Source organism: Macaca nemestrina, chromosome 9 (genome assembly GCF_043159975.1).
Source record: "Macaca nemestrina isolate mMacNem1 chromosome 9, mMacNem.hap1, whole genome shotgun sequence".
NCBI lineage: Eukaryota > Metazoa > Chordata > Mammalia > Primates > Cercopithecidae > Macaca > Macaca nemestrina.
Genome location: NC_092133.1, coordinates 39,522,131 through 40,098,846, shown reverse-complemented (window position 1 = coordinate 40,098,846; position 576,716 = coordinate 39,522,131). Strand labels below are relative to the sequence as shown.

Below are 576,716 nucleotides of genomic sequence, written 5' to 3'. Positions count from 1 at the left end.
GGGATTACAGGCGTAAGCCACTGTGCCCAGCCCAGAAAACTTCTTAATAAAAATATCAGAGCATATACATTCATAATCCTCTTTCCTGTGCTCCAAATCCATAGGAATGAGAGGTTACATATTAAATACATATTTCTATGCTTCTCTAAAAATGCAAGAGGAAAATTTCACTGGCTCAAAAAAGGGAGTAAAACTTAAACAATAAGCAAAGTGTGAAACCACAGGGACAAACAGTGAGACTGGAACTAGGCAAACAAGACTGGAGTTCAGCACCTCCAGAGGAAGGACTGAATGCAGCTCTCGGTAGTGGGAAGCTACCGAAGAACAGGGGATGACAGAACTTCATCCATACATACATCTAGAACAGTGGCAGAAAGACACCACTTGCTCAGGGTCAGTGTCCAAAGCAGAGTCCTATATTAGTCCATTCTCACACTGCTATAAAGAACTAGCTGAGACTTGGTTATTCATTAAGAAAAGGGGTTTAATTGACTCACGGTTCAACAGGCTCTACAGTTTCACATGACCAGGGGGCCTCAGGAAACTTAACAATCATGGCAGAAGGTGAAGGAGAAGCATGCCTTACCTAGGCAGAGTAGGAGGAAAGAGACTATGAGGGGGAAAGTGCCACACACTTTTAAACCATTGGATCTCATGAGAACTCATTCACTATCACAAGAACAGCAAGGGGGAAATCCACCCCCATGATCCAAGCACCTCCCACCAGCCTCCTCCCCTGACATGTGAGGACTGCAATTCAACATAAGATTGGGGCGGGACCTGGAGCCAAACCATATCAGTCCTATTCCTGGTGCTGGAGAGGAAACACTTTACTTTCATAGAGTCAGTGCCTGGGGGCCTGCGAATTGAAACCGTCAAAAGATAGATTAGCAAGAGAAAAATAAAGAGTTGATTTAAGCATGCAATGTGCACACACACAGGAGTACTCAGTGATGCACTCAGTGATTGTGCTCACTGTTAGAATTCAGGGCTTATATACCTAACATAGTAAGGGGAAGGAAAAAGGAGAAGAACAAATAGGTTTCCTTAGGAAAGACAATTGGATTTTTATGAGAATAAATGGGAGATAAGAAAGTTTGTGATGTTTTATTTACACAGGTGCTAGTGGCCTGTCTCTCTTCTTCACAACTAGGACTCTCCCTAGGAGAAGGGATTTATGGTAGCCTCATTTCCCAAAGTTGCTGTTTTTCGTCAGATTAGGAAAGCTCCAAGAAAGTCTTTTTCTGCATCTGTTGAGTCTCAAATGTCTTCAGCTTAAAATAATCTTTACAACAACTCTGTAATTGCCTGATGGGTTCCTCTCATCCTCTGCACAGACAAAACCAATTCACCGAGATCATGGTATTGCAGTAGTTTAATTGATGTGAGACTGGTCACAGGGTAAATAGAATTATTACTTAAATCAGTCTCCCCAAAGGCTCATAGGTTAGGGTTTTTCAAGGATAGTTTGCTGGGTAGGGGATAGAGAACGGGTGCTGCTGATTGGTTGGCAATGCAATCACAGGGGTGTGGAAAATGGTTGCCATGTGTGCACTGAGTCCACCTCTTGGTGGGAGAGGAGGGCACAGGAACAGTTGAGTTATGAGTCATGAGTCCGGGTGGAGTCAGTCTGAAAAATATCTCAAAAGACCAATCTTAAGTTCTACAATAGTGATATTATCTGTATGAGCAACTAGGGAAGTCATAAATCTTGTGACCTCTGGCCACACGATTCACACGATTCCTGAGAAGTAAGGGATCATAAAAACTATATCCACATTTTAACAGAATTCAGGCCCCTCCCATAATCCTAATCTTATGGCCTTTCATTAGTCTTGTGAAAGTAGTTTCAGCCCGCCCCATGGCCCCAACACGGAGAGGATTCATTTCAGGGAGAAACTATTATCATCCTTGCTTCTAAGTTAAACTATAAATTTTAATTTAGTTAAAAGTAAAAATATGTCAGCTTGTCCTATGCCCAGGATTGAGTGAAGACAGACAACCTGTGAGGTTAGAAGCAAGATGCAGTCAGCCATGTCAGATTTCTCTTATTGCCATTATCTTTGCAAAGGTGGTTTCAACTTAGGGATTCTGAGTGGGTCTTTACACGGGTCTGTACCATGTGGATTGTGGAGAATTTTCACCCCAGAAATGAGCAGCTCTGAGTTGAGCTGCGAACATATGGCATAGGTTGAGTCTAGTCAACCTGTGAGATCAAGGCTAAGGGAGCCAAGAAACTGCCTCACAGGCTAGGGAAGTGTGGGAGAAAATTCTCACACAATATGAACTTTCCAGCAAAAGTTAAAAGACACACAGCACACTGAAAGGTCATCACAAATCAAATATCTACATTCTAAAGTGACAGAAGAATCTAAAAAGAACTTTGAAATGAATCTGTTTAAAATTTTCAGGGAAATAAAAGAAGATAACATCAATAAAACCAAAATAGGACATTATAAAACCGGAATAGGCAAGTAATAAAAAGAACAGCAGAAAATTATCCACCCCACAACTTTAAAAAACAAGATAGCCATCCCTTAAAGGAACTGCACTTCACTACACTGACAGAAGAGGGTGATCTTGAACTAGAAATGGTAAATTACTCTAACTTCATGAAATACAATGCAATGAAATGAAGCATCCTAAATCCATGTAAAGCTACTTTAAGGGGGAATAAAAATTAGAATCAGGGCCAGGCACGGTGGCTCGTGCCTGTAATCCCAGTAATTTGGGAGGCCAAGGCGGGCAGATTATTTGAGGTCAAGAGTTCGAGACCACCCTGACCAACATGGTGAAACCCCATCTCTGCTAAAAATATAAAAATCAGCTGGGCATGGTGACACACACCTGTAATCCCAGCTACCTGGGAGACTGAGGCCCAAGAATCACGTGAACAAGAGATGTGGAGGTTGCAGCGAGCTGAGATGGCACCACTGCACTCCAGCCTGGGTGACAGAGCAAGACTCCATCTCAAAAAAAAAAAAAAAAAAAAAAAAGATCAGAACCAAAGCCTTTAGCTGATGAAGTCCTTTCAAAAAAGAACCACAAAGCAACAACAAAACACAAAATTTTAAACGGAATTGATATCTTCAAACATTTGGAAATATAAAAAACTACCTTGAATCAGATATTTGAAAACCAAGAACAGAAATGAACAAAACAACAGAGAAGTACATATTTTTTAAATTGATTGATTGATTCAACTCAGGAAAGAAAAAGACAAAATCATCTTAGGAATAAAGGCCAAGTTACAAAACACCCAATGGAAAGTAGACTGAAATGAAAAGTTAAGAAAGAAGATTGAAGAGAGGCAGGAAAATGAACAAGAAAATAAAAATGAACTAAAAATAGAAGCAAAAAGGTTCAGAGAGAAAGTGGTTGAAATGGAAGATAAACAAAGAAAATGAAAGATACAGATCACTCAAACCCCTGAAGAAGACATATAAAACAATGGAATAAAACTCACATTTAAGCCTATAATCTAAAATGGAGAAATAGACTATGTTCATGTACTGGAAGACTCAATATTGTTAAGATGTCAATTCTTCCCAAATTGATCAACAGATTTGACTCATCAAATTCCCAACAAACTTTACTGTAGAAACTAATACGCTGTTTCTAAAATTTATATGGAAATGCAAAGAATCTAGAAGAGTCAAAACAGTTTTGAGGAAACAAACAAAGTTGGAGGATTTGTACTGCTTGATTTCAAGACTTACTATAAAATGAACAGTACTCAAGAAAGAGTGTTATTTGCATAAGGATTTACATATAGAGTAATGGAACAGAGTAGAAAGACCTAAAATAGACCCACACTCATATGGTCAATTACTTTGTTATAAAGGAACCAAGGCAATTCAATGAAGAAAGAGTAGTCTTTTCAACAAATAATGCTGGAATAACTGAATATCCACATGAAAAGAATGAACCTCAACTCTTACTTTATATCATACACAAACATTTATTATTTAAAATGAAACATAAACCTAAACATAATATTTAAATATATAAAACTTATAGAAGAAAACATAGCAGAAAATATTTCTGATCTGGGATAAGCAAAGATTTCTTGGCTGGGCACATTGGCTCACATCTGTAATCCCAGCAGTTTAGGAGGCCAAGACAGGTGGATCACTTGAACCCAGGAGTTCAAGACCAGCCATGTGCAACATAGTGAAACCCCATCTCTACAAAAAATACAAAAATTAGCCGGGTGTGGTGGCTCATGCCTAGAGTCTCAGCCACTCAGGGGGCTGAGGTGGGAGGACTGCCTGAGTTGGGAGGTCAAGGCTGCTGTGAGCCATGATCGTGCCACTGCATTCCAGCCTGGGCGACAGAGTGAGACCCTGTCTCAAAAACAAAATAAAACAAAAAACAAACAGATTTCTTAGATTGGGCATGAAACACACCAAAAAAGAAAATGATAAATTGCACTTCATCAAAATTGTAGACTTCTCTCTTTCAAATATACCATTAATAATGAAATAGGCCACATGATGAGAGAAAATATTCATAACACATACATAGGACCAAAAACTTGTATACATAATATATAAAGAAATACTCAGTAATAAGACAAACTACCCAATTTTTAACATTGGCTATGTTCAAATACTTTGCAAAAGGTAATAATGAATGTCCAATATATACATGAAAAGATGCTCAACCTTGTTGGTCATCAAGGAGCTGTAAAGTAAAACCACAATGAGATGCCAATATACACTCACTAGAATGGCCAAAATTATCAAAACTGATGATACCAAGGATTGGCCAGGATATGAAGCAACTGAAACTCTCATACGTTGCTGTTGAGAAAGCAAAATGTTACAACCACTTTGGAAAATAATTTGTCTGCTTCTTATAAGGTTGAACCCACAGTTACCATACAATAGAGCAAGTACATTCCCACGTTTTACTTGATAAACATAAAAGCGTGTCTACACGAAGGCTTGTATACAAATGTTTATAGTAGTTTTACTTATAACTGCAAAATCCAGAAATAACCTAGTGGCGCACATTCAGTAATAAAAGTAATGAACAATTGACCCAGCAATGCAGCAGCAAGGATAAACCTCAAAATATTATTCTAAGTCAGAGATGCCAGACACAGAAGAGTACTTATTGTATGAAATTCAACAAAAGGTAAACCTTATTTACAGCAGCAGAAAGCTGCTCAGTCAGTGATTGTTTGGGTAGGGGGAATGATTACAAAGGGCCAGTAGGGAGGTTTTTTAGATAATGAAATCTATATCTTGGTGGTAATGGTAACGTGAACATATATGTTTTTAAATTTTATTAAACTGGGCCGGGCACACTGGCTCATGCCTGTAATCCCAGCACTTTGGGAGGCTGAGGCAGGCAGGTCACTTGAGGTCAGGAATTCAAGACCAGCCTGGCCAACATGGTGAAACCCCATCTCTACTAAAATACAAAAATTAGCCAGGCGTGGTGACATGCCCCTGTAATCCCAGCTACTTGAGAGGCTGAGGTGGTGGAACTGCTTAAGCCCAGGAGGCAGAGGTTGCAATGAGCCGAGATCATGCCACTGCACTCCAGCGTAGGCGATGGAGTGAGACTCCATCTCAAAAAATAATAATAAATTATTGTTATTAAATTGTATATTTAAAATTGATACATATTTATATATGTGAGTTAAACTTCAAAAAGTTGATGTTGGCTGGGTGCGGTGGCTCACGCCTATAATCCCAGCCCTTTGGGAGGCTGAGGCAGGTGGATCACCTGAGGTCAGGAGTTCGAGATCAACCTGGCCAACATGGAGAAACCCCACCTCTACGAAAAGTAGAAAAATTAGCTGGATATGGTGGCGTGTGCCTGTAATCCCAGCTACTCTGGAGGCTGAAGCAGGAGAATCACTTGAATCCAGGAGGCGGGGGTTGCAGTGAGCTGAGATCACGCTGCTGCACAAGCCTGGGCCACAGAGCAAGAACCTGTCTCAAAACAACAACAACAACAACAACAACAAAAACTTGATGTTAAAAAAGTATAATCTAAGAAAAATTTCCAGGAAGAAAAAAAAGACCCAAATTTATTAATGGAAAGATCCCATGGTGTATCTGGTAAATTGGTATCAGTCACTCAAAAATACGGTCATGTTTCTAATATATGTACATGATTCTAATATACCCAATGTGCCAAAAGTAACACCCGCAATTCTCTCTGAGACATGCCTTTCTCCCTCTGGACTTAATCAGGGTATGCCAAGCTACTCTAGGGAAGGGCTCTTAAGATTCCAAGAAACTCCTGTGTCTGGCTGAGGAGTAAAGAGAGTGAAACCCAGAGGGTGTCACCTGCCTCATTGAGGGTCTCATAAGCCAAATTAAAGAGTTCAGTTTTATTTGGAAAGAAATGAGCAGTCTCTGGAGGGTTTTAAGCATAGGGTTGATATAGTCAAATCTGTGGTTTAGAAAAATCAACTCTCCAGTCCCAGGAGCTTGGAGGAAGGAGGCAGGAAGACCAACAGGAGGCTGTTGAAGTTAAGTCTGGTAATGAACGATGAAGGCTTCAGGTGATTCGTGATCACAGGGATGAAAGAGAGGGAAAATGAAGACATACCAGGATATTTGTGGAAGAAAATCCAGTTTTCTAATACAATTCTATATTATACAAACTCTAATGTTACGCAGAGACCAATGAAGAGAATCACGCTCAAGCTATTCCTTTAAAGAAGTTTGGCATTTTGTGGCCAGGCACAGTGGCTCACGCCTGTAATCCCAGCACTTTGGGAGCCGAGGTGGGCGGGTCATGAGGTCAGGAGATTGAGACCAGCCTGACCAACATGGTGAAACCCCGTCTCTACTAAAAACACAAAAAAATTAAGCCAGATGTGGTGGCACATGCCTGTAGTCCCAGCTACTCGGGAGGCTGAGGCAGGAGAATTGCTTGAACCCAGGAGGTGGAGGTTGCAGTGAGCTGAGACTGCGCCACTGCACTCCAGCCTGGGTGACAGAGTGAGACTCCGTCCCAAAAAAAAAAAGAAGTTTTGGCATTTTGTTTTCCTTCTGCTTCATAAAGTTTGGTCTCTAACATTATGTGTCAACACCCATTAAATTTAAGGAGCAGTTGTTCAAGTCTGATCATGAGCACATAGACTGCACACAGTTGCCTGCCCAAGGTGCTGAGCATCCATTCGGCTGAATTCTTAGTGAACCACGAGGCTCACTTCATTCTTCACTCCTTTAAAGACCAAGATAACTTTGATCAGCATGTTCAAAATGCATCTTGACTCTTCTCTGTTTTGTCCATTTCAAATTGTATCTGCCCTAGTTTGGGTTCACTAGAAGCAGATGTTTTTGAGGAATTAGACACACAAGAGAATTCTTGAGGAAGGGAGAAGGCTGGACGAGTTTCAGATTGTGATGCGGGCTGACTCCCGTGGAAGGAAACTGGACAGGAAGGAGGACTGGGGAGGAAGCGTCTCAGACCACAGTCTTTGAGTCAGAGCCACATGCCTCTTGCTGGAATGGGCTTGTCCTTGTGCCTCTGCTATGCTCAGCCATCCCAGGGATCAGCCCCTGGGGAGTGTGACTCAGCACATTGTGGTGCTGAATCCAGAAGCAGCATCTGGGGCCAATCAGGCAATTTTGCTCTTCACAGTAGGAGACCTGCATGGTACATTTTCACGGCCACCCACCTTCTCTCTACTTTCTGTTCTTCTGGCCTTTGCTCTCTGAAGTACCATTTTTCTCTAAGCCTGTATTCTTCCTCCACAAAATCGTAAATATGATAATCGAATCTTAAGCATTCTTCCAACATTTGACAAAGATGAGGAACTCCAGCCCTGGGCACCCAAGAGGTCCCCCTGAAACTTTATAGAAGGAAACTATTATTCTCATTTTTGCTAGGGTGCATTCCTTTCCTCCAGTCCCACATCCCCCAGCATAGTGTTGTGCCTACATCACTAAGGGAATTGTGCCCCATTCCCACACTGTAAAAAGATGCCAGAATGCACCAAATCCCACAGTACACCATCAGGTCACTCTTTCTCTCTCTCTCTCTCTCTGTGTGTGTGTGTGTGTGTGTGTGTGTGCGCGCGCGCGTGTGCACCCATGTTTTGGGGGGAGGTATTCTCCCACAGTGTTAGCTTTCAAATGTTTTAAGTGGCTGGCTTTTTTTTTTTTTTTTTTGTAGAAGACCTGGCGATTTGATCATAAACAGTTTCTGAAGATCCTCCTGGCCTAGATGAGCTGTTAACCTTTGAAGTTGCTATGGAAACCAGTGCGGTTTTTTAAAATATATAAATTATTGATGTAGAGGAAAGAGATGCTGTGATGCTTCAAAGAAAGGCAAATGAGGCATTGGAAGATATGAAAAAGTGAAATACCTAAACATATTAGGTACCAAGAACAATTTTTTCCATCTTCACTCAAGCTGTCCTACTAATAATAGGAAGCTTTCAGGAATTCTATATGTGAGGAATAAGAGCTCTTATTTCTGTGCCCAAAGGTCAATTAGTACTAGTTGGCTGAATAAGTGGATGAAGAATGGGAAATAGAGCAACCCTGAGACAGTGTTAGGTAAACTGTCCTGGTCACAATCTACTGCTGGAATCAAAGGCGTTGATCACCTCATGATTAGCTGGTTGTCACAGCTTTCCATCAGCTCTGTTTCTTAAACCCTGAGAGGTTCCACCATGAATCACTCATTCACTTTGGAGAATTCTATTTTCTGGGTTGTGAAGGTTTGAAAGTTGGTGTCCACAGAAATATCACACTGTGAAGTAGCTCAAAAAAGCCAGTGGTGACATACTATTGTAGACCAGAGGCTTCTGGCTGAATCAATGTAACCACTATATCTAGGTATTATGATCTCTCAAGTACAAAATAAGATCACATTAATTTTTAATGGCTGGAACCCACACTGGCTTCATAGCTAGCTCTCAGACTCTTGTAGGGGCCACAGAGATTCACTACATTTGTGTGTGTGTGTGTGTGTGTGTGTGTGTGTGTGTGTTGAGACAAACTTTTGTTCTGTTACCCAGGCTGGAGTGCAGTGGCACAATCTCAGCTCACTGCAGCCTCTGCCTCCTGGGTTCAAGTGATTCTCTTGCCTCAGCCTGCACAGTAGCTAGGATTACAGGTGTCCACCACCACGCCCGGCTAATTTTTATATTTTTGTGTGTGTATTTTTAATAGAGATGGATTCACAATGTTGGCCAGGCCGTTCTCGAACTCCTGACCTCAAGTGATCTACCCGCCTTGGCCCCCCAAAGTGCTGTGACTACAGGCATGAGTCATTGCACCCGGCTGAGATTCACTACCTTCAAAGAAGAGGGATCCCCACTCGAAGAAGGACTTATCTGGCTGCTAAGAGTGCTGCTGCCCCTTCAGCTCCCACCTCAGCTGCAAAGAGCCACCTTGCCTAGGGTTACACTCTTCCTGGGATGGCTTGCACTCAGTGATGGACGAAAGCCGGCATATAATGTCCCAGCCATTTCAGTCCATTGCAGAGCAATTGTGATGCTTTTTGGCTCACAGCCACCTGTTGGATCGGTCAATGATGCTGGGCCTGCATCTCAGTTGGCCTTCTTTCTCAGCCTGATCCAGCTTCCGTCTCTCTTCCACATGTGTTAATTTCAACGGTGCTTCCTAATAAACATCCTGAACAGTGAACTCCATCTCAGCCTGCTTGCCAGAGGACTCAAATTGCAGCAACTCCTCCCAGCCCCACCTGGCAATGCCAAGTGAAATACAAAATGCCTGGTTAAATTTGAATTTCAGATAAGCAACTAATACCTTTTTAGTATAGGTATGTCCCAAATATTTTTATGGCCTAATCTGTGTGCCTAGTATGACACTGGATTAAGTAAATGTTTGTTGGATAAACTAGAATTTTAGGATCCTGTCTTAAAATAGAGAACTCCCCTACACAGAAGAGGCAGAGGTGGGCAATGTTTCCTTGCTCTTCATTATGCAAGTGTTTTACAAAATGTTCACAGATAAGCAATACCTCAGTTACCCAAGGTGCTTGTACAAATGCAGATTCCCAGGACTCACCAGATTTACTGAAGGAGAACCTCTGGGGCTGACCCCCAGAAATTTGCATTTGTAGTAAGCCTCCTAAGTGATTCTTCTGCTCCTAAAGTTTAAGAAGCTTCCATACTATGACCTGTGACCTTGAACTAGAAAGACCAGTTTGATCCAGATTAGGAAAGCCTGTCTCTGAAGTCACCCAAGAACTGTAGAAAGCAGAGGATCAGTCCTGTCTGTACCTGTTTGGCCACTCTCTTTCTCTTTCCCTTTGAATCTCCTTCAGATGGAAAGTAAGTTCCTGGACCAGGCTGATCATCATAGTCTCTGGGAGCACAGTTTAAAAGAATGCAGATCTACCAAGTCATAGTCAAGGAAAATATTATGCTGACCACAACAGGGGCTGTGAGAAGTCAGAGTCACTAAGAAAGACTTTAGGGAGGAGATAGCTTTGAATGACAGGCAACATTTGCATGGGCCCATTGGAAAGGCTTGAGCATTCTAGAATAACTGAGTCTACAGGCTTAGAGGCAGGAGAAGCATGTTGTATTAATCTGTTCTCATGCTACTAACAAAGACATACCAAGACTGGGTAATTTATTTTTTATTTTTATTTTTATTTTTGGGACGGAGTCTCACTCTGTCGCCCAGGCTGGAGTGCAGTCGGGCGATCTTGGCTCACTGCAAGCTCCGCCTCCCAGGTTCATGCCATTCTCCTGCCTCTACCTCCCTAGTAGCTGGGACTACAGGCTCCCACCACCACGCCCGGCTAATTTTTTGTATTTTTAGTAGAGACGGGGTTTTACCGTGTTAACCAGGATGGTCTCAATCTCCTGACCTCTTGATCTGCCCGCCTCGGCCTCCCAAAGTGCTGGGATTACAGGCATGAGTCACTGCGCCCAGTCCCAAGACTGGGTAATTTATAAAGGAAAGAGGTTCAATTGACTCATGGTTCCACATGGCTGGGGAGGCCTCACAATCATGGTAGAAGGGGAATGAGGAGCAAAGTCACATCTTACATGGCAGCAGGCAAGATAGCATGTGCAGGGCAACTCGCCTTTATAAAACCATCAGACCTCGTGAGACTTATTCACTACCACGAGAACAGTATGGGTGAAACCACCCCCATGATTCAATTATCTCCACCTGCCTTGATATGTGGGGATTATTACAATTCAAGGTGAGATTTGGGTGGGGACACAGCCAAACCATATCACATGTCATAGGAAGCACTTACTGTTAGAAAGGTCTTGAAACTCAGTGACAGGGTGGCTTAAGATCCAGATGGCAGATGCAGGAGCATTCCTCCCTAGCTTCAACACAGAGCCTCAGGTTCCTGCTGCAAGATGTTGCACTGGAAATAAGCGAAGGAATCTTCCTAAAGGGTTTAATCGGATCTCAATGCATGAATACAGAACGCTAAATAACTATTGTCAGTTCACAGACTGGTGCCCCAGTCAGCTGAACACTGGAGTTCAAAAACTCACCTTCATGTTTTAGACCTTTGCTGAAGTCTTCCTCACAGAACAGTGTATTCCCTTTTCCCCAGGCTAAAGGTGCATGGAATAGGTGGATGGTTTTCCCCAGATGCCAAGATATGCCATAAAAATGGTCTCCCCCTGCCCTTTACTCTTATTTAAGAAACAGATTTATTGGCCGGGCGCGGTGGCTCAAGCCTGTAATCCCAGCACTTTGGGAGGCCGAGACGGGCGGATCACGAGGTCGGGAGATCGAGACCATCCTGGTTAACACGGTGAAACCCCGTCTCTACTAAAAAATAACAAAAAACTAGCCGGGCGAGGTGGCGGGCGCCTGTAGTCCCAGCTACTCGGGAGGCTGAGGCAGGAGAATGGCGTGAACCCGGGAGGCGGAGCTTGCAGTGAGCTGAGATCCGGCCACTGCACTCCAGCCTGGGTGACAGAGCGAGACTCTGTCTCAAAAAAAAAAAAAAAAAAAAAAAAAAAAAAGAAACAGATTTATGACAAAGAAGGCATCAAGACATTTGGCTTTTGAAGAATGTGTCACCTCCATGGAGGGGTGAGGTGAAGGTTATCACTCTTGACACATGCCTGGCTGGGGCAGCAGGTGCATGTGGGGAAGAATGAAAAATAAGTTTGATAATTGATTACAATTTTCCAGGCATGAAAAGCTGAGATCAACAGTTCATCTCAATCCATCTTTTGGGACTAATTTTATTCTTATCATTCAGGTCTTAGCACATGTCACCTTCTCAGAGAGGCTGTCCCTAAGCACCCAATCTCTCCCACCCCACCCCATTACTCTTATCACATCACACCGCTTTATTTGTTTTATTTTGTGTAGAATACAAGTCATATATTTAAAACTATGTTGCTCATTTATTTGCCTGTTTGGTATCTTTCTCCCCACGAGAAAGTAAACTCCGTGAGAGCTAGTCCATGTCTGTTTTGTTCACAGCTATAATCCCACAACCAGCATTGTGCTTGGCATTTAGTAAGTACTCAATATAACAGTTGTTGAATGAATGAATGAACTTAAATGTTTAAATTAAATGCTTTTCATGTTTGTTAATCCATACCAGAAACATTAATGCTGCAGGGGCCCCCCACATGCACCATTCCCCAGAATCCATGTGGACCACTTTGTGAATCCTGAACTACATTTAAAAAGCCACTCATCTATGCAAGTTCAGTGCAGAAAAACGGAAGTTGAACATTTGAAGACTTTTCCTCAAACTGTAGCAGAGGGTTTTCTGATTTGACATTGAGAGACAAAACAGCAAGTCAGTCAATATCCAATGTAAATGCAAGTGGTGAAAGATACTAATTCTTCATAAACTTCACATTTTATTTTATTTTATTTATTTAGAGACAGGATCTCTTTCTCTCTCTCCCCCCCCACCCCTCCACCACTCTCTCTCTGTTCTCTAGGTTGAAGTGCAGTGGTGCAACCTTGGTTCACTATAGCCTCAACCTCCTGGGCTCAACTGATCCTCTCACCTCAGCCTGCCAAGTAGCCAGGGCTACAGGCACATACCACCATGCATGGCTAATTTTTGTACTATTTGTAGAGACAGGGTCTGAATATGTTGCCCAGGCTTGTCTCAAACTCCTGGGCTCAAGCAATCCTCCTGCCTTACCCTCTCAAAGTGCTGGGATTACAGGTGTGTGCTTAGCCTAAACTTTATATTTTGAAACCTTTTAGCATGAAAAACTCAAATGTGTGACTTTCTCTGTTATTTTATCTCAGAAAAAAAAAGACTTGTGAGCCTTTCCAATGAATAAAAACTTATTTAAAAATACCTAAATAACACTTGCCACAATCTACTTGTCTGATGGAATATTTTGTTAAAATTTAGGTGGCCAAAAAAAAAAAAAAAAACAAACTTAATTAATCACTAAAAACTCAGAGTTCAGTCAAAGATAAAATAACTGGAAAATCAAATTTTGAAAGCTCCCATAAGTCAATGAAATTAAGTCTGCACACAACTTCCCAGTAAGTAAGATCATAATATTAAATGTAGTTATCTGCATCCTTGGTTTAATTGTTTTGAATGTCCCAATTGTTCATTTCTTCAGACATGCAAAAACCAGAATTTTCCTAAAAACATGCAATATGACTTGTAAATCCTTTACCCTTCTGAAGTCTATGTAGTTGTAATTATATTCCTTGCTTTTAAAAAGGAAGCTGCTAAATAATCTGTTCCTTTTAAAGAAATGTTAAGGAATTTCAAGGTTGTTAAATTTATAACGTGGTTAATTAGGTTGAGGTAAACTCTTTGGGTTTCTGCTATTGATGTGGAAACTTTTGCCTTGATTTATTCATTTCTTTTTAACGGTATTTGAATTGAGGGCCTTATGTCCACCAATGAATGATGTTTCTTGATTTCAAAGCCTCTTTGTTCCTAACAGAACCTAGCATAATCCATTCATTCAACAAATATTTTTTAAGTACCTGCTATAATTTAGATATGACAGAAACAGCAGTGAAAAAAGACTTCTGTCTCCTTGGAGCTTGCATTTTGGTGGTGAAGACAATGAATAAGATAAATAAGTGAAATATATGCTCTGCTAGATTGTGACAAGTGTTAAGGAAAAAAACTAAGTAGAGAAGATATATTAGTCTGTCTTTGCACAGCTATGAAGAGACATCCGAGACTGGGCAATTTACTAAGAAAAGAGGTATAACTGGTTCATGGTTCTACAGGCTGTGCAGGAAGCCTTATGACTTCTGCTCAGCTTCTGGGGAGGTCTCAGGAAACTTGCAAACATGGCAGAAGGTGAAGGTGAGGCAGGCATCTCTTACATGGCCAGACAGGAAAAAGAGAGAGAAGGGGAAGGTAATACATACTTTCAAACAACCAGATCTTATGAGAACTCTATCATGAGAACAGCACTAGGAAGACAGTGCTAAACTATTAAAAACCACCCCCATGATTTAATCACCTCCCATCAGGCCCCACCTCTAACATTGGGGATTACAATTGAACATAAGATTTGGGTGAGGACACAGATCCAAACATACTATTTTACCCCTAACTCCTCCAAATCCCATGTCCTTCTCACATTATGAAATACAATCATGCCTTCCCAATAGTCCCCCAAAGTCTTAACTCATTCCAGCATTAACTCAAAAGTCCAAAGTCCCATCTGAGATAAGACTAGTCCCTTCCACTTATGAGCCTATAAAATCAAAAATAAGTTAATAACTCCCAAGATGCAATGGGGGGTATAGGCATTGGGTAAATACTCCCATTCCAGAAGGGAGAAATCTGCCAAAGAAAAGGGGTTATAGGCCCCATGCAAGTCCAAAATCCAGCATTGCAGGCATTAAATCTTAAAACTCCAAAATAAAGTCTTTTGACTCCATGTCTCACATCCAGGGCACACTAGTATGAAGGGTGGGTTACCAAGGCCTTGAACAGCTTGTCCCTGTGGCTCTGCAAGGCTCTGCCCCACAGCTGCTCTCAAGGGCTTGCACTGAATGCCTGCAGCTTTTCCAGTTGCAGGGTGCAAGCTGCTGGTGGATCTATCATTCTGGGGTCTGGAGGAAGGTGGCCCTCTTCTCACAGCTCCACTAGGCAGTGACCCAACTGAGATTCTGTGTGAATACTCCAACCCATTTCCCATCTGCATTGCCCTAGTAGAGGTTCTCCATGAGGGCTCCATCCCTGCAACAGGCCTCTGCCTGGACTTCCAGGCTTTTCCATACATCTTCTGAAATCTAGGTGGAGGCTCCCAAGCCTCAACTCTTGACCTCTGCACACCTGCAACCTTAACACCATGTGGAAGTCACCAAAGTTTACAGCTTGCAACCTCTGAAGCAACAGCCCAAGCTGTAACTAGAGCCCTTTTAGCCACAGCTGGAGCTAGAGCAGCTGAGATGCAGGCAGCAGTGTCCTAAGGCTGCACAGATAGCAAGGGGTCCTGGGGCCTGCCCATGAAGCCATTTCCCCCATAGACCTCCAGGCCTGTAACAGGAGGAGCTGCCTCAAAGATCTCTGAAATGCCTTGGAGGCCCTTTTCCCATTTTCTTGGCTATCAGCATTTGGCTCCTCTTTACTTATGCAAATCTCTACAGCTGGCTTTAATTCCTCCACTGAAAATGGCCCTTTCTTTTCTACCACATGGCCAGGCTGCAAATTTTCTAAACTTGTACACTCTGCTTCCCTTTTACATATAAGTTCGAGTTTCAGGTCATTTCTTTGCTCACCACGTATGAACATGCACTGTTAGAAGCAGCCAGGCCACATCTTGAATGCCCTGATGCTTGGAAATTTGTTCCACCAGATACCCTATATCATCACTCTCAAGTTGAAAGTTCACAGATCCCTAGAGCAGGGGCACACTGCCTCAAGGTTCTTTGCTAATGCGTAACAAAAATTACCTTTGCTTCAGTTCCCAATAAGTTCCTCATTTCCATCTGAGGCCTCCACAGCCTGGACTTTATTGTCTATATCACTATAAGCATTTTGGTCACAACACACTTTTCCTCACCTTCCTGTCTTTTTCTGAGTCCTCCATATTCTTCCAATCTCTGCTTGTAATGTTACCCAATTCCAAAGTTGCTTCCACATTTTCAGATATCTTTATAGCAATGTCCCACTTCTCAATACCAATTTTCTGTAATACCAATTTTCTCAATACCAATTTTCTGCTATAAAGAAATAACTGAGACTGGGCAATTTACAAAGAAAAGAGGTTTAATTGGCTCACAGTTATGCAGGCTGTACAGGAAGCATGAAGTTTTCTGGGGAGGTGTTAGGAAATTTTCTTTTTTTTTTTTTTCTTTTGAGACAGTCTCGCTCCATCACCCAGGCTGGAGTGCAGTGGCGTGATCTCAGCTCACTGCAACCTCTGCCATTCTACTACCTCAGCCTCATGAGCAGCTGAGACTGCAGGTGCCCACCACCACGCCCCGCTATTTTTTTGTATTTTAATAGAGATGGGGTTTCACTGTGTTAGCCAGGATGGTCGCAATCTCCTGACCTCATGATCTGCCCGCCTCGGCCTCCCAAAGTGCTGGGATTACAGGCATGAGCCACCATGCCTGGCCAGCGTTAGGAAATTTTCAATCATGGCAGAAGACAAAGGGGAGGCAGGCCTTCTTCTTACATGACCAGAGCAGGAAGGGGAGAAAGAAGGGGAGGGTGCTATGTACTCTTAAACAGCCAGATCTTATGAGAACTCTATCATGAGAACAGCACTAGGGGGATGGTGCTAAACCATTAGAGACTGCACCCATGATCCAATCATCTCCTATGAGGCCCCACTTCCAACTTGGGGATTACAATTGAACACGAGATTTGTGTGCGGACACAGATCCAAACCATGTCAGAAGTGTTCATAGGAAATGTTTATTTGGGGAGGGAACTTTTAGATAGCGTGCCCAAAAAAGGTCTCAGGGAGACAAGATGTCATCTGAGTAAAGATGGGAAGAAAGGGAAGGCATGCCAAGCGGACAGAAAGCACTAGTTGCCTGTGTATTGAGTAACTGAACCATGGCCAGTTAATTTCTCAGCTATCATTGTATCTGACATGTCTTCTCCATTTGGGGGGCTGATGTGTTTATATTGTAGATGTCCTGCTTTCTCATAACTTTTGAATTGTGTTCTTATTCACAGCCCATAAATAGTGATCCCAAATGGAGCAGATGCTCATATCTACATCCTCAAGAATAAATGGCTTCCCCATCACTACTCGGTTGGATATGTAGGGGTTAATGCAGTAGCTTGGATTGGGGGAAGGAAAGCAACGTCACCTGCAGCTGTTCGAATATGAAATAGCACCACAGGACATAAATAAAGAAAATAAAATTGAAAGAATCAATGAATTCCAAAGAGAAAGCAAAAGGCAGAGGCCTTCTTATTGAAGGTTTTAGACAGAAAAATAGCAACTCATAACTAATGACAATGTGAAAACTCTGCACTATAAACTAGTGTCCTCCCTCTGACATGCGCCAGACTTCTCTTTCCTTTGGACTTTCATCCATCCTTATCTACTTGCCATACCCAAACAGCATGTTTTTCTCAGGACAAACCACAGCCACAAGAGACCTCATACTCTTTGAGTGTTCTGTGCACCTGCATGTGCTGTGCACTCCTGACCTTTAACTTCTTGCTCACTCCTCCAGGACTGTACCCAAAATTTCACCTTCTCTGTAAAAGCTCATTGAACTGCAACACTTAAAAATGGTATATATCATTGTAGGTGAATTACACTTCAAAAAATAAAAGTTAAAAACAAGACCAAAACCACCTCGCTTCATTTGAGAACACTTCATGGCACAATCTCCCACTTCTACCCCCACTCCAGCAGTGTTGGCCATCAAACTTGGCAGTTCCAGAACCTGGCGATGACCTTCCTAGTGAGCCAAGGGGGCCAAAGCTAGGGATGTTAGTGCATCTGGTAATAGCCCAGGTGGATTATTGCCTTTTTATCCATTCCACATTCCTCCTTTTTCTTTCAACAGCACACAGGCACTTTTGGCCCCCTGGGGTTTTGTTCACTACTACCATCAAGTTAATAATGAGTAAATATAAATTTTAATATTTCTCCCATCTTTGCTCCCTTCTGGGAACACTGATTCAAACTCTGTATTATAATTTTGACATGTCCCATCCATCCACTCATCCATCCATCCATCCATCCATCCATCCATCCATCCATCCATCCATTTATCTTGTAATGGTTAATAGCACAGACTCTGAACCCCAACTGCCTAGGTTGAAATGGCAGCTTCATCACTTATAAAGCAACCTTGGACAGGTTGCTTAACCTCTCTGAAACTTAATTTACTCATTGCTAAAGTGGGATAGTAATAGTCTTTATTTCTGAGAGTTTCAGGGAGAATTGAATGGGTTAATGCATATAAGATGCAAAGACAATCCCCAGCAGATAGGGAACACTCAATAAATGTTATTATTCGCTCATTTATCATTCACTGAGTAGACACTATATGCCAGAATTGAGTTTGACATTTGGGGAAAAAAGGACAACAAATGACACAGGGACCCTAACTTCAAGGAGCTGAGATTATGAGGGAAGGTTGACAGACAGGCAGACGAGTATAATAGAATGTATCAGTGCTGTAATGAGACAAGCCCAAGATGTGTTCTGAGTCAATGAAAAGAGTCCCCAGCTCTCACTGGGAGATGAGTCAAGTGAAGGCATCTCAGAAGTCAAGAGAGTTAAATGAAGTCCTATAATTCTGGCTTCTTCTGTTTGTTCCTTCAATTTCACCATGACGCTGATGTCTTTGCCCCGTCCCCATCTTTTCTGACTGCTGCCATGGAGTGACATCTGGACGTGGGCATTCTTATGCCTGGTTGGTGTCCTGAATCCCCTGTGATTCAGGGGATTCTGGCAGGACCAAGCCTCTTCCTCCAAGAGTAGGCGCACAAGAACAATAATGTTAGTAATATGATAACAAATGTTCTAGTCCCCATTTTAGTCAAAATAAAAGCAAAAGTCCTCCTAAAGGTCTCTACGATCCTACTCCATCTGGCCCTGTCACTTCTCTGACATCTCTATTATGCTCCCCCTCTTGTACTTTGGACCACCCAGACCTTTTTGCTGTTTCTGAGCACACCAGGCATCTTTCCACCTCAGGGCCTTTGCACTAGCTCCTCCATCCAAAATGCCCTTTCCCAGGTATTGGAAAGGCTCATTCTCTCACCTTCAAACCATTGCTCGCTTATTAACTTCTCAACTGACCACCCTGTTTAAATTGCAGTACCCCACCCCAGCACTTGTAAGCCCCCTTACCTTGCTCTAATTTTTAAAGTGCATATCATATCCTATCATTCCCCATAATGTATGCATTTATTGTGTTTATTATCTCTTTGCGTCGCTAGATTGTAAGTTTCAAAAGGGGAGGGATATTTATCTGTTTTAGTCACTGAGCATTCTCTATCAATCGCTAGCACATTGTGTGTGCTCAATAGTTATTAAATGAGAAGATATTGGCATTAACAACCCTCAGGAAAATGTATCTGAGGCCCTGTGCATTAGAAAACACAGAACTATCTCTCTCTCTTTTAATTATTAAGCTGCACAAGCGTAAAAAGCTCATTTTCATTTTAACCTTCAGTCAACAAAGCAATAAAGCTCCTTGAACTTGCTTAATGAGTCCAAGAGCATAATGGCTAATTAACATGAAGCATTCTAGCTGCTCTGCCAATTAGCCACTTGGATCACCCTGGGAGCTCAGAAGTGGAGCAGGCCTCTCTGGCTCCCTGCATATCTGCCCACCTGTCTGTCTAAGCCCCAAGGGGTGTCTAAGGTTGGAGGAGAGTAGAGTCAGCTTCAGCCTGGGGCTAATACGAGTTCCTGGTTGTTGTTGCCATAGGAGGTCTGGGGAGTCCCTCAGCCTGGGTCCCTTGTCCTGGACCCTGGTTTGTTGCATTTCTCCAATAGTGATCCAAGAACTATTTAATTAGAATCCAACTCCTCGATTCCACCCAGGCTCACGGGATAACTAAGTCCGGATCTTGCTCTCTGGAGTCTTCCCTTTTCCTAGCTTTTCCTGCCTGAATGGCATCCAATTCCTCCTTTTACAGAAACTGATGTTCTGGCCACAAATCCAGAACAGATTGTACCAGTCAGGCTGGGTCTGAATCCAGCTGGGCCACTTACTGGCTGCTTGACCTTGGACAAGGTACTCAACCTTTTGATAATACTGAATTTTATTTGAGCCCTGAGAAAAGAGCAAGGGTTAAGAAATCCCTCCACCATTTTATACTCCAAAATCAGGAAATAGCTAGTCTTGAAAAGGACCACCCTGCCCTAGCATATTTCATGACAAGAACTGCCTCCATCCTTCCTCAGGACTTCTATAAGACTCATTCCCTCACCTGCTTCTATAAAACCCACGCCTCCTTCACTCTCTTTGAGATGGTCCTCATTAACAGACATTCTCTGGCCAGGTGTGGTGGCTCACGCCTATAATCCCAGCACTTTGGGAGGCCGAGACAGGCGGATCACCTGAGCTCAGGAGTTCAAGACCAGCCTGGCAAATGGTGAAACCCTGTCTCTAGCAAAAATACGAAAAATTAGCTGGGCGTAGTGGCATGTGCCTGTAGTCCCAGCTACTCAGGAGGCTAAGGTGGGAGGATTGCTTAAGCCCAGGAGATGAAAGTTACAGTGAACTGAGATTGTGCTACTGCACTCCAGCCTAGGTGACAGAGTGAGACCCCATCTCAAACAAACAAAAACAAGATAAACAAACAAACAAACATTCTATTGCAATTGCCTGGGTAAAACTATCTCAGTTGTCCAATGTATTTTGTCTTTCATACTTTTAAGCCCCAATATCCCCATGTATAAAAGGGGATAATCAAAACTATTTTATAAGACCAATTGTGAGGATGAAACAAAAACATGCATGTATAGTATAGTAAGCTCTCAATGAATATTTTGGTGCAATTATTATTCCTGTTGTTAATTCCCTCCAGCCCCGTTTTACCAGGCCCTGGTCTTTATGATATCTTGTGCTAATTAATGTCTGCTGGATGTTCTTAGCAATTTAAGACTTTCTATCACTATACATTTTACAATTTCGACAACATTGTTCCAGTAGCTTTGCAGGGTTTGGTCACGTCTAGCCCTACTTAGCCACTATCAACCCTCAAACATACCCTAACAGCACATCTTGAATGCTGTCTGAAAACAGTGCTTCAATGCTCCCTCTCCACACATATTTGTTCTGCAAGATCTGGCCTTGGTTCTCCTGTCATATTTGGTTCTTGGTGTTTTTTTTCTACTTTGGGTTGCTTCTCATCTTTTCTCAGGCTAGGGTGAGGGCTATTTAGGTTTCGGGGAATGCTAGAGCTAATCATGCCCTTGCTGTGTACATTAATCAGGGTTCTCCAGAGAGGTAGAATCAAGAGGGTATACACAGACATCGATGAGAGGGGATTTATTAGAGGAATTGGCTCATGTGATTATGGAAGCTGAAAAGTCCCACGACAGGCCATTTGCAAGCTGCAGACCCTGGGTTGCTGGAGCATGGCTCAGTTCAATTCCAAAGGCTCAGAAACAAGGAAACCAACTGAGTCCCAGACTGAAGGTCTGAGAACCTGAAAAGCAGCTAGTGCAAGTTCTGGAGTCCAAGGACAGGAGAAAAAGACTCTATCCCAGCTCCAAGAGACAGAGAATCTCTTTTTGTTCTGTCTGAGCCCCCAGAGGGTTGGATGATATCTGTCCACATTGGGGGTGAATCTTCCCCACTCAGTCCACTGACTCATATGCCAATTTCCTCTGGAAATACCCTCCCAGATACACCCAGAAATAATCCTTTACCAGTTCTCTAGGTCATCCTTAATCCAGTTCAGTTGAACCCCAAATTAACCATCATGCTGTGCTTCTGCAGCACCTTTCCAGTCGTTAGGGTTGGAATCTTCCAGGGGGCTTTTTAATAATACTCCTGAGACCCAGGCTGCTACCCGGACTAAGTCAGGACCTCTAGATGTGGGAACAAATCACTGGTGCTTAAAAACTCCCTAGATGTTTTCATGGGCAGCCAAAGTAAAGAACAACTGTTGTAGACACTTCTATTGTTGGATAGAGCACCATGTAGTATAATTATTTGTCAGCCTTTCCTGTTAGAACAGGGTTCTTAATCTGCAATCTGTGGGCCCCCCCAACAGGGATGATCAGGGATCTGCAACCCAGAAAACATCAAGAATCATTCATCCCTCGTCCAGGAGCAACTTGGGAATAAGGCTCATGCTTTATTATTGCAACCTCTGTGCTAATACTTGGTAGTTATTGAATAATGCAACATTATTCAACAGTAAACTGGACACCAGAGGACAGCATCTCAGGAGACATTGGCCAGAAATTCTTTGAGGAAAATAAATGAGAATTAGGTCAAAAAACAAGCTCATAGTTTCACATACACAGAGTAAGAATGTATATGTAGATACGTCTTTAAATATATGTATTTAAAGTCTCCTTGTATTTGGTCATATATGCTTATTGTGCTGTTTGACTCCCACCAAACTAATTCTCTTAAAGTGTTCAATCCCAAGGAATTAGTTTCTTGCAAATATGTTTGCAAGTTTCTTGCAAAAATGTTCTGTTGAGGTCAATACATTTTAAATTGATTTAAATATTCATTTATTTCCTTTTTGCTTCCACTTTATTAGGATAATGAGAGTTCCAAAGAAGTTTTGAAGTGTTTTAAAATTCTTTCTACAACCTAATCAACTGAGGTCTCACTATTGTAACTGGCATGGAATGCTGCACACACTCAGAGATCAAACATGGTCACCTCTCCGCCATTTTAAAATTATTTGCTAGTAGGCCCCATCTGCCTCACTAGTAGGAGGTAAGTATCTCCTTCCCTGAATTATAAAAGATCCATGGGGAGAGTGGTGAGTAGGAGTTGGGGGCAGCTTACTTCAGCCAAAGAGGAAATCAGTTCAGTTCCACACTCCTTCTCCTGAAGCAGGGAGTACCTGTATTAATCATGCCTTTTTATTTGCTCTCTCTCTCTCTTACTTTCTCTCTCGCTCTCTCTTTCTCTGTGTGTGTGATGTGTGTGTGTGTTTTGGCTTTTGTTTTTTCAGAGACAGGGTCTTGCTGTGTTGCCCAGGCTGGAGTGCAGCGGAAACATCGTAAGAGTTTCAATATGTTGCTCAGGCTGTTCTCAAACTCCTGGCCTCAAGTGATTCTCCGGCCTCTCAAAGCACTGCGATTACAGGTGTGAGCCACCTCTCTTAGTCTTATTTTCTGTATTCTGAAGTTTTGATAACTGGGGTCTTGCTGATCCTGAAAAGGCTGCCCCTCCCTGACTTAGGGCTTAGGGCTGGGGTTTAGGGATCACTAATTCCTGGAGGCAGTACAGACTCCCCTGAAGAGTGCCTTTCATATGCAAACCAACCAACCCAGAGTCAGCACACCCACCTCCTTTCACACCTGGGGCCATCCACTCTAATCACCCCACAGCCAATTACCAAACAATGAGAGATAGCCGCCTATGTATCAGAGCCAGCTGAAATTATTCAAACTGTCCATCCTAAGCCTGCTTACCCTGCCTCACCTGTTTCTTCCTGCAGAAAGAATAAAGGCTCTTGCTCAAGTGTTCCCCTCCCTCCCTCTGCCTCCTGATCAACCCTGCTGCTTGCCAGTGTGCCCCTCCCACCACACACACTGTGGTGTGCATCGTCCCCTCCTCTTGGGAACTGTAACAAACTATCTTTTCAATGGCAGTCATCTCCTGATCTGTTGGCCTCATCAAACCTGAATAATAATAAAATCCACATTTTAAAACAGTATTTGAGTCTATTGAGTCCACCAGCCGGGGGCTTCTTACTGGCAAGTGCATCTGTGTTGAAAACCAGTCTTATAAAGTCCAAGTGGCCATACCGGGCCCCCAGTGTGATGATGTCAGTGAATTCTAGATCTCAACCAAGGCTGTAGGAAATCCTGGGGGCAGAGGGATCCCCTTTCTCAGTACCCAGCTCAGTCAAGAGTGCCCCACTCCTGGGCTCACAAGAGGGCAGATGCTCAGTGCTTTCAATTTTCACATCCAAGTCTGGGGGCAAGTCTGTCTAGGGGAAGACCAGGATATGGCATCAGGCACTCTGGAGACCCATAGGTATCTTCTGATGAGACTGCCTTCAAATGATAAACTAATCCAGACATTGGCCCTCCAAGGGAGTATTTTAGAGCTGTTCCTGGTACTTCTTTTGCTATAGAAAAAGAAACACTCCCCAAATTTACCCTAATTTCATATAGGCATTTTAGAACTGTAAGGGGGAAAAATAATTTTCTCCTTCACGCTCCATGAGTTTTTAGCTAAGACTCTCTACAACAAAAGACAGATTAACAAGAGAAAAACAAACAAGTTTAATAATATGTACACCTCCTGTATACATGAATGATAATTCAGAGAAATAAGTAAATCTCTAGAGTAGATCCCAAAGAAATAGTTTAAATTTCACCCTTAAATGCCATCATTCTCTGAAACAAACAATAAAGAGTATGGCCATAAACACAGCAAGGTTTATTATGCAGGTTTTAGTTGATGTCTTCTCCATTGATTAAGGGTGTCTTGGCTGCGTGGTGACTCAAGCCTATAATCCCAGCACTTTGGGAGGCCCAGGCGGGAGGATAATTTGAGCCCAGGAATTCAAGACCAGCCAGGGCGGCATAGTGAGATCCTGTCTCTACAAAAAGTAAAAAAATAAAAATAGAAATAAAAATAAAAAGAATGTTTAGAGATTTAGTCTTCCTGGTGTGAGAGGGAAACACCCGTGCAAATGGAGATTTCATTTATAGACATAAATTTCTTTTACAAGAGCGTAACTTTTCAGAACTTCACCTGTGTCTGCAGTTTCTCAAGATAACCAGCTCAAAATAATCTTATACCAAAAACACATATTTGGGAGTTGTAAATTCTGGTCTCTCGCAGTCCTGTATTAAGATGGCATGCCCTGAGCCCCATCATAACTTATCAGAACACTTAATTCATGAAAAAAGAGTTTGTAAGATAACCTTTGTTTCTCCCCCACTGAATCCTTCTCTAGTCCTGTGAAGAGATTCAAAACATATCACCTCAAAATATGCAACTTTGGCATATCAATTCTTTTGAGCTAAAAGAAATTGTGAACCAGTCAATGTGGGAAAACATCTTTACTCCTCCTCAACTAAAATAATGTACAAATGTCCTCTTTTATAAAGGAAATTTACATTTATAAAGGATGTTTTCATTAGTAAAGGTATCTGTAGGAAGAAGAGAGCTACTCAGAGATGACTTTTATCACCTGAGAGACTTTTATCTGCATAGCAAGGCAACCACCATTCACCATACATTTCCTCCCCTCTCCTTCCTGTAATTTGCCTCCACCACCCTGCAGGAACCCCAAACCCTTATTCCTTCCTGTATCTCAGGGGGTAACTGTGATAGGTTCATTGTCTGATGTGCAGCAAGTCAACACGCCAACACCAGGTTGCAGTAGAGAAAGAGGTTAAATCATAGGGCCACTGAATGAGGAGACAGTAGGAAACCTCAAATCCATCTCCCTGAGGAGTTTGGGGCTAGGGATTTTAACTGTGAAGATCATTGATGGATCAAAGTGTGCATGGGGAAATTATGGGATAGGGAGATAAGGAAACTGTATTCTCATGCTGATTCAGTTTTCCTGTGGGGATCTTCAAATGGTTGGCATCAGCTGTTCCACTGGAATTCAGGATCTGAAAAACCTCTTAAGCAATTCTTAAACAAACGCTTTATGATTCCAACATCAGAAATTATATCTGTAAGAATAATGGGGATACAAATTAATTCTTAAACAAAAGCCTTGTGATTCTAACATCAGAAATCCTACCTATAGGAACAGTGGGGATGCAAATGGTCATTATCTAGTGCTATATGACTTTCAGTTACCAGGAAGTGGGCCAAAGTACAGCCTGATTAATGCTTAATTATAACAATGTTTCTGTCCAGAACGCTTGTTAACCCTGTGAGGACAGTTTCAAGGGTGATACATAAATCTCAATCGTCTGGCTGCTTCTCTGAGTCTCATATTGTTGTGGGACTTCATGCATACATACATAATTAGAATTGTTTTTCTCCTGTTAAATCTCTTAATGTCAATTTAATTCATAGACAAGCCAAATAACCCAGAAGGACAGAAGGAGCATTCTGCCTCTCCTGTAATTGAAAAACACCCTTCTCCACAATCCCCACCCCCAGTTTCAGAAACTCTCAAATCCAACCCCTTCTCTGCCAGTCTCCCCCTAGACCTCCAAGAGATACCTCAGTATCACCTACTCCATCACTCTAGTTCTCTTTCTCTATACCCTGGCTTATTTGGGGTTCTCCCAGACCTCAGGGCGTCGCTTTCAGAAAGGTGTAGGCTTGAGGTCAGGAGGTCAAGACCAGCCTGGGCAATACAGTGAGACCCCATCTCTGCAAAAAAAAAATTTAAAAAAATAGTTGGGCATGTTGGTACACACCTGTAGTCCAAGCTTCTGGGAGGCTGAGGTAGGAGGATTACTTTAACCCAGAAGTTTGAGACTGCAGTGAGCTGTGATCATGCCACTGCACTTCAGCCTGGGCACCAGAGTGAGACACTGTCTCCTCAAAGAAATTTAAAAAAGGAAAAAGAAAAGCTTAGGAACCAATGTCAAGGCCCAGCACTAGACTTTTACAGGTGGGTAGGAAAGGAAAATAATTTTCCCCCTACCCTTCTAGGTTTCCTGGTTCAGAGGGGCAGGTGCTGCTGCAAATTAGACTAACAAAGGAAAGACTAACAAGAGAAAAACAAAATTTCATTAATGTGCACATCATGCATACTTGTGAGACAAACTCAGAAATGAGTAATTAAAAGGGGTGGTTAGAACTTGGGGCTTATCATTATTCTCAGCAAACTAACGCAGGAACATAAAACCAAACACCAAATTTTCTCACTTATAAGTGGGAGGTGAACAATGAGAACATAGACACAGGGATGGGAACAATGCACACTGGGGCCTGTCGGGGGATTGCGGGGGAGAGCGGAGAGCATCAGGATAAATAGCTAATGCATGTGGGACTTAATGCCTAGGTGATGGGTTGATAGGTGTAGCAAACCACCACGGCACACGTTTACCCATGTAACAAACCTGCACATCCCGCACATCCTGCACATGTATCCCGGAACTTAGAATAAAGTAAAATAAAATGTTTTTTAAAAAAAGAACTTAGGGTTTATATAGCATCTTAACAAAAGAACAATACATTTGTAGAGATGTGATGAAACAAACAAAAAGGGGGTTAGAGCCATGCACAGTGGCTCACACCTATAATTACAGCACTTTGAGGGTTCAAGGCAGGAGAATCACTTGAGCCTAGGAGTTCAAGACCAGCCTGAACAACATAGTGAGACCCTATCTCTATCATACATACATACATGCATGCATACATACATTAGCCAGGCTTGGCAGTGCATGTCTGTAATCCCAGCTACTTGAGAGGTTGAGGTGGGAAGATTGCTTGAGCCTGGAAGATCGAGGCTGCAGTGAGTCATGATCACACCACTGCACTCCAGCCTGGGTGACAGAGCAAGATCCTGTCTCAAAAAAGGAAAAGAAAAAGCAACATGGGCTTAGGTGTGTAGGGGCATCAAGCTGTAGGAGATGAATTTATGCAGAATCTAATGGAAGGTAAGGCTATTTAGTAAGGTTTGTTTGCGTCGACTCTTCCTCAGTGCCATCTTGTTTCTGGGATAAGGTTGTTATCCCATTCCTGGTATGGGAAGTGGAGGCGGGGACAACTTCCCAAGGGAAATTTATCTTCTGCTTTTGAAACCTGCCCAATTGTCCCATGGAAGTGATATTTATGGGGTTTTGAATAAACATAGAAGTTGACCCTCCTGCTGATCTTTTTTTTTTGAGACAGAGTTTTGCTCTGTCGCCCAGACTGGAGTGCAGTGACGTGGCCTCACCTCACTGCAACCTCCGCCTCCTGGGTTCAAATGATTCTCATGCCTCGGCCTCCCAAGTAGCTGGGATTACAGGCATGCACCACCACACCTAGCTAATTTTTGTATTTTAAGTAGAGATGTGGTTTCACCATGTTGGCCAGGCTGATCTCAAACTCCTGACCTCAGGTGATCTGCCCACTTTGGCCTCCCAAAGTGCTGGGATTACAGGCATGAGCCACTGCACCCAGCCTCAGTCTTAACATTTGAAGCTTACATTTGTCTCATCTGAGTTCCTTCCTCAAGAAACCAACCCTTTGGCTGGGCACATTGGCATGCACCTATAATCTTGGCACTTTGGGAGGTCAAAGTGGGCAGATGGTTTGAAACCAGAAGTTTGAGACCAGCCTGGGCAACATGGTGAAACCCCATCTCTACCAAAAAACAAAACAAAACAAAACAAAAAGCCCAGTGTAGTGGCAGGCACATGTAGATGTAGTCCTACCTACTCAGGGGACTAAGGTGGGAGGATTGTTTGAGCCTGGGAGGTCAAGGTTGCAGTGAGCCATGATCTCATGCCACTGCATTCCCACCCTGGCAACAGGGTGAGATCCTGTCTCAAAAAAAAAATAAATAAATAAATATAAAAATAAAAGAAACCAACCCTCAGGCAAGAAACTGAAACTCATCAAATGACCACATTCAGATAATGAGACACCAGGACCCTCATCCATCACAATTGCTTCCTTACCCCTCCCTAATTCCTGCTTCCCTTGCCTTCCTCGGTATATAAGTCCCCCAATTTTAGTCAATTGGAACAGGGATTTGAGACTGTACCTCCTGCATCCTGGCCTGCAGCACCTTCTCTGGCAATACTCATTGTCACAGTGATTGGCATTCTGTGTGGTGAGCAGCAGGACCACCACTGAACCCCTCACTTTTTGGTAACACTCTCAGGCATATGGGGAAGGGCAGAGAGCTTACCCTGGGTCTGCTTTTCTCAGTTGCCTTCAGTTCAAAAGAATCCTTGTGCAGAGTGGCATATTTTAGGGTGGCTGACTCTGAACCCCTTCAAGGGCTTAGGCTGCTTTGAGGACTGCAGCAGTGATGTGGGTTAAAACTGGTTTTAAATTGGATGGAGAACCCAGCCACCTTTTAAACAAACATGTTTCTAGGACAAAGCATGTCCCAGGTTCCAAATAAGTGACATACAAGGGAACCTTCAGAACACAGCACTGTTGGCAAGATGGAAACCCCTGTCTCCGCAGTCTGCAGTTAGTATCAGAGGGTGCAGTGGAGTGAGTGCTGTCCTAGGAGAGTAGGATTCTAGTTCCAACTTCTACTCATCTCATCCAGAGCTTCAGATAACTCATCAATAAAAAGGCATACCACCTTTAACATCTTCCTAACCAGAAATTGCGAGAAAGAACCAGGTTATCTCCTGGAATTCCAATGGTTATGGAAAATTAAAGTGGGGTTCAAGAGGTTTATTTCCTGCTGTGAAGAATTCCTGCTTTGAATGACTTATGGAGTTTTGGCGGTGGGGGTTGGGGGTGGTGGTTCCACACAGACTAAAGGGACCCTCCTTCCCAGAGTGGTTTATTAATTCAAGGATCACAGCAGAAAGGAGAATCCAGCACTGGGTTGGGTGGAAGGAAGCACTTGCCTGAGGGCTGGGCCCAAGAATCCAAAGTTCACAAAGGGACTGGGAGTGCTTGTTAGTCTATGAATGGCTTAAATCAATTTGTTTTTTGCTTTAGTATTTCCTGTTTCTCAAATCAAGAGCCCTAATGCATCTCAATAGTCTCAAAGTAGCCATTTGCTTTCTTTCCAAAGAGCAGTCATTTACCACCTGCAGGTTTGTATTAACATAAACTATGCAGACAGCTTTCTGTTCTAGCAAAAAGCCTCTCTATAGCTTAAGGCAATCAGACATTCTTCTTAAGAAAGGCAGAATTAATTAACTGCAGGAAAACTGACATTCTGCTCAGAGACACTCTTGAAGGAAAATTATCCTGAATGGGTTTGTAACTCATTCATTTACACAATTTTTGTTGTTTTAAAAAATTCAGAGAGCATTAAAAGTTCAGAGGTTACAGTATCATAAAAATTGCCTTGGGTAAGGTGTTAAACATTGACACAAAATGAACATCATCCTTGTCCTGTGTTTATTACAAACTTTCAAGCTGCTCCTAAGGATTCCTTAAGGCACATTGAACAATTAAACTTCAAGGCTTATTTTCATCTTGCTAATTACCTCTTAATATAACTTTTTGTGATTGAGCTTCATTAGCTCAATCAGTTGGAAATGGGGCAGATTTCAAAGAAAACTGTTGTTTAAACAGATTGCTGGATTTGAGTCTACTCAGTGGTGTGCATTGGCAAAGGCCTGGAGGTACTAGGAGAGACAGTGACAGGGAGACTGGGGTTAATAAAACCTGGCAAACAGAGCAGTGGTCTTGGAATGCAGAAGTCATAGGTTCAAGTTTCTTCTGGGTAGGAAAGGGTGATCAGTTAATTTATTGTTCAAAATGATAGGGACAGGAGGCAGGGAAATTCTGGGCAGAAGATGGCAGTCCCCAGTGAGGGGCCCAACCTGCAGCCCAAAGGGAGAACATGCATTCCTGTTTTCCAGCTCAAATGTTGCCTTTTCCAAAACCATCCATGGCCCACCCCATCCCCCATCCTGTGCCCATAAACACCCCAGGCTCTGCCAGAAGAGGGAGGAGAAGAGAAGCCGCGGGATGTCGGAGACTACAATTGGACGTCAGAGAGAAGCAGCTTGACTTCAGAGGAATCGCTCGATGGTGTAGCTTCAGAGAAGAGTCTGGCCAGGATGGCTGGACTCTGGGGGAAGATTATCTTCCTGCTTCACCCCCTTTTCAGCTCCCCTTCCTGGTGAGAGCCACTTTCATTGGCAATAAAAGCCGCCACATTTACCATCTCCAATTTGTTCATGGGACTTCATTCCTCCTAGACACCAGACAAGAACTCAGGTGCGGGTGAAAAAGGCTGTCATGCTGACACTCCACTTAGCTGTAAACACTTAAGTCGTCTGTGGGTGGCAAAGCTAAAAAAGCATTCTTCTAGCACTCTTGTAACACTCTTTCTGGTGGTTCAGAGGTTGCAGGCATCCCCCAAGATGCTGCCATAGGGCCACACAGTTTTGCTCCTGCCAGCACCTGAAAGCACTTGTTCTGGCTCCTGCACCTGCTCACCTGCCCTCCCCATCCTGTGAGGGTTGGAACACAGTGTGACCGAGTGAGTGGAGTCCACCCCTGCCGGCACCAAAGCAGCCAGCTAGTTCCAGCTCTCAGGCACTCCAGTTCCCACCCACACAGGGTCCATGGAAACTTTCTGTTTCAAAACCCAGGTACTACTAAGAGTTTTATGTTTAGCCTAAAGCTGCTCCCTTACATATTTTAAGTTCAGCCTAAAGTTTTCTCAGTATATAGTGAACTATAACCTAACCAGATATGTAAATAGACTGTAATCTAATATTGGGGCTCAGAAAACAATGCACCAAAATGAAGTCCTCAGCAGCAGCCTCAGAAACAAAAGCTTTTGTTTTCTGTTGTTTTTGAGACAGGATCTTACTCTGTTGCCCAGGCTGGAGTGCAGTGGTGTGATCATGGCTTACTGCCCTCTCAACCTCCTGGTATTAAGTGAACTTCCCAGCTCAGCCTCCTAAGTAGCTGGGACTATAGATGCATGCCATCACACCTAGCTAATTTTTAATTTTTTTGTAGAGATGAGGTTTTGCCATGTTGCCCAGGCTGTTCTCAAACTTCTGGCCTCAAGCAACCCTCCTGCCTCTGCCTCCCAAAATTCTGGGATTACTGACATGAGCCACCAGCACCCAGCCCAGAAATTTTTCTATGACTTTCTCCTACCCTCCTTTCTCTCAGTCCCATTCTCCCCCAAGGGTAGCCATAGACACTAAACTTCCTCTTCCCCAAGACCTTTTCCCTTGAAGGCCAGTCATAAAACCTAAAAATATTCTATTTAAAACTGGCCATAGGCCGGGCACGGTGGCTCACACCTGTAATCCCAGTACTCTGGGATGCCAAGGCAGGCGGATCACTTGAGGTCAGGAGTTTGACACCAGCCTGGCCAACATGGTGAAACCCCATCTCTACTAAAAATACAGAAATTAGCCTGGCATGGTGGCATGCGTCTGTAGTCCCAGCTACTCAGGAGGCTGAGGCAGGAGAATCACTTGAACCTGGGAAGAGGGGGTTGCAGTGAGCCAAGATGCCCCAGTGCACTGCAGCCTAGGTGACAGAGTGAGACTCCGTCTCAAAAGAAAAAACAACAACAAAATAAAACTGGCCATAAATAAATTATCTGATCCCCATTCCAGAGAAGAGTCCTGCCCCACACTCAGAAGAAAGGAGTGTGTGCTCAGAGAAGCCAAGGAGAATCTAGACAGGCAGGCCTTATTGGGTTTTCCCACTAAGTCTATTGAAACCGCCTTTGCAAAATTATAACTAAAGAAATTATGACAGTGAAAGATATCAGACCTCACCAACTCCATCTTACTTCTGATGTCTCAACTGTCTTTGTCCATTCCTGGGCACAGGCCAAACTGGCCTTGGGAAGGGATTTATAGTTTAAATAATACTTCTTTCCAAAAGCTAAACTATTCTTGTAAAATGAATGAAATGCTACCAACCATAAAGTAATGATGAGAGGGGCTGGAATTCTAAATATTACCAGCCATTATTCTGGAGGTCATAAGATTTGCAACTTCCTCAAATATTCCTGAAGATAACATCACTATTAGGAAACTAAGAGTGGCCTGTTGAGATGTCTTTTCAAGTTTTTGCATTTCTGAAACCAGATGACCCCAACTAGACCTGTCAACCAGTTCTGCAGCCCTCACCCAGGAACTGACTTAGTATAAGAGAACAGCTTTGACTCCCTGTGATTTCATCCCTGAGCCAACCAATCAGTACTCCTGACTCACTGGCCACCTACCCACCAAATTAGCCTTAAAAACTCTGATCCCCGAGTTTTCAAGGAGACTGAGTTGAATACTAATAAAACTCTGGTCTCCTGCACAGCTGACTCTGCGTAAATTACTCCTTCTCTATTGCAATTCCACTGTCTTGGTAAATCAGCTGTGTCTAGGCAGTGGGCGAGGTGAACCCGTTGGGTGGTTATACTATTAGTGGTCAATTATACCCTTTTTGTCCAATCATATTTTTACATGGCTATTCATAGTTTGTTGAAGCTAAGTATAAAAGTGGACAGTTTCTCCTGTATCTTAGTGTTTTCATCCTGAAGGCTCCCACGTATATGCATTAAATACACTTGTATACCTTTTCTCCTATCAATCAATCTGCCTCATGTCAGTGATTTTCGGTGAACTCACCAAGTTTCGACCAATCAAAGGCAGCCCACTGTTCAAACCTTGTTCAAATAAGGCAAATGTCAAGTTGAAACTACCTTTGCAAAAGTTCTATCAGTGAGGGGGGGAAAAAAAAACCAGTAAGCTAAACTAACCCAATCCCCATCTTGCCTTTCTCTTAATTATTCCTAGGCTATTGGGCCAAGCTAATTTTGAAAAACATGAAGGCTATAGTTTAATAATAGGCCTTGCCCAAAATGTAACCAATTTTGTAAAGCTAATGGGAAGCCCTCAAGCTGGGGGAAGGAGCGGAACCTGAGTCCTGTTAAGGTGCAGACATAAGCAATTGTCAGCCATTATTCCTGAGGTTATACAATATGCAACTTCCCCAATTACTCCTGCAAATAACACCACTATTGTAGATTGGCCTTTTCAGATATCTTCATAGGTTTTTGTGTGTTTGACACTCATGGCTCCACCTGGACCACCCACCCAGCTCCTGTGGCCCCACCAAGAAGCAATTCAGCCCACCAAAAGATAGCTTCCACCTCCAATGAATGATTTCATCTCTGCCCCAGCCAATCAGCAGCAAGCACCTGTTACCTGGTCACCCGCACCCCTTCCCCCAAACTGCCTTTGAAAAACCCCTAACTTATGAACTTTAAATAAGATGATTTGAGTAGGAACTCTATTTCCCATGTGTCGTGGCTGGCCTCCTGTCTATTAAACTTTCTCTACTACAATGCCGCAGTCTTTCTTTATGCAGTGGGCAGGAAAAATCCCTTGGACGATTACAAAGCTGTTACCAATCCAGCTGTTTCTGTACCTTACTTCCATTTTCTATATCTCCCTTTCCTTTTTTTATCCATAAATCCTCTCTGTCCATGTGGCAGTACAGGAGCCTCTCTGGACCTATTCTGGTTTGGGGAACTGCCTGATTCACAAATCGTTCTTTCCTCAATTAAACTGTTACTTTTTTTTTTGAGAAAAATTCCCCCTCTGTCACCCAGGCTGGAGTCCAGTGGCATGATCACGGCCCACTGCAGCCTCAAACCCCCAGGGTCAGGTGGTTCTTTCGCTTCAGCCTTCCGAGTAACCGCGACTACAGGTGCATGCTACCACACCCAGCTAATTTTTAGTATTTTTTGTAGAGATCAGGTTTTGTCATGTTGCCCAGGCTGGTCTCGAATGCCTGGGCTGAAGTGATCCACCTGCCTTGGCCTCCCAAAGTGCTGGGATTACAGGTGTGAGCCACTGTACCTGGCCAAACTGTTATAATTTGTCTAAAGTTTTAACAAGAGTAAAAGGGGGTGCTTACTGAATGGGGTGCCAGGCATAAATAATTGGACAGTCCTAATTAAATCAGGCTCTTTAGCAGCTTTATGACTTTATAAAGCCATTGACTTTTCTGAGCCTATTTCTTCACTTTACAAGGAAGATAACAGTGTTCGACCTTACCAATCATGGAGATACACAAAAATGTACTTTATAAATTGTAAAGCATGAGAAAATGTGAGGTACTATCGTATTTGATAAAGCAGAGTCAAGTTTACTGTTTACTCTTGAGATACTGGATGTACAAATGGATAATTGCCAAACTATATATAAAGATAGTATTTTGACTCACAACCTGTCCAGAAAACCAACCCCTATTGACAATAACCAGCCCAGGAAGTCTGTTATAAATCAGACTTTCAGGAAGTCACTTGTTATTTCTAGTGACAAGCCAGGAAGCTGAATAATAACTTGTGTCACAATCGGCCCCAAATGGCAGGACTTGATTAATAATTGACAGATTCTGTCAGTTTTTTTCTCCACTTCCAACTTAGGACCAACTAGGGAAAGCCAAATATGCATTCCCAATCAAACACACAGGATTTCCTGCTTCTAGGTAGCTTCCTACAGCTTTCCCAGGCCAACAGCCTCCCTGAGGCCAGACCTAAAGCTTTTCTTTTTTCCCACCATAAAGCTTGCACACTTCTCTCCACCTTTGAGTTTCTGCTAAAACTCAGTGAAGGTGGCTGATTCTCTTGCTGTAGCAGCTCTGAATAAATAGGCTTTGCTTTTCTCAGGCTGGGGGATGGAGCGGAACCTGAGTCCTGCCAAGGTGCAGACATAAACTATTGTCAGCCATGGCCAGGCGCGGTAGCTCACGCCTGTAATCCCAGCACTTTGGGCGGCCGAGGCGGGCGGATCACGAGGTCAGGAGATCAAGACCATCCTGACTATGGTGAAACCCCGTCTCTACTAAAAATACAAAAAATTACCTGGGCGTGGTGGCAGGCGCCTGTAGTCCCAGCTACTTGGGAGGCTGAGGCAGGAGAATGGCATGAACCCAGGAGGTGGAGCTGGCAGTGAGCCGAGATCGTGCCACTGCACTCCAGCCTGGGCGACAGAGCGAGACTCCGTCTCAATAAATAAATAAATAAACAAACAAATAACAATTGTCAGCCATTATTCCTGAGGTTATATGATACACAACAAGACATATTTATTTCCATACTTGACCCCAATTAGGGTTTTTATTAAGCTGAAAGAATTTGGTAACAACTCTAGGTGCCCTTTAAAGGCCTCCAATTGGTTACACCCTAGGAAGGATTGGCCAGTGACCAATCAGAGGCTGAAGTGGAAACTTCTGTCTTGTTATCACAGGGCAAGGATGTGGCCTATACGCTGCCTAATCTTGCCTAGAACTGTCCGCACCTGCTGCTCTTTTGTTTATGCCTTTACCCTTGGTTACCCTAATTCCCCATTCTCCTGCCTCATAGCCATGGGACTGACTAAAAGTTAACCCAACACTGTAATCCCAGCACTTTGGGAGGCCGAGGTGGGTGGATCACTTGAGGTCAGGAGTTTGAGAACAGCCTGGCCAACATGGTGAAAACCCGTCTAAACTAAAAATACAAAAAAATTAGCGGGGTATGGTGGCACAGGCCTATTATCCCAGCCACTACAGAGGCTGAGGCACGAGAATCACTTGAACCCAGGAGGTGGAGGTTGCAGTGAGCCGAGATCCCACCATTACACTCCAGCCTGGGCGACAGAGTGAGACTCCGTCTCAAAAAAAAAAAAAAAAAAGTTAACTCAACATGTGTACCACCATTATGTCAGCATTCCCCAAAGCCTAATGAAAAGTAGAAATGTTCCCAGGGTAGCAAAATTGTCCTAGAAAAAGGATGCTGAAGCTTCTCAAGCAAGGATACAGTAGTCCCTCTATCCACAGTTTCACTTTCTATGGTTTCAGTTACCCGCAGTCAATTGCAATCCAAAAATATCAAATGGAAAATTCCAGAAATAAACAATTCCAACACATTTAAAGTTGTGCGCCATCTGAGTGGTGTGATGAAAGCTCTTGCCTTCTGGCTCTGCACCTGAGATGTGACTCATCCCTTCATCTAGCATATCTATGCTAGATACACTATCCGCCTATTAGGCACTTAATAGCAGATTAAGTGTCCTGGTATTGCCGTGCTTGTGTTCAAGTAACCTTTATCTCATTTAATAATGGCCCCAGAGTACAAGAGCAAAAATCATAATGCTGGCTATTCAGATATGCTAAGGAAAAGCCATAAAGTGCTTCCTGTAAGTGAAAAGGTAAAAGTTCTGAACTTAATAAGAAAAGAAAAAAAATCATATGCTGAGGTTGCTGAGATCTAAAGTAAGAATTCTTATCTGAGAAACCAAAATAGATGCCCCTTTGTCAACGAAGACAGACCTTCAAGTTAAGGAAACAAAGTTACCTACGGGTTGAGTTACCTACTGGTTCAGGGCCTGGCTAGCATGGAAATTCTAATTTCCTCCACCTCTAAATGTCCTAACAATAGGAGCTATCAGATCCTTCCTAACTCTGATTTACAACCCAGGCCTAATTACAACTCTAATTGGATGGCAGGGCACCAAACATTCTTTTCTGATAAGAAATTATGGACTTTAAGCCAGTCTTAGTCAGTTTATAGAGGCTGCGCACAAACTTTGTGTTCTGTCATTCATCTTTTGATGTAAAGAGCCAAATTTCACCTTGTGTTAAGGCTAACATCCCACCCCTCCAAGTGAACATGGGAGGTATGTTACATATGTGTTTACCCATTGCACATGCTCAGCTCCCCTCATAAATATGTATGACTTTTCCCTCAAACCTGCTGAATATGTATGACTCTATTATGTGATACAGGCCCTGTGAGGTATAAAACCCAACCTATTCTTCCCTCTTCAAAGGGAGAGCACCTCTTGTCCACACTGGAGAGTATCTGTTTGTGGTTTGCAAACCAATATTGCCATAAAAGCTCTTCTTTCTACTATTTAGCCATTCTCATGGTCTTTGGATTATACAACAAATCTATCCATGAAGACAGGAAGGAAGAGAAGAAGGAAAAAGAAATTCATGCTAGTTTTGCTGTTGCACTTCAAACAGAAAAAGCTATGGCCACAGTGTGTAACAAGTGCTTAGTTAAGATGGAAAAAGCATTAGATATATGGGCAGAAAACATGAATAAAAATGTATTCCAACTGATGGCAATCAAGTTCAGTACTATCCTTGGGTTCAGGCATCTGCTGGGGGTGTTGGACTATATCCCCTACGAATGAGGAAGGCTACTATATTTATATTTCCTGTGGTGCAAGCAGAACCCATAAAGATTAGCAGAGCTTGAGCCTTCTCATAGATACCCTGGAGGCATTTGCCTTCTGGGTTAGAGGACCCCAGCACAGAAGGGGCTTAGGGTGGTTGGTGGTCAGAAAACGTTATGCTGGAAGAAATCATCTCGCCTTGGATACAGAATCCTTCATTCAGAACAAAGACTACATTTCCCATCCCCCCGTTTGCACGTAGGTGTGGAAGTTATGGCCAATGAGATGTGCGGCATTTGTGCAATTCAGAGATCCTGCAGGACCTCCTTCCCTAGTGAGGTTTTGTAACTCCACTTCCAGACTTCCAGAGGTTTGTTTTCCCTCTTTAGCATCTCCTCCTTCCTTAATCGTACAGAATGCAGAAGCAGCAGAATGGGAAGAAATTAGATAGTAGACCATGTCCCCTTCCATGAAGATCCCTTGGTCATACCCAAGTTAAGGAAGAAGGAGAGCATTGAATTGGATGTGAAATTGAAGCTTCTCACTGGACTAGGCTAGATTTTTAATACCTGACTGTGACTAAGAAGGTTTGAGATCTGTCCAAGATGTCATTAAAGAACAGAAAATAGGTACTCAATGGATATTGGTTCAATGACACTGAGCTATTAAGTACATCCAGATTTTTACATGTTCCATTTTCTTAAAATGCAGGTACACTTGTATGTTGTATAGAATTTCTATAGGTTGGGGAGAAAACACCAGAATTAAGGCAACATTTACCAAAAAAATACACCAGTAGTCAAAAATACATCATTCTAAACTTCAGTATCCTACAGCATGCAGGAGCCTATCCTACTCTAGGGGAAGGTCCTCGTCTAGGGGGAGGTCCTACTCTAGGCTTCCAGTGTGTCTTCTTTATCATTGAATACACAGAATAATGATGTCAATCGATAACAGAATGAATCATTTTATAGGAAAATTATTTTCTTTTTTGCCTCTCCCCCCAAATAATTTTCTTAATCTCTTCATCAAGCAAGCTTCTATCCTCAAACTTTCCTCTACATTTTAAAATGTTTGAAACGTAATTTCTGTCCATATGTCCAGCAAAATGGAAGTCTGGAAGTGGAGTTACAACCTTCTAAACATTAATACAGTAGGAAACTGCTTTATTCCATGTGATTTGAATCTTTAAGTTTAAATGTAAAGGATGGGTTAAACAATGGCTCATTTCGTGATAGATGCTGACACCTACTGGGCAGATTTTACATTAAATGTTCGATATGTTTTGGCCCAAAAAAAGAAATGAAATGTTCCTGGTTCTTGGAAGGTAAAATCTTGGGTTTGGAAGGGCAAGGGCATGAGGGCATTCTGGCCCCAGGATGGTGGGAGCATAGCCACTGGGAAATGAAGACTCAAGGATGATAAAAAGGACTCAGAAAAAAAATCATGGGGTAAGTTCTGGAATGCCATCAGATAGTTGGCTCCAGAATTCTAGCCTTGCCAATCTAAAGCCCTTCCTCTCCTGGAGTTTCTCATCTGCTTCTAAGGTTTTTTTTTCTAGGTGTATGGCTCTATTTTAAACTGAACTTTGAGGAAGAACTACCCTCCAAGCCAGCTCAAATAAATGTGCCCCTACATCATTTTCTGGGCATTCCTGTGACACCTGGTCATCACCAATATTATTGCTGACATTTTTTGAGTACTTACATTGTACTTCTGCGCTAAGTCTTCATATTATAGTGGACAGACCTTGGAGTCAGGCTACCCGAGTGCAAACACTGGCTCTGCCATATGTTAATAGACGTTCTATGACTTTGGTCAAATGACAATCTCCTTACCTCAAAAATGGAAATAATGATAATGTCTACCACATGGAGGTCTTGTGAGATTTTAAAGTGTTCACATACATAAATTACTCAAAACAGTGCCTGGTATATCATAAGTGCCATACAAATGTTGGTATTGTTACCTTAATTAATCTTTACAATAAAACTGAAATAAACACTGTTATTTTGTAAAATTAGAAAACAGTCTTGGTGTATGAGTTGGAAATGTTTTCAGCTTTAAGTAACAGAAAACCTGGCCGGGCGCGGTGGCTCAAGCCTGTAATCCCAGCACTTTGGGAGGCCGAGACGGGCGGATCACGAGGTCAGGAGATCGAGACCATCCTGGCTAATACGGTGAAACCCCGTCTCTACTAAAAATACAAAAAAAAACTAGCCGGGCGAGGTGGCGGGCGCCTGTGGTCCCAGCTACTCGGGAGGCTGAGGCAGGAGAATGGCGTGAACCCGGGAGGCGGAGCTTGCAGTGAGCTGAGGTCCGGCCACTGCACTCCAGCCCGGGCGACAGAGCGAGACTCCGTCTTAAAAAAAAAAAAAAAGTAACAGAAAACCTAACTAATGGTGACTTAAATTATATTCTCTCTCTCTCTCTCTCTCTCTCTCTCTCTCTCTCCTATAACAAGCCTAATGAGCAGTCCAGAGGTAGGTGGCTGCTGGCACTGGCTCATGATTCAGTGACGTCAGGGCCAGTGTCTCAGATATTTTCAAGGTCTTTCCCTCATGGTCATAAGAGGATTATCCCAATTCCAGGGATCATATATGTCCAGCAAGAAGAAGGACACTGGTTCCATCTGCCCTTTTATTAGAAAAGTAAAAGCATTCCCAGAAACTCTCCCATTAACTTCTACTTATGTTCTATTGGCAAGAACTGTGTCACTTGGCCACTCCTGACTGCAACGGGGCATGGGAAAGTGGGTATTTAACCTTTCCAGACTCTAAAGTAGAAGGCAGTAAGGGGGAAGGGAATGGGAATGACCATTGGGTCAGCCAGAGATTGGCACCTGCCACACTAAAGAGAAGATAAACCATTTGCTTAGGTCAGATAGCAACCAAGAGATGGTGCAGCATTCAAGCCCAGGTAGCCCAGCTTCTGGCCTCCTGATAGTTTGGATATTTATGCCTTCTTCCAAATCTCATGTTGAAATGTGATACCTGATGGAGGTGGGGCCTAGAGGGAGGTGTTTGGGACATGGGGGCGGATCCCTCATGAATGGCTTGATGCCCTCCCCATGTAACAAGTTCACAAGACATCTGGTAGTTTAAAAGAGCCTGGCACCTCCCCTCTCTCTCTTGCTCCCTCTCTTCCCATGTAACACGCTGGCTCTCCTTCCCTTCTGCCATGATTGTAAACTTCCTGAGAACTCACTGGAAGCAGATGCCAGCACCATGCTTCATGTACAGCCTGTAGAACTGCGAGCCAAATAAACTTCTTTTCTTTATAAATTATCCTGCCTCAGGTATTTCTTTCTAGCAATGCAAACTGGACTAACACAGAAAATTGGTACTGAGAAGTAGGATGTTGCTATAAAGATATCTGAAAACGTGGAAGCAGGCTTTGGGCCTGGGTAAAGGGCAGAAGTTGGAAGAGTTTAGAGGACTCAGAAAAAGACAGTGAGATGAGGGAAAGTTTGGGACTTTCTCAGAGACTGGTTAAATGGTTGTGACCAAAATGGTGATAGAAATACGGACAGTGAAGGCCAGGCTCAGATGGAAATGAGGGAGTTATTGAGAATAGGAGTAAAGGTCACCCATGTTATGCCTTAGCAAAGAAAGAAATTTCTTCTGCCATATTTCCTAGGATATCAGCCTTAAGTTCAAACTTCTATAGATCTCTACAGCCTGGACATAATGTAGCCAAGCCTCTCTTTCTTTCTCTATCTGGGCAAAATTCCCCTAACATCTCCCATTCTTTTTTTTTTTTTTTTTTGAGACAGAGTTTCGCTCTTTTTGCCCAGGCTAGAGTGCAATGGCGCGATCTCAGCTCACCGCAACCTCCGCCTCCCGGGTTCAAGCGATTCTCCTGCCTCAGCCTCCCGAGTAGCTGGGATTACAGGCATGTGCCACCGCCCCGGCTAATTTTGTATTTTTAGTAGAGACGGGGTTTCTCCATGTTGGTCAGGCTGGTCTTGAACTCCCGACCTCAGGTGATCCACCTGCCTCGGCCTCCCAAGGTGCTGGGATTACAAGCGTGAGCCACCATGCCCGGCTAACATCTCCCATTCTTAACTATTTCATGTCCTTTTTCCTCCTTTCTTCCTTTTTAGTCCATGCTTCTCCTTTTCCTGCTTTCCTGGCTTGCACCTGGAGCATGGTGCCACCATAACCTATTATACTTTTCCAGATCTAGTATCTGATTGCCTGTCAATCACTTGCAGACCATCATGGCATGTGAAAGAGAAAGTAGTAGATTCACTTTATTTTGGTTTATTCTAGGAGTATTAGCATTTTAATAGAGCATATCTTAGATAAAATAATTGTTACTGAACCCCCAAATAGCATCACATGGCTAGGAGACTGTTCTGCTCATTCATAAAAGCCATTTGTTTTTTGTGGTAAAATATACATAACATTAAATTTACCACCTTAACCATTCTAAAATTCTAAACAGTTCTTTGGCATTCTAAAACAGTTCTTTGGCATTAAGTACGTTCACATTGTTGTGCAATCATCACCGCCTTCCATCTCCAGAACTTTTTTATCTTCCTCACCTGGACCTCTGTACCCATTAAGCACTAAGTTCCCATTTCCTGCTCCCCTGCCCCAGTGCCTGGCAACTACCTATTCTACTTTCCATCTCTATGATTTTGACTGAAAATAGCCTTATTTTGCCCTGTTCAGAAGAACAAGTTCAGGATTCCTCTGTGTGAGTTGCAAGTGTTACACAGTGTCCTGTGTATCTAGGTGAACCCGCTCATTCATGCGCGGACCCATTGCTGGCAGGCAGTCCTGGTGATGAGCCTAAGTGACCATGTGTTATGCCAAAGAAGAGAAGGGGGCTGAAAGAGAAGGCATTCCCGCCTCTACCCCTGTAAACTCCCTTCAGACTCATTAATTCTCTGACCCCATGAAAAGGAAACTTGGACTGAGGAATACTAACTGTGTTAATAGAAAACCCACATTGCTGAAGCAGAGGTAGCCAGTATGTTCGGACATGAATTATTGACAGTTAAAACCAGGTTCATGCATAATAATATTGATGAAATCTAGCCTTTTCATTAAGGCAATGGCCCAGAAAGCAGGAATGGTCCATGGAGAAGTGGAGAAGGTAGGCAGTGTTCTCTATGGCCAAAGTCACAAATGGGAAGCCTGCAGGACAGACTCAGCTCAGAGTTGTCTTGTTTAACCTGCACAACGTATTTTTAAATGTGGTTCAGGGCCGGGCACGGTGGCTCCCACTTGCAAACCCAGCACTTTGGGAGGCCGAGGTGGGAGGATTGCTTGACCTCAGGAGTATGAGACCAGCCTGGGCAACAGGGTGAGGTCCCATCACTACAACAAATAAGAATAAATTAGCCAGGCGTGTGTGGTCCCAACTACTTGGGAGGCTGAGGTGGGAGGATCACCTGAGCCTGAGAGGTCAAAGCTACAGAGAGCTATGATCACATCACTGCACTCCAGCCTGAGCAACAGAGACCATGTCTCAAAAAATAAAAATAAATGTGATTCATTGGCAGATTTAAAAAATCTGATTTCCAGTTTCACTAGAAAAATCTGGCTATGCAGCCCTGGAGTCCTGCCTGGCAACAAAATAAGGCTCCCAGTCCTTGCTTCGTTCATAAAGCTGGAACTACGACTGCCAACATCTCCCAGGCTCACATCCTGCCCACTCTGACACCAGAGGTGACAGAACTTGCTTGCTTAGTTCCATTTAGAAAAGTCTCTGGCCAGGTGCAGAGGCTCATGCCTGTAATCCCAGCACTTTGGGAGACCAAGGCAGGAGGATCACTTGAGCCCAGGACTTCAAGACCAGCCTGGGCAACATAATGAGACCCAGCTCTCATTTTAAAAAATATATATTTTAAATAAATAGATAAGAAAAGTCCCAAAGAGTATTCTGAATGATCAGTCAATGTCCCATATCTACTGTAGTTGGCGTAGAATGGGCAGGGTACTCTGATTAGCAGCTCCTACTAAAATTACAGGGTTGGCAGGTAGAGCAATCCCTCAAAACAAAGGGAAATACATTCTCAAAAAGGAATGGGAACACATGCTGGATAAATAAACCAACCAATGACCACCAGAGGGGATAGGCTGATAGTGTTTTTTTAATCTGTTTTGACATTTTAAATTTAGGTAAATAGCACAAACCTGAGATTACAGAAACACATAATTTCAAAGTTCCATAAAAGTCAACTCACCCACATCCTATCTAAGGTATTAATCATGTTTTTTGTTTGTTTGTTTGTTTTGCAGTATTCCCAACAAGGATCTTCCAGCAGGCACTTACACTACTTACTTCTTCCTTAAGCATTCTATTCCATTGTAAAATATTCCTAGTTGCTACACAGTTGTTCCTCAGAGTCAGGTAAACTCTGCCACCTTGGAGCTTCCACCAGTCAATGGCAGCTCCCACCCTCAGATGTGTCCATAATCAATCCCTTCAATTTTGCAGGTGACAGCTCATCAAATGTTTGAAGAGAGCTCTCATGTTCCTGAGTCAGTCTTTTCTTTTCAGGCTAAATCTCAATCTACTCCAACTATTTCTCATGTGGCAAGGGATTTACATCCCTTTGGACCTATCCAGTGAATTCTTTCAACTTTCAACAATTATTTCCTGTGAACTTGCTTCATACCAGTTAGTAAACTAGATATTGGGAATGAGATGGTGAGAAAAATAGGTTACATTTCTCCTAATGGAGCATATAGCCCTGTAGATGAGGTAGATATTATATGAATACTACACCCACGAAGAATAGGTGTTACAAAGGAAAACTACAGGGTTATATGTTTCTCTCAAATTTAATTGCCAGAATCAAGTAAAATGCTTAATGTGTGGTCTTGACAACAGGAACACTGGGTAGGTTAACTATGTCCACAAATTCTTTGACCTTGCTTTCAAAAGATGGAGTCCTTCCCTCAAGTAAGGACTAGACTTCTGACTTGCTTCTAACAAATACAAAAAAGCATAAGTGACAGAATGTAACTTCAGAGACTCCGTCATAAAAGGCACTGCAGTTTCCTGCTTGCTCTCTCTTGGTTCTGGGAGAAGCCAGCTTCCTTGTCATGAGGAAGCTCAGAAAGCCCTATGGAGAGGACCTATTTGGTGAGGAACTGAGCCTCCAGCCAACAGACAGTGAGAAGTTGAAACTCCCTGCAGACAGTCACATGAGTGATCTTGGAAGTGGAACCTCCAGCCTCAGTCAAGCCCTCAAATGATTGAATCTCTGGCTGAAAGTTTTGTTGCAGCCTCATGAGAAATCTTGAACCAGAACCCTCCCCGACCCCCTGCCGCCCACAATAAGCCACTCTCAAATTCCTGACCCACAGAAACTGTGAGATGACAAATATTTGGTTCAAGCTGCTAAGTTTTGAGCATAATTTGTTATGTGGCTATGGGTAATTAATATAGTAAACAGAGTATAACAAATAAATGTCATCCTTAATTAATGCAATTCAAGCTCACATTGACTACTGTGGCTGCCATGTTACCCCAATGATTCATGTTGATTTTATAATCAAGTAATATTTCTCAATCTTTTTCTCTCATGTTCTGCTAAGATTTAGCCTATTGTTCCATCTTATCAAAATCCTTTGGGAGTTTAATTCTCTTTCAAGGTAATTAGTTATCCCTATTGCTTTGTGCTGCTTCATGGAAGCAGCAATGACATAAAAATGCAAGGAATTGGGTAGTATTCTCAGATCTGCAGCGAAGGAGTTGAGTGACAATGAACAATTCTCTTAATCCCTTCAGCTTCAGTTTCTTAATGTGCAAACTGAGTATAACAATGCTGATTTCATGAGGCTCTGAGAGCAGACTAACTTGACACCAGTTCCTCTCTCCAGGACTTTCCAGGTGAAAGAGACACTTTCCAACGGCACAGCATCTACTCATTCCCCCTTCCTCTGGTAACTGTCCTCTTTTCCTTTGGGGAACCACCCCTCCTACACTCACAGTCCATACGGTTCAGCAAGTTTGGACTCACCTTCCCAGCCCCAGGAATGGTGTTTACTTACGATGCAAGAGAAAACTCAATCATAAGTGCCTTAAACTGTCAAGATACTTATTGTACGGGTGTAGGAGATTTCTGCATTTGACCAATGGTTGAACAATACCAGACTGTAGGTCTGCATATCTGAGATTCTCACGGCCTTCTCCCCATTGTCATACTACAGTCTTTCCATTCTCACACATTAGTATCAAAGCAGGAAGTTGCTGGTGGGAGAAGAGGTATATTTATAGGGAGACTAGTTTTTCTTTTAACTAGGGAAGAAAAATCTTCCCTGAAAGTCCAGAAAAATCACATCTCCTATCACCTCATTGGCCAGACTCAGTCACATGGAGAGAAACTGAGAAACTGAAAATTTGGTTTCAGGCTTTCAGTCAAAGGAGAAGAGAGCCAGGAAGCACTGTTGGGTAGGTAGATAATTAATAGAGCATACCACAGATGAAGATATGGCCCAGACTACCTAGTTAGCATATTCCATCCTCCAAGTCACAGCATGGGTGCATGGGTGGACACATAATCCCACATGGCTCCTTGAACATCAGAAATAAAATAGCCACCTTGCCACCATTAGCAAGAAGCCTGTCTGAGAATGGTGTCTCCACAGAAGCAGGAGTGGAAGACAAAGAGAAGCATATTCTTGTTGATCTCACTTGAGTGTCTTGTCATTGTCATGCCTGCACCAGCTATACTTCTTGGACCTGCTGGTAATGTGAGCCAATAAAATCCTTAGTCCAATGTGGTTAGATTACCACTCTAGTGACCCCCAATGAACCAGGCCTCCTGATATTCGTATCTTGTGTAACCTTCTGTCCTTGAATCTGGGCTGACCCTGTGCCTCTCTTTAAACAATTAATTGTGATGAAGATAACGGTGTGCAAGTTCTGGGCATCAGCTTTAAGATTTCAGCTACGGCACACTTGGAAACCAACCACTGCAGAAGTGCAACTACTCTGAGATTATCATGCTGTGAGAACAAGCTAACTATGTAGAAAGGCCATGTGAAGGACAAGGACCCCAGCTGACAGCAAGAACTGACACTCCCAGGACAACCTCACAAGCCATGTGAGTGAGCTCCACTGGAAGTGAGTCTTCCAGCCATAGTTAACAAGCTTTCCCCACTGAACCCTGCCCAAATTGCAAATAAACAAAATGGTAAGTTATGGATTGATATATCCCATAGCAATAGATAGTTAAAATACTCAGTTGGAGTAGGATTCCAGTGTCATTTGCTGCTGAGAGGGTTTTAACGGAAACACCAGCCATGTAATCTTAGAGAAATTATATCTGCCTGCAATTCAGTTTCTTCAGCTGCACAAAAGCTGTAGTTGACATTCAGTATACATTTAATTTTCTTCCAGTCATTGGTTGTTTTGGGATTAAATGAAAGAATGCATCGAAAAGAGCTAATAATGCTAAGGATTCTGACTGACTCCCAGTGACCACTGCTTCCCTACTTGCTCCATTGAAATCTGGTAATTGTCTTAATTGTCTCCAGCATTACCTTGATCTTCCAGCTTCATAATTCATCAAAAAAGGAATAAAATTAATTTAGCTCGTGAATTCTTGCTGACTCCCAGGGACCACTGCTTTCTCAAGTGGGTAAAAGATTCATTAAATGAACCTTCCAGACTTTTGCCATGGATAGACAAAGCCACAGAAAGCTATGCAAAGCTTATTTTTTCATCCTTGCATTTATTTATTTGTTTATTCCTTGTCCATCCCTTTCATACTTCCTTATCCCATCCCACCTCCCTCCTCTACCTGCTATCCCCAGACTAGATAAAGTTTCTCTGGCCTGAGATAGTGAGTAGATTGGCTCTGCTTGGTTCAAACAGTAAACTTCACCCTGCTTCTCTCCTGCACTGCCTAGTCATAGCAGACGGGGGAAGAACAGAAACCCTAGATAGGTTTGGGTTTCTAAGCTGCTTCTCTCCAGGAGAGCTCAAGAAGGGCAAACAGTAGAAACTCTATTTGGGATTCTGAGCTCAGGGAAGGGACTGCAAACTATAAATAGCTATGGTGGCCCGGGCAAATGGGCCTGAGACATCTTCACTGGAGGTTCCCTATACCCAGCTAAGTATAGGGACAGTAGATAATCTCCCTGAACAAATACAGTCCAGACAGCGTGCGGGACAGCCAACACCTCATGGAGTTCCTGTGGGCCTGGTCTGATGTGGAGCACCAAGAATCCCAGGCTCCTAAGAAGGCACCCAGGTGAGTCAAGAGAGCCTCAGACCTAACAGAGTGTAGTGTTCAGGAGGAGGGATTGAGATGGAACAGGGACTCCTCTTAGAGGCCTGCAGCTGCACCCCAGCCTGAGCCTGAGCCTGGAAATGAAAAGAAATCTTGAGTTCCTTCAAGAGATATTCCAGGCATCTAGCTAGCCTTAAAAAGTAAATAAGCAACTTGATAAGCAAGAAGGTAATAAATAAATAGCCAAGGAAGTTAGAGTCATGAGATGTTTTGTTCCTTATAGAAATAAAAAATAACATCTTTTTTTTTTTTTTTTTTTTTTTTTTGAGGCAGAGCCTCACTCTGTCTCCCAGGCTGGAGTGCAGTGGTGCGATCTCAGTTCACTGCAAGCTCCACCTCCCGAGTTCACACCATTCTCCTGCCTCAGCCTCCCTAGTAGCTGGGACTACAGCCACCCTTTACAACGACTGGCTAATTTTTTTTTGTATTTTTAGTAGAGACGGGGTTTTACCGTGTTAGACAGGAAGGTCTCCATCTCCTGACCTCGTGATCCACTCTCCTTGGCCTCCCAAAATGCTGGGATTACAGGCGTGAGCCACTGCTCTGGCCAAAAAACAACATCTTAACATATGCCCGAGTTGTTTTCCAGAAACCTGACAAATGGAACCACTGGCATGTAGATGGCTGTTCTTTGTCCTGAAGTTCTTCCTGAGAGGCCTGGAGGAAGTCACATCCACAAGCCAGAGCTAACATTCTTATCTGCTGATCCCAAATGTTTAAATAAAGCTCACCTTCCTTAACTAGCTATGTATCAGAGAACCTTTACTCTACTTACAACCTGTAAGCCTCATGCTTCAAGATACCCCACCTCTTTAGGTCAAACCAATGTATAACCACCATATATTGATTAATGACTCCTGTAACCTCGGCCTCCCTGCCTTTAAAAACCTTTACCTGTAAGCCATCAGGGAGTTTGGGTCTTCCCAGTTCTCCTTGCTTGGCACCCTGCTTCACTTTCTTTTGCTGCAATCTTTATGTCAGTGCTTGGCTTTGCTGTACCAGGCAGGCGGACCCAAGTTCAGTTTGATAATAGAATGACTCAGCTGGGATTATGTGTATTAACAACTAAAGACCGCCGGGCGCGGTGGCTCAAGCCTGTAATCCCAGCACTTTGGGAGGCCGAGACGGGTGGATCACGAGGTCAGGAGATCGAGACCATCCTGGCTAACACGGTGAAACCCCGTCTCTACTAAGAAATACAAAAAACTAGCCGGGCGAGGTGGCGGGCGCCTGTAGTCCCAGCTACTCGGGAGGCTGAGGCCGGAGAATGGCGTGAACCCGGGAGGCGGAGCTTGCAGTGAGCTGAGATCCGGCCACTGCACTCCAGCCTGGGCTACAGAGCGAGACTCCGTCTCAAAAAAAAAAAAAAACAAAAAAAAAAAAACAAAAAAAAAACCAACTAAAGATCAGGTAGGTAGGAATGAGGACTTGCTAGGAGATGCCAGCAAACACCAATCAGGAATTCCAGCTGCTCCCCACTAGCCACCTCCACCCCAATTACCAGTGCTGGATACTAAACTCTGGCGCAAAACTAGGAAAGTGGGAATTCCCTGATTGACTAACATTAAATGGCTACCACTGAAATCAGAAAGGGGGCTCATCAGAGAAATTAAGTTAATTTGTAGAAAACTACATTTTTGTATTTTGCATGCCTGGGTTTGTACATCAAACTGAGATCTGAAAGATGTGTAATAATTAGGGATCAGTCTAATGTATAAGAAGAGGAAGAGAATTCCGGACAAAGGGAGGAATTCCTGTTTTCAGAGAATTATGTAGTACATCTGAATAACACCCCATCCAAAAGAGGGTTGGTAGGTTTGTATATTTTTAATGCCACCACGGGGACAATTCCTACAACCTATTGAAACCCAGTGGTTTCTGGTTGGCTAAGACAAACTCTGTACTCCATGCTGTTATTTGCCTGACTCAACCTTGCATAACATTGGGGACCATTTTAAATTACATTGTTTAGATACTGGAGTCTCTGCCTATTCTCCAGTGAGCCTGTTCGGAGTGAATTGCTCACCTGGCAATCGTTTGTAACAGACAACCTTGGCAATTATGAATAAGATGGAAAGAGACATCTGGCTCCATTTTAACCAATCAGTAACCCTAGAAGCCAAGTTTAGTGGCTAAGCAATGGCTAGTTATTCTCAGGGTGCAGCTGGAAATGAGGTGCACATAACTCCAGGAGCTGGGGTTTTTCTTCCACTCAATAGATAAGTAAAGAGAGGCAGCCTGAAGAGCGTGAAAAAAGAAGCAGATGGTCAGGGAGCCCTAGCATCAAGGAACCATCTGGCCCCAGAAAGAAAGAAGAGACTGAGAGGGTGGCTCAGCTCCAGACATTTCCTCACAGGCAGACCCTGTATCCCTGCCCTTGGGTTCTGGGACACACCCTGTATGTCCTTACTTACATCCCTGTCCACCCACCCCCCTTTCCTTGCAATATAAATATATTCATATTCACAAGCCCATTGTGTTTGGAAACCAGAATCATAGATTACTACATAAAATCTTAACATTTTTGTCTACAAACCCACTGTTTTCTTCTTTTTTAACCTTTTAAAAAATGTTCTTTAATGTAATTGACATGTAATACTTGAAACAATTTTGGGGGTACATTGTGATGTTTTTATACATATGATGTATAGCGATCAGGTCATGGTAATTAGCATATCCACATCTCAAACGTCTATCATTTCTCTGTGTGAATGTGGGAACATTCAGTATCTCCCTTGTAGCGAATTGAAACGATATACTATATTATTGTTCAAGTAAGTCCCATTACTTCCAATGAAAGGGTTTAAAGCTAAGATAATTAGTATTTGTATGCCTTTGTTTTCTGGTGGGGCAGCCAGTAACTGCTACGTGCCCAAGCAATGTTGCAAGATCTCAAGTTAAGATTATTCTCTGTTCAAAATGCATGCCTGTGACTCAGCAGTTTTCTTCTCAGAGTTCCTGCAAAGTCTTAGTAAATCTCAGCAAACTGCTGCCCTCTCTGTGTTCCCCAGTCAATTAGGTTGGCCACTTCTGCAGCCTTACTCTACCTTGCTTAGGGGACACACAGGTGAGTAAGTCATCGAACACATGAGGATTTAATGATGAAGACTGACCAAGTCTCTGTCCACTCAGAGCTTCTAGTTCTTGGGGGACACATTAATTAAAGACACAATTCTGTTTAAGTGTTGTTTAGCCAGGGGGAAGAAAGGATGTCAGAGAGGCACACGGCAGAGGGTGGCTAACTCAGTCAGGGGAAGTCAGAGGGGTAGGAAAGGAAGGGATTTGTTAAGAGGGAACACAATCCTGAAACATTCAAAGCCATCACTTACATAGAACTTACTGTCTGCCAGACATTGTTCTAAGCATTTTACACATGTAAGCTCATTTTATCCTCACATGGTAGTGTGGTAAATACTATTACTAGTCCTATTTTTGTAGATGATTCAAGTTCAGCACAGAGAGATTAATGAGTATGTCAAAGAACACACAACTGGCAGAGGCAGAGCCAAAATTCAAACCCAGGCAGTTTGAATAATGAATGTTTATTTATCAATTAAACAGCTACAAAATGGAAAAAGCATAACAATGCTTGTTCTCCATCCACCACCCATGTAGGTCATTTTTCTTCTGTTTTTGGTAAATCATTCAGCCCAAAATGTCACCATATGGGTCATTTTTATTTCTAAAATGTAAGTATCTTTGGCTTCAAAATGTATGTCTAGTGTGACCCAACTGTATCCGCAGAATCAATGTCAAGATTTTCAAAAAGAGCATTTTGAGGTAGTTCTGCCATGTTATCCTATCCAGATAATAATGAATAGCAATCACATTATTATCAGCAATGACCTCCACACATCGAGGAGGAGGAAAAATAAACAGGATCATTTCAAGGTTGCACCAGCTGCCAACTGAAATTACCCCATTAAAGAGAACTCCAGAAGAGTGGTTCCTGGGTGACAAGAGATGCTTGTTTACATCAAGTGCTCCTTTTAAGGAAAATCCTTCCATGCACATTTCTATTTCCTTATTTTTAAAATTGATTTTGTAGCTTCAACAGAATATGATTGCTCAGTTAACTCATTTAACAAAATGTACTACAGCAGTTACTTGTGAAAGTATTGAGAGATTAATTAATTCTAGTATGAAAGCTTATCCCTAGACATCTCAGTGCTTTAAAAAAAAAAAGAAAGGAGAAGCTTAATTACTAGAGTTTGTGTGGTATTTGGCAACACTATATTTTGTACTAAAAATAAGAAATCTAATATTTTTTTCCAAGGCAACCAGCCTCTATATGTTTTCTAAAAATGTATTTTTATAATTAAAATAAGGTATCCTACTTTACAGGATTTTCATTTGTTTCTGTTCTTCTTTCCTCCTGGTCTTATTTTCCTCTCCATCTTCTTTGAGCTAATATGAGTTCCATTCTTAGCCATTCTCTGTTTATTTTCCTGCTGGAAACTTTATAATATTTAAGTAAGAGAGAGTGGCCTGATTTGTGCATATGAACTTGCAGAGAGATAATGAGTCTATTTTGATGTAATCTTTCATCTCCCTTGGTATTAGCTGTGTGATAGTCGTTGTGATAGTCATTGGGGCTGCTCCCAAATGCCCAGTGCTCCTCTTTTTGGCACATGTTGGACTGTGCCTCCCATCTCCCTTGAAGCCAGATGTGATCATGTGACTTGCTTTGGCCAATAAAATGTGAGCAAGAATGATGTGACTGTATTAGGAGCATGCATAGGCAATAATAATAATAACAATAACTTTTTAGATGGAAAATAAGCATTGAGAATGTGGAGAAATTAGAACCTTCATATATTGCTGGAGGAAATAGAAAATGTTTTTTATATTAATTAGAACACTTTGGCAGTTACTCAATAAGCTAAACACAGACTTACCATATGACTCAACAATTCCACTCCTAGGTATACACCTGAAATAACTGAAAACAAGTATTACAACAAAAATGTATACACAAATATTCATAGCAGCTCAGCTCACAATAGCCAAAGATGGAAACAATGAATGTCAATCAACTGATGAATGGATAAACAAAATGAAGTATATACATACAATAAGATCTTATTCAGCCATAAATAGGAATAAAGTACTAATATGTGCTATAACACAGATGAAACTTGAGTATGTTATGCTAAGTAAAAAACACTAGAAACAAAAGGCCACATATTGTATGATTCCATTTATATGAGATGTCCAGAATAGGCAAATCCACAGAGGCAATAGAAAATTAGTGGTTGCTATTGTGGAAGACAGTGTGGCGATTCCTCAAGGATCTAGAACCAGAAATATCATTTGACCCAGCAATCCCATTACTTGGTATATACCCAAAGGATTATAAATCATTCTACTGTAAAGACACATGCACATGTATGTTTACTGCGGCACTATTCACAATAGCAAAGACTTAGAACAAACCCAAATGCCCTTCAATAATAGACTGGGTAAAGAACATGTGGCATATATACACCTATGCAGCCATAAAAAAAGATGAGTTCATGTCCTTTGCAGGTACATGGATGAATCTGGAAACCATCATTCTCAGCAAACTAACACAAGAACAGAAAACCAAACACCACATGTTCTCACTCGTAAGTGGGAGTTGAGCAATAAGAACACATGGACACAGGGAAGGGAGCATCACACATGGAGACCTGTTGCAGGGTGCGAAGCTAGGGGAGGGATAGCATCAGGAGAAATACCTAATGTAGATGACGGGTTGATGGGTGCAGCAAACCACCATGGCACGTGTATACCAATGTAACAAACTTGCATGTCTGCACATGTATGCCATAACTTAAAGTAAAATAAAATAAAAAGAAAACAAAAAAGGAGATTAGTGGTTGCTGAGCTAGGGGAGGGGAGAATGGAGAGTGACTGTTTAATGAGTCATTTCCATTTGGGGTGATGAAATATCTCTGGAACTAGACAGAGGTAATGGTTGCACAACACCGTGAATACTTAATGACACTGAATTGTACACCTTGGTTAAATTGGTAAATTTTATATATATTATGCCACAAACTTAAAAAATGAATATATGTGTGCACACACACATACACACACATACACACACACACACAAGCACCCATAATTCTCCAGGGTGACCATAGAAGCATGAATTGATATGGAGTATTCATCAGCCTGACTGATAATAGCATGACTCAGAATTAAAGTTTTATTGCGTTTTACTTGTCACAGCAGCATAAACTAGCCCATCTTGACTGATGTAAGTTACTATATTGCACTTGGTTCACCTAACCTTTTTTCGATCCTCCTTTGTGCAAGGCACTGGGAAAACAAATATGAAAAGCTTCAAGAAGTTGAAACTAGCAAGAGAGATAAATATGTTAACCAAAAGATGTGCTTAAGCATGATGGTGCCATAATAGAGGTAGATTATGAGTTACAACGAAAGTACAAAGGCTGGAATGGCCTGGAAACTCAGAGAAGTGTACTCAAGAAGGAAAAGCTTGAATTAAATTTTAAGAAGGTGTGTAGAACTTTGCCAAGTAGAGAAAGGGAGAAGTTCTCTCCAGATTGATGAAAGAGCTTGCCCTCTGTGCAATGATACAGACATGAAACAGCCTGGCATGTCACAGGAAATGCCAGTCATCAGACAGTAGGGTGTGAGGCGATGAAGATGGACTAGTGCTAGAGATGGACTAGAGAAGTTGGCAGGGGTCTGGAGTTTGGACCATATCTTGTAGCCAGTCTTTTCTAACCATTCCATTCATACTACACATGGAAAATGGAAACACCTCTGGTACACTGGGCTGCAACACACCTGTCCAGCCATGGCTACCCTTGGCACATCTTAATCCACTGCAGCAAATTAGGGAACACCTTATGGTAATTACTACTATGGGTAATGGAGAGTCATTGAAGATATCTAAGTGAGAAAACAATATGATCAGATTTGCATTCTAAATCATGGTTTGGAAGATAGATCAGTATGAAAAACTAGATTAAAGTCAGAAAGATCCGTGAGAAGGCAGTGGCAATAATCCAGAGATGGCAGAAGCCTAAATCAGTATAGTGGCTGTGAAATTAAAAGAGTGGAAAGATTCAAGACATTGTTATAAGGTAAAATTAACAAGCCTTATGGTTGATTGGATGTGGAGGGTGAAGGAAGATATAGATTTTAAAATGGCCCCCAGCTTGAGTGACTAGTAGTGGCCCCACTGGGATAGAAAAGAGAGGAAGGGGTGGACTGCGTAGACAGCAGTCAGTTCTGTTATGTTCTTGTTGAACTGATGTGCCAGTGAAGCTACCTGATACATGGTTAAATGCCAGGGCAATTACATATGGACTCAGAAAAAAGACTGGAGTAGAGTTAAAGATACAGGGGTCATAGATAGATACAAGTGTTAGAGCCAAGAGAACAGATGAGCTTGTTGAGAGAAGACATAATTAAGAAATGAAAGGGGCTGAGGGTATTTAAGGGAAACACAGAGGAAGGAAAGCCTGTGGGAAATAACACTGGCATTTCTTTGATGCATAATGGGATCTTCTCAACTGACTGAACACTGAGACTGTTTGAAAAGAGTTACTCTCTGTAATCCTTCTAAATCTGTCTAAATGATCTTTAAAATAATCTCTGGGAATTCCAGAAGATTAGTCCCCTAATACAGGCTGATGCCTTTTGTGAAACTGAATATTTTTAAAATTACATCATTTAAAGTACTTTTAATGAAGCCATAGTTATGGTTTTCTCTAACATTTTTTACAGTATATTGTGATTATCTACTTACATGTCTACACCTTCTCACTAGACTATTAAATCTTCAAGGGCCCCCAACCCTAGTGTCTTAGCATTGTACTTGGCACATAGTACACAGTTGATAAATATTTGTGAATTAACATAAATTTGAGTTTTAGAGTTCAATATATACAGAGTGTGATATAACAGTTTTTGGAACTCAGGTCCAACAGGCTTTCCAAAGTTTTGCAATGGAAATTTGTTAAATGGCCAAGAGACACTATAGTTTTACCATGCAATGTCCCTTATAATAGTCAACATTGATAAAGATGCATGATATATTCATACACTCTAATATCATATAGATAAAAGAATGAATCAACTAAAGCTACACACAGTAACATGGATGAATCTCACAATCAGTGACAGAAGCTGCATGAAAAAGAATGCATACTGTACAATTCCCATCATATAAAGCTTAAAAACAAGCAAATTTAATATCTAGTTTTAGAAGTCTGGTTAGCAGTTACCTTTGGAGGGGAGTGCACCAATGGGGAGGGTCACAAGAGGGACTTTTGGGGAACTGGTCATAAGTTCTATTTCTTGATTTGGGTGTTGTTTACATGGACACATTCACTTTATGAACACTTATTGAGCCATACACAGGATTTGTGCACTTTTCTGTACCACTATTATACTTGTGTAAAAATTTACTTCACAAAAATAATGAAACATAATCCTATAACAGAAAGTTGTAACATAAAAGAATAAGCTCTACATGTAAAGTAGGAGCAGAGCATTAAGCAAATAGTTGGAACGACACTAATCTACCAATAAAAAAGGAGAGTGAGCCCAGGCGCAGTGGCTCATGCCTGTAATGCTAGTACTTTGGGAGGCCGAAGTGAGTGGATCACTTGCAGCCAGGAGTTTAAGAACAGCCTGGCCAACATGGTGAAACCCCATTTCTCCCCAAAAATACAAAAAATTAGCAGGGCATGGTGGTGTGCACTTGTAGTCCAGCTACTTGGGAGGCTGAGGTCAGAGAATTACTTGAACCCAGGATGGGAGGCAGAGATTGCAGTGAGCCAAGATCACGCCACTGCACTCCGGCCTGGGCAACAGAGTGAGACCCTGCCTCAAAAAAAAAAAAAAAAAAAAAAAAGAGAGAAAGAAAGAAGGGAGAGTGAGAGGAATAAGTAAACAAAGACTTGAGAGGATCTTCATACATATTTCTGGCATGCTTTATAGTGAAAAGGCTGCAGAAATATGTATGAAGATCCTCTCTCTATAGAGAAAAGGCTCCAGAAATATGTATGAAGATCCTCTTGAGTCTTTGTCTCTACATACTAAGCTATACTCAGCATAGGGTAAGATACCCTAGTCTAAGCAAAAAGTAAATAAATAAATAACAAACCTACTGGGAAAAGAACAACTTCCAGGGAACTATGAACTGAGGAGTTCACAATGTTTTGGATGACTTACCACAAAATCACCACAAAGAGAAATTCCAGGCTTTTTTTTTTTTTTTTTTTTTTTTAGACAGAGTCTTACTCTGTTGCCCAGGCTGGAGTGCAATGGCGGGATCTCGGCTCACTGCAACCTCTGCCTCCTGGATTCAAGTGATTCTGCTGCCTCAGCCTCCTGAGTAGCTGGGATTACAGGCACCTGCCACTACGTCCAGCTAAGCTTTGTATTTTTAGTAGAGATGGGTTTTCACCATGCTAGTCAGGTTGGTCTCAAACTCACCTGCCTTGGCCTCCCAAAGTGCTGGGATCACAGATGTGAGCCACCGTGTCCGGCCCCGATTCCACGTCTTATAAATAAGAATATTTAGCTTTAAGGTAAAAGCCACTGTAGACCTATCCTAGAAGAGGTTAAATTCAAGCTTTAATAGGGTCAAACTGATCCACAAATTAACTACAGGGCAGGATAAAGCTCAACACTTGTTAAAGGAAGACAATAAAATCTAAACTCTATCTAGCAACCAATTTAAAGAAAACTTCACTAGACACGAAAAGAAGTAGGAAAATATGACCTTTAACAAGGAGAAAAATTAGTTGAATATAGGGACCCAAAAATGAAAGAGAAGCTAGAACTGGCAGGCAAGGACTTTAAGACTGTTGTTATAAATATATTCAACGATCTAAAGGAAAACATGAACACAATAAACAGAGAAATGGAAACAAACCAAAAAAAAAAAAGAGATCCAATTGGAAATTCTACAGGTAAAGAATACCTGAAATGAACACAGGAAATAGAAACTATCTAAATTGAAGCATGGAGAGAAAAGTGGATTTAAAAATGAATAGTGTCTCGGTGATCTGTGAAACAAAATTAGCAGTCTGACTATTGTACGATTGTAAAATTAGAAGGGAGATTAGGAGGATGGAAGGGGGCAGCAAAGAAAATCCTTCACGAAATGACTACTAATTTTATTTTTCTAAATCCCCCCATAACTGCTTATTAGAATGTGAATATGTTCCAAATTAATAACTAAAAAATCAAGTTACAGAGCATGCAAAAATATAAACTAGCAATTCACCGATAGATAATAATATCTTCATGACCCATACACTAAAATAATAAAATGGCTACAGAAGAAAACCCAGGTGACTGACTACAACAATGCCTTCCATATTCCCCACACACCACGAGCAAAGCAAAAGACAAAAGATTAATCATGAAACACAGTAATCTAAGCAAGCCCACCTACATATATTTTTGGGGATATCCCACTAACCTGAATAGTAGTATCATTACAGCTGACACAACTTCCAGAAAACTGCTAAGTGCTTAATATTATCCACAAGAAAGCAAAACTAAATATTAGTATGCACATTTCTGAATGAGAAACTAATTGTCCCATTGATTTTAATAATGTAGTGGAAGAAAATTATATCCAGTCTCTACAATGCCTAAATGCATTCTATTTAAACTCAAGGTGCTATTTCATTTCATATACTAAGAGAATGCATGCCTTTAAGTGGTACCATTTGAGCAGAAATTCGTCATTGTATTCTTTAGCCACACCGAAACCAAAGATTTAACTGAACCATATTCCATAATATACTGCAAAACTCAAATATCAGCATTGTCAAAATAATTATCCATGCCTGCTGGTAGATATGGTCATAAAACTAGGTTTCATTTCACTTACTGGAAGGTTTTAAGACAAAATTAACACTTCAAAATTTGATACTACCAGTATTAAACCAGTTAGTGCCTGAGTAATAAAACGCCACATAATCTACTGCTGGAAAATGAGATTGCTTAAATGGTTTGGGCTGCCTGATCATTGCAACAGAGGCACCTCAGATGGGATTCCACCAGTCTTACCAGTTCCCAGCCTGATGGGAAACATTATTTAACGTATGGCCCCATAAACATACTACTCACGAAACCATAACAAATCTTTTGTGTTTGTTTAGATAATTCTTCTCCAGAAAAAAACATGCCCCCCTCTCTAATCAACTTTGATGCTTACAAAAATTAAAAAACAAAATTTACTAAACTACATAAACCTATTAAGGCATTTTAGAAATTGACTTTCAGAATAACGGAACATTTTTAAGCTCTCAAAATCCTGCTATGTTTATAGGGCCACCTTACATTTGTGGAAATATACACTGTACTGAGAGAAGAATATATTACCTATAAGCTGTTCTGTGGCAAAATGATAGCTTATTTCTACTGTCTTCTTAGTTTGATTTGATCAAGACCAATAGGTCTGAGCTTCTAGTGATCAAGTTCTATTATGTCCTGTAGTGATGGGCTTCCAGAATGAAAAGTAAACAATAATTGAGGAATCCAAACATTCCACTGATTAAGCTAAGTCTAATGAAGCCATAGCATGAAAAAGGTTGCAATCATTCTGGATAAGCGGATAATTTTATAAAACTAAAATCAAAGCACTAAAGATATGGAAAAATTCATAAGTATGAAGTAATAAGATACAAAAATGACACAGGAATTACAAAAATATTTGCCAGGCCAGGTATCAGAGCCCCAGCATCAAGAAGTGGTTGACTCATGGGTTGGTAAGAAGAATTTACTGACAATAGTATAGGTTTGAAAAAGGAAACCACTATTAGAAAGTTGCCAGAGAGTGCAGCAGGCACCTCAGTGAAAGGATGGAGTGCACCGTGGTGGATTTTTCCTTAGGGGTAGTTATGAACTTTAAGGCAGAAGCTTGAGGGTAATTGAGACCATACTAGCCACATAGGTCATAATAAATGATTACATTTATAGTAATTTTGGTGCCTTAATGTCAAGCAAGGATTACACAGTGACTTTTGACATGGCATTCTGGAGATGTATACAAAGTCTAGTTACTTACAAACTTTAAATTGAAAAGAGACCTGGAACCAGATGCCAACTTTGGATACTAGGGAAGTTTAATTACTTCTAAATTCTTCAGATAAGTTTTGCCTGTTTTGTGGTCAACAGTTGGTCTTTGCTCCCTTCTAAATTCCTCAGTTAAGAAATATTTGTCTCCAGGGCCTATTACTGGGTGGTTTTTGTTCTCCTCAATATTTAAATCTCAGACTTGAGAAATGGGCTATACATTGCCTTCCAGGGGAGAAGAGAAATGCCTTAGATGTTCTGAGAGCATTGCACTTTTGGTTTGTTTTCAGTGATTGGTGGAACATGAATAGGAACCACATTACTGCTTGGGGACATGTCGTTTTCCGCTCTGTCTGATACTTGCTTCTGAGAAACAATGTGGGATATCTCTGTTAGAATTGTCTGAAAAGTAGCTTCTACATTTGTAGAGTCTAGAGCAGATGTCTCATTGAATGACAAATCATTTTTTTCTGCCAAAGCTCTTGCTTCAACTATAGGAACTTCCCTGAGATGACGTAAATCACCCTTATTTGTCCATGATAACATGACGACAATGTTACTATCAGTGTGATCTCTCAGTTCTTTCAGCAATCGTTCTATATTTTCGTATGTGAGATGTTTAGCAATGTCTTAACCCAATAAGGCACCTACATCTCTATGATAATATGCTTATGTTATAGCTTGGTATTACTCTTGCCCTGCTCTGTCCCATACCTGTGCCTTTATTGTTTCCCTATCAATCTGGATGCTTCTTGTTGCAAACTACTCCAATGGTGCCCTTGCTTTCCAGATTAAACTCATTTTGAGTAAATAAAGACAGGAGATTATTCTTTCCAACACCAGAATCTCCAATAAGGATAACATTAAAGAGGTACTCATTCTCATTGTTGCACGTGCCCATTGCACAACTGAGGAGTGAAGGGGTCGGAGCGGCAGTGGCATCTGTGAGACTAGGGAGGCATTGCTGCTCCTAATTTTCTACATTTGATGAAAAGTACCAATCCCGAGATCCAAGAATCTCAATGATCCTCAGGCAGAATAAAAACAGAGAAAACTACAAATTATATCAACACATATTGATGAAAACTAATGATAAAAAGTTGCCAGGCAGTGACCAAAGACTTAGATTACAACACTCAATTCCCTTTGAATACTTGGAAAACTTTCTCAGGAAGGAAGGATATAAACAATCCTACACTGCAAGGATTAGAAAAAAATAAATATTTATTTAATGCCTAGCCATTGACAAACATTCACAAGCATCAGTACTATCCAGGAAAACATGACCTCACTAAACAAACTAAATAAAGCAGCAGTGACAAGTTTCAGAGTGACAGAGATATGTAACCTTTCTGACAGAGAATTCAAAATAGCTGTTTCGAGGAAGCTCAATGAAATCCAAGATAAAACAAAGAAGAAATTCAGAATCCTATCAGACAAATTTAATGAAGAGACTAAAATAATTAAAAAGCAGAAATAATTGTCAGGCAGAAATTCTGGAGCTAGACAATGCAATTGATAAACTGAAAAATGCATCAGAATCTCTCAACAGCAAAACTGATCAAGCAGAAGAAAGAACTAGTGAGCTTGAAGACAGGCTATTTGAAAATACAGAGTCAGTGGAGTCAAAAGAAAAAAGAATAAAAAAATAATGAAGCATGCTTACTTGGTCTAGAAAATAGCCTCAAAAGGGCAAATCTAAATTATTGGCCTTAAAGAGGTGGTAGAGAGAGAGAATAGGGTAATTTAATCAAAGAGATAATAACAAAGAACTTTCCAAACCTAAAGAAAGATGTCTATATTCAAGTACAAGAAGGTTATAGAACACCAAGCAGATTTAACCCAAATAAGACTACCTCAAGTGATTTAATAATCAAACTCCCAAAGGTCAAGGATAAAGAAAAGATCCTAAAAGCACCAAGACAAAAGAAATAAGTAACATATAAGGCAGCTCCAATATGTCTGGCAGCAGATTTCTCAGTGGAAACCTTACAGGCCAGAAGAGTAGTATGATATTTAAAGTGCTGAAAAAACCCCTTTTATCCCGGAATATTATATCCAGCGAAAATATCTTTCAAACATGAAGGACAAATAAATACTTTATCAGACAAACAAAAATTGAGTGATTTTTTAAACACGAGACCTGTCCTATAAGAAATGCTAACGGGAATTCAATCTGAAAGAAAGGGACATTAATGAGAAATAAGAAATCATCTAAAGGTACAAAACTTACTGGTAAGTAACAATAAGTACACAAACAAATAAAGAATATCATAACAGTGTAATTGTGGTGTGCAAACTACTTATATCTTGAGTAGGAAGACTAAAAAAGATGAACTATCAAAAATAATAACTGCAACAAATTTTTAAGACACAGAGAGTATTATAAGGTATAAACAGAAACAACAAAAACATAAGAGAGGAGATGAAGTTAAAGTATTGAATTTGTATTAGTTTTCTCCTTGCTTGTTTGTTAGTTTCTGTGTTCAATTTTGCAATCACAGTTAAGTTGTCATCAGCTTAAAGTAATGGGCTACAAGATGTTATTTGCAAGCCCCATGGTAACCTCAAATCAAATACCTACAACAGTTACACACACACAAAAAAGAAAAAATCAAAACACACCACCAGAAGAAAATCATTTCCAAAAAAAGCAAGACAGGAAGGATAAAAGGAAGAGAAGACCACAAAACAACCAGAAAACAAATAACAAAATGGCAAGAGTAAGTCTTTACTTATCGTTAACAACACTGAATGTAAATGGACTAAACTCTCCAATCCAAAGACATAGACTGGCTACATGGATTAAAAACACAAAACAAAACAAGACCCCATAATCTGTTGCCTACAAAAAACACACTTTACCTATAAAGACACACATAGACTGAAAACAAAGGGATGGAAAAAGATATTCCATGCAAATGAAAACCAGAAAAACAGCAGGAGTAGCTATACCTATATCAGATAAAATAGATTTCAAGACAAAAACTATAAATAGAGACAAAGATGGTCATTATATAATGGAAAAAGGATCAATTCAACAACAGGATGTAACAATTGTAAATATAAATACACTCAACGCTGGAGCACTCAGATATGTAAAGTCAATATTTGTTTATTTATTTATTTATTGAGACAGGGTCTTACTCTGTTGCCAGGCTGGAGTACAGGGGTGTGACCAAGGCTCACTGTAATGGGTCACTGTAGCCTTGACCTCCCAGGCTCAGGTGATCTTTCCACTTTAGCCTCCTGGGTAGCTGGGACTACAATCACACACCACTATGCCCAGCTAATTCTTTGTAATTTGTTGTAGAGACATGGTTTTACCATGTTTCCCAGGCTGGTCCCAAACTCTGAACTCAAGTGGCCCACCTGCCTTGGCCTCCGAAAGTGCTAGCATTACAGGTGTGAGCTACCACATCCAGCCTAATGTCTTAAAACATTAAAACAAAAAAAACAAAACAAAACAAAACTGAAATCATATAAAATATCTTCTCTGACCACAATGGACTAAAACTAGAAATCAATAACAAGAAGAACTTGGAAACTATACAAACACATGAAAATTAAACAATATGCTCCTGAATGACCAGTGGGCCAATGAAGAAATTAAGAAGAAAACTGAAAAATTCCTGGAAACAAACGGATATTCACCGTCACCACTGTTACTCAACATAGGACTGAAAGTCCTAGCGAGAGCAATCAGACAAGAGAAAGAAATAAAGGGCATGAAAATTGAAAAGGAAGAAGTCAAATTATCTTTGTTTGCAAATGTTATAATCCTATGTTTAAAGAAACTAAAGACACTACCAAAAAACTATTGGAGGTGATAAAAAAATTCAGTGAAGTTACAGGACACAAAATCAACATACAAAAATCAGTAGCATTTATTTATTTATTTATTTATTTATAGAGACAGAGTCTTGCTCTGTCCCCCAGGCTGGAGTGCAGTGGCATGATCTCGGCTCACTGCAACCTCCACCTCCCAGGTTCACGCCATTCTCCTGCCTCAGCCTCCCAAGTAGCTGGGTCTACAGACACCCACCACCATGCCCGGCTAATTTTTTTGTATTTTTTAGTAGAGATGGGGTTTCACTGTGTTAGCCAGGATGGTCTCAATCTCCTGACCTTGTGATCCACTCACCTCGGCCTCCCAAAGTGCTGGGATTACAGGCATGAGCCACCACGCCTGGCCAAAAATCAGTAGCATTTCTATATGCCAACAGCAACAGTCTGAAAAAGAAATTGAGAAAGTAATTCCATTTACAACAGCTATAAATAAAATACTTAGGAATAAACTTAACCAAAGAAGAGAAAGATCTCTACAATGAAAACTATAAAACATTGATGCAAGAAATTAAACAGGGCATAATAAAAACAGAAAGATATTCCATGTTCATGGATTGAATGAATCAATATTATTAAAATGTCCATACTATCCTAAGCAGTCTACAGATTCAATACAATCCCTATTAAAATACCAATGACATTTTTTATAGATATAGAAAAAACAATCCTAAAATTTATATGGAACCACAAAAGACCCAGAATAGCCAAAGCCATCCTGAACAAAAAGAACAAAACTAGACGAATCATATTACCTGACTTCAAATTAAACTACACAGCTATAGTAACCAAAACGGCATGGTACTTGCATAAAAATGGACACATAGATCAATGGAACAGAATAGAGAACCCAGATAAGACCATACATCTACAGTGAACTCATTTTTGACAAAGTTGCCAAAAACACACAATAGGGAAAAGACAGTCTCTTCAATAAATGATGCAATAAATATACAGAAGAATGAAAATAGACCCCTATCTCTCACCATATAGAAAAATAAAATCAAAATGGATTAAAGACTTAAATTTAATACCTAAAACTTTGAAACTACTAAAATAAAACTTTGGAGAAACTCTCCAGGACATTGGTCTGAGCAGAAATTTCTTGAGCAGTACCCCAAAAGCACAGGCTGCCAAAGCAACAAAGGACAAAGAGGATCACATCAAGTTAAAAAGCTTCTGCACAACAAAGGAAACAATCATCATAGTGAAGAGATGACCCACAGAATGGGTAGAAATATTTGTAAACTACCCATCTGGCAAGGGATTAATAACCCAAATATATAAGGAGCTCAAACAACTTAATAGGAAACAAAACAAATTTAATAGTCTGATTTTAAAATGAGCTTAAGATCTGAACAGACATTTCTTGAAAGAAGACATCAAATGGCAAACAGGTATATGAAAATGTGCTCAAAATCACTGATCATCACAGAAGTGCAAATTAAACCTACTATGAAATATCATCTCACCCAAGTTAAAATATTTTTTATCAAAAAGACAGGCAATAACAAATGGGGGTGAAGACGTGGAGAAACAGAAATCCTCATACAACATTGGTGGGAATGTAAATTAGTACAGCCGCTATAAAAACAGTATGAGATTCCTCAACAAACTAAAATAGAACTACCATATGATCCAACAACCCCACTGCTAAGTTTATACCCAAAAGGAAGAAAATTAATATATCAAAGAGATATCTATACTCCCATGTTTATTGCAGCACTATTCACAATAGCCAGGATTTGGAATCAAACTAAGTGCCCATCAACAAATGAATGGATAAAGAAAATGTGGTACATATACACAGTAGAATACTTTTCAGTCATAAAAAAGAATAAGATTCTGTCATTTGCAATGACATGGATAGAACTGGAGGACATTATGTTAAGTGAAATAAGCCAGGCACAGAAAGACAAACTTCATATGTTCTCACTCATTTGTGGGAGCTAAATTTAAAACAATTGAACTCATGGAGACAGGCAGCAGGAGGATGGTTACCAGAGGCTGGGAACGGTAGTGGGGGCAGGGGTAGGAAAAGGGGATGGTGAGTAGGTACAAAAATATACTTAGATACAATGAATATGATCTCATATTTGATAGCACAAAAGTCATATTTGACTACAGTAAGCAATAATTTGTTACACATTTTGGAATTACTGAGGGGGTATGATTGAAATGTTAGTAACACAAAGAAATGATGAATTCTTAAGGTGATGGATTTACCCTGATGGGAGTATTACACATTATGTGCCTGTATCAAAATATCTCATGTACTCCATCAATATATACACCTACTATGTACCCATAAAAATTAAAAATAAAAAAGTTAAAAATATAAAATACACATGACATAAGGTTGATCACCTTTAAAAAGAAGTTGCCAGAGAAAACAGTGGGACAGAGATAATATTAACACTGATTTATCATCAGAGACAAGTCGGCCAGAAGAAAATAGAACAAGATTTTTAAGGTCTCAAAAGAAAAAAACTGTCAACCTATAACTGTATATCCAACACATATATTCCTCAAAACACAAAATATAAATACCTTTTTTACTCTGTAAGATCTACTCTACAAGAAATGTTTTAAAAGTTCCTCAGGCTGAAGGAAAATGATACCACATGTATCACATATAGTTCTAGACAAAGGAATGAAGAGTTTCAGAAGACGTAAACATTTGAGTATACATAAAAGATTTTTCTCCTCATTTTTTAAATCTCCTTAAGAGGTAACTGACTGTCCTAAACAAAATACTAATAATGCATATATTTAAAGAAACTTATAACCTATTTACTCCTCTCTATCCTTCAAGCAAGCTATTGTTATATTTGTCATACATTTAGATCTAAATGTATGACAAATATGAATACACACACACTATGGAGGCTGAAGGAAATATTGACCTTGTCAAACCAGAATTGCCTAAAAGCATTTGTTGTTTTAGGGCAGTAATGGTTAAGAACTTGGGCTTGGGGCCAGTCACAGTGGTTCACGCCCAGCACCTTAAGGAGGCAGAGGTGGAAGGATTATTTGAGGCCAGGAGTTTGAGACCGGCTTGGGCAATATAGTGAGACCTTGTCTCTACAAGAAATTGCAAAATTAGCCAGATGTGTTGGAACATGCCTGTAGTCCCAGCTAATATACAAATATACAAAGCAAATATATATGGTTTTGTATGTAAATGGAACTTCTTGAGTGCTTTCTATCCTTACTACCACTAAAGGTGAAATTGCTGCTGCTCCTTTAGGGGACTAGAACTGGCTTCTCTTATTGGGTTGTGGTAGCCAAGCACTGTGTGTGTATGTGTGTGTGTGTGTGTGTGTGTGTGTACATATGTTTGTCTGTAGAGTAAATCATGCTTTGTAGTTTGGTATTGGAATTCTCTGCTCACTGACACTTGGCTTAAGCCTTCTTCCTCCTTGAGGTCTCATCTTAGTAGAAATTAACGTTTGCCCTTTTTGTTCCACAGAATCAGAAGTTGGAGGAACATCCAGTAGTGGGTACAGAGAAATAGAGCAGAGAGCAAGAAGGAGCAGAGGGAGAATAACAGAGTGCCTGAGGCATGCAGACGATTCAGGAAGGGACTAACATTAGGTCCGAGTTATACGAAGGTGTTCACGTTGCAAATTGCCTATGAACAGCCTCCATCCCCTGTGGGACCCAGCTGGGACCCATAGTTTGGACAGCAGAAGTGAGTCAGGAAGAGATCAGAGCTGTAGACACTGGAATATGACTGCTCCCATAGCAGATTAAGACAGAGGTTGGCTTCTGTTAACATGATAAAAATTATTTTTCTTCTTTATTTCATAGCATTTTACTCTAGGAAAGTTAAGATGCTAGAGAGACACCATAAGCCTAGTGCACATCACACAGCACCACTATAGTGTGGAAAGTTGTCATTGAGTATTGCCATCGCAATGGTCTCAGGGTTCAAACCAGAACATCGAGTGAAAGAAACTATGCTCTAATGAGGTCCTCTCAGAAACCAGCAACCCTGGCAATTCAGCTCTCTGGGCAAACAATAGAGCAGAGTCATCAGGACCACCCACCTAGGCGTCTGATGATCCTGGGTTTCAATCCTACCTATGCCCTTCACTATCAGTTTGACTTTGGGCAACTGGTTTAACATCTCTGACTCTCAATTTTCTCATTTATAAAATGAGGATGATAAAATGCATACTTTTTAAAAAAGAGTACTTAGTGTCAGGTACTCTACAAGTATTATCTCATTTTATCCCCGCAACAGCTAGATACTATTATTATTCTACTTTATAGGTGTGAAAATAGATGCTCAGAGCAATGGGCTGTCATGTGTTGGAAGTCACAAGGCTGGTAAGTGGTACATCCAGGAATGGACCCTGGGCATTCTGACTCCAGAGCTCTGCTTTTAACTATTAAGCAAAACTGCCAGATAAAGCTCTCCTGAGTATTAAATGAGCTGATGAGCTCAATAGTGCCTGGCACATTTTGATTCTTTCATAAATGGTAATTATCAAAATGAGAGTTGAGTGGAATCCAAATCTCAAGTCACGACAAATCTGGGGTTAATGTGAATTCTGTAGCAACATCCAGGGCCAAGTCTAAAGCTCAGGCATCCTCACTCTCAGAGAATCTGTAAACAGAAAGTTCTCAAAGAAAAATACAAGTTCCCTGGGGTGTCAGAGATCATTTATACAGAAGCTGCCTTTTGCAGCATGGGAACAGATCAGAGAGTAGGAAAGCAACAAAGAACCGGAGAATGTCCTGGCCACATCGTCAGAGCTCCTTTGAAAGGGAGCATCCTGACTCCCAGCCCAATTTGTCCAACAGGAGAGAACAGAAAGCCGGGAGCTAAACGAGTGCCACACCTCTGGCGCATGGATTTTGCAGGATGCTAGGTAATGCTAGCATCATTTCTCCATTTCTCCATCATCCCCCACCCAATCCCCATCAGGTCCTAAGCCTTGTCTCTTTTGTTCCCCACTCCACCACTGCTAAGAATTGTAAGCTGTCCAGTGTGTGCACTCAAACAACACTAGCTGAATGCATTACATGAAAAATGGTATGAAGATAAAAGATATATTAGGGACCAGAATGGAAAATTGTCATACCTTTTTAAAAATAGAACACAGGACTTCAAAGAAACTTCAAAAATCTGATAAGGGCTTTAAACTGTCTGCACAGATTACAGTTCAAACTCTCAGAACTGTTTTCCCTGGCATTTTTAACTCCTTAAAAATTTTAATAAGGTATGCATAAAATGTACCATTTTAACCATTTTAAATATACAACTCAGTGGCATTAAGTGCATTCACATGGCTGAACAACCATCACCACCATCCATCCACCGAACTCTTTCACCATCCATCCACCAAACTCCTTCACCATCCCAAACTGAAATGCCACACCCATCAAACACTAACTCCCATTCCCTCCACATCCCAGACCCTGGGAACCATCATGCTACTTTCTGTCTCATGAATCTGACTCTGCTAGGCCCCGCTAATAAATGGAATCATACAATATTTGTCCTTTTATGTTCAGTTTATTTACTTAGCATAATGTCTTCAAGGTTCATCCATGTTGTAGCATGTCAGAATTTCATTTCTTAAGACTGAATACTATTCCACTGTATGCTTTATATCACATTTTGCTTATCTGTTCATCCACTGATGGACATTTCAGTTGTTTCCAGCTTTGGCAGTTGTGAATAATACTAATATGAAAACGAATGTACAAATATCTGTTCAATTTCCTGCTTTCACTACATCTGGGAATATATATCTAGAAGTAGAAATGCTGGATCATGTAGTAACTGTGTCTAATTTTTTGAGGAGCTATTCCTGGCATTTTTTTCTGTTATATTTTCAGAGTCAGTTCCTACTTATTTGAACAGTTTATTTTGCCTCTCCAGTGTTCTATCCTACATTTATCCTAAATGACCTCTCTTTTGCTGGTCCCATCTTTCATTTACAACCAAGATTATTTAGAAACATGATCTTATGTCCCACAGTACTGATTTTTCCCAAAACAAAACATTAGAGCTGTTTGGAACAAACTGCCATTTCCCAAGTCATAAGGTCCATTAGTTTAAAAGGTTAAGAATCCATGAATTTTTTGGGGAAAAAAAAGCAGTCCTTCAAATCAGTACCAACATACCAGCTTGTTATGAAAGACAGTCCCTGACTTACAAACGTCTCACTTAGGAACATCCCTGACATGCAAAGAGCAGTGGAAACCAGGAGTCTGACTCCTCCTGGAAATACCTGGAAGTCTCCACCTGCTGCCATGGGGATGGTGAGGATCTTGGACTTTCAGTGGTTAGCAGGGACAGGTAAAAAAACCCCACCTCTTCTCCACTTTCATCTTCCTTCTTCCTTCTTGACACCAGAACTATGGCAGTGCCATCCTTGCTGTGGCTACCTGGCATCACAGTGAGAGTTCCTGTTCTCACTGGAAGATTGAATCACTTCGGAAGCAGAAGAGTGTGTGCTGGAACACTGCACGATTTTGCATACAGAAACAATGCTCTTTCACATCTAGTCAACAAGTTCTGCACATTCCATCTCCTAGCCACCTCAAAATCCATCTTTCCTCTTTGCCTTCTCTACCTGGGGTCAGAATCTCATCTGGGCCACTTCAATAGGCTCTGAACTAGTCTCCTCCACAGTGGGGATTTCTGGCCCATCCTGCACACTATGGAGATCTATCTCGCACCAGCTCAACATCATTATCATCACCAAAGACCTGAAATAACAATGTTCAAGGGAGACCTTAACGGCCCCACACCTCTGCTGGGTGAAGCTTCAGGACAGCCATGTCTTCTGACTTCTAGTCTGGTCCGCATTTTTTTTTTTTTTTTTTTTTTTTTGAGACAGAGTCTCGCTCATGTTGCCCAGGATGTAGTGCAATGGTGTGATCTTGGCTCACTGCAACCTCCACCTCCCGGGTTCAAGCGATTCTCCTGCCTCAGCCTCCCGAGTAGCTAGGATTACAGGCACCCGCCATTAGACCTGGCTAATTTTTGTATTTTTAGTAGAGATAGGGTCTCGCCATATTGGCCACGCTGGTCTTAGACTCCTGACCTCAAGTGATCCGCCCTCCTCAGCCTCCCAAAGTGCTGGGATTACAGGCCGGCCTGGTCCGCACTTTTCTCATTGGTTGCCTTTTATGTCAACATGGCTCTCAGCTAAATGGGAGAATGAATATAACTGATACCATTTATATATGAAGGTCAGCAGTGGAGGGGAAGGATGTTAAAGGGAATAAACTGCACGTATGAAACCATCTCACCACCTTTAGTCACCTGGTCAACACTGGTGTAGTACCCATTTTCTTCTCTTCTTCTTCTCCCTTTTCCAGGATGGTGTTGAACGTGTTGAAAGTGGAGCAGTCAGGGTACTTCCTTCTCAAATCATCACACTTCTTTCTTCTTTACTACACTTCCTAGCCACCATTTTCACCATTTAAGAGGAGGGGATTCTTCAAACCCTTTCCACAACTAAATCTTAGAATGCAATTGTGAAACTGCACTTGACTTTCCAGATATTTGAGGAAGCTTCCTGGTTCTTGCTTTATAATCGCGGTCTACTACCCTCACCCTCCTTCCCTGAAATTTCCCTATCTAAAACAACGACAACAAAACCTGTTACAGATATTTTTGTAAGTAGCCTTAAATTCTTTTAAAAGTATTATTATGTTTTTTTTTTTGTTTGATAGAGACAGGGTCTACGTTGTCCAGGCTGGTCTCAAACTTCTGAGCTCAAGCGATCCTCCCACCTCAGCCTCCCAAAGTGCTAGCCTGACAAGCTGAGCCACCGTGCCCAGCCTTAAATTCTCTTTAAGACAAGACAAAAGTATGTGTTAATCAAGTTAGAATTCAGGTGACCATTTGTCTCAGTTTGCCTAGGACAGTCCCAGCTTATGCCTATTCCCTTGCATAACTTTTAAAAGAGCTCTTCCTTTTACTCTCAAAAAACAAAAAAAGGCCCAGTTTGGAGGATAAATTATATGCTGACCCTAGTTTAAAACACACTTTGATTTTCTAGCATAGTGCTTTCCAAGTGATATTATGCTTTTGCCCACATCATTGCATTTTATTTACGTAACTACTCTGCGAAGCAGGAAGGGAAATACTTGATCTCTATTAAATAAAGGAGGTAATCAAGGCTTTGAGGGGTACAGTGGTGACTGAGGTCACACACTCAGGGCCAGAACCTAGGATTCCTGACTTTAAGTCTAAAACTGTTTCAGCTGTGGATCACTATGTGCAAATGTCTAAGTAAAGGCAAACTTCACTCTCCTTTGGTGATCTGCTTGGCATTGGACTTAGAAGCTTAGATACGTTCACCCTTGCCTAGAGACTGTTCTTCTACATATAAATCAAGCAAAGAGATGGAAGAATTATTAGCTAAACAAAAAGAGGCTGTTAGTGAATCCCGGGCCAAATGACATGTATCTTCTACCGGATCTAATTACATCAGATTACTTGAATCTTACATCTGGCCAATTAGGATATTTCCATTTAAGAAAAGAAAACCAACGATCAATAATGCACGCCTACTCTTGCAAAGAATGCAAATAACATATAAATGGGTTCTGGTCAGACTTACAGATATATCTTCCTATAATTACACACTAATTCTTTCTTAAAAATATTTCCCAAACCAGCAAAATTCTACCCTCCTTAGTAAGCGGCAAAGAGACAACACGGGAAACAAAACCAAACCCTAGACCATTTAAAGAAAAGCATAGTGCTTTGTAAAATCTTCGGGGTATCCCAGAGGTGCTGAAAGCGTGGCTACATCAATAAATAAACGCCCACTCTTTGAGCCTCCTGAAAAGGCGGCCACATGACAGACAGGTTGGGAACCTAGCGCCCCTCCTTGCCTGTGCCATGACAGACAGGTTCAGTGTGACTTGCCAAGGATGGCTCCAAGCAGCTGGGCCGTCCAGCCTGCCCGCAGCAGAGGGTTGGACGCCTCAGGGCCAGCTGTGGGCACCACAGAACCACCAGGGAGGCGGCGGGTCTCCCCAGGTTAAGAGGCCAGCGGAGGACGCGCGCGGTCCACTTGGGGGAGGGTGCGGGAGGGCCGGGCGCGCATGCGCACGGGCGCCACGCCCGCCGGAAGAGCCGGCAGCCCGGGCGCTGCTGCTGGCGCCAGACTGCCCTGGCCGATGGTAGATCGCGATCCCTGAGATGCGGCCTCAGGACAGCGCCGGGGCCGTGGAGCTCGAGGAGCCCGGGCTGCCGCTGACGGACGATGCACCCCCAGGCGCCAGTGAGGAGCCGGCGGCCGCCGAGGCAGCGGGGGCGCCAGACAGCGGCAGGTGCTGGCTCTGCCTTTCCTCGCCGTGTTGCTCCCGCACCGAGCCGGGTGAGTGCGCGGTGTGGACCGGGCTGTGGTCTCGCTCCGGGGTCCCGAGCGGGCGCCGGCGGATTGGGGTTCCAGCAACCCGGGCACAGTGCCCACCGCGCCTCCGTCCCCACCGCGCCTCCGTCCCCACCCTGCCCAGGGCTCGGGAAAACCCTGGAGCTGTGAGCTGGGGGGGCTGCAAAGCGGAATTCCAGGCGCCCCAGCCGGCGCCAAGACGGAAGAAACTTTCCGATTGCTTGCAGTCCTTTTGGGATTCCCAGGCTGTTCCTGTATTAGTGCCGGGGCAGGGCTGTGGAGTCAGATTGCAGTTTGGCGTGCCCTCCCCGAGGTCTTAGGTGGGGGGTCAGCGAGAGAGGCCATCCTGCAGTAGGGCGAGGTTGCGAGGAAGCTGACCCTGAAAAGTGATCCCGGTGGTTGAGGGTTCTCTCCGAAAAGGAAGCTGAAAAGCATCGAGTCTAGAAAACATGTTCGTCCTAGAGTTTTAGAATCTTGGAAAGGCAGAGATAAGTGGGACCACTAGTTTTTAACCTTTAGGGATACAAGGACTTTTTAGCGAACGATGCAGAACAAGGCATATCTTGTTAAGAAGCTCACAGCCCCGTCCCCAAAGCCAGGGAACCCTCGTGAAGAACACTTTATGTTCAATCTCCATCCTTCGACACATGAGAAAAGTGAGGCCCAGGAAGGTGAGGGCTTTGGGGTTTCTGTTTTGTCTCATCCAAGATGTGGAATGTGGGGGTGAGATGGGGCGCATGTCCAGGGAGCACCAGGGTTAGGATCCCAGCTTGCCATGTACCAGCCTAGGGCCCTTTCCACTGGCCACAAGTGCTTCTTAAAGCACGTTCCTCTTAGAAGTCGACCATCTACCAGGAGCAGCTTCCTGCAAGAAGAAGGGAATTGGCAAATCTCCTTTTAGGACAGTTACACGGCCTGCACCACCTTGTCCTCTGAGTCACCTCCCCTAAGTGTAACCTTGGATTTCTGTTCCTCTCGTCTCACTGCACTTTCCCCTCCTCCCTTTGTGCGCTTTCCACAAGTTAGACAGACTCTAGGAAGACTATTCTTGCTCCATTTCTGTCCTAAAGGCAAACCGAAATGATCAGACTTGTGATCATTTATAAATGGGCTGGTGCCTCTAGAACAGGGGTTACGCCAGGCTGAATTGAACAGATAAGCAACCTTTGAAAAGGTCAGTTTCTCACCTGTCACCCTCTGGCTGAATGTCCTTCTGGTGGCATGCTGAATCAGTCCATGCCAACTCTTAGGAGTTTCCCGTTTTTGTGAATGGAAGAGGAATTGTCTACCCCCAGGCAGCTCATGGCAAGATGAGATACTTATGTGAGTCTATCTAAGAATCTTGTGGGTGTTTAACTTCAAAGAAAGTTTCTACCAGTAAGACTTATTGTAAGGTGACAAGATAGTATTTTGGAAAGAAAATTGACATAAAAACACTTTACTGTTGTCATTGAACTTTGTGACACCTCTTGTTCTAACTGCTTATCTCAACAAAGCTTTTTTCAAATTCTGGTTGGAACTGTTACCCATATGTCTTATATTCTTGGATGACCTTAACAGACAGCATACAGCTGTCCCAAGACATCCCCTTACTTTCTTCAGGGACAGTGTGGGTCTTAGACTGAAGCAAGGAGAAGTAGTTTCTTAGGCCTGTGCTTCATATCCTCTGGAAGGAGTTAGTGATTGAGTGTAGCAGTGGTTCTCAAACCAGTGGAGTCTTTTAGAGTTACAGATATTCTATTTCAGTGGGTCTGAGATGGGGTTTGAGAATTAATTTTTTTTTTGGAGATAGGGTCTTACTCTTGTTACCTAGGCTGTAGTGCAGTGGCATGATCACAGCTCACTGCAGCCTCGACCTCCCTGGCTTACTCGATCCTTTCATTTAAGCCTCCTAAGTAGCTGGAACCACAGGCACACACCACCGCACCAGACTAATTTAAAAATATGTTTTGCATTGATGAGGGGGTTGATGCGTGTGTTGCCCAGGCTGGTCTCAAACTTTCGGGCTCAAGAGATCCTCCCACCTTGTCCTCCCAACGTGCTGAGATTACAGTTATGAGCCACTGCACCTGGGAATTAAAATTTTAAGTGTTATTCCGGTGATTCTAATTCCCAACCAGGATTGCGAATCACCAGCTTAAAGCAGAGGATAGAAAAGCTGAGTAACTTTGCCGTTTTCTTCTAAGTGAGGAAATTATACCATGGCCACTTACCTAATTTGAATAATTTGAGTTACCAAATTATTATATATGCTTGCAGTGAGATATGAACATGGAACATAAACGCCTCTTTCAATTATGCTAGTCGTGCTCATCTCCATTGACAGGACTGAAATGATTCAGTAAGAGACTGAGGTTTGTCTGAGTGGAGCCAGTCCTCACCCTCGTTAACAAATCATCAAATGCAGCGAAGCCTTCTAATGTCTGTCCCTTCCCAGTTGGAAAGCATGAGCCTTAAGTGTTTATAGGCAAGAAAATATATGTGTATGTGTTTTAAGGGAAAAGGTCACCAGGGCCAAGGGGGTGCAATTAATTTTTAAAGAGTTCAAATATTTAATGTTACGTGAAAATATTCCTGGGGAAAAATTAGCAAGTTTATGTTGGAGAAGATACTTGAAACATAGAGCAGGGAGATGTTTTCTGTCCTTGATCTTCTCATTCTGTTCTGTTTGAGGTGGAGTTTCTATGTAGGGGTTGAGTTTCTTTTAAGAAAACATTGGAACTGAATTCTGAAATTTCAGAGGTCAAACCCTAAGGCTGACCACAACCAAGGCATGTATTTTGTGGTACTTCATTTGGAAGTCTTCTAAAGCTTCCTTCTCATGGGCTGAGTGTGTACAGTTTATTTCTGCAGTATATGAGCACTTGGATACAGAACAGAATGAGGATTCTGGCATCTTAAAGGAAGGACGACTGCTAGTTCCAAAACAGTATCTTCAGTTGTGCTCCTAGAACAGGAAGAGGTAGAGAATGGTGCCTTTGACCACGAGGCCAGGCTGTAGAATGCCCCGGAAAGCCTGTGCATCAGCATACTTTGGTCCCAGTTTGCAAAGTCATCTCACTGACCTGAAGATGTGTAAATGTATTACCTGGTGTTTACATTTATCAGAGAAGGGCATTTTTAAAAACATTACACAATACTGTTTTATAGCTATCACATTGTAAAGTCCTAGATTGGAATGATAACATGAGTTTTCCTACAAATTGCTCATATCCACTCACCCTTCAGTTCCACTGTGCTCTTAATCAATGAGGGCCACTTGTGTTTCCTTTTTTTTTTTTTTTTTTTTGAGACGGAGTCTTGCTCTGTTGCCTGGGCTGGAGTGCAGTGGCGCAAACTCAGCTCACTGCAAGCTCCGCCTCCCGGGTTCACACCATTCTCCTGCCTCAGCCTCCTGAGTAGCTGGCGCCCGCCACCACGCCCGGCTAATTTTTTGTATTTTTAGTAGAGACGGGGTTTCACCGTGTTAGCTAGGATGGTCTCGATCTCCTGACCTTGGGATCTGCCCGCCTTGGCCTCCCAAAGTGCTGGGAAACATAGGCCACCATGCCTGGCCTATGTTTCCTCCTTATCCTCAACCCTGTTTTTGTGTTAATTTCAAAAAAGAATATATCCCGCAGTGTGTGGCCTTTGTTTGTGGGCATTCTCTGCCCACCCTGCTGCTTTTGCTCTCCTCTGAATGACAGAGGAGTAAGACTGAAAGCAGGTTCTACTCCTGTGTAGGAAACTAAGACATAGAAAGTGGCTAAACAGAAGTTTAAAGCTCACACAGATTGTCATTAATGACTGAATACTTGATGCCCTGGAGAAAGCACTGGTTTCCTGGTTCAGATCAAGCCAAGAGTAGGGATTAGATGGCAGTTCTGTACAAAGCACTTGGGATCCAAAGGGCTAGATAACCTGCACCCTCCCCTTGAGGAGTTTGTGCTCTGAATGGGAAGATCAGTTGTGAATCATGAAAAGTTATATATAGATCTGATTAACAGTTCAAAATAACAAAATGGAGAACCTTCCCAGACTATGCTGTTGCCAATAGTGTTAGACTCTTGAGTTTTTCCCTGAAGTTCTCTCACCTTTCATTCACTGAATAGTTATCCAGTGTCTTCCATGTGCCAGGCATGAACAAGACAGCAAGATCCCAGCCCTGGAAGAGCTCACAGACTTGGGAGAAGTCAAATAATCACCAGATAACTGTATAACCCAATTAGAACCCATTTTCCAGAAAAGAACACTTTCTTCATAAAGGCAGTTTCACCAGTGAGATGGCATAAGACATCATTTGGAAGGACTTTTTACTTGCCATCTTGACAAGTTTTTCTTAAAGATTTCTCTCACCATCTTGGCAAGCATTCTACTTCTTGACTTGTAAGTGAGGAATGATTCTTCAGTGAGCCATAGGAAATCCATTTGATAGGGTGAAATGGCATTTTAAAAATGCAGGTTTAAATTGTTGTCCTCATCTATGGTTCTTCATAATTGATGATGAAAATGGTACAGGCCCAGAGAAATGATATGCTTAGGAGGTAATATAGCCTATTAACCTTTGACACGGCTCCATTTTTCCCAGTATCTAAGCGAAAAATGATAAAACGTACACTTGGAAGCAAGGACTAACCAGAATTTAATCTTTTTCAGAAGCCAAGAAGAAAGCACCCTGTCCTGGACTTGGCTTGTTTTACACATTATTGTCTGCCTTCTGTTTCTCAGTGAGCTCTTTATTGGTTAAAAAAGTGCAAGACGTCCATGCTGTAGAGATTAGTGCATTTCGATGTGTGCTCCAAATGCTAATTGTTCTCCCTTGCTTAATATACAGAAAGTAAGTATTTTTTAACTGCAAAGTAGAAGATATTAATAAATGTGTGTGTATCTTTTCACCTGCCTATAATTACTCTACAGTATCTGCTTTATCCCTTTCATACACTTACCAGTTCCTATGCCCCTTGGTTCTGCTTAATGAAAAGTCATAAGCATCCACCCATAGAAGATTCTACCATAAGCATAAACCACATACCCAACAAAGTGGGGAGAAAGAAATTTTGTTGTTCACCACCTCCCCTTTTGAAAACAGAGCTTTCTTTGTATAATTCCTCCTGTCTTGTATCACCCTCCCTTCTTTCCTTTGGCATAACTACTGTTTGGAAGAAAAAGATGAATGAAAAGAAGTAATAGTGTATCCTAGTGTCAGAAGTTTTTTTTAGAACGAGCTGCTTTCTTACCAGGGCAAATAAAATATTATAATAATAATATTTAGGTATTCCTCAAAAGGTGATGGGGTAACCCTGAGCAAGGTTACCTTCATATTCAGTTTCCTCTTTTGTAAACTGGAGGGAATGATACTGTGTGACCTCTGCCCTACAAGGTGATAACAAGGGTCTAATAAGATTTATTACAGGGTGGAGTGCCTTGCATAGAACATAACAGCATATGAAAATTGTCTCTATTCCGCCCTCTCTGTTCTCTCCCAACCCAATTCCTCTTTTCCTTCCCTGTTGTACTGCCCACCCTGCCTGGGTTAAAATTATGCTTCCTTCAACCATTGTAACCTCCATATACCTCAGTGTATTTAGAACTCTGAGAGAGAGACCAGTTGGGTCCTTAGTGGCTGCCTGGCTCTTTGTCTCTTTGGGCAAAAAAGCCTACACCCCAAATGAAAAGCTTTAGTCACTTGTCACCAAAGTCTGCTTGTATCTCTAACATGGTGCAGACTCGCTTAGAAGAGTTTCACTCCATATCCTAAGGATTTGGTGGGAAAAGTGAAAATCTGCTAATATCTGCAAATTTCTGTCAATGTGGACAAGTCACACTATTTTAAGAAATGATGGTAGGGCTTTAGAAATTTCTAAGGGTAGCAGCACAACACTGATGCTAACATAATTATCTTCCCCATTTTGAAATAAAGATATTGTCAGGGGAAGAACAGTGGAAGAATGTTGTTAAAATCCTTGGTCCTAATCTGTTTTGACCCATTTTATGTTTTATTATCATGGAAGACTCTTTGCTTCTCAAAGTATGGGCCAAATGTGACCATGCTTTTATTTTAACTCCAAGATACCCGGGGTAGCCTAGATGATGATCTAATGAAGTCTAGCCCTGCAACAAGTCAGCAAGTTGCACCTAGACAGGAACCTACACAGAGTGGGTACTTAGTAAATATTTATTGAAAAGAATTTGAATAGCAGTAAGCATGGTTTTCCAAACACTACATGTTCTTTTTCAGTGCGTTTTGACTCCTCATGAGAACGATGAAAACTTGTCTCATATTCAGTCTAAAATAAATTTTAGCAGTGTTTCAAGTTTTATAGAAAAATTCATGAGATTGAGAATCAGCATTAGCTGGGTCTAAGTTTCCTTAAACAGGGCAGCTGAATCTTGACCTTGTATTTATTGTAAAAGTGGTATGTTTTCTTTATAGAAAATTTGGAGAAAACAAATATAAAGAAGGAAAATTACCTATGAGTTTATCTATTAAGAGATAAACATGATTAACATTTAGTTTATTTTCCTTTTTGTCCTTTTTGCAAGCATATATGTATACATATACATGGGATACATATCTATATTAATTGAATTACAATTTTATTATGTATGTAATTCACTTGCACTGGTATTGCTTTTACTGTGAACGCTTTACTGTCATTAACTATACTTAGAAAATACTATTTTAAAAGGTATATAATATTCATTTGTGGATATTATAATTAATTTACTATTCCCTTATTTTTTGATATTTAGTACTTTTAAAATAATGTTTAATTACAAATTGTAATTTAAAAACAAATGTTAATTTCATTTAATATGCATTTCTTCATTTGAATTTACAGAACTGGGTTTATAGGCCCAAAAAGTCATCGAATTTTCCTCATTCTCAGAGGAGTCCTTGGTTCTACCTCCATGATGCTTATATACTATGCTTTCCAGACAATGGCCCTCGCTGATGCCACAGTTATCACGTTTAGCAGTCCAGTGTTTACGTCCATATTTGCTTGGATATGTCTCAAGGAAAAATATAGCCCTTGGGATGCTCTTTTCACCATGTTCACAATCGCTGGAGTGATCCTTATCGTGAGACCACCATTTTTGTTTGGTTCTTCGGGGATCGAAGAAAGCTATTCAGTCCACCTTAAGGGAACATTCGCAGCAATTGGACACGCCGTGTTTGCTGCATCGACTCTAGTTATCCTAAGAAAAATGGGAAAATCTGTGGACTACTTTCTGACCATTTGGTATTATGTAGTACTTGGCCTCGTTGAAACTGTCATCATCCTCTTTATATTAGGAGAGTGGAGTCTGCCTTACTGTGGGTTGGATAGGCTATTTCTCATATTCATTGCGCTCTTTGGTTTGGGGGCTCAGATATTTATCACAAAAGCACTTCAAATAGAAAAAGCAGGGCCAGTAGCAATAATGAGGACAATGGATGTGGTCTTTGCTTTTATCTTTCAGATTATTTTCTTTAATAATGTGCCAACATGGTGGACAGTGGGTGGTGCTGTCTGCGTAGTAGCCAGTAATGTTGGAGCGGCCGTTCGTAAATGGTACCAAAGTTCCAAATGAAGCATCATTGCAGAAATACATATTTTTTTCAAGTACACCATCACCTAATTCACAGACAGCATATGCACACATCTGGAAAATCTGCATTTGCTTCGTTGGTTATATTTAATAAATTTCCTAAAGTACCATTTTTGAATATAGTATGTCTTTAATTAGTTAAGAATAGCTAGTCTGTTTGGTGTAACAATATTTTGGTAGCTTTGGTTTTGTTTTTTTGTTGTTGTTGGGGTCGAGTTGCTGAGAGGAGAGCTCATTGTTTGAAGAAAAACCAAAAAATTTTATGGCTAGTAATATTATATGTAATTTTTAAAATGTATTTTTGGTACTGATGGGATATGGGTGGGGAGGCTATTTTAGATATTCTTTTAGCAGTGTAGAGCCTAAGAAACTTGGTTCTACCACCATGATCTTTATATACTATGCCTTCCAGACAATTGATAATGCTGCTATAATTAGTATTATGTTGATAATTCATTTGCAACCTTATTCTATTTAGGAGGACGAAGTTGAAGCTTAGAATAGGTGCCTGCTTAATGGTGTTAATAATATAAATGAATTGGCCTTATTTTCAAGTATTTTATAAATGATTATCATACTTGTAACTCATATTTGTGCCTTTTCATTTTAATGCTGGAATTTTTATTATGTCACCTCTAAAACACTTAAATTGCCAAATTTGGCAAGTAGTTTTCTGTTTCAGTCGCATTAGCAACTGCAGCTAGCATTCTATAATTTTAATTGTCCTCAGTTTTTTTTGAAACTGCTCTAAATTTTTCTTAACATTCCAGGATTTCAGATCTTTAAATCACAAAGAGAAATCTTGGCATGACCAGTGTGCACATTTCCATCCTGAAGTGTTTTCTCTTCACTAGAAATGTGATTTTCTATAAATTCCCCTTGAATTTATAGTGTGATGCCAAATAAAATTTTCTCAGGATCTTATTAGGTTGAACCATATGTAATTGCCAAGATTTTACTATTTTAACTTAAAAAACCATAGTTTCATATGGTTCACCCTAATAGATACCTCCCTTATTCTCTAAATGAAATAGAAGACTTTGGAGTATATGTTTTTAAAGTAATTTTTAAAAATATGATAATGTATTAAACTTATTTTTATAGTTATGAAATTATATGTAATAATGTTTTATGTTATACATTAAAGACTTGTGAATCTATGTTTGATTGACTTTCATAGTTTCCTGCATTGAAATAAAAATCGCTATAAATTCTAGTTTATCAGCATGATGTTAAATGTCAGTGCCATACCTTGATGCAGCACCATGACACTAATGCCACGAATTCAAACAGCACATTTTACATCTGGAACTTCATCAGACCAATACTTTGCAGTTAGAGAGAATTTAATATCTAGAAAAGCTTGGGAGGTTAGTCAGGACTTAGGGAGTACACAAATGATTCTTTGTTGTAACGAACCCTTTATTGGTGAGGTTGCAGTAGCCTCCAGCTCTTACTGTGTCAGATGAAGCATCTGTCATTATCTTAAGCCCGCAGAGTTGAAAGGTTATAGGCTCTTTCGTACCCTCTCATCATCATTTTCCCAAAGCAAAGAGGAACTTGCCTTCTAGGATTCGTGCCTTGGTGAGAAAGGATCTTTTCCAATAGTTCAGTGGGGGAATTTTTGGCTTGCTGATTTTATCAATTGCCTTGACACCTGACAAATCCTAAATGAAGTCTATGTAGTAAGTCATCTCTATTTCACCTAATTTACAGTGTTGGAATTTAGACTTGCAAAAACATCACTCTGCAAATACCTTAGATAATTATAGAATCAGGAGCATTTGAGAACTCGGAGGTCTCAGAAATCATCACATAGGGGCCGTGCTCCATAGATAGGGATGATAGAGAGGAGACTGCCCAAGTTGAATTTCCATGGTCTTCCTCTCTCCCTTAGTTCCATGATAAAGTATGGACAGTAAACCACTACTTGAGCCACCTAAGGTGAATTAACTCTCAGGGAACCCTCTTCCAGTTCTTTACCTTGCACAATGAAAGAACCAATGGCACCTAGAAAGTTAAATCCCTTTAGGCCCATACACTAGAGCATGTTTTATTTCAACAATGTGGTTTAAGTACTTGAATGTCACACTATATGACTGAGGTTAGAGAAAATGTTTCTTCTAGCCCTTGCAGGTATGATTCTTAAACACAATGTCCGAGGTGTATACAAGGATATGTATTGTAGCAACTATGGGTATGTATATTTTCAGAGTGTAGTTTCCGTATCTTGAAAAGTAAAATATTTTCATAAATTGTTTTTATAAGTACTAATAAAATAATATGAAAGAAAGCTATATGTTGGTTGTTATGATTATAGCAAACATATAAGTTATTTCCCTTTCAACCCTGTGCTTCAAAATTTATTTTCTATAGGGGATTGACCTCTAGCCATCCAGCTGGGATATAATCTCAAGGTTTAAACTGTTTATCTGACCTGCTTGTACTATCAAGAGGGTCAGATGAACAGTGTAATCTGTTTATCTCTCCAAAATAAAGGCATTAATCTTCTATGTCAGTGAGACCTTCATTCTTCTAGACCCTGAGAACTTACAAAGCAGCTTTGAACTCTGTACTTTTTGTTCCTGTAGCAAATCCGATACTAAATTCTGAAGAGTCTTTCTTGTCTTACTGTCTTCTTACTGTCTTGTAGATTCATTCTTTCCTCACCATTTCCACTGCTACCATCTTAGTCCAAGACTTAACACCTTACACCTGAATTGCCACAACAGTACCCTGCTTTCACTGTTACTCTGGTTCTCATGAAACCACAGTGATGCCTTATTACACACCATATCACATCAAATTACTCATCTGGCCCTATTCCCACTTCTCCCACCTGATTTCTACATCTCAACAAAATTGGATACTCCAGTCAGCCTTACCACTAGCTCCCGTGTTTGCCAGTAGAGTCCTTCCTCTGCATTTCCCGCCTGTCCTTACCTTCTCTTATTTACCCTCTAAGGCCTGTTAGCCTCCAATGCCTCAGCTTGGGCTTTTGTTTCTTCTGGACTCTAGCTTCTTCTACCTACATAATCCATCTTGGAAGAGTGGGTAAAGCATTGGATTAGGATCTGAAGATCTAGTATGGTTTTATCACTTTTCAGCTGGGCAAATCACCTAATGCACCTGAGCCTGTTTTCCTCACTTGCCCAGTCCCTCTTGCAAATGAGTGCCATAGAAGGGCTTGTAGACCATTAAGGATGAAAACATAAGTATTGAACTGTGGTTAAGAATGTAGAATTGAGTATTCACTCTCCTCTTCAAAATGAGGCTTATAACAGAGTCCTTACTCCTGAGCAGCCTCACCAGGAACCATAGGAACATGCCTATCAGAATGCAAACTCCATTTGGCCCCCTCCTCCTAGCACAGAATTGTGCTGCTGTTGGAAAGCTTTCACTTCCTAGCTGATCTTCCCAGGTAGGGCTGCCAAGGATCACCAGTCCTTTCATGCGCAGGTGTTGCCACCTTTCCAGTTCTGGCCCTAGCTCTGGTCTTATATGGGTATTATACTTGGCTCTGACCTGGGGAATGGGCCTGAATCTTGTGTGTTTCCCGTGCACTACGTACTCAGCATGCTTCTTTTAGCCTCTTATCTATTGCACCCAGTAAGCATAATTAGTCTCTTGAGGGCATTCTAGTAGGAAGAGAGCCAGATGTCCTTGATAACACCCTGGTGTCTGATCTGGTGTGTATGGATCCATGGTCAATAATGGGCATTAGAATTTGGCTATATGGGTGAAGGCTGGATATACGAATCCTGGACACTACCCTAAGCATGCTGTTTTATGCCCCCTTTGGTGCCTTATATCAAATCTAATACAGCTACCATATTCACCTAGAATTCTGCAAGATAACCTATTAGGGACTCTGATCCACAAAGATGGATCCACGTTTTAGCCTATTTGAACATTAAGTTTGGAGCTGGACCTGGGAAAACAATTCACAGCCCATGAACCTTGGCACTTCTCATCTCCTGGAAATTGGGGGGTGGGTTTTATAGCAAGAGGGTAAGGAGAAGACATAGCTGTTTTCAAGGGAGGGCAGGAAATGTAGCAGAGATGCCCAGTACACAGGAAAATGTTCCACTGGGCCCAGGAAATGTCACTACTAGAGGAAAGAGCCTGGGTCTCTTCTACTAAACTTTCAAGGTTCTAGAAACCATGTGAGATTAATACCAGTAAGCCTGATGAAGCAAAGGAAGTAACCTAGATTCATGATTAGTTGCCAGGGTGGGGTCAGGAAAGTATAAAACCATAGTTGAGCAGAAGTAGACTTGGGCAGAAGGAAATGTGTTCAGGTGAATGGTGCAGCACAAAAGTACCATGCCAGGGTTGGGAACTCTATGGTGCAGCAGAAATAGATGGAAAGGCCAGGTCAGAGAAGTGCATTCCTGTATCTGAGGATATAAGAACTTGGCCGTTCTTACAGCTGTTCCAAGTATACTTGGCCATGATTTAAGATTAAGCTGTATGTGCCAAGAACACACCAGAGAGAAACTAATAATACAACTATCTTTGATTTTTTCTATGATTATAGCAGGTGCTAGCTCAATAATATTAGAATTGAATTCAAAGCAATAGCAGAATTCAGAATGGACTAACGTTTTCTTTCTTCTGATACTCCCCCTGGGAAGTCAGCCACATTGCTGTGAGGAAGCCTGGGTTACATGGAGAAGTCCACATGGAGAGGCCCATGTGAAGAGGAACTGAGGCCCCAACACTTGGCCCCATCTGCACTACCAGCTGATAGCCAGCACGAGCTTGCCAGCCCTGTGAGTGTGCACGCTGGGAATGGATCCTCCAACTCTCAGGTAAGCCGCCCCAGCTGATGCTGTGCGGAGCAGAGACAAGCCTTCCTCCCACCTCCTGAGCTCTGCTCAAATTGCAGATTTGTGAGAAAAAGAAACCAGTTATTACTGCTTTAAGCCACCAAAAAATAAATAAAAATATAAACGATATAACTGTCTTGGATATGTGTGTACCACAGTATACACAAGCACCATTATGTAAAGCAAAACGCCTCAAAAGAACAAAAATCAACAAAAGGTAGGACATTTTCATGGGCTTTTCTTAGCCTGTGACAGATAAAATTTGCAAAAATTAAATATATAGGGGATAAGAATAATAAAATATAATAAAGTTGGTCTAAACCAATTGTTTTCAAAGTGTGGTTTGGATACCTCTGACAGTCCTCAGGACCCTTTCAAAGTGTTTTCAATGTCAAAACTATTTTAATAACAATACTAAGAACATTATTAGCCTGTTTCACAGTCATTCTCTCATAAGTATACAGTGGAGCTTTCCAGAGGCTATTGGACATGAAATTGCAACAGCTTGAATGCAGAAGCAGATAGGAGAATACAGCTATTATCTATCAAGCCAGGTTTGCAAAAATATAAAGCAATGCCACTCTTCTCACTAATTTTTTTTTGAAAATAGTTATTTTTTATTAAAGTTATTTATATTAACATATAATTACATTATCTTTCAAGGCCAGCAGAGTGGCTCACACCTGTAATCTCAGCATTTCGGGAGGCCAAGGTGGCCAGATTGCTTGAGTCCAGGAGTTTAAGGCTGCAGTGAGCTATGATTGCGCCACTGCACTCCAGCCTGCGTGACAGTACAGGATACAACAGGCGAACACACTTCCTGTTTATGTGCTTTAGTTCCTTTGCATGTACATTTTAGAAAAGTCAGAAGTCTTTGGTACTTTGCAGCATGTGTGCATTGGTACAACTTCTATAAAGGGCAATTTGGCACCATCTATCAGATTTACTTATGTGCAAAATGATATGTACAAGATTATTCCAGCCTGATTTGTAATAGCAAGAAAACATGGAACTAGCCTGAATGTCCCTCAATAGAGTACTGGTTAAATAAGTCATGGTATATACCCAAAATAAAATATAATGCAATTAAAAATAAATTAAGAAGAGCAAGGAAGCTTTCCATATATGGATGTGGGATAATGCCCAAAATTGTTAAGTGAAAAAGCAAAATTCATATCATGGTTGAGTATGTGCTCGTTTGTATAAAAAGAGGGTAAACAGAATATTCCAGGAGGATATGCAAGAAACTGTTAACATTGGTTGCCTTTGGCAGCTGAAGGGCAAGGTGAGAGGAGACTTTCCACTGAATCCCCTTTTACACCTTTTGAATTTTGAACCATGTGGGTAAATAACTTAGTCAAAATAAAATAAAATAAAATTGGTGGAACAAAAATGAAAAGGTGACTTGATGGAAAAGAAAGGAGAAAGAAAAGGAGTAAAAGACATAGGAGCTACATACGTACATGACATCATACATACATACATACCTGCATAGAGGGATGTTTACTGCTGTAATCTGGGCTGTCACCCTGACTCACCTTACTGACTTCCTTTTGCTCCCTCCTCTTTTGCCTCATAGAGTCTGCAGACCATATTTAAATTCCCACATGCTCCATGATTGAAGAGACTACAAAAGATGAAACTGAAGTTCACCATTTTAATAGGACTATATTCTCCAAGATCCCAGAACGCATGTGTGACCCTGATTCAGATGTCTGCCTTCCTATGGCACCAAAACAATTTTTACTTGGAAAGGACACTAACATTTATTGAATAAACCTCATCTCAGCCAAGAGCTTCTTAATCTTTGTCTCGTTCCCTCACCAACCCTGGGAGATAGACTGATTGGGAACTGAAGTTCAAAGAGGTTGAATGGGGTTACCTACCTGTTAAATTCTAGTCCCCTCACTAGTTAATGATGAGGCTGGGCCACGAGGTCTGCCTGACTCCAAAGACCTTGCCCTTTCCAGTACTTCATGCTGCCTCCATACTTGAGGGTGGTAGAATGCAGAACAGGGAGTCACTGTAGCATTTGTCACTGTGGTGGTGAAAGGATTGTTTTTTGACTTTGGGATTTAGGGATACATATGTCCTCCTTCCTCCTTCCCCTCCTAGAGCAAGAGCTAGATGTGAAAGAATAGGTGATGACAACACTGCATATATTTCAGTTTTATTTCTTGCAATCTGCTAATCAGCATTTGTTGGGAAGTAGCCATAAACAATCTTAGCCAATGCAAGGAAACACCAAATATTGTCAAGCCCTCACATTGGTCATAATTGGAAGCAAACATGACATATATGGACTATATAATCAGTTTGTGAGGGCTACAGCAAGATGCTGCCCAAGAGCCTAGGTATAAGCTGGCTTCCTACGGCCTCCAAGCTGGAAAGAATGGAGCTATACACAGTCATCTGAATATACAGAAGTGAACCCTGGGTCAGCCACATTCAGCTATAACTTCCCCATACTATTTCTACAGATGCAATGTGCCAATCGGAAGAAAGGTGGCCAGCCTCAGGAGAAAGAAAAGGAGAGTGACTCTGGCAGGCCTGCTCCATTGTAGAGATGAGATACACCAAGAGAGTGAGTTCCCAGCTTTTCTCCCAAAAGCACCCCTAATAGCTGAGAAGAATCTGGAGGCATAGCTACCATCACAGCTACACTAACCACCATCCTTTACTGTGTCCTTCAGGTGTCTGTCCTAGCTAGTTTTGTGGTCTGGCTCCTTGAGTCCCTGAAACAAGTCTGTTTATTTTCATCATATTGATGAGGTTATAGAGCTTGGACAAATTACATGACTTTTCGAAGGTCACATAGCTAGTAAATGTCAAGAATCTTATTCTCAAAACCCTGGTTTGTCCAACTCCAAGCCAGTGCTCCTGACTCCACTATTCTACTGCTCACTCTAACCCTAAAGCCGCCCAATTCAACCTCAAATCTTCTTGGAGGCTTCATGCTTTAAAATAAAAATCCATGCAATTTTTTGCATCCTAATTAATAATATATCTGTGTGTTTTAGTGTAAAAATGTTTTTAAATTACCAATTCAGTTATTTAGCTTTTTATTCCCCAAATCTCAGGTACCCTAGGCAGATGTGTCATATTTATCCTGGGCTTTATGTACCTCTGGTTTGAGGGACTCTTGAACTTCATTTTAAGAAACATGGCCCAATGAATACACAGTCAAGTCTTCATGCTCCTGAACACTACATTATAAAATCAGCACTCCTTTTTCTTTGTATATTTGTGTTATCAAGTAACTATGTGATTATAATCTGGCTTCTCATATACCGTAAGCGTAGAAGAGAATCAAAAGATTGAGTACCTGATTCCCTAAACTGTTAAATTTCCCATTGTATATTAATAAAATTTGTATTGCTTCATAAATAAGACTCTATGTTTTTGGTTATTGTTGCTCTTCCTAGAGAGATAGAATGTATTCCCAGCTTCCCTCACCCCCTTTCTTCTGAAATAATATCCCTGTATTAGAGTAATTATGATGGCTGCTATAACAGACAACACCCCAAATCTCAGAGTCTTAAAAAATAAAGCTTTATATCTCGATTCCCTCACAGTCTGATGTAAGTTGCAAGGACTCTACAGTATCCCTCCCTTAAGTGGTGATTAGGCTCCAGACTCGCTCCAGACTCCTTCCCTCTGATGACCCTGACTTCTCATGCAGGTAGCCTCCAAGTTTACCAAGATTTTACATCAACAGTCTTGACAGAGAACATCGTTTCTACCCAAATGCCATTGACTTTAACCTAACTTAAAAGGACGGTAGGAAATAAGATTTTCCTTTGTGCTCAGGAAGAGGAAAAGAACAATAGCAACAGAATTTGATGAACCTAAAGCAGTGTTTCTGCCATAACCCCTTCCTTTGGGGAACTGTTGAAATCTAAGTCCCTAGTTTTGGTGGAGCTGGCAATTCAGAATCCTACCCCCAGTGGCCTAGGAAGTGGGCAGACCCATGACCTGAGCTCAGCCAAGTCAGGTTTATCTCTCTCTGTAATTTGAATCATGAGCAGGGTCTCAAGCGCAGAAGGTGCACCCTTGAGCTGTCCAGTGGCAGTGCCCAGAGAGAAGGGCCTTGGGTGCTGGCTATAGAAATCCTATAGACAGACTGGGTCCTGTCCCTCCTGATGCTCAGTTGTCCAGCTCTTCCACCAAGTCTGTGAGATCCCCACTATCCTTCCAATTAATTCCCTACTTGTGATTAAGTTAGAATTTGTTTCTGGGCTGGGCACAGTGGCTCACAACTGTAATCCTAGCACTTTCGAAGGCCAAGGCGGGCTGATTGCCTGAGCTTAGGAGACCAGCCTGGGCAACATAGCAAAACCCTGTCTCTACTAAAAATACAAAAAATTAGCCGGGCATGGTGGTCATACCTTGTAGTCCCAGCTACTCGGGAAGCTGAGGCAGGAGAATCGCTTGAACTCAGGAGGCAGAGGTTGCGGTGAGCCAAGATGGTGCCACTACATTCCAGCCTGGGTGACAGAGCCAGACTCTGTCTCAAAAAAAAAAAAAAAGTGTTTCTCTTACTTGTACCCAAATACAATTATTAATTATTAACCTTAATTAATGCCCAATATTTGTCACCTATGTGCTCACAAGCAGATTTCCCGTCTCTTCATGACTCGACCCTTGGGGATATGATGGGATATCTGTCCACCTTTTTCAGATGACGTCTCTTTATGTTATTAAGATCTTTAATCTTCTAAGTGCATGAGAAAAGCAAGACACAGTACAAAGCAGATGTTTAAGGCCAAAGAAGTGGTAAAGACAACACGCCATCCTCTGCAGGGATGTCAGGTGGACAACGGGGTCATATCCAGGAGTGATCTCTAAAGAAAGATCCCATACATCAATTTGTCAACCTATTTCACAAATAAGAATCAGGATTCTAAAATAACGCTGTCCAGTAGAATTACACTGCAGGCTACACACGTAATTTTTACTTTTCTGGAAGCCATATTAAATAATGTAAAAAGACAAGTGAGATTAATTTTAATAATATATTTTTTTAACCCAGTACATCCAAAATATTACTGTTTCAACATGTTATCAATATAAACAATTATTAGTGAGATACATTCTTTCCATCATCCCAAGCCTCAAAATCGAATGTGTGTTTTATAGTTACTGCACATCTCAACTGAGACCAGCCGCATTTCAGATGCTCAGTGGGTACATGTGGCTAGTGAAATGACCTAATAGTTCCATAGACAGTTGTTTTTGGATAAACGTAGAAATTGGCCCTTCTAGTCTTAAAGTTTGAAACTTAAAGCTGTAAGTTGTTTCGGATGGTTGTACATCCCCATCTCCTCCATCATGGCATTGTTTCTTCTGAGAGTTGTTTTCCCCTCGTCTCTCCAGGTGATTCAGGTAAACCCTGACCTGGCTCCGGGCTTTGGTTCGTCCTCCTCCCAAGAGCAACTACAGGTGAAACTTGTGGCACCCACCTCCACTAGCTAGTGAAACCGACTAACAGTCCCATAGACAGTTGTTTTCGGATAAACATAGAAATTGGCCCTTGTTTGTATCTGAGTTCCTTCCTCGGGAAAGGATCCCCAGGCCTCTCAGGAAGTATCAAAGAACCGAAACCACGTCATTGCATCCACACAATGAAACGCCAGGCCCCTCATTCATCATGATTGCTTCCTTACGCCTCTGGAGTTCCTCTTTTCTCAGACATAGTAACATGTCTTCCCTGCTATATAAACCCCTAATTTTAATCAATCAGAGAGATGAATTTGAGACTGAACCCCCATCTCCTTGGGTGCAGCCCCCAATTAAAGCCTTCTTCCTTGGCAATACTTATTGTCTCAGTCATCGCCTTTCTGTGAAGCAAGCAGCAGGACCTAGACCGGACCCCTGGTGTTTCAGTGACACTAGTAGTTAGCATGTTTGACAGCATCATTCTAGAAAGTGCTAGGAAGAAAGGAGGGTTATAACAGCAGGCACGATTTCTTGAGCCCTGCCATGTGCCAGCACATGTCAAAGCTCCTTACATATTTCTCTCATTTGATCCCTGGAAAAGCCTTTTGAGATTCTTATTTTCTCTATGTTACAAATAAGAAAGATGACTTAGCGAGTTTAAGAAACTTGTGTGAAGTCACATTGCTAAACAAGGACAGAGGACAAAGCACATCACACACACAGTCTGTTTGTCACACACACAGTCTGTTTGACCCAAAGCAAACACTTTCTAATTGATTTCATGCTTTTCATATCTGCAAAGATATGAGGACATGAATTGCCTTGGACTTTTACCCTAAAGGTTGTGGATCAGGAAAGGTCCTAAACAAAGCACAGGGGAATGGCACTAATCTCACCAGTAAGGTGTGTAGCCAAAACAGCTATTCCCTGTTAAGGTAGGAGGCATCTAACATGAATTAGAGAAACAGAAACAGGTGCTAATACATTTCTCCAGCCAAAAAATTCTATGAGAAGCAATGGTGAGGTGATGAGCAAGGCGAAAACACAAGTAAAGCTCCAGTAACCAGAAAGAGATCAGTGGGTTTGAACATTAACGAAGGGCAGAATTGGTGATAAAAAGTATTGAAAAACTTGGAAGGTAAACATGCAATTTCAGTAAAGCCAGTGGAGGTGGGTGCCACAGCTCCACTTGTAAGTTTGCCCTTGGGAGGAGGAGGAACCGGAACCTAGAGCCAAATCAGGGCTTACCTGGATCACCTATAGAGGTAAGTGGAAGTGAGCCCTCGGAAGAACCAAAGTCACAATGGAGGAGATGGGGATGTACCACCACCCGAAGTGTGTGTTTGAGAACATCCCTCTTCATCAGGCTTCGCACAGATTACCAGGGTAGACACAGGTGCTTATAGATGCTCAGCCAAGACTGACTTAAAAAGCCAGAGTCCATAAAACAGTCCTCAGTGAAATAAGAACACCATGCTAAATCTAGTAAATGTTTACATTTTGCCTTTTATGTATTAGTGTTCACCCTTTATGAAATTATGGTAACAGTGGATAGTCATTGTTTGGGTGGCTGTGTGTGTGTGTGTATGTGTGTGTTTAAAGTCTTCACTTGGCAAATATAAAAGTCAACAACTTTATATTGGTCCTCCAGTTTTACTATTAAAACAAATTAATGGTATACAAAATTTAAGAAAACACTGCTTGCTTAAGATCCCATTTGTTTCTCTCTGACGTTATTTCAAGTATTCACTCAACCCTAGCTCCATCCCCTGTGTATAAATATGCTCAAATTTCTTCAGATTAAACCAAATCAAACAAAACCTTCCTTAAAACTCTCCTCCCTTCCTCTCTAGGTACACCCAAGCACTTGTTTCTTCTTTATCAACCATTCTTTCCTCAACCCACCAGCTGTTGCTTTTTTCCCCCATTTTCCACATTGGCAGTTCAATATTAAACTGTGCAATAGTTTTTCCACCCAAGTAAAGGTGAAATAAAATTTGTTACTCAATCTCAATGTTTTCCCTTCTGGTTGAATCACTGTTCAAACAGTCTTGCTTTCTTCCTATTTAATTCCTGTGAGAAGGCACACTATTTCAGCTACATTATGTGTTAAATGGGCGTTTGTCAGCTACCTCGGGAATGTAGACAAGTTTATATGCTTGGATATAAGAGAAAAGCTCTGTTCCAAACTGGATTTCAAATAAACGTTGCTGTTAACTTTTAATTTTGACATAATTTCAGAATTACAGAATCACTACAAGAATTGTACAAAGAATTCCCATTACCTTTCACCCAGATTCCCCTGGAGTTAATATTTGAGAATAAGTTGAAAACATGATGCCATTTACCCTGTATAGTCAGGAGTCACAGTTCTCCATATATATACATATATATGAATGAATGAAAGTGAGAAAGAAGAACGTACAGGGAGGAGGAGAAGAAGGAAGGTAGACATATATTTTATGAAATGGGCTTATGAGATTGTGTGGGTTGGCAGGTCAGAAATCCATAGAGCAGCCTAGCAGGCTGAAAATTAAGGTAAAGGTCAATATTGCAATCTGAGTCTGAATTCCACAGAGCAGCAGGCTGGAAATTCAAGCAGGGTTTCTATGTTGCAATTCTGAGGAGAATTCCCTCTTCCAGAAACCTCAGTCTTTGTTCTTAAAGTCTTCAGTTGATTGGATGAAGCCCACTCACATTACGGAGGGCAATCTGCTTTACTCAGAGTCTACTGAGTTAAATGTTAATCACATCTAAAAAATATCTTTCCAGCAACATCTAGTTTGGTGTTTGAGCAAACAACTGGGTGCCATAGCCTAGCCACATTGACACGTAGAATCCACCATCGCACTTCTGCAGTCCTGCAGTGTACATTTCCTTTAAAAGGACATTCTCTCTATAAGAACAGTAAAATGTGCAAAATCGGAGCATTAACATCAATACGATGTTTTCATCTATTATACCAACCTTATTCAGATTTTCACAATAACATAATGGACAGCCAAAAAAAAAAAAAAATCTGGAGAAAGTCAACAAGAAGAACATTTAAAATCCAGAAACTGAGAAATTAATGGAAATTAATTGTAATTACTTTCAATTAATTGTAATCGAAAGTAACTTTAATTAACAATTGTTAAGTTTTTTTTTAAGCCTCTGATCAAAGAAATTAAAAGTTGGCAATTTTCTGATGGACTCACCCATTTTTTTTGAAATTTGATCTTCTAAATCCCAAAGTCTGGTACCTGACTGGAGATTCCATTCTTTCTCATCTGCTCTGGGAACTTGTTTTTCTGAGTTCTCAAACTCTTCATTTCTACTGACCCCCCTTCTACTTATAAATATGTTCAGGTCTCTTCTAGATTCACACCAAACAAAATAAAACAAACCCTTCTCTCGCTCCAGCATTTCTCTTGGGTTAGCATCCTCATCCTTCCCATCCAACCCAGATTTCTAGAGACCCACATCTGCCTCATTATCCTCCCCACACATTCACCTCTTGATTGTAGTAGACACCATTGGTTCCTTACCCAAATTCATCTTCCTCCCTTTTTCCTTGCTTGAATCTCCCCAGTTTTAAGTTATCATGCCACGTGCTGATCAAAGTGCTCCCATCCCAAACCCAGAGGAGGGGCTAAGGTTGGGGTGAATTTCAATTAGTCTCTAAACCAAACATTCCAATCCTCTTGCCAGTGATTGGCTTAGAAAGGGGCAAAGTAACCAGTTCTGACCAATGATATGTGAGAGGCAGTTTGCAGGCAACACCCCAGGGAAAGAGTTGCTTGTTCTCACAATGAGGCTTCTGAAGAATGTTTTCTGCTTGTGTAAGGAGGTGATGCTAGAGCTGCTTCAGCCTCTTGCTGCCATGAGGCCATCTAACCAAACGCATCTTGATTGATGAAACTCATTGGCACCAGCAGACATAGTTAACATTTTGCAAGCTAGCAACCAATTACTAGAGAATTATATAGTTGTTTCTCTCCCAGATTTCAAGGTAATTAAATATCTATTCTTTAAAAAGCTTTATTTTTCAATTTTAGAACATATAATTTACTAATATTATAAAAGCATTATTTCTTATTCCTTCCTGCTTTTTTTCTTTTTAGAAAATGCACAGTATTTATGTTGTGTTGAATGTCCTGTTGATGGATACCTTGAGAATTTAACAACTGAATACTGCATTATATGTAAAATAAAATCCCAAGCTTGACCAATGACTTCTTTAATACAAGAATCCAGTGACCTCATCTATCTGCCACATGGCATGCAAATTAACTTTCAAATAGTAATTCATTCATGACCTGAAATGTCCTGGAATCCATCAGCTCATGGCAATGCTGTGTTAGCCGGGGCTCACAGTCATTCAATTCAACATGAGTTACTTTAATACAATATCTTTCTAAGGTTCTGTGCACTTTCTTAAGTATGGTCCTTTCAAAAAGCTGCCTGGCAGCTTGGTCTGTGATTCTTCAGCAAGGACAGCGGTAGTATTTTAAACAGGACAGCTTTTAAGATTCAGAAATCATTAGCAGGAAAGTGACTTTAATGAAGTGGTTTAGTAGTTCTCATTATCAAGGACTGTTGATTTGGACATCTGCCTGGACCACACTTAGGGAAAAAAGAACTGTCAAAAAAGCAGGCTAGCTGCTTATGATTCCTTTGGCTTAGAGCTCCGTTTTACCAGTAGATGTCACTATATAGTCAGACATTATTTTAAAGCATCAAAAAGGAAAAGGTAACCTCACTGGAGTTTGAAGGATCTGAGGGGGGAAAAAGCAAACAAGTTCTTCTATGGCTAAATACGTGCTCTTCTTTTGTAAAAAGCACAGTAGTCATTGAATAAATATTTACTAAGTGAACTGACAAACAATCAATGCATATGGAATAGTCTGCCCTGAAATCTTTGTGATTGAGTTATGCTCTGAAAGAGCTTTAGATTCTGCAGAACAAAAATGTTCTCTAAGATGCAAGCAGACAGGTACAGAAGTAAGCAACTCTGTCCAGAGTCCATTCGTGAGAAGGGACGTGGGGATTCCAGCAACTCAACTGTGTGGAGTGTTGCGCCCCACCCCATGCCAGGCACTGAGCTAGGGTCTACTAGAATCAGAGAGGGAGTCGCGGTACACAGAGTCGATGGCGAAGTAAAGCAGAGGTCATGTGTTCTGTCCTCCATCCTGGAGTGGGGGAGGGGCAGGTTTTCCTGGCTTTGGAGGTAGATCAAAGTTCTAAAATCAGGGTGAAGGAGCTGAGAAACAATTCCCATCTCTTTCAACACCCCCTTTCCTTTTTTTAAACTGAAATTTGCCTGCATAAGGCAGAAAGAGATTAGGAAAACAGTTTGCAAACCTGGCAAATTATTCAGAGGTTTGATATATTGATGATATATGACAACATCTATTATAGCTATTTTGAGCGCTTATTAAGTGGCACATTCTGCACCAACTCCATTCTCTGATTTAATCCTCCTAAGAGCTCTAGGAGCCAGGAATTTCTATTATCCTCATGTTTTGAGATGAAGTATCTGAAGAATGAGGGGGAGCAGGGTTGAGAGGTTAAATAATTTGTCCAGGATCACCCAGTTAATGAGTGGTAGGACCAGGTTCTAACTTAGGCCTGTAAGGGTCACTCTGCTGTGTTCCTTCCTTAGTTCATTATTCCAAGGAAACTGACTCTAGTCAGGGTCTGACTACCAGCAAAATCTAGGATCCATGTTGTTTAAGTTGATTTTGCCGCAATCATTCCTTTTCAACCTCTTGATTAGTGAACGATTCTTATGAACAGGGCACTCCATTTTGGACTGGGAGAAGGGGAGCGTAAAGGAAAGACAGCGGGCTGTCCTAAAAGAACTTATGGTTGAGCGGGAGTAGACATGGGGGCATTTGGAGATGGGAGGAGCTTGGACAAGGAAGGTCACCCAGCATCTGCCTTCTCCATACGGCTTAGGAGGGTTTGGTGAAAGTGGAAAAGATTTGGAACAGCTGCTGTAAGGAATGTGCTAGGTTAAATAATGTGTCTGGAGAAGCGAGGGGTATTTCAAGATCCTTCTTTCCACACCTCAGAATTAATGGAGCTCATTTTCTCAGATTTTCCAAAATAAAGTTCACCTCTGGCTAGAGCCCAAGCTTGAAGAATTTCAGTACAGAATTTAATCTTGTCTCTTGAAAAACTGTCAGCATTTAATTTTTTTAAATCATGAAAACATAAATGATAACACTGCACTGAGACGGAGGCTAAAACGCTTGCTTGACTTGCAGTGTTGATTATCTATCCAATTGGATTTTTCTTAGTGTCAACCTTATTTCTGAAATAAGAAAACAACCAAATGAGAAACATTTTTAAAACCACAAGTTGAAATCCTAAGACAAACATAACATTAGGGATGTCTGAATTTGTTAGTATCTTCGAGGCACATGGGTTACATTGCCCTAACCCTTGCATTTTGAACAATGTCATCTGCCCACTTTGTGTTTTTTCATAAATGTGTAAGTGTTTTCATTTCTGCCTCCATTCCACTTTAAATATTTTGTTTAATTATCACATTACATTTTATGTTTAGAAATCCTCTCTTAAAGACATTCCGTCTTGCCTGTAGCGAGGGAGGTAAATTTGGTTGAGTGTTAATTACTAATGGAATTTCTCCAGACTCAAATTTTTCCCCATACACTTTGCCACGGAACAGGTAAAAAATGTTGCTCTGGAGAAATTATAGCATAAATATCTCTAAATCAAAGACTTAGTAACAAAGTTCACAACTAGTATAATATTTTTCCAGAATGGCTGCCAAAAACTGTACAAATTCATTATTAAAGGCCTACACAAGGGGAAAACTCTCCCAAACAGGAAAAATAAATGGCTAATAAAGATATGAAAAAACAACTTTACTGTAAACAAAGAAAGATAAATTAATGGAGCAGTGAGTTCTTTTCACTTTAAGTCAGAGTTTGGGGTTTGTTTTTATAAAAATAACACTTGATATTGGCAAAAGGATTCAAATTGCCAGACGGCATTGTGGTTGGGAATGTAAGTTGGTAAAAATTTTTTTGAAAAATTTGCAATACATATCATACCCTGTGGCCCAGTAACTCTATTTCTAGAAGATTTTTCCTAAGGAAAAAAACCCCTGAAACACAGAAACAAATATTTACATAAAGACATTCCTTTTCATAATTTATAATAATAAAAATATAAATAACTGTTCCCCTATTTGAGTATATTAGGTTTAAAAAAGGTACCTTCATAGATTAGAATATTATGCATCTTTTCACAAGTATGTTTATAAAGACAGAAGTAAAGGGAAATCCAAAGGAATAGAAATCGTTCTATCATAAAGACATGCACACATATGTTCATTGCAGCACTAGTCACAGCAAAGACATGGCATCAACCTAAATGCCCATCAGTAGTGGACGGTGTCAGGAAAATGTGCTACGTATACACCATGGAATACTATACAGACTTAAAAAAACAAGATCATGTCCTTTGCAGGAACATGAATGGACCTAGAGCTCGTTATCCTTAGCAAACTAACACAGGAAGAGAAAACCAAATACCACATGTTCTCACTTACAAGTGGGAGCTAAATGATGAGAACACATGGACACACAGAGGAGGAACAGTGGACATTGGAGCCTACCAGAGGGTAGAGGGTAGGAGGAGGGAAAGGATCAGGAAAAATAACTAATGGGTACTAGGCTTAATACCTGTTTGATGAAATAATTTGTACAACAAACTCCCAAGACACAGGTTTACCTACATAACAAATCTGCACACGTATCCCTGAACTTAAAAGTTTTTTTGTTGTTTTTGTTTTGTTTCGTTTTGTGATGCAGTCTTGCTCTGTCACCCAGGCTGGAGTGCAGTGGCACCATCTCAGCTCACTGCAACCTCTGCTTCCTGGATTCAAGCGATTCTCCTGCCTCAGCCTCCCAAGTAGCTGGGATTACAAGTGCCCCACGATGTCCAGCTAATTTTTTTTGTATTTTTGGTAGAGACAGGGTTTCACCATGTTGGCCAAGCTGGTCTTGAACTCATGACCTCAGGTGATCCACCCATCTCAGCCTCCCAAAGTGCTGGGATTACAGGTGTGAGCCACCACACCCAGCCCCAAATAAAAGTTCTTTTTACAAAGCTTATCAAAAGGAGCCACAAAAAAAGAAGTAAAGGGAAATCATTGTGATATGATATTAAGTGGAAAAAGCAGGAGAATAAATATATAAATATTATAAAGTATATATTTACATATACACACATATATATATGTACATGTCCTCACCTGTAAAATGACTAAATGATTTCTGAGGTCCCAAGTATGATTGTATAAAGTGAAGAGAGCAGTTAGGTATCTTATTGGTATATTGTCGTCACATGTTATCAATGTCTAGAATCTATAAAATGATGCCAGTGACACTTGGCACTTGTATGAGGTCAGATTCCCTAGGAGAGCCTCAGACAGAGGTTGAGGTGTGTGTGATTTACTGGGCATATGCACTTCAGGAAAAGCTCGTGAGGAAAACAGACCAGGGAGGGGGAAACAGGCAAGCAAGGATGTACTTTATTTATTTATGTATGTATTGAGATGCGGTCTCACTTTGTCACCCAGGCTGGAGTGCAGTACCACGATCTCGGCTCACTGCAACCTCTGCCTTCAGGGCTCAAGCGATCCTTCCACCTCAGCCTCCCCAGTAGCTGCCACCACACCCGGCTACTTTTTAAATTTTTTGTAGAGATGAGGTTTTGCCATGTTGCCCAGGTTGGTCTCGAATTCCTGAGCTCAGGTGATCCACCCTAATGGGCCTCCCAAAGTGCTGGGATTACAGGCTTGAGCCACCGCACCTGGCAGAGGATGTGCTTTCAGGAGCATAAATCACACCACTGCATTGCAGGTGGTTCTCACACCCAGAGCAATTCTTGGGGATGGGGAATCTGTGAGCCATTAACAGCCAGGCTCGGTGGCCTTAATTTCTAAACCTTGTTCTCCTGGGTAAAACAAGGTGATTGAATTAAATCAATGAAGGATCCTTCACGTGGGCCTGGGAATCTCCAGGAATTGTATTTAAAAATCAGCTTTCCCTGCAGTTTTCTGGGATTAAGGTGCGTAACTTTTGTCAGATTCTTTGAGGACAGGGTGACTTCAAGCTTCCTTCCACCCCACCACTCTGAATAGGAGCGTGAGACTTAGGTCAGAGGAGGAAGCGAAGCACTGAATTCTTAGTTCTAGTTTTAGAAATATAATCGACCAGAACAAAGATTCTTCAGTCTCACCTCATCCCAACCCCCATTCAAATTTAGGAAAATTAAAGGCAGTCTCCCAGAACCCACTCAGACCCACTCGCTTTCACAGCCACATCGTTTCAGCTCTACCACCTCCCGGTGAGGAGGGTGTCATTCTTGTTTTACAGAGGGGAAACTGAGGTGCCAGTGATGTGACTCATTCAGAATCCCACAGCACCCCCTTGTGGTGTGGATCGATGGTCAAGACTTGCTGTGGAAACCAACGGCTTGCATTTCTTAATTTTTTTTTTTTTTTTTTAGACAGGTTCTCACTCTGTCACCCAGGCTGGAGTGGAGGGGCTTGATCTCAGTTCACTGCAGTGTCAACTTCCCAAGCTCAGGTGATCCTCCCACCTCAGCTTCCCGAGTAGCTAGGACCACAGACGCATGACACCAGCCCAGCTATTTTTTGTATTTGGGATAGGGTCCCACCACGTTGGCCAGGTTGGTCTTGAACTCCTGGGCTCAAGTGATCCGTCCGCCTCAGCTTCTGAAAGTGCTGGGATTACAGGCATGAGCCACCGTGCCTGGAGAAATATTTTTATTTTAAAAACTACTGTTTTTATCTTTCGAATGTGATACTTTAAAAATTCAACAAGCGAGAAAGTAAAGAAAAGGGAATCCTTCTACTTGAAAAATTAAAAATATGATATGATCCAAAAATCCCACTTCTGGGCATATATTCAAAGGACTCAAAATCAGTATACTGAGAGATATCTTCACTCCTGTGTTCACTGCAGCATCATTCACAATAGCCAAGACATGCAAGCAACCTAAATTTCCAAAAGACAAATGGATAAAGAAAACGTGGTGTATATACATAAAATGGAATACTATTTAGCCTTAAAAGAGAAAGAATCTTGCCATTTGAGACAACATGAATGAACCTGGAGCATATTATGCTAAGTGAAATAAGTTTAACACAGAAGGACAAATACTACATGATACCACTTATATGAGGTATCAGATATAGTCAAACTCATAGAATCAGAAAGTAGAACGGTAGTTGCCAGGGCCATATGGCAAAGGAAGATGGGGAACTATTGGTCAAAGGGCACAAAAAATTTCAGTTATGCAACATGAATAGGTCCTAGACATCTGTACAACATAGTGCCTAGAGTTAAGAATATTGCATTTTATACTTAAAAATGTGCTAAGATAGTAATGTTAAGTGTTCTTATCACAAATTATAATGAGGTGGGAGGAAATTTTGGATGTAATTGATATGTTTATGGCATAGATTGTGGAAATGGTTTCATGGATGTTTACTTATCTCCAAACTCATCAAGCTGTATGCATTAAATTTGTACAGATTTAAAATAAATAAGTAAGGTTGCAGCAGCAGTCAGAGAAGACTATATATTCCAAGGACTGCAATCACATTGCTCTCAGATCATATTTTCAAAGCAAGAATCTGTATAGTACATTGACATCTGGAGTTCTGATGCATTTCTTGTACCTTCAATCAGGGATTGCATCATTAATAAACTCCCATATAGTCAAAAAATTAGCAACACAGAAATGTAAAATATAAATGGAAGGCTCAATTCCCCTGGCCTTTACGTAGTATAGTGGATTCTTTTATTTTTCTCCTCTTTTTTTTTTTTTTCTTTGTTTTTTTAGAGACGAGTTCTGCCTCTCTAGCCCAGAGTGGACTGCAGTAGTTTGATCTTACTGCAGCGTCGAACTCCTGGGCTCAAGCGATCCTCCTGCCTCAGCATCCTAAGTACCTGGGACTACACGTGCACACCACCATGCCCAGCTGGATTCTGTTTTCCATAGATACATATAGATAGATTTGTTTGTTTAATTGATTAATTTTTACAAAATGGAATCATATGGTACATTCTGTCCTGAAACTTCTGTCCCACTAGACAGTATATCACGAACATTTTTCATGTCGGAATATAAAGACGTACCTCACTCATTTGAAAACAATAGTAAAAACAACATGTACATATATTACAGACCACCAATATGTTAATTTAAACGACCAGATTAAATCATCTTGGTAAACAATGTGGAGTGAAACTTATGCCATCTTAGAGCAATTATTCGAACTTCCTGTAAACTGATTATGAAGGTTGTAGTTCTGCACTATTCAAAAAATTCAGGAACTTTTCCAGACCTCTCACAAGAAAGTGTTCAAATAAGTATGCTCTCACAGCCCTGAGGGCTCCCCTCCAGGAAATGTTAGATAACATTCAGGTCCATCTGCTTTGTGCAGGTGCCCATCACATCGTAATGACAAACTGCAATATTGGTAAGAGAACATACAAGCTGCCTTACCATAATTATATTATATTATATACAGTTTTAGCTCTTATAATTTTGGTGTCCTGCCTGTCTGACCCCTTATACTTATGACAGAGTTTTTATAAAGTTTGAGGGCTTATGGTTTACCTTTTATTTTTACTTTTTTTTTAGAGGTAAGGTCTCTCTGTCTTTCAGGCTGGAGTGCAGTGGTGCAATCAGAGCTCACTGTAACCTCAAACTTCTGGGCTCAAGGGATCCTCCTGACTCAGGCTCCTGAGTAGCTAGGACCACAGACACACACCACCACGCCTGTCTAATTTTTAAATTTTTTGCAGAAACAGGTCTATTTTGCTGAAGCTGGTCTTGAACTCCTGACCTCAAATGATTTTCCCATCTTGGCCTCCCAAACTGCTGGGATTACAGCTGTGAGTAACCATGCCTGGCCTAGCTTTTAATTTTATAAATGTTATTATATTTCAGTAGAAGTAAAATAAGTAAGCTAAGAACTAGAAGCCAAATGGTGTATTGATAGCTAGACAGGCATAGATATAGATGTATAATTACCTAACAAATCCTATTAAAATCAGAAAATCTAAATAGCTTCAAATTGAGTTAACTGAGCTTAATATGGCAATGCAGAAACATAATTGTACCAACCTTACAATGCAGATAAAGTTCCAGGGCTGAAATTTTAAATATAACATTATTTTACTTAACCTGTAAAACAAATGACAAGTGATGGTTTTAAAACTTTAAGTAAATGCTTGACTATGGTAGCACCAAGTATCTGATTTTTTAAATTTGTTTCTTTTGAGACAGAGTCTCACTCTGTTTTGCAGACTGGAGTGCAACGGTGAAGTCACTGCAGTTAGCACTGCAGCCTTAAACTCCTGGGTCAAGCGATCGTCCTGCCTCAGCCTCCTGAGAAGCTGGGACTACAGGTGCATACCACCATGCCCCCCAGCTAACGAATATTTTCTTTTTCTTTTTTTTGAGATGGAGTCCCCCTGCATTTACCCAGGCTCTTCCTTTGTCGCCCAAGCTGGAGTGCAGTGGTGTGATCTCGGCTCACTACAAACTCTGCCTCCCAGGTTCAAGCGATTCTCCTGCCTCAGCCTCCTGGGTAGCTGGGATTACAAGCGTGTGCCACCACGCACAGCTAATTTTTGTATTTTTAGTAGATATGGGGTTTCACCATGTTGGCCAGGCTGGTCTTGAACTTCTGACCTTAAATGATCCACCCACCTTGGCCTCCCAAAATGTTGGGATTACAGGCGTGAGCCACCACGCCAGGCCAATGAATATTTTCAAATTGGATTTATTGAACACCTCATAATGTTTCAGTACACATCTAAAAAGTGCACTATACCAGAAAAAACAGTCTGGCATGGTGGTTACCAGTTTCAATTCTGGAGTCAGACCATCCTGGGTTTGAATTCTAGCTCTATGTATTTCTAACTAGCTAGGTGACTCTGGAACAGATAATATCACCTTTCTGAACTTCAGTCTCCTCATCTGTGAAATGGGTTTATTAGTCTCCATTTTACAGGAATGTTGCAAGAATTAAATGAGATCATGGAGTTAAAGAGTTTAGCACAATGGTGGATGCCTAATAAGTGTTAGAGATTATTATTGTTTTAAAGAAAGGAGAAGCAAAGGCCACTCAGGGCCAAGGTGAAGGATGCTTTTCTCTGAGGTCTTGCTGAGCCACAAGTAGCTTGTCAGGATCTCGTCACATCAGCCTAACCCCTATGTCGTGTGTTCTCAGCCACTTCACCGCATGATCTCACTCCCAGTGAGTACTCACCTGCAGTAGGCAGATGCCCTCTGTTATACATTTTTTTTTTCCTTTCTGACATCTGCATGGAAAAAGAGAAGAAGCTTTTAGAGTTAAGTATGAGAAAAGGCAAGTGACAACAGTCAGAGAAAAGAGTCCTGCTGCTGGCCTCTGAAGAAAGCGACGAGAGGGGCTTCGATGCTAGCCTAATCTGAAGAAAGGACATCGTTTCTAGGCTAAAAATTCAGAGTGAATTTATTTTTTCTTTTTCATGTAATTAATATGTATGCTTTGTTTAGGAAAAAAAACAAAACAAAACTGCATAGTACAGACAAATGAAATGTTAAGTCTCCTGTCCCAAACACTTCCAGTCCCAGTTTCTTGCTCCTTTTAAATTACTGGTTTCTGGGCTTTTGGGGATCACCTTTATTGTAGGTGAATTTGAGTAGAACACTCTGATGCAAGCACTTTTAGGGTCCTGAGTCAGGGTATGTTGAACCTAAGAGAACAAGAGGATTCTGTGTCCTGGTTGAGGCCAGTGTCAGCACTAGGCATTAGCAGACATCATCCTCACAGAATCTGAAAATGAAATTTTGAATAAATGAGCAGACAATGATCAGACAAGCCAGCAGGGCCAGAAGAACTTTTCAGTTTACATCTTACTACAACCATCCCCAGAGTGCCTGGGTAGAGCAAGCAGAGGGCCATTAATAAACCAGACAAATGTCCACAGCTTGTCCAAGGAGCAAGGCTCAAAAATCAGACCAGGAACCCGATTCTTCCTGTCACAACCAGGCACCTGGGATGGTGATAGAATGAACTCAGCTGTGAATGGTCCAGACCTGGCACCCAGCCAAATCCTTGAGAAGAGAGATAGGAATAGTCCACCTACTGGGGTACAGGGTTCCCCCAGTCAAGCCAGCCACATGCAAACCCAGAACAAGTCAGGACTCTACTCTTCTCATAGACATGCCAGCCAACTTGTGACTTACCTAGCAGGAATTTAGAAGTGGATTAAGGAAATGAGAGCGATCCAAGTTGATTTCATTACGGTCAGATGCCAGCAAAATAAATCTAGATCATCATTATGTATTTATACCCACAAAGGGAAGAACTTGGCATGGATCGCAAGGTATTTAATTACAATTTAGACATATTATGGCACTCAGTGCTTTGTTTTATTATACCTTTCATGTATTGACAGGCCAATGCAATCACAGAAAATTTAACCTTCCTGCCAGTCCTTCTCCCTTACCTCCTGTATTGCTAGGAAGAATGAAAATTAGCTGTATGGGGGGGGGAAGATTAACTTTGATAAGTAGCCCACATGTGCTGTTGTAAAGATTCACTCTCATAAGTAGCCCACGGGTGATGTCGTAAGCATACTGAATATAGGGAAGGAGAGCTGAGTCTTTAGGCACACAAGCTCTTTGAAGCATCTCTGCTTGGCCAAGGCTTTTCTCACCACCTCCAAGTTATTCTTTAGACTCACGTCTCTTTAAAACTTTCACCTCAGCCAGGGGCAGTGGCTCATTCCTGTAATCCCAGCACTTTGGGAGCCCGAGGCGACCGGATCATGAGGTCAGGGGATCGAGACCATCATGGCCAATGTGGTGAAACCTCATCTCTACTAAAATACAAAAAATTAGCTGGGCATGGTGGCAGGCACCTGTAGTCCCAGCTACTTGGGAGGCTGAGGCAGGGGAATTGCTCGAGCCTGGGAGGTGGAGGATGCGGTGAGCTGAGATTGCGCCACTGCACTCCAGCCTGGTGACAGAGCAAGACTCTGTCTCAAAAAAACAACTTTTACCTCACAGTTAGGGTGAGTTTCTTCCCCCTTTTTCCTTCTGGGGTGCCCTGTCCTTACCTCAGTAATTGTTCTAGTGATATGTTCCAATTATTAGTTTAAGAGTCTGTCTTGGTTGTACCAAGACGGCCGAATAGGAACAGCTCCAGTCTATAGCTCCCAGAGTGAGCGATGCAGAAGACAGGTGGTTTCTGCATTTCCAACAGAGGTACCGGGTTCATCTCACTGGGGCTTGTTGGACAGTGGGTGCAGCCCAGGGAGTGTGAGCCGAAGCAGGGCAGGGCATCACCTCACCCGGGAAGCGCAAGAGGTCGAGGAATTCCCTTTCCTAGCAAAGGGAAGCCATGACAGATGGTACCTGGAAAATCGGGACACTCCCACCCTAATACTGCGCTTTTCCAATGGTCTTAGCAAATGGCACACCTGGAGATTATGTCCCACACCTGGCTCGGACGGACCCACAGGCCCACAGAGCCTCGCTCACTGATAGCACAGCAGTCTGAGGTCGAACTGCAAGGTGGTAGCGAGGCTGGGGGAGGGGCGTCCGCCATTGCTGAGACTTGAGAGGTAAACAAAGCCGCTGGGAAGCTCCAACTGGGTGGAGCCCACTGCAGCTCAAGGAGGCCTGCCTGCCTCTGTAGACTCCACCTCTGGGGGCAGGGCATAGCTGAACAAAAGGCAGCAGAAACTTCTGCAGACTTAAACGTCCCTGTCTGACAGCTTTGAATAGAGTAGTGCTTCTCCCAGCACGGAGTTTGAGATCTGAGAATGGACAGACTGCTTCCTCAAGTGGGTCCCTGACCCCCGAGTAGCCTAACTGGGAGACACCTCCCAGTAGGGGCCAACTGACACCTCATACGGCCGGGTGCCCCTCTGAGACAAAGCTACCAGAGGAAGGATCAGGTAGAAACATTTTCCGTTCTGCAATATTTGCTGTTCTGCAGCCTCTGATGGTGATACCCAGGCAAACAGGGTCTGGAGTGGACCTCCAGCAAACACCAACAGACCTGCAGCTGAGGGTCCTCCCTGTTAGAAGGAAAACTAACAGACAGAAAGGACATCCACACCAAAACCCCATCTGTATATCACCATCATCAAAGACCAAAGGTAGATAAAACCACAAAGGTGGGAAGAAACCAGAGCAGAAAAGCTGAAAGTTCTAAAATCAGAGCACCTCTTCTCCAAAGGATTGCAGTTCCTCGCCAGCAATGGAACAAAGCTGGCCAGAGAATGACTTTGACGAGTTGAGAGAAGAAGGCTTCAGACGATCAGTAATAACAAACTTCTCCCAGCTAAAGGAGGATGTTTGAAGCCATTGCAAAGAAGCTATAAACCTTGAAAAAAGATTAGACAAATGGCTAACTAGAATAAACAGCATAGAGAAGACCTTAAATGACCTGATGGAGCTGAAAACCATGGCACGAGAACTACATGACCCATGCACAAGCTTCAGTAGCCAATCCCATCAAGTGGAAGAAAGGGTATCAGTGATTGAAGATCAAATGAATGAAATGAGGTGAGAAGAGAAGTTTAGAGAAAAGAGAGTAAAAAGAAGTGAACAAAGCCTCCAAGAAATATGGGACTATGTGAAAAGACCAAATCTACGTCCAATTGATGTACCTGAAAGTGACAGGGAGAATGGAACCAAGTTGGAAAACACTCTTCAGGCTATTATCCAGGAGAATTTCCCCAACCTAGCAAGGCAGGCCAACATTCAAATTCAGGAAATACACAGAATGCCACAAAGATACTCCTTGAGAAGAGCAACTCCAAGACACATAATCATCAGATTCACCAAAGTTGAAATGAAGGAAAAAAATGTTAAGGGCAGTCAGAGAGAAAGGACGGGTTACCCACAAAGGGAAGCCCATCAGATTAACAGCAGATCTCTCAGCAGAAACTCTACAAGCCAGAAGAGAGTGAGGGCCAATATTCAACATTCTTAAAGAAAAGAATTTTCAACCCAGAATTTCATATCCAGCCAAACTAAGCTTCATAAGAGAAGGAGAAATAAAATCCTTTACAGACAAGCAAATGCTCAGAGATTTTTGTCACCACCAGGCGTGCCTTACAAGAGCTCCTGAAGTGACCACTAAACATGGAAAGGAACTACCAGTACCAGCCACTGCAAAAACATGCCAAAGTGTAAAGACCATTGATGTTAGGAAGAAACTGCATCAACTAATGAGCAAAATAACCAGCTAACATCATGACAGGATCAAATTCCCACATAACAATATTAACCTTAAATGTAAATAGGCTAAATGCTCCAATTAAAAGACACAGACCGGCACATTGGATAAAGAGTCAAGACCCGTCAGTGTGCTATATTCAGGAGACCCATCTCTTGTGCAGAGACACACATAGGCTCAAAATAAAGGGATGGAGGAAGATCTACCAAGCAATTGGGAAACAAAAAAAAGCAGGGGTTGCAATCCTAGTCTCTGGTAAAACAGACTCTAAACCAACAAAGATCAAAAGAGACAAAGAAGGCCATTACATAGTGGTAAAGGGATCAATTCAACAAGAAAAGCAAACTATCCTAAATATATATGCACCCAATACAGGAGCACCCAGATTCATGAAGCAAGTCCTGAGAGACTAAAAAAGAGACTTAAACTCCCACACAATAATAATGGGAGACTTTAACACTCCACTGTCAACATTAGACAGATCAATGAGACAGAAAGTTAACAAGGATATCCAAGAATTGAAGTCCCAAGCAGACCTAACAGACATCTACAGAACTCTCCACCACAAATCAACAGAATATACATTCTTTTCAGCACCACATCACACTTATTCCAAAATTGACCACATAGTTGGAAGTAAAGCACTCCTCAGCAAATGTAAAAGAACAGAAATTATAACAAGCTGTCTCTCAGACCACAGTGCAATGAAACTAGAACTCAAGATTAAGAAACTCACTCAAAACCGCTCAATTACACGGAAACTGAACAACCTGCTCCTGAACAACTACTGAGTAAATAACGAAATGGAGGCAGAACTAAAGATGTTCTTTGAAACCAACGAGAAGAAAGACACAACATAGCAGAATCTCTGGGACACATTTAAAGCAGTGTGTAAAGGGAAATTTATTGCACTAAATGCCTACAAGAGAAAGCAGGAAAGATCTAAAATTGACACCCTAACATCACAATTAAAAGAACTAGAGAAGCAAGAGCAAACACATTCAAAAGCTAGCAGAAGGCAAGAAATAGCTAAGATCAGAGCAGAACTGAAGGAGACAGAGACACAAAAAAACCCTTTAAAAAATCAATGAATCCAGGAGCTGGTTTTTTAAAAAGATCAACAAAATTGATAGACTGCTAGCAAGACTAATAAAGAAGAAAAGAGAGAAGAATCAAATAGACACAATAAAAAATGATAAAGGGGATATCACCACTGACGCCACAGAAATACAAACTACCATCAGAGAATACTATAAACACCTCTATGCAAATAAACTAGAAAATCTGGAAGAAATGGATAAATTCCTGGACACATACACCCTCCCACGACTAAACCAGGAAGAAGTTGAATCCCTGAATAGACCGATAACAGGCTCTGAATTGAGGCAATAATTAACAGCCTACCAACCAAAAAAAGTCCAGGACCAGATGGATTCACAGCTGAATTCTACCAGAGGTACAAAGAGCAGCTGGTACCATACCTTCTGAAACTATTCCAATCAATAGAAAAAGAGGGAATCCTCCCTAATTCCTTTTATGAGGCCAACATCATCCTGATACCAAAGCCTGGCAGAGACACAACAAAAAGGAGAATTTTAGACCAATATCCCTGATGAACCTCAATGCAAAAATCCTCAATAAAATACTGGCAAACTGAATCCAGCAGTAGCACATCAAAAACTTATCCACCACGATCAAGTTGGCTTCATCCCTGGGATGCAAGGCTGGTTCAACATTCACAAATCAATAAACGTAATCCATCATATAAACAGAACGAAAGACAAAAACCACATGATTATCTCAAAAGATGCAGAAAAGGCCTTCGACAAGATTCAACAGCACTTCATGCTAAAAACTCTCAATAAACTAGGTGTTGATTGGACGTATCTCAAAATAATAAGAGCTATTTATGACAAATCAACAGCCAATATCATACTGAATGGGCAAAAACTGGAAGCATTCATTTTGAAAACTGGCACAAGACAGGGATGCCCTCTCTCACCACTCCTATTCAACATAGTGTTGGAAGTTCTGGCCAGGGCAATCAGGCAGCAGAAAGAAATAAAGGGTATTCAATTCAGAAAAGAAGAAGTCAAATTGTCCCTGTTTGCAGATGACATGACGATATATTTAGAAAACCCCATCATCTCAGCCCAGAATCTCCTTAAGCTGATAAGCAATTTCAGCAAAGTCTCAGGATACAAAATCAATGTGCAAAAATCACAAGCATTCCTATACACCAATAACAGACAAACAGAGAGCCAAATCATCAATGAACTCCCATTCACAACTGCTTCAAAGCGAATAAAATACCTAGGAATCAACTTACAAGGGATGTGAAGGACCTCTTCAAGGAGAACTACAAATCACTGTTCAGTGAAATAAAAGAGGACACAAACAAATGGAAGAACATTCCATGTTCATGGATAGGAAGAATGAATATCGTGAAAATGGCCATACTGCCCAAGGTAAGTTATAGATTCAATGCCATCCCCATCAAGCTACCAATTACTTTTTTCACAGAATTGGAAAAAACTACTTTAAAGTTCATATGGAACCAAAAAAGAGCCTGCATTGCCAAGACAATCCTAAGCCAAAAGAACAAAGTTGGAGGCATCACGCTACCTGGCTTCAAACTATACTGCAAGGCCATAGTAACCAAAACAGCATGGTACTGGTACCAAAACAGAGATATAGACCAATGGAACAGAACAGAGCCCTCAGAAATAATACCACACATCTACAACCATCTGGTCTTTGACAAACCTGAGAAAAACAAGAAATGGGGAAAGGATTCCCTATTTAATTAATGGTGCTGGGAAAACTGGCTAGCCATATGTAGAAAGCTGAAACTGGATCCCTTCCTTACAACTTATACAAAAATCAATTCAAGATGGATTAGAGACTTAAATGTTAGACCTAAAACCATAAAAACCCTAGAAGAAAACCTAGGTAATATCATTCAGGTCATAGGCATGGGCAAGGACTTCATGACTAAAACACCAAAAGCAATGGCAACAAAAGCCAAAATTGACAAATGGGATCTAATTAAACTAAAGAGCTTCTGCACAGCAAAAGAAACTACCATCAGAGTGAACAGACAACCTATAGAATGGAGAAAATTTTTACAATCTACCCATCTGACAACGAGCTAGTATCCAGAATCTACAAAGAACTTAAACAAATTTATAAGAAAAAAATCAAACAACCCCATCAAAAAGTGGGCAAATGATATGAACAGACCCTTCTCAAAAGAAGACATTTATGCAGCCAACAGACACATGAAGAAATGCTCATCATCACTGGCCATCAGAGAAATGCAAATCAAAACCATAATGAGATACCGTCTCACACCAGTTAGAATGGCCATCATTAAAAAGTCAGGAAACAACAGGGGCTGGAGAGGATGTGGAGAAACAGGAACGCTTTTACACTGTTTGTGGTACTGTAAACTAGTTCAACCATTGTGGAAGACAGTGTGGTGATTCCTCAAGGATCTAGAACTAGAAATACCTTTTGACCCAGCCATCCCATTACTGGGCATATACCCAAAGGATTATAAATCATGCTGCTATAAAGACACATGCACACGTATGTTTATTGTAGCACTATTTGCAATAGCAAAGACTTGGAACCAACCCAAATGTCCATCAGTGATAGGCTGGATTAAGAAAATGTGGCACATATATACCATGGAACACTATGCAGCCATAAAAAGGATGAGTTCATGTCCTTTATAGGGACATGGATGAAGCTGGAAACCATCATTCTGAGCAACTATCACAAGGACAGAAAACCAAACACCGCATGTTCTCACTCTTAGGTGGGAACTGAACAATGAGAACACTTTGACACAGGAAGGGGAACATCACATACCGGGATCTGCCAGGGGTGGAGGGAGGGGGTATGGATAGCATTAAGAGGTATACCTAATGTAAATTACGAGTTAATGTGTGCAGCACACCAACATGGCACATGCATACATATGTAACAAACCTGCACATGGTGCACATGTACCCTAGAACTTAAAGTAAAATAATAGTAGACACACAAAAAAAGAAAATGTGGCACATATACACAATGGAATACTATGTAGCCATAAAAAAGGATGAATTCATGTCCTTTGTAGGGACATGGATGAAGCCGGAAACCATCATTCTGAGCAAACTATCACAAGAACAGAAAACCAAACACCATATGTTCTCACTCAAAGGTGGGAACTGAACAATGAGAATACTTGGACACAGGAAGGGGAACATCACACACGGGGGCCTGTTGTGGGGTGGGGGTAGAGGGGAGGGATAGCATTAGGAGATATATCTAATGTAAATGACAAGTTAATGGGTGCAGCATACCAACACGGCACATGTATACATATCTAACAAACCTGCATGTTGTGCACGTGTACCCTAGAACTTAAAGTATAATAATAATAAAAAAGAAAGAAAACACAGAAACTACCAATACTATTTAAAAAAAATAAAATCTAAAAGTCCTGTAACAACAACAACAACAACAACAACAACAAAAAGAGTCTGTCTCTCTCACTGGCCAATGAGCCTTCCCAGAGGGCAAAAGACTGCAAGAATTGCCTTGTTCATTTTGGTACATCCACACAAAGAAGTACTGTGCTGCAGTAAAAGAGAAAAAGGAATTATCAGGCATCAGCGAAATGAAAATGAAATCCACCATGTGCTATCACTTTACATCCACTAAGATGGCTATAATCAAAAAGTCAGATAATAACAAGTGTTGACAGCGATGAGAATTCGGCACCCTCATACGTTGCTAATAGGACTATAAACTGGTGCTGCAGCTGTGGAAAACAGCGTTTTGGTTTCTCAAAAGATTAATCATAGAGTTACATATGATCCAGCAATTCCAATCCAAATGAGACAGCCAAGTATATAGTGCTCCCGGGAGAACCTCCAACCGGCCTCTGTACCGGCAGAAGTGCACACTGCGGGTGGAGCCTCGGGAAGTTTGTGCTGTTTGCAGGCGGGAGGAGCCTGGCCTCTCCTGTTCCAGGTGGTATCTGGGATTCCAGTCTGTGAGTCTGGAAGCTTACCAGCAGGACCCTTGCTTTGCTGAGAGTCCCTGTTTCCCCCTTTTTCCCCTTTTGATCCAATAAATCCTCCCTTTCTCGCCCTTCAAAGTGTCTGCGAGCCTAATCTTTAATGGTCGTGTGACAAGAACCTGGCTTTTAGCTGAACTAAGGAGAAAGTCCTACAACACAGATATATACCCAAGAGAATGAAAACTGCACATCCACACAAAAGCTTATGCATGAATGTTCATGGCAGCATTACTCATAACAGACAAAATGTGGAAACAACTTGAGTGCCCAGCAACTGATGAATGAAGCGATAAAATGTGTTATATCTACACAATGGCATATTATTTGGCAATAAAAAGAAATGAAGTACTGATACATTTTACAACGTGGATGAACCTTGAAATTATGCTAAATGAAAGAAGACGGGGGCAAAAGATGACACACTGTATGATTCCACATACACGAAAAGTCCAGAATAGGCACATCTATAGACACAAAGCAGGTTGGTGGCTCCCCAGGGCTGCTGAAACTGGGGGGAAATGGTGAGTAACTGCTAATGGGTACAGAGTTCTTTTGGGGGTGAGGAAAATGTTCTAAAATTTATTGTAATGATGGTCACACGACTCTGTGACTATACTAAAAAGCATCAAATACTTTAAATGGATCAATGTTATGGCATGTGAATTATATCTTAATAAAGCTGTTATTTAAAAAAATAAGAACAAGCTCTTTAATACTGAAAGATGTGGTTTCTGCCATATAAAGTTAACCAAAAAAAGGCAAGGTGTAAAAGAGTACAATTTATAACTTATGTTTCAAAAGGGGGGTGCATGTATGTGTGTGTGTATGTGTGTGTGTATGTGTATATATATATATAAAGTTTTTTTTTTTTTTGAGACAGAGTGTTGCTCTGTCACCCAGGCTGGAGTGGCAGTGGCGTGATCTTGGCTCACTGCAAGCTCAGCCTCCTGGGTTCACGCATTCTCCTACCTCAGCGTCCCGAGTAGCTGGGACTACAGGCGCCCACCACCACGCCCAGCTAATTTTTTGTATTTTTAGTAGAGACAGAGTTTCACCGTGTTAGCCAGGATGGTCTCAACTTCCTAACCTCGTGATCTGTCTGCCTCGGACTCCCAAAGTGCTGTGATTACAGGCTTGAGCCACCATGCCTGGCCAAGAGAGGGTACATTAAAATGTGCATGCACCAGCTAATTCTTGCAAAAAGAATCACAGGAAGGATAAATCAGAAATTAATGATAAAGCCGGGCACAGTAGTTCATGCCTGTAATCCCAGCACTTTGGGAGGCCAAGGCGGATGGATCACATGAAGTCAGGAGTTTGAGACCAGCCTGGCCAACATGGCAAAACTCCGTCTCTACTAAAAATACAAAAATTCAAAAATTAGCCGTGTATAGTGGTGGACGCCTATAATCCCAGCTACTCTGGAGGCTGAGGCAAGAGGATCACTTGAACCCACGAGGTGGAGGTTATAGTCAGGAGGTGGAGGTTGCAGCTAGCCGAGATCATGCCACAGTACTTCAGCCTGGACTACAAAGCAAGACTCCATCTCAAAAAAAAAGAAAAAAAGAATTAATGATAATGTTCCCTACAGACGGAGTGTGAAAAGGGTGGAAGGGAAGGGGGAAGGAGAGGTAGTATCACTTCTCTAACTGAACCTTTTTGTATAGTTTTGACTTTTGGAATCATGTTAGTGTTTTTACAAATTCAAAAAAGTTAAATTAACAAAGTTGGCAGAAAAACAAAAATTGAATACAAACAAAAACATGAATTGAGCTGTATATCAAATGAATAATATAAACATGCAAGGGGAAAGAAAGGACTGTGTACATATAAACAGCCTAATGACAGAAAGAACTGCAAATAAATCTTGAACTTTGCTTAGTAGGTTTGTTATTGGCAGTGCTATGGGCATAGGAATTCTGAAAGTATTTTCTGAATATTGTAGGATAGAGTCAATGACTACATTTATACTGAAATTTTTGGAAACCACAGCTTTTGCTGTTGCATTTCATATGCAAATATAAAATGGGGGCTAGAGATGAAGAACCCTGTGCTGAAATCACTATAAAGTCATGATTTTAAATACATGGGTATAGATTTCCTGTCTATATTGGCCAAAAGTGTTTAAAAGCAGTCACAACCCGGTAGCAATATCCACACTTAGTGTCCAGATCTTGGTTTCTAAATTCCATTTCCCATTAATAGGAATCAGTGCTGCTTAGGGGGAAAAAAAAACCAAAAACTGATTCCAGCACTGGGCCAGGGAATACAGAATGAATATCTTGTGTGAAGGAGTGCCCAAAAAATGATGAGGACCTGTCAAAAGGTCTCTGAAGGGACTCCCACTGTCCAAATCAGGAGAAACTTGAGCATCAAAATAAATGTCATCCAGCCTGGGCAACATGGCAAAACCTTGTCTCTACAAAAAACACAAAAAATTAGCAGGGCATGGTGATGCGTGCCTATAGTCCCAGGTACTTGGGCTGCTGAGGTGGGAGAATCACCTAAGCTTGGGAGGTCTAGGATGCAGTGAGTTGTGATCACGCTCCACACTCCAGCCTAGGTGACAGAGTGAGGCCCTGTTTCAAATAAATAAATAAATAAATATAATTAGTAACAGATTATAACATATTAAATAAAATGGGAATTCATAAGCCCATACTGATACAAATAAATGAATAAGTAAGTAGGTAGATAGATGATAGATAGGAAAATTTTCTTTACATTGGAAAGTCAATTGAGGCCAGGTGTGCTGGCATACATGTAATCCCAGCACTCTGGGAGGCCAAGGCAGGTGGATCACCTGGGTTCACTTCGAGACCAGCCTGGCCAACATGGTGAAACCCCATTCTCTACTAAAAATACAAAAATTAGCCAGGCGTGTTGGCGCACAACTGTAGTCCCAGCTACTCTGGAGGCTGAGGCACAAGAATTGCTTGACCCCAGTGGCAGAGGTTGCAGCGAGCCAAGATCACATCACTGCACTCCAGCCTGGGTGACAGAGTGAGACTCTATCTGGAAAAAAAAAGAAAAAGAAAGTCAATTGATAAAAGTAAACACAATGATGAAATTAGAAAAATCACTATGTGGCAATCATCACAGTAATAATAAATTCAACTAAAAATATCAACAAATGATAAAATTAGTGAGTGAATGTTTAATGAGGAACAGGATACTTACATGGAGTGAATGTTTGATGAGGAACAGGATACTTACTGAGTATAAAGAGAAAGACAGTAACTATAAGCAGTAACTTGAGGCAGAGAGCACTTTAATCAAACAATGAAGGTTACATCAGCGTGTTAGACAAATTGAAATCATACACCACGTCATAGGATACATTGAGGACACACAGCCTTGCTTCCATGATATCTTACCAAAATGCAAGTCATGAACTACTCACAAGGAAGCATAAGGCAAAGACAAACTGAGGGACATCCCACAAAATAACTGACCTTTAAGAGGGTCAAGGTCATAAAAGCCAAAAAAAGATAAGCAGATATGGCAACTAAATGCAACACATATTCCTGTACTGGATCCACTTGCAATAAAGGACATTAATGGAACAACTGGAGAAATGAATGGGGTCTGTGGATTAGACGATAGTAATTATCAGTGTTAACTTCCTGATATAAATGGTTGTATCATGGTTATGTAGGAGAAAGTCCTTGTTTGTAGGAATATTCTAAAGTATTCAGGGATATTGGACATGATGTCAACAACTTTTCGTCAAATGGTTCAGAGTGGGGAAGCTCTTTGTTCTATTTTTGCACGTTTTAAGTTTGAATTTATTTCAAAAGTGAAAAGGAAAGATTCCATGAGTCCACACTTACACTAAAAACAAACATAAAAAAGGAATAGAAAAAGAAAGTTTTTATTTATAGCAAAAAGCCAACTGAAAAAATGTATAAGGAACAACAGAGTTTTAAACATTACTATTTTTCAACTGCTGTGTTAACTGAGTGCAGTGAGTGCAGTGGTACAGTCCTGGCTCACTGCAGCCTCCACTTGTGTTCACTTCCTAGGCTCAAGTGACCCTCCTACCTCGGCCTCCTGAATAGCTGGAACTATAGGTGTGTGCCGCTACCCTTGCCTAATTAAAAAAAATTATTTTTTTTTTAGAGATGAGGTCTCACTATATTACCCAAGCTGGTCTTGATCTCCTGGGATCAAGGGATCCTCCTACTTTGGCCTCCCAAAGTGCTGAGATGATAGGTGTGAGCCACCATGCCCTGCCAATAAATAAATTTATTTCATTTATAAATTACCCAGTCTGTGGTGTTTCATTATAGCAACCGAAAATGGACCAACACACTCTCTCAAACTGGCTCTTCATATAGTGGCATCATACAGCTCTCTAGTTCAGCAGAAATAAAGATTCTTTGGTCCAGTTGTTTCATAAACATCCACTACTAATCTCATAGAACTGATTTGAGTTGCCAGAGAGGATGAAAAATGCTAATGAGCATATCTGAGACTTGTGACTTTCACCCAATCCATGTGGAGTAAGAAAAGGATAAGTGTAGTTCTCTAAGGAAATCAGGTGGTAGAATGAGGCAAAGCTAAGCCACGCTGGAACCAATGATGTTTCATAGCTGGCACAGAAGGGGAGGTGAGTGAGCAGTAGGTGGTACACATGTAATAAGCCTTTAGGGCAGTGGTCACAAGTTGGCAGACCGTGGGCCAAATACAGCAGACAGATGTGTTTTGTTTGAACTCCCTGCTATGATTTCAAAGTGTCCCTTCCAAAATTCAGGTGTAGCCAATGCGATAATATTAAGAGGGTATCTTTAGGAGTCAATTAGGCCATGAGGGCCCCTGCCTCATGAATGGAATTAAGGCCCTTATAAAAGAGGCTTCATGCAGCACTCAGCTCACTTGCCCTCTCACCTTCTGCTGTTCCTCCCCTCTGGAGGATTCAGCAACAAGGTGCCATCTTGGAAGCAGACAGCAGCTCTCACCAGTCACCCAAATCTGCCAGTGCCTCGATCTTGGACTCCCCAGCCTCCAGAACTGTGATAAAATCAATTTCTGGTTCTTTATAAATTACCCAGTCTCAGGTCTTTTTGTTATAATAGCACAAATGGACTAAAGTATTCACTGTTTTAAAAACTGGGAACTTTTTTTTTTTTTTATATAGCATCCAGATTTCTGGCTTCTTTTGAAAACTCAAGAAGATCTGGCAACACTGAGTTCACATTCTCACACAGGAAGAATTGGCTGGAGCTGAGTAGCCTTAAAGAAAGGACATCCTCTGTAGAATGACATCCCCCTCACTCCCAGTTTTCTCACGCCTGGCCCAAGTCTCTCATTTTCATGACCGGTGGGATCTATGGGCACTTCAGCCTGTGACAAGTGAAGGGAAGCTCGCGAACTCCCAGCAGGTTCCTCGGAAAATCCACTTAGACCTTAGCACCTCCCCCCTTAGCACCTGCCTGTGGCCTCTTGCATTCTCCTCCTTCCGGCTTTCTATTGTCAGCAAGATTTTGAATAAAGATTTTAGTAAAATTTTGAAAGGAAGTAAAGTGGCTCAAAAATTTGGCAAAACTAAGTTTATGCTTGAAAACTACAAAATAAATAGGTAGAAAAAAGCATTCTACCACAATTTGCCTCAAAGAGTTCCCACACTCCTGCATTAACTAGAATACTTTAGAAGCAAAGGTGAATGACTATTCCTACACCCTTCCCTTCTCACCCACACCCGCAAAGTCCTAGAACTACAATCCCTTTAAGGACATCAGTATGAATATTTTTGTTGTCTTCCTTCTCTAGTATTTTCAGAAACTTAACACATGCTGGACGTAGCAGGTGCGATTCTAATTATAATGTGAGTGGGAGTCCACCGAGCCAACTATTTCAGAAGGGCTTTGAAAGTTGTATGAGAGCCATCGAGCTGGTCGCAGCATTGTGCTGCCTGAGCAGCAGCCCATTTGGGCATAGGTCCACTGACTGTCAGCCTCCTTCTGGCCAGTTAAACCCCTGAGAGCTAGGAGTGATTTAAAAAGAAGAAAAAAAAGCCAGCACCTGCTCCAGCTTTGGCAAGAACCCTAAAATAGAGCAACCATTTCTCGTGAGAGCTGAACATCAGTGTCTGCAGCTGCTTGCTTTCTTATCGAAAATCAATTTCTATCTATTAAATAACATAAATAGGATAGTCTTTCTCCCTTTCAGATTCACCACTGTTTTTCCTGACTGAAGGAATCATTTTGAGCACTTCCATGTAGATTTGGAGGGAGTGGGGAAAGTTTTTTTTTTTTTCCTGTCAAAAACCATCAATCCATGAAAAAGAAGGAATCCACTTGTAAAATATTTTTTTTTTCAGTTGACCACTTTTACAAGTAAGCATAGAGCTTACTGTTTCTTGTTTTAGTTTTCTTTCCTGGGCAAACTGCAGAAGAATCAATGAAAAGTATACACGGGAACCTAATACTTCTTTTTCAGTAAATACCCAGGCCTCAATAAAAATAGGCTTCAGTTCAGTATAATAGTACACACATAGAGAAAATGGCATGGAGAGAAAAAGGACAAGAAAGAAAAGAGGATAGAGAGTTAATGAGAGTGTATGGTCAAAGATGGGAAGAAAGAAGATACAAGTTGATCCCTTGGTCAGACCACTCCCCATTCCAAACAACCTTAGTCCCTAAACTCAGCTTACATCCTAATTCTGTAAATGCTGCAGCTCTTTAGCCTGGTCCGTGAGCCTCCCACACACCTAGTCTATTCAGTTGGGTTGTTGTTGCCTTGGATGCTCTGATAAAACAGACTTTGTTTCCCCAAACTTGTCTCAATTCCCTGAAGAATAATAAGCACACTCAAGGAGAGCTCTTCCTACAATAGGTTATTCATCTTAATTATCCACATCTTTTCCCAGAGTGCATACAATTTTATGTGTTGTGTTTTGGATGGCTCATTCTTAGGAGTCCAGAAAAAGTATATTACCAGCTCTCTATAAATGCATCCATTCAACCAGCATTTCCTGTTTTCCTGTGGAATGCCCTCTGAGATACTGAGAACTATTGGACTCAAGATGGCATTTCTCACCTCCTCCAACATACTTCTCTAGTAACCAGATCATTAGGCATTCTGTCAAAATATCTTGTACGTGGCCCTATCATTTCTTTTACTTAAGTAAATGCAAGTTGTCCACAGTGAAGTTAGCCAAGCAGAATACATCTTAGAGGGAGAATTATCTATTCCTTAAACTTCACCCACAGAAAATAAGATGTTTTAGAATGTATACATGTTTAAAATAGTTTGATTTGAAGTGCCAAGGAAGGGAAAATATTTAAAAATGAATTCTGAAAAACAATAAGGCAATTATAAGTCATTATTAAAGTAAATAAACTTTGTTACTTCCTTCTTCTCACCTCCCCTTTTCACCCCCATTGATTCTGCAGTGTCTCTTGGTTAAAAAAAAAAAAAAAAAAGCAGTGTACAATGAGAGAAGCTAAAAATAGATAAATGCATTTTAAAGTCCATGGACTCAGTAATTTATCTTCTCTCTGCCTATCCTTTGGTTTAGGCAGGGACTCGGAGTCAGCTTCCACTGTGCCTCTCTATCACTGGTCTTGGAACCTTCCAGTTATATTAGATAATCCTTTTATGGCCTGGCATTCTTAGTGTCAAATACAATTACTGGTTAATCTGATGGCTGTCTCCTCTCATGAAGAAAGTTTTTACAAGACTTGCCAAGACCAGATGAGGACTAGACCAGCTCTAGTGTCAGAGCTCCAGGCTCCTCCCTGACCTCCCTCTGGTTCTGACAGTGATGACAGGGCAATGCTGCCAGCAGGCCTGGGTGAGGGAGACCCCTGCCCTGATTCTGTTTATTTTCTGAACTTTAGGCCCAGAAGTAAAGCCAAATGTCCTTTGTATGCTGTTGTGAAACCAGTTAATTTTCAGATCTATTATAAGAGCAGTGGAGTGATTTGCACAAAAATCATGCAATGCCTTTCCTCAAAAGTCTCCAGCAAATGCCCATCTCACTCAGAGAAAGGCTACTACTGTCCTTCAGTGGTCTACAAGCCTCACCAGCACATACTCACCCCACCTGGCTAACTCTCTAACTTCCTCTTCTTCCACCTCCCCCTCAGTCTCTCTAAGCCATGTGACCCTCTTGCTGTTCCTCCGGCATCTCAATCTTTTATTCACCACTGGGCCTTTGCATTTGATGTCCCCTGTGCCTGGAATGCTATTCCCCCAGGTACGCACAGGCTTACTTCCTCCATTCCTTGCAGTCTCTGCTCAAATGTCACTTTGTCAGCGAGGGCTTTCTTGACAATACTTCATAAAACAGCAGCAGCCCACTCCCACAGTTCACATACCATACAATTCACTCATTTGAAGTGTACAGTTCAATGACTTTTAGTATTATCAGAGTTGTGCAACCATCACCACTATCATTTTCATGTACAACATTTTCATCACCCCAAAAAGAAAGTCTGCACCCTTTGATCATCACCCTCTGACACATCAATTACCCCAGTTCCCCAGCCCTAGCTGACCACTAATCTACTTTCAGTCTCTATAGATTTGCTTAGTCTGTACTTTTCATATGCATGAAATTATACAAGACACAGTCCTTTGTGATGAGCTTTTCCCACTTCTCATAATGTTTTTAAGATTCATCCATGTTGTGGCATGTATCAGTACTTCATTACGGCTTCTTGGCAGATAATATTCCATATGGCTATACCACATCTTAGTCCTCTACTTATCAGTAGATGAACATCTGAGTTGTTTTCACTTTTTGGCTATTGTGAATAATGCTGTGAAAAGCATCTGTGAGCAAGTTTTTATGTGGCCATAGGTTATTTCTCTTGGGTACATACCTAGAGATGGATTCCCATCATTTGCGTTATGCTTTATTTGAGCATTTGTTACCCACTGAGATATTATATATTGACTTGTTTTCTGTTTTATTGCCTGCCCTGCTACCACTAGCATATAAGCTCCCTAAATGCAGGATCTTGATGTGTTTTGTTTGCTGCTTAGAATAGTGCCTAGCCCAGAGTAACCATGCAACAGATATATGTTGTATGAGTGAGTCAAAGAATGCTAAAATCAGAGCAAACTTATGGGGAAAAAACTATTAATTCAATAAACCAATCATGTATACATTAAAATTCCACTTGTGGGAAGAAGTCTGGAATAACAACTTTCAGGGAAGTAAAAAATTCCAGAACTGCCACCAGCCTGTGCCTTAGTCAAGTGACTTCCTTTTGGCTTCAGTTCCTCCCCTTTAAAATATCAGGGTAGAACTAGTATTCCTGGCTCCTTCCAACTCCATGTTCTGTAGTGGTAACATAAAAATGAATAAGTGACTTGATTTGCTCACACAGGTATTATTTTTCATTCATTTATTCATCCCAAAAATATTAAGTGCCTTCATGAGCCAGACACTCTTTGGGTGCCTTACTTTGCATATCAATATTTATAGTTAATTTGGACAACAATTATACCATTGCTGATTTAAATTTCTGTTTTAAATTTCATCAAATATAGCTGGATTGGGCTCTTTAAAAATGAAAACTATCTCTTAATTATTTTAAGTTTTAAAGACATGGGCATTAACTGGAACTAAAAAAAAATTAGTATAAACATAATGTAAGTTTATTATTGTTTCTTGCTTCAGTATGTTCCAGTTTCACGCAGATACAAAATGCATCCATTTGCAGAAATGGAGAGGGGATAAGTGGGGTAAAGGATAAAAAGCCTCTGTCGGACTCAGTGGCTGTGGCTTTTGCTCTATGGGACTACAATCTACATTCCGAGCACTCACCAGTCACAGCTGCTACCTCTTCTTGTGCTTCTCATAGTCTTCATATACTGAAGGTTTGTCTGAAATGAGGCGAGCTTCTCTATTATTTGCTTATCCAGGGAGTTTATTCCTCGATTTGGCATAATTCCTCAAGTGTTGAGGGGCAGGGGGAGCAAGAGAGCTAAAGAGTTTTTTTCTTCTATTGACACCATGCCAGTGGGTAAGCTGCACACTTTGTCTCCCTTGTACCTTCGTTTCCTCCTTAGGAAGACAGTGGATTTCGAATTTAGATCCCACTCTCTACTAGTTAGAGCATGACTGTCTGCAGAGGTTAGAGCAAACCAAAGCAGAGAAGCCAAAGGCATGAGAGGTTCTTTTGTACAATGGCCCTGTTTTTGCTGGAGAGTTACGCTTGCCAAATCGCTGGCTATGTTCCTGGACCAAATACTCCAAAATGTACTTTGTCAGGAGAATTTTCTATGATTAAGTCCCAAGGACAGTTTTACATAATGTTCCCACTACATGATTTTAAGAAAGCATTTTGGGAGAGCAAAACAGACCTGGGAAGTCATACACAAATGCCTTATTCAACAAACATTTGTTTACCTGTGATGTGCCAGGCTCTGAGCAGGCGGTGGTTAATGTTTTCTCATCTAACCTGCCCTGAGTCTCCACGAGTTGGGGATCACTGGCTTGCTTTGTTTTACAAATGAGGAAACTGAGGCTCAGAGATGTTAAAAATTACCTCAGCTAGGATTATACAGGTAATAGATAAAATCTATGGAACTCCAAGGAGATCCTGGGAAACAAGTCACCCTTACAAAATAATCCTGTAAAATACTTCTTAGTATTTTATTATTATTTTAAAGATAAAAAAGAGTTGACTGTAAACTACTTATATGTACTGGTCACAAACAATGGAACCAGCTCTTGGTATTGGAGAAAACAAATCAGTAAGTAAATAAACAAGCCTGGAAATTGAAGAAAATGTACGATGAAAGAATAAATCTTAGAAAACAGCAGGAACTAAGGGGTTCAGAGACTCTTAATAGAAACAAATAAGCATTACCCTTCAAGATAAGTAGGTTTGATGATTTTCAGCCATTTTAAAACTTTTCCTACTCTACTCCACTCAAATTTCAGACAGTGAATATTGGAATGATTTAGTTTGGGACTTCCGCCCATGCCTTGGTCAAGGGAGGGACACTTGACATGTATGCTGGATCTATGTTATTTCTGATTGGAGGTGAGTGTTGGTTTTCGTAAGCGAAAGTTGGGTGTTGTTATCAGGAGAAGAGAGTGGAGAGGCCAAGCGGGCAAAACAACAGATGTCCATGAACCTGATGCCAGGAATGTGGCCTCTCCATCCCCTTGGAGGGATCTATGACATGGGCTTGAGGCTAGGGGCAGATATAAACCATGAATAGAAATAAAGATAAACCCTGGATCAAAGCTATAGCCCAGGCCAGGAAGGGGCAGGCCTGAGCCAGGGGAGATGGATGACAGAGAGGGCACTTGGAGTTCTGAGGGGTGAGCAGCTGTATTTTCTGATCTGCACTTCATCTAGCCGCCCGCACTGAGAATGCACCACATGGTCAGTAGAATGGAATGTAGGGCAGACACCAGCCCCTCGGAAGCACACAGAAACCTGATACAGTGGCTTCAGCCGGATGCCTAATTCCCTGTGGTGTCCAACGTACGGAAATACGAGGCTGGTCAGGCCAGGTCAGAGGGTAAGACCAGCCAAGTGAGAGTTATCAGGGCCAAACTGCACCTTTAGGTGAGACCAGGGAGGTTAGCCGAGGCACTGAGAAACTGCCGCATTCTCTTTCTCAAGCGGAGGCTGACCCAGCTAGCAGCAGAGAGGGGTCCTTGTCGGGGTAGAAAGTGCTGGTACCGGAGAGGGTAGAGGAAACTCCTGTGATAGACGCATGAAGTACAGTCTCATTTGGAGCCAACAGCTGGGCCAAAGAAGCAATATGAGCTGCCAGATACAAGAGGTCAGTTTGAGACTGTGGTCAAGAATGAGGCAAGAGACCAGGAGCTTTGATCAGAAACAGGTCTAGAAACACAGTGGGAAGTAGGATGGCTTGAGAAAGTTCAGCATACAAACTGAACAGCCCAAGAGACCAAAGCCTTGTTCTCGCTGGGTGCTGGTCACATGACAGGGGGCCAGGCAACCAATCAGACCACTTAATAGTATAGAGGTGGGCTGGAAAAAAATAGGTCTACCTGGGCACCTTGTCCAGAGAGGACATCCACTGAAGTGAACTGCAGGCAGGAAACAGAGGTCTGAAGGGGAGAAGCCAGGGTCCTAGAGTCAGAGAACCAGCCAGGTGGGCACTAGCCAGTAAGATAGATCTCTGCTCCCAGTGCAGATACCCGTCGAGGGAGGACACCGGGTCGCTGGACTTGGTTATGTTTATTCAGTGTGAGCCATTGTCTAATTGGGCAAGTGTCAATGCTTAAAAGTGAGATGATGTTTTCGTCAAACAGTGGTTCTCAGCCATGGGTCACATTGGAATCACCTGAGATTTATTTGCTGTTGTTTTGTTTTAAAATGGGAGTGTCACTAGGTTGCCTCAGCCTCCCAAGTAGCTGGGATTATAAGTGCCACATCCAGCTTTCACCTGGGATATAAACAGCTTCCTTGGCTCCACTGGTGAGTGTAATTTATTTAGACTGAGGTGCGGCTTGGACTTTAGAAGGTCTGAAAAGCTCCTCCGGTGATTCCGATGAGCAGTCAGAGCTGAGAAGGGCTGTACTAGAGCATTGGGTCCCAGTGAGCATTCATCTGGACATTGGCCCAGCAGGCTTTTGTTGAAAACTAGGTTTCTCATCCAAAAAAAAAAATTAGGGAAGTAATACATAAAGTGTAAATTTTTTTTTTTTATTTGGAGACTTCACTAATTCTGAGAAGTTATTCAGTAAAACAGCTTTTCCTCCACTTTATTTATTAAGGTAACATTTACATCCAGATTTGAAGCTTATGGTTCAATTAATTTCAGCAAATACATACACCCAATAGTTGGGGAACCTAGATGCATAATACGGAAGTTCTTGTCCTGGCTTTGCAAGTTTTCTGTAAATTGAAAATTATGTACATCAAAATTAGAAGTTAAAAAAAATACACTTGTATTACCATCGCCTAAATTAAGAGAGAGAACATTTCCATTACACCACAAAGCTCCTGGTATTCCTCTGTAGTTACCCCAAGACCTTCCCTAGAGGCAATTATTCTAAATGATTTCTGTCACCATAGCTTAGTTTCACATATTCTTATAGTAAATACTAGTTTGTGCCTGCTTCTTTCCTTTGATACAATGTTTCTGTTGTTTTGTGAATCACACTAGTTCATGTACACTGTGTGAACTAGTAGTTCATTCCCATTATAAATAAAGCTGCTATGAACATTCTTTATACCAGTATTTTTGTGGACATACTCTTTTATTCCTCTTGGGTGCAGCAAGGTTTTCACTCTGTGTGTGTGTGTGTGTGTGTGTGTGTGTGTGTGTGTGTATCAGATAATATATAAAAATATACAGATGCTGAGAAGTTCAACTCAGAGTGGAATTATTGCTACCAGTAGCTATCTGTTTAGTGGCAAACTCTTTTCCAAAGTGGTCATACCACTTTATATTCCTGCTATCAATGTATCACAGCCAGTTCATATATTTTCTGATGCTTGGCATTTAAATCTTATTTAGTCTCATTGCAGTTGATGTGAAGTGGTACTATATCATGGTTTTAATTGCACGTTCTTGATTACTGTTAATGTTAAGCACCATTTCATGTACTTATTGAGTGTTTATATATTTTTTATGTCAAGTATCTCTTCAAGCCTTTTGCCTGATCTTTTTTAGTTTTGTCTTTTTTATTATTAAGTTGTAGTTCTTTATATATTCTGATATCACTACTTTGATGTGAGTACTTTGTCAGATATATGTATTGTGAATATTTCCTCATAGTCTACGAATTGCCTTTCATTTTAACTATTTCTTTAAAAAAGGAAAGCTACGTCTTTTGATTAATGTTTTTAATTTTGTTGAAGTCAAATTTGTCCTTTTTTGATGTCCTAAGAAATCTTTGCGTACCTCATGGTCATGAAAATATTTTCCTACATTTTCTTCTAGAGGCTTGATAGATTTAACTTCCACATTTAGGTTGATCACTTGTCAAAAAATTGATTTTGTATTCTATATGATTGTTTAACATAGAATTTCCCAAACATTTCTGGCCATAAAATCTATTTCCCTATATAGCACCTATCTCCAGTCCAAGAAACTAACATAATGTACACTGAGAAATGACTGTTTTGTTAGAGGAATCAGTGTAACTAAATATGTCCGGATACCATCAAATCCATTAGCTACAATCTGGGCCCAATGAACAAGCCACAAAAGGCAGTAAGTTAAAAAGAGGTTGTAGTAGACTTTGACATACCTGGGAGAGAACTCTTTTCAATTGAGCTTAAAACCCATAAATATTCAAAATGTGGAAAATTAACAACTATCAACTAACTTTTCTATGAACAAACTAGGCCCTGATCAATAAGATGAATACCTTATTTGTAAGCCCTTGGGAGATGAAGACTATGCTTCATTCATCTCTCTTTCTCTCAGCACCCAAAACAGTTCTGCAAATACATTTGCAGTTGAAATCCAATATTTTATAAAGGATACACATCAAAATGTTAAATTATTCTTTTGATGGTGAGACTACAGGTTACTTTTATGTCCATTATTTTAGTCTTTATTTTGTATTTCAACAATGATTGCACTATATACGGTTTACTAAACAGATCAACAGATAAATATGTATCATTTTACTGTACTCTGTATCTTTTTTGCATTTTATATTTAAAAGTGAGCTTTGTTTATAAGAAAATAAACAAGGAAAACTGCTTAACATTCTAATGGGAAACACCTTTAAGTTGTAAAATGAACTTCCTTTAAATTTTAAAAAGATTTAATTTAAAAATACCTCTTGGGAAAGACTATTAAGTTTCCATTAGGAGAAAAGAGAGAAGATTTAGTCTCATCATTTCTTAAATATTCTTCAATTAAGTAATTTAACATTAACAATAAGACCTTGGAGGTTGTGCTTGAATTTGAGAAACTAATAATTGATGGGACTAATGACCAGGAGCCAGGATGTATGTTATGCAAATGCCTATAGGCAGCAACAGCAGATAAGAAAAAACATAACTGAAAGCTTTATAAAATGGGCGTGAGGTATTGTTTACTGGTGGATGAGAACAGCTGAATATTTGGTCTGCTGCTTCAAAATCTAATTTACCTTGAAACATCAAATACTTAGCTTCTAAATTGATGGTTGAAGAATACCAAAAGAAGTAGCTCATTAAAATTCCCCCATCTCAAGGAATTCCTTTAAAAAACTGAGAATTTGTTTTTACATTTTTATAATCTACAGTGGCTCTAACCAAGGATAACCAAATCAGGGACCAGTGTATTTTTTGTGTTTAATCTGTCACTGAAACTGTTGTGTCTTTTCAAATATTATTAGATTTGTGGGATTTGTTTGTTTGTTTTTGAGACAGAGTCTTACTCTGTTGCCCAGGCTGGAGTGCAGTGGCATGATCTTAGCTCACTGCAACCTCCGCCTCCCAGGTTCAAGTGATTCTTGTGCCTCAGCCTCCCGAGTAGCTGGGATTACAGGTGTGAGCCACCACACCTGGCCTGTGTTTGCTTTTTTGTTTAGACAGTTCATCCTTTACTTATACTAACTACAAACCCCTGCACTCTCAGACAACACAGTAGAGAGAGAGTGTTCACAGTAAAACGTCTGTTAATAAGGATTCTATGACACAGGACAACTCATCACCATAAACGAAAATTTTACAGCTACATGTGAGAGGATTTCTTTTCGCCTCAGAATGTGAAGCAGTTTTCTTTACTTATTTTCTTATAAACAAAGCACACTTTTAAATCTACAATGAAAAAAACACATAACATGCAGTAAAATGATATGTGTTTATCTGTTGTTCTGTTTTGTAAACTGTATGTAGTGCAGTCATTGTTGGGATACCTAAGTGGTTGCTATTTATTGTTTTGATTAACATGAAAAATGAAAAGAGAGAATACTTTTAGATCTGAAAGCAGCATTGCAGATGACAGACTTCAGTAATTGCTCCAGTAGACTGCAAAGGGCTAGTTTTACAGCAAGAAACTGGATAACCTGGCTAAATGTTTCATTCATATGACCCATCGGATTAGGGGTGGGCTGGTTGGGATCTGCTGGGCCTGGAGTTAATTTCTCCCTCATTGCCTCAGAGGATGACAGAACAACCTCTTCAAGCCCTGTGCTCTGCTGTGGAATTTGTGATCCTGCCCCTCAGATCAAAGCTATCTCAAAATGGCAAGAATAGCAGCAGTACTGAGTGAGGCGTTCAAAAGGAGGAGAGCTGGCTGGCCCAGGCTGCTGGTGTGAGAGAGAGATGAAGATGTTCTTGTCAAAAGCCCAGCTAGGATCCTTTCAAATTTTATTATCATAAATGCCCTGCATATAGCCATCCTGCTTTCATCCAGTGGAGTGGGTGGGAAGCAGAGAATCAGGAAGAAACGAGAACACTCAGGACCTGGAGAGTGAGGAGGGCTTCAGTACAGGATATACTTTCTCTGGATCTCAGATCTCAAAGTGATCTAGGGCCCATAATCCCTGAGTCCTCGTTTGGGTTCAACAAACTGACCTGAGGGATCCATATAAGTGTCTTCTAAATTTTTTTGAATACTCTGAAAAAAATACTCTCTAGACTCACACAACATTTCTAACACCAAATGTGGGGCATGGGGGGTTCCCCACATGAAGCAAGTCTCCCGACATGGGGGTGGGGTGAGGCGGAGCAGGGGAGGGACTGGGGTCCTACAATTTAATTCAATCCTGACACTATGTACTGGACGGGTAGCCTCAGATCCCACAAGTGAAAAGTCTCAGTCCCACAGACTGCCCCTACTTCAGATGCCAGATGAAAGTCCGGGCCTTCCTTACTTCTGACCAATCCTCTATAAACCGAGGGTTTCTAAGACCCCCTCCCCTCAGGTTTGGTAATTTGCTAGAATAGTTCAGAACTCAGGGAAACACTTTGCTTACATTTATTAGTCTATTTTACAGGCTATAGCTCAGGAACAGCCCGATGGAAGAGATGCACAGGGCAAGGTATGGGGTACAAAGTGAGGAGTGCAGAGCTTCCATGCCTTCTCCAGGTGCCCACCCTCCCATCACCTCCATGTGTTCACCTACCTGGAAATTCATCAAATCTTGTTGTTTGAGAGTTTTTTAACAGTTTGAATTCCATTCCTCATCCCCTCCCGAAAGGTAGGTGAATTGGGCTGAAAGTCCCAAGTTTCTATAATCTTCTGGTGACTGGCCCCATCCTGACACTATCTGGGCCCCACTCTAAATTCCCTCATTAGCATAAACTCAGGCATGTTCAAAAGGGGCTCCTTGCGAAGAATCAAAGATACTCCTGTCATTCAGGAAATTCCAAGGGCTTTACGAGCTCTGAGCCAAGAACTGGGACAAAGACCAAACATATTTCTTTTCACACTACCAACACTTTTTTTGATGATGGAACATTTTTGCTTTCAGGGAATACATCTGAATTTTGGAAATAGCCAAGCCCATTCAATTCTAATCAAGCTGGACCAATGATGGCTTTCATTTGGATAGCGTGTTTCATTTCACAAGGTGTTATCACAATGCCTTGTATTATTTAATCTTCAGGACAACTCCTGGAGCAGGTACAGTCATGCACCACACAATAACATTTCAGTCAGTGATAAACCACATATGTGACAGTGGTGCCATAAGATTATAATGGAGCTGAAAAATTCTTGTCACCTAGTATTTACTATACTATACTTTTTATCATTATTTTAAAGTATACTCCGTCTACTCATTATGTTTTTTTAGAACTGTAAAATAGCCTCAGGCAGGTCCTTCAGGAGGCTTCGACAAGAAGGCATTGCTATCACAGGAGACGACAGCTCCATGCATTTTCCTGTCCCTGAAGAGCTTCCAGTGAGTCGAGATATGGAGGTGGAAGACAGTGATATTGATGATTCTGACCCTGGTAGGTTAGTGTGTGTGTTTGTGTCTTGGTTTTTAACAAAAAAGTTTAAAAGGTAAATAAAATAAAAAACAATAAAAATAGAAAAAAGGCTTACAGAATGTATTACTCTGTTCTCAATGCTGCTAATAAAGACATACCTGCGACTGGGTAATGTATAAAAGAAAGAGGTTTAATTGACTCACAGTTCCACATGGCTGAGGAGGCCTCACAATCATGGCGGAAGGCGAATGAGGAGCAAAGTCTTGTCTTACATGGGGGTGGCAGGAGAGCTTAGGCAGGGGAACTCCCATTTATAAAAGCATCGGAGCCTGTGAGACTTCTTCACTACCATGAGAACAGTATGGGGGAAATTGCCCTGATGATTCAATTATCTCTACCTCGCCCCGCCCTTGACACGTGGGGATTATTACCATTCAAGGTGAGATTGGGGTGGGAATGCAAAGCCTAACCATATCACAGAATAAGGATATAAAGAAAATATTTTGTACAACTGTACAATGTGTTTGTGTTTTAAGCTGTGTGATTATAAGAGTTAAAAAGTTAATAAAATAAATATTTATAAAGTAAGAAAACTATAGTAAGCTAAGCTGAATTTATTACTGAAGAAAGGAATTTTTAAAAATAAATTTAGTGTAGCCTAAGTGTATAGTGTTTATAGTCTACCATAGTGTACAGTCATGTTCTAGGCCTTCACATTCACTCACCACTCACTCACTGACTCACCCAGAGCAACTTCTAGTCCTGCAGGCTCCATTCATGATACATGCCCTATTCAGATGTACCATTTTGTATTGATTATACATATTTTTACTGTACCTTTTCTATACTGAGATATGTTTAGATACACAAACACCACTTATCATTGTGCTACAATTGCCTACAGTATTCAGAACATGCTGTACAGGTTTGTAGCCCAGAAGCAATAGGCTATACCATCTAGCCTAAGTGTTTGGTAGGCTATACCATCTAGGCTGTGTGAGTAAACTCTATGATGTTCACACAACAATGAAGTCACCTAACAATGTGTTTCTCAGAACGCATCCCTGTCGTTAAGCGACACATGAGTGTACTTTCATCTCAAATTGAGGGAGGAAAGTAAGGTTAGGAGCAGTTAAGGGATATGCAGAGTACAAGACGAGTAGGTGGCAGAGGTTAAACTTGAATCCAGATCTTCTGAATCAACATCCAATGCTCATTACCCTTTATCAGAGGTTGTATTTTATAATTTTAATTAGAAAAATAGGAAGCACCACTATTAGGGCAGTGAAACTAATATTCATCCATACTGCATAATCTTGTGCCAAAGGCAATTCCTAAAGAGAATTTCCAAAACATTTTAAGCAATGGCATCCTCATTAGCATGAGTGTGTGGTCTTCTAAAAAATAAATGAATGGTGTTCCTATATTTCCAGATACGTGGTTGGATTTTAAAGTCTCATTATTTCAATGTCACAACTGGTAAGACTTTAAAATGCTTACTGTATTAGCTTCCATAAAAAAACCATTATGCAGGAAAATATATTGAAGGCATAAGTGATTTAACAGCTGCAAAAGGGAAAATTGCAAAGAATACCTAATGAATATTAACATAACATAAAACCAGACTTGTGGGCTACTTTATTTTTATCTAGGAAAAGAAAAAATGTTAGCATAATACTGATACCTACATATATAGAGAAGAATTTCATCATACTTGGAGGTTATAAGCTAGAATTTCCTCTTATAAATAAATATGAGAGAGACGTTCTCTAATTCACTTTTCCCCACATTTTTTGGTTTTGGGTCATTCATTCCATTATAGCTTTCTTTTAGGTGCAGTGACTACATGTATGAAATAAGCCTACAAGAGTGTTATATCAAGATAAAAGGGTCATATATGTGCCATAATTGGTCATCGAATGACTTGACACTGATGTGTTAGAACAGTTCAAAGTCAATTGTTAAATATCTGGAAATTTTGTGAGCCAATCGTGGAGCATTTACCCAATGGAAATCAGTAAACACGACACACCAGGGGTTCCCCTCACTCCCACCCAAGCCAGTTTACCAGCACCCTGCTGACTTGAGGTGGGAGTAACAGTGGAGGGAGGTTGCTATTTACAACTTTACAAATGTTGGAAACCACAAATTGAGATTTCTCTGTACCGGCAGAGAAGACCAAAGATTATGCCAGTGTCTCTGGTTACTTTGGATTTAATTTATAAATAGAGTTTTACTAAAGCTGGGACAATAAGGCTGCATTTAAGGACATTTCCATTGTGCCAAACCAACACTGGGAGTTACAAAAAAAATCCAAAGTCTTCGCAGTGGATCGTTTAATTTACCTTCTGCTTAAAATAATGTAAGGTGGCCACTATATTTATATAGTTGGAAAGAAAAAGGAAAGTTAAGACTATAGATATACACTTTCTCTTTAAGAAAGAGAAATGAATTTTAGACATATATTTTTGGACAAGCAGACACTAAACGGATGATCTCTTAGGAGAGTAGAGATGGGATTAATGGGAATGTTTATTAATGTCCAAATTTTCTTTGTTGCTTTAAAACAAAAAAGTGGTGTTTAATTTTCTGTTTTCTTTTCTTTTCTTTTCTTTTTTTTTTTTGAGACACGGTCTTGGCAAGATCATAGTTCACCACAGCCTCCATCTCCCAGACTCAAGTGATCCTCCCACCTCAGCCTCCCAAGTAGCTGGGACTACAGGCTCATGCCACCATGTTCAACTAATTTTTTTACTTTTAGCAGAGATAAGGTCTCGCCATGTTGCCCACGTTGGTCTCAAACTCCTGAGCTCAAGCGGTCCTCCAGCCTCAGTCTCGCAAAGCGCTGAGATTACAGGCATGAGCCTCTGCACCAGCCAGCATTTAATATTCTTATAACTAAATAGTATTTTTAAAAGAAAGAAAAGAACCAAATAATATCAGATAAATGTGGTCATACTGACCATTTGGTAATGACTGAAAACTTTTCCAATTGATCGTTTCTATTCTCATTCTTCTAGTCTCAACCTATTTTTCATTTCTTAATTGACTTGACTTTTCTTCAGAGATAAATGGGTTTGTTTCTTGTTGAACTCAGGATTTTCAGTTATTGTGCTTGTTTCAAAATGCTTTAAAATTAGTCCCTGCATTGCATTGAGAGACATATCAACTGAACTCTAAGGAGTGGTGAGGTCTTGCAAGCCCACCACTGCTTTCATTTGTTTGCAAACCCATGGGACTCCTATTTCCAAGTGCTGGCAGCAGACAGAGCTGGCAAAATTTTGTTCTGACAGACTACTTTGTTCTTTTCAAGGAAAGTTTGTCAGTGGAAAGTATGTCAGGAGAGGAGCTTCTGGAGAACTCCAGCATCAAGGGCACTGGGTTGTTATTTCTGGCTTGGCTGTAGAATGAACCCTGGGACTTTGGACAAGTCACTTAATCTTTTAAAGCCTTACCTGAAAATAGGAATAATACCGTGATTCTGTGACTCAAAGATACACATTTTCCCTGCATTTTATTATTCTCGAAATGGAATGTGTCTAAATAAATTTACCAGCTTCCAGGCCCAGTATGGATACCCCAGTATGAGACATAAGTGACATTTGTGAATGTAGGCGAACTTGGAGTGTTACACAGAAGGTATCTGTTTGTTTGATATCACATGAGATGAGTGATTTGCATTGATAGCATCACACATGTTTATTTGTATTTCATGTTAAATAAGTCAAAATTTACATTTATTCTAATCAAAGCAAATCTTTGTCTCTAGAGGACTGAAGAAATATTTTCCTATTAACAAGCAACAGCCTCTAATAACTGTTATTAAATTGATAGTCCTCAACTGATGACGTATTATAATCAAGGAAAAGGGAAAATAATACCAGCAGGTTAATGTTGAAGATTCAATAAGATTAAGCTCATAAAATGCTTAGCATAGTGCCTGGTGCATAGGAAGCACTCAAGAAATATCATCATCATTGTCATCATCATCATCACCACCATACTTTATAACACATTAGTCAGCAATCGCTTTCCATAGCCATATTTCATTCACAACCGCTGTGTAAGGAAGGCAGTAAATTCTGATGCACCTTGTGACACTGGGTAAGTCACTTAGTCTGAATTGGTGGTTCTCAACTTTTGCTGAATTTCAGAATTACCTTGAGAGCTTTTGAAAAATATCAGTACCTGAGTCCCAGGCCAATTAAATTAGAATCTTTAGTGGTTGGGTCCAGGTATCTGACAAGTTATTAAAGCTTCCTGGTGATTCTAATGTGTATTATTTTATGTTAGTGGTTCTCAACACTAGCTGCACATGAGAGATCACACAACTCAGATGAAGGGGGCAGATTTAGGCATCGGGATTTCTTTTCTAAGTAGTGGATCCCAAACATCAGAAACATCTGGGGCACTTGTAATTTAATCCAAATTCATGTGCTCCAGTCCCCCCAATTTTTATTTAAGTCTGGGCCTACAATCTGTATTTTTAACAAGTTCCCCCATTTTTTATGTAAGTCTGGCCCTACAATCTGTATTTTTAATGAGTTCCCCTGTTTTCTCTGGTACAGAGTTTAAGAATTGCCAGTCTGATAAGCCTCCGACTGGTGGTGATGGTTGCCAGTCTGACAAGGCCCCACCTCCAACACTGGGGATCATATTTTGATGTGATATTTGGAGGGGGAAAATATCCAAACTATATCAGAGACTGTTCATTCAGCAAGCACTATAATGTTGTTTACCTGAAGCACCCTACGCTGTACCTGGCACACAGGAGATGCCCAGTGAATATTTTTGAATGAATGAAATGCCTGCTGTATTAGGGTTCTCTTAGAGGGACAGAACGAATAGGATATGTATATATCTATATCTATATCTATATATGAGTTTATTAAGTATTAACTCACACAATCACAAGGCCCCACAATAGGCTGTCTGCAAGCTGAGGAGCAAAGAGAGCCAGTCTGAATCCCCTTACTGAAGAACTTGGAGTCCAATGTTCAAGGGCAGGAAGCATCCAGCAGGGGAGAAACATGTAGGCTGGGAGGCTAGACCCATCTCTTCTTTTCATGTTTTTCTGCCTGCTTTATATTCACTGGAAGCTGATTAGATTGTGCCCACCAGTTTAAGGGTAGATGTGCCTTCCCCAGCCCACTGACTCCAATGTTAATCTCTTTTGGCAACACCCAAACAGACACACCCAGGACTAACACTTTGTATCCCTCAATCCAATCAAGTTGACACTCAGTATTAACCATCACACCTGCTATAAGCCAGGTATGATACCAGGTCCTGGGGATACAGAGATCAATATAATAGGTCAGTTTCTGAACAAATCATCTGACAAGGGACTCCAAATTATTTTTTAAAAAGATAGTAATGGAGTACAGCAGCTCACGTAATAGGAAGATGCAAAACTGAATTGGGTGAACACTAGAGGAGGAGTTCTGAGGAAAGCACTACTGAGACTGCAGATGAGGGGGATCAGGAAAGACATCCAAGCAGGCTAACACAAGCCAAGTCTAGAAGGACCAGCAGAGAGTCAGTCTGGCACAGAAGTGAGGTGTGAATGTTCCAGCTGAGCAACAGCCTGGACCAGGCACAGAAGCATGACCATCACCATGGTTTTGTGAAACCAACAGAAGATGAACATGCTAACTGTTGGTGGGTAGAGAGACCACAGGACCAGCATGTCCAGGGCTGGAGTGGGAAGGAATCTACATTTTCGCCTCCTTCCAGCACATAGGTTCGCTGAGTGCTCAAGAGCCGTGGTCTTCTGGTATAGATGTCACTGAATGGCAGGAACACTAGACAGGAGAGTGAAGGCCCCTGTTCTCAGCTTCAAGGAAAATTTCTGATTCATTTTTGTTCTTTAGGGCCAAGTTCAAGCTTCTGCAAAGACTGGGTGTTCCCCAAATGCTTCAGACAGACTGGCAGGGCAGCGACACAGACAGCCAAAATTGTGAACAGGCTCCCCAATTGTTCCGGGGACTTGCTGTTCTCCAGCCCTTTCCCCTGAGGGCCTCTGGAGGCTGGGGTGTGCAGGCCTGGTATTATCTGCCTCAACTGAAATAGATTTTCTGGCATATAAAGAGAGGCCACGAAGGAAGACATATACCCAGCTACATGGGTGTGTATCCCTAGATGCATTTTTACCCTTGAAGTCAAGATCGGATATTTCTGACTGCTTTTCACAAAGCTAAACTTGGACAAAAACTGCATGTAAACACATTAGTTTCCCCAAATCACTGTCTTTCATCATCTAACCATTAGATTACAATTTATTGGTTTCCAGAATTAGATTAAAGCAGTCGGTAGACAATTAGACTTATTAAAATAATATCTGCTAAAAGGAAAGCTTCCAAGTTGGTTTGAACTCTAAATTATTCAAAATATAACATCCACATCTTTTCCCTGACCTCCCTTTTCTAATCCTATTAAACTCTGTCTTAATTTTGTATACAGTTTATTCATCTTGATCAGAAGCTTAATAGACTAAACCCGAATTACTATGTTTAAGATATATGGCTCTTAAGGGGACTAAAACTTGTTTTCTTCCTTAGATTTAAAATAAAGTCAATTTCAACTTAATTGGCTAATTTCAAGAGGTTTATTTTTCTTCTTTCCTGGGGAGGGCAAGTGTGTTTCAACTGTAAAGTAAACAAAAGCAATTCTCTTTCATTAAGAAAGTGTAAGGTTAACAAAATTAAAGCCCCCACATCTGGGTGAATTGGTCTCTCAGAACAAACCAACTATTTCTACATGATAACAATAGTTTGCAAGTGGTTGTTTGGTTGTTTTGGCGCCTCCCCATGTATAGTAACAAGCAAATATAATAACTTGAAGAAATAAATGGTGCATAAATATGTCTAGAAAGGAGAGAATCATTTAGTGAGTTCAAATCCCAGCTCTAGCCTCATCAGAAAACCTCAAGAAAAGTCACTAAAATGTCTAGATCTCCCTTTCCTCACTTTTACATGGGGAATGAAAGTACCTATGTTGAAAGTTAATTAGTGGTTGCTAAGGGCTGGGAGAGGCGGGATGGTGAGTGACTGCTAGAGAATGTTGGCGTTTCTCTTTCAGGGTGATGAAATGTTTTTGAATTAGATAGTGGTGATGGCTGCACACCTTGTCCTGCATCCCAGGAAACTCCTTAGTCTCAGGCAAACCAGGACAGTTGAACACTCTAAGCCAGTTGTTTTTATTCAGGGTTCATGGACTATAAGAGACCCATTTGAGTTCAGTATTATCAAGCATGGCCATTGGACTGTCTTATGCAGTAGCTCTCACACTTTAGCCCACATCAGAATCAGCTGGAGGTCTTCTTAAAACACAGGTTACTGGATCCAACCTCCAGAGTTTCTAATTCAGTAGTTCTGAGGTGGGGCCTGAGAACTGGTGTTTCAAACAAGTTCCCAAGTAATACTAATGCCGCTGGTTCTGAGACCATACTTTGAGAAGTGCTGGTGTATGCGTTTAAAAATAGATAACATTGGGAAAAGGCCTTATGCAAATAAATAAATAATAAAATTGAAAAAAATTCATATCTTATGGGCAAAGAAATAAATTGTACCTGAACAGAATTTAAATTTCAGCTGCCATGATGAGCAAGGGTGAAATTCCACAAGTATTTCAGTTTATCTGAGCTACCCAAATTGGTGTTAAGGTGGAAATATTGTGGAGGAAGATATGTTAATAGTTGTGCTAAGAAAATAAGCTCGCATGTTTAGCCAATAAACAGTAAAATGAGTTTATTTGAGTTAATCTTTATTTATTCATTTTTATTTATTATTATTTTTTTGAGACAGAGTCTCGCTCTATCACCCAGGCTGGCGTGCAGTGGCGCAATCTTGGCTCACTGCAAGCTCCGCCTCCTGAGTTCACACCATTCTCCTGTCTCAGCCTCCAGAGCAGCTGCAACTACAGGCACCTGCCACCACACCAGGCTAATTTTTCGTATTTTTAATAGAGACAGGGTTTCACCGTGTTAGCCAGGATGGTCTCGATCTCCTGATCTTGTGATCTACCCTCCTCGGCCTCCCAAAGTGCTGGGATTACAGGCATGAGCCACTGTGCCCGGCCGAGTTAATCTTTAATATAGTAATATAGTAATATGAGATGTAAATTCCTGAAAGATATGTTATATTTCCAAAACTTTTTTGTTTTGAGACGGAGTCTTGCTCTGTAGCCCAGACTGGAGTGCAGTGGTGTGATCTTGGCTCGCTGCAACCTCCACCTCCTGGGTTCAAGCGATTCTCCTGCCTCAGCCTCCTGCCTCAGCCTCCCAAATAGCTGGGACTACAGGTGCGTGCTACCACTCCTAGCTAATTTTTGTATTTTTAGTAGAGATGGAGTTTCACCATGTTGGTTAGGCTGGTCTCGAACTCCTGACCTCAAATGACATGCCCTTCTTGGCCTCCCAGAGTGCTGGGATTACAGGCGTGAGCCACTGTGTGTCCAGTCTTATTTACACTTTTATTTTCAAAGTTGAAATCACATTCTTTTTTTTGAAAGAATGAAACAATAGCCATAAGCTTTTTTCTTGGAAGTCTTAAAACCCATGTTCAATGCTTGCATAATACTCCATCCAGTGGTGGAGCAAAATTTCCTAAACCTAACCCTTATTACTAGACATTTAGATTGTTTTCATTTTCAATTTTCCGGACTTTTTTTTTTCCTTTTTCAACCTAATTCCTTGAAAAGAATCCTCAGGACAATGCCTGCCTCAGCCAGCATGGAAGTGTTCCTGTGTTTGATAAACATGGCTGCACGCTGGCCCGTGCAGGCTGAGCCGTGGTCATGCCACTGGTAATTCACTGTACCAGCTTCCTCATGACCTTGGCAGCACTGGATGTTATTTCAAAACACAAACTACAGTGAGGTGGGAGGAACTGGTTTAATAAGCAGAAAATGTTTGTTTTTCTTGAACTGTTTACTTTTCTATTATTACTTTCCCCAACTTATTTGGAAAATTTTTAAGCTGACAGAGAAATTGAGTCTCATATCCTCTTCACCGAGATGCAATTGTTAATATTTTGCCGTATGTGCTTTCTTTATCTTAATACACACACACAACTTTTTGCTGAGCCATTTGAAAGTTGCAAACATGACACTTCACCCCTAAATACCCCAACATGAGTCCTCTACATAATCCAAATAACCATCATCAAACACCGCATACACAATAAATTTAACATTGATACAAAATAGTATCTATTATGGAGTACATATGCAGATTTCCCTAATAATCCCAAAATATCTTATACAGCTGTTTTTTAAAATCTAGGATTCAATCAAGATTCACACGTAGCATTTGTTCGTCACATCTCTTCACTCTCTTTTGGCCTAGAAAACTGCACTGATGTATGTATTTATTTTTGAGACAGGGTCTCGCTCTGTCACCTAGGCTGGTGTGCAATGGCGCTATCTTGGCTCACTACAACTTCTGCCTCCCAGGTTCGAGCAATTCTCGTGCCTTAGCCTCCTGAGTAGCTGGGACTACAGGCATATGCTACCACGCCCAGCTAATTTTTGTATTCTTAGTAGAGAAGGGGTTTTGCCATGTTGGCCAGGCTGGTCTTGAACTCCTGGCCTCAAGTGATCCACCTGCCTCAGCCTCCCAAATGGCTGGGATTACAGGTGTGAGCCACCATGCCCGGCCTCCTGATGTATTCTTAACTCTTTCATAACACTGAATGTTTTTGAAGAGTACTGTCCAATTGTTTTATGATATATCCCACATTCTGGATTTGCCACATCATATTTTCTTAACTAAATTTAAGTCAAACATTTTTGGTCAAGAACACTGCATATGTGATGATGTGTACTTCCCATTGCACCCCATCAAGAGGCACACGATGTCAGGTTGTCCAATTACTAGCAGGGCTGAATTTTATCACTGGGTTAAAGCAGTGTCTGCTGTAAAAGCATATTTTCCTTTTGTAATTAATCAGTAGTGTGTGGGGGTGGGAACTGAAGACTGTGAACATCATGTTCCCCAACATTTCACTCAGAGGATTTTGGGTCCATTGATGATTCTTCCTAATTAGTTATTACATTGTTGGCTACAAAGTGATGATTTCTAATTTAATTATGATTCCTTTTTATATATTAGCAGATATTCTTCTGTATAAGTCAGCTATATTCCCCTTTTAAAATATCTGGACTTCTGGCCTCATGAACTCATGGATTCTCTTTTAGATACAGTATTATAATCCATTAACACTGCTATTCTTTTTGAAGCTCAGATTGTCCAAACTTTGGCCAATAAAAGCTCCTTTAGTGCTGCATTGGTGATATAATGGTGAGTGTAGCTGCCTTCCAATACAAGCGCCTTCAGGCTGGCTCCTGTGTCCTTTTGACACGTCCTCATTAGTCTTTCAGCAATTCTTCACTTTTCAGCAGACTAAGATATTCCAGGCTCTGCTTCTACTTTCACTACCCTAGATCTGGAATGAGCAATTTCTCCAAGGAAACCTGGTTCCTTTTTGTGGGAAATCGTATTTATTAATAGTAACCAAGGTCTGGGTGGTGGTTATGCTCATTGCTACTGAGTACCATTGCTTCTAGTCCTTGTCTGGAAAGAGCTAAACGTGTGTGTGTGTGTTTGTGTGTGTGTGTGTCTGTCTGTCTGTGTGCAGCTATTTATAAAATAGTGACTTCACACTGATACCTCCAATTCCCTTCAATTCAATATAATGTCATAAGGTTCTTCCTTACCTTCCCGTACTCCACATTTGTATTTCCCTTTTACCACAGTGAGAGTCCTGGATCCCTAAAATACCAATATATTTACTCTTTCATACAGTATACATGAAATAGCTTCATAATTAGCATGCCAATAATACGCCAAAATAAAACCTACTAAGTAAAATTCAATATTTTCTTGAAGCTTTTTTTGGTCTGTAGAATATATCCTCCAATCCCAACTGAAATGAGCAAAGATAAATAAAAATTAAAAAATTAAACAGATAGAATATATCCTACAAAAGGCATACTATTGGATTGTTATATTCAAAAGTTTCTTGGATTATTTCTTGTGTGCGGGTATATGATCAATTTAATATCTATTTGCATTTATTTGTATCAGTTTGTATTCATTTTTATGGTTTGCTCTTTCCACCACTGTAATTTTATTTTTTTGAAAATGTAGACCATGTATGTGGTTCAAAGGTGAAAAACTATATACAAAGTATGATACACTGTTATACTGGTGGCTGTCAATGAGCCGTGCCTTCTGGTATTCACGCCTTGTGTAGCCTCCTCTCCCACTGATACTAGAATGACCATGGGACTTGCTTTGGTCAATGAGACATGAGTAAATATAACTGAGTAGAGGCTTGATTAGCTCTTGCATTGAGGCTTGTCTTCTGGGAACGCTCCCTCTTGGAGCCCAGCTGTCAACTGTAGAGAATCCAGGCTATTCTTCAGGAGACAGAGGCTGGGTAGAGAGATCTGGGAGAATGAGACAGCATGTGGAGAGAGGCCAAGGGGAGGAGAACTGAGTTACCCCAGCTGAAGTTCCAGCTGCAGACAGCCCATGAATGATTCCAGCTGACACCACGTGGAGCAAAAGCACCACCCCACAATGGTGAGAAATTATAGTCATTAAGGCACTAAATTTGGGATAGTTTGTTGCATTGTAATAGATAAGTAAAACAAAAGATACACTCAAATGAGTGCAACCTCATCTATTTCAATTGGATATTGTTGCATTAAAAACTACCCTAAGGCCAGGTGCAGTGGCACACGCCTGTAATCCCAGCACTTTGGGAGGCAGAGGTGGGTGGATCATGAGGTCAGGAGATAGAGACCATCGTGGCCAACATGGTGAAACCCTGTCTCTCTTAAAAGTACAAAAAAAAAAAAAAAAAAATTAGCCAGGCATGGTGGTATACACTTGTAGTCCCAGCTACTCAGGAGGCTGAGACAGAAGAATCTCTTGAACCCGGAGGCGGAGGTTGCAGTAAGCCAAGATCGCACCACTGCACTCCAGCCTGGGAGACAGAATGAGACTCCAACTCAAAATAAAAAAAAAATAAAATAAACTATCCCGAAACTTAGAGGTTTAAATCAATAATTAATTGTTACTACATCTCATTATTAATGGGTCAAGAATGCAGTAAGAGTACAGCAGGAAAGCCTTGACTCTGTTCTACAATTTCTGAGGCCGCAGCTGGGATTCTCTGAGCCCTGGATGCTAAAGAGCTGGGTGCTGTTTGGTATCTCTCTCTCTCTGTCTCTATATCATCATCCCTCAGTATCCACAGGGGACTGGTTCCAGTACCCCCATGGATATCAAATTCTGAGGATACTCAAGTCACTGATTATATAAAATGGCATAGTATACCAGCCTGGCCAACGTGGTGAAACCCCTTCTCTACAAAAATACAAAAATTAGCTGGGCGTGGTGGTGCATGCCTGTAATCCCAGCTACTCAGGAGGCTAAAGCAGAAGAATCCCTTTAACCCGGGAAGTGTAGGTTACAGTGAACTGAGATCATACCATCGCACTCCAGCCTGGGTAACAGAGTGAGACTACATCTCAAATAAACAAACAAAAATGGCATAGTATTTCCATGTAACCTATGCGCATCCTTTGTTATAATTTAAATCCTATGTTCCTTATAATACCTAATACTATGTAAATAGTTGTTACACTGTATTTTTAAAATTTATATATTTCCTTTTTCCTCAAATATTTTCAATCCAAGGTTGGCTGAATCCACAGACAGGGAATAGCTTCTCCACACAACTATCTTAAGCTTTCTCCCAGCATGGCAACTTCATCCTCATTACTTCTCACATGATATTTCAGGGCTCAAAGAGCAAGTGTTCAAAGAGACAAGAAGTAGAAGCTCTCTTTTTCTTAAGGCTCTAACCTGAAAACTGGCGGTGTCACTTCCACTGTATTCTGTTAGTGAAAGCAGTCGCAGAATCTAGCTATATTCAAGGGCCAGGAACATAGACCCCACATTTTGATGAGAAGATATCAAAGAATTTATGGCCATCCTTAATGTGCTGCACTGTCTCCTATCCCTTCTTTTTCATTTCATTCTCTCCTTCCTTACAGGGCACTTAAAAAAATTTAAACCCACAAGTTTTGTTTCCCTTTTTCTCCCTTTGCAACAGATAACATTATTTAACTATTTTCTTGTACATTGCTTTTTTTCTAGACAGCTTTATTGAGGTATTGTTGTCGCACAATGCACTATGCATAGAAAAATGTACAATTTGATAAAATTTTACTTGTGCATATATCTGTGCATCACCAACACAATCAAGATAATGAACAGCTCCATCACCCCCAAAGGTTTCTGTTTGTAATCTTTCCCTCCTACCCCTTTCCACCCTCTCCCCAGGCAACCCTGATCTCCTTTCTATCACTATACATTAGTTTACACTTTCTAGAATTTATATCAATGCAATAACCCTGTATATACTCTTTTTATGGTGGTTCTTTTGTGAGGTCTGGCTTCTTAGACTCAGCATCATTATTTTGAGCTGCAACCACATCGTTGCATATATCACTAGTTTGTTCCTTTTCATTGCTGAATAGTATTTCATTGTATGGCTATATCTCAATTTGTTATCCAATCATCTGTTAATTGGAGTTCAGGTTGTTTCCAGTTTGGAGTTTGTCTTAGCTGCTATGGTAAAATACCATAGCCTGGGTAGCTGAAACAAAACAAACTTATTTCTCGTAGATCTGGAGGCTGAGAAGTTCAAGGTTAAGGTACTGGCTGGCTGATTTCACTTCTGGTGAGGACCCTCCTCCTGGCTTGCGGATAGCTGCCTTCTCACTGTGTCTTCACATCAGAGAGGGAGAGAGAGAGACAGAGAGAGAGTGAGCATACACATGCTGTCATCTTTTCTCTTATAAAAAAACTAATCCCATCACGAAGACCCCATCCTCACAACCTCACGTGAAACTAATTACCTCCCAAAGGCTGCACCTGTGAATACCATAACACTGGGGGTTAGGGATTTAACATATGAATTTTGGGGGAACACAGGTTTTTGGTTCATAACAAGGCTATTGCAAATAAAGGCCTGAGGGAGCTGGTTTGTCCCTTCTGCCATGTGAGGACACCTAGACTGTCCATGTAGGAGGAGGAGGGCCCTCATCAGACATCACATCTGCATGTACATTGATCTTGGACTTTCCAGCCACCTGAACTGTGAGCAATAAATTCCTGTTGTTTATAAATTACCCAGTTTAAGGTATTTTGTTATGGCAGTCTGAATAGACTAAGACAATGGCTTTGGCTAACAGAGGTGGTAAGAAATGAACATCATCTCTGCAGCACATAGGTGAGCCTCACTGTTTGTTTCCTGGTGGCTCTTGAGTCTTGAAACCCATCACTGACCAATAAGTGCATGTATGGGTTATGTGAAGCCTACCTATGTATTTCTCAAGTGTCCATGGTCAGATTAGAAACTCATGGGTTAACGGAAGTATCTAGTCAGAGTAGCAGCTCTGTGTTGGCTGACTTACCAAACTGTGTTTACTTAATATAGATGAATAATGAAAAACTTTAATGAACTGTGGCAGCACCTCCAGCTTCTAATAGATCTGAGCATGACTGCTCTTCCAATAGTGAAATTATGCTCAGAGTTCAGACAAAATTGCATTAACTGCTGCTTCCATGTTCTCAATAAAAAACAGAAGCAGGAGTCACATTCCCATTTATAAAAGTAATACTTTTCTATACTGTAGTAAAGGCTGCAGAAATGTGTCTGGCTAGACCTCAAGAAATGATTCCTTCTGGAGTTACCATGGTCAAGGGCGGATCCTTGACTTTGAGGGGTCAGAGATTTAATGTGGTCAGTTGACCTGAAGCCACCCAGGGACAGAAGGAGGCTCCTGTCCTAACTGAGGGTATATCTGGCCCAAAGCAGAGGCCACATTGGTGTATCCCTGTGGGAGCCAGAGTCTGAGAGGATGTTGTGAGGTGTCAGACAGCTTAACTGATATGACACAATCAGTGCCAGGGAACTCAGGAGGAAGGTGGGTGATTGCAAAGACAAGACAGTATAGTTATTAACTCCATGGAGCAACTTCCTAAGTTCGAATCCTGATTCTGTTACTAGCTGGGGTAAATTACTTAATCTTTCTGTACCTACATTAAGTGAGTAAAAATCTATGAAGTACATAAAATAGTGCCTGGCACTTCGCATTATTATATGATAGTAATTACTTAGTTAAGGGATGAACAAAGACGAGGTAAGTCAGGACAGTTACCTTATCAGATTGGAAAAAAAAGAAAATGGTATTTTACAAAGGAAGGCCCAAGACTCCCTGGTTAAGGTCTGTCTGAATAGTGGCCCCCTAATAACATCCACATGCTGACCTCCAGAACCTGTCACTATGTTTCCCTAGGTTGCAAAAGGGACTTTGCATATCTGTTTAAGTTACAGATCTTGAGATGGAGAGTTTATCCTACATTGTCCAGGAAGCCTGAAGCTCATCACAAGGGTCTTTATAAAGGGAGACAGAAGGGTCAGAGGAGGAACTGTTTCAACCAAAGCAAAGATCAGATTGACTGAGGCCAAGAGCCAAGACATGCAGACAACCTCGAGGCTGGAAAAGGTAAGGAAATGGATGCTCCCCTACAGCCTCCTGAAGGAACCAGTCCTGATGGTATCTTCACTTGAGCCCAATAAGATTGAACTTGGACTTTTTTTCTCACTCTGTCGCCCAGGTTGGAGTGCAGTGGCGTGACTGGCTCACTGCAAGCTCTACCTCCTGGGTTCACACCATTTTCCTGCCTCAGCCTCCCGAGTAGCTGGGACTACAGGCGCCTGCCACCACGCCCAGCTAATTTTTTGTATTTTTAGTAGAGACGGGGTTTCACCATGTTCACCAAGATGGTCTCGATCTCCTGACCTCGTGATCTGCCCGCCTCGGCCTCCCAAAGTGCTGGGATTACAGGCGTGAGCCACCGCACCCAGCCAAGTTATGTGTTTTTAAGGATTAGTGGAACTATTTAAAAATATACTACAATTAGTCCTTTTGAAATGTTAGTAATAGCATTCTTTCTCAATTTTCTAAATCAAGATTTTGATTTGTTTAATTGGGAGTAGACTTGTATTGTGCCGTATCTTTAAACTGTAGATTCCACTTACGATCTTCACTCATTTATACATTCATTCTTCCAACCCCTCTTTGTGGAGATGCCATTTAGTGCCAGCCTCTATCCTAGGAGCTAGGAAAACAGCATGATAATGAAAGGAGCCAGAGAATAAACAAATACTGAGGAAAATATGTCAGGCTGTTAAAAAGGCTATGAAGAAACTAAAATAGGGTGATGTGGTAAAATTGAAATAAGCTTTAAAAACTCATTACTGATTTCCTTGTGGTGATCCACACATTGGGAAGGTGTCTTGAGAAATGCCTTTCCATCTGTGAAACCCTTAGTGTAGCTCAAAGAGAGAATCTGGGTGGAGCTTGGAGTGTTTTCTTCCCCTATAACTCTGAAGATTAACTTATTTATCCCGTCGAAAGTAAAAGAAGAGAGTGTTAAAAGACTCTCACACAGCAGACACACAGTAAATATTTATTTTTATTATTCCTTATTTGTTATTGCCCAGCCCTCTGTGGTGGTCTCAGTTCACTGGGCAAGTAAAGTTACAAATACACAGCAATTAGTCTCACTTATCGGGGCAATGGTCTGCTCCAAGTATTCGTGTTTAGAAGGCAGAGGGTTGGAAGGGAACACTGAGAAGTGTTCGTTCCTCAGAGGAAGTTTGCTGCACACAGTCACCTGCCTGGCCCCAGGATGTCTGCCTGGTATGTATGAGCTGCTCGGCAGAAAAGGCATCCGGTGTCCCCCCAGCATGGCACAGGGGAGACACGGTCCCATGACTGCGGAAGCCCTTCAAGTCCCTTGTCTTCAAGTACAAGTAGGGAGCTTTCCATATATGAACTCACTGTTTGCTACCTTAGTCCTAAAGACCCTTCTCCTGGCTGCTCACTCTTCCATTTTGGTTCTTGTCCCCAACTTTGCAATTGACCTTCAGGACCACTTTCACAGCAATGGCCTTGGATCTTGCAGCAACAGTTCTTGTTCTCCACCCTAGCTGTGCTGTTGCCTCACAGCTCAGATAAATCCCCACTCTGAGTTCATGTCAACCCTTCCGAAGCAGTTTTTTTTTCCAGGGACTGCTCAAGTGAACAGCCTCCCAGCTTCCGCGCTTTCCCTATCCCATTTTATGAGCTTGAAAACTAAACATTCAGAGTGTATCTCAGACAAATTAGCCAAAGGCAGTATAGTAGTAGAGGTTAACCATGCAAGTTTAAAGCATAACTTTGAAAAGGAGATCTTCCACTTAGTAGCTATTAAAAATTGGGAAAATGACCCTCTCTAAGGCTCTACCTTCTCATCTATAAAATGGGGCTAATGATTCAATGATTCAGTGAGATGATGTCCAAGGCCTGGCACACAGTAACTAAATGTGAGCCACCACTGCTGCCTCTCCTCGTCCTTTAGCTCAGGTTGACTCAGTGGCATCATGTGACCTTAAAGCATTTAAGGGTGCCTAATTTTCCACTAGAGCATAGTGAAACATAAAACATAAAGCACAAACTTCATAAATCTTGATTATAAGAGCGGGATCCTACTTCTTGAAAATCAAAATGGAAAAACATGGGATGGTGTGGTTCAGGTAAAAGATGACGCAGTGACTTTATGGTGGTCACTTATTTAGTAGATGTGAAAGGTTACAAGTGGCAGAAAGAGTCTGATCCAAGGCTTGACCTCAGAACACTCTGAGAAAATGTGTAAAGAAGGTAGTGCATGGCTGAGAGAAAGAAATGGAGAGTAAGCCTGGAAAGATAAGAAGAGGAAGGTGTGGAGAGCCTTGAATGCCAGGGTGAACAGCAAGTCATGAAAATGCTGGGCTATGGGCTTTAGAGATCCATGGGCTCGGTGTGAATTCTCATTCCACATCATACTAAGTAAGGTAATGGTGTTCAAATTTTTTTGAAGATGACACACACTAAGAAAAATGTTTTACATTGTGTTCCAGGACACATGCCCACATATACACAAATGCACACACACCTGTGAATCAAAGGTGAATGAAATAGTTTTTATCCTAAGTATGCATGACATATTCTGATATTTTCTCTTCCACTTCATTTCTTAAAGCTGCTAGCTATGGACACGAAATTGATCTCACTGTCCATTAATGGGCTGTATCTCACAGGTGAATTAGATAATCTTGGGAAAACTACTTCTTGGCTGGAAGTAGTTGGTGGCTCATGCCTGTAATCCCAGCATTTTGGGAGGCCAACATGGAAGGATCGCTTGAGCCCGGGAGTTTGGGACCAGCCTGGGCAATAGTGTGGGACCCCATCTCTACCAAAAATTTAAAAATTAGCCAGGCATGGTGGAGCATCTCTATCAAAAGTAAAAAATTAGCCAGGCCTAGTCCCAGCTATTTGGGAGGCTTAGGTGGGAGGATCAATTGAGCTCAGGAGGTCAAGGCTGCAGTGAGCTATGATCATACCACTGCACTCCAGCCTGGGCCACAGAGTAAGACCCTGTCTCAAAAAAAAAAAAAAAAAAAAAAAAAAGGAAAGAAAGAAAAAAGAAAAAACACTTCCTAGCTCTGAACTTTAGATTCCTTATCTATGAAGAAGAGGTAATGCCACTCTGATAGAGCTGAGGACTAAATAAAACAGCTCTTAAAGCACCTGACACAGAGCTTGACACATAGTGTATATTCAGTACATACAGTTGAAAATATTTTTGCCAATTTATTGATGGGGATGAAGAGAAGGATTTTGAACAGTCAAAAGTTCCTGGAAATTTTTAGTATGGTGATTAGGAAACACTGTGCAGTGACATTAACTGGATGAGGAGACAGGATAAGGCTAACTAGGGGACATTTTAAGGTTTTATTGCATGGTTTCAGTTTTGCTTTTATTTTCAGACTATAAAAAATCATAGTAGCTCATTACACAGTTTGGTTTCTGTATTTTTAATTGTTTGATGCCTTAATATACAAAGGTTTTAATTATTTATGTATTTTAAACTTTCAACGTCTTCCTATTGCTTTAGACTTGGAAAGCCCCTCCCCACTATTAGAAAAGTTAAATATTCACCTTCATTTTGTTTTACTTGTTTATGTTAATGATTTTATTTTAACATTTAGCTATTAATTCTTCTGAAATTTATTTAATGTATATATGCATAAGGTGAAGTTCTTACTTGATATTTTTCCAAATAACTAGCCAATTTCCCCATGCCATTGTTTAATAATCTATCCCTTTCCAATTGCCTTGTCCTATATTATCATGTATTGCATCCATGTGTATTATATACATATCCAGTTATGTGTGTATTTGGATCAACTTTTTGATTATTTTGTTCGGTTTATTCTTGCAGTCATATCATATGTTTTTTGTTTTTGTCGAATTGTGCAAGTTTTCAAACATATAGCAAAATACAGAAAGTAATTAACACTATGTGCCGAACTCCCAGAATTAACAAATAATTAGCATATGTGGTTCAGATATTTTTAAATTAATAAACTTTATCTTTTAATAAAGTGTAAAATAGAATAGTCTTAAGTTCATAGCAAAATTGAGTAGAAGGTACAGAGATTTCTCATATACTGCCTGCCCCCACACATGCATAACCTCCTTCACTAGAAATATCCACCTCCATAGCTCTGGAGGCTGAGGCAGGAGGATCACTTGAGCACAGTGTTTGAGGCTGCAGTGACCTATGATAGGGCCACCGCACTCCAGCCTCAGCAACAGAGCAAGACCCCATCTCTAAAAAAGAAAAAAATCCCCCACTAGAGTCCTACACAATGAACCTACGTTGATACATCATTATCACCCAAAGGCCATAGTTTATATTAGGGTTCACTCTTGGTGCTGTACATCATATGAGTTTTGACAAGTATATAATGACATGTATCCACTATTATAGTATCTTACAGTAGTTTCACTGCCCTAAAAATCCTCTGTGCTCTGCCTATTCACCCCTCCCCTGCCCCGAATCCCTGGCAACCACTGATCTTCTTGCTGTCTTCATAGTTTTGCCTTTTCCAGAATGTCATATAGTTGGGATCATACAGTATGTAGTCTTCCAGGCTGGCTTCCTTCACTTAGCAATGTGTATTTAAGGTTCCTCCATGTCTTTTCATGGCTTAATAGTTAAAACTTTTTTTTTTAGCACTAATATTTCATTGTATGAATGTGCCACAGTGTATTTATCCATTCACCTGTTGAAGGACGTCTGGGTTGCTTCTAAGTTTTGACAATTATGAATAAAGCTGCTATAAATATCTATAATTTATAATGGACATAATTTTTGAATTATAAATATCTATGTGTGAGTTTTTTTGTGGACATTAATTTTTGATTTATATGAATAGTCTGATTGCTTGTTCATATGGTAAGAGCGTGTTTAATTTTATAAGAAACTGGCAAACCATCTTCCAAAGTGGTTGTACCATTTTGCATTTTTATCGGCAATGAATGAGAGTTTCTGTTGCTGCACATCTTCATCAGCATTTGGTGTTGTCATTGTTTAGGATTTTGGCCGTTCTAGTAGGTGTATAGTGGTATCTCATTGTTATTTCAAATTTGCAATTCCCTAATGACATATGATGTTGAGTATCTTTTCACATGCTTATTTGCCATCTATATGTCTTCTCTGGCAAGGTGTCTGTTCAGGTCTTTTGTGCATTTTAAAATCAGGTTGTTCATTTTATTATCGTTGGTTTTAAGAGTTCTTTGTATACTTTGGATAACAGTCCTTTATCAGATGTATCTTTTGAAAATATTTTCTCCTAGTCTATGGGTTGTTTTCTCATTCTCTTGACATTATCTTTCCCAAAGCAGAAGTTTTTAATTTTAATGAAGTCCAGCTTCAGATATTTTTAAAGACCAAGAATCACTACAGATATAATTGAGGTAATTTTGTACCTTTTCTCACTCTCTTTTATTTCCTTACTCATCTAGAGGTGAATCACTGTCATGAAGCTCATGAGCGCACGTACCATTCATGTTTTTACACTTATATTTCATATATACCCATGAACCAGATAAAATCTTATTTTGTTTATTTTTAAAGTTTACAGCCGTGACTGGCCAGGCATGGTGGCTCACACCTATACTCCCAGTGCTTTGTGAGGCCAAGAAAGGAGGATTGTGTGAGTCCACAAGTTCAAGAACAGTCTGGGCAACATAGCGAGACCTGTCTTTACAAAAACTTTAAAAATTACCTAGGTGTGGTGGTGCATGCCTGTAGAGGTTGAGGCAGGAGGATCCCTTGAGCCCAGGAGTTAGAGGCTGCAGTGAGCTATGATCATGCCACTGCACTCCAGGCTGGGTGACAGAGAGAGACCCTGTCTCTAAAAATAACATAATTAATTTTAACTAATTAATTAAAATGTATGCAATGGCATTATACTGTGCATATTATTCTGCAACTTTTTCAACATTATATTTTTGAAATATATCCATGTTGATACTTATACATCTAATTCATCTACTTAAAATGCAATTGCATTGCGTTCTATCATGAGTAAACAAAAAAGGGTATTAATTCATTCCTCAATAGATGGACATTCAGACTTGTTTCAATCTGTTGGTTTTTGTTTTGGCAATTACCAACAAAGCTGCAAAGGACTTATAGTACACCTCTTTATGCATATATGTAGACATTGAATACAGACACAGAAGTGGAACTGGAGTTTGTAGTATAAGAATCTCTTCAGTTTTACTAGATATTGCCTAACTGTTCTTCAGAGTGGTTTGCCAATTTACACTCCTACCAACAGTATATTAATTCCCATATTTTTTAATTCTAGCATTTGTTCTTGCCAGACTTGAAATTCTGTGTGTGTGCTGGGGGGAGGGAGGGGGCGTGGCTAAGTAGCTGGTGTAAAAAGCCATCTCATTGAACAATTTTTAATTTGTTTTTCCCAGATTATAAATGAAGTTAAACATGCTTTGATATGTTTATATAATTTGCTCATTTTCCATTTTTTCCTACTTCCATTCTTTAAGGATACGGATGATTTGTCTGTTATGCATGTTGCAACTTTCTTCTCTTGATTTTGGATTTTTTTTAACTTTGTTAATAATGCTTATGGTTATACAAGTTATATGGTTAAAGCCAAATTTGCCAATTTTCTCTTATTCATTAGAGTTTTAAAAATCATTAAGAACTCCTTTTCTCCCCTGAGACTACAGAGATAATATCTTATATTTTTGTCTAGAAGTTCTAAAGCTTGTATTTTGGTAGAGTATGTCTCCTTCCTTTATCCACTGTGCAAGAGTGGCTCTTGTATATCAGACCTCAAAGAAAACTAAACAGTCCTTTGGGCACCCAGGGAAAAGATCACATCATCTAAAAGAAGAAATAAATTAAGGTTGGCCTCAGATACCTCTCTCTTTCTCTTTTTTTTTTTTCTGATACAGGGTCTCACTTTGTCACCCAAGCTGGAGTGCAGTGACACTATCATGGCTTACTGCGTCCTTGACTTTCTGGGTCAGGTAATCTCCTACCTCAGCCTCCCAAGTAGCTGGGACTACAGGGATGCGCCACCACGCCCTGCTAGGTTTTTTTTGTTGTTGTTGTTTGCTTGTTTGTATTTCTTGTAAAGACTGGGTTTCGCCATATGGCCCGGGGGGTCTCAAACTCCTGGGCTCAAGTGATCTGCCCACCTCAGCCTCCCAAAGTGCTGGGATTATAGGTGTGAGCCACCATGCCTGGCCCTCAGTTCTCTCTTAAATACATGAAGAAAGGATACCAAATACACCGAAGCCTAAACAGGTGTGGGAATGTCCCTAGCGAGGACACCCCAGCCTCCACTGGACACTCGCTGCCACCACATGGGCTCTTCCAGTGGACAGTCACTGGTGGTGCTGAAATGTTATCTCTGTGCCCACCTTATTGTCTTTCTTTTATAACATTGTTTTAACTAATCATTTACTTTTTAAGTTTTTAAAAATTTTTCAGTCATGTTTTTAAAAATGCTTAATATGGAAATTTTTTAACAAAAGCAAAAATAGAATTTCATTATAATGAAATTCAATGTAGTCACCTTAGTTTCAGCAAACTAACTTGCATTTTCTAGTGAGTTTTTAAAAATCCCATTGGGATTTTGTTGAATGTTAGATATTAATTTAATAGAAACTGGCATTTTTAATCTTTAGGTCTTTCTATGAAGGTATATTGTATCTCTCCCTATTTATTCAAATCTCCCTAATTTCTCCAAATTAATCATATACACACACAAGTATATACATCATTATGATTATTCCTAATTTCCATTTTTAAATTTCTGTTGCTACCATTGCTTATATGTTTTAGTGTTTTGGTTGAATTATCCCAATATATTGCTAAGTAGATAGCAGTGTTGTGTAGAAAAGCTGTTGATATTTGAATATTTGTCTGTATCTAGGCTCTATACCAAACTCTCATTAATTCTGAGTATTTTTAAAATAATTGTCTTGGATTATCTTAGGTGCATAATCACATTTTCTGCATGTAATTATAATTTTATTTCCCCCTTTTCAGGAGGTATATTTCTATTTTCTGTTTTGTGTCTTACTATATTGAATAAAACATTCAGACTATATTGAATAATAGTTATAATTGGGCATTTTTGTCTGGCATTAATTTTAATATGTTTGCCTCTAAGTAGTTCACCATTTGTATGGTGATGGCTATTATTTGTAATTTTATTACGAGCATGCACTTCTATTATTTGTTTTAATAAGGCTTTGAAAATCAGGAAGAAAGTGATATTTAATTTTATGAAATGTCTTTCAGTTGTTTGACAATTTGATTCTTTGATTTATTGGTAATAATTCTTTTATTAATAGATTAGCTAATATTCAACTATCTTTAAAACGTGTGATATATCTTAATTGGTCAGAGTAGTAGATTTTATAGTGTATTACTGAATTCGGCTTGATTGTACTATAAGATTTTCATGTCTAGACTCATAAGTGATCAGGATTTATGGTAGCACTTTTTGTGCTATGTTTGCTATTAATACGTTCTGGAATCAGGTTTATGTCACTTCTTAAAAGAATTTTGAAATATATTTTTTTCTTTGGGAAATATTTTATAAGCATTTTATTTATGTCAATTGAAAGTTTGGAAGAACCAAATGGTAAAATTATCTGGCCCATGGGCAGCATTTCACAGCAAGAATTCCGTGCAATGCTTTATAAATTAGGGAATTTCTGGATTAAATGCAGTTTAATCACTTACTCTGGAACTTCTCAGAGTTATGTCATTGTACCTTGTAAACCTCCAGCATATTCAAATTTATTTGGCCACAGAGTTCCTTTATATTGATGAACTAGTATTGGGTGAAAATACTTCAGGTACACCACAGTAGAGCTTTTTTTTGGTGAGGATTCTTTGATAAATACTTCATTAGATTATGTCAGTACTTGTTACTGCCGTTTTCTCAGTATCTTGCATAATTTATGCCCCAAGAGTCACTCAGTAAATATTTAATTAATGAGTTAAATATTTTCATTTATTTCACTGATTATTGGGCCAGTGTTCTCAGGTGAAAGCAACAGAAAGTAATTTAGGCTGGAAAGCAATTTCTTAAAGGAATTTGAGTAGCCTGGAGACAGACTTCCAAGAACAATTCCTCAAGCCACGTCCTAGACACTGAAAGTATATTTTAGCACTGTTACCAGGAGCTCTTTCTTCTGGAGTCTCCTGCTACCAGCCCTGAAGCCGGAAGCCCTGGCACCAAAAATCCAGCTTTATGGTTGCTCTCAAAAGCTCATGAGTGTCTTTGCTGTCATTCTCAACAGCAAAATGTATTTTGTACATTTTCAAATTGTTCACTTTTTTTTTTTTGAGACAGAGTCTCACTCTGTCACCCAGGCTGGAATACAGTGGCATGATCTTGGCTCACTGCAACCTCTCCCACCCAGGTTCAAGCGATTCTCCTGCCTCAGCCCCCTGAATAGCTGGGATTACAGGTACCTGCCACTGTGCCTGGCTCATTTTTGTGGTTTTAGTAGAGACAGGGTTTCACCATATCAGTCAGGCTGGTCTTGAACTCCTGACCTCGTGATTCACCCGCTTCCGCCTCCCAAAGTGCTGGGATTACAGGCATGAGCCACCACGCCTGGCCTGTTCATTTCTTTAGTGGGTCACGCTTATAATCTCAGCACTTTGGGAGGCCAAGGCTGGCGGTTCACTTGAGGTCAGGAGTTCGAGACCAGCCTGGCCAACATGGTGAAACCCCATCTCTACTAAAAAGAAATACAAAAAATTAGCCAGGCTGATGGTGGGCACCTGTAATCCCAGCTACTCAGGAGGCTGAGGCAGGAAAATTGCTTGAACCTGGGAGGCAGAGGTTGCAGTGAGCTGAGATCATGCCACTGCACTCCAGCCTGGGCAACAGAACAAGACTCCATCTCAACATAATAATAATAATAAATATATATATTTTTTCTCCATATCTGTATCTATATATCTATATATATATCAATATCTATAACTGTCTATCTATCTACATATATATATATATAGAGAGAGAGAGAGAGAGAGAGAATTTATTTGGGCTAAAAGTTTGCGGACTGCTACTGGGGAGCATAAACTCAAATTGCCCTGAATATACACTTTGATTAGCAGCAGTTACAAGTCCAAATACTTCAGTTCTGAATTTAAATTTCGCATGGGTATGCCTGGCTGATGGTGCTGGGTAATCTGTCACTATCTTAGCTGCAGAGGAGGCTGGGCAAATGTAGTTAATGGCTAATAACTTGAGAAAACAAAATTATAAAAAATTCTCCAAACCCAGCAATAATGTTAAAAAAATACATATTTTTCTATTTCTTGGATCAATTGTGATAAAAATTCTCAGAATATTATACATTCATCCAGATTTTAAAACTTCATTAGCTTAGACTTTATTTTAGTATACTTTTATAATTGAAGTGTTACATATCTATGCAGAATTCTCTTTTTCTTTTATAATTTTGCAAGTGCTCTTATTTTTGGTTATATATTCTGGAAGTGTTATTCTTTTTTAATGCTCACATCACTCCCCATCCTCCTCCTTGCCCCTGCCAAAAAAAAAAAAAAAAAAAAAAAAAGCATTTTATGTTTTTTCAAAGAACCAGCTCTCGGATTTATCTTCTAGTTGGTTAAGGCTTTCATCTTTTCTATTTTTGTTTTATTTTTTTCTTAGAATTGTTTTGGTGTTTTTAATTTAAATTTTCAGTTCGTATATTTTTGCTTTCTTGTTTAGTAATAAAAAATATTTGAGATACACATTTGCTGTTGATTACTGTTTGACCATATTTCATTAATTTGGATTATGCAATATTTTCATTTTGTTATGTTCCAAAACACCTCTAATTATAATTTGGGTTTCCTTTGTGATCCAATAATTATTTAGGAGACTGTGTCTTAATTGTCGAGCAGCTGATGCTTTTTGGTTTTAAATGTTTAGTATTAATTTCTAGTTTTCTTGCATTTTAGTCAGAGAATATGGCCTATATATTTCTTGGAATTCCTTGAGATTTTCTGAACCCATTTTTGTAAATGTTCATGAAACTTGGAAGAGAAAATATATTATCTCTGTGTAGACTGTAAAGGTTATAAAGAGTTTAGATGTTGTTTCTTCACTTTTTTTTTCTTTTTTGAGATGGAGTCTGTTGCCCAGGCTGGAGTACAGTGGTGTTATCTCCTCTCACTGCAACCTCCGCCTCCCAGGTTCAAGTGATTCTCCTGCCTCAGCCTCCCGAATAGCTGGGACTGCAGGTGTGTGCCACCAAGCCCGGCTAATTTTTGTATTTTTAGTATAGGTGGGGTTTCACCATGTTGGCCAGGCTAGTCTCCAACTTCTGACCTCAAGTGAACCGCCAGCCTTGGCCTCCCAAAGTGCTGGGATTACAGGCGTAAGCCGCTGTGCCCAGCCCACTTTTTTGTTATATTAGTAAAAATCTACGCTAAAATCATGAACAAATTCAGGCCAAAAAGTTAGTTATAAAAGCATGTGGCATGAACAAGACCCATTAGCAGGAGAGATAGCTATTTCAAGGTAAAAAGAGAGATCCGAAGGACATCAGAAGGGCGGGAGGGTAGGCGGAAAAGATAAGCAGAAGGGAGAAAGAAAGAATAGAAATGCGGATTATAGATGCTCAGGAGCACAGGTTTGGGACCCATTTCACAAACACTGGGCTCTGGTTGATGGAGTCATTCTTTTATACACTGCATGCAACGTCTTTGTCAGGGTGAGATAGATACAGCATAGGGTGAGAAGCTGCTTCTGGAAAATAAGGCTAAAAAAAAAAAAAAAAGACATGTCAGACTAAGAATGGAAGCAGAAGGGAATATTGTGGTCAGTGAAGGGAATTTCAGAAGGGAGACCCTAGAGGGCTCAGGTATGACCTCACTTGCAAACTCTCCGCTGAGTTTGAATAGAAATAAGAGCACTGAGGCAAGAGGTTCCCAGATTGACTGAGAACCTATCATTTTGCAGGTCCAGTTTTCCAGGCTAAGATACACTGTGCACAAGTCCCTGCTCTCATGGAAGACACTACATGTTCTCAATATGGTAGGGGGCAGGGAGGTAGAACTCCTTTACAATAAAGCCAGAAACAGCCTGGAGAGGAAGCTAAGAGATAGGATGTTGGTAAGTCTTCAGTGAAGACAGGAAGAAAGTGGAATATGCAAGTGTCCTAAGTTTTGAAAGCAGAAAGACTTTCCTGGGAAGGCCATGGGAAAAGTGGCGGTGGGGCAGCAAGAGCTAGGCAGCCCTTCCTCTTTCTACCTTCATAGCTAGCTTTCCCTGTAGAAGACTCAAGGAACGATGTGGTGTTGGGGTCAGCAAGGTGAACTCAGTGTGGAAGAAGCTATTTCAGATGTCCAGGGAAGGTTGGGGTAAGTAGATGGCTCTAGGACCAGATTAAGTTCAAATCTAGGTATCTGTGTAAACTTGGGCAAGTTATTTAACCTTTCTGAGCTTCTGATTTCCTTATCTTTAAAATAGAAATGATAACAGTGTCTACTCGTAGGTTTTTGTGAAGATACATACAACAAATTGTTGTACAAAACTTTTAGCACAGTGTGTTGTAAACCTCACCTTTAGCTATGAGGATTCTAACCATCCTCATGTCTTCACTTTCTTCCTTTCCTGGTTTAATGGTATCGTCAATCACTATAAACAGTCCCTTGCATGTATCCTAAGCCCTTGACCCTTTCTTGCCTTGTTAACAACCCTACTTAAATCCAACTCTCCATTGTTTCTTTTCCTGTACCTATGCAGCTAAACCTGGCAGAAGAAAAATGTACAATCATTGTGACTGGGCTCACTGTACGCTGGTGAGCATTTAATACCTGGCATTGCATTTCCCTATTCCATTTGCTCTCTCACTTTCCTAGATGATTACTTCATACCTTTTCTCTTAAACCTTCTGCATGTCCTACCCCATTCTCACTCTCACCTGATGACTTTGTTTACCATTTCATTGTGAAAATACAGGCAAACAGAAGAATACTTTCACGAACTTCAACTAACTCTACCTACCTCCCAACATTCATTCCTATTGTTCCAATTATGAAAGCTATGTAAGGAATTATCCCAAAACTTATGACCTAAAAGACTGACCATTTATTTGGCTCAAAACCCAGAAATTTGGGCAGGGCATGGCAGGGATAGCTTTGATCTGCTCTACTTACTATTGCTGGGCTGGCTTGAAGGTTAGTGACTAGAATCCCTTGAAATCACATTCACCCACATGTTCAAGGTTGATGCTGGTTGTCAGCTGGGATCATACATGCCTCCCCAGGTCTGGGCTTCCTTACAACATGGCGTCTGAGTTCTTGGGTGAGAGTTTTGAAGCAAGATAGGCAAACAAAAGCTGTCTCAACTTCCATTACATAGGTACTCTAGTCACAAAACATCACTTCTACGTCATTCTATTGTCTCTAACATAGAATTGTCAGAGGGGCTGTCCATATTCAAGAGAAGGGGAATTAGACTTCACCTGATATCAGTGGCGAGGTTCTAGAAGAGGATGTGGGACTGGAAATATAGCTGCATCTACTTTTGAAAAATACTTTCTGTATTCTCTCCTGTTTCTTTAAATAAACTGCATTTTGGCCACTGAGAACACCACAAAACCTTAAAAACTGCATATAGAGAAGTCTCCACACCTGAGGCCAGGAGTTCAAGACCAGCCTGGGCAACATAGCAAGACATCATCTCTACTAAAATTTTTTTTTTTAATTAGCTGGGCATGGTTGTGCTTGCCTGTGGTCCTAGCTACTCAGGAGGCTGAGGAGGGAGGATCGCTTGAACCCAAGAGTTCTAGGTTACAGTGAGCTATGATCACACTACTGCACTCTAGCCTGGCTGACAGAGCAAGACCCTATCTCGAAAAGAAAAACAAGAAGTTTCTAATGTGTATGCTTTGGAATTCCAGTGTAGCTAAAACATTTTTTAAAAATTGTGCTTTTATAATATTTCATTATGGCTCCTTGAAACAATTTGAGCTAGTCCCACCTTTTGCTGACAGCAACTCTGAACCAGGTATTACAATAAGATTCCTGAATGTTTCAAGAAGAAAAAACGGTTTGTCAAAAGATTGACAAGATTTTTGGAATATTCAAAGGAGTTTATAGCCTTTAAATACCATAAGTCTAAATGAAAATAAAGATCTTACTTTTATTTGTTTAAGTAATAAACCTTTACATGTTCTAAGTGTTTCATATACACTGGCTCATTTAATCCTCATAATGACACTGAGGGGTACTGTATTAGTCTGTTCTCACACTGCTAATAAAGGCATACCCAAGACTGGATAATTTATAAAGAAAAAGAGATTTAATGGAATCACAGTTCCATGTGGCTGGGGAGGCCTCACAATCATGGCAGAAGGCAAGGAGGAACAAAGTCACAGCTTACATGGCAGCAGATAAGAGAGATACAGCATGTGCAGGAAAACTCCACTTTATAAAACCATCAGATCTTGTGAGACTAACTCACTATCACGACAACAGCACGGGAAAGGCCCATCCACATGCTTAAGTACCTCCCACCAGGTCCCTCCCACGACATGTGGGAATTATGGGAGCTACAATTTGAGATTTGGGTAGGGAGACAGCCAAACCATATCAGGTAGGTACAATTTACCTAGAGGAAAATGAGGCACAGTGAAGTAAGTAACCTGTCCGAGGATTTACAGCTTGGGGGTGGATCTGAGCGTCCAACTCAAGTGGTCCTACACCAAATTCTGTTCCCCTAACACCGGCTGCACTGAGAGAGGATGTTTAGGATCATCTTTCCCTGCTTTGCTTACTATTCCCTGGGGACCCTCACTTCTAACCATGCCATACAGGTAGAGGTACCTACTGCTTTAACAAGCTGGTTGTTTTTCATCAACCTCAACTGCCTTAGGACATCTAACCTCACATACAAGACAACTCTAGGAAGCGTGTTTTTGACTCTCTGCTCACCGTCTGAACACACTAGTCTATTTGCAGACAGCTAGTAAGTCCAGCACAGTTTGATACAGTGACTTCGAAAGGGAGGAAACGGCAACTGGAAAAGCTAAGGTCTGGCTTGTTCCTTCAGTCCTTCTTTGGCCTTTGTGCTACCCAGATGTCTGTTGGCAAATTCCTCTGTTTGACGATCAGCAGCTGTTTAACAAAGATCAATGCATTAGTCAATGGCGCCCACACTGACTACTCAGTTCCCAACCTAATGGTTTGTTTATGAATGGGTTAACTGATGGCTGGCTTGTTGAGTGTGGCAAAGCGCCAATCCTTCTTCTGTAATATGTGCAGTAGAGGGTGTGGGGCCTCCTGTTGGCAGCCACCACCATGAAGTCAGAGACCACTGCCCCCACCTCCTTTCTGAAAATTACAGGATAGGGGAGGCAGAAAGAAAGAGGGAAGATGGTTCCATTTCTTAAAATAATTTTACTACTTAAATTCCCTAATCCCTATGCTTATCATGTATTTAAATCAATTTCCATTGACTAGAGACCGTTATGTAATGTAATAAGCTCAAAAGACATGTGTGCTTTCTTCTGAAATTTCAAACATAGATGCACTCTATTGAAATAAAGTCTCCACAGCATTGTTTCTTGGGGCTGCTGCTGTTGTCTATGCAGAATGGTCTTGTATAAAGAGATGCATAACTTAGTTTACTGAAGCTGAATTTTCCATGGAAATTATCCAGTGCTTTCCCAATTCTCAGGCGCTTTATCTGACAGTCTTTCTTCCTCTAGATAATGGCTGGCAGCAGCCCACAGAGTGGAGGTTAGATGGTGCACTTCTGAAAAAGTCTTGAATGGAGCCATTGTTCCCCTGAGATGGTCTGTGTGTTTCACTGAACAGAGAGCAGGGTGTAAAAAAGGCACCTTGTGTGCAACTGTTGGCGAGGTTGGGGAGTGAATTAAAATCTCCAGAAAGTCTGGGCAGTGCTGTTCAGAGGAGCAGTGAACACTCTGGAAGTACTGTTAGCTCAGACATTCCAATGCGGTGAGGCAGCCTCGGGGACACGACTTCCCTCCAGTCTCATTTAGAGAGGGAGCCATGGGGCGAGCAAAGGACACTGATCTGGACCTGCTCTCTTTGCAAAGATTTGAGGAAGGCGCCCCTTTCTAGGGATGGGGCCACAATGATTATCACACTTGGATAACTTTCCTGCACAACAGACCTAGATTTGCCTTGCTTACTAATCACGCAATGACTCATTTGAAGGATTCAATGTTAACCGCTTGTGCATCTACCGGTTTGTAGCTATCTGTTCCCACGTGCCAAATAAAAAAAAAAGTCTTTGGGGGTGCCAGGTGATGGATGAAGTTTGATATTATTCGGTCATTAAATGAATAATAAAACCATAATATAATACTGTATATTAAATAAATAGCCTACCTTGTTTATTGTCAGTGATTCTACCTGTGTCCTTAGCCCTTTATTTACTTGTTCAGGATAACATAGCCTCAGGGATTGAGTGAATTACCACTTCTCATTGTCCTAGTGGTAAAATCCCAAGATCTCAAGGAACAAAGAATTTCTTTAGAGCCCTCTGCAGAGACCTTTCTGAAATCAGCTCTCCAGGGAGGCAGTCATGTTAGTTTTCATTAAAGTCCTGGTGGTGAGAAAACAGCAAGACAGTTTAAGGACCAGACAGGCAGATTTTTCTTAACAGCAGGATTCTTTGGGCCTCCCGTGCATTCTTGCTCCAACCTCTCCTGTGTTCTGGAGCATCCAAGAAGGGGAGATCACTTTTAAGAGGGACCAGAAAGAAAGGGTCAAACATGAGCAGGAGGACAGTGTGTGGGAGGAGGCGGTGATGCTCCGGGTAGAAGGCTCAGCTTAAGTTCAGGTACAGAGCTGGAGTGGGAGAGACATTCTGTTGGGTGATCCTTATTAGCCAGGGCATGCTGGGTTACTATAGCCATGGGGAGTTAGTCTGGAGGGCAATAGGGAGCCAATGAATGTTTCTGCATAGATTAAAGTTGTAAAAGAGGAAGAATAATACAGAGGTGGTTTGAAGAATTGATATGGTCCAAGGGAGAGGACAGTCGGAGGCGATATGGGCCACAGGAATGGGTCCTGATCAGATGTAGGAAAAGAGGTCAGGCCTAGGGAAGGGTCTTCCATTAGAACAGGTAGAGGCAGGAGGAACAGGTTTAGGGGAAAGGGAGGAGGATGATGATTTGATTTTTTTCCAGGTCCTAGGCTCTCGTAAGACTCATAAAAGCCGCTCCAGCGGCTAAGGAGGTTCTGTGCAGAGCCTATGGTTTCTAGCTGTTAAGATCTTCAGGTGTGCTTGAGCAATGAAAGAGTACTGGATTAGGAGTCCGCAGGCCTGGATGGCCCCGCATTACCAGCAAAAGGAGTATTTCCGGAGCCTGGCACAACGCTGGGCACATTGATGGGGCTCAATGAATATGTATTAAATGAACGAGTGACAGAACAGATTCGAGACTTGGTGCTGCCATCTACTACAGAGACCTTGATCGTGTCATTTATCTGCCGTGAGACTCAGTTTCCATATCTGTCAACCAGGGATGGTTCCCTGGGGTAGTGTGAGAGTACATTCCCGCCGCCTGAGGTGTGCAGAGTTCCCGCCCTTCCCGGAGCCGGGCGCCCCAAGAGCGCTCTCTCTGGCTCCCGCCAGAAAGGATGGCTCCTAGGGGCCAGGGTCAGGGGTCTGGGAAGGGGTCGTGCCGCCAGCAGCTAGCTCGGGGGAGGCGGCCGGGTCCTCGCTCCGCGCCCGCCTTCCCCGCACGGCGGGAGCCGGGGGCGGGCCCGGCACAGGCCGCTCCCCCGGCCGCTCGGCCGCCCGCGGCGGCGCTAGCGGCCTCTCACCCGGGGCGGGCGAGTTCTGGGAAAGCCCGGCCCAGGGCGGGGGCCCCGCTGCCGCCCGCGCAGCCGCCGCCGTCCGGGCAGCGCGCACAGCTCGGCGGGCGCGGACTGGGAACTGCGCGGGTCCACACGGTAACGCTGGGCAACGTGGGCAACGCGGCGGGCGGCGGGAGGGGCAGCGGCGGCGCGCCCGGGCTCTGCCTCCCGGGCTCTGCCTCTCGGGCACTTGCCTGGCTCCTGCGCGTTCCTGGGCATCGGCTCTGCAGCTGACACACAGTAGCGGGGACACCCGGCGCCGCTAGCGACAGGCGCGCGGACGGCGGGTCCCAGAGGGACTTAGCGCTTGGGGACGCCGGCGAAACTCGCCAGGAGCGAAGAGGTGAGGAAGCGACTCTCTAACTCGGTTCCTGAGGACTGGAGAAGGGGAAGGATGGGCTCGTTCTCTCCCAAGGCAGTCGACCCGCCGAAGGGAGCAGCCCGACCCCGCGTACCTGGCGGAAGAGTGTCCTCGCCCTCCCGGGGGACCCGAGGCGGGTGGTACCCCAGGGCATGCAGGCCGCCCTCGCAGGGGCTAAAAGACACCCTGCCAGTACCTTCACTCCAGACGTCTGCCTCAGGTCACCCCTCCGTGTTGTGAGTGCGGTGTGGAGGGGCCAGTGCAAAGAAAATCATAAGCTCTTTTTGTGGCAGTGCTTAGCAGCAGTATTTCAAGGAAGGTGCTCAAGAGATTGTTCCTGGAGAGATTTGTGTACATCAAGTCCTAGAAAATACAATATTGGACCTGGTCCCGCTCTAACTGGTAACTAGAAGAATAGCTAGCTTTTCCTTCAAGTCCTTTAATGCCACAGTAATAAATAACACTAGAGCAAGAAGTCTTCTGTCGTGGCGAATGTTAGGTGCACAGCGTAAATTTGTGGGAGCTTTCGCCCCCTTGCTTTGTATTGAAGCCATGAGACACTTGGTTCAGCCGACTTAACCAATTATTCAGTGTAAGACTCATTTAGTGATTAATTAGTGTCATTTTAAATAGTGAGTTCCCTGAATACATGTTAAGTAGGATTCACTTAAAACTTTTCACTCTTCGAAAAGTTATTTGCACGAAGGTCATAATTTCAGTTGCATTATGCAAAATTTGCCTGTAGGTCTTTTAGATCTCTGCAGGATTGGTGTGTTTTCATATTTCTTATACCCCCGAAGAGGTAAGGCAGGGCCACTGCCACAGAATGGGCGCTACTGTGGCCAAGAATGCTTGACCCCCCTAGGGAGAATTTTTGAGAGCCTGACTTGGGAGGTGGAAGCAGGTGACCCCATCGATGCTTGTACAGGTGCCCAGTTGTCATTGAGGAGAGAGGTGGACTATCTCTAGGTTACTGCATGCATCTATGTCTTCATGAATACTTTTCTGAAGAATGTCTCATGGTGTAGTCTTCTAAACCATATGATGGCACATCTTCTCCCACATCCACCACTCTAAAGTCTAACCATCCTTCAAACTGTGTTTTGCTGGTGTTGTGCGGCTTTTCCTGAAACAGCCAAACTCCGCCTGCTCTGATTCCTGCAGGATTTTTTCTCCAGGGCCCTTTCTGCTCTCCACCTTCTGAGAGTTATTTATGTAGATGTTTTCCCTACTAAAGGTATTTGCTGTGGCTTTCATGGCAAAATGCTTGCACCTAGAAGACTCTTTAGAGATAATTATGGGCCAGTATTAAATCTTAAGATTTTGGTTTTACAACATAAATATCTACTTTGGAGAAGGAGACAATATAATTGAAAGGAGCTAGAGGAATGTATAATGTTTACCATTAACACTATCCTTTATTTACAGCCCCATGGGGGAAATTCCTTTTATACCTGGGAGCCTTGTCTAATAATCATCTTTGGTTCATGCCTTGGGACCAGGTAAGAGGTGAGATTGAACTGGAGGGACATTCTTCCAGTCCTCTTAGTAACATAAACTCCTGGGATGTGCTCCAAGTTTGACCTGTCATTAAAAATTCCATACTCCAGTGGGTTAGAAGCTAGATTCCAATGAAGGCAGTTGGTTTTCTTTTTCTATTTACAACCGTTCTTAGTCACATTCTTCGCTGGGCTTTTGTTGTATACTCAAAAAAAAAAAAATCGTTTGATGTGCAATTTGTTACCTGTAACTTTCTAAATGAATAAAAGAAGATTGAAAAACTACTGTGTATGGTGGAAGAGTTTTCTAAAGTAGGCAGCAGGGGATGTTTCCCATGCCTGGGCAAGAGGAGGGATTTGCACAGAGTGAGGCTGTGCTGCACGTGTGTGCGCGTGCGTGTGTGTTCCACACGCCTGGCTGACAGGTGTCTATACAGGACAGTTGCTATGGTCCTAATGCCTTCTCTCTCTGCTGGAACTACTTCTGCGGTGGAAGAACAACAAAACAGAGCTTCTGGGTTCAGAAGCAGAGAAAAAGCCAAAAGCAGTAGAAGCAGCTTAGAGTGTGAATTTGTTTGCTGAAGTTGCTTTCCTCCCAACGTTCAGTTGAGATGTGTGGCATTGAGCAAGTAGGGGTTTGGTTGAGGGGAGGGAAGACAGGTGATTGGGGAGTATGGTGCTTCTGGAGGAGGGCTGGAAGGTTCTGATAGGGTTTTAGGGAAGCGTGTGATTTAATTATGTAAGGCCCAAAGAGGAGAGTTGGAGATGGAGGAGTAGGGAATGAAGAAAGAGAGGAAGAAGATATCAAAGATGCATTTTGTTATAGGCCGACCATGTGGCCTACAAAGAAGGGCAGAACTCTTTCTAGCGTCTTGTGTTCCTCTCTGCTCCCTGGATGCAGAATGCAGGGTTTTTACAGAGGCTATAATTCATCTGTGTTATGGCTTGAATAGATTTTTATGGGCCAGATTGGGAACCAAGCCCTCGGAGGCTGCATTGTCCAATATGGTAGTCACTAGCCACATATGGCTATTTACATTTGAATTGAAATTAGTTAAATGAAATTAACCAGCCATATTTCAAGTACTTGAAAGCTACATGCAGCTAGTGGCTACTGTATTGGACAGTGCAGATATAGAACATTTTCACCATCTCAGAAAATCCTTCCCTAGAGGATTGTTTCAAAGGGGTAATACCTATTAATCTCCAAAGTGTACTGGTTTCCAAATGAAATTTAGTCATAACTTTAAAGCTTCCAAATTTTACATGAAAATAATAGAAGTGGTTGTTGGTAACACTATGGTGCCTACTACATGCCAGGCACCACTCCAAGCACTTTTATCAATTAACTCATTTAATTTTTATATATTAGGCAGTCAGTGTGAGAGATCTTATCCCTTACCTGTATTTCCAAAATCAAAAAAGCTCTGAAAACTGTGGTTTTCATAAATTTGGCTACAAAACTTGGTCTGAACTGATGTGAGGTTATGACAGTCTTTATTTTTCTCACTTGGTGAGAACTACATGTACATTTTTACTTCAGAAATTATGGGCATGTTTTATTTGCTGCAGATACCATTGGAGGTGTTATGTAATATATGGCATATGCACTTTTACCGTTACAAAATCCATAAAGCTGCTGAATCACAGTTGGCTGGCTGCTCAGAATTTGGATTAGGGAGTGTGGACTTCCATGATTATGCCCATTTTGAAGATGGGAAAACTGAAGCGACGAAAGGTCAAGTGACTTGTGTAAAGTCACAGCAAGGAAGTGCTAGTGTCAGGAACCACTCAAAGTGGGCTGTCTCCAGAGTCTGTTCTCTTGACCACTGTGCTAGCCTACATTAACCTCTGGGTTCATGACCCAAAACAAATAACCGTCTTTTTTTGTTTGTTTGTTTTTTGTTTTTGGCTAGGTGAAACCTAATAGCTTTAACTCAGCTCATTAGAAAGTTTCACATAGTGATCTGGCTAAATTGTTTAGCAGTTGAGGTTTTGAAATGCTGTGGATGGTTCAACCACCGTAATAGATGTGCTTAGCAATTGTTTAGCTTGCCCCTTTCCACCCTGTGTCAGCCACACTTGCTTTTGAGCATTCACTGTGTAAGAACTGGTAGGAAAAGAGGTGGGTGCTGGTGAAACCATTGGGCTCCTGTTGAAATCTTTGGCACCTGGGGACTTACATATTCATAACTGTTGTGGCGTGGAGGGTGGCCGGCAGTTTGGTCCTAGTGTAGATCAACTGTTACAGGCGGGGGCCATTTGGTGGACTACCAGGATTGTAAGCCTTCCTGGCATGTTTTCAGAGGTTCTGCATCAATCTGACTCAGTTGGAAGTCTTTCTAGGGAAACTGTGAATTCCTCTTTTCTTGTGGGAGTTTGACTGGAACTGCAAGACTGGTCTGGGGGCAAGAATGGACTTTTCATTTCCCCTCCCCAAGTAATGGGAAGCCCCAGTGATCGCTTCTTAGATTTTTAGTCCAAACCTGCCTTTGAAGAAATTATTGAGTAACCCCAAGGTTTCTCCTTTGAGTAGGAGGAGATGTTCTAGACATTTGACCTTTTGTGTGTAGTTTAGCATGGCCTCTGCAGGACCCCCTGTCTCTTTGCAGCCAGGGGCATGTGTACCTCTTGTGGCACAATCTCTGAGGCCCTTAATGATCCTTCCCCACCCAACTCCCCGAATCCAGTTATCATGGCTTAAGGTATGGAGCCTGGACACTCTATTTGTCAAATTCAAGATTCTCTAGAATCAAATTTCCCTGGGGTTTACATAGTACAACCTTGGAGGAGCAACTGACCTTTGCGTAAAATAGCAATAGTAATTGTACAGGGTTGCTTTGAGGCCACAGTGAGATAGTTCACCTAAAACACTTTGCATGGAGACAGACACCTCCTGAGTGCTCAAAATTAGCTACTAATATTAGCTAACTAACATTAAGAAACTAATGTTTCTTCCCCCAGGGCTCCTCAAGTCTTTCCAGTCTGCAATGTTAGGCTTTGGGGAGGTGTAGATGGTAGGCTAGATCATGATCTCCCAAAGATGTCCAAGTCTGAATGCCTGGAACCTGTGAATATGTTAGTTTACATGACAAAAGGGACTTTTACAGATGTGATTAAATTAAAGCTCTTGAGATGATCCCGGATGATCTGGGTGGGCTCTGACTAATCTCGAGTATACTTAGAAGAGGGAGACAGGAGTGATGTGAGGAAGGGGTCATGAGCCAAGCCTCTAGAAGCTGGAAAAGGAGAGAAAATGAGTTCTTTCCTAGAGCCTCTGGAAGGAATGTAGCCCTACTAACCCATTTTAGACTTCTGACCTCCAGAACTGTAGGGTAGCACATTGCTATTATTTAAACTACTAAGTTTGTGGTCATTTGTCACAGCAGCTGTAGGAAACTAATACAGCATAGAAGAATAAAGAGGAAGCAGTCGGAGTGAGAAGAAAGCTATAAAAATCAGAGAATGATAATAGCTAGCATTTAGTGAGAGCTTTGTACTAGGTATTGTTCTAAGCACTTTATAGGTACTAACTTGTTTAATCCCCACAATCACTTTCTGAGGTAGGTACTTTTGTTATCTGCATGTCACAGATGAGGAAACTGAGGCACTGAGAGGTTAACTAACTTGCCCAATGTCACACAGCTAGTATGCAGCAGATCTGGGATGTGAGTCCAAGCATTCTGGCACTCTTAACTGTCACCCAAACTACTCCCAAAGGCAGGCATTTCTGGCTGTTGAGTCTGACGCTATCAGCCACTGAATGGTACGTGACTGTTCGTGGGGAAAATGCAATGTTGGAATTGGAGAGAAAGAGGGCAATGTAGTTGTTTGTTTCTTCCCCAGAACACTGGTTATTGAAATACTCGTAAGTTTTCACTGTTGCCATCTCCTAGACTGCATCTGGACAGCCTGAAGCTGTGGGAGCGGTTCCTGGGCTGGCCTCCCTCTCGCTCCCACCTCTGTTCCTACAGCCGCCTTGCTCACCACAGACCGCTGGCCCCGGCGCCCTGTTGGCTCTGCTTCCCGCTTCTGCCTGTTTATTGGATTTGCCTCATTCCTGACTCTCTGCTCCAGCCCGGAATTCCACCACCTCTGGGCCCTCCAGTGCTCAGACTTGAGCTGGTTAGTGTCAGTGCCCAGATTGGAATGGCCCTCTGTGACTGCCAGTGAGGGATTATTTTGCCTTTTTCCTTTGATTATGCTGGCTGTTGTTAGTGTTCTAGCTGGGCTGCTTTTGTCTCTCAAGCACATAATTCAGAGTGATATTGGTTTGGAGCAGGGGTTTTCAAACTGTGTTCCAGGAGTGTTTGGGGCCTCTGCAGGGTGAGAGAGATGCTGGGGAATGAAGATCTCAGTCGTTTACTTCGGCTTCTACCGAGTAGTCCTGCTCTTATTTGTCTTATATACTGGTGCTCTGTTTTAGATTTTGCGTGAAACAGGGGCTCTATTGTTACATAAAGAGACAAGTTTGAGAAGAACTAAATAGACTTGCCATAGACTTGGATGTACAAGAAATATAACTCTGTATTTTCCCTCATTTCATTTTATAAATTTGGGATCTGGAGTCAGGTTGCTTAGGTTCATTTATATCCTGCCTCTACCACTCATAATCTTCATGACCTTGTGCAAGATACTTGGCCTATTTGGGCTTAATCATCCTCATTTACATTATAGAGGGGTTACAGTAGTACCTACCAAATAGGTTTTGTAAGAATTAAATGAAATAACTCATGTCGGAGGCTTAGAACCGTACATGGTCTAGAATAAGAATTCTAACAAATATTAGCTTCTTTGATAATTTTTATTGTTGCTACTGAGTCTCCCAGTTGAATGGCAGGAAAAGAATTTAGCCTCCTATCTTCATGGGGTTCCCTTCTACTGCTCTCTGAGTGGTGTTGCAGCAGCAGGTCTTACTTCCTCTCTCCCTGGCTGCCACTGAAATAGCCACTGTCCTTGTCTGTGGGTGATTTCATATACAGTGCCACGGAGCTGCCTCTCATGGGTGCAGCAGCCACAGCGCCCTGAAGTCTCTGAGGTCTCATTGCCTTCTGCCAGGAAGCGAGGTTCCTTCTGCTTTCGGGACTTACAAGACGTTTTGTCTTTTCTCCCCTGACTACCAGCCAGTAGGAGTTGGAATAGGGGCAAGGGTCAGAGTAAAGCTCCAGTCTCCTCCCTATTTCTGCTCAATATTGGGTCTATGATACAGATTTAATGCCCTTTAACCCTTTCCTCTGTGCTCTTAGGGTTTAAGTTTTTAAAACAAAAGCCAAAAAGGCTCACAGGTCTGCTCCCAGCCCCCCATATCCCTCCTCTGAAGCAGTGAGTACAGGGCTACTTGCTTGAATGGGGGAGGAAGAAGATATCTGGGGAAAATAAAACAAAACATAGATAGGGTGCCTAATCTTGACAGGGCTATTAGTCAAACAGTACTGGCCAGTGTCATCAGTGATGTTTGCCCAAAACCTCTTATCTCTTCTTAGTAGTGGCATCACTGCTGGCTGTGTGGTTGTATGGTAACCTCCAGGAAGTGTGCTCCATTTGTAAAAATAATGAAAGGTGTCCTTTAGAGGGGCTGATGATGGGTGCACACAAGTTCAGAGCTATAACAAAACTCAGCTAGCATTTGTGTATTTTCATTGCTTTATAGGACTAGCCACATAATAATAATAAAACAGTAAGGCTGCTATATTCAGAATTAAGGAAGAGGCAGATATAAGGAGAGACTCTGTTTTGATGACTTCACTTTAGGTTTAAACTATATAATATTACTGACTATGGAAAATCTAGAGAATGGAAAAAAATCATTTGGAAAAAAACGTGACGAAGTACATGCTATACAAATCTGGGATTAAAATATCACATAACATGGCTTAATTTGGATATCACAGGAGTTGTTTCAAGTTATTGTCATTTCTAAAGAAAGTTTCGATTCATTTGTTGTTATTAATAACACAAACTCAGATTTCATTGATTGAGCATGTTTTTCACATATGAAATGTTTCCCTGGAAGAACTTAAGCCCTCTCTAGTAGCCTGTTTTGTCAATCTCAGAAAAGTGGATAAAATTCACAAAAGCTAAATACTCTGGGCATGAAATTGTATTCCTTTTCCCTCTACAAAGGCAGAGTGAATTTGGATGACAGAGCAGAGCTTGAGCAGTTTGGGTAACTGCCGGGGTCTGAGTGGATTCACTTCTCTACTACTCAGCAGGCTAATTTGCTTCTAACCCAGTTTGGCTTACTGTGCTTGAGGTTTTTCTTTCATCATGGCTTGGGCACTGTTTTAAAATTTACAGTGGTAGGGATTGGTAAATCTAGAGGTAGTTGTGAAAAAAACATGCTCAATTATTATTTGAATCTAAGAGAAGAAGGCAGGAACTGTTGAGCTATGCGTAGAAGCTATATAAGTTTGCAAAAAGAACTCCAAAAATCAATTTCCTGCACCGTCAGTGCAACACAGACATCAGATAACCTTGCATGCTCTCTTGTGACACTTTTGGATCTAGGCTTTTGACTGCCTTTTGCTGGCTGAGAATGGTCCGGGTGTCTCTAATGCCAAGTCATGGGATGGCTGACAACAGGTGGAGGGTGTTCCTGTTGCAGGCAGGCAAGCCTAGATCAAATTAGTCAGAGAAGTTAGGAGAGTGTGCTCATTTCTCGCCATGCTATGTATTTCTAATGAACTATCACTGTCTAAGTGGTCAGATATAAAATATATCACCTATTTAGGAGATACTCGTTTTTAAAAAAATCTTTAATCCAAAACCTAAGTTTGCTTTAACAACTAAAATTCTATATTTTATCTTAAATTATTAATACAGACATACTTCTGTTTATATTTGTTTATTAATTTTTGGTTATGTGCTGTTATCCAATACTTAAAATTGAGGGGAAGAAAGAAGAAGGGTCCAAGCTTGGCCCTCTTGCTTTTGGAGGAGTTGAAGGAACCTGTCTCCTAAGAGACTGATGGATTTGTCCTAAGCTACCTAGCTGGGGAGCGGTAGAACAGGGACTTTTGTTTTTTTGAATAAAATTGGGATCACATGGTAAATACATCATACCCAATTTTGGATCCTAGATTCCTTGCTTAACATTCTATCATGAAGATTGTCAACTTTAAGTAATGAGATTCAGAAAATATGATTAAGTATAGAGTTTATTTGAGCACAAATCTTGCAGATGACCACTCGAGGAATACCCGTTCTGAAATGAATGGGGTCAGTGGTCCATAGTGGAGAAGTTCTATGTCTTACTCATTGTTTTCTAAAGGTTTTATATTTTTTTATTTAATCAACTTAACATTTTAGTAGATTCTCCTGCACTCTTTAGGTAAGGAATTGTATTACCCACAAATAATGATTACTTCTCTTTTAAATCAGAAATTCCAGAACATTAATAACTGAGTGAGGATAATAGACTGTTTTGTTTTATTCCTGATTTTAATGGAAATGCTTTTCATACTTTCTAGAAGGCATAATGTTGGCTTTTGGTTTAAAATAGTTTAAATTACTTTGAAGAAGTAGTTTTGTATTCCTGGGTTTAAGCAAAAGATGAAAGGGAGTTGAACTTTATCAAATGCCAAAAAGGTAATCTTTGAGATGATTTTATGCTTTTTCGCATTTGACCTACTGATGTGTTCTATCAGGTTCACAAATTTCCCATCATTAAACCATGTTTGCAATCCTGCTGTGGCAGTTCATTGTCTGTTTGTTAATCAGTTGTATCTCTAAAATAGAGATATTAATCTAGAAGCCACTTAGATTTTACTTTGAACTTAAAAAATTAGCTCTACTTTAGCCATGGTCATCAAAGGCAAGAATTAAAATTAGCTTGCTGCTCCTGAGTGTGCATAGATTGAATTCCTGGAGACCCCGTGTGCTTTCCTAAGAGTGACAGGTGCAGCTTCAGATGTGGTAAGGAGCTAGGGACACTGTTTATGTGGGCGAGTATAAGGAGAATGAAGTGTGCACCATGGATTGGGTAATTGGGGCTTGTGCTCTTCTAAGAAGTTTTGGTGTTAAATCAAGGGTAGCCTCTAAAATGGCCTTTCTGTGAGATGAAAATGAAATGCCTTTTTAAAAAAATTATAAGCTGGGCACGGTGACTCATGCCTGTAATCCCAGCACTTTGGGAGGCTGAGGCAAGTGGATCACAAGGTCAGGAGTTCAAGACCAGCCTGACCAAGGTGGTGAAACTCCGTCTCTACTAACAATACAAAAGTTAGCCGGGCATGGTGGTGGGCGCCTGTAATCCCAGCTACTTGGGAGGCTGAGGCAGGAAATAGCTTGAAGCCAGGAGGCGGAGGTTGCAGTGAGCCGAGATTGTATCACTGTACTCCAGCCTGGGCGACAAAGTGAGACTCCATCTGAAAAAAAAAAAAAAATTGTAAGCAAGGATGCTCTCATTTCTTTGTGTTCCTCTCAAGACAGGCAGAATTGGAACTCTACCATCAGATGGATAGACACCATCCTTAAGGATTCTGGACACGCAGTGTGGACTTCCTTTTCTGGAGTAAAACATTAAATAGCAGAGCAGCAAACCTGCAAGATGAAGCTTGATCCAAATCATGACCTTAGAATCTAGTAATAGTCTAATTCAACGTCAAGTTTTAGTTTAGGTGAAAGCTAAGGGGGGAGAAAGTGTTCCTAAGGCAAATAGAAAGGAAAATAGAAAGCAGGTATAAAACGTAAATGTCAAATACTTTAAGTTTGCATTTGACAGCACCTGTGTGACTCAGAAACTGACCCAAAGATTTAGCTACTGTGTGGGTGTCTTTATGGAGAAAGTGAGGAGAATCTGAGCCCAAGATGTAAGAAGGTGGTTGGTTGCCTTCTTCACATTCTTGTTACTTATGTGTTACCCCTCATCCTTGTCTCCTTTTTGCCCACAATTTTGGGCTTTTTTTCAACCATCTTTTCTCATCCGTTCATCACTGATCCATTCAGCAGTTATTTGGAGTCACTTTCCTGTGTTAGGCACTATGCTGGCTGGTGGGGGCGATAGTGAGCAAGGTCCCCATAGCAACTGCCCACCTGAGTTTACCTGAGCTAGATGACCATGCAGGTGAGGACCTGACACTTTCTGACATTTGTGAAACACGATATTGCTCACTCTCTGTTTCTCAGGGTTTCAGACATTTATTTATTTATGGAAGGATAGAACAAAGCATTATAAGTGAGGAATCATTTGTAAGTTGTAAATTTTGACAATGTTTTGTTAAAGGGGCTTAGTTAAAACTCTGTAACTTCACTCATGGGAAAGACGCTTTTGTTGCTGTTACCTGGTGTTTTCTTTTGCTAAACATTTCCATCCTCTTTCCTTCCTTTTTGAAGAAATTTATTTTTAATTTGAAGAATTAGCACATTGCAAGGAATCAGACTAGAATGTACAAGGAGAGGCAGCAAATGCTCACCTTGTGACCAGTTCTATTCAGTGGGAAGACTCAGCAAAAACTTGGGAGGATGCCCAGGACATTGGTTACTCTTGTATTGAGGAAGCCATTCAGGTTAATCTGGAGTAACTAGTTCACATAAATGCTCTACTATTGATTTATGGCTTTGTTACTCGTTTTGAAATGAAGGACTTTTGTTTGTTCTGTAAATGGAATGTTTACTGCATTCCTTGTTCTATATCTAGGATTTGCCATCAAAGATGTTTCAGTTAGTTAGAAAGACATGGCGCAAATACCTGAACTTCTCAGCATCTTTACCAAGAAATGTCTGGTAAGGACATCCACCTCTGTGAGTGCAGTTGCACCTCTACACCAATGATTCCACGCCTCTCCACAGCCTACTTCTCACTTCTGAGCTCCAAAGCTGCATATCGGGTTGGCTGGGTAGCATCTCCCCAAAACTCATGTCCCAAACTGAATGTGTCTTTTCCTAAACCCATTTCTCCTGTGATCTCCCATCGTGAATAGAACCTTAATCAAACCACTTGCTGAGACCAAAACCCTCACCTGATTGAGTCTGTGGTTTCTTAGCACTGAAGGCCTCACCTTCCCAGTCATGACACGCTGCTGCCTTCCCTTCTAATGTTTGTCTTTCCCAATAGAGTGTGTGCCCTATGAAGCCAAGGCCAGGGACTTTTGCTGGTTGTTCATTTCTATTATCTCCAGCCCTCACACAATATTGAACATGTGATAAAGGTCTCAAGAAGTACATGCTGATAGATTGAACAAATGGGAATTCCTGTCCATTCTGACTCCTAAATATCTCTCGAATCAGGCATACCCAGGTTTGATCCAGCTTTGCTGTTTTCTAACTGGGTGGACCTTGATGAAGCTATTCTTAAGAAATTATTTTTAGATAATTTCTGATTTACAGATTAAGCTATTTTTAATCTCTCTATGCCTCAGTTTCTGAATCTGTAAAATGGACGTAATCACAGCGCTTACTTCATGGGGTTGTGGTGAGGATTAAATGAAATAGAGCATGTAAAACTTATTACTGTGTTTGACATGTAGTGTAATCTATTATTATGAAGACAAGTTTGGAGCTAGAATGTGAAAGATGTTCAGTGCAGATTAAGAGACATGTGCTTTATCTTTTAGAAGGTAAGGATCCAGCAAAGGTTTCTACTGTGTGGTGGAAAAACCGTGAGCTATGGAATCAACAGACAAGTTCAAATGACAAGTCTACCATTTAATAACTGTGAGACTTTTTCACATGTTTACCTAGCCATTCTCAGCCTCAGTTTCAAAGACTCTAAAATTTGGGGTAACGATACCTCCTACAAGGGGATTGTTGTAAGGTATAAATGAGATGGTGTCAAAAACATGCAACGATACCTTTTTTTTTTTTTTTTTAATTTACTTTCTTTAGTACTAAGCTCTAGGTTTCCTTGGAAACAGATCTGTAGTCAGAACCTTGTTCTTGTCTCAGCTCACTTTAACGTTTTTTATCAGATACTTGGAGAAGGCATAAAGCCATATTTCCCAAATTGACAAATGACTCAAAGCTGGGAAAATAGCTAATACAATAGGTGATGGAATGAAGGCTCAAAATGACTGTGGCAGGCTGGAATGTTGATCCTTTACCAAATGGGACATCTAGTTAATGGGTCAAAGCAGTTAAGAACAGGGAGACCACTTAGGGTGATTCTCCTAGTCCTGATGATGTATGGAAAGGATCTGAATTGAGGTGGTATCAGTGGCAACACAGGGAGTTATTAGTTGGAAAGAACCTTTTCAAAAACTCATTAGAATGTGACAGCTAATTGGATACTTGGGGGTGGGTGTGTTGATAAAGAGGACTACGGAGGACTACAGATGATTAGGAAGTTTCCTTTCTGGGTTTCTAGGGGAAAAAAGAGGTGCCCGTTCAAAGGAAGGAGAAAGTTAGGCAGAAGAGCTGAATTAGGGAGAGGGGGATGACAGGAGTCTAGTTTTGTACATCATGTGTTGGCTCTACTGAAGAGGAAGTTGGAAAGTCAGGACTGTAGCTCCAAGGAAAGGCTGTGTCTGGAAAGAGGCATTTGGAAGTCATCCACATAGAGGTGATAGTTGAATCTGTGGGTGGGAGGGGAGGGGATGGCCAAGGAGTGGCTGGTGCTATTCAGAATCATTAGCATTGTTGGCTCTAACTTTAGATAAGCAGTGTAAACAAACCCTTGCCCAAGTGGGAACTAGTTCCACTGCCTTTCTGGTGCTAGTATGTAAGTCATTAAAGCAAAGTTCTACAGGATAAAAAGAATCTGATAACAATTTCAAGTTTAAAAAATTATATTTTTAATTACTGAAGTGATATGCAAATACATTCTCTCTCTCTCTCTTTTTTTTTTTTTTTTTTTGCTACTGGTGTTTCCAGAAGAGTGAATGCATTCTTGTTTCTAAATATTGTAAACTACATATAGGATAAAAGCCCTGTTAGTCCCCATCAAAGCCTTTCTTGTTTTTGAAGTTATTTGGTCTGGTGGGTATTCTTACAGACTTTTTTCTATGTATTTACATAGTTACACATGTGCACATGCACATAAAGATATATTTTTGTTTTTGTACGTGGTTTTCTTTTGTTTTCTATAAATGAGCTCATACTATGTTTTGTTCGGTTTATTTTTATTTTTAATAATACGGCCAGTCATGGTGGCTTATGCTGTAATCCCAGCACTTTGGCAGGCCAAAGTGGGAGGATTGCTTGAGGCCAGGAGTTCGAGGCTGGCCTGGGCAACATAGTGAAACCCCCATCTCTACACACACAAAAAAAAAAGAAAGAAAGAAAAATTATCTGGACATGGTGGCACACACCTATAGTCCTAACTACATGAGAGGCTGAGGTAGGAGGATTGCTTGAGCCTGGGAGTTTGAGGCTGCAGTGAGTGGTGATTGTGCCACTGCACTCCAGACTAGACAACAGAGTGAGACACTGTCTCAAAACAAAACAAAACAAAAAAAGTAACAATATACTCTGAAAATCTTTCCAGGTAACTTTATCTGGATCTAAGTCACAAAAACAATAAAACCTGTTTTCTGGGTACAAATGTACCATATTTTACTTTGTTTGTTTTTGACATGGAGTTTCGCTCCTTTGCCCAGGCTGGAGTGCAATGGCATGATCTCAGCTCACTGCAACCTCCGCCTCCCTGGTTCAGGCAATTCTTCTGCCTTAGCCTGCTGAGTAACTGGGATTACAGGTGCGTGCCACCACACCTGGCTAAGTTTTGCATTTTTAATAAAGACAGGGTTTCACTACATTGGCCAGGCTGATCTTGAACTCCTGACCTCAAGTGCTCTGCCCGCCTCGGCCTCCCAAAGTGCTGGGATTACAGGCATGAGCCATCACACCTGGTGAACGTATGATGTTTTATTTAATCATTCCACTATTGTTAGAATATACCTTGCATCTCTCCATCCTACAGGAATTTACTTCTAGGAGACTGCTGAAGTACCCCAGAGGCTGGAATACTTTGGTAAATAGTAAGCCAGGAGGTAACAAGCTATCTGGGGCAACGAGAGGCACATAAGAAGAAAGGAAGTAGAAAATGCTGCTTCTTAATGTTGCTGCCATGGCTTAGAGGAAGGAGACCTATTCTTTTTGGGGACTCGGAAGTAGATGAGAGAGGCTGAGCCATGTGCATGCATTTTGCAGGGCGGAAACATGGGTGGATGCTAGAGGTGAACTCTCAGTACTGCTCCTTACTGCCCTGGTCCTATCACCTCCCAGGGGTCATCTGGTAACACACCTTTGGCCTCCTGTGTTAGTCTACTTGTGAGTTGCTATAAAGAAATAACTGAGGCTGGGTAATTTATTAAAAATTTGAAAAGAAATTTTAATTGGCTCACCATTCTGCAGACTGCACAGGAAGCATGGTGCTGGCATGTGCTTCTGGTGAGGGCCTCAGGAAGCTTACAATCAGCGTGGAAGCAAGAGGAGCCAGCATGTCACATGGCAAGAGCGGGGGCAAGAGACAGAGAAGGGGGAGGTCTCAGACTCTTTCAAACAACCAGATCTCATGTGAACTAATGGAGTAAGAACTCACTCATCACCAAGGGGATGGCACTAAGCCATTCATGAGGGATCCACTCTCATGATTTAAACACCTTCCACTAGGTCCCACCTCTAATATTGGAGGTCACAATTCAACATGGGATTTGGAGGGCACAAACATCCAAACTATGTCATTCTGCCCTTGGCCCCCCAAATCTCATGTTCTTCTTATATTGCAAAATATAATCATCCCTTCCTAATAGTCCTTAAAGTTTTAACTCATTCCACCATCAAGTACAAATTCCTAAGCCTCATCTAAGACTCATCTCCTTCTGCCTATGAGTCTATAAGATCAAAACAAGTTATTTACTTCCAATATACAATTGTGGTACAGGCATTTGGTAAGCATTCCCATGCCAAAAGGGAGAAATTGGCCCAAAGAAAGGGGCAAGAGGCCCCAAGCAAGTCTGAAACCAAACAGGGCAGGCATTAAACCTTAAGGCTCCAATATAATCCTTGACTCCATGTCCCACATTCAGAGCACACTGGTGCTTTATGGCTTTGCAGGGTGCAGTACCTGTGGCTGCTGTCACAGGTTGGAGTCTGGTGTCTGTAGCTTTTCCAGGCTTGAAGAGTTTAAGTTGCTGGTGGCTCTACCATTCTGGGGTCTGGAGGGTGGCAGCCAGCTTTCCACTGCTCCACTAGGTATGAAACACTTTGTGGGGGCTCCCACTCTGCATTTCCTTTAGCACTGCCCTAGTAGAGTCTCTTTATGTGGGGGCCCTGCCTCTATGGCAGGCTTCTGCCTGGGCACCCAGACTTTCTGATACATCCTCTGAAATCTAGGGTGAAGCTGCCGGCCTGTGTCACACTTGCATCCTGTGCACCTGCACACTTAACACTGCATGGAAGCCACCAGGGCATATGGCAATTTGTACTCTCAGAAGAGGCAGCCTGAGCTGTACATGGAATCTTTTCAGCCACAGCTGGAGCTAGGGCAGCCGTGTCCTGAGGCTAAACATGGCAGGAGTGTCCAGAGTCTGGCCTCTGAAACCATTCTTACCTCGTTAGCCTCTGAGCCTGTGATGGGAGGGGCAGCTTGGAAGATCTGAAATGCTTCAAGGCCTTTTTCCTGTTGTCTAGGATATTAGCACTTGGCTCTCTTTTAGTCAGGCCATTGTCTTTAGCAAGTGGTTGCTCTGCAGCCCTTTTTAATTGCTCCCCTGAAAACAGGCTTTTCTTTTGTACCACATGGCCAGGCTGTGAATTTTCCCAACTTTTATACTCTGCTTCCCTTTTAAATATAAGTTCCAACTTTAAGTCATTCCTTAGACTAATCACACCTGATTGCAGGCTATTAGAAGCAGTCAGGCTACCTCTTGAATGCTTTGCTGCTTAGAAATTTCTTCTGCCAGATATCCCAAGTCATCATTCTTAAGTTCAAACTTTCACAGATCCCAAGGACTTGGACACAATGGAGCCAAGTTCTTTGCTAGGGTATAACAAAGTGACCTTCACTGCAGTTCCAGTAACTTCCTAATTTCCGTCTGAGACCTCATCAGCCTTGACTTTGCTGCCCATATTTCTATCAGCATTTTGGTCATGACCATTTAACCAGTCTGTCTAAGAAGTAGCAAACTTTCCCCCATCTTTCTATCTTTTTCTGAGCCCTCCAACTCTTCCAACCTCTGCCCATTCCCCATTTCCAAAGCCACTTCCATATTTTCAGGTATTTTTATAGCAATGCCCCAGTCCTCAGTACTGATTTTCTGTGTTACTCATTCTTGCATTGCTATAAAGAAATGCCTGAGGCTGGGTTACTTATAAAGAAAAGAGGTTTAATTGGCTCACAGTTCTGCAGGCTATGCAAGTATGGCACTGGCATCTGCTTGGCTTTTACTGAGGCTTTGGAGTTTTTACTTATGCTGGAAGGTGAAGTGGAAGCAGGCATGTCACTTTACCAAAGAGCAAGCAAAAGACAGAGAAGGGGGGAGGTTCCAGACTCGTTTTTTTTTTCTTTTTTCATTTCTTTTTTTTTTTTTTTTTGAGATGGAGTCTTGCTCTGTCGCCCAGTCTGGAGTGCAGTGGCGTGATCGTGGCTCACTGCAACCTCCCGGGTTCATGCCATTCTCCTGCCTCAGCCTCCCGAGTAGCTGGGACTACAGGCGCCTGCCACCACGCCCAGCTATTTTTTTGTATTTTTAGTAGAGACAGGGTTTCACCATGTTAGGACGGTCTCGATCTCCTGGCCTCGTGATCCGCCCGCCTCAGTCTCCCAAAGTGCTGGGATTACAGGTGTGAGCCACCGTGCCCAGCAGTTCCAGACTCTTTTAAACAACCAGATCTTGTGTGAACTAACTGAGTGAGAACTCATCAATCACCATCACGAAGGAGATGGCACTAAACCGTTCAATAGAGAATACACCCCATAATTCAGTATCTCCCACTAGGCCGCTCCACCTCCAACATTGAAGGTCACATTTCAACATGAGATTTGGAGGGGACAAACATCAAACATCCAAACCATATCACCTCTTATGACAGGGAAGCCACTTGCTGTGCTTAACCACAACAGGACCCTCTCAGTGCGATTAAGCTGGAAGAGCTGGAGGCTATAGGGAGGAATGGGAAAAGTGAGTGTGCTAATGAGATAAGGATTTTCACCTCTGTCCCCAGGTCCTGACCAAAGCTGGAGTGATTGATTTGGGGAGGGGTGGGTTGGATTTGAAAACATTTTTCTTTTTACAAATATTATCCAAATGAATATACAAAGTTTAAAATTCTTATTTGGCAGCCCCTGAAACTATAACCCCAGGTGAGCAACTGTTAGCCTCTTTTAAGTGCATGGGATTGAGGCAGCTCCAGTGTCAACGACAGCAGGGAAAAGAAATGGAAGGACCCTCTTCTCTCTCCTCTCTCCCTCTCTCCCTCTGGTTTTCCTGCCTTTCATGCTCTGAATCATATCATACCAGGTGAGCTAATTTTGGGCATAAGCATTTTACTAAAACCCCAGGGCTCTACTCCTTCTGTTCATTTCTGCTGCCTTCACTCAGGGCTCAGAAGAGTTTCCATGTTGGGCTAACTGCAGCACCTCTCTGTCAGCACTGATGTATCAGCTGCCCTGCCCTGCCAGGTGTTGAGGAAGCTGCCCCGTCCCGGGGTGAGACTGCCTGGTGCACAACTTCCTAGGCAACTGTGAATCAGTGACATGGCCAATGTTTTCCAGCATGTGAGCCTGGGAATTTCTTCCCTTGATACCTCTCTCCAGTTCCCCAGGTCTTACCCCTCCGGACTCAAGTCCTCCTGTTTGCAGCACAGGGAACTCTGGTTTATCTTTTGATGCCTCTAGTTTCAGTCACATGCCTATGGAATTCTGCCCAGGATGAGCCCATTCATTGGTCCAGTAGCCAATAGAGCAAGTCAAGCTTGGCTGGGAGTAGAAACAGGTGACACTCAAAAGACAAACTAGACTTCCCTGTGCTCAAACAGGGAGGAGTTGAGTTTGGAGGGGTGAGGCTTAGGGAAACTGGAGAGAGGTATCAAGGGAAGGAATTCCCAGCCTCACATGCCGGAAGACATCGGCCACGTCACTAATTCATGATTGCCTGAGAAGTTGTGCATCAGGCAGTCTCACCCTGGACAGTACAGCTTCCTCATCACCTGGCAGGGCAGGGCAGCACAGCAGCTACATCAGTGCTGACAGAGGTGCTGCAGTTAGCCCACAGTGGGAGAGTGGCTGCTGCCCACCTCTCCAGGTACATCTTCTGGTCCCCTTCCCTCCCCTGCACCCCAACCTTTTCACAACACACTAGATACTCCAGCAATAAATACCCAAAGCTTTCACTACTTGGAACTCCCTAAACTCTGTGTAGTCTTTCTATTCTGTGTCTTACCTTGGCCACTCACTCTTCCCCAACCCCTCTTTCCCCTATCCTTTATACTTTAAATTCATTTAGGCATCAATCACTCTAGAAAGCCTTCGTTGACTAGTGTAGGCCATATTTACCATACTGATTTTGAGTTTTCTGTTTAGTAACTGTCTCCCCCACTGCACTGTGACAATCTCAGTCACCTCTCTCTCTATCCTTGGGACTGAGCCCAGGACCTGCAATATACCAGCAACTCACTCAATTCATACTTGTGTAGCCCAACTAAGCCAAGGCAGGAAGCATCTTTGTGTTCTTCCCGTAAGTTTGCCCTCCTGGCAGATCCCTGACTTCATAAGTATCATCTTGTTATTTGAGCCCCTTAGTGAGAAAACTCTCTGAGAGGCCTCACCTTGTAATAATTTGGTTGCATTCTGTTTGAATGGTCTGCAGAGTGGAGCATTGTCATTTTTAGATTCCAGACAAATCTCCACCTAAGAGGAGTGGAGAAGGGAGGAGGGAGCACATCACTATGCCAAGGTCACAGAAGGAGGCCTTGTAAGGCACTCAGGGTTTTGTGAACCGCCCCACTCTGTGCCAAGCACAATAATAACCCTACCATGTATGTGACACCTTTCCTTTTGCAACACTTTGGTGTATCTGATCTCATTTGACCCTTCCTAGAAATCACCTTGTGAGGTAGAAAGAACCCTTTATACAAAAGAAAACAAATGAGACTGATTCATTTATTTATTCTACAAATACTTATTGGGTTCCCACTATGTCTCAAGTGAGGCCTTGAGAATGGGCAGTAAACACAAGTAGCACATTCTCAGCTCTCAGGAAGTTCTGGTTCTAGTCCGGGGAGGCAAACAAGTTACTGGTGTGGAAATAAGTAATAAGTATTTCCAGTGGTGGTGCATGCTCAAACGACAACCAGGCAGAGTAATATTATAGAAAGTAATGGGTGTGGAGGAGGGGCTGCTTTCAAGCAGGCAAAGCCTTTCTAAGGAGATGATATTTGAGCCAAAATCAGAATGGCCTGAAGTACTAGTAGATGATCCCCGGGGGAGCTGACACTGGAAACCTGAAGAAGGCTCTTTCCCTACCATCCTTTGGGCTCCTCTCTTCCCTCTGTCCCATATCCGTGGACATCTATGGGTTATGTTAGGGACTGGACATTGGTTTGTTTCACGGTGGGCAGGCAGGGGATGAGGCGTGATGCAGTATCTTGGGAACTCGTACAAGCACAGCCCTGTCCCCTCAATCTGAGTGTACACAGCCAGCTCAAAACTGAAGAGGGACCACACAGGGCCAACTGTGCTTCACCTTTTGCCTTTTAGTAGTCCCTTTCTCAAGTGATCCCTTAGGATTAAACTTCACTTCTCTCTGGGTCAACAGGAGGGTGTGTCAGAGACACCTTCCCTAAGGCAGCTGAGAGGTTAGGATCCTGCCATCTTAGAAATTGTTTTAAAATATACATAACAAAATTGATCATCTTAACCATTTTAAAGTGTACAGGTCAGGTGGAGTGGCTCAAGCCTGTAATCTCAGCACTTTGGGAGGCTGAGGCAGGAGGATTGCTTGAGGCCAAGAGTTTAAGACCAACCTGAGCAACATAGAGAAATCCTGTCTCTAAAAAAAAAAAAAAAATTAAAAAAAAAATTAGCTGGGTGTGGTGGTGCATGTCTGTAGTCCCAGCTGAATGAGATCATGTCTCTAAAAAATAAAAAATAAAGTGTACAGTTCCGTGGCATTAAGTACATTCACATTGTTTTGCAATTGTCACCATTGCCTCTCTCCCAAGCTTTCTCATCATTCTAAGCTGAAGCTCCATACCCATTAAACAATAACTTCCTGCCATTTTTAAAGCCCTGATGGATCATGGGTAATTAGCAAATTTTACAAAAGCCTCTGCTCTGATGTGTAGGATCCTCTTATGCTCAATGCAATATCTTTAAATATATGCTGAAGACAAGAATCACCTAGCAATGAGGTGATAGGAGAGGTGCCTGCTAAAAATGCAGATCTCTCGTCCCCTTCCTGAATCAAAATCTCTTGGGTTCCACCCTAGTAAGGATAGTTTTACCAAGTCCCTGCCATGATTCTGATGCTGATATAAATGTGAGAATCACTAGCCTCAACCTCATGGGAAGAAAAAGTGAGGAAGACTATTAGCCAGGGTGGATGGGTTAACTCACAGAAAAGGCTTGTATGGGGAGGCAGCTGCCTGGATTTGAATCTTCACTTCACCAGTGGCTCACTGTATGACTTAATCTCTCAAAACCTCAGTTTTCTTATCTCTAAATTGGAAATTGTCATCTTGGTACATACCTCACCGCAGTTCCTGTGAAGATTGAATAAAATTATACACACGAGGTGCTCAAAACAGGGCATGGAGTCAAACAGAGGTCTTGATATAGTATGGGGCTGCTGTGTGCAAGGTAGTTATGTTTTCCTCAGGAGTTATGGGTAAAGTGAATCAAATTTTACTACCTCAAAGCTGCTTTATCTTAGCTGTCATCCAGTGCAGGAAAGCAACCAAGGTTATTAGGATAGAAAAAAAAAAAATGGCAGTAGCAACTGAAAGGGTAGAATGCTTTTCTTGAAAAATCTTTTCAGAGTTGGATTCAGATAGAGAAGTTCCTGAGATGAATGATTAAGGGACTAGTAATATGCATTGCATCTATTGTTTAGCTGTGGGAAATAGTAAAGAAAACAAGGGATTGGCGCCTGAACCAGATCCTTAGCACAGACCCACTGGGAACAGGGCAGTCAGGGTTGTTTAAAGAATATTCTGGATGATTGGTGCCCCAGTCGTTTGAGAGTAAGGCTTATAGACGCTGGTCAGAAAAGCTTCCTGAATAGAACGTGGCTCAGCAGAAAGGAAGGTAATGGGGCCTTGGCAATGATAAACAGGACTCAGAAAAGGGAATGAATAGGCCAGGTTCAGGGAATAGGGGGCTAGTGCACCCTGACTGAAATGAGTGTCAGACTAGTGGGTTGGAGAGGCTAGTGTTGATCAGAGCAGCCTCAAACCCAGCTCTATTTGGCTGAATGAAATATAAACTATCACCTAACTCTAGTAAATTTCCCTTTGATAAATATCAATTAGGCCAATTAGAGTAGTTTTATGGGCCATTTTTACTTGGTGCCTACTACATAGTAGGTGTTAAAATTTATTTGTTGAATGAGTGAATGAATCATACCCGTTGGTTGGTCAGCCGTTAGAGGAAACATTGAGCAATCTGGAAGCCACTATATGTCCAAGGATGTGTTTACAAATACATAAAACAGCTGAGAGTATGTGTGGTTTCAAGGGGCAAGGCAGTATGATTTTCCATGATCGCCTCCTTTTAAAACATAACATTTAGAACTTTGGGAAAGAGATTGCTGCTATTTATGTAGGTTTTATTATGTCCAGAAATTATTCCTTTAGACAGTATAATATCATTATATATTATTATATTTAGACAATATTACTAGGTTGAGTGTCCCTTATCTGAAATACTTGGGACCAGAAGTGTTTCGGATTTTGGACTTTTTTGTATTTTGGAATATTTGCATTATACATAATGAGCTATCTTGGGGATAGGACCTAAAACATTAAATTCATTTATGTTTCATACATACCTTATATGTATAGTCCAAAGGTAATTTTATATAATATTCAGAATAATTTTGTGCATAAAGCAAAGTTTTGACTGCAGTTTGACTCTGACCGTAACATGATATCCGGTATGGAATTTTCCACTTGTGGTGTCATGTCAGCACTCAAAAAGTTTCAGATTTGTAAGCATTTTTGGATTTCAGGTTTGCAAGTTAGGGATGCTTAACCTGTGTTTTGTCTAATGAAGCAGGATAAAAACAGTATCTAGTATAATTTCAATTCTGTAAAAGATCTGTACTTATGGGGAAAAAGCTGGAAGGAAGTTATAACAAAATTAGAATTTACTGATGGTATCATTTCTTTTGTTTATCAGCCCTTTTCTCAAATTTTCCTCAGTAAATGTGTAAGTATGTATTGCTTTTATAATCAGAAAAATATATAATAGCGTGTTTTATTTGTTAAGAAGTTAGTGTAGAATGTGGTACAGCACTTTGGCCAAAGCTTGCTTTGTTTTTTTAATCCCTGGTACCCGTAAAATCACAACGGATATTTGAAATGATGACATAATGCTATAAAAAAATGAACTATACTTAACATGCTTCCTATGCTAGTCAAGTCTAATACTACCCGTGTTCTGTGATGCAGTTGATTGGCTGAGGAGCCCACACCGTTCAGGTCCTGGGATGTGCTTCATCCCCTACACCTGCATTTCCCTCCACCTTCCTGGGTAGCCCCACCCTCAACCCGCTTCAGAGCCTCAGAAATGGCCTGAAGGCTGGTAGGGGACAGGTCAGAGCCACCCTTCTTGCTTCAGATTGTGGACTCTGAAAACAGTTCTGTCTGTTTTATTTGGGGTTACACCATCCAGAAAAATAGCAAAAGTGCTACAGTATTGGCCTGCAGATTAAATACTTTAAAAAACAAAAACTAATGCTGAAACTTGTTTGCTTCATTTTTTTTCTTTCCAATTAGGTAAGATGTGTAATATTGTGTCCTTCCTTTGGATGATGAATTCTCAGTGGTAAATCAGAGGCACAGCTAAAATGAACTTTGAGTTTTAACGAGGTGTTCTATTTGCATTTTTAACTCTATCCAAAATAAGCCATTAGAATGACATCAAGTGTTTGAGTCAGCTGTTGCCTTGGGGCATCCACCCAGAATTTGATGTCATTGATGGGCATCCGTGAGAATAAGGAATAGTTTTTAAGCTTGTTAACTGGAGGGCTACTGAAGGCCTTCAATTGGTGTCGGTGTTGATTATAATACAAATATAAAAAAGAAAATGGCTAGAAATCACCATCTTATATGACATAATACTTACACATTAAGTGTATATGGATTTAAAATGCTTCCCATCTGCTACGGCTTTGTGGGGGAATCTCTGTGAGACTGGAGAGTTATTTAGTCTGGAAAATGTTTTGCTTGGTGTAATGATAAAATGTAGGCTAGACATCAGATGTAGGGGATCCAGATATGAGGGGATCATCAGACACAGGAGATCCAGACAGGAGGCACAGCCTGAAGAAAAGAGTTGCAGAAGCCGAATCATATCTTCTTTTGATTAAATCGGGATCATTTTACTGAGAGACTGTAACGTAAGAATGTGTGAGGGTGGTAGAGTGGTTCTATTATGTTTATCTCGTCCAGAGTGAGTTTTCATCTTATGAGTTTTTAATTCTTTTGAAGACAATTACCTTAATTAAGGAATGACTTCTAGAGTGCTGGTTTGAAAAAACATTTAGCAAACAGGTGTGTTGATGTTGCCTGTCAATTAATTTAAAATTGCTTATAATACGAGCTTGAGTTACCCCAGCTAATTGGAGGCAACTGGCTGCTTGAGGAAGCTTGTTGTGTTTTTGATGCATGGATGTGTCATGCAATGTGTTCAAGGAAGCATCTCAGGGCCCTTCCCACTTTTCTTTTCCTTCTCGTTGCCACGCTTCCGAAATGTACTATCCTACTTTGACCTGCTATGAGAACTTTCCTGGGCTTGCCCAGGATAGTTCTACTGCTTTTGCTGATAGAGGCTACTCTGCCCTTGCTAAACAGAGGGCAAGGCCAACCCACGACCTTCCATCCCAGCTCCAATAAATGACTGTGATTCCCTCTCTGTTCTGTTTTCTCCTGACTTTACTTCCCAGGGCAGGTCCTCTTCTACAGACTATGACATTCTCTGGAAAGTCTTCACTGATGACTTGAGTTCGTGCTGATTTCTACCATCTCTATCTGCACTTTTGATCTGTTGCACAATTAGTATGCTTACAATTGAATGATTCTCTCACTTTTTCACTACCTGAACCATACTATTGAGTATTTTGTGGTATTAGTTCATATCCTAATTTTTTTCTTTATGACTCTGTAGTAAGTAATGATTTCCTTATGGGAGGGATTCTGTCTTTCTCTTCTTGTGAACTCATCTGGTACCTTTCTCATGTGCTAAGCACCCAGTAAACTTGTAGAAATTTTAAGAATCATTTAGCTGCCGGCACTGGATGAGATAAGGAAAATGATCACATATAACATACAATAATATCCTACACAAAACAGTAAGTGTACAGATATTTGAGCCTTTATTATTATAGTGCTGAAGGGGTGATTTAAAAGAAATGGACATAGTCCTATATCAGGAAATAATATTTGATGACTCTGGAGAGGTTTTTATAATGGTAAGAATAAAAGGTACTACTTTTCGAGAGATTGCTATTTCATAGGATCATTATGAGAATTACATGAGAAACTATTATTTTCCCCCATTTTACAGATATGAAAACTAAGCCTCAGCAAGGTTGAGTTGCCTAAGATAAACCTGTTAAGTGGTGAAGGCGGGATATGAACCCAGACAGATTGATTCTGCCATTCCGGTGCTATGTATTCATTTGAGATTTTCAGCATCAGATCTGTACAGTTGAGAAGGTTGTTTGCTGCTCAGAGGTGCCCAGCTAAAGGAGAAAATGGGATTGAAATGCAGCCTGTGGTCCAGTTGAAAAGTTGATATGATATGGGTGGTAAAGTATACATCTGTATAGCCACCACCTCAATCAAGAGAGAACATTTCCAATATTTCTCAAAAAGTGGCTTTGGGATATGTTACAGTCTTTCCAGTCCACCCTCCTCATCACCCACCCTGCTTCCAGCAATAACTGATCCAGTTGTATCTCCATAGCTTGATTTTGCATGTTTTAGAGCAGCACTGTCCCATAGAACTTTATGCGATGATGGAAATGTTCTATGTATCTACGCTGTCCATTATGTTTACCACTAGCCACATGTGACTCTTAGAACACTTGAAATGTGGCTAGCACAATGGAAGAACTGAATTTTAAAATTCTACTTAATTTATTTAATTTAAATTTAGATAACTGTGTGTGGCTAGTGCCTACGGTATTAGACAGCACAGGTCTAAACTTCAAATAAATGGATGCATTCAGTGTGTGGCTTCTTTCATGCAATGTGATGTTTTTGAGATTCATCCATGTTTGTTACATAATGAAAATCATTCCTTTTATTGCTGAGTAGAATTTAGTTTTATGAATATACTACAAGTTATTTATTTGTCTGCTGGTAGACTTTTGGATTGTTTTCAGTTTGGGGCTATTGTGAATAAAGTTGCTATAAACATTTTTGTACAAGTCTGCTTATGGATGTATGCTTTTACTTTTCTTCTAAGAGTAGAGTTTTTGGATTGTGAAATGTATTTAAGTATATGCTTACTTTATAAGAAACTGCCAAAGTGTTTTCCAAAGTGGCTGTACCACTTTATATTCTGACCAGCAATGTTGCAGTTGCTCCCTGTTTTTACCAACTTTGGTATGGCTGGTCATTTTAATTTTAGCTAGTCTAGTGGGTGTGAAGTACTATCTCATTGTGATTTTAATTGCTATTTTCCTGATGACTAGTGATATTGATTATCTTTTCGAGTACTTCTAGACCATTTGTACTTCTTCTTCAATAAAGTGCTTATTCAAACCTTTGTCCATTTAAAAAAATACAGTAATTTGTCTTCTTATGATTTATAGAGATTCTTTGTGTATTCTGGATGTAAATCCCTCGTTAGATGTTTGTATTACAAATTTTTTTTAATCATTCTATGGCTTGCCTTTTGAAGAGGAGATGTTTTTAATTTTGATTAATTCAGTTTACCATTTTTTTCTTCTGTGATTTGTATTCAGCCTAAGAAGTTTCTGTTTACTCCAATACTGTGAAAATTTTCTCTTATGTTTTCTTTTAGAAGTTTTATAATTTTAGCTTTTATGTGTTGGACTATTATCTATTTTGAGTTAATTATTGTGTGTGGTGTGAGATAGGGGTTGAGGTTCATTTCTTTTTTTCATGAAGAAGTTTTTTGATCCATCACAATATGGTTGTAAGCTGTTTGCATTTATTATTTTGTGGGAAATGTCTGTTCAAGTCTTCTGCACATTTCTTAAAAACTTGGGTTGTTTGCTTATTATTGAGCAGTAATAGTTTTTTTTATTGTTGTTTGTTTCTGTTTTTGAGACAGAGTCTCACTCTGTTACCCACACTGGGGTACAGTAGCATAATCTTGGCTCACTGCAGTTTCCACCTCCTGGCTTCAAGTGATTCTTGTGCCTCAGCCTCCCGAGTAGCTGGGATTACAGGTGTGCACCACCATACCCCACTAATTTTTTGTATTTTTAGTAGAGATGAGGTTTTGCTGTGTTGGCCAGGCTGGTCTTGAACTCCTGGCCTCAAGTGATCCACTCATCTCAGTCTCCCAAAGTGATGGGATTACAGGCTATGAGCCATTGCACCTGCCAATAACAGTTTCTTATATTTTCAAATACAAGAACCTTTTTAGGTATGTGTACTGTGAATATTTTCTCCCAGTCTGTGTCTTTTTCCTTCTTAATTTTTTTTTGAAGACCAGAAGTTTTAAATTTTGATTAAGTTCATTTTATTGTGTTTTTAATGGTTAGTGCTTTTAGTGTCTTAAGCAAATTTTCTGTATCCCAAGGTCTTGAATATTTTTTCTGTTTCCTTCTAGAAATTTTTGCTGTTTTATATTTTATATTCTGGCCTATATCTATTATGAATTAATATTTGTGCATGGTATGACATGGGGGTTGATGTTCATTTCTGTTTTTATTTGAATCCAGCACCATTTAGTGACTGCCCTTTCCCCACTGAATTACATTTGCCCCTTTGTTGACAACTCAATTGACAATATATATGTAAATCTATTTCTAGACTATATTCTATTTCGTTGATATAAATTTCTATCCTTATGCCAGTATCACATTGTAAAGATTATTGTAGCTTTGTAGTATCTTGAAATTAGTGCCGACAGCATTAGACACCACAGGTCTAAACTTCAAATAAATGGATGCATTCAGTGTCTGGCTTCTTTCATGCAATGTGATGTTTTGAGATTCATCCATGTTTGTTACATAATGGAAATCATTCCTTTTATTGCTGAGTAGAAGTTAGTTTTATGAATATACTACAAGTTATTTATTTGTCTGCTGGTAGGTTAACTTCTCCAATTTTTCTCTCTTCTAAAAATTATTCTGACTATTCTAAAGCCTTTATGTTTTCCACAAATTTGCTAGATTGTTTCAAGATTTTTCAATTTGAAAAATTAGTTGATATAGTTCACGATGTTAACCTATTAAAAGAGGAAAAATCATATTATCTCACTAAATGCAGAAGAATATTGGGAAATCCTCATTTGTGATAAAAATTTTCAGCAACTTCAGTTTAGTAAAGGGCATTTATTAAGACACCTACAGCTAATATATTAAATAGTGATGTATTGAATATTTTCCCCATATGAATGAGAACAAAGTAAAGATATATGCTCTTAGTACTTAGCATCATAATTGAAGATTCTAGCTACTAGAGTAAGGCAAGAAAAAGAAATAAAAGATATACCTTTGGAAAGAAAGAAGTACAACTTTATTTGAAGATGAGATGATTGTCTATGTAGAAAATTTTAAGTCACCTAAAAAATATTTGCTAGAAGTAATAATTGAATTTAACAAGGATACAATTTATGATGTCTATAAACAACAATTGTATTTCTGTGTATTAGCAACAAACAACTGAAAAATAACATTTAAGATAATTTTATTTACAAGACCACCACTAACATAAAATATTTAGGAACAAACTTAAAAGATGTGTAGACCTCTATACAGATAAGTAAAAAACATTGCTTAGGTAAATTAAAGAAGATATGTATATATGCATATGTATATGTGTGTATTCATATGTCTATGTGTATATATGCATATATTTTTTCTTTGCATATATATAAATATATATGTAAATCTATGTAGAGAGAGAAAGATAGCAGAAAGTGTACTAGCACTGGCTAACTATATTATAGAGTAGAAGCCTCAATATAGTTAAGATGTTATTTTTTCCAAAATTGATATACTGATTTAAGTCAATCTTATCAGAGTCTGTATAGGTCCCCCTTCTTTTTAAGAAATTGATTTTCTTACTGATCAAGGTAAATGGTTTGGATTTATCACACTAGATAATATGGAACTCTGTTCCTTCTCAGGTAAAGTGATGTGATGAAAATCGTATTTGGAGAAGATTTTTCTGAAAATTATATGGAATGGATTCAAACAGGAGGAAGTTAGTTTCAGAGACTTGAAGGCCTTAAGTAATCCAGATCTTAATGAACAAGGATTGGGCTCATATAGCCATGGAAGGAAAGCAGAGGGTCAAATGTTTATTGAGACTAACTATATGTCTTGGTATAGTTGGAAATGGAAATGGAAATGGAAATGTAAAGTGTAGTGTATTTATAAAACTCTTTCAGTTTAAAGATGCGTGTTCTTCAGGGGCTCTCAATCCATAAGGGGGCCCTATATAATCAATAGTTACAAAATAATGTGCCATGTCGTGATGTGGTAGTGGAAGGTAGGAAGAGCTACAGGAAACAGATGATAGCAATTAATGCGGACAGGTGGGTGTCAGGGAGGGCTGCAGAACAAAGATGGCATTTAAGCTGAATGATGGAGTCAACAGAGTTAGAAAATAGTGGGAAGGGAAATGCACAGAGGCATTAAGTGCTAGGCTGATTCAATAAATTGCACAAAATCCAATGTGACTGCTTAACTCTTCTTTGGGGATTGGCCAGAGATGAAGCTGGAAAAAATAGACTAGAATTGACTTTTGGTGGGTCTAGTGCCATCTAAAATCTTCTGTTGCCCACTTTTCTCTCTTTTCATATCATCAAAGATGTGCATCTCTGTGTTTGTGCATGCCTGCACACACACATAACTCCAGAATCTTGACATTGTTATACAACGAAGGAGAGGGAGTCCTATGAGCATCACAACATCACAATTCTATCCACTTCCACTCTTGGCTTAAAGTTACATTCTACTAACATCAATGACCCATATTTCTGGGAGAGATGTGATGATTTGCACGCTGATTAGAGACTGTCTTTACAGGGAAGATTTCCTTTCCTTGTGAGTTTTGCAATTGGGAATTAACCTGTTATGGACAAACTTTTTTGTGATCCTCTATTTTACTGTATTGGCAGCCTTGTCAATGTATTAGTTCAAAAATATTTGTGTAGCCTTCTCATCTACTTATTAGTCAACTCCTGATATCTAATATACACAAAGTATAAAGATTAGGGTATCTGGGTTTTCTGGGTCTGAAGCCTCACATTCCAGATTCAGAAACTTTTCTAATAAAGGGAGTTAAAGGCCCAAAGGGTTAAATCTTTGTGGTCTTGGAAAAGAACTCAGATGAGTACACCAGTGCCTTTAGGGAATGTTTTAAGAGGTTTGTTTCCTTGTGAGTTATGGAATTTTCATCATAATAGTTCAGAGAAAGGAGGTCAGGAGGGAGTGGAGCAGCAGATATTCGGGAGAAGAAAAAGCGAAGACTGACTCATATTATGTAGGGTTTGCATGTGGGTGTATACAAACTTAAATCCATGTGCACCATGTGCACGTGATAAGGGAAAAGGGAGGAAAGGATTGCTTAAGCAAAATGTTTTCTTTAATCTGTTTGCTGAGTGGGCCTTGGAGAAGAGAATGCATAAGAAAATAACTGACCAATGGTTGGTTGATTGTTACATACAGATACTCAAAGGGACTCTATAAAACTCTAAAGAAGCAAATAGGGATATTAAATTCTATTACCAGCTTTGGCAGTTACTTTAGTGTATCTTTTCCATGATGGTGAAATTACTGAGTAACTTTTACTGTCTTTGATTGGATGAAATATTCTTCTGAGGACTTCAGATGAATTCATGGTTATGCATTGTGTTTTCCTACTTTATCTTTTGTTACATCGTTCCCTTTATCTAAAGTCTCCTTTCCTTTCCATGGATACAGGTAATTACTACTTTACTATAAAGTCCCAGCTCAAATACCCTATCATTAGACTTTACTGATCTCTTGGTTCATAGCCATCTTACCTTCTAAACTGTATGGAATTCAACAGGCGCTTAACCAATAGACAGTTGACTGACAAATTAGTTTTTGTTATTGTTAAGCCACACCTCCTTTAAACATCTATAATATGCTTGTATTTCATATTTTTCTAACTTAACTATTCTTTAGAATTCCGTCTGGCTTAAGAGGATAAAATTGGAAACTTTCTAGGAATTAGTGAATATAACTTTCCCACCAATGCAGGAATTTTCTATAGAGGTTTCTTGTTATGTCATTCTTCTGTACTCTTGGACAAGTCATTCAAGCATTCAGAGCCTTATTCATAAAATAGGTATGATAATAGTACCATCCCCACCTTTTTAGTTTTAGTTAGGAAAATATTTAGATGTGAGTGACAGAAAACCCAAGACAATGGTGGCTTAAACAAGATAGAATTTTATTTTTCCCTCCCCTAAATCCCGAAAACAGGCAGTCAGATTTCTGTCTTGTTTTTTTTTTTCTATGCATGACATTCATTCTCATGTTCACCTCACAACCTAAGATGGCTGCTTCAGCTCTGGCCATCATGCCTTTCTTCCAACCAGCAGCAGAAGAAAGAGGGGCAGGAAAAGGTCACACTCTGTTCCGTCAAGCATTCTTTCCGGAAATTGCAAACCACTTTGTGTATATCTCATCAGCTGTAACTTAGTCCCATGGCCACATCTAGCTGTAAAGGAAGCCAATAAAGAAATATCCATATGCTTAGGTCAAATTCAGAGGTTCTACTACTGAGGGAATAAGAACAGATTTTGGAGGGAAATTAGGAGTCTCCGCCACCCTACTGATAATGTTGTTGTAAAGATTAAATGAGATAATACATATTCTGTGCTTAGAACATATGTGATAGATAATACACGCTCACTATTAGGTCATTGTTTTTATAATTACCTGTGGTAGACAGTCATCCATTTTCACTCTGTCATTCTAAATTCTCTCTGTTTATTTGTTCAGCATATATTGAGCATCCCTGATGCTGAATAATGTGCCTTTGTTTAAATCTATCAGTAACTGAAAGAAGACCATCATCCAAGATAGCTCATCCTTTGTTGAAAAGCTCTAAAAGTTCGGGAATTCTTTATCGGACTGATCCAAAGCTTACCTCCCTTATAATTTATGTCTTAGCCCTGATCCTACCTTTTGAAACAATATGAGATGAGCCCATTTCCTCATCTCAATTCTTCAAATAAATAAAGATGGCTATCAAGCCTCCCACATAGTTTTCTTGCTCTAACCATGCATTTCATTAATTCGTTATTTATCTAGTACATGGGCTGGCAAACTTTTCTGTAAAGAGCCAGATGGCAAATATTTTCGGCTTTGTAAACCATATGGTGTTTGTCACCACTTTTCAGCTCTACTATTAAAATGCAAAAGCAGCCACAGACATGACATAAATAAATAGATGTGGCTGTGTTCCAATAAAATTTCATTTACAAAAACAGATGGCTCACCAGATTTGGAACTCAGAATGTAGTTTTCCAGCCCTTGATTTAGCCCATGAAAACATCCATCAGCAGGATTATTCCTGGCCCATGGTCCCCTCTCCTGAAGCTGGAAACTTACCCTGTCACTCCTGATTCTGCTTATACCTTTCATTTCTTTTTCTTGTCTTAATGCTTTGGCTAGAATTTCCAGCAATTCCTGCATCTCCGTAGATCTACTTCCTGGTCAGTCATTTCTTTAGTCATAGTCTTTAGCCTATCCCCAAATACCTCAAGATTGGACATACTATCTTGACAAGTACCCTCTTGTTCTGCCATATTTTTAGCCCACACATCCTTTGACCTCTCCCAGGCTAGCACTTATCCAATTTCCCCCACAAACCTGTTCACACTAAGAAAAGAAGAATCCCTTTTTCCATCTTTTTCTTCTTCAAACCCACTAGACTATGATCTTCATTCAGTGCTTCAGGTTTTCTTTAGCCAACAGTCTAATGCCACTGTAACTCTAACCCTAACCTAACCCAGCCAGCTTCCCTTAAAAACAACCTAGAACTGACCAAGAGTCAGTAAATAGAAAGTTAAGTTAACAGTTATTGATGGATTGGCTGCTGCTGACATATTTTATATATATATATATATATATATATATATATATATGTATTTCATCTCAATATTATAGATGTGGAAAGTATATCTCAAAATTGATAATTTAACCAGCTCAGGATCATGCAGCTTAGATTTAAGGAGTTGATCCCCGATATAGAACTGAAATTAAAATTGGAGTGGACCGAGTCAAGGGAGTGTGTGCATCTAGTACAGTAAATTCAATGCCATGTCACTGATACAACAGAGCTGCCGAACCTTGGTTGTTCTTTCTTACCAAAATATTTCAAGGCATAGAATAATAAGCATTTGCCTTGAATTTTTGGATTTCAAAGTATTTCCTTCACAACCTGATGGAGTAGGTGATTTAATTTCTATTTTACAGGAGAAGAAATCAAACCCCAAAGTGGTTAAAATTTTTACCTGAGATACCAGACCCCAATGTCTGACTATTTCTTTTTATGACTGCCCACATTTGCTCTTCCCTGAAAACTCCACCCCACCTCTTTATCTAACTACTTCCTACTTATCTTTTGAAACTCAACTCAGTTGTCTTTTTCTGAAGGAAACCCTCTCTGGAAATCACTCCCACCTCATCAGCACTATCTGCTTTAGATGTTCTTCCTCTGTGTTAATGCAGATTATAGCTCTATTTACACTGTACTTTGGTGACTTATCAGCTGGTATGGAAATCCAGGACAAGATCCCTGCCTTATTTAATTTTGTACTCAGCAAATATTTGCTAAATAAAGGAATGGTCTGAAATTGAACCAAGTCTAGTGCTCTAAAAAGTCTGCTCCCTGTAATGTTGCTCATCCGTGATTCATGAGAGTAAACTGGAGGCAAAGCAAAGACCATTGCTTTGATGTCTGTGTATATCCTCAGCCTTCCAGAGACAAAGCCACATATAAGATAGCCTTCTCGGCTGGGCTCAGTGGCTCATGCCTGTAATCCCAGCACTTTGGGAGGCCAATGTGGGTGGATCACGAGGTCAGGAGATCAAAACCAGCCTGGCTAACATGGGGAAACCCTGTCTCTACTAAAAATACAAAAAATTAACCGGGCGTGGTGGCACATGCCTGTAGTCCCAGCTACTCGGGAGACTGAGGCAGGAGAATCACTTGAACCCATGAAGTGGAGGTTGTAGTAAGCCAAGATCATACCACTACACTCCAGCCTGGCAACAGAGCGAGACTCTGTCTCAAAAAAAAAAAAAAAAAAAAAAAGGGTTCTCCCAGCAGCCATGGGTCTTCATAGCTGGATGACTTCAGAAACCCAAACCATAGGGCTTCAGACTAGATGGAAAATAAAGCATCATAATCTATGGTTAAGAGAAGAGATTCTGTAATCAGTCTTCTTGGATTTGAATCCTGTCTCAATCATTTTCCAGTGGAGGGATCTTTGGCAATTCACTTAACTTTTCTGTGCTTTGGTTTCTAATCTTTCGAATGTGGATAGCAGAAATTAGTTGTATTAGTTATCCATCACTGTGTAACATATTAGCCCAAAACGTAGTGGGTCAAAGCAATAAACATTTATCATCTCACAGTTTCTGTGGTCAGGAATTTAGGACAAGGTTTATCTGTCTGAGGGTCTGTCATGTGGTTGCAGTCAAGATATAGGTTGCAGGTACAATCATCTGAAGTCTTGACTACAGCTGGAGGATCCACTTCCAAGATGGCTCACTCACATGGGTGTTGTCAAGAGTCCTCCATACTTGCCATGGGGATCTCTCCTTACAATATGGCAGCAGATTACCCTCAGAGCATGCAAGAGAGGAGTAGCAAGAAGGCAGCTCCAATGACTTTCATGACTGATTCTCAGCAGTCATGTACTGTTCCTTCTACCATATTCCATACCTTAGAGGGAAGCCACTAAATATAACCCACATTCAAAGAGTGGGGAATTAGGCTCCTCCTTGTGAAGAGAGGAGTGTCAAAGAATTTGTGGACATATGGTAAAACCATCATGCTATCTTGTAGTGTTGAGTGAGAAGTATACAAGATAATAATTGCAAAGTGGCCAGGCACAGTGGCTCACACCTGTAATTCCAGCAGTTTGGGAGGCTAAGGTGAGAGGATCGCTTGAGCCCAGAAGTTCAAGACCAGACTGGGCAACATGGTGAATCCCTGTCTTTACAAAAAATACAAAAATTAGCCAAGCACAGTGCTATAGTCTCAGCTACTTGGGAGGCTGAGGTGAGAGGACCACTTGAACCCAGGCTGGTTTTAAAATATGCCCAGAAATTCTTTGATACTTCTCCCTTCAAAAGGTGGACCCTAATTCCCCTCCCCTTGAATGTGGGTTATACTTAGTAATTCCCACTAACATATAGAATATGATAGAAGGAACAGTATATGACTGCTGAATCCAGGAGGCAGAGGTTGCAGTGAGCAGTGATTGTGCCACTGCACTTCAGCCTGGTAACAGAACGAGACTCTGTCTCAAAATTATGGTGATGATGATAATTATAATTATAATAATAACAATAATTGCAAAGTCCTTAGAACAGGACCTAAGCATCACCAAAAATGTTTTCCCCTTCTCCTATTTTGAATTACTTACCTCATGGGTAAGAAAGGACATATTAGCTGTCAATCTGAAGGCTTTGGCCTGAAAATCTCTTTAAAAAATAGAACAAAATATTTGAATTCAAGTTAATGCCATATGCCATTAAAATTGTCTATAATTCTTGACTGAAAAGTTGTTCATAGTATGCTTTGAATTTTTAAAAGCAGGTACAGAACAGAATGACCAATATTATCTGGTATTTGCATAGTTATATACATATACCTCTATGTATGTTGATGCATAGGGAGTGTTCTGGAAGGAGGTTTCTTAAAGTATTGATAATAGTTATTGCTGTGTGGTAGGATTTGTTAGGGTGTTGAGCTAGGACACTGCTGCTCTGTTTGGGCTGGTTTATTCCCTATAAAGAATATGATTTCTAGGCTTTCCAGTGATTTTTCAGTGTAGTTATAGAGATACGCATATACTGGGAGCCTCTCACCTGAGAGGCTGTGTTTGTGCTTGAGGGAACACATATAGAAGGGAATAAGGGATAGTTGATGACTCTTTGGGACAAGGGGGTATGGGAGAAGCAAGGGGAAGAAAGACTTCTATTGTCAAAGAGCAGAGGCAAGGCAAAGCTGGTGCTGACAGCAGTGTGACTGCTGATTAGTTGTCTCGGGAACAACTGCTTTACCTGCAAAGGAATGATATGCTCATGATGGGTACCCTCTAGTCCCATAGTGCCTTGTATATCCTTTATAATTGTGTTTCCACATTGGATAGAAATTTGTTCAATTCCCTCTCTCTATTAATAGAGTTACAAGCAGTGCAGGCTTGTTAGTGATAAATTATTTCAGCCTTATATGCCTGGAAAAGTTTTTACTTAATTTTCATTTGCAGAAGATATTTTTGCTGGGTGTAGAATTTGAAGTTGACAGTAGTTTTTCTTTCAGTACTTTAAACATTTACTCCACTCTCTTCTGGATTGCATTGTTTCTGATTAAAAGTCTGCTGTCATTCTTATTTTTGTGCCTCTTTGCTTAATGTGCCTTATTTCTCTAGCTTCCTTGGCCTCCCTGAAGTCTCAACTTTTTCTCTTCTACTCAGGTAAATTGTTGGATTTTACCTGAGTTTCCTTTCCCTGCCTTGTCACCTGGAAACTTTCTAAGCAGCAAACTAGGGCATTTATAGGGCTTACTTCATTGTTTTTTCTTTTTCTTTTTCTTTTTTTTTTTTTTTTTTTTTTTTTGAGACAGAGTCTAGCTCTGTTGCTCAGGCTGGAGTGCAGTGGTGTGATCTCTGCCCACTGCAAGCTCCGCCTCCCAGGTTCATGACTCTCCTGCCTCAGCCTCCTGAGTAGCTGGGACTACAGGCGCCCGCCACCATGCCAGCTAATTTTTTGTATTTTTAGTAGATACAGGGTTTCACCATGTTAGCCAGGATGGTCTCGATCTCCTGACCTCGTGATCTGCCTGCCTTGGCCTCCCAAAGTGCTGGGATTACAGGTGTAAGCCACTGCGCCTGGCCCATTTTTTTTCTTCTTTCAGAGATCAATGTCTGTGTTACCTGTTGTTCAATATCTGGAAACCATTGTTTTTTTTCTGATTTTCTTTTTAGTTATTTAAAGTGGATGAATAAATCTTGCCCTTGTTACTCCATTTTGGCTGGAAGCAGAAGTTCTGAAATATTAAATCAAAAAATAAATGCCAAAAACATAAAAACCAACTTCTGATTGCAAAAAAAAAAACAACCTTTTTTGTCTGTATCTTAGGATAGTGAGATCATGTTTTTAAAAAAACTCACTGAGTGCCACAGTGTTTGACATTATCTCTTTTCTTACAGGAAACAGGAATCATTCAAACTGAATTTTAAAATCATTGCAAATCAGTGATGGATCAGAAGTTGCAGAGTGCAATCCCGAGTAAAAGTCTTCAAAAATTTTTGCTTCAGGTAACAGAGGAAGGAAAATTGATCTACCACCTTAAAACCCTGATCTAGAAAAAATATATATTCATGATAGAAAGTTACAACTGAGAAAATTTATTTGCCTCTCAATGCTCCTGAATGAAAGGAATTATCCCTTTGTTCCTTGGGAGGACTTGTGTATCTGAGATTGTTGTAATAATCAATAATTTTATTAAAACCTTGACATGATCATCAGGGAGGAGAAATAGAGCAATAGTCAAAACCTGTGTGTTAGTCCAAGATGACTTCTGAAGAAATTACAGCTTCTGTTCTCATACCTGTGACTCAGAGAAAAGTGGTTTCTGCCCAGTCAGCTGCAGATGAAAGTAGTGAAAAGGTCTCAGACATCAATATTTCAAAAGCACATACTGTCAGACAAAGTGGGGAGACTTCTCATACCATCTCACGACTGAACAAACTTAAAGAAGAACCTTCTGGAAGCAACTTGCCAAAGATTCTCTCAATAACAAGGGAGAAAATAGTGAGTGATGAGAACAGTAATGAAAAATGCTGGGAGAAAAGCATGCCAGATTCTATGAAAAACCTTAACATTAACTGCAACAACATATTGAGAAACCATCAGCATGGCCTTCCTCAAAGACAGTTTTATGAAATGTACAACTCTGTTGTTGAGGAAGACCTGTGTTTAGAAACTGGAATTCTGTCTCCACTGGAAAGAAAGGTGTTCCCTGGAATTCAACTGGAACTAGACAGACCTTCCATGGGCATTAATCCTTTAGGAAATCAGTCAGCAATCATAGAGACAGGCAGAGCAGACCCTGACAGCAGCACGGCAGTATTTCATTTTCATTATGAAGTTGACAGAAGAATGTCAGACACTTTCTGTACCCTATCAGAAAACTTAATTTTAGACGATTGTGGAAATTGTGTACCACTACCTGGGGGTGAGGAGAAGCAAAAGGAAAACTACATGGCATATACCTGTAAACTGATGGAATTGGCCAAAAATTGTGATAATAAGAATGAACAGCTGCAGTGTGATCATTGTGACACCTTGAATGATAAATACTTTTGCTTTGAAGGCTCTTGCCAGAAGGTGGACATGGTATATTCAAGTCATAGCTTTTGTAAGGAAGATTTTACTGACAGTCAAACTGCCAAGACCTTTTTGAGCCATTTTGAGGACTTCCCTGATAATTGTGAAGATGTAGAAGAAGATGCTTTTAAAAGCAAAAAGGAGCGGTCCACTTTGTTAGTCAGGAGATTCTGTAAAAATGACAGAGAAGTTAAGAAATCTGTGTATACCGGAACAAGAGCAATTGTGAGGACTCTGCCTTCTGGCCACATTGGGCTGATTGCATGGAGTTACATAGATCAGAAGAGAAATGGTCCCTTACTGCCTTGTGGGAGAGTAATGGAACCCCTATCAACAGTGGAGATAAAGCAAGGTGGGAGCCGACGTCTGTCAGAAGCCCAGTGGTATCCTGTAAGCATTTGAGTTTCTTTTTACCATTTCTTTAAACTTGCTTTTTAAAAAAAAATCCAACTTTCAATAGTCTTAATTCATGAGAAATTTTAAGATCTGTCAAATTATGATTCTTAGGGTAAGCATTTGTAGTTATTGAAAACATATACTCCAATTGATAGCTATCAAGATTGAGTTGATACTGCAACAACATAAAAGTATGTCAGAAAATACTGGAGGAATTAGAGAGATTTCCTGGTAGTGGAAAAATGGCTCAATTTGTTGATTATCTGTTTGTGTTCTTTTGAGATAAATGCCTGGGTCCTCTTCTATGGTGTAGTTCATTATTGTTTTTAGGTTTCTAGACCTGATGGAACTTAATTCTGATTTTTTACATTTTCCAACTAATGGCCCCACTTCCTTCCCTCTTAAACTTTTTTATGCTATGGATTGCTTTGGGAAAGTAATGAAACCTACGGATTCAGAATAATGTTTTTAATAGAAATAGAAATCATCATAGAGGACAAGTTATGTTGATACACATATATCAAGATTTTTAAAAAATTAACATGGCAATTTAGGTGCTTCTTTATTAATACATTAAATAATAATATCTAGTTATGTGATAACTGTCATAATTTCAAAATAGAATTGGCCCTCTCTATCCTTAGTTTCTATATCCACAGATTCAACCAACTGGATATTGAAAATATTTTTGTAGGAAACAAAAAATAATAATATAACAATAAAAAATAACACAAAATTTAAAAACCAATACACTGTAACACTAGTGTAAGGTATTTTAAGTAATCTAGAAAAGATTTAAAGTATACAGGAAATGCAGGTATGTTATATGCAAATACTAGGCCATCTTTTTTTATTTATTTCTTTTTTATTATAGTTTATGTTTTTTTATTTATTTTATATTATTCTTTTTTTATTTATTTCTTTTTTATTATAGTTTATTATAGTCTAGGGTACATGTGCACAATGTACAGGTTTGTTACATATGTACACATTTGCCATGTTTGTTTGCTGCACCCATCAACTGGTCATTTACATTAGGTATTTCTCCTAATGCTATCCCTCCCCCATTCCCCCACCCCACAACAGGTCCCAGTGTGTGATGTTCCTCTTCCTGTGTCCAAGTGATCTCATTGTTCAGTTCCCACCTATGAGTGAGAACATGCGGTGTTTGGTTTTCTGTTCTTGCGATAGTTTGCTGAGAATGATGGTTTCCAGCTGCATCCACGTCCCTACAAACGACATGAATTCATCCTTTTTTATGGCTGCTTAGTATTCCATGATGTATATGTGCCACATTTTCTTAATCCAGTCTGTCATTGATGGACATTTGGGTTGGTTCCAAGTCTTTGCTATTGTGAATAGTGCCGCAATAAATATACGTGTGCATGTGTCTTTATAGCAGCATGATTTATAATCCTTTGGGTATATCCCCAGTATGGGATGGCTGGGTCATATGGTATTTCTAGTTCTAGATTCTTGAGGAATCGCCACACTGTCTTCCACATTGGTTGAACTAGTTTACAGTCCCACCAACAGTGTAAAAGTGTTCCTATTTCTCCACATCCTCTCCAGGACCTATTGTTTCCTGATTTTTTAATGATAGCCATTCTAACTGATGTGAGAAAGTATCTCATTGTAGTTTTGATTTGCATTTCTTTGATGGCTAGTGATGATGAGCATTTTTTCATGTGTCTGTTGGCTGTATAAATGTCTTCTTTTGAGAAGTGTCTGTTCATTTCCTTTGCCCACTTTTTGATGGGGTTGTTTGTTTTTTTCTTGTAAATTTGTTTGAGTTCTTTGTAGATTCTGGATATTAGCCCTTTGCAGATGAGTAGATTGCAAAAATTTTCTCCCATTCTGTAGGTTGCCTGTTCACTCTGATGGTAGTTTCTTTTGCTGTGCAGAAGCTCTTTAGTTTAATTAGATCCCATTTGTCCATTTTGGCTTTTGTTGCCATTGCTTTTGGTGTTTTAGATATGAAGTTCTTGCCCATGCCTATGTCCTGAATAGTATTGCCTAGGTTTTCTTCTAGGGTTTTTATGGTTTTAGGTCTAACATTTAAGTCTCTAATCCATCTTGAATTAATATTTGTATAAGGAGTGAGGAAGGGATCCAGTTTCAGCTTTCTACTTATGGCTAGCCAATTTTCCCAGCACCATTTATTAAATAGGGAATCCTTTCCCCATTTCTTGTTTTTGTCAGGTTTGTCAAAGATCAGATGGCTGTAGATGTGTGGTATTATTTCTGAGGGCTCTATTCTGTTCCGTTGGTCTATATCTCTGTTGTGGTACCAGTACCATGCTGTTTTGGTTACTGTACCCTTGTAGTATAGTTTGAAATCAGGTAGCATGATGCCTCCAGCTTTGTTCTTTTGACTTAGGATTGTCTTGGCAATGTGGGCTCTTTTTCGGTTCCATATGAACTTTAAAGTAATTTTTTCCAATTCTGTGAAGAAAGTCATTGGTAGCTTAATGGGGATGGCATTGAATCTATAAATTACCTTGGGCAGTATGGCCATTTTCACGATATTCATTCTTCCTATCCATGAGCATGGAATGTTCTTCCATTTGTTTGTCCTCTTTTATTTCACTGAGCAGTGGTTTGTAGTTCTCCTTGAAGAGGTCCTTCACATCCCTTGTACGTTGGATTCCTAGGTATTTTATTCTCTTTGAAGCTATTGTGAATGGGAGTTCATTGGTTATTTGGCTCTCTGTTTGTCTATTATTGGTGTATAAGAATGCTTGTGATTTTTGCACATTGATTTTGTGTCCTGAGACTTTGCTGAAATTGCTTATCAGCTTGAGGAGATTTTGGGCTGAGATGATGGGGTTTTCTAAATATACAATCATGTCATCTGCAAACAGGGATAATTTGACTTCCTTTTGTCCTAATTGAATACCCTTTATTTCTTTCTCTTGCCCGATTGCCCTGGCCAGAACTTCCAACACTATGTTGAATAGGAGTGGTGAGAGAGGGCATCCCTGTCTTGTGCCAGTTTTCAAAGGGAATGCTTCCAGTTTTTGCCCATTCAGTATGATATTGGCTGTGGGTTTGTCATAAATAGCTCTTATTATTTTGAGGTACATTCCATCAATACCGAATTTATTGAGAGTTTTTAGCATGAAGGGCTGTTGAATTTTGTCAAAGGCCTTTTCTGCATCTATTGAGATAATCGTGTGGTTTTTGTCTTTGGTTCTGTTTATATGCTGGATTATGTTTATTGATTTGCATATGTTGAACCAGTCTTGCATCCCAGGGATGAAGCTGACTGGATCATGGTGGAAAAGATTTTTGATCTGCTGCTGGATTCGGTTTGCCAGTGTTTTGTTGAGGATTTTTGCATCAATGTTCATCAGGGATATTGGTCTAAAATTCTCTTTTTTTGTCGTATCTCTGCCAGGCTTTGGTATCAGGATGATGTTGGCCCATAAAATGAGTTAGGGAGGATTCCCTCTTTTTCTATTGATTGGAATAATTTCAGATCAATATTCAGAATGGTACCAGCTCCTCCTTGTACCTCTGGTGGAATTCAGCTGTGAATCCGTCTGGTCCTTGACTTTTTTTGGTTGGTAGACAATTAATTATTGCCTCAATTTCAGAGCCTGCTATTGGTCTACTCAGGGATTCAGCCACCTTACATAAGGGACTTGAGCATCCTTGAACTTTGGTATTCGAGGGGTTAGGTGGCAGTTCTGGAACCAGTTCCTCTCAGATACTGAGGGATAATTGTAGTGATGAATATAAGTCCTTATATTCATAAGTATAGGTTGTATACTTTTGTGTATATTGGATTATGTATATATACTTATGTATATATAGTATGGATTGCCTGAAATTTTCTCAATTTTAGCACTGTAAATTCCACGTCCTGGAAAACCATTCAGACCAAACCAGGGCAGTTGGTCACCCTAAATATCAATAACAGTTTAGGACATCTGTCACAACTGTAATAGGATATGGAAATATCTGTGACTTCTATTGGTAACAAGATCACAGTTACTATTACTGCTACTGAAGTTTGTTGCCTATTTTCAGAATTAAAGGAAGTGCTAAATTTCCTTTGAGATTAATGAAAATAATGAATCATTTTTTTTTCCTCAACCAGATTTTCAGGTCCTCTGAATTCTGTACATGGTCTCCCCTCTGTAAGAATCCTGCTCTAGAAATACACATGGTCAGGCTGCCTGCCCTCAGACCTTATCTGTACATCTGAGGACAGTGCCATATGCCATCTTGGATTTTTTTATCCTGAAAACTCTTGCTTCCTTCAGTCATTCTCTATATGAAACTGTTTCTAGAACTCTCACATTCCAATTCTTCACAAGTCCTTTAAAACCTGGCCCTAGAAATAAGCACCTGGTCTGGAGAAACATCCTTTTTATTGAAATATAAGTGCTATATTTTTACTTTCATCATCATCATCATTGTATTTAGTCTGTTCTCATGATGCTAATAAAGACATACCCAAGACTGGGTAATTTACAGAGAAACAGAGGTTCAATGGACTCAGTTCCACATGGTTGGGGAAGCTAAACAGTCATGGTGGAAGGCAGAGGAGGAGCAAAGACATGTTTTATATGGTGGCAGGCAAGAAATCATGTGCAGGGGAACTCCCATGTATGAAACCATCATATCTTATGAGACTTATTCACTACCATGAGAAAACTATGGGGGAAACTGCCCCCATGATTCAATTATCTCCACCTGACCCTGCCCTTGACACATGGGGATTATTACAATTCAAGGTGAGATTTGGGTGGGGACACAGCCCAACCATATGAGTCATCAGTCAGCGTAGCTAACATTTATTGAGCATTCAACAAATGCCAGATATTGAGCTAAATAATTTACATATTCCACGTTGTACAGTCATCTTAATTACCTTATGATTTTGGTATGATAATTAACCCTATTGTATTGCTAACCAAACTGATTTCCTGGGAAATTATGTACCTCATCCAAGGTTACTTAGCTAGTAAGTGAAATAACTAAGATTTAATCCAGGCAGCTGACACTCTTAAGTAGTTTCTTAAGATCCAGACAGGAATAAAATTCAGAGGAAGCTTTTAAAAGAATGGGAGAATTCTGTTCATTTCAGCATCTGTTGATTGAGTGATCCCATTCACTGATGCTCATAGCATCTCAGACTTGGCCATGTTAGATATGGTGATTGTAACCCTGCTTACACATCACAGTCACTGTCCAGACCCCTCCCCAGGCCCTTTGAATCAGAATCACCGGGGTAGGGCACAGCGTGAGTATTTTTTTCAAAGTTCTTTTGGTGATTCTATAGATTCTGTGGAGTTGAGAACCATTGGCTAGGAGTTTAAACAGAGTTCTTTGCTTTTTGATCAGGACATTTCAGGAATATTTGCCCTTCCCTAAAATCCCTGACATTGCTTGGGTTCTTAGGAACATTTGGGCTGACCTGGGAACCTGCCTGAAAAGTGAAAGCCCACAGGTTCTTCTCTATACAGTTGACCACTCACCCCGTCCAGTGTCTAGGATGTGTTTCTGTGTCTCTTGACCTGATTCCACATGAAACCTGAATCACAGACAAGGAGCCTGTCACCAGCATGCCTGTCCTGCTCAACACTAAGATGACTTGCACAGCATCTCCCTGCCATGAAACTGCTGCTGAGAGCAACATGTCATCTTAGTTAAAAATGCAGTGGTTTAAAAAATCATGTACACTCAAACATTAAGAGCACAATCAAAATTTAAATATAGCAAAGTGAATGGAAATAGGTTGCTTTAGAACCTTTATCATGGTTTCCCTATGAGGGTTGTGAATCGGGTGTAAATTTCAGAACAATTTTTGGTATGCCCATACTCTTCTCCAGTTTTTCGTTTTCTATAGCCCTGCTGCTATTTCTTCTGAACTTGTTCACTGATCCTCAGCTCAAACCTGCCGTTGTTCATCAAAGGCCCTGTGATGGTTAATTTCTAATTAAAAAGGACCAAAGGGATGATGCAAATTGTCTCTTCCCTGCTTCTTAGTCTCTGGAGGCTGGGAGAGGTTGCCACACCTCTGTCAGAGTAGACTCCAGGAACTTTTATCCCCTTGGTCTGAGCAGGCTTGGAGGAGGTTATTGGCATTTTTATTAACCATTAAGATGCAGCTGGGGAATAGGCTGGTTGTCCTGCCCTTTCTTAAGGGGGATTTCTAAAGGGGGGCCCTTTCTGAATATTCAAACCACACCATATCAGGAATGAATCAGTATTTTCTAAGGTATGGTATTCTGTATATCTTGTTTTTTAGTTTAGAGACTGGTAGAAATTCTCAAAAGTTGTACAGGTGGATTATAACTAGTTTCCCCCAGCTCCTATCAATTACTTTCTTCAAAGATGCAGATCTTAATGATATGCTCCTTTTCCTATGTTTTCATTATTTCGTATGTGTCCATTCTAGTTCCTCAATCAGATTGTAAGTCGATTAAGGGCAAGAAATAGGTTCTGCATTTTTTCACTCATATTGCAAGCATAATGCCAAGTACATAGAGAATAAAGGCAATATCATGTTTAGAAATAGTCTCTGGAGTCAGTTGACTTGAATTTAAATTGTGACCCTCACTCCATCACTGACTGGCCATGTGAATTCTGGTACACGGTTTGACCTTTGTTCCTAATTACCCTTTTTAAAAACTGAGAATAATGGTGTTATTGTGTCTTTAAATGAGATGCTACTCACCACACAGTTCTAGCAAGGAGTGAGTGCTGCTCTGCTCACTCTGGCCATTGTGGATATGCTTTGTCGAGAACACATTTCCACCACCTTCTGCTGTTTGTCTTCTCACTCAGGGATGTTTACAGTGGTATGAATTTGAATTCATGCTTCTCAATCTATAGTGTGGTGGTTTGAACAATCCTTCCCACACATTTAAAGAATGTGCTATCTGTCCAATTAATTCCTTGACCCTCGCATTAAACATGTTTTTTTCTAGGATGCCTTGGTCAGAATGACCCATTTAATTTATATTTGCACAGCTGTGTAGAGAAGAATGGATTCGAATAGAAAACATTAATGAAGATTAATGCTTGCTGACATACTAACTACTGGTATCCTCCTTCTCCTCCTCATAAGAAATTAAAACCCTATCCCTTATCCAGTTACAGTCATACTCCCTCTCTCCTGCTCTGAAATAAGACAGGATATTTTGATGGGTGGCTAAAGTCCCCAGGTTAAAGATTGGTTAGGGGTGTTTTTCCTTTTAAAAAAAAATTCTCAATCTGCCTGAATTTTGAGGAGTTTAGATACATATAGTTATCTTGAATGTGAAGTACAAGAAGTTTCTGCTTCTGCCTTGCTGGAATTGCTCATGTAACCCGAGCTCCACATGCACTCAGAGAATGTGAAGGTGCCAGGGCAGAAATTCCACTGGCTCCTGTATTATCACTTCACTTATTTCCCTTCTTTGTTCCACAAGAAGATTTACTGTACAAGAATATGTATGACAAAATAGAAAAAAAAAACTCAGATAAAATAAAGAGTAAAAAACAAAGAATAAAAATGAAAAGTAAAGAATGAATAAAAAAATTTTAAATCAGTCTAGAAAAGCTATAATTTAAAAAGGAAGGTCAAAAGTAGCTTCTGTATTGCTGCTGCTTATTTTACTTTCTTCCTTTTAAAATGTGCCTTTCTTCTTCATACTTCACTCTCAAGAACAGAAAATTAAACCTAAGAGGCAATTATTTTTTGAGTGTTTCACAAAAATACCTTTGTTGGTATACATGTCCTTGATTCTAAATTTTGTCTCTTTCAAATTGAAGAGACCTGAACCTTAGGGGAGAGCCAATGTCTGTTACATGTAAAGGGGCCAACCAGTAATAAATTCATCTTCTAAGTTGTAGTTTTTATGGATGATAAAATATCCATCAAGCCACACTGTTCAATGTTGTCAGGGATTGCTGTTGAGATAGCAACATGTCTTGTTTTCTGGTCTGGAAATTTGGTTGCCCTGGAGCTAGGATACAGTTTGGACCTTGAGATAATTAAAATTTCGTGGGGTGCTTAGGCTTAGCTGGAAGCCTGTGCTTGGTGATTTGCCAGGCTGCCCCTTTCATCACAAAGGGTAGTGCTGGGTTGATGACATGGGTATAGGATGATGCTGGTCCCTTCCTGTTGAGCACAGTGAAAGGGAATCCAGCTTCCTCTCAGCTCCTGTGCAGTTTCGTCACGTCTAGTGCCTCAGTGGAAAATATGATGACTGTCAGAGTCCAGCTTTGTGATGATTGGACTGCTTTCCCTTATTAGCTGCATGATGCACTATGGGATAAATGTCCCCCTGCATATCTGTAGTTATACCAGCCCTTTGGCTAAGATTTGGTAAGAGCGGGAGTGAAAAACCTTGACTCTGGATTCCAGTGTAAGGTAAATGCACTGTGGCCACTGTTATTCTCATAGTAGTCTTGGGACAGTATCAGCATTAGGATTATTATTATTTTTCTTTTCCCTAGATGTCCTACACAATGGGAATTGGCAGCTGGAGAGGCCCCATCCCTGAAATTGGGCCATGGTAGTATGTGGCCTGAAAAGAATTAGATCCAATGGGCGAGGATAAAACCATCTGGTGAAACCCTAATCTGCTCTACAACCTGTATTTTACAGAGTGGGGACTCAAGCTGCCCTCTGAATGACCTCTGAAAAGTCATGAGTCATAGAAGTGGCCCCGTCTGAGCTTAATGGAGTCCTGGGGTTAGAGAGGAGGTTTATCACCCTGTTGCCCAAATGATTCAGCATTCAAGGATTTGAAGCATCAGTGGGGGGGCAGGTGCACCCACTGACCCCCATGACTAGACTAACTGGTGGCTCAGACAGGGTCCTCTCTCAAAAGCTGTTCTCAGACAGCAGGGCTGGGCTTATTTTCTGGCACCATGACAGCCAAATGGTGCCCCTTTCAGTGGTTCTTTATTCTAGTGGCTTGCCTGAACACATTCAGAGCCTCATATTAAATATGGGTCTTCTAGAGCTCAGGCACCAGAACCCTGAACCCCTAACCCCAAGGCTCAGTCCCCTACAAAGAACCCCAAATCCTTCCTTCTTGTTTAGGCCATCACTTCTCAAACCCTCAGAAAGCTCAGCAGAAAACCCCCTCAGCCTTCAGCAACACAAAGTCATGCTCTCATCTTTTAAGGATAGGGAAAGCCAGTCCTTTGAAACACAATAGCAGATTTCCTTGAAGGGGAGGAGAAATGCTTTGGTTTCTTCTTATTTTTTTGTAACAGCTTTATTGACATATAATTCACATACCATACAATTCACCCAGTTAAATTATACAATTCAGTAGTTTTAAATATGTTCACAGATATGTGCAGGCATCACTACAGTCAATTTTAGAACATTTTCATCATCTCAAAAGGCAACCCTGTTTCTTTTAGCTATCACCCTCCATCGCCCCATCCTGTGCCTCTCTCCCAGCCCTAAGCAATCACTAATCCACTTTCTGTCTCTATAGATTTCTCTATTCTGGATGTTTATATGAATGGACTTTTATAGTGTTTGGTCTTGTGACTGGCTTCTTTCACTTAGCATAATCTTTTCAAGGTTAAAGTTTCATTTATACTGTAGCATGAATCAGTACTTCATACTTTTCACTGCTGAATAATATTTCATTGTATGATTATGCCCCATTTTATTGATCTATTCATAAATTGTTGGACATTGACTTGTTTCCACTTTTGGATTATTATGAATAATACTGCTGTGAGCATTCTAGCAGAAGTTTTTGTGTGGATATAATTTCCATTGCTTTTGGATAAATACCGAGGATTGGAATTGCTGGGTCACTTGATAACTCTGTTTAATCTTTTCAGCAATGGCCAGACTGTTTTCCAAAACAGCTGCACATTTTACGTTCCCACCAGCAATGTAAAAGTGTTCTGGTTTCTCCATATCTTTTTTTTTTTTTCCTGGAGACACAGTCTTGCTCTGTTGCCCAGGCTGGAGTGCAGTGCCACGATCTGGACTCACTGCAACCTCCGCCTCCTGGGTTCAAGCAATTCTCCTGCCTCAGCTTCCCGAGTATTTGGGATTACAGGTGAGTGCCACCACGCCCTGCTAATTTTTATATTTTTAGTAGAGACAGGGTGTCGCCATATTGGCCAGGCTGGTCTCAAACTCCTGACCTCAGGTGATCCACCCACTTTGGCCTCCCAAAGTGGTGGAATTACAGGTGTGAGCCACTGCACCCAGCCCAATTTCTCCACATCTTGAACAATGTTTCTTATTGTCTGTCTTTTGGTTATAGCCATCCTAGTAGGTATAAACTGATATTTCATTGTTTTGATTTGCATCTTCCTGAAGGCAAATGATGCTGAACATCCTTTCATGTGCTCTTAGCCATAGGTGAAATTCTTTGCTCATTTTTAAATTGAGGTGTCTTTTATATTTTTGATATATATTCTGGATATAAGTTCATTATCAGATATATGATTTGCAAAATAGATTTAGATATATGTATAGGTATAGATATATGAATGAAGATAAAGAAAGTGGCAAAGGAGGTTTACACTTTTATTTACAGTGGAGATTGTTAAACATGTCCCTTGGACATTCATCTCCTTCTCAATGTTTCTCACATTATTCTACCAGCAACAACTTTCAAATATGATTAAAATATATATATTTTTTGTAGTGGCAAGATCTTGCTGTGTTGCCCAGGCTAGTCTCCAACTTCTGGCCTCAAATGATCCTCCTGCCTCAGCCTCGGAAAGTACTGGGATTACAGGCATGCGCCACTGTGCCTGGCCCCAAATATGATTTAAAAAATTTTCCAACTTCTCCAGATTCTCCCAAACTCCAGTCCACATAGCTTTTCTTTTTTTTCCCTCCTCCCTTTCTGCCTAAATGTTATTATCTAAATTGTTTTTCTTATTATCCAAACTCTGCACCCCAGTACAGTGGCTGGGAATGAGATTGTCAGTCCACAACCTTGGGCACAAGGATATCATCCAACACAGTGATGGTTAAGGAAGAGGTCGCCACATCACAATAATGCACTCTGTTATGCACAGGTACAAGCAGGGCCATCACTAGGGTGAGATGAGTGAGTGTCTCACCCTTGTGCACCTTCTCTCAGGGTCTCAGAAGTGCCACCCATATACTTCTTAGTGAGTGCCTCCTTAAATTGTGAGTGCTAGGCAGCTCTCTTGTCTCACTCTAGTCCCAGCCTTGGTACAAGGGCCTAAGGGAGTCCATGGTTTAGAAATGAATACCATCTTCCTAGTTCAGGAATGACCTTGACTGAACCCTCATATACATCAATACAGATATTTGTAAAATAAAAGCTAAGAGTGGCTTCTGCATTTTTAAATGGTTGAAAAAATCAAAAGAAGAATACTATTTCATGACATGAAAATTATATAGAATGGAAATTTTATTGTTCATTAATAAGGGTTATGGAACACAGCCACACTCATTCTTTTATGTATTGTCTGTTGGTGCTTTTACCCTCTAATGGCAAAGTTAAATAGCTGCCAGACACTGTGTGACCTGCAGAAACTAAAATATTTGTTATCTTGTCCTTTACATGAAACCTTTGGCTATCCTTGGCTTAGAACATTCCTCGCTACCTGGCTAACTCCTATTCAGGTTTCAGGCCTGAGCTTAGTTTCACATTCTCTTGGTGGTTTTCTCCGCCAGCCCCCAACTCGCATCCTGGACCCTAGGCCAGAGTTTCTGACAGTCAGTGCTCAATATGTATTTCTCAAATGAATCTTTGAATTATAAATGAAGAAGGACGGTTTCCACCCACTTCTGCTGTCTCCTTCTTTCCTTCTTCAGAACCACTGCAGGCTTGTTAGCTGTCCTCCCCTTGACCCTCAGAGCTTGGAACTAGTTCTTTTGTGCAATACCTGTAGGACAGAATCAGGATTTTCCATTGAAATTTAAAAGGGTCTTTTTCAGTCCTGCAAACCCAGAAGTCCATGCTTGTCATCTCCCCAGACTTGGCCTGAAAGGTCATGTTTTCATCTCCTTGTCCCTGGCTCCCCATTTCAACTGACTGTTAGAACCCTTGAGAAAGTTTCTGGATCCTTTTTGCTTCCAAGGGATCACCTGAGACTGCTGTGTGCTTCAGTGGGCCAAGAAGGAAAGATGCCCCGCGATCTCAAGACCCCAGAGCTCTGTCTCTGCTCTTCAGAACCCCCAGTGCTTCCTAGAGAGCGTTTTCCCCATGGACTGGAGGGAGTCTAGCTTCTGTCAGTGGGAGTTCGGGGATGGGCGTGGTGGTGAAGGGATAGGGACAGCATGCTGTCGTTATAAGTTGGGGAGATCATTTCATTCCTGGGTGTTGGAAGTTGTTTGTCTAGTTCCTTCAAACCATTTGACACCAATACTCTTGACAATAGACCTGAAACGGCACCCGTCTCTTCTAAAAAGATCCAGGTGCCAAATCCAGCTCTGCCAATGGCTGTTTGTGTGACTTGAGCAAATCACTTTAGGGCCGAGAATTTTAGGTGTTTTTCAGTATTAAAAAAAGAGGGAGGACAGACATGTATTCATTGTCTGCTATATGTCAGACACTGTGTCTATAATTTGCATATAGTAATTTAACAGATTATAAATTATATACTTCCTCTTAAGTCTAAAATTGTACCAGTCTGTGGCTTCCTGATTTAAATCCTGACCCTGAGTTTCAGGTCGAGTGAATATTCTACCTCCCCCAGCAATGCCTCCGTGAGGTTTGATTTGGAATGAGTCTTGTGACTCACTCCCTGACACTCTGTGTAGTAGAAGGGCAGAGGATTTGGCTAAGCCTGGAAATGTCTGTAGAAGTAAGATGGTAAGTACTGGCTGGATGCTCACTGTGTCTTATACTGGGCTTCCCAGATGTCTTGTCTTTTATCTTCTCTTTCCTTTCATTCTCATGGCGACTGTCTATGAGGTTAAACACCCCCATTTCATTGGTCACTGTGTGACCAATGTCACACTGTGTCAGCACTTGAACCCAGGTCTGGCGACGTCTAAAGTCCATGCTCATAACTGCTCCTAAGTTCCTCTGGAAGATTCTGATGCAACTTACCCCTATAACTTGGCAGAAATTCTGTTCTCTTATTAAATGTGCAAATGTTGAGCTGGATAAGTCCCTGAGCTCTTTTTTTTTCTTCAAATGCGAACTGGGTGTGACTTTTGGATGAAATGGGAGATGCAGGGAACAATACCAATTCTTAATGCGAGGGGTGTGTTGTCTATTGAACTGGCTGAGATTTATTTTTTATGACTCAGCCTGCTAGGAGGAGAAAACCAAGCCCCAAGGTTTGAATGTTTTATGGAATTGCTATAATTTAGAAGTACAGTTAAGAAGTTTTATAAGTAAGTAAGCAAGAACAAAGTCCAAAGCAAACTGCACACATCTTGAGTCAGAACCTATAGCTTATTCACTCTCATGCTGAGATACCCAAAACTACTGGGAACATATGTTAGTATTTTTCCATTTTAATTTAGTTTTCTGTGATCTCCCAGGGTTCTGACCAACTGACCTAAGTATGAAAGACATGACTCAGTAGCATTTCTTTCCATAGTCACACCATTAAAATGAAGTTTTCACCTACTTCACAAGGTTGTGAGGCGGGAGGAAAAAAAATCTAAGCATGTTGTATATTAAAGTGCTTGGAAAACACTATTTAAACCTCCCTGCAAGTATAACTTTTCTCCCCTTACTCCATGCTCTAAAGGATTCAGAGTGAGGCACCCAGAGGAAAAACAGACACAAAACTACAGAGGAGGCAACAAAACAAAACCAGAGGCAGCCTGTTTTCCTTTCTTAAAGGCTGCAAGCGCAGAGTCGAACCCGCTATGGAAACCCGACACTTTGGTTTCCCTTTCAGGGTGCTGGCATGAATGAATAATAACTTCATTTTCAACTTGAGGTTAGATAACTTTTATCACCAACACCCACTTCATTTTCTCCCTATGTTTTAATAGAATAAGGAATAGGGAATCAATTTGTTGGTAGACCATGTTGAGTAGCTTAGCTTCAGAAAGATTTAGCACCAAATTGTAAATGGTGACACTTTAATAGCAACTGTGATGTGCATTGGGAGCCAGCCTGTGGGAGTTTGGCAGTTGGAAAGCCCCATAGCTTCATTTTTTCCAGATTTTTGTACCCTTCCATCAGATAGTAACTCCTTAGCCTTGAGAAACTCTCTTCCAGGACAAGGGGAAAGTTTATTTGAGTTTGAATTCTAAATTGTTTAATAGCAAATGCATTATTTGTCTCTTTAATGAGACCAAGAAAATGGCCTCAGACCCTGGTTGAACAAGCCAGTTCTCCTTTTGATGGCCACAAACCAAATATGGGCAGTGTAATGATGGTATGACTCTGGCCTGACTAATATTTTTGTGAGGAGAATGCCATTATTATGGTGACCATATTTTCCAAATAAAAAATTGGGAACTTTTTATTCAGAGGAAAGAGGGGCAGAATATTTGAAATTGAGACTGACCCAGGAAATCCAGAATGAATGGTCTTGGTAGCTATTGATCACAGCATAAAGGAAAAAGAATGTGAATGAACCAGTGCAAATCTAATTGGTTGCTAGAAAAGTCAGGAGCCTCAAAATGAATGACTTGCTAGTGGTGGCAAAGAACCACTATCTACATGTAAAGACAACACATTAGATGCCCAGATAATCCAGTGACTTGTTTTTCTCAGAGTTTTCATTTTTCTATATTTTTTCCAAGTACATTTAGCAGCTACCATGTTTTGGAAATGTGAAAGTAATGAAATAGATTTATTTTAAACTCCAGGTCTTGCTCAGCTAAATAAGGGTTGTCCCTTTCCAAGGAATCACCTTGAAAGGTTGCCCCCACTTTCCATTTATGCTGCCATTATGCACAATGTCTCAACCCTTGGATTGAGATTTTTAGGAACAATCCATTCAAGCATCCTGACTAGTGCTGGTTTGGGTCCATACTGACATGTGATTATAAAGGACAGAATTGGTTTTATTGGAGATCTTAAAAACTGAATGGAGGTGAAAGGAGGTGTCTGGAAATATTTTAAGCAAAGGTAAAACTACATGTTTTGTATACAAAACACAAACTTGAACACAGACTTGGCCATTGCTTCGCAGTCCTGGCCATGGCTCTCTTCAGTGTTGATGGACAGTTCAGAGGCACTCACAAACTCAGAATGCAGCTTTGGTTTGTACTGAGCCTCGTGGGCACAAAGCTCATGCCAAAGGGCAGTTTGGAATTTAGCCCTATCTCCTCCACCTTCTTTGGCTAGATGCCCTTCTACAGGGCACAACATGCCCAGCCCTGTATGGTCATGCTAGCTAGTAGCACATGGAACAGAAGCAGAAGAGCTTCTGAAACCCAAAACTTCGATTGTTTTTTTTTTGGATTCATACATTATGTGCTCAGAATAGTGGAGTCCGTGGAGTTCCAATGGCCTAAAATATGAAGACATTAAATTAATTCAGGTGAATGGTTTTCTACATGAATATAAAATAATTATTTGGTAACTTTATGAACTATAGATTCTTGAACTGGCTCACCTTTTTAAAAATTTTTTTAATTATTATTATTTTTTCTTTAGAGACAGGGTCTTGTTCAGTCTCTAGGCTGAAGTATAGTGGTACAATAATAGCTCACTGCAGTCTGGAGCTCCTGGGCTCAAGCAGTTCTCCTGCCTCAGCCTCCTGAGAAGCTAGGATTATAGATGCATACCACCATGCCCAGATAATTTTAAAAAAAATTTTTCTAGAGACTACATCTTGCTTTGTTGCCCAGGTTGGCCTCAAGTAATCCTCTTGCCTCAGCCTCCTGAGAAGCTGGGAATACGGGCTCATGCCACCACACCTGGCTAATTAAAAAAATATATATATGTATATATATATATATATATTTTTTTTTTTTTGTAGAGGTGGGGTCTCACGTTGTTGCCCAGGTTTGTCTCAAGCTCCTGGCCTCAAGCGATCTTTCCTCCTTGACCTCTCAAAGTGTTGGGATTACAGGCACGAGCCGTGGTGTCTGGCCTGGCCCATCTTCTCTAATCATGTTCAGCCCCTTGGTTTATGGATAACTGGCCAAGGCCCTAGAGAGGTGAAGTTACTTGAACAGGTCTACATAGCTAATGATGGAAGATCCAGAACTGGAATCAAGGTCTCTATAGACTCTCTCTCCTCACCTCTAAAATAGTATAAAGATACATTTCTGATACAAATAACTGTGTCACCTAGTAGGTTCTCTGTTGATGTTGGCAGATTCTGAACCCTAATGCCTTTACAGTTCCTGGGATGCACAGTTTCCTGAAACACAGCACCAGCCCTGGAAGAGTTCATGGTGGGATAGTGGAGGCAGACATGTCTGTCTCATTTATTTCATCCTCTTCCCAGGCTGTAAATAACCTTGGTTGGTGCATAGTTTATCAGGTTTGTCCTGCCTTCTCTGATCCATTCCGGTCTTCCTGGATGATCCTGTCTTCATTTCTTTAAGAAACTGGCACATCTTGTTGCAATAACATTGTCAATTCTTTAAGTGCTCAGAGATGCCCTTTTAATTTGGATGTAGCCAGGTTTTGTGAGTTCATTTCTCCCCTTAGTCTAGTTTCTTTCCATCCTTCACTTGGCAGGTAGTTCTCTCTGGTTAATGAGTGTGAGTGCTTCAAAGCATACAGAGCAGCCATGGGATCCCTCCCAGTCTCTCAGGAGGATATTTCCCGTTGTTCTTTTTCTTTTATTTGTGAGAAGCAGAGCCAAATGCAAGACACTGAGCCCAGCAGGAGGGGCCAGACCTGGCCCAGGAAGAGCCAGTATGGTCTGGGCTGCAAGGAATTGAGCCAGGAATCCCAGGCTCATAAAACATCAGCACTGCAAGGGCCTTAGAGACCATCGGGTCCAACCCTTCATTTTCAGAATAGGCAACTGAGGCTCAAAGAGACAATGGCCTTTCACATGTCCAGTCAGGCATCAGTTTCAGAGCCAGGCCTGGAGCCCAGGTTGTTCTCAGATCAACTTTCCTGCCCTGTGCCAGGATGCCAAACGCTACTTCTGACCCATTGGGCGTGGAGCTGAACTGATCAAATTATAACATCTAAGTAATCGAGGGCTTGGGGCTCCATAATGATTAAGGGTATGAGGTTAGAGGTATGCCTAGTTTCAAATTCTGACCCTGCACTTACTATTTATAGCTTGGAGGCTTAATGCAAGTTACTTACCCTCTCTCTGTCTCTATTTATTTCTAAATAGTTGTACTTGCCTCTTAGAGTTGTTGTAAAGATTAGTAGACTTTTATATGTTAAATGTTAACATAAGTTAACAAACATGTTACAAATTTTTCAGTATTTAGAATAGTAGCTGACACTATGTACCTGTTGTTGTTTCCTTTTATTCTTTTTTAAAATTTTGTCATTTTTTATAAATAACCTTTTAAAAAATAAATAACCTTTTAAAAAATAAAAAGCCAAATTTAGCAGTGGATTTTGTATATCAACTTTAGTGACACAGTTAATAAGTTCTGATAACCCACTACCATTGGACCAGCCTTCTCTGATTCCTGTCTTGATTTTTAGCCACAATGCTATATTACCTCCAGGTAAATAAAGATTTTTCTCTAGGGACCCTGACAGAATAGCTGTAAAACATGGGATACTGTCTGTTAAGTGCTATATGAGTGGCAGGCAGATTTGGGTAGTCTTAGAAGGCTTCATGGGAGACGTGGGATATTAGTTCTGCCAGGGGCCAAAATTGCTTGTCTCCCTACCAGTGAGAAGGCAAAGTGTTCTGCCATAAGAAAATTCATCACCATTTTCTTTCACAGGAGTCCGTGGGACTTATTCCAAAAATAATATTGATTTCTGAGGCCCTTTTGCCATTTTGTTTTAGCCAGTTCTTTTCCTCCCCCCTTTTATGACTTCATATAAAATTTAAAGGAATATAATTACTCTCAATAGAATTGAAATTTTCCTGTTTTGTTTTCAAAGCATCTATTGTAAAAATTGCCTTCTATACTTTGCAGAAATTGTTGCCAGCATCTGTTGATGTGAGGCAAAGGGGACCAATGTATTTATTTTTATTTGGTTTTTTGTTTATATAGTTGGTCATTTTCAGTAGTGAGATAAGCACCGATGAACTTAACAGCCAAGAGTAAAACTAGAACCTTGATAAACCCTATGCCTAGCCGTGTGGTTCCCCCTTCTTGGCCACCCTAAACCTCTGCCTGTCCCTCCCTTCCCAGGTACTATCTTCCTTAATTCTGTTTCTGTCATTCCCTTACTTTCCTTTTTATACAGTGTTATTGCATCTACATGTATTCTTAAGAACTGTACATTTTTAATAAATGCCACTGAATTGCACACTTCAAAATGGTGATTACTATGTGAATTCACATCAATAAAAAACTACAGATTTTAAATTTTAGTTGTTTTGAAGTTTATATAAAGGTATACTATGTACAATCTTTTGGGACTTATTTTGCACTGTATTATATTCCTAAGATTCTTTTATACTTTTGTAGGTTGCTGTAGTTCATTTGTTTTGATTGCTGTATTATATTCCTGTATGTGAATATATCATACTTTACTGATGCATTCTCCAGTTGATAGACATTTTAAGTGTTTCTATGTTTTTGGTATTGTAAACAATCCACCCATGAATATTTTTGATGTTCTTTGTTATATGTGTACAAAATTTTCTCTTGGATATATCCCTAGAAGGCAAACTGTTGAAACACAGGGTATGTGAATGTTCAAATTTAGGAGATAGTAGTAAACTGTTTTCTAAAGTGGTTGCAACAGTTTACACACCCCCCAACCCCTGCCACCATGATGTACAAAATAGTCTTTGGATCTACATTTTCTCTAATAATTTATATGTTTAAACTTGTTATTTTGCCAATCAAATGGATTAAAGATATTTATCTGTTTAATTTTGCATTTTCCTGATCACTGATGATGTTTACCATATTGTCGTGTTTTAAATGGCCATGTAGTTTTTTTGTGTGTAAAATGCCCATTTTCTGTTGGGTTCCTTGTGCTTCTTTATTGATTTGTAGGATTTATTAAATCTCTCTCTATATCTATATATCTATATATAATACATTTATATATTTAATATAGTATATATATTATATATGTGTGTATATATATATATATAGAGAGAGAGACAGAGTCTTACTCTGTTACCCATGCTAGAGTGCAGTGGCAGGATCATGGCTTATTACAGTCTCAAACTTTTGTGTTCAAAAGATCCTCCCCACTTCAGCCTCCCAAGTAGCTGGGACTACAGGCATGCATGCCTGGCTATTTTTTTTAAATTATTTTTTGTAGGGATGGGGTCTCACTCTGTTGCCTAGGCTGGTCTTGAACTCCTGAGCTCAAGCTATGCTCCTGCCTCAGCCTCCCAGACTACTGGGATTACAGGCATGAGTCAGTGTGCCTGGCCAGATATATTCTTAATATTATCTTTTTTTGTTTGTGTATATTGTTAATACTTTCTCCTAGATTTAAATTGTCTTCGCTTTTTTTGTAAGATTTTGAATAAACACAATTCTTAAATTTTATAGTCAAATTTATTAAAGTTTAATGATCACTGCTTTTGGTTTATTAAATGTTTTCTCTCTACCTAAAGTCTAAGATACTCACTTATATTTTTCTGCTAGAAGCTTTAAAGTTTTATTTTTGACATCGAATTCCCTAACCCATTTAAATCTTTGATTTTGTATATGGTGTGAGGTAGGGAGGAGTCCATTGTCATTTTCTGTGTCAGTATCCATTTTCCAGCTCTAATCTGACATGTCACCTCTGTCATATACCAAAATTCCATGCATGCGTGGGCCTTCTCTGAGCCGTTTAATTTAGTTCATTGGTTAATTTATCCATCACTGTGCCAGTAACATTAGGAAGTCCTAACAACTTTTTTAAAGAAGTGTCTTTACTATTCTTGGCCCTTTAGTTACCCTGTCTGTCTGTCTGTCTGTCTGTCTGTCTGTCTGTCTCTCTCTCATAATTATTGTTGAAGTATAACACATCCACAGAAAAATACACAAATCACACAAGGTGTACAGGTCAATGTATTTCACAAAGTAAACACAGATTTAACCAGCACCCAAGCCCACAAATGGAATATTGGCACCCCAGAAGCCTTCATTGTATCTCCTTTCAGTGTCCCTTTCCTTCCCACAAAACAAACTAGTATTGTCTTCTAACACCATTCGCTTGGCCTATTTTTGAACATAATATAAAAGAATTCATAGTTGGTACATTTTGTATGTCTTCTTTTACCCAACGTTATATCTGTAAGATTCATCCATGTTGCTGCATGTAGTTATAGTTTGTGCATTCTCATTGCTATTTCCCATTTCATTTCATGAATATTCCACTCTTTATTCATTCCCCTGTTAACAGTCATTTGGTTTGTTCACAATTTGGGGCTACTATGAATAGTGCTAGTCTGCTTCCTACCAGCCTTTAAGTCCTTGCCTGAGCTAGTTACCTCTTCTTGTCATGTCTCTATTTATTACACATATTAGTCCGTTTTCACACTGCTATAGAGATACTACTGGAGACTGGGTAATTTATAAACAAAGGAGGTTTAATTGACTCACAGTTCCACGTGGCTGGGGAGGCCTTAGGAAACTTGCAATCATGGCGGAAGGGGAAGAGGCACCTTCTTCACAAGGTGGCAGGGGACAGAGAAAGCATGCGAAGGAGGAACTGTCAAACACTTATAAAACCATCAGATCTCATGAGAACTTATTCACTACCATGAGAACAGCATGGGGGAAACTTCCCCCATGATTCAATCTCCAGTCATCTCCCACCAGAACCCTCCCTCAACAGGTGGGGTCTATGGGGATTACAGTTAGAGATGAGATTTGGGTGGGGACACAGAGCCAAACTATATCACTCCCCTACTTAAGATCCTGGCCATTTTACAAAACCTAAGTAAGTACATCCCATCCCTTTTGTGAAGAACTCTTAGACTACCCTAATCTACCAAGTTCTTCCCTGTCAGGGTGTCTAACCTTGTAGCTTATGAGTTGAACTATAAGTGTAATACTTGGAAGGTTTTTTTGCAAAAAATAAAAATTAAGAAAAAAACAAAAAAATAATTTTCTAGCACATATGAATTAAGAAAAGTTTTTCCTAAACATGTAAACACTGGGTTTACTTGTAGTCATATGCAAGGAAAGGAGGGAAGAAACAGCTTCCAAGAGTTTGTTCAATTCAAAGAGGTGATTGACATAACCAACTTCCATTTCATCTTTCTTCAGAAGAAAGTGTAGGCTAGGTTCACAGCATGAAGTGATGGAGAAAATGATCAAGATTGTTGACTTACATGGTTCTGCTCCTAACTCTGGCCAGTTTATGGGATGGGATACTTGTAAGAGCTGAAGCAGAGTATTAATATTTAGTTTATGAAGCTGTCAGATCACTAGGCAATGGAAACTTGAAAAGGTCTCCTCAACTACTTTTTCAGATTAAGGATTTTGGGGTACCAAAAAGCCATGTGACTTAGTAGTGGTTTGAAATGCATCATTTTCTTACCTATGGGACAAGATATCTGAATACACTGAATTAGAAAATGTTAAGATAAAAGCAAAATTCAAGCCAAACAAATAAGACTTTCAGAGTTACTTAGAAGAAATGGAAATTGCAGAAGAGATTTGCAGTTTGCATGTGTAAGAACCATGCATGAAGATTTTGCCAGCTGCTCCGGTCTAGTTAGATGATTAAACATCTGCTTCATCATTGAAGCTCATTGTAAAAGAAACTGATCCATCTAAAAAAGAAGCCATGCCCATCCAAAGGATACATCATGCAAATAATTTTGTAGATAAGTATATGCATCCCAAAACTAGCCGGAAATTTCTGATTATGTGGTCAAACACTTGGCAATGTTGGAGGCCAGTGGGCATTGTAAAATTACTGCTAAGATTGAAACTTAAAGTGGCTGTTAGTAAAATAGGCCTGGATTCAGAATTGAAATGTGCTGGAACTGAATATAGTCCACAGTTTCTAAACCTGCTAAACATCAGTATTCTCATCAATGTGATTAAAATTGAACAGTGACAAGTACACACCTACATACCTACTTGTGATCATGTTACTCACTACTTGGATGCCTTCATTTGTATTTGTTTAATCTTACCTAACTTGGCTTTCAACTTAAAACTACAAAAGTAATACACTCTCCTTGTAAAGAAAAATCGGTGTATAAAACGTTTAAAGTGACCTCTTCTTCTCCAATTTCTCCTACCAGGTGAACAAACAGTTCATTGGTTCTGGTTTCACACTTTCCCATGAATTCTGTCTAGGTTTTCAGCTTCTTCAGGGCATGAATTTCTTATTTAATTTTGTAATCCTTTTTATGCAGAATAGTGCTTTGCACAAAACAAGTTCTCAGTACATAACTTATTTGACTAATGATTGATCGAATAAGGATTGGAGGGGAGAATGCCCACATGGAAACTTACAGGCATGTAACCAAGCCAAAAAGCAATGTTTTCATAGTTCAATTCAGTTGCATTTGACAAGAAGTATTACTAATAACCTTTAAAGGAGCACTCTAGTTGCTACTTTTCTACTTCCTCCTTCCCCCTAAATACCAACTCACAAAGAGATAATAAACAAATCTTTGAGAAAAGGGAAGTGTGAGTCCCTCCTCCCTACTTCAGTACCCTTCTTAGAGTAAGGGACATGAGGCAGGAGAGCCTGGGGAAGACAGGAGAGGTGTCCTCGCAGTAGATAAATCTGTTTCTTTGTATTACCTGACTGTAAAATTTGCTGTGGAGCATTTTTATTGGTAATTTCTTTTGCAGATGTTTCTGGAGAAAGTTGAAATTATGCTGGTAAAAGCATATCTAGACTCCATATTGCGAATTTAAACATAATGTATTTTATTTCCTTAAGCAAAAAAGGAACTATTTTTCCCCTCCTTCTTTTCTTTCTTTCTTTTTTTAGCAAAAAAAAAAGGAATGAGGAAAGTCCAAAGTTTTTTTTCTATTTGGACTGAAAAATTAATTATTGCTTTGGGAATAAAGGTAGTGAGCATCATATCTCATTTCTAGTTAACTAGTAGTTCCCTTTATATACAAAGAGCAATTACTTTTGAAGACTAAAAAAATATATAGTCTTAAGGTGTGCTTCATATTATTTCCCCATGGTTTCATTTTTATTGTATTATCCTCTGACTCCATGACAAAATGTTTATTTGGTGCTTGCAAATTGAAAAAATCTGGAGTGGAATAAGCCACTTGCCGTTTCTGATTAATTGCCTTGGATATACTTTTAAATCCTCCTGCTGAACCTGAAGCGTACTGTCCCAAATAACGCTTTTTGAAGAGAAAACTTTTGGAATGCCCTTCATTTCTTTGAGTTTTCATAAGAGTGGAATGTGTTATACAGGCGGCCTAGTGAGCAGTTAAGAGCTGGGCTCTGGAAGGAGTCCCGGCTCCACTGTTAACTAGCAGTGGAGCCTTCAGCAATTTACTTAATCTCTCTAAGCCTCAGTTTTTCTCACCTGTATAATGAGAATCATGAAAATAACATCTAATCTAGAGAGTCATGAGGATTGGGTATCTGAAAAAGCAACATGGCACATATAAATTGTTCAATAGATTTTAGCTGCTGCTATTGTCATTATGATCTCTATGACTACTAATCATAAGAATGAATTGTGAAGATCTTTAGTACAGGAATGTGCTCTTTATGTCTGAGCAAATATTTTGCACATTGCCACAGTCTTTATTTGTTAGCACGCATGACATTTTTACTTTGCTATGTGGTCATTTATAGTCGGTTGCCCCTCCTAGATTGTAAGCCTCCTGGCCGAAGGGAGCAGCTCTTCTAGATTAGCCTTTGCATGCTCCGGTAGACTCAGAATGCCTTGCATTTAGCAGGTCCTCAAGAAAGGTTTATTGAATGCACTGGGAAGTTATAGGTGGAGGGCTGGGATCCAGCTTGCTCCAGAATGAGGTCTCTGTCTCAGAAATGTCCTCACAGCAGTTGAATAAGGGCCAGGACTAGGGTTTGGGATTTCACATTTCAACCAGGAATTGGAGCTGCCAAGATGCTAGTCACAATAGTGAGAGCCAGCCTTCCAGTCGCTGAATGAAGTTGAAAAGTAGAACAGATTTGGAAAACAGAAGTTATTTCATTTTTCAGGGTGGCCAGATTAGTTTTTCTTCATTTTTTAAAATTGTATATTTTAAATTATTAAAAAGTAAATGGTTCAGAACTTGAGATTCAGATTTGTAAACTGCCGGAATCCAGGTTGAAGAAACAGGCAGTAAGAGTGTCAGTAGAAATTATCAAATCATCAAGGGAAAAATGCAAGTCTGAGAGTCTCCTGACATAATTAAGGAAGTGAGTCTTACAACTTGAGGGATGGGAACAGGCAACTCCCCGAGCTTCAGCTGCAGATGAAGTCAGCGCTGCTGATCTTCCCGCCAATGGGAATGAAATTAAACCTCAGCAAGTCAAAACAATGCAAGTTTTGCGTACAGTTCTGTAAACAAAGAGGTGACAGATCCTCCCTGCTAAGCCCTGGGCTCCAGGAAGGGTTTGGAGAAAGAGAAACCCACATTCGGGCCAACTTCACAGTTACTCCTCTTCCCCTCTGATGGCCAGTGCTATCTTTACCTGAGCTCATCTTTACTGAATCTTCCATTTCTTTATTCCCCCCAAACCTCTGCTTTTCAGTGAAATCAAACTATGATTGCAGTTAGGAATTCCAGATGTCCCCACTGTCATTCTCAGACACAACAGTGTTTAATAATGTTGACCAGATAGATACCTTCTGTATGTCCAGCACTGTATAGGAAGGCTGTTTGATTATGACCTCTGTCTACCCCATGATGCATTCTTACTTTTGAAGCCCTTCTCCATACCCTATAAGCCATTTAAAATATAACTTTGCTTTATGTTTTTGAAGGAATTTTTATAATTTTGAGGTCTTCTTAACAATAATTTATTTGGTTCCTGTGATTTCAATTGTGTTAAGTTTCCAACCAACCAGGTAGAGTGAACTTGTGGTTAAGTAGCTCACATAAATGTTACCTTTAGGGGGAATTTCGTTTGTTAATCTTGATACTGTTGTTTTCCTTTAATATTTTAGCTAATAAGTTATTTCTTTGGTTCTTAATCACAGGCCCTTATGATTGTTATCTCTATGAGTACTTTAATGAACAAGACAAAGCAGATCTGATTTTTGCTGTGGTGGAGCTTATGGTCTAGTGGGGCCTTCCTTCTGTCACGGCAATTAAAGACACATCGCTAAGTGCAAAAAGACATCACATGGAAAGATGGAGAGCCCTCATTTCTCTAGTCTTTTAATACAGCAGAAAAGAAACAGTACATAATGTGGTGGTCTGCTTGGTAAAGGAGTCTGATTAGCTATTTAACCAAACCTATTTTCTCTTCCTCTTCAGCGCCCAGCTAGACCATATTTCCAGACTCCCTCGCAGTTGGATGCATCCATGTGCCTGAATTTTGGCCACTGGAATATGGAAAGAAGTGAAGTACACCATGTTCTAGGCCTAGTCAATCCTATGCCCTCCCTCTTCCCATCAGCCTGCTGGAAGGGAAGGATTGGAGTTTCTGGAATAGATGGCGGGCAAGATCTAAGAAGCCTGCTTCCTGAATCTGAGCACCTCCAGGTGACTCAGAGAACAAGAACTAAACTACTTTGTGAAGCCTCTGGGAGAGTTCAGGGTTTATCTCTTATAGTTGTTCGAATTAATAACATTCCCTCAGTCATTAATAACATTCCCTTATAGTGCTTTGCATCTATTGGGGTGGACAGATACAAAGTAATCACCCAAATTATTTAGGCAAAAGAAAAATGCCCTGTTCAGGCCAGGTGCAGTGACTCACGTCTGTAATCCCAGCACTTTGGGAGGCCAAGGCAGGCGGATCATGAGTTCAGGAGATCAAGACCATCCTGGCTAACACCATGAAACCCCATCTCTACTAAAAGTACAAAAAATTAGCTGGGTGTGGTGGCAGACGCCTGTAGTCCAGCTATTTGGGAAGCTGAGGCAGGAGAATGGTGTGAACCGGGAGGCGGAGCTTGCAATGAGTGACAGAGCGAGACTCCCATCTTAAAAAAAAAAAAAGACAAACGCCCTGTTCAGTAAGACAATACAAGGGCAAGCTAAATGGATTATAGAGTCGCTTTTAAGAAGTTGAAATTTCAACTGTGATCTGAAAGAGGAAAATGAATTATTTTATTATAAAGGAGGCAGTATAATAATGAAGATAATAATTGGTCCCATATGATAGAGTTGTTCTAAGGATTAAGTTAATGTTATGTTTTAAATAAGCTAATATTAATTATGTATATTAATAAATCAAATGCACAGAACATTGCCTAAATTGTAAATGTTTATTATTTTTGTTGTCTGACTTTTATTTTTTGGAGATGGAGTCTCGCTCTGTCACTTGGACTAGAGTTCAGTGACGTGATCTCCGCTCACTGCAGCCTCCGCGCTGCCACCCATCCTCCCCCACCCCCCCCCACCCCGTTCAAGTGATTCTCCGGCCTCTGCCTCCCGAGTAGCTGGGATTACAGGCACCCACTATCACACTCGGCTAATATTTTTGTATTTTTAGTAGCGTCGGGGTTTCACCATGTTGGCCAGGCTGGTGTCAAACTCCTGACCTCAAGTGATCTGCTCGTCTTGGCCTCCCAAAGTTCCGGGATTACAGGAGTGAGTCACCGTGCCCAGTTATTGTCTTACTTTTGAGTTGTACTTCCTAGGTTTAAGTCCCAGCTCTGCCTCCTACTTGTTGTAACCTTGGGTAGGGTACTTAATCTCTCTGATTCTCATTTCTTCACCCATAAAGTATTGATGGTAATGGTACGTACTTTGCAGAGTTATTTATGGATCCTTCCTCAGGGCCCAACGTAATATGTAACAAATTTATGGCCTTTTCACTTGAAGTTGTTTTAGGCTCCATAGAGATACTCCAAGATCCCTGTTCAGAGAGACCTTGCTGTCATAGGCACAAGGATTAAATAACCATTCAAGGCATTGTGTAATTTCATGTGAATAAGAGTGCTTGTATCACTGTTGTGGTCATACGTCAATCTGAATGATCAAAGGACCTTTGACTCCCTTCTGAGGTGCTGCTCAGTTGAATAGTCTACATGCCAGTAGATTACTGTAGTATGGCTATTCTATGGATATCTGTAGAGCAAGATCATCTTTTTTAGCAAACCCTTTTCTGTGTCAGTTGGTTTGAATTCTCTAAAAACTAGAGATTTATTATTTTGGTTTCATTTTAAAAATGCAGCCTCTTGTGTTTAAATTTATACAAATTACTCTTAGATTTAGTCCATTTTTAAGGCCGGGCGCGGTGGCTCAAGCCTGTAATCCCAGCACTTTGGGAGGCTGAGACGGGCGGATCACGAGGTCAGGAGATCGAGACCATGCTGGTTAACACGGTGAAACCCCGTCTCTACTAAAAAATACAAAAAATTAGCCGGGTGAGGTGGCGGGCGCCTGTAGTCCCAGCTACTCGGGAGGCTGAGGCAGGAGAATGGCGTGAACCCGGGAGGCGGAGCTTGCAGTGAGCTGAGATCCGGCCACTGCACTCCAGCCTGGGTGACAGCGCGAGACTCCGTCTCAAAAAAAAAAAAAAGATTTAGTCCATTTTTAAAAGAGAGGATTGAAAAAAAGAGAGAGTTGGATTAGATAAGTGGTTTTCAGATGGGGTTGGAAGAGCCCCTAGAATTTATGGTTCTCTTTGTCAAACACCATGTAATATAAAATAAATAACAGTACAATTATGTACTAAAGTACATACCTTATTATTCTTTTAAAGTAATTGATTTTTCAGATTTTAATATGTTGTGTCTCTATTCAAAAAAATTAAAAATACAAAAGAGAGAAAAAAATCTGTAATCCAACCACTAAAGGATGCTTAGTGTTAATATTTGGTAAATTTTCTTTCAATTTTCATTTTATGCATATATGTTTTTTTCCCACAAAATTTGAGTCTTACCAAATATAATGCTTTTTTTCTTAGCCTTTAAAAAATAATGACATTAGTGAGATAACTCACATAATATAAAAAATTCACCCCTTTTAAAGTGTACAATTCAGTGATTTAATTTAGCATATTCATGGAGTTGTACAATCACAATCGTAATTAATTTTAGAATATTTTCATCATGCCAAAGAGAAACTCCATACCCATTAGCGGTCACCCCCATCCTCTCCTTTCCCCCCACCCGCCAGTCCCTGGTAACTGGTAATCTGGTTTTTGTCTTTATGGATTTGCCTATTCTGGACATTTCATATATGGAATCACACAATGTTTGGCCTTTTGTGACGGGCATTTTTCACTTAGTGTAATGTTTCTAAAGTTCATCATGTTACAGCATATGTTAGTACTTCACTACTTTTTATGGCTGAATACTACCCGGTTGTGTGGATATACCACTTTTTATGTATCCATTCATCAGGTGATAGACATTTGGATTGTTTCCACCTTTTGACTGTTAAGAACAGTGCTTCTGTGAACATTCATATGCAAATTTTTGTGTGGATATATGTTTTCAATTCTCCTTTTATATATACATCTAGGAGTAGAAATGCTGGGTCATTTGGTAATTCCATGTTTAATATTTTGAGAAATTACCAAACAATTTTTTAAAAATGGCTGCACTTTTTCATTTTTATAGGCTGTTTTTTCATCTACCGTAATATCATGATCATATATATATGTCATTAAATTTTCTTTGAAAAAATTTATTTTCCTTAAAATGCTCATGACAGATTATGAAAATATGTTTAATAACTGACCTACAGTCCGTCATATGGTTATGCAAGCAAATTAATCATTTTCCTAATTTTGGACATTTTACATTATTATTATAAACAATGATACAATGACATTTGTATGCATGTCTCTTTCTTTAGAGTATGTAGAGGTGGAGTTATGGGGTCAAAGGGTATAGACATATTTAATATCCTTGATACTTTGATGCCACACTTTTCTTCCAGAAGAATTATCAACCTATACTTCCACAAAACTGTGTCCTTTGCTAACTTTTCTAAAGAGAACTTAACAAAAACTTATATGTATTAGTTCTGTTACTGTATAACAAATGACCTCAAGTGTAGTGGCTTTAAACAATAGAAATCTATCATCTCAGTCTCTGTAGAACAGAAATCTGGCATGGTGTGGCTGTAATCTTTGCTCGGGGCTAAAATCAAGGTGTCAGCTGGGGTTGCACTTCTCACTCGGGGCTGGGATCTTCTTCCAAGCTCACTTGTTGGCAGGGTTCATTTCCTTCTCCTACTTTCTATTCATTAAGTTATGTTCTTTTTCTGTGAATTAGGAAAAGGTACACTTTTATTCTATTCACCTTTAGTAGTTAAATACCTATGCTCTGCAGGCATGACATCTGAGAACCAGTGAACTAGATTAATTTTAAGAACCTTCTAGGTATAATATTTTCAGTTTGTTAGCTATGTGGCCGTCTTTTTGCAATAGAAACCCAACCTTAACTGAATTGCTGGTCCTTCAGGGGGACTCCTACAATTAACAATGTCAAAGAGACATTTTTTAAATGGACAGTTAACATTTCTTTTGCTTGTTACTGCATGTTGAAATACTTTTTTAAATTATCAAGTGCTCCATAAACATTAGCTCTCATTGTTGTTGGCATGTATATTTTGGGGGAGTAGTGTGCAGTCTCACTCTCATCCCCTTTTAGGATTATGCCTGTCTCGGAATTAGAAATGTCAACAGCAGAGATACCAATAATGGTAACAACCTTTCACAAGTGTGTTCTGTGGAACTCTAGCCCTGCAAAGTATTTTCTTGAGCAAAGCATTCCATGATAATCAAGTTTGGGAAACATCATATTTCATATTCCTATTCCTTCCACACCCCTCTGAAAAGTCATAGGCGTATGAAAAAATTTGTTTTAATTAGTAGAGCAAGTTTTCCTTGACCATGGAATGAGCATGCTGTGGGCAATGCTGACTTATGCGTCTCCCTCCCTTCATTGGTCAGGTTAAGCAGAGTTGACTGGGTCATCTAAATGCTGGGTGATGATTAAGAGCTCAAAGTCCTGGGTTCTGGTGTCCTAGAGCAAATCACCTAACTTGTCTAGGATGCTAATTCACCCTTGGTAAAATGATGATGGGGAATTAATTACACATTTTAAAGCCTCAGTTCTAACATTATGGGATTCTATCATTTATTACAAAAGTATAAAGGAAAAATTTCTCATAAACACAACCTTGCAAAAAATAAAATAATAACAAAAACCATGGCAAAACCAAAAAATAAAAATCATCTGCTGGACCTCTCAGGAGCGATTGGATCGTGAGAATCTTTACTCATGAATTTTTGCATAGTCACATAGTGTAGACACACGTACCTGTGGGCATATAGTTTGTGATGTTCTGTCTAAAATTTAGAGGTAAAGTGAAAGTTTTACTTCTAAATTTTACTAGATGCATTGAGATCTGGAGGGGCAATGAGGCAGACAAATGGAACTGGTCAGGCACGCACATGGGAAGTGGGACTGAGAAAATCACGGTTGCTTTGCATATCAGAAATATGTGTGTTACATGCTAATCTTATTTACTCATGCACTAATGCACTGGGCAGGTACCTCTCTACTCCATTTAACATAACTTCTACCTTGTTTGAGGGTAAATTTATTAGTGTTTCAAAACATCTGACATTTATACTACTTTTCTAGCCCTATTCTATTTCTCTTTTAGTGAATGTAGTGAGTGGTTCCTGTTTCAACCCAAGCACTTGGCATTCACGTCTTGCTTGCTCCTTGGTGGCTTCTGTTTGTTAGTTTCTATTGTGGCTTTTGAAGAAAGTACCTGGGTTTGATTAAATTTGGTGCACTCTTAGATTATATCAAATTACAGTGGAAGTGTTATTCGTGTTTTTTGTTTGCTGTCTTAAAAAGGCAGCTAAAAACAATATCCACACGGACAGGTCTTTAACTTTCATGATTTTGATGGCATGTGGTATGTAGGTCAGGATTAGGTGATGTGAGAGGCAGTGTGGCTTTTCATTAAGGCTTGCTACATACTGGTCTTGGTCAAGTTTTTTGTTTTTTGGTTTTTTTTTGTCTAAGCTTCTGCTCTTTAAGCTGTGTAATGGAGATACTCATGCTACTTATTTCATTATGTGTTCTAAGACTTCAGTGAGGTGATACGTGGATACTGTGCTAAAGGCACACAGTTCTTGGTATCAAGTAAGTATTCAATACACTGGGAATACTATTTTTATTATTATTGGAAACGGAATTATGTGAGGCCCACAACTGATAGGACTGGTTAGAAATTTTAATTTGTATAGAAAAGAGTAAAGATATGAAAAATAAAAGAGAGTGTGGGAAGCAAGCTTAGCTTGCTCTAAATGTCTGTTTCTTAGTTTTGTGAGCTTGGCAAGACTTTACTTCCCTGTGCCTTGAATGAGTACTCTTGTGGCTTGCCTTACAAAAAAATTCCAAGGATTAGTAAATTTATATTGAACTCCTAGACTCTCTGATTGCAAAGTAGGAAATATTTTTTGCAGCTGTGATACATTAACGTTAGCATGAACCCAGGCACAATTACTGGACTTAGGTATTTTTTTCTGCTGTTATTTAACTTTTTTTTTCTTTTCTTTTTTTGAGGGAGAATCTCACTGTGTCACTCAGGCTAGAGTGCAGTGGTATGATCAAAGCTCACTGCAGCCTCAACCCCCCAGGCTCAAGTGGTCCTCCTACCTCATCCTCCCAAGTAGCTGGGACTACAGGCGCATGTCACCACACCCAACTAATTTTTGTATTTTTTGTAGAGATGGGGTTTTGCCATGTTGCCCAGCCTGGTCGCGAACTCCAGGGTTCAAGCGATCATCCACCCACATCGGCCTCCCAAAATGCTGGGATTACAGGTGTAAGCCACCACGATCATCCTGCCCTTATTTAACTTATGAAGCCTTTCAGCATTTCTTAGTGTCCATACTGAGACTAAGCAGGTACTGTACTGCCTCCCAGGGGTTCAGCGAGGAGGAAACTGTGGGGCAAGGGCACTGGATGCTCAGCATGTCAGGTTTCGAGCAAAACCTGCTTTTTTGTTGTATTTTGTTTCTTTCTGATCAGAGCGAAATTTCCACAAAACTTCCTTCTCACTTAGACAAAGCTCAGGAAACCAGTTGTGTAAGAAGATTATAACAGGATGTACTGCAACTGAAGCTCTTCTATTGGAGATGTAAAGATTAGCTTAAGCAGGTAATCAAATGACAGTTCCCTAGGAGTCCATGGAAATGGAAAAGACAATAGCAAACTCATACTATGAATCTGTGGATGGGGACTGAAATGTACTAAGGGCCAGGCCCTTAAGGAAGGTGTCCAGGACAAATGAGAAGCTCCTTGATGGTTTTTCATTAACATTACACCAAACAATAACCAGACTTTCTTATGATGTCTATACCATTAGCCAAAGAGAAACTGACTTTTATACTTACATGATCAAGAAGATAACTCACTGTCTAGGCATGGCTCATGCCTGTAGTCCCAACGCTTTAGGAGGCTGAGGCGAGTGGATGACTTGTCAGGCCAGGAGTTTGAGACCAGCCTGGGCAGCATAGTGCAACCTTGTTTTTACTAAAAAAGAATTAAAAAAAGAAAGAAAGAAAAGAAAGAGAGAAAGAGAGAAAGAAAGGAAAGGAAGAAAGAAAGAGAGAGAGAGCGAGAAAGAAAGGAAGGAAGGAAGGAAGGAAGGAAGGAAGGAAAGAAGGAAAGGAAGGAAGGAAGGAAGGAAGGAAAGGAAGGAGTTAATCCTTAGGATTTCCTGTCTACTTTTTGTTCAGGCAAGTAAGGAAGTGAGAGTTTTATCCAATGTACTTAAATTGTAGCACACTGAAAGCTCAAGTGCAGAAACTAGTTTTTGCTGTTACATGCCTCTCATGACACCATTTGGAGGGACAGCTCATGGGAGGAGTCAGCAACCCAAGTTAGACCAAAAACCCCTGAGCCAAACTGCCTGAGATTGAATCCAAGCTTGACCTCTTCCAACTGTGTGCCGTTGGGCAAGTTTCTTGACCTCTTTGTGTCTCAGTTTCCAAATCTTTAAAATGGAAGAACAGCAGTATCTATCTCAGAGTTATAAGGATTAAAAGGATTAATAAATGTATAATGTTAAGAACACTACTTGATGTACATAGTAAGCACTAGATGCGAGTTAGCTACTATTATTTTGATAGCTTGGTGATTACAGGTGTTGGTACTGGACTCAGATGGCCTGAATTTGTATCCTTGCTCTCTTACTTGTGAGCTGGCTTCACACAGTTACCTAACTTTTTAGTCTTTATATTCGTTAAATGGTTAGACTTCTTCCTTATTCTTTTTTCATTTTTGGAGGGGGGATCTCATGATGTTGCCCAGATTGGAGTGCAGTGGCTATTCACAGATGTAATCTTAGTACACTAAAGGCTTAAACTCCTGGGCTCAAGCAATCCTCCTGCCTCAGTCTCCCAAGTAGCTGGGACTGCAGTTGCACTCTAGTCTGCCCAACTCAAATGGTTAGACTTTTTGTGCCTATTTTATTGGACTTATGTGAGAATTAAATGAGAATTTGCAGAGCACTTCATAATTCACACCATGTCTGGTATATATTAAACATTCAATAAGTGTTAGTTATTGGTTTCTTGTTTTATTGTGTGTTTTTTGTTTTTTGTTTTTTGTTTTTAGATTTCAGAGATAACACAATTAGCCCTCAAGGAGAATATTGGAAAATCTGAGAGTAACAACTTTTGGGGGCTTATCTCCACCTTCCATTGCTGGAAGATTGTTCCCAGATTTGTGTGCTAGCCACTGAACGACATAGTCAACTGTTGTCTTTCTGAGTTCACCCTCCAGAACATGGTGTTCTGTAGCAGATCTTGGCAACACATCAGGTTCCAGGAAAGTACATGAATCATGATGGGACCCTTTAATCTGTACCTCTGAACTTCATAAAAAACATGTGATTCTATTAGCAGATCCCTAGCTAAGTTCCATCTTCCATGCTGTTCTTACATCCTTTCATCTCCTCTGTTCGCCCACTGGCACCCACTTTCCATTGCTTTCTCAACACTTCGCTGGTCTCCATGTCCAAGCCTCTCTTCCTGCTGGCTTTGACCCAATCCCCAATCCTTTCCCACCTGGACTCCTCTCCCACATGCTCCCTTCCCAATGCCTCTTCTTCCCATTCTTCAGAACACCTCCTATGCTATGCACAAGCTCTGTGTACTTCTGCCTCACTCACCACTCTCCTTCCTACTCTTTTCCTTTATGGTGCTTTTGTTTTTAACTGAAGACATCACATACTCTGCTGTCTTCCCACGTGGAAGTCCCACTTTCTTCTATGGGAAAGGGGGGAGGATTTTAGTTCCTCATCGCTCTGTGCTGAGAGTGGATGATTGAACTGTCACCTTCTCCCTAACTCTCATGGGATGTTCATGTCATTTTCTGAGGCCCTTGCTATGGCATTGCCACATCTCGTTTCCACCATCCTAGATGGAATATTGACAACAGAGCCTGGCACATAGTAGGCATTCTAATATGTACCATGTGAACAAAATAAATGAGTGAGTGAATAATTGATTCTTCCTAAAACGTTTTAGCAGCTGCCACACTTCTTTTTGCCTATCCTAAGCACATTTTCTTGTTCTTATTTATTGATTCACTGAATAAACATTTATAGAGATGCTAGGTGTGGCTTGCCCCTGGGAGTACAGTGGCAAACATGATGTGGTTCTTCTCTTGGAGCATGCCATTTAGTGAAGGGAAGATATATTACATACATAAATTAATTACAGTTGTGAGAAGTATTTGAAGAAAAAAATGCAGGGTTTTATGGGGCCTAACATGTGGGTGATAAGGGTAGCCAGTGAGGGCTTTTGTTAGGGAGTGAGGTTCAAATCTGTACTTGGGAGGCACTAGTAATTAGTTAAAGTCAAGGAGGGTGGAGAAGGAGGAAAAGGAAAGAGAAAGAGTGTTTCAGGCAGAGCAAGTTGCATGTACAAAGGTCCTGAGGAGTGAAGGAGCATGGTACACATTGAAGGGGCTGAAAGAGGACCAGAGATGCAGGGGCAGGAATCGGGGGAGCAGGTGAGGGTACTGAGAGGTGGATAGGGGTCAGGCCTAGGGGCTTCAGCACTCATTTTGTTAACCTTGATATTTCTTAACATCATGGCTGTCCACTGTGTACAAAGGACTTTTGCTCTCCATGTTTTTACACATTATACATTTCTATCCCTGTAAAAACTCTTTGTCTTACCTTCAACTCAGAGTGATCACAATGGTGAGTTTGGAAACAAATTAGTCATAATAAATCAGGATAGTTGGACAATTAAGAACATGAGCTTTGTCCAGACCCGGGGGCTCAGGCCTGTAATTCTAGCACTTTGGGAGGCTGAGGTAGGTGGATCACTTGAGCCCAGGAGTTCAAGACCAGCCCAGGCAACATGGCAAAACCCTCTCTCTACAAAAAAATTAGCTGGGCATAGTGGTGCACACTGTAGCCCCAACTACTCAGGAGGCTGAGATGGGAGAATCGCTTGATCCCAGGAGGTGGAGGTTGCAGTGAGCCGAGATTGTACCACTGCATTTCAGCCTGGGTGACAGAGCGAGACTCTGTCTCAAAAATAATAATTAAAAAAAAGAGCATGAGCCTTGCAGAGGCAAAGCTGGGTTTCAGGTCCTAGCCTCGTCACCTTGCTGCTAGGTGATCCTGGGCAGGTTTGACCTGTCTGAGCTTTCCTCTGAAAATGAGGACAATAATCTTTACCATATGGATTTGATAAGATTAAATAAACAAATGTGGTAAAAGTGCTGAGTACAGAACTTGGGTTGCATGAATTGTTCATTACATGGCTGTGCTTATTGAAGGTCAGGGAGCATTCAGAGTCCCTGTGCAGTAAGAAACAGAGTAGCCCAAGCCTTTTTTCAGCTGTGTCCCACCTTTTCCTGGCAGAGCCCTGAGCAATAACTGGGGTGGGAGTTCAGGTTTATTGATGTTTTATTCTGTGACTGCTTTCTTAGGGTATGAGCCAAAGACTTTTTCTCATTCTTTGTTCTAAACTCAAGAGTATTTGGCACCAAGTTTAGTCCTAGCCTTTGTTTCTCACTCCTTAGGGAAACTATCTATTCTTCCTGTTAGCTTGTGTCTGCCTCCTCCTATTTTTACTGTCTCTGGCTCTCACATCACCTAAGCCTGACTCCCCATATTTTTATTTCCCGCCCCAGCTTCTCACCCAACTCCTGCCTTCACCTGTCCTGGATTCTGGACCTTTGTATCCCCTGGTCACTGGAACCTGATTGTCTTTGTTTCAACTATCCACCAATCTAGTCCCAGACTCTTGGATTGTACTGGATTGGTGTTACCATTTATTCCTTTTCTTCCCTTTAACCTCTCGGCTCTGGAGCCACAGCTCATGTCTGACACTTGCTTTATGGAGAAACTTAAACCTTGTTTTCCAATCTTAGACCCAGAATTATGGCCAATCTTCTCTTGGCCTTATGTGCTATGTGCAAAACCTTATGCTGTTGCTGCTTTTATTTCTTCCTGGATGAGAAAGACATGACCTGTGGATTCTCATCATGAATTCTACAAGCCTCATTCTGCTGTACTTTAGTCAGATTCCAGGCATGAGGCTTATTGCATCGTATTTGCCTACCCCCATGAAATTATGAAATCTCTGCAGACAGCAGTTGTCCTTAATTATCTTTGTGTCTCCAGTATTTTGTTCAGGGCCTGTAATACAAAAGAAGGCCTTTAATTAATGGTTTTCAATATTAATTGGAAATTGTCACTCTGCCAGAAAAGACAAGGTCAACCCACAGCATCAGGGAGGAGCAGGACCATTGGCTGTTAGAGGGCAGCAGGGACCTTGGAATAATTCCAGAAATGGTATCTCAGCATCAAGTTATTTGGGGGAATGTCCCATGGTCATCTGACAGAGTCAGTGAGGTGACCAACCTCTATGCTTGGGGAAGACTTTCTAGATAACCATTAAGGCACAAAAATTAAATTGCTGTGTTTATAGCCTTTCCCCCTCCTTTAACCTGTTAAGGATAAGTATGTGTTTGCTTTGTCAGTGTCCTCTCTTTAAAGAGGCAGTATTTTGGCTAGCTGAGAGAGAGAAGCTAAGTTCATCTATAGAACAATCTATACTCTCAAGGGGAGAAGAAGAGGCACAAAAATCACAAAGATCTATGTGGAGACAGCAAACTTGGGGGAGGTCATTTTGCAGGAGAGTATTCTGCAGCAGCTAAAGGATGACAAGGAATTGGAGAGGAAAGGGAAAGGGTGAATAGGCCCCTCTGATGTTCTCTAGCAAAAGGAAATAAAAGATTTAGCTTGGGAATTAGCTTTCTCTATCTTTTTCATTGTTCTGTCCCTTGCACCAGGTACAATGCTTGGCACATAGATACCTCTCAGTTAATATTTATTCAATTAATTCCTTAAATAATGTTTGTGGCTGTTGGAATTGTATCCTTCAACAAATGATGCTGCCCAGACTACAAGACCTATACATAGTCACATGATTCACAGTGTTATGGGGCTTGGAGCATGATCTTTTGAGACCCTAACTCTGGTATGGTGGAGGTATTAATGGAGAGGCAAGGTAACGTGTACCAGCTCACTCCCAACTTCACAGTGAAGTGGCCATGCCCTTCTGTGCGTTAGTTCAGGACCAAGGACAGCATTCCTTGGATGTTCCCCTCACATTTTAATGCAGTTATTCCCATGCTTGTGTGTGATTTCAACATCCTGGGCCCCTTGTCTTTCCATTACACCTGCTCTGCAGCTTCCCAACTGGGATCAATCCAATACTGACTTCTCCACTTCTAGATATAGAGTGCTAAGTACTTCTGGAGAGAAATGACAAAACTAAACTTTTGGATGACACATAATTTCATGGTCTGTTATCTCAGCTCCACCAAGCAGTCCTAAAACGTCCCTTGTAATCACTTGTACCCTATGCCCACAATAGTATTCCAAACCTGCATCACTCCATCTATTCGCATCATTGCCTTTCTGTTCCGTCTCCATATATGACTTTGCCTCCTATTTCCAGGAGGAATTGAGGTTACAAGGTGTGAATTCCTTCAACTTCCTTTTTACACTCACTTTGCTTTCTTTGTTCACCCTTAAAGGAAAAGGTGTCCCTTGGCCTCTTCAAAACAAAACCCCCATCTCTGCTTCTGATTTTCCTCCCCAACCCTCAGGTCCTCTAGGACCAGACCCTGTTACCTCAGATATTCTCCCCTTCTTCTTGATCTCTGCTGGATCTTCCCAATATACTGGTTAGTGACCTGGACAACCATGAAATCCTGTCATAATCACAAGAACTTCTTATATAAAGATAGAGATTTGGGGACCCTATTTCTAGCTGACTGAATCAGAGTGTTTGGAGGTGGGACCTGGAATCTACATATTTAAACAGGATTCCTGGTTCAGAAAGCACCATTAAAAGCTCTGCCTTTACTCTTGCTGCCCTCAAACATCCTCCACCCAGGAGTCAGAAAGACTTCTTCATAATGCAAATCTGATCATCTCGTTCATTGCTTGTTAAAAGCCAGAGGTTTTGTTTTCTTTAAATAAGTTCAAGGCAGGGCACATGGCACATCAAACTGGACAATATGAAGAGAGTTTAATGCTGGTGATATTTACAAAAGTGTGGCAGGATGTGGGACACAAATGAGGCCTGAGCAACACCCCAGGGCTAGCAGCAATGGGCCTGAAGGGAGAAGGGGAGGGAGCAGTTATTTGTGCAATGAGAGAGGGCTGCTTGGCCAGATGTGAAATTAGTGGAAAGCGGCATCTAGCCTGCAGCAAGTGGCAGGAAAGTACAGAGTAAAAGAAATACTCCTCCCTCTGCTTCCTCCTTCTGAACCTGGGTTAGTGCTGGCCATTGGGTGAGGATAAGGGAGACTGTGGTACTGTGTTTACAGGCTAGCCTCCAGCCTCCAAAGCATGGAGCAGGTGGAGAAGGGAGGAGTATGGGTCTTGGGAAGGGGAACATGCAAACAGAAGTTACATACCATGGTTTCTAATCAGCGCTCCTAAGATAGGGGCTGAACCCTCATGTTGGCATATAATGCCCTCTTCCAGCAGGCTTTGTCCTCCTGCCTTGCACCCACCCCTGTAACCTCTATGCAGACTGTCAGGCTCTGCCAGTCTCAGGCTGTTTCCTTGCTCACATCTGTTTCATCTCTTTGCTCATGCAGTCTCCTATGTCTGAAATGCCCACTCTGCTTTTGTTCACCTAAAAACTCCCAAACTTCCTGCAAAACTTAACCCAAGTGACACTATCTCCATGAAGCCTGTCTTTAGCCTTCTCAGCAATAGAATTGGCCACTGCTTCCTTCGTGCTCCCATCATACTCCATGCTTCTCCACCATCGTAATAGCAGAGTTGACCCTCTGTTCTGCATCCTCGGATTCAAGCAATCACAGATATAAAATATTCGAGGGAAAAATAACAATTCAACAATAAAAAATAATACAAATAAAACAATGCAACATAGGAACTATTTACATAACATTTGCATTGTATGGTGTATTATAAGTAATCTAGAGATGATTTAAACTATACAAGAGGACATGTGTGGATTTTTGCGAATAGCCACTTTATATAAGGAACTTAAGCATTGTGGATTTGGGTATCTGAGGGGATCCTGGAACCAGTGTCCCATGGATACCGAGGAATGACTGTATTAACATGTATGGAATGCTTACTATATGCCTGGCACTCAGAAGTTTGCATGTGTTAACTAATTACATACTCACAATAACTATATTACCCCCATTTTACAGGTAAGGAAACTGAGGCACAGAGTGGTTTAGTAAGGTTTCACTGGATTACCAAGCTAATAATTAGTAGAGCCAGGATTTAGAGCCAGGCAGTCCGCTTAACAACTCTGCTATAAAGTTTCATGGCACTAGTACCACTCAACTGTATTAATTTGTTAAATGCCTATCTTCCCCTACTCAACCACAAACTCACCAAGGACAGGACGGTGTTTTATTTACCTCTTACTCACTACCCTCTTGCCCTGCCCCTGTGCTTAGCACGGAACTTGGCAAATAGGGAGTATCCAGTAGATGAATGAGGGAAATGAATGAGGAGTGAAAGAAAAGCAATCTTTTACAAACATTCCTTCTTTATGGTTGAGAAGGCTGCAACTCAGATAAGCTAAATAATTTGCCCTAAGTCCTAGCCTATGCTATAATTTCAATCCTGGTCTTCCCCACTACAATGCATGTCTTTTTACCCACCATATCAGGCTGCTTTCAAAAGGAACACAAAATTTTAATGCTATTCAATTGTCCCCAAATAAAAAATATGGCAAGCTGGCAAAATATTGGTTCAGTTCATGGAATTGAGGTCAAGATCCAAAGCAGAAACTCTACCTAGTGGCCAGGCATGGTGTTTCATGCCTGTAATTCCAGCACTTTGGGAGGCCAAAACAGGCAGATCACTTGAGGTCAGGAGTTCAAGACCAGCCTGGCCAACACAGTGAAAACCCATCTCTATTAAAAATACACACACACAAAAATTAACCAGGCGTGGTGGCACACACCTGTACTCAGGAGCCTGAGGCAGGAGAATCACTTGAACCTGGGAGGAAGAGGTTGCAGTGAGCAGAGAACACGCCACTCCCCTCCAGCCTGGGCAACAGAGTGAAACTCTGTCTAAACAAACAAACAAACAAACAAACAAAACTCTACCCAGGAGTAAGAAGCTAGAGCTGGTGGGTGAGGCTAGGGATATGGAACAGAAAGAAAGTTCTAGGTCAGAATTCAGGTTAATATCCAAAGAGTTGGGGTTTAAGAACCACAGTTCTGGAAGCAGAGGACAGACATTTGCAGTGGAATAGTTTGACGGCATCTGAGACAACCCTGCCTCTTTTTGAAGCTATCACTTGAGCAAACAGAGGGTGGCCAGGATTTAAGGAGTATGTCTTCTGAGGAGCGGGGTGGGGTCTAACCAAAGCCAGGTCTATAGGACAGCTCTCTGGGGGCTCCAGTTCTGTTATTGGAAATAAAGTACTAGTTAACTCAGAGCTCCACTGGCAACTCCTAAAATGAATAGAGAAAGAGGAATTTCTCCTTTCTCATAGAAGCCTCCTTCCTTCCATTAAAAACTGTTTTAAAGCATGCTCATCAAGGTTGGCCACTCTCCAAGGAGTGAAGTAATGTGTTGTACCCTACAGCCACAGGCATATACCAGCCAGTGGTCAGCTGTCACTGTGAGGTACTGTCAGCCAATTTTAAAATTGAAAAATATATGCTGTGATAATGACTTATCATCTTATCTGAATTTTAAATAGTTAAGATGCCTGGCTTGGAGTAGTAATGTATGCAATCAATCAATAATCCCTTATTTTAAAACATAAAGAAGGAGGCATACATGTTCTTATTAATAGAGGATCCGTTTTTATCCTTGCCCCACAATGAGTAAATGTTCAGCGTATATGTTAAGAACATTAGTGTAAGGGGTCCCCAGATGTTTGCTATTCCACTCACTCAACCCACCCCTCTCTGATAGTGGCTCCATCCTAAGGAGAAAGAGATGGGCTTCCCTGTCTTTCCCAGGAATGCTCATCTCCCAGCACAGGCCAGTTTGTTCTTCCTAGTGCCTCTCAGATGGCCCCTTCTCTCTTTCCTTTATTACCTTCTCAGTCTAGACTCTTAATTGTTCAGTTACTGGGTCAATTGCCTCCAAGGCATTTTCAGCATGGAGATATGCTTTTTGAGCAAAACTTCCAAGCCTGTCCACAATTTGATGCCTCTACACATTGAACAATTTTCTTGACTTTTCCTGCTATTCACTTTAATTGGAGGATGTTTTCACCATGGTTCTTACAACAGAAGATCTGGGTTCATTGTTTTTTCTATGCCTTCAAGCCATGTTTCCCCAGCTTCCATCTTTCCCCAACATACAGGCTCAATTCCCGTATCTCTTTTTTCTTCAAATCCTCCCCATCTCTAGGGCACTCTTTTGCCATGAAGCTTTTCTTGACTGTACTGGCCAACATTAATCCGCTTCTTCTGATGGCGACCTTGTACATGCCAGGCACCATGCTAGACACTTCATACCCAACCGCATGCTTAATCTTGCCAACAAATCTGGGAGGAGAGCTTCCCCTTTCACAGATGAACAAAGTGAAATTCAGGGAGGCTAAGCAGCTTGCTCAAGACCTGATAGCTAGTAAGTGCTGTGGCTGAGCCCTGATCCTGGAGTTACTGTGAAATTAACCCCTATTCCACCAAGACATAGCCATCCAGCTTGGGCCTGACCCATGCATGGACCAGAAGGGCTGGAAGGAGTGTCCTGCTCACACCCTGCTTCCCTGTCCCTCTCACACCATCCTGACTAGGGATAGTTTTCTCCAAGCCAGAGGCATCACTAAAGCTCTTCATTTTTTTTTCTCCTCTGGGAAGAGGAGTTCGTTACCTCACTTCTTACTCCCTGCACATTCCACCTCAGGTAGACGTTCCTGAAATATATGAACACATCTTAAGCCTCCTTTACTTTCTTTCTACCTTTGTCTAGTTACATAGAAGGTCTTCCTGGATTTTGTGTGTGTTTGTGTTTGGTTTTCATTTTTTGTTTTGTTTTGTTTGAGTCACTTTCACTCTGTGGCCCAGGCTGGAGAGCAGTAGTGCAATCATAGTTCACTGCAGACTTGAAGTCCTGGGCTCAAGTGATCCTCCCGCTACTCATCCTCCCCAGTAGCTGGGACTACAGGTGCATGCCACCATGCCCAGCTAATTTTTTTTTTTTTAATTTGTAGGGATGAGCTAGTTCTGTCTTGCCCAGGCTGGTTTCAGGCTGGTTTCAAACTCCTGGCCCCAAGTGATTCTCCCACCTCAGCCTCTGAAAGTGCTGGGAATACAGAGGTGAACCAGTGTGCCTAGCCTTCCTGTTTCTGTCCCCCTCACTGCTCCCCTCCCCCTCTATTTGTTATCACTCTTATTTGGTCCTGTCCTCTCTCTCAGTATTAACTCTTGTCTTCCCGTTTTTGTCTCTTTTAACCTTTCTCTTTCATTTCATTGCATTGAGGAGCTGAAAAACCCTGGATGGTGGTCGAGTAAGAGCTGCGCTCCAGGGCACTGTTCAGGAGGTGCAGCATCATTCTGCCTGCATTTGGCTCCCAGTTCTGTCAGTTTCTTACCTTAGACAAATGGCTAAAACTCTTTCTCATTTTTCCCATCTATAAAATGTGCATGAGAGAAGTTACTGAGGCTGAAGTGATACTCCTTTCATGTTTGGCTGTTGTTATTGTTTGCATTTGAATTTGAATGTTCTTGGACAGGGCCCATGGTCTCTACTCTTTACCTTTCCTGTTTCCACCACTTTGCCTGAATTACCCATTTCTTTTATTTGCTTGACTCCTATAGATATCTGAGTTTGTGACCTATATAGACAAAAGGGTAGGAACTCTTCAGAATGTCTCTTTAAAATTGCCATTTATTTCTTTATTCTCCTACAAATAGACCAGCTTATTTTCAAGCATCAATAGTGGCACTTACTTACATTATTTTTTGTTATGTTTCATCCCTAGAATTTCAATAAGAGTTTTCTGTCTTTGTTTCTCATGTAATGAAGAGGGTTAGATGAGTCTGACCCAATGGCACCAGGTGGCCTTCCTATTTGAGCTCTCACCGGAAGTGTCTACTCACTCACACAGATGCACGGGTGAGCGACGTGGAGATCACTGAAGAGCCCGTGATGCTGATGGGGGAGAGGGCGTTCATCACCTTCCCTCTCAGTAGCGGCTTGGGCCCCTCCTCTAGCGTTTCCAGCTACAGAGCCTCCTTTGTCAAGGAGCACAGGGTGTTTTCTTCCCCTCTCTGCCTCCTACTTCCTGCCCCATGGCGCACCATTTATCCTGGCTCCTGTCTTCATCCTTCCATATCCAGTTTCCCACCCCAAACTTCAAGCATTTTCTAGGAGTGTAACCGCTTCCCCCTCCCCTCCCCACCCCCTGCCCCGCTGCCAACCCCAGGCGGTTCATCATTGTTTCTCTTTAAATGAACGTTCTGGCACATACTTTTTTTTCGTCATGTCATTACTTAGATTTTTATAGACTAGCATAGTATACTAATCAGCATTTATATTACCTTTTCCATGAGCAAACATGTTTTGAATTCCAAATAACCAACTTACTTTATAAACTTCTAAATGTTACGTCTAAAGTTATATGGAGCTCAGTGAGGACTGGAAATTGTCAGGAATGGCTTCATGGAAAGTGGGGCTTGAGTTAGACCTGGAGGGGTCTGTAGAAGGTCAGACAGAGAAATATTCCAGGTAGAAGGGTGAAGATACAGAAGCAGAATTGAGATAAGACAGTTAAAAGCAGTATGGAGGAGACAGCATTTTAGATTCAATAAATAGAAGCCGATCGATCAATTTAGTTCATTTTCTCCTCCCTTCCACTTTAGGGTTTTAAGTGAAGAATGGCAATACTGGGCACATGTGCTATCCCCAGCCCACTGCACCCATGGCAGATGCTACTCATCATGACACTTGTTTTTCAGGAGTTTGTTACCGAAACACCAGAGGTTTGATTTAGGTCCTGCTGCTCCCACACAGAATGCCAATCACTGAATCAGCAAGCATTGCCAGGGAAGAAGGCTTTAATCAGTGCTGCAGTCAAGGAGATGGGAGATGAGGTTTCAAATCCAGCTCCTGGACTGACCAAAATTTATATAGCACAGAAGGCAGGAAAACAGGAATTAGGGAATTAATTATGGTGAATGAGGGATTTGGTGTCTCACTCTCTGGTTGTGGTGACCTAGTGAGTTTCAGTCCCTTGTCTGCGGGTTCAGTTCCTGAGGAAGGCACTCAGTGAAGACAAATACAAGTTTCAAGTGTTAAGGTGGAGGGTCAATTTTTATGTTTATTCAATGACCCATAAATATCGTTTCTATGGGAAAATTGGGTCAGTTTTAAGTTCAGACATGGCCTAAAAACTTTTCATAATGTATCATACCAAGCAATTATTTTTTCTATTATCTTTTTTGTTTTTTGGGGGTTTTTTTGTGGTTTTTTTTGTAGACAGAGTCTCCCTCTGTAGCCAGGCTCACCGCAGCCTCAAACTCCTTGGCTCAAGTGATACTCCCAACATCAGCCTACTGAGTAGCTGGAACCACAGATATGCACCACCACACCTGGCTAATTTCTATTTTTTATTTTTTTGTAGAGACATGGTCTCCCTGTGTTGCCCAGGATGGTCTCAAACTCCTGAGCTCAAGCTGTCCTCCAAAGTGGTAGGACTATAGGTGTGAGCAATAACACAGGGCCCATCCCAAACAGTTCTACCAGTTGATCAGAGTTGACACGCAATGTGAAATCCATTTTCTTTTTTTTGTTTGTTTGTTTTTTCGTTTGCTTTTTTTTATTGTACTTTAAGTTCTAGGGTACATGTGCACAACGTGCAGGTTTTTTACATACGTACACACATGCCATGTTGGTATACTGCACCCATTAACTCGTGATTTACATTAGGTATATCTCCTAATGCTATCTTTCCCCACTGCCCCCACCCCACGACAGGCCCCAGTGTGCGATGTTCCTCACCCTGTGTCCAAGTGTTCTCATTGTTCAGTTTCCACCTATGAGTGAGAACATGCAATGTTTGGTTTTCTGTCTTTGCGACAGTTTGCTGAGAATGACGGTTTCTGGCTTCATCCATGTCCCTACAAAGGACATGAACTCATCCTTTTTATGGCTGCATAGTATTCCATGGTGTATATGTGCCACATTTTCTTAATCCAGTCTATCACTGATGGACATTTGGGTTGGTTCCAAGTCTTTGCTATTGTGAATAGTGCCGCAGTAAACATACGTGTGCATGTGTCTTTATAGCAGCATGATTTATAATCCTTTGGCTATATCCCCAGTAATGGGATGGCTGGGTCAAAAGGTATTTCTAGTTCTAGATCGTTGAGGAATCGCCACACTGTCTTCCACAATGGTTGAACTAGTTTACAGTCCCACCAACAGCGTAAAAGTGTTCCCATTTCTCCACATCCTCTGCAGCACCTGTTGTTTCCTGACTTTTTAATGATCGCCATTGTAACTGGTGTGAGATGGTATCTCATTGTGGTTTTGATTTGCATTTCTCTGATGGCCATGATGATGAGCATTTTTTCATGTGTCTGTTGGCTGCATAAATGTCTTCTTTTGAGAAGTGTCTGTTCATATATCCTTTGCCACTTTTTGATGGGGTTGTTTGATTTTTTCTTGTAAATTTGTTTGAGTTCTTTGTAGATTCTGGATATTAGCCGTTTGTCAGATGGGTAGATTGTAAAAATTTTCTCCCATTCTGTAGGTTGCCTGGTCACTCTGATGGTAGTTTCTTTTGCTGTGCAGAAGCTCTTTAGTTTAATTAGATCCCATTTGTCAATTTTGGCTTTTATTGCCATTGCTTTTGGCGTTTTAGTCATGAAGTCCTTGCCCATGCCTATGTCCTGAATGGTATTGCCTAGGTTTTCTTCGAGGGTTTTTATGGTTTTAGGTCTAACATTTAAGTCTTTAATCCATCTTGAATTAATTTTTGTATAAGGTGTAAGGAAGGGATCCAGTTTCAGCTTTCTACTTATGGCTACCCAGTTTTCCCAGCACCATTTATTAAATGGGGAATCCTTTCCCCATTTCTTGTTTTTGTCAGATTTGTCAAAGATCAGATGGTTGTAGATGTATGGTATTATTTCTGAGGGCTCTATTCTGTTCCATTGGTCTGTATCTCTGTTTTGGCACCAGTACTATGCTGTTTTGGTTACTGTACCCTTGTACTGTAGTTTGAAGTCAGGTAGCATGATGCCTCCAACTTTGTTCTTTTGGCTTAGGATTATCTTGGCAATGTAGGCTCTTTTTCGGTTCCATATGAACTTTAAAGTAGTCTTTTCCAATTCTGTGAAGAAAGTCATTGGTAGCTTAATGGGGATGGCATTGAATCTATAAATTACCTTGGGCAGTATGGCCATTTTCACAATATTGATTTTTCCTATCCATGAGCGTGGAATGTCCTCCCATTTGTTTGTGTCCTCTTTTATTTCGCTAAGCAGTGTTTTGTAGTTCTCCTTGAAGAGGTCCTTTACATCCCTTGTTAGTTGGATTCCTAGGTATTTTATTCTCTTTGAAGCAATTGTGAATGGGAGTTCACTCATGATTTGGCTCTCTGTTTGTCTGTTATTGGTGTATAGGAATGCTTGTGATTTTTGCACATTGATTTTGTATTCTGAGACTTTGCTGAAGTTGCTTATCAGCTTAAGGAGATTTTGGGCTGAGACGATGGGGTTTTCAAAATATACAATCATGTCATTTGCAAACGGATAGTTTGACTTCCTTTTGTCCTAATTGAATACCTTTTATTTCTTTCTCTTGCCTGATTGCCCTGGCCAGAACTTCCAACACTATGTTGAATAGGAGTGGTGAGGGAGGGCATCCCTGTCTTGTGCCAGTTTTTAAAGGAATGCTTTCAGTTTTTGCCCATTCAGTATGATATTGGCTGTGGGTTTGTCATAAATAGCTCTTATTAATTTGAAATATGTCCCATCAATACCTAGTTTGTTGAAAGTTTTTAGCACGAAGGGCTGTTGAATTATGTTGAAGGCCTTTTCTGCATCTATTGAGATAATCATGTGGCTTTTGTCTTTGATTCTGTTTATATGATGGATCATGTTTATTGATTTGCATATGTTGAACCAGCCTTGCATCCCAGGGATGAAGCCAACTTGATCGTGGTGGATAAGCTTTTTGATGTGCTGCTGGATACGGTTTCCCAGTATTTTATTGCATCAATGTTCATCAGGGGTATTGGTCTAAAATTCTCTTTTTTTGTTGTATCTCTGCCAGGCTTTGGTATCAGGATGATGTTGGCCTCATACAATGAGTTAGGGAGGATTCCCTCTTTTTCTATTGATTGGAATAGTTTCAGAAGGAATGGTACCAGCTGCTCTTTGTACCTCTGGTAGAATTCGGCTATGAATCCATCTGGTCCTGGACTTTTTTTGGTTGGTAGGCTATTAATTATTGCCTCAATTTCAGAACCTGTTATTGGTCTATTCAGGGATTCAACTTCTCCCTCCTAGTCTTGGGAGGGTGTATATGTCTAGGAATTCATCCATTTCTTCTAGATTTTCTAGTTTATTTGCATAGAGGTATTTACAGTGTTCTCTGATGGTGGTTTGTATTTCTGTGGGGTTGGTGGTGATATCCCCTTTATCATTTTTTATTGTGTCTATTTGATTCTTCTCTCTTTTCTTCTTTATTAGTCTTGCTAGCGGTCTGTCAATTTTGTTGATCTTTTCAAAAAACCAGCTCCTAGATTCATTGATTTTTTTGAAGGGTGTTTTGTGTCTCTATCTCCTTCAGTTCTGCTTTGATCTTAGTTATTTCTTGCCTTCTGCTAGCTTTTGAATGTGTTTGCTCTTGCTTCTCTAGTTCTTTTAATTGTGATGTTAGGGTGTCAATTTTAGATCTTTCCTGCTTTCTCTTATGGGCATTTAGTGCTATAAATTTCCCTCTACACACGACTTTAAATGTGTTCCAGAGACTGTGGTATGTTGTGTCTTTTCCTTTCCATGTTTAGTGCTTCCTTCGGGAAGGCTTGTAAGGTAGGCCTGGTGGTGACAAAATCTCTCAGCATTTGTTTGTCTGTAAAAGATTTTATTTCTCCTTCACTTATGAAGCTTAGTTTGGCTGGATATGTAATTCTGGATTGACAATTATTTTCTTTAAGAGTGTTGAATATTGGCCCCCACTCTTCTGGCTTGTAGAGTTTCTGCCGAGAGATCCGCTGTTAGTCTGATGGGCTTCCCTTTGTGGGTAACCCGACCTTCCTCTCTGGCTGCCCTTAACATTTTTTTCCTTCATTTCAACTTTGGTGAATCTGACAATTATGTGTCTTGGAGTTGCTCTTCTCGAGGAGTATCTTTGTGGTGTTCTCTGTATTTCCTGAATTTGAATGTTGGTCTGCCTCACTAGGTTGCTGAAGTTCTCCTGGATTATATCCTGAAGAATGTTTTCCAACTTGGTTTCATTCTCCCTGTCACTTTCGGGTACACCAATCGGATGTAGATTTGGTCTTTTCACATAGTCCCATATTTCTTGGAGGCTTTGTTCATTTCTTTTTACTCTTTTTTCTCTAAACTTCTCTTCTCACTTCATTTCATTTATTTGATCTTCAATCATTGATACCCTTTCTTCCATTTGATCAAGTCAGCTACTGAAGCTTGTGCATGCATCACATAATTCTCGTGCCATGGTTTTCAGTTCCATCAGGTCATTTAAGGACTTCTCTACACTGTTAATCTAGTTAACCATTCGTCTAATCTTTTTTCAAGGTTTTTAACTTCTTTGCAATGGGTTTGGACATCCTCCTTTAGCTGGGAGAAGTTTGTTATTACCGATCGTCTGAAGCCTTCTTCTCGCAACTCGTCAAAGTCATTCCCCGTCCAGCTTTGTTCCACTGCTGGCGAGGAGCTGCAATCCTTTGGAGGAGAAGAGGCACTCTGATTTTTAGAACTTTCGGCTTTTCTGCTCTGGTTTCTCCCCATCTTTGTGGTTTTATCTACTTTTGGTCTTTGATTATGGTGATGTACACATGGGGTTTTGGTGTGGATGTCCTTTCTGTTAGTTAGTTTTCCTTCTAACAGTCAAGATCCTCAGCTGCAGGTCTGTTGGAGTTTGCTGGAGGTCCACTTCATACCGTTTGCCTGGGTATCACCAGTGGAGGCTGCAGAACAGTAAATGTTGCTACCTGATCCTTCCTCTGGAAGCTTCATCTCAGAGGGACATCTGGCTGTGTGAGGTGTCAGTCGGCCCCTACTGGGAGGTGTCTCCCAGTTAGGCTACTCGGAGGTCAGGGACCCACTTGAGGAGGCAGTCTGTCTGTTCTCAGATCTGAAACTCCGTGCTGGGATAAGTACTACTCTCTTCAGAGCTGTCAGACAGGGACGTTTAAGTCTGCAGAAGTTTCTGCTGCCTTTTGTTCAGCTATGCCCTGCCCCCAGAGGTGGAGTCTATAGAGGCAGGCAGGCCTCCTTGAGCTGCGGTGGGCTTCACGCAGTTGGAGCTTCCAGGCTGCTTTGTTTACCTACTCAAGCCTCAGCAATGGCGGATGCCCCTCCCCCAGCCTTGCTGCCACCTTGCAGTTAGATCTCAGACTGCTGTGCTAGCAGTGAGTGAGGCTCCGTGGGCCTGGGACCCTCTGAGTCAGGCACAGGATATAATCTCCTGATGTGCCGTTTGCTAAGGCCGTTGGAAAAGTGCAGTATTAGGGTGGGAGTGTCCCAATTTTCCAGGTACCTTCTGTCACAGCTTCCCTTTGCTGGGAAAGGGAATTCCCAATCCCTTGCACTTCCTGGGTGAGGCGATGCCCCACCCTGCTCCGTGGGCTGCACCCACTGTCTGACAAACCCCAGTGAGATGAACGTGGTACCTCAATTGGAAATGCAGAAATCACCCGTCTTCTGCATTGCTCATGCTGGGAGCTGCAGACTGGAGCTGTTCCTATTTGGCCATCTTGGAACCTACCCCCGTGAAATCCATTTTCTATTCACGTCCTGAGTTTAGTCAATCTGGAGATTTTTATAAATGGAACTGCTTTATGAGTATCTTTTTTAAGTCAGAAATGTAAACAGCCATTTATAACAACATTAATATAATTACTCAAATGCTACATGATACTGTCTTGCCAGAACATACATTCATAGTGATAAACTAAAACCCTCTTAACAATGCTTAAATATATTTGCTTTTAAAAGGTGTCATTGGTCCAGTTACTAATGATATTAATTGCTTTATTTCCTCAAATCCCAATTTTGCACGATCCATTTTCCAGAGCTTAGTATTGATTTTTTAAAGAATAATTGGTATAATATTAAGTGAGACAGCCATGTCAATCAATTATAGTCCTCTCATCAAATGGACAATTTATGCCTTGCAAGCATGGGTCTATACATAATGTTTTCTACAATGTCAGTAGGATTTCATGTGACTGGGGTTCTGCTCTTGCCTTTTAGGATTCCCTTCTCTGCCTGCCTTCTTCCCCTTCTCTTCTTGGCTTTAATTATTATCTTTCATGAACTAGCACAGGAATTACCTTTCTGTGAGATCTTTCCGGAATCCCCACATTCAATGTCACAATTAGTCTCTCTCTTCTCTCAGTTCCATAGCACTTTGTTTTTGAACCTTTAGCAGAATGACTAGTCGGGGACATGCCCATGTCCCCAGCTAGACTTGGAGCTCCTTGAGGGCAGTACGTGTCTTTTCACCTTCTTCTCCTCTCCATTAATGCAAAGTAGGTGGCAGATGCATCCTTTCCGAATGATTGACATCAATAAGACATCAAAAAAATATTGGGCTAGTAGAATTTTCATTTTGTTTGAACAGGTTAATGTCCATGTTGGTTTACTTGAGAACACATAATTGGTGTAAAATTAGGTGACAAATTTGTAAATGTGGCTTTAGGGAGTCATTCACATTGGAAGATTGAATTCTACTGCTGACTTCTACTGACTAAACTGCTGGCATTCTGTTCTTTACAGTAAAAGTGACATTGGGTGAAAGCATTGGTATTGGTGTCTAGCTGTTTTGAGCGGAGGCTACCTTTGTTTGAGTGAAGGGAATATTTGGATCATCTGAGTGGAAATATGCATGTCATGAGACAAATATGCTGGCATTTCTGTTATGACAACAGATGATATCCTCTTCCTGAGTAACTTGGGAAAGGCAGGGAGTTTGGGGAGGCCTGCAGCATGACCTGGGTCACATTCAGAATGCGTTCTGCTGTTCAGAGTTTCCTTGCTCTTGAGTATCACCCTTTGCCTCAGTTTTTCAGATGGAAAATGGGTGGAAGTCAGTGGAATTATTGTGTAATAAAAACAGCTAATGTTTATTTCCTATGCATCAAGTACCATATGAATACATGAGCTCATTTAATCCTGACAACAGCCCTGTGAGGTGGTACTATTAGGATCCCCACTTTACAGGAGAGGAAATGGCACCTTGGAGAGGTTAAGTGATGTGCTCAAGGCCAACTGCTAGTCAGTGGAAAAGTCTGAGACCCAAATTCATCTTTCTGACCATTGGGCCTGTGTATGTGTGTGTGCGTGTGTGTGTGTGTGTGTGTGTGTGTGTGTGTGTGTGTGTGTGTGTTTTACCTCCATGCTAAGCTGCTTCTGCGATCGCTCTGGAGAGCCTCATAAAAGAACTAAATAAATCAAAGGGGCACGGGATATCCTTCTTAGGGAGAAGAGTGTTTAGTAGGAGGTTATTATATGTTTTCTTGAGGAAATTCTCGGCCTAGAGTAAAGACAGATGGTATAAAAACTGTACCCTGGTTGATTTGATTGACACCTCAAGATGTTTTGAATCTAGTTACACTTACATTACCGTCAGGTGATTTCTGAGATGTTGCTTCATTGCAGTACAAGTTCAGAGGACAAAGGTCTTCCACGGTTGGAGGGGTCAGTGTGAATGGAGCATTGGAGGTTGTGCTGCCTTTTCTGAGCTGTGCGTGGTTGTCTTTTTTCCTGCCAGTAGGTGGAAATAGAACTGAATCTTTCAGCACTTGCTCTTTCAGCTGAATACTGGCAGTATTGGAGCTTCCAGGCTGCTTTGTTGATTATGGTGACGTACACATGGGGTTTGTTGATTTTAATTTCTGCCGTGAAGGAAAAAAATAAAAAACCTCAGGAGATGTTTGGAGTGTTCAGTTGGAGGACTGTTACTCTGCAGACTGGAATACTTCCAGTCTGATGGTCAGATAATGGTTTCAGCCTCCTAGAAGGCCAGGGTGCTGGAAGCAGCTGCTGGCAGCCATGGGTGTCCCATGAGCTCTGCTGGACACCCACCTCGAGGGGGGCTTTTCCTATCCTGACCACACATCCTTTTACTCCTCCTGTCCCACCCATTTAAACCTTTGTCTTTACTGTCAAATTGTGTATCATGTTTATTTTCAGAAACTACATTTCTGAAATTAAAATCTACCAAGCTGAAACAGCACATAAATGGATAAAGTACAAGAGGAAAGCCTCCCACAGTTCCCCCACCTTCTCATTGTATTAACATACGTTTTTTGCATACCTCTCCAGACTTTTTCTATAACATAAACAACTATATATCTCATCAAAATAAAACTGGCATTATGTAACAAATGTTGTTCTCTGTCTTGCTTTTTGCACTTTTGAGTGTATTGGGGCTGCCCGTGAATGTGATTAGCTCTGGTGTTTCCCAGCTGGGGGCAGTTTGGCCCCCGAGGTGACACTTGGCAATGTCTGGAGACATTTTCAGTTGTCAACAACTGGAGTGATGAGATGCTACTGGCATCTAGTGGGTAGAGACCAGAGATGTTGCTAAATATTCCACAAGGCACAGGACAGCACCTCACAAAGCATTATCCAGCCCCTAATGTTTAGTACTGAGGTTGAGAAACCCTTTGCTAGGTAACCTCATTCTTTGCAATGGTGCACTGTATTCTATAGTGTGAATTTCTCATCCTGTGTTAATGTTTTCCTACAGGCAGTCACGTAAGGTTGTTTCCAACTCATCTCACCTATAATCCCAGCCCTTTGGGAGGCCGAGGTGAGAGAATCACTTAAGGCCAGTGGTTTGAGACCAGCCCAGGCAACACAGTGAGACCCCAAGTCTGCCAAAAAAAAAAATTAGCTGGGCGTGATGGTGCGCATCTGTAGTACTAGCTACTCTAGAGACTGAGGCGGGAGGATCACTTGAGCCCAGGAGTTCAAGGCTATAGTGAACTATAATTGTGCCACTGTACTGCAGCCTGGGTGACCGAGCAAGACCCTGTTTCAAAAAAACAAACAAAACAAACAAAAAAAAAACAAGTATTGGAATAAATATTGGTTTACATCTTTGTGCACTTTGAGATTTTGTTTCCATGAGATAAAGACACAAAATTAAAATATCTGAGGATAGGGACTTTATTTTAAAAGTAAAAAGTGCTATTTTACACCCAGAATCCCTAATTCACAGTTCCAAAAAGCAAAAGACCTAAAAACAAAGTTTAAAAATTAACAGCAAACTCAGAATTTGGTGGCAAAACCTTACTTGAACTTGTGTGAGGCTAGTCTTTATTTATTACATTTAATGTGAATATTTAGACATCTGTTGCAGAAATCTTTGTTTGATTATGGGATACTGTCTCAGTCTCTGATGATGTAGTTACATAATATGGCACCTTATTGACTTTTTAAAAATATCTGAATTGAATTCCAAAGCTCTTTCAGCTTTTTGGCAAACATTGCTATCTGATAGATTTGTTTGCATTAGAATGGCAGCCTCAGGAATTTAATATTATAGTGATGTGCAGCATTTAGTCCTTAATAATTCTTATATGTTGAAATGAGCAGGTTGTGTGACTTCAGTGATTTTGTTTTCAGCATCTATAACCCCCTTTTAAAGGTGATTTTAGTCCTATAAAGAAAAATTGCACGTTTTCAGGTCACAATTTTTGCCTTGTGCTTTTCCATACAAATTAGCCCCTCACAAAACATGAAGCATGGTCTTGAAAATCACTTTTTGCTCATTCTTTTTTTTTTTTTTTTTTTTTTTTTTTTTTGAGACAGAGTCTCGCTCTGTCACCCAGGCTAGAATGTAATGGTGCAATCTTGGCTCACTGCAGCCTCTGCCTCCCAGGTTCAAGCAGTTCTCTGCCTCAGCCTCCTGAGTAGCTGGGATTACAGGTGCCCACCACCAGGCCCTTATAATTTTTGTATTTTTAGTAGAGATGAGTTTTACCATCTTGGCCAGGCTGGTCTTGAACTCCTGACCTCATGATCCACCCACCTTGGCCTCCCAAAGTGCTGGGATTATAGGCGTGAGCCACCATGCCTGGCCTGCTCATTCTTTAAAAGACTGGCAATAGCTAAAACATTTTGCATGCTTGCTCTGTTTCATGCTTAGCAAACATTACCAAATCTGAGCTCCACAACAATACTTGTAGGAGGTAGTCTTTTTATCTTAGTTTATCTGCAGGGAATGGGCTTCTGGAAGTTGAGGATGTGTGCAGAGTAACATCTGGGAAGAGGCAGAACCCAAATCTGCAGTTGTATGTGCTACATCCCTCCCCGGTGTAATTAGAATTCACTTTCCCCCATGTGGACAGAGTTTTAATATTTCTATTAAATTGTAATTAAATTAATTAAATTGTAATTGGTAGCCATGCTTTTTCTCTCAAGGGGCTACAGTTGGACTTGACAGCAAATAGGCAAATGTCACACTTGAGTCAAGTGGATGTTTTCATCACAACATTAAGAGAAAGCATTGGAGCAAATCTGAGGTCACAAAGCTCTCCCACCAAAGAACTAAGCATTATTTGAAATGAGGAAACATTAATGTCCTCCCTGGAGCCTGGAATTGACATGAAATTAGGGAAAAGCATCGAGTTATATTTATTTCTTTTGGTTTAATCCCAAGAAGATGTCGGTTTTCATTATGAAAGGGGAGGGAAACATCACACACCAGGGCCTGTCGTGGGTTGGGGGGCTAAGGGAGGGATAGCATTAGGAGAAATACATAACGTAGATGACAGGTTGATGGGTGCAGCAAACCACCATGGCATGTGTATACCTATGTAATAAAACTGCACGTTCTGCACATGTATCCCAGAACTTAAAGTGTAATTTTAAAAAAGAAATTCAATTTAATGTAAAAAAAATTTAAAAACATATTATCTTCTATTATTTACAGCAGAGCCAATTCAAGAACCCCCAGGAAAAATTCTTGCCCCAAGCCAACTGGAATTTCTGACTCCTGAATTTTTTGTGTGTGACAAGCTTAGCCTGGGGTAAAGTCCAGGAAGGATGCTTCTATGTTGGTTTTTTAGCTGTTGCTGACATGATTCCCTTTGCTGCCTCCTAGCTCTCGAGGTTTCTCCAAAAAGCATATGCAAGAAATTTTCATATTCCTTCCTTGGAGGAGTTTCTGATGTTTCTTCTCCACTGTGTCCTCTGCAACTCAATCTACTGATTTGTTTTAACATTTCAAGTTTATAGCTGATTTTACTATTGTGATGGGGAATCCCAGGGTATGAACTGTGTGCAAGCCAGTTAACTACTCCTGTTATTTCTTGGCTTGGTAGGCTTTTATTGTTACTTTCAGCTGTCTTTCAGCTTTTTACCCACGGTCCTTCACCTTTGATGAGTTCTCTCTGGTTCTTTGGTCTTTGAGAAAGACCTAAGTACACTCCCCTTAGTCCCTCATTTTAATGCCCATTCTCACAGCACCCCTGAACCTTGAGGTGTCTTTAGGTTCTGCATGAACACCTCACAGGTCGAAACTCCTCTCTGCCTCAGGCCCTTTGTATGTGCTAGTCCCTCTGTCTGGGACACACTTTCGTAGCTACCAGCCGCTTTTTACCCGGTTGTTAACTTCAATTTATGTTCTAAAGGAAGCCTTCCTAGACCACCACACCCCTTCTCCTAGCTAAGATCAGCTATTAGTTGTGATTATTTCATAAGTCAGTCTCTACCATGAGATTGGATATGCTGTTAGCCCAGGGACCAAGTAAAATGTTTCAGTGCGATAACTATTTGTGCAGTGAATGAACAAATGCGGCTTGTACTTCTCTGGATTCCCTGTCAGCCTCTCTGCTTTTAGACTTTATTTTCCAGACCTACATTTTTACTAAAATACGTATGTTTCCTCACATCATTCACTGGCCCCGTTCCCCAGCCTTTACACTGTTCCCATTCTAGGCCCAGCCTGCGCTCTCAAAAACAGACTTATTAAGGCACTTCTCTATTCTGTTGTTTCTTAATATCAACAAGTTGTTTCAGAGATAGTTTGTTTGCTTGTGTTTATTTATTACGGATATTTCAAGAATACGAGGAAAGCACAAGGAGCTTATGACAAATAGCCACGTACCCACTGCCCAGACTTGCAGGTGGAAACATTTGCCATGTTTGCTTCAAAGAAATAAAATGTTACAGAAACAGTTGAGGCTCCCACTCTCTCCTCTCCCTTCAGAGCTAACCACTGTGTGGACAATTGCCAGATGAATTGTTGGAATACCTGCAAATGAAAGTAAATAGGAAACTTGACATTTTGGCTAGATTATGGGTGGGAAATGTTATCTCACTCTTGTTTTTTTAAATATTTAACTGATTTCTAGTAAAGTTGAGCATTTTTAATGTTTGTTGGCTATCTGGGCTGCTTCGATGAATTACATGTTTATATCTTTTTCTGTTTTATCTATTTGCCATTTTTCTATTTATTTATCTTTCTTCTTGGTTTGTAAAGATCTCTGTATATTTGGAGTATTCTGTTGCCTGTAATATGTGTTACAAATACCAACTTCTAATCCATAACTTTTCATTTAGTTTTGTTTATATTATCATGTGTTGTGTAGAAATTTTAAATGTCTTTGTGATCTGATGAACATTTTTCTTTAAGATTTCTGCTTTTTATATTTTAGGAAACCCTTATGCTGAGATTGTGAAGGTATTCTCATCAAAATGTTTTAAATGTTTTGTTTTTTACATTTTAACCTTTCATTTGGAATTTATTTTTGTAATTAGGTAGAAATCTAATTTATTTTAACCAAGCTGCAGTATGCAGTTGAGTATATTTATTCTTTTGCTTATCTTTATACCACTGGCTTGTTTTTCGTGTCTTATTACACTGCCTAGTACTTCTAGTATGGTATTAAATAGACATGTCATCAGGCATTTGCTAAACCTTGTTTAACTTGATTACATGAATAATCAATAATGTAGGTCTATATCAGCTTTATAGATGAGGTGACCGAAGCTTACAGTAGTTAAGTAACCTTTCCAGAATCATACAGCTAGGAGGTAAATAACAGAGCCTGGGGTCAAACCCCAGTCTCAGTGACTTCAGAGTCTAACTGCCTATACTGCCTCTTGGTCTCAGATGACTTGGGGGAAAGGTATCCCCTTCCACCTTGCCTGCTTGTGCAGGCATGAAATTTTACTGAAGTGATGCCAGAGAAGCACTTCCAGTGTGTCTGGAGAAAACTAATAGACTTTGTTTAATTTAGACCTGCCAAGAGGAGATTAAAGAACCTTATAAGTATGAAACAGTTCTTATTCCAGATAATATAAGCATTCACTCAGGTAATATAATCACATCTCAGTGGAACTTCAGCTATAGGGAGTAGATCTTCATAGTAAGTTAACATTCTGAGGAATATTAACAAGTAACTGCAATGCCTTCCTTCCCAGCCTCTCTCTATGAAAAACCTGAGGCACCTTACAAAGATTGGCCTAAAACAAGGTGAAATAAGAAGATGAGAAAATTAGGACAAAGAGAAATAAATATGGTAAAACAGAAAATAATTCTTGCCTTAGTGTCATTGGCTAGAGTTTGGCCACAACATAATCCTAAGCTTCCTAGCAACTGAAGCAAAGAAAACCTGTCCAGCTCTACAATTCACAGTGGGCACGAGATGAAAATAGAATGGTTGCTAGGGGGATACGCAGTGCTTCCTGCTCCTGAGACTGGAGAGAAAATTGCTCTTTGGCCTCCAGAGAGGGACCCTGTGCAATCACAGGGACAGTGCTTACAGCATCTTCTCAGTGGTGGGAGTGCACCTCATGGGACTGCATTCCCCTACTTTACCTCAAGCTCCTTGAGGGGTGAGCACCATATCTATTGTGTTCTTCATCATATATCAGGGCCCACCACAGTGTCTGAGACATAATAGGTGCTCATAATGTATTTTTGAATGAATGAATGTTATTTGTAATTTCTATCAATAAAAGCCAGTGGGTGGATACAAGATCACTACACAAAAATTAGTAATTTTTTCCATAAACTAGCAATGAACAATCTGCAAATAAAATTTCTAAAGATTCTACTTATAATATCATCAAAACAATAAAATACTTAAGAGTAAATTTATCAAAAGAGATGTAAGACGTATTCACTGAAAACTACAGGACATTATAGAAAAACCAATGGCAAAACATTTGAACAAATTCATTAAAAGCAATTCTATGTGAAGTAACACTACAGAGATTTCTAGGTATGTGGCTTTCTGATGATCTGACTTGATCAAAAGGTGTAATTTTAAATTTTAAGAGGAATATTTAAGCTGAACATCGTTTTGGCCGTTCTCTATGATTATTTCTTTTTGCAACCAAGCTCCTGGTAAGAAGGAATCGTAGAGAATTGGAGTTTGCATTCTCTGTTTGCATTGCATCAGATTCTTGGTCAAGAATCTGAATGTTGCCAATAAACGGTGCTGTTAGGAATTAAGTTGAGCCCATAATGTATGGTACCATAATTACTTTGTGAATTGGAAAGGTGTGTATTGGATAAAATAACATCAGGGTGTGTGTGAAAAATGGGACCTTGCCTCAAATGTTTAGCAGTACCTAATTAAAGACCCTTAATATTACTGATTCCAATAATTAATCTGTATTCTGATGTCTAAATATGTCTGTCGTTTTCATCAGCCCATTTTTCTTGGGTCCACAGCATATGCTTGCCAGTTCCCCAAACAAGTCTATGAAGGAGGCACTGTTATCATCTCCTTTTACAGAAGAGAAAACTGAGGGCTAGGGAAGATAAGCCATTTGCCCAGGGTTCCACCCTAGCATGTGACGGACCAGAACCTGCACCCAGCACACCCATTTGCCCTGCTGTGCAGCCCTTCTCATTTCTGGCCTGAAGATAGCCAACATCAGTTTTCTCTGATTCGCTACAAGTATTTTTCCTGTTTGGTATAGTGTGTGCTTGGACTTCGGAGGCTTCATTTTGATGTTGTGCTCAGTATGCCACAATTAAAGAATTATCCTAATTTTAAGATCATCTTTCCAGAGAGTCTCTCAGAAATTCAGGATAACCAAGTACAGTCTGAATGACATTTGCCAAGTGTTGGCCTCGGAAAATTTATTGCTTCAACAGGGGCCTGTTGCCAGTAACGATTAGCCGACTTTTTTCTTGCCTAGCAAAGACGTTCATTCTGTGAAGGTAACTGAGAGTTTGTAGTTAAGATCTTGGACTCTGGACTCAGTGGACACGGTTCAAGTTCTGGCTTAATAATAGAACCTTCCACATAGTATTATTGGGAGGATTAAAGGAGGCTATCACGTAGGGCACTTAGCACCATGGGGTGCTTAGAAAGCTTTTAAGAATGGTAGCTGCTAGAACATACAATCCTTTAAAGCTGGACTTCGGGGTAAGGAGTGCGCTTCGGCAACCAGCAGTAGCTGCCAACAGTTTAGATTGAGAGTGGCTCCGTGCAGCCAAGCCTCCTAAAGCCACCTGGAAGCTCTCCAGTCTGGACTTTGAAAATTTAAATATTTTTCAAATTTCTTTTTGACCCAGTTTAAAGAAAAGGGATTCCACAGTGTGAGAGGGGCTGCCATAGCTTTGCCATTTCCCCTGAGGAAGGGCCTGAGGGAAGCTTCCTTTTGTTGGTGGAAGAAATGAGGGGAGAGGGCAAGAGTTTGGGGTAGGGAAGAACTGGACTGGAAGCTGAGTCTGGTCCTCTTTAGTCTGCCTCTTCAGGCCCCCATCCCGGCCACCTGTTCTTCTTCTGTAAAACCAGGGGGCTAGACTAAGAGGCCCTTCCTGTGCTGACATTCTGTGAAACCATAAACACTTGCCTTGAGCTACAGTTTAATGTGAGCCCTCAGGGCCGTTGTAAGTCATGTCTCTGCATCTTTCATGTGAGTCAAGAGGTGGCTTTGTCTTTTATCTTGTCTGGTGTCCATACATCCCAGCTTTAAATTCCTCTTAAAATTTGGAGCCAGGGAAAATTTCTCTTGCTGCTTGAATCTTCACACTGTTTCTGATTGGACAATGCCAATGATACACCTCAGGGTATTTCTGTTATTGTTTCATTTGCCAAGATTCTCAGAGCTAAATGCAGTGACCAGCAATTGTGGCTTCCCTCAAACAAGTCAGGTCTCAAAACCTGTCTTAAAACTGAATGTTGTTGTTTAATTTTATGTACTTTAATGGAGAAGCCACATCAAATCAATTTGTGGCATTAAACAGGATAAATCACCCATGCAGAATGACATAGTAAATAAATGCAGAAATGCATGAATACCCCCCCTCACTGTCAGCTACACCCATCATCTGGCCCCTTCTCCGCTCCTAGTGAGTATGAAATTACAACAACAGTAACAAATAAAATGTATAAAGGACCTACGCTGGACCAGTCACTGTTCTAAGTGGTTTATATATATTTTCTCTTTCAACAATCTTGTGTTTGGGGGTACTATTATTGTATTTATTTTAAAATGAGGATAGGCAGGATTTGGGGGGACATTAGACCCCACAAAATTCCTTTGGCCTCGGGGGTCCTAGTGGCAGGGTGGCTTTGCCCCATCTGGTACTGGCTTGTTTATGTGGCTAACTAGTAAGCTAACCAAAGTCAAACAACCAAGAGAAAGACAAGGAGGAGGAGGGGAGAATTGATGACCATAGAAGGCAGGAAAACCCTCTCTGGCTTCTGACTATCCTGAGATCTACTCTGAACTCCGGTACTGACTTGAGGAATCTGTGGAGTCCCAGAGGCAGTCCGTATTTTGGAATGTGTATGGAGGTAGAGCTGTGCTTGGAGGAGTCATCCTGAGTTCCTGCAGACGGGTCTGTTAGGAGGCCAGCTGGGCTGCAGGGTGTTCCACATGTCCATTGAGGCACCCTGCCTACCTGATGAGTCTGTAGAAATATTCCCCAGGGGTTGCCTGACTTCCAGGGCTGGCACTAAAGGAGGAACTAGTCAGCCCATTTGACCACAAATCCTAAACAGTTCCCATGGAATATTCAGTGCTCTGCACTTACTTCTCTTAGCCCTGAATGCCAGAACGGCCACTAGCAGGGGCAGGATGGGAAACTGCAGTGGCCTGTCACAAGCAGGCTGATCACCCAGGGCCTGGCCTGGAAGACAGACTGGGTAAGTATAGTCTTAATTTGGCCACTGTGCTCAACTGGCAATGTGCCCACAGTCAATATGCAGATGTCTAGATGTGGCCAAGTAGTAAGACAATTTTAAGAAACAAATAGTTGAGAATTTGCATGTTCAAAAGTATCTCTTAGTCACCCCCCGTGCCTAGTACGATGCCAGATCCTGGGGGTACAGCAGCAAGCAAGCTCACTGGGGACCTGCTGATTGGGAGCTCACAGCGAGCAGGCAGGCATGTGATTATTCCACAGGCCATGACTTCTGGTGTGGTTAAGTGCTGTGCTGGGGAAGCCTTGTGTTTTGGAATCGCTTTGGGTGGCTCTTTCTTTTATCTGGAGATGGTATCATTGCTTGAAACATTTTTGGAACTGCCCTTTAGGAATTGCCTTTGGAGCTGATTTGGGTCACACAGGAAAATCTATCTCACTTTTATTTTATAGCCACACCTAGCTTGTGACCAAAAATGGTATTGCCCAGCTTGACGACCCATTTTATATTCCAGTCTTGGCTCTGACTTTCTTGTGAGCCAAAATTACATCCACCCTGTAAAGATGGATATTTATGACCACTGAGCATATTAGCAGTAATTTTGATAATTTTGAAGCAATTTCTCACTTGCCCAAGCTTCCATTGTCCTTTATATCTCTGTTGTAAACACTGTCCAATCTCTCTTGCAACTGAATTACCTCCTCCTGCCTGTGTTTTCCCCACTAGGGTGGGGGCATTGGAGGATAGGCCCATATGTCTACACTCTCTACAGTGCCCAGCACGGAGCAGATGTTCAAAATGTGTATTTATTATAATTGAATGTATGGGTTGAATTGAAAGGAATCCAAGAGGTGTCTCAGGATTGCTCTGAGTAACAGGAGCACTGTTGGAATGATGGGCAGCCCAGTGGGCTGCGGAATCTCACAGGTCTTGCTCCAATCCCTATTTGTCCCCTTGAGCAGCTGTGTGGCCCTATGCAAATCATTCATTCCCTCAGATCCTTCATTTCCTCATCTGTGGAATAGAGGTAATAATACTTGCCTTACTCGGGCTATTATAAGGACAAGTGGAATATTCACATAGTGCCCTAAGCATAGTGCCTAAATGGAGGTGATTAGTATTCTTATAATATTGGAGCAAATTCTCATTTGGATGCATAATTCTGATTTAAAAAACTAACTTACCCAGAAGTCACATTATTTAAAATCATTTGCTGGCCAAGCACAGTGGCTCATGCCTGTAATCCCAGCACTTTGGGAGGCCAAGGCGTGAGGATTACTTGAGCCCGGGAGTTCAAGACCAGCCTGGGAAACATAGTGAGACCCTGTGGCTATAAATTTTTTTAAAAAATTAGCCAGGTGTAGTGGCTTGCACCTGTGGTCCTAGCTACTCAGGAGGCTGAGGTGGGAAAATCACTTGAGCTTGGGAGATCGAGTCTGCAGTGAGCTGTGATCACGCCACTGCACTCCAGCCTGGATGACAGAGTGAGACCCTGTCTCAAAAAAAAAAAAAAAAGAAAGAAAGAAAAGAAAAAGAAAAATCATGTATCATAGAAAATGTATTCTGCAAGGAACCCTAGAGCCCATCTAAGTCCAACCTCCTAATTTTCTTTTTCTTTTGTAGAGAGAGGGTCTTGCTCTGACATCCAGGCTGGAGTGCAGTGGTGCGATCACAGCTTTAACCTCAAACTCCTGGGCTCAAGTTATCCTCCTACCTCAGCCTGTCAAGTAGCTGAGACTACAGGCACACACCACCACACCCAGCTAATTTTAATTTTTGTAGAGGCAGGGGTGGGGGGGGTCTCACCATGTTGCCCAGGAAGGTCTTGAACTCCTGAGCTCAAGCCATCCTCCCACCTCATCCTCCCAAAGTGTTGGGATTACAGGCATGAGCCACCTTGCCTGGCCCCAACCTCCTAATATTAATGAGATTCAAAATGGGAAATGGACTGACTAAAGTCATTGGTTCATGGCAGAACTGGGCCAGGCCAGAGCTGTTTTCATGTGATGTTTGGTACTTACCCCTACATTTGGAGGTCCCACCTTCCTTGCAAGGGCCTTGCATTTAGGCTAAGAGCTCTGGATACTGGCACTTCTGGACAATGGTAGCTAAGAATTTAGGATATGCACTTGGGGAGCCACAACACATGCTTTGCACACCCTTTTGCAGCAACACTTTGTCCCTCTGTGGAGTGCTGAGCATGCTGTGGTTGTGTATCTCACAAAGCTGGCATAAGCAATACAAACTGGTGGTTAGGAAGCATGCCCGACAAACCTGGTACCATTACTTACCAGCTTACCACTGCTTGACCTCTCTGAGCTTCACCTTCTTCACCTGTAGCATAGGAACAATAATGGTATCCACCCATAGGATTGTTGTGAGGGTTAAATGAGATAATGCATGAAAGTGCTTACACATTGCCTGGCACAGGATAAACACTTCTTAAAATTTACTGTTATGATCTGTAATACATCCAAACCAAATATTCTGCCTCTGGCATCTCCACTAGTCTCAAGCTAACCTCTAATCTGCCATGAAGCCTTACCTGGTCTCTCTTCCAAGCAGGTGCTGTTGACAGACTTTTACCCCTCCCTTCACCCCGCCCCTCACCCAACAGTAACATGACCTCTCACATCTGTTTCACCCCAACCGTGGACCACAAGATCCTAAAGTAATCAATAGCAGTTGCCCATCAATATATAGGGCTAGGAACTCCTGGGTTTTCTTGTTCATCATCAGTTATAGGAAGAAAAATTGACCGCTGGCTTAAACAAGTACTGCCTCTCTTAGAAGTTGTCTTGACTTTGAAGGCACTTAAACCTTTGGGAGGCTCTGCTATTCTGCAGCGTGGCAGGTGCCCACATGCCTGGATGGCTGCCTTCTTTTGTTATTCCCTTGATACTGGGTTCTTCGCACATGCATACACTTTGAGTTCTATTTGCTACCCTTTTTTAAAACCTTGACTAAAACAATGAGTAATTGGGAAGTTCTGAATTTCTATTTGGAAAACAAATTGATGAGATCAGAAAAATCCAAGTAATCCTAAATTTACAGAAGCCAGATTACTAAAACCCAAGGGCATTTTTTTAAATGTAGAAAAGTTGTATTTCACAGAGGTTTTTGCAATGCCCTGACTCTGGATTGCAGCCCTCCCTCGATTCTGGGTATTACATCATTTCATTTCAGCTAATGTAAACACTCATCACCCTGCATGTTGCAGGATTTTTCACTACGATTTGAATTGGGCTTCATTCAGTGGGTCGTTGTGGTGATTAATGGTTTCAGAAGGAAGTGCAGCAGGAAGAGACTTTGCAGGAATGGAAGAGGTGAGGCAGCTCCATGTGAGATTCTGCAAAAGGATTAAGATTTGGCACCAGGCTTGGTTTCTGTGCAGCCTCTTAGGCAGAGAGCCCCAGGAGAGGGAAACAGGCTGTCAGCTGTGCCTTTGCACGCTCTCAGCTGCCTTGAAGGTTGGTTGGCTCTTCCCGCTCTCTGGGGTACCCAATTTTACCTTGTTAAAGGATGGATGTGGATGCTGGAGGCTTAAAGAAGACCAGGTAAGGGTTCTTGTTGTCTAAGAAATCTCCCAGCGTTCTTAATGCATGGAATCCTGGGGACTGTTTCTTTACTAGCACCATCGTGCAGTGTTAGCCAAAATACAATTCCTCTGAGACATTTTACAAAGAGGATCAGAGAAGTTTCTTTCCTTGTTAAGAAAGTTTCTAAAACGTTTTAACCCAAAATGCTTAACTATAGAGATACAAATAATTTTTCTTGCTGTGCATTTCAGCTTTGAGATTTTTTTTTTTTTTTGGCATGTTAATCTACAAGATCTCTATAGGTATCCTGAGAGTTTATTAGATGTTGGTTTTCATTCCTTTTGCAATGGCTTATGGTATATTGTGTATTAACATTTAATGGGATGAAAACTTCTCACTCATTATATTCTTCAGGATACTTGCTTTTGAATAAGTTGCTCTTCTTTTTGCAGATTTGGTTTGTTGCTTTCTTTTTCACCTTTTGGCTTTTGTGATTATAATACTAGTAAGGAATATCCTGAAGTAGAACTAATTTCTAAGAGGAAAAAACTATACTCAGGATTTAAATGCAAACATTTGATAGCATCCCTGATTAAAATGGACTACATGTTTTTTGGTGTTTCAAATATGCTTTTTAAAAAATATTCAGTGTAAATGTCCATAGTTTGTGGGAAAGGTAATGCAGTTTATCTGAGTGGTCATTTACTCACAAACATTAAAAGGATATTAGACCTTTGATAAGATTAGCTGAAGAAGAGGTCATTGAAAGGAGTAGTTTTCTGCTAACCACCAACTCAATTCCAAATTCTGTTTCTTTTCTTTAAAAAAATGGAGTTAAAAATAACCCAGAATAAAACTTGAAAACTGTTTTGTTTCTCTGTATTTGGCTAACTTCATCGCAAAGTACTGTGTTTAAGGAATTCAAGCTATGAAGACTACTCTTGAAATGGTTCACATAATTCTATCTGTGAATTTCCATAATCCTTTTCAAGAGCATATGATATTTTATGAGTATTAGGGTTAAAATTTTCAATTAAGTGTTCATTCCTTCTACAACCCTGAGAGATGGATAACAACCCTCAGAAAAATAACATGAGAAATTGTGTCAGTGTCCTGACACAGGCTCAGTTTTCCTGTACAAAGTAGTGTGGAAAGGGAACATTTGGCATATCTCCTTCCTTATGGAAGGTGTGGGGTGTCTTGGTAGAAGTGAATGTCTGTGGTTGTTGTGATAGATGGATAGATGCAGGGACTCCTGGTCACTTTAATTTATTGGAAATTAAATGTTTTCATTAGACGTAGGGGACTCTGACTTTCCAGCTTTGGTTGAGTGAGACAAGGTCTATGCACCCAGTGATTCTTCTTGTTTTTGTTCAGTGAGCCCTTTCAGTCCATGTCGTCCTGTTTTTCTTTTTGGAAACAGACTGGCAGCAGTCTCTTGCGTTTTGTATTACTTTAATCTAGCATTTTAACCATTGTATTTTCTTTTAGTGGGATGGCTAATAATAAGGTTGGCTTAAGCCTCAATTTGAGAAGGTGTGAGAGTAGCTGTAATCTTTAGGAAAAGAAAATCATTCCAAGAGTTAAAACATGCAGACTCTTAATTGTGCTGTGTCCATTCTCCTATTTTGGGGGAATCTAGACAAGCTATTGTTACAAATGCTTTTCCTAAAATGTTTTCAGAAGACCGAAACAAAATAGAATTTTTTGTCAATGTATTACATTATCCTCATTCTGTCTTCTTTCTCCTCATCTGTCATTTTGGACAGAGGGAAAATTGTTCAGGTAAACAATTGAGGAACAATTGCCAGGAACATCTGGGAACAGTTGCCATGAATTATCTTTTCCTTCTTAATGTGATCTTGATGAAGGTTTTACTTGTTTACTCTTTTTATTTCTATTAAAATGGTAAGACATGTGCATGGTTGAAAAAAATTCAAACAGTATAAAAAGGGTAAACAATGAAAAGCCTCCTCCATGGCGTCTTAACACTCAGTTCTTCCCTCAGCAGTAAACGATGCTTTAGACCCGTGCTTTTCAAACTTCCGTATGCATAAGCAACACCTGCAGAGTTGGTTACAACACAATTTCTTAGGCTCTTTGGGGTGCGAGGAGTAGATTGAGAGGGGAGAGAAAGATATCTATAGTTCATTATATAGCTATAGTCTATAGTACCTAAGAGACAGGTGGAATTTGAGTATTCTAGTGACAGCAGGAGACAGGGGTACAAAGAAAAAAAGACTGTTGAGTTTAAGAATTGAAAATGCTCTTGAGACAGTTGTCAGTGAAGAGTAAGAAGCCACGGTCATGAAATAGAGTATTAGAGTAGTGAAGAAATCCAAGGAGCGTCAGCATAAAAATGCCATCGGGAGAGGCCCAGTGGGTGGAAATAGGGAAATAGTCCATAGTTAATGGAAAATATAGCAATAGAAGGGGGTTATGGGCCACCTGACAAGGATAATGAGATTGAGCTGGAAACTGGAATAGGACTGGCCAAGCTAAAAAAAAAATCAGGCCAATTAGCAATAATGAGAGTGTTTATTCACTTGTAGATTGGCAAAATACCTCCCTGGAATGAATTAGGACAAATGATCACTTCCTGTGCTAATGATTTTATAGCAGAAAAGAAAAAGAAATACCGTAGAAGGTACAGGGAGGTGTCTGTGTGTTAGCCACTGTAATTTAATAACCCTAAGAAATGTAAGATTAATGGCCTGATGCAAGGAACGGAAAACCAAGATAATGTATAACTGATGAGAATTTTTAAAGCATGAATAGTAATTATGAAAAATAGCAAGCCTCAAGGATCTTGTCAATTAATTTTTTTAAAAGGTTAACTACCAAACACCTTTTCGGAAACACAAGATATGACAAGATTCTAAACATCTTTTTGAGAGGCACAGGTGAGAAGAACTAGGTTTTTTTCCCTACCCCACCTTCTTTGTCCAATAAAGTAAGAATCAACAGCCAACGCTAAACACTTTCTTTGTGGCAGGTATTGTGTGAAATCCTTTATGTGCCTTAATTTATTTTGCCCTTATAGCTCTGGAGGTTGGGATCATAATTATTATTTACAGATACAGTGCAAAGAGGATTGCTCACGGAAGAGCATATTCCTTCATAAGGAAGGGACATCTTTGGAAAAAATAGGAAGTTCAGTTGGAAAACCAGAGAAACCCACCTAGAAAGCCCGGTAAAAAGGCTCACACATAATTTAAGGAGCATTCTATAAGAAACTGACATTAAAGCAAAATAGGAGAGACTTTTTATAGGAATCAAAGTGAAGCAACCAGGCAAAGATCCAGCAGAACCTTTGCAGATGCTCAGAATACTCCTGGGGCGATAGAAAAAGGAGCCAGCAGACACAATAAATTATTTGCCTTAGTCTTTTCAGAAAAATATATCAAAACCATCTTTAGAAGCAGAGGTACTAGATCAAATAGTAGTAAATGAACAGAATGTTCTAGACTGAGTTGACAAACTGGATATGGATAAATCACAGGGACAGGTTGGCCTTCATCCAAGAGTTCTAAAGGAATTCAAGGGTGAAATCATGGGGCTGTTGTTAAAAGCAACTAATTTTTACTTTCGAAAGTCTAGCAACCCCCTAAACCTTGGTTGCCTGGTAAAATTGCCCAGCTCCATCTCCCTGCAGTACATTATTTAAACATAAATTATAATATGTATGTAAAATATAAAATATAATAAATCAAACAATATGTTTTCAATAACTGTGATTTTGAATTCCCAAACCATGTCACATCACTGTTTTGAAAGTCTTTGTGAACGTTTCATTCTTGAAATTACTGAGCATTACCAGCCCCTTAGAATCATGTAAAATAAGCTTATCATAATTCGTGTGAACTCAGTAGCAAAAGCACAAAGAAACAAATGGGCAGAGACTCAGTTTCAAGAAAGGATTCATCATACAACGTTACTTCACTAAAGGGGGAAAAGAATCCTGCAGCCTCAGAAACAGACACTCAGTGTCCGTTAGTTAAATAAATGCCACGTGAAGGATTTGAAAACTAATGAGCTTTTGAGCTTTTAGCTGCACAGTCCCACTGCCCAATTTGCCTGGTGGTCTGGCCCTGCTCTCATTTGTCTCAGGCCTTCTTCTATTTCTTGAGGTCTTGACTCCGCCTAGCCCTGCAGCCCAGGTGCTCTGTTCTCTGCTTTACTGCAGGTGGCCCTAGTTTTCTATCACCCATGACCTGCACTCTGTGTCGTACAGTAGAATAATGATGAGGGCCTGGGTAAGACAGAATTGGTGCTGGGTAAGACAGAGAGCCAAGTACAGGTTGTCAGGATCAAAAGCTAGCAGTAAACCAGAGATGTGGAATGGAGATGGTCATTCAGTCATTTAATCGGTATTTCTTTTGAGCTCCTAGAATGTACCAGGCATTGTACTTGGGATATAAATATGAACAAGGTAGCCACCGTGATAAAGAGAAACCAGTAAACAATTACAGTAGAGCAAGATTTCTCAATCTGGACACTAGGTTGACATCCAACTATTTCCTAGAGGCAAAATTGCCCCTGTTTGAGAACCACTGTGGGAGAGTATGATAGGTGCGTGAATGGAGAAAGAATAGGCCGTTATGGGAGATCACAGCAGGGCTTCCTAATGCAGACCTGGAGGTGAAGGAAGAATGCCTAGAGGAAGTCAGTCATATCCTACAAGGCATCTGCAGGGTGAGTAGCCCTCACTTGGAAGTTGGAAGAGGACAGTCAAGGAAGGGAAAGGCTAGACCTGGAGACCAGAGGGAGGAAACCCTGGGTCAGCCATGGGTAGCTACCATGGGTAGCTACTCTTACCAGTGGTGGATGCTCCTTTTGGTGCTAGCCTTATCAGTCCCCAAGGGCCAGAGTTTCACACCCGGCATCTGACAGCATGCTTTCGGAGGCCGTGCTCATGCGCATAGCTGCCACTAGATGAGGAGTGATGTTGGTTTAGAGACCCTTAGGCTTTGTGGTCTTGGGTGCAAAAGGGAAGGAAATCAGTATCTAATTCCATAGAAGTAGAATTCTCACGAAATTACTCCTTTCAGCCCCAATGCCTATTTTTGATTAGCTAAATCTAAGTTCGTTTGACCAAGATTAAAAATTTATTAGCAAAAAAACTTACATGGCTACTCCACAAACTGTTTCCAACTGCTGGTAACTGCAGACCGTTTTGGCAACTGTGTAACAAAGAATACATTGTAATCATCCTTAAAATACCTCCCTTTTCCCTCTATTTGCTCTATACCTGGCTCCTTTCTAGAGAGAGACTGGTCTGTATTTCTACCAGCAAAGGCCCGTTGGCCACATGCTGGGTCAGCCCCAGGACTCATGCAATGACAGGCACATTCAGGAAAGATGCGCTTTGTGTCTTCACATGGTAGGATCCCCTCTGCAGCATGTCTTTTCCTCTTGGCTCCTTGATCCCCTTGTCCCTCAGGGGCCCTTCAGTTTCTTTCTTTCTTTCTTGTTTTTAATTGTTTTGCTTTGGTTTTGGTTTTGAGACAGGATCTCTCTCTGTCACCCAGGCTGGAGTGCAGTGGCACAATCTTGGCTCACTGTAACCTCCGCCTCCCAGGTTCAAGCGATCCTCTCACCTCAGCCTCCTGAGTAGCGGGGACTACAGGCATGCACCACCGCGCCTGGCTAATTTTTGTAGAAATGAGGTTTCATTGTGTTGCCCAGGCTGGAAATTTCTTAAAAACAATGATTGACATTGAGCACTTGCTTGTGTCACCAGCCACAGGGCTGCATGGGAGAGGAGAGAGAGACACTAAAAGGTAGGGGAAAAGAAAATTACTAAGCCTAGCACCATACTAGCCACTTCAAGTAAGCTATTTCCCTTAATACTCCCAGAAAACCCTTAATGGGTAGTGTCTTCCTCACTTTACAGATGAGGACCAGGCCTAATTTTATACAGCTATAAAGGGGTACAGGTGGGATCTGAGCCCTTTGTCTGACCCCGAAGCCCATGTTCCTTCTACTTCTGTGTTCTGGAGGAACTATCCAGGCCAGTGGGCCTTTTTGTGGCCCAGCTCCCAGGCCATTAGGACAATATCATCAGGGTCTTCAGGCTACAAGGCAGATCTGGACTTGAGGGAGACTGTCATCTTCAGCTGTTGTTGGGGGCTTCTTGTGATCTACATACATCCTTATTTGGGCCATCGCTTCATTGCCCATTCCCAGATTGCTGAGATGGCTTCAAAAGCAAGGACCCCAGTTCTCCTTACCCTCACAGCTGTCCTGCTGCCTGTTCCTAGGGCATGATGGAATGATGTTAAAGATTCCAGAACCAGAATTTAGGACATCTGGAGACTAGGTACCACTACCTTCCACTTGCTAACACACTGAAGACCAAGCAACAAGTAAATCTGTTGCTTATCCAACAGATGCTTTTGCAAAATGATAAACCAGTTATATTAGTCCATTCTCACCCTGCTAATAAAGACATACTGAAGACTAGGTAATTTATAAAGGAAAGAGATTTAAGTGACTCACAGTTCCGAAGGGCTGGGGAGGCCTCATGAAACTTAATCATAGCAGAAGGGGAAGCAAACATGTCCTTCACCTGGTGGCAGCAAGGAGAAGTGCCAAGCAAAAGGGGGGAAAGCCCTTTATAAAACCATCAGATCTCATGAGAAATCACTCACTATCATGAGAACAGCATGAGGGTGACTGCCCCCATGATTCAATTACCTCCCACCAGGTCCCTCCCACGACATGTAGGGATTATAGGAACTACAATTCAAGATGAGATTTGAGTGGGGACACAACCAAACCATATCACCAACTATAAACCCTACCTGATTGTCTCAACTGGTTGCCCTGGGCATGAAATCACATAATGGTTATGAAGACAGGCTGAAAAGATGCACAATTTACCATCGTAAAGAGATACTGTGTCAACAATAAAGGGGAAAAGTTCCTCATTGAATTGGCTTATAGGAGAGACATGTTTGTAAAGCAAAGGGATGAAGGTGACTCCATAAGAAGGTGAGTTCCAGAGAGAAACATTCATATCAGCGAGTCTGACTTCTGCATCAGGCTAGCAATTGGAACTTGTAATAAAGGGAAACTTTCTATACTTAGGTAATATGACATTTTGGGCACACGGCATTGTGACTTCTATGAAGGAAAGTACCAAGAAGGTTATAACTGAAAGAATCACACTGATTACCCAACTACCCCTCTCGTTTAACTGATGATGAAACTGACGACCAGAGACATGGATGGGTAGACCAAGTTCATGTGTAGTCAGAGCTAAAGCTAAGGTTACTCGACCTATAAATAGAGGTTTGTTTACACTGTGTATGTGGGAGAAGGGAAACCATAAAATCTCTTTTATTTAGATTTTACTTGAAAATTATCTTTGTAAGGAGATTATGTCTCCCTCCAGAGGCTCTTAAAGATTTGGTCATCATGGACTGCAGGTATGCTGTGCTGAAAAGATTAGGACCTGTGCTGAAGAAAGCACCACATAGGCACACATCAAGGGGAAAAAAAAATGATTTTTTTTCACAGAATTTATTCATTAATAAATCTATTCTTTCATTCAACCAATATTTACTTGCACCCACAACAGTGTGCCAAGCATGATGCTAAGTGCCGGGATATAGGGGTAGACAGACAAGCCTCTTTCCCTTTGAGCTTCCAGTCTAACTGTGACCAGATTTATTCTGAAATGATTAAGGAAGGTATTCAGTGAGCTATGAAAGGTGGTAAGGTGGAGCTTAACCATAAGAACTCCTGAGCATCCTATTTGATACAGGGATTTAACAAATGGGTTTCAGAATGAGTGATTCCAAGTAAAAGCATTAAGCTTGGTGGTCTAGTGTTTTGGAAAGTTCGGCTGTTTGCACAGAAAGGAAAAAGGTTGAAATAAGGGAACCCACCAGGAGCCTGCTGCCATAGTCCAAGTATGTGGTGCTGAGGTTTAGCCAGAGCTGGAGCAGTCAGAATGGAGAGGAAAGGTGTCATCTGAGTCATGCTCCAAAGTAGCATTGGCTGCCTGGCCTAGGGGTTGAAGGAGAAGAAAGAGACAAAGGTGGTGCTGAGGTTTCTGATCTACAGCAGCAGACAGGAGATAGAGATGAGATTATGGAGACAGTGTGCATATTTGGGGGAAAGTGACAAGGTCAGTTTGAAGCAGCCTGATTCAGAAGGGACCGGGGAATGGCCCAGGTGAGCTGTCCTCACAACAGCTGCTTAGACCTCACTTGGACAAGTACATTTAGGAACCTTAGGAAGAGAATGACTTTTCATGTCGTCAAGGAGACTGAACTCTCGTGGAAGACAAGTAGTTGCAGAACAAAACAGAAGATTGCTGGCGATTCACCATTCCTTCCTTTTTTAACAAAAACTTCTTATTGTGTAAATTTTTAAACAAACAGAAATACAGAGAATAGTATAATGACCCCCTATGCACCCATCACCTAGCTTCAACATTTATAAACATTGCCGATATTGTTTTATCAATCTCCCCCCAGGAGTATTTCCTCTCTACCTTGCTGAAGTATTTAAATCCTAGATTTTATATCACTTCATGCATAAATACTTCATGGTATATTTTTTAATAAATAGAGACTTTATAAAAAAGGAATGCAATATTATCATACCTAAATAAATATTTCCAAATTACGATTTAATGACAAGCCTATATTCAGACTTCCCTGGTTGTCTTTAAAATGGCTTTTAATATTTGGTTTTTGGAACAGGAATCAGATGAGGTCCAAATATTACATTTGACTGATATTTCTTATGAATCTTTTCATCTCTAATAGATTATCTCTTTTTATTCTCTCTTTTATACACTCTTTACTTACTGAAGAATCTGTGGCGATGGACCTGTAAGACATTCAGCTTTCTTTGGAACACCTTGAGTTAGTGTTTGAGGCTTAATTCTTATGAGTACAATAAGCATAAAATTGTTAGGTAGTTCTGGAATGACCTATCTTGTATTCCTTCTGTTTTAGGATTCTCAGTCCTCCATAGCTGGTTCTAGGGAGCTGAGTGCAAGGCTGTGCAAGGGCAGCAAGGATTTTCTTTACTAACGGCATATTGAGAACACAGCACAAGCGAGACCATGCCAGGCCATCTGGGAAATACAGGCAAAGTAGAAGTGCCTTTGCTTGGCTCCGAGGAGCTTATCACGAATTTGGAAGAAAGAAGATTGCCTGAAACTAACAGATTAACACAGGCAGCTCAGTGTTGGGAAGTCAAGTAAAGCTACACTTGGCTCCAACCCCAGCCTTGACTCTTAACAGCTGGGTGTTGGTGAGCAAGTCATTTTATATTTCTGAACCTAATTCCTCTTCTTTAAAATAGCAAGGAAAAACTCTGCCTACTTCAGGATTATATGAAAAGCAGGCAGCATGGGCCCTGGAGTTAGACTTTAAGCCCTGCTTCCTTCTGATATTAAGTACCTGCAGTCATGGGCTACTTTACTCCATGCCAGTCCTGTGCTCAGTACTTCATACACATTACCTCAGTTTAGGCCTCTCAGCAACCCTGTTTTACAGATCACAAAACTGAGGCTTAGAGAAGCAGTTTCTGTACATTTGCGTACTTAGTGAATTAGGATTTAAATGCAGACAAAGTCGAAGCTCAAATGTTAAACTGCCAAGATATATTATTTCTCTCAAATACATATGTCAAGGTTCAATATTCTTGTTTATAAGGAGGGAGCTATCATATCGACTTCATGGAATTATTATGGAAATTAAATAAGACAAAAGGTACTCAACAGATAACAAATGCACAAAAGTATTTGGTTTCATGGTTGTTATTATATCAATGGTTGAACAAGTCTGTAAAACATGAAATTGTACAGAACCATCTATAAACACAATAGGAATATGGAAAATGGAGACATTAACTTGCATTGAGGCACTTATGGTGAGAGAGGGGGCAGGGAGGATCCAGTGGGTCTTTGGTTATCACAAGAGATAAAAGCACATTCTAGGATGGGGGAGCAGCCCAAGCAGGGAGACTACATGAATGGGGTGTTAAAAATACCCTCTTTAAACTTCCTATTTGTCCAGTTAATGCCACTGAGGTTTTAATGGTCAGGGAGAACACACAGGTACACCCCTGGCGCCGTTAAGAAGACTGAGTGGGAAATTACAAAAAGAGGCTGTGATGAAGAGCCCGGTGCTCTGGTGGGTCTCAGCACAACCTCTGTTTGGTCCTATGGTCTCAGCAAGTTACCAAACTTCTTTGCATCTCGCTGTTTCTTTCTAGGTAAAATGGAGATCATAAAGGACTTAATGATATAGGCTATCTAGGGATGTTTGGGGAATTAGATGAAATAATATGGGGAACGATAGTGCCGGAAAGACCCAGGGCAGAAACGAAGAGAAGTCAAGAACTTAAGTCCTTCCATTCCCACATCTATGTCACCTTCCCTGCTTCTATTGGGGTTGCAGTCTTCCCTACCCCTTCACCCTCCCTATCTCAGGGGTACCACAGAGTTAGGCTGCTAAAGTGACAAAGTGAAAATGTTCTCAAGGGCTCCCTGGTTTCTGCAGAAAGAGGATCCTGGCTAATACATGTGAGAATCAAGAGGAGAGAGGTTGGATGTGCTCATCTAGGCTGGCTACTTGCTTTTGCTCCCCAAATTTTCTTAAGAAGTTTATTCCCAATTTCTTGGAAAATTTAGAGGAGGGATATTTGGTGTAAAGCAATGACATCATTGGTCTTTGGGATGTTGATTGCATCTCTTTTGGGGAAAGAGAAAGCAGGGAAGGTGACGCAGAGGTGGGAATGGAAGAACTTCAGTTCTTGACTTCTCTTGGTTCTTCCATGGGTCTTCCTGCAGGTAAGAGAGATTTTCAAGTCACTAACACTTTGTTGTGAGTTAATTGTGTCTGCTCTTCCTCATACTGTGTGCAGACCACTATGGAAGATGGATGCAAACAGGAATGACCTGTTGTAAGACTGGTGAGCAATACCAGCTTGGGAGGGTATACAAGTTTCTGCAGGGGCCGCAGGGGAGGGTTCCCTGTCTGGAATTGGAGGCTCAGAAGGGGCTTCCTCCAGGAAGCATTTAGAGAAGGAGTGTGACTTAGCTGTAGTTACCACAAAGAGGGAACAGCATTTGCAGAAGCCTAGAAGTGAAAGAGAGGAGTGAGTCCACGATGGGTTGGGGACCCCTGTGGGGAGCTATTTCTGCAGATTCACAGGCCCCTCAGAGCTCTCCACAGAGGAAATATGGTCATTGTTTGTCAGAAGCCCTGCTGAGGCGGCATGAGGCTTATGAGGAAATGGGGCATGAGACAGCGAGGTGATAGAAGAGTACTTCCTAGCAGTCTCTCACCTGCGCACCTCACCCATGTGTGCACAGCACACAGCTCACCCCTTGGGGCTTCAGTGTTTTCATGAATGAAATGAAGACTAACGAAGTCCTTTCAGTTCCTCAGCTCTTTGGCTCTCTGAAAATATTTTTAAAGCTGAGGAAAAAAAAATCAAGTAATACTGAAAACAGATTTCAGTCCTTATTAGGTTGCAAAATGGAAACAGAGACAGAACCTGGTATTGAGAAAGAATTCAAAGAAGCATTTAAGAAGAGGCATCTTTGATATTGAGTAGATAAAGAATTTATGGCAATTTTAGTCTACACTGGGCTTGAGTTTCCAACAAACAAGAAATAAATCAAAGGAGAAACCTGAGGAAGAGGAGAAAACCCCCCCAGAAGCAAGTGGGCATTTGAAAACAAGTGACTCAGGTGACCTCCTGTCGGTGGGATGAGCTACTCAGTAAAGACAGGGCCTGTGGCTGGCGTGGGGAGACCTGCCAGAGTGATGGTGGCAGCAGGTGTGAGTCAGAGAGGCTGAGCTCTCTGGAGGGGCTGGCTTGCCTTTGCCTGGAGGGAGATGGGGGCAAAGGTTGTGGGCACAGAAGGATGTTGCCCCCTGCTCTGTGTGGAGGCACTGAAGGGGTCTGGCCTGGAAGGCCATTTGTACAGCTGAGTGAATGCCACCTGGGCTGGGCAGAACTGGCATCTCTTGTGCGGTGGTGGGCATGTGATAGGAGACATGTACCCAGGACATGTACCCAGAGTTGCCTGGGGACCTCTGGGGCTATGGGTCAGAACCACTCGAAGGAGTGGGGCTGCAGACGGGCGGCTCTCCGCTCTGCCTGCTGAGAAGTCAGATTCGGACAGGGAAACTGAGACAGGGAGGCAAATGGGTTTTCTCTCCTTGGCATTATAACGTGAGCCAGATGCATTGAATCAGGCATCAGCATTGTCACATCGGTAGTGACAATAAGCATCTGTTCTATGCCAAGTATTAGGCTCTGCCCATTATCTACATTATTCCCAGACCTCACAACAACCTGTCTAGGGGGCATTGTTTTTAATCCCCATTTTACCCCATATTCCAGTGAGCCCGAGAAACATTGAGCCTTAAAACTAGTGCATTGCGGCCGGGCGCAGTGGCTCAAGCCTGTAATCCCAGCACTTTGGGAGGCCGAGACGGGTGGATCACGAGGTCAGGAGATAGAGACCATCCTGGCGAACACGGTGAAACCCCGTCTCTACTAAAAAATACAAAAAACTAGCCGGGCGAGGTGGCGGGCGCCTGTAGTCCCAGCTACTTGGGAGGCTGAGGCCGGAGAATGGCGTGAACCCGGGAGGCGGAGCTTGCAGTGAGCTGAGATCCGGCCACTGCACTCCAGCCTGGGCGACAGAGCCAGACTCCATCTCAAAAAAAAAAAAAAAAAAAAAAAAAACTAGTGCATTGCAGAGATGGGGAACCACACCCAAGTGTACCTGTTTCTCTTACATGAGAGAGACATAGTCTAAGTTGTGTTTTCCAATCCCAAGCAGTTGTACCAATGCTGTACTCACAGTAATGTAAAACATAAGCAACATTGAGTATTATTGTTTTTAAGTTTTCACTTTAATAAATGTAAAAATGATACTTTTGTCCCCTTTTGCATTTTGTTGATAACTAGTGAAAGTGAACAACGTGTCTGCCATCTGCCTCCTGGGTGGATTATCTTCTTGGCTTTGCCCATTGCTAGGCAACTCATGTCATGTCACATGTGAGGACAATACGGTCCAGTGTGTTTGAGTGACCTGACCAAGGTCACACAGCTGCTTATCAGAGGGGCCTAGGCCAGAACTTGTGCCAGCGCCTCTTCCATGGCTATCCTGTCTGCATCCTCCATACCCCAGCCCCGGGCTGCACTCCCAGCTTCTCATCCTGGTGCCATGGCAGGTGGTATGAGAAGCCCACCCATTCCCAGGGACTATCCAGCAGGAAGACACAATAGGACAGGCAGCTCTTTGACGAAAGCATCCTAATGTGAAATCCTTCTACAAAAAGCCCTGGAATCTCTTCTGATGAATAATAGGTAACCACTGAGGCATAGTTTAAAATAGTTTGGTTTGTTTTGAAATTTTTTAAAAATACAAAGGAGAAAAATGGTGGAGGAGGCAGATGGCATGTTTTAAAAGAGTTACTGCTGGAGATTTTAAAAGCCAATATAAAAACTAGCTAATAAACTGTCCATCACAATCTAAAGATAGATATACCTAAAATTTCACTGGAGCACTTGAGGACGAGAACAGCTGTTACTGTGAATCTACTGTTTATTAGGCACTGACTGTCAGGCATCATGCTGAGTTTCTGAGTATTCTCACTTATTCTTCACAACCACCTGATGAGACAGATACTGTTATTGTCATTATCACCATTTTACAGATAGGCAAACTGAGGCTTATTTTTACAAGTGGCAAAGCTGGGGCTTGAACCTTGGGCCTGACTCCAGTGTTTGTGCCATTAATTCCTGATGCTACCAGACACCCTGAGGAAGCATCTAAGCCAGGGGAGTGGCAGCAGCCCTCTGACCTGCAAGAGAGCAATCCTTGTAAAAACAGATTATCCCAGCCACTTTGAATAATAGTTCTTGATCCAGAAAAAAGCACCCAAAAGACCACTTTTCAAGATCCTTCCCTTCTTTTAGATGAACATCAGTGCCATGTTTCAGTTTCAGTAATTGAGGCTCAAGAAATTGGCTGTACAAACCACCGTGGCACTTGTGTACCTATGTAACAAAACAGCATGCTCTGCACATGTACCCCAGAACTTGAAGTATAATAAAAAAAAAAAAAGAAAGAAATTTGCCATAGGCGACTCTAAGTGTTGAGCTGAAATGACCCAAACTCAAGCATCTTGCCTCCTCCCAGGAGGGCTTCTATCCTTATCCGCACTGTGTGTTGTGCATGCATATGCACACACAATGCAACTCACACACCAAAACAGCTAAGAATAAAATGGGTTTGAATAACTCAAGCAAACAGTTGGTTGAAATTACAGACTCCAAGGCGAGTAGGCAGCAGGCCAGGACATTCTCATTTCATGTCTACCAATAAACTATCTCCTTTTTAAAGAGAAATGTCATTCTGATTTCAGCCATCCTTGCAGGAGGTTTTTCAGTGTAAATTCCTCTTGGCCTTCCTAAGTAAAAATGAAGAACAGCTGATCCTTGTCTTGTCCAATGTATGGTTTTCCCTGGAACTTTTATGAGCTGAGTGGGATGAGCAAGAGAGGAAGTGTTCTTTAAGAGAGTCAATGTGCTGCCACTCTCAGCTGCCTGGTGTTGCCTCTAGCAACTAAGATTTATTTTACAAACACGTATATGGTCCTTATTGTACAGCAGGCACTGCTCAAAGCAGTGTACAAATAGTAACATCCTCTTCACAACCCTATGAAGGGGAAAGTGAGGCAGAAAGGAGCTAATTAACTGGCCCAAAGTCACATCGCTAGAGTGGCAGGTGGGATCAGGGCTCAGGTAGCTTGCCTTTGGTGTGCATTACTCGTGGTTAATAGTGTTGCCAATTTCTTCTCACATAGAGTTGATTATCTTCATGCTTTTTTTCTCACGCAGAGGTTAAGCCTGAAGTTCACATATTCCATGACCCTGGGGAGAAAAAGAAACCTAACTACAATAAGCAATGGGAAATGAGTCAGAGCCTGTTGACTTTGATGATTGATTTTGTGAGAACGATTTGTCAAATGAATGAACAAATGAATGATGGCCTTTTGCAGCTTCTGTTTGCCACTTTGATATTCCATGATTTATTTCTTTTGATCTTCTAAGCCATCTAATTTAAATACCCACAAATTCAGATATTATGATTTTTCTTTTTTTTGAGACGGAGTCTTGCTCAGTCGCCCAGGCTGGAGTGCAGTGGCGCGATCTCGGCTCACTGCAAGTTCCACCTCCCAGGTTCACGCCATTCTCCTGCTTCAGCCTCCTGAGTAGCTGGGACTACAGGTGCCCGCCACCACACCTGGCTAATTATTTTGTATTTTTAGTAGAGATGGGGTTTCACCGTGTTAGCCAGGATGGTCTCAATCTCCTAACCTCATGATCTACCCGCCTCAGCCTCCCAAAGTGCTGGGATTACAGGCATGAGCCACCGCACCCAGCCCAGATATTACGATTTATATTTGGCCTCAGTCCCCTGTCTGTATCTGGCACAGTGGACTCAACTACAATTCACCTCTTGTGCATTTGACCTCTCACTCTAAAAATAAGGGCCAGATGAATGTTCATATTCCTTATAGAACAGATGATGGTTTTACTAGATGAGTGTGGTTTATACTTTAGAACAGCAGCTGCACATATGGAATGAAATTATTTGAGTAACCTATTTTCAAACCTTGACACATACATTTGGCTTAAAATTCAACATGCGCTTTCTTAAAAAGGAAGCAAATGTAAACAGTCTTCTCATACATTCTCCTGCACATCTGAATCCTATGTTTTATTTATTGGTTTCTCTTTTGAGTCTGGAATATAATCAGTTGGAAACGAGAAAGAAAGCCCCGTTCATTCACCTCTTTGTGATGCCACGAAAATGACAGAATGTTCGAGCTGATGAGGGCCCTGGAAATAATCAGAGGAGACCCTCTTATTTTATAGAAGGATTCTCAGGCCCAGAGAAGTGCAGTTTGCCTGGTTCCTCCAGTCAAAGGTGGTGAACATGGGCTTAGAACCAGGTTGCCTGACTCTAGGCCAACTGAGTTGGACAGTGTTGAGGTAAACTCTGAAAAGCTGGTGTTCAGGGGTTCTCCTGCCCACCACAGCTCCCCACCTGACCCCTCCAACCTCGGTCAACACCCAGATACCAGGGATCACCTGTCTGTTATCTCAGACCAGAGATATCTCTTCAAGCTTCAGGCCTGTATTCCCTTTGTGTATTAGGCACTTATCACCACTCATCCAAACAATACATTGACTGATAGCGCCTCCCCGTCTTCCTGATCATCTCTCCCAAACACACACTCACACAAAACACTTTTAAGGCACAGACCCGTTGTTCTCAAAAAGCAGTCTTGATTACCTTGTCCTTTTCTAAAATGTTGCCATTGTCCACTTCACTCACTCCCACTCTTGTATCCTAGTTTAGATGTTGGCACACGGAAAGCACTCAATAAATATGTCTTGAATGAATGAATCAAAGTCTCCTCATTTCCTGCTAAAGAATTAATCTGCATTTCTTAGCTTGGTGGTCAAGGCCCTTTATCATCTGGCACTAATCTTTTCCCATTTTGCTCCCTTCCTCCCTTCTGTTCTCTGCTAATTAAACAACCGAATAGCTGTTTTTTAAGGTAAAAATGTATTGTGTACCAATAAACACTCAACTTATTGAGTGTTTATGTCAAGCCTTTTTTAACCTTTTTGTGAGTGTTAACTCATTTAATTCACACAACAAACCTATAAGGTTGGTACTATCATTATTACCATTTTACAAATAAGGCAATTGAGCCACAGGTTAAGTTACCTCTCTGTGATCACACTTTTAAGACGAGGCAGAGCTGGGATTCAAACTCAGGAAGTGTGGCTTCACATCCCACGCATGTAGCCACTATGCCATGGCTAGCTTTCCTGTTACTTTATTTTTAGTTAAAAACTTCAACGGTCTGGAAGTATATAAAAAGTAACGATTTTTCACCCACTTCAAAAAGAATTTAGATAATCAATGTGTGTTCTTCCAGATGGTTTTCTTATGTTAACTAGTATATTTACATAATTTTAAAACCAAAATTATACATACTACAACATGCCTTTTAAATTTACTATATTTTTGAGATCTTTCCATAAATATTGCTACGCATATCTCTTACATATATCACTGCCTCATTATTTTTCATTGTTCCCTAGTATACTCTTGTACGGATACACCCCATAATCTATTTTTTCAGTCCCTGTTGATGAACACTTCAGCTATTCCCAAGATTTTTCCCTTAGGAACAATGCTGGAGTGAGCATCTTTATATATCTATGTGTGTAATGCTAAATATTTCTGTAATTCAGATTCCTAGAAATGTGATTGCTGAGTCTGGGGGTATACACACTTAAAACTGTGATAGATACTGATAAATGGCCCCCTCAAAATGCTGTCCTCCCACAAATAATGTCTTGCAGTTTGCCAATTTATCCTCCCACAAATAGTGTCTTGCAGTTTGCCAATTTATCCTCCCACAAATAGTGTCTTGCAGTTTGCCAATTTATCCTCCCACAAATAGTGTCTTGCAGTTTGCCATGATTCCCTTTTCCTCTGCACACACATTCAGGAATTGAATGCTTCTGTCTTAACTGTTCCAGTCCTTTCCTCTCTGGGAGCTCATACTCTCTGCTTGTCTTGCCTTTATGCCTCTCTTTTTGCACAATGAATGTATTTTTTCTTCCCATGCTGCTCCATAATATCAAATCCTCCTTATTCACTCAGTGGTGCTCATGTTGTCTCTGTCTCTGTCTGTCTGTCTCTCTCTCTCCCACACACCCCTTTCTCCTTCCCTCTCCCCTCTACCTCCTTGGTTATATAAAACCGTAGTGGTTTCTTTGATACAATATTCACAGCAAGGCGTCTCAGAGGCTACCTAGAGAAGAGTGAGTTCTGATTGTTCCTGGCAGTGGTGACGCTTTATGTGGTGCCAATTGGGTTGATATTTGTAGCGTCAGTATTCGGCTGTGTTGTTAAAGATGACCCCATTTTGTACCCATTATTTAGGGCACAGCAGCGAGCGTGATTAAGAAAGGAACAAAGAGTTTTAAAGGAAAGCAAAACTGGAGAAGAGCCTTTAAATGATGAAGGAGATGAGAAAAAGGAAGATAAAGGCAAGATGTTGCTGAACTCCTCCTTCATGCCACCCCCCTAGCTTGGTGCTTTACATACATTATTGCATTTAATCCCCCAGTGAGAACAGACTAAACAGATTAGAAATGGTCTGTCTAGAAGACAGGAGGAGGATGTGAACAAAGTTTCTAAAGTCATAAATAGTTCTAGTGTAAAACTACAAAGACACCCCTTGAAGTTACAGCAGAGTGAGTTTAGGACAAGAGAAAGGTAGTAAGTAGTACTTCCAAATGGGGCTAGTAAACAGTGGACTCTGTAGCCAGAAGTGTGAACAGATGGACAATTTAAATAGCTTTTAAAAAAGGTTTTAGACGACTGCATGGTAATTCATTGCTACTGGATTTCCAATTAGAGTTAGGATGCTTGGAGTCTTTAGCCATTCATATTGAGGTCAAGGAGTCTAACGGTATGTACAGCCCTGTAGTCCATGAAGGCATCTGGGGGAGCAGAAGAGATGACATTCGGGGCTTCCATCATCTCTCTTTAAACCAGAATCTCTCTACTTCTTATCTGTTGAAAGTTCTGGGCTGCTACATGAGATTTCCTTTGTGAGGGACAAAAAAAAAATTGTTATTTTTTTTTAAAGTCTACAAACCATTGCATTAGTTGTTTGACTCCACTATTGGAGACAAGCGCTGGGCTGGATGGACTGTAGATCTAACCGACGGAAGGAAATTTCACTCACAGACCAAGGCTCCACCATTGCTTCTCTCAATTCCATAGTACAAGCGAGAGTCTGACAGCCTTGTAGCTCAGCCCTGACCTCAGTGGGGTGAGGACTCAGTGAGGTGAGAGAAGGCAAGGGCAGCAGCAAGAACTGCTCCTGTTTGTGAAAGAACATCCCAGTCCATTGGTAAGGCCTCCTGGCCCCATTCCACCCTATCACAAGCAAGGTGGGAGCTCCCCTGCAGCCAGTGCCCCCAAGTGCCTTGCCTACTGTGTGCCTTTGAAGGAAGAGTCAGGGAGGCCAGGAGCCTCAGCCTCAGCCCTGGCTCACAGGTTCTGTGCTGTCACCGAGGTACTTACTTCACCCCTACTCTTGCCTGGTCTTTCCTTTGAGCTTTGATTCAGAAGACAGTGGTTGAAGTCTCTGCTTACCTAACATTTTGCAGCCGTAAGATTCTCTAGCACTCTCAACCTCTTTCTAACCCATGTCTCATCTGTGTTTCTGTAACAACTCCTACTAATCAGGCTGTTAGGAGGACTGACTGAGATAATGCAAGCTAAACACTTTTCAGGGTGCCTGCTGCGTGGTAAAGCCTCAGTAAATGGTAGTATTGGTGGTGGTAGTTGGGTCATTTTTATACCCCCTCTACCCCTTGCTTCCCTGCTGATATCCTGGTTCCTAACCCTGTGACTTGGAGGGACTTGGGCTTCTGCCATGATACCTGCTTCTGAGTCAGTAATCCCTGACCCTGACATCTTCCTGCTGCCTTCCAGTCCCACGGCTCACTCATCAATACTGATTTTCTGTCCCTGATTGTACCTGCAGTGACATCACAAAGCACAATACATTATACACAATGATACCCAGTAACAGCCCTCTTGGTATGTTACTGCATTTAGAAAAGTACTGTGTCTTTTAAGAGCACTTCACATATGTCATTTCATATTTGATAGTCTTCCTTTTCTGCAATCAAAATGTAGAAATATCAATGATTTGTCCTAAGGTGCAGGCTTGCTAGTGGCCTAAGGTGCGGGCTTGCTAGTGGTATAGACAGACAGAAACCTAGGTCCTCTGAATCCCAACTTCTTGTTACCATTTCCTGCCATCCTTTGAGTTTATGTATTTAGATATATTGGCCTTTGCTTTGATTTATATAAACTTGTAGGTTTCCCTGTGAATCTGGGAGCAGGATGAAGGTAAGAGTTTAACTTCTGCTTTGCAGTTATAGTGTAGTCAGCTGCTAAAACGTAAGAATACTATCTAGGTGTTAATGAAAAAAATATTATGTGTTAATGAAAAAAATATTATTTTTGACCATTTTTGTTTCAAAATGTTCTGGACTTATCTCAATAAACAGCTGTTAAGATGTTTATCAAATTTATTGCATTCCCCAAAATCTAAATACCTGAGATAAAGAGAAAATGGGACCCACTTGAGGTTAGGAGTTTGAGACCAGCCTGGCCAACATGGTAAAACCCCATCTTTACTAAAAATACAAAAATTAGCCAGGCATGGTGGCACGCACCTATTGTTCCAGCTACTTTGGAGGCTGAGGCAGGAGAATTGCTTGAACCTGGGAGGCAGAGGTTACAGTGAGCCAAGATTGTGCCACTGTACTCCAGCCTGGGTGACAGAGCAGGACTCTGTCTCAAAGGAGAAAATATGGCCAAAAAATTAAGTTAAATAAAGCTAAACTGCCTTAATAAACAGAAAATGGCATAGGCTTGTAAGAAAGGTATTCTACATAAAATATTTTGCCTCTGCAACCAGCAAATTAAAGACGTAGCAGTTTTGTCTCTCTGTGCCAAAAATCACAAGAACTTTTATTCTTGTTCTCATGATCCACTGCAATGTTCTCTATTCAGAAAGCTCTGGGATGGTTTTTTTTTTTTTTTAATTTTTTTTATTTTTTTCTGGCTCTTTTGATGTTCCTCAGACAAAGACTCTTGAGGTTGCAGATTTGATGTATGTTTTTACCAGTGCAGAGATGGGGTTCAGGGGGACATTCCACATGGGCTTTGATGTTAGAATCCTTTGGCAAATCCTGTTTGCCTTTCAAAATGATATCAGAATGATAGACCTTTTCCTTTTTCTCTTTTTTTTTTTTTTTGAGATGGAGTCTCACTCTGTTGCCCAGGCTGGAGTGCAGTGGTGCAATCTCGGCTCACTGCAAGCTCCGCTTCCTGAGTTCACGGCGTTCTCCTGCCTCAGCCTTCTGAGTAGCTGGGACTACAGGCACGCGGCCGAATTTCTTGTATTTTCAGTAGAGACGGGGTTTCACCAAGTTGGCCAGGATGGTCTCGATCTCCTGACCTCGTGATCCACCTGCCTCAGCCTCCCAAAGTGCTGGGATTACAGGCATGAGCCACCGCGTCCGGCCAAGGATAGACCTTTTCTAAGGGTTGTCAAGGAAATGACCTCATGCGCAGAAAAAGTTTTATGCACAAATATGTGTATCATAACAGCTTTACAATAGTGAAAACCTGGAAACAAATTAACAGTAATAAGAGAATGGTTACTTACACTGTTGTTAAATCATGAGGAGGAATCTCACATAGAATTAAAAGTGAGGTCTAAATAACTTTGCAGTAATACAGAGAAAAGCTTGGTTAATACATTATGTAGAAAAAGATTATAAATTGTGTGTTATATGACATCACAACTATGGAAAACTACCCAGTGGTAGTGATATCACAGGTGATCTTTTGCTTTTCTTTATTTTCCAGTTTTTCTGTAATGAGCATGAATTTTGAAAATTGGAATGGGAAAAGGGTGTTTTACTGAAAACAGAAGCATCATCCTTCTCTGTTGGTAATTTTCAGCTTGATTTGGTTTGTAGTGCTGCAGAAGGTGCTTTTGATTTCTCTGGAACAGTGTTTCTCAACCTCAGCTAGTTGTGGGAGCAGCCCCGTGCACTGGACAATGTTTAGCAGCATCATTGGCCTCAACGCACAAGATGCCTGTAGCATGCATGCCCTCAGTTGTGACAGCCAAAAATATCTCCACACATTGCCAAATGTCCCCGGTGTGGGTGGTCGTGATAAAATAATGTCTGGTTGAGAAGTGCTGTAGAATCATGCACTGATACATCCCAAATACCCACTCTCTGGGAGACCCAGCAAGAGGTGGTAGTGGGTATTCAGTTGTACACAGTAATGGAGTATGTAGAAATCTAGAAATTCATCCACTCATTCATGAGACATTTGTTTTCCAGAAAGGTGTCTGGCATGAGAAAATTGCGGCAATAGGAAGCAGGGTTCCTTCCAGCTGCAGGGTGGGATTCAGTGGGAGGAATTCAGCCCCTTGCAGGCAGAGGTAGAGTGAAGAAAGGGCCTGGCAAGAAACAAGGCTCATTAGCACTGAGACACCAGCAGTTTTGGTCACAAAAGGAGGTGGAAGCCAAATTCCCAGCCTGAGATGGGAATGAAAGCAGAAATGCAGTTGACTAGACATTGTGGAGCCTGCACCAGAGAACTAAAGCTCCTTAAATTCCTCCTGACAGGGAACAGGATTGTCCTCAGAGCCTAGGGCAGCCCTCAGCTTGCTGGTGGAAGGAATGGGGTCTTGGATAAGGAATTGGAAGAGTGGGTGGCTAGAGAGCCCCTGCAAAGCACTGCCCACTCAGTAGTGATACTGTGAAGGGCCGTGGGTCTAGACTGAGACATTTATACTTGGTTCTGGAAGAGAGGAAAGAAACCAAACCAGTTTTCCTATAGGAAAGATCTCTAGAAGTAGATCAAAGAATGTGCACTTTTTGAATTTTGATGGATAGTACTCAGTTGCCTTTCTAAATGCCAGTATAATGATCAATGGATTGGGTATAATTTTGGCATTTTATAGTGCTTGAATAATAAGTTTATTATTTTAAATGTTTGCAGTGCTGCGGAAGGTTTATAAAGGTTTATGGCTGTTGCAGTTTTGCTTTCATGACCTGTTGTTGATCGTATCTTTGATTTATGTGAGGCCTAGACAGGAACAGAATCCCTAATCATGAAATTTTTCCTATGGGAAAATATATCTTGCTTTATGACAATCTAGTTTATGACGTGCTTTCCAGAAATAATGTGTGGCAAAATGTAGAGGTCATCTATAAAGTTTGTGTTTGTTTTATCTGTTGTGAATTTCCATGATTTTTGTCCCCCTTTGATGGCTAATTTATTTTCCATCCTCTATTAGAGATATATATTAAATAAAATTTAAAATGTTCTTTTTTTAAAATGCATGAAGCACAAGGAAGGTGAATGGGTGATTAATAAGATAGTGATTCAGATTGAATATTAAATGTATCTCATTTCATGAAATAAATGCATTCAGTTAGGTTGAATGATATGAAATTTTCATTTTTCTAGGTCAAAAACAGTCAAGTATCAGCAATTTTATATGGCTCAGTGTAATAGTAATGTTGGCTATAAAGAAAATTTTTGTGAAATGAATATTCTGTTTTTTATTGCTTTCTTAAAAATTCTGAGGTTCATTTCCCTGAAGACAGAGTTGAAAACTTTGGCTGTGTATCATTCTGGGCATGGCTGGAATTCAACAAATTATTCTTGCTTTGAACGATTGTTTCCATTGGAACAAGAGTTCCCAACGAACCCTGGCTGCTCATAGAATCACTGGGGAAACTTTAAAAGATATAATCCATGGCTCCAAACAGATAAATCAGTACATTGGATATGGTATGCAGTGGGGCAGGGCTCAGGCCTCAGTATTTTTTTGTTCCCCAGGTGACTCTAAGGTGCAGCCAGTTTGAGAACCACTGCACTAGCATTTCATTTTAAGGAGTCTCAATGGAGCTTTTGTATACCTTAGAAAAACACAATGCCTTTGTTCCTCACCTACTTCTCTATCTTGCTTTGGACCAATAAGGTCCTAAAGATGAAACGTGAAAAAAATATATTTAACTTGATCAACCCCGTGCTTTGGTTTTCATTCAACAGAACATTTCTTGGCTAGCTACTATGTGCCTGGTCCTAGGGCTGGGGATTTTGATGAAACAGATGAATGCTGAGTTAAAGAAGAATTTTGCCTCTTAAAAAAGCCAGAAGTTTATATGAAATGTCCCAAACAGGCAAATCTATAGCGATAGAAGGTACATTCATGGTGGTTGCCTAGGGCTAGTGAGGATGGGAAAATAGGGAGTGACTTTAAACGGGTATGAGACTTACCTTGGAGGTGAAAAAAGGGCCTAAAATTGATTGTGGTGTAACTATATTAAAAACTATTGACTTGTATACTTTAAATGAGTGAATTGTATGGAATGTGAATTATATCTCAATAAAGCTGCTGTTTAAAAGAAAAAAAAAGCCAAGGGTTCCTTTCGGCACGAGGACTTCACACTGAATAAGTAAATTAGGAACAGCAGAGAGGAAACTCAGTACTGTACACCCATTCCTTTCAAAACTAATAGACAATAAAATGGGGACAATAACTGAGGGCAAAATAAAGTAAATCCTGGTTGGAGATGTTTAATTATCACCTGTATTCCAAATAGCACCTGAGTGTTCAGAGGGTGGATGGGCTGGGAGCCGTCGGTGAGAGAAAGACAAGAACTTTCATAGAACTTACTGTGTGCCAGGCACTATGCTAAGTTCTTTGCATGTATTCATTCATTCAGTTATCACACAGCTATCCCCGTTTTACTATTTTGAAATGGAAGCACAGAGAAGTAACTGCCCTAAGGTCATATAGTAGTTAAGCAGTGACATTAAGACTGCCTTAAAGAGTGGAAGTATTCTAACAGCAATGCGACAGTGTGGGAATGGGAGTGGCAGTGGGCAGGGAAGCTTGGGCTTGTTGAGGGGATGGATAGTTGTCACAATGTGTTCAACTAGGGTAATAATGGAGGAGGGGGTAGAAGGGTGGACAGTGAGGGGTTACTGAGGAACTCCCTTGACCATGCTAAGGAAACAAAATGCAGCAGATGGGCATCGTTGAAGATAATTGAATCAAAGCAAGGCTTAAGAAGTCCAAGTTCAGTTTTCTAAATGCACAGATATATGCATGTCTGAATGAGTGTCTCTCTGGGTCTGTTCCCTGGGTCTCACTATGACCTGGGCTCTGGGAAGAAGTTAGTAAAAGAGAAGTCACAGGGACCTAGGGAAATTGAAAAGCCTCCATAGGACCTGCCTTAGAACCTTACATTCTTTGAATGGTTGCGAAGTCGCAGCCCAAGGCGACTAGCCCAAAATGCTCAGAACATTTGGCATCAAACCTAGACTAGAAGGTAAACCTCTAGAGGGGAAGGAAAAGTCTATTGTCCCCTAACCTCCTCACTTCCCCCAAAGTGAAGCAAATTGGGCTCCCCAGCTTTTCTTTTCCTTCTCAGTGAGACAGATGAGCACAGACAATAACTGTGCAGGGGCAGAGGAGGAGGGAGGGACATTGGAGACTGTGTCCACCCAGGCTTTCAGGCTAACAGTCTGATCTCTAAGCCAAATGCTGCACTTCAGAGCCAGCAACTTTTCGTCCCCACGAATACATTCTCCTTGACCTTTCCACGTTTGCTTTGTCCTCTCAGGGCTCAGTTCATTCATGAAGATTTTTCCAAGATCTGTCCCTGTTCTAACTTCCTTTTATGCTTGGATTTTTATACCAAGCCTCATAGCACCTCCCATGTAGGTAGCGTTTCCTACTATTATAATCTCCACATTACCCCCAAATAATCAAGAGTTCACAGTATAGCTGTTCTTTTCTTATTGTGTTGTGCCCTAGACCTCACAATAGGTTAATCCTCTTATGCCCTATGTTTTTTTTTGTTGTTGTTGTTCTTGCACGATTCTAGGTGCCAGTAGCCATTCATGTCCCAAAGAAGTCAGCCTGTTCCCAGTGCCTCTGGCTTCCTCTTGACTCCTGGAGTCCCAGCTGCCTGAATCTCTCTCTTCTCACTTATTATTTCCTGCCTCGTGTTAACTTTCCCTCTTACCTGCCTGCCTTCCAGCCATCCTTGGTCATGTGAGAGACACTCAATGAAACAGGAATGAGTCACAGATTAATCAGCAAGCACTTTATAGGGCCATGATGCAGGGTGATAACTGGTCTGATGACAGACACTGGGGAGAACAGCGGGCATCTCCGGGACATACTCATCTTTGGGACTTGCTCATCTCTGACCTGCTGCCCTTGATCCTTCCTCCTGCTCCTTCTTCTCTCCATCCTTTGTGTCAAAATTCTATCTTTCTGTCTTTCTGTGATTCTGTCCTCATCGCCTTCCTCTCCTGCCACAGATACCCCTGAGTTCCTTAACTACTCACAATTTAGATCTCATTTATCCTTTTATTTGCTCTATCTATAGAACTTGGCTTTTCTTGTTTTCTGTGTCTTGTGTCTGAATATAATAATGATGTTTAACATTCTGTGCATGGCCTCTGACTGATTTTGGAAATGGGGAAAGGATCCATGGCATTGGTAGGAAAAGGTTGCCAAGTCTGCCTTAAGAATTTAGGAATGGCAGGGTGTGGTGGCTCACGCCTGTAATCCCAGCATTTTGGGAGGCTGAGGCACGTGGATCACCTGAGGTTAGGAGTTCAAGACCAGCCTGGCCAACATGGTGAAACCCCATATCTACTAAAAATACAAAAATTAGCTGGGAGTGGTGGCAGGTCCCTGTAGTCCCAGCTACTCAGGAGGCTGAGGCAGGAGAATTGCTTAAACCTGGGAGGCAGAGGTTGCCGTGAGCCAAGATCGCACCACTGTACTCCAGCCTGGGCGACAGAGTGAGACTCTGTCTCAAAAAAAAAAAAAAAAAAAATTAAGAAAATTTGCAGGGTAAAACATAAAAGAGCTGATGATGAAACCTGTTGGGTGAACTGATGAAACCCCAAATTTACCCAGCCAGTAATGGCCATGCCCTTCACCTTCCAAAAGAAGTGCATTTGCTTCTCCCTGGCCTCATGTTAAAGAATTGAAAAGGAGCAATTTGGAGAGAGGGCAATAAAAGAAAAGACAAAGAGCTTCTGCTATTATTCCTACATCTCTGACTTCCCACAGCCTGTTTTTCAGCTGTTCCCTGTCCACTCCCAGGACCTCTGCCTCCTGTCTTATAGTGTATCATGATCTCCACTGAATAATAGATAAGCAAGGTTGAGTCGTCTGATATGTTCATCCCTGGATGTGGACTTTCTCCTCCAGTCATGAGCACAACAAATAGAGCTCTCTTCCTCTCTCTTTCACTCTCATGAAGTGAATGGCTAAGCAAGGTTGGGACTCTTGTGATGAGACCAGAAGATCTTGAGAAGAGTATGAGGAACGAGCTTCCCAGTGAATAAAAGGTGACAAGACTTTTGGGCCATGAGTGACAGAACCCTCCAGCTGAATCCTCATTTGCTGCTGAAAAGGTACCTTATTCAAAGTAGCTACAGAAGTGATTTAAACAGAGATGTGGCCCCCGCAAAAGCCCTTTTCTTCCAGCTCAGCATCACATTCACTGTCTTCTTTGGCTCCTACCAGCTCTGCTGGGAGTGAGACTCAATGACCTTTCCCTTCCCTGTAGCCTACCCAGCCCACAGATTCTTGCCAAACACTTGTTGCACTGATTTCATTTGTCCCCTGTCTTTGACATTACTGGCAATGTCCAGTATATGCAGATGCCAAAGACCAGCTAAAATCAGTTCAAGGAATATTTCAGGAGTTCTACCTGTATACAATACAATATACAATGAATCACTAGATCATGGTGGGTACAAAAGAGAGAAAATCCTTGGAACACCCATAAGCAGTTGATCCCAGTGGGTTGGTTATAGCTGTAGTTAGTATATACATTGCTGTTGACACTGCCTTTAATTATGTGTAGTCACATCTGCATTGTGTCCTTTATGAGGTCTTAGAAAATAATGAATGCACCCAATTGTTTAGGGCTCCCACATAGTGAAGGACAACATTATTTCAAATTACTGCAAGAAGTCCAGGGTATCTGGAGACAGGGAAAGCTCTTAAGTCTACTTTTTGTACAATAGAGCTTCATACCATTATTCTATATATAATCTTTTCACCAAAACACTGTCGCCTGATTGTTTCAACAAAAGACCTCTTTGTTTTGATAGCCAAGAAAAACCTTAAGCTCAGTAGAGACATGAGAACAAGCTTTTCAAATTACAAAATGTAAGTGCTAAAACCATATTTTTAGAATGTAAATTGGAAGATTTTTTTTAAAAGTTTTGTTAACTTTAAAAGAAGTTACAGTTTTTTTAAACTCAAGTTTTTAACCTAAGTTTTTTTTAAGTTTTAAAATTTTGATTAATTTAGCATTTTTTTCTTTTTTCTTTTTTAATGATTTCCATGGAGTTCTTTGACATGCAGCTCAGGGTGACCATATCTTTCTTATCTGGCTATAGGGTAGGCCCAGGTAAGCTGGAAGGTGATAAGTTTCCCATACTCCTGAGCCCCCTGAAAGTCAAATATATTGTGTTAGATGCTCAACGTCTCAGGATAATCCTAGCCCTGAACGTAGGCTGATACAGTTTGGCTCTGTGTCCCCACCCAAATCTTATCCTGTAGCTCCCATAATTCCCATGTGTTGTGGGAGGGACCCAGTGAGAGATGACTGAATCATGGGGGCAGGTCTTTCTTCTGCTGTTCTCATGAGAGTGAATGGGTCTCATAAGATTTGATGGTTTTAAAAATGGGAGTTTCTCTGCACAAGCTCTCTCTTTGCCTGCTGCCATCCATATATGATGTGACTTGCTCCTCCTTGCCTTCTGCCATGATTGTGAGGCCTCCCCAGTCATGTGGAACTGTAAGTCCAATAAACCTCTTTCTTTCGCAAATTGCCCAGTGTTGGGTATGTCTTTATTAGCACCCTGAAAACGCACTAATACATATGCTCTGCTACACACACATAGCTGAGAGTCTCTATAACAGGACAGAGGTAGTCCATCTGGGGATAGATTGAAAGTCCCTGAGTCATCCTATGAACTTGAGTGCAATTTTAATGCCATGACCTGTCCATTTTTTTGTAACCTCTTTGAAGGCTTACCTTTCCAGTGCTATCTTACAAAAGTGGAGAGAAAGGTGACATTTCCTATAAGATGTTCCATCTCTTTTCAGATCTATACCTCCAACTAGACAGCATAAGTCCTAAGTCCTCACCCACCCTGTGGGATGCTTCTGAAAGTTGTTACTTACCTTGTGAGTACAAATGAAGTAGATGTTCTCTCTCCTATTCCAGGCTGGTAGGTAATGTGTACTTTGTCCTTTCTCATTGGTTTTTGTTAATAAAAGGAAACTACCAAGCTATAAGAAATCTTAGAAGTCATCATCTTGGTTCCATTGGTGCCTTAAGAGAAGAGGCTGTGTCTTGTTTGAGGTTACAGCTTCAATACTTAGCACAATACCTCTGGAAGGCAATGGACGTCCTCAGGCATAGGAGATACAACCCTCCAGCTTGTATGCATGTCCATACAGCTTGCATAGGTAGTTTGCTTAGGAAATGTTTGTGAACAGAAATGGTTCTGGCCTAGAATTGCATCTACTTATAAGGACTCAAAAGGTTCCTGTTTATCTCCCCAAACTCACTGCTCAATCTCTTAGCTTCACCTATATGGAAACTGTTTTGCACACACTGTTCCCTTTGCTTAGAACATTTCCCCCTCTCTTACCCTTCCTCAACCTTGCCCTAGCTGACTCTTACTGTCTTTAGGTTGTGTCTTAGATGTTACCTCCTAGAAGAACTTTCCATGGCCTCCTAAGACCCTCCTCTGTGTATCTGAAACACTGTATGCCCACACCACTGTAGAATTTTATGCTGTAATAACATTGCCCATTATCTTGCTTACCTTCCCTGATGCTCAGTAACTTTCTTAAAGACAACAAGCTGTTTTATTCATTATTTTATCTCTGGCTACTGGCAACCTATTTTGCACAAAATAGACATTCAGTAAATATTTGTTGACTGAATGAATGAATGAACAAAGTCCAAACAAGGAATATATTCTTAGGCATAGATGGCTTATCTTTCAGAAATTAAAGTGCAGCTACTTTGTGTCTGCATTGAATGCCAGTCCAAGCTTCTCAGAGGATTCCTCTGGATAGGCACCCCAGTGTGGGGCCTAGCTGTTGCTTAGGGCCTCCCAGGGCTGGCCTTTCCCTGGGTGTAGGGCCCAGGATTTTCCCCACTAGGCTGGGCTTTCCTACTATTATCTACTGTTACTCAACTCCTCCATCCTGTCTGGGAGACTCAACAATTCTTCTTTCAGGCTTCATGTCCTCCTGACCTGCCTAAACTTGATGACAACTCTAGCTCCTGGGAATCTGGTGATCTGTATTCACCCACCACTACCTATTTCACTTGCTCTGCCTCAGGTGTGTTCACTAACAGGTTGTTGAGTATGGCTCTACCCTTGGATGAAACTTGAAGGTCTGTACTGCTTGTCTTAAACAGCTTTCATTCTTATTGGTAGGCATGAGGCTCTGCAGCTGCTCAATTAATCAGGACCAGAAGCCAACTTATGTTGGGTCCTGTCTCTGAGAGTAAGTCCACATTGGCTCAACTACTGAGTTCGTGATCCTTGGGGGATTTGGGGAGGAATGTCCCTAACTCCTCTCTGGTGGTCATTCACTTGGGTCCCCTTGGAAGAGAAACCTTTAAAAATTAAATCACTGAAATTTTCCAGTAGAAGAAATACAATGCATTCAATAAGGATAAATAACTGTCTGCTAATAATTAGAGGAGGATCTCTGCTTGCAGACCCTACTAATTCACACTCTGTCCTCATTCTCATCCCCTCCCTTTGCCCATGGAAGTGATGCTCAAAGGATCAAGATCAAAAGGCAGTGGAAAGAAATGAAGGATGCAGGAGAAAGATGGACATTGGGAATAAAGGGAAGAGACAGAGGGATGGTGAGGAAGGTAGGAAGATCAGGACAGAGCAAGAAACAACAGGACGAGATTCAAAAGAAAGCAACATGGGGAATATGCAAGTGGTGAGGGCTCAGAAATTTTAATAATGAAGAAACCATAGGGACCAAGAGGAAATTGAAGAAAGCTCCTGGAGCAACCTAGAGAGACAGAAGAGAGCAGAGAAGTGAGTGAAAGGAATAAACCTGGGATGAGAGAGAGGATCTGCACTGTAACTCTGATATTGACCAAGAGGATTGACAACCTCACTTTTGTTAAATGCCACATACATGCCAAGCGCTGTGCTGAGGCTTCGCATTTATTATAGCATAGTGGGCTCACTACCCCAGAATGGAATCCAGAGTTGGGCTGTTTATGGAGCTGTGCACCAGAAAACACTTAGATGTCTACACATAAGTTCACATTCAGGAGACTAGGAGAGGGTTGTTCTCTCCACCTCCAGTCTCAGCCCAGGAGGGCAGAGCATGGCCAGCCACAGAGCCCAGTCCAGGTACTTCAACAAGGAGAGCTGAGTGGAAGAACAGAAGCGAACTTATCCCTGAGCATAGGAGGGGCTCCATCACCTTCAGAATGCTAGCAAATAGTTAGGAGGGGTGAAGGTGGATGGTGGTGGCTTTTGGGGGTAGGAAGTTACCTGAGGTCCTCAGGCCAGCAGGCACGGCCTTGGAGATCTAAAGATTCAGGTATTAATGCTATTATGACCATTTGGGTATTCAGGGCTGGTGAAACTAGAAACAGAACTCACAGATTTCTTATCCCTTTGAATTCTTGTTTATAACAACGCTATTATATCTCCATTAAAGAAACACTAGTTACTTCCCCCATGCTACTGGATGGTGGCACTAAGTACAACATGATCAGTGTGACACAAAGACCATACTCTTTCCACTCTACCCTAAGGCATCTCATTAGAGATGGCATCTCTGCTGTCCCATCTCTGCTATCCCATTTCTGGTTGTCAGAGCAATATGTTCTGGGAGGTCAGCCTCAGCCTCAGGCCATCTTTAGGCAGACAGGAAGTTAAGAGAAGGGAGATGCAGTGCTGGTCCAGAAGCAATGACCAAGGCAGAAAGGGGCCTGGGGAGCCGTGAAGATAGAGGCCACACTGGACATTTCCAGCTGGGCAGAGAGAGGAAGGCTGGAAACCAGGAAAAGATGAGCAGGAGTTCAGCCAGTGAAGGCTTGGGGCACAGGAAGCAAAAAGCCTGGTCCTATAGGTTGGCATTGGTCCCCTCCACCTGTTGGGGACATGCAGAAGCCTGGAGCCACAAGACGTCAGGAACTTTCCGTCCCTTTCAGCTTCACACATGCACAGCTTAGTGAGAACATTACCCTTGATCCTCTGAGCCAGGGATCACAGTCTATGGGATTTGTGAAAATTTGGTTTTGTCTTTCAGGGAATTTGTCCCCATGTGATTCATTAATTGACCCATTGCTCCTTAGAGCTGCAAGGAGCCTGGTAGTTCAGGCCATTAAGTCCCTTCTGTAGGCCTAATTCATGGCCTGACATCACAATCCTAACAACATAATCCATTTGTCCTGATTTGATTTTTTCTTTTCGAGAGGCTCCCTTGGCAGCCAGGATTTCTCATTATGATATGATTCATCCATATGGTAATTACCATTAGAATTAGTATCTCCAATGTGATTCATCTTTGGAAATATTAAGCTGGAAGCATCACTTACAGAAAGGCCTGTTCCATTTACAGCCATGGGGAATTTCTGCAGAGATGCTCCTTCATCCAGCTAGCATTTGTTGACTTTTGCCCCGTACTGGATTCTGAACTAGGGTCCTTGAGGTGTATAGAGATGAATAGGCCCTAGGCTGTGCCCTCAGTAGCTTCCATTCTAGAAGGGAGATGATAGGGACGTAAGTGCTTGTCAGATGGATGGTACAGTCGGAGATGAAAGGTAACATTTTCTCCTTAAAGTCTAGGATACAGGTTTTCAAACTCTAGCAGGAATCAAAATCACCTGAAGGGCTTGCTAAAACGCAGATTGCTGGGTCCCAGCCCAGAGTTTTTGGTTCGGTAGGCCTGTGATGGAGCCCAAGAATTTGCAGTTCTGACAAATTCCTGGGTGAGGAGGATGATGCTGGTCTGAGGACCACACTTTGAGGAACATAGCTCTAAGTCTTCTATTATTTCTCCACTGTGCCCTTTCTTCATTGCTTGCGGCGTGCTAAGCAGCACCCTGTGCTGGGGACAAAATGTTTATTAAAGCTTGGTCCCTGTCCTGGTGGGGACATAATAGGAGAGTAAACAGTGATTTCTGTACTTCACAGGAAGTACCACTAGAGCTTTGCTTAAGGTGTCATTGGATCACCAAAAAGAAAATGATTATTTCTTGCTGGAACCCAGGAAATGCCACATGGAGGAGGGAAAATTTTAATAAAAGGGATATGGATTGGAAGAAGTTGTATGGAAAGGCATTTGCAGCTGTGAAATTCACAAATTTTCAAATGTCCTGGGGCTTCCTCTAACTCCTGAGATGTTCCCCTGAAGTGGCAAAGGTTCAGCTTACTTCCCATAGAAACCTCTGGCACAGTTCTGGTTAATTGGCCTGGTTTTCGCAAAGCTTTTATTTTTGACTTTCTGGGGTTCTGTGTCAGTGTCTCACTCATGCATGGTGTGAATACTCTCAGTAGAATGGAATTCTCTGCACAGGCATTTGAATGGAATGTGGAATCATGAGCAGAGGAAACGACAGCCTGCTACCAAAATTCTCCTCCCCATCCCTGCCATTTAAGTCTCCAAGCCGCTCCAACTACCCCCTCCGACAGCCTCACTGTTTTTGTTGACTCTTCAGGAAATTCGACAGTTCTTATATCATTGCATTTTGTTTATCTACAGACACCCATCAGACATGAAACTTCTACTATATTCAACCTTTTAGAACACTGCTTGTAGATTCCAAAGTTAGAAAAGAGGCTCATGAGACTAGTAAAGGGGTTTCCAAAGCATAGTGCAGAGCTCTTACACTTTGTGCCGTGAGAGGCATTGTTACCGCCTATTAACTCACAGGTGACACCGTTAAAATAAATGTCATTGTTTTTCTAGCTCAGGGCACTTTAAGAACCACATTATGAGGAGGATAAGGGTCCTATTAGAAGCACATATATAGTCACTATTGAGAAATGGCCGCTGATACTGAAGGAGAATAGTAATAAGAGAGAGGGAACAGGAGAAGCTAATGTATTAGAGAATAATGATCATCAAAATAATCATCAAAATTAAGTTTAATTATACCCTCCATCTGCCACTCAAGAAGGGACTGGGTATGATGGAGGGTAAAATTCCAGCACTTTGGGAGGCTGGAGGTGGGAGGCTGCTTGAGCTCAGGAGTTTGAGACCAGCATGGGCAACATAGTAAGACCCCATCTCTACAAATAATATAAAATTAGCCTGGCATAGTGGTGGTGCCTGTTGTCCCAGCTACTCAGGAGGCTGAGGTGGGAAGATCACTTGAGCCCAAGAGGTCAAGGCTGCAGTGAGCTGTGATTCTGCCACTGCACTCCAGCCTGGGCAACAGAGTGAGACCTTGTCTCAGAAAAAGAAAGAAAGAAGGAAAGAGAGAGAGAGAGAGAGAGAAAGAAGGAAAGAAAGAGCAAGGAAGTATGGATTATAGAACAGTAACACTGAAAGGGACTTTGGAGATAATAACTGGCCAGCCTCTTCATGATAAAGATAAGAAAACTGGGGCAAAGGGTGGGTTATGAGGAAGAGGGTTTCAGTTATTTGCCCAGTATTATACAATTACACAGTACAGACTGTGGGTCTCTCCAGGGCAGTCTGTCTTTTTTCTTTCTAAAATCATTGTTCTCCAGCATCTACCATAGTCGATGTAACTGCACTCAATGTTTATTTAAATTGATTGAGCAGAGTCAATACATGAATCCATATCTTGGTTTCTTTTAAACCCCATGATCCTTTCAAATGATCAATTTCATGAAAAATTAGTAGGGAGAATAGATCAGATTAAGTCCTTTGACTCTAAGCCAATCAGCAAATGATAATGGAATATTGTTAAACTATTGGTGAATTTCTCAGAAATGGCCAAGTTTGGTTAGTCGAAATTAAATCCTCATTTGGCTACAGCTATTCTGAATACTTTGTAAAGATTTTATGCCATTTTGTATGATTTATGTTATCTAGTTTTCAGCAAGTACAGGTGACAATGCAATTCGCCTGTCGTTCAAATGAATCCAATATATTCAGGGCCAAAAAACCAGAGAATTCTAGCCAAGTTTTTGGTGAAGACATAGAATTGAGAAATTCATTTATTCACTCAAGAACTGTTCGTTGAGAACTTATAATGCCAAACACTGTTCTAGACCCTGCAGATACAGCAGTGAAAAAAGAAAATCTCATGAAGCTGAAATTCTAGTGGAAGGAACAGACAACAAACAAACAAAAAGTGATGGAGGGATTGTGACTACAATTACCCCTCTCTTGAAAGTGCTTCCTTTGACATCTGTATTAGGATTCTCTGTTTGGTTTGGTAGTTAACAGCACTGGCTTAGAGATGGAGAGTCTTGATGTTAAGTCCTAGCTGTGTGCACATTAGTGCCTTATTTTTAAATGCTGATAACAGTAGAACCTCTTCATAGAGCTCTTCTGTGGTTTAATTGAAATCATGTCCCACTACTCAGGGCCTAGTTCATTTTAAGCATTCAACAAATGATGTAATTATTATTATTATTATTATTGAGTCAATGGACCTCTAAGTAACACACTTTCTTCCTGTTGAAAGATTTCAGAAGATATGCCATCAGATCTTAGAACCTCATGATTTTTCATAAGTGATCTCAAAAAGATAGCTTCTGAAACAGAGCAAGTACAAAATGACTCCCCTTGACAATACCCTTTTTGACTTTAGTAGAAGTCAAGTCAAGAAAAAGCTCTGGCTATTCCAAGGAGCTTTCCTTCTGGGTGAGTGCTGTGGATGTGGTGTGTCTGGTTGCTTCACGCCTTTTAGTGCATGCAAGTCTTTGCCTTTGTCTCCATCTGAATTACCCCGACTCTCTTCAGCCTCAGTATGCTTGTTTTCTTTTGTTTTGGAACTGAACTCCACATCCCAGTACTGGCTTCTACATGGCATCCCTCTTTCATGAGTCACGAGGAACTGCAAATGCCTTTTTAAGTGTTTATGCAAGTGTTATCTAAGCATTGCTTGCTTTTCTCTAAGTCACTTTATCATGTCAAATCATTTTGCCCAAACCACTCCAGGCCACAGCACCTACCATAATGGGAGGAGCATAATCCCATGGAAAGGATCCATTAACAGTTTGCAACAATGATCTATATAGCTCTCTATATAAAGCCTAAATCTCTAAAAACTTGGCAATGACCAAATATAAAAATTTTGACTCCTTTCCTTTCCTCCCAATGACTTCAGCAAGTCCTGTAGAAATATATCTTGACAGTATATAATAGCCTACAATTTTTTACTAATTTATTTGGTCTACTTGTTTATTGTCTGCCTTTCCCATGAAAATGAAGCTCATCTTGCTCACTGGTAGAACCCCAGCAGTTGGACTTAGCACAATGTATGTGCTCAGTAAATATAAATCACTTGTTGAATAAATGAATGCTCACATAGCTGTCTAGCAAGTGTGGATGCCATGTTGTGATGTGTTGGATTTTGTTTCAAAAAAGATATTGGCCTGTGTAGGGCACTAGTCTGTCTAGTTTTCAGCACTTTCCATCACCATATTAACCTTGAGTTTCTCTCATTTGTGACTGTATAATTTAAAACTATAAATCTCCACATAAAGGAAGCATATTTGGTTATTCATTAGACTTAACTTGACTATTTTCAAAAGTAATTGAGAGTGACCACGAAAGGAATTATCATGAATAAAAACAATAACAACAGCATTGTAAACATCACCTAAACCTCTTGCCAAGATCACCCCTAACAGTGTGATCTTTATCCCACTGTTGGGCTTTGAGTGTGACAATGGATAGTGCAATGGATAAAGCTGGACCACAGAGTTAGAGAAATCTGGGTTTCTATCCTGGCATAGCCTCTTACTAGGTGTGTAAGGCTGACTGTATTTCTCTACTTCTCTAGGCTTACTTTCCCATCTACAAAATGAATCAACTTTATAGATTAGTGTGTGGATTCAATTGTTATGTAATTAAAATTCTTATTATGGTTCCAAACACATCATCATTGTGTCAGTTAACTTCTGCTGTGTGGCAAAGCACTCCCAAAACCTACTGACTTTTCACAACAATCATTTATTTAGTCCACGATTCTGTAAATTGGTTGGGTAGTTCTAGTCTGGATCTACTGATCTCTGCTGGGCTTTCTCATGCATCTTTGGCAGCAGTTGGACTGGTAAGTGGATGATCTAAGATCTAGGATGATTTCACTATGTGTCTGGCTGTTGGCAAGTTATCAGCCAAGGTGACAGGGGTGACTGGGCCATGGTCTTTCATCCTCCCGCAATCTAGTTCAGGCTTCTTCACATGGCAGTTGTTGCAGAGTGCCCAAAAGCAACAAGAGAGAGCAAGCTCCAATGTACAGGTATTTTTCAAGACTGCTTGCATCATATTTGCTAAATTTCCATTAGTTAAGGAAATCACAGTTCCAGCCCAGTGTCAGTGAAGGAAATAATTCGTGGCCATTTTTGTAGCCTGCCACAATCCTCCTCATCCTCACTGTCATCATATAAACCAGTATTTGTTGAGCATTTACTAAGTGTCAGATGCTGTTCTAATCATGCTACATTTATCAAAGCTTGTAATTCTAGCCACAACCTTATGAAGCAGATACTATTATATCCTATATTGGAGAAAAGGAAACTGAGGCACAGAATGGCAAAGCAACTTACCCAAGGTCACACAGCTGGGAAGCATGGGCGCTGGAATTCAAACCAATGCTCCAGAGCCATACTTGTAATGACTGTTCTCTACTGTCTCTTCTTCATACGCTATGTGTGGGCTTTTCCATGATTTCTTCTTTTTTATAAGTGAGTGATCTAGGAAGAGATGATACCTTGATTTTTTTTTTTTTTTTTTTTTTTTTTTTTGAGATTGAGTCTCACTCTGTCGCCAGGCTGGAGTGCAGTGGTGCAATCTCGGCTCACTGCAACCTTCGCCTCCTGGGTTCAAGCGATTCTCATGCCTCGGCCTCCCGAGTAACTGGGATTACAGGCACATGCCACCACACCCAGCTAATTTTTGTATTTTTAGTAGAGACGGGGTTTCATCATGTTGGTCAGGCTGGTCTTGATCTTCTGACCTCGTGATCCACCCAACTCGTCCTCCCAATGTGCTAAGATTACAGGTGTGAGCCACTGTGCCTGGTCAATAACTTGATTTTGACAGGTTCCCTGAACATTGCCATATCTACCACCACTTTGTCGACACTTCAGCATTTTTCCAACAAAGCACCTTGAGTTTTTCTCATCCAGGATTGGTGTGACTGGGATGCGTTATTCCAGATCTTGGTAGTAACTTTTGACCTCTTCCTGGTTCTTTGTGGTGAGGGTATTGGCAATGGTAACGGCAGTTCAGAGCTTCATTCGTAGAGCACTTCATCTTTTATTTCTTTTTTTTTTTTTTTTTTTTTTTTTTTTGAGATGGAGTCTCGCTCTGTCGCCCAGGCTGGAGTGCAGTGGCCGGATCTCAGCTCACTGCAAGCTCCGCCCCCCGGGTTCACGCCATTCTCCTGCCTCAGCCTCCCAAGTAGCTGGGACTACAGATGCCCACCACCTCGCCCGGCTAGTTTTTTGTATTTTTTTTTAGTAGAGACGGGGTTTCACCGTGTTGGCCAGGATGGTCTCGATCTCCTGACCTCGTGATCCGCCCGTCTCGGCCTCCCAAAGTGCTGGGATTACAGGCTTGAGCCACTGCGCCCGGCCAATCTTTTATTTCTTCAGACAAGTTTGGGGGCTTGGAAACATGTGGCTGAAAACAATGTTGAAATATTACTTAATATATACATAGCATTTATATATGTTTATTAATAGTTTCTCGGAGGTGATTTACAATACCTTTTGATATCAGAGACTATGGCTTTCTCTCTATCCTCAGCAACTAGCACAGGCAAGAGCACACAGAGGACACACTGGAGGAGCTCAGTACATGTTTGTTGTAAATATCTACATCCATATCTGTATTTTATTAAGACAGGGTAACAAACACATATACACACATATACTAATGGTGACCAGATATTGGCCAGGTGTGATCACTAAAGAATGGTGGACACTGGCATCCAGTAAAGAACTCATGCCCCATCTAGCCATTTGATACCATGTAGGAATGCTCAGTGTTACCAGATTGTTTCATTATTCAGGAGATGCTGGAACTTCAGATGTATATGTAAAACTTTTCTGAATGTAAACAGTGTACGTCAGATGAAACAGGTCTGTTGCCTGAATCTGGCCCATGGTCAATTGATTTGTGACTTCCCTACATTAGGCACTTGTTGGCACCTTTCTATTGCATTATAACTGTCCTAAAGGCCCGAGGTGGAAGAGGAGACACAGAATAAGGCAGAGATGGAACAGTGAGATGACAAGAGATGAAAGACTTTGAGAAAGATGGATGATTGCCTATTTCAGAGATTCTGCAGAGGTCAAAGAAATGGGAATAAGAAAAGGCTATTAGATTAAAGCAAATTAATTATTTGGCACAGCACTACATCTACAGGCTGTGTTCTTTTAAAAAATGATCAAATAACATGGGAAATACTCAGTTAAGCAAATGAAAATAATTTCTTTACTCTGACCCTTCTAATTGTCTTTAATATTCTATTATGCAATGTAAATCTCCAAAAGGAGAAGAGATTTACTGAGATTTTTTTAACTTTCATGATTAAGGAGTCCTTAGGTCATACAATCCCTTGTATATAGAATGCTTTGAGGAAAGCACCTTGGAAAAGCTGGATAAGAGACTGAATGAGTCATTGGGAATCTATGGAGGCCTGATGTGGAGACTGGAATGCACATGGTAGTGAGCGAATGCACAATGAGCCAGCAAAGCAGCTTGGCAAGTAAAGAAAGTAGGCCAACCTATCAGGAACTAGGAATTGCCAGCTTAGTAATCTTTTTAAGACAAAACCGTTTTAGCATCATTCCTTTGCTGAAAACAAACCAGCAGGCCGGGCGCGGTGGCTCAAGCCTGTAATCCCAGCACTTTGGGAGGCCGAGACGGGCGGATCACAAGGTCAGGAGATCGAGACCATCCTGGCTAACACGGTGAAACCTCGTCTCTACTAAAAAAAAAATACAAAAAAAAAAAAACTAGCCGGGCGAGGTGGCGGGCGCCTGTGGTCCCAGCTACTCGGGAGGCTGAGGCAGGAGAATGGCGTGAACCCGGGAGGCGGAGCTTGCAGTGAGCTGAGATCTGGCCACAGCACTCCAGCCTGGGCGACAGAGCGAGACTCAGTCTCAAAAAAAAAAAAAAAGAAAACAAACCAGCAAAAAAAAAAAAAACAAAAAACAAAAACAAAAAACAAACAAACAAACAAAAAACATCAAGGGGTGCCCTCCTCTGATGGGTGAAAGCTCTTTGCTTTAACAATCCAGGTCTCGTTTATCAGGCCAACTGACCTTTCTCATTCCCCAGTTGTTCCCTGGCCTTTCTCATTCCCCAGTTGTTTCCTACGCTCACTCCCTGCTCTAAACACTCTACTCCACTGGCTGTCCTTATTGCTTGCATGGTGAGTTGTCTCCCCAGCTGCTCCGGTTAGAGACATGCCTGCTTTCCAAGGCACAAGTGAAACCCTGCTTTCCCTATTAAGCCTTCCTTAGCCATCAAGCTGCCAGTCAGTTCTTTTCCTTACACAACTGGAGCAGTTACTTTTGAAGGACTTGCATGGGACTTACTGTGTTGGAGACAGCCTGTATGATTTGGAGCCAAGAGAATAAAACTGCGTCTTGAGATCTGCAGCTCTCTACCCGCACTTGTCCTCACAGTACACCCAAATAAGATTAGCATAATATTGCCCAGAAACACAGAAGAGCAAGGGCATAACTCCAATCACATTGCATTTCATAGATTGTGGTCTATAGTTATACAACCACCTATTATTCACTGAGGGTAAAAGAGTGTATTCTCTTTTATAGACTTGCTCAACAGTAAAAACCATCATTTCTAGACACTAGGCTGAGTATATTACATCTTTATTTTGGTGAATCTCACAGGCTCCCTAAGAAGAGTGTTATTATCCCCATTTTACAGAGGAGGGAGATGTCTTGAAACATTCAACTCATCTTGTTCACACTTACGACCAGCTCGCTATCTGGTGAAGGTAGAGTCAGGTGTACAACCTCATGTACCTGACCCCAAACCTGGGCTCTTTCTGTCCCAGCACACCATCTCCATGGCCATGCTGGCCACTAGAAATTTAATGACAGAGAATTAAAGGTAAGAATCACACTGTGCCTTCAAGTGGCAAATATATACCACTAGTCAGAGGAAGACAGACAAAATCTAGTTAGGGTCTACACAGTTTGAATATCATAGAACTCAGTGCATTCTGGGGTATCACAAGGACCTAGCACAGCTCAAGAGAGGCCCTCTTGAGTGAGATTTGGAGGTTGCAACATTATGGGGGCACATGCATGGCCCGCAGGGCAGTGAGAGTCTTCTACTCCCTGGCCATTCGTCAATGTCACCGAAGGAGGTGACCTTCATTTCCACCCTACTCTAAGCTCGTGGCTTTTCTTTGTGTCTCCTTTACTAGACTGTGGACTCTGAGGAGAGGAACTATTTTATTTATCCAGCCCTGTCACAGTTTCTGGTATATAAGCAGTAACTATTTGTTGGTTTGATGAATGAATGACAAGTCAGCCAAGGCAAGGTGCTCAAGGTGACACGATAGAGACAGCACAATGTATACAACCTTATTCCCCCATCAGAGAACTGGATTACCTCACTGCATGTTATGTGTCTCCCCTGTTTGTTTATACACTATCCAGAAGTCTCTGGCTTCTCAGAATGCTTGACAAATTCCAAGTCCTCCCTTCAATAACGTCAAACCTTATAATTTTCAGGCCTCATCGAAGACTGTGAAATCCTGCAGCAGCACAGGAGGTGTGTGCTGCCCCTTGCACTCTCCCCACATCTTCTGACACAGTACCTTGCACAGAGCAGGGTCTATACACATGCACATTGAATGACTGCATTGAAATAGATTGGAGGCATGGTTAGGAACCTGTCCTAACAGTGCAATCTTGTTGAGAAAATGCTTGGTGAATTCAGGTGATAAAGGGAGAAGAAACCAGGATAGTGACAGTGACATAGATGGGGCAAAAAGAGTGAGCAGGATCTGTCAACATTGGATATGGGAGGTGGGGGAGGAGGAAGAGAAAAAATGATTCAAATACTTTGATCTCAGCTGACAGTTTGAAGGATTATGCCCAAGGGGGAAATAGGGAAGTTCTCTTTCCCCATAACCCTCTCATCCTCACTTCAGTTTAAGCATGGAGAAAAGATTTCCCATAAAAGTCAGGCTGAAACACTCCGTGGAGGGAGACAGACCTGGGACAGTCATTCAGGAGTGTCCAGGAAAACAAGAAGGAAAGGTTTGCCCTCATCTCTCTGCAGAAGAGCTTTGCTCTGCTGAGGAGGAGAAATTTGAGCTGAATGTATTTTTGGTTGGTATGACTTGTAAGTTCTCTGTTTGATAGCAGAGTTGTTTGAATGACCTATTTGATAACTACACAGAGCTTTTCCAAATAGATGGTGTCTGTAGAATGTTCAGGTTAATGCATGAGCCCAGTGCTCAGAGTGTTTGCACTTGGAGCATCTGAGCCTTCTTTCTTAATAAGTCATCTTGGCATTTTGTCAACAAGTTAATTTGCTTTCCTAAGAAACTAGATTAATACTTCCTGTACTTTGTGCTATTCACAGATCTACAATGCAGTGAGAAGAGGAGAAGAAACAGAAAATACAGTTGGATCTCTACTCCATTTCTTCACCAAGCTCCCAGCCTCCGAGACAGCCCATGGAAGAATAAGTGTTGGTCCATGCTTAAAGCAATGTGTCCGAGACACTGTATATGAGTATCGCGCCACCCTCCAAAGGACTTCAATATCGCAGTACATCACCGGTTCTCTCCTAGAAGCAACCACATCTTTGGGAGCAAGAAGTGGCCTTCTCAGTACTTTTGGAGGATCCACTGGACGAATGATGCTGAAAGGTAATGCCTGAAATTTCACTTTTAACTTTTTATCTTTGACTAGAGAGAAGGATCTAAGTTAAGATTTATGCATTCCTGATGGAAAATTGAGTTCACTTTTCAGTGACTTTAAGTAAAAGTCACTTCTTTAAGAGAATATAAAAAGGTGCTCCCTTCTTAAAATCCCCTAAGGTATCAACATTCCAAATAGTAATCATTAAGATTTTGAAACTTTTTTTCAAATGAAGTAAATGGTTAAAATGCTATCTTTAATTTTTTTTTTTAATGATTCAGGCAGGTAGTTTCTCCTAGTGGTAGTTTATGTCAAATGTCAATTACTATGATAAGATGCTAGGAAATAAATATGGTCAAGCAGTCATATTGAAAACCCACTGTGGTTGGGAGCAGAGTGAGATATAGATCTCCTTCATACACAGAATTGATAGGTCTCCATTGACCAGAAGAGCCAAAGGCCATCTTCCAGCTACTCCCATCTTAAAGGACAAGATAGGCAGGCATCCCACTGAAAAATGAAAACCAATGGAAAGTAGGATCCCTTGGCATTTGAACTTCCCAGCTACTTCCCACGAGCAGCAGACAGGCAGGTCAGAAATGGCAGTGCATCAAAGAACCTCAGAAACTTGTACACGGCACAGCTGTCATAAGCTGCTTGGCAGCCTTCCCTGGCAGAAAGCTGCCAACCAGACAGGGACCATGCAAAGCAGCATTCCATTGCCTGGGGGTTGCTAGAACTCAATCTGACAGCAGCTATTGTCCCTCCATGACAAGTCCTGAGACCCAAAGCCAGCAGGCCAGTGACCTGCCTCCTTGATCCTCAGCCTTCTCCATTCCTACCCCCATACACACCCCTAGACAGGCCTAAGAGGAATATCATAACCTCCTTGTGTACTATGTTGGGTGCCAAGTTGGTTTGTTTTCTGTAGTCGCCCAAACTTCAGGGGATTGGTTATAAATGAATGAAGAATAACAGAAGATGTGGGAACACTAATCCAAGAAACTAATGGCTTCATGTTTTTCAGCCATTCAACACATTTTTTGAGCCCCTATTAGATGTTAGGTGCTGGAAAGGGAACAAAACATAATTCCTGCCCTCATGGAGTTTATAGTCTCTAGGTGGTAAGCTGTTTTCCCTACACACAGGATTCAAGGTTTCTCCCCTCTGATGTGGCTCCTAGAGAGTGCCAAGCCTGCATTCTTCATCATACTCCTCTCAGGAAGTTGGGCTGAGATTGGCATGTGGAATTGGCATTGTTTTAATGCTTGTGATTATATGCCAGGGCCTTATCCCATGAGTTAATTAACATGTGTTGATTAAACTCCTCAACCCCTCCCATTTGGTTTTCAAAGTCTTTTTTTAAATTATTATTATTATACTTTAAGTTCTAGGGTACATGTGCACAACGTGCAGGTTTCTTACATATGTATACATGTGCCATGTTGGTGTGCTACACCCATTAACTCGTCATTTACATTAGGTATATCTCCTAATGCTATCCCTCCCCCCTCCTCCCCACAATAGGACCTGCTGTGTGATGTTCCCCTTCCTGTGTCCAAGTGATCTCATTGTTCAATACCCACCTATGAGTGAGAACATGCGGTACTTGGTTTTCTGTTCTTGCGATAGTTTGCTGAGAATGATGGTTTCCAGCTGCATCCATGACCCTACAAAGGACACGAACTCATCCTTTTTTATGGCTGCATAGTATTCCATGGTGTATAGGTGCCACATTTTCTTAATCCAGTCTGTCACTGATGGACATTTGGGTTGATTCCAAGTCTTTGCTATTGTGAATAGTGTCGCAATAAACATATGTGTGCTTGTGTCTTTATAGCAGCATGACTTATAATCCTTTGGGTATATCCCCAGTAATGGGATGGCTGGGTCAAAAGGTATTTCTAGTTCTAGATCCTTGAGGAATCGCCACACTGTCTTCCACAATGGTTGAACTAGTTTACAGTCCCACCAACAGTGGAAAAGTGTTCCTATTTCTCCACATCCTCTCCAGCACCTGTTGTTTCCTGACTTTTTAATGATTGCCATTCTAACTGGTGTGAGATGGTATCTCATTGTGGTTTTGATTTGCATTTCTCTGATGGCCAGTGATGATGAGCATTTTTTCATGTGTCTGTTGGCTGTATAAATGTCTTCTTTTGAGAAGTGTCTGTTGATATCCTTTGCCTACTTTTTGATGGGGTTGTTTGTTTTTTTCCTGTAAATTTGGTTAGTTCTTTATAGGTTCTGGATATTAGCCCTTTGTCAGATGAGTAGTTTGCAAAAATTTTCTCCCATTCTGTAGGTTGCTTGTTCACTCTGATGGTAGTTTCTTTTGCTGTGCAGAAGCTCTTTAGTTTAATGAGATCCCATTTGTCAATTTTGGCTTTTGTTGCCATTGCTTTTGGTGTTTTAGACATGAAGTCCTTGCCCATGCCTATGTCCTGAATGGTATTACCTAGGTTTTCTTCTAGGGTTTTTATGGTTTTAGGTCTAACATTTAAGTCTTTAATCCATCTTGAATTAATTTTCGTATAAGGAGTTAGGAAAGGATCCAGTTTCAGCTTTCTACTTATGGCTAGCCAATTTTCCCAGCACCATTTATTAAATAGGGAATCCTTTCCCTATTTCTTGTTTTTGTCAGATTTGTCAAAGATCAGATGGCTATAGATGTGTGGTATTATTTCTGAGGGCTCTGTTCTATTCCATTGGTCTATATCTCTGTTGTGACCAGTACCATGCTGTTTTGGTTACTGTAGCCTTGTAATATAGTTTGAAGTCAGGTAGCATGATGCCTCCAGCTTTGTTCTTTTGGCTTAGGATTGTCTTGGCAATGCGGGGTCTTTTTTGGTTCCATATGAACTTTAAAGCAGTTTTTTCCAATTCTGTGAAGAAAGTCATTGGTAGCTTAATGGGGATGGCATTGAATCTATAAATTATCTTGGGCAGTATGGCCATTTTCACAATATTGATTCTTCGTATCCATGAGCATGGTATGTTCTTCCATTTGTTTGTATCCTCTTTTATTTCACTGAGCAGAGGTTTGTAGTTCTCCTTGAAGAGGTCCTTTACATCTCTTGTAAGTTGGATTCCTAAGTATTTTATTCTCTTTGAAGCTATTGTGAATGGCAGTTCATTCAAGATTTGGCTCTCTGTTTGTGTCTGTTACTGGTGTATAAGAATGCTTGTGATTTTTGCACATTGATTTTGTGTCCTGAGACTTTGCTGAAGTTTCTTATCAGCTTAAGGAGATTTTGGGCTGAGACAATGGGGTTTTCTAAATATACAATCATGTCATCTGCAAACAGGGACAATTTGACTTCTTTTCCTAACTGAATACCCTTTATTTCTTTCTCTTGCCTGATTGCCCTGGCCAGAACTTCCAACACTATGTTGAATAGGAGTGGTGAGAGAGGGCATCCCTGTCTCGTGCCAGTTTTCAAAGGGAATGCTTCCAGTTTTTGCCCATTCAGTATGATAGTGGCTGTGGGTTTGTCATAAATAGCTCTTATTATTTTGAGATACATTCCATCAATACCGAATTTATTGAGCGTTTTTAGCATGAAGGGCTGTTGAGTTTTGTCGAAGGCCTTTTCTGCATCTATTGAGATAATCATGTGGTTTTTGTCTTTGGTTCTGTTTATATGCTGGATTACGTTTATTGATTTGCATATGTTGAACCAGCCTTGCATCCCAGGGATGAAGCCCACTTGATCATGGTGGATAAGCTTTTTGATGTGCTGCTGGAGTCATTTTGCCAGTATTTTATTGAGGATTTTTGCATCGATGTTCATCAGGGATATTGGTCTAAAATTCTCTTTTTTTGTTGTATCTCTGTCAGGCTTTGGTATCAGGATGATGTTGGCCTCGTAAAATGAGTTAGGGAGAATTCCCTCTTTTTCTATTGATTGGAATTTCAGAAGGAATGGTACCAACTCCTCCTTGTACTTCTGGTAGAATTTGGCTGTGAATCCATCTGGTTCTGGACTTTTTTATGATTGGTAGGCTATTAATTATTGCCTCAATTTCAGAGCCTGCTATTGGTCTATTCAGGGATTCAACTTCTTCCTGGTTTAGTCTTGGGAGAGTGTAAGTGTCCAGGAAATTATCCATTTCTTCTAGATTTTCTAATTTATTTGCATAGAGGTGTTTATAGTATTCTCTGATGGTAGTTTGTATTTCTGTGGGGTGGTGATGATATCCCCTTTATCATTTTTTATTGCATCTATTTGATTCTTCTTTTCTTCTTTATTAGTCTTGCTAGTGGTCTATCAATTTTGTTGATCTTTTCAATAAACCAGCTCCTGGATTCATTGATTTTTTGGAGGGTTTTTTGTGTCTGTATCTCCTTCAGTTCTACTCTGATCTTAGCTATTTCTTGCCTTCTGCTAGCTTTTGAATGTTTTTGCTCTTGCTTCTCTAGTTCTTTTAATTGTGATGTTAGGGTGTCAATTTTAGATCTTTCCTGCTTTCTCTTGTGGGCATTTAGTGCTATAAATTTCCCTCTACACACTGCTTTAAATGTGTCCCAGACATTCTGGTATGTTGTATCTTTGTTCTCATTGGTTTCAAAGAACATCTTTATTTCTGCCTTCATTTTGTTATGTACTCAGTAGTCATTCAGGAGCAGGTTGTTCAGTTTCCACGTAGTTGAGCAGTTTTGATTGAGTTTCTTAGTCCTGAGTTCTGGTTTGATTGCACTGTGGTCTGAGAGACAGTTTGTTATAATTTCTGTTCTTTGACATTTGCTGAGGAGTGCTTTACTTCCAACTATGTGGTCAATTTTGGAATAAGTGTGATGTGGTGCTGAGAAGAATGTATATTCTGTTGATTTGGGGTGGAGAGTTCTGTAGATGTCTATTAGGTCTGCTTGGTGCAGAGTTGAGTTCAATTCCTGGATATCCTTGTTAACTTTCTGTCTCATTGATCTGTCTAATGTTGACAGTGGGGTATTAAAGTCTCCCATTATTATTGTATGGGAATCTAAGTCTGTTTGTAAGTCTCTAAGTACCTGCTTTATGAATCTGGGTGCTCCTGTATTGGGTGCATATATATTTATGCACCTTCCTGATGTTAGCTCTTCCTGCTGTATTGATCCCTTTACCATTATGTAATGGCCTTCTTTGTCTCTTTTGATCTTTGATGGTTTAAAGTCTGTTTTATCAGAGACTAGGATTGCAACTCTTGCTTTTTTTTGTTTTCCATTTGCTTGGTAGATCTTCCTCCATCCCTTTATTTTGAGCCTCTTTGTGTCTCTGCATGTGAGATGGGTCTCCTGAATACAGCAAACTGACGGGTCTTGACTCTTTATCCAATTTGCCAGTCTGTGTCTTTTAATTGGACCATTTAGTCCATTTACATTTAAGGTTAATATTGTTATGTGTGAACTTGATCCTGTCATTATGATATTAGCTGGTTATTTTGCTCGCTAGTTGATGCAGTTTCTTCCTAGCATTGATGGACTTTACATTTTGACATGTTTTTGCAATGGCTGGTACCTGTTGTTCCTTTCCACATTTAGTGCTTCCTTCAGGATCTTTTGTAGGGCAGGCCTGGTGGTGACAAAATCTCTAAGCATTTGCTTGTCTGTAAAGGATTTTATTTCTCCTTCACTTATGAAACTTAGTTTGGCTGGATATTAAATTCTGGGTTGAAAATTCTTTCCTTTAAGAATGTTGAATATTGGCCCCCACTCTATTCTGGCTTGGAGAGTTTCTGCTGAGAGATCTGTTGTTAGTCTGATGGGTTTCCCTTTGTGTGTAACCCGACCTTTCTCTCTGGTTTCCCTTAACATTTTTTCCTTCATTTCTACTTTGGTGAATCTGACTATTATGTGTCTTGGAGTTGCTCTTCTCGAGGAGTATCTTCGTGGCCTTCTCTGTATTTCCTGAATTTGAATGTTGGCCTGCCTTACTAGGTTGGGGAAGTTCTCCTGGATGATATCCTGCAGACTGTTTTCCAACTGGGTTCCATTTTCCCCATCACCTTCAGTCACACCAATGAGACGTAGATTTCACATAATCCCATATTTCTTGCAGGCTTTGTTCATTTCTTTTTACTCTTTTTTCTCTACACTTCTTGCTTTTTTTCATTAATTTGATCTTCAATCGCTGATACTCTTTCTTCCAGTTGATTGAGTCGGTTACTGAAGCTTGGGCATTTGTCACGGAGTTCTATTGTTATGGTTTTCATCTCTATCAGTTCTTTTAAGATCTTTTCTGCATTGATTATTCTAGTTATCCATTCATCCATTCTTTTTTCAAGGTTTTTAGTTTCTTTGCGCTGGTTATGTATTTCCTCCTTTAGCTCTGAGAAATTCGATCGACTGAAGCCTTCTTCTCTCAACTCATCAAAGTCATTCTCCATCCAGCTTTGTTCCGTTGCTGGTGATGAGCTGCGTTCCTTTGGAGGGGGAGATGCACTCTGATTTTTTGAATTTCCAGCTTTTCTGCACTGCTTTTTCCCCATCTTTGTAGTTTTATCTGCCTTTGGTCTTTGATGATGGTGACGTACTGATGGGGTTTTGGTGTGGGTGTCCTTTCTGTTTGTGAGTTTTCCTTCTAACAGTCAGGACCCTCAGCTATAGGTCTGTTGGAGTTTGCTTGAGGTCCACTCCAGACCCTGTCTGCCTGGGTATCAGCAGCAGAGGCTGCAGAAGATAGAATATTGCTGAACAGTGAGTGTTGCTGTTTGATTCTTTCTCTGGAAGCTTCATCTCAGGGGTGTACCCTGCCTTAAGAGGTGTGAGGTGTCGGTCTGTACCCAGTGGGGCATGTCTCCCAGTTAGGCTACTCAGGGGTCAGGGACCCACTTGAGCAGGCAGTCTGTCCGTTCTCAGATCTCAACCTCCGTGCTGGGAGATCCACTGCTCTCTTCAAAGCTGTCAGACGGGGCATTTACCTCTGCCGAGGTTTCTGCTGCTTTTTGTTTAGCTGTGCCCTGTCTCCAGAGGAGGAGACTACAGAGACAGGCCAGCCTCATTGAACTGCAGTGGGCTCCACCCAATTCGAGCTTCCCGGTGGCTTTGTTTACCTACTTAAGCCTCAGCGATGGCGGGCACCCCTCCCCCAGCCTTGCTGCCACCTTACAGTTAGATCTCAGACTGCTGTGCTAGCAATGAGGGAGGCTCTGTGGGCATCGGACCCTCTGGGCCAGGTGTGGGATATAATCTCCTGGTATGCCATTTGCTAAGACCCTTGGTAAAGCGCAGTATTAGGGTGGGAGTTACCCAAATTTCCAGGTTTAAGTGTCTCAATTTCCTTTGGCTAGGAAAAGGAATTCCCTTCCCCCTTGCGCTTCCCACGTGAGGCGATGCCTCGCCCTGCTTCAGCTCTTGCTGGCCAGGCTGCACCCGTGGACCAGCACCAACTGTCCGACACACCCCAGTGAGTTGAACCTGGTACCTCAGTTGAAAATGCAGAAATCACCCATCTTCTGTGTTGCTCACACTGGGAGCTGGAGGCTGGAGCTGTTCCTATTTGGCCATCTTGGGTGCACCCCCCCCTTTTTTTTTTTTCTGAGATACAGTCTTACTCTTTCACCCAGGCTGGAGTGCCAATGATCTTGGCTCACTGCAGCCTCTGCCTCCTAAGTTCAAGTGATTCTCGTGCCTAGCCTCCCGAGTAGCTGAGACCACAGACACACGCCACCTTGCCTGGCTAATTTTTGTATTTTTAGTAGAGACAGGGTTTTGCCATGTTGACCAGGCTAGTCTCAGACTTCTGATGTCAGGTGATCTGCCCATCTCAGCTTCTCAAAATGCTGGGATTATAGGTGTGCGCCACTGCATGTGGCCTCAAAGTCTTTATGTGCCTCAGTTAAACATATTTCTTTAACAATCAGTGGAATAAAATGCATTAAAAAACCAGATGGGTTTCTCACCACAAACAGTGATATGTAAAGCATATGTTAGTTAGCTCAACTGAACCATTCCACAAGGTATACATATTTAAAAACATCATGTTTTACATGACAAATATATACAGTTTTTATTTACTCATTTTGTGGTCAGTAGTGTGTAGGTGTTATGGGGGAACCTAATGAAGTGTAAGTCAGTTTACTTGCCTTTAAGGTGTTCATCCTCTTAATGAGGAGGCCAGATTTTCATGCACCAAGTAATCAAATAATAATATAGGAAACTGCAGAGAAATAAGTGCCAAATAATGTGGAAGTGGCTCCTAAGTGTACAAAGAGTTTGGATAGCAATTTAATGTTCTATATGAGAAATGGCTTGGCCTGAAATATGAAACCTCAAACAAATAAAAGTCAGTAAAAGCCACATTCTTTCTTCTACATGAATTGTTAAGAAACAGATCTCCAGGCTGCCCAACCAAGGCAGGCATACCTCCAATCTTCCACAGATCTGTGGAGAGAAATGAGGCTGCTGGTGTGTGCATCTGTGGCCCTGATCGTAATTTGACTTCAATTGTATTTGCACTTCCCTGTTCAAAATAGAGCCTCATAGATCAATATTTCTGGCTCTGACACTCACCAGACTGTCAGCTAATGTGTTATCTTTAAATTGGTGTTTTATGCAAGAGTTGGAAGCTTTTTTATCTTTTTGTTTTGCAGCTCTTTGATGATTTCTGAGAACCCTCTAGAAACTCCTGCCGAATAATACAATTAGCTGGCTGCCTTCTGCTCCAAGCTTATTTCTGTAGTTGTGATTTACTCTCTTGTAAACCTTTTTCAATTTCAGCATCCTCTCCCATTTGGTTTTCAAAGTCTTTCCATGCCTCAGTTAAACATATTCCTTTAACATGCAGTGGAAGAAAATGCATTAGAAAACCAGATGCATTTCTCACCACCAAAAATGATAAGCATGTGAGGTAAAGCATATGTTAGTTAGCTCAATTGAATCATTCCACAATGTGTACATATTACAAAACATCATGTTGTACATGACAAATATATATAATTTATATTTGTCAACTTAAAAAAATAAGTTAAAAAAAAGAGAGAGAGATGGGTCTTCAAGGTCAAAGAGTGTTTACAGAATCTGTAGGATCAGCATATTTGTTAGTGGGTCTTGAACTCTGATGGCCATGTACTCTGCCAGGGGATCAGGAGAACATGCAGCTGCTGTGATGTGGTTGTCAGCTTTTTTTCTTCTTCAGTATGTGTCCTGTGGCATAGATTTGGCCAACAACTTTTATCTATTGGGGAATATATAATACACTCTTAGTTTTCAGTTTATAAATGGGTTATATTCTACAGGTTCATTTCCCAGGAGCGATATAGAGCTTAGAACACTTTCCTGGATAAGCAGTATTAAATGTTGTGATTTGGTTCCCAGACTCTAGACCTCAAAAACCTCTGTAACCCATAACACAGTTGTAATCTGCACATTTCCCATGAAATAAAGAGGAAAACAGTATTATTGGAATACTGAGCATTAGCCTCAAAGAAAAAGCAATACAAGTGAGTTAGAAGACATTCCTTGTTGAAGAGCAATAATTTTATTAAAGATGAGTAAAGAGTTAAAACTTTTATGGAGATTTCAAAAAGGACTTTTAGCCATTTCTGAGATTTTAGACATTGACAGCTGTAGCTTTTATTATGGCTAATTACACTTCAAAACTTGTACCTATATGAAAGAGTCATAGAATTACCCCAGTAACTTTTTCCCTAATGTTTTTTAACGAGTTGCTTATAAATGGTATGAAGGGTAGAAGGAGGTAGCACAAGATTTAAATTTTTTCCTCAGAGATAAGAAAAAAGAATAAGTTCAAAAGAATAACCTCTTCCATAAGAGAAACCATGTTTGAAGTGGATTACATGGAATTTGTAAAGGTAGAGAAAAAGGAACAGGGAAAGACAAATGCTGTATGATTTCACTTTTATGAAGTACTTGGGGTAGTCAAAAATCATAGAGACCTTAAGTAGAAAGGTGGTTACCAGGGGATGAGGAAGGGGAATGGGAATGGGGAGTTAGTGTTTAAGGGCTATAGAGTTTCTCTTTTGCCAGATGAAGAGTTCTGGAGCTTACTGGTGGTGATAGTTGCACAGCAATATGAATTTACTTAATACCACTGAATTGTACCCTTAAAAATGTTGAGATAGTAAATTTTATGTTGTATGTATTTTTTCATAAGAAGAAATAATTGGGGAAAAGGGAATGTTGTGTAGGTCTTTCATCCCCCTCCCTAGTCTATTAGGATGTAAGAAAGAACCAAAGTGCTCCTCTTCTGGAAGTGGTTATGATTATGAGATGGGGGTCGCAGTCACCTATACTAGGAGAGACTAGAAGAAAATGTCCAACAAGTTGATCGTTATTTACAAGTCAAGAATTGGTAACTCAAGGCTAGCTCGTCCAGAATTCTACAGCCATGAGGCTTTATGGATTGATACAGAAGGTCAACAATCGGAACACAAACATGCCTGCTTTTCTGCCTTCAGTTCCACCAAAGGTCATCTGCCTATAAAGCTGAAAGTTTGCCAAATAACGAGAGACACTTTCTTATAACGAAGCATTGATCCACAAGGGTATGCCCTTATCATAATGGCGTGCTGTCTCAAAGTGGAAAAATAGAGCACCTTTACCTTTCAGTCAGGGACTTCCACTAGTTTGATACATTAAGATCCTTCCGGTCGGGTGTGGTGGCTCACGCCTGTAATCCCAGCACTTTGGGAGGCCTAGGCAGGCAGACCATGAGGTCAGGAGATCAAGACCATCCTGGCTAACATGGTGAAACCCTCTCTCTACTAAAAATACAAAAACATTAGCCAGGCATGGTGGCGGGCGCCTGTAGTCCCAGTTACTCGGGAGGCTGAGGCAGGAGAATGGCGTAAACCCAGGAGGCGGAGCTTGCAGTGAGCCGAGATCGCACCACTGCACTCCAGCCTGGGCGACAGAGCAAAACTCCATCTCAAAAAAATAAATAAATAAATCCTTCCACTTCCTGTCCCTGTGTCCCTTTCCCTCTCTCCATTAATCTTGTTAGAATCTCAGGACTAACACCTTACAGCAGTGGCAGCCAAAAAAATTATTGACTTCAATAATTAGGAAGAAATTTTCAAAGTTATCACCTGCTTTTTCTTTTCTTTTAATGTTTTACCTACTGAAAATTGTAAAAACAAGATAAAGTTAAAAGGGAGAGAGAAAATTGAGATAACTGATGGTAATGTGAAGTACTAAAAATGGCAAAATTAGAAAAATACAGTGATGACAAGAGGATTTTTCATATAAGGCAGCAAAGTGTTTTCAAATGTGCGTATTGTACCAGCCAACATAATAAATAGAGTGTGTTAAACTCAATTTTTCCTTCTCAAATTGTTGCTGAGTAAAGCACATAAGTTAAAGGATTAAGTATTACATATATCCAGGACAAAACATGGTTATTCTTATTTAAATTGTGTGATAGAGGGGAGGGCAGATGGACCTGCTGAGGCCAGCAAGACATCTGCCATCTTTCTGACAGACGGAGGCCAGCAAGATAGTGTGGACACAGGGTGCCAGGAGGAAAGTCTGTTACTACCATGATGAGGATGTTGGACAAGACCACCCAATGAAGCTTTACCAATTCCGCATAAGTCATAATTTGCTGTTCAACTACAGTCTCCAATGAAAAATGAAGATCTATTGCCCTCACGAAGCCGATGCTGAGGAGAAGACCAAGTACCACAGTGATGACTGCATTAAATCCTTGTACTCCATTCATCCAGATAACATGTCTGAGTACAGCCAGCAGGCACAGAGATTCAACATTGGTGAGGACTGTCCAGTATTTGATGGCCTCTTTGAGTTTTGTCAGTTGTCTGTTGGCGGCTCTGTGGCAAGTTCAGTGAAACTTAATTAGCAGCAGACAGACATCACCATGAACCAGACTGAACCATGCAAAGAAGTCTGAGGCATCTGGCTTCTGTTATGTCAGTGATACAGTCTTGGCCCTACTGGACCTGCTAGAGAATCACCAGGGGGTGCTGCATATTAACCTTGATATTCCATGGTGCATATTGTGCGTATTGACCTTCCATGCCATGGTGATGGCATGGAAGAGGCCTTCTATGCCACAGACTGGGTCATGACTGTGTCCTGAGCCAGGACATAAATGAGGAGAGTACTGTGTCATAAATGAGGAGTACTTCCAAGAACTGGGGACCTATGGGATATTAGGGCTGAAAAAGGCAAGTATTATGCTATTAACTACCCACTCTGAGATGGGATTGATAATGAATCCTGTGAAGCCATTTCAAGCCAGATATGTCCGAAGTAAAGGAGATATTCCAGCCTAGTGCTGTGGTCATACAGCGTGACTCAGACTCCATCTGGGGATCAGTTAGGTTGCTTCAATCTGAACATCAAAGGGTATGTCAAGTGTGTGGAATTTGTTATGAGCTTCATCTTGCTGATGCTGATGCTGGGAGGAGGTGTTACATCATTCGTGATGTCACCTGGTGCTGAACATAGGAAACAACTGTGGCCCTGGGTGCAGAGATCCATAATGAGTTCCCATATAATGACTACTTCAAATACTTTGGACCAAGTTTCAAGCTTCATATCAGTCTTTCCAATATAACTAACCAGATCAGTAATGATGCCTGGAGAAGATCAAACAGCAACTGTCTGGGAACCCGAGAATGCTGCCCCACACTCCTAGGACCCAAATGTGGGCTCTTGCTAGGATGTTACCCCTGAGGAGAGTGACAACAAGGACGAAGACTCTGACAAGTGCATCTCCATCTGTTCCCCTGACAAACAAATTGCCTATGAGGCCAGGCACGGTGGCTCACGCCTGTAATCCCAGCACTTTGGGAGGCTGAGGCGGCGGATCATGAGGTCAGGAGATCGGGACCATGGTGAAACCCCATCTCTACTAAAAGTACAAAAAATTAGCCGGGCATGGTGGTGGGTGCCTGTAGTCCCAGCTACTTGGGAGGCTGAGGCAGGAGAATGACGTGAACCGGGAGGCAGAGTTTGCAGTGAGCCGAGATCGTGCCACTGCACTCCAGCCTGGGCGACAGCGAGACTCCGTCTCAAAAAAAAAGAAAAAAGAAAAATTGCCTGTGAGGCCAGGCACGATGGCTCACACTTGCAATCCCAGCACTTTAGGAGACTGAGGCAAGTGGATCACCTGAGGTCAGGAGTTCAAGGCCAAACTGGTCAACATGGTGAAACCACGTCTCTACTAAAAATACAAAAGTTAGCTGTGCATGGTGGTGGGGGCCTGTAATCCCAGCTACTCAGGAGGCTAAGGCAGGAGAATCACTTGAACCTGGGAGGCGGAGGTTGCAGTGAGCCGAGATTGTGCCACTACACTCCAGCCTTCGTGACAGAGCGAGACTCCATCTCAAAAAACAAACAAAACACAAATTGTCTGTGAGGACGAATTCTCCGACTCTGATGAAGAGGGAGAGGGTGGCTGCAAGAATTCTTCCAACTTCAAAAAAGCCAAGAAGCTCTAAACAGGATGAAAGAGAGAAAGACCCAGAAGAGAAGAAGTCACAGCAGAGGAGAAAACGAAGGAGAAGAAGCCAGAGGCCAAAGGGTCCCAGGAAGAGGTCAAGTTGGCTGAGCAGACCTTTCCAGCTCTGGCTTCTTGTTGGGTCCTCCAACTTAGATTTTATATTTTCTATTTCTCTATTTATATTTTCTATTTATATTTCTCTAGACTATTAGTCTATTTTCTATTTCTCTAGGCTATTAGTCAGTTTTCTATTTATTTATTTTTTATTATACTTTAAGTTCTAGGGTACATGTGCACAATGTGCAGTTTGTTGCGTATGTATACATGTGCCATGTTGGTGTGCTGCACCCATTAACTCATCATTTACATTAGGTGTATCTCCTAATGCTCTCCCTCCTCACTGCCCCCACCCTACAACAGGCCCCGGTGTGTGATGTTCCCCACCCTGTGTCCAAGTGTTCTCATTGTTCAATTCCCAACTATGAGTGAGAACATGCAGTGTTTGGTTTTCTGTTCTTGTGATAGTTTGCTGAGAATGATGGTTTCTGGCTTCATCCATGTCCCTACAAAGGACATGAACTCATCCTTTTTTATGGCTGCATAGTATTCCATGGTATATATGTGCCACATTTTCTTAATCTAGTCTATCATTGATGGACATTTGGGTTGGTTCCAAGTCTTTTTTATTGTGAATAGTGCCACAGTAAACATACGTGTGCATGTGTCTTTATAGCAGCATGATTTATAATCCTTTGTGTATGTATCCAGTAATGGGATGGCTGGGTCAAATGTTATTTCTAGTTCTAGATCATTGAGGAATTGCCACACTGTTTTCCACAATGGTTGAACTAGTTTACAGTCCCACCAACAGTGTAAAAGTGTTCTTATTTGTCCACATCCTCTGTAACACCTGTTGTTTCCTGACTTTTTAATGATTGCCATTCTAACTGGTGTGACATGGTATCTCATTGTGGTTTTGATTTGTGACTATTAGTCAATTTTTATTTACTAAATATAAATATCTTGGGGACTAGAGTGAAAGACAGAAACCAGGGTCCTGAACCCAAGGCAGCTGTGCTGGGTGAGCTCTTCCAGGAGCTGCCTTGCCCCACTTTCCTCCCCAGTTCTTAACTTTGAACCATAAAGGGAGCCAGGTCTGGGTGGAAGGGATACTTATAGGTAGCCATATAGTAGTTTTGGAAAGGTGTCCTTATTCGCATTCTAGAAGGGGTGGCTGGATCTCCAAGGACCCTCTGTTCTTTCCAGGTTCCTAAGGTAATATTAGATGCTTTTAGATTGGTTCTGTTCTCACACCTCTCCACTGGCCTCGAGTAAGCCAAGAGGCTCACACTGCCTGCCTTCTGTGTTCTTCCAATTCTGCAGGTGCAGATTGGTCGTCTAGTTTCCTTTTTTGGATGCTATTTTCTTTTTGTGAGACTTTGTAATAAAATGGTACATTTCTATTTTTAAAAATAATAATACATTAGATATTAGAAAAGAAAACTCAACTGTTCATTTTTAACCAGTCTGAGTGTATGGTATGTATGTCTGTAGACTATATTTAACTATATTAAAGTTATTTATCATATGTAGGCTATAAATAGAATATTGATATGAAAACAAAAATATCTTACAGATACAATATTTTTATTTGAAAATAGGGAATATTTTATTTCAGATACAAAAGTCTACCAGCACTTTGAGAGGTTGAGGCGAGCAGATCACTTGAGGTCTGAAGTTTGAGACCAGCCTGGCCAACATGATGAAACCCCATCTCTACTGAAAAAAAAAATTAGCCGGGTGGTGGCATACACCTGTAGTCCCAGCTACTTAGGAGGCTGTGGCACAAGAATCGCTTGAACCCGGGAGAATGAGTTTGCAATGAGCCAAGAACACACCACTGTACTCCAGCCTGGGCAACACAGTGAGACTCCATCAAGTTTTCAGCTTATTTTCTTTCACTACAATAAGTTTGTGTACTCTATTTGTATCTTTCTCTGAAGTTAGTAGCTTTGAATAAAAAACAAGAAGTTGTAGGAATACATACACACACATTTGAACTACATGACTATACCTCATAAATAATTTAGTTTATAAAGGTTGGCTTAGTTGACTTCCTCATAATCAAAACAATTACCCTTTACATGCCTACCAGGCAAGGAAGGCATGTGCATAGCTCTAATTCCAAGATTTGTTTATTTACAGAAATACCCTGACTTGTTAGTATTGTGACCTTGAAATTATTTTCTTGGTATTTAAAAGTATGCTTTAATGTAATATTGGGTGTGTTTCTGTACCAGTTAATCAACTAAAAAGTATTCATTAGCTGCTCACTGTGGCCTAGTGCTACAGCACCTATGGGAAGAATGGAGAAGATCATATCTGGAAGTCTTCAACTTCTAAGATAATATTTCTCATTCCAGAGAAAATGTAGTATTAGGTTTCAGGTCTACTGAAGTAGCCCTTACCATCTAAAGAGAATTCATGAAGTGCTAGACTGCTAAGTTAAAGGTGGTATGAGTAGCTCATAGGGCCAGAAAGCTTGGTAGGCACAGGACAAAAACCTGTTTTAGGACCACAGGTGATCAAGTATCATCCAGGAGTGTGACACTACACCCGGTGTAACCTAAGAATATGACTCCATACCAGTTGTGACCAAGGAATGTGACTCCGTCACCAGGTGTGACCTGAACATAGCACTTCATTCCTAGGTGTGAATACATCCATTTTGAGCTGGGAGATTGATTCCATTTAATTATCTTATGTGCCCTAATTTTGCTCCAAGAAGCTAGTTTTTGAAAGGAACAAATTATGGCCTAATTCTCCATAAAGTTTTTTCACCAAAAAGAGAGAGACAGGGAGAAGGAGAGGGAGGAGAAGGAGAAGGGAAGGTGGAGGGAAGGCTAAGGGAAGGCTAAGGGAAGGAGAAAGGAAGGGAGAAAAGGAGGGAGGGAGGAAAGAAAGAAGGAAGGAAAGAAGATAGGAGGGAGGGAAGGAGGGAGGGAAGGAAGGGAAGAAGGAAGGGAGGAAGGAAGGAAGGGAGTGGGGGAAGGAGGGAGGGAGGGAGGGGAAGGAAAGAAGGAAGATCGGGTAATTGAAAGTTAGTTAAATCCTAATCAATGAAGTCAGAAAGATGACTGGTGAGGATAGCAACACCAGACAGACACTTGGGGTTTACATATTTGAGCTGGTTATAAAAATGTCAAGTCCTGATTACAGAGACTCAGAATGGACCATATTGCAGAAATTTGTTTGCAAAACAGTTATTTGAAACGCTGTATCCAGAAAAACAACCATTAGATTCCAAAGCTTCCCTCCAAAACTTACTGAATATTTAACTAAAACAATAGTTCTTAAAAATGCCAAAGAATAGATGGAGACTCTGCAGAAGTGGTTACCTCCAAGAGAGGCCTTTGAATGTGAGCATCATTGTGTTTTGGATTTGAGTCTTGACTTCAACACTGGGTCATCCTATTCAGGTGATTGTACTTCTAGGCTTCAGTTTCTGCATCTGCAAAATGGGAATAAAAGCAACAACTTCAGAGAGTTGTTTTGAGTAATAAGTGTGACAATGTATATAAAGAACTTAGGCCAAGTGGCTCAGGCCTGTAATCCCTGTACTCTGGGAGGCAAAGGCAAGAAGATCACTTTAGGCCAGGAGTGCCAGACCAGTCTAGGTAACATGGAGAGATGCTGTCTCTACAAAAAAAAAAAAAAAAAAAAAAAAAAAGCCAGATGTGGTGGTGTGTGCCTGTGGTCCCAGCTATCCAGAAGGCTGAGGCTGTAGAATCACTCTAGTCCAGGAATTTGAAGCTGCAGTACACTATGATCCTGCCACTGCACTCTGCCTGGCCTGGGTGATGGAGTGAGACTCTCTCTCTACAAAAAGTTTAAAAATTAAAAATAAAAAAATAGCTTGGCATAGTATCTGGTACCTAATGTATGTTCAACCAATCTTACAATGATGATGGTCATGCTGGGGCTGATGATGGTGATGATGATGGTAGTAATGCGGATTGCCACCACCACCTTGAAATGCCAGCCTTTCACTGTTCTTGATTCAAAGACTCTGCTGTTAGCTCAGTTGTAGATGTACAAGACAAGACAAGTACCCTCCAGGTTTCCCTGGCTGTGGGCCTAGAGCACTAGCAACTCCTGGGACACCTGAGAGGAGGTACCTAGTGGCTGGAGGCCACACCTGTGTAACTCCTTTAGTGAGATTTTCCTTAGTTCCCATGCATTAGGCCACTGATTCATTTAATCATTTGACCAATATTTGTTGAATATCTACTATGTGCCAAGGATATAACAGCAAACAAAATACAGTCTTTACTTTCAAGGGATTTACCCACTAATGGAGGAAATGGACAATGAACATGCAAATGTTAAGATAGTATAAATGTTATAATTGAAATAAGCACAGGATATAGGGCCCCAGAGGGAAGTTCCTATACCATCTTCAGTGACATCTGAGGTTTCTACAACCATTTAAGTACCTGGAGAAATGTAAACAGGTATTTAACCAGGGAAAACAAGCCCTGACCTATATTATGAAAATTCTATTGTTTTTACTTAATTCTCTGCTGATGTCATCTCTATTTTATTCCCTCCAAAGTAGAAAGGTGATAAGCATTTACTCCTGGTATTGAGAGCCTTATCTAAAAATCTATGACTGGGACAACATTTAGTGTTCCAGTTAAAATGTGTATATTGTAATGAAGATGACTTACTCATTACAATAAAATTAAAGGAGATTTTTTTTTTCAGTACATGACACTTATACTTTTGAGTGTTTCTAAATTGTTTATTGTTTTTAAAGAATAAGCCTCATTTTAATGAGCTATGAAAATTCTTGCTCTTGGGAAAATTTATAGTACATAATGAAATGCTTATAATCTGTTTATAATAACATGTGGGTCAGTAGCAAATATTTAAGAGGACAAAAAAGAGAAGATCTCACCATAGTCTGAGTCATAATTTAAACTTCTACTGGAATTGAGTCTTCAAACCAAGAAATAGTGAATAAATTAGTACAGTTAAAATAATAAAAAGATATTTTTAAGGGTGTTTAGATTTTGGTAGACTAAATTCTAATTACAGATATTATGCTATCATCAGGAAAGTCTAACATGTTTTGTCAACTGGAAGTATATATTTGGTATTTTGTCTTTTTAACTTCATATTTCATTGTGGCAACAAACTTTAAAAGAAATTTTCTATAATGTTAAAGTCACAAGTGATTCCTTGAACAAATGTATGCTCAAACACCACTAAGGATCTACCTTTGAATTTTACAGTCACCAGAAACATCCTGTGTGACAGTAGCAGGTATTTTGTCCCTGTTTATACTCAGAGACACATTTTGGCATCAATAAGCAGACTCATCTAAAATCCATTTCAAATCGATATTGTTGTGGATGATCTGGGAACATGGAGGGTAAGAGAGAGTATAACAAGTTTCAGAGACCCTAGCAACTCACAAGATCTGGGCAGATAGACTACCAAGTCTAGAATCAAAATCCTTAACTAGGGTTGACCAGCTTGTATGAGCAAAGCCAGTATTTGGTCCTAAGCCTCTCTGATTCCCAAAGCCATGTTCTTAACTACTAGGAAACACTCCAGTATTATCTCCCACTCAGGAATCCTGTGTACTGACTTATACCAGGGGTGTGTGTGTGTGTGTGTGTGTGTGTGTGTGTGTGTGTATACACAGAATATAACATGAAACCTTAGATTTGAATGGAGGTCCATTTGACTACAGAATTGATCATTTTCCCACATACCTGTTGCCCCCTTGCCCTAGCGACCTCCGATGATTTTGGAGATGTCTGTGGAAATGATAGCCTTCCATTCTTTGATATAGACACCTATGAGGGTAGTTGGGAGTCTTCCCCCTGATGGTTACATATTCATAGCACAGTCAATAAATGGGAAAAGAAGCAGCTCCTATTAGCTGATGGGCCAAATAGAACATATTTCACTCTGCAAAAGAAGCCATTGATTGGACCCAGGCAGAGAAGTGGTCAAATCAATGGTAACTAAGAGAAGAGGGTCTGGAAGAGTGTCTGGGCAGAAGCAATCATATGTGCAAAGGCCCAGTAGCAGCAGGGAGTATGGCAAGTTTGAAGTCTGGGTGGAGAGTGGTGAGCTGGAGGGTTCCTTATGCCAATAAAGTCTGGAGAAGTCGGAATGACAAGCACTAACAGGTATTTGGGCACTCGCTGTGAGCTGGGCACTGTGACAAGTGTTTTTAAAGTATTATCTAATTTAAGCCTTATATTTTTGCTTATGAAAAAGAGAGAGAGGCAAAACAGAGAGAGGCAAAACAAACTGCCAGGTAACACAGGCTCTTGCAAAGGGCTCTAGAAGCAATGGGAAGCCATCAGAGAGTTTTAAGCAGAAGTAGTGACACAATAAGACCTATATTTCAAAAGGATGATTCTCATCAAAATAAAGCAGGGATGCCCCCACAGGCACCACCCCTTCCAGCCCTCATTGTACCCCAAATTAAAATATTTACATTTGAAATAGTCATGGATATTGAACTTGAAAATAAATGATTATTCTGAAATAAAGACCGAGATGGTGTTAGATGAATTGCTCTTTAATTGTTTTGAGGAGTTGGAGAAAGGAATAATGGCTAGTAACCTAGCTCTCTCTACTTTCTGGGAACTGTATTTCAAGAAGCTGGACTTTGAAGGAAGCTTGTGGTGTAAACTACAAAGGGGAATTAAGACCTGTCCCCTCTAGGCCCAGGTGGACTGGTAATGCTCCCCCTACCCCATGCCACACTCACTAATGACTATGAGTCATAGCAGTGTTTTACTTACACTGCAGGAACACAAATTCCTTCTTCATGGGCCAAATCCAAGCCATGTGTGTTTTTCTTTGACAGCTGCAGTACTTTAAAAATTGGGAATCTTGCATTAAAATGTTCTGGCTTCTCTGGCAACCCTGGGCCACTCTTCTCCCTTGGCCCATGGGCTGACACTGACCCATGCTAACCCCCGCAAGATGAGACACACCAGCTCTTTACCACACACCTGGCACCACCTCCAGGTAGTGTCCCACTCAGCTCTAGCCTCATTTACCTGCTTGGTCCTGCAGGCATCTCCATTTTGGACCCTGGAGTTGTATTCTGAGATTCACACAAGCTTTGGGGCACTTCAGTTCAAGGATTTATGAGGCTGAACTGGGAGTTGGGACAAAAGGGAGAAGGGCTGTAAACACAGACAGGTCATCTGTGAACAGCCATCTGGCTGGGTTCTTCCTGGGAAATACAGGAAGCATTCCAAGCAGGGAAAGCAAGTAAGATAGTGCCAAGGAGAGAATGTGTGCAGCAACTGTAAGACAATGAAGAAATGATGCAGTAGACATAGTGAGAGGTAAGGTTCATTTGGTAGCTGTGGTTACAATTTGGAGAATGAGGGTGAAAATTTGAACCTAAAGCATTAGAGAGCGTTGCAGACCCTTAAGCAGGTTGAATTTTGAACTGTAGCACATTAGGACCAATAACCTGGAAGCACCCTCTATAGGAAGGAGAGTGGCACTTACAAACCTGAATGCTTTTCCCTGGATTAGGAATTGGGTGCACTCAAAATAGAGGGCCAGAAGCCAGCATGGGCCCACTTAGTTTTCATTGGCACGAGACACTGGTTACAGTAAAAGGACTAGTCTTGAAAATTTAGCATCACCGGGAGAAAAATGAAATGTAATAAAAATTAGAGTCGGTTAAGAACAGAGGCATTTTTACTACGACACAGCACCATTGTAAAAAATCTCCCGCCTTGTGCCAAGGGTCCGTGCTGCTAAACTCCTCCCCCGAGTCAGTGCATTGGAGTGCTCTCAGCGCAGTCGGCACAGCCAGAGCAACTGGGAGCGAGGCCTTCTCCAGGCTTACGTAAAACATAGATCTTGCCCAAATGTGGAAAACCTTTAGGGACATGAAAACCATTAGGGATTCGTAGCCCTGACTTGAACCAAGCAGAATAAACAAACCCCTGACCAAATTGGAACTCACTGGACGCCTTTCAGAGTTATCCAAGGGGAAAGGCTGGAGGCCTCAAGGGTCTTTGAGTGGGTTAATGTCTTGTTTTGGCTGCCTAGCTCAAGTCTGATGACGCTTTATCTGTACTTTCCTTTGTTCTTTTCTCAAATGTCTTAACGCCTCAGTGGCAAATCCACAAATTGATTGTGTTTTGAACCTATAACATATACCACACTATATTTTCCCTGCTAATGGGATAGTAAAGCCCGAGTTAGACCTTTTGTTACAAAAGATTCAGGAACTGGACTGGAAAGGTTCCAGGTAGCATTCACATTTTCCATGGACAGGGTCTTGGTAAGTTCCCAACCTTATTTCTGTTTTAAATATCCTTTGTCACTCTTTCCAGCCTCATCATTTAGTTTTCTCTACGCATAATGTAGAGAAACATTGTGTCTCCCCCAACAGTTAAGTGACATCATTTTCAGACTCTTTTTCTCCCAGTTTTTTTTTTTTTTTAATTTTTTTTTTTTTTACGTTGAGGAGGCAGAGCCAGGCATGGTGGCTCACACCTGTAATCCCAGCACTTGGGGAAGTTGAGGCAGGTGGATCACCTGAGGTCAGGAGTGTGAGAACAGCCTGGCCAACATGGCAAAACTCTGTCTCTAATAAAACTACAAAAATCAGCCAGGTGTGGTGGCAGGGGCCTGTAATCCCAGCTACTTGGGAGGCTGAGGCAGGAGAATCACTTGAACCCAGGAGGTGGAGGTTGCAGTGAGCCAAGATGGCACCACTGCACTCCAGCCTGGGCAACAGAGGGACACCTTGCAAAAAAAAAAAAAAAGAAAGAAAGAAAGGAGAGAGAGAGAGAAAGAAAGGAGAGAGAGGAAGGGAGGGAGAGAGAGAGAGGGAGAGAGAAAGAAAGGGAAGGAAGGAAGGAAGGGAGGGAGGGAAGGAAGGAAAGAAGAAAGAAAGAGAAAGAAAAGAAAGAAAGAAGGAAAGAAAGAGAAAGAAAGAAAGAAAGAAAAGAAAGAAAAAGAAAGAAAGAAAGAGAAAGAAAGAAAGAGAAAGAAAGAGAAAGAAAGAAAGAAAGAAAAATTTGGGGAGGCAGATTAGAGATTAGAGAATTATGAATGTTCATTCATCCAATAAATAGTCAATTGAGTGCCTGCCGTGGACTGGACGCTATGCTAGGCACTATATTGTGACAGTGGAGGGGACTGGATTGAAGAAGAATGAAATAATACCCTGGATCCCTGATATTCACAGTCTGTTACAGATGGAGATGGGCATAGAGATGGGAAACCAAAGCACAGAGCACCAAGAACCAAGCCCTAGATGGTCACAAATCCATATCTCACAGAAGCGTGATCTGAACTATCATGGAGCTCTTACCCTGCCTCTAGTCTACCTGCAGGAAATATAATAGAATGTAGCACAATATAGGAAACATTTGCAGAATGCCTGCCACCCCTGTTCTAGCTAGGGATGAAAAAAATAAAATGAAGCACTGTTCTTAATTCTAGGAGTTGATTTTGCTTAACAGAGAGACAGACATGAACCAGTGGTTACATTGCAGCATGATACACAAAAGGCAAAGACTGATGATTAAGAATGTGGAGTTTGATGACAGATAGACCTAAGTCCCAGATCAACCACATAGAAACTTCATGATCTGGGGCAAGTTACTTAACTCCTCTCTTCTAAGTTTCATCATCTTATCTGTAAAATAGGACAATGCAGATACTTGCCTCAGGTAATTATAATGGGATAAAAAGTAAATTAATGAATATAAAGTGATTAGAACACTGTCCAAAGAAAGTGGAGATAGAGCAAAGAAGGCACTCAGAAATGGCAAGAACAAAGGCTTAGCTGCAGGATGTGTCTCAGGATGGGAGCTGGAGGGGTCAGGTTTGGCAGGAGAGGGGAACATGCAGGGGGCCTTGAGAAATGGAGCTGGAACGGGCATCCTGGTTTGCAGGTGTACTGGGCCCTAGGTCAGAGCAAATCTTGGGAGGATAGGGATCCAGGACAGCAGCTACTCCCAACTCTTGCCTTCAAGGTTCATTTCTTCCATTCACACGTGGCCCTTATCACTATTCCAAGGTGTATCAGCCACAATCAGTTCTCACCTTCCCTAGAAGTTCTCTCTGGTCTTCCTCCCTAGCTCAGTTGGATCATGCACAGGCAAATAAATCCCTTTTCTCCTTCTCTAGCTCAACCATGAGAAAGTTGGAATTTTTTAATGCAAAATTTTCCTTTCCAAGGCGAAGAGAGAAAGGATGGAAGGAAGAGAGGGTAGGAAAAGGGACTATAGGAAGTGGAAGGAAAGGGAAAAGGAAGGAAAGGAGATATAGACACACAGAAACACAGAAACAGATATGTTCAGCAAAGCATAGACGTCATACCTCATTTATCAAAAGTGGGTCACAGATCAGCCTTGCCAATGGATTCCACTTGTAGGACCTCCAGTGCTTATTCTCTTCCTTGCTTCTGCCCTGAATGTCTGCACTTGGAGAGATTAAACCAGTTGTCTGAGAAGAGTTGGCTACCATGGCTGCCATGTCTATTCCAGAACTTTCTAACCTCTCACACAGCACCCCAAGTCTTTAATCCCCTTGGCCCTGTTCGTTCCACTCTACCTTGACACTGGTTATAGTAAAAGGACTAGTCCTGAAGATTTAGCATCACTGGGAGAAAAATGAAATGTAATGAAAATTAGAGTCAGTTAAGAATGGAGGCATTTTTACTATGACACAGCACCGCTGTAAAAAATCTACCCATGTGTGCCAAGGGGTCCATGCTGCTAAACTCCTCCCCTGAGTCAGTGCATTTGAGCACTCTTGGCACAGTCTGCATAGCCAGAGCAGCCCAAGATTTTGACTTCAAAATCTTGGTGTGGTCAGTTCACACAGGCTACTTGAATCAGTCTTTGAGCCTTGACTGATCTGAGCCAATCAAGTTCACAGAAAACTGACTTCTAAACCCAAATGCCATTTCTTAATTTCTGAGAGCTACATGCAGCTCAGTTGCTGCAGGTAATAAAAACAACAGCAATAATGACTGCCTTTTATTGAATCATGCACTACATGTCATAAACTGTTCTAAGTGCTTTACCAGCATCAACCCTCTTGCAACTAAAAGTGTGGGCCCAGAACCATCAGAATCTCAAGCCTCACCTGAGACTTCGGGTCAGAAACTGCGTTTTTTACACTTGATCTTAGCCAAAAGGCTGAGAAGTGATAGAAACTGCGCTTTTAAAAATAAAATTCCCAGATAAAAACCTAGGTTCTAGTTCTGGCTATACAACCTTAATCTTTCCTCCTCTGCCTTCTGTCTTTGAGTCCCTTGGTCTCATTCAGTTTCAAGGTCAACTTTAAGATCCCCCAATTCCCATCCATTGAGAAAATGTTTGAAGATTCTCTTTGGCGCCCAGAGTCCATATTCAACAATGATAAAACCCACTCAGAGTGACCAGAAGGAAGTTCTGGTTGATGGTTTTTCCTTCAGAGACAGCAGGGGCTGGGCAATCGGGTCCCTTCAGGTGAAGGGACTACAGAGTAATTAGATATGATTCACCTGCTGTCTCAAAGTAGTATCTTCTTGTATTTTTTATATTTATATCTGTAACTGTAGACAAAAAGGAAATTGCCCTGAAAGAAATAACTGGCCAGTGAGTAATTAGGACTCCAACGGAGTGAACGAGCCACCTGTCTTATGTGTATAAATGACCTATTTCCCCCCGTTGCTAACTTTCATGTGCTTATAAACAAGTAGATGTTAACACACTCCCGGTGTATATGACAACCTACGTGGAGGTCATGCAGAAACACGCGGGCCTTCCATTACGGCCCCACCGCTGTGCTGAGTGTTGTATGCGTGTCTTCTGTACTTCTCAAAACAACCTAGCAGGGTGGAATTATATCCTCATTTCAAAGATGGGAAAACTGAGACTTAGGGGCTAAGTTTATGCCCCTACAATTTCAATTATTTAAGAAGCAGACTGAGGAGAGAGAAGACAGCTGGTGACTTCAGATCCTTTGTTGTCCTGAACCCCAAACTTTCCAGCCTCAGTCTACAAGCCCAAGGCCCTGTGGTTAGGCTTAGTAGGTTCCCTTGTTTTAGCAGACTGTTTGAAGAAGATGTAGTGATCCCAGTCCACTTCCACTCAGAGGCACACCAAAGTATTTGTTCCAGCCACATAGGATAGTTTACCTGTGAGGAGTTTAGGGAAATTCATTTCCGCTATCTCATCTGTGAAGAGTTTAGGGAAATTGATATCCTGCTGTATCATCTCCTATCTTCCATGATGTTTTGCAGTCCTTCTAGCTGGGAGTTCACAGGACGTTGACCAGATGGCCTGCTGTTCTGAGTGATTAACTAGAGGGTTGAGCATCTAGGGAGTATCTAAGCAAGGATTTGAACTTGAGTACATCCCACTTCAAAGCCCATGCCTCTGAGCACTCTCCTTTATATGATATGGAGCCCTGGGGAGGCCTCTGGTTGGAGGAAGCATGTGCAGTGAATGAAGGTGCCTGGGACTCTCAGGCCTGCAGCCCTGATTTGCGCAGTGAGAGCTGGCAGCAGTCCAGTGGGCATGGGGGTTCACAGATACCAGGTTCCAGCAGTCTGAGCTGTCCATGGTCAGCTGTGGGGGCCAACACCTCCTTTGTCTATATTGCTCAGGCTCTCCAGAGAGAGGCCAGCAGCTGTTCCTCCATGTCCTATAACTGTTTTATACCAAATCAGAAAGAAACTGACCTCAGGAGGTAAATTTGAGGTCTCCCCCAGACCTGTATCATTCATGTGCGTTTTCTTTACGTGTCTCATTGGGCTGGCCTCCATCCTCCCACCTCCCACTGCCATCATGGAAATCATCTCTGACAAGGCCAAACAGCCTATCTAATCCCCTGGACTTTGGCCAATAGTGGGTTCCATAAGGACTCCCCTTGGTCTTTCACAGCATAGGACAATCAGGAGCTTGTTGCAAATACTCACTTGGGTGGAAGTCAAGGGAAAGCAATGAGAATATACATGAAGGGACCAATTCTCAAGACAATTGGTGGGCAAATGGACGCAAACTTAGCCCAAGACATGAAAGAATAACAAATACCTCCAAGATTTTGGTCCTGGGGAAATGAAGGTTGTGCTATAAAAAGAACGTGAAAAGTTAGATCCAGTTTGGATATCTTGACTTTGAGATGCTGGGACATTCAAGTAGAATGCCAACAGAGGCATTAGGATTTTATTGGGGCGAGAGGTCAAAACCAGAGTCACACATTTATAAGCCATGTGCTTAACTGCGATGGTTACAGCTTGAGGTGAGCTTTCTTAGGATGAGAGAGTGGTGTGCAAAGGACTGAGAACTTTCAGGCTGAAAGGCTGCAAGGGGGCCAGAAATGAGCACCATGGCTGGAGAGTTAAGAAGAAAGCCACAATAAGGTAGTGTCCTGAGCCAAGACTCAAAGAAGGTCCTTGGAGTTGGGCTTAAAGTTGTAGTTTCCCAAGCCCCCTCCACAAAACAACTCTGTGGTGATTTTAACACACCCAGTCATAGTATCCCAAAATGAATCACTAGACACTTTGGCATAGTCGTTTTGTTCCTATGAGAAGTGGGTTCGACTGGCTAGCCATATACAAAAGAATGGAACTGGACCCCCTACCTCTCACCATATACAAAAATTAACTCAAGATGGATTAAAGACTTAAATGTAAGACCTCAAACTGTATAAGTCCTAGAAGAAAACCTAGGAAAAGCTCTCTGGATGTTGGCCTAGGCAAAAAATTTATGACTAAGTCCTCAAAAGCAAATGCAACAAAAACAAAAATAGACAAATAGGACTTAATTAAACTAAAGAGCTTCTGGACAGCAGAATTGGGTTTGACTTTGTCAATAAAGATTTTCTACTTAAATCATCAAACGTAGCTTAAAAACTTATTAACTGCATAGTTAAATATAAAACAGTTCCTATACAACCTTGTTTATTGCTAGATTAGATACATCGCATAGGTGGAATCCACATAGTAAGTACACAATGAGTACTAAATGTGTAATAGCATTTGCTCAACAAGTGGAACGCTGCAAATCTATGACTTTCTAGGTTTTGGTCCCGTTTCAGTTGAAAAGGGAAAATGAACAATTATGAGTTCCCTCATAATTTAAACTCTGGTACCCAAACTACAGCAAATGGTTAAAAGCCTGGGCTTTGGAGTCACCCGCATGTGATTCAGAATTCTGGCCTCATTAGTTAACTACCTGTGAATATTTGGACAAGTTACTTAACATCTCTGAGTTTCCTCATCTATAAAATGGAATACTAATTGTACATCAGCCACGGAGTTGCTGATAGAATTGAATAAGATACTTAAATAAGAATTTTCAAGTAATATACTTAGATAGCTAAGCAGCACATTCTGTAAATGTTAGCAAATAATTTTATCAGTATCATTATTACTGCTGCCTTTTATAGGGGAAAAAAATTCCAAGTCCATATGTGTTTTTCTCATTAACTTAAGTGACTTGACCTACCCAAAGTCTGGTACAGGTTATTTCTACAATAGTATGTTCAAAATCAGAAATATCATGCACTGATTTTAGGTCATAGAGCTATTTTAATTGATACTCGTATCATCAAAGGTTGAAAATGTGATTATAATAACAAACAACAATAAAAGGTGCATGTTCAACATTACTTTCAAAATATATATAGATTTTCTTTCTTTGAAACAAACATAATTTTTAAAAATATCAGATTGTTTATGATATGAAGTCATGGTTACAGTCACGTTGCAATTTACCATCTGTTCTTGTCCAAAATACAGGTCCAAGTTAGAGCCAGAATTGCAAAACGACAGTAAATGTCTGTTGGTCTTGTACAAAGCTCTTCTCAGTTAGACCATACTTAAACATGGAATATATTCATATAGAAATGAATGTAGAGTTAAACATGAAAATCAATCAATGCAATATATCACATTACTAGAACAATGGACAAAAACCACATGGACATCTCAATAGACATAGAAAACCCATTTCACAAAATCCAACATCTTTTTATGAAAAAAACACTCAACAAAATAGAAATAGAAAGGAACTTCCCCAACCTGATAAAGTGCATCTATGCAAAGCTCACAGCTAACATCACACATACTGGTGAAAGACTAAAAACTTTCCACCTAAGGTCAAGAACCAGAAATGATGTACTGTCAGTTCTAGCCAGGGCAGTTAGACCTAAACGAATGGAAAGACATCCTGTATTCATGAAATGGAAGATTTAGCATTGTTTGAGTGGCAATATATTTGCAAAGCAATCTGTAGATTAAGTACAATCTGTATAAAATTCAACCTGTCTTTTTTGCAGGAATAAACAGGGAACCCAGAATAGCCAAAATAATTTTTTTTAAGATTTCTCATTTCAAAACTTACTACAGAGCTGTAGTAACCAAAATATTGTGATACAGGCATAAAGACAGACATAAAGACCGATGGAATAGAACACAGAGCCCAAAAATAAACCCTAACATATATGGTCAAATAATTTTCAACAAAGACGCCAAAACCATTCGGTGGGGAAGGAACAAGCCGTCCAGTAAATGGTGCTGGGGAAACTGGATATCCACATGCCAAACAATGAAGTTGGACCCTTACCTTGCACCATGTATAAAAGTTAACTCAGAATGAATCAAAGACCTACACAGAAGACCTAGAACTATAAAATTCATAGAAAATGTAGAGGAAAAGCTTCACGATATTGGGTCTGGCAATGATCTGGATATATACCAAAGGTACAGGTAAGAAACGAAAAAAATAGATAAATTGGAATTAAAAACTTTTCTGCATCAAAGGACACTATCAACAGAGTAAAAAGGCAACCTACAGAATGGGAGAAAATATTTGCAAATCACATCTATAATAAGAGATTAATAGCCAGAATATATAGAGAACTAAAATTCAACAACAGAAAACCCAACAACACAATTCAAAAATGGGCAAAGGACTTGAATAGGCGTTTCTCTAAAGAAAATGTACAAATGGCCATTAAGCACATAAAAAGATGCACAGCATCATTAGTCATTAGGAACATTAACATCAAAACCACAAAGTACAGGACGGGCATGGTGACTTATGCCTCTAATCCCAACACTTTAGGAGGCCAAGGTGGGAAGATTGCTTGAGGCCAGGAGTTCAAGCCCAGCCTAGTCAACATTGCAAGACCCCTGTCTCTCTATATATATCTATATCTATATCTATATCTATATCTATTTATATTTATATATTTATATAAATATATATAACTATATATTTAAAACTATATATTTATATGTATTTCAAATTATATACTTAATATATATATATTTAAAACTATATATATATATTTAAAACTATAAGGTACCACTTTACCCACTAGGATAGATAATTGGGAAAAAAAGTAAAAAGAAAACTAGTGTTGACAAGGATGTGGGGAAATTGAAGCCCCAAACACTGCTGGTGGGAATTTAAATTGGTACAACTCCTGTAGGAAACAATTGGAATGTCTTCCAAATGCTAAACATAGGAGTTACCATATGATCCAACAATCCACTGCTAGTTATATGTCCAAGAGAAGTGAAAATATACATTCACACAAAAATTTTATCCAAATGCTCATAACAACATTATTCATAACAGCCCAAAAATGTGAACAATCTAAATGTCCATCAACTGATGAATAAACAAAATGTGGTGTATACATACAATGGAATATTATTCAGTTATTAAAAAGAAATGAAATAGTCATACATATTACAACACTGATAAACCTTTAAATCATTATGCTGAGGGAAAGAAGCCAGACACAAAAGGCCACATATTCTGTGATCCCATTATATGAAATGTCCAGCATGGGGCAAATCCTTAGGGATAGAAGGTAGACTGGTAGTTGTCAGGGCCTGGGTGAGAGGGACTTGGGGAATGGAGTGATGGCCAACATATACAGGCTAACATGTTTTAGGAGGTGATCTACATTCTGAAATTGATTATGGTGATAGTTACATAACTCTGAATATACTAAAAACCACTGAATTGTACACTTTATTTTTTTGTTCTTGTTTTTAAAAAAATACAGAATGCTTCACAAATGTATATGTCATCCTTGCGCAGGGGCCATGCTAATCTTCTCTGTATCATTCCAATTTTAGTATATATGCTGCTGAAGTGAGCACAAATTGTATACTTCAAACTATACACTTTAGAAAGTCAAAAAAAAAAAAAAAAAGAGAGAGACAGGGTCTCACTCTGTCGCCCAGGCTGGAGTGCGGTGGCGCAATCATAGCCCACTGCAGTCTCAAACTCCTGGGCTCAGGTGCCCCTCCCACCCCAGCCTCTCAAAGTGCTGGGATTATAGATGCGAGCTACTGTGCCCAGCCTAGAAAATAAATGTTACGGCATGTGAATTATATCTCAGTTTAAAAAAAGAATGGACATAAATAGCTCAGCAGTGTTTTAGCATGAAAGAATTTAACTCTGAGAATGTTCTGACATCTTGATGGGGTGTGATAATAATGCCACAGTGGAAGGGATGTGAATATTAACAGAAAAAAAAAAAAACTGTTTCCTCTACACTCACACTTCCGACACCAAATGTGTGGGGGTTTTCCACACCAACAATCTATTCTCCGTCTCTCCTGACACCGACTGGGTGTTTTATAACACAATTCTGACATTTTCCACCCAGAGCTAGCATCAGACACCACGGGTTAAGTAGGGGCTCAGTGCCACAGGACTGCTCCCACGTCAGACACCAATCACAAGTCCTGGGCCTTTGGTATTTCTGACCAAATTGGTTACAAATGGGGGTCTTCATGACTCTCTTCTGAGGTTCAATCATTTGCTCTAATGGGCTCATAGAACTCAGGGAAACACTTTACTTACTTTACCAGTTTATGATAAAGGACGCAAATGAACAGCCAGATGAAGGGGTGCATAGAGCAACGTGTGGGGAAAGAGGTGTGGAGATTCCATACCCTCTCTGGATGACCACCTTCCCAGCACCTCCTTGTGTTCATTCACCCAGAAGCTCTGTCTACCTCATAGTTGAGGAATTTTTATTGAGGCTTCATCACCTCAGCGTGATTAATTTAGTCAGTCTTCAGTTCCTTTCCCCTCCCCAGAGGATGGTGGGTGGGGCTTAAAGTTTCAAGCTTGTAATCATGCCTTGGTTTTTCTGGTGCGCAGCCCTCATCTTGAAGCTATCCAGGAGCCCACCAAGAGTTACCTCATTAGAACAAAAGACACTCCTATCACTAGGAAACTCTAAGGGATTTAGGACCATAGATGAGGGAAAAAAGATGCTCCTAGAGTTTTAGGAGCCCTATGCCAGGAACTGGGAGCAGAGACCATATATATATATCTTTTTTTAAATTTTATTGTGTCACACATATTCTTTTCATAGAGGGAAGAGCTGAAGAGTTAAGAACAGCCTTTTTTTGGTGTTTTGGGGGAGCGGGGTCTTTTTTCAATGGGGGGATTCATTAGTACAGTGTGTGGCAAGATGATACAGACATTTCTTTTTATAAGAGTAAGTGAGGTATCACTTGGGATCTTAAAAAATATTTTCTTTTTATTATTGTGGGCACCACACCAAAGGGTGCAAGTTGCAGGTTATAAAAACAAAGCAAAAGTTTCCGTAGCCTGAAATGGTTGGAAATATGACTGAGTCTCCTCGTTAAGCTTCTAAGATGAAAGGCTCCAGAATTCCTTCTTCCTCTTGCAAATGTTAAATTAATTATGATAATAAGATGACTGATTATTGAGGGCTGAATATGTAGTAAACATTTACATGCATTTTCTTGTTTTAATTTCCCCATCATCACTGTGACATACCCATAGTTGTTTAGAACATATCCAAGGTCATGAAGCAAATCAGCAACTGAGCTGGGCTGCGATCACACATATTAGTCCCAAGATCCCACTCTACTTCTACTCTGGGGGATCTGCCCCCAGGAGCTTACAGCACCTGAGATCCTAACCACACCAGTAAGGGAGGCAGTGGAGTATGGAGACAATGCCCTGGACTGGGAGTCAGGGTTCCCAAGTTCTGGTCCACCTTTGCCACTAATCAGCTCTGTGACCCTGGGCAAGAAGCTTGGGCAAGAAGCTCAGAGGCATGGTTTTCTGATGTGTAAAGTGTGGAAAATTCATCCCAGCTCTCCCTGTAGTTCCTTCCAATTCAGGCATTCAGCCCGAGTCCTGCCTCTTTCACCCTCTGATTGTCATTTGTGTACTGAGACTAAAAGGAAGAAAACCTTCGAGTCAGTGTAGGCTGGTGATTTCAAGATGCTGGACTTTGGTGTTGGACCGATGTGGCACTGGTTCCATTACTTATCTCAGTGTGATGTTGAGCAAGTTCTTTAATTGTGTCCCCATCTGCTAATGGGAATAATAACAGCATGGGGTGCTGTGCTGTCTACATAGAGTGGTTGTGAGGATAGAGTGAGATCTTGGTAGAGAGTTTTAATGCAATTCCTGGCACATTGTAAGTACTGGGATGTTATATTATTATATGTTAAATAATATTATAATGTATTTATGATGATGGTTGTTGATTGTTACAAAACAGAGATACAGAATCCTTTCAGAATAATTAGTGTAGTTTAAATAGTTCACCCAGGTCAGACTTTGGAGCTCAGATTGCCTGCTTAGGCTGAATTTTCAAACCATTCCATATCTAGAAGGTCAGCCATACCTCAAGACTCTGCTGCTGGGTAAGAGGGCATCAGATTGTCACCAAAAACACTCCAGAGTTCCTCCTCTTGTAAACTTTGAGTCAGTGATGCCATCTTCCCCTATATGAGACAACATACTATTACAACTTACCATATGAATTTTGACTCACATATTCTTTTTTACCCAATGTAATCAGAAATAGATGAGTGATCAGTGAGTATTGATAAAACAGTTAGTTAATGTGCTATAAAAGGAATAGATGAGAAAATGCTGCTCCCTGGAAATTTCCCCATGCGGGTAGGGAATTTTTCTCTTTCAATGTTATTTAACATAGTAAGCACAGATAAAGTTATATTTACAAGATTGTTTATCACAGTGTTGTTATAATGGTAAAAAGATGTAAATATAACATAAAGAGCCATCAAAAATCTAATATTACAAGAATAGCCTCAGAGTTGGGGGAAAAGTGCATTATAGAGTTTTTTTAAGCTAGAAAAGAATGTGTTCTCTGATCCTAATTTTGTGAATATTGCGTGTATTTATAGATAAATATGAAATGCAACAACAAAAGTATTAGCAGAGATTACCTCTGGGTATAAGATTCTTATTTTAAATTTTCTTTTCTTTTTTTTTTTTTTTGAGATGGAGTTTCGCTCTCGTTGCCCAGGCTGGAGTGCAATGGCGCAATCTCGGCTCACCACAACCTCCGCCTCCCGGGTTTAAGCGATTCTCCTGCCTCAGCCTCCCGCAAATTTTCTTCTTTATACTTCTTTATATTTTCTACGTTTTGCACAGTGAGCAAAAGTTGTTTTTTTGTTAATGAAGATTCTATCAACTTTTTTCTTTTTGCTGTAAGGCTCTTCTGTCTGGTAGATTGTTTCATCTAAATATGTCTTAACTCTCAGTCTGAATATATTGGTTTTTTTTTTTCTCTTTTAAGTACTGACTTAGAAGTAATATGCTTCATTGATTTTGTGAGCTCATCTTTTTCATGTAATGTTCAGGACAAGCCAGACACATTTGTTGCAAGATTGATTTTGTTACTTTGAAAACCAATAACAGATAATAAGATAAAATCACCAATTAACTAACCTTTTTCTAAACCCATCGCTTCCCTGTTGAAAGCAATTTTCAGCTCTTCCTGAGATTTAGTGTATTTAAGTCAGCTCTGAATCTTCTATAAGAAGAAATCAATGTTCTTCTCTCTCTGTCTTATTTTATGTAATTAGAATTGCACCACTAAAGGACTATTAAATGTACAATTGAGAATCTAATACTTTTAAAAAGTCTACAAAATTAATTCAAAGCAAAGGAAAATGGATAGAGTAGATAAAATAAGTTTTTCCTACTTTCTTCTCTAATTGTAACTTAAAATAACTTTAAAAAAAACAATATTACCATATATATTGGAAAAAAAATCTGAACAGGCCAAAAGCTGAGCCAGTTTTTTGAGCATGAGAAGATTGAGATTTTGTTGCCTTGAATTTTTTGGATATCATTTTGATTTTTTTTTTTTTTTTTTTTTGAGACGGAGTCTCACTCTGTTGCCCAGGCTGGAATGCAGTGGTGTCATCTCAGCTTACTGCAACCTCTGCCTCCTGGGTTCAAGTGATTCTTGTGCCTCAGCCTCCCAAGTAGCTGGGATTACAGGTGCCCACCACCTCGCCTGGCCTCTTTTTGTATTTTTAGTAGAGACGGGATTTCACCATGTTGGCAAGGCTGGTCTCCACCTCCTGACATCAGGTGATCCACCCTCCTCAGCCTCCCAAAGTGCTGGGATTACAGGTGTGAGCCACTGTGCACGGCCCATTTTGATCTATTTTTAAAAGTACTGTCATATGTGCATTACAAAAAAGTTGAGCAAAACAGAACTGTGTAAGAGATACACTATTATTTGGTGTGCACTGGACAGGGTATGCAACATATACCTATATTTACAAAATTATTTTTCCCCTCAATAGGATAAGATTCCATTGTTCTCAACTTGCTTCTTTGTCCTCAATATTTTGTGAAATAAATTCAATTTCAGTACATATAAATTTACCTCACTTGGTCTATATTTTTGCAAGCGTTTCTGTTGGATAATATTGTAGAAGCAAGATTTCTAGTACAAAGAATAGACATGCTTAAAATTTTGTTTTGCCTCTCAAGAAAGCTTGTACCCATTTCACCCCCCCTCATATGGAATGGGAATGAAAGATAAAGTTTCTGACACTGGGCACATGGAGATTCTCCCAGGTTTTGATAGGATATAATTTAAAATCACGATCAGAAGGTTGCTCAGCTGGCTTGGGGAGGAGATGCCTTCTAAAGTCAGAATCCTGTAAGGTATTCCTACCTAACTCTTCAACTCCATTCTCTACCCAGAAGAGAAAAAACGTGTGTGTGTGTGTGTGTGTGTGTGTGTGTGTGTGTGTGTGTGTAGAAATATGTCTCCTCTGCAAAGGATGCCTCAAAATGCTGAGTGTAACAGAGGGCAGATTTTTGGAGTCAGAGCTGCAATTAAATTTCAGCCCTGTCTCTCAATAGCAGGGTGTCTTTAAGCAAAATGTTTAACGTTTCTGACCTGTATTTTATCGTCTGTAGCAGGGAGATAATCACAACACCATACAGGGTTCACTGTGAGAATTAAATGTGTTACTTAACACAAAGGGCTAATAAATGGTGAGGACTAAGAGCTCAATTAATGGCTACCATTGAGACTTGAGAAAGGGTGATGATGACCAAGCCAAGGGCACCTTGGAGGGTAAAGTTTTGCCCACTTTTGCAGAAAACGTGAGACAATCACTAACAGTCTAGTTAAGATATGCTATGTGGGCCAGGCACAGTAGCTCACACCTGTAATCCTAGCATTTTGGGAGGCCGAGGCCGGTGGATCACCTGAGGGCAGGAGTTCAAGACCAGCCTGGCGAAACCCTGTCTCTACTAAAAAATGCAAATATTAGCTGGCATGGTGACACATGCCTGTAATCCTGGCTACTTGGGAGACTGAGGCTGGAGAATCGCTTGAACCCGGGAGGCAGAGGTTCATGCCACTGTACTCTAGCCTGGGCGACATAGCAAGACATCGTCTCAAAAAAAAAAAAAAAAAAAAAAAGATATGCTATGTAACACTACAGCTTCCCCACCCACATCCTGGAACCCTGTTTGATTTTCACCATAACAATTTTATCATTTTCTCATATGCATCATTACTCATTTACTGTGCTTATTGTTTATCTCCTTTCTTAGGTGTTCCATATGAACAAAACTTTGTTCTTGTTCACTAAATTTCAACATCAGGATAGCTGAAAACAAAGCCTGGCACATAGTAGGCACCCTTTTTTTTTTTTTTTTTTGAGACAGAGTCTTGCTCTGTCGCCCAGGCTGGAGGGCAGTGGCGCGATCTCCGCTCATTGCAAGCTCCGCCGCCTCCCGGGTTCACGCCATTCTCCTGCCTCAGCCTCCTGAGAAGCTGGGACTACAGGCGCCCGCCACCACGCCGGGCTAATTTTTTTTTTTTTTTGTATTTTTAGTACAGACAGGGTTTCACCGTGTTTGCCAGGATGGTCTCGATCTCCTGACCTCGTGATCCACCCACTTTGGCCTCCCAAAGTGCTGGGATTACAGGCGTGAGCCACCATGCCTGGCCCATAGTAGGCACTCTTAATTAATGAATTTCTCCTTAACATTTCTGAAACCCATTCAGATGTATTGGCAGCTAATAATGCCAGCCCTTGGACACTGAGCATGCCCAGAATAACCCAGGCTCAGCTTGGGATAACACAGAGGACTGGGCCAGAAGCTAGAAACTTCAGGTTCTCTCTTAGCTTTTGCCAGTTCTGGGGCTGACCACTCACAAGCTGGATTTTTGGGCAATTCATGTAACAACTGAACTCAAGTTTTATTTAAAAAAACAAAACAAACAAACAAAAAACCCTAAAATTAGCAATGGCTACCTGTCATGACTCCCTTACATTATGCAGGATTCTGTGAGATTATCTTATAAACTCTGGATTTTCATCTGGGGCATAGCAAGAAAAAATGCTTTTAATTTTCATAGGGACCAAACAGCAAAAAATAAATAAAAGAAAGAAAGAAATGGGAAATGGCAGGTTTTGCTGGACTCTAGCCCAAGCCCAAGGCTCTTGGGGGGATCAGGATCTGAACAAGCATTTTTAGAAACTACTAACCCTGAGGGAAGGGGTTCCCCAAAGGCACTGTACCCCAAGGCATTAGGTGGAAAATGCTCGTCAAATTTAGAGGCTTATGCCTTGGCCCTACCCAGTATTTCTGGGCTCTGCAATTTATGGATAGCTTCTGGGAATGGCAGCTTATAACTGAGGTCAGAGACTGGCTATCACCTGCATGGACAGAGAGGAGAGGGGAGGGGAAGGGAAGGGAGGGCTCTGTGTGGTGGCAAGAGGGCTCTATAGCGGTGCTGCAGCTTCTCAGAGCAGTATCCCTCAAGCAAAGACTTGGCCTGGAATTCCCCTCCCTCAAGGTGGAATGATATCTAGGTTGACCCGGAGACCCAAAAATCTAGGCTGCATATGTGTTTTCATCCTCCCATCACCCCCATCTGCCTGTTTCTTCATGAGCCACACCTGTTCTCTAGTGCCTTCTAGAAAATAAAGCTTCCTTCCTGGTTTTCTACAGTGATGCTCCATCTCTCTTAGTATAGCATTCAGCCATGGGAAATAATTTACAAATTCCTAAATAATCCACAATCTCTCCCCTGCTTCTGTCTTTACATAGGATTCCAGCCACATGGCGAAGTAAGCCTCCTTGGAACCACCAACCTCACAAACTCCTTATGCTTCATTTCCCCCAATGAGAATCTCTGAGTATGATGAGAAGCATTCTGAAGACACTGTAATCCCCATGTAAATGATATAGAGACAGACAACAAGGTTGAGGATGTGCTATGTGCTATGATACTATATTCCCCCTCGTGGGAATTATTAATGGCTTTGAGAAGTCCTGCAGTTAAAAAAAAAAAGCCTGTTTAACTTTGTTTAACCCAGTGGTTACCTAAATTACTAACTAAGAAACTGTACTTTGCATAAATTGAGTGTGACACACTTTGGAAAATACTGATTTAAAGTATAGGAACATTCGTGTGAACTCATGGGGAGGAAAGGAGAGTGTGCTTCTGAGTTTCTGAGTTTCTATGTGCTATGCATTATCACATAGTTGTAGTGGTTCAAGTGATGGTTCCAGACTGACCAAGGAAGGAAACTGTTTACCCTCTTGGTCAAATCTTTAACTTTGGAGTTTGAAGAGGTTATTTTATCAGATCACTCCAAGTAAACTAACACAGTAATTGATTTATTCTGAATTAAATCACTTGAGATGCATCTATAAACCAGAATGCCAATGTGGCAATATCCTGAGTGATCAGGAACATGAGCTCTTGAGTCAAATAGATCCCGCTCAAATCCCAGCTCTCTGACTTACTGCTTATATGACCATATGTGAGCCTTAGCTCTCTTATGAATAAAATATGGATAATAATACTATCTATGTCCTGAATTAATCTATATAAAGCACTTGGAACAGGAAACTTTATTTTTGAGCAGAGAATCAGAATGTGAAGTTACTGTGTCTCATAGTAAATATTTCTAGGCTGTGACAGTATCTAAAGATACAGTCTTCAATATGGTTTGACTCTTGTCCCCACCCAAATCTCATCTCAAATTGTAATCCCCCCTTGTCAGAGTAGGGGCCTGGTGGGAGATAATTGGATCATGGGGGCAGATTTCTCCCTTGCTGTTCTCGTGATAGTGAGTGAGTTCTCATGAGACCTGATGGTTTTAAAGTGTGGCACTTCCCCCCACCCTCGTCCTCTCTCTCTCTCCTGCCACCATGTAAGATGTGCCTTGCTTCGCCTTCACCTTCTGCCATGATTGTAAGTTTCCTGAGGGCTCCCCAGCCATGCAGAACTGTGACTCAATTAAACCTCTTTCCTTTATAAATTACTCAGTCTCCAGTAGTTCTTTCAAGCAGTGTGAAAAGGGACTAATACAGCCTTACTCTTCTGTAGAATAACTTTTTTTTGTTTTTTTGAGACGGAGTTTCACTCTTGTTGCCCAGGCTGGCGTGTGATGATGCACCCTCCGCCCCCTGGATTCAAGTGATTCTCCTGTCTCAACCTCCTGAGTAGCTGGGATTACAGGTGCTCACTGACATGCCTGGCTAATTTTTTGTATTTTTAGTAGAGACAGGGTTTCATCATGTTTGCCAGGCTGGCCTCGAACTCCTGGCGTCAAGTGATCTGCCAGCCTCAGCCTCCCAAAGTGCTAGGATTACAAGAGTGAGCCGCCATGCCTGGCCTAGAATAACTATTAACTGAAGAATATGGGACTGAGAGTAAACAATGAGGTGGGTAATTTTATTCACCAGAAACTTCTTAAAAAGAAAAGAGCCACAGTGTCCAGCGGGCTTTATGAACTTCGCTTCATGGATGATGAGGAAGGACCAGGGGTCCTAGAACTATTCAGTTTTTAATCCATCTTCCAGTGGCCCACGTTGTTAGAGAGCAAGGCTCAGAGGTGAGTTTCAGCTGAGCACTAGGGCAATGTGTCATGTGAAGAGGAAACAGGACATAATAAGGAGAGCTCAACAAGGATGAGGGAAAGTGGGAAGTGTTTTTTTGGTTTGTTTTTTTTTATTAAATTATTATTATTTATTATTATTATTATACTTTAAGTTCTAGGGTACATGTGCACAACGTGCAGGTTTGTTACATATGTATACACGTGCCATGTTGGTGTGCTGCACCCATTAGCTCGTCATTTACATTAGGTATATCTCCTAATGCTATCCCTCCCCTCTCCCACCTCCCCATAATAGGACCCAGTGTGTGGTGTTCCCCTTCCTGTGTCCAAGTGATCTCATTGTTCAATTCCCACCTATGAGTGAGAACATGCGGTATTTAGTTTTCTGTTCTTGTGATAGTTTGCTGAGAATGATGGTTTCCAGCTGCATCCATGTCCCTACAAAGGATACGAACTCATCCTTTTTTATGGCTGCATAGTATTCCATGGTGTAGTGTTTTTAACAGCTGCTAAAAGTATGGAACTTTTAAAAGTAAGAAACAAAGAATTATGCCCCAAGAAGACTTCTGGGATGTTTTTCATGGTACATGATATGAAATCCCTGAGTAATCCAGCTTTAAGGAAACCTACATGAAAGGTCAACATTGTTTCAAAGCTTCTAGCATTCAATTTGTGTTCCTTTGAGTGTGATGTTATACTTATATGGAGATACATGCTTATATTGGGACTGCCAGATTTATTAGGGTTACAATGACCAGGTTTCTTTCTATTCTTTAATTTATTTGGGTCTCTCTTATTGCTGTTTCCCACCAGTCACTAGACTTGTCATTCATTGTAACAGCATGTGATTCATACCTCAAGATATATTGCAGTTTCCCATATGACATCCTTTTTTTTTTTTATTTTTTTTTTTTGAGACGGAGTCTCGCTCTGTCGCCCAGGCTGGAGTGCAGTGGCCGGATCTCGGCTCACTACAAGCTCCACCTCCCGGGTTCCCGCCATTCTCCTGCCTCAGCCTCCCGGGTAGCTGGGACTACAGGCGCCCGCCACCTCGCCTGGCTAGTTTTTTGTATTTTTTAGTAGAGACGGGGTTTCACCGTGTTAGCCAGGATGGTCTTGATCTCCTGACCTCGTGATCCGCCCGTCTCGGCCTCCCAAAGTGCTGGGATTACAGGCTTGAGCCACCGCGCCTGGCCATGACATCTTATCTTACATTATTTGCATATTATATTACATTATCTCTTCTCTTATATATTAGAGAAGTGACTAGAGTTATTTTTATTTCCTCTGCAGAGTGCTATAGTTTGAGATCATGTCTTAGAGTTGGTTACTTCTGAGAAGAGTTCCTATATTTGGCTAATTCCATTGTATATAAATTATCAGTATCTAGGAATTTCAGTTGGCCTCTTTCATCAAGTCACATTCAGATTCAATTTTCAGGAAACGTAGTCAGTTTCTAAACTATTCAGAAAGTTGGGGAGGGAGGCCATGTAGGGTAGATTTAAGCATCAACTTGATTTTAATGTTTTTTTAATATAAGCTTAGATAAAACCAAATATAATTTGATAGTCCCCATTTTTTGCTGCAGAAGATTTTTGGTAATTTGGTCCAAAAGATGTATTAAAATGCTTAGAGTCAACCAGAACCAACCTGGTTTCCATTTTTCTGTCCCATATCCTCAATGGTTTAGTAATTTGGACAGAGAGGATGGCCTGATTTTTTGATCAGAAGATATAGTGACCATACTCATGGAAGAAGGAATTAGGGACTGTGGGCTACCTGGTGTAGAAGGTACATAGTGAAGGGAAAGATAGAGAGGATTTGGAGTTTAAAGTATAAGGGATGTCCTATTTGTTAGTTTTTAAGGAAAAAGGAAACTGAACATTTGGGTATGCAAAGAAGTCAGTAGAAAGCGAGGGATTAAAGGTGGAGATAACCACTGAAGCAAGTTCTGGAAGAGACAAAGGTAGATTTAATCACAAACCTGGGTGGGCCTTGCAGAGGAGGAAGCACATGCCATTCTCAGGTAAGCAGAAGATGGAGAAAATGTAAGGCATCTGAATTGAAGGAGTTTCTGACATGACCTACACTATCATAGTTAAGAAACAGTTGAAAGACTGTAAGGAAAGCAAACGCAGGTTTGGGAGTGTAAGAAGAATAGAAAAGAGGATAGTGAGTTGTTTAGGAAAAAATAAATAAGTTTGTGTCAACTTTGAGCCACACTGAGGGCCTAGCTGAAGTTAGATAACAGGAATTAGCAACAGCCCCATCACTAAGTAGCATACTTGTCAGTGTCATCATACAGCAGCCCAGAAGCCAAAGAATGGGTGGTTTGAGTCTGCCCAGCATTGGGGATTGGGATGTGCCTGGGGTGGAAAGTCAAGTTGTCTTCTTTGGGAATCTCTGGCTGGTGAGTGCCATCTAAAATGCTTATCGTGGCACCAGACCAAGGCCAAAGAACTAGAAGTTTGCTGAGGACAGAGAAGTTTTACTAGAGAGAATAGAAGGGAAGAAAGAAGTCAAATTCAAGGATGATGACTTCAGAGTTTAATAATACAGACATGAAGCAGTTTGGAGTGATAATTCCAAAGTTTTCTGCAATGGAGATTTAGAAAAGAGTCAGAGAATACTGAGGTCTGAATGTGAAGGAAGTCATCCTTACGAACTTTGCTGTTAGCCAGTGTCCGGGCTGGATGACAGGTATTTCCAGGAAGAGAATGAGTGACATGAATATGTGACATTTCCCCAACTTAGGTGACCACAAAATTGTTTTTTCTTGCAAATGCCAGTATTCCAGAGATCATACTTTGGAAAACTCTGTTCTAGGGCTCATCATAGACTTTCCGTTTGTCGAATGAATGAGTTACAGGTAAGAAGTTAAGAGGCAGCCTGGGAGGGTGTCAAAGAGAAGGCAAGTGTGGTGTCTCTAATTACAGGAATCATTTTGAGCCTAGGCATCCCCCACTCTGGTAGTTCCATCTCGTGCACTGCCACCTTCTCTGCTGCATCTCTCTGTCACCTTCTTGCTACCAGTTGTGGGCCAGGAGTAAGATTTATTTATTTAGATACATCTCCTTATTACCTATTCCTTTCTTATGTCGGTAGATGGTTCTGTTCTTGCAAACCCCCAAATAGATATCAATGAAATCAAAGTCACTCTTTGGGGGTGAAGGGTTGGCAGAGAATACCGTGACATTTTGAAACCTTTTGTCCAGAGAGTCTCTGGGTCCCCAGGTGTCCTGCCCATTTACACATAATATGCATATACATATTCCTCACCCCACAGCCTTCTTTCCTCTTCCATTTAAGTTGGCTATGCTTATACTCACCCTCATTTCATGTCACTCTGATGGTAGTTAGCAAAGGAGGATAAGGAGGCAAATGGTGTTTTACAAAGTGTAGTAAACTGGTTGGGGAATGATGTGCTAGATTAATGCTGCTTCTGAAAATGGAAAAAAAACAACCCTACCACCACCACCACCGCCACCGCCACTCCACCCCCACTCCACCCCCACCTCATTAGATGACTAGAAGACGGACAGGACAAATATCAGAAAGGCCTTTGTAACAAGAAAGAAAAATAGTACAGAACTCTTCACTAAGCAGGGGATTTGGTTAAAGAACATAGAAGATTTGAAATGGCTCTCAAGTAAATATCTGTTGCAGGGGACACCAGATTTGGTGTAACCACGGCTTCTGTTGCTTTGTTTTAGAACGCCAGCCAGGCCCCTCTGTGGCCAATTCCAACACCCTCCCTTCAAGTTCAGCTGGGATCAGCAAGGAGCTGATCGATCTGCAGCCTCTCATCCAGTTCCCAGAGGAAGTCGCCAGCATCCTGATGGAGCAGGAGCAGAGTATTTACCGCAGGGTCTTGCCGGTCGACTACCTTTGCTTCTTAACACGGGACTTGGGCACTCCCGAATGCCAGAGGTCCCTGCCCTGCCTCAAAGCATCCATCTCAGCGTCAATTCTTACCACTCAGAATGGAGAGCACAATGCCCTTGAAGATCTGGTGATGAGGTTTAATGAGGTAAGAAGCCACTTTTTGATGTCTTGGTATTTGACTCACCCAGAAGTGATTTTCAAGCATACCTCCCCTTCTAGGTTTGTCTGTTCCTGATGTGTCTCATTTCACTCTGTCTTGCCACTTCCATGATGGCTGTTTTTCTTTCCAGGCAAAGAGACAGACATCACATTGCAATCCTTCCTCTCACTGTTCCCCAACTTGCCCTTAAGCCTAATTGATCTCAACTCCATTCCATAGCATTACCCAGTCCACCAATCCTAATCCCTTTGGGCACCCAGAATGCCAATCTCCAACCCCTTCCTCTCCCCCACCAACCTCTCATTCCCAAAGGTGCTTTTAAAACCACATGTCTCAATTTTGAGTCTTGACAGCATGATCCCTGACCACATTCGTATAACCAACCCCCGACCCCCTTCTATTATTAGGACTCCCTCAGCAGAAACACCTAGGTCAGCAGAGCAGGCAGCAACCAGGGGGCAATTCACTGAGGGACAGTGAATCACCTTGGTTCTCTCTCCGCATTCCATGAAGATCCTCAGCCCCAGAATGTCACTCCAAAGCCTCTGAGGCTACATCAGAAGCTAGTTCTGAAGAAGACAGGTGTGACTGGAGTCTGGGAATACTTAGGACAAAGTCATTGTGTGGGGGTCTAGGGACTCACTGGGAGATCAAGAGCCACTGGCTGACATCCCTATGGCCCTGGGGCAGGGAAGAGCGGCAGGAAGGAGCAGGGAGTCTCCATGAAGTGCTGGGGTCTGGCCGACTGCACTCTTGGGCTTAGAAGGCACTTTCTCTTAGTAATGTAACCCACACCCAGAGTTTTCTATTCTACATTTTATGTTTTAGACTTAATTTCTTTTGTTTTGTGTATTCAATCACAAAATTTTAATCAGTATGTTTGTTGGTTGTTAGTTGGCTGAACACAGATACAGTAGTTGCCTATTTTGGTCATTTAATAAACTCTACCTAATGCTGACAGGATATTCCTATTCTGAATTATATAGATCTCTGATTGACTGAGGATCTGTCAGCCTTTGTTACTTAAGCACTTTCTGGCCAGGTGCGGTGGCTCATGCCTGTAATCCTGGTGCTTTAGGCAGGAGGATCGCTTGAGGCCGGGAGTTCAAAACCAGACTGAGCAAAATAGCAAGACCTTGTCCATACAAATTTAAAAAATTAGCTGGGCATGGTGGTGCACGCCTGTAGTCTCAGCTACTGTGGAGGTTGAGACCAGAGGATCCCTTAGCCCAGAAGGTTAGAGGCTTCAGTGAGCTAGGATCATGTCATTGTACCCAGCCTGGGTGACAGAGCGAGACACCATCTTTAGAAAAAAACACAAAACATTTTCTAACTGTAGCTCACTTTGCAGCCTCCATAGCTGGCAAATCAAAATCCTGATGATGGTTGTAAATGTCAGCGACCATGATAAGGCCCATGAATATAGCAAGTGTAAGAGGCTGAGCTCAAGCGGTTCTGTATCCAGACATGTCCTGAACACCAGTCTATCTGGCACTATTGTGCTAACCATTTTATATGTACCACTTACTTGCTCCTTACAACAACCTTGGGAGACAGATATTGTCATAAGCCCCGTCTTATCAATGGGAAACTGAAGTATGTGGAGATGAAGTGATTTTCCCAAGATTACACAAGTGGTAGGTGGCGATTTTGGTTTAATCCCACATAGTCAGGCCCTGAAGCCTGGGCTTCAAACGACTATAGGATGCTGCTTCCCACCTGCAGCAGGATTGCATTGGCGGGTGGTGCCCTGCTAAAACTGCAGATTCCTGGTCCCACCCCAAACTGAGTAACACAGAATCTCTGACAGAATCTCTGGGAGTCCACATGAGAGCTTGCAAACCTCACTGCCCCGAAGTTGTTTTTAAAAATAAATCTCCTGATGTTCTTGATTTTCCTTACTGATAAAAATGGGATGGAAAAATGAAAGTTCCAGTAAACTGAGTGATTTTATTAGTGGATTTCACTGTATTTCATGAATTATTTTAAACTTCCAGATCTACCCACTCTCACATCCTTAGGATCCTATCTTGTCTTTATTTTTAAATTTCCACCTGAACTTAAAAGTGAATTGCCAAAACTGCTAAAATCTAATTTTAAATTAAACTTGGATTTCTTCCATTCACTTCCATAACCTTGGGAATCAAAGACAAATTAGTGATTTCACTAATTCAGAGTTAGTGATGATATGACCTACAGCTGGGTAGAGGCAGACTTTGGACTATCTCTGAAAATAGTTTAGCTAAGCAACTTCAGAACGTAAACAAGATTTCTGGGAAAACACTTAAACTACTTAAGAGAACAGTCTGTTTCAAGTATTCTCAAGCATCTATTTTCATACAAATTATGGGTATGCTGATTAAAAATCAGTCTTACATAGGCAGATCCCAAATGATCTCTACTAGACATGACTGGAATAGCTAATTTCTAGTTCTTTTGTATACCATCAAAAGAGAATTTTCCAATTCAGATTTTTCACCTATTTTGAATGGCCTTGCCTTCAAATTAGCATGGCTTTACAGACCGTAAAGAAAAGGAAGAAATGGAGTGTGCGTTTATTTAATAGATGCTCTGGACTGGACATTTTTACATTTTTTAAAATCTCATTCAATTCTTATGACAGTTGTCATCATCCCTGTCTTGCAGAAGAAGAAAGTGAAGCTTAGGCAACAAAATAAATAATGATAGTGTTGGATTATGGCCCATAGAGTAAAATAAATATTTTTGAATCCATACTGATACAAATAAATCAGTGTGGTGGGGTTGGGGAGTAGGGACAGCAATTACTTATAGAAAAATTTCAATTAATAAATGCAGAAGGAATGAGAAAAATAGAAAGTCATCATTAGAACACTACAGTAATAACTGTCGCAGGCAAGAACCACTGATGAATTCTAAAATTATTGGGCAAAAGTAAGTTTGATGAGTAATAGGATATTTGCAAATAGTGTCAAAGCATCTCTCCACAAGGTATTTATTAATACAAAGGGAAAATAGAACCCGGTAGACATTGGCTTGACCAAGCGATCAAGGCTAACATGATTAATAATGAGACGCATCAACATATGCCTCCTGATATGGTGCCCTGAGAAAGGCAGGACTTCATCTCTATGGTATTCTTGCCAAAAACACACTACATAAATCTAGTAATGAAAAAAATATGAGGCAACTCTAAATTGAAAGACATTCTACTCTTCAAAAAGCAGCAACGTCATAAAAGGTAAGAAAAAATTGAGGAACTGTTAAAGGCTAGAGGAGACCAGGAGACGTAACAACTAAATGCAGTGTGGGATCCTAGTGGATCTTGGACTAGAAAAAGACATTAATGGAAAAACTGGAGAAACTCTGAGGCTTATAGTTTAGTTAGTATGATTGTATCAATGTTAGTTCCCTGGTTTTGACAATTGTGCTATGATTATGAAAGATACTAACATTAGAGGAAGCTGAGTGAAGGGTGTACAAGAACTCTCTGTACTGTCTTTTGGAACTTTTCTGTAAATCTAAAATTACTTCAAAATAGAAAAAAAATTGTAAGCAGTGAGCTCAGAGAGATTGAGTCATTTGTCTAAGTAGCTGAGTGGATATCAGAATCCAGATCTTTCTTCAAAGTCTATCTCTTCTCACCCAGCTGCTTCTCTCTTGTTAAATTATCAGGTTCAAGTCTATAGTAAAACCTGGCTTGCTAATTGAGAATTTAATTAGACTTGGGTCTCCTTTCCCTCTTCCCTCTCTATCTTTCTACTCCTTTTCTAAATCTCCTGTGTGTCTATCCTTTTTCTACTTCTCTTTCTGTTTCTGTTTTTATCCAGTTCCCCATTATCTAGGTTCCTGCCATCACTCCCTCATTCATTCATTCATCATTCACTCAAGACATTTATTTATTTGAATTTTTTAGTTTTAATTTTTGTGGGTACATAGTAGGTGTATATATTTATGGGATATAGAGGATATTTTGGTACAGGCATACAATGTGTAATTACAACAGAGTAATTAGGGTATCCATCATCTCAAGCACTTATCCATGTATTAAAAAAACCCAATTACACTCCTTTTGTTATTTTTAAATGTACAGTTAAATTATTATCGACTATAGTCACTCTTTTGTACTATCAAATACTAGATCTTACATTTTTTTCTAACTATTGTATGTACCCATTAACTATACCCACTTCCTCCCTCACTCTCCTCTACTACCTTTCTCACCCTGTGGTAACCATCCTTCTACTTTCTGTCTCCATGAGTTCAATTGTTTTAATTTTGAGCTGCCACAAGTAAGTGAGAACACACAGAGGTTATCTTTTTGTGCCTAGCTTATTTCACTTAACATAATGACCTTTAATTCAATTCATGTTGTTGCAAACGACAGGATCTCATTCTTTTTTATGGCCGAATTATATATATATGTGCTACATTTTCTTATCTATTCATCTTGTTGATGGACACTTAGGTTGCTTCCAAATCTTGGCTATTGTGAACAGTGCTGAAATATACATGGGAGTCCAGATATCTCTTCGATAGATTGGTTTTCTTTCTTTGGGGTATATACCTAGAGGTGGGATTGCTAGATCACTGAAGACATGCTTATTGGCTGGGCATAGTAGCTCACACCTATAATCCCAGCACTTTGGGAGGCCAAGGCAGGCAGATGGCTTGAGCCCAGGAGTTTGAGACCAGCCTGGGGAACATAGCAAAACCCCATCTCTACAAAAATTACAAAAAATTAGCCAGGCATGGTGGTGCATGCCTGTGGTCCCAGCTATGTGGGAGGCTGAGGTGGGAGGATTGTCTGAGCCTGGGAGGTCGAGGCTGCAGTGAGCCGAGATTGTACTACTGCGCTTCAGCCTGAGCGACAGAGTGAGTCCCTGTCTCAAAAAACAGACACATTGAGCACCTACTGTTCTCTAGTCTTCTCTTTTTTTTCCATTGGCGTGTCAAACATAATTTTTAAAACTAAGAAATTAGCAGTATATGGTGAAAATTGACGTTATGAGCCCATACTTTGTTCTGCCAAAATTGGATACACAAAGTAAATGCACTTTCCTCAGCGGAAAGAAGATGTATATTCCTTGGAACATGATAGTATCTTAAAGACAAGACAGGGAATATTAGCTCCATTGCAGGTGCTAGTCACTTGGGGTGGGGGAAGTGAATGCATTTACTCATGCATCCATTCAGTTAATCCAGCGCTTCTTAGAAGCAGTGTACTGTGGCAGATATGCACTAAGGAAAGTAAATAGAAGTCTGCCAGAAGCTACCAGACATGGACACAAATATCTACCAAAAAAGGCAGAAAGTAAGTGCAGTGAGAGTGGCACCAACAGAGAAGGCTGAGGTGTCCAGGTGGGTGACAAGATCTCATTCTGCTGAGCCCTGGAGTCTGGCGCTGGGTCTTGAGAGATGGGAGGAACAGAGGGGGACGTTCATAGGAAGTGGAAGGCAGTCCAGACAAGAAGACAATCAGACAGTTTTTGTCATGAGCAAGACTCATGATTTAGGGAGGCAGCTTGTTCCCGATTGCCCCCAGAACCACGCTTATGAGCTAGAAGTTTTCTATATTCTAACAACTCTCTACACAATGACTTAACTGTAATGCGGGAAAAAGGAAGAAAATTCCTAATGCTTTTCGGGCAGTTTTGCGTAATGTTTATTCTTAGGAAAGCATGGTTAAAATGCAACTCAAAGTACGACCATGAAATTACTGAAAAGGTTCAGCTTACATTAATGAAAGCCTGGAGATAAAACATTTAAAATCAGTTTGGATTGTGGCTTGGAAGCAATGTTTCCTCCCCATTCCCCCTTCTCCTGCCCTATTAGACTCTGGTGCACACACTAGAGAAACTTCTTAAAGGCAGTCTCTCTTTATCCTTGAAAAGAAACAGAAGCACAAGGAGGGGTCAGTCCTCAGGCAGAGCTAGTCAAGATCTGTGTTGAGGGTAGGCTTCATCCTGCTTTGCTTAGTTTGGGAGACAGGTCTTCCCGAACTTTCTTAATCTGAACACCTAACTGTAGTCATATTCCTGATCTAAAGCTCGCAGAAGCTAGTGTTCTTTCTCTCTCCTTTCAGGTGGAGCAGACTAACTTCTTGACCACCCACGAAATCTCTCACTTTGACAGCCTCAAGTTGTATTGTTCTTTTTTCCCCTCCTCGTCTTCCTGCATCTAGCTTACCCTCATTCCTTTTGATCCTACTTTTTAAAAATTCCTCTTAAAATAAATTCCCAAACCTTTTATCTTTTCTAGAGGAAATGCGGAGGCATTTTTATAGACAATTTTACCGAAAAGATTACATACTTTAGTGCATGCAGGTGAGAAGAGAGGAGAGGCAAATCGAGATTGCAGGGCATCCTTCTTCCCTTCGCTTCCTCTCCCCGCTTTCCTGAGAAGCACCTTGGTGGAACGTGGAGGGAGGGGGAGGATCCTGGCATCACAGTTCTGAGTCACTAGCTCTCAAACCTCATATCTCCTTAATATGGCCTTTGCTATTGTGTTGTTCACCAATGATGATTTTGGGGGTTGGAACCCTTCATTGCATCTACAGCTGGTCCTTGGGATTGATCACCCGAGTAAATTTTTGACTCCATAACCTGTCACCACCCACACCAATTCCAGGCACTCTTTTGTGTTAACAGACAGTTGATATCTCTGGCTGGAAAGTGATTTTCAAGGGGCCATATGCAGGTTCACTTTTTTCTATGTCCTAAGAGAGCAGTTTTTGTTTGTCGGGTGGTTCTTGGCAACACCATTCAGCAGGGCTCCTTTTTCAGATCAGCTGGTCTGGGCGCAGGTCATGAGCCCTAGATTGAGACCCCCAGTTCTACTGAGACCCCAGCAGACTCTACAAGGCTTCCACCTGCCTCTGCCCTGGGTGTCTTTTCCCCTCCCCCATTCTGTGTGGTCAACCTGAGCATTTGTCAGCTAGCGTCCCTGTACCACACAAACTTGGGCAGCCCAAAGTGACAATTAGTTGCTGCTTGTTCCTTCTGTCTGGTAGGTTTCACCAGATGCCAATTCAACAGTTTAAAGGCCATCCTCTCTATAAAGAATGCCAAGGTGCAGCTTAACTTCCTGGTAAAGAGTAGTAAGAATAAATAAACCATCTGGTCAAAGAAGAGCCGTTTGAGCTTTCAGCCAGAATTCCTTATGTACTTCATAGCAATGATGATCGCTTTGGCAGATTCCAGTATCTAAAAGCCCATCTGGTGATAGCCGGGAAAGACCATTTCAGCACAGTAAACAGAAAGCATAGCATATTATAATGATGTGAGGCAGTGTCATGTCCAAATAGGTTCTTTCACCTGAAATGTTTTAGAAAAAATATTGGTTTTGAATTTGTATATTGAACCATGTTTAGAAACATCTCTATCAAAGTTTTCCCCCTCTTTTATAAAAGCAGACAGCAGAGCAAACCATCTGTTCAGGGCTGCTTTACAAACTTCCTTCCTCAAATCTGAACACTCACAGGATAAACTGCTGACAAAATCCCCCTCAGGGTAAGGGAAATTTCAGCTCACTTTGGAAAATCACATTTTTCCTTGACAAAGCACATCTCCCTCTGAGAGCAGATGTTGTATTCTTTCCCTGGAATGTTTCACTGCCCATTCCAGGAGTAACAGATACTTTACTCCAGACATTTCTCTACTAAAAACAATACAGTAGGCAAATAAATACAGAGACTCAGCTGTGCAGGGCGGCATCCTAAGCGCAAGGTTATTTGTAGGTGGCACTTCCATCCTGGAGCTGACTGACAACAAATCATGTCTCATGGTTCCTGGCAGTCAGTACCCACACAGGGCTTTCCTCACCCAGAGTAACACGTAGGGCTGAGAAATAAGAGGGGCACGGAGGCTTGACATCATTCAGGTGCCACTTTGGAGTCAGGCTGCCTGGCTTCTGATACACCATTCCCAGCTGTACAACCTCAAGCCAGATACCTAAGCCTTCATCTTTATCTTATTTTGATTTTAGTTTTATTTATTTATTTTTTTGAGACAGGGTCTCTGTTTCCCAGGCTGGAGTGCAGTGGCTGATCTTTGCTCAGTGCAGCCTCAACCTCTCAGGCTCAAGCGATCCTCCCACCTCAGCCTCCCAAATAGTTGGGACTACAGGTGCACACCACCTCGCCCGGCTAATTTTTGTATTTTTAGTAGAGATGGGATTGCACCATGTTGTCCAGGCTGGTCTTGAACTTCTGAGCTCCAGAGATCCACCTGCCTTGGCCTCCCAACGTGCTGGGATTTTAGGCAAGCGCCACCAGCCTAATCTCTCATCTTTAAATGGGGCCAATAATATGCCTACCCCAAATGCTTTATGTGAGTAAAAGAACATGTCAAATAAATGACATGTTTAAAGCACTTATTAGGGACCAAAGACACAGTAGTGGTGTGATGTTAGTTACAAAAACAAAAAGCAAAAAAACAAAACAAAAAAAACCACTAACATAATTGCCTTATTAGAATAACTAATGATAATAAATTCCATTTTTTATTATTGTGATCACCCCCACTTAACAGATGAGAAAACTGAGGCACAGAGAGACTAAGTGAATGACCTGTGGTTTCAGAGCTGACAATTGAACCCAGGTGTTCTGGCTTCCAGAGCCAGCATTCCTGGCTCATCTGCTTGGTACTTTTGAATCAAAAGCTGAGGGACCTTCTTTCCACCACGTGATTCTCTTACTCTAAATGAAACCATTTTCCTTGCAATAGGATTCAGAATTTTTTTATGATTTCGATATGTGTAAAAATGTTGACCTGTTTGTTGATTTTAACCTATCTGCTAACTTCCTGATACTGTAAATACAGCATCTCCTTTTAACTGGGAGACTGTGGCCATTGAAATGGGGAGGACAACAACATCTCAATGTCTGAAAATATTAGAGCATGGGGGATAATTTATCTTTTCCACAGCACCAGGCAGAAGGCAGATTTCAGATTTTTGGCTTTTCAAGTCCCTTCTTGGCTCTGAGGTTTCCTTAAGTGTGAAATGCCTGAGAAAGATTGCCCCCCAAATCTAAAGGAGTTTACTTATATTCCTCTCTTGACCACGTCATTTCTACTATATTTTTCCTCCTCTCTCTCTGTTCATTCCTATTTTACATGAAACCTACACGCTTAGCAGTGATGGCGCTGTGGTTTGAATGTGTTTACTCCAAAACTCAGGTGTTGCCACTGTGATGGGATTAAGAGTTGGGACCTCTAAGAGGTGATTAGGCCGTGAGGGCTCCTCCGTCATCAATGGGATTAAGGCCCTTGTAAAAGAGACTTCATGCAGCATTCAGCTTACTTGCCCTTTCACCTTCTGCCATGTGAGGACACAGTGTCCCCTTCAGAGGATGCAACTCTCACCAAACAACCAAAATTGTTAGCACCTTGTGGAGCTCCCAGGCTCCAGAACTATGAGAAAATAAATTTCCACTCTTTATACATTACACAGTCTGTGGTATTCTGTTATAGCAGCACAAAATGGACTAACACAGATAGCTTTGAAATTCAAAATCTTAAGTCCTACCTGTGCTCCCAGTTGGGGCAGCAGGAGGAGGCAGTGGGAAGGGGTTGCCTTGCACCTTGTCAGGCAGAACTGGCACACCTGCACTCATTCTTCAGCCATCTAATGTGACTTCCTTGAACAGTAGTTCTCACTGATCAGCAGAATGAAGACAATGGGAATCAGAATAGTTTTAAAATGCGCACATGTCCGTAGCCCACCCCCAAGAAATTCTGCCTCCGTGGATGCAAGGTGGGGCCTAGGCATTTATAATTTTTAAAAACTCCATGAAGGCCAGGCTTAGTGGCTCACTCCTATAATCCTAGTAGTATCTGAGGCAGGAGGGTTGCTTGAGTCCAGGAGTTCAAGACCAACCAGGAGTTCAAGACCAACATAGCAAGATCCTGTATCTATAAAAAATTTAAAAATTGACAGGGCATGGTGGTGCATACCTGTAGTTCCAGCGACTGGGGAGGCTGAGGTGGGAGGATCATTTGGGCCCAGGAGTTGAGGCTGCAGTGAGCTAGGTTGATGCCACTATACTCCAGTCTGAATGATAGAGTGAGACCCTTTCTCTAAAATTTAAAATAACAAAAAGGAAAAAACATAGCTTCATGAGATAACCCTGATGCCACCAACACAGCAACAGTTGAGAATCACTGCTCTAGAACATCAGTCACAGCAGCACTCAAAGAGAACAAAGCTGTATCCCAAAGCAAATAGGAGGAAAATGTCCTTCTTCCTTTTCTTTCTATATTTTTTTTTTCATTTTTTGCTCATAGTACTGCAATGGAGGACTTCATTTTGAAACAGGAGGAAAATGGCTTCTATCTTTGGGGTCATCCATTAGTGCAGATAATTGAGAATTGTTCAAAGTACATTTAAATAAATGTAATGGCTTGTTTTCCCTCCCTTCATTTCTTTTTTTTGAGACAGAATCTCACTGTGTCACCCAGGCTGGAGTGCAATGGTGCAATCTCGGCTCACTACAACCTCCGCCTCCCAGGTTCAAGCAATTCTCATGCTTCACCCTCCCAAGTAGCTGGGATCACAGATGTGCACCACCACACTTGGATAATTTTTGTATTTTTTTTTAGTAGAGACAGGGTTTCACCATGTTGGCCAGGGTGGTCTTAAACTTCTGGCCTCAAGCAATCCACCTGCCTTGGCCTCCCAAAATGCTGGGCTTACAAGCATGAGCCACCATGCCCAGCCCATCTTCATTTCTTTTCTTTCTTCTTTCCTTCATTCCTTCCTTTTCTTCTTTCCTTTCTTGCTTTCTTTTCTTTCTGTATTTTTTTTTCATTTTTTGCTCTTAGTACTACAAAATGGAGGACGTGATTTTGAACCCTTTAACATTTAGACTATGTCATTACTATAATAGGCTATCTTCATTCTCAGTTCTCCTTCTTAAAGCTCACATTGTGTCTCCAGGATTTAACTGGCCCAGAAAGTTAACTGTCAAAGCCATTGACTTATTAGAGAGCTGTTTAATTCTGTTTTAAAGCAGATATCAGTTAACACCTCTGTCTTGAGACTGGTAGAAACAATAATGGGTCCAGTGGAAATCAACAAATAGATGAATAAGAATTTTGACCTATGCGAGCAGTATTGTTACTATTAGAAATAATAAACATGACCCAGAGAAGCAGTGCAGCAGTGCTTCCAGGCCCTTGCCGTCTCACTTAAATGACCCTGAACACTGTGGGAAAGACCAGGTCAGCTTTAGTCAGAGACTGGGATTTTGAGCCTCTTTCCAGGACGGCATTAGCTGACCCTATTAGGATGTTTAATTCTGCTCTTTGAAAAACCACTCTTAGAGATTTTTGCTGCACATGTGAAAGCCAAGGAGAAATGTATTTATGCTTTACTGAGGATCTGCATTTGCCCAAAAATTTAAACATTCATTAATCCAACTGCTTTCTCTATGCCTCCCCTTGGCTTTTTTCATTCAACAAGACTTTCAGTACTAACTTTTGTACTAAATGCTGTTTGTGCACGGGGAATATGGCACAGAACAACACAGACAAAGCTCCTGCCCCACTGAGCTTACATTCTAGTCACGTCTAAAAGACATCTCAAATATGGCCAAAATAGAATTAACTTCTCCCTCCCCACCATTCACATACCATCCAGGACCTTCCCCCCTCAACCAATGCTGCTGCCCTCCCCGTCTCAGTGAGCAGCTTCAGTGTCAACCCAGGTGTTCAGGCCATCAACCAGAGTTTGACTGATTTACTCTTTCCTCATACCCTGACATCTAAACTGTACTAGGCTATTCTTGCATTGCTATAGAGAGATACCTGAGGCTGGGTAATGTATAAAGAAAAGAGGTTTAATTGGCTCATGCTTCTATGGGCTTTACAGGAAATGTGAAGCTGGCATCCACTTCTGGTGAGGCCTCAGAGCTTTTACTCATGGCGAGAGGTGAAATAGGAGCAGGCACGTCATGGGGCGAGAATGAGAGTGAGAGAGAGAAAAGGGGGATGTCCCAGACTCTTTTAAAACAACCAGCTCTTGAGTGAACTAAGTAAGTGAGAACTTACTCATCACCAAGGGGACGGCACTAAGCTATTCATAAGGGATCCACCCCATGATCCAGTGCCTCTCACGAGGCCCCAACATCGGGGATCACATTTCAACACGAGATTTGAACAGGGCAAACATCCAAACCATAGCATAAACTATCAGCAAGTTTCATTTGCAGTACTTGCAAAATACCCCCTGAATTGGCCCACTCCTTAGTGTTTCATCTGCTAAGCTAGGTTGAAACCAGCCACCATTGCACTTATCTCCAGAACTGCTTTCATGCTGACAAATGCTATAATCCATTCTCCACCCAACAACTGGAGTGATCGTTTATAAGCATAAAGGTAACTCCCCTGCTAAGTGTCGCTTCAATGGCTCCCCTTTGCATTTGAAATAAAATCCAAAATAACAAGACCCTGCATGGTTTTGCTCCTGCCTACTTCTCCAACCTAACTTTATTTATTTGTTTATTTAGAGATGGGGTTTTGCTCTTGCTGCCCAGGGTGGAGTGCAATGGCATGATGTCAGCTCACTGCAACCTCCACCTCCTGGGTTCAAGTGATTCTCCTGCCTCAGCCTCTGTAGTCACTGGGATTACAGGCACCTGCCACCATTCCCAGCTAATTTTTGTATTTTTAGTAGAGACAGGCTTTCAGCATGTTGGCCAGGCTGGCCTCAAACTCCTCTCCTTAGGTGATCTGCCTGCCCCAGCCTCCCAAAGTGCTGGGATTATAGGCATGAGCCAGCACTTCTGGCCCTCCAACCTAACTTTATACACCCACCCCTCTCTCTGGCTCTGTTTTAGCCACACAACCTTTCATTCTGTTCCCTGGACATGCCAAGTTAGTTTTCTGTACACAGCCTCTGCAGTTGTTGTTGCCTCTGCAAAAGACCTTCTTTCTCAGATCATATCATAGCTACTGCCTTCTCTTGGTCATGTCTTAGCTCAAAAGCCAGGGAACTTGACTTGCTTTTTTTTTTTTTTTCTGTCTCCTTAGACTAGAAACTTTTCTAACTTGTTCATTGCTATATCTCTTGTTTTTATGCCTGGTACCAACTATATAGTAGATGTGTAATAGTATTTATGAATAATGCTAATTAGCGTACATAATTATCCTATTAGGTACTGTTAGAAATACAAAGAAAAGTAAGCCATGGGTCATTTTGTTCAAGGAATTTACAATCTAGTTCAAGGCATACAAGACATAAAATATTGAATAAATATACACATAAGGGGATAAAGCAATGCCAAGCATGAACTATTGTGTAAGAGATCGTAGTTAGAGAAGTGCTGTGAGTTAGTAGAAAGAGAAAGAGTATAATTCTATCATTAAGTCTGGACATACAGCCAAGGTGGCTCACACCTGTAATACCAGCATTTTGAGAGGCTGAGGCAGATCACCTGAGGTCAGGAGTTTGAGACCAGTCTGGCTAATAGGGTGAAACCCCATCTCTACTAAAAGTACAAAAAATTAGCCAGGCATGGTGGTGCATGCCTGTAATCCCAGCTACTTGGGAAGCTGAGGCAGAAGAATCACTTGAACCCAGAAGGCAGAGGTTGCAGTGAACCGAGTTTGTGCCACTGCACTCCAGCCTGGGCCACAAGAGTGAAACTCCACCTAAAAAGAAAAAAACAAAAATGTCTGGGCATGAACATGGGGATCTGCCACTTACTGTGGGACCCTGGGCAAGTGAGTGATTTAAAAAACAGAATTCAGCTTCATATTTCTCATCTATAAAGCGGGATAATTTAATTAATTTCGCATGGTTATGGGGACACTTAAACAAGATAACATATATAAAATCACCAAGTACAGGATAGGTTCTCAATAAATGGTAACTAGTGTGATTTGTGCAGAATGAGAGATAAAGATTGTGCATGCCGTGAGATTTGAAGAGGGAGATCACACGGGCACATCTCCGTTGAGGATGACCAAAGACTTCAGAGCTTTGGAGATTGGGAAGGCTTTTGTCAGGCACAGCTCGAACTTTCGCACTGATGAAGTTTTGGAGGTAATGTGGACTCATGTCATTCACCAAATGTAAGAATCCCTTCCTTGCAGCTTCTTGCCCAGCTTTTGCTAAAAACTTTTGAAGATGGGCTTCACTCCATTTCAACAAACTCATTGTGAGGATGCAGCTTGATTTGTTTTAACAGTCTTTCTTAAAACAGACTGAATTCTTTCTCCTTACAGATTCCACTTGTCAGTCCCCAGGGGGAATAGTAAAAATTATGTCTTCCTTTGGTTTGGTTCTCTTGAAGCTGGACATTCCCCATATCTTCAGAACTTACATCATTTGGCAAAATGTAAAAATGAGGCTCCCTCATCTGTTCTGAACAGTGAGTCTCTTCCTTCTCTCAATTGGGTAATTATCCTGCTCTTAATTCTGCTAAATTAATTGCTTTTCTCTATTAGCTCTAATTATTAGCCCAGATGATGATCAGCTATAACTGCTAGACTTTTATCATATAAACAGCCATCAAGCTGATCTTTTCTCTGCATAGGTTGTTTTGTTTATTATTTTCTCACGTGGGCATAGTATTTTATATTTAAGTCTACTAAATTTTAATTTTGGGGCATTGAGGCCTATCAAAATAATTTTGAATCTTCATTCAGCTTTGTATTGAAGTAACTAACACTCCAGATTTTTTTCATATTCAGATTTGATAAATAAGTGTCATGTATATTTGTTCAAATTGTTGGTAAAAATGTCAAGTCAAATAGGAATTAATAGAAAGCCTATGGCATGTCACTAGAGACTATTCATCAGGTTGGCCTAACAAAACATTTTTTCAATTAGATGTGAGTCTCCTTAACTCTACAATCATCCAACAAATGTTTCTGCATTTTATGTCTCCTCTGTGAAACCACTTCCTAAAACCAAGATACATAGTTGATATGCAAGTCAAATTATCCTATCAAAAGGGAAAAAAATTTAATTCGACAATTAGCTACTTGAGGATGTCTAATTTATCTCGCATTCATTGATATGATGGTGATGATGAAGAGAGTGATGATGGAGCTGCTGTGAATCCCGTGCCTTGCACTGGGCACTGGGCCAAACACTTTACAACCCTAATCTCATTTAGCTTTTACACAACCCTGAAAGGTGGGAGCCATGGCTTTATTTTACAAATAACAAAACTGAGAGAGAGGCTACAGAAAAATTAAGACGTGGGGCTAAAAAAATGATAATAATTAATAAGTAATGAAAGGCTATAGAATTTGCCCAATATCGCATAGGTTGAAAGTGGCTAAGCCAAGATGAAACATATACATATATAAGTATATACACACATTACTGCATCTAGTTGCAATGTAAGTACTTGTCATAGGAAAGATCATGAATAAAGAAACATGGGCATAAAATTCTGGTTTGTTGGAAGGGAGTTTAGGGGTAACCAAGTGAGGGCAGGGCAGCATCTCCCAACATGATATGGGATGTCAGTATTCATTCTGTTAAAAACAGTGCCCCATCATCTAACACATAAGCCACATGCTAGGAAAGCAATGATAAGTTGTTTCACTGCAGGACTTCTCATGGATTTATTATGTTGATGTACATGGTGCCTGCCCCAGAATGAGTTTTTCATAAAAATACTTGGGTACTGGATACCTGATGGCTCGGTACCCACTACTGAGTGTACTTTGGGAAACTGTAGTAGAGGAGGTGGGTCTGGGTCTTAATGCCTCAGCCTCCCCAAGCAGCTTGGCCACAGATTCCTCAAGGGCCAGAGAAGGAGCAGGGAAAGGATGAGGACTCAGCAACAGGTCAAAGCAGGACAGATGCTGTGGGTGATGAGTCTGGATCCCTCCTGCCCTGGCACATGGACTTACAAGGTGAGATCTTAATCCCATGATTCAGATTCCATAAGCCTCACACGAACACAAGTTTCGTTCCTTTTCATCACACCTCATACTTTGAAAGTTAGACAGACATTAAAGTTGTATGTAAATCGTTAGGGTGGAAAACATGCTGGACTGGCCCTAGACAAAAATGCAGCCAAGAAGTTTGTCGACATTTCCAGCCCCTAAAACCCCCTCTTCTCTTCTCCATCTGCCTGCCCTGGTCCCTAGGTACCCACAGCTACCATGGAACCCACTTGCCCCCTTCCCTAGGTACTCACAGCTACCATGAGGTCCCAATTCCCTTAAACCACATCTCTCCCACCCCCCAGCACCATAATTCATGTTATAGTGGTCTTGTTATGAGTCATTTTGTAATTTGTAAAATATTCTCCTTAATGAAAAGTAAAATTTGTCTTGTATTTGTGATAGTTCTCTATTTGGGTCAATTAAGTATACAAATGCAACGAATATTCCCTATAAGTAGAGAGAATAAAAACCTGTATATTTATAGTCCTTTAATAATTCCTAGGAAGTTCTCTATTGCTATATAAAATATGTTTTCTTAATTTTTAGCTATAGAAACCAACAACCAATCTTAGGGAAAAAACTTAAAGTATACTTAAATTTAAACCATTTGTCAACTAATGTGCACATTTACACCACAACTTTACACTTAAGCAGAGCCCTTCACATACATTATGACATTAACCCTTACACAGCCACTCTGTGTGGCTCTGGGACTCCAGCCTATCCTTCTGACTCCACGTCCTGGGCTCCTACTGTCCATCACTGCTGCCTTTCACTCCTGCAGCCTGCATAGCTTGGTTTGGTTTGTTTGTTTGTTTGTTTGTTTGTTTTGTTTTGTTTTGTTTTTCAGATGGAGCTTTGCTCTTGTTGTCCAGGCTGGAGCACAATGGCACAATCTTGGCTCACTGTAACCTCCACCTCCTGGGTTCAAACAATTCCCCTGCCCCAGCCTCACAAGTAGCTGGGACTACAGGCATGTGTCACCACCCTCAGCTAATTTTTTGAATTTAGTAGAGATGGGGTTTCACCATGTTGGTCGGGCTGGCCTCAAACTCCTGACCTCAGGTGATCCACCTGCCTCGGCCTCCCAAAGTGCCGGTATTACAGGCATGAGCCGTCATCCCCAGCCCTGTATAGCATTTTGATAGACATTCCTAGAGTAGTTTTTCTTAAGAATTGTTCTACAGAACCCTGGTTTCTCAACATGCTCAGTAGGAGAAAGAAAAAAAAAATTTGTGGTCTAGTGAATTTCAAATACCCTTTTACAGCTCTTTCCACTTGTGTATTGATAGTCACCATGCATGTTAGTATACTGAAGGCTGAAGAAGTCCAGCAATAAAGACACTTTTAACTCACCAGCATTTCTCAAATGTACTTAACCTGGAACTTTATTTTCCTAATCTTTCTCCAGTTTTCCAAAACACACTGGTCTTGAAACTACTAAAGACTGTATATGGATATAGATATATAATATTAATATATTACATATTTAGTGTATATTATATAATATATAGTGCACATACATATAATATATATAATATATATATTAAATATATATAAAGGAAAAAAGATTCACCTGTGAAATATTTAAATTACCTGGCAGTTGACATATATTCCAGTATCCCTTCCCTCTCTCACCCCAGGATAAGGACCCCAGGCAAGTGAGGGCTGGACAGTTCTAAGGTGGGTCAAATAAATGAATAAAAAGGTATAGATGCCAGGAAGATGTCTCAAGTGAGAGACCCAGTTTGCTCAAGCATATTCTGGGCAGGATCCTGCATGATGGACTGAAGACCTGGGTGCAGGAAGATCCATCAGGAGAGAGTTGCAGTAAACAACAGAAGATGACAAGGGACCTGATTTAGGATGATGGTGAGAATATAAGGGGAAAATGGCTCCCAGATGCCTAGAAGAAAGAATCCCAGTAATTCAGTGACTGTTCAAATAGGGAGGACGAAGGAGAAGGAGGGGTCAAGACTGAATTCAGGCTTTCCGAGCGTGGCTTTCGGAATAAGTGGAGCACCCATGACATCATTTTGGGTTACAAAGACCAGCCAAAGAGGTCAAGAGCATGTGCTTTGATTCAGACACTCAAGGGTTCAAATCCTAACCCTGTTACTTATTATCAGTGTATTTGGCCAAATTACTTCTCTGAGCCTATTTCTGCAACTATAAAAAGGAACTAAGAGTAGTTTCTTCATAGATTGTTGTAAAGGTTTAGTAAGAATGTATCCAAGCTGAGTGCAGTGGCTCACGTCTATAATCCCAGCGGGTGGATTGCTTGAGCTCCCAAGTTAAAGACCAGCCTGGGCAACATGGTGAAACCCCATCTCTACAAAAAATACAGAAGTTACAGGCATGGTAGTGCACGCCTGTGATCCCAGCTCCTCAGGAGGCTGAGGTGGGAGGATGGCTTGTGTCCAGGAGGCAGAGGTTGCAGTGAGCCAAGATGGTGCCACTGCACTCCAGTCTGGCTGATAGAGCCCAACCTTGTCTCAAAATTAAATTAATTAATTAAATTTTTTTAAAAAGATAATGAATCTTGGCTGGGCATGGTGGCTCATGCCTGTAATTTCAGTGCTTTGGGAGGCTGAGGCAAAAGGATTGCTTCAGACTAGCAGTTCAAGATCAGCCTGGGCAAAACGGCAAGACCTTGTCTCTACAAATTTAAAAACTAACTGGGCATTGTGTCACATGCCTGTAGTACCAGCTGCTGGGGAGGCTGAGACAGGAAGATCACTTGAGCCCAGTAATAAGAGGCAGCAGTAAGCTACAATTGTTCCACTGTACTCCAGCCTGGCTGCCAGAGTGACACCATAACTCAAACAACAACAACAGCAACAAAAGATAATGAATCCTTAGTTCAGGATAGTGCCTGGCACATAGTAGGTGTTCAACAAGTGCTAATTGCTATTTCCATTGTGACTATTATCATCATCATTGTCATCATGTAGGTTTTAGGGTGAGAGTAAAGTATCATCTTTAAATGGATGCCTACTAGGCAGTGCAAGGCGGGAGCATGGGGCTCGTGTGCTAGATTGGTGATGCAGATACAATTTTGGAATAATTGTCGTAGAAGGATGAGCAAGCCATGAGAATCTGTTTTCTAAGACATAAAGTGTGAGGGAGATCACAGGCTTCAAGGATCAAGCTTTGGTAACACCCCTGTCATGGCAGATCATAAAAGGATCCAGTGAGAAGGATCATGTGGGCAACACAAGAGAATCAGGCAAGTGTGGGTGATGAGAAATTAAGGGGCCCCAGCCTCATAGGGTGACTAAAAGAAAAAAGAAAAACCAATGGAGAAAAATGTTAAAGATGATTATCACATTACCCTGAGCCAGGGAAGCTGAGAAGTACATTAACAGAGCATTCAGAATAGCACAATGGCAAACATCGTGCAATGGCATAACATTACTCTCCTCTCCCGAAAGTGGGCACACTTGGATTGACATTTGCAGGAGAATTTCACCAGAGCAGAGAGGACCCCTCCTGCCCCAAACAAAAAGACCATGTTGTACAACAGTAAAAAAACCTAGCCGGACGCGGTGGCTCACGCCTGTAATCCCAGCACTTTGGGAGGCCGAGGTGGGCAGATCTTGAAGTCAGGAGATCGAGACCATCCTGGCTAACACAGTGACACCCCGTCTCTACTAAAAAATGCAAAAATTAGCCTGGCGTGGTGGTGGGCACCTGTAGTCCTAGCTACTCGGAAGGCTGAGGCAGGAGAATGGCGTGAATCCGGGAGGTGGAAGTTGCAGTGAGCCAAGATCATGCCACTGCACTCCAGCCTGGGCGACAGAGCGAGACTCCATTTCAAAAAAAAAAAAAAGAAAAGAAAAAGAAACTTGGGCTGGATAGGCACAGGGGCTCATGTCTGTGATCCCAGCACTTTGGGAGGCCAAGGCAGGAGGATCACTTGTGTCCAGGAGTTCAAGACGAGCCTGGGCAACATAGCGAGACCCTGTCTCTAAAAATAATAAAAAATTATCCAGGTGTGGTGGTCCGTGCCTGTAGTCCCAGCTATTCAGGGAGCCTGAGGTGGGAGGATCACTTGAGTGCAGGAGGTTGAGGCTGCAGTGAGCTGAGATCGTGCCACTGCACTCCAGCCTGGGCCACAGAGTGAGACCCTATCTCAGAAAAAAAAAAAAAGATAAGGAAAAAAAGAAACTTGGGCTTCCTACATAGGAGACTTCCAAAGTGGTCAAAACAGGTACATTTCAATATTTTAAGGGTTGCCATAAAGATGAAGTTGAGTTATATGTTGTGTCTTTAGCAGGCAAAACTAGGTCTAGTCATTTCATCTCAGCCTTAGAACAGGCTGCCTGTTGAAGTAGTGAATTTCTTATAACTGGAGAAATTTCACACAGAGCCCAGCTGGCCAGCTGCAAAGCTTTGAAGAAACCCCTGGTTTTAGCTGCGAGGATGACCTACATCAAACCAAATCCTTCCTATCACCTGTTTTTGCACATCCTGTGAGCTAATAATGGTTTTTACATTTTTAACAGTTTTTAAAATTTTAATTGTAAATTGACATTATAATTATATATATATATGGAGTGCAAAGTGATGTTATAATAGATGTGAACAATGTGGAATGATTACATCAAGCTAATTGACATATCCATCTCCTCAAGTACTTTACACTGTTATGGTGAGAACTTTTTAAAGTGTATTTTATTTTTATAATTTCAACTTTTATTTTAAATTCAGTGGATGTATGTACAGGTTTGTTCCATGGGTGTGTTGTATGACACTTGAGGTTTGGGGTACAAATGATCCTGTCACCCAGGTAGTGAGCATAGTACCCAATAGGTAGTTTTTCAGCCTTTGCATGCCTCCTGCTCTTCCCCTTCTATTAGTTTCCAATGTCTACTGTTGCCATCTTTATGTCCATGTGAACCCAGTGTTTAGCTCCCACTTATAAGTGAGAACATGCAGTATTTGGTTTTCTGTTCCTGCATTGGCTCACTTAGGATAATAGCCTCCAGCTGCATCTATGTTGCTGCAGAGGACGTGATTTCATTCTTTTTTATGGCTGTGTAGTATTCCATGGTATATGTGTATATCCCATCCACTGTTGATCCACTGTTGATGCATCCTAACTTGATTGCATGTTTTGCTATTGTAAATAGTGCTGCAATTAACATGCAAGTGCATGTGTCTTTTTTCTCTTTGGGAATATACCCAGTAATGAGATTGCTGGGTCAAATAGTAGTTCTGTTTTAAGTTCCTTGAGAAGTCTCTAAACTACTTTTCACAGTGGCTAAACTAATTTACATTCTCACCAACAATGTAGTGTTCCCTTTTCTCCATAGCCTCACAAGCATCTCATTTTTTAACAATTTTAAAAAATCAGTTTACGGCTATCCCATCTGGAACGCACTCGCTCTCATCTGATCTTGGAAAAACTAAAAGGATGCTATTTTGCAATAGGTGAAAATTATATGAAGCTCAAATTTCGTGCCCATAAATACAATTTTATTATAGCACAGCTATGCTCATTTATGTGTTGGCTACAGCTGCTTTTGTGCTACAGTGTCAGAGCTAAGTAGTTGCAACAAAGATCAAATGGCTCACAAAGCCTAAAATACTTATCATCTGGCCCTTTACAGAAAAAGTTTGCCAACTCCTGATTAAGATCTTCCAATGGCCTCTTTTGAACTGGAAGATTCTGTGAGGAAGAAAAGTTTTAGCCTGAGATTTGGATAGGAGGTCATGGATCACTTGGAGACCGCCAACACAATAGCCTGCAGGGACAGCAAACTAGGGTGCAGTGGTGAGAAAATGTAGGTAATGGATTAGGCAATGCCTGTTGGAGAAGACTCACAGCAAACAAAGGTGAAAGCCTGGATGAGGGCTCCTCAGATCAGCACAGTATGGGGAGGTATTTTGGGAGATGGGATGACATGTAGAAGTTTGTGGCAGAAGGGATATATAAAAGCTTTTCTTGTGTTTGATGAACCCAGTGGTACACTCAGTATCTGCTTTATTTTACAGCATGGTTTAATATATCTCTTGTCATATCTCTCAGCAAGAGGGATTTTCTGAATGTTCTTGTTTATAGAATGTGCAGAAAATTTTTGCACAGAGAGTCATGCTTTTGTTGGCAAAAGAAAGTGAGCACTTGCTGATTTTCTGGCAATCCTAACAAAAATACTGAGGTGTATTTATACTCTGGGGGCCCAAACCAATTTCAAAATGACAGTGCTCAGCTCCATCATCATCCCAGCTTTCCTCTTCAGACTCTACTGGGTTTAACAACTTTGTCAAATCCCTTCCTCTGAAATCCACTTCTGCAAGTAAGTTGAAACTAATTCTCTCTACTGTCATATAAACACCAGGCGGGCTTCCCTGCTGGGTGCTCAATAGCTTGGTCACCAACCAATGGATGAGATAAGCAGGCTAAAGTCACAGAAAGTGTGGTATGAAATTGTCTTTTTTTAAGCATTTTTTATTACATTTTACAGTGTGATTTCTTTATTAACATCTCTTAACAGTCAAAAGATGTTTGCTTCACACTGTTTTAAAGTATAATGGTATTCAAGTGGAATTTCAAGCTAGATACAGAAACTTAGTTACTGTTCTTACTCCAAACAAGGCAAGATTAGGGAGTCAAATACAATTGACTTTTTGTTATCTATGCCAATTAGAGAACCAGATATCCTGCTAATAAAATTCCATCCAGAACCAAATGTCTTACTTTGCCTAGTTTCTGCCATCCTCTTCATGGGGAATTACGCAACAACTATTAACAAATGGTTACATTCATTCATTTGCTTTTCACATTCATTCTTTGTCCCTATGGCAATACTAAGAGATAGCTCTCTGCTCTTAATTTTTTAGTAGCTCTTCACTGCTGACCAGGTGGTGTCCAGGCATTTTAACCACATTCAAGGCTTGTCTCTGCAGTGTGGCTGTCCTGTTTTCTCCCCATTAATCGCTTCATGCCCCTTTTACATCTGTCGACCTGGATGATTCACTGTTGGATTGTGCAGGAAGAGGCAAAGACTCTGCACAATTCCAGAGGGCGCTGTTCACACAGTGCACAAGACAGTAGCCCTGGGTAAGAGCGCTGGCTCAGGTTTGAATTCAAATCCAAGGCTCACTGCTTACTTTCTGTGTGACTCCAGGCAAGTTTCCTAACTATTGTATTCCTCAGTCTCTTCATCTGTAAAGTGGTGCTTATAACATTGATCTATATATAGGGATGTTGCAAGAATTAAAAGAGAATTTGAGGAAATGTGTTTACCAAGGTGATTGAACCTGAATCAAGCACTCAATGACTAACGATGATGATAATAATTCTAGGCAGCTAATAGCTTGGAATGACTTACTTTTAGAACAGATAAGAAAATTTTCCTTGCTTCCAATACTATCATATTTTAAACTCCATTTAGAGGCTATCAAGAAGTTTGGGGGAAACAGGGGCCACCATTTTGAACTCCTTGAATGATTACGAAGGTGGTAGATAGTGGTGCTGATATTAGGGTTGGTTCTATTGTCTTTATCTGGATTTGTAGACTATAGAAACTTTATCTAAAGTAAAGTTTTCTCAACACTCTTTAACCCAGAATGTAAAAGAATAAAACCTCATATCCACATTTAATATGATTTGAAACTTCAAAATAGATTCGCTAGCATGAATAAAAGCACTTAGAATGCTGAATATGCACTTTAGAAACATCACATGTTCTCCCTCCTCTAGCTACCCTGCTGTCCAAGACTGTCATCAGCTCCTCCCAAGCTGAGAGTCACTGCCTTAGAGAGAAAGGGCAATGGGCAGGTCCAGATTTCTAACAGGGCTCTTCCAGTTCTCAGAGTTGGTGATTTGGGGACTAAGTGCCCAAACCCTGGAGATCCAGTCCTTCTCCAAACAAGAAAGAAGTCCCTGTGCAAAGAGACATGAGAGATGAAATAGAAACAGAAGTTTGGATCTAGGAATGTCACCCTAAGAATTAGGGGCTCCTTTTTTTTTCTTTTTTTTTTAAGAGGAATGATATGACACAACTCATGTTGTAGGAGGATAACACTTCACATTGGTGATTTCCTTTCTCTGGGATGTTGAAGCTAATAGAAAAAGATCATGACGTTCATGTAACTCCCTGAAGATTCTGAAGACTTCTTTCTTAGAAATCCTTGAGAAAGCAATACTTGCCCACCTGCTTGTAATAGTTTTAGGACTATTAGGTAATGCTAGTAGTTATCTCTAATAGTTAGATAACTCTGGAGTATGAGTATGAAATCCTGACTTTTGGGAATTTCTTTGATATCTGTACTATAAATCTAAAAGAGGTCAGGGGAACTTTGAACAGGATTATGAGTCTAGGCCTTTTGTTCTGTCTCTAACCAGCTGTGTCATATTGATCAAATCTTTTAGCCCCTCTAAACATCAGTTTCTGCCCCATAAGATAAGGAATTAGGCCAGATGATACCTAATGCTCCTTAGATTTTAAACTCTGGAGTTTGAACTCTCAGTTTGAATCCCGGCTGCATTGTTTATATGATCTACAACAAGTTACTAAGTCTTTCTCTGCCTTCCTTTGCCAGCCTGTCAAATGAGGATAGTATTTCCTTCTAGTTAGGGTTGTTGTGATCAATAAAAGTCGTCTATTGCTATTATAATCTTCTGATACTTAATGTATAAGGTGCATTATAAGTAATACTGAATCCAAAGTAACCTATATACACTACCGCCTTGCTATACGCCTTCACTGTGGGCTCAGGGGCTTGCCTTCTGTAGGGTGAGGGTTACAGTGAGGGTTTTGCTGTTGCTATACCCTATATATTATAGCATAAAGTGTTCTCTTCTTCATTCCCTTGAGATAATGATTTCTTGTCTGATCTACCCTCAGCCTGATTGTCACAGCTGGGCAGTGCCCTCAGAGAAGAAGCAACTGTAGCCCCAGCTAAGAATTGGGGGAGAGCCTTTTAAAATGGGAGAGTAGGATCTATAAGCTACCTTTCAGGTGCGAGACTTAGAGAGAGGGCCAGGCATGGTGGCTCATGCCTGTAATTCCAGCACTTTGGGAAGCCAAGTCAAGAGGATCACTTGAAGCCAGGAGTTCAAAACCAGCCTGGGCTTTGCTGACCCATCTCTAAAATAAATAAATTTAAATAAATTTAAAAATAAAAAAAGACTTTGAGAGAAAGGACCCCACTCAGGTATAATGAGGTGGTCTCACCAGCCCAGAACCCCCAATCCCCACCCCTTCTAGATGTGTTGCTAGAAGTAGAGAAAGCATTGTACTTTCTACACAACACATCTTTTTGATTTGCCTGTTGCTTTCTGTTTGATCTTTGTAACAGTTTTATTGAGATATAATTCACGTACTGTATAATACATACATTTAAAGTATACAGTTCAGTGGTTTTTTTCACATATTTATAGACTTGTATAATCATCACCATAAATCAATTTTAAGATATGGTCATCACCCCAAAAAGAAACCACATACCCACTAGCAGCCACTCCCTATTCCTCCCTAACCACAGCCCCTGGAAAACACTGATCTCATTTCTATCTCAATGGATTTGCCTATTCTGGATATTTTGAATAAATGGAATCACACAATATGTGGCCTTTTGTCTCTGGCATGTTTCACTTAAGATACTGTTTTCAAGGTTCATCAGCATTGTAGCATGAATCCGTACTTCATTTCTTTTATGGCTGGATAATATTTCATTATGTACGTATACCACATATTTTTTATTGGTATAAATAATGATGGACATTTGAATTGTGTATACTTTTTGGCCATTACAAATAGTGCTGCTATGAAATTCAAGTAAAAATTTTTGAGCGTGTGTTTTTATTTATCTTGGATATGTACGTAGGACGGGAATTGCTGGGTCATAAAACTCAATGTTTAGCATTTTGAGGAACTGCCAGACTGCTCCAAAATGGCTGCACCATTTGACATTCCCACCAACAATGTATGAGGGTTCTGATTTATCCACAATTCTATCAACACTTGCGAGTCTCTGTCTTTTCTATTACAGCCATCCTAGTAGGTATGAAGTGATACCTCATAGTTTTGATTTCATTTTCCTAAATAGCTAATGATGTTGAGTATCTTTTCACGTGCTTACATTTGTATATCTTCTTTGGATAAATCTCTGTTCAGATATTTTCTGGCAATATTTCTGACAATGAAGCATGACATTAAGATATAATCTAATTCTTGGCCGGGTGCAGTGGCTCACACCTGTAATCCTGGCACTTTGGGAGGCCGAGGCAAGTGGATCACCTGAGGTCAGGAGTTCAAGACCAGCCTGGCCAACCTGGTGAAACCCCACCTCTACTAAAAATACAAAAATGAGCTGGGCATGGTGGCAGGAGCCTGTAATCCCAGCTACATGGGAGACCGAGGCAGGAGAATCAGTTGAACCCGGGAGGCAGAGGTTGCAGTGAGCCGAAATCGTGCTATTGCACTCCAGCCCAGGCGACAGAGCAAGAGTCCATCTCAAAAAAAAAAAAAATTAAGAATATGTGTGGGGTAGAACATAAAAGAGCTGATGATGAAACCTGTTGGATGAACTGATGAACACCCCCCCCCCACCAAAAAAAAAAAAAAGATATAATGTCATTCTTTATAGATTGGCTGTTGTCATTCTAAGTCTTTGAATATGAATGTGTATGCTAGGTAGGGGAAGTAAGAGCCCACTTCCAAGTATGAACAAGAAGAGAGGGATCAGCACTTAGGGTTCCCAGTCTGTCTGGGATTATGTGTATAAATAAGGTAGAGAGAAAATCATTTTTTTCCTGGATATGTGTTCATTTTCAACAGATGAAGTCTGGACTGGAAGGTAGAAGATCTAGGCTCAATTCCTGCTTCTATTTGGCAACTATGAATAAGTTGCTTAATAGGTAATTAGCTTCTTTGAATCTTTCTTTTCACCCTCCCCTTTTCAGTTATCTTCTTTCCTTTTTAAAATTTAAGTATAATTTACATACAATAGAATTTGCCCTTTTGGCATGCAGTTTGAACTTTGACAATGCATACTGTTGTGTAATGACCACCAGTATCAGGATAGAGAATATCATTACAAAGGGATGATACTGATCCCATTGTAGCTCAAATGAATGAGCTTTTTCATCCCAAAAGTTCCTTTTGCCTCCTTTGTGGTCATTCCTCCCCTACCTCAAACATCTGGGATCTGATTTCTATTTTTATCCTTTTTGTCTTTGACAGAATGTAGTAGAAATAAAATTTTATAGTAGGTGGTCTTTTGAGCATGGCTTTCTTCATTTAGAATGATGCATTAGAAATCCCTCAGCTAGGCATGGTGGTGCACACCTGTTAATCCAGCATTTTAGGAGGCCAAGGTGGGAGTATCGCTTGAGCTCAGGAATTTGAGACCAGCCTGGGCAAAACCTCATGTCAAAACCTCTTGTCTACAAAAAATACAAAAATTATCCAGGCATGGTGGCATGCACCTGTAGTCCCAGCTTCTTGGGAGGCTGAGGTAGGAGGATCACTTGAGCCCAGGAGGTTGAGGCTGCAGTGAGCCAAAGTCACACCACTGCACTCCAGCCTGGGTGACAGTGAGACCCTGTCTCAAAAAACAAGAAAAATGAAATCCTTCAATGTTACTGTATGTGTCAATAATTTGTTCTGAGTAGCATGTCATTATATGAATCTACCATAGTTTATTTATCCATTTACCAGTTGAAGGACATTCATTTTCAGCTTTTATGCCATTATTAATTGGCCACTAAAAACATTCCCAAATAGATGAATGTAGGTTTTTTCTTGGGTAGATACTAAATTATTTTACAGAGTGTTATGTGAAGTGACTGTGTCATTTGCATTCACAGCAACAATGTGTGAACATTCCAGTTGCTCCACATCCACACCAGCCCTTGTGAAAAATCTCCGTTTCTTCATTTGTAAATGGGACAGCAGTCCCTACCCTACCACTCACTCAGGATTGTTGTAAAGATAGAAATAGAAGTGAGGCGGTGCAGCAGAAGTGCTTTGTGAACCATAAAGTGCTATACCCAAGTAAGAAATGCTGCCACTTAGGCTGATAGAGATCATGCTCACTTCCATGCAAAACTTGTTTCCCACATGAGCTAAATGTTTCATTTTTTCCCCTACATCTTGGCAAAATGAGTTATAACAAGTCTTAGACAGCAAGAAGTTTTGCCTTAGATGCATTGTGGAGTTTGTTTTGGCTCCAGTTTTTGAACTTTTCACAGAAATGAATAAATGACCAAGATGTAAATCATCAAGCGTGAGTCAGTTTTGTCAAGAAAAATGACCCTGTGTGATGAAAGTCGGCAGGAATGGAGTCAGCATGACAGTGTGACATGCTGTGGGAAAAGTAAAGACAGCCCTAACCAGGCAGTGTCCCCAGGGTAAGGCACTGAGGATGACTGCACAGCAGCAAAGAGGGCTAATATGCTCCACTATGGTTAGTGTGGGAGGGTTGGTGATAAAACTGACAAAGCACTAATTTCAACTTTTTTCAAATTTAAAAATCGCTGTTTTCCATGTTAGAAACTAAAAGGTGTAAGAAACAAGCCAGAAGTTACCTCCTTAACATCAGAATGGACTAATTCTTAGTGTGTTACAAAGATGGTTACATACAGAAATATCTATAGATACACGTATATACACGGGTTAGTATACATATATTTCCTTGCTCTGTCATCTGAGAGGGCGTACAAACAACTGACATCCCAGTAGCAACAAGGACACCTTGTGCTCAGATCTTGGTTTCTAAAACCATTCTCCAATTAAAAGGAACCAGGGCTGCTTGGAGAAATGGCTGGTTGTAGGACTAAGGCAGAAGATATACAGGCTGAGCCTGGAGCATCTGGTAGTGCCAGGCAGTAAGGAGGTACTTGAACAGAAACACAAGTGATGGGGTGTGTCAAAGAGACAAACCAAACTGAAAGAGCTCCCAATGGCCAAAGCTGGAGCAACATGCAAGACAAAGTAAAGGAGAAATATATTATAACCAAAAGTATAAAATAAATATTCTTGACTCTATACTGATATGATTGAATAAATAAATGGTGGAGAATAAATGAAACAGAATAGACAAATCTGTGCAAAAGAATTCCCAATAACTCATAAATACTCCACCCTCTAGGAGGTGGAGCCTAACTCCCTACTCGTTAAAGTATGACCTATGCATATTGACTTCCTTCCAAGAAGTACAGTAGGGAAAGGGAGTAAAAATTAGTAACTTTACAGTGAGGAAAGCTGAGAAATATGACCTCAGCCAGGTGATCAAGGTCAACATCAACAGGGACACATCCTGTTAATAGTGTGTGCCCTGGATATGATGTGATGGGAATTGCACTTGACCTCCGTGGTCTTCCTCCCACAAAACCTTAAACCAGCCTAACCATGAGAAAAATAGTCGTCAAATCCCAAGTTAAGGGCATTCTACCAAATACATGACCAATAATTCTCAAAAATGTCAAGGTCATTAAAAATAAGGCAAGCCTAAGAAACTGTTACAGCCAAGAGGAGCCTAAAGAGGCCTGATGACTGAAGGTGACGTGGGATCCTGGAACAGAAAAAGGACATTAGGTAAAAACTGAGACATAACCAATAAAGTTAATTTAGTTCATAGTCATGCATCAATATTATTTTCTTAATTGTGACAAATGTATCATGCTAACCTAAGACATTAATACACAGGGACTTGGGTGCCAGGAATATGGGAATTCTCTGTACTATTCTTGCTATTTTTCTGTAAATCTAAAAATATTCTAGTTGCTCCACATCCACACCGGCCCTTGTCAAAAAATCTCCATTTCTTCATTTGTAAATGAGACAGCCGTCCCTACCCTACCACTCACTCAGGATTGTGGTACAGATAGAAATAGAAGTGAGGCGGTGTAGCAGAAGTTCTTTGTGAACCATAAAGTGCTATACCCAAGTAAGAAATGCTGCCACTTAGGTTGCAGCATTTGCTCCACTGAAAAATATTCTCTGAAGAGTTTCAGTTTAATCTTAATGAAGTTTTTAATGTTTTTGAGCGGAGTCTCACTCTGTCGCCCATGCTGGAGTGCAGTGGTGCGATCTCGGCTCACTGCGAGCTCCGCCTCCTGGGTTCACGCCATTCTCCTGCCTCAGCCTCCTGAGTAGCTGGGACCACAGGCACCCGCCACCAAGCCTGGCTAATTTTTTTGATATTTTTAGTAGAGATGGGGTTTCACCGTGTTAGTCAGGATGGTCTCGATCTCCTGACCTCATGATCCGCCTGCCTCAGCCTCCCAAAGTGCTGGGATTACAGGCATGAGCCACCGCATCCAGCCTAACATGTTATTTTAAAGGTTGTATGACAATGAATTATGTGAGTCCCAAGTGAAACATTTATTACAATTTTTTTAAATTGCTCTTCATTGAGATACCCAGTGAAAAAGATGACCATATTTTGGGGGCATTTCCTTCCTAAGACTTAAATAAATATGGAGAATGAATTGGCAAAAAATAAAAATCTAGCAGATAATCATTCAAAATATGAGGCACAAAATCAGAGGCCACTCTTTCTGCCAAGTTAAAGACAAAATCCAGCTTGGTTTTAGGGTTTTTTTTGTATGTGTGTGTGGTTATTTTGTTTTGCTTTTCAAATTAACAAATAAGAGCAAGGGTACAAATAGCATCAACTTACAGATGTTATAGAACAACATGTGTTTAATGTGACTGCCACGTGTAGAATATATCCACATGATAAATGGCTGAACTATCTAGCTCCATCAATCAAGACTTTTTACACAAAGGAAAACTCCCATATTCCTTTTATCATCTTTATTTATTCCTGGCTGCAATTACCCTTCCCTCTACCCCACCCCCGCCAAGATAATAGTGATGCCTTTAAAGGATATGTAGCAGTTTATTCTTTCATTGCTTTCTAGAGAGCTTCTTGTAACAGAAAGTTTCTGGCAAGATGTTTTTACATTCAGACCCGGATCATTGTCTATGACAAAACTGAGCCAAGAACTTTACCACCACCTCCCATAGAAGCTGACACTACCCCGACTCCTAATTCACAAGGCTCAGGGCTGCCAACCGCATTTGTCAGGGTTTCTTCTCCTTGAGCTGTGCCTAGGTTCTTTGCCCCATTATTACTCTATGGAGGCACCTTATCATGTTGTATGCTCAGTTGGCCATTTATGTCTTGATGACAATGTGAGGAAACCTTGGCCCCTTGGCTGCAAGGTGTGTAAATGCGGCAGAGTTAGACAATGACCAGATACAGAGTTTATTCATTGATTTGATTCATCCTGACCTAAGTGTGGCTCATCACAGTTTCATTCTGAAAACTGACATCTCTGCAGCTACTTCAGCCCCAGGGGGTTAAGTCTGTCCTCTGCTAAAAGTACCAGCACCTGTTCAGTACGTTCTATAACTACTGTGTCCTATCGGATTCTTCTTTGTGATTCTTTCCTGGTTGGTTATTTAATTGGTTACATGAAATAGTTATTGTCTGACTTCAATTGTTGCTCTAACCTGACTTAGGTGATAATAGCTACAATTAGTTGAACACTTCTGCAAGCCAGCATGGTGCTATGTGCTTCACGCGTATGTGAAGCCTTTTTAAATACTCTGCACACTCCTTAGGTCATTCTCAATTTACAGGATTTGGAAAACTTAGAACTTAGAAAACATGTCTGAGCTCTGGTAAGTAGGAGAACTAGAATTCAGGGAAGTTTCTGTGCCTCCAAAGCCCCTATACACAGTGGTGCTGCAGATGGATCATGGCTCTGTCACATTCTGCTCCCAACTGTGACTCCCTCCTCCATGGCTCTTATGAACTCCTATCAGATCACCCTGCATATTTATCCAAGTTAGCATTCCTGGACCCATCTTTACATTTGCTACATATTTCCATGCAAGGAAGCATAAAAGTCCAAACAGGAACTTCTACTTCATATTCATGTTTTAAGCAGAAATTATTCGTTTAAAATCCAGCTGACCAAACTTGGTTTGAGATTATAAACTATCATGTTGTAAACTTTGAAATATAGAGTTCTTCAGCTTGCATTAAACTCAATGTTTTTTTCTTTTTGATGACCTCCCACTTCTCAAGAAAAATGCAATACTCAGGAACACCTTCATTCCCAAAGATATTTCATCCATGTCCCCATTATTATATCTGAATTCCTGAATGGATTAGATAGGTTGCTGGGGTTGAGCCTACATAAGCAGAAATAAAAAGAGGTGAGAACATCTCTCTCTCCTTCCTGGACTCTGCTAGCCTTGTACATTGATGATGATGAAGAAAAGAGCAAATAGGCCACAGACTTGGCTTCCCTTTCCAAGAGCAGGACATAAAGGAAAACATGCTGAGTGAATATCCACAACCTGTGAAGGCAGAAAAAATATTAGTCTCTAATTTGAAACAGCATCAGGTAATGGAAAGGGCAGGAACCCTCAGATTTTAGTATGAAAGTTTCTTCTAACTAGTCGTTTGTGGCTGATAGCAAAGGCAACCTCTCAGGGCCTTCTTCTCCTTACCTGTAAATTGTAAAATATCAGCATTGGACTCTTTGTTAATACATTTATTTATGTCTCTTTGTATTTGCAAAAAATAAAAAAAAAAAATTGGGGGAAGGTTTTTTAAATGGTAGAATAAAAAAGCTAGAATAGTGCCAGAAAGAATGCCTAGGCAAAGGAAACATGCTTCCATTGACAAAAAAGTTGGGCAGAGATTCCTGGCAGCCTAGGCAAAAAGGGTGATATGATAGATTATATCATTCTCGTTATCTGAAAAAGAAAAGGAGTTGGAGGAGCAGGTAAAAGAAGAGGAAGGAGAGAAAGAAGGCAAAAAGCATCAGCACATCCAATCATCAGAAACTCCAAGCTACCTTCTAGAACTCTGGAAAGAATTAGAAAATGATGTGTCCTGGCCGGGTGCAGTGGCTCACGCCTGTAATCCCAGCACTTTGGGGGGCCGAGGCGGGTGGATCACGAGGTCAGGAGTTTGAGATCATCCTGGCCAAGATGGTGAAACTGCATCTCTACTAAAAATACAAAAAATTAGCCGGGCGTGGTGGCAGGTGCCTGTAATCCCAGCTACTTGGGAAGCTGAGGCAGAGAATTGCTTGAACCCAGGAGGTGGAGGTTGCAGTGAGCCGAGATCGCACCACTGCCCTCCAGACTGGGTGACAAAGTAAAACTCCTTCTCAAAAAAAAGGAAGAAAGAAAATGATGTGTCCCGTAGAAAATGATGGTATCTTAAAGAACAGTTTTGAGGGCAGAAACATTGGCAAAAGCATTTTCCTTTTGGCCATATTTTGTATTGGTCATTAATAAAAAGACATAATTCAAAAGCATGACTCTCTGAAGATATGATATGGGGAGCTAAAGTAATCCAGTTCAGGTATGTTGCCCACTGACAGTCTTACTTGGCATAAGGATAGAGCTTAGAAAATCTAAAGAATGAATACCTGGCATGACCTTTAGAATGTTTTTCTTGAATATCAATTGCCTTAGCCAAGCTTTTGACAAATGTGACATGCTACAGACAGCTGAAAATTGAGATTCCTTGCAAGTCCTTTAATATGCAAAAGTAATCTTGGTTTGTGAAATTTCTCCCTTCCACTACCTTTCCATTCCCCAGGGGACTCTCACCTGTCTACCTGCAGAGAGGGCCAAGAAATTTTATTATTATGGTAATAATAGTGGGGAAGAAGGGAGAGGGAGGGGATTTCATCTCCTACCATAGAGAATGTTATAATATTGGATCTTTGTTTTACAAGTGTGTATTACTTTCAATATTAAAGATTAAACCAAAGACTGGTGGAGGTGGGGAGGAAGAGAGAGAATGAAAATAAAGTACAGCTGCATGTGAATAAAATAAAGTTATGCACATGAAGCCATGGGGCAGCCCTGTCACTTAGACATTTCTCTACAAATATTTGTTGAATGACTAAACAAATAGAACATGGAAAAGAGGACCAGCTGGCAAGAGTCGGAAGGCAGAAGTTGCCAACTGGCCACCTCAACTAGGAAACAAATGGATGGTGGCCTCTTTAAAACACTTTGTTGTGTTCATGGCAACATCCTAATGCCCTTTCCAGGATGAGCAGCCCCAAAATGCATCTGCAGATCTCTAAATGGTTCGTCTGTCAACTAGAATTATGTGTCAGAGGCAGGCTGCCAAAAACCACTCTTTTGATCCAGGATAATTGGAAGTGAGGTCTTCCTCCTGTCGTCAGTTGGCCACCACTTTTGGTCACTTCTTGAGGCCTCTCCTGGAATATCCTTTGTTTGCTCTTTCAGTCATTCTTCTAGAAATATTGACTGAGTGCCCACTGTGTGCCATGCACTGTTTAGGCTCTAGGGATCCAGCAATGAAAAAAACAAATAAAAATCCCTACCCACATGGAGCTTCCATTGCAGTTAGATGGAGACGGATAAGAGAAATAAGATAAATTTACGGTATGATAAGTGCCAGGGAGGAAAATAAAGCAAGGCAGAGCGATGGGAAGTGTTGGGGAGGAGTAGTCCTTGCAACCTCAAGTCGAGTGGTGAGGGAAAGCCTTACTGAGAAGCTGGTATTTGAGTAACGAAGAGAGGGTTGAGAGAATGAGCTATCTGGACACGTGAAGGAAGAACATTCTAGGCAGAGGGAACCATAAGTGCTGGTGCCCTGTGTAAAGCGTGTCTGGCATATTCAAGGAACAGGAAGAGGGTCAGTGTGACTGAGGTGGGGTAAGCTGTGCAGGACATGAAAGGAAGTGGCAGGAGAGGAGGTCAGAGGACCCAATCTGTAAAGCTTTGTAGGTCATTGTAAGTGCTTTCAATTTTACCCACAATGGTATGGGAAGTCACTGAAAGTTGTGATTAAATTGCATGTGTCCTTTTCTGACTTGTTTCTGTCATTCAGCCCAGTTGATATATGTACTGTGGTTGATACTCTTCCATTGCTCTCTCTTATTCTACTGGGTACAGCTTGGCCCTGTGGGTGGTTTTGGCCACGCATCCACCGTGGACAGTGGACAAATCTCTAAGGTCAAACATTTGAAACTACTGTCAGCAAATAGCAAAGTAGTTGGTAAAGCCTGTCTTCTCTTGTTTAGAGCTTGAGGGGTTGGAACAGGCCAGGGGTGTGCTCCAAGGAGCCCTAGGGAATATTCCTTGAACCTCACTTTTTCCCCAGCCTCTCTTTATTCCAGACCAGCTCTTAATCAGTGTTGTACTGAAAGTGTTCCCATAAAGCCTCCAGGCCCCCAAATTTGAAACCATTTAAATAAGAGACCTCTAAAGTTCTTTACAACTTTAAAGTACAGCTGTCACATACATGCACACACAAACATACAATATGTTTAAAATGTTTTGATGTTTATTTTTTCACTAGTAAATGCTTTAATAAAAGGTCAAATTTACTTTCACAATTATAAACTTATTAACCATTGTATGTAGCTCAAATGTAAGACACTAGTGAACAATTTACAAAGAACAAGCAATTTTCCCATCTTCCATTCCCTCTTCCCTTTGTTTCCCAGCATGGAGGGCAGCCCTGGCTGATGTGGGGAGGGATGTGGGAGCTGCACAGAAGCACATCAGTGACACGTCAGGAGCATGCCCCCAGCATGCAATGATGCAGAGTAGAGAAGGGGACACACAGCTGGGAGACAGAAGGGAAGGCCCAAATGGTTGGGACATTGGTTACTGTGAGCAGATAACTAAATTGATGAGTAAATAAGCAAATATATTTAGGATAACTATATAAAAGCCAGGCTTCTTACTGTTGGAAATGCTACTTACAAACACAAAAAGGAAAAAGGCTAGAAAGAACTTTGAGATGTTAAATTTGAAATGTAGAGTTCGTTATGAATGTATGCTAATATAATCTATATACACAGAAAAATAAGGGAATAGTTACGTGTGTGTGTGTGTGTAGACTTTTTTTTCAAGCTCTGTCTGCCTAGGAAACCTCAAAGCAATGGCACTCCAGTAGCAATGAGCACATTAAGCACACAGATATTGGATTCTAAATACCATTCTTTACTTAAGAGAAACCAGGGCTTCTTGGAGGAAATTGCTGATTCCGTGGCTGGGGAAGGGAAACTTAAAGATAAACCTGAAATATCTTGTTTTGCCAGAAACCAAGGAAATGTTCCAATGATGGTGGAAACATATCAAAAGGACTAGGTGCCACTTTGGGATCATTTAAGCTTCAAAATAAATAGAGTAATGGATTCCAATAGAGTGAAAAAAATTATAATCCATTTGACTATGCCAATTTAAGTGAATATTTGAACAAATAAATGGAAGACAAGGGACTGCTCTTTCTTATTGAAGAATGAAACTAATAAATATAGAAATCATGAAGGAAATATAAATCACCATTTGGTAGCTATCATAGAGGTGGCTGATTCTGATGGTATTTATCAATGAAGGCAGGTAGTAGAGGGTATGTCAATTGTAGGATATTAGTGCATTCCTAGAATAGTGCCTCACAAATACTAATAAATTACCAGAGGGAAAATGATGTGGCAGAGACACCTGGCAGACACCAACCTGACCAGGTGATCAAGATTGACATCACCAGTGGTGCAAAGGCTCCACATCTTGTACCCTCTGGGGTGATGCACCAAGCAGAGCCCAACTTCATTCTGAGTATTTCTGCCAGGACAGCATCACCTAAGTCTGGTCATGAAACCTCAGATAGACCCAGGCTGAGGGCCGTCCTACAGAATGTAAGGCCTGTAATCTTTGAAATTACATAAAGACATGAAAGACAGGGAACAGCAGAGGAACTATTCCAGATTGCAAGAGACAGAAAAGAACAAAATGCAAAGCGTGGTCTTCCGACCAGCACATCAGTGTCATCTGGGAATTTATTGAAACTGCAGAATCTTCTGCTCCTACCCCCACCCACTGAATCATAATCTGCATTTTAATAAGATCCCCATGCACATTTAAGGTTGTAAATAGCCAGGGCCCTAAATCAGTGATTCCCAAACACAAGGCTTTATTAGAATCACTTAGGAAAACTTGATATAAGGACAGATTCCTACTCCCCTCCCCAGATCTACTGAATCAGACACTAAACTGTGGAGCCTACAATGGGATATTTTGAAGAAACTCTCCCAGGTGGTTCTGAAACCAAGCTACATCTAAGAATCACTGGGCTCTAAATAGTATTGACATATGCATAAGTGACCAAAGTGGGGCTCATTGCACGTGGGCCTCAAAACACAGGTTGAAGAACCAAACTAATCATCACAATTCCTGCTCCAAGTACCAAGACACGACCCCAAACTAATACTTCAGTCCAGGGGTGGAATGTAAATAAATATTGCTGATTCACATTTCAGAAGTTTTCTAGAACATTTAAGTGGATTTGAAAAATACTGTTTAAAGGATTGTTTGTACAAACATGATACTCTTTCCACTCCTTGTTTGGCGTAGAGTTTAATCAGATTTAAAATGGTGAGAGTTCTGTGTAAGGTTGTGTGTTTCTTTTCTTCCAGGGCACGTAAAACAGGACATCTGGGTTTTATCATTAAAATACTAAAACATGTCCAGCATTTTTAGGAAATCTAGGCCTGAGTTTATGTGCTACAGGTGTTGGGGTATATTTGACAGAACACTGGAGTCTAGTAACTTAGAGTTCAAAGGAAAATTATACGTATGCCTGCCAGTTTTGTTTCAGGTAATACTTGATGAAAACATTTAAGTTTTGATTTTTCCAGCACTTTGAAAAATAGGAGAAAATAGAAATAAATCTTCTAGTCCATCTTATATGCAAATAGTTTTCAGATATTCTTTGTTTTATATACTCAGCTTTCATCAACTCATAGCAAAATTTGCTTTGCAGATGTCAATTTGCCTATAGTACCTCATGGGCATAAAAATATCATTTACAAATTTCTTACCTCTTCCAAAAAAGATATAAAAGCCTAGAATTCCAAGCATGAGGTTGGCTATAATGTAGGTATGTTCTATGAATGAATGTAAGAAATAATGCTATCCAACACAGAGACTGGGGAGCGACTAAGTGGTGGAACAGCAAGGGACATGTAATAAGACACTTCAAAAACTGTAATTTCCAAATTCAAAGAAACACTACAATTCAATGCAGATCCCTCACAAAATCAAATGCCATTATCTAGAAATCATTGACTGTGTGCCTATTAATATTAGTAAAATTGGCTAACCTTTCAACTGTGGGCTTAAGTATGTAAAAGCACTTTCATATTATGTCCTTTAGTCCCACAGTTCTGTAAGGTAGGTGTTGCTCATAGCCTGCTTTCAACTGAAGGGCATAGAAGAGAGATTAAGTAATTGACTCAGTGTCACACAATTGGTGATACTAGAGCTGAGACTTGCAGCCAGCACCTCTGACTTCACACCTGGCCTACCCTACACATCTAGTACAGAATATTTGTCCAGTCAACAGACCAAAAACATGATCTTTTTTTTTATGGCTTTGGTTTTGTTTGTTGTTTTTTTTGTTTGTTGTTTGTTATTGGTATAAGATGTCATGTTTTAAGATTTCAATGGGTTTTTTATTTTTATTTTTTTACTTTTCCATTTCTATTATCTATGCCATAAGCACTTCCCAAGTAAATGTTTCTTGAAAGAGATTTCTTGAGCCAGATGTACAATGACTTTACTCCTCTGAGGTTAAAAGTCACCCTTTCTTTGCAAAAAAAAGCAAGGCTGGTATTTGGCCCCTATTCCCTCTGAGGATCTTTGTGACCCCTAAATTATCAGACCCCTAGGCTCCCAAACAGATCTGTCACTTTTGCAGGAACTGTCAACACACCCCCGAACTTTTTAAACTGACCACCCTGAAGAAAAGAAGCAGGCTTTAACTTGAGCTTGCTCACCAAAATCACTCAAGTCCTGCCAGCTGCATGGCCCCAGTCTCCAAAATAAATCCCCTTCCTCTGCTGGTCTGAGGTTCACTTCAGCCTCCCCACGTCCTAGGCTTTCAATTCCTGTGACTTTTAACCTTGGCTTTGTGCCTGTTGAGCTGTTAATCAGGGTCTCCAGCCCATAATCAGCAGCTGGTGAGCAGCTGCTCCCTCCTTTCCTAAAACAGATCCTAGCCAGAATTTTCCCTGAAGGGTTCTTCCTGCCAGCTTCCTCTCTTCTAGGAAGCAGAGAAAGTTTTCTTCCTTTGGCTTCTCCCTCTCTGGCCATTCCTAATGAAGACAAATAGCAATGGCGCCATTATTTCTCCTGTTTTCCTTATTGGGGCCTCCCTTCTAGAATTCTTCCCCAAACCTCCATTCTCCTCTGCCCTTTCCCTTCTGTAGCCCAGTCTGCAGGGCACAGCTGGTGGTACATTCTGGCTGAAGCTAGAGGGGAAAAGTTCAAGGCCAGCATATCTGAAATTCTGCAGACAAGTCTGCTGCCACTGCCATCTCTTGGACTCCGTTCAGCCTGCTGAGAGCTGTGTTGTGGGAGGCCCTAGGCTGGACACCCTTGTTTTCATGGCCTGGACTCTTCTCCCTTTTGTTCCTTGGCTTTTGCCTAACTGGGACCCACTGCCCGCCTCTCTTAGGCCATCTGAGGTTAGTGCTCTAGTAATTGCTGCTGCTCCCAGCTCTCCTTGTCTTCCTTATCCGCCACTTCTTCACCTAGTGAGCTTGCCTATGAAGGCCCACACAGGGAGGGCAGGTGGCGATGTATCAGTCTGTCTTCACAGAGATGACAAACTCAGCAAGTTATGACTGTAGGGTGTCCCGAGGTGACATCTGGGCTCTAGCCTCAGCATTACCACTCACTAACTGGGTGACTTTTGCAAGTCACCTAACATCTCTGGTTCTCTGTTTCTTCATCTATCAAATAAGAGAAATGGACTAAATAATATCTAAAGTCTTTTCCAATTCAAACATTCTACAGTCCATTGATTCATTCATTGTTTCATTATGTAGTAGAACCACATAGCTAAAAGTTGGTCAGCTGTCTGGATTATTCCTTCATGACAGCCTTGGCTATGAAATAACAGTTGGCCTTCATCTCCTCACTTTGGAGTCTAAAGAAAAATCTTCCTTCGTGTCTTGGTTTTAGAGTTCCTCCAATGACATATTGATTCTGGATTTATGACACCAATTATAAAACCCTACGCTGCTGTTTCTATTTCTACCTCCTATAACTCACCCACCCCAAGCGGTTTCTAGAGAAGGAGGTCTGTATTTTTGGTTTGGCCAGGTGCAGGTAGAAGATCTCCTGAACTACTGGTGGAGACAAGCCGCTGCTACATCCACTTCAGGCTGAAAGAGCCCAGAGAGACCCCTGTCAATATTGCAGGGTTCTTCTAAATGTTAATTAATGTTCCTTTGAAAAGAAATTACATGGTCAAAAGAACGTGAGAAATATTGAATATTAGCTGCTGCTTAAAGGTTTATCGTGCATATTAGCATATTAAAGTCTCCAAAAATCCTGCCCTTAAAAACCTTTTTTTTATTTATTTATTTAGGAGACGGAGTCTCCCTCTGTCACCCAGGCTGGAGTGCAAGTGCAGTGACGTGATCTCGGCTCACTGCAACCTCCGCCTCCCAGGTTCAAATGATTCTCCTGCCTCAGCCTCCCAAGTAGCTGGGATTACATGTGCATGCCACCACATCTGGCTAATTTTTGTATTTTTAATAGAGATGGAGTTTCACTCTGTTGGCCAGTCTGGTCTCAAACTCCTGACCTCAGTGATCCACCCACCTCGGCCTCCCAAAATGCTTATCCTAGAATTTCCTGAAGTTATATGGCTCCAGACACTTTCTTCACAAAATATTTAATACTTAACATCTGGGTAGAACATGTCCCCTGAAACACAGCTTGGGAAACATTACCACAAAACATTGCTGATCTGTTTCTGTCTGGGGTCTTCGGAGCAGAAAGAGATAACAACAGTTTCCAGAATATTTATTGAGCATCTACTTTGTGCAGAACATGTGGGAATAATTCAAAATTGGCAGATCAATCTGCTCATCAAGATTTCAAAATGAAATGCTGCAGAGGGTTGCCACATATGAATAAGCAGGCCAGTCAACAAACAAGACAAATTAAGTACCAAGTGTAGCTTGGAAGTACTGCAGCCAGGCTGCTGGTCCCTTGTTTGACTCCCCGAATTGAATTCCATGCTCTAAGCTGTCAATCTCAAGTTCCTTTGCTTTGCTCCACCAGGGCGGTTACCACTCCCCAGTTACATGATCTCATTGCAGGACATCCACTGTTTATATCTTAGGTAGTTGGTGGGGCACATCCAGTAATTTTATCCTGTGCTGGACACCCTAGAATTTTTGCCTTTCATGTACAGCTCTGTTAGTTTTTACTCAGAATTGGAGTCTGTTCTTTGCCTGGAAAAGATGATGAACTTTTCAAAAAGCAAGAAAGATGTTGAAACGGCCAGTGTCATGTGATGTGGTTTAATCCCAGCCCATCAAATGTTATAACCACAGTCCAGAGTACCTGATGTTTCCTGGACAAAGGTCCCGGGTTCTCAGGGTGGCTGCCCTTTTAGAAGCTGTCTATGACTCACAGCTATTTTTCCAGGACTTCCCCACCTACCAAGCCATGTCCCTGTGTCCCTACCTCCTCAGAGAGCCCTGACCCAGATCCCTTCCTCTTCTGCTTCCCATCCTTCACTGCCAACTTTCCTTGGATGTTCTATTGATATGTTCTTTCTGAACATTTGTCTTGCCCCTTTTCCTCTGCCTCTGCTTTCTGACTTCTTTAAAAGAAATGAAGGATCATTCTTTTGGAGAATCTAATCCTTGGAAAGTCCCTCCCTGCTAAACAGTGAAGGGAAGCTGACCTTGTAATAAAAAGGCCAACATTGTTTCCACAAGTGCCACATCTTGAAGAAGGAGCTGCTTATTATTTTTTAATTATCAATATTAGTTGACATTTATTGAGCACATACTACTCCTCTCCAAGCACCGGAGCTCTTCATATTTATCATCCCTTTTATTACTTTATAAATATAAAGAGACTTTATATTTATCATCCCTTTTATTGGGCACCACACTCCTTATGATACAGGGCATTTTATTATCCCCATCTTATGAGTGAGGAAATAGAGTCTCAGGGTAGGTAGGAAACTTGCTCAAGGTCACAGAAACAGTCAAGGCAGAGCCAAGAAATGAACCTACATTCCTTTGGCTCCAAATCCTGTGTTTTTCTGTTTCGCAGCACAAGTGACATGAGTGAGAGGTGTTTGACAACATCTTCTTTTGAGTTATGCATAAAACATTGCAGCCAACTCCACATTGGTGCTGCCCTTCCCAGAAGACTATCCAAGCGCCTTACTTGCCCAGGGCATCTGGGGACTGCAGTACAGGAAGCAAGGCATGATCATTTACCCTGGAGCTCACAGCCCCAGAGCTGCCTGCTTGATCTTCACCCTGAGGACAGTGATTACATACACTCTTCTCCCCACCGGAACAGAGACGCTGAAAACATTAGAATCCCAGTTTTCATCAGATTTATTCCCTTATGTGTTTCATTCACAGATGCTCACCCAACACATCTGTACTGTACAGACTGCTGATTTAATTATCTTCTTCTTAATGGTCTGTTCTATCTACCAGTGTCCAGTGGGGCCAGGATGAATTGATCTTGATGGGATGCCAATATCCTTTGTTTGTTCGCACAGATTTGTTTTCAGTGGAACGTACGCCAACACAGGCACACCATTTTATTCCCTTCCGCTCTATCCTTCCTGCTCCATCATTAGTGTTGGCTGGTTGTCGGTCTCCTTCTACTTGCTCACCATTCACATTCTAATTGGTGAAAATTTGCATTTCACCACAAGTGAAAAAATGACTTGCCAGGCTCACTTTTGCTTGCCAGTGACAGGCGCACACCTGCCCGAAGACCAAAAGTGAATCATAGCATGGTCTCCAAACATCGTGGCCCTGCTCAGTGGCCCTGGATGACAACCTTCACCTGTCCTCTTTTCCCAAGCAGTGTGGCCTATGGCCAGTGGCTTCCCTATCCAGGGGACTTGAGTAATCCATGTTCTGTCCTTCACTCAGAGAACCTCAAAATGGGTCCAGCCCATTCCAGTGCAGATGAGAAACCCACCACACTCTCACTCTCTGCTGGCCAATCATCTCAGGGAAAATGGAGCCTTCCAGTCATAGACCAAACTGCCCGTAGGTCTTCTATGTCGTGGCTCCCCTGGTTGCCTTCCCCAGCAACACTAGCCTTCTGAGCCTCTTGGGTGAAGATCAAGCAGGCAGCTCTTGGGCTGTGAGCTCTAGGGTAAATGATCCTGCCTTACTTCCTGTACGGCAGTTCCCAGATACCCTGGGCAAGTAAGGAGCTTGGACAGTCTTCTGGGAAGGGCAGCACCAATGTGGAGTTGGCTGCAATGTATTATGCATAACTCAAAACAAGATGTTGTCAAACACCTCTCACTTATGTCACTTATGCTGGGAAACAGAGGACTAAAACGATGCCTGCATCCAAGGGGCTCCATCTGCAGTGGCAAAGTCCAGGGGGATAGTGGTCACAGTGCAGTATAATAAGTGCAGCAGGAAGGTTATATTAGCACAGAGGACCCATTAACTGTCTGAGGGTTCAGGGATGACTTCCTAGAGGACATGACATCTGGGCTACTTGGAAGCTAATTGGATGTGGGAATGGAAGGTGAAGGAGTTAAGGACTGGAAACAGGATGGGCTTTGGGTCCTCCAGGTAAAAATGTCCAGTTCATTCTTGGAGATACAAGATAAGAGCTAGACATTTGGAGCCAGCAGCAGAGAGAGGATGGGTAAAGCAAGTTAAGTGAAGGAAAACATGTATGGAGAGGATGTAGCATAGGAAGAGATTTGAGAAGGGCCAAAACAGAGCAAGGCATGGTAGCACACACCTGTAGTCCCAACTACTGGAGAGGCTGTGGTGGGAGGATCACCTGAACCCAGGAATTCCAGGCTTCAGTGAGCTATGATCATGCCACTGCACTCCAGCCTGGGTGACAGTGAGACCCTAACTCAAATAAAATGAAATAGGCCAAGACAGAGTCACAAGAAACACAGGATGCAAAAACCAATTCATGGCAGCAGAGTACATGGGCTCTGGGGCTGGGCTGTTTGGGTTGGAATCCCACCTTCACCACTTTAATTAGCTTTATGATCTTAGGCAAGTGACTGCTTCAATTTCATTTCTAAAATGCAGATGATAAGGACATATACCTCATAGGCTTGTTGTAGGATTAAATGAATTAATACATGTTAAGTAGACTCTGTAAAAGCATTTGGTGTCACTGTTATTTCGCTGATGTCAGACAAGGGCAAACCCAGCCTCTGATAGAATCAGCACTATCCAGTTGAGATCTCCTCGGTGAGGAGAGGTAAAGGAGCACCCGCCATAGGAGGCAGATCAGAGCTGAGGAGGGACAGGTCATGCTGGGGAGTGCAGATGCCACCACCTCCTGGGAGGGTAGGGATTGTGTTTGTCTTGCTCATCATGTGCTCCAGTGCCCACTGGAGTGTGAGCTCTGGAGGGTAGACACTCAGGAATGATTTGCTGAACAGCATGTATTTGTTGAAGTTCCCTGACTTAGCTGGAGTGAAGGGGCTGCAGGGAGCAGGCACTCCAGAGGTGGCAGCAGCTTGGGATGAGGTTTACTAGGGGTTATACCCTGACTTTCTGGCCTCTGCCTGGGATACCTAGCTGTCTGGGTGAGTGAGCTGCAGGGACGGAATCTCTCACAGGCCTTCTCCCACACATTCTTCTCTAATTCAGAAGGACCCTGTCCTAGTCTGCATGTCATCGAAAACTTAACATTTTAGATACACGACAGAATAGGAACATTTGTAAGTAACTGGCCAGCACCAATGCCGCATTCTCTGTGACTTCTCAGAATGCTGGAATTCTGTTTCTAAACGGAATGAGACTCGGCTGCATCATTCTGTTTCTGGAGCTAAGCTCCACACAGTGTTTGCTGAGGCATTTCTTTGCCCAGTAGATCAGGGTGGCTGTCTGGGGAGCAAAGCTTTAAAAATTTAAAGGCCTGTGCTTTTACATTACCATACTCTACTACCTTCCGTTCCTCTTTTATGTAGATTACACTCAACAGTAAATTAGACTGTTTGCTAATTTACTGTTGAGTCTAATCTTCATAAAAGAGAAAATGAAAGGTAGTAGCATGGTAATTTAAAAGCACAAGCTTTTGATTTGGCTCATTCCTACTTTCCAGGTGTGTAACCTTGGGCAAACTAGTTTACTCACTCTGAATCTCACCTTCCTCAACTGTAAAATGGCAACAGTATTAGTACCAGCCTTGTAAAACTGAAAGGATAGGATAGGAAAGGATAGGATAGGATAGGATAGGATAGGATAGGATAGGATAGGATAGGATAGGATAGGATAGGATAGGATAGGATAGGATAGGATAGGATAGGATAGGATAGGATAGGATAGGATAGGATAAGCAGGGATGAAATAACCAGGACCCTATTCTAGGGCCATCAATTAATACTATTACAAAAGGGGAGACTATGCATGAGATGAGGCTTACTTCTGAACAGCATTTAATAATTGGCTTCACAAGGAAGGATCCATTCAATTCAATTAAATATGGTGAGAGAGAAGAGGATAACACATTCTGCATAGCTGTTGGCAATTCTCCAAATTCTATTTAACTGGAAATGGTATTTGCAAACCTCAGTGAAAATATTTTCCCTAGTTGATTTTAAAACACTAAATAACTCTAGTGAATTTAGAACCCAATTTCTGAGTATAGTATTTAGGGATTTACAGTTGAAGAATTTGAGAATAATCAACTATCTCTTGCAAACTGTAGGCAAGCCATTCTGCAAACAACAGAAAGATGTCCAGAATAATATGTTCTCTACCCTCAAGGAGGTGACAATTTAGAGAAAATGGACATATACACAACTGGTTTAATTGCAAAACAGAGTATGCTTCTTACTTTTCTTATACTTGCTTTAACTGCTCCCACTCTCATGCCTAGCATAGTTCCAGGCAAATTCACAGGCACGCAGTAACTGTTTGTGGAAAAAATAGGCATTACTACAGAGATTTAAATAAAGTGCTTTAGGAGGGCAACTGGGACCAAGAAGTGGTAGAAGAACCGGACTTCTAAAGATGACAGCATATAAATGGTAAAGTAATTATCCAATTATTATATCAATAATACTTTATATATAATTTTTATATATAATTATAAAAATACAATTTTATATATAATTACAAAAAATAATTATCCAATTATTTATAAAAATTTAATTATAATTTTATTATATACTTAAATATAATTAAAATATAATTGATTATAAGTATTATATAAAATTAACAATTTATTATATATAAAATTAACAATTTTATACAGAATTATAAAAATTATTATCCAATTATTATATCAATAATACCATTATTTAATTACTTGCTTATGTTATTTTCCCCCATGAGATGCCAAGTTATCAACGGGCAGATATCATGTCTGTCTTGTTTACTAGCGCCTAGCACAGTGCATACTATATAGTGGATACTCACTAAGTGTTTATTAGAAGAGGAGGATCACCTCAAGTCAAGATATATTTGTCAAGGTTCTTTTTTCAGTTATGAGTTAACAGCAACTCAACTCAAAGCTACTCAGACAAAACAGGAAATTGGTGTATGTGTATGGAGTCATCAGAGGGCTTCAGGGATGGCTGGATCTAAGAACCCAACCAATGTTTTTAAAATCTATCTTCATCTTTTCTTGGTGTTGCCTTCCTTCTCAGGCAGGCTTTCCTGATATTATAGCAAAGACAGCTGTCAACAGCTCCAGGCTCATATCTTTACAGTTTAGGATTCCAACAAAAAGGTTGTCTCTTTCCTAATAGCTTCAGTAAAAGACTCAAGAAGGGCTTTAGTTGGCTGGTTGAGGTCATATGACAATCTTTGAACAAATCACTGAGGTCAGGCTTGCAGGAAGGAGTATGGTCAGCCTTATGTAATCTGTACAGATTAAGAAGTTAGACAGCTAAAACAAAACCCCCTACACAAGGCATCAGATTGAAAAATGGCATAGAGCCTAGGAATAGGCAAAGAATAGAAAATGATACACATGGTACAATTGGATTGCTATCTGGATAAGTGGTAGATGACAGTAAAAAATTAATACTGGAGATGTAAATTTAGAGCAAATAGTGCCATCCTTGAAAGCCAAAAAGAGATTTGGAGTTTGTTCTGAAGACAATTGTGATGTAGTTTAGGGGTAAGGGGAGAGTATAATCTGAGCTATGTTTGAGGCTCTGAAAAAGCTCCCTTTGGGTACTTGCCTTTTCCCCTCTGTATTTCTCCTAAGCAAAGAGTCATCAGTGGAACCATGCCAAGCAGAGCGAGGAGTTCAAGAGACTCTTCTGCACCCACTTCATGTCAAGGAGGATGCCTGGGTGTGGGAAACATGCTGGCTGCTGTATCCTCAGCACTGAGATCCTGGCATGAATGAACCATGGCCTGCACCTTTAAGGAGCTTATGATTGGAAGAATTTGGTCTAAGACAACAGTTTATACACACACACACATACACACACACACACACACACACACACACACACACATATGTAGCCAAGCACAGTGGCATGCACCTGTAGTACCAGCTGCTTGGGAGGCTGAGGCAGGAGTTTGAGTCCATCCTGGGCAACATAGGGAGACTCCATTTATAAAAAGAAATAAAAGCTTAAAAACTAATCATATATATATATGATTGGGCTATTATAATGAAAACATGCTGTTTTATTCCTATCAAGGAGCCAGGGAAGCCTTGGGAGAAGAGGTAACATTTGAGTTATCCTTCTCTTAGGAGGGGACTGTGATTGGGGCACAAACCCTTAGGGCAGTCACAGATTCTTCCTGGTCCAGCCTGTTAGGAAGTGGGATTTAGAGATTCCAGTCTTCAGGATTTCTGTGTCCTGTTACCTGGAATTCAGCATCTCTACAACAGTACTAGCAGCAGCAGAGCAGTCACAGTAGTGAACATCCGTCAAGCCCTTAACTGCACACTAAGCATCATGCTGAGATCTTTAGATATACTCTCCAACTGCACCCTCACAACAATGTTGGGAGGTAAACAGTATGCCCATTTTACTGAAAAGGGAATCAGGGCTCAGAGCAGTTAGACGCCTTGCCTCAGGGGCACGCACAGGAAACAGTGGGGCTGGGAGTGTAGGCAGGTCCACCCATCTCCAGCACCGGGCTCCGCCACTACTCTGTGCTGCCTCCCTGCAGCTTCCCCTTGTTCCAGATGGGTTACGGTCTCAGTCTCAGGTACAGTTAACAGGCGAGGCCAGAGAGGTGATTTATAGTTTTGTACTGGTACTACAGAAATGATGCCTGAGCTCTGACTCAAGGCCCTGGGGTGCAGAAAAAGGTCACTGAGCCCCTGGGTGAGTTTTCAAACTCCAGTGCATATAAGACTCACCAGGGAGTTTATCTAAAAATGCAAATTATTGATATCTGGCCTTAAGAGAGCCTGATTTATCAGTCTGAGTGAGGCCTTGGAATCTACATTTGAACAAACACCCAAACACCACCCCCAGCGCTTCTGATGTCAGTGTTCCACATTTGAGAAGCACTGCCTATGCAGGGGTGTGTGTGTGTGTGTGTGTGTGTGTGTGTGTGTGTGTGTGTGTGACTGTGCATGCACACATGTGCATGTTGTGTATGTGTACATGCCCACATGTGCTAGTCAAGATGTTTTAGTAAAGCTCTATGGAGGATAGGCATGGATGTGCACTACACATAAACTACTTGAAAGTAGCTTTGTCGTAGCCAGGTGTGGTGGCTCACGCCTGTAATCCCAGCACTTTGGGAGGCCCAGGTGGGTGGATCACCTGAGGTCGGGAGTTCAAGACCAGCCTGACCAACATGGAGAAACCCCATCTTTACTAAAAATACAAAATTAGCCAGGCGTGGTGGTGCATGCCTGTAATTCCAGCTGCTCGGGAGGCTGAGACAGGAGAATCACTTGAACCCAGGAGGCAGAGGTTGCAGTGAGCCAAGATTGCACCATTGCACTACAGCTGGGCAACAAGAGGGAAGCTCTGTCTAAAAAAAAAAAGAAAGAAAGAAAGTAGCTCTGTCTAGACTTTCATTGTATTTTGTAGACTTTACCATTTGAGTTCAACCTTTGCAGTTAGAGTGACCAGATACCCATTACAAATGATCATCTCTATGAAAACGTCTGCTTGGCATATTCAAGAAACTTTTTGGCAGAATGTCATTTGTCTCCTTTTTCTGGACCTGGGAACGGCACTGGGAAGTGTTCAGGCCTTTTCCCAAATATAATCCCTGAGCGTTTGGAAGCTGAGAATCCTCCCTGCCCACGGCCTCCTGGGACTCTGGATGGCCTGCCTGTCTGCCAGAGACACTGAGCAACTCCATGCTGGAAATGTGGGAAAGATGGTCCCTGTCCTGGAGGTCTAAGGGTCTGCTGGGGGAGACAGAACAGACCCATGTGAAAGAGTCAGGCACACAAATATAACAAAAATAAACCAGATGCAAAACCGTGCAGTGGTGAGAATCCAAGTGAAACTTTGGACTCAAGGTCCTACGTTAAGTCGAAGAGAAATAGGAAGAAATGGAATGGAAGGTGCGAACCATGAGAAAAGCCTCCCTAAAAAAGCTAAGTTTCATTCATTCATTCATTCATTCATATGTTCACTCCTTTGCCGACTCTTGTTTAAACTTACTGAGGGCAGATCCTGACAGGTCACCGACACTGCTGCTTACCCTTGAGCATAGCAGATCCAGCATCTGCCTTCATGAGGATCACAGCACTAAATGTGCGCCAGGGTCAGGGTGATGTGGGGGCACCACAGAGCACACAGTGAGTGGACACACTCCAGGTGGGAAGTCAAGGAAGTTCTGCTCAAGAAAACGATGTTTTTATCAGACTCCTGAAGGCAGCCTCACCCTTTCCTTTAGGGGACCAGGGCGCGAGTACAAGGGAGGCCCCAGCATGTTGGCCTTCCCACCTTCTCTTCCCATCCTGGCTTGTGTGCCAGAGTGTGGATACCTCAGGCCTCATGTTCAAACCCTGTCCACACATCACCCCCACCCCCACTGCCCTCTGGCCTGGCTTTAGGCCTAGGGGTTACAATCTACCCTCTGAAGGACTGATCCAAATCAACAGCCCTTGCAGACCAGCAGTGGGCTTGGTGCTGTTTGGACAGGGAATTTGGGAGGCCTGGGTTTACAAGGGATAAATTATCTAGAAGTGAGTGTGCAGCCTGTGGACAGGCACGTCCCCTCCACCCCATAGACTTCTTACTCTACGGGGAGGGCACAGCTGGATGACAGCCAGTGTGGAGCCTTCTGAAGCCTAGGGTCCAGGGCAGGATCCTGATGGCATGGTCTCAGGACAGTGCTGCCTAAAGGATGAGTAGGGTTAGATGAGTAAAATGACAGGCCATGTGTGGTGGCTCATCTGTAATCCCAATGCTATGGAAGCGGAAGTGGGAGGATCACTTGAGGCCAGGAGTTCAAGATCAGCCTGGGTAATATAGTGATACTGCATCTCTACAAAATAAATAAATAAATAAATAAATTTTTTAAATTTAGAAAAAATGAATCTGGGCTGATGGGGAGCCTTCCTGCAGAAGGAACAACCAGTTCAAGATTCCTGAGATGTTAAAAAGCCTAGTTTACCTCCCTAAAAGGAGGGATGTAGGGGAGAAGTGAGGTGGTTGGAGAATGGACAGGGGCCTGGTGGGCCAAAGTAAAGATTTGGCTTCACAGAGGACACAAGTAAGACATGGTGGACCAGGGAAAGGTCATTTTGAATGATGCAAGAACATTCCTTCCAAACTGAGTGTGTGTGACACCAATAAGGTATTTGATGTGAGGAGAGGGAGCAAACTGTTCTGTTTTGCTAAGCCTAAGAGTACTGAGAAAAGCAAAAGGAAGGAAAAAAAGATATTGTGGGAGGGTCAGTTGTGGAGGAGTTGTGGGCATGGTCCAGGGGGTTATGATGTCAGGATTAGCCCAGCACCTTCTGGGAGAGGTGCTTAAAGAATTGGGCTGGGGGCCAGATTCTCTCCTGATTCTGTGCTTGCTGTTGAAATAAGCAAAATAATCTGCTACCGTTAGCACCTTTCTGCTCTACTAGCACTCTGTATGCCTAAACCATAGTACTTTATATTTATATAAATTTCTTTTGTTTTTCTATGTGATTGCAGTGTCCTGAAATTCTTTCTGGATTGACAACACATCCCATTTTCCATCTAGTAAATGTGACCACCTTTTATGCTTTGGTTAACATTTTGACATTTGTCACTGAATCTTCATTTCCTTTTTTGTCATTTATTATTTTATAATTAGTGGTGACCCTCTCACCACTTAATGCTTATAAAGTTATGAATACATCAGACCATAATAAGAATTGTCCATGAGGCTTGTAAGCAGATGTTGGGTGTGTGTGTGTGTGTGTCTGTGTGTGTATGTTTATGATAACAGTGCTTACATAATCTCAACAACGAGGGCCCTGGGGACTCATACTCGGCAACGGAACAGTTGGTTTAAATTAGGTTTCCATGTGAAATATGGTATCGCTATTTTTTTCCTCACGTTGTGGGAAAGTATATGGAAAATGATTTGACTGATAGGAAATAAATCTGGATGAGTGATCAGGATTGTGACACAAACCAAGTGGTGGTCTCCACCTGCCCTGCGAAGCAGACCTCTCCAGGGGGAGGTGAGTTAACCCTTTCCAGCCACTGGACTAGTAAGTCAATGCATGGTATCAGAACAGCCTGAAAGAATGACGACTTTCCAGAGACCCTGATTTGCCATCAATTTCAACCAGAAAGGAGCTAAAGCCATGGAGACAATATGGCCAGAGGCCTCAACAACTAATGAGTTGGGTGGCTTTGAGAAACTGTTTTTTTAATTTTCAGGATCTCATTTTTATTTGTGAGACCTGTTTGAATTTCCAACTCAAAGAGTCAGTAGGGTTGTGATGCTAAGTGTTTGCTGATGGTTTCCCATTGTAGGATAGGGCTCCTCAAAACCAGTCAGGCTAAAGGAAGAATCAGATGGAATCACCAATGACTCAGTTTCTGTTAGCAAAATAATTTCTTGCTCTAGTGAGCCGGGGTTTCACAAAGGTGACTTGTAACCAAGGAACCAAGTGAGAGGACAGGCATGGAGACCATGAGCAAGGGGTTACTCGTAGCTGCGGGAGAGGGGTCAGCACTAGGAATCCCAGACAGTTCCTGGGATGATGTGGACCAGGGTTTGTCCCAAGGGTCTGATTCCAGACCTGTTCTCCTGATGCCACCCGAGGGCCCAGTGAAGTCCAGAACAGATGGAGGGCAGAGGCATATGCTGGGAGCCCACTAGGCTCAGGACTGGGCTTGGGGGTGGCAGGTAGCCCAGGACGTTTTACTTTAGTCTGTTTCAGAAGGGAAGAGGAAGATTATTAATTACTCCAGTGCCTCTGGCTCATACCAGGGAATAGACCTGTTTTATTACTAAAACTCCCTGTTGGTCTGATTTTCCTGTTTGTTTCTATGTAGGGATAGGAAAGAGGTGTGAGCAACCATTCATTTTGTTTTTTCATCTCTTTGCGCTTATTTTGGACTCTTCTCAGCATTTTCTCCTTTTATTCCTGCTCTGCCTTCACATGTGCAGCTCCAAACTGAGTGCTTAGGAGGACCTACCCAGAGCCAAGTCCGAAAAAACTCACCTTTCGGCCGGGCACGGTGGCTCACACCTGTAATCCCAGCACTTTGGGAGACTGAGGTGGGTGGATCACTTGCGGTCAGGAGTTCAAGACCAGCCTGGCCAACATGGTGAAACCCCATCTCTACTAAAAATATAAAAATTAGCCAGGCATGGTGGCGGGCCCTGTAATCCCAGTTACTCAAAGTTGCAGTGAGCCAAGATCATACCATTGCACTCCAGCCTGGGCGACAGAGCAACACTCCGTCTAAAAAAAAAGAAAAGAAAGAAAGAAACTGTCAACTTTCATCAGATGAAAGAGCACTGGGCTGGGAGCTCTACTTTTGATATCAACAAGAATTGTGACCTTGAAAAGTCACTTCTCCCATGAGCCGTGGATTCTCGATCTGGAAAAATGGGGTTGCACTGCCCTCTGTGGTTGCTGCCAGCACTCAATGCCATTAATTCTTATCATTTTATCCACTTATACGCAGTATGCTATTGACCTTGAGCTCTTATTTCCTGCAGTTGTCATGGGTCACCATAAACTCTCTGTTCTGGCATCTCTCACTTAGGCCAGAGAAAAGTGTCGCTGCTCAGGCTTCAGCGCTGATGCTGAACCAAGCAGAGCTAGTAGGGCCATGTGAAGTCAAGACCAAGACTTTGGTTCTGTTAACAATCAAGTTTATCAACCCACATGCTAGTCAGGATAGAGAAGGTAACTTAGGTGGACACCAGCATCCAAGCACAAAAGAAAAGGTGGCAGCAAAAAAATCTTAGATCAGAAGAAGATGATTTAGAGGCTGCATATCATAAGGGGAGGGTGTAGACATGGATCATTTTAAAATATTATCCTCCAGTCTGTGTAGCAGGAAAAACAAATTGCATTAGAAGAACTTTAAGCCCAGAACTGGAGAACATTAGAGTTTGTGTAAACACATCAGGCATTTGTGAGTGGTTGATAGTGCAACCTCTGGAGCAGACACCCTAAGTTCAAACCTAGGCTTTGCTACCGTCAGTGTGGTTGAAGACCTTACACACATCCCTGAGGACAATAACAGTCCCTGACTCTTAGAATTGTTGTGAGAGATAAGTGAGGTAATATAGGTAAAGTGCTTAGAATGGTTCCTGGCACATAATAAGTGCTCTATAAATATTTGTTCATATTATTTTGTCATTTGAGGAGCATAATAGATAAGGCATTTGTAAAAGATCATTTAAAAATGTTTTTATTTTTCATTTGATATTATGTATTTTAATACTTAGTAAATGTCTTTAATTGATGGGTTAAGTACATTTCATTTTAATGTCCATCAGTCAAATATCTTTCAATCAAAATTATCCTTAGGCCTTATTTTCTTATAGTCTCAAGACATTTTTTCGATAAAAGGATTTTATGAATTGCCTTTTTTAGCCTTCTTGTTTTAAAGAAAATAAAGAGAGAGTTACAAGAGATTAAGGACATATAGGTCTTTCATTTCCTAATACCAAATTAGTATTTTTAGAAAAACAAAGAATACTTTTGGGAAAAAAAAAAATGCCAAACTTCTAGGACATAATTCCCGTGAATGTCTCTGTGTGTTTTCTAGGTGAGCTCCTGGGTGACGTGGCTGATCCTCACGGCAGGCTCCATGGAGGAGAAGCGAGAAGTCTTTTCATATTTGGTGCATGTGGCCAAGTGCTGCTGGAACATGGGCAACTACAACGCTGTCATGGAGTTCTTGGCTGGCCTCAGGTATAGTCAGTGGGGAATACGGTTATCTTGGCACAGTTGCTTCTCATCACCTAAATGGCTCTGAGTTAATTGTCCATGGAGTCACCTTTACCCAAGCCAGGTAATTGGAAATTATTATCTTGGGAAATGTATTATCTTCTTTCAGCACCAAAGGCCCTGTCCCTCAAAGATGCTGCAGAATTCAGCCCCTGTGGGCCAGTCACAATCCTACTTCACTGGATCTGCTGTGATTCTGTGTTCTTGGCCAACCCAAGTGAAATTACTTGGTTGCATAACCCATCAACCCCACCATTGACTATTCCCCTTCCTGTCCTATGAACCCCACTGTTACCTGTCTCTTTTCAGGCCTGCCTTATGTAGTGTTCCAGTGCTGTATGCTATAGACCACCAACTGCCCTTAGTAATTACAGTGGCTAGCATTAACAACAGGCCTCCAATAATGCTAGCTCTCATTATTATCAAACACTTTATGTCAAGTATGGGCTATGCACATTCCCTATATTGTATCTTTTAATTCTCAAAACAGGTTTATCAGGTAGATACTATTATTATTCCCACATTATACAAAAGAGGAAGCTAAGGTTAAGAGAAATTAAGTCATTCACCCAAGGTCACCTGGCATTGCTGGGAATGCAGGCAACCTTGATTTCGGAGCCTATGATCTTGACCACTATGATATCCTGCTCTTATGCCTTTTCCATCAAGCTAATAACAAAATCACCATCCTGTTCATCAAGTCGCCTGCTTTATCCCCTTTTAGCCTCAGTTACCTGGCATAAAGTAACTATTCTTACTCCTACGGGAGGCAGCATGGTATGTGAGGAAGAAAAGCATGAGTTCTTAAGTCAGAATCACAGGGAATCAAATCCTGGTTCCCCCAAGGAATAGCTGTGTGATCCAGGCAAGCTACTTGACTTCATTGAGCCTCAGTTATTTTGTCTGCAAAATGGGGATAATACTAAAAAGCACCTACATGTTTAGGTAGAATTCAGTGAAATAATATAAAGTATTTGACACCTGTGCCTGGCGTATGGTAAGGCCTCATAAAGAGCAGTTATTGTTATTATTATTGTTATTGCTTCCTGAGATTCACCATCCTCATGAGGGTTCTCACTACAAATGAATTTTACTTCAAAACATTACTGAGATTTTTCCTTGATTCTCCAGGTCCCTATGTAGGGATTCTGGGTTGGGGGAGGAGATGACAGCTCCCAGAGTTCTAATTTTTTTTTTTTTTTGTCCTTTTCAACTTTCTTAACTAAGAGTAAACCCAAATGATCATGTCCTTGACATTTAAGATAGTCATACAAATGCATAAGGCATGGCTCAAAAGAAGGAAAAAGTGGAAAAAAAAAAAAAGCCTTGGAGAATAGAAGGCTGTATCCAGATGATTTTGATTCTCTTTGTGATCAATTTTCTATAAAGAAAACATGTAGGCTGGGCACGGTGGCTCACACCTGTAATCCCCGCACTGTGGGAGGCTAAGGTGGGTAGATCACCTGAGGTCAGGAGTTCAAGACCAACCTGGCCAACATGGTAAAACACCATCTCTACTAAAAATACAAAAATTAGCTGGGCGTGGTAGCAGGTGCCTATAATCCCAGCTACTCAGGAGGCTGAGGCAGGAGAATCACTTGAACCCAGGAGGCGGAGGTCACAGTGAGCAGAGATCGTGCCATTGCACTCCAGTCTGGGCAATAAGAGGGAAACTCTCTCTCAGAAAACAAAAAAGAAAAAAGAAAATGTGTATTACATTTCTTTTAAGAAAATAATTATCATATTTTGATAAAGTTATTTTATTTTAATGATGCTTATCATTCTGTGTCTGGCAAGTTGGTGCTGGCTGTTGGCCAGGGACCTCGCTTCCTGACCCCACAACATGACTGTCATTACAGCACAGTGACTGGCTCCTTCCGAAGTGAACAATCCAAGAGAGGGAGGCAGAGGCTGTGATGCGAGCCTCAGGAATCACACACAGTCACTCCTGCCATATTGTACTGATCACGTAGGACCAGCATGGACTCCTTGTGGGTAGGGACTGCACAAAGCCACAAAATCAGGAGGTGTGGACCATGGGAGGCCGTCTTGGAGGCCGGCTGCCACATGCCATGTTCTAGATTCTCTTATTACAAGAATGGCCTCAGAAGGACCTATGGAGGTCATACATGAATGGGACTGTAAGATTCAGCTGAGTTTAAATCCAAAATCCAAGAAGACCGTAAAGTCTGGTGATTTCCCTAAATGAGGAATAATCTCAAACCAGGACAGACCTCAACACTGATCCCAATGCATTTTGGCTCATACCCCAGATCCACTGCTGCCTAGTTTCATGCTCCTGTGTTTGGCTTAAAACTAAACTGATCTTTACAGATAAATAGGTGAAAGTACCAGGTATAATAGGTTTTTTGTTGACAGCTATTCTGTACACAGGAGATAAGTGGCCAGATACCGTTACGTTGCAATGATTATGGAGGCAGAGCTTATGTGTGCATTTTTAGGCTTGAAAGTGTTTAGGTTCCAAGCAATTAACTATTATCAACATAATAGAGATTATTTTATTTTATTTTATTTTTTGAGACAGTTTCGCTCTTGTTGCCCAGGCTGGAGTGCAATGGCATGATCTCGGCTCACTGCAACCTCCGCCTGCCAGGTTCAAGCAATTCTCCTGCCTCAGCCTCCCAAGTAGCTGGGATTACAGGCATACACCACCACGCCCAGCTAATTTTGTATTTTTTTTTTTTTTTTTTTAGTAGAGATGGGGTTTCTCCCTATTGGTCAGGCTGCTCTCGAACTCCCAACCTCGGGTGATCCGCCCACCTCGGCCACCCAAAGTGCTGGGATTACAGGTGTGAGCCACCGCGCCCGGCCGATTTTTTTTATTTTTTAAGCAATTAAATGGGAAGAGAAAGCATACTTGTTGTTAAGTGACTTTGGTTTTTTATAGACATTGTACATTTTGCCTCCTCTAAATTCTTAGCTCTTTTAAGCCACTAGTAAGAAGTACAAAGATTTACAATCAAGAATATTTACTTAGTTATTGTGCCAGTTTAAAATAACCCAAGTGAACAACATAGGAAAATAGTTAAAGGAAATAATACGCTGCATCCAGATAATGGAATATTAAATAGCCATCAAAAATGATGTTTGTAAACAAAACATTTTTTTTTGAAACGGAGTCTCACTCTGTTGCCCAGGCTGGAGTGCAATGGTGCAATCTTGGCTCACTGCAACCTCCACCTCCCAGGTTTGAGCAATTCTTCTGCCTCACCCACCCAAGTAGCCGGGATTACAGGCACCTGCCACCACACCCTGCTAATTTTTTTGTATTTTTACTAGAGACGGAATTTCAACATGTTGGCCAGACTGATCTTGAACTCCTGACCTCAAGTGATCCACACGCCTCAGCCTCCCAAAGTGCTAGGATTACAGGCATGAGGTAAAAAAACAAATTTTTAAGAGATAAGATCTTACTCTATCACCCAGGCTGGAGTGCAGGGGCAGGATCATAGCTCACTGTAACCTCTTACCCTGGGCTTAAGCAATCCTCCCGCTTTGGCTTCCAAGTAGCTAGGTCTACAAGGAGTGTACAAGCACAATAGCTATTTTTTAAATTTTTTTAAGAAATGGAGTCTTTCTGCATTTCCTAGGTTGGTCTGGAGCTCCTGGCTTCAAGTGATCTCCCCTTCCTCAGCCTCCCAAAGTGCTGAGATTATAGGCATGAGCCACTGCACCTGGCCTGAAAAGTTTTTATATCATTGGAAAGCAGGTGACACATAATACATGAATCTATCTGGGAACAAAGCTCTCTATCCTGAATAACCTCAGCAATATTTATATACCCATATAGATAAGAATAAGATAAATACTGGAAGGAATGTCTGTGTATGGTAGAATTATAAGTGGGTTTGCTATATTTTTGATATTTTCTAGATTTTCTACAATGAGTATCTAGTATCTTTATAATCATAAAGGTGAATAAAAGATTTTAAAATAGTGTCAATTCTCAATTCAACAATGAAGAATTGATCTTTGCTGAAGTTTGCCCTTTGCCCCCAAGTGAACCATAACTACTCCATTACTCACACAATAAGAAACCAGTGAGAACCATGTCTCATTCATTCACTTCATTTGTTTTTACCCCCACTTCATTCCCCAAAAAAGAATTCTCACTGTCTTATAAGAATCCAGTTATAGGACAAGCTGGATTTAGTAGGATGAAATCATAGTATGCTTTTACTTTTCTGATCTGATTGCCTTTCAAAGCTTCCAACCGGCTCTCCCTCCCCCGACCCTGGATTATGCTACATTGAAAGATCCTGTAGCTTTTCCAGTCACTTTCCCAATTAACACACAATCTCATTCTCCTGTGCTCTTGAACATGAATGAGTCTTGCAAACTTAAGGCTGTTTAAAAAAACAAAAAACAAGTTGTTTAAGACAGGGATCCCCAGCCTTTTTAGCACCAGAGACCAGTTTCATGGAAGACAATTTTTCCACAGACTGGGGATGTGGGGGTGGGGGGAAATGGTTTTTGGATGAAACTGTTCCCCCTCAGATCATCAGGCATTAGATTCTCATGAGGAGCATGCAACCTAGATCCCTTACATGCGCAGTTCACAGTAGGGTTTGCGCTCCTATGAGAATCTAATGCCGCTGCTAATCTGACAGCAGGCAGAGCTCAAGCTGTAAAGCTTGCTCACCCACTGCTCATCTCCTGCTGTGTGGCCAGTTCCTAACAGGCCATGAACCGGTACTGGTCTGCGGCCCAGGGGCTGGGGACCCTCGGTCTAAGAGTATCTACCATGTGATACTATTTACATAAAGTTTAAAAATACACAATTCTGTAACTTGCTTGGTGATAGATGCATATGTTGAAAAAGTACGAAGAATTTTAAGGAAAGGAGAACCCCAAAGTCCCAGTGGTGGTCCTGTCTGGTGAGGGAAGAATAGAGTATGTGCTCTTGGAGGAATACACTAGGGCCTCAACCACATTGTTGATGTTTGATTTTTTAAACTGAGAGATTGGCACGTGGGTGTTTGTCATGTTGTACTTCTTTATGTCTTTGGATGTCTTATATATTACACAGTGATTTTGTAATCCAGTTAATCTAAATCAAAATTTTAATATCTCATTCAATATATATCTTCTTCCTTTCTCTGTGTTTCACAACACAAGCAGTCTCAGAGACTTGTAGTAGTGGGGAAGATATAATTTGTCTTTTTTTCTTACTTTTCCCTGCAACTGGATGTCTACAGAAAAAAAGTGGACAGGAGAGGAGAGGGGAAAGGATGGGGATAGAGGGAGCACAGAGTCTTACTTGACGGGGCAGTTGTGCTGGCCTTGGTGCCCTCACAGAGACCAATGGAGGGTGCTTTTAGGTTTTCTTACTAGTTACTCTCTCTAATTTTTTCCACCTCCCCACTGCAGCATTACCTAGCAAAATGCAGTGTACCCTCTGGTCAACCTCTTATTCCTCACCGCCCCCCCAGGTCCTGTCCTCACAGGCCCTTTCTGCTAGGGTCTCATCTTTCGGCAGGCAGACCCTTCAAGACAGCTCCAGCCCCACCTCTTTGCACAGTATCCCCTCCTGACTCACAGGAAATAGTCAGCACATTGCCCTCCCAACTGTGCAAGCACAGGACATATCTACTGGAATCTTTTCTCTCCCTTTGCCATCAGGCAGCTCCAGCTAGCCTCAAATCTTTAGGCAAGATTCATGCACCAGTTCTTGTGATCCACAGACTGCCCAGGACACAGGTCAGTGTCCCCATGGAATTCACTTGGGGTGACCTTGTCCTCTTACAGAAAGGTGAGCCCTCCCACAATTGCCCCCAGAGAAATATTCCCAAGCTATCTGCTCAGATCCACTTTCTCTGCATGGGCCAAAGGAGAGTGGGAGACCACTCTGGGCAAAGCAGTTCAGGTAACACCTTGTGAGGGCCTCTCTTTAAAAGGTGTGGTGCACTGTCACCTGTGGGTCTCAGCAGGAGTTTCAGAATAGGGAAAGTCCCACTTAACATCCTGTTATGCAAATAATACTTTACAACAAGGTCCCCAAAAATGAGCTGGTGGCTTCATGTCAAAGCTTGATTCAGTAAAAATCAATTCTATGGAAGAGGTGAAAACAATAGGCTTCATGTTGATCACTAAGGGGCTGGATTAATCCAAGAGTAATATTTAAAAGATCAAGAGGACCAGATGGGCCAGGTTTCCCCAGGCAGTCCTCCTCCACCAATATCTGTACAAACCATATTACCCTCTACTTTCCCTCTTTGGCCATAGCTGCCAGAAAAACGCAAACCTACATTCAGTGCCCAGCTTCTATAACTAACATATCCCATATCCCTATTTGTGTTTGTATCTGTCCTATTTAATTTTTAGTTTCAATTTACAAAAGTATTATTCATATTATCTGGGGAAGTAGGTGGGGATAGGAACCCTACACAAATATTAACAAGTAAAGAACTCTTGGGGCGGGGCGTGGTGGCCTGTAATCCCAGCACTTTGAGAGGCTGAGGCACTTGGGTCACCTGAGGTCAGGAGTTCGAGACCAGCCTGGCCAACATGGCAAAACCCCATCTCTACTAAAAATACAAAAATTAGCCGGGCATGGTGGTGCATGCCTGTAATCCCAGCTACTGGGGAGGCAGAGGCAGGAGAATTACTTGAACCCAGTGAGCCGAGATCACGCCACTGCACTCCAGCCTGGGCCAACAGAGTGAGACTCCACCAAAAAAAAAAAAACTTGGTAAAGAGAATGAATTTGTATGGAATTTAGGCTCCTTGCTGTAAACTATATTATTTCTTCTTCAGTCTAAAAAACGTCATTTACTCGCAATAGGTCAAGAAAAGTTTTAAAAATGTGGCAGTTTATGGACCAGTCTGATATTGAGACCATGAGGAGCCTGAAGGATGCTATGGCCCAGCATGAGTCCTCTTGTGAGTACAGAAAGGTGGTGACACGTGCCCTGCACATCCCTGGCTGTAAGGTGGTTCCGTTCTGTGGAGTGTTTCTTAAGGAGCTCTGTGAAGTGCTTGACGGCGCCTCTGGCCTCATGAAGATATGCCCGCGGTACAATTCCCAAGAAGAAACTTTAGAGGTAAGGCCTTTCACAATCATCCTGGCCTGAAGAGCCACTGTTGCTGGCTGTCTCATCAGGCCCTGTCTGTGCTCACCAAAGAAATGATCGCTGATTGAACACAAGGTTAATAATTGTTATATTGTTTCTGGGTAGCACATAGATCCTTGGAAGTTCTGTGGAAAAGAATGTGTGGGACTAGCACTGTATGGGACATAGTATTGTGAAATTAGTTTTAATGTATTAGGTTTAATGTGTAAGTACAAGTCAAAAAGGGCGTTGTTTTCTGGTGGTTTTTAAAGATTGACAGGTTTTTCTTATTGGGTGGGAATGTCTGGATGCAGGAGATAACGAAAGTCAAATGACAGTATTAAGTTTTCCACATCAGTGGAAGAAAAAACTGCTTTATTTTCATCCTTTGTGGGAAGATGCTAGAGAGCCTGAAGATGCATGTAGAGACAAGTTCCAGGCTCCTGATCCCCAGAGCCTCGTTCCTCCCAGGTTCATTGCCTCCTGTTCCTGATTCCCAGAGCAGAAGGGATAGTGTGAGCTTTGACCCAAGGCATTGGGCATTGGAGAGACGGGGAATTGAGAAACTGGAGGGAAAAGATAAGGAAACCTCTCTCTAAGGTGTTTAAAAATGAAAGAAGTTACTAAAATGGAAAGAAGCTTATGGAGATTTTGAGAAGTCCCTTACCTGGGACCAAACCCAAATCTAGGATTATTCCTGCCATGATGACAGAACCTACTACTGACGTTTCTCTCACACACACACACACACACACACACACACACACACACACACACACAGAGTCATGTACACGCCTTCTCCATGGAGTGGGAAGACTCTCTTCAACCTTCAGCCTCTTCTGTGTCACCTGGGAGCAAAGGCATCACCTGATATCAGGAAGACTTAAGAACCCCTGACAGGTACAGGCAACACCACCGCATCTCTCTGGGTTATGAGCTAGGATAAAAGGGCAAGAAATGGAGGAGAATGCTTAAAGGAAGCCTCCCAGGCCACACCCCTCCAGCTTCCTCACGTCTTAAGAAGAGGGAACTCCGCATCTCTTATCCCAGACACAGCTCTCACCTCTGATGGGAGAAGCTTCCTGATCAACTGTACAAACAATAAGAGCTTAAAGAGCTCAAAAACTAGGAAGAAGCCGCTGTGTTATTATACAACACATGAGCAATAAAGCAAAACATCACCCCTTCTCAGTGTTTTGCTTGGGCCCAGTCATTTTATCTGGTTCCGTAGAATAGCATACTTTACTCATGGTTTTTCTCAATTCTCACTATAAGGATAAAATAACCATGCCCTTCCTCTGCAAATTGGCTAACCTTCTCCTTAGGGAGCCCTGAAATAATATTGTTTTTTGTGTTTTAAATTTGAAGTGGAGTGTCGATTCCTAGAGGGATTAAAGTTGTCTCAGTGGAAACAAGGGTGAATTTTGATATTTCATGTGGTGAAACGAAAAAATGTTTTTCCTGGAGGCTCTTGTTTTCTTTCCCATAAAATAGGCACAAATGCCATTATTTATTACGTTATGATTTCTTTTCCCTAGCCAAGTAGGTTATCCAGGCACATTAAGTTGCAATAGCAAATTCTCGATATATTTTTCTGTAGTTTGTAGCAGATTACAGTGGACAAGATAATTTCTTACAACGAGTGGGACAAAATGGCTTAAAGAATTCGGAGAAGGAGTCCACTGTCAACAGCATCTTTCAGGTCATCCGGAGCTGCAGTCGAAGTCTGGAGACAGACGAGGAGGACAGCCCCAGTGAAGGGAACAGCTCCAGGAAAAGTTCCTTGAAGGATAAAAGCCGATGGCAGTAAGTTTTACACGTTAAAAGTGAGGAATGCTCATGTCTTCTTTTTTCCTGTTGATGAGTTCTTTCCTACTTCAGCTTAGTTTCAGATGGACACCTCATCAAAACCTGCCACTTTTATCATTAAGCCACACTTCTTTATCTTCAAACTTTACCAATTCCAAATTCAAATTTACTTCTCTCATTTTGCTGCTTTGTTCTAAAATTACTGCTCATAATTTAACTTCTTACCATCTATTACCCCTTTAAAAAAAAAAAAAAAAAAAAAAAAAAAAAAAAAAAACAAGCAAACAAACCTAGAGCTATCCTGCCATTTCTAAGAATTCAACACATTAAATTTCAGGAGGAGAGCTGTGATCTTTTATTTCCTAGTTTTTGTAACAGTGGTTTTTTTAAATTCTTGGGTGGGGTACTGGGGTGGGTATTAAGATACTTTTAAATCAAATCTACTGACTTAGTTAGGTCTGGGTGATATCTAGAAATCAGTATTTTTACCTCTCCCAACCTCTGGGTGATTCTAAGTCGAGGGTTAATGATCTCACTTTGAGAAACGCTGCTCTGTAAGTTGAGGTAAAATTAACCCTACACACACAAGGCATCTGCAGGTTTTTTAATTGTTCAGTAATTCCAGTTGTTCAGAGATTGTTTCAAAGATTTTTCACTTAACAGGTTGCTAACATTAGTGGCAATCTATACATAGAGAGAAGACCTCTACAAATAAGCACATCTGCACAGAAAGCCTCTCAGAGCCATTTAAGTTCTTAATCTCTCTCTCTCTCTCTCAGCATCTATGTATATATCTATTTCTTCCAATAAAAGATTTTGTAGATGCTTTTAAGAATAAATATGAATAATTGAGGATATTAAAGAAAAATAAGAATAGGAGAAAATAAAACATACAAAAATGTATGTTATATAGTCTATAGAGTGACTACATTTTGTTCTGAGATTCCTAGCAGTAACAGGAAAGAGGAAATCACAATTCTTTATAAGTTTCACAATATTTGTAAGAAAAATTAAACAGATGTTTGGGAGAAAAATGCCTTTTCCTCGTACTGTATCTGGCTGAAATTCCTTCCTTAAACCCTATCAGATAGAAATAGATAAAATAATGAATTTCACATGGCTTTTTTTACAATAACCTTCATCTGGGGCTGTGTGTGTGTTTGTGCGTGTGTGTATGTCATTTGACCTTTCTAAAATACCTTCAGGACTGCCACTTTTACTGAGTGTCAGACCCCTAGACTATCCTTTCCTTTCCCTTGGAGTTCCTTCAAGTGGTAACTTTCTTGCATCATTTTCACCTGTTATGAAATTATTGTCTCTAATTTTCTCCACAGTCTCTTGTCTTCTTCCTAATCATTTTATCTTCTACATCCTAAGAACATTTCTCTTCCACTGCCCATTTTCCAAACCCTGCTGCGAGCACTCTTAGAAGGGGAGAAAAACACAAAAATGCAAATATTTCTTTTATAAAACCTGTGAAGTCATATTGAAATCCTCACTTTGAAACTTGTGTACTTAAGTGCCAGTGATAGCTTCCTTACCTCAAGTGACTGCTACTCTGAAAGGAACCTCAACACACAAGATAGGTGGTAGGACTGTTTAATGGAATTCACCAAAACCAGATCAGCAAGCACTACTTCTGTGGCCATTTGCCGGGACTTGGGAATCCATTCCTGATTGAGAGCCCCATGTTAAAATGTCCAGTGCAGGGTTATGTCTGCCAAAGACGTGCAGATTGAAAAGCCCATAGGAGCTGTGCTTTGTTGATCTGACTGAAACAGAGACTCTACAAACAGCAACCTCTAGCCCCTGTTCACTTGGCAACCACCAGCCCTGAGAAAACTACAGCAAAGAAAGGACAATCTCATGGTCCTTTGGTTTACCCCACCTACAGGGTGCTCTTATAATTCTTCACAAACCTCACAGCTACTTCTGCCAGAAAACCACTAGAAACACTCATAGAAACCTCAAAAACTGATTATAAAAAGTTCAAGATTTCTTTTTGCTGGGCCCAGTGGCTTAGGCCTGTAATCCCAGCCCTTTGGGAGGCCAAGGCAGGTAGATCACTTGAGCCCAGGAATTCAAGAGCAGCCTGGGCAACATGGTGAAACCCTGTCTCTACAACAACAACAACAAAACAAACTTCAAGGTCTCGGCAGGGAGGGAATTGAGCTGAAAAAATCTTGAAATGTCAATGGGGTCTTCAAGTAGGCTTATCTGACTTCTTTACAGATGAAGAAGTTGTGCCTAGCGAGCTGAAGTCACTTGTCTGACTAATAAACAGTAGAGCTGGGTCATGAGCCTCACCATTTGTTCAGTCACAGGGGAGGATCCTTTGTCCTGCAATGTTTAAGGCATTTCTTTTGATTGTAGAGGGGCTAACCTCAGCCTCTTTTTATGTCTAACTCCTGAAGATTAGGAACATCTGAATTCTGAAAGCATTGCAATTACATTTCATATGAATTATAATGCTCATTAATAATTACTTTTTTGTTTATGAGCCTAAAGAATAAATAAGCTATGCATTTGTATGTTTAAAAACATACAAAGGCATAGAGACCTCAGAGTAGCATGCGGCACCATTGTTGGGAAATAGAAATGAGGAGTATGAAGGTGTGTAGAGAAGAGTATAGAGTCATATAGGAGCTGCAAGTTCTTATTGTCGTCATTTTCAATATTGTTGACCCTCTTTGGCATGCTGCACCTTAAGAAGGATTTGTACATTTGGAGAAATTAGATATAAGTAGATGATGACAGAAACCTACAATGGAGGCTGCTTGAGCTGATTAAGAACTCAAACCTTCCAGTCACACTGCCTGGGACTGAATTTTGACACCACCTCTTACTATTTCTGTCACCTAGGTAGGTAGCTGAATCTTACTAAGCCTCAGTTTTGTCATCTGTAAACCGGAAATGACAATACTACTTGATAGGGTTTTTGTGAGGATTATGTGAGAGATGCATATAAATTAAGCAAAATGCATGGCACACTCTAAGTGCCAATATAAATGGTGCCTATCATGATTAATGTGTGCATCACACCTTTAAAATGCCAAGCTGAAGTTCTGGTTTGGTTGTGCCTCCAGCCAAAATCTCATCTTGAATTGTAATCCCTATAATCCCCACGTGTCAAGGGAGAGACCAGGTGGAGGTAATTGAATCATGGGGGCGGTTTCTCCCATGTGTTTTCAGGATAGTGAGTTCTCAGGAGATCTGATGGTTTTATAAGTGTGTGGTTGTTCCTCCTGCATTCATTCTCCTTCCTGCCACCTTGTGAAGAAGGTGCCTTGCTTTCCCTTCACCGTCCACCATGATTGTAAGTTTCCTGAGGCCTCCACAGCCATGCTGAACTGTGAGTTAATTAGACCTCTTTCCTTCATAAATTACCCAGTCTCGGGCAGTTCTTTATAACAGTGTGAAAATGGACTAATACAGGGGGCTCCAGCATTTAGGTGTGGACACCCTTGGTAGCAGTCAACATTTCAGAAGAACCCTCAGTCATCCTCCTCTCCCTTACTGCAAAGAGGTCTTTTCTGTGTCCTTCTATCGCAATAGCCTCATTAGAGACGCGCCTGGACGATAATCCAACCCCACAGGGATAGGAAAAAAAGAAAGCTAAGCAGAATATCTGAGAAAAGATAATAGTTACCAGGATTAACCACACACACACAAGTATGCATGTGGATGTCCCAAATCATAAAATGATAGGAAATCAGTTATTCTCCACGGGGAAAGATGCAGGCAGGCCTCAGCCTTACCAATGCCCAACTCACAACATCCTTTATCTGTACCAGCTGCCTCAGCCCAGCCCAGATTTTCATACAGTCTCACTCCCCGGCTTTGCTGGGGATACCTGGGATTCTGTATTTGTCTCTCTCTCTACTTCTCTGGCCAACACCTCAGACCCATCTTGCGTCTGTGATTTGTAACAAAGGCCATTTTCCCACTACCTGCACAACTTTCACCTTAGGCTTGTTTCTCACTTAAATCCCAACTTGAAACTTGGACTCTATTTTTACAGAGAATCTCCATTTGTATGGATGGCTTTGTTCTATAATACTAACTTAGTAAACTCAAGCCAGACAACAATATTAGCAATATTTAAGATGCTAATGTTTATTGAGAGCCTATGTTTAAGCAAACACTGCCCTAAATTCTTTCCATATATTAAATTATTTAATCTTCATGACAGTTCCATTTTACTCTCATAGGTAGCAGGGCCAGGATTTCAATTCAGGCAGGCTGGTTCCAAAACCCACAGACTACTTAGATATAATAAGAGAATGCTTATAGTCAAGGAAGGTGCTAGGTTAATTAAAAGCAAGAATTTTCCAGAAGAGAGCATTAAAAACACTAGATTTTATTAGAGAGAACAGCTGTAGCAGGATCCTTTGGAAAGGACATAGGTTTACTTCTATCTTAAAAAATTAAATTAGGCTTGTTTATCACGTGGTGATTCATGTTCAAGGGATTATGTTAAATTTGCAGGAAGCAAACGAACCCTTACAAAGAAAATATTTAACCAGGTTAACAAATACCTGTCAATCACCCAGTGTAAAATTTTCATCAGGGAAATTAGACAAGTGTTTATCTGTCTATGGTTTCTAACTGAAGGATACCATGGAAGCTTTTTAGGAGTAGGATAAAAACCTTTCTTCTATTTTTACTCCTTGGTCCTCTCCTTAAGTCATACAACCTGAGTTTGATAAGGTATTTTCTTTGCTGGTAAACCACATCTTTGATCTTCGGTTAACATTATATAGTTCCTCAATAAGTCTTAACATTCCACCTTATCCCTTCTTGTAAACTCACAGGAAATTATCTTCTAAGAGGATCAGACACAAAATTGCATAACATTCACTATATCATCTAAGAGACAAAAGCTACTAGTTTCCTGCTTGAAATGAACTTATTTCATTACGAACAATTGTCAATTTTATTTTGAGCATTAGTCCCTGGAAGATTGCTTTTTTAATGGAATTATTACCATCTGGCATTAGTTCTTTTTTGCATTCTAAAATAAAAACTGACTCCAAGAAAGACAGCGTCCCCTCTCTCCCAGCTTACCTCATCTCTGAGCAGCAGAAACAGGCTCCAGAAAAGCCTTATAATTTTTCTTTCCAGACACTGTTTTTTTTATAATGCTTGTAGTAGTTCACTGGAACATGCTTGACTTAACTCAGAACTTAAATTACATGGAATATGGAAAACACCATTTATCTTGTTAGATTAAAATCAGAAGTTCTATGTCCAAATTTACATGTTGTATTTTAATGGGTACTAACACTCACCAATTGAATCCTTTTTGCTCTTAAAACAACAACAAGAAGTAGGACATGGAGAATGTGGAAATGGTCCCGGAAGAAAGCCCCTTGGCCGGGCGTGGTGGCTCACCCCTACAATCCCAGCACTTTGGGAGGCCGAGGCAGGTGAATCACAAGGTCAGGAGTTCAAGACCAGCCTGGCCAAGATGGTGAAACCCCGTCTCTACTAAAAATACAAAAATTAGCTGGGTGTGGTGGCGGGTACCTGTAATCCCAGCTACTGGGGAGGCTGAGGCAGGAGAATCACTTGAACCCGGGAGGCGGAGGTTGCAGTGAGCTGAGATTATGCCACTGCACTCCAGCCTGGGCAACAGAGCAAGACTCCTTCTCCAAAAAGAAAAAAAAGAAAGCCCCTCTAGAGGAACGGCTGGGCCGAGATAGCCTAGAGAAGAGAAAGTGAGAAAGGAAAAGTGCAAGGAATTGGTCTTCCTATATTTAATGAGTATACTTTACCAAGACAGGTGCTGTGCTAAGTGCTTTCCAACTGTTATTTTATTTGATCTTCACCATTATTCTATGAGATGAGCATTGTCTTTTTGCCATCTAATAGTGAGGCTCAGAGAGGTTGAGTGTTTTAATGAGGTCACACAGCAAACAGGTGGTGATGTTTAATATTAAACCCAGGATGACTGCAGCAGGCATATATGAAGCCATTGTGTACAAGGACATAAGTATTGGTTTTCCAGTGTTACCGAGAGCAATTTCAGAGGGATGGAGCTAAATAAGACACAAATGATTTTTTTATTTCACTTTTTATGAAGTGAATGAAGTAATATTAATTCATAATATGAAGTAACATTAGGAAAAGAGTATAAGATATCATGTAACCCCAGATCTTGGTGGTGGTGGTGGTTGTTGTGGTGGTGGTTGTTGTTGTTTTGACAGAGTCTTGTTCTGTTGCCCAGGCTGGAATCCAGTGGCACAATGCCAGCTCACTGCTCACTACAAGCTCAGCCTCCTGGGTTCAAGCAATTCTTATGCCTCAGCCTCCCAAGTAACTGGGAGTACAGGTGCCTGCCACCACGCCCAGCTAATTTTTGTATTTTTAGTAGAGATGGGGTTTCACCACGTTGGCCAGGCTGGTCTTGAACTCCTGGCCTCAAGAGGGTCACCTGTTTTGGCCTCCCAAAGTGCTGGGATTACAGGTGTGAGTCACTGCACCCGGACCAGATCTTGGTTTCTAATACCATTCTTCAAGAAAGGGAGGCAAGGTTTCTCCTACAGTGCTTGATTCTAGGACTGGGGCAGAAAATATACAAGATGAGCCTGGAGAATCTTGTTGTAGTAAGGAAGTGCTCAAAAGAAACACAGTGATGGGAGCTGTGAAAGGAATGCAAGAGCCAACAGGAAGAGCTCCCAATGGCCACAACAATAAAATAAATAAAGTGATATCACATTATCAATCACCCAAAGTTTTAATATTCATGAGGTCATACTGATATAAGTAAATGATATGTGTAAATGATAAACTAACAAATGGGGGAGAAGAGATCCATCTTCTGTGCAAAAGAATTTCCAATAACTTAGGTAGATTCTTCACCTTCAAGGAAGTGCAACATAACTCCCCACGCCTTAAGAGTGAGCTGGGCATGGCGACTTTTTTCCGAAGAGTAGAGTATAGAAATGAGTTAATAATAGTAGTAGTAACTGTACAGTGGCACATGACACACAGGTCCTCAGCCAGGTGATCAGTGTCAGTATCACCAGGGAGAAGTCATGTTGGTAGTGGGTGCCCTCAACACGATGTGATAAAAATGACACTTTACCTCTATGGTCTTCCTTCCCCAAATCCATAACCTGCATCTACTTATGGGAAAAATATCAGCCAAGTCCTAATTGAGGGACCTTCCACAAAATACCTGAGCAGTACTCCTCCAAACTGTCAAGAGCACCTAAAACAAGGAGAGACTGTCATCGCCTAAGGAGACCTGACAAGTAAATGTAACGGGAGATCCTGGAAGAGAAAAGGGACACTAGGTAAAAACTAAGAAAATCTGAATAAAATGTGGACCTTAATTAGTAATAATGTGTTAGGATTTGTTCACGAATTATGACACATATCCCAGACTAATATAAGATATTAATAGGGACATTTTTGTGTGAGGTATATGTTCTTTGGAATTTTCTATAAGTCTAAAACTATCCTAAAATTAAAAGTTTATTGAAACAATGTATTTGAATAATTATCAAGTGACTGAGTATAACTAGCACCCAGGGTTAGAACATTGCCAGCACCCCTAAACTACTTATTTCCCTTCCCAATTATTACCAGCTTCCCCCTAGAGAAAACTATTATAAGTTTTACAATAACATCTTGTTTTTCTTTGTAGTGTTTCTACTAATATGCATTCCTAAATAGTATAGTAGTTTCACCTGGTTTTGTAATTGACATTTACATAAATGTATGTATTTATGTATCACAAATACATATCATATACATTCTTGTGTGTCTTGCTTACAATTTGTGTTATTCCATGTAGTTAGCTATTGCTTATTCATTTTCATTGCTGTACAGAATGACATTGCATGAATACACCAAAATCTAGGCATATATTTTATTGTTGTTGGACTTTTGGTTATTTCTTGTATGGGGCTCTGAAATGGATTTTGTCACCATCAGATTTGTGAGACACTAAAATTCAGTATTTCTGGTAGACTTTTTTTTAAAAGAATATCCACGTGTGGGGCAAGGAGGTAGAACCTGCTGTTTGAAAGCAAGAATGATAATCTTGTTCAGGGACAACAATCTAAACTGAGGAGTGTCAACAAGCCCCATGATACTGTCGTTGCCTCATCAAGAGTCAGTAGGTGGCCCAAGTGTCTCCTGAGCATGAGAGCCTTCCTTCCTGGAGACACATGGACCAGCCTATGTACCAGCTCCTTCACAATTCTACTCACTACTTTGCTAGTGATGTCTGTGGACCAAACAGCAGAAACCTTGATCTTACTAACAACTTCCTATGCTTTGAAAAGAATGAGACTCTTGGGCAGGTTCCTGCCAAGGTGGCCAGGTAAAAAAGAAGCAATCCCTTGCCTTCACTGCTCCTTGGTTCTCTTGGCTCAAATAATCCAGGTTCCTGACTCAGTGGAAGGAACGTGCTAAATTTTCTATGCAGACTATAGCCTTTTCTGTGTACACCTACGCACACGCACACAGAGAGTAGAAATCTAACGTTGAGTCCAAGAGAACTGTTTTACTTATCTGGCCACCGTGATCATATTTCCCAAGGAGTGTCCTTTTTAAATTTCATTTATTTTTATTTTTTGAGACAGGGTCTTGCTCTATTGCCCAGGCTGGAGTGCAACAGTGCCATCACAGCTCACTACAGACTCCACCTCCCAGGCTCCAGCAATCCTCCCACCTCAGCCTCTTGAATAGCTGGGACTACAGGCATGCCACCATACTCAGCCAATGTTTGTATTTTTTGTAGAGCTATGATCTTACCACGTTACCCAGCCTGGTCTCAAACTTCTGGGCTCAAGCAATCTGCCTACTTTCTTTCAAAGGAGTATCTTTGAACTAATTGTATTTTATTTTTAACAGAGGTACTTCTCGGCCAGCCGGTTAAGTCTTGTTTTTACCTATTTTAGCCCCAGTATATTCAGATCATGACTTTTGTTTATGATTTAATTGAAGGCAAACAAGCCTAACAATGAAAATCCCAGGCTATGAAGTTAGACCAAAACCTTACCTTGGCTTGGTCTCTTCTGAGGTGGGTTACCTTCAGCAAATTACTTTCCCTTTCTGAACCTCAGTTTCCTCACAGGTAGAAAAAGAATAATAAAACTTACCTTGCAAGTAGATTGGATTTAGTACAAAAAAATGTACATAAAGTATTTAACACAGTTCCTGACACAAGAGGGAAAACTAATACATAATAAAGATTATTGTTGTTGAGAATAAAAATACATTAACTCCTCTAGTAGTTGTTTTCTTATGCTTATGGTCAGATACCTTGCTAACGATAAGAATACAGTTATAAAGAATATTAGAATACAGTTATAAAAAGTTACTCGAAATTTTTTTTTTTTTCTCTCTCACCCAGGCTGGGGTGCAGTGGCACGATCACAGCTCACTGCAAGCTCCACCTCCCAGGTTCAAGCAACTCTCCTGCCTCAGCCTCTCAAGTAGCTGGGACTACAGGCATATGCCACCATGCCTGACTGATTTTTGTATTTTTAGTAGAGATAGGGTTTCACCATGTTGGCCAGGCTGGTCTTGAACTACTGGCCTCAAGTGGTCCACCCTCCTTGGCCTCCCAAAGTGCTGGGATTACAGGAATGAGCCACCACACCCAGCCTCGGTTATTAAAAGTTACTATGTGCTATTTAGTATTTTGTATTTCCTATGCTAATTTGAATTCATAGTGGGATGAAAAACGAAGTCTAGTGTCAGTGAAAATGGCTTTGGGTTGTTCTCACTTTTGATTATAGGACAAACCAAATTGCTGTTTCTTTCCTTCAGGTTTATAATTGGAGATTTGTTGGATTCAGACAATGATATCTTTGAGCAATCCAAAGAATACGACTCTCATGGTTCAGAGGACTCACAGAAGGCCTTCGACCATGGAACGGAGCTCATCCCATGGTATGTGCTGTCCATCCAAGCCGATGTGCACCAGTTCCTGCTGCAGGGTGCCACGGTCATCCACTACGACCAGGACACACACCTCTCTGCCCGCTGCTTCCTCCAGCTTCAGCCTGACAATAGCACCTTGACCTGGGTAAAGCCCACAACTGCCTCCCCAGCCAGCACTAAAGCAAAACTTGGTGTACTTAATAACACAGCTGAGCCTGGAAAATTCCCACTACTGGGCAATGCTGGATTAAGTGGCCTGACGGAAGGGGTCTTGGATCTTTTTGCAGTGAAGGCTGTATACATGGGCCACCCTGGCATTGATATACACACTGTGTGTGTTCAGAACAAACTGGGTAGCATGTTCCTGTCAGAGACTGGTGTGACACTGCTCTATGGGCTTCAGACCACGGACAATAGATTATTGCACTTCGTGGCACCAAAGCACACAGCTAAAATGCTCTTCAGCGGATTGTTGGAACTCACTAGAGCTGTGAGAAAGATGAGGAAATTCCCTGACCAAAGACAGCAGTGGCTGCGGAAACAGTACGTCAGCCTCTATCAGGTAAGGGGCACAGCCATCCCTCTTTCCTCACTAGCGTAATACTCAAGAGCACACACTTGGTGACCAGACCACCAAGTTCATGCTCCCAGCTCTGACAGTTACTACCTGTGGTGACCTTGGGCAGTTTTTACTTAACCTCTTGGTACCCCGATCACCTTTTCTATAAAATGAAAATAATAACACCTGCTCACAGGGTGGCTGTGAGAATTAATTGAGGCAATGACTCACGCCTGTAATCCCAGCACTTTGGGAGGCCGAGATGGGCAGATCACCCAAGGTCAGGAGTTCAAGACCGGCCTGGCCAATGTGGTGAAAACCCGTCTCTACTAAAAATACAAAATTTGCCGGGCATGGTGGCACACGCCTGTAATCCCAGCTACTCAGTAGGCTGAGGCAGGAGAATCGCTGGAACCCAGGAGGCAGAGGTTGCGGTGAGCCAAGATTGCACCACTGCACTCCAGCCTGGGTGATAGAGCGAGACTCTCTCAGAGAAAAAAAAAGTTAATATGTGTAAAGCCACAGTATAATTCGTATGTATGAAGAATAGTGTCTGTACTCATAGGTGGTCCTATTTGTATTTTGTATGAAATACATTTTACTTAGATTTTATAGTAAGTGAAAATGCTTATGTTAGCTGGTTTCTTTGCAGATGGGAGAACTACAATGACCCTGGCCACTGTTTTTATTTTATATTATATTTGTATATATTGTATTATATTACATAAAAATAGTCCCAGGGTCATTGTAGTTCTCCCATCTGCAAAGAAACCAGTTAATATAAGCATTTTCACTTACTCAAGGTTCAATGGAAAGCATTGTTATCTGAATACTTTTATTATTAGTTAGTGACTAGCTGATACATTGAAAACTGTCCCTATCAAAATTAAAATCCTGGTTCATTTCCTAACATGCTATGTGACTTTTGGAGAGTTCTTTAACTTACTGCGTACTGCTGCCTAATTGTAGAGGTGAGGGGTTAATTTCTTTAAGGTTGAAAGAAATTTTCCCAAATGTGGGATAATTCTTATGTGGAGTTCTTCTTTACTAGGTTTGTAGGGGCAGCAGCCCTTAGTGGGCAGTTTGTCACAGTCAGCTGCTTACATTGAGTGAGTTAGTCTTTCATTAACCCTATGTTATCAGGTACTCTAGCACTATAGTTTAGGGTGGCAACAGGGCTGGGCTGAATGAGATAGAAGAGACACAGGCATAACCAGAGTAGCATCCTTTGGAGAAAAGAGGGTACAGATTGTTTGGAAATTGAGTCTTAAACTCCACAAGCAGGTGACACTTGAAGTGTCATTCTCAAATGAGTTGTATCAAAGTATTCAGTTTTTCTTTGCTATGCTTTTCTATCTTCACGGCAAAAAGAAATATCTTTTGTATTGTCACAGAACAAATAGAACTACCACTTGAACTACTCAAATGGCTGATTTCATGTACTTGTCACAGTTCGAATACATTTCTGACAATTAAAAACATTTGTTGCCCCAGGAAATTAGACAAGGCACATGTAATGACCCTTCTTTCTTCTTTCCCTACACCCATGCCGTGATTATGAGTAGAGACCATATCCTGAGTGACTAACTTGATTAATTAATAAGCAGATAGTCCTATGTACACAATTATCCTAATGTTACACAGCACAAAGCCAGTTTTAGTTAACTCATCTAAAATGGAAAACAAAATACCTGACCGTGTGTAGTGGCTCACGCCTGTAATCACAGCACTTTGGGAGGCTGAGGAGGTAGATCATCTGAGGTCAGGAGTTCGAGACCAGCCTGGCCAACATGGCAAAATCCCACCTCTACTAAAAATATAAAAAATTAGTCATGCACCTGTAATCCCAGCTACTAATGAGGCTGAGGCAGGAGAATCACTTGAGCCCGGGAGGTGGAGGTTGCAGTGAGCCAAGATAATGCCACTGCACTCCAGCCTGGGTGACAGAGCAAGACTCTGTCTCAAAAAGAAAAAAAAAAAAGAAAGAAAACAAAATACCTGCTTCCTGTGTAGTCCACAGGGAGCTTTCAGTGCACTCAGCTGGGAAAGAAAGAAAAAAGTCTTCAGGAGCTACTGTGAATATCAATTTTTAATTACAATTATTCCTTGGCCTGCTAGAATCAGGAAAATTCATCAAACATAAACATAGACCAGTGTTTAAGCTTAATTACAATTCCTGTCACAGTCTGTGTAGTTTAGTTGTTCCATTTGTCTCCTTCTCAAGCTTGTAGCATAGGTCACTGAATTAATACAGAAGAGGTACTTGGTTTCTCATTTACCCTAGCACTCTTCAGCTTTTACTGAAGGAGGCACCAGCTGAGACCACGAACAGTAGATTAAGAGGTAAAAGCTGCTGCTGGAACAGAGACAGAAGTGACCTACAGAAGACTCAGTCCTACCCAGCTGCAAACACAGCTCCACCCTCCCCTACCACCCCTGCACAGAACCAAGATGTTGCAGCGTAGAGGCAAAGCAGCTCATACTCCTCAACCACTTCTGAAATATAGGTGATGTTATTCCTTGACACTGCTCTCTCTACATGAGCCATTTACGAAGTTGGGCAACATGCCTTAGAAACAGATACTCAAGATTTCTTTCAAAAGAAAAAAGTGGGAAAGACCAATGGACTGATCATTTTCTCATCATATAAACCAGTTCCCAAATTGACTCGGGGATCACCAAGAAGATGCTAACTTAGTACTTAGAGAACAAAAGATCAAATCTTTTGTTAATGTTTAATATCTGTATTGGTGATTTATAATACCTCTTAGAAAATTAAATTCTCTCAGATGCCCTAAAGTTAAAAAAAAAACTATTTAAATTTATCCATAAGCTAAAGAAATTTGTGAAACACTGGGTTTTTCCAAACTTCTGTTAACAGCTCTATAAGGGGATTTTTAAATCTCTAGCTTGGGAAGTGCTTATATAGAAAATAATCTTTCTGACATTAGAATTTCCTTATGTGGTAAATGTAAATGGAGTTACTTTCAAATACACAAGTATTTGAGTACTAGTGATGGAAGTAGTAACAAGAGATAACACAAAAGACAAGAAGAAGTAATAACATTTGTAGAGAAGCCTAGGAAAAATACAGGAAAATCCAAGAAAGTAAACTGTGCAGAGACATTGATGTGATGTGGGGTGTAGAGGAAAGACCAATATCTTGAGCTTTGGCCCAAGGTTGTCATGGACAGAACTGATGGCCCATAATCCTGGGTATTTGGAAGGAGCTGTGGGAGGCTAAGAAAGTTAAATATGGGATTACCAGGTAAATATCTTTGGTTATAAGCAAAAAACAGATTCTGGCTATCTTTATGGGGGGAAAAAGAGATTTATTTAAAGGACACAGGTTGGTTTAATGGTCTTCAAAATGTCACACACAAAGATATGCCAAGAGGTAACAGTGCATGGATATATTTTAAAGAATCTATTTTCTAATCTTCAACTTTCACATAAACTGTTTTCTCCACTGCACTCCAGCCTGGGCAAGAGTGCAAGATTCCATCTCAAAAAAAGAAAAAACAAAAAGAAAAAAGAAACAAACAAAAACAAAAAAAACCGTTTTCTAAAATTGAACATGTGCCTTCACTTATGGTAGTCCATCTCCCACATTAAAAAAAGAAGGTAGGCCGGGTGCGGTGGCTCAGAGCTGTAATCCCAGAACTTTGGGAGGCTGAAGCGGGTGGATCACTTGAGGCCAGGGGTTCGAGACCAGCCTGACCAACATGGTGAAACCCCATCTCTACTAATGCAAAAATTAGCTGGGTGTGGTGGTATACACCTGTAATCCTAGATACTTGGGAGCTGAGGCAGGAGAGGCCAGGAGGCAGAGGTTGCAGTGAGCCAAGATCACGCCACTGCACTCTAGCCTGGGCAACAGAGGGAGACTCCACCTCCAAGAAAAAAAAAAGAAGAAAGTATATCCTTCATCTATCCCAAACAAGTTTATTATTTTGTGTAAAACAAAAGTAAGATTAAAACTACATTTTACTTCTCAGAAAGCTTCCTTTAAAAACTAAACAGAGGCATCCTTCCTTTTCCTGACCTAAACATATTTCTGTTAGTGGTAAAGTTTGACCCATATTGGGATGTTCTGAAATTAGAAAAATCAAAGCAGTAGAGGTTAATGGTGCCAATTATTTTACATGTAAACTATAATGGGCCTATTAAGCTTTTAAAGATGTGTTGGTTAAAATCCATAAATAAAAGTGTTACTCTTCTTTCAGATTCAGAGTATGTTATTCAAAATGGTAGTTAAAACCTATCCATTAGGTTTCATTCATGAAATGTTTATTCCAACTTGGAGTCACTCCCAGTGACTTGTTAGCAGGGACTCTCTTCAGCAGGCCTCCAGCAGGTGGACTGATCTCCAACCATTTTCATTCTCTCCATCACTGCATTCAAGAACCCTGCTCCAGGAAGGGGATTCTGATTGGCTTATTGGGATGATGTGCCAATCATTGGTCAAAGGAGGATATTTCAGCTTGATTGGCACACCTATCGAGACTATATCCAGTGGAGAAGAGACAGTTAAAGTAAAATTGGGGTATGGTTAGAAAAGGGAGAAACAGATCATGGACAGGCATAAGTCACAATGTTCCTCTATAAGAGGTAACCAAAAGGTTTCTTTGTCAAGTACCCAAGTTATTCAGCATCCTGGGATCCATAACAGGATGCAGGAAGTGGGAATGCACAAGTCATAAAATCAGTTATTAAACATTAGGCTGAAGGAGCAAGCACACACACACACACACAGACACACACACACAAAGCTTCTTTGTTCTTTGCATATGATCTGCAACAAAGCAAAATCTATCTATAAGCACTTTTTTGGAACTGCAAAGGAGAGCCAGCCTTAAATGTTTTTGAAGAGTAAAGACAGTACATTGAAATTAATTTTTAAAGAGCCCTCTTATACAATGCATGAAATATCAATATCATCTTTAGCTCATAGGCAACTTTTTGTGGTTTTATTAACTGACTTATGGGGAGAATCATTGACAATTGTTTAATTAATAGATCCCTGTTGTTACTTACAGGATGTTACACAGAGTTGCCTTAGTAGCTACTGTGAACCATTGCCTGCCCTTTGTGTTGCTGCTGCTCACAGCATCCTAATATGTATGGTGTTCTGAGTCCCATGGGCGCCGTATCTTTGGATTTCAGCCACTCAAAGGGATGGCAGCCCAGCTATTTTAGGAGCTCCCTGGGGCCCTTCAAAGGGAATTTCATGCATGTCACACACCCTGTATTTCAAGTCAGACAGTCCCAAGCATCAAACTGGGTGAAAACCTACCTGGCAATAATGGACAAATACAACTTGATTTTACTTAGATTGATACCCTGCCCCACTCCCTTCCAAGATCTCCAAGGACCTAATTTGCAAAGTAAGTCTAAATGAATTTTCCTACAGTGGTAGTTCTGCAATTTAACCTCTATAAATGGGATGGGAAGTTTTTGTTCCCCAGTTGATATATTAAAGCATGTCACTGGAACTCAGCAGGGATGTGACCAAGACAACAGGGGACATGATGAAATTCCTGACAGAGAATCTTGTGAGTTAGAAAACAGGGCCACTTGGGTGGCCAGATCATTATTCTTCTGTGGCCATCTGTGCTCTTCCACCTCTTGGAATTTTCTGGGAGACATTAATGTGTTTACTTCCCCATTGCTTGGTGCTTCCTATTGTATTCACCATGTGGTTCTTTCACAGGAGGATGGACGGTATGAAGGCCCAACTTTGGCTCATGCTGTGGAGTTGTTTGGTGGCAGACGATGGAGTGCTCGAAACCCCAGCCCCGGCACATCTGCAAAGAATGCTGAGAAGCCCAGTATGCAGAGAAACAACACCCTGGGCATAAGCACTACCAAGAAAAAGAAGAAAATCCTCATGAGGGTAGAGTGTTGTTCGTTTATTAAGCATCAAACCCATCTTCCAGGACCATTGTATGGTGAACATCGCCATAAACCACTTTAGGTTGTTTGGGTTGAGGACAAAGTCGGGTATAAAACAAAAGATACCAGGGATTAACACACACCTCCTTGGTGCCATGCTAGTGCCAGGAACAGCAGGGAAAAGACAAGGTCCACAAAAGAACATAGACATGTAAACAAATACAGTGCAAGCTAAAAAGAGACATTGTCGAGTCATCCAGAGTGCTATGGGGACAGAGAGAAGGAAAATAGAGAGCTGAGGGGCAGGCACAGAGGGCTCCACAGAGCAACTGACATGCAGGTCTTGAAGAACGTGTAGGATTTTACCAAGCAAACAACATAGGAGAAAGTATCCCCAGCAGAGGAGACAGCATAGAGGCATAAAAGACAGCTTGTTCAAGGAAGCACATGCTGTTCTGGATGGCCAGAGCATGAGCACTCTGCGTGCAAGGAAGGGCTAGAAGAGAACAGAGATCACAGAGGCCCCAAATACTGTGTGTAGAACACAATGTAAAGTATATTAGCACTATATCTTATGAACTATATAATATGAAATATCACTATGAAGTGATAATATAGTTGCTTCATGGCTATTCGTTAGTCTGTTTGTGTTGCTATAAAGAAATACCTGAGGCTGGGTAATTTATAAAGGAAAGAAGTTTAATTGACTCACAGTTCTGCAGGTGTACAGGAGGCATGGTGCAGCATCTGCTTCCGGTGAGAGCCTCAGGAAGCTTACAGTCATGGCAGAAGGTGAAGCGGGAGCCAGCGCATGACATGGCAAGAGCGGGAGCAAGAGAGAAGGGGAGAGATGCCACACACTTTTTTTTTTTTCTCTTAGAAGCAGGGTCTTGCTCTGTCACCCAGGCTGGAGTGCAGTGGTGTGATCATGGCTCACTGCAGCTTCGAACTCCTGGGCTCATGCTGTTCTCCTGCCTCAGCTTCCTAAGTATCTGGAACCACAGGTGTGCACCACCATGCCTGGCTAATTTTTTTATTTTTTATAGAGACGGGGTCTCACTATGATGCCCAGGCTGGTCTCGAACTCCAGGCCTTAAGTAATCCTACTGTCTCAGCCTCCCAAAGTGTTGGTATTACAGGCATGAGCCACCAAACCCAGCCTACACACTTTTAAATAACTAGACCTTGTGCGAAGTCAAACCTAGAACTCACTCGTCACCAAGGGAATGGTCCTCAGCCATTTATGAGGAATCCACCCCTATGATCCAAACACTTCCACTAGGCCCCACTTCTAACATTGGGAATTACATTTCAACATGAGATTTGAAGGGGACAAACATCCAAACCATATCATCTATCTAGAAAAAGTGCCACTCTCTTTGCTTGTGGGAGGCTTTGATGCTCATGTCAAACTTTACTGCTTCACAGTTTTTTCTGTACACAGAGGTTCCAGAGGTTGTGTGCCGCCTCTTGTCTGCCTCCCTCCCCTGAGGAGTACTGCTGTGTAGTAAAGAACAAATGAAATAATATGACATGAGAATACTCGGTCAGCCTTAACGTAGGTCTTTACCGGTTTTACCAGGGGGAGGCAGTATTGAAGGTGGGTAGGTCAGAAAATAGAGACCTACGTGAACTAAAGCAGTGATGGGAGAGAAATACAGACGTGGAACCATTGTGAGCTTTGTGTTCCCAGGGTGAGAGTGGAGAGGCAACTGACGACGAGATGGCAACCCGAAAGGCCAAGATGCACAAAGAGTGTCGAAGCCGGAGTGGTTCTGATCCTCAAGACATTAATGAACAAGAAGAATCAGGTAAAGCGGCATGTTTACATCTGAGATTTTTGTTTTTTAATTTTTATGGGGAAAAAAGTATACATTTGGTTTTAAATTGTGATTTAAGTATTGCAAGCATTTCTAACAAAACTCTTTGTCCTAACCAGACAATGAAACCTAAGAGGTGCTTCTGCAAGCATAGTATACTTGGAATAAAATCCCCGTTAATTAACTTGCCATTACTGACAGGGAATAGTAGATATACATGGTATAATTTGATGGATTAGACCAGTGATTCTCAACCTTGCCTGCATATTAGAGCTTTTAAGAAAATCTGGGGCTGGGTGTGGTGGCTCACGCCTGTAATCCCAGCACTTTGGGAGGCCGAAGCGGGTGGATCACCTGAGGTCAGGAGTTCGAGACCAGCCTGGCCAACATGGTGAAACTCCGTCTCTACTAAAAATACACAAAATTAGCTAGGCGTGGTGGTGGGCGCCTGTAATCCCAGCTACTTGGGAGACTGAGGCAGGAGAATTGCTTGGACCTGGGAGGTAGAGGTTGCAGTGAGCCGAGATCACGCCACTGCACTCCAGTCTGGGTGGCAGAGCGAGACTCCATCACAAAAAAAAAAAGAAAAAGAAAAAGAAAAAGAAAATCTGGTTCCTCTGTCCACATCCAAGAATAACTGATTCAGATATTCTCTGGCTGGAAGCTGGACATCTATTTATTTTTGAAGCTTCCCAGATGGTTCTAACATGTAACCCATTAAGACCCCCACCAGATTAGCCCATTCATAAAAATATTTTGGTGCTGCTTGTATAGCAACCAGCTGCATAGGTTGATTTGCTCAGATATCCGGAAGCCTCTCTGGTTTGCATTTGGTTCTGAGGGAAACTATAATCTGAGTCATTGTCTCTTTTCTGTCTTTCATCCTCACAGAGGCGAATACCATCGCTAGCCCGCCAAACCCCCTCCCTTCCAGAAGAGCCCACTCTTTGACCACAGCTGGGTCCCCCAACTTGGCTGCCGGGACGTCATCTCCCATCAGGCCAGTGTCCTCCCCTGTGCTGCCTTCTTCAAACAAGAGCCCGTCCAGGTGGGGCCTTAACATGATAAAACAGAAGGACCCTTCACATTATCCCAGTGGTGTGGAAGGGCATATCTTTACAGTTGTCTATGGAAAGACTGTTTCACATTTTGACGTATAGTTGAACTGAAAACTGAAAAATCCCAAAATGTTAAATGATCCTAGTTTTCCCAGTTTTGTACTCCTACCTTCTCATATTACTTCAAAGGTCAGTAGCAGTAACAAAACCCAAGCCATGATTCTCCAAATCTGTACTATCCAGTACACTAGCCACTAACTAGATGTGGGTATTTAAATTCAAATGTAAATTAATTAAAATTAAAGAAAATTTAAAATTCACTTCCTCAGTCACAGTAGTGATATTTCAAGTGCTCCATGGCCACAAGTAGCTGATGGTTACTATCCCAAAGAGTGTAGATAGAGAACATTTCTTTTTATCATTGCAGAAAGTTCTGTTGGATAGCACTGCTCTAAATGAAGAAGAGAGAATAGATTGTTTTAATGTAAGCTATTCGGCCCCTTTGCTAATCGATGAAATACATTTAATACTTTTCTCATATGTAAGTTACACATGTCTAGAGGAATGAATTCAAGTATCACAGCCAGTTGGATATGTTTAAGTATAATTCTAAAACTGTTATAATCAATTATAAGTTCCATGCAAATTACCTATTTGAAACAATATCTACCCTCTCAGAAGAAGAAATGATATTAAAATGGCAGACTTCCAAAGGGAACCAGAATGCTGCTCCATCTCCCTGTATCCCACATTAAAGTTTAAGAAATGTGGAGGTTCCAGGCAGAACCAAGCTAAAACAGGAACTCTTCACTTTATTACACACATACACACACTCTCTCTCCCTCTCTCTCTCTCTCTCTCTCTCTCTTTCTCTCTTTCTCTCTCTCTCCCTCTCCCTCTCTCCACCCCCCCTCCCTCCCTCCCTCTCTCTCTTTCTCCTTTTCTCTCTCTTTCTCTTGGAAGCTTGTTATTGATAAGAATCCTGGCTGGGCACAGTGGCTCTCACGTGTAATCCTAGCACTTTGGGAGGTCAGGGGAGGAGGATCACTTGAGCCCCCCAGGAATTTGAGACCAGCCTGAGCAACAGAGATCCCATCTCTACAAAAAATAAAACAATTAGCAGGATGTGGTGGTCCTCATCTGTGGTCCCAGCTACTCAGGAGGCCAAGGTGGTAGTTTCACTTGAGCCTGGGAAGTTCTGGCTGCAGTGAGCCGTGATCATGCCATTGCACTCTAGCCTAGATAACAGAGTGAGAGCTTGTGTCAAAAAAAAAAAAAAAGAAGAAAAAGAAAGAAAGGAAAAAGAAAAAAAGAAAAAAGAATCCTACAGTAAATTATCTTTTAAATAAAAATTCTTTCACAATGTGAGCTATGAACTTATAATTTATGCTTTACACATTCACATTCTACAATGGGTGAGCATGTGTCAAGGTTATATGGGAATTTTTTGTACCACTCTTGCAACTTTTATGTACATTTAGATTCATAGCAAAACTAAAAGTTAAAAAAATCAGAATCCTGTTTATTATACTTTTAGCCTGTGTAGTATCCTGGGTAAATATCTAGGAACCTGGATTAAATGGCATTTCTCGTTTATTTCAGTCATTCATGAGCAGGAAAAGAAAGGACAGAGTAAGGGAGGAAAATCTTTTAAAAAGAGAAATTGACATGCCAGATGCAAGATCAGAAGGCCAACCCCAGGAGGACAGGGATCAGCACCCACTCAAGTGTTTTAAAACAGAAAGAAAACACAAGGCAGGAGAGGAAAAATCAGCTGAATGCTGTTAAGGGGGAAAGCTAGACTGAATCCTAAGTCTGGTAGTGGAAAGAGTGGACAAACAGTTTCCTAGAATCAAAGGGAGATGGGTTCCTACAGACACTAGCTGGACCTGCAACCAGAAAGAAGCAAGACAGGACATTTACTTCTTTAGCTACAAATAATGAAGTCACCATTTTCCTCTTCCTGCACCTCTACCCTATGTTTCCTGCACTACACTGGGGATCAACAACCTACAACCTATGCCTACGAAATTCTATAAAGTTATCAATTTGTAGTGCTCTTTCATTACTGAAGGCGACCTTCAGATGTCAGCACAAATTAATTTTCCATGAGTGAACATTGTTAGCAGGGTTGAGAGTCACTTCAACAGACTATATATTTTATGTTTATATTCTTAAATATATAGTTTTTAGATTATATATTTAATATACCTAAAGTAGACTTTATGATATTCTCTATACTTTCTTATATATTTGAAATATTTCAAAAAAACTTTTAAAATCCAAGACAAAAAAAAATAGATCCTGTTCATTAATTTGACTACAAACCATAATCAAAACATCTCTCATAAAAAATGTTGTGAAACAGGAAGACTGTTCTGACTGAGTTGACTGATATTTCTACATTGAATAGATGCAGCCTTGGAAGGTGCAAATATAATCCTAGGCAGAGCTGGGTTTTTTCCATTCTTTTTAAAATTTTTTAGAATTAGAGACAGTGCCTCACTATGTTGGCCAGGCTGGTCTTGAACTCCTGGGGTCAAGCAATCTTCCCACCTCAGCATCCCAAAGTGCTGAGATTGTAAGCATGAGCCACCGCACCCAGCCCTTTCCATTCTTAACATTTTTCCGACTCACATTTTCCATTAATATTTAAAAGCTCTTCTCTGTTTTCATCTAAGGACTGGTTAAGAAAGGAATCACAATACACTCAAAAGTTTCTTCTTAAATGTGATTCTATAACTTAGAATATAGAAAAGAACGTGCATTATTTCCCATAGATTAAGAGTGAGTAATTTGGGGCTCTTTTTTAAGAAGACATCTTCAAAAACATTTATTTTGCCCATTGATCTGCAATTTCAAAGAACTGTTTTGATTAATAGAGGAATATTAACCTCAGCCCTGGGCCCTTATTAAATAGACTAGAAACATGTTTTCTTTTTCATATACAACATGTTTTATTTCCTCTGATACAATATAGATTAAGAGAAATGAAAAGAGTATCAGAAAATAGCTTCAATCTTAAATAACTTGCACTCATTGTTTTGCTCATATGGCGAATTGGAGCAACTCTGGTGGGACAGAATCACAACAGTGGCCTGCCCTTGTGCCCATGAAGGCCTTGTCTTTGTTGCAGCGCTTGGAGCAGTAGTAGCTGGCACGGGCGGATCAAAGGCGGCATGAAGGGATTTCAGAGCTTCATGGTTTCAGACAGCAACATGAGTTTTGTTGAATTTGTTGAGCTGTTCAAATCGTTCAGGTACAGTGTATGTTTCCTTCTTATTCTTTCTCAGGCCCCCCACTTCTATAAAGATACTCAATGAGAGGTGTTTTCCATTCCCCATTCAGTGTCAGGAGCCGCAAGGACCTGAAGGATCTGTTTGATGTCTATGCAGTGCCCTGCAGCCGATCTGGATCCGAGTCAGCCCCGCTCTACACCAACTTGATGATTGATGAAAACACCAGCGATCTTCAGCCTGACCTAGGTTTGTTGAACATTTTAGGATTTCCCTTTGGGACCAATCTGTCTAAAACTTAAGGTCAGAGGTCCAATCACACAAACTCTGAGCCTGTCCCACATAGTGTGCTATTACTGCTGTGTAGGAAACACTTTAAGAGAATTTTTTTTTTTTTTTTGAGACAGAGTCTCGCTCCATTGCCCAGGCTGGAGTGCGGTGGTGCAATCTCAGCTCACTGCTACCTCTGCCTCCTGAGTTCAATCTATTCTCCTGCCTCAGCCTCCGAGTAGCTGGGACTACAGGCATGGGCCACCACACCTGGCTAATTTTTTGTATTTTTAATAGAGATGGAGTTTCACCGTGTTAGCCAGAATGGTCTCGATCTCCTGACCTCGTGATCTGTCACCTCATCCTCCCAAAGTGCTGGGATTACAGGTGTGAGCCACCATGCCCAGCCAACACTTAGAGAATTATTTTAAGGTGTCATCTGGTGTCATGGGAGCAGGTGCAACTGGCATTTTGAGCAAAGAAATTCATCATTGTGTGGTTCTGCCCATGTATTTCAGGATATTTAACCAATAAAGCCCTCCAGTCATTCTGACAACCAAAAACCCTTTCCCGACTACATTAGTCCATTTTCACGCTGCTGATTAAGACATACCCGAGACTGGGTAATTTATAAGGAAAAAGAGGTTTAATGGACTCACAGTTCCACGTGGCTGAGGAGGCCTCACAATCATGGAAGAAGATGAAAGGCATGTCTCACATGGCAGCAGACAAGATAACTTGTGCAGGAAAAACTCCCCTTTATAAAACCATCATATCTCATGAGACTTATTTGCTATCACGAGAACATTTTCGCATGGGAAAGACCTGCCCCCATGATTCAGCTGCCTCCCACCAGGTCCCTTCCACAACACAGAATTGTGGGAGCTACAATTCAAAATGAGATTTGGATGGGTACACAGCCAAACCATATCACTGACCATTTCCAAATGTCTGCTAAGTATGTGGTGTGTGTCACAGTGGAGAACCCCCAGTCTCTTTCCTACCTACAGACAGATGTGTATTCAATCTCAGGGCAGTAGTCTCCTGACCTTTGACAAGGAGAGTCTTTAGTGCCTTCCACAGGGTACTTTTGTCTGAATGATTGTCCAGGATATATTTCCTACTGTGTAAACCAGAATGTCTCATTCTTCTATCCCACTCACCACCACCACCATTACTGTCACCACCCATGCATTTTTCTAACCACCCATGCATTTTCAGCCTATCATTTTCCTCCTCTGTTCTTCCTGGAAACCATAAACACAAATAGAAAAAACAAAAACCCTTCCTCTTTTATGCAGTTGCTTCATAATTATTTGTAAGTTTATGTTGTCCTTGAGCTGAGACTATTAACTATTGTTCAGCTTTAGTTGTAAAATCTCCATAACCATGGATTAGTCAAGTAGTTACATTTTTCAAAAATTATTAGACTTTATTTTTTGTTATTTTTGCTTTCATTTTATTTATCATTTTCATGTATTTTTTATTATTTAAAAATGTTATTTTAAAATGTTATTTTAAAATAATGTAATTTTTTGTAGAGACAGGGTCTTGCTCTGTTGACCAGGCTGCTCTCAAACTCCTACCCTAAAGCAATCCTCCTGCCTCAGTTTCCCAAAGTGCAGGGATCTTAGGCATGAGTCTCCATGCCCAGTCTAGACTTTATTTTTAGAGCAATTTTAGGTTTATGGGAAAATGAGTGGAAAGTACAGAGTTTCAATATACTCTCTTCTGCTGTCCCACACGGACTTTCTTCTGTTAGTAATATCTGGCATTAGTGTGGTATATTTGTTACAATGAGTTAATATTGATACATTATGATGAACTGAAGTCCATAGTTAACATTAGGATTCACTCTTTGTGTTGTGCATTCTATGGGTTTTGACAAATGTGTAATGACATGTATCCACCATTACAGTATCATACAGGATAGTTTCACTGCCCTGAAAGTTCTTTGTGCTCCACTTTTCCATCCCCCCACATCCTCTCTCCAAGTCCCTGGCAACCACTGCTCTTTTTATTATCTCCATAGTTTTGCCTTTTCCAGAATATCATATGGTTGGAATCACACAGTACATAGTGTTTTCAGGCTGGCATCTTTCACTTAGCAATATGCATTTAAGTTTCCTTCCTCCATGGCTTTTTGTAGCTTGGTAGCCCATTTCTTTTTACCCTGGATAATATTCCATTTTGTGGAGGTACTACAGTTTGTTTGTCCATTCACCTACTGAGGTATATCTTGGTTTCTTCCAAGTTTTAGCAATTATGAATAAAGCTGCTATAAACATTTGTATTCAGGTTTTTGTGTGGGCTTAAGTTTTTCCATCATTTGGGTAAATACCTAAGAGTGCAATTGCTGGATCATATGGTAAGCCTATGTTTAGCTCCATAAGAAACTGCCAGACTGTCTTCCAAAGTGGCTAAAATTAAAATGGCCATACCAAAGTTGGTGTGAATGTGAAGCAATTGGAACATTGCAGGTGGGAATGTAAAATGGTACAACCACTTTGGAAGATAGTGTGGCAGTTTCTTACTAAGCTAAACATAGTCTTTCCATGTGACCAGCAATTACACTACTTGGTATTTACCCAAACAAGTTGAAAATTTATATTCACACAAAAATCTGCACACAAATGCTTACAGTTACACTTCTAAATTACAGTAAAACTGTAATTTTAAGGGTATGTCTTCAATCTCTACGAACATAAAAATGTGCAAGTAGTTACTCCCTAAAACCAAAGCCTGAATTTGGCCTGAAGTCCCCAACTGAACCTTCTTCTTTTCCTTTTTTTTTTTTTTTTTTTTTTTGAGACAGACTCTTACCCTGTTGCCCAGGCTAGAGTGCAGTGGTGTAATCTTGGCTCACTGCAACCACCGCCTCCCGGGTTCAAGCAATTCTCGTGCCTCAGCCTCCCGAGTGGCTGGGACTGCAGGTGCACACCACCATGCCTGGCTAATTTTTGTATTTCTAGTAGAGACGAGGATTCACCATGTTGGCCAGGCTGGTCTCAAGCTCCAGACCTCAGGTGATCCACCTGCCTCAGCCTCCCAAAGTGCTGGGATTACGGTCATGAACCACCATGCCCAGCCCTTAGTTACCTTTATTTATTCATTGATTTGTTTTTTATTCCTATCACTATGTGAATCCAGGAATAAACACTTCTTTGATGGCTTATTTAGGTACGTTAGTAAAGAGCTTCTCCATTTTAATAACTCCACACCATTATCTCCAAAATAAACTTTGCAAAAGATGCTGGCTATCTTGTCCGTGTACTGTGGTGATTCTGTTTCAGATCTGTTGACCAGAAATGTCTCAGATTTGGGGTTGTTCATCAAGAGTAAACAGCAGCTATCGGACAACCAGAGGCAGATATCTGATGCCATTGCTGCTGCAAGCATCGTGACAAATGGCACTGGGATTGAGAGCACATCTCTGGGCATTTTCGGGGTGGGCATACTTCAGCTCAACGATTTCCTCGTGAATTGCCAAGGAGAACACTGCACTTATGATGAAATCCTCAGCATCATCCAGGTTCGTGCCTGTTTTGTGTGTGCATGTGTGTGTGATGCCTCTGCCATTCGAATAATTTGCTGCTAAATGTTTACTCTTTCTATACTTCTTTCCAAAGCCTTTAAATCTGGGACAGAAATAGAGTTTTGCTTTTTCTGTTTTTTTGAGATGGAGTCTCGCTCTGTTGCCTGGCTGAAGTGCAGTGGTGCGATCTTGGCTTACTACAACCTCCACCTCCCAGGTTCAAGCAATTCTCCTGCCTCAGCCTCCTGAGTAGCTGGGACTACAGGTGCATGCCACCATGCCCAGCTAATTTTTGTATTTTTAGTAGAGATGGGGTTTCACCATGTTGGCCGGGATGGTCTCAATCTCTTAACCTCGTGATCTGCCCACCTTGGCCTCCCAAAGTGCTGGGATTACAGGTGTGAGCCACTGCGCCCGACCTTTTTTGTTTTGTTTTTTAAACAAAATACCAAGTATGGGCTGGGTTTCATGGCTCACGCCTGTAATCCCAGCACTCTGGGAGGCTGAGGTCAGTGGATCACTTGAGGCCAGGAGTTCAAGACCAGTCTGGCCAACATGATGAAACTCCATCTCTACTAAACATACAAAAATCAGCCAGGGCCGTGCATGGTGGCTCACACCTTTAATACTAGCACTTTGAGAGGCTGAGGCAGGTGGCTCACCTGAGATCAGGAGTTCAAGACCAGTCTGGCCAACATGGTGAAACCGCATCTCTACTAAAAATACAAAAATTAGCCAGGTGTGGTGGTGCATGCCTGTATTCCCCGCTACCTGGGAGAGTGGAGCAGGAGAATCACTGGAACACGAGGCGGAGATTGCAGTGAGCTGAGATCACACCACTGCACTTCAGCCTTGGCAACAGAGCGAGACCCCGTCTAAAAAAAAAAAAATCAGCCAGGCATGGTGGTCCATGCCTATAATCCCAGCTACTTGGGAGGCTGAGACATGAGAATCACTTGAGCCCCAGAGGCAGAGGTTGCAGTGAGCTGAGATGGCACCACTGCACACCAGTCTGGGTAACAGAGCAAAACCCTGTCTCAAAAAACAAAAAACAAGTATGTAAGTGTTCTTTAACATATAATTAACATAGGTCCCAGGCTTTCTCTAACTCAGTAACTATTATAAGGAGTTGGTACGTAATTTTTTCTTGTTATTCTAGAACATGCAACAGATTTAGTCTAAGTTTTCAACCTCATTAGTCATTAAATGAATATGTACTAGTTCCTACTATGCTGGCTCAGTTTTAGGAGGTGGGAATATAGCAGACAATAAGGTAAAAGTTCTGGCCCTCAATGCCGCTTACATTCTAGTGGGTGAGGCAGACAACAAAGATACAATGTAATTTCAGGTAATAATGGGGTAGGGGAAAAACTGAGCCAAGTGAGGAAATAGAATGATACAGGAGGAGGGCTGAGGAGAGTAAGCAAAGGCCACTTGGAAGAGGTGGCATTTGAACTGAGCCCTAAGTCAGTAACCGGTTTGAAGGTCTCAGGAAAGAGCATTCCCCACAGGGAGCCACAAGGTCAAAGACCAAGACAGCAGCAAGCTGGGGGTTTATGAGGAACCACAAAAAGCTGGTGTACTGTGAGCTGCACAAGCCAGGCAGAGAATGGCAGGCATGGCGTCAGACAGATGTACAAGGGCCCAGTCATCCAGGCCTTTTAGAGCATGATAAGGAAGTTGGCTTTAGTCCATGTGAAATGGGATACCACTGAAATTTTTGAGCAGGGGAGTAACATGATTTGATTTTTTTTTTTTTTTTTTTTTTTTTTGAGACAGTCTCGCTCTGTCACCCAGGCTGGAGGGCAGTGGCACGATCTTGGCTCACTGCAACCTCTGCCTCCCAGGTTCAAGCAATTCTCCTGCCTCAGCCTCCCAAGTAGTTGGGATTACAGGCACGCACCACCATGCCCAGCTAATTTTTGCATTTTTACTAGAGATGGGATTTCACCATGTTGGCCAGGCTGATCTCGAACTCCTGACTTCATGATCTGCCCACCTCAGCCTCCCAAAGTGCTGGGATTATAGGCGCGAGCCAGCACGCCTGGCTGATTCACTTTTTTTGAGGTTACTCTGAGCCAGGCATGGTGGCACAAACCTGTAGTCCCAGCTACTCAGGAAGCTGAGGCAGAAGAATTGCCTGAGCCCGGAAGTTTGAGGCCATGCTGGGCAATATAGCAAGACTCTGTCTCTAAAAAAAAATTTTAAGTGGTTACCTTGGCCTCATTGTAAACTGTGCTGGCGAAGGAACAGACGCAGAGAGACTGCTTAGGAAGCTATCATAGTAACCAGCAATAGCTGGTGAAGGTTTACACTACAGGGTGTCAGCAGAGAGGAGTGGTGTGGCTCGATGCAACAAATGAGTCTAGGTTTCAGCCTCCCTTATCACCTGACTGGGTATCAGTGTATTAGTTGTTCAGCAGTTGGATTTGATCACTGAAAATGCTAAAATTGTGAGATTACTATCACACTGTTGAGTGCTCATTATAATATTACTAAATGCAGTCATGGCACTAAGTGCTCTATGTGAATCATCTCAGTTCGCCTCTCACCAACTTTATGGTAACTGCTATTATTATCCCCATTTTCACCTGGACAAACTGATACACTTTGTTTTCATAGAAATCAGCCTTGTTCTTTTCTCATTCTCTCCTTTTTTCTATTAAATAAATATGCTTAGTATAATAATTGTTTTCTTTTGGACTAAAAACCACTTCTTACCACTACATTACTAAATTAGTTCAAATATTTGGTTTAGATGTTTCCTGATGAAAACAGAACAGCTTTAAAAAATGATGTGGTGGTTTCTTTCCCCCTCTTAGTTTCCTTAACCTAAATAACACTTTTTTTTTAATCCCTTGCAGAAGTTTGAGCCTAACATCAGTATGTGTCATCAGGGACTAATGTCATTTGAAGGGTTTGCAAGGTAACTTTTAAAATATCTTTTGCCCATCTTTTAAGAGTAGTATGCATTTTTCCCATGCAGTCTTAAGAAAATTTGTTTCACCTAGGTTTCTGATGGATAAAGAAAATTTTGCCTCAAAAAACGATGAGTCACAGGAGAACATTAAAGAACTGCAGCTACCCCTCTCATACTATTACATCGAATCTTCGCACAATACCTACCTCACGGGCCATCAGCTCAAAGGAGAATCCTCGGTAGAACTCTACAGCCAGGTACAGGGAATGCCACTTGGAATGTGGTTTTTATTAAGCCTAATTATTTACTTAACCCCCAAAGTCACAAAAGCCTGGCCCCAGACTCCTTTGAAGAGCTTATAGAGTAAGCTGTTCCGTGTCAAATGTGAGGAACCACGATGTGTGGGAAACTGGCTGTACTACAGCAGTCGTCTTCTTTACTTCTTTTGTTTTGTTTTGTTTTCCCCCGTCTATACTTAACCTTTATTCTAGGCCAAAATGAAAGTGTTTGTTTGAGACTCATAGCTTTTAGATCCTAGTTAGTCTGACCTACTCCCACTAAAATTAGATTTTCCCATGGGAAAATTATCTAATCTGTTCTCTAACTGCTAAATAATATATTGTAGTGGGAAAGCATAGTAGAAAATGCAATTTTCTATGTACTTATTCCCAAAATATTGTTTGTTTTGCTTTTCAGTTTGTTAAATAATCAATCTAGCCCTATGGTAACCAAAAAAAAAAAAAATTTTTCAGAAAAAAATCTGCACAGACTGTAGGCACTGTCCCTACACATTAAATTCATGAGAATGTTCTTTGAAACTCAGTAGGCTCTCTAGACTAGAAAAAGTCCATCCTTTTTACCTAAACATCCAACTTGCAACGATCTGCGTGTCCATTGCCTCTCTGCTGTACCGTCTGCAGCTTCCTCATCTATTCTGCCTTTTTTCTTAACTCTTTCAAGAAGGGTCAATTCGGTTGGAGCTAGGCAGGGAATATAAGTGTGTCATTGTGTGCGCACGTGGGTCCAGGTTTGAAAATCACAGGTGTATTGTTTACATAACCCCAGCAACAGTGAGGTTTCTTTGTTCTCCAGATTCGTGCAGATATTCCTCATAGCATGGGGCAATTTTTTTATCTCAAAGCTTGTGTAGCGGGAATATGTATTTTAAACTCTATTTTCTAAGGAACCTTTATTATGAATGAAGCTGTGTCCTTAGCGTAGTGATTTTCAAAATAGGAGTTCTGTCATGGGGCCTCAGCCCCCGACACTGAGATGAGGGAGCCAGAGAGTAGGAGGGGTACCATCTGCCCCACTTCAGGTAATGTACTACTCTTCTACACACTTTACATATTGGCCCTCCATTTGCACACAGAAAAGTTAAAAGAAGTTTGAAATCCATTATTCTATAGGAATGAAATTAAATATACATATAAATACAGCTACTTATATATATTTCATATACACACATACATAGGTATATACATACATATACATGTGTGTACATATATGTGTAAGTGCATATATGCATATCTATGTATATCTATGTACTTATATGTATGCACATTTATCCCAGGAAAATAAACAAGGACCAGTGTCCTGGCTTTAATCCCTACTTCATTCCTGTTTGACTTCAAACAGATTTTAAACCTCTTAACATCACACCCCAAGGAGAGACTATCACAGCTTTTGAGTAAGGCACAAGAACCCCTCAAATACACTCACAGATGGGATGAAACCTAGTATGCAGGTAGATCCCTCTTACTTCGTTTCTAACCCCTCTCCACTCTTCCTTGGCCCTTCCTAATTACCTTTTAACATTACTCTATGGGGCAGATGGGAAGTGAGGATAAGCCCTGTTCTTCTCATCTAGAATTTCCAGCCCAGGTTTTCCTCTTCTAGCCATATGTGGAGATCTAAGGTCACACAGACTTTGGTGAAGACCTTTAGTCCATCCATGCTGAAAAGCCACCTCATCTGTTGCCAGTTGCTGAACATTACTCCCAGTCTGGCAGGGGTGCCACAGAGATAAGCAGCTTGGTGTTCCAGCCACCATTTTACATAGCAATTTCCAGCCCAAGACACTGCCCCTCTAGATATTCTAGCTGCTGAAAGAAGCAGATAGCCTTGAGATTCTAGGCCACCCACTATGCTGTAAGATAGGAAGAATATAGCACATATCTCATACAAAACTGTGAAAATGAGAATCATTCCACTACCTGAGCTTAGTTGCAGAAACTCTAGTGGCCACTAAGCCCCAGTAATGGATTGCTGTCACATAGACATAATTATGTGCGTTCTAAAATCAGTGGGTTTACAGATCTATCAATTTATTGGCTTGGGTCACTATTCCAGTATGTAATAATTTTTTAAGATGATGTACAGATAGAGCTATGGAGGAAGAAGGTGCTTCAAGCAAACTTTACAGAGTTGCAACCCAAGCATATGTATTGAGCTCTGCTTCCCACTTCAGATCCAGGATAACAAATAGGTATCAACTCATCTGATTCTTTGGTAGTGTTTTCTGGAGCACTTTAATAAAGAGGTTGTGAGCTAACATATTAAAGCTTAAAGGACTAGTGTGCCTAGCTTGATTACTCATGTCTGCTGTGGGTATGGGAGGAAGGAACCATTTATGGATTATTTGCCATCTCTGCTCTAGTTGCTATTCTGGAATTAGATAGCCAGGCAAATCCTTGATAACTCTTTGCTTCTACTCATCTTACATGTTATGCATTCACAGCAAAGTTGTTTAATTGTGGTTTAATTTGGGTCTTAATGGAAGTGATTTTATCCTAATTGGCTTGCTGTAAATGTTTAGCCAGTTCATTAAAGACTCAGTGGCGTTATTTTCTCTGGGCTGTGGCATTAGCATTTTCACCTCCATTGATGTCTACCCAGATAGAGCACTTGCCTGGCTCTCTGATTTGAAGATTTCAAGAGGCCAAAGTTGCTAGGAAAATGGCCATATGGTTTTGCTATCAAATTTTACTTTCCTTTAATATTCAGCTCTGGTAAACACTCTTTCTACCTTAATCTGTTCCCTTCCTTTCCCACTCCAGATTAATTGTGGCCTTTGGTGAAAATGCCGTGTTTGTTTTAGACCATGTGCCCTTCTGCTTTAGTCCTGAGTGTGAACACTGCCTGATATGTAGAACTACATGCTAGGTTTAGTTTGAGGCTTTATTTCTAGGTGCTCATCTGGGGTGGATTCACTCATTGATCACACAGGTCCTCTTGCAAGGCTGTCGAAGTGTAGAATTGGACTGCTGGGACGGAGACGATGGGATGCCCATCATTTATCATGGACATACACTGACAACCAAGATCCCCTTCAAGGTAATCCTTCATAACTGTCTTTAAATCAAATCACAAAGAGACATTATCTTCATTTGTCTCTCTTTTTTTTTTTTTTTTTTTTTTTTTCTTTTTTTTTTTTTGAGACAGGGTCTTGATCTGTTATCCAGGCTGGAGTGCAGTGGTCCCATCTTGGCTCACTGTAACCTTCGACTCCCAGGTTCAAGAGATTCTCCTGCCTCAGCCTCCCAAGTAGCTGGGATTACAAGTGCATACCATCAAGCCCAGCCAATTTTTCTATTTCTAGTAGAGACGGGGTTTCAACATGTTGGCCAGGCTGGTCTCAAACTCCTGACCTCAAGTGATCCGCCTGCCTCACCCTCCCAAAGTGCTGGGATTACAGGTGTGAGCCACTGCCCCTGGCCTTCATTCTTCATTTAAATCAGTGACTTGACCAAATTACACCTTAGGTCAAGGGTCTTTATGCTGGGTCTAAATGAAGACTTCCCAAAAGTGTTTGCTGTATCATGTGGAATGTGCACATGTTCATTTTTCTGGAGTTAATCTAGAACTCTCATTGGACTCCCCATTCAACCAAAGTTAGTAACCATTACCTTACACTAGTTAGCATGTAATAATATTGTTGCAATTTTTATATATATTGCGTATATATATATACTCTATATATATACTGTATATATAATATATACACAATATATTGTATATATACTGTATATGTATTATATATACACAATATATTGTTTATATACTGTATATATACTCTACATAGAGTATATATATATATACAGAGAGTATATGTATATAGATTTGTTAAATTCAATATGATAGTTGTTCCTTATAGTATATGAACAATACTCACTATAAACAGTTTAATGTCTTTCTACAAAATAGTCTTATCCTCATCCTTCATTTGAAAATACAAAAACCGCCTTTGGTCAGAGTCTGCTGCATGTAACAATTGAGATGCTTTCCGTGGCTATGAATACCCTGCCTTCTGACCACCTTGACAGAAATCTGGACTCTAATGAGCTGTTTTGGCTCTCATAGGAAGTGGTTGAAGCCATTGATCGCAGTGCCTTCATCAACTCTGACCTGCCAATCATCATATCGATTGAGAACCACTGTTCATTGCCTCAGCAACGAAAAATGGCAGAAATTTTCAAGGTGAGCTCTCAATGAAAAGACAGAACAGTATGTTGGCCCTTGTCTTGCAATTGTCATTGGGTTTTTTTGTTTTGTTTTGTTTTGTTTTGTTTTGAGACAGAGTCTCGCTCTCTCACCTAGCCTGGAGTGCAGTGGTGCAGTCTCGGCTCGCTGCAACCTCTGCCTCTGAGGTTCAAGTGATTCTCCTGCCTCAGCCTCCCAAGTAGCTGGAATTACTGGTGTGCACCCCCATGCCTGGCTAATTTTTGTATTTTTAGTAGAGATGAGGTTTCGCCATGTTGACCAGGCTGCTGTGGAACTCCTGGCTTCAAGTGATCCACCCACCCTGGCCTCCCAAAGTGCTGGGATTATAGGCATGAGGCACTGCACCCAGCCATCATTAGGTTTTACATGAGGGCTTTGTGGACCATGCCTCAATTAGACCTTGGCCGTGAAGCATATAAAGTTAGGGTCCCACAAACCTGAGACATCGGGCTGTTCTCAGAGCCTGGGCCCTCTCTGGGATGGTCCCTCTTTTCAGCTGAGCTGTAGTGATATAAGCATTACTCTCTGGTCTCCTTACCCTTTCCAGAAAGCCTTAGGAGATTAGGATAGACCAACTCTCCAACACTTCGGTACCACAAGTCAGGGATGCCAGGATGTCATCTGTCAATTGTATGTGGAAAAGCTGAAAATATCTCAGGGCAAGTAAGTCAAATCTTGTAGAAGATCTTCTTATACCACAGTACAAAGATCCAAGTTAGCAAAGAGCTTAGACTGGCCAGAACAGTTGCTGTGTTAACAGTCAGCCCTTCCTTATATAGGGGATTGATAATGCACCCAGATTTAGGAGCAGATATTCCCTTATACTTCCCCCTTCCTCTAACAGTAGAGGCATTTGTGGAAATGTGGCTCTCAGTGGGAAGGAGGGGCACTAACAAAATGTCCCAAATATCAATGCCAACAAAACTAATTAACTTTTCATATTGTTCTGGCCTAAGCTTTGATTTTTTTTTTTTTCCAACTAAAAAATAACTTGAAGCCAGGCCCAGTGGCTCACACCTGTAATCCTAGCGCTTTGGGAGGCCAAGGCGGGTGGATCGCCTGAGCTCAGGAGTTGGAGACCAGCCTGGGCAACAATGGAGTTGATATAAGCATTGTGTCTGCCTTCCCTCCACCCACCTCCTTGACAGACACACATTCTGCTTTGGAGATCCATGCCCAAAATCTTTGTGAGAATTGTGTCTGTGATTCTTCACACTATGTGGGGGCAAATTCTACCTATGTCTTTCATCCTTGTCCCTACTCCCTACCCCCTCCAAAGTTTCTATCCTTTTGACTTGACTTCATCTGAAACTAACCTTATTCTACAAACAACAGCCTCTAACTGATTCTCTGTTTTCTTATTTAATACATCAGACCACAGAATATTTTCCTAAATAGTTAGAACTGACGCCAGCTGCAGAGTGGCCTCGACTTCTCCTCCTGTCCTTCTAAACACCTCCCTTCTTTTCAGGAAGAAACTATGAAGGGGGCGGGAGCAGGGGACAGCTTCTTTCCTCGTTCCTCTTCCTAAGACTTTTTAAATAATTCAATCAATCTAAAATATCTACTATATTTATGAAGTGTACATATATTTATCAATTACAGATAAAAGGCATTGATTTTATGTTTTCCTTCATTCTTTTTAGACTGTGTTTGGAGAAAAGCTGGTGGCTAAATTCTTATTTGAGACTGATTTCTCAGATGATCCAATGCTTCCTTCACCTGACCAACTCAGAAGGAAAGTGCTTCTTAAAAACAAGAAACTAAAAGCCCATCAGACGCCAGTGGATATCTTAAAGCAAAAGGTACTCCCCTCTTGTTAAACTGGTTATGAAAAGGCAGTGTGCCTAGAACAAAGAAAAATAATCATTCTAACCTTTCAGATGACCTGCTTGTTTACTAGTTTTTCAAGACTGACTTTCCTTAGATGATAAATTTGATTTTGGGCTTTTCATTTCATAGACCAATAAATTCTCTCATCTCACTCACCCAAGATTTAATTTGTGGAATTGTTCCCACATAGGATATACCTCCGTTATTTAATTTATTCCGAGTAGGATGAAGTGTGACTGTTGTGCCTGAAACTGAGCTTTGGGGGTTGTCCATCCCATAATGACTGCTTTAGTCCCCTTTAGGGAGAGGCCTCTTAGGGGAGCCCTTGGCATGGAGCCTGTAGTAGAAGCCCAATAGCCATAGCCCTGTGATCCCAGCCTATCACTAGTTTGTGCTGCTTGGGCCCAGATCTCGACAACAGAGATCTGGGTCCAAGCACAACAAACCCACCTGCGTAGGAGACCCTCAGCCCAAAGGTCTGTGAAAAACCTCAGGTCCAGAACACAGAGTTATTTACCAGGCTGCACCCACTTATCCCACAGGATGACAGCTGGCAAAACTATTTGTCCTACTTAGGAGGGCACTGTTGGTTCTAAAACATCACTTTGGAAACTAGCCCACTTGCTCTCAGGCTGACCTGTTTTTCAAAGAGTACAGGCACATAGATGCTAAACATACAGAAACCAATTTCTTTACAAACATCCGAACTTGCATACTCCCTTGAAGTGTTTGTGTACTCTGAAGGTATACGTGACCCAATTTGAAGATCACCCACGACTCTGGGCCAAAAGTTGCAAAATCAGCCACCTTCAGGGGCTAAGCAGGAAACATCAGTGTGAGGAGCCAGCTGGATACAGGACAGCTGGAAGTGGTGAGGACAGGAGTGGAGGGTGCACGCCCCATCAATGAACAGCTCTAATTCAATTATTTTTAAAACACTGCACCAGCCAAACCAGTCAGGTCTGGAGGTGAAGTCAGCCCCAAGGGCCACCAGTTGGAGACCTCCACTGGGTCGACATCCAGATCTGCACTTCCAAAGCTGCTCCAGGTGACCTGGCCTTTGCTTGAGTTTCAGAGGCCATGGCACCTATGCTGATGGCCTTGTTACTAAGTTATTTAAATGTTAGCATGTATACTCTACCTGACCTTCCTCAAATGCCACATCAGTGACTGACCACCCAGCAGAAGAAAAAGCACTTCTAGAAAGAAAAACACTTTCTTCTAGAGCCCTGTTCGTCTGTGCTATTTTCTTTATCCAACAATTCCTGCCTGGTCCTCACTGCCAAGCAGATAAAGCTGCTAACCACACATACCACTATGGTCTTCAAGATAAATGTGAATGTCTTTGCCTTTTCCATTCTGTGCACAGTCATTTGCAGTTACTTATAAGGCTTTCATTCCACTAATGAACAGAAGTCTTTTTTATGTTGAGCCCAAATCTTCCTTCCTGTTCCTCCTTCTCATTGGCCCTCCCTCTTCTCTCTGCAGCTGTACAGACTAATTTTATATTTAGAAAGCTATCATGTGTTTCCCCACCAGCTTTTCTTCTCCAAGCTAAAAATTCTTGTTGTGCCAACTGTTCCTGACAGGATATGTTTGCTAAGACTCTTTACTTACCATTAAGAATATCGTAGATATTCTTAAATTTGTGGATATTCTTGAATTTGTCAATCTTAAAATGCGATTTCCAGAACTAAGTCAGTATTCTAGGTAGTATATTACAGCACAAGATCAGTGAAACCATCACCTCCCCTAATTTGAACTTTAAACCTTTGTTAATGCAGCCTCAGACTGTCTTCCTTTCAAAAATTCTTGGCCAGCCGCTGTGGCTCGCCCCTGTAATTCCAGCACTTTGAGAGGCCAGGGGAGGTGGATTGCTTGAATCTAGGAGTTCAGGACCAGCATGGGCAACATATCACATCCCCATCTCTACAAAAAATATAAAAATTAGCCGAGCATGGTGGCATGTGCCTGTATTCCCAGCTACTGGAGAGGCTGAGGCAGGAGGATCACCTGAGCCTGGGAGGCCAAGGCTGCAATGAGCCATGATTGTGCCACTGCATACAAGTCTGGGCCACAGAGTGAGACCCTGACTCAAAAAAAAAAAAAAAAAAAAAAACAGATTTAGCACACCCCGGGCTCATGTTGAGCTTGTAGAAAACAAAATCATTCGATTATTTTCATATAGACTTCTTATGCCCAGTGTTCCCATTTTTCCAGATTAACAATGAATTTTAACCTTTTGTATATGGGAGCCTCGTATTTATTTTTGCTCTTCTTGGTTTCGGTATATTATTACATCCTACAAGGTTCTTTGTGTATTTTGTTTCTGTCATCTGGTACATTTATTAGCAATTTCTCAAACTGTGTCTTCATCCCAAGTTGCCCTTGAGTCAGCCAGCCACGTGAGAGGCCTGTGCCCTTCTTAAAGAACCCCCCTGGCATTTGATGATTGTTGCTCTTGTCTGGTGCTCTCCTCTCTGGTAGCCCGCATTTCCCAGAGGGTGCTTCAACGTCTTTATTGATTTCTTTATTTATAAAATAGAAAACTGAAGCCTGGCCACTTGTGTGACTTTCTCAAGGCCAACCAGCTCACAGCAGTAGAGCTTAGTCTCGGTCTTTAGAGAAGCCCTTTTCAAAGGTGATACAGAAGTCAGAATACTTTAATAAGAATAGTTGCTGGAGCACTTTGAAAAACAGATTCTAAAGTCACGAATCTGACTAAGTCAGAATTGCCAGAAGAAAGGCCTGCTCATCTGTTTATAAAAAAATAATTCCTTAAGTCACCATGGTGTCTGCAGAAAAAATAATAGCAATAATAATTCTTATTATCCTGAAAGTTTGAGAAACACGATTTATCTGCTATTTTTCCCACAAAGTGAATTATCTTATCCAAAAAAGCTAAGGAGGTTACTGTGCAGTCAATTTGTTCTTAGTAGATCCATTCTAACTCTTGCAAATCACCTCTTTATTTTCTAAGTTCTCGCAAACCAAGTGATTAATACCCCATCATGAAATTTTGTCAACTATCACCTTGACACTGCCCACAGTATAATGTCCACAACTTACTTGTTCCTCATTTTGGACAAATGGGACAACATAATCCCTATTTCCAGTTTTCTAAGACTGCGACCTTTCATGATGACTTCCCAGGGGATACCAGCAATGATTCCACAGTCGTATGTGTAAGGCCTTTCTGTTTTCTGGTAGATCATGGGTCTAGACCTAGTGATCTGACCTCAAATAAACCAAGTGAATGCCCAGAGCTCCATGGGCTCTGACCTACCCCCTAACATAGAAGGCCTGTGTCATTTCCATACAAAGAACACACCCTCAGCAAGGATGGATTGACTCAGCAGGATTTCTGAAGCCCTCCACCTGCCTCTGGCTTGTACTGAGATGCATCCTGAGGTCTCCTAACTATACCCCACCATGATCCTCCAGGATTCTGACATTGCTCTCCTGAATTTGAACCAAAAAAACTCAAACAGTTCACCCTAGATGACAGGCACTGTGGCTAGGTACTGGGGAAACAGAGAATTGTAAGACATTGCTCCTGCTTAGCCCTATGAGGGCCAGTCTCCTCATCTGACCCATACCTCCAACCCCAACCTATATCCGAGTTACTTTTATTCAGGGGCTGAGGTCTCATTTTTCTACCCTAGAATAAGTAGGATACTGTGTAGAAGGGTCCCAGCTATTGGCTGTTCATTGGGCTACCTCTCCCATGCTTCTCCTTGAGCATCTCAGGGGCCTTGGCACTCTACTTTCAGACACTGCTATTCGTGGTTCTTTGAGCGGTGTCCTTCTCCCATACAGTACTCACGTTTCCCTGCCAGTGGGTCTGTCCAGCCCTTGGCCTCATCATTCCCATGACTTGGCGCTACCTTGAGTGCTCACTAAGTCAAGGCCCTTCTCTTATCAGCGATAAAGAGACCTGCATTTGTGGCTCACTTGTGCCTACAACAGATTTCCCAAAGTTTTGAAGAACACTAATCCTATGAGAGACTCTGAGAAGAGAAAGACGGGGGAAAAGAAATTCCCTGGTTAAGTAAGCATGGAAAATGTTTATTTGAGACTGATTTCACTGGAGATCTTTGAAGATGCACTGGAGATCTTTGAAGACTCGTGATGCCCTTTAGCGTATTAAATGAAGGCTGTGTGAAACCCTGTAGTAGGAATGTGTTCAGGTTTGGTTAAGCTGCTGTTTCCAGGCATTCAATGTATTTTGCGGTTCCTGTAATTGTCAGTTTTTCCATAACACCTAATAATACCCACAGAACTCCATAAAACCCACTTTGAGAAATCTCAGCCTAGACAATATCCAGTTATCTGGAATGGACTGCTTTGTAATACATTTCATATGGATATGGACACAGCCTAAATTGTATCTTCCTTATGTATACATATTCATTATAAAGGTAATATACCCACATTTCAAAAATTTAGGGACTAGAGAATTATTTTAAAACATACATAATTCCAGGGTCAAACACAACTATATTACACAAGTTCTTAACCTTGGTAATATCCACAAATGGAATTTAGGGAGTCTATAAATATAAATGGAAAAAAATACATCTTTATTTTCACTAACCTCTAGCTGAAATTTAGCATTTCCTCTGATTATAAATGTGGGAATAAACTACAGTAATATAGACAATACCTATTGTCACCAATCGAAATGGCAACTTTTTCATTATACTTCACAGTTGTCGCTAATATCTCCAAGAATTATTTATGCTCAATTTATATTTTCAAAAATGTTACTTAACCTACTACTATGCTTTCTACTGTGTTAATAAAAAAACACATATATTCTAATAGCACAAATTTGTTCCTATAACATGCGATCACTGTATTCAACAGTATTTCCTTTGTAACCGTTTCATTTTATACATTTAAAACATCATTCCGAGAAGGGATCCTATCTCACCAGACAACCAGAGAAGTCTGTGACACAAAAACAAGTGAAGAACCCCTGCCGTATTAACATTTAATATCTAGCACTTTATGACTGTCATTTTATATAATTGCACTTTAAATACATAAAACAAAGAATACAGAATTATGTGTATATTTAGTATATATATTTACATGAATAGCTATTTTCTGTATGCACACACATACATTATATAGAGTATATGTTAACACACATGTATGCACACATATGCAGAATTGTATATGTGTGCATATACAATATTCTATATAATATATTCAATGCATAAATATTGAATAAAAGAATTTGTTGAACAAAAGAATTTGTTCAATTCCTTTGTTCAATAAATATATAACAATTATTTTTTCATGTCTTTCTCTCCAGCAGACAACCACTGCTTACTGACCCCGTTCCTCTATTGTTGAACTTCTAGGTTGTTTCCTGCATTTAGTTCATGCAAGTAACATTTCCTATATTTCAGATGATTTTCTTAAGCTAGGTTGGTTCCCAGACCTGTACTGATGCTTATCACTTCACAGTAATTCCAGTAAACGTGGAGTATGTGACCTCCCTGGCTGCACACATCAAGTTTCCTAAAGTTTCTAGGCCTGTTTTGTTAATCTGATTTACGGTTCAGAAAGCCTTTTGAAAAAAATTTTATTTAAACCAACAACAATTCTTTTGGCCTCTTTGTCCACAGGGATTCTAACATTGTTCTCAAGGTCAGGGGCCTGTAGATATTATTTTAAGAAGGGGAAAAAATGGTTTCTTAACAGAGACATACTTTTGAAAAACTGATGGGTGACTCACTTCTTCAGTCATTTGGGATTGGTGCTGGTTCTCCGAATCACCAAAACTTTCTCTTGGAGGGGTTGTCCCGGGAACCTGGCTAGCTGAGCACCGCACATGGTCTTCTGGAGATTGTGTATAAAAGCTCCAGGACTCTTCCTGCAGGAATGCTGAAGTTCACCCAAGTGTTGACATTGTGTTTCAAGTGAATCTAGATGTTTTTCCTCCTCTCCCAAATGTATCAAAATAGGTTAAGCTACTTTTAATGATTGTGTTAAACATCAGGGGTAGTTTTGAAGGTTATAAATGAATTCAGTAGCTTGGCATCTGCAGTTTACAATTATTGCTATTTTACAGGCTCATCAGTTAGCATCTATGCAAGCACAGGCTTATAATGGTGGGAATGCCAACCCCCCACCTGCCAATAATGAGGAAGAGGAAGATGAGGAGGACGAATATGATTATGACTATGAATCCCTTTCTGATGGTAAGAGAAACAGATCCCTCTGCTGTGCACAGGAAAATTCTTGGATGATTTTCCACCTTTTTCTTTCTAAAATAAGTCTAGAGCTCCAAAGACCAATACTACAGATGGTTGTAATACTGTACAGGAGTTTCTGAATTCAATCACTTAGCAAGGACTGAGGAAGGAAGGGGATTCTGTTAGCCACCACTTAAGGAAAGAAGAGGCAGGTGGGGAAGTTACAGGGAGTCATTCCTATGACAAGTTTCTAAAGGAAGAGATGGAATTGCAGCAGAGAAACCCTATTTTCACCCTTTAGCTTCTAGTGTGTCTGGTACTTTTGGCGGGAATCGTAGACTGAGGCTGCATCCTTTCTCCTGCACCATCAGCAGGGGGCAGCATCACGGCTCTGTGCTCTCCGTTCCTTTCACACTCTTGCTCTGGCATTCTAGCAGGGAAAAGAAAGGAGCCTCATTTCCCCTCCCTCCGTTTTCGTACCACTAAGCCAACAAGATCTTTCCTTCTGGCCCAACCAAAGAGAAAAAACATGGGTAATACTAATGACACAATACAAAAAAGCCACATGAATTGATGTTAACTACAGATTACTAGCGAAGGATTCTTCTCACATGAGAATTAGGTTTTCAGTGTGTTTCATTTGCGTTAAACATTTGTTAGAGATTGCAGAATGTTTACTCAGGTACCTTTGCTGATAGTAGACTGTTTCATTTTGGTGATGTCTGAAAGACAACAATATAATAATAAGAAAATGCCAAGGTTCCTATTTCTGTAAACATTATATAGTAGAATATATTGTTTCTATGTAGAATAATTGTTTTGCTAAATATGCAGATATGCCCAGACCAGAAACCATTTACCATTAAGTCGTCTCAAGCATTAAGACAACTGAGCCTCCTCCAAATATCTACGCCTCAGCAGAAATTTGAATTGTCTCCAATCATAGTTCAGTTTTGTGAGCCTCCATCACTGGTTATGCTGCAGTGTCTGTCTGCCCCCAAATATAATACCAAACTACATCATTTAGTATTTGTCCTTAGTAATAGTTGATTGCTCCATACCACCAATTAAAAGCCAGTTTGCTACACCTGAAACCCCATGAGCTAATATGAGGGACATATCTCATCAGATAGTAAGAGAAAAAAAAAATTAAAAGGAGTCAAGACAATTTATCTGCAAAGTCATGGGAATGTGATTTTTTTTTATTAACTTATTCTTCCCCATGGATTTCTTCCCCATTACAGTTGCAGTAATGCCCCATAGAAGAACAAATTGATTCAGATATGAAATGAAAAGCACACTTAAGAAATCAACTAATCCAGATGTCATATGCCCCTATAAGTAGTTAGTCCACTAGAAAACAAATTTGCTCTTTCATAAATTGCTTCTGTGGTTTTTCTGTACTTCTGAGAACAGGGAAGGAAAAGACTTTTTAGAAATTATTATACTGTAGATTTCACATAAAGAAATAACAAAAAATTATTATAGATGGTTTTGATTTGCAAATAACAAAATGAACAGGTAAGAGAAGGATTTTCTGATTTATTTTCATTTGGGACAGTAAAATTTAGTCCTATACCACTGAATTTCTAAGATAAGTTACGTGCATTTTTAACAATCCACATATACAAAGGTGGGGTGTCATTGGAAAAGGGGACCACGCAAGGCTCTGTTCCAATAGACTGTGAGACCTGGGGCAATGTCTTCACCACTTTAGGCCTTAGTTGCCTCAGATACGTAATGAAAAGGTTCTGCGAAGTGTTTGGTGATGTTCTTCCTCTACTTCCAGCACTAACATCTATAATGTATGACCGCTTAAGCCCACTACCACTACATGAGTATTTCCCCCTTCACTGAAAGATCCCTCTGACTGGATGATTCTCAAACAGGCCTTGTAGTTATGCTGTGACTTATGCAGGCCTTGTAGTTCTGCTTGTTGAAGCTTGTCCAATTAAGGCTTCCATATGTGACTATTAAATGCCTTACTAGCCATATGCCTTTGATTATTGTTGTGACCATCTCCACTTTCTCCAGCAGGGATAGAGAACAGAAATCTACCTGCTGTGGGAAGCACCATTACCAGCCTGTTAGGGGGCCTCAAAGGTTTCCTAGCTTCTTGTAATAATGTGTCCTTTTGAGAATCAGATGAGAGCTGTCACCTTTGAAAAATAAAACGTGCTCTCAAAATTCTGCACAACTGCAAGAGTTTCACAAGTTTCCTGAGACCCTCATAGGCATCCTAGATTAGGAACCCATCTCTAAAGTCAGGGTGCCCAGTTTATCTCTGTGGCATCTCTTCTCCTTGGTTTTCATGCCGATTAAATAAAGGCATTAATCTAACACCATTTGGGCTATAAAAATGAGATAATGCCTAGCCACAGAATTATTGCAAGTAAACCCTAAGGAAGTTGCAAACGAGAGTTATTTATTTGAGAAATTGTAACTCTGCCTTTTGGGTAATAAATTCTTAATACTTTTTCCCAACCTTGTCGTTTATCTTGTGTCTAGTTTTGAACATACACTGCAGACAAATTTGAATTTATGACTTAACATAGACATATTCTATGACAATGACAGCACAATTCCAAGAAATTAATCTGTTTCTGTACGTTTGAAATGAAGTCATATTGGGAATATTACAATAGTCAGTAACTGAAAATATGTAACATGAATGTGTCAGCCTTGGCATGATTCACATTAGTAATGTTTACATTTCGTTTACTGCTAGTCCTTGCATCGTTCAACAGTCAAAATATTAAATCTATAGAGCATTTCTTGTTTCATTTATTTATAATCTAAGCTGCTGTTATTTGTGCTTTGCTTCATACCTTTGTTTAATTTATCTGGTGTTTGTCTTAATTTTCTCCTTCCTTTACCCCTTTCTGATTCTGTTTTTCTGTAGCAGATGTCCTTACTGCCTCCCCTGCTCCTAACGGTCAGGAAGGTAAATGCCATTTGAACGGGGCATTTTAACTGCATGGACGTCAGCATTCTGTTTCCAATTTCTTGGGCCCGGTTAGCATGACATTGTGATACTTCCGTGAATACAAATGTAATGCAATGATTTATCTCATTTACTTCTTGTCAGCCTGCATGGCCCTGATTTGGTATAAGGTCCTTTTGGTCTAATCATTTGTGCTCTGATGATGCGATACTAAATCTTAGTGAGAAATTAGCTTTCTTGTTTTTCATTTTAAAAAGTCATCATCACGATACACCTCTAATACCCTTAGAGTCATTCCGAGTAGAAAAGCAAAAACAGAGCAAAATATAAGATTATATCTCATGATATGATATTTAGATATCTTTTATTTTCTGTTATGATTATCACTTAGTAAATTAATAACAATCATGAAAACTTTGCTTTTTAATTATAATTGTAAAAACTTTGCACTACACCCAATAATAAGTCTTTCCCCCCAGGTTTTGGCATTTCTCAAGGTAAAAGAAGTAAATAGCTTCATTTCAAAGTGACAGTGATTAAATCATGTATGTACCTTCTAGAAGTGCTTCAGCCACTAAATCCTTCCCAAACATGTGTGCTGTCAGCTTCTTGACATGGGATATCTTCCATAATATTTGCATAGTTCCAATTATCTGTATGAAAATTGGCATCTTCATTTATATTATGTCAATATGCCAGATTATTTTGAATCATTTAAATTATAAGTGACAAAAACTACTGGTAAATAAATCAATTAAATTGAAAATAACTGCATCAACCCAATTTTTACAGTTAGGCTTCAAGCCATCATTTTGTTAACATACTATATAGTTAGAGCCTCATTCTTATAGATAAGTACAAGTATCTGGATGTCCTCACATGATGCACATGTAGCTCTTAAGTGAAGCATTGGGTTCTTTTTCACTGAAGCCTGCTAACTTATTTTCAGACAACATTCTGGAAGACAGACCTGAAAATAAATCATGTAATGACAAGCTTCAGTTTGAGTATAGTGAAGAAATCCCCAAGAGGATAAAGAAGGCAGATAACTCTGCTTGCAACAAAGGAAAGGTGGGTGAATGGTTTCTGTTAAATGACACTTGGACCATGTGGTACTCTTGTCAGTTTCAGATGGGATCCACTTCCTCCCTATCCCTCCCTTTCACCTTTCCCCTCACTTTCCCTTAGATGCCAAAGTTCACTTGGTGGTATTAAGAGACACCCACCTTCCATTTATGGAAAGTTAGTCATTGATTCATCCAGCCAGTACCTACTGATGGTGTATGTGTGGCAGGTACTGAAGCGGCACAGGAGGTGGTTTAGTGATGGAGGCAGACATGTCAACTTTGCTGAAGATTAGTGCATAGAGCAGTGATTATACTGTGTTATCAGAGAATCAAGGACAGGCTCTAAGGGAATATGAGGTTTGAGAAGGAAGATTTGGCTAAACAGACAAAAACAGAACATTCAGGCCAAGAGGACAGCCAGGTATGTCCAGGGAATTGCAAGAAGTGTTAAAGGCATTTGGGATGACCAAGAAGATAAAAAGGGGCCAGACAGCAGAGGACTGACACTGAGAATAGAAAGATAAATGTGATACCCAGATCCTACCCTCAAGTGCCTCACGGTTTATAGATTCTGAGCAAATCTTTAGATGCAGTTGCAGTGACATTGTTGGACAATGGAATTATATGTCAAAAATTTGAGCCACAGAAGATACATAGTCAATCCTCTATTTAACAAAGATTTATTGACCATTCCACATGTAAGACAGTGGACCATGCACTGAGGGATGAATTAGACTCACTTCCTGCCCTCAGAAAGCTTTTACTCTAGGAAAGCTGTTGAGACATGTGTATGGATAATTACCATGCAAGGGGAAATACAGTAATAACACCAGAGGAGGACAGATAAAAGAGCTTTGGGAACTCAGAGGTGAGTGGCATATACCTTCCATGTAAAATGGTATCATTTTTCCCTTACCAGGTTTATGATATGGAACTGGGAGAAGAATTTTATCTTGATCAGAATAAAAAGGAAAGCAGACAGATTGCACCAGAGCTTTCTGACCTTGTAATCTATTGTCAAGCAGTAAAATTTCCAGGTAAGATAAGGCAATATCATCTATAACATTTAAAGATACCAAATGTTAAAAATATGCCATTTATTTAATTGGCATTGTGAACACTCTCAAAATAACTAAATTGTGTTGCTGAAATCATTGTTATAATACCTCCTAAATATCTTTATTATTATAATTTGCCTTGATGCTCATGAAGAAAAATACCATAAAATACTCATTTTCCAGGTCACACAATGTCTTTTTATATAGTTAATAATTATAAAAATAATAATACTCATAATTTCTCATTGCTAAAATGTATTAAATACTTAAGTACTAGGATTTGTGCTGTTTACATACATCTCCTTTACTGTTCATAATGATTCTACAAGGTAGGCAGTATTATCTCCATTTTAAAATAAAGTCTGAGAGAGATGAAGTAATTTGCCCCAAATTTCAGAGTATATCAGCCAAGATTCTTTGGTTTGAAAGTGGCAAAGGGAACTTTATTGACTCATGTACTTAAAAATGAAGACACACAGGTTTCAGGTAATGCTTAACCAAGGCACATGCTTTCTCTCTCCTCATTTCTCATTCCTCCTCCATCATGTTGGCTTTCTCGCCTTTATTCCCTTCTGGTTGCAAGACGACTACAGCAGGCTAGCACTACATGCTTCAGTTTCAGCTTCAGTGTAAGAGTCTCTTCCAGAACTTCCCGCAGAAGTGTCATTGTTTCTCATTGGGTCCTTTACCCAAGCCTTAACCAATCACTGTCGCCAGGGGGATGCAGTGCTCTGATAGTCTGGAGCCTATGTCACATGCTCCACTCTGAACTGGGTAGCAAGGCCCCACCCAAACCACAAGGACCAAGGATGGGGTTGAAGTGGAAGAAGAGATTTCCCCCAACTGACCGTTTTTAGAAATACAGTGGACTTAGGCTGATGAACCACTTTCCAAAAACAGTGTCCTTTTCAATTAATGAATGGTACACCTATAGCTCTGAAGCCTATCTGTCTCCAAAGTCCTGCCCTTACCTGTTATACTGCCTGGCTTCTCTTGTTTCCGGCTGTTTTCAATGAGCATACTCAATTATGTGTCCCACAAATGGGGCACCAGGGGGTGGAAGACAAACAAGAAAGTCCATAAGTACATGGAACTCAGAAAAATTCATCTCCTCATACTAGGAAAAAGGATCCTCTGGAATAAAATTTCTGAGAACAGGAAAGTGGCTGAGATAGGAGGATCAGTCTAAATGTTAGTAAACAGGGTATATAGACTTGCCCTCATCTTTTCAAGATGGGCTGAACTCAGGTGCCTCCCAGAGCATATCTTAAGCACCCGATCTCACACTGTGCCTGACAAATGGGCCAGAGGCATTGGGCTATTTAAAATTTAGGTAAACTGGGTGTGGTGGTGCGGGCCTGTAGTCCCAGCTAACAGGGAGGCTGAGCAGGAGAAATGCTTGAGTCTAGGAGTTCAAGTCCAGCCTGGGCAACACATATAGCAAGATCTCATCTCTAAAAAATAATAATAATTAAATTTTTTAAATCACAGTTAGGTAATAGTGAGTGACCTTTTCACACACCAGAGTAAAAAACGTCATATTATTTAATGATATAAAAAATCATATATGTCATGATTTTAAAATTATTTTAATTGTAAGTTTTCTCCTATAAACTGTTTTTAGACTGTTGGCAGCTGCTACTGCTTGTCTGCTAGTAAATCCTGTTGAGGAGGATATGAATCAATAAGTGGCCAGCAAAGATTTCAAAGAAATGCAGGAACCTGGTCATTTAAGTTTAATTTCACAGACCATGACCTCGTGGCATATAAGTACAATATTACCATTATTTGCAACTGGCAAAAATCTTTTTCTGATGGAGTAAAACCCTTTACCTGTCAAAGAGCCTGGAGGCTGGCACGTCCTTCATTGCAGGAACAAGGATGAGCGCCACTCTGTTCAAGAATCATACCCACTGCAGCTCTTATTCTTTATAAATGCAGCGAATGCCACACTCGGACCCTTCCACTGGCTTTGTCTGTTCTTCTCAAGCACTGAGTAAATAAGGAGCACAGATTCCCAAAGATATTTGAAGTCAGTGTGGAAGACAAAGTCTCTGTGCCAGTAGAGAATCGTGGAAGGACCAAGAGGTCATTTGGTAGAGCTTCTAAGCATGTGGTTGTTCAGCTTATTTTAAAAATTCCAAGTATGTTATTTTTTAAAAGTGTTCACATAGCATACATTTCTTCATAGGTATAGTGTATTTTCGTTTTCTTTAGAAAAATGAAATTTTTTACATTTTTTCCCCAATTTTATTTCCTGTCTCAAAATAGCTAAATTGGATTGCCAGAATTATTGTTATAATACCTTCTAAATATTTCTTGTCATAATCATGTGTTTGATGCACATGAGGAAAATAAATTGCTCATGTTGCTATGCCATTCATTTTAATTTTGCTACATTATCAATTTCAGCATATGTCACCTTTCGTCATCCTAAGTCCCTTCTTACAAACCATATGCAAAAAAAAAAAAAAAAAAAAACCCTTCATTGCAATGAGGCACTCAACAATCATGTGGTATGAGGCCCACAGAAAGGAAGGAACTTTCCTACCATCAGAAGCTAGTTCAGTGGCAGGGCAAGAGCCAGATCTCCTGGCAGCTCCCAGGACTGCTCTTTGCACCACACTATGGAAGTAGTTGAGTTTTTTTGACCTGCTTTCTCTTAGGGTTTGTTTCTCAGTTGCATTTAGTACTTCTATTGTCCTGGGGTTTTTTTTCTCCTTCTAATAGGAAAAAAAAAAAGGATATGGTATTTTTATTTTATGACCCCACCTACCTAGTTTCCAATATCTTCCCACAAGCTCCCCTGCATCCCCTGCTCTCCTCAGGGACCTAGCTACACTGCCGTCTTTCTAGTGCCAGGCCGTTGCTCAGAGTGTTCTCAACCTTGCCTGGCCTGCCTTCTCCCCTTGGCCCCGTTCCAAATTCCAAGGACGGGGTCCTTGTAAAGTATCTGAGACTTCTCAACTCATTGTGACATCTCCTTTCTGGAGCTCCTTCATTTATGGGCGTATTTTTGGGTACTTCCTAGATACGCAATTGTTCCACAGTTAGGAGTACAACCTTGTTCTTTTATTTTGAGTTTTTTTATTTTGACAGCTTTAGTGGTACAAATAGTTTCTGGTTACATGGATGAATTGTATAGTGATGAAGTCTGGGATTTTAGTGCACCTGTCACCCAAGTCGTGTAAGTCGTACCCAACAGGTAGTTTTTCATCCCTCACCTCCCTCCCACTCTCATTCTGAGTCTCCAATGTCCATTATACTGCTCTGTATACCTTGACATACCCATAGCTTAAAAGAGTACAACTCTGTAAGAGAAAAATTATTCAGTGGTGACAAGATCATCAGATAAGATCATGGGTCGAGACCTGGGCTCTTGGCTACCACACTCTGTGATTTGGCCAAGGCAAATCTTCTCTTTGAGCCTTTGTCACTCAAAAGTGGAGTTTACTAGAATCCTTATTTACTACATTTGCTGAAATCTCCAGAATCACCCAGGTCTCTTGATTAACATACCCAGTCTCAGGCCTCTCTACCAGGGATTTACATTTGGAAGGCACTGGGAGGTCCTGGTCCCTGGGTTTCTAAGGCAGGCAAGTCAGGAGCAGGCAGAGCCAGATGATCTGGAAGTCTGATTCTGAGGGGGATTTTGCCTCATTCTCCTTTGAATCCACCACACAGCCCACAGAGCAGGCGCCCAGGGATTCCATGGTGAGGCTTGTCCGGAAGATTCTGTGACTTCCAGGGTTCATTTTTATTCCTACACTGAAGGAGCCACATGGAGAGAGCCTTGCAAATGTCAGTCCATTCCCTGGATACACACTGTCATTTTCTCAGCACTGAGAGACAAGCTTTGTTCATCACATAGTGGTTTGCTAACAAGCCATTTGAATGACAAAAGTAGAACCCTACTGCCTTGGACAGCTCTGGGCTAGCTGGGTGTGGGTCCCTGGCACTGAATGTTGCCATTCCCCACAGAGAGCCTTGGCCGTCCCCCATGGCTGTTCTGGGTTACTCAGATCCACAGTAGTGCTGCAGGTTGGAACATCTTGGAGGGCAAAGGGGGGATGCATTTCAGGAAATGAGAGGGCTCGGAACAGAACTTTCAGGAGAATATCAACCAACACACCATTGAGAGGTAGCCCTGTTCACTGAAACTTAATTACCCTCGGTGCCTCCCAAAATCTTGCAAAATCAGTGAAGACAGCTTTTTGGGCCTACAGTGACTGGGTAAGATGAGGCCCAGCTGTGCCCTGCAGAGCATGGCAGGCAAGGCACTCAGGAAGAAGTAACCGTGTGACCCTGAGTGGCTCTCGGACCATCCCCAGACTCAGCTTCTCTCCTGATTTTAGCAGTGCCAATATGTTGAATCCTCTGATGTGTCCGGAAAAGCATCCAGAAGAAAGCCTAGCACTGATTATATTTACACTAACGCATCACTTAATCATAGAGAGACATTCTGAGAAATGCTTCATTAGATTATTTGGTCGTTGCGAAACATCATAGAGTGAACTTAGACAAAGCTGCAGTGTAGCCTACTACACACCTAGGCTAGATGGTGGAGCCGATTGCTCCTAGGCTACCAGCCTGTACAGCACGTTACTGTACTGAATACTGTAGGTAAGTGTAACACAATGAGAAGTATTTGTGCATGCAAACATACCTAAAAAGACAAGGTACAGTAAAACTATGACATGAAAGATTTAAAATGGTACATCTGTATAGGGCACTTACCATGAATGAAGCTTGCAGGCCTGGAAGTTGCTCTAGGTGGGTCGGTGAGTGAATGTGAAGACTTGGGACAGTACTGTACATGACTATCAACTTTATAAACACTCTACACTAGGTTACACTACATTTATAAATAAAAAATTTTTCTTCAAAAATAAATTAACCTTAGCTTACTGTAACTTTTTATTTTATAAATGTTTATTTTTTTAACTTTTTGACTGTTTTGTAATCACACTTAGCTTAAAACACACACATTGTATAATTGTATAAAAATATTTTCTTTCTTTTTTTATTTTTCTTTTTTAATTAGAGACCTGGCCTTCCTCTGTCATCCAGGCTGGAGTGCAGTGGTGGAATCATGGCTCACTGTAACCTTGAACTCCTGGGCTCAAGTGATCCTCCCACCCTAGTCTTCTGAGTAGCTGGGACTACAGGCACGTGCCACCAATACCTGGCTAATTTTTTTTTTTTTTAAGAGACAAGGGTCTCGCTATGTTGCCCAGGCTGATCTCCTGGACTGATCTGCCTAGGCCTCCCAAAGTACTGGAAATACAGGCATGAGCCATCGCACCCAGCCATTTTCTTTCTTTCTTTTTTTTTTTTTTTTTTTCCATTCTGTGACTCTAGCCAAAGACATTTTCTTTCTTTATTCTATAAGATTTTCTCTATTTTTAATTTTTTACTTCATTTTATTTTTTTTTTTACTTTTTAAACGTTTTTACTAAAAACTGAGATACAAGCACCCACATAAGCCTCAGTCTACACAGAGTCAAGTCACCAATATCAGTGTCTTCCACTTCCACATCTTGTCCTACTGAAGGTCTTCAGGGACAATAACAAGCATGGAGCTGTCATCTCCTGTGATAACAATGCTTTCTTCTGGAATACTTCCTGAAGGACCTGCCTGAGGCTGTTTTATATATATATACACACACACTAATGTAGAAGGAGTATACTCTAAAATAATGATAAAAAGTATAGTATAGTCAATATATAAACCAGTAACATATTTATTATTATCAAGTATGTTCTGTACATAATTGTATGTACTAGACTTCTATATGACTGGCAGTGCAGCAGATTTGTTTACACCAATCTAATCACAAACACTTGAGTAATATGTTATGCTATCATGTTAGGACAGCAGAAGATGACAGGAACTTTTCAGCTCCAGTACAATCTTAAATGGGACCACCATCATATACGTGGTCCATTGACCTAAATGTTGTTTTGTGGCTAATGACTGTACATCGCTTGTCTAGTTAGGGAGTTGATTTCAAAGCTTCCAGACAAATTAGGATTTCTGAAGGAAGATGCCATCATATGCACTGGAGTCAATTTATTCTTTTTTTTTTTTAAGTATTTTTTTTCTTTTTAGAGACAGAGTCTTGCTAAGTTGCCCAGGTTGGCCTCAGACTCCTGGCTCAAGTGATTCTCCTGCCTCAGCCTCCCAAGTCGCTGGGACTACTGGTGTGCACCACTGCATCTGGTTCTGGAGTTGGTTTATTCCTAAATACCTAGATGGCTTCTGCTCAAACTTCTATCTTGAAGCTTTAGTCACGTCAGATGTTCCAACATCTATATCTAAAATAAGCTTTCTCATTCACAATCGTAAGGGAAAACACAGATGAAAGGAAGACCCTAAAATTAACTACAGACTCAGCTGAGGAAGGGAGGCAGCCACCAGGCTAACCGTGTGGATTTAAATCCCAGCTCTGTCTCTCCATGACCTTAACTTGAACAGTTATGTATGATAGCTGCTCTGCACCTGGGATTCCCTATCTATAAAAGGGGTGTAACAGTCCTAACCTAAAGGATTGCTGTAAAAATTAGCAATAAAGTATCTAGTGTGATTAGCACATCGTCTGGAACATGGCGAGTGGATCACTTGAGGTCAGGAGTTCGAGATCAGCCTGGACAACATGGGGAAATGCGTCTCTACTAAAAATACAAAACTTAGCCAGGTGTAGTGGTGCACACCTGTAATCCCAGTTTTCTGGAAATGTCATTATTGGTAAGTGAGCCAACAGGGTAGTTGAAGGTTCTTTGTTGCTTCTTCATTATTTTTCTGGACTCCTTCTCACAATTCAAAATCCTTCCCCTTTTTTGATCACTCAGCCCTTGTTTACATTCTTCCCCTCCCCATCCCAAAAGAATAACCAGGCTCTTCACTGAGATACCCACATACTGGTAGAAGATATTGACATGTGGCAGGATACATGCAAAACTCCAGAATGAACAGAGCCCCTCCCCCCAGCCCCCTCATCAGTTTTACTTGGGAGAAAATCCATTATTAAGTAATCGTGTCAAGAGTAAAATGTACACAAATATTAAGATCAAGGCATGAGAACTCAATAGTCTAAGTTTGTGTGTGTTTGCTATTGTGAATACTTTGGAGGAGAAAAAACACCTTAAAAGCCCCACGTTAAGCTATAATAAAAGCTACTATGAACTGAGCACTTCCCTGAACAAGACACACTACTCTATTATCTTGTTTATTCCTAACCACAGCCCATTTATGGATGAGGGAGTGATGTAGAGAGAGGTTAAGTATCTTGTGTGAGGTTGCCCTGCTAAGAACAGATTTTAAACCCAGCTGTCTCACTCCAAAGTGTGTGCTCTTGTCTCCTCTGATGACGTTCTTGGAAGGTGTGTTATCATCTGAAAAAGGACCTCCTGAATGCTGCTTCAGCTTCGGGAATTACTCTCCAAAAGTACAATTATGACAGTGGGAACAATTTGGAGGCAATTCTGGCTTCACTGCTGCCTTCAGCTCGCTCTTTTTACATTGGAGCCAGGTCTATGTGGTGTGCATTCATTTCCTCATTCAGCAAATATGTATTCAGTTCCTGCTCTGCACCAGGCACTGTGCCAGGCATGAAGGATCCAGGGAGTGGTTAGACCAGGAGTGAGAAAGAGAAGCCATGCAACATCATTATCGCCATATTTCCCATTTAATCTTCAGCCTAACCTTATGAGCGAGTTCCTATCATTACACACATTTTGTAGATAAGGAAACTGAGGAACAAAGAAGGAGGTGTTAAGTCAAGGCTAATACCAGTAGGAATTGAACCTAGACAACATGACACTAAAACTCAAGGAATAACCATTCCTTCATCTCTCCAAATTAAATAATTAGCCCCTGATGATTTCTAGCCACAGCACCTTCTTTCCATGCAGTTTTTCAAACTGCAGTTTTTCAAACTCTTTCTGATGCACAATCAGCTAAGTGTGTGTGTGATTTTGTGGTCATTCTACGATAAGCATGCAGTTCTTGTTGCATTTGCCTATAGAGATTTTTAAAACTTTGCTTTAATTGCCTACAGTGCTATTATTAACAGAACAAAAACTGCTAGTAGGGTTTCTGTACTAGGTTCCAAGGGAGTAGTAGGACTTCAAAATAAACATTAACGGGGATGGAAAATGTTGAGTTGCCTTGCTTGTAGTTTTTGGCTTATTTATTTTCATTTTATGGGAACAGGACTGTCAACTCTAAATGCATCTGGCTCTAACAGAGGAAAGGAAAGGAAAAGCAGGAAGTCCATTTTTGGCAACAATCCGGGCAGAATGAGCCCAGGGGAGACAGCATCATTTAACAAAACATCTGGAAAAAGTAAAGTCACTTTCTTACAATATCTTTGCTTGATTCTGCATGCTGGATGATTTAGATATTTTACCGTCTAAGCACTTCCTTTGAATTTTTAAATTCTTTTTCCATGAACGTCAATATTGTCTTAGTATAAATTTTTGTAATTGCTAATTTACACTTTTAACGTACTAAAAACAGCATTTCAGGTTTGGCACAGTGGCTCGTGCCTGTAATCCCAGCACTTTTGGAGGCCAAGGCGGGTGGATCACTTGAGGTCAGGAGTTCGAGACCAGCCTGGACAACATGATGAAATGCCGTCTCTACTAAAAATACAAAAATTAGCCGGGTGTGTTAGTGCACACCTGTAATCCTAGCTACTAGGGAGGTTGAGGCAAGAGAATCGCTTGAGCCCAGAAGGCAGAGGTTGCAGTGAGCCAAGATCGTACCACTGTACCCCAGCCTGGGCGACAGAACAAGATTCTGTCTCAAAAAAAATTTAAAAATTAAAAATAAAAATAACATTTCACTGAAGATATTTGAGCAGTGTTTACCTCATGAGTTAAAATTAGAGGCACCTTGGAACATTCTAGTGGTTTCTTGGAACTGTTCTCTTCACCATTATAACTCCAGAATATATGGCTATTTTATTTCTAGTTACTTTTTATTATGAAAGTAATAAATTCTCATAGTTAAAAACTCAAACAATACTGAGTATTATTAAAATTCCTTTCAACTCAATGTCCTGGTACTATTCTCCAGAGGTAACCACTGTTAAGTTTATTATGTTTTGTTCAAGAAAAATAAGATCCTTTTTAAGGTAATCCAAATAGGATACAGGCCTACTTCAGAGATATTGCAGGTTTGGTTCCAGACCACTACAATTAAGTGAATATCACAATAAAGTGAGTCACATTAATTTTTTGGTTTCCTAGTACATACAAAAGTTATGTCTACACTATACCATAGTCTATTAAGTATGCAATAGCATTATGTCTAAAAAATGTACATACTTCAATAGAAAATACTTTATTGATACAAAATGCTAACAATCATCTGAGCGTTTAGCAAGTTGTAATCTTTTTGCTGGTGGAGGGTGTTGCCTTGATGTTGATGGCTGCTGATTCATCAGGGGGGTGATTGCTGAAGGCTGGGGTGTCTGGCAGTTTCTTACAAGAAGGCAACAGTGAAGTTTGCCACATCATCCGACTCTTCCTTTTACAAAAGATTTCTCTGTATCATGCAATGCTGTTTGATAGCATTTTACTCATGGTAGAACTTTCAAAATTGGAGTCAGACCTCAAACCCTGCTGCTGCTTTGTCAACTAAATGTATGAAATATTCTAAATCGTTTGTTGTCATGTCAACAATGTTCACAGGATCTCCACCAATAGTAGATTCCATCTCAAGAAACCACTTTCTTTGCTCATCCATTAAGAAGCAACTCCTTATCCATTCAAGTTTTATCATGACATTGTAGGAATTCAGTCACTTCTGCAGGCTACACTTCCAGTTCTCTTGCTGTTTCCACCGTATCTGCAGTTACTCCCTCACTGAGGTTTTAAACCCCTCCAAGTGATCCATGAAGTTTGGAATTAACTTCTCCCAAACTTCTGTTAATGTTGTTCTTTTGACCTCCTCCCATGAATCATGAATGCTCTGAAGGGCGTCTAGAATGGTGAATTCTTTCTAGGAGGTTTTCATTTTATTTTCACCAGATCCATCAGAGGAATCACAACTTATGGAATCTTTAGCCTTATGAAATTTATTTCTTAAATAAGACTTAAAAGTTCAAATTACTCCTTGTCCATGGGCTGCAGACTGGATACTGTGTTAGCAGACATGAAAAATCACGCTGTAAACAGATGTGCTGTCATCTAGGCTTTGTTGTTCCACTTACAGAACACAGGCAGAGTAGATTTAGCATGATTCTTAAGGGCCCTAGGATTTTCAGAATGGTCCATGAGCATTGGCTTCAACTTCAAGTCATCAGCTGCATTAGCCCCTAACAAGAGAGACAGCCTTTTCTTCGAAGCCAGGCCTTGACTTATCTTCTCTAGCTATGAAAGTCCTAGGTGGCATCTTCTTCTAATAGAAGCCTGTTTCATTTACATTAAAAATCTGTTGTTTGGCCAGGCGTGGTGGCTCACGCCTGTAATCCCAACACTTTGGGAGGCCGAGGCGGGCGGATCACAAGGTCAGGAGATTGAGACCATCCTGGTTAACACGGTGAAACCCCGTCTCTACTCAAAATACAAAAAAAATTAGCTGGGCATGGTGGTGGGCGCCTGTAGTCCCAGCTACTCAGGAGGCTGAGGCAGGAGAATGGCGTGAACCTGGGAGGTGGAGCTTGCAGTGAGCCGAGATCGCGCCACTGCACTCCAGCCTGGGCGACAGAGTGAGATGCCATCTCAAAAAAAAAAAAAAAAAGATCTGTTGTTTAATGTAGCCACCTTCATCAGTGATCTCAGCTGGATCTCACGAATAACTTGTTGGAGTTCTCCATCAGTACTTGCTGATTTTTTGTTATGGAGATGACTTCTTTCCTTAAACCTCATGAACCAACCTCTGCTAGCTTCCAACTTTTCTTCTGCAGCTTCCTCACTTCTCTCAACCTTCATAAAACAGAAGAGAGTTCAGGGCCTTACTCTCAATTAGGCTTTGGCTTAAAATACGTTGTGGCTGGTTTAGTCTTCTATCCAGACCACTAAAACTTTCTCCATATCACTAATAAGGCTGTTTGGCTTCCTTATCTTTTGTGTGTTCACTGGAGTAGCACTTTTAGTTTCTTTCAAGAACTTTTCCTTTTCATTCATAACTTAGCTAACTGTTTATCACAAGATGCCTAATTTTTGACCTGTCTTGGCCTTTGACATGCCTTCCTCACTAAGCTTAATTATTTCTAGCTTTCTATTTCTTTCTTTTTTTTGAGGTGGAGTCTTGCTCTGTTGCCCAGGCTGGAATGCAGTGGCGCAGTCTCAGCTCACTGCAGCCTCCACCTCCAGGGTTCAAGTGATTCTCCTGTCTCAGCCTCCCGAGTAGCTGGGATTACAGGTGCGTCTGCCTGGCTAATTTTTGTATTTTTAGTAGAGACAGGGTTTCACCATGTTAGCCAGGCTGGTCTCGAACTCTTGACCTCTGGTGATCCACCCGCCTCAGCCTCCCTAAGTGCTGGGATTATAGGCATGAGCCACCGTGGCCAGCCTAGCTTTTGATTTCAAGTGAGAAACGTGTGATTCTCCCTTTCACTTGAACATTTAGAGGCCATTGAAGGGTTATTAATTGGCCTTATGTCAGTATTGTTGTGTCTCAGGGAATAGCGAGGCACGAGGAGAGGGAGAGAGATGGGTGAAGGACTGGTGGGTAGAGCAGTCAGAGCATGCACATTCGTCAATTAAGTTTACCATCTAATGGGTATGGTTCATGGCACCCCAAAACAATTACAATAAAACATCAAAGATCCCTCATCACAGATCACCATAACAGATATATAATAATGTTAAAAAGTTTGAAATTTTGCAAGAATTACTAAAATGTGACACAGAGACACAAAGTGAGTGCATGCTGTTGGAAAAATTGCACCAATAAACTTGCTGGAGGCAGGGCTGCCCCAAACTTTAAATGTGTTTAAAAAAAAAAAAAAAAAGGTGCAGTATCTGCAAAGTGCAATAAAACAAAGCACAATAAAACAAGGTATGCCTGTATAGCCAAACATACGTGTATAACATTTATACTTGCTGTAACTTTTCACATAATTTTCTGTATATATAGCTTCGTTATTCTCTTTAATGCCTGTGTGGTGGTCCACTGCACGGATATACTGTCATTTATTTAATCACTTCTTCACTGATACATTTGAGTTGCTTCTTGGTTTGATTGGATTTTGTTATTTCCTATGAAAAACAATGCTGGCATGAATATCTTTAGACATATATTGTTTATTTGTGCAAATATACCACAACTCAGATGAAGTACTGAGGCAAAGGACTTCCAGGCTTTTTAATTTAAACTGATGTTGCTACATTCATTTTGTTTTGTTTCTTGTGGGGTTTTTTTTGTTTGGTTTTATTTTATTTTTTACTTTTTGTAGAGATGGGCTCTCACCATGTTGCCCAGGCTGGTCTTGAACTTCTGGGCTCAAGCGATCCTCCCACCCTGACCTCCCAAAGTGCTGGGATTATAGGAATGAGCCAGCACACTCAGCCACCACACTCATTTTAAAACTAAGTAGCCACCATGTTTTTTCAAAGTGGCAAGCTAACTCACAAGTAAAATCCAAGAGGTATTCTGATGTGGTTTATATGCTATGACTGTTTAGTGGGATGTTGTTCAAGGTTTCTCTTACTAAAATATTTAAAGTTTTCTACACTAATCTGTGGCTAATTTCTTGGGGGGTTTAGGTTCCTGTGAAGGCATTCGACAGACCTGGGAGGAATCTTCTTCCCCTCTCAACCCAACCACGTCCCTCAGTGCTATCATTAGAACTCCTAAATGTTATCATATCTCGTCGCTGAATGAAAATGCCGCCAAACGTCTGTGTCGCAGGTATTCTCAGAAACTGATCCAGCATACCGCCTGTCAGCTGCTGAGAACTTACCCTGCTGCCACTCGCATCGACTCCTCCAACCCGAACCCCATCATGTTCTGGCTCCATGGGATACAGCTCGTGGCACTCAACTACCAGACCGATGGTAAGGGGCCTGCACGCTCACCTCTCTCCTTTGCATCTTACATTTCAGTAAATGCAGTTTGACAACATTTTTTCAAATGAGCAAGATTCCAGACTGGGGCACACCGTATGTGAGAGTAAAAATATGATGGAAAACAGAAGTGAATTTGATACTGAATTGTGCCTCTCATGTTTCAGATTAAGGTGATAGAAAAGAACCTTGAAGAACCTTGAAGGGGCCTGTAAGGTCTCCTGGTCCTGCCCCTTTTTTAATGCAGTTTTTCAAACACCAAGCTGCTCTTGACAGAGCCGTGCCTGGTTTATGTTTAAAGCTCTTTTTGGAGCAGGGATTTCCTAACACCGCCTAGTTAACCTGTCTCACTACGCAGTTGTTCTTGCAGTCAAAAAGTAATGTCGCTCCAGCCACTTTGCAAATTAAAACCATTTTAGCTTCTTATCCTTTTGGAATTGAGATGGAGAATAATGGTCAGTGCCCCAGGAGTAGCTAACAAAAGGAAAACAAGTATGTGAAGTACATGAACAGAGTAAGTAGTGATCATATTTCTCCATAGTCAATGAGACTCTGATATGAGGCCTAACACTCCAGAGTAGAAGCTGCCGTTGATTGCACGCTCACTGTGCATTAGGCAGTACACTGAATTCTTGACCCCCTATTATCTGATTTAGTCTTCACAACAGCTCTGAAGTTGTGTACCTTTATGATCGCCATTTCTCAGATGAGCAAACCAAGGCACAAATTGGTTAATTTGTTGAAGGTAGGATGACTTGTACTAAAAAATTCAAGGAGTCTGGAAGTTTAAAAGAGAAAGAATTTTGTTTCCACTTGGTTATGGGGGAGGAAAGGAGCTACAGAAGGTGAGGAAAGAGTAGAAAAATGTTTCCTTAAAACTCATTCATAAACCACAGTTTTTCCTTTGAACAGTCAAGCAGCAGGCAGCTGTTATCATTCATGTCCCGTGAACTGAATCCAGTCTCATCTAACCATGCTGAACCACAAACCACAGTATGGCCTTGTCTCCAGCTGAGGTCAAACCACAGCTTTAGCTCTGGGACCAGCTAGCTACCTGGCACTGGTGCCAACAACACCCATTGGTGGATGACCCCAAAGACATATGATTAGAGATATTGGTCACGTTTCTGCCCTTGTTATATGTGCTTCTTTCAGTTAAAATTAAATAAGATGATGCCAGTGAAGTACCATATTTAGCATAGTGCCTGGCACATAGAGAGCATTCTACAAAGGTTAACTATCATTGAGTGTGTTTGATAAGTTATGAAAACAGTATGATTTGGGCTCGCAAATGGAAATAATCGTGAAATACTTCCAAAGTTGTAAAAATTTTATTTTCTATTTCTGTTCATTCTTTTCTGAGTGGCTTGTGGGTTCGCATCTCTAGCCCTGTCTGTAGTCCTGTGTCCACCTGGTGCCATTGGTTGTTATACCGGCATATTTTAAGTGAACTGAAGTCACTATCAAAAGATTTTCTCAAGGAAATGGAAGTGCATTTGGTTTTGGATGTGCCCTTTCTCCAGAAGTGCCAGGACTGGTGTAGACACACTGGCTCCACTGATGGCAAAAGGGAGCCACAGGTGAAGGGGACACAGGGAGCTGCCACTCCGTGGGTTACCCTGCTGTCCAGAAGTACAGACTAACGCTGCCTGTCCTCCACTCACCCTTAAAGGCTTTGCCTCTATTCCAAATCAAGTTGGGATTGAGAGTACATCTTTAAGCCATCCCAATCAAATGACTGTGCTGGGTGGTTCCTCCTCAAATTTCTCTGCATAATCTTCCAAACCGGGAAAAGGTGCTATCACATAACCTCTCTCCATTCAATGTGCTGATTAAACATCTCCCCATGTTGGACAAAGTACAAGCAACATGGAGTATCAGTGTGTTCATCTGTAAAAATGGTCTTCATTTCTGCAAACTGGGGGTAGAGCCTGATTTCATATTAATACTTTGCACACAGTAGTTGCTCAGTAAATGCTTGCTACTCTCAGTTGAGGCAGATTATCTCCATCAGCCCCACTGCAATATGAACATGTGGTTCTTGATTTTTGGTCAAGATCTTTTCCAAGTATTTACTTCTCTGAATTGCAAATTCAAACAGATAGATAAGGCCAGGTGCAGTGGCTCACACCTGTAATCCCAGCACTTTGGGAGGCTGAGGTGGGTGGATCACTTCCAGCCAGGAGTTCGAGGCCAGCCTAGCCAGTGTGGTGAAACCCCACCTCTACTAAAAATATTTAAAAAAAAAAATAGTGGGGCTTGGTGGTGTACACCTGTAGTCTCAGCTACTTGGAAGGCTGAGCGGGAAGCAGAGGTTGCAGTGTATCAATATTGCGCCACTGCATTCCAGCCTGGGTGACAGAGCGAGACTCTGTCTCAAAAAATACATAGATGGGGTCGGGCATGACGGCTCATGCCTGTAATCCCAGCACTTTGGGAGGCCAAGGCAGGTGAATCACCTGAGGTCAGGAGATTGAGACCAGCCTGGCCAACATGATGAAACCCCATCTGTACTAAAAGACAAAAACTAGCCAGGCATGGTAGCACATGCCTGTAGTCCCAGCTACTCAGGAGGCTAAGGCAAAAGAATCGCTTGAACCCAGGAGGCAAAGATTGCAGTCAGCCGAGATCGCACCACTGCACTCCAGCCTGGGCGACAAAGCGAGACACTATCTCAAAAAAAAAAAAGAAAAAGAAATATAGATAGATAGATAGATCCAATAGATTGATAAGAGTCAACAACTGAAGCATCATTTTTCAATTGTTGAAAAGAATTTCCAGGCTAGGAAGTGCTTGATTTTCCATGAAGCATCCCAACCAAATAGCAGAGAAACCCTCCCAGGGCCAACCTCCCAAGAGGTTTCATGGATCTTCTGCTCTGCGACTTCCTGGATTTCAGAGGATTCTAATGTTCCAAGTGGGTGTCCGTGGACTTAGGGCCATCCCTTCCCAAGCTTTCTGCTGGTTCCATCAACTCCAAGGAGGTCTGAAGTGATCTGGAACTAGGAGTTTCCCAGATCAATACTCAATAAAACCAACTCTTGAGTTTAGAAACTGACCTGAGGCTGGTATGCAAACCCCTGGTTATTGCTGGCAACAGACCCTCTAAGTTCTTTGCATCTGAGGCAGAACAGTACCTTACCATGTGTAAACATGCAACCCTAGTCAAAAGAAAAACCTCTTTTTTTAAAGAATTTATTAAGCTTTTTTGAATGACAGACTTTTCCAGTCCTCATATATAAGGATAAACATTATGTGAATGGTGTCTACATAATGCAGAGTATTTTAATGAGTAGAAGACCATCAAGGCAATGGTATGCTTGATCTATCACTATGTGCATTGTTTCAGAGGTGTAGCAGGGTTACACTGATTTGTGCATACTCTTTCACTTGGTTGGAATGATGATTTTTAAACTATAGCCCCAGATGAAGTTCTGGGGCCATGTCCAGGGGACAGTAAGAGGGCTAGATTTGAGGTCCCACCTTTATTTCAAACTGTGTGGCTCTACGTGGATCTCTTTTACATGTTAGGTCACCAAGTTAGATTTCAGTTAAGAAACTGAGCATTAGGGGAAAGAGCTGATGCATGCCGGGCTTAATACTTAGGGAATGAGTTGATAGGTGCAGGAAACCACCATGGCACATGTTTACCTATGTAACAAACCTGCACATCCTGCATATGTACCCCTGAAGTTAAAACAGCAAAATAAAATAATTTTTTAAAAGCTTCAAAGTTTTAATAATAGCTTTAGAGTTTTGGCTTTACAGCTTTAAAGTTTTGGAAAACTATTAGGATAGACACGGTGCTACTGAAATCACTTGAGATTGATGTCATGATCACAGAAAAATATAGTTACTGTTTATTGAGCACCTTGTATATGCCAAATCTCATTTACTGTATCCACACCCCTATAAGATGTACATTATATGGCTCAGTAGTTAAGAATGGGAACAATGGGTTAGGCCATCTGGGCTCGATTTATAATGTCCACCACTTACTAGTTATGTTCCTTGGGTGTTTTCGCTTTTTGTGCTTCAGTTTCCTCATCCATAAAAATGGAGATACTAAAAGGATCTGCTTCATAGATTATTGGGAGATACCTGATACATATAACGTGCTTAGAATGGTGTCTGGTCCTTAGTAAGAGTGCAGAGTGTGAGCTGCCATTGCTGTTGTTAGTACTATGTATCCATTTCACCTTTACCCACCCCATATGAGCTAGTTGGCTTCACCCTCTTTGCTACCCTCACCATGTCTGTGTTCCTCTGTCACGAAGTAGCCTAAGAAGAGAATTTTCTCCCAGTGCAGGTGAGGCAGCATGGCCACAATGAACCAGTCACATCAGGACTGGCAGGGGCCTGAGAGATGAGGTCCTCTGCACTCATTTTACAGATAAGGAGCTTTCATATGTCTAAGACACCTTACACCAGGAATTCCTGAACACAATACTGGCCAACCCCACAGACATGGAAACATTTTACAGACGAGACAAGTAGAGGCCAACTTTTCATTGCCCCAAGGTGCTTACTGAACTTTGCCTTGATGTGGTCCATGTACAAAGTTCATTCTTGCACGTGGAAGGAATCTATCAGAGGGAATATTCATCAGGTGTGTCTCATCAACTTTTTGCTCATTTGGGTAACTTTTATACAGACTTGTGCCATCAGGTGAGCATTTGAGTAAGAGCCTAGAAACAGTGCAGGAATCCAATTGTTCATCAAAGTACTGTGCCAAATAAAATTTGGCAACACAAAACTCAAAGCTTCTGTGAAGGTTCCTGACGTTTATGACTGAGGGGATTGTGGACATGATGTGAATCAGATGTGATTTTTTTTTCCATGTTTACAATTTTTTAAAAAGAAGTAGATGTATTGTAATTTATGGGATGAAATTAAGATTTCAAGGAAAAGCATGTTTTTCTGTCTGTTCTCCTATTCTTTCTTGTATAACTAAGATTCTTATCTTACATTTGAAATAGCAAGAATTGTCCATACAATTGTCTGCATGGTTTAGAGATAAGCCATTATTCCTTTCTAAAATTTAGTATCAAATAAGGTACAGTTGCCCCTCCATATCCTTGGGTTCCACATCTGTGGATTCAACCAGCTGTGGATTGAAAATATTCATTAGAAAAATGAATGGTCGCATCTGCACTGAACATATACAGCCTTGTTTCGTTGTTTTTTTTTCCCCTAAACAATACAGTATGGCAACCATTTACGAAGCATTTACATTGGATTAGGTATTATAAGTAATCAAGAGATGATTTTAAGTATACAGAAGAGGGAGCATACATTCAGGGCAACTTGAATCTATGCTCCCAGGGGAAAAAAAAGAAAAAGTGTACAGAAGGATGGTATAGGTTATAATGCAAATTCTACACCATCTATATCACAGACCTGAGCATCTGTGGACCTTGGTACCTTCTCGTCCTGCAACCAATCCCCCATGGCCAACTGTATTTCACAAGATTTTTCAGACAGATGTAGCAAATATTTGCAAAGGCGCTTTTAAGTGGTGGAACCTAGTTTGGAGTGGCAACACAGGGCAATCCATAGACTGTAAGCCCCAGAGAGACAGGAATTTTTCTCTTATTACCTGCTGTATCTGATGCCTCACACAACTTGGCATATACTAGGCATTTATCAATCTGTGGGACTAATGGGTGATTATCTCTTTTTCATGCTGGAGCTTAGGGAAAATTGATGCAAAGTTCTTTTGAACTTTAAATTTATTAGATGATACTTAAGTGACAAAGTAACATGCTATATTGGCTTTTTGTTGTTGTTGTTTACAGATCTCCCTTTACATTTAAATGCTGCAATGTTTGAGGCAAATGGTGGTTGTGGTTATGTTTTGAAACCTCCAGTTCTGTGGGACAAGAACTGCCCGATGTATCAGAAGTTTTCTCCACTGGAAAGAGATTTGGACAGCATGGATCCTGTAGTCTATTCTTTAACTGTAAGTACAGCCCCTAGAGAAAGAACTTAAGGTTGGCTTTAAGCCTTTCTGAAAATGAACTGGTTTTGAATTCAAGGCATTGGAAAGCTGTCATGTCACAATTTTGGTCATATAGATTTAGTTCCCAGAATAATGTATTTATCTCCCAGGAAGCAGTAGCTATGGCTAGGCAAGCTGTTGCCAGACACTGTGTTTGCCAGAGCCCAGGAGCAGGACTTATGAGGTCCCTGCTTCACCTGATGTACTGATGATGGTAACTCTGTCTTCCAGGGCCCACAGAATCATAACTATGAGTATAGCCTATGAAAGTTGCGCTTTTTGTTAGATCAGCTCATGTTAAGCTCCAAAGCTCTAAGATCAGACAAACTTGTGTCAATATATAAATACAATTAAGTATATTTCCTCGTTATAATTTAACCTTTATCATTCATGGGCCTTTCCTTATTCCTTTTCACCTAATTAACTTACTGTCAAAACTCCATAGGCTCTTCTTAAAAACAGAGACCTGGCCAGGCAACAATTTGGGAGGCCCAGGTGGGTAGATCGCTTTGAGCTCAAGAGTTTGAGACCAGCCGGGGCAACATGGTGAAACCCTGTTTCTACAAAAAATAACAAAAAAAATTAGCCAGGCATGGTGGCTCATGCCTGTAGTCCCAGCTATTAGGGAGTCTGAGGCTGGAGAATCACTTGAGTCCAGAAAGCAGAGGTTGCAATGAGCCAAGATTACACCACTGCACTCCAGCCTGGGTGACAGAGTGAGACACTGTTTCAACAAAACAAAACAACAACAGAGACCTGGTCATCTCTTTCCACCTTTAGATCTTGTCTCTCTCCCTCCACAGGAAGAATGCCAGGCAGCCCTCCAAGTACGATACCCCCAAACCCCTGGGATAACCCCATTCACAGACTTTCCTACCACCTAAACTGCTTTTTCTCTTTCCCTAAGAGAGCAGGACAGTAGCCCCTTTCCTATTTGTTTTTGTTTTTTTTAGCTAGGGGCGAGGGTAGTTTTATCTGTTTACAGAAAGCTGTGAATTAATTCCTAACATGTCTGCAACTTGCTCCAAAATGAAACTGATCAAGAAAATGGTTTTGAAGTTATGAAACATATTCCTATGACATTTTGAACAGAATATTAGTAACAAATTTATTATTATATTGAGTAAAGTCGTCTTTTGTGAGAAATTTAACTTCATCTTGTTTGGTTTTTTAAGATAGTTGAACATTTTGATAGTTGAAAGGTTACAGTTAAGTGAATGATGTTGACAAAATAGGCTTTTCACATGACTCCAGTCATGTGATTACCCAGTTACAATCACTTACTTTTTTTTTTTTTTTTTTGAGATGGAGTCTTGCTCTGTCACCAGGCTGGAGTGCAGTGGAGTGATCTCAGCTCACTGCAACCTCTGCTTCCTGGGTTCAAGCGATTCCCCTGCCTCAGCCTCCCTAATAGCTGGGACTACAGGCGCGCACCACCATGCCCAGCTAATATTTTGTATTTTAGTAGAGATGGGGTTTTACCAAGTTGGCCAGGATGGTCTCGATCTCCTGACCTCGTGATCTGCTCACCTCAGCCTCCCAAAGTGCTGGGATTACAGGCGTGAGCCACTGCTCCCGGCCCTACAATCACTTACTTTTTAAATAGTTTTATTCATCATTCACTTTGTCCATTCCAGTGTTCTTGGGATTCCTTTGCAGAGGGAAGCGGTGAGGTATAGAGGTTGTCTTTCGTTTTTATCCTCAGGGACTTTGATCCCTTTTGTCTCCCTCACTCTAGATTGTCTCTGGTCAGAATGTGTGCCCCAGTAACAGCACGGGAAGCCCGTGCATTGAAGTCGACGTCCTGGGCATGCCTCTGGACAGCTGCCATTTCCGCACAAAGCCCATCCATCGAAACACCCTGAACCCCATGTGGAACGAGCAGTTTCTGTTCCGCGTTCACTTCGAAGATCTTGTATTTCTTCGTTTTGCAGTTGTGGAAAACAACAGTTCAGCGGTAACTGCTCAGAGAATCATTCCACTGAAAGCTTTAAAACGAGGTAGAATAAAATTGTCCAAATGTTAATCATTGTTGTAGCTTGACGATGGATGCCAGAATTTCCTTATACTCTTCTCTCTTCTTTTGTGTTTGACATTTTCCTATAAAGAAGTTGAAATAAGAAGCAAAAGGAAATACAGATTGGAGCACTTTTGAAGCACGTCTCAAAAGAAATTTTTCTTTTACATTTTTTAAGAATCTGCGGTATTAACAATATCCCTTGTAAAGTGCAGCCTCACCCACGCCTGCTGATGTTGGGAGCAGTGGTTGTTGCACTCACATTTCCACAGTTTTCTTCCTAAATACTACCCACAGCGCTGCTGGCAGTTTGAAAGCAGGGATTGAAATAAGGAGAGGAAACAGAGATGTCGGAGGGGTTGGGTGTGGTGGTGGCCTAAGTGACCGCATGGTTGGAGTCGGTGCCTGGCAGAAGTCCAGTTTTGGAAGCTGGGACTGGTTTTCAGGTGCAGGAAGAGGGTAATGAAGAATTCTGGGCAAAGGCTAGAGCTGTTGGCTTGTGGATTGGCTTTGCTGTGGCACTGATAAATTTCAGCCTGTGCATCATTTTTTTGTTTTGTTTTGTTTTATTTTGTTTTGTTTTTGAGATGGAGTCTGGCTCTGTCGCCCAGGCTGGAGTGCAGTGGCGCGATTGACAGTTTCCCTTTCTAACATGCTCCCAGGTGCGCTGGCTCTGATGGTCTCCTTTGAGCACCAATGTTCTAAGTACGCACTTCCTCTCCCAGCCACACTCAAGCTGCCATCCTCGGAGCTCACAAACACATTACAGTTTCCTACTTTGTGTTCTTTTCCTGTTTCTCTTCTCTGTGCAAGTAGCCTGTGGTCATTTAATTAGTCAATACCACAGACTAGGTGGCTTGAACCACAGGAATGTATTTCCTCACAGTCTTAAGGCTGGAAGTCTAGATCAGGGTGCTGGCAGGATTGGTTTCTTCTGGGGTGTCTCCCCTTGGCTTGCAGATGGTCACCTGCTCACTGTGTGCTCACACAGTCAGCCCTCTGTGTTGTCTGTGTCCTAATCCCCTCTTCTCATAAGGACACCAGTCTCACTGGATTAAGGCCCACCTGAAGGACCCCATTTTAACTTGATTACCTCCTTAAAGGCCTTCTCTTCAAATATAGCCACATTCAGAGGTACTGAGGGTTAGGACTTCTACACAGGAATGGGGAGTATGGGGTCAGGGGGACACCCATAACTGTTATTACAGAAATGTGAGAAAGTACATAGAAACAAAAACAATTATTTTTAATTATCCATTTTTCCATCTCTCCGACACAGTCACTTTTGGTGTATAAGTCTTGCAGGCTTTGTTTCTCCTCCCATGTATATAACATATGAGCATACAGATATATTTTTAACAAATAGGCTTTCTACTAATCTTCATGTTTTGTAACTTACTGGTTTTCACTTACTAATGTATATAGTGAGCACAACCGTTCATGTTAATAACTATACATGTACATTACCACTTTTACCAGTTGTGTATTATTCCATTTTATACTTACAGTCATACCATAATTTATAACCAATCTCCCATGGTGGGAATATTCTGTTATCACTAAAGCTGCTCTAAGGTAGAACATTCGAACAGGGACTGTTAGTGATCAGGTTTTCCTACTAGATCAGGTTTTGTCTGAGTTTAAGGTTTTCCGTTTGAGTCTAAGTTGGAAACAGTACTTGAACAAATTAATTGCCATTGGGTAGCTCAGGGGGCAGCACTCTCCTGGCGAAAAGGCGCCTGTTGGTTGCAAGCCTGTTGCTATCCCTGCCCATTTTAAGGTCTTCTTTCTACCTGTCATTTACTGACCTCCAGGAGCATCTTCTTTTCAGTAGCGCATGGTTAACAAGCTTTTGCCAATTCTGTATTACTCCAGGCTATCGACATCTTCAGCTGCGAAACCTTCACAATGAAGTCTTGGAGATCTCTAGTTTATTCATTAACAGCAGAAGGATGGAAGAAAATTCCTCTGGCAGTCCCATGTCAGCCTCTTCGGTAATGAAGTTCTGTTTCACTCAGCATATTTATGGGGATTGCTACACTGAAGGTGGGCTTTTTGTGGCTCAGCAAAGTGGTTGGTGTGAGTTATGAATTAGGTAGCTATGGAAATTAATAACAGTAATGGCTGACACTTGGCACTTAGCAAGCGCTTTATATATATACTAACTCAGTCCTCTCAATAACGTCAGGCAGTAGCTATTAGTATCATCTCCATTTTACAGATGAGGAAGGTAGAGCTCAGTACATCCGAGGGCACACAGCTAGCAAGCAGCAGTCCAGGATTTACACCCAAGTTCTAGTACCAAAGCCCATGTATTATAGTGTCTATCAGAGAAGTGAGCCAAATACAATAAAGTGGGGAGGAGGTTTATTAAGCAAAGCCTAGTAGGAAGCATTTCCAATACTTCCAGAAACTTTAGGTTAAACCAGGAAAATCTTTTGCTCCTTCAGCAGTCCAGGGGCAAATGTCACAGGCAGAGCAAGGCTGGAGAGAGCAATAGGCTCCGCTGGCGACGCATAACTTGCACCTCAGTGCTTGGGGGATGCAGAATCTGCACCCTTGAGAATGGAAGAAGGACACTGTAGAAAGTGCCACAGTTGCAGAATCTGCTTTTTTTTTTTCCAGAGACAGTGTGTCTCTGTCGCCCAGTGTCACTCTGTCACCCAGGTTGGAGTGCAGTGGTGCCATCCTAGCTCACTGCAGCCTCGACCTTCCTGGCTCAATCTATTCTCCCACCTCAGCCTCCTGAGTAGATGGGACTACAGGCGTGTGCCACTATGCCCAGCTAATTTCTTCTTCTGTAGAGATGGGGTCTCACTATATTGCCCAGGTTGGTTTTAAACTCCTGGACTCAAGTGATCCTCCCGCCTTGGCCTCCCAAAATGCTGGGATTACAGGCATGAGCTACCGCACCTGACCAGAATCTGCATTTTAACAAGTGCCCCACGGAAACTCAGTGCCCACTAAAGTTTGAAGACACTTAGACCAGGGCCCCCTCACTAATGCAGGAGGATGGTTTAGTTAGGTAAGAAACTGGGCTGAGTGCAGCGGCTCATGCCTCTAATCCCAACACTTTGGGAGGCCAAGGCAGAAGGATAGCTTGAGTCCAGGAGTTCAAGATCAGCTTGGGAAAGACCCCATCTCTATTAAAAAAAAAAAAAAAAAAAAGTGTTTCAATTGGGCATAGTGTCAAGCACCTGTAGTCCCAGCTACCTGGGAGGCTGAGGCAGGAGGACTGCTTGAGCCCAGGAGTTTGAGGCTACAGTGAGCTATGACCATACCACTGCACTCCAGCATGGACAACAGAATGAGATCCTGTCTCTAAAAAGGTATATTTAAAACAACTACTTTAATTAACTGGCTAATTCCATTATGCTGCTGCTTTAAATTAAACATACATTTTAAAAGTGTGTCCATTGGTTACCCCCATTACATGTTTAACAACGTGATTACTTTTGTGTCAATCTCAGACTCAACATAGTCCTAACAATCTTTGGAAAGGCACCTTCTGTGCTCACAATGGCACTGGCCATGACAGCTTCCACTGCTACTTTCTGCTTTCTTCTCTGCCCTTCTTTTGCCCTCACCACTATCAGTTTTGACTCCCGCTGTCCCTGCCCTTGTTTGCTTAGGTGTTCCTCCTGTTTCCCTTCTTCACTCCACAGCAACCTTGAATGTGTATTTGTATCCCCTGGGGAGCTTTAAAAACTCCATGTGCACAGGCCACGCCCCGCACCAGTTAAACCAGCGTCTCTGCAGTGGGCCCCAGGCATCAGTTTTTTTAAGGATCATCAGGTGATTGCACCATGTGTCCAAGGTTTAGAACAGCACTTTGGCCAACGTGGAGGGAGGTGTGGCTTCCACCTTGTGCAGAGGATTGACAAGAAGGGCAGGGCCGCTTGGTACAAAGAGCAGGAATCAGATGCTTTCAGAAAGGCAGAGCAGGGCCAAATACCCAGTTCTAAGCTGGGTGACCTCAATATCTGTTACAGCTGAAGATTCCACAGATGCCACAGATGAGCTGTTTTTACTCACAACACTTCTGACACCAAAAATGTACTGTCTTTTCCAACTCTCTGACAACAGCTGGGTGTCCTACATTTCAGTTCAATTCTAACACTATCCATCTAGAGTTGGTGTCAGATCCCACACGTTGAGGGCTCAGTCCCGCAAGACTACTCCTACTTCAGATGCCAGTCACAAGTCCCAGGTTGTCACCAGGACTTCTGACCAAACAGCTATAAATTCAGAGGATCCCTATAAATCCTCAGATTCAATAATTGGCTAGAATGACACAGAACTCATGAGAGTGCTTTGCTTATTATCACCAGTTGATCAGAACAGATGCACCTCAGGAGCAGCCTCATGGAAGGATGCACAGAACAAGGTATGGGAGGAGGAGTGCAGAGCTTCCATGTCCTCTCCAGGCCACCCTCCCAGAACCTTGATGCGTTCAGCAACCTGAAAGCTCTCGGAACCCCATCATTTAGGGTTTTTATGGAGGTTTCATGACCTAGGCATGATTGGTTCAATCACTGGCCACTGGTGATTAGTTCAGTCTTCAGCCCCCTCCCCTCCTTGAGGTCTGGCAGCAGGGCTGAGGGTTCCACCCCTCTAATCATGCCTTGGTCTTTCTCAGCCACCAGTCATCTCAGTAGCAACAAAAGACACTCTTTTCACTCCAGAGATTTCAAAGGTTTTAGGAGCTGTGTGCCAAGAACTGGGGACAAAGACCAAATATGTATTTTTTTGTTATATCACACCTTGCCATCCTTGGGGCTCCTGGGCAGCCATATATGGATATATGCTTGGTAAATATGCATTTGACCATGGAGAGCATCACTCTCCATTGCTGAAGCCAATAACTGTAGGTCATCCTGGCCTTCTTCCCCGTGTAAGACTTGATCATTCTATTTCCTTAGTGTCTTTCACATCCATTCATCTTGGTCTGTCCTTATTGCCTTGGCCCTGGTTCATTCTCACCTGGCTTGTGGTAGAGTCTTCCTAATTGGTCTCATTTCCTCCGGGTTTGCCCCTCTGTCTGTCTGCATCTAGGGCCTCCCAAACAGATCTATCTAAATATGATCGTGTCTCTCCTCTGTGAAAAACCCTCCATCAGTTCTCTGTTGCTTTCAGGGTATAGTTTATACCAGAAGTCACAAATTCACATGCCAGGAGGGTCCCAAGAAGATGATGTGCAGGCATGGACCTGGGCTGAGCACAGACTCTTAGAAAGCAGAGAGCTCCTGGGTCATTTAGAGGGGCAGCTGTCACCTAGCTCTCAGATCTAGCTGCTTGTTGCCTTGTGATGTCGTCAGATCTTTTGGTTTTTCAAGAGAATCAGGACATCTGGGGTTTTGTAAATGTTGGCAACTATTTAATCTTTTTAATTAATAGTATAGTGCGCTAAATGATACAATTAGAATGTGTGCATTTTATAGTATGACAATTATACTTCAGTAAAACTGATTTTTTAAAAATCGCATTGTACACGCATAACAAAGTTAACCTCTCCTCCCCACCCCAAATAAAAATAAAGTACATGCTAAAAATACACTTCAGCCCTCAGATCCTCATTTTGCCAGTTTCAGTCTAAATTTTCGCCAGTTAGGCGAAGCCCTGAGTGGCTGTGCTTTTGCGTGCATCCCCAGCCTTTCTCCCTCCAACAAGTTAGTTGTAGAACTTGATGTTCCCAGAATGCCCTGCTGTAGGCCACTTCTAAGTCTTTGTACACGTTACATCGATTTGGGGTTCTCTCGTCTCATTCTTCATCTGCTAAATTACACTATGTCTTTCAAGATTTGGTTCAGATACCGTTTTCAGAAAGCCCTCCCTGGTTTCTCCCAGACCTCTTCTAGGCCACTTCCTCTGGGTTTGCAAGGAATGTGCCGTGCTCCTTTTACAACTGCCTACATTTCCCTCTAGCTGTCTCATTCACCTGGAAGCCCTTGGCAGGGATAGTGTCCCATTTGCCACTGATTTTCTAGGGACAGGCATAATGTCTGATTCACTATAAGCCTTCCACAAATTACTTATTTTGAATGAATGAATATATCTTAATACACAAAATGCCCAAAGAATTAAGTTACGTACTTACCCAGCTCTTTCTAACAGATATATTTTTGCATTATAATGATTCGTGTGCCTGAATGGTGTACTCTGTAAGGGCAGAACATTTCATTATTATCATCCAAATTTCTAGCCCAGTACCCTGAAGAGAGATGGAACTCAATAGATACTGTGGAACATCAGTTAATAAGTAAGAACTAATGTACATTTCAGATAATATCAGCCTCTAATTGTGATGGAAAGATATACCGTAATTTAAAATAAATTGATATTTTGGTGATATGCTTATGAAATACCCTCACTAAATGATTGAGGAAGAGGTAGCATTGCCCCTTCTACCACATTAAGATGCACTGGGCTACAAATGGACTCTCATCTTTTGCATTTATATGTTGCTATCCATACTTCTAAGTACTAGCACTTCTGTATCAAATAGAGCTTAGAAATATGTGATTAAGGCTGAATGATCAGCCATGTGATCTTCTTGACAGATGTTTAATACAGAAGAAAGAAAATGTTTGCAGACTCACAGAGTCACGGTGCATGGGGTCCCAGGGCCAGAGCCCTTTACTGTTTTCACTATTAATGGAGGCACCAAGGCAAAGCAGCTTCTGCAGCAAGTAAGTCCCCTGAGCCATGGTTGAGAGAATGCAAAATCTAAGATGTATGGATGTACGTGTGTGTATAAATGCCTGTGTGTGTAAACACATACAGATGCACATAAATGCGCAAAAGTCCATGTTGATGATATGCCTTTTGATTATTTGGAAATGTGTTGTTCAACGTCGAGATCCTCTCCAAGAATCATCTGATGAATCTTGGTACCACTAGACAAACTACCTTAACCTGTAGAGAAGATTTTTTAATTATTCTTAAGCTATATAAAATACTAGGCTCTAGAATGGTAAAGACCAGAATGAGTGGCCTTCCAACCATATATACGCTTTCGCCCTAAGCCTGGACATGGCCTAGTCTTCCTTCTTCACGCAGAGATTAGTAATCAGTGAGAATTTGCACATTAGGTGAATGGAATCTTCTTGTCATCCGAGGAGTTGAATCGAATTCTTAGAGCTTCAGGATGGGCCACATGGGCCAAGAAGACATTTCCTGCCCCTCCGGCCTAAGGCCTTCCTTTGCATGTGGAGCAGCCGCCTTGCTCCCCTCCCCTGGCACCTGATCTTGGCATTTGAGGTCCTCTCCTTTTGGTGGTAGCAAGAGGCATGGAGACCCTGAAGCCTGTTAACCCAAGCCCTGTAGCAGAACTGGCCTAAGCCTCCTTACGCTGTGCCACCTCTGCCCTAGATCCCCCTCCAAAGGATCTTTGGGGTCCCCATCCATGGGGGGACTTCTAAGAGTGAGAGCCAGGGACACGGAGCAGCATCTAAAGAGGGAGGGGCATGTCCTCCAAAGGGCGAGACAGGACCCATGCATAATTCCTTTTTTTTTCCACACTAGAAGCTCTACCCTTGCTTGGTACGGTGGCCTAAAATCCTTGCAGATGATTTTATCCTTAACCCATTTCAGAATTCCTTCTCGGTGCGGCCGGGCGCAGCGGCACTTGTTACTAAAGACTAGCAGGGAAAGGCATAAAGAATAGGCAGAGGCCGGGCGGGGTGGCTCACGCCTGTAATCCCAGCACTTTGGGAGGCTGAGGCAGGCGGATCACGAGGTCAAGAGATGGAGACCATCCTGGCCAACATGGTGAAACCCCATCTCTACTAAAAATACAAATATTAGGTGTGGTGGTGCACATCTGTCGTCCCAGCTACTTGGGAAGCTGAGGCAGGAGAATCATTTGAACCTGGGAGGCAGAGGTTGCAGTGAGCCAAGATCGTACCACGGCATTCCAGCCTGGGTGACAGAGCGAGACTCTGCTTCAAAAACATAAAAAAGAATTCCTGGCCGGGCGCAGTGGCTCAAGCCTGTAATCCCAGCACTTTGGGAGGCCGAGGCGGGTGGATCACGAGGTCAGGAGATCGAGACCATCCTGGCTAACATAGTGAAACCCCGTCTCTACTAAAAATACAAAAAAAACTAGCCGGGCGTGGTGGCGGGCGCCTGTAGTCCCAGCTACTCCGGAGGCTGAGGCAGGAGAATGGCGTGAACCTGGGAGGCGGAGCTTGCAGTGAGCCAAGATCGCGCCACTGCACTCCAGCCTGGGTGACGCAGCGCGAGACTCCGTCTCAAAAAAAAAAAAAAAAAAAAAAAAAAAAAAAAAAGAATTCCTTCTCCTGAATAGGGGTAGACTAAAGGAAGCAATGACCAAGGGAATGGCCCTTGAGCTCCCTCTGAAGTTAGGGTGTATGATGAAATGTGGCTGGGATTGTAACATTTGGAGGAATTAAAAACCAACTGAACAATTACAAACAATAAGTGTTAATAAATGGCTCTGTCCTTTAAGGGCACATCTCTAGACAGGCTAACGTTCTGTCCAACATTTTATAACTGACTTAAATAGAGAAAACAGCTCAGATGTCACATTTCATAGATTATCAAACAGAAGCTATTGCCAACGGTTTTGGTTTTGTTTTAATACATCAGTCCATGTACTTCAGTGTCCACTATCACAAAGCACTGCTGAAGTTTTGTAAAGTAAAAGAAAACTTTCCAAGAGCCACCCATAGCAGTCCATTGCTTTATTGTCACCCATGCAAATCAGCACACAGATGTAAAGCAGGACTGAGCAGGGGGTGATGCTGGCCCTCTTGTGGAGGTGGTCCAGAAGCTTTACATCCTGAATTATCCCTGCAGTATTTGCCTTGGCCCCCTTTTGAGTCAACAGCATTGCATCCATTATAGACCAAGGGCTGGGGCAGAGAGATTTGAGTCTTCCTGAGAACCTTCACTTCCACCGCCCTCAGTCCATCACATTCTGCTTTTCCTCCTGGCGAGATGTGTTCACTCTGGGCTTTGCCTTATTGGCAGGGGCCTGAGGAGAAGGGTGTTTGCTTAATCCAGGCCAGATGGTGGCAGCTTTCTCTCATTACCAAGCTACTTCTCACAGGAAGGCAACCAAGGGAGTTTCTTTGCTGCGACTGACCTTTACTCCCTTCAAGTTCAGCCTTTTGTAGTAACCTGTACAATATGAGTGAGAAAGAATACATTGGTAAAACTATAATGCCTGTAATCCCAGCACTTTGGGAGACTGAGGCAGGCAGATCACTTGAGGTCAGGAATTTGAGACCAGCCTGGCCAACATGGTGAAACCCCGTCTCCACTAAAACTACAAAAATTAGCCAGGCATGATGGTGCACGCCTGTAATCCCAGCTACTCAGGAGGCTGAGGCACGAGAATCACTTGAGCCTGGAGGCAGAGGTTGCAGTGAGCCAAGATTGCGCCACTGCACTCCAGCCTGGGCGACAGAGGGAGACTCTGTCTCCAAAAAAAAAAAAAGAAAGTAACTATAATGATGGCTCATCTATTGAGTTCTCATAACATACCCATGTTATGATTTATGCTTCAACCATAAAACAAAATTAAGATTGCTACTACTACTACTACTATTTCCATTGTGTAGACTGGAAAACGGCCTCCAAGGGATTAAGTATTTTACCCAATAATTCATAGCTAACAAGTATTAAAGGACGACCTCAGACTCAGGTCTGTCTGGTTCCAGAGCTTTGTCTCAGCTGTCCTGTTTGACCGCATATAGCCAACAAAGAAAACAAGCGCTTTAAGCACACTGTCAGTTTATTTAAAGAAGAATTCCCAGGAACTTAGACCACATGAGAACCTCGCCCTACAAACCTTCCATGAGAAGATGACCGAGTATTTCCAATGTGAGAAAAAGAGATTGTCTTAGTAAATACTAAACTAGGTTATTTGCCCTCGGTCCTGTGTTGCAAGATTACAAAGGGCTAAGTTCATGGAATGAGAAACCTAAAATTTTTAATTCACTAGGAGCTCTCATTCCAGCAGTGGGAAAAATAGTTATGCTGTCTGGGGATTATGAATAAGTTGTGCCGTTGCCCGGAGTGAACATAAACAATCCATTCTGAACATAAGAGAATTCTTAGATCTTCCAAAAAGAATTATGCAATACTCTGGAGTAAATTTCACTTATAAATTGCATAGCAAACCTATCTGAACACCATGAAAGTCGATTTGTTTTGAATTTAAGTTTTTTCCTCACTCCTCAGTTTGCCTTCACTTTTTCTTTAGATTCTGACAACTGAACAAGACATCAAACCTGTTACCACAGACTATTTTTTGATGGAAGAAAAATATTTTATATCTAAAGAAAAGAATGAATGCAGGAAACAACCATTCCAGAGAGCCATTGGTCCAGAAGAGGAGATCGTGCAAATTTTAAGCAGCTGGTTTCCAGAAGAGGGATATGTGGGCAGGATTCTCTTAAAAACCCAGCAGGAAGTAAGTGTGTCTGGTGCAGCCTACACAGTAACAACTCATTATGTGATTAGCCAGTTACCACTCACTGCCTCCCTGACCTTCAGAATTTCTTCTAATTGCAACTTGGTTTACATTCTTAAGTAAATGCGGATGAACAGTTTTCTTCTTCTGCACATATTCAGAATATTATCTCTAAGGTACAGAAATTCAATCTAAGAAACATCCCTTAGGCCGGGCAGAGTGGCTCACGCCTGTAATCCCAGCACTTTGGGAGGCCGAGGTGGGCGGATCACTAGAGGTCAGGAGTTCGAGACCAGCCTGGCCAACATGGTGAAACCCCATCTCTACTAAAAATACAAAAATTAGCCAGGCGTGGTGGCAGGCTTCTGTAATCCCAGCTGCTCATGAGGGAGGCTGAGTCAGGAGAATTGCTTGAACCCGAGAGGCAGAGGTTGCAGAGAGCTGAGAGCGTGCCATTGTGCTCCAGCCTGGGTGACAGAATAAGACTCCATCTCAAAAAAAAAAAGGTTTCTCATGCAAAGAAACTATTCCATTTTAAAAATAAATAAAAACATCCCTTATAAGATAAAGGAAGCAAAGATTCCTTATGCATGTCATCAGCTATGGATCAGTATTTTATTTCTACGTGTGGAAAGACATTGTTGTAAGCGTCACATTACTGTATAATGCAAAACCTGCAGGTATTTTCTATTTTGGGGTCGATTGATTTCCAGTTGGTGCCTGCTGAAGTTTTAGCTAATAGAAGCTTCCGTGCTTATAAGTAAAACAATAATATTTCTTTGAAAATATTCCAGAACTTCATACAAAGTAAGAATAATCTCTTGGCCTGAGTCAGAATTAGTAACCATTTGTATTACATGTGCTAAGATCCCCATGATCATTCCCAGGAAGGAAAGGATGCACCAATGCCATGCTGACTCCAAACTGATTGGCTCCTATTTGACTTAATTGATGAAGCACTTATTTTTTTTTCTGATTTAGCAGAGAAAACGCTACTAACTTAAAAATGACATATAAGGTCATTTCTCTAGCATAGACAATCATGCCTCGTGACGTGTTGATAAGCAGTTGGGTCTGTTCAACAATTTGATTACATAAATATTTATTGAGCACCTAATATGTGCCAAGCCCTGTTCTGGGCACATGATCTGCTCCTTTGGGGCATGTGATAGTGCTTGCCTGATAGAAGATCCCTCAGGCCCATGCTTGCCAGGGCACAGTGAAGATAATAGCCAATGTTCACCATTATGTGTTACTTTTCACTTTCTAGTCACAGTGAACGTGATCTGAAGCTCTACAGAGCTCTAGCATCACCTCAAGAGCCCAGAGCCACTGCCTTCTTTCCCTGACCTTGCCTAAGATGATGAAAGGACACTTCATTTAAGCAAAAATTGTAATTGTCTCCCCAGCCTTCTCTCCCTATTAAGACACACTAATTGCTAAGACAGAGACCAGGCAACCCTAATAATAATTGCTTTATGATAAAATATCAGAGGGCTTAGCTATACTTTTGAAGCCATCTTTAATGTCTAAATTTTTTTCCTGTTCTTAAATTGTCTTGCCTTATTAATTAGCTACATGTAAAAAGTATCCTCTAAGTGGTGTCAGTGAATCAGTAAAATTTTAAACCTCATATTTGCATACAATTTAGTGTTGAAAGCCCTCAAACAGTATGTTGAATGATATAACAGAAACCATTTTACACTTAAAGAAATAGATTCAGAGAGGTGAAATCATGACAGGGTTAGAAGTAGAAACAATTCAAGTCTATGGCTTCCAGGTCAGTGTTCTTTCCGCCATCCTGTGCTACCCAGGCTGAAATTGTGTCCATCCTTGTGGATCACCCACACTCAGCACCTTGGGAGGAGCAGGAGGCAGTGGGTGGGCTAGAGAGAAGATGGGCTGGCTGCTGAGTGTCACAGGAAGCTTCATTATATGCTCAGAGGAACTGGGAAGGGGAAGGACACCCAAATGCAATTTAAATGTGTATGACAAGCTGGGTGCGGTGGCTCACGACTGTAATCCCAGCACTTTGGGAAGCCAAGGCGGGTGGATCACCTGAGGTCAGGAGTTCGAGACCAGCCTGGCCAACGTGGTGAAACCCCATCTCTACTAAAAGTACAAACATTAGCAAGGCGTGGTGGCAAGCACCTGTAGTCCCAGCTAGTCAGGAGGCTGAGGCAGGAGAATCACTTGAACCCAGGAGGCAGAGGTTGCAGTGAGCCAAGATCACACCACTGCATTCCAGCCTGAGTGACAGAGCAAGACTTCATCTTTAAAAAAAAAAAAAAAAAAAAAAAAAAAAAAAAGTATATGACAACAGGCAGTAGAGACCTCAGGAATATGCTTCCAAAAGGCTGGTAAAAGAATGCATTTTGAAGAAAAAGGGGCATAAGTCAGAAGGGAAAGCTAACAAGCTTTTTTTCTGATGAGTAAAATATGGCAAGTTCTCCTTTATATGCCTTTGTTAGGAAATTTTTGAAATGACTGAAATATTATATCTCAAAAGATAATAAATTTAGTGTATCTAGGTTTACCTGGTGCATAGTGATACCCAAATAATATCCGCCGATTGAATAAATGAATTCAGTACTTACTGAATGCAAGAGGGTAGGTACTACTAGAGGAGATAGATTTGGGCTATAAGTATTTCCATTTATTTTATCCCATGGAACTAATAAGACATATAAGCGGTTTGCCCACATATGAAAATTCTGCAATTGCTATCTGTGACCTCTGATCTCTCCTGCCTGCCTTTTATAATTTTCTTGTCTCCTGGGCTTTCAGGCTGTCGGGTACCACATCTTCCTGTGGTCAATGTGTCCTCTTCTGTTACTGGGTTTGAAACTGGGTAAACCAGGACTCTGTCACAATGAACAGGCCACCTAACTTCTGTAAAGCACACTGCCCTAATTTGTAAAATCTATATAGAAACTACCCTACTTGACTCAAAGAAATTATCATGAGATTCATGTCAAACATGTAGACAGACAATGTGTGCAACAATGCTTAGTAAAAAGGGATATAAGCGAGAGCTATTGTTATTTCGTTCATAACCTGTGGCTTCCAACTAATGTGGCTAGAAACACCTTAAAATAAGCTCTGAGGGAGGCTCAAAGGTGCTCTCTTAAAAGTAAAGCTTAATGCATCATTGTTGGGACATTTTATGTGGCAACTTTTTGGTTTTCTCTGATTTCTTGCCTCCTGGTTTGGGGGACACAGATTATAAATTATGTCATGTGAATTACCTCTAAATCTTGCCCTCTGACTGGTTAAATATATTATGATCAATGCAATGACATATTATTAAGCAAGTTGTAAAACAGTATACATAGGATACAATCTCATTTAATGCAAAAAGAGACAATAGCTCGTCTCTTCCCTCTCTTCCATTATATAATGGAGTATTCATTCATTGGAAAAAATTCAAATGGATTTTTTCACTCATTGAAAAAAGTTAAAATAGATTATATATCTTTACTTATTTAACAAAAAATCATGTAACTAAAGGGCCATGACTGCAAAGGTAATTAAATGATTGGGGCAAGCTTCAGGAGCCAGTGCTTTCTGGACCTGGTTACAGTTTTGGCGCCACCTGGTGGCAGTTATCTATTCTGACTTTAATCAATGGGTACAATTCTAGTTGAAACTTCCAGGAGAGTGACAGCAACTCATGGATTCTTCTGGTTAGCTAGCACCATTTCAGTAGCCTGGTCTGGAGAGATGAGGCTACATTTCTGGGGATAAGGGGGTTTTCCTGCCAAGTCCTCACTTGCTGAGATGAGGCTGACTACTGTTTACTCACTTTGCCTCTCCTTCCCCTTTATTAAGTCTCCCTCTTGCAAAAGTTAACTAAGTTATCCTCATTTGAAAATGGGGCGGACAAAGAACAGCAGCTGCTTGACAATCACATTATATCTAAATTCACATAATTCAAGGGTGTTGCTTTACACAGTCACATACACAAAAATACATTTGAACATCCACAGCAAATGTTTAAAAGGATGTATTACCTAATGACAGTGGGGTATTTTGTGGAGATTAAGGTGGGAGAAGGAGAAAAGATGAGAATGGGAAAAGTTTGGTTTTTCTTGATACACTTCTGTACTGTTTGAAAATTTTTAATAGGATACATCTATCTGTAGATACATAATTTTGGTGAAAAGCCAATTAATCTAATTCTCATAATTACTGTGAATTTTGTCAAAATTTGTTTCAATGTGGCTTACCTCCAGCCATTCATTCAGCCTTGTCACTGCGGTTTTCTTCACCCAACCTGTCAATTTCATGGTTTACATTTCAGATGTCTAGCATTTCTGAAATGCTCAACGTCTGTGGAAATGGGTGGGCTTTCTTTTAAATGCAGTTTACTGTGTTCTTATTTGGCTTTTGCTACTTGGCAAAATGGTATATTGCCTTTCTACAAATTTATCTACAGTCGGACTCTCAAAATCCACAGGTAGGCTGGGCACAGTGGCTCACACTGTAATCCCAGCACTTTGAGGGTGAGGTGGGCAGATGACAAGGTCAGGAGTTCAAGACCAGCCTGGCCAGCATGGTGAAACCCTGTCTCTATTAAAAACACAAAAATTAGGCATGGTGGCACACACCTGTAATCCCAGCTACTCAGGAGGCTGAGGCAGGAGAACTGCTTGAACCCAGGAGGCAGAGGCTGCAGTGAGCCAAGATCGTGCCACTGCACTCCAGCCAGGGCAACAGAGCAAGACTCCATCTCAAAAAAATAAAAAATAAAAATCCACAGCTAATAGGAGCAGATAAATTGGCTTGTTATGGATCTGTCAACATCATCAGAAGCACAGTAGTTTCTTCCTCTCAGAAGACACGTATATCCTTTTAGAACAGTTTATGAAATAACAACATAGTATATGAGATACTAAGCTAAGAAGTTTCTACATCACCAAGATACAAGCTCAGATTTTTGCTAGATGTGTCTTTCTTTATTCTGCATAAACCTATTATTTACTCATATTTTTTTTTAAACATAGAACCTAGAAGAGAAAAACATTGTTCAAGATGACAAAGAGGTGATCTTGAGCTCAGAGGAGGAGAGTTTCTTTGTCCAAGTGCATGATGTTTCTCCAGAGCAACCTCGAACAGTCATCAAAGCACCCCGCGTCAGCACCGCACAGGATGTCATTCAGCAGGTAAAAGCCTCTCCTTTCCTCAACTCAGTCCTTTCCTCAGCATAAATTACTGAAACAAATGTCTGTGCACTGACGGCTCATTTTATGAGTGAAGTTCCTGAACAACAGGGACCTCAAAGGGGAGTGTGTGCCTCTTAAGGCTGGGAAATTGCCTCATGTGGTGGCTCATGCTTGTAATCCCAGTTTTAGGAGGCTGAGGCAGAAGGATCACTTGGGCACAGGAGTTGGAGGCTGCAATGAGCTATGCAGCCTGGATGACAGAGTCAGGCCTTGTCTCTAATTTTAAAAAATGACCGACCCAGTGGCTCACACCTGTAATCCCAGCAGTTTGGGAGGCTGAGGTGAGCAGATCACTTGAGCTCATGAATTTGAGACCAGCATGGCTGACATGGCAAAACCCTGTCTTTACAAAAAGTACAAAAATTGCTGGACACGGTGGCTCACGCCTGTAATCCCAACACTTTGGGAGGCTGAGGCGGGTGGATCACCTGAGGTCAGGAGTTCGAGACCAGCCTGGCCAACATGGTGAAACCCCATCTCTACTAAAAATACAAAAACTAGCTGGGCCGGGTGGCAGGTGCCTGTAATCCCAGCTACTTGGAAGGCGGAGGTAGGAGAATTGCTTGAACCCGGGAGGGAGAGGTTACAGTGAGCCAAGATCGCGCCATTGTACTTCAGCCTGGGCAACAAGAGCTAGACTTTGTCTAAAAAAAAAAAAAAAAAAAGTACAGAAATTAGCCAGGCATGGTAGTATGCACCTGTAGTCCCTGCTACTCAGGAGGCTGCGGCAGGAGGTTCGCTTGAGCCCAGGAGGCAGAGGTTGCAATGAGCCAAAATCGTGCCACTTTACTCCAGCCTGGTCTTAAAATAACAAATTTAAAAATTTTTAAAGCTTGGAAATATTAATTCAGTCCTTCAGCAGACACTTAGTGTCTACAGTGAGTCTGGATCTCTATAGAGCACTGATAATAATGGATTCAGGAAGTGGCTCTGCAGTGACAATGTCATGATCCCAGAAATACCTGAGCCAGTACCTACTGACTATCTCTCAAGGATCCTACAGAGGACAAGTGGGAGGCCTACTCTGATCCTCTCCCCTCCTCTAAAGCATGCTTCTCTGAGAGTTTACACGGTTTCAGAGAAGTTTGCTTCCTTCATAGCCTTGTTAGGGTAGGCATTCATCAAACACCTATCTGAAGGTGTACAACACGATTAAGAGCACAGACCCTAGATCAAGCTGTGTTAGGTTCAAATCCCAGCTCTACTTCTTACTGAGACCTGGAGTAAGAGCTCAGATCTGTGCCTTCGTTAGTGTGCTGGTAAACCAGCTCTTTGTAATGTGAAAGAAAAAGAAAAGCCCTTATTTATTTCTTTTGTGTAAATGCCCCCAACATATCTGATTTCATCAGCCTATTCCCGTTGGCTCCAGCGAAACACATAGACAATATGGAGACAGTATAATAGTACTTTCCTTGAAGATTAAGTATATGTAAGATGTTTAATACAATGCCTAGCAAATGGTGAACATTACTTAAGGGTTACTTGCTGTTCTTATTGTATGATAACTTGGTTAATATTAGCCTTCTTATTCAGTTGACTGAATTCCAAAGGGCCCAGACTTACGTTTCTTTATCTTTGTCTCCCCTAAAAGGACTGCACAGTATCTGGGGCATAGTTGACCCTCACTAAACATTTTATGAATTAATAAATGCATCAATGAAAGACATTCTTATATTAAACGAAAAGAGAGATCAGTTGACTTCTAAAATTCTTTCAACATCCAAGACTCTGTGATAGAGATAGCCCAGCGGGGCAGAGAGGCTCCCGAAGAGCAAGATTCTATTCCTCACAGGCTGACTTTCATTTCTATGAGCTTTGGTACATGCAGAAAATCTGATTCAGACCTTTGTTACTATTATAGCTATGTATATCCTGGAATCTGCTTAACCTGTGTTAAGTTTAAGCTTCCTCGTCTGAAATTCAGGATAACACCTAAATCATAGACTATTGGGAAGCTAAATGAGGTGATGTGGGAAACTGCATTATAAGCTACAAGTATACAACTGCAAAATGAACTGGATGAGACGATCTGGAAGATTCCCTTCATCTCTAGTTCTGGGCCATTTTTCCACCTTAAAGTTTCATATAGAATGAATGCCAATGTTGGAGATTCTGTATCTTTATTCAGTTGATCATAACTTACCTTTCAGACCTTATGCAAAGCCAAATATTCCTACAGCATCCTGAGCAACCCCAATCCGAGTGACTATGTGCTTCTGGAAGAGGTGGTGAAAGACACTACCAACAAGAAGTCTACCACACCCAAGTCCTCTCAGCGGGTCCTTCTGGATCAGGAGTGTGTGTTTCAAGCCCAAAGCAAGTGGAAAGGTGCAGGAAAATTCATCCTTAAGCTAAAGGAGCAGGTGCAGGTAAAGTTTAAAGTTATTTGTCTCTGTTCATAAGTTATCTGATACTCATAATCACACTGTAGCCAGATCTGGAAGCTGGTGAAATTTAAGAGAAACTTCCTGAGTCAAGGAATGGAGTTAGGAGAAAATTGTTTGGCTTTGTTTTCACTGTATGGAAAAACATGTGGCCGAACTTGCGGTTAAGCAGTCCTAGAGGGGAGCTCCTCAGCTCTACTCTCCAAAGCTCTAGAGAGAAGAGGAAGGCACTCTTCTGAAATAGGGTCATGAGACTGAGGAACCTGAGTTTAACCTAATACCAATGGAAAGTTCTTTGTTCCCACAGGCATCTCGAGAAGACAAAAAGAAAGGCATTTCTTTTGCAAGTGAACTCAAGAAGCTCACCAAGTCAACTAAACAGCCCCGAGGACTTACATCACCTTCTCAGCTCTTGACCTCAGAAAGTATCCAAACCAAGGAGGAGAAACCTGTGGGTGGCTTGTCCTCCAGTGACACAATGGATTACCGACAGTGACTAAGGGCAGCATGTTTAAACCAGGTATAGTAAGTCATTGCACCATCCTGGAACAGGGCTTAACTTAAACTACTTTGTAAGGCATAATTAGTACGATGTCGTTTATCTTTTCCAACAGGAGGATGCCCCTCGAAGGCAGGTAGGCATAGGACCTTAAAACAGGAAAAGGACTCTGAAGATATGTGTAACGTGATGTTCTACTGAGCACTGCCTACATAGAAAACAGGAAAGAGGCCGGGCGCGGTGGCTCACGCCTGTAATCCCAGCACTTTGGGAGGCCGAGGCAGGTGGATCACCTGAGGTCAGTTCAAGACCAGCCTGACCAACATGGCGAAACCCCGTCTCTACTAAAAATACAAAATTAGCTGGGCATGGTGGTGTATGCCTGTAATCCCCGGTACTCAGGAGGCTGAGGCAGGAGAATCGCTTGACCTTGGAAGGCGGAGGTTGCGGTGAGCTGAAATCACATCATTGCACTCCAGCCTGGGCAACAGGAGCGAAACTCCATCTCAAAAAAAAAAAATAATAATAATATATATATATATATGTATGTAATGTAACTTGAGCTTTTGTAATTTTAGACCTTCTTACTTTGTAGATAAGCAAAGGTCCCAAGAAGTCAACTTGCTCAAAGTACTATGACAGCCTTATTTCATCAGACAACTGTCTTCATTATTAATAACTGACAGGAACATTCTTCAAGGCCTCTATGGATCATCCAGCTTTTATTCTTTTGGATTTCTAGTTTTATTGCTGTTCTAATTTAGGTTTGATGTAGCCTCAACAACCTCATCTCCTTCTGCCTCAATTAAACAATAATCTGGCAACCAGGGATATGGTTAAAAAGAAAGCAAAATAACATAACAGCCTCAGTCTTGAAAATGCAGTAAATTTACTGCTTGATAGTCACATAAACTTCATTTTATCTTAAATTACTTACATGAGACCTGAATAAAAGCATGCGAGGGTACCAATGTTTCTCCTTTTCACTTAGTTTCCTAATGAACCTAAGGGTTCATTAAAGCCAGCTTTTCACCTGTTCCATGGTAGTTCGCAGATTTAAAATTCCCAAGATCAACAGCACAGTGAAAGCATTGCTGCTTACGTCACAGAGCTTCACCATCTGCCTTTATGACAATGAGGACCTTCTCATACAAAACTGCCAAACTGCAGAAACTCACTATTAAAGAACTCAGTGATGCCTCTTAACAGAGCCAGATTTGACTTACAACAGCCCAAAAGAAGGCCCAATACATCGAGACCATGTTTCCACATTTAAAGAGCAACTCCTAAAATAACTGGTGTCCTATATGACACTCTGCAGTGGTCAAAATTTTAAATATTGCTTTCCATATCCAGCAGTTAGTATCAAATCATAGGTGTGATATTATACACGCCTCTGTAACTTCTGTAATGAGGTGAAATTACACTAAAGCTGGCAAATTGGTCATATACTGGTCTACATATAAAGAGCCCTCTATGTGCTACAAGATTACTTCTTAAGTACAGAAGAATACAACTCCATTAGAAATTTGACTTAAAAATAATATGCCTACTGTAAGGAACATTGCTAACTGCTTATATTTTAGGAGACTAGGGGAGGGTGATTGATAGTGATTTAGATGATTGCCTTTAGATTCTATTGTCCTGTAGCAAGTATTTATTTTTTCTGACCAACGGACTCACATGACATTTTTTTTTCTTCTTCTAAGCAAGCAGATATTTAGAATCATTCTGTTGACTTCACAACTTTGCTTAAAGCTGGGGAAGGCTCGGCCGGGCGCAGTGGCTCACGCCTGTAATCCCAGCACTTTGGGAGGCCGAGGCAGGCGAATCACGAGGTCAAGAGATTGAGACCATCCTGGCCAACATGGTGAAACCCTGTCTCTACTAAAAACACAACAATTAGCTGGGCGTGGTGGTGCATGCTGGTAGTCCCAGCTACTTGGGAAGCTGAGGCAGGAGAATCGCTTGAACCCGAGAGGCGGAGGTTGCAGTGAGCCGAGATTGCGCCACTGCACTCCAGCCTAGCGACAGAACGAGACTTCGTCTCAAGACAAAACAAAAGCTAGGGAGGCTTCTCTTATAAGTCACTGGTGCATCTATGTGAATTGACATCCCACGTTATGACCTCCTTTACAATGGTCTTTTCAAGAAAGAGCACTTGTAAAAGAAAATAAGAAAAGAAGGGCTCATAAGAAAACAAGTTTAGGGTTTAGGGCCAGGCGCAGTGGCTCATGTCTGTAATCTCAGCACTGTGGGAGGCTGAGGTGTGTGGATCACTTGAGGTCAGGCGTTCGAGACCAGCCTGGCCAATGTGGTGAAGCCCCGTCTCTACCAAAAAATATAAAATTCCTGTAGTCCCAGCTATGCAGGAGGCTGAGGCAGGAGAATTGCTTGAACTTTGGAGGCAGAGGTCCAGCCAGACGAGAGGGAGAGCAAGCGAAAATAAAGAAAAGAAGTTTAGTATTTTTGCCACTTTCTAGGAACATAGTATTTCATATTTGTTCTAAAATGATCCCTTTTAAAGTTTCAATAATCTACCAATTTTTAAATAAGAATGTATTCATCTTATTATCTGAAGTAGTTAGTTGAAGGAATTCCACCTTGAAGTTGAACAGTTTATTTGAATGTGATTTTTTTTAAAAAAGAAAACTTTCTAAAGAATGTGAAATATGTCTAAGGCAGAAATAACCTAATGTTCTACTTCCTAGAAACATCATGTTCTAACATTGTGAGTATAGAGGAAACAGTCTCTTCCCCAAACCTAGCCACTAGAGCTGTGGCTGGAAAACTCTGAACCCTTGCTATACCGTGTTTGTTTCTTCATTTTCAATATTCTAATAAGCCTCTGTATACAACATTACAGGTGAAGATCTTCCAGCAAGAAAAAGAGTGAACATGGTGGAAAAAAATATAATTTACTTATTTTCATCAGACTTAAACTGGAAATTGATGATTTCTGAACTGAAGTCTTCACACATGTGAGATCCATGCTGAGGAGAAGCAAAATGGCACAGGGCGAGTTGCCACCAACCAATTTACGGATGAATGAAGCAATGAAGCCTAGGGGACTGCCACTTTATAAATGTCAGCAGTTGGAAAAATCATCACGAATTGACTTAGAGCAAGGGTCAGCAAGCTTGTCTGTAAAGGGCCAAATAGTAAATATTTTAGGGCTGGGGGCCATAAAATATGTTGCAACCACCCAATTCTGCTGTTGTAGTGCAAAAGCAGCCACAGACAACACATACATGAAGGAACGTGGCTGTATTCCAATAAAACTTTATTTATGGACACTGAAATTGGAATTTCATATATTTTTCACATGTCACAAATATTCTTGTTTTGACTTTTTTCCAACCATTTAAAAACGTGAAAACTATTCTTAGTTCAGGGACCATACAAAAACAGGTGGCAGGCTAGATTTGGCCCAAGGACCTTAATTTCCCAACACAACTAGGAGAACTGGGAACAAGGGGCACAAAGATCTGAAAACAAGAAAGGAAGTTTAGCCATACATTTTATGGCTGAGAATGGAAGCTTTGGAGCATTTCAAGTGTAAATATGTCCTATAATGTAAGAGTCATTAAAATTCAATTTAGTTCCTGTATTGTGTACCACAATGCACTCTTTAGGATTTTTTTATATATAGAAATAATATTGGGGTTTTTTTTTTTTTAAGGTTATTGCTTATTCAGTTAATAGGGTTGCTTTAAAAAAGGTTATTGCTTAATCACAGATTACTCATTTTTGGTTTTCAAAATTAGAATGATGTATAATTTAATATCTGCTAAATTGCAATGTCTTAACAAGAAACCTAACAATTTGTTAAAGCAAAAGTAGATTGAGTTGGTGTTTAAGGTAAATTTATTTATTTTACAAGGGTTGTACTGACACTGTACTTATATATTTATTATACATCGCTCTTGATATTGCCATGGATTAGAAGCATTAGTAGTTCTCGGTACTTGAAGACAAACTTCTAAAAAGAAAATATATGCTCTGAACATCTGAAATGGGCTAGACTTTCAAGTAAAATCGCTTCATTTCTGATTAACTGAAGAGCTATTGATCCAAGTCATACTTGCCGTTTAATGTAAATTATTTTTAAATTTTGCTGTACAAAACCATCAAGTAAGTGTAAAGGATTCTTCATATTCTTGGTATGAAGCAAATTATGAGTTTTAAACATGAAATATGTATTCCTCTAAAGTAAAACCCAAACTTTTATCTTTCCATTGGTACCTCTGAATTTTAAGACTTTTCTTCAAATTACAAAACACTAAAATTCCTAAACTTCACTTTGAGGAATTTTTTTAACCAATTATAAAAATAAAACCATCCCCATGTGTTTCTTGCATATTCTAAAAACAGAAGTGTTAAAAATACACCACACAGGCTGGGCACAGTGGCTCACGCCTGTAACTCTAGCACTTTGGGAGGCCAAGGCGGGCGGATCAGGACAGAGAACGAGGCCATCCTGGCCAACATGGTGAATCCCGATCTCGACTAAAAATACAAAAATTAGCAGGGCGTGGTGGCGCGTGCCCGTAATCCCAGCTACTCGGGAGGCTGAGGCAGGAGAATCATTTGAACCTGGGAGGTGGAGGTTGCAGTGAGCCAAGATAGCACCACTAACTCCAGCCTGGCAACAGAGCAAGACTGTCTCAAAAAAAAAAAAAAAAAATACACCACACAGCTTTCATGTCATTGAAAGTTCTTACTGGGTCAAAGCCTTAAGGCTAGAACTACTATTTTCTTGTCAACAGAATGCAGGCTATTCCAGTTTGATGTAATCTATACAATAGTACAGGTTTAAGACAAATAAGTCTGTAACAAATGCACAATGCTGCTCCATTTAAAAAATATTCCGGAAACACTTTTTATCAAGCCTCTATAAGTGAACATACCAGTATGCCCTACCACGTGTTGAAAACTGAGTTACTGGTCTAAGTGGCTAGAAGTCAAATGAAAACTGTGCAGAGTAACAAGATGAAAAGACTGGTCTCTTTAGGTTTATCATTTGGTTCTGATGCTTTCTAAGCGCTGCCCCACTCCTCCTCCATGACCTTTAACACAGGTGTCTATTTTACAACATAAATCTGAGACTGAAGTTGAGACCAGATTGTTTAGCAAGTGAGAGAATTCAGCCTACTGCCTAGGTTGCATCCCAACTTAGTTGTTTATCACATTTTGAGGTGCAAGTACATACTTCATTGTATTTGATCTTTGGGATTATAGAAAGAACACATTGTTTTAAAATGTAAAGAGTTGGCCGGGCACGGTGGCTCATGCCTATAATCCCAACACTTTGGGAGGTTGAGGTGGGTGGGATCACCTGAGGTCAGGAGTTCGAGGTCAACATGGTGAAACCCTGTCTCTACTAAAAATTCAAAAATTAGCTGGGCGTAGTGGTGGTCACGTACAATCCCAGCTATTGGGGAGGGTGAGGCAGGAGAGAATTGCCTGAACTCAAGAGGCAGAGGTTGCAGTGAGTGGAGACTGCGCCACTGCACTCCAGCCTGGGTGAAAGAGCAGACTCCATCTCAAAAAAAGAGTCTAGTCTACTATTACACACAAATGGCCAGCATAACCTGATGTTGGCCAAAAATATTAAAGTTTTATTTAAAGCTTTATCTGAATTACACAGCTATATTGGTATGCCAAGTAAAAGAAATTATCCTAAATAACCACTATGACTATACCCATTACCATTTCACACTTTTTAGGCTACCAGAAATCTGGGTAGCAAACTCTTATCATTAAAGTTGATGTGCACAAGAATCTAAATATGCAAGTTGGGTTCATTACAATATTTTAAGACGCATCACTAAAAGTGAAGAGAAAGGAGCATGAATTCTGTCACTCTGTTCAGTGATGCCAAATGTGTAGGAAGTAATGATCCTATCTGGGTAGAAAGTGCCCTTTGAGGGGTAAAGCTTCTTTTCATGTCATCGTTAGCAAGTAAAAGTTATTTACAGATTCTCCAGTTGGGAGTAAATATGAAGTCTAGACTCAACAAAAGTTGAGTTACAAGTTACTTGTTTTTAATCAAACTTGCTTTCATAAAGGCCACCCATCTCAATGGCTCTGGAGACATTGGCAGCTCATTAATGAAAGTGGGCCCTCTATGATATGTACCAATTTACCTTTTGCTAACTACATCTTCCCCTTCCTTTCTTCTCTCCTCTTCCAGTATCTCTATAGACTTCTGTCCTCTGCCCAGAGACCCACAGGCCTTGCTTAATTCTGAAAAGCAATCAGGGCTTGCTTACTGGCCCAATAAAATTGAATTAACTCTAAAATACAAAGCTCCACATCTATGCTCCCATGCCAATAAAGAAGAGTAGGATTTTCCTGGCTGGTGTCTTTGATCTTATATTGGCAGCCTACAGGGAAAGTGCTCTCAGGGTGAAAGTCTCTGACCCCTTTTCAGTTGCTTATATATCAGTAGTGAGGCCAGAAAAGATATACCTGGGACCCCAAAAAAGTTAGAAAGAAAAGGGAGATTGCCTCTTACACACAGTCTAGACTTGGGTCAATATTCCCCATGATCCACTGTTAATAATTTATGCATTCTCTGCCATCTCTATGTTCAGCTTCCTAAAAGCAATCCATAGCTGATGGCTATGGATTCTGACATAGGAATACCTGAAATGAGTCCCTTTGAAACACATACTGAGTCTCCATGATTACCAAGCTATTCTTTTTTTTTTTTGAGGCAGAGTCTCACTCTGCTGCCCAGGCTGGAGTGCAGTGGTACGATCTCGGCTCACCACAACCTCCACCTCCCAGGTTCAAGCGATTCGCCTGCCTCAGCCTCCCAAGTAGCTGGGACTACAGGCATGCACCACCATGTCCAGCTAACTTTTTTTTAGTAGAGATGGGGTTTCACTATATTGGCAAGGCTAGTCTTGAACTCCTGACCTTATGATCCACCTGCCTCAGCCTCCCAAAGTGCTGGGATTACAGGTGTGAGCCACCGCACCTGGCCTACCTATTCTTATACATCTCTTAGATTCAAAACATACTGTGCACAAGCCTGCCACCAAACAGTCCTCTGAAACCTTCCCTATTACAGATGACATAGGTCTCTAAACTTTTGACACAAGTAATTCTAACACTAATTGGGTACTGTCACATTTTTCAAAAGCGCTATGTGAATGATTTGACTCAACATGGAAGACTGAGGCTATGTCTTACACTCATTATTTTCCACCCCACTCTTAAGTGCCAGCATAGTGCTAAGCACACAGTAGGTGCTCATTATTTGTCTAGTTAAAAAAAAAATTAAGGCTGTAGCTTAATATAGCCTCAGGATATGTGCATGCCTGTGTGTTTGTGTGTGTGTGCGTGTGTGTGTGATTACTCATAACTACATTTAGTTCTAAAAATAAAATTAATCAATATAAGCTTATATAAGTTAATGCACAAATATATTTCCTCAAATTCGCATAGGATACTCAAATATAGATGTATAATTTTGTGGTCCCACTGTGATTCTCCATATGTATAACAAGAAAATTAAAGGCATAATACAGCTGTGAAATAGCTGATGAGTTTCTATTTTAAGCTGATTTTTCACCAGAAGTATAGTTTCTGCTGCCAAACTAAAGTATAAATGTATTTGTATATGTTTGGAAAATAAATGATTTGTGACATGTATTGGTCACTTGTGCTCTGATGGGGATAGACCCTTTGGTTATCCACATATTTATCACATTCCTGGACTTTGTTTTATATCTAAAAGGTGGACTAAAAGCAAATATTCATATGCTGAATCATACCTTTCTCATTAAATAATCAAGCCTTAAAAAAGGTGACCTCAGAACCACTTTTAAAAATCATATACAATATGCTAAAAGACCAACATACACTGTTAAGCTCATATCCTCTCACTCTGCTGGAATAGTAAAGGAATCTTCCACTTTAGTTTACTTTATGCAAAAAAAGAGCTCTAAGCTCCAGAGTAAAGTAACTGGCTGCTATGACTTTGAAACAGTAAGAGATCTCTTTAGTTGGACTGCTGTGCTTTTTTAAAAAAATTCTCATATCACAAGAACAGGAAGCAGAAACAAATGGCTGCTTTATTCAACTATTCACAATACAGAATATTTGTAACTTAGTCACTGAAACACGCATTTCTTAGGCCACTCTTAGAATATGGGAATAGCTGTTACATAAAATACTGTTTTATAATTACGTTAAGAAGAAAAAGCATTTTACCTGTTCCAAGAGGGGGAAAAAAGCTCCTCATTGAGTATCCTTTGTCCCTAGAATAGAATGGTGAAGTCTTGGGCCTGGTTCTTCTACCGTAGAGCAATTCTTCCCCAGTCACCCTCCAGGGAATGATAGAAAATGTGAAGAACTTCAGAGACTAGAATCATATTCAAACTTTCCTTGAAAGTAGCTATAATGAACACTAATACCTTTTTTAAAAGGCCAAATTAGGTAACTTAAGTGGATCATCCAGCAAAAGCCAATGAACCTGAATACCGGCTATTTTTTTCTTTTCTCAAAAATCTTCATAAAAATATATTAACTCAAATTTAGAATGCTTCTCATTTCCATCCACAGTATTGCAATGAAAATATTTAAAGAGTATTTAGTTATAAAAAGTAGCTAAATGTCTTCTCATGGTCTTGATTTTTCTGTGCTCTCTGCCCTAATTTTAATATAGCAACTGCACTTCAGTAAGATCCAGTCCAAAGATCTTTTTAAAAAACTATAATGCACGTGAAGCTTTTAAAAGGCAGCATCATTAAGAAAGTAATTTCCAAATACTGGGGAGAAAAAAGGCTTTGACCTCCTTGATGAAATGCCATATTCAGAATAGGGGCAGAACCCCGTGCCATGCCAAGGGTCATTCTTCCTCCTCTTCCTAGTCATTCTTAGGAAGCTTTCCTTGTATAAAAAGAAAAAGTCCTAAGTTAACAACTCATCTTTATGTACATCTGCACACACAAGTATACAAGAAAGTCCACTGACTTCATTCCTCTACTAGTGTAGTGATGTTTTCAAATATTTTGTGAAATCCAGAGGCAATTCAGTGGCAACTTCACTGGAGTATCTTTTGATTAGTTGATTTAAATCTTCATTCAAAAATGAATCCCCCTGTAAAACTTTACCCTGGGAAAATATTTAAAGTATGAGTTAGAAATTACTTATGCTATAAGCTAAAGTCAACCTGTGAACAAAGTTGAAAATGGCAACAGCTGACACCAACACATGCAACACAATGACAGATGCTTGGTAACGTCTTGGACATATCCTATATTGAATGAAACAGTTTCATGACCATCTCTGTAGAATTTCAACCTCAAATATCCATCCTATGATGAACTCCTAAACATTAAAAATAAAAATAAAAATAAACTGCCTATAAAATAACTAAGCAAACTGGAGTTAGAGTTATTGAGATACATTGGTTTCTATCTCTTCTTTTAAAAAAATGAAAAATATCCCATACCTTTATTTTGGGGTTTGAAGATTCAACAGGAGGATTGAATGTCATTTCTGCCATGCTATACGCCTCAAAAAGTTCAGCAGCAGATCTAAATCACAAACACAAATGTAAAGATACCACCACATCTGTGTAACTCAAAAATAATTAGATTATACTCAGAGAATGATTCATTCTTAACCCATTTATTAAGGTATAAGATAGTCCTGCTTTTGAAACTAACCAACCAACCCAGTCACTTAACAAATTCTAAATTCCCAAGTAATGTCAACATTATCCAACTAAATCCACCTCAGAGAGGTTTGGTATACATTAGCAATACAGGCATAGACTCCAGAGAGAAAGCTAAGCTGAAGAACTTCAGTTCAGTGTGATCAAATCCCAACCCAATGATAATGCAACTGAGTCTATCTTAGTCATGGGAGCCAGAGGACTGAAGCATGGAGTCATTCTCCATAGACTTAGAACACAGCTCAACTCTTTGCTACTGGCCTGGATAAAAAACAAGGAAAGGCCATTCAGGACAGAATACATGTCTATACCCATGGCGTGTAAATGAATCCTTAATGACTTGGAATTAGCTCACACTCTCCAAAACAGATAGGCAAGGGCCTACGAGGGTAGCAATTAGGCTCACATCCCAATACCCATTCTCCAGAAGCCCACTATGAGTCTCCTTTCTTAAGCCTTTGGGATAAGCCCATTCCTCATGCTTCTCCACAAAGGAAACATCTTTCCTTAGCAAAACTGCTAAGGAAAACATGTCATATAATGATTATGAAGAGTGACAAAGAATTGTTTTCTTCTTTTTTCCTCTTTTAAAAAACAAGGCTGTTGGGGTGAAGACTGGGGACAGGTGAGAAGTGTGAGGGAAGAAAAAGTAAATGGCCATTTTATTTAATAAGGACAAAAGTTATCTCCACCCTACTCAGAAGGAAAGCGTTCATGGAAAACTGCAGAGCTCTTGCCTCATGTAGAGGAGGCAGCAAATGACTGACTACTGTCATGTAAAATATAAGCCAATGTCACCAAACCTCCCAGTATTTCAAGAAAAGCAGGAAATGTGAATTTCAGATGAATTCTTTCAATATTTAAAAGACAGCAACTAATTTGATTTTTTTCAAACTCTTGAGGCCAGAAAAATCAGCCTGGCCCAAAGGTCACCAATCTGAGATCTCTGAATTATAGAAACCAATGGGCTTGCAAAAGGAAAAAACCTACAGCAAGATATTAATTCTGGGTAATAAGTACACTGTAAGGTGCTGTAGTTTGAATGTGTCCCCTCCAAAATTCAGACATGGAAACTTAACAGTCAGTGTGATGGTATTAAGTGGTGAAAGCTTTAAGAGATGAAAGCCATGAATGGGATTAACCCATTTATGCCTACTACTGTCCTAAGCTTGTAGGAGTTATTTATATCCTACTGCTCAAGGTCATCACCCAAGGTCTGATTTTTCACACACACAAAAATTTGCCACCTCTGGCATAAATGGGTTAAAGTCTTTATAGAAGAGGCTCCATGAACTTAAGCTGTGGCCCTGCTCCCCTTCTGTCCTGTCTGCCATGTGAGGGTGTAGGGTTCCTCCCCTCCAGAAGACACAGCAACAAGACGCCACCTCAGAAGCAGAGAGGCGCCCTCATCAGTCAACCAAACCTACCAGCACCCTGATCTTCAACTTCCAGCCTCCAAAATTGTGAGAAAATAAATTTCTGTTCTTTTTTTTCAGACAGAGTTTCGCTCTTGTTGCCCAGGCTGGAGTGCGATGGTGAGATCTCGACTCACTGCAACCTCCACCTCCCTGGTTCAAGCGATTCTCCTGCCTCAGCTTCCCAAGTAGCTGGGACTATAGGAACCCACCACCACGCCTGGCTGATTTTTGTATTTTTAGTAGAGATGTGGTTTCACCATGTTGGCCAGGCTAGTCCTAAACTCCTGACCTCAGGTGATCCACCTGCCTCGGCCTCCCAAAGTGCTGGGATTACAGGTGTGAGCCACCGAGCCTGGCCCTCTGTTGTTTATAAATTACCCGGTCTTAGGCATTTTTTATGGTACCATAAATGGACTGAGGGATTTTTTATACCATTTTCTCTCTTTCTCTGTATAACTGAAGTATTTCCTGTCTGTATGTTAAAAAAAGGTAATTACTGGCTGGGCGCAGTAGCTCATGTCTGTAATCCCAGCACTGTAGGAGGCCAAGGTGGGCAGATTACCTGAGGTCAGGAGTTCGAGACCAGCCTGGCCAGCATGGTGAAATCCCATCTCTACAAAAATTACAAAAATTAGCCGAGCATGGTGGCGGGTGCCTGTAATCCCAGCTACTCGGGAAGCTGAGGCAGGAGAATCATTTGAACCCGGGAGGCGGAGGTTGCAGTGAGCCAAAATCGCGCCATTGCACTCCAGCCTGGGTGACAGAGCGAGACTTCGTCTCAAAAAAATAAAAAAAGTAACTATTATTTTTTCACCTTTCTGTACTTGTGAAAATTTTCTAAATCAACAGTTCAGGGAAAAGAAGATTCTTTTAGGAGGACTTTTTCCTCATCTGGGTGTGAGGTGGGTGCTGGAAGTACCCATCCAAGCTGCTTACAGGTCAGAAGGTAGTCTGCAAGGGCCAAAAAAAGAAACAGCTGCCCTTCTGGATGGCAGTGTTCCAAAGCACCTCTTTTCTTCCCTATCCTCACTGTTTTTTTCTCCTCTTCTTGCCCTAACAGGACCATTCAGAAAAAAAAAAAAAAAGAGAGAGCAAGAAAGCAAGGAAACTTAATTTGGTTGACTTGTGTTTTATCTTCACATGAAGCACCTATAGCCATAGATTATTCATTGTTGAACCTGAGTGATGGGGGGCATATGGACATTCACTATACCATTCTACTCTCTTGTATGTGTGAAACTTTTCATGATTAAAAAAATGTTTTTCAAGTTGAATGACATAAGAAGAAAAAAAATGTTTTAAGTGATTAACAAAATCATAGCATGTTTTCTTTCAGAACAATTCAGGAATATGAAGCAAGACCAACCCAGATACCCAACTGGCACTTTACATTGTGTAATATATTACTTTATAAAACAGACTTCTCATAGTAAGTGGCTACCAGCTGAATTTTGTAGTTTTAGAATAAGGCAATGCTAAATATTACCTTCGACTCAACTCTGGTTTGAGTGCTCCAGAGCCTTCAGAAGGTGCTCCAGCGATCAGGTGGGCTGCAAATCTCTGCACTATGGGATGATAATGCCTCTGAAGGGGAAACAGGACAATCACATTTTGCACAGGTCAGTCCTTTACAAAAAAACACTAGCCACAGCAAAGATTTTCTTAAATAAAAGTACACCAAATTTTTTTTTCATCACCTATGTACAGTATATGTAATTCATTAGAAGCACATAGCCACAGAAATATTATCTTTGCTCATAGGATTAAAACACAAATCAAGTTACCAGTGAAGTAGTTTATCTTGCTTTTACAATATAAATAGAAAAATCAAAAAGCAATTCCTCTTTCCGAGTGAAAAAAGTTAATTTACAACAGGTTACCTGCCACTTCTATTTTCTACAAGTCTCACTCTAATGTTGTCCACACTGTAGGATCACTGTATAGGTGAAACCATCTTGAAACAGGGCTTACTAAAGTCTCCTAGGATAGGACTCAACAGAAATGCACCTGCTAACAAATCCTCTGAAGAGTGTTAGGGAAAGATTTCAATAAAGGGAAAGATTTCAGTAAATCTTCCACAACCTCACCCCACAGAACTGACAGTTTTCTGCTTCCTTAGAAAATGTACCTCAACAGCTTAAAAAATAGTAAGAGCAAAGTAAAATGTAGCATACTAACACAGGAATTCTAAAAAAAAGCAGCCCCAGAACAAAATATAATTAAGTACTCTGGCAATAACAACTATTTGAAGAAAAACTGGAAAACAATTGTTCACACACATCCCCAAAAAGAAAAAAACGAGGGCCACTCTTACCCGCAGAGCGTGTAGTTCCCACAGAGCAGTGTTCTGAGCATTGCAGTATTCAGGCTCATCCAGTTCAGGGAGGAAAACTCCACTTCCCTGAGATTCACTGTCAAGCAGTAGATCTGTTTTGGGGAAAGTCTGCAAAAATGTCACATAAAAAGAATTGGTTAAATTAACATTGTTAATGTAAAAGGTGTTACTGGCTTGTAGTTGTATTTGCATTTAAATTTATAGTTGTATAAGAAGAGCTTTAGCTCTTTAGGTGTAAAGTGTTTACACCTAGTTTTAATAAAAAACAATTTTAAGTTTATATCGTAAGAACAAAAGTTGCAAAAAAAATTTTATCTTTGTCTTTAAAATGTTATCTTGCAAAAGAAAACAATATTCTTTTCACCTTGCAATCCCACTTTTAGAAATCTGATAGAAATAATTACATCAGATAAATACAAAAAGATATTCACTATAGCATCATTTGTAATAGCAAAAAAAGAAATAACCTATATCAAGAGAAACAGAAAAACCAGACTGCCTACATTTGAATATCACTTCTACCACTGACTGGCACTGCTACTCAAGACAAGACACTTAACCTCTCCGGACCTCAGTTTTCCCACATGTAAAACAGGAAGAAGAATAGTAGCTACCTCAGAGTTATGAAAATTAAATTTTTGTAAGGCATAACAGTGGAAGGCACATAGTCAGAACTATGTGTTTGTTAAGCAAAGAACTAAATAAACCTTACATAGACATTAAAGAGATAAGAGTAGTGACATTACGTGTTTACCACGATTAAAATGCTAAGGTTAAAAAAGTGGTAGAATATACAGCATAATCCTCTTTCCATTAAAATACAAAGTTGTGTTGTTTCTATGTGTATGTGTTTATATATGAACTTTAAAAGACTGCTGGAAAAACACCCACCAAATGATAAATGGACACCCAGCTAATGACACTCTGAGAAGTGTCAATAGGTACAAAATGCTTTTTTTCAATTTCATATAATTCTTTTGTCACCTGATTTTGTTACAAGTGTGAATTACTTCTGTAATTGAAATAATATAAAAAGGGGGAAAGACATGCATCAAACAAAAAAAATCACTGCATTATAAGAACTTAGCTCTGTTCATTTGTGTCACTACTTACATGCATTAATATTCTGGTAGTTGCTAAAATGCCAATACTTGAATTTGGAAGAACATGAAGAGCAAGGGTACAAAGGCGTTTGATGAAGGCAAGAGCTCGCTGCTGAGAAACTTGCTTTCTGCGCTTAGTTAGCATGACATCAAGGCACTGGAGTACAATCTCAACACCTTCATTGGTAGCACCTAAAACAGCAGACATATCCCTCAGAGCTGTTCTCATTACTTTTCCATTATGCAACTGGACTGAACTTCAGATAAACCCAAGATAAACTTTTGTACCTGTCCCAAACCATTTCTCTAATCAATGAGGTAGTGCTATATTGCTAAGGAGATACAGCGGGCTATACTTACTGCATCTCCAGTCAATTCCAGAAGCTCTTTCTCCAAGTCTTACATAAGATTAAATACAGATGCATGACACTGGCAAGTCAGCATTTTATGTACCTGTTCCTATTTCTCATTTGTCTACAATGACTGGTCACAACATATTCTTAAAACATAAATACATATAAAAGAAACATTATCTAAACATACATACCTGCATGTAATTTGAATAGTGTTTTGTAGAGGTGTGTGTAGAATTTCATTGGATCAATATTCAGAACATCACCTTTCAAATGACAATAAACACCAATTAGGTATGTTGTAGCATTCAAAGGTAAGGCAAACAAAACTTGAGATTAAGAAAATATCTTACCTTGTCCAGAAAGAATATGAAAAGCAGTCTGGACACAGTGAAGACTTTCTTGATAGCTTAGGTCCTTAAAAAAAAGGGGGGGGTGAGGGGGGATGGAATATTAAGAATGATAATTACCATTTATATCTTTTAAAAAGGCCTTTAAGGCCAGGAGCAATGACTCATGACTGTAATCCCAGCAATTTGGGAGGCTGAGGCAAGCAGATCATTTGAGCCCAGGAGTTCCAGACCAGCTTGAGCAACATGGCAAAAACCCATCTCTACAAAAAATAGAAAAATCAGCCAGGTATGGTGCCACACACCTGTAGTCCCAGCTACTCAAGAGGCTGAAGTGGGAGGATCGCCTGAGCCCCGGGAGGTCGAGGCTGCAGTGAGTTGTGGTTGCACCACTGCACTCCAGCCTGGGCAACTGAGTGAGACCCTATCTCAAAAAAGAAGAAAAAGACCTGCAAAGGTTAGCTTTAAGATAACCTAGTATGAGGCAGATTGACAGGGTGACTATAGTTTACAATAATCTATTATCTATTTCAAAATAGCTAGGAGGGAAGAATTTGAATGGTTGTCACATAAAGACACATATTTAAGGTGACTGATATCCCAAGTAAAATCTTTACAAACTATATTATACAAATATATTTAATTATCACATACACCCTGAAACCATGTACATCTATTATGCATCAGTTAAAAAACAAAGAAAACAGGTCAGGCAACCCTCCTGTTTAAAACTCTCCAATGTTTGAAAACGTTCTACATTTTGATTATGGTGGTAATCATATGATCATAGGCCTTTGTCAAAATTCATAAACTGTACATCTAAAAGGGGTGAGTTTTACTGTATATAAAATATATCTCAATAAACCTGACAAATTTTTAAAATAGTAATTACCATGTATATCTTTTAAAAAGTAATTTATTACTACTTACACCAGACTCGATGAGAGTATGAAGAACTACTAACAGATCATCAAAAAATTCCACATTTATAAGGTGAGCAAACCTGGAATCAAACAAAACTTAATCAATGAACTAAAAGCAGAAATAAAGCTGGTAGAAATTAAGCTTGACTCTAAAACTGTATTTTTAATATTCTTTATTTCAAAATGTTAGCTATGAAAGAGACGGCAATTATTGATACTTTTCATTAATTCAGATTGGCCTAGTCAACAATTCATGCACCATTGAACACTAAACTCAGTAGAAACATATAAGGCATTGAACAAACCAAAAATATTTCAAAAATCCTTCTGCACTGAGAAAGAAATTACCAGAAGCAAACAACTTCCTGAGGAAAAGTTTACTAGGTATCCAGCAGGATCAGCTCTAAGACAACAGGTGGTGGGAAGAGAGACGAGGAAAGATTCTGCTGCTTACAAGAATATGGACCTTATGACAGCTTTAAGGATAAAATGGAAAGAATACTGGATCCTTAATTACCTGCATGATCCTGGGTAACTCACTTCACTGTCCCAGGTCTCTATTTGTAGAAATAACTGAGACCACACAAGAGGGTAAAAAGGAAACATATGAGCTGCTAAATTTGAGAGTTACTCCATATACTATATTAGACACTGAAGTAGGTTAAAGTCAGGATATCTCTTCAATATTAGTGAGGAGTCTTTGATCTATGTAAATCGTAGAGGAATAAAAGACCTTATGAGTGATATATTCCATGCGTATTAGTACAACTTTTTGGAGAAGCAATTTGGCAATTATTTATCAAAATTTAAAATGAGCATACCCTCTGATCTCGCAATACATGCACACATGTGCATGAAGATATACACATACACACACACACACACACACACACGTGCGCAAGTATTTCCAGTGCAAATAGGGGACTGACCAAATAAAGTACAATATATCTATAAAATGGAGTATTATGTTTTTTTTTTTTTTTGAGATGGAGTATTGCTCTGTCGCCCAGGCTGGAGTGCAGTGGTGCCGTCTCGGCTCACTGTAAGCTCTGCCTCCTGGGTTCACGCCATTCTCCTGCCTCAGCCTCCCAAGTAGCTGGGACTACAGGTGCCCACCACCACGCCCAGCTAATTTTTTGTATTTTTTTAGTAGAGATAGGGTTTCACCGTGTTAGCCAGGATGGTCTCGATCTCCTGACCTTGTGATCCACCCGCCTCGGCCTAGTATTATAAATTTTTAAAAAATTAAGTGATATATACGTGATAAGGGAGAGGTACCAAAAGTAACTGTTTACAAAACCAAAAAAAAAGCAAGTTACAGGACACTAAACATAGCATGATTCCATTTGCATGAAAGATGGCAGGCAGGCGGGGTGCGATGGCTCATGCCTGTAATCCCAGTACTTTGGGAGGCCAAGGCGGATGGATCACCTGAGGTCAGGAGTTCGAGACCAGCCAGGCCAACCTGAGGAAACCCCATCTTTACTAAAACTACAGAAATTAGCCAGGTGTGATGGCACATGCCTATAGTCTCAGCTACTCGGGAGGCTGAGGCAAGTGATTGCTTGAACCTGGGATGTGGAGGCTGTAGTCAGCTCAGATTACATCATTGAACTCCAGCCTGGGCAACAGAGCAAGACACTATCTCCAAAAAAAAAAAAAATGATGGCAGATGGCATGCAGACAGACTACATACATATATAGGGGGGGAGCTTGCAATTTTAAATTGTATATTCTTTTGCATTTTTTAATTTTAAATGTTTTAAATGAGCATATATTATTTTTTAAACTGTTTTAAATAAAGGAATTAGTCATTAAAAAACAAATAGCTGGGTCGAGCATGGTGGCTCACACCTATAATCCCAGCACTCTGTGAGGCCAAGGCTGGAGGATGACTTACTCAGGAGTTCAAGATCAGCCTGGGCAATATGGTGAGAGCTTGTCTCTATTTAAAAACAAAAACATCAGGTCCTACACAATGTAGTAATAATCCCTTCTCTGATTAGCCTCTTTGAAGATTTTCAACCACAAGGACCATATCACCATATAAGGAAATGCATACCATTGCCCAATAGCTCCAGTCATTAGAAAGTGATTTCTTATGATGAACAGAACTTGCCTTTTCTATATCTTCTAGCCATCAGTTCTATTTCCAATCTATTCCTAAAGCTGTGCTGCCCAACAATGGTAGCCACTAGCCACATGTGGCTATTAGGCACTTAAAATGTAGCTAGTCCAAATTAAGACACAAGCATAAAATATGTGTTCGAAAACATGTGATGAAAAAACACCAAACATCCCATTAATGTTTAATATTGTGTTAAAATACTTTAGATAAATCCAGTAAAATATATAAAAATTAATTTCATGTGTTTTTTACCTTTTTAATGTGGCTAATAGAAAATTTTAAATTATATATGTAAGTTCACATCATATTTTTACCAAATAGCAATGTTCTACAGGATACCACCTCAAAAAATTGTGGAACGCTATCATGACAACCACAACCCTTACTCTAGCTCACATCCTGACAAGGCCATTAGTGCTGAGTGAATACACAGAAAGATCTATCTTAGCAGAAACAGATTACACAGAACTAGAGAAATGATGTACAGCCAGGTTAAAATAGACTTAAGAGTCATCGACATGATCCACTCAAACTATGACGATAGGCAATTGACTACACAGTGCAGAGTCAAGAACTGAGAGATTTAACCTTAGGAACACCTCGAATTTAATAGGCAGAAAGGAGGAGTTGGTAAAGGAGATTTTAAAAATAAAAGGTTTGAGATGAGAAAATCAAAAAAGCTCACTGTTATGAATAGCTTCAAGGAAAGGATGGTGACAAACAGAAAGGAATGAGAACTGAGGATAACGGGCCATCATTAGGGAACCCTCTAAAATTCTTTGGTCTTTCCTGTTTAGAAAGAATCTAAAAGATTTCAACCTACACAGCCCTTACTTGGCAAGACCTTCTAGAACTGCTGGCAGGAGAGGTGACCTCTGGGCCTTCTTCAATATTCTGAAGTAGGTTACAAACACAATATTCAGAGTCTCTGTGTGCTGGCAGAGGAGACAGACAAAATGACTTTAGGATACCCTGGTATGGTTTCTACTGAGCGAGCATAACTACGACTTCAACAGGTTAAACTTCTTTTTCCCTACCCATGCCTCCCCACAACGCAATCTTTGAAATTTTTAACAAAACAGAACGAAGACATACATTCTGTGACTTCATAAAACTAGCACTGATCACATCATAGTTTTCCACACACCACAAAAGTCACACATCTAAGCCTCATGAAAGAAACCAAAATTACACAGCTACAAGCTGAAACAACAAATTTCTAGTTTAAACAACTTAACATTAAAAGCATAACAGAATATGAAACTGCCTACCAGTTTAAGTTTTTTCTCAGCACTCTCTGAAGCTTCTGCCTCTCGAAGCTCTCGCTCTAGTTTCTCTTCTGCTTTCTTCCACTGAAAATAGATTGAAAAAAAAAAAATCTAAGAGTATATACCACAGAGTGAAAAAAGCAGAGGCAGAATACGTAAATGTCATAAAACACATACAGTAATACCACATATTGTCTATGAATGCAAATATAAACAAAAGTAGAGAAACATGGACTGGAAGTGTACACAAACCAAATTAAAGATGGTGTCTCCTGGGAGGAAAGCAGAAGAATGAAATTGGAGACAGAAAAGAAATTCCTACTCTCTAACGTACGGTTTCTCTCTTTTCCAGGAAAAAAACTAAAGTAAATCTATTAATATTTGCTCACTCTAAATAGTAGATATCTGGGATATGCTATCATTTTCTGTAATTAAAGTTCTTCAAATGAAAGGAAAGAACATGTTGAGCCCAAAATAGTTAAATCACCTATAACTTGGAAGCCAGTCACCAACAATACTTCCCTAACATATTTACATACAATGCATCAAACCAGATACTATAAAGAAATTCAATAAAATATCCTTTTTCTTCTACTTCCTAATGCTGTAAGAGCAGTAAATGATAATTTCTAAGCTGCCTGAGGCACAGGGAACTGAGAAATTGTTTCCTTCTCTCATGAGAAGTTGTTAAAGAGCTGCCATGTTCTTACTGGTCTTTGTTTCCCCACCACATCTATAAACATGCTCTTCCTAACAGAGCTATCCAACCTGCATTAGGATAGTATGATATAAATAGTTAAAATATTTATCTTCTTTTGTTCACAATTATTAAGTCTATTTTGATACTTCCATCATGTTTTCAAACTTAGACCCATTCAAACATGAATATCCCGAGATTACTTTTGTTTTTAAAAGCAACTTGATCACTCTAATAAACTGTTTAGAAATGTTCTGAGCTGTGATAACAGTAATAGTGATGATGGTGGTGGTAGTAAAAACTAATGTTTATAAAGCCTGCCAAGTGTTTTATAAGCATCATCTCATTTAAACTGCACGATTACCTGCAAGGTAGGTACTATTAGCCCCATTTCTCAAAAAAAAAAAAAAAAAGTTTCCAAACTTTCAGTAAATAAACAAGGGGCTGAAATTTCAACCCAAGTTTAAAATACAAACCAATAAAGAAACAAGATTCAATTAACAGAAACTCACTTTGCTGCCAACTTCATGTGAATGCATCTTTTCTGTTAAGTAAGGAATCTGTGTATCACAACTCTAAATTGATCTAAAAAGCCAAAGGATAAAAGCCAGCATGGCAAAAATACCTTTTCATCTATTGCTCTCCTTGCCAATCATTATCAGTTAAAATTGATTTAAGAAAACATTTTTTTGCAGTAACTGGGAAAGATAAAATTCTCTAAATGATATATTTCAAAACTTGTATATTTATGATTTAACTGATTTTTACCTGTGACTATAAGTTTAAGATCAAATAAACAGAAAAATTTAAATGAAACAAAAGGGGAAATAAGTCAAACCTTTCTCTGCATTCTTGATAGAGATTTTCTCTTTTCTTTGAAAGTCATAAATTTTTTTGGTTTATTCATGTCTTCTGTATCTTTTTTCACTTCTACTTCCTTGATTCTTAGGCATAAAAATGTTTTTAACATCTAATATTGAAAAAAAACACAAATATACAGCTTAATATTTATATTGCCCTCAAAAACTTTACACAGAAAAGTACTTGACAGTGTTATTTCCCTCATTCAAGAAAAAAAACCTTCAAGCATCTTTTATAACATTTTACACCAAGTTCTTTTATCTGTATGCTATATTCAATAACTTGTGTCTACGGAAGGACAGGAGCAAATACACAAAAAGGACACTAGCAAATACTAGCTAAATATACAAAACTTTCTTTGCAGTTTAATGAGTATGAGGAAGAGAGAACACATGCCAACAGGATGACAAAGAGAAAATAGGCCAGAAAAAGGTTTGGACCACTATGGGAGAAGAAGATACACAAACTGCTGGGCTCTATCCCCAGAGTTTCTGATTCAGTAGGTCTGAGTTGAGCCCCAGAATTTGCATTCTAATTCCCAGCTGATGCTGGTTCGGGGACGAAAATAAAAATTATTGCTTTATGCCACTCAAAAATTCAGAAACTAATTTAGAAACTGGTGTTTTTGTGTGATACAGCAAACTTCTCATACTCAAACACTAAGAACAAAAGGGGTTTAAAACGCTACACTTTCTCTGGATGAAATCACCCTACCGACCTCCTGCAGGCACAGAAGCATTCCTGGAAAAAACCTTGAGAAATACAGGTTTGTATTATTTTGATGTTCCAATATGCACATCTGGAAGAAAGCTGAGTTTTTGAGATTAGAGGACTAAAAGCACAGAACGAAACAAGGAATAACTAAAGGCATAAAGAGTGAACCTGAAGTCATTCTAGGTATCAGAAAGATCAACTCTGAATATTCTGTAGGTACTGTATGTGCTCAAAATATCACCTACCAAGGAAAAGTAACTCCAAGTCAAAGGATGTGGTTTTTATTCTAGCATCACGAAAGTTAAAGAGTTCTCCTATGGCTGAGTTTCATGTTTAAGCCTTATCTGATTGCTCTACAGTTCTGACTAAAGATGCTAAATATGTTCTGTTACTTTCATTCAATGTTTATAATTTTAGCAATTCAACTGAAATCAGTTTTAAGAAAATAAAAAGGGATCTGATGCCAAAGGAAAACTGTGAAATCCAGAAATAAAATGGTAGAACAGCTTAACACCCAAAACTGTATTACTAAAAACAAATTAAAATATCTAAGACCCCAACGAAGAAAACTATAAAATTTCACTTAAGAACATAAAAGTCTTAAACAAATGGCAAGATACAATATTCTTGAACAGAAAAAAATCAATTCTGTAAATATTTTAATTCATCCAGACTAATCAATACATTGAATCAATTCCAATCAGATTCTCTGTGTGGGCTATTTTGAGGGAAGGAAGTGAAAAATGGATTTTAAATTGCCTGGAGTAATATACTGAAATAAATAAGAATATTTTGGAGAAAAAAGAATAGTCATGTCTTTTATCAATCATACCCTTTCTGATTAGTATTACGGTACCAGGTACCCAAATATACTATAGATATAACACAATAATTAAGCAGCATTTTATATCAGCAGAAAAAAATGGTGATGAAATAACTGGCTGTCAAATTATTTCAAATACATACATATTTAATATACATTAAACTATAAAATACATACATTACATACATTAAACACAGATATTAAATCTGTACTCATACCACACATATAAAGATGTCAAATGGCTTAAATATTTAAATATAAAAATTAAAATTAAAAATCTTAGAGAGACTCCGTAAATTGGGATTGAGGAGACTACGTGCATAACAAAAAATATATCTCCATATATAAGGCTCAATACAGAAGTAAAAGGCAGAGTAAAAAAGAGAAAAATCTGCAACATATGTAACAAAGAGTTAATATTCTTATTATATAATACAAGCTCCACAGACAGTTTTGTTTCTTTTGTTACTATTTTATTCCCAGGACCTAAAAAAAGTGCCTGGCACATAGCAGATATTTATTAAAATGAGTACGTACTAAAAACTCATCACAAGTCACTAAGACAATTTAAGAGAAAAATTGACGAATAATAAGCAGTCTGGTAGGTGAAAAGTTTATATATATATAAACTACCAGACTACCAAAGATTAAATAGTAACATTCTGAGCAGGTAGGAGGGAAATGACACTCCTAGCAGGAACACAGTGATTAAACGTTTTTGAACAACAGTTTGAGTTTGTAAACGTGATTACTGTTAGATCCAGCATCTACATTTTATAAGTTTAATTCACAAAATACTCACACAATATTAAAAAATAGTAAGGTCAAAATGTTCTCAACACTGACTGTGGCAGCAAAAATCTAGAAAAAACTCAGCTGTTCATCAATTAGGGCACACAATGGAATACTCTGGTAGGCACTAGAAAGAATGGGATAACCCTATATGTAAGTTCACAATATAGAAAATGAAAACTGTTCTGGAACAGTTTTCGAAGTACAAGCCGATTTTTTATTTTAAAATATAAGCAAGTATATATGACTATATCTGCATAGAAAAACACCTAGAAGGATAAATACCAAACTGTTAATGGTATCAAACATTTCAGGAGTTAACATGTTAAACACTTAAAGAGCTTGAATACTTTTTACTTCATACGCTTATAAGGAATAAATTCCTCATAACAACTGAAAGTCAACTTTGTAATTTAAAAACAAAATGCAAAGTAAAAAAAGAAAGGCTCACCTCTGGCCTAACTTCATAATTTCTGCCCTTCACAAAACCAGAAATCACTTTAATTACACCAAGAGAAGCTTGGCCTAATTTATCTTGCTTAAAGAGTTTCTTTACAGCTTCACAACACATTTCAGATATCTGAAAAATAAAATGTCACACTTAACCAGCGTTTCTCAACCTTAGCACTACTGACGTTTTGGGTAACAGAAATCTTTGTTGTAGGGGGACTGTCCTAGGATGTTTAATAGCCCCCGTGGACTTTCTCCACTAGATGCCAGTAGTTAAGACTCTATCTTCACCACAGTCATCACAACCAAAAATGTATGCAGACATTACCTAATGTTCCCTGGGGGACAAAACTGCTTCCTGTTGTGAACCACTAAACTTATGTTCAGACAAATTTCTTCAGAGAAAGTGTTTAATAAATTGATATTATTTTAGCAATAAATAACTTCAGAAGAATTTTGTAGGGGGAGAAAAATCACATGGTGCGTAATTTTCTTTTTTTTTTTTTTTTGAGACAGAGTCTCGCTCTATTGCCCAGGTTGGAGTGCGGTGGTGCGATCTCAGCTCACCGCAAGCTCTGTCTCCCGGGTTCACACCATTCTCCTGCCTCAGCCTCCCAAGTAGCTGGGACTACAGGCACACACCACCACGCCCTGCTAATTTTTCGTATTTTTAGTAGAGACGGGGTTTTACCGTGTTAGACAGTATGGTCTCGATCTCCTGACCTCGTGATCTGCCTGCCTCGGCCTCCCAAAGTGCTGGGATTACAGGCGTGAGCCAACGCACCCGGCCCACATAGTATATAATTTTCTAAGGAGGACAGCAATAACCATTTATAGCAACTCACCGATTTTGACACGTCATTCATGAGAGGGACAATCAATACGATAATGTTGTTGTGAAAGTTAAAATGGGGTAGTGCCACCAACAGCTCACACAAGCTCTTCACAGCAACTTCTGCCAGTCCTTTGTATGCCTTTAAGGAAACTACATTACTTTTCTTCAGCTTCCTCTGCTTCCAATCTAATCAAAAGATAACTGTAGTTACTTTACTCATTGGTCAAAGGTTAAACTGGCTTTCTTTTACAAACAATGTACATTTTAACACACATAAACACACACACATCCATACCCCTTAAAAAAAGACTTCATGGCCGGGCGCGGTGGCTCACGCCTGTAATCCCAGCACTTTGGGAGGCCGAGGCGGGCGGATCACAAGGTCAGGAGATCGAGACCACGGTGAAACCCCGTCTCTATTAAAAATACAAAAAATTAGCCGGGCGCGGTTGTGGGCGCCTGTAGTCCCAGCTACTCGGGAGTCTGAGGCAGAAGAATGGCGTGAACCCGGGAGGCGGAGCTTGCAGTGAGCCGAGATCGCGCCACTGCACTCCAGCCTGGGCGACAGAGCGAGACTCCGTCTCAAAAAAAAAAAAAAAAGACTTCATACGCCAGGCATGATGACTCACACCTGTAATCCCAGCACTTTGGGAGGCCAAGGCGCGCAGATGACGAGGTCAGGAGATTGAGACCATCTTGACCAACAGGGTGAAACCCCATCACTACTAAAATCCAAAATAAAAAAATTAGCCAGGCATGGTGGGTGGCACGTGCCTGTAGTCCCAGCTATTCAGGAGGCTGAGGCAAGGGAATCACTTGAACCTGGGAGGCAAGAGATTGCAGTGAGCTGAGATTGCACCACCGCACTCCAGCCTGGCAACAGAGCAAGACACCATCTCAAAAAAAAAAAAAAAAAAAAAAAGAAAGAAAGACTTCATAATGGCTTGATCAGCTTAGGAAAGGTCCAATATGGAGGCTACTAATTGCCACATATAGGATGCAACTGAGCATTTGAAATGCAGCTAGTCCAAATTAAGATATACTCTAATTATAAAATACAAACCAGATTTGAACTTAGTACTAAAAAAAACTGAGAATGTAAGACACTAATTTTTAAAACTGATTACATGTTGAAATGATAATCTGAATATATATAATGTTCTGTTAAAATTAATGTCATTGCTTTTTAGTGTGTCTGTATTTTTTTTAAATGACATATGTGGTTCATGTTATAGTTCTATCAGACAGAGATGGTTACACAAAGCTCCCAGCTTTCCAAACAGTTCAGAAATTCAGAAACAAAAGAAAAACTCCCAGGCCCTCTCACTGGAAAAACAAATGCTAATAGGGTGCCAGCTGGAACACCAGAACATAGAAGCAATATCCATACCACCCACCCCCACCCCACTATACTCTACTACCTTTATGCCCTTATTAGGCCAACAGGATTCAGTGGTCCTGTTCCAGCTGATAGCAATGGGTGATCCTTACTAAATAAGCTGGGTAAATGAGCCAATTAGGCCAAATGAAAGCACCTGGCCTAGGCAACCAACTATCTTCCCTATTCCTACCCCTATTTTTTCTATGTCCTTCCTTTTCTGAAGAAAAAGAGTTTAAGAGTTTATTTGGGATGCCAAATAATTGACTCATAAACCCATTTTCAAGGCATGCAAATATCCATTTCTAGTTATCCTTCTATTTATTTATTCATTTCTTTTGAGACAGGGTCTCACTCTATCGCCCAGACTACAGGGCAGTGGCATAATCATAGCTCACTGCAAGCTCAAACTTCTGGACTCAAGTCATCCTCTCAGCTCAGATCTCCAGTAGCTGGGGCTCTATAGGCCTGGGCCATCATGCCTAATTTTTTTTTTTTTTTTTTAGAGACAGGAGTCTCACTACATTCCTCAGGCTGGTCTCAAACTCCTGGCGTGGAGCAATACTCCTGGCTTGGAGCAATCCTCTTGCCACGGTCTTCAAAAGCACTGGGGTTACAGGTGTGACCCACCACACCTGGCCTCTAGTTATTGTTCTTCCCTGACTACCATGCCTCCAAATAGAAAACAGCAGAATAAATCCCAACTGTTCATAACAATATATTTTGTTAAAAGCATTGTCAACAAAAATACAACTGCTTACTAAAAACTGCAGCAATAATACTAATAGTTGATAAAATATAGTATATAGCACATGCTAGGCACTGTTTTAAGCACCTCATATCTACAAACTCAGTTACTTCTTACAATAATCCTGGAAGGTGAGTGCTATAATTATTTCCATTTTATAGACAAAAACTGAGACACAGAAAGACTATGTAATTTTCCCATCACATAGGTAGTAAGTGGTGGAGCCAGGCTTTGACCCCTGGAAGTCTGACTCTAGACTCTGTTCCTGATCATACCTGCCTCTCACTACACAACACAGAACACTGTACAGAATTCACCTTCATGATCAAGGCTATGTATGCTACATACTTTTAAGATACATTTAATATACCTTTAACCATTTGTTCCAGATTTTCCAAATAAAATTTGTACTGGCTAACCAGGCCTTCTTCAAATTCTCTTAACTTCTGTGTTTCTTTTCGGGTCTGAAAAGACCAAAAAGGTCAATCATTTTTTAAAATCAGAATATTAAAACCCCAAAATTAGTATAAAATATGGTTGTCTAGTATACACCCAGTACTATTAAAAAAAAAATGCAGCAGTCGCTTAGGCCGGGTGCGGCAGCTCATGCCTGTAATCTCAGCACTTTGTGAGGCAGAGGCAGGTGGATCACCTGAGGTCAGGAGTTTGAGACAAGCCTGGCCAACGTGGAAAAATCCCGTCTCTACTACAAACACAAAAATTAGCTGGGCCTGGTGGCGCATGCCTGTGATCCCAGCTACTCAGGAGGCTGAGGCAGGAGAATTGCTTGAACCGGGAAGGCAGAGGTTGCAGTGAGCCAAGATAACGCCACTGCACTCCAGTTTGGGCGACGGAGTAAAACTCTGTCTCAAAAAAAAAGAGTCTATCTCTCCAAAAGGTTCAGTTATTTTAGATAGTAATTATATCTAGCAATCTAGCATTACCTTAGTAGATTTTTCTGCTTCTGTGAGGGGCCGGATTTTATATGAAGGAGTAATATCTTTAAATAACTCCATCAGAGAAACAATTACTAGCTTTCGAACAGTAACAGCCACATCAGGATCTTGTTCCATCAGCATAGAACGTAATTCTTTCAATTTTTTAATCTGTTAAAGAAATAGCTTATAAAGCTGGAGAAATCATGGCAAAACAATTATGAACAAAAAACAGCCCCACATCCGGCAAAATAAGCGGAATTCACAAAATGACTCCAAGTCTAGTCAAGCCTCACCAAACTCCAGACACTGCTCACTTTACCAAGAGATAAGTTGATAAAGTTACAAGGTAATTGTATTAGTCCATTCTTGTGTTGCTAGAAAGAAATGCCTGAGGCTGGGTAATTTACAAAGAAAAGAGGTTTATTATGGCTCATAGTTCTGCAGGCTATAGAGGAAGCTTGGTGCCAGCCTCTACTCCTAGTGAGGCCTCAGGAAACTTACGAACAAGGTAGAAGGCAAACCGGGAGCCAGCATGTCACAGGAAAGATAGGGGAGGTGCTAGGCTCTTTTAAACAACCAGCTCTCACATGAACTACCAGAGTAAGAAGTCACTTGTTACCACAAGGATGGCACCAAGCCATTCATGATGGATCCAGCCCTATGATCTAAACACCTCCCACCAGGCCCACTTCCAACATCAGAGATCACATTTCAACATAAGATTTGGAGGGGACACACATCCAAACTATATCAGTAATCATATTTTTGTTATATAGTTAGAAAAATATAGACCTTAAAAAACTAGTTTAAATTTATTATTTAGCTATTTTGGGAAATTCTTTTTAGCTGGATTTTCCTAAAGTACATGTCTCCTATTTTTCTAAAAACACTTTTCAAAATATACTAAAATGTTATATACATTAACCAAATATATCAATCATACACATGAATTAATCAGGAATTACATATAATATAGCCACATTAACTTTAGCTTCAAAGATAATTTCTATGGCATAATGCAAAAGGTGGTTTTGATTGCTTTGATAAACTACTATTGCCTGTGAGCATAGGTTCCTGAGTAGAAGATCTGGGTTCCAATTCAGTGGCTGTTAAAATCTGGAACAAATCACTTGGGTTTTTTAATGTTCAATTTTCCAGCTGTAAAATTAGATCAATCTCTTATGCCTATGGTTTTGTAATGATTGAGAGAATACAAATAAGAAATATTCCAAATCTCTCTTCCCTAATTCTGCTCTAGATCTTCCCCTCACTTTATTAGAAAAGGACAAACACTACTCTAAAGCATTCCCACATGAAATTTGTTTCCACAAATGTAAATCATTTGATACACAAATTCTTGTTATAATAGTATGCCGGGGACACCAACGTAACAATAATAATAGTATCATTTTATATGATTTCATGTATATTTCATCATATAACCCTCACCACAAAGTTTTGAAAAAGATACTGTCCTTTTTTAGAGATGAAAGAGTCTTGGATAAATAACTTACCCAAAGTCTCACAGATAGTACTTATCAGGGCCAAGATTAAACCTCAGATTTCTCTAGTTCATGTGTTATAACCATCACTAACTCACCACTATACACATGGCACAATAACACTTTTAACTTTGGCTCTAGTTCACTTAAAATATTTTCAACTTACAAATATTCCTGAACTAATTCCATACACTTCCCTGTAGCGCGCTCGTTTTTAAAAACTCCACAGGTTAGTCAAGCAAATTTGCAAACAGGTTCCTCCTCCCTAATACAATTTTATAGACTTAAATATTTTTAGAGTTATAACATGTCCAATATTTTCATATAAGAAGATGAAGAGAATAAGATTCAGAGAATTTAAGTAACTTTTCTAGGATTACAAAAGAAATTAAGTCCAGACATAGCATTAAGCTAAGATTCTGTCGACTCTCTTACTCTAACCCAGCTACTATGTTTAGTTAATGCTTTTCCTTTTAGTGTATGCTTACAGGTAACAAGGGAATCTTAAAATATTAGGCATTTACACCATACCTAATATAAAAAGCCTAAAGAAATTAATGCCACCTACATTACTTTCTGGATCTGATAATATGGCAGATGCCAAGGCTGCAATATGCATCTTCTTCTCCTGTAATTTCTTCTTTCTCTCAATCAAATGTTCTTCTATGGTCAGCTCTTGAATAGGCTCTTCAGTGATCTCTAAAACAGATTAGATGTTCCCTTACATATTCCTCTACTTACAAGTGTCCAAGAATCTTAATATTTTATAGTAATAATAATAATGATGATAGCTAAGAATTTTGCCTTTATTACTACACATCATCTCCTCAACAATACAGGTACTATCATTAGCCCCCTTTTATAGATGAGAAAACTGAAGCAAAGGAAGAGAAAATAACTTGGCTAAGCTCATAAACCAAAGGGAAACAGGATTCAAACTCAGGCAGTCTGATTCTAGAGCTTTTTTTTTTTTTTTTTTTTTTTTACAGACAGGGTCTCACTTGTTACCTAGGCTGGAATACAGTGGCACTATCACAGCTCACTGCAGCCTCCACCTCCCAGGCTCAAATAATCCTCCCACCTCAGCCTCCCCAGTAGGTGAGACCATAGCTGTGAGCCACTATATCCAGCTGATTTTGGTGTTTTTTGTGGAGATGGGGTTTCACCATGTGGCCCAGACTGGTCTCGAACTCCTGGGCTCAGGTGATCCTCCTGCCTCAGCCTCCCAAAGGGTTGGGATTACAGGCATGAGCCAGTGCAACCAGCTTAGATCTCATATTCTTAGCTTCTATGCTAATAAGCCCAAAATAATTCTTATTAATTAATGAATAGAATAATCTGATTTAGTCTCTTTTTAAGTACAGAATATTCTTCTTTGTTTTCAACACTATATATTACTTTACACAAACTAATACTTCGTAGTTTTGGGCTACAGAAAAACATGCCCGCCTTAAGAAATTCATAGGGAACTAGATTTAATCAACACTAGCATAATCTGTAATGGTTTTATGATGGGTGACTGCAAACAGTTAAACAGTTGACCTGTAATTCATTTTTGCTATTAATGAGGTCTGCTAAGCAAAAGTAAAATTTAACTAGATTGTTCTGTCACAAATTCCAAACTAATATAATTTCAAACAATAAAATGCATTATTTCAGTTCAATTTTGATTAAACTGTCCTAGATAACAGAAACTGACATTCAATTATATGAAACATACACAAGCATAATTGCGCTAAAAACAAACCAAAATGACTTCACACTACATAATCGCTTTTGTAATTTAAGGCTAAAAAGTTAACAGTTATTTGTAAGTTAGTCTTTCTCTTACAATTAAAAGGAATTCAGAACAGTAATAATTAACAAGACACACTTCATGTATGCCTAGATACCACAAATATGATCGTGTAAAATTTTCCATAATTAAAAAAACAAAGAATCTATTCATAATTCCACAAGATGAAGCTTTCAAATGTGGAAAAATATTCAAAATGACCTTGAAATGAGCAGTACTCCAAAATGTACCTTCCAGATTTTATCTAAAATTAACTCACATTTACTATTAAGCAAAAAAACTACTTCTCAATTCACAATTTAGTAACTGTAAAGACATATTACCTTCAAGTTCCCTCTCTTCTTCTTGATCCTCTTCATCTTTGTTACTATCAGTAACTATATGGAAAACATGTGTATTAAAACTGTGATCTATACTTAAGTGGTAAAACTAAAGAAATGCTAGGAGGTGATTACGATAAAACTCAGGATAGCAATTACTTTTATGGGAAGAGAGCAATTAGTGATTGAGGTGAGCACAAGGGAGGTTTCTAGAAGCTAGTAGTAATTTTTTTTCTTGTCTGGATGGTAGTTTTATAGGTATGCACTTTGTTATAAACCACGTAATTTCACATCTTTGATATCTGAACTTTTCTGTTTTATTTCACATATGAAAGATACATTAAAAAAGAAAGCTAACCAAGAACAGTTAATATGCTCTAGTTTCAGAAACAACAAAATTTAGTGAAAAGAAAATCACCTGAACCTTGTAGCTTAAGTTGTCCTCACAGTACAAATTGATACCTGAGATAATCATCTATAATTCTGGCCCAAATCATCAAGCTTGCTATAAGACTAATTGAATATTTTGCAGATATGGGTAAAATCAAACTAAAATTAAATTTTGAGTGAAAAAAAAACACGTTATATCAGTAAGGGGGTAAAAGTTCAACTAATATTACCAGCTTATTAAATTCACCTGGCTTCTCCCTAGTCTGTGGGATTATACCACTTTTATCTTTGATAGGAAGCAAATGAATCAGTTCCTTCTCTGGTGCAGTTTGCAGAGTTCTTGGTATTTTTTCATATTTATCTATAATGTGTTCATGCTTCCGTTTCTTCGCATGAACAGGCTCACTGCGGGGGAAAAAAAGATCAATTTTCAGTCTTAATAGATCTAAAAAGGTATCTAGAGACCTATCATTTCAAAAGTACAGAAAAATAAACCACCAGCCAACTTTCAATAGGTATATGGATATTAGCATTTAGGCCAGTGTCTGGCACATAGCAGGCACTCAAACAGCAAATGAATAAATGAAATGGGTAAACAGCCTACCACACAGACTGTAACTCTGGCTACATCTAGTTTTCCCTCTAGATGCAAAATAAAGGTGAAAGTTACAGCAGATTCTTTCTCAAGAACAGTCCATAGAACCAAGTGTGACTCTTACTTTCCCAAAATATTTAGAGTATACCACAGACTTTGGAGTTAAAAAAAAAAGGTCCAAGTTTAAATTCCAGATACTTGTGACTGCAAGGAACCATCAGTTTCCTCTCTGGAAGTGGGAATAAGAACTACCTAGCAGGGTAATGAGGATTAAGTGATATCATAGCCATAAAGAACTCAGAACTATTCTGCCAACACCTCAAAATGAGAACAGCATTCTTCCCCCATTCACTCTACTTCACTATTCAGGCGCAAAAGAAAGATGTACATTAAATGAAATCAGCTTGTCTTATACATGAACCTCCTTTATTTAGGAAATAAGCTAAATAATAGTTTATTCTTTGTAAACATTGTGCTCAAAGGTAAACACCTTGAACCACCTAAGTGAAATTCAGAACCAAGTTTTTAACAGTATATGGATATGAATGATTATAACCCACATGAAGTATTACCTAGAAGAAAGATCTCTTGTTAGAAAAGATGCTCTTTGTCCTAAATCCTTCATTAACTGTAAGTCATCTTCATCCATCATATCTAAAGGAAGGGCTTCTTCTTCCTCTTCTTCCCTCTCAATCCTTTTACCTGCACCACACACACACAAAGAAAAATTAGAAACAAGTATCAGAGATGTAGAACTCTCTGCATATTGGGTTTAAACAAGAAAAGTTTATGCTTTCTGAAGCAATCCTCCCACTCCAGCCTCCCAAAATGCTGGAATTACAGGCATGGGCCATGGCTCCCAGCTGAGCCCAGTGTTTCTAAATGGAAGCACTACTGACATGCTAGGCAAACAATTATTTATCATACTGGGGTGTTCTGAATCTGGAAAAATGCTAGCATCTCTGACTCCTGCAATCTAAATGCCAATAGCATTCTCAGGTTATTGTAACAACCAAAAACTAAATGTCTCCACACACTCTGAAATGCCTTTCAGGGCGTCGAGAGCCAATGACTTAGCCCCTCAGCTCCTTCTCATCTCCAATTACTTTCACTTCGTATTCCATTTCAGCCAGCCCCTCCAATGGCCACATTCCAAACCCTGGTGCTCACTTCTCTCTCTGACCACAAGCTTTTGTCCTTCCAGCTCCCATTCAGTTACTTCCACACTACTTCTTCCTTAACCAATTATATAACCTTTCAATCCACTGACCACTCCACTTTCTATCTACCAGTGTGTTCTGTCTTCACTCCCTCACTTAGATTGCAAGATTATCACTTCAACCACGCTCTTGCCAATATCCTCAACTATTTTTCTTTCAACACTTCAGGCACTCACATCTAACAAAATCCCAACTACAGATCATTCTAACTTCTCTTTCTGCTCACTCTGTGTCTTGCTCTCTTTCTCCATCTCCTTTTATTTTTTATTTAAAAAAAAAAAAAAGTCAGCTAAGTGCCAGGCACTGTTTGAAGTGCTGAGGATTCAAGTATGAATAAAACAATCTTAGCGTCTTTCCTAGTAGAACTTACAATTCTTCCTGACCCATTAAAACTCATAAATCTTGGCCGCGTGCAGTGGCTCACATCTGTAATCTTAGCACGCTAGGAGGCTGAGATGGGTGGATTGCTTGAGGCGGAGTTCAAAACCAGCCTGGCCAACATGGTGAAACCCCATCTCTACTAAAAATACAAAAAATTAGCCGGGCATGGTGGCGCATGCCTGTAATCCTAGCTACTTGGGAAGCTGAGGCAGGAGAATCACTTGAACCCAGTAGGCAGAGATTGCAGTGAGCAGAGATCGTGCCACTGAACTCCAGCCTGGGCAACAAAAGCAAAACTCCGTCTCCAAAGAAAAAAAAATCTAGTAAATCTTGCTATATAAATGTACACACTGCACAGAATGGCACTCCTATCTACTTTTAATGAGCCTTCCAAATTTAATAATACCATTAAAAAATAGGCAAAAGATATGAATAGACACTTCTCAAAAGAAGACATACAAATGGCAAACAGGTATATGAAAAGGTGCTCAACATCACTGATGATCAGGGAAATGCAAATCAAAATTACAATGAGATATCATCTCATCCTAGTTAAAAAGGCTTTTATCCAAAGACAGGCAGTAACAATGCTGGCAAGGTTACAGAGAAAAGGGAACTCTCATACGCTGTTGGTGGGAATGTAAATCAGCACAACCCCTATGGAGAAAAGTTTGGAAGTTCCTCAAAAAACTAAAACTAAAAACAGAACTACTATATAATCCTACGATCCCACCCACTGCTAGGCATGTATCCAAAAAAAGAAATCAGTATACCAAACAGATATCTGCATTCCCATGTTCATTCAGCACTATCCACAAGAGCCAAGATTTGGAACCAACCTAAGTGTTCATGAAGAGATAAATGGATAAAGAAAACATGGGGCCGGGCGCGATGGCTCATGCCTGTAATCCCAGCAATTTGTGAGGCCGAGGCAGGTGGATCACGAGGTCAGGAGATCGAGACAATCCTGGCCTGTCAACATGGTGAAACTCCGGCTCTACTACAAATACAAAAATTAGCTGGGCGTGGTGGCGCATGCCTGTAATCCCAGCTACTCGGGAGACTAAGGCAGGAGAAACACTTGAATCGGGGAGTCGGAGGTTGCAGTGAGCCGGAATCAAGCCACTACACTCCAGCCTGGCGACAGAGAGAGACTCCGTCTCAAACAACAAAAAAAGAAAGTATGGTACATGTACACAATGTAGTCTTATTCAGTCACAAAAAAGAATGAGATCCTGTGTGCAACAACAGCGATGAAACTGAGGCCATTATGCCAAGTTAAATAAGCCAGGCACAGAAAGACAAATTTCACATGTTCTCACTTACTTGTGGTGGCTAAAAATTAAAACAACTGAACTCATGAAGAGAGTAGAATGATGGTTACCATTGGCTGGGAAAGGCAGTTGGAGGAGATAGGAGTAGGGATTGTTATAATGGGTACAAAAATACACTTAAGATAGAATAAGATCTAGTATTTGATAGGTAGGGTGGCAATAGTCAACGATAATTTACTGTATGCTTTAAAATAACTAAAAAAGTATAACTGAATTGTTTGTAACACAAAGATAAATGCTTAAGGTGATGGATACTACATTTACTCTGATGTGATTATTATGCATTGTATGCCTGTATCACAGTATCTCACGTATCCCATAAATATATACACCTACTATGTACTCACAAAATTAGGAAAAAAAAAAAAAAACTTTAGCTGGGTGCAGAGGCTCACCCTTGCAATTCCAGCACTTTCAGAGGCTGAAGCAGGAGGATCGCCTGAGCCCAGGAGGTCAAGGTTGTAGTGAGCTATTTTTGCACACTGCACTCCAGCCTCAGTGACAGAACAAGACCTTATCTATTTAAAAAAAAAAAAAATTAATTAATTTTAAAAAAGATGGACCTGGGAAGACTGAATAGTTGCCTAATAACCTGATACAGTCAAATAAGAATACCCTAAAAGTACCAGTAAAGTTGTTGAACTAGCCTGACTCAAAAGTCATATTCCTTACATGTTTTGAGTACTCAAGAGTTTTTAGTTTTACAAAATAACCATAACAATTACAACTCAATTTCACCCCAAGTTTCCACATGAAAAGAAAGTCAGAAGTTTAGAAAAGAAGTGTACCTTGGCAATACTGTGAAGAATGAACCAGAGACAAGCAATGTTCTTACCTAACTGCTAGTGAATGGGAAAGTGGCAGCACTGGCACACTGCCTAACATTTATGCACAAGAGTACTTTCAGTTTGTTTTCCCAAGTACTGCATCTTCAGATCTGCTTTCCAGACAAACTAAAAACAGAAACTTGAATGAATACTGTACTGAAATGTGTTCTCATACTGACTGTGATAAAGCATACATGCTTTATAGCAGTCCTATAGGACTACTACCCTTACCCACTCTAGGAAGATCTGAGAACAAGAAAAGCGATTATTAGAAAGCAAAGTTATTTCCATGAAGAACACTTCAGAATAAATCAGTGGAAACCAGAGCACATGATGTTTTCACAATTACCTGGTCGCTTTTCCTTTGGGTTCTCCAATGGAATGGGTTTCTTAGACACAGCATCTTTCACCGCTTGCCTTAGTTTCCTCTGTTCTTTTCGGTACTTCTTGAGAGTGCTTTGTTGTTTAAATTGCTTATTTTTTAGCTTGTTTTCAAGTTTGACTTTACTAGTTTTTATTAACTTGCGAAAGCTTGGGATCTGTTTTTTATTTCTTCTCTAGAAAACAACAGAAAGAATACTGCATACCCACAAACTTATTTTTTAAATCAGCTTAAAGAGAACTGATTACAAATCTCATCAAACCAATTCCACAATTTTAACGTCCCACAGCCATGGACTTGCAGGTAAGAGCTAAAACCAAACGATGGCTTTAATCCTACAGAAGAGCACTACAGCATCAATTATTCAATCTGAGGTCTTTCTGTGACCCCAATCCACAGCAACTCAAAGGGCTGGCTCTACGACGCCCAAGCAGGTTAAGAACCACTGATCTAGTAGCGGAAAGTGGCTTCAAGGCTAGTTTAACACCTGTAGTTTAACACATTCAAAGCAAAATGCTGGCTGTCTTTAATAAAACTTAATTTACGATTTTGTCATTTACAAAGCGCTCCAACAAATCACCTCCAAATGCCTAGTTGAGTACTGACTGCTGTTATCCTCACATTACTGATGAAGCTGCCAAAAGGACCCATAAACTAAGGAGGGCAAAACTGAATTCGGATCTTTGGATTCCACTTCTCTTGCCGGTGACTCCTCATTCAGAAATCCCAAAGCTAGTCCTGAACCCCAGGACTACCTCTTATTTTCTGTTAGAACCAGGGCAAATCACTTGCTTTTCTGTCTCTTTACCCTTTATGGGTACCGTGATTCACATCATAAACTTGCTGAGGGCAGGAACCTGCTTCTCATTTGTGAAAAACAAGTTCGAAAGACGGTCTTGAAAAATTCCTTCGAAGTCTGAAATCCCACCGATGCAAAACTCCGTGCCTGTCTCTTCGTGATACCCTGAAGTCGTGCGCGCACACAGTGGGTAACCAAGGATGAGCTCGGTGTAAGGACGAGAAAGCCCCCAGTCTATGAACCACCGCCCCATAGACACGGGTGAAAACCTGCCTAAAAGTTAACTCAGCCAGTGACCCTATCACCCGGAGGGGCCCTAGGCTGCGGGGACCGGGCTTCCAAGGACACTTACCGCCTTCATCCTTAGGCCTTAAAGGAATGCCGGCCACACAAGTTCACCAGAAGCAGGGTTAATACAGAAATCCGAGAAATGACACACGTGCCGATGGCCCCGCACTTCCCAAGCCGGAAGCGAGCTTCAGTCCCTCCCAATCCTCCGCCGCCGGAAGTGAGGGCGGGACTTCCGTAGGCAGGTTCGGGCTCGCGCCCTGTCGCGGTGATGGTCTTGCGGCTTTGGGCGGGTTGCGCCCCGGCGTGCGCGCGCAGACTGGAACGAGGGAAGGCCCTATGGTCGTCGGCGCCAAAGGCGGGAAGTTGGGTGGGAGGGCGCACTTTACAAAGTTCTTCGAGTGTGATTCTTTGACTCTTGTCCTATTTATTTCTTTTAAAACTTTGGGAAAATCGGGCTCCTCCTCTCAGAATGAGAGGTCCTGGTTTTTTCAGTCACCTCACGGCATTTTGTGCCTCTCCTCACGTTGCTTATCTCATCCTGTTGTAGATACTGATTTTGGTAGTCTTTTTCCTCCATACAGTCCTGAGGGCAGAAAGAAGCTTATTTTTTGTGTGTAATGCCTGCCTCTCGATGGACCTTCTGGCCGTGTTTGTAGAACGGCGAAAAGGAATCATATAACTTGTAGAAAAGGAATCATATAAACTTCCATTTTTGAGTATTTTCAAATAACAGGCTGCTCAAATTCAAGATGGGAGAGATTTAGCTTGGCAACAATTGCTTCAGCCTCGGTCACTAAAAAGTCTGTGATTCTTAGTGTTTTATTTTGCTTTTTTTTTTTTGCTTTAATTTTAACTAGTCTGATAAAGAACTGTATCCGTGGCTGGGTGCGGTGGTTCACGCTTGTAATCCCAGCACTTTGGGAGGCCGAGGCGGGTGGATCACCTGAGGTCAGGAGTTCGAGACCAGCCTGGCCAACATGGTGAAACTCTGTCTCCACTAAAAATACAAAAGTCAGCCAGGCGTGGTGGCGTGCGCCTGTAACCCTAGCTACTCAGGAGGCTGAGGCAGGAGAATCGCTTGAACTGAGGAGGAGGGGGTTGCAGTGAACCGAGATCACACCGCTGCACTCCAGCCTGGGCGACAGAGCAAGACTGTCTCAAAAAAAAGAAAAACTATATCTGGAGTCTCGCTCCATCGCCCAGGCTGGAGTGCAGTGGCACAATCTCGGCTCACTGCAAGCTCCGCCTCCCGGGTTCAAGCCATTCTCCTGTCTCAGCCTCCGGAGTAGCTGGGACTACAGGCGCCCACCACTACGCCCGGCTAATTTTTTTTTTTTTTTTTTTTTGTATTTTTAGTAGAGACGAGGTTTCACCGTGTTAGCCAGGATGATCTCGATCTCCTGACCTCGTGATCAGCCTCCCAAAATGCTGGGATAACAGGCGTGAGCCACCGCGCCTGGCCTAAAGTTGTTCATTTTTTACAGGAAGTTTTATGGATTGCAAGAATAAGAGTATCAAAATGCTTGTCTCTCAAGGCCTTTTTTTCCTCAATAAATTTAAACATTCCACTTCAAGTTTTTTGTGGGTTTTTTTAAGTCTATGATTTTTGAGCATGACCCTGACACAGTCTGGCCTCACAGTCCTGAGCAGGTAGGAAAAGCCAGCAGTGCAACTAAGGGGTTCTGAGCCTCTTGGATAGTGTTGCTCTTAGAAAGACAGAGAAAAAAGTACCAATTTCCTGATCCCACCACAAAGACCACGAGGTCCATCTGGCACTCTTCTTTCAACCTTCCTTCCAACGTCTTCCTTGCTCCGTCTCCTTCCACACGGTGTCAGAAACAGCAGAGCCTGTCCGTCTGGTGTATTACTTCATCAAACAAGTGGAAAACATCAGCCTGCGCCCTTCCCGAGTGCCTGAATTCCCTCCCAAGCATATCAACATATCTACAGTCACTCCCATCCTTTCAGCCTTCCTTCTAGTCTCTCCAAAAGGATGAGGCATTCCCATTCCAGTTCAAAACCAACTCCTCCCAGCTTCATCAGATTCTTGTATCATTAATTATCCCTTCTTTCCTGTGTTATTTCCCTCTCTAATAGATCCTTCCCCTCAGCTTATAAACATATTCAAATATCTTCCATTTTTAAGATTTTTTTCTAATAAACTTATCTCCCTTTAATTGCTCTTTTGTATGCCTCTTTTCCTACTTGTCCCTACTTCCAGAAAAAGGTACTCTCTTTGCATCTCCACTTTCTCTTCTCTATTGTCATAGCCCAATCCTGTGCTGTGTATTTTTTTTTTTTTCAATATAAAGATTGCCTTTTTTTTTTTTTTCTATTGCCCAGGCTGGAGTGCAGTGGCACCTCTCAGCTCACTACAGCCTCAACCTCCCAGGCTCAAGGGATCCTCCACTTCACCTTCCTGGATAGCTGAAACTACAGGCACACACGGCTAATTTACATTATTTGTAGAGATTTGGTCTTAGCTATATTGCCTAGACTGGCCTCAAACTCCTGGGCTCAAACAGTCCTCCCACGCCAACCTCCCAAAGTGCTGGGATTACAGGTATGAGCCACCATGCCCAGCATGTGCTAGCTTTTTTAAGAACTGTGTCATACTCTTGGCCCATTTTAAGTTTACAATCAACTAAAGTCTCTGGATCATTTTAAAGCAATTTTTGCCAAGCTAAATCTCTCCCATCTTGAATTTGAGCAGCCTGTTATTTGAAAATACTCAAAAATGGAAGTTTATATGATTCCTTTTAATTCCATTTAATATTGCTGATTTCTTTTTTTTTGTTTGTTTTTTGTTTTGAGACGGAGTCTCGCTCTGTCCCCCAGGCTGGAGTGCAGAGACGGGATCTCAGCTCACTGCAAGCTCCGCCTCCCGGGTTCACGCCATTCTCCTGCCTAAGCCTCCCCAGTAGCTAGGACTACAGGCGCCCGCCACCACGCCGGGCTAATTTTTTGTATTTTTAGTAGAGACAGGGTTTCACCGTGGTCCCGATCTCCTGACCTCGTGATCCACCCGCCTCGGCCTCCCAAAGTGCTGGGATTACAGGCGTGAGCCACCGCGCCCGGCATCTTGCTGGTTTCTTAATTCTGTGTGTCCACCTTTGTGTCATCTCTTCTTCACTCAATCCACTGCCAAGCCCCATTTGGACTCCAGATCCTCTTAGATCCCTTAGAACTTTCCTGGACACTTGAGCTGATAAGGGTCACTGGGCTTTCCCAAACTGGTATTATAGGGATTGTACCTGGAGATTCCTGTTAGCACTTTTGGGAAGTCTGCTAAGAACTTACGTGGATTTGCCCATAACATTCCACTGAAACTGATCTAATTAAGGTCACCAAGAACCTCCAAATTGTTGTGAGTTTTTTCTAATTGTGTATAGAATTACATTACTTCTTTCTCATTTAACCTCACTAGATCTCTCTGCTGCCTTTGATGCTATGCATATCTCCCTTCACACATTAGAATGTTGATTCCCTTGGCTTTCCTATTAGCCTGTTTCCCAAGTTCTCCTCCTACCTCCATTTCTTCCTCCTTAGGCCTCTTCAATGTAGGTGACTCTCAGGGTTCTACTCTTGGCCCACTTGTCTACTACTCTTCTCGCTCTACTTGCTCTCCCAGCATGATTTCATCCATCTACCTATTACAAAGAGATTTTGTCCAGCCCGTACTTCTTCCCCAAGCTTCATTCTTGTAGCCACCTGCCTCCTGGACAGCTCTACCTGCTAACCATGGGACTTCACATTACCATGTTCAAAAGAAGTTTTTTTTTCACTTGTACCTCTTCTAACATTCCCTATTTCTTTCTTTTACCCACAGCTAGAATCCCAAATACTCTGGAGATCTTTGTCAATAAGCCAGGGCTTTCTTGGCCATTTGCCATATTATAATTAATCCATTTTCTATAAACAAACAGTTTTGAAAACTGTCACTAAGTGGACATGCAATAATAAGGATTCTTTTTTTCCAGTACCACAAGATAATTTACATAAGTCATAATAAGGGACTATGTGAATGTTTGCCCCTTTGTAATAAGTGTTTGGCAATAGAAGAAGCCCACACTTCAGTATCACAAATTAAAAAATAAACGTTGTAATTGGATGTTATCACTGTCAATCATCTTAGACATGAAAGAGGCAGGCAGGCTGCCCTACAGCTCACCCAAAGGGGACCTGTGGAAATTAGAAAAAGCTTCCATTTCCTTAAGACACTTCACTGTCATAGGCCAAAAAAAAAAAAAAAGTTTGCTATCTTTACAAATAAACTGTGAATGATGCCCCTAGAATTGTACAATATACAGTCCTCCCTTATATCGAAGTGCTTGGCTCTGCCTAGGCCTCTTTCTGTTTCCCTTGCTAAAATCCAGGGGAAACAAAAACAAAACAAAAATAAAATAAAATAAAATAAAATCTAGGGGAGGGAAGGAGTCTAGAATCTCTGTTCAGACCTTTGAGATAATGCGACAATTAAGGGAAAAAAAAAAAAAATAAGATCAGAGAGCTAAAAAAAGGTCACTGTAATATTTTAGTAATATTTAGATATTACTGTCCAGGCATTGTGGCTCCTGCCTGTAATCCCAGCACTTTGAGAGGCTAAGGCAGGAGGACTGTTTGAGGCCAGGTGTTCAAGGTTACTGTAAGCTATGAGGGTGCCACTGCACTCCAGCCTGGGCGACAGAGTGAGGCTATCGCAAAGAAAAAAGAAAAAGAAAAAGAAAAAAAAAGAATTTGAAAATACATGTATCATGGTCTCTACCTTTGAAAATGTTAAAATATTGTTGAGAAATTGTGTGTGTGTGTGTATAGTTAAGAAAGATAATTATGAATGACCAAATAGAGAATAATAGAAAAGATCACATAGGTGCTAAAAACTAAAGAAAAGCTGCTTTAGAGGAAGTCATAGAGCAATGTATATCTAAATGAGACCAGCAGAAAGGACAAAGTTTAAGTAGATGGGATCATTTGTTCTAAGCAAGGTCACTCAGGTAGTGCAAATAATTTATATTGTGGTGCATCAGAAAATTAGGTTAAGATAGCTAATAATTATAATTAATTATTAAATTAAAATTATTAACCAAAAACCAAAATAATAACAAACATTAGAATAATGATGTAGCAGAATTTTTGTCCCACTGAACCCACAGCTTGAATCACCCCAAAAGCAGTGGCAGGCCAGGAATTTGTGGCTGCAGTGAGTTATGATCTCACCACTGCACTCCAGCCTGGGCAACAGAGCAAGACCCCATCTCAAAAACAAACAAAAGCAGGGAAGTTCCCACAAGGGTGTGTCCTAAACTGTCTGGAGATAAGGCCCTCATTTGGGATTCCATAGAAAGAAGCATTAAATGCCAGGGTAATCAACCCAAAACAATTGTTAGGAGAACTTATCTACAGAGTGCTACAGCAATCCTCATGATGGACAGCAAGCGAAAAGGGGTGTGGACCTAGGTATGTCCACAGTGAGGGGATCGGGGTAAGGAGTTTATACAAGGGTTTAAGGTATTTGACTCAGGGCCTGGGCCAGTACTTTCAGTGATTTGGGCAACAACCTAGCTACTTTTATCAGTACCTGGGACTGTTCAAGGCCCCACTTTGTGTTGAAGCCTGCTGGGATGAACACGCAGCTGGCTAAGTCACAGAGCAGTCAAGGCACTCTGATTTTTTGTTCAGGACACAGAAGGAAAGCCGCAAGGGGCTGTGGGGGAGGTCTCCTGGGGCCCTACACAAATGTTGGTGTCCCCTCTACATATCCTCAGCACTTCCTGTTCCATACATGCTGAAAAAGTCCTCTGAGCACTTGCAAATTTTCACTTAACAACTTTTTCTGGACGCCTGTAGGGAAGGTCTGAAGTGCCACAGATTTTTCCACTGGAAGCATCCTTCAACCGACAAAAAACGGGAATTGAAGGATAACTATACCAATTGTGGTAGGCTGAAAAATGACTTCCAAATATATGAAGGCCAAGTCCCTGGAAACATGACTATTAACTTATACAGGCAAAGGTGTGATTAAGTTAAAGATTTTGAGATGAAGAGATTATCCAGGTGGGCAACCGCATGGATCCTTTTAAGAGACAGACAGGAGATTTCACACAGACAGACAAGAAGGCAATGTGACCACATAGGCAGAGATTGCAGTGATGCAGACAAGTCAAGGAATTCTGGCAGCCACCAGAAGGGGGAAGAGACAAGGAACAAACTTTCCCCTAGAGCTCAGTCCAGTGATACTAAGTTCAGACTTATAGCCTCTAGAAATGTGAGAGAATAAATTTCTGTGTTTTAAGCCACCGAATTTGTGATAATTTGTTACAGCAGCCATAGAAAACTAATATACCAATCAAATATAACAAACACATACCAATGTCCTTAATCCTCAGAGGTAGAACACCTCTAAGGCAGCACTCCCCAACCTTTTTGGCACGAGGGATGGGTTTTGAGGAAAACAATTTTTCCACAGATCGGGGTGGGGGATGGTTTCAGGAAGAAACTGTTCCACTTCACATCATCAGGCATTAGTTAGATTTTCATGAGGAGCGTCCCACCTAGATCCCTTGAATGTGCAATTCACAATTGATTTCAAGCTCCTATGAGAATCTCACGCCTCCACTGATCGGACAGGAGGCGAAGCTCAGGCAGTAATGTCACTCTCCTGCCGTTCACCTCCTGGTGTACAGCCCAGTTCCTAACAGGCCATGGACTGGTATAGGTCTGTGGTCCGGGGGTTGGGGACCCCTGCTCTGAGACATCTTCCACTTTGTCTCCCAAAGATTGAGTTATCCTATTCATCAGCACGCTCTATTAGTGTCCTTTGCTTCCCGGTCTCACAACCCCACCTGCTAGCAATGGTACCTGGACTCACCTTCAAAATAAACCATTTTTACACTCAAGTCTTTATGTATCTGTTTCCTTGAGCTGCCATAAAAAAGAACCAAAAATTGGGTGGGTTAAAACAACGAAAATTTATTCTCTCACAGCTCTGGAGGCAAGGTATCTAAAATCAAGATGTTGGCATTGTTTGTTTATGTTTAGGTCTCTGAGGAAGAATCTGTTCCATGCCTCTGTCCTGGATTCTGGTGACAACTGGCAATCCTTGGCAATCTTTGGCTTGTAGATGCATCAATTCAATCTCTGCCCCCATCTTTACATAGTATTCTCCCTGTGTCCCTGTATCTTCACATGTCTGTCTTCCCCTCTTGTAAGGATACTAGTCATATTGGATCTTAATCCTTAGACCCACCCTAATGATCTCATCTTAACTTTATTACATCTGCAAAGACTTTTCCAAATAAGATCATATTCATAGTTACCAGGGAATAGGATTTCAACATATCTTTTTTTTTGGAGGGAGGACACGATTCAACTCAAGATCAAATTCAGAGGACCCCAGTGTACCACTTATTTAGGTATTTTTTATGTTTCCCTAGATATAAATCATTTCATTTTATCCTCAATAATCTTATGATATAAATATTAACTGTGTTTAATTTGTTTTTATTTAATTAATGACTTGCAGGATTAGATATTATAGTGTAGCCAAGTTTGTGTTTACACCAGGTGGGGAACGTAACAAGATGCCAGTCCCACTAGTGGGAGTAGTTTTCCAACAAAAATAAGGGGTCAAGTACCTTAAGCTGTTGTCCTAATGTGCAATGTTATAGTCAGGGAAAAATTAAAGAGGGATTTTCCTAGGGTTGTGATACACGTTCTTTCCTATTTAAGATGTTTGTTGATAAATTAAGCTAAGAAATGACATTTCCTGTTTCTTTACTTACATTGATTGTTCAGAGCCATTCTTTATTTATTCATTGTCTTTCAAAATCCCTAGAGAAGGAAAAGTGGATTCCATGCACAAAGTCATGTACAGTTTCTGATAGTCCTTTGAGCAGCAATAGTTTCTCACCCTCCACTCTGTACCAGACTCTGCTAGGAGCTCGCTGTGAAAGAATGTTCTGTAAAACAAGGATGTATTGTCTCTAGGTCTCCATTCCAAAGCTGCTGGGAAGTATAACTGAATGGGAATGAAACTCTCAAATAAACTAACATCTAAGGTATCATGTATATCATCCTCACACCTCCCACAATGCCAATCCTACTTATTTTATTTTTTAAATTTACGATTATTTATTATTTTTATTTTGAAACAAGCTCTTGCTCTGTTGCCCAGGCTGGACTGTAGCAGCTTAATCATGATTCACTGCAGCCTTGACTTCCTGGGCTCAAGTGATCCTCTTACTTCAGCCTCCAGAGTAGCTGGGACCATAGGGGCACACCACCATACCGTGCTGTTTACCTACTTATTTTATTAATAATACTCTGTGCTCCAGACCGAGTTGGTGGCTCACACCTATAATCCCAGCACTTTGGGAGGCCAAGGGAAGTGGATCACCTGAGGTCAGGAGTTCGAGACCAGCCTGGCCAATATGCTGAAACCCCATCTCTACTAAAAACACAAAAATTAGCCAGGCATGATGGCACACACCTATAATCCCAGCTACTCAGGTGGCTGAGGCATGAGAATCACTTGAACCTGGTAGGTGAAGGTTGCAGTGAGCCAAGATCGTGCCACTGCTCTCCAGCCTAGGCAACAGAGCAAGACCCCATCTCAAACAAACAAACAAACAAACAAAAACTCTGTACTCCACCTATCACCAAAGTTCAAGTCCTGCCTGCCTTTGGTTACAAATTTGGAAATACTTGTGCATATACTCCGAAGACCTGCTTGGGTGGCATTTATGCTTCTGATTTCTTTCCTTCATTTTCCAAGCTGCTCTGCTGATCTTACTTAAAATTCACTTGGGCAAATAAATGGATAGGTAAGTAAAATCAGTGGATATCCATGAGACTGATGAGAAGTCTAACTGATCCAGAGTATCTACTCCAGCATCTGTCACACCAAAAAGAAGATAAGGGGGCCGGGTGCGGTGGCTCACGCCTATAATCCTAGCACTTTGGGAGGCTGAGGCAGGTGGATCACAAGGTCAGGAGATCGAGACCATCCTGGCTAACACGGTGAAACCCCATCTCAACTAAAAATACAAAAAATTAGCCAGACATAGTGACGGGCGCCTGTAGTCCTAGCTACTCCGGAGGCTGAGGCAGGAGAATGGCATGAACCCGGGAGGTGGAGCTTGCAGTGAGCCGAGATCGCACCACTGCACTCCAGCCTGGGCAACAGAGCAAGACTCCATCTCAAAAAACAAAAAAGAAGAAGAAGAAGAAAAGGATCTGCCCCTAAGGAATCTCTTTCTTGAGCCCATTGGGGGAAAAAGACTTTCAAATATCCTAGTTAGGACTTTTTAACATCCAGGGAAGAAGAAAGGGAATTGCTAGTTTCTGGAGGTGGCAAAAAATGGGAAGTGGAGGAAAGGGAGTGAAAAAGATAGGCTCCAAAACCTAATATGATTTAGCGTGTCAGTTCTAGTAGGTATATGAGTTATCTATTGCTGTTTAAGAAACTGCCCTGGCCGGGCGCGGTGGCTCAAGCCTGTAATCCCAGCACTTTGGGAGGCCGAGGCGGGCGGATCACAAGGTCAGGAGATCGAGACCACAGTGAAACCCCGTCTCTACTAAAAATACAAAAAATTAGCCGGGCGCGGTGGCGGGCGCCTGTAGTCCCAGCTACTCAGGAGGCTGAGGCAGGAGAATGGCGGGAACCCGGGAGGCAGAGCTTGCAGTGAGCCGAGATCGCGCCACTGCACTCCAGCCTGGGCAACAGCGTGAGACTCCGTCTCAAAAAAAAAAAAAAAAAAGAAACTGCCCTAAAACTTGACAACTTAAAATAATGATAAACATTATTACTTTTTCTATGGGTCTGGATTTTAGGAATGGCTTAGCAGGTTTGTTCTGGTTCTGGATGTTTTACAATCTAGATCTTGGTCAAGGCTGCAGTCACCTGAAGACTTTACCAAGGCTCAAGGATTAACCTCCAAGATGCTTCATTCATATGTCTATTGGAAAAAAAGCTTCAGCTTCTCACTATGTGAACCTCTCCATGGGACTAATTGGGTGTCTTCATGACAAAGCAGCAGGCTTCCCCTAGAGCACGTTATCCAAGAGAGAGCAAGAGGAGAGCTCTAATACCTTTTAAGACCTAGTCTTGAAAGTCATTTCTGCTGTTCTATTTGTCATAAGTAAGTCACTTAATCTAAACCACACTCGACTGTAGCGGAATTGGGCTTCACCTCTTGAAAGAAAGAGTATCAAAGAACTGTGGACATATTTTAAAACCACCAGAGTGGGGTTCAATGAATATTTACTGAGCATCTATATTGGGACCTGGGTAGGCACTGGAATTTAAAAATAAACTATTTTCCTATCACTAAATAAATAGGAGTTTTTATGTAGGTAGACAAGAGGGCCAGTTTTAGAATACATGACATTATGGTTGGGTGCGGTGGCTCACGCCTATAATCCCAGCACTTTGGGAGGCCGGGTGGATGGATCAACAGGTCAGGAGTTCGAGACCAGCCTGGTCAAGATGGTGAAACCCCGTCTCTACTAAAAATACAAAAATTAGCCAGGTGTGGTGGAGAACACCTGTAATCCCAGCTACTCGGGAGGCTGAGGTGGGAGAGTGGCTTGAACCTGGGAGGCGAAGGCTGCAGTGAGCCAAGTTCGTGCCATTGCATTCCAATCTGGGTAACAAGAGCAAGACTCTGTCCCAAAAAAAAGAAAAAAAAACCCATAACATTATAATGCTATAATAGGTTTAAAGCCAAAGGATCATGACGATGAGTTGTTGTTTTTTTTTGTTTTTTTTTTTTTTTTGAGACGGAGTCTCGCTCTGTTGCCCAGGTTGGAGTGCAGTGGCCAGATCTCAGCTCACTGCAAGCTCCACCTCCCGGGTTTACGCCATTCTGCCGCCTCAGCCTCCCGAGTAGCTGGGGCTACAGGCGCCCGCCACCTCGCCCGGCTAGTATTTTGTATTTTTTTAGTAGAGACGGGGTTTCATCGTGTTAGTCAGGATGGTCTCGATCTCCTCACCTCGTGATCCGCCCGTCTCGGCCTCCCAAAGTGCTGTGATTACAGGCTTGAGCCACCGCGTCCGGCCGACGATGAGATTTAAGTCATGTATACCATAAGGAATTAGTTTTCTGCGGAGCAGAAGAGAAAGGTTATTTTTACCCTCTATGACTGCCCATTCATAAAACTTCACAGGACCTGAACTGAGAACTAAATACCAAAGTATAGAGATGGTGACTCACTCTATTTTATAACCCCCAAACCTAGTTAGTACTTTGTACCTAAGAATAATCAATAAATATTTAATGGTTTGTTTAATTGAATTTAACTAATGAATTAAGATGAATCCTAAGTATAGACCCATGTATCCCTATTAGATTGTTGCAGATTTCAAGGACTATGATTGTTCTGGGTGTTTTCTGTTACTTGTTTCTTTGACATGGTCAGTTCTTTTCTCTAGAGTTTAACGCAGTCAAAGAGGCACAAACTGGAGGACCATGGACTAAACTCTGTCAGTGAAATTGTTTATTTGGTTAAAACTCTGAGTGTGTGTGTGTGTGTGATTTTTTAACTGATTTTTGAATGCCTTTGGTTGGAGCATATGCTCAGTATGCACTCTGTGGTTCCCCATAGGCCCTGTTATTTTCTGTTCTCTAGTATCTGTCTGCCTTTTTAGTCCCTAAGGGCACTTGAGTGTGAGACCCACGCATCTAGAGTTTAAACCTCAGGATGACAGTATGTATTATTGGTCCAGCCTATTCTTACTCTCCATTCTATGGGTGAGTTGTTTCCTGTACATTTACTTTTAGCTTTAGGTCAAAAGTACTGTTTTCAAGTCCAGGCATGGTGACTCACACCTGCAATCTCAGGACTTTAGAAGGCTGAGAGGGACGGATCACTTGAGGTCAGGAGTTTGAGACCAGCCCGGCCAACATGGTGAAAACCCGTCTCTACTAAAAATAAATAAATGGCTGGGTGCGGTGGCTTATGCCTGTAATTCCAGCACTTTGGGAGGCTGAGGCGGGTGGAGTTCGAGACCAGCCTGACCAACATAGTGAAACCCTGTCTATTCTAAAAATACACAAATTAGATGGGTATGGTGGTGTGCACCTGTGATCCCAGCTACTTAGGAAGCTGAGGCAGGAGAATCGCTTGAACGCGGGAGGCGGAGGTTGCAGTGAGCTGAGATCTTGCACTCCAGCCTGGACGACAGAGCAAGACTCCATGTCAAAGAAAAGAAAAATAAATAAATAAATAAATAAATAAATAAATAAACCGGGCATTGTAGTGCATGCCTGTAATCCCAGGGAATTGAGTGGCTGACGCACAAGAATTGCTTGAAGTCAGGAGGAGGAGGTTGCAGTGAGCCAAGATTGTGCCACTACACTACAGCCTGGGTGACAGAGCAAGACTCTATCTCAAAGAAAAAAAAAAAAGTACTGTTTTCATATTTTCATAGTCATCTCCCTTTTCAGCTTGGCCAATATCTTCCTGCATTCTGCTATAGTTTTCTCTCTCTTCTTTCCTTTCCCTCCTACTTAGCACTCCTGGTGAATTTTCCCCCTTTCCTGCTTTTCTCAATGTCTGCATCCTAAATGGTTTCTGACAAAAAGCACGGACAAAGACTCAGCTTCTACTCATTTTAAAGATGGGGGCAATGGCCAGGCACAGTGGCTCACATCTGTAATCCCAGCTACTCAGGAGGCTAAGGCAGGAGAATCACCTGAACCCGGGAGGCGGAGGTTGCAGTGAGCCAAGATTGCGCCATTGCACTCCAGCCTGGGCAACAAGAGCAAAACTCCATCTCTAAATAAATACATAAATAAATAAATAAATATGTGGGCAACAATGCTACAAGTGAGTAGAGATAATGTATGCAAAGTACCTGGCACACAAAAGGTGTGGTAAACCTGATAATCATTTTCCTCTTCTTTCTGGCTAATAATTTCAAGACCTTCTGTGAGGCTATTTGCACAGCCTTTCCATCTTGAATTTCTTTTCCTATCTCTTTAAAAAAATTCTTTTGTTTGATTGTTTTTTTGTTTTTTTGTTTTTTTTGAGACGGAGTCTCGCTCTGTCGCCCAGGCTGGAGTGCAGTGGCGCGATCTTGGCTCACTGCAAGCTCTGCCTCCCAGGTTCACGCCATTCTTCTGCCTCAGCCTCCTGAGTAGCTGGGACTACAGGCGCCCGCCACCACGCCCGGCTAATTTTTTGTATTTTTAGTAGAGACAGGGTTTCACCGTGTTAGCCAGGATGGTCTCGATCTCCTGACCTCGTGATCCGCCCGCCTCGGCCTCCCAAAGTGCTGGGATTACAGGCGTAAGCCACCGCGCCCGGCCTGTTTGATTGTTTTTTAATGTTCATTGTGACTCATGGAATTGATTTCATGACTCACTAATGGGTCACATGCATAGTGTGAAAAACATTGAGATAGAGACATTTTGTGCCCTCTGTTGTGTTGGTGACTTGAGTATGTCTGCTTGATAAGGAAAGAAATTACTTGATCTGCTAGACTGATGGCTTGTACAGGAATTTCTTGAACCAGGAGGAATACATCTTAGAGTTTCATTCCTGATGCTTTTCGATGGGAAGAGGTTTTTTAAATTATTTTTTTATTTTTTATTTTTTATTTTTTGAGACAGGGTCTTGCTGTGTCACCCAGGCTGGAGTGCAGTGACACCATCCTAGCTCACTGTAGTCTCAACCTCCGGGGCTTAAGCGATCCTTTCGCCTCAGACTCCTGAGTAGATGGAACTACAGGAGGATAGGAAGCGTTTTTAAGAGTGCCAGTTATGGTCTGATCTACCAAGGATCCAATGAGGTCTTCCATGGCTAGGTCAACTATCAGGTTGGAGTTGATAATATATTTTTATAGAACTTTCTTGGCTGCTATAACCTGGCCAGGTCCAGCACCACAAGCCTTATATCTTGTGGTGGAGAAACAGTTCAACTCACACCCCTACCCCCATTCTCTGTGCAACACCACTCCATTTTCCTATGTGTACCCTTCTCAGTTCATTCATTTATACTTTTATGAAGTCATTTATGCAACAATTATGAATTGACCACTTACTCTATATCAGCCACTCTGTCAGGGTCTGAGAAAAAGAAAAGAGCCATTCCTGCTCTTGTTGAGCTTATGGTCTGTTAGTGGGAAGCAGATATAAATCAAAGAACCACATCAATAGATATAACATTTTTAAAAGTTTTAGTTGTAATTAATGTCCAAAAAAGACAGTATATAGTGTTATGACATATTATAATAAGGAAAAATGGCCTGGTCAAGGAGGTTACAGTAGGCTTTTCCACTTTTCCAGAAAAATAATGATTGAACTGAGATTGAGAAAAATAGGAGTCAACAGCGTGTGTGTGTGTGTGTGTGTGTGTGTGTGTGTGTGTGTGGTGGTGGTGATTAGAAATTTCTAATAGATAAAACAGCTTGTTCAAAGCCCTGTGATTAAAGGAAGCACAGCTCAGGGTTTGCTTCCTGCTTTCTTCCTCCCTCCCTCCCTACCTCCCTCCCTCTCTTCTTTCCTTCCTTCCTTCCTTCCTTCCTTCCTTCCTTCCTTCCTTCCTTCCTTCCTTCCTTCCTTCCTTCCTTCCTCCTTTCACCTTGAATTCAGAAAGTTAACAACTTTCTCAGTTTCTGACACATTATCATCAATGCAAAGACTCTCTTTTGCTTTTTGAAATTTATCTGTATATTCAGTTTTATCTCCTTTCAGCAATTCCATTCTCCTCTCTTTCATAGGCAACCATGTTAAGGCATTTAATATACATTTTGAAACATGTTCTTGTAAAAAAAAATGACTGTTTTGTATATATATTATTAATTTATGTCTATGATATTGTTTTATTAGTTTCATTTCTTTTTTCGCTTGGCATTATGTTTTTAATATTCGTCCAAGCTGCTCTTCGTATATCTAATCTGTTGTTTCTAGTTGCTCCTTAGTGCTCCAGGGTGGTTCATCTGCCACTTAGTATGTATTTACTCCAGTTTTGGATTGTCTGCATTTCCTTTTCACCTCAAACAACAAGAACTTCACTCACACACTGTAATGAACATCCTCCAACATGTCCTCACAGGGACCTGTGAGAAAATTCTTGAAGGGTATAACCAGGAGCACAACTGCTGGGTGATCGTTTATGCATGCACTTGACTAAATCATGCCAACTGGGCCTTATAAACCAAAAAGAGTATCTGGGAAAAGTCTCCATCAATTTAGAGGTTTGTTTTGTCAAGGTTAAGAAAGTGTCTGGGGGAAAAAAAAATACAACCCACAGTAGAATCTGTGGCTTGCACTTTTTCCAAAAAGGGTTTTGAGGGATTCAGTTTTTAAAAAGGAGAAACCAGGCTGGATGGGGAAGGAGGAAACAAAACAAAAGGGGAGAGTAGAAAAAATTAGGTAAGTGGTTACAGTCTTTTAAGGCTTTGATTATTTCTCACTGAATCCACATGTTGTATGCGAAAAGGATGGAATGGAGGAACAGCCAATTCTGTATTTGTCTCATGCTCAGTAAATCTGCAGTTTATGTAAGACAAAGTAAACGTATAGTAGAGGAAGAAGTCAAATATGCATTCATCTTGGGGTTGGCAGTGGGACGACTTCTAGCCTCCTCTTGTCCTGTACACGTTAAGATAAGCCGGGTCCTGTTTTTGTTTGTTTGTTTGTTTGTTTTGGAGACAGGGTCTCACTCTGTCACCCAAGTTGGAGTGAAGTGATATGATCATGGCTCACTGCAGCCTTGAACTCCTGGATTCTAGCAATCCTCCTACCTCAGCCTGCTAAGTAGCTGGGACTAGAGGGGTGCACCACCATGCTTGGCTAATTTTTTAAAATTATTTTTAGTAGAGACTAGGTTTTGCTGTGTTGCCCAAGCTGGTCTCTAACTCCTGGGCTCAAGCAACCGTCCTGCCTCGACCTCCCAAAGTGCTGGGATTACAGGCATGAGCCACCATGGATTACAGGCATGGTGAAACCCTGTCTCTACTAAAAATACAAAAATTAGCTGGGCGTGGTAGGGCATGCCTGTAATCCCAGCTGCTTGGGAGGCTAAGGCAGGAGAATTGCTTGAACCTGGGAGGTGCAGTGAGCAAAGATTTTGCCACTGCACTCCAGCCTGGTTGACAGAGCAAGACTCCGTCTCAAAAAAATAAAAATAAAATAAAATAAAAAGATAATCACTATCTTCTAATGGAAGTTTCTGTTGTCTTTTGCTAAACATCTAAAGTACTATAATATTATATTTTAGCCTATAATTTGTGCACTTATCCAAGATCACCTTTCAATTCTCAAATACTTCTTAGGATTATCTAGTCACTAAGGTGAACTGGAAGCTAGTTGGACCGAACACAAATTTTAGTTAGTCTTGAACGAAGAAATATAAATGGCTAAGTAATGTCAGGGTAGAGAGGAGGTTTAGCTTCACTTGTAGTTTAAAAAAAAAAAAAGTAATTTAAAATAGTAAAGAGAAGTCCTTTTATAAAGTTGGGAAGTTTTCTAAAGTGATATAATTTATCTTTGGTGAGGATTCAGGAAGATGGGCACTTTCTTACAGTGCAGGGAGGGAACACACGATCTTTCTGAAAAGCAGTTTCACAGTGTGTATCAGGAGCCTTTAATTCACACAGAGAAACAGCATCGTAAAAAACTAAAGCCTTTAAAATGTATATTTAAGAAAGGAGTTACAGACAAGGAAGGGGAGAAGGCTAGAACTCCATGGTATTAGATTGAAATGGGGCTTATCAGTATAATCTCTCTCTCTCTCTATACACCCACACATGCGCGCACACACACACACAAAGCAGACATACAGAAAGGCATATGGATATAGAAATAGATGTAAATGTGTGTGGTTATGTGTCTGTGTATATATCTCCACATCTGTCTCTTTTTATTTTTTGAGACGGAGTCTCACTCTATTGCCCAGGCTGGAGTACAGTGTCACTATCTCAGCTCACTGCAGCCTCCGCCTCCTGGGTTCAAGGGATTCTCCTGCCTCAGCCTCCCAAGTAGCTGGGACTATAGGCACACACCACCATGCCCGGCTAAATTTTTTGTGTGTGTATTTTTAGTAGAGACAGGGTTTCACCATGTTGGCCAGGCTGGTCTCAAACTTTTGATCTCAAGGGATCTGCCCACTTCAGCCTCCAAAAGTGCTGGGATTACAGGCATGAGCCACTGTGCCTGGCCTACATATATCTCTTACCTCTATCTGCTGAGAGGGCCTAGAAGCAATGAGATTCCAGTATCAATGAGCATACTTAGTGCCCAGATTTTTTTTTTAATCGTTTTTTTATTTTATTTTTTTGAAGATGACATCTTGCTATGTGTCCCAGGTTGACCTTGAGCTCCTGGGCTCAAGCAATCCTCCTGTTTCAGCCTCTGAAGTAGCCGAGACTACAGGCATGAGCCACTGCACCTGGTTTCCAAATCTGAATTTATAAATACCATTCTCCTATAGAAGGAATCAATGCTCTTTGGAAAAATGGCTCTTTCCAAGGCTGACGCAGGGAAAATACAGAAAGCAGCTGGAATATCTTGTGGTGCCAGAAAGTAGAAAGTTCCTTAAAAAAAAAAAAAAAAAAAGGTTGAGAGGCTAGGTGCAATGGCTCCTTCCTGTGATTTCAGAACTTTGGGAGGCCGAGGCAAGAGGATTGCTTGAGCTCAGGAGTTCAAGACCAGCTGGGAGACAAAGTGAGACCCCGTCTGTACAAAAATAAAAATAAAAAAATTAGCCAGGCATGGTGGCATGCACCTGAGGTCCTAGCTATTTGGGAGGCTGAGTCAGGAGGATTGCCTAAGTCCAGGAGTTCGAGGCTGCAGTGTGCCATGTTTGCACCATTGGACACCAGCCTGGGTGACAATAAGACTCTGTCTAAAAAAAAAAAAAAAGAGTATCTGTCAAAAAAGACTAGGAACAAAGGCCGGGCGCGGTGGCTCAAGCCTGTAATCCCAGCACTTTGGGAGGCCGAGACGGGTGGATCACGAGGTCAGGAGATCGAGACCATCCTGGTGAACACAGTGAAACCCCGTCTCTACTAAAACTACAAAAAACTAGCCGGGCGCGGTGGCGGGCGCCTGTAGTCCCAGCTACTCGGGAGGCTGAGGCAGGAGAATGGCGTGAACCCGGGAGGCGGAGCTTGCAGTGAGCTGAGATCAGGCCACTGCACTCCAGCCTGGGCGACAGAGCGAGACTCCGTCTCAAAAAAAAAAAAAAAAAAGACTAGGAACAAACTTTAAGGGCTCTCAATGGACAAATAGAGGACAGTTTAGTACTGTATTTTAAGCAGGTAGAATAAAACGATAATCTATTAGTCTGTGCTGATATAAATAAATAATCAAATAAATAAACAGAGGAGAGAGGAAATCTCTTCCTTACCTGAGAATTCCAATTAAATATAGAACAAATGATGGATATAGATGCCATTTGGCAAACATCATAGGGATAAATGTTTCAAGCATAAAAATTATGAGGAGAAACATAATTACATTGTCTTTAGGTGTTTCCTTATGTCCCTGCTACCATAACCTGTTTTGCCAGGATCCAAGCCCCCATTCCTTCTATAACCTCAAGATGATACATAAGCTTCTAAACTCCATTAGGGGATGGATAATCACTCTGTGTGTGTTTCTCCCTGTGTACATGTTAATAAAATTTATATGCCTTTTCTCCAATTAATCTGCCTTTTGTGAGGTGATTTTTCAGTGAAACTTCAGGAGACAGAGGAAAAGTTTTACGTTGGTCCCTAAAGTTTTGTGCTGTGAGCGGGATCACCAAAGCGGATCTGTTCTTCCAGAAGCCACAGTGAAGGGAACCCAGGACTTGACAAGCCAGAAAAAAGGGTAAGAATTTCTTGCCAGTCAGGCTCCAGGCCTCTCTGTGGAATCTTGGTTGAGTGGATGGTAAAAATCGCTGTCTCTTTTTCCTCTGCAAAATTTTGATGAATAGGAGAGAAGGATTTGTGTGACTAGTCTTGGGTGTAGTGACTCTGGTATATTTTTTGGTTCTTTTGTTATGAATATTCATATTGTTTGATACCTTTCCTCCAGAAATAGTTGTTTTTTTCCCCCTTTGTATTTGTCTTTCTGTGTTGTTCTTTTATAAAGAAGGGTACCAGATGAGGTTTCCGCTTGTCGTGTTTTATATCCTTGAGAGTTTGACTTGTGAGCAAGCACTCTCTCTTGATCTCCATCATCCAGGGAATGCGATTTTTCAGAGGACGTCAGGTGACCAGCCTGAAAATGGCTGGGAACTGAAGACTTTTTGTTCCAAATATGTCAAGCTCTTAGGAGAGTTTCTCTATCTTAGCCTATTCCTGGGAGTCAATGTTTTGTCAGAGATCTTCGGACTTGTTTCTTCACTTTCCACGAAAAGGCTATTGGACTGAGTCACTACTGGAATGAATACAACATTATAAATTAATCAGGCTGGGCGTGGTGGCTCACGCCTGTAATCGCAGCACTTTGGGAGGCCCAGATGGGCGGATCACTTGAGGTCAGGAGTTTGACACCAGCTTGGCCAATACGGTGAAACCCCGTCTCTACCAAAAATACACAAATTAACCGGGCGTGGTGGTGCATGCTTGTAATCTCAGCTACTTTGGAGGCTGAGGCATGATAATCACTTGGATCTGGGAGGCAGAGGTTGCAGTGAGCTGAGATGGTGCCACTGCATTCCAGCCTGGGCAACAGAGTGAGACTCTATCTCAAAGAAAAAAAAAAAAAAGAGGCCGGGCGTGGTGGCTCACACCTGTAATCCCAGCACTTTGGGAGGCCGAGGCGGGCGGATCACAAGGTCAGGAGATCAAGACCATGGTGAAACCCCGTCTCTACTAAAAATACAAAAAAAAAAAAAAAAAAAATTAACGGCACGGTGGCAGGCACCTGTAGTTCCAGCTACTCAGGAGGCTGAGGCAGGAGAATGGCATGAACCTGGGAGGCGGAGTTCATGGCTAGCCTTAGAAATTCTTTAGGCAGGGCTGGGCATGGTGGCTCACACCTGTAATCCCAGCACTTTGGGAGGCTGAGGCGGGTGGATCATCTGAGGTCAGGAGTTTGAGACCAGCCTGACCAACATGGTGAAACCCTGTCTCTACTCAGAAAATACAAAAATTAACTGGGTGTGGTGGCGGGCGCCTGTAGTCCCAGCTACTCAGGAGGCTGAGGCAGAAGAATGGCTTGAACCCGGGAAGTAGAGGTTGCAGTGAGCCGAGATCACGCCACTGCACTCCAGCCTCGGCAACAGAGAGAGATTCCATCTCAAAGAAGAAGTAGAGGAAAGAGAAGGAAGAGGAGGAGGAGAAGGAGAAGGAGAAGGAGAAGAAGAAGAAGAAGAAGAGGAGGAGGAAGAAATTAGATAGGCCGGGTGTGGTGGCACATGCCTGTAATCTCAGCAGTTTGGGAGGCCGAGGTCAGTGAATCGATCGCTTTGAGGTCAGGAGTTCAAGACCAGCCTGGCCAACATGGTGAAACCCTGTCTCTACTGAAAATACAAAAATTACCCAGGAGTTGTGGTGGGCGCCTGTAATCCCAGCTACTCAGGAGGCTGAAGAAGGAGAATCTCTAGAAGCTGGGAGGCAGAGGTTGTAGTGAGCCGAGATCGTGCCACTGCACTCCAGCCTTGGCAACAGAGCAAGACTGTCTCATTAAAAAAAAAAAAAAAAAAAAAAGGAAAAAAAAAAAGAAAGAAAGAAAAAGAAATTCTCTTGACAAAATTAAAGAGCACAGATCTGACCTAAAACAAAGCTAGAATCCTTTGTACACTCAGACTGCCTGCTTGTAATCTCTTGTGGGATTAACAATGGCTACAAGGGCTGCTCTGCCTTGTAGTCTAGTAGTTAAAATTCCACAGGTTCACTGCCACGGCCTAGGTTCAATTCCTAGTCAGGGAATCAGTCTCCTTTGGTTTGAAATTTGTGTGAGTTTTGAGTTTTTGAGGAACCCATTTATTAATGATCCTTGTTCCTTCCATGGACAGCTTATGATTTCCTGTCAACTTCTGTCTATAGGAAGCACATGAGGCTTTTGGACCTTTGTGTGTAAATGATCAGCTAAGAAGCTGAGACCCTAGAGAATATAGAAATGTGGGTTATACCCTATTTGCAGATAGCAAAACTTTTCTTTCTTTGAGCTATCTTTTGGGTGGTTCTGGATCTTGTGAGGCATTGGGGAGGGTACCTTTGGAATAAAACAATTCAAAAGTCAGAAATATTAGCTATTCGTCCCAGCTAAAATCTAATAATGAGACTTTAAAATATTTTTTTAAAAAGAGCTCTATGGTTAGAAGTCAGCTTAATTAAAAGCTGATATTCAAGGCATATATATGTGTCTGAGAGTACATGTATATATGTGTATATATACACACACACACATATAGAGAGAGAGAGGTGTGCATAAAAGGACTTCCCGCTTTTTCTCTTTTAGGATCCTGTTTTGGTACTTTCTTTTCAGTTGACAGAAGCCCTCTTTAAAGAAAAAAAAATGCGCTTGGTCTCTCTTTTCACTTCTATTTACTTCTCCTCCTCCCTATTCTTTCTCTCTCTTTGCTGTCTTCAGTATCACATAAAAGGCTCTAGAGGGGGCCTCTAAGGACTCAGACGCCTTAAGGAACAGAGAAAAAGGAACCACTCTCACCTTTGGAGGGTCCTCTGTTTTCCTTATGGAGTTTCAAGGGTCATAAACAGATTCCTCTCAGGTTTAAAGTTTGCCCTGTCATCTCTGCAGCTCTCAGCAGAGATGCATCCTAGAGTAGGTGGCTCCTCTCTGCAGACAGGACCTTCCAAGAGGGTGAGTCCTCTCTGCAGCTGGTCATCTTGTCATCTGCTCAGCTCTGAGGTAGGGGCTTTTTTTTTTTTTTTTCTGAGATGGAGTCTAACTCTGTTGCCCAGGCCGGAGTGCAGTGGCACAATCTCGGCTCACTGCAACCTCTGCCTCCCGAGTTCAAGCGATTCTTCTGCCTCAGCCTCCTGAGTAGCTGGGACAGGTACGTGCCACCATGCCCAGCTAATTTTTGTATTTTCAGTAGAGACGGGGTTTCACCATATTGGCTAGGCTGTTCTCGAACTCCTGACTTCATGATCTGCCCGCCTTGGCCTCCCAAAGTGCTGAGATTACAGGCGAGAGCCACTGTTGGGCCTAAGAGGGGAGGAAGTGCTCACCAATTGGTCCATGGGCGGCCATGGGAAGGCCGGGAAAAAGCACCACAAGTTCCTGCTCCCATCCGCGGGACTAGGCAACCCAGTCCCCAGCCTTCAGGCCCTCCCTTGCCTTAAAGTGGGGCCTCACGAGGACCCTTCCCCACTTCTGCTCAGAAAATCTGTCGGCCTCCTGCTGCTGTTCATGGTACCCAGGCTCCGCCCCACTTTGCTCCTAGGGCGCGCTGGAAGCAGGCACTTCGAAGTCTGGGAAGGCGGGGGACCTTCTCATGCTCCCAAGAGTGCAGGGATGCCTGAGCCTGCGGCTGTGGTTTGGGTGGCTGCAGCTGTGCCGAGGAGGGCAGGGCTCTTGCCTGCTCCTGGCCAAGAGCACAGGGAGGCTCTGATCTGCAGCCATAATTTGAGTTGTGGAGCAGGAGGCTGGGTCTGCAGCAGCGGTTTTGGTGGCTGCAGCGGGCACCTGGGGAGCTACTCCCACCCCAGCTCAGAAGGGGTGAGGCTCCCACTTGTCCCCAGCTCCTGCCGGCTCCATGGAGCATGTAGTCCTGGCTGAGCCACGCTGTTGGCGTGATGGCAGTAGCAGGCTGTTTGGAGCGGCCGCTGCCATCAGTATGTTAAAATAATATGAAAAGCATTGTCAAAGAAGAAAAGGTTTTTAACTTCTTTTGAGTTATATTTGTATTAATATGTTATTAATATGTGTTGCAAAATTGTATGAGATTCCTAAAATTCTGATGGTCTTGGAATATGTTCTCAATTATGATGTTTATAATTTTTTTTTTTTTTAATTAAAGTTGGGGTCTTGACCTATCATCCATGCTGGGGTGCAGTGGCATGATCATGGCTTACAGCAGCCTGGAACTACTGGGCTCAAGGATCCTCCTGCCTTAGCCTCCTGAGTAGTTGGGACTACAGGTAGGCACCACCATGCCTGGCTAAGATTTTTTTTTTTTTTTTTTTTTTTTGAGACGGAGTCTGGCTCTGTCGCCCATTCTGGAGTGCAGTGGCGCGATCTCGGCTTACTGCAAGCTCCGCCTCCTGGGTTCACGCCATTCTCGTGCCTCAGCCTCCCGAGTAGCTGGGACTACAGGCGCCCGCCACCGCGCCCGGCAAATGTTTTGTATTTTGTAGTAGAGACGGGGTTTCACCGTGTTAGCCAGGATGGTCTCGATCTCCTGACCTCGTGATCCACCCGCCTCGGCCTCCCAAAGTGCTGGGATTACAGGCGTGAGCCACCGCGCCCGGCCCGATTTTTTTTTTTTTTTTTTTTTTTTTTAATATTTTGTAGAGAAAGTGTCTCACTATGTTACCCAAGCTGGTCTTGAATCCTGGCCTTATGTGATCCCCCTGCCTCAATCTCCTGAGTTGCTGGGATTACAGGTGTCAGCCACTGCACCTAGCTCTAAATTGTTGTGTGCCACAGTAATAACCAAATTTGCTTGCTCAAAAGTAGATAGCTTCAGTCCAAAATTTGCTGCTTCTTCAAGAAAAGTCATGGAAAGGATTCTGATAAGTACTCTTCAATACAAGTTTCTCATAACTTTAGAGATCATACTATTAGACTAGGTTAAAAACAAAAACAAAAACAAAAACAAAAACAAAAAAACAGCCGGACGTGGTGGCTCATGCCTATAATCCCAGTACATTTGGAGGCTGAGGCGGGCAGATCACTTGAGGTCAGGAGTTTGAGACCAGCCTGGCCAACATGGTGAAAACCCGTCTCTACTGCAAACACAAAAATTAGCCAAGTGTGGTGGCAGGTTCCCGTAATCCCAGCTACTTGGGAGGCTGAGGCAGGAGAATCATTTGAACCTGGGAGGCAGAGGTTACAGTGGGCCAAGATTGCGCCACTGCACTCCAGCCTGGGTGACGGAGCAAGACTGTCTCAAGAAAAAAAAAAAAAAAAGCCAATGTGTAGGCTGGGTGTGATGGCTCATACCTGTAATCCTAGCACTATGGGAGGCTGAGACAGGAAGATTGCTTGAGGCCAAATGTTTGAGACCAGCCTGAGTAACATAGAGACCCTATCTCTAGAAAGAAAAAAAAAAAAGGTAAATGTGTTCATGAGGTTTGCTAACCCATCAAAAAGAACAAAAATTAATTACATGGGACTGAGCTAGTAAAAGACTAAAATAATTTAGCTAGGTGCCTAGGCTCACACCTCTGGGAGGCAGAGGTGGGTGGATCATTTGAGGTCAGGAATTTGAGACAAGTCTGGCCAACATGGTGAAACCCCATCTCTACAAAAAATACAAAAATTAGCTGGATGTGGTGGCAGGTTTCTGTAATCCCAGCTACTCAGGAGTCTGAAGCAGGAGAATCGCTTGAACCAGGGAGGCAGACATTGCAGTGAGCCAAGATGATGCCACTGGTGAGACTCCGTCTCCGTCTCTGATATAGTTTGGCTGTGTCCCCACCCAAATCTCATCGTGGTGAATTCCCATGGGTTGTGGGAGGGACCCAGTGGGGGGTAATTGAATCACAGGGGACGGAGTCTCACTCTGTCACCAGGCTGGAGTGCAGTGGCGCGATCTTGGCTCACTGCAACCTCCACCTCCCCAGTTCAAGCTATTCTCCTATCTCAGCCTCCCAAGTAGCTGGGGTTACAGGCACACACCACCATGCCCAGCTACTTTTTGTATTTTTAGTAGAGACGAGGTTTCACCATATTGGCCAGGATGGTCTCCATCTTATGATCTCGTGATCTGCCCACCTTGGTCTCCCAAAGTGCTGGGATTACAGGCGTGAGCCACCACACCCAGCTGATCCAATGGTTTTATAAACAGGAGTTTCCCTGCAGGAGCCCTCTCTTTGCCTGCTGCCATCCATGTAAGACATGATTTGCTCCTCCTTGCCTTCTGCCATGATTGTGAGGCCTCCCCAGCCATGTGGAACTGTGAGACCATTAAACCTTTTTGCTGTATAAATTACCCAGTCTGGGGTATGTCTTTATTAGCAGTGTGAAAAGGGACTAACACAGTCTCAAAAAACAAAAAAGACTAAAATAATTTGTGTGACCTTTTTTGTTTAAAACATTACTGATTCTTTCTTGTTCTCAAGAGGTTAAAAAGCTTTTTTCTTTTCTTTTGAGCTACTTATAGCTTTTAGCAATTAAGAAAAGTATACTTTTGGAAATGAAATTAAAACATTTATCTTTCTCTCTACATGATCTCTCTAGAGTGTAGAAACTATTTGTGAATATTCTTGATTTATGGCAAAATAGTCACATATAAATTCAAGAAAAACCTGTTTTCCTTTGTAACAAGACACAATTAGAGGCACTGATTATTTTTCCAAAGCTTTGACTGGAATGATCTATTTTCAAATATTTGATTCTACAACAGCCGGGCGTGGTGTTATTAGATTCTAACCCTGTTCATTTTTTTTTCTGAGTTTTTATTATTTGCCTATCACTTAGACTAACTCTTAAATTATTTCCTGACTACAAGTCTGCAAACTAATGTTTCTACATTTTTCTTCCATTTTTCTGACTTGGACTCAATATAATTGCTACTACCTTTTTCCTGAGGCCCTACAAGCTGACACTCATACCTTGGGACATACAAACTACAAGTGCGAAAAATTTGTCAGATAACCATTGCCTACTTCCACTTTTACTAAATGTACATGAAGTCTAACATCTAGATACCTCAACTTACTGCCCTCCAGACTCCTAGAAAACTGGTTTATAGATTATTCAAAACATTAACCTTCGTTTTTCTTCTGTTTAAAAGCCCATCTACATGCCACTTCCTAAAGTGAGATACAAATGTTTAATGGGGATGGCCTCTTCCCAGAAATGGCAGACAAGTTTAATGGAATCCTTTGCAAATCGATTATTGATTCAACTTTTTTCTTCAAAGTCACCAACTTAGCTTTTAGTGTGTGTACCTTCACACAGGATAATGTTGGGCCTTAGAAACCCCAGTACCCCAAAATATGGTGACTTGACACACTGAACTGAAGAAGTCTCAAGATCTCTCTAACCTCGCCTGCTCCCTCCTACCAACTCTCCCAAAGCCAAGATAAAATTTTTCTCTGAAGTTTCTTTATCTGCCTAAAATCCGGACCTCTCTCTAAAATAAAACTCATTTTTTCTTCCAGGATCATTCAAATTCCAAAGAAAACTATTTACAGATAACATCTAGTCCAGATTCATTCATTCTCCCTAGTAATTCTTTTTTGACCCTCAACAGAACTCAGCTTCTCCCTACTCCCATAACCTGTTTTGCCAAGTTTAAGCCCTCATTCTTTTTATATCTCAAGATGGTAACATTAATCAAATTTACATGACTTTTCTTTTAAGAAAGAGTATCTCCTCATGTATACATATTTCAAAACAACATGCCGTACCTAATAAATATGTACAATTTTGTCAATTAAAAATAAATAAATAAAAGTATTTCCTCATCAGATAATTACAAATGGCAAAAACAGTAAATTTACAGTGCAGAAACCTGACAGACAACATCTTAACTAAATTATCAAAGTTATTCCAACGGAATACAGGGGATACAAAAAAATTTTAAAAGTTAGTATCACCAGTATTGGGATAAATGAACATTATGTGCCTCCTGCTATGAAGCATTGAGTAGCATGCAACATCACTTCTGCAGTATGCTTACCAAAAATGCATTACCTGAATTTAATGATGAGGAAGCATTAAGTGGACAAAAATTGAAGGATATCTTACAAAATAATTGGCCAATCTTCTTCAAAATTGTCAAGGTTATGCAGTATCAGCTAGATAAATTACAGAGATGAGTTCAAATTGAAACCTCAAAATGTGGAATTTCTTCTTCAACATGATTAAGATTTTCAAGATGTCAACAGCAGAATATTAAACTACATATGCAGGGTCCTGTGTGACTGTACAGATAGAATGTTCATAAAGCTGGCCCTGAGGTCATGGAAATTGCAGAAAGACCAAGAAACTGTCTTGCAGTGGAGGGTAGAAAGAAACATGAAAATGAAATGGAATGCTCGATCCTGCACCAGAAGGAGGACATTAGTGGAACAAAATGAAAACTTTTAATAAGATTGGTAGATTACATAATAGTTTTATATCAAAGTTAATTTCCTGATTTGTGTCATTGTATTGTAGCTAGGTTAGATGCATTAATTATTTGGGGAATCTGAATGAAGAGCACATGGAAATACTTGGTACTGTTTTGCAAGTTTTTTAAAGTCTGAAATTATTTCCAAATGAAAAATAAGTAATAAAAGAAATGTGAGAGATCAGTGAGCATTCTAGGACCCACTGAAATCATCTTGAATATTGAACTTAAAGCTGGGTTTTGAATAAAGAATGAGATTTTAATGAACAGAAAGGAGATTCAACTGGGCATAAGAAGAAAACACGTAAAGCAATGCAAAGCCCTTGGCTTTTGAGTCTACTTTAAAAAATGTATGTTTGTATAATTTCCCCTATCAATTTCATTTCTAATAAACTTTCCTGAGAAAATAATGAAAGATATGCAAAATATTTATATAAACATGGAATTTCATTGCAACAGTGTTTATAACAGAAAACAATGATAACAATCAGAATGGCAAATAATAGGGGATTAGTTAAATAAAATTTATTTCATCCATAGAATGGGAAACAACACAGCAAACACAACAATGTGTTGTACAAATTTTTTACAACACATGTGTAAAAAATTATCCTATTAATGTTCAATTAATATTAACATTGATAATTTCTGGGTGATGGAATTGTGGCTATTTTGTTTTTTCCTTTTAAATTTTTTGTATTCTGTTCTATTGCACAGTGGCTTGCATTAACCTGTTATACTTTTGTAATAATAAAAATGAGCTGTCACTGTAAAAAACAAAAGAGAGATATTTAACTTATTTAGGTCTAGCACCCACTGTTTCTGAAAATAGTAACATTTAATAAATTTTAATCTTCCCCATCCTGAATATATTTTGCTTTCTTTTTCTTTACTTTATTTTTATATTTTTAGAGACAGGGTCTCTCTGTGTTGCCCAGGCTGGAGTGTAGTAGCTATTCACAGGATTCACAAGAGACATCATAGTGCACTGTAGCCTCCAACTTCTGGCAATCCTTCCTTCTCAGCCTCCCATGACTGAGATTAAAAGGGTACATCACCATGTCAGGCTTTCCTCACATTAAATTTATGCAAAAACTCTCATTTGATTATAGAAGTAACAACTACCTGCAGAATGCATCATTTTAAAAATAAGTCCATAATTTTTAAGTGTGGGCTTATAGGTGTTTTTTCCTCCAAATATAGCTTAATACCTTCCTGTAGTATAAACATATTTGCAACCCCTATTTCTTCATAGCTATGATATGCATTTGGAAATGCACTTCAGAGTTATCATCAATTTTTTTTTTTTTTTTTTTTTTTTTGAGATGAAGTCTTAATCTGTTGCCCAGGCTGGAGTGCAGTGGTGCGATCTTGGCTCACTGCAAGCCCCGCCTCCCGGGTTCACGCCATTCTCCTGCCTCAGCCTCCAGAGTAGCTGGGTCTACAGGTGCCCGCCACCACGCCCAGCTGATTTTTGTATTTTTAGTAGAGATGGGGTTTCATCATGTTGGTCAAGCTAGTCTTGAACTCCTGACCTCAGGCGATCTGCCTGCCTCAGTCTCCCAAAATGTTGGAATTACAGGTGTGAGCCACTGCATCTGGCCCAACCATTAATTTTTAAAATGTCATAAAAGGACAAGCCAGGTGTAGTGGTACCTGCCTGTTAATTCCAGCTATTTGGGAGGCTGAGCCAGAAGGCCTGCTTGAGCCTAGGAGTTCAGACCAACCTGGGTAACATAACAAGACTCAGTCTCTAAAGTCAAAATAATTTTTTAAAAATTTAAATTATAAAAGGAAAAGTGTAAAAAAAACCAAAATCCATCATTTTCTTTTCGTGTCTATCTTTTTTTTATCTTTATCAAGCTAGATATGCAGTTTCATACATCATTGTTATTATGGTGTGCAATTGTGTATTTCTACTTTTTATTATTTTGTAAAAAAAACTCCATATTTCTGCATTTTGTCATTTTAATTGTATTCATAATGTTTCATTGATATAGCTAGTTTTTCCTATACTTTCATATTATTGATTATTTAGGTAATTTCTAGTTTTTAACTCTTAAACTTTTTGCTATCAGCATCTTTTTTTTAATTTAATTTTTATTTTTTTGAGACGGAGTCCCGCTCTGTCGCCAGGCTGGAGTGCAGTGGCGCGATCTCGGCTTACTGCAACCTCCACCTCCCAGGTTCAATCATTTCTCCTGCCTCAGCCTCCCCAGCAGCTGGGACTACAGGCATGCACCACCACGCCCAGCTATTTTTTTGTATTTTTAGTAGAGACGGGGGTTTCACCATGTTGGCCAGGGTGGTCTCTATCTGTTGACCTTGTGATCCGCCTGCCTTGGCTTCCCAAAGTGCTGAGATTATAGGCATGAGCCACTGCACCCGGCCGGATCAGTGTGCATTTTTAACCATTCATCTGTCTCTTGGTTTGTGGCTGTCCCACTATGGCTTACCAAACAGCTGCTGCCTTGTGATCTTACTATCATTCATTTCTCACACATATCTCACCCTGCTGAGTGAATTTGCAGTAGGTATCCTTTCAATACTTGTTATCTAACTATAATCTGCAACCTTAGTCTAGTCACCCTCTCTTACCAGCTGGGGTTTTACCAGGCACGCTTGGAATTTAAACTATTTACAGAAGTTGAAGAATATTTCAGTAGCAAACCAATTCATGTAGTCTTATAAAAATTGTACGTTTCACTGCTTTACAAAACAGAATGTACTAAATGCCATTGAATTGTACACTTTAAAATGGTTAATTTTATATTATGCAAATTTCACCTCAAGTGTAAAAAACCAATATACGAGATGTCTGGACATAAGGATTATTATAGGATGGTAAAAATGAGGGTAGCTACAGGAGTCTAATCTCAATCTTTTATCTTTTCAACCTTTGTCCTCTGCCTAAAGAACTTATCCTGCAATTTTCTTTCTGCTGTCAAACATTTCCTAAGTTATTCCTGATCTCAGCTCACTGCAGCCTCCGCCTCCCAGGTTCAAGTGGTTCTTGTGCCTCAGCCTCCCGAGTAGCTGGGATTACAGGGACACGTCACCTTGTCCAGCTAGTATCAAAATGTGTGCACATAAAAATAAAAATTGTCCAGATATCTTGTATATTGTTTTTCTATACTTGAGGTGAAATTTGCATAATATAAAATTAACCATTTTAAAGTGTACAATTCAATGGCATTTAGTACATTCACAGAGTTGAAGAACTACTGTAACCTCTATCTAGTTTCAAAATATGTTCCTGTTCACCTCATTTTTATTCAATTCATTTTATACCCCCAAAAAGCTTTATATCCATTAGATAGTCACACTCTATTTCTCTTTTCCCTCAGTCATTGATAATCATCTATCTGCTTTCTGTCTCTATGGATTTATCTATCCTGGATATTTCATAGGAATGGAATTATATGTTACCTTTTTTTTTTTTTTTTAAAGAGATGGGGTCTTGCCATGTTGCCCAGATTGGAGCACAGTGGCTATTCACAGGCACAATCAGAGTTCACTGTGGTCTTGAACTTCTCAGATCAAGAGATCCTCCCACCTCAGTCTCCCAAGAAGCTGGGACTATACAGGTACACACCACCAGAATGCTTTTCAGATTCATCCACCTTGTAGCATGAATCAGTGCTTCATTTCTTTTTCACAGCTGAGTAATATTTGGTTACATGGATATATCATATTTGGTTTATCAGTTCCTCTGATGATGGACATTTGGGTTGTTTCCACCTTTTGGTTATTGTTGGTAATGCTGCTAGGAACATTTATGTAAAGCATTTTCTTTTTTTTTTTTTTGAAGACGGAGTCTCGTTCTGTCGCCCAGGCGGGAGTGCAATGGCATGATCTTGGCTCACTGCAACCTCTGCCTCCCAGGTTCAAGCGATTCTCCCTGCCTCAGCCTCCCCAGTAGCTGGGATTACAGGCAGGCACCACTGCGCCAGACTATTTTTTTTTTTCTTTTTTTTTTTTTTGAGATGGAATCTCGCTCTGTCGCCCAGGCTGGAGTGGAGTGGTGTGATCTCCGCTCACTGCAAGCTCCGCCTTCCAGGTTCACGCCATTCTCCTGCCTCAGCCTCCGGAGTAGATGGGACTACAGGCGCCCACCACCACACCTGGCTGCTTTTTGCATTTTTAGTGGAGACGGTGTTTCACCGTGTTAGCCAGGATGGTCTCGATCTCCTGACCTCGTGATCCCCCCTCCTCGGCCTCCCAAAGTGCTGGGATTAGAGGCGTGAGCCACCACGCCCAGTCTTTGTATTTTTTTAGTAGAGATGGGGTTTCACCATGTTGGCCAGGTTGGTGTCGAACTCCTGACCTCAGGTGATCCACCTGCCTCGGCCTCCCAAAGTGCTGGGATTACAGGCATGAGCTACCATGCCCAGCTCATGTAAAACATTTTTGTTTGAACATCAGTTTTCAATTATTTGGGGTATACACCTAGGAGTAAAATTATTGGCTTATACAGTAATTCTGTTTAACTTATTGAGGAACTACCAAACTATTTTTCACGGAAGCTGCACCATTTTACATTTCTACCAGAAATGTATAAAAGTTCTAGTTTTGGCCGGGCGCGGTGGCTCAAGCCTGTAATACCAGCACTTTGGGAGGCCGAGACGGACGGATCACAAGGTCAGGAGATTGAGAACATCCTGGCTAACACGGTGAAACCCCGTCTCTACTAAAAAATACAAAAAACTAAGTCTGTAATCCCAGCACTTTGGGAGGCCGAGACGGGCGGATCATGAGGTCAGGAGATCGAGACCATCCTGGCTAACACGGTGAAACCCTGTCTCTACTAAAAAATACAAAAAACTAGCCGGGCGAGGTGGCGGGCGCCTGTAGTCCCAGCTACCCGGGAGGCTGAGGCAGGAGAATGGCGTAAACCCGGGGGGCGGAGCTTGCAGTGAGCTGAGATCCGGCCACTGCACTCCAGCCTGGGCGACAGAGCGAGACTCCGTCTCAAAAAAAAAAAAAAAAAAGAAAAAGAAAATAAAAAGAAAGTTCTAGTTTTTCCACGTCCTTTTCAACACTTGTTTTCTATTTTTTGGATTATAGACATCCTGGTGAGTGTGAAGTGCTATCTCATTGTAGTTTTGATTTGCATTTCCTTAATTACTAATGATGTTGGGCATCACTTCATATGCTTATTAATATTCCATTAACATATGTTTCTTAGGGGAAATGTATATTCAAGTCCCTTGCCCATTTTTTCGTTAGGTTGTTTTTCGGTTGTTGATTTATACAAGTTCTTTATTTATTCCGGATACTGCACTCTTAACAGATATACAATTTGCAAATATTTTCTCTCTTTTTATATTAACTTTTCCACTCGTGTCCTGAAAGTCATTTCTTCCTTCTGAAATACCTTGATAATAAATGTATTGCTAACTATGCCCTTGCCACTTAGTCCTTCCCTAGGGCCTTCAATAATGTTCATTTTAGAAGACAATTGATGTTTTTATTTTGTTGAGACAGAGTCTCCCTCTGTTGCCCAGGCTGGAGTGCAGTGGTGCGATCTTGGCTCACTGCAAACTTCTCCTCCTGAGTTCAAGTGATTCTCCTGCCTCAGCCTCCTGAGTAGCTGGGATTACAGGCGCCCACCACCACGCCCGGCTAATTTTTTTATTTTTATTTATTTATTTTTTATTTTTATTTTTTGAGACGGAGTCTCTCTCTGCCATCCAGGCTGGAATGCAGTGGCCGGATCTCAGCTCACTGCAAGCTCCACCTCCCGGGTTTACGCCATTCTCCTGCCTCAGCCTCCCGAGTAGCTGGGACTACAGGCGCCCGCCACCTCGCCCGGCTAGTTTTTTGTATTTTTTTAGTAGAGACGGGGTTTTACCGTGTTAGCCAGGATGGTCTCGATCTCCTGACCTAGTGATCCGCCCGTCTCGGCCTCCCAAAGTGCTGGAATTACAGATGTGAGCCACCGTGCCTGGCCTCTTGACGCTTTTTAAATTGAGTGTTAGGTACATGCATGCCCATTTTATTGACATTTTATTATATAAAGGTTATATTCCCTCTTTCTTATATCTGTATGTATAGGTATTTTTATATGAAAAAAATTTAAAGGCTTGACAATAATGTCTCCTCTACAACTCTATTTTATTTCTGTTCTTGCATTCACTAACATACTTGTAGAATGAATGAGTGGTCTATATTCTATATACTTTTATAGAATGAGTGGTCTGTATTTTCTGCTTCATTTTATCCACAACTGATGCTTCTTCCATCTCTTGCAATACAACTTTTTTTGTCCTGAAATAATGAAACATTTGGGCCTGTGCCCGACCCTTATCTTTATTCTTTCTTCCTAGGCAATGTTACTCATGATTCATCCACCTATTTGCATTATTCAGATGATGCCTAATCTGTGTCTCTGAACCTAAACCCTAAACCAAGTTTTATTATTTATTTATTTGAAACAGAGTTTCACTCTTGTTGCCCTGGCTGGAGTGCAGTGGTGTGATCTTGGCTCATTGTAACT

At 41.1% G+C, this 576,716-nt stretch overlaps 3 protein-coding genes, 3 long non-coding RNA genes, 1 other non-coding gene and 2 pseudogenes across 16 annotated transcripts; 4 read left to right on the top strand and 5 right to left on the bottom strand.

Annotated features, from left to right (window-relative positions):
• Window positions 1–57,581: 57,581 nt before the first annotated feature.
• Window positions 57,582–63,973, bottom strand: LOC105480039 (ras-related protein Rab-11A pseudogene; annotated as a pseudogene).
• Window positions 63,974–73,090: 9,117 nt separating this feature from the next.
• LOC105480044 (solute carrier family 35 member G1) lies at window positions 73,091–83,208 on the top strand. Of its 2 annotated transcripts, none has more exons than XM_011738489.3 (3): window positions 73,091–73,324; window positions 77,975–78,155; window positions 80,161–83,208. In XM_011738489.3, the coding sequence occupies exons 1-3, from the start codon at window positions 73,147–73,149 to the stop codon at window positions 80,891–80,893; spliced, it is 1,092 nt and encodes a 363-aa protein (XP_011736791.1). In that variant the 5' UTR covers window positions 73,091–73,146; the 3' UTR covers window positions 80,894–83,208. The 2 variants fall into 2 exon arrangements, with proteins under 2 accessions (XP_011736791.1, XP_011736798.1); XM_011738496.3 differs by having other exon boundaries at window positions 73,105–73,277.
• Window positions 81,206–95,129, bottom strand: LOC139356222 (uncharacterized). Its single transcript, XR_011607732.1, has 3 exons — window positions 94,380–95,129; window positions 90,132–90,250; window positions 81,206–87,370 (listed from the first exon to the last, which is right to left on the bottom strand). It is a non-coding gene; the product is annotated as an uncharacterized lncRNA (long non-coding RNA).
• Window positions 95,130–164,799: 69,670 nt separating this feature from the next.
• LOC105480004 (phospholipase C epsilon 1) lies at window positions 164,800–512,941 on the top strand. Of its 7 annotated transcripts, none has more exons than XM_071069465.1 (34): window positions 164,800–164,858; window positions 202,351–203,920; window positions 311,885–312,173; window positions 355,512–355,828; window positions 409,927–410,072; window positions 416,914–417,172; window positions 418,782–418,987; window positions 428,780–429,455; window positions 435,166–435,348; window positions 437,041–437,158; window positions 438,059–438,215; window positions 441,362–441,484; window positions 441,574–441,710; window positions 445,025–445,263; window positions 448,131–448,192; window positions 448,278–448,443; window positions 451,415–451,522; window positions 452,549–452,665; window positions 454,336–454,494; window positions 460,608–460,737; window positions 463,634–463,675; window positions 464,625–464,746; window positions 465,662–465,779; window positions 474,016–474,147; window positions 478,521–478,811; window positions 484,619–484,782; window positions 486,560–486,821; window positions 488,714–488,832; window positions 493,399–493,527; window positions 497,070–497,279; window positions 502,286–502,444; window positions 504,655–504,873; window positions 505,196–505,408; window positions 508,254–512,941. In XM_071069465.1, exons 2-33 carry the CDS (start codon window positions 202,715–202,717, stop codon window positions 505,382–505,384), a joined length of 6,954 nt encoding a protein of 2,317 aa, XP_070925566.1. In that variant the 5' UTR covers window positions 164,800–164,858; window positions 202,351–202,714; the 3' UTR covers window positions 505,385–505,408; window positions 508,254–512,941. The 7 variants fall into 7 exon arrangements, with proteins under 7 accessions (XP_070925566.1, XP_070925567.1, XP_070925565.1 ...); XM_071069464.1 differs by lacking the exon at window positions 164,800–164,858 and adding an exon at window positions 164,940–165,105; XM_071069466.1 differs by lacking the exon at window positions 463,634–463,675 and having other exon boundaries at window positions 164,805–165,105.
• LOC139356221 (uncharacterized) lies at window positions 279,113–283,006 on the bottom strand. The gene is made up of 2 exons (XR_011607729.1): window positions 282,880–283,006; window positions 279,113–280,152 (listed from the first exon to the last, which is right to left on the bottom strand). It is a non-coding gene; the product is annotated as an uncharacterized lncRNA (long non-coding RNA).
• LOC105480003 (uncharacterized) lies at window positions 281,958–303,331 on the top strand. Its single transcript, XR_011607728.1, has 5 exons — window positions 281,958–289,356; window positions 296,340–297,256; window positions 298,202–298,326; window positions 299,350–299,623; window positions 299,897–303,331. It is a non-coding gene; the product is annotated as an uncharacterized lncRNA (long non-coding RNA).
• LOC139356240 (histone deacetylase 1 pseudogene) lies at window positions 323,583–328,529 on the top strand (annotated as a pseudogene).
• Window positions 342,650–342,756, bottom strand: LOC112426607 (U6 spliceosomal RNA). Its single transcript, XR_003017984.1, has one exon. It is a non-coding gene; the product is annotated as a U6 spliceosomal RNA (small nuclear RNA).
• LOC105480010 (NOC3 like DNA replication regulator) lies at window positions 495,529–543,238 on the bottom strand. Of its 3 annotated transcripts, XR_986229.3 has the most exons (22): window positions 543,093–543,238; window positions 541,909–542,116; window positions 538,370–538,499; window positions 537,450–537,607; window positions 536,816–536,869; window positions 535,266–535,396; window positions 533,202–533,363; window positions 532,628–532,721; window positions 530,142–530,317; window positions 529,298–529,426; window positions 526,495–526,626; window positions 524,963–525,043; window positions 524,526–524,626; window positions 521,571–521,643; window positions 520,644–520,707; window positions 520,485–520,556; window positions 519,948–520,129; window positions 518,814–518,942; window positions 517,986–518,083; window positions 514,857–514,941; window positions 513,614–514,516; window positions 495,529–495,982 (listed from the first exon to the last, which is right to left on the bottom strand). XR_986229.3 is itself a non-coding variant. In XM_071069471.1 (21 exons), exons 1-21 carry the CDS (start codon window positions 543,099–543,101, stop codon window positions 495,965–495,967), a joined length of 2,286 nt encoding a protein of 761 aa, XP_070925572.1. In that variant the 5' UTR covers window positions 543,102–543,238; the 3' UTR covers window positions 495,529–495,964. The 3 variants fall into 3 exon arrangements, 2 of the variants coding, with proteins under 2 accessions (XP_070925572.1, XP_011736731.1); XM_071069471.1 differs by lacking the exon at window positions 513,614–514,516; XM_011738429.3 differs by lacking the exon at window positions 495,529–495,982 and having other exon boundaries at window positions 513,452–514,516.
• Between the last annotated feature and the right edge of the window lie 33,478 nt (window positions 543,239–576,716).

What these genes read in the sequence shown, in the direction of transcription:
- LOC105480044 (XM_011738489.3), top strand. Translation starts at nt 73,147, where the DNA reads ATGCGGCCTCAGGACAGCGCCGGGGCCGTGGAGCTCGAGGAGCCCGGG. An exon ending in TTGCTCCCGCACCGAGCCGG is followed by an intron (nt 73,325 to 77,974) that starts GTGAGTGCGCGG and finishes AATCTTTTTCAG; the next exon opens with AAGCCAAGAAGAAAGCACCC. An exon ending in CCTTGCTTAATATACAGAAA is followed by an intron (nt 78,156 to 80,160) that starts GTAAGTATTTTT and finishes TTGAATTTACAG; the next exon opens with AACTGGGTTTATAGGCCCAA.
- LOC105480004 (XM_071069465.1), top strand. Translation starts at nt 202,715, where the DNA reads ATGACTTCTGAAGAAATTACAGCTTCTGTTCTCATACCTGTGACTCAG. An exon ending in CTGTAGTCTATTCTTTAACT is followed by an intron (nt 484,783 to 486,559) that starts GTAAGTACAGCC and finishes CCCTCACTCTAG; the next exon opens with ATTGTCTCTGGTCAGAATGT. An exon ending in CAAAGCAGCTTCTGCAGCAA is followed by an intron (nt 493,528 to 497,069) that starts GTAAGTCCCCTG and finishes CTTTTTCTTTAG; the next exon opens with ATTCTGACAACTGAACAAGA.
- LOC105480010 (XM_011738429.3), bottom strand. An exon ending in ACAGACTAGGGAGAAGCCAG is followed by an intron (nt 536,870 to 537,449) that starts GTGAATTTAATA and finishes TTTTCCATATAG; the next exon opens with TTACTGATAGTAACAAAGAT. An exon ending in TATCAAGAATGCAGAGAAAG is followed by an intron (nt 525,044 to 526,494) that starts GTTTGACTTATT and finishes ATCTATTTTCAG; the next exon opens with TGGAAGAAAGCAGAAGAGAA.